Below are 510,464 nucleotides of genomic sequence, written 5' to 3'. Positions count from 1 at the left end.
GAATATTTTCAGCCCCTCTATTGAGACCTACTGCTCAGAAAAAGAAAATTCCTTTCAAAGTATTACTGCTCATTGACAATGCACCTGGTCACCCAAGAGCTCTGATGGAGATGTACAATGAAATGAATGTTGTTTTCATGTCTACTAACACAACATCCATTCTTCAGCCCGTGGATCAAGGAGACATTTCAATTTCAAGTCTTAGTGTTTAAGAAATACATTTCGTAAGGTGATAGCTGCCATAAATAAGGATTCCTATGATGGATCTGAGCAAAGTCAATTGAAAACCTTCTGGTAAGGATTCACCATTCTAGGTGCCGTTAAGAAAATTCATGATTCATGGGAAAAGGTCAAAATATGAACATGAACAGTAGTTTGGAAGAAGTTGATTCCAATCCTCATGGATGACTTTGAGGGCTTCACAACTCCCGTGGAGGAAGTACCTGAAGATGTGGTGGAAACAGTAAAAGAAATGGAGCTCGAAGCTGTAACTGAATTGTTGTAATCTCATGAAAAAACTTTAACAGATGAGGAATTGCATCAGTTGAGCAGAGAAGGTGGTTTCTTGAGATGGAAGCTACTCTGGTGAAGATGCTGTGAAGACTACTGAAATGACAACAGGATTTAGAATATTACATAAACAGTTGACAAAGAAGCAGTAGGTCTTAAGAGTAGTGACTCCAATTTTGAAAGAAGTTCTATTGTGGTTAAAATGCTATCAAATAGCATTGATGCTACAGAGAAATCATTTGTGAAAAGAAGAGTCAATTGATGCAGCAAACATCATTGTGTTATTTTAAGAAATCACCACACCCACCCCAGCCTTCAGCAACCACCACCCTGATCACTCAGCAGCCATCAATATTGAGGCATGACCCTCCACCCACAAACGACTATGACTCACTGAAGGCTCAGATGATGGCTGTCATTTTTTAGCAATAAATTATTTTTAATTAGGCATGTACATTGATTTTTTTAGACATAATTCTATTGCACTCTGAATAGATTTCAGTATGGTGTAAACATAACCTCTATATGCACTGGGAAACCAAAAAATTTATGTGACTTGCTTTATTGCCATATTCCCTTTATTGGGGTTGTCTGGAACCAAACCCATAATATCTGAGGTATGCCTGTGATTGGAAAATTGATAGGACTCACTGAGTAATTGCAGGGAATAAATATATTAAAAGCAAAGTAGCCATTAATATCCTTCGTTGTCTGCAAGGAGCCATAATATGCCCTCCTATTTAGCTATCATCACTATAGGAATAAATCCCTTTCCTTTTCAGAATAAGGACACCTATTTCCAGAGCAGAAGCAGGGCCACCCAGCTACAGCAATAATCTATATATACCATGTGTCAGGAAATCTCATTGGGACCCATTTTTTTCCCCAGGTACACTATATCAGCATGTAAACATCACCTCAATTAAACCAACTTTTTGGGAAAAATGGCTTCCCCTGTGCTAACAAATTAAAATAATCACCTGTCTACTCAAGAGAGTCAATATTGACCACTACAGAGAAATCACTATAACCAAATGAGGTTTTTCTAAAAATAAAAATGAAGTGCTATTTAGGATACCACACATAAACCAAATTTTCCTTTGAAGGGAAAAATCCAATAAAATCTTTCTCCTTTTGACGTCACTGGGCCTTCCAGATGGTTCTGGGAGCCTAAAAGCATCTCTGCTGACTGTAAAGGAAAACCTCAACAAATGGGACTGGTCAGTCATATCCTTCAAATGCGTTTGCTTACTGAATGTCCACGCCAGCCTTTCCAAGCAGAACTGAATTTGTGATTTATTCCCCACGCTGATCTCCCATCAAGAAAGGGCAGGCAATCCCCTATGGGCCCAAAACAGCCATTTGACTCACATTCTGGACTTCATAACAAGAGCATTTGGATGGGTAAGGCCTCCGAGGACAAAGAAAACAAAAATAGAAAGCAAAAAGAGCTGGTTTGGAAAGAAATGAGATCACCAAACAACTACAGGCCGACTCTTGTCCCTGCACTTTCTTGCTGAAGCACACAAATTGAAGTTTCTCTCTTCCATGAACCCTCCCCCTTCCCATGGGGATCAGACAGCCGAGGGAAGCCCTCACCAGGACAGTATCTCTATGGAGATGGAGAAGGTTCTGGGAACTATGAAAGCCCGAGAGGGATTTCTACCACTTGTGAAGGCCATTCAGCTGAGAATAGGGAAAGGTGGCATCCACTGAGTTAACACTGAGCACGAACCATTTGTCAGACGGGTTGACAGGCACCTGTGGTGAGAAGTCCACACCTGGCTCTGCCTTCAAGAAAGCCAGTCAGTGTGGGAGCTTGAAGCACATTTGGTTACTAGGGGCGTGGAACATTGTGTGTGTCTTTTTAGGAGAAGGTACAGAGAAACGTGAGAGGAGGCCTGCAGGGCTCTCCCACTGATTCCCACACAATAGGAGTGAAAACAGAAGGAACAAGCACCCCAGTTCCTCCCTCAGAACCTTGGAGAACAGCAACTACCTGGAACATCCCCTTCAGGTAGTACCTGTGGGGGAGCAAACCCAGCCCCAAACATCTAGGGAGCCAGTCGCCTGAGAAACAGCATGAAAGAGATAAGCAAATCTGGGTTTTTTATAACCTGTGGGTATTTCCATTTCCCAAAGTGGAGCTCAAAAGTCATGGCAGCAGGAGAATATAGTATCCCACATTTGTTTAGCACTGAGGACTTTACCAAAAACCTCCATGTCCAACTGAAGAAATGTTTATGACACACCTAACAGAAGTCAAGCAGTGTACTAGGCACTTTCAGAGCTATCGCTTTGTTATAATTTTGATATCCACCCTGTTAGCTAGTTGTTATTGTCAGGAAGTGAATCGGAGAAATCATGGGTTTGGTTCAAATTCAAACGTCTGAAGAGTATCAGTGGAATTACATTTTCTGTTAAAACTATTAAATCTCCTATATTCAGTATAGTGCCTCTAAGCCATTTGCCCATGGGCAACCTCAGAGGGGAACATCTCTTTAGAGCAGATGTCATTAATAGTCTGAGTCTCATACTGCAACCTGAAGAGACAGTGAGAGGAATTCACATTAATTAATCTTGGGCATGCTGAGCCCTTTCATACACTACTGGTAGAGCATACACTACCTGTATGGCCAAAGGCTGAATTGTGTCCCCACTAAATTCACATGTTAATGGCCTAACTTCAAGTATAACACAGAATGTGACTGTATTTGGAGATAGGGCCTTTACAGAAGTAATCAAGGTAAAATGAGGTCATATGGGTGTCCTCATAAGAAGAGGTTAGGTTTTTTGCCTCCTTAGGTAAGTTTATTCCTAGGTATTCTTTATTTTTTTAACATCTTTATTGGAGTATAATTGCTTTACAATGGTGTGTTAGTTTCTGCTTTATAACAGAATGAATCAGCTATACATATACATATATCCCCATATCTCCCCTCTCTTGCATCTCCCTCCCACCCTCCCTATCCCACCCCTCTAGGTGGTCACAAAGCACCGAGCTGATCTCCCTGTGCTATGCAGCTGCTTCCCACTAGCTATCTATTTTAAAAGGGCCTTACTTCTTTTTTTTAATTAAAATTTTTTTATTATTGAAGTATAGTTGATGTACAATATTATATGTTACAAGTGTATAATATAGTGTTTCACAATTTTTAAAGGTTATGCTCCAGTTATAGTTATTATAAAATATTGGCTATGTTCCCCAGTTTGTACAATATATCCTTGTAACTATTTTTGAATTTTATTTATTTTTTTATACAGCAGATTCTTATTAGTCATCCATTTTATACACATCAGTGTATACATGTCAATCCCAATCTCCCAATTCATCACACACACCCCCCAGTGGCTTTCCCCCTTTGGTGTCCATACGTTTGTTCTCTACATCTGTGTCTCAGTTTCTGCCCTGCAAACCGGGTCATCTGTAGCATTTTTCTAGGTTCCACATATACGTGTTAATATACGATATTTGTTTTTCTCTTTCTGACTTGCTTCGCTCTGTATGACAGTCTCTAGATCCAACCACATCTCTACAAATGACCCAGTTTCATTCCTTTTGATGGCTGAGTAATATTCCATTGCATATATGTACCACATCTTTATCCCTTTGTCTGTCGATGGGCATTTACGTTGCTTCCATGACCTGGCTATTGTAAATAGTACTGCAATGAACATTGGGGTGCATGTGTCTTTTTGAATTATGGTTTTCTCTGGGTATATGCCCAGTAGTGGGATTGCTGGGTCATATGGTAATTCTATTTTTAGATTTTTAAGGAATCTCCATACTGTTCTCCATAGTGGCTGTATCAATTTACATTCCCACCAACAGTGCAAGAGGGCTCCTTTTTCTCCACACCCTCTCCAGCATTTGTTGTTTGTAGATTTTTTGATGATGCCCATTCTAACTGGTGTGAGGTGATACCTCATTGTAGTTTTGATTTGCATTTCTCTAATAATTAGTGATGTTGAGCAGCTTTTCATGTGCTTCTTGGCCATCTGTATGTCTTCTTTGGAGAGAGTTCTATTTAGGTCTTCTGCCCATTTTTGGATTGGGTTGTTTGTTTTTTTAATATTGAGCTGCATGAGCTGTTTATATATTTTGGAGATTAATCCTTTGTCCATTGATTCGTTTGCAAATATTTTCTCCCATTCTGAGGGTTGTCTTTTCGTCTTGTTTATGGTTTCCTTTGCTGTGCAAAAGCTTTTACGTTTCATTAGGTCCCATTTGTTTATTTTTGTTTTTATTTCCATTACTCTAGGAGGTGGATCAAAAAAGATCTTGTTGTGATTTATGTCAAAGAGTGTTCTTCCTATGTTTTCCTCTAAGAGTTTGATAGTGTCTCGTCTTACATTTAGGTCTCGAATCCATTTTGAGTGTATTTTTGTGTATGGTGTTAGGGAGTGTTCTAATTTCATTCTTTTACATGTAGCTGTCCAGTTTTCCCAGCACCTAGGTATTTTATTCTTTTTAATGTGGTGGTAATAATGTCATTTGCAGCAATATGGATGGACCTAGAGATAATTATACTAAGTGAAGTAAGCCAGACAGAGAAAGACAAATATCATATGGTATCACTTATATGTGAAATCTAAAACAAAAACAAACAACAACAACCAAAAAAAACCCCACAATACAAATGAACTTATATACAAAACAGAAATAAACCCACAGACAAAGAAAACAAACTTATGGGTACCAAAGGGGAAGGGGCGGGGAGGGATAAATTCAGAGTTTGGGATTAACATATACACACTACTATATGTAAATAGATAACTGGGCTTCCCTGGTGGCGCAGTGGTTGAGAGTCTGCCTGCCGGTGCAGGGGACACGGGTTCGAGCCCTGGTCCCGGAAGATCCCACATGCCGTGGAGCAACTGGGCCCGTGAGCCACAACTACTGAGCCTGCGCGTCTGGAGCTTGTGCTCCACAACAAGAAAGGTCACGACAGTGAGAGGCCCGCGCACCACGACGAAGAGTGGCCCCAGCTCACCACAACTAGAGAAAGCCCTCGCACAGAAACGAAGACCCTACACAGCCAATCCATCAGTCAATAAATCAATGGAAATGCTGTAGAATTATTTAAAAAAAATAGATAACCAACAAGGGCCTACTGTATAGCACAGGGAACTGTACTCAATATTTTGTAATAACCTATAAGAGAAAAAAATCTGAAAAAAAATAGATATATATGTATGTATAACTGAATCACTTTGCTATACACCTGAAACACAGCATCGTAAATCAACTATACTTCAATTTAAAAAAAATTAATTAAAAAAAATTAATGTTAGGACACAGACTGATGGGTAACCATCTGCAATCCAAGGAGAGAGGCCTTAAGAAACCAACCCTGCTGCCAACTTGATCTCAGATTTCTGGCCTCAGGAACTGTGAGGAAAATAAGTGACCTCTGTTTAAGCCTCCCAGTCTGTGGTATTTTGTCATGGCAGCCCTGGCAAACTAATACACTACCTCATTTTTTTTTTTATAATATTTATGTAAAAGTGGGTATAAATGTCCATTCTCAAGGTGATGAATCAGAGGCTTAGAAAGGTAAAGTAACTTTCCAGAGGTCACACAGCCAGCAAGTGGCAAAGCCAAAATCTATCTGATTCTAACTTCTCTTTTTTTCTTCCTACCTGGCCCCTGAGGCCACACTCGATTCTAACCCTGAAACTTCCTTTGTGCTGTTCCAAAACACCAGGCTTGGAGATTCCCATGAAAATGAAAATATTAACAGGGAGCATCCCATAAAGACCTGTGCCTGGGATTTCAAAGGCACAAGACTGAGCAGGGCTGCTGAAGTCAGATGAGGTATAAATAACATCACAGTATTTGTAGAAAAGCAAGAAGGAGACCGACTTCCCTCTCTGAACCACAAGGCTTTTAAGCCTGAGGAAACTCTCACAGTTTTTTCAGCAGAGGAGAATTGATCACATTTTCTGGGTTCAGAGGACACAAAGACTGATAATGGATTTTCTGCTGGAAAATCTCCTAGAGAACTCTGCATATCTGTCTGCTACCTTGTCAACATTAGTGGAGTGGGTAAAAATGCTTAGTTTGCAAACTACAGGATTCAAATGTGCCCCTAAAAAGCAACAACAAAAAAAGCTCTGTTTACTCTTCTATGACTCAACTTCTGTTTCATGCACTGATTCTGGCCATTGGCAGAAATCTCGATCCAGTCCCTTGAGGGAAAAATGGTATTCACTTCAAGTTTAAACAGAGTCATTTCCACATCCCCCTCCTCCATCTTCCTCATGCCTAAGTGGCAGCTGTTTATGCTACCATCATTCCATTATGGGCACCTGTTCTCACAGGCGCTTGCTGGAAAGTCTCAGACTCCATCTGGTTTCCAGTCCTTGGTCCACAAGGAGTCTTTCTGTTTTCCCTCATCCAGGTTTCAAGGTACACAGGCCATCACTCAGCACATTTGAGCCCCTCCTCGCTGCCCCAAAGGATATCAGAGCCCTTCCTCCTGATGGACCTTCCAGGCAGGAGACTGAAATGCAGCATCAGACCCATCCGTTGTGATGCTATGCAAACCCTCTCTCTCCCTCTACTCCCCTTGCAGAGGCTTGGTGGCCGCCTCCTACAGCAGAAGGTGGCCTTGACTCTCAGACTTCCAGCCACTGGCTCCATCTCAGCCCAGAGAGGGAAGGCCAACACGGAGCCCTTTTCCAGGGACGCTGACCTTGCCTCTCAGGTCTCCTGCTTCCCATCTCACTCCCCTCTCAACTAGTCTCCAGGCCAGGGCCAGGACCCCTCGTGGCTCAGTGCTTCCCTTAACAATCTGTTGTTTTTGAGCGGATTATTTAGTGATTCGACTCTTGCAAGTCAAAACCGTGGCCTTTCAGACCACTGTTTCTGCTTTAAGTTTTAAGAATTCCTAAGCCTCTGATTTCTTGCCTCAAAAATATGGACATAATTATACTTACTTTTACAGGGAAATTATTATAAGAATGAAGTCAGCCCATTTTGGAACACAAAAGCCAAGAATTTGATTCTCTGCTGTCTGTATTTTGGGAAATCCCTGCCCAATATAATCACACTACTGAATGAAGAGAGGGTAAATCCAGGAATTGCAAAGGGAGAAAAATGCTCAAGTATTTTATTCTAAATCTTACCACTACCACTCAGGGGGGGAAGGGGAGGGTGGGATGAAGTGAGAGAGTAGCACTGACGTATATACTCTAGCATGTGTAAAATAGATAGCTAGTGGGAAGCTGCAGGATAGCACAGGGAGCTCAATGCGGTGCTCTGTGATGACCTAGAAGGGTGGGATTGGGGGCAGGGGAGGGAGGCTCAGGAGGGAGGGGATATGGGGATATATGTATGCATATAGCTGATGCACTTTGTTCTACAGCAGAAACTAACACAACACTGTAAGGCAGTTATACTCCAATAAAAAAATAAATCTTAGCACTACCATGTTATATAATAATATATCATCATAACATATGATAATGTATTATATCACATAATTAATATAATTATTTATTATAATACTATAACAGCACATGTATTATATATATATATCATGTATTATATTTCTCTGTCATTCATGAATGGGGGAGTATTTCCAGCCCTGTTCACCCTGCTAGACCAGACCACCTCCACAGAGAACAAGACCCTCATTTAACAGAGTTACACACTTTAGCCAGAAACACACACAGCTCTCTCCCTCACTTCATTCAGGTTTCTGTCCAAATGTCACCTCTCCAGTGAGGTCATCCCTGGCCCCGTCTCTCAAACAGCACACACTCATCCTCATCACCCTTTTTCTCTCATCCTCCTTTATTTTTCTTCATCACTCGTATCACCTGACATGCATTACACATGTGGTTTTTTTCTTATATGTGTCTACCACACACACCTAGAATGTAAGCTCTGTGAGAGCATGGACGTTGACTGCTTGGCTCGATGTCCTACTTCCAATGACTAGAACATTCCCTGCAAATAATAGACACCCGTTATTAGTGGAAAGGAAGAAAGGAGGGCAGTAAACAGGCCAGCTGTCACCCTCCCTCTCTTGCATCTCAAACGGCGCCCCCGAAGGTTCTAGCTCAAGAGTATCCACAGAAGACTTTTTCCCCCTACTTTCTTATTTATTTTTTTCTTTCCATCTTTTTTTAAAAAAAATCAAAGTATCGTTGATTTACAATGTTGTGTTAGTTTCAGGTGTACAACAAAGTCATTCAGTTATACATACATTATTTTTTTCAGATTCTTTTCCCTTATAGGTTGTTACTAAATATTGAATAGACTTCCCTGTGCTATACAGTAGGCTCTTGTTGGTTACCTATTTTATATATAGTAGTGTGTATATCCCACAGAGTCTTGAAAAGAAGCTTCCTGGAGTTTGTCCTCTGCCTTCTTTCAGGAACCAGAGCCCTGGTTCTTCCTCTGCGTTTCTCTTACTCCTGCTGACTCAGCACCGTTTGCCAAACACTGCCCTCCCTGGACCGGCTTCCTCAGAGCCGTGTGCCCTTCAGGGAGGGCCCTGTGCAAAGCCTGCCGCTAGGCAGGGTCGCCCTAGAACTGCCTTTCTCTCCTCTGCCTCCTGGGATCCCACGGAGAGAAAAGCCTGAGTGGGGAAGGACTGGGGTTATCCGGGCATGCAGCACTTCACTTTCTTCAGGCCTTGATGTCTGCGTGTTGGCCCAGAGCTGAAGGAAGTAGAGTCCCGCCCACCCAGAACAGCCAGCCACCCTGCAAGAGGCCCGTCCCTCTGTGGCCTACTACTGCACTTCTTCCATCTCCCATTCTCTCCCACTGGGCTTTTTGCACGTGTGCCTCACCTCCCTAGAATGGCCTTCCCAACACCCCTTGGCCTGGCCAACTTTTATTTATTTATTTATTTTTTGCGGTACGCAGGCCTCTCACTACCGTGGCCTCTCCCGTTGCGGAGCACAGGCTCCGGACGCGCAGGCTCAGCGGCCATGGCTCATGGGCCCCGCCGCTCCGCGGCATGTGGGATCCTCCCGGACGGGGGCACGAACCCGTGTCCCCTGCGCCACCAGGGAAGCCCGGCCTGGCCAACTTTTGCTCGTGTTCAGGAACCCACACAAATGTGGCACTTCCCAGCCACACCCACCTCCTCCGCAGTCTGGGTTAGTCCTCCGCCTTCCCATGAGCTCCTGTGTTCTGCTCTGTCAGCTTTTATCATTCTGCCTTGTGGTATAATCAGCTTCCCCATTTGTGAGCAAGCCTACTGAAAACAAAAGTTCTGGCTCACTTCTTTTGTACCTCCTGTCCTTTACCCAGAACCAGTGGAATGTACGTTTGCTCACTCATTGGTTCATTCCCTAAATACTGGAGCAGGCCCAGTACTTGGTGCTGAAGACACTAGAGCAAAGACAGATGAGATCTCTGTCCTCAAGGAACCTGTATCCTAATGAGGGAGATAGACAAATAATTGTAGATCAGTAGTAAGGTCAAGAAGAAAATAAACAAGGTACTTTGATCAGCATCAGCAGGGGCTTCCTGCTTTAGGAAGAGTGATCAGGGCGGGCACAGGAGAAGGAATGAATGAAAGAATGAATGGGTCAGCTAAAGGGGGCTAAGGCCAGCCCCGAATGTGTAGGGCTCACCCTGTGATTCTAGAAGGCAGCTCGCAAAGGATGGAGAAACTCACATTCAAATTCAGATACAGCCTCTAGAAGAAATGCCCGATAAGATCCCCTGCCCTGGAAGACGAGAACAGAATGGCAGGGCAGCCCCTATCACCAAGGGTGTTCTAGCCTTAAGGAATACAACCCTCTGAGGGGAGATACCTGGGAGTCCAAAGAAAGGAAGTAAGGAAATGAGGCTGCTTTCTGGCTGATCCAGACCAACAAGAGAGGCTCCCTGAGTTCCTGCCTCAGATGCTGCTGACCTACCCAGACAGCATTGTTGGGGGAGCTCCATCCTGGAGAGGAGGGCTCCTGGGTGAGGACCCTTCTGCTCCCGAGGCACCGTCCTGCCCCATGGGGTTTATGGAACATGCCACACCTACACGCAACAGGTGCAGGTCTCTTTTGTCAGCGGTGGTACTTCCTGGGCCTCTGAAGAACCCAGCCCACACCCAACGGGGATGGCATCTTGTCTCTCCAGTAGAAGGAGAAATGGCCTCCAGTTGTCCTTCCAGGTGTTCTGGACTCCCTCGTGAGAGCTTTCAAAATGCTAGGCCTACCGCCACCCTGAGTGGGAAGTGAATGCTGACGTATGGCAGATATAAGACTATTTGCAAATAATAAATAATAGCCAACATGCAGTGAGTGCTTACTTACTCCGTGCCAGAGTATAAGTAATATTTATTCACATACACATAACTGTAAGTGCTTCTATACCGGCTTGTTAGATTATACTGAACAAACAAGACCAACTTCGTTTCTCAATCTCACCCAAGGCAGAGTGCATCGGACACTCAGGTAGCATCCTGCCTTCCGGGCCTCTGTGCGTGAGGGATGCGTGGAGCAAGCCTCCAGTTGCCATATGCTTAAGGTCCCACATCTTTAAAGTGTGTTCACGGCTTTTCTTAAAAATCTTGGGACTTCCCTGGTGGCACAGTGGCAAGAATTCACCTGCCAATGCAGGGGACACGGATTCGATCCCTGGTCCAGGAAGATCCCACATGCTACGGAGCAACTAAGCCTGTGTGCCACAACTACTGAGCCTGCACTCTAGAGCCCAAGAGCCACAACTACTGAGCCCATGTGCCACAACTACTGAAGCCCCTGTGCCTAGAGTCCGTGCACTGCAACAAAGAGTAGCCCCCGTTCGCCGCAACTAGAGAAAGCCTGAGCGCAGCAACGAAGACCCAATGCAGCCAAAAGTAAATTAATTAATTAATTTTAAAAAAATCTATTTAAAAAAATACGACACAAATCAACATATCTACAAAAAAAAAAATCTTGAATCTGAAAAATGAGAACACAAACCCCTTCTGGCAGGTAGAGTGAGCACTTGGGAACATGTCTGGTGAAGGGGCTATGCGGTAGTGCACACCTGATTCTCAGTTGCTCATCAGGTCACCCACACACAGGTCACTAGGAAGAGAGTGAGCAGGTGTGCACAAGTTCTCTCTGCCCAGCCCCGCCCGGCACTTTGGGATCCTTGATCTACTTCCTCCTGGCATTTCCTGTGCCGTAAATCTGCACCCTCCCTCCCTTCTTCCCTCCCACACCCCCTGTAGCTATACAGAGTCTGTCTCTGGCCTCCCCAGGTGCTTCCTGAGCTGTCATCTCTGATCAGAACTCTGCTCTCTGTGACCTGGAGCTTCCTTGCCTCTAGATCCTGTCAGTGCTCCTGCACCACTTTGGAAGGGGCTGGGTGGGGCAGGGAGTAGGGTGGGTAGAAGCCAGGGAGAGAGGAAATAAAATACAGGAAGAAGAAAGGGAGACAACAAGAAGAGCAAAGAAGAGCAACGAAAAGAAGGAAAGAGAAAAGGAACAGGAAAATGCCTGGGCAGTGGAAAGATGAAAAGGAGCATGGGGGAAGCAAGAACGCTGCAGGGGGCGTGTGGTCTGGGGAGGCCCAGCAAAGCACTGAGCCAGAGACGTCGGGGCTGGCGACCAAAAGGAAAAGATGATCACCAGGGACGATCTCAGACTTCTGTACTTGTCCTGGGCTAGTGGGTCTCAAATTTTAATGTAAATAAAAATCACTTGGGATGCTTGTTAAAACACAGATTCCTATACCAGAGTTCTGAGTCTTTACATCTGGGCGGTGTCCTGGAAATCCGTTTTGTTGGTGTTCTTTTTTAACAAACGGCCCAAGAGCTTCTGATGAAGATGTTGGGAAATGCTGTCCCTTGTTGTTAGGGGGGCACCTTGTGGCACAGAAGACTCCGAGGCAGTTACCCTCAGAATTTGACATTTTAAATATTCAGCTTTGGAACTGAACTGCCTTGGACCATGTCTGCAAAAGCTGGGCTCCAGAGATGGGCCGATTCTGCAGGAATCCGGGAGGCTGGCAGAGGCTCCCTGAATGACAGGATTCTCATCTGTGGTGTGGAAGGTTAAGTCAGACAATCTTCAAGGATCCTTTCACCTGGAAGAATCCTTCTATTCTCCTGAAATGTGATGCCCATCCTGGTCCCGCTGATAGATTCTGTTTTCAGAGACCAAAAACCTTGCCCCCAGTTCCTTCCTCCTCTATCGATACATGTTAGACTGTAGAAGTGTTTTGCCTGTTTAAAGGCACATTTTAAGAACGAACTTTGTGCTTTACGACCTACTTTGAAGTTGATGTCAATATGTTAAGTTATATGTGTAATATTTCACACCTCTCTATTGGAGTATCTCTAATTCCTTACAAAGAAGATGATGTATGTTTTAAAGTATAGAAGCAAGATCAGGATGTCAGCAGGTTTGGTTTCTTCTAAAGCCTCTTTCCTTGGCTTGCAGATGGCCACCTTCTCACTGTGTCCTCACATGGCCTTTCCTCTTTGCTGCATGCCTGGTGCCCTTCTGTGTGTCCAAATCTCCTCCTCTTATAAGAACACCAGTCAGGTTGGATTAAGGCCCACCCTAAAGGCCTCATGTTTATTTAATTGCTGCTTTAAAGGCCCTGTCTCCAAATAGAGTCACATTCCAAATATCTCCAAATAAAGGGCTTCAATGTATGAATTTTGAGGGGATACAATTCAGCCCCAAACAGTTCCAATCACCTCAATCACAAAAGCTTAAAGTGGGCAGATGGCTGACCCAAAGGCAGACAGTCCATAGGTTAGTCAGCAGGCCATCAAGTGGCTTGATATGAAAACTCTGTCCAGTGAAGAATAATGGTAATTACGTAGAAAAATCATATTCCTTCTTGAGAACTTGGAGTGGAAAATATAAAAAGAAGCAGGCAGTTGGACATAGGAAGAAGTGCTGAACTGTTGATGGTATATGTCCCCAGGCTCATCCTTTCCATTTGTTCCATGCCCTGGTCCTCAGCAGAATGTTTGAGATAAACTCCTTGAGTCCAGCGTTGAAATAAGATTGCTCCTCCCCACAACTTTTTTTTCTTCAGGCAATCTCTGGCATCCTGCCTCATCTCCGGAATGCCTCGTTCCTTGCTTCTAGTTTACTAAAAATTAAAGAGCTCCCCCAGCTACCTTCTGTTTGGAGGCACTGAGGAGAACAAGAGTAACTGCAGAGACAATGCGGAATAGTCCCCAGTGAGATGCAAGCTCTATTCAATGTTCCAGTTACTCTCGCTGTGATGCATATGACCCTGAACTTATGGCAAAAACAAAACAAAACAAAAACATTTGATTATGCCCACATGTTCTGTGGGTCAGGAATTCAGAGAGGGAGAGCTTATCACTGTACAACAATGTCTGGATTCAGCTGGGAAGACTTGAACAATCAGAACCATCTGAAGGCTCACTGCTCACATGTCTTGTAGTCAATAGTAGCTGTTGGCTGGGACACCTATACGTGTCCTGTCCACGTGGCTGCTTGGACTTCAGTGCAAAGTGCCTGGGTTTTAAGAATGCGATCCCAAGGGAACCAGGCAGGACACTATATCACCATGTATGATCTAGTCTCACTTCCACTGTGGTCATAAATCTGCCCAAATTCAAGAAAAGGGAACGTAGACCCTGCCCCTCCCCAGCAAGAGAAATGGCAAGATCATGTTGTAGGAAGACAGGAAATACTGTTGTGGTCATCTTTGGAAAATACAGTCACGACAGCACATCCTCAGACCACAATACTTCATTCACATCCTCCCACCTGCAAACTATACTGATCCCCTCCCCCAAGACCACCAAGTCCCAGCTCATCATGACACCAGCTCAAGTCATTTCATTCAGGTCCATGTGTGCGTGAATTCCCCAGATGCAGCAATTTAGGCTCCACTTCTCCAATCTAAATACCAGAGAATTAGCTTTGGCCCCGACACAGCCAATATACAATGAGGGGAATCTAACCAATGTGGACACTATTGTGCAAAAGGGGGGAAAACAAGAGGCACACAGCAATCACAGGTCTGTAAGCAATCCTGAAAGCCAGCTGGGCACATGGGGCCAGTTTTTGTTGTGGGTTCAGCTCTGCTGCTTTTTCTGTGGCTCTTAGCTCTTCCCTTGGGGCTCCTGGTTCTGCCCTTTGAGTCATCATTCCGTTGCAATAAGACTGGCCTGAGTTAGCAGCTGAGTAGTTTTCTCAACCAGCTCCTTGTCTATAGTGATTGAGGGGTCCAAAGTTCTTTCATTTCACGCTGTTTGTCACTTTCAATCTAAGCCAATACAATTCTTTTTAAAACTCTGTGAACTTTTAGGTATCGATTTATAATTTACTCCACTAGGCAAAAAGCCACAGCCACAAATGCTTGGAGATAGGTCTTTCTTGACCTTCAGCTCCCTGTGAGGCTGCTGTGGGGCAACACCCTTAAGACTCTTTTAAGCCATATTATTAAACAGAGAAAGAGGCAAGGTTCTAAGAACTTCTCTGCAGTGAGGGTCGTGAATCTTGGAAGAGGAGTGAGGTCGGGAAGCTGAGCCCACCTTTCCATTCAAAGTCAAAAGCCACAAGGAGGGCTGGAAGTGATGCTTCCAATGGGCAGAAGTCAAAGTCAAACCCTCTTTGGAGCGAAGTTTCACCAAGTTAGACTATAGGACTTTCTTATTAAGCTCAAGTAGAGGACTAATGAAGATGACCAAGCACGCTAGAAGCCGTGCCACTAGTGAGGATAGATAAAGAATTGCAGTTGGAGTTGTAGATGAAGAAAACAGTATTGTTATGAATACAATAATTAATGAAATATTGGTTCCAATAACAAAGATGAACATACGAGAATCCACCAACAGTGAACAATTTTAAAATACCACTCCACAAGTTGCTTATTTATTAAAAACAGAAAAAAAATACCTCTAAATGGAGAAATGTGGTGGATACCAACTTAACTAAGTGATAAAAGTTTACAGCATCGATAATGGGACTGTCTGCCATCTTACACCTCCTGATATGATGTACTGAAAAGGATACAATATTACATATGCAGTACTCCTGCCCCACCCCCCAAATTTAATCTGAATCTAAGCGTGAGGAAACAATCAGGTAAATCCAAATTGAGGGACATTTTACAAAACAACTGGCTTGAACTCTTCAGAATTATCAAGGTGATAAGATAATTTTTTTAAAGGTTCAAAAACTGATCTAGATTTTAAAAAAAAAACTGGACAACTAATGGAATGAATGATCTTAATTCTATCCTGGATTGAAAAACAAATTTTTTTTCTTCCAGTTTTATTAAGGTATAATTGACATACAGCACTGTAAAAGTTTAAGGTGTACAGCATAATGATTTGACTTACATATATCATGAAACAATTATCACAATAAGCATGGTGGTCATCCATCATCTCATGTAGATACAGAATTAAAGAAATAAAAATTGCTTGTGTTGTGAACTCAGGATTTACACTCTTAACAACTTTCATATATAACTTACAGCAGTGTTAATTATGTTTATCATGTTGTACATTACATCCTGAGTACTTATTTATCTTGTAACTGGACGTTTGTACCTTTTGACTGCCTTCATCCAATTTCCCCTCACTCCACACCTCACCTCTGGTAACCGTAAATATAATCTCTTTTGCTATGAGTTTGTTTGTCTGTTTGTTGTTCGTTTTTGAAGTATAACTCACCTACAACACTATTAGTTCCTGTTACACAACATGGTGATCTGGTATTTCTGTACATTTCAAAATGATCACCACAGTAAGTCCAGCTATGCTATGTCATCATACAAAGATAACATAGTTATTAACTATATTCCCCACACTGTATATTTCATACCCATGACTCATTTATTTTGCATCTGGAAGTTTGTACTTCTTAATCTCCCTCACCTTTTTCTTCCCTCCGCCCCACACCCTCCCCTCTGGCAACCACCTGTTTGTTCTCTGTATCTAGAACTCTGTTTCTGTTTTGTTTCGTTTGTTCATTTGTTTTTTAGATTCCACATATAAGTGAAATCATACAATATCTGTCTTTCTCTGTCTGACATTTCATTTAGCATAATACCCCCTAGGTCCATCCATGTTGTTGCAAATGGCAAGATTTAATTCTTTTTTTATGGCTGAGTAATATTCCATTGTGTGTGTGTGTGTGTGTGTGTGTGTGTGTGTGTGTGTGTGTGTTTATCTCATCTGTTGATGGGTGCTTGGGTTGCTTCTATATCTTGGGTATTGTAAATAATGGTACAATGAACATAGGGGTGGATGTATCTTTTCTAAATATTGAGACAATTGAGGATGTTTGAATTTGGTCTGTATAGTAGATAATATGTTTTCAATTGTGAGATTTCCTGAATGTGATACTTTTATGGTTGTCATGTAGGAGGATGTCCTTTTTTTAGAAAACGTGTTAAGATATTTAGAATAATAGTAACTGAATTCTCTGTGAAAAGAACTCTCAAATGGCTTACCAAAAATATACTTGTGTGAATGTGCATACGTGTGGAAAGAAAGAGATAAAGCAAATGTGGCAAAATGTTAATTGGTAAATCTAGATAAAGGGTAAATGGGCATTCATTGTACTATTCTTGCAAATTTTCTGTAGGTTTGAATTTTTTTAGAAAGGGTTACAGAAAATATTCGCAACTATAAAGAATGAGTAGTATGTACCATGTTAATTATTCATATCAACACTCCCCCAGATATGTTGGGTCATCCTTTCTGCAGGCTGAAGCAAAGCTTTTTACTACCCATTTTTGGCAAGGCTCAGCAAGATGAGGTAACTTTCCCAAGGTCACAAAGAAAAATGTTAAATAAGGTACCAACTAAGCAGAAGCCAGAAAGCCAAAGATTCAGACACCCCCAAATTTCCAAAATTTTCCTACCCACGTGAAAATATCTTCTTCATCCTTGACTAAATAGGAAAATTCAAATAAGGGATTCTGCTTCTTTTTACATCATTAACTAGTGTGTTCAGTAGATTAAAAGATGAGTTCCGGAAGAGAATATATTGATATAAAAATAAATTAATTAAATGAAATTAGGGGTGCTAAGATAATGGAATTCAAGTTGACATTCTCTGGCATTTCTCTTCATTCTTTTGATGTTTGGCCAAGGGAAATGCAAGACAAGGGGTTAGCGCTGCTAGGAATAACTGCCATCAACCACCAAATTAGGGAGTCACTAGAGCAGAACGATTCTCAGATTTCAGTGTCCCTCAGGACACATTTTCCTTTCCTTCGTTTATCACCTGCATGCATCATCTGGTGCAAATCCCAGCAATCCCGCACCTGTGGGTCACTGCTCAGCTCAGGTTCTGTGGACCTGATCTCATGCCTGTGGCAAATCTCACTGTGACTTAAAAGCCTGGGGAGAGTAGCCTAGAGAGGTGGCCTCAGTCAGGACACTGTGGAGCCGAAAGAGCGTTGCGTAGTTCTGTTGAATTAAAAAAAAAAAAAAATTGTCTGTATGTGCATGACCTTGAGGAACAGGACTGTTAGAGACAGATAAGATTATTGTACTCCTCCCTCTCTCTCTCTCAAGTGAACCAAATATTACAATCCCCATTTTGTCTTCCCAGACTCAGGGATCAGGTTTGCGTTTTTTCCTTCTTGCTTCTTTTAGTCAGAGGCGATTACCTTCAAGTTTGCTTTAACAACTCATGGCGTATGTGTGATTTTATGTGTGATACATTAAACAGTAGTTTTAGAAAATCTGTTTTCCAGTTAGCCTAACTAAAATAGCTTGTCGTGGAAGAGATACCAACTGTCCTAGGAAACAGAGGCTGGTATATGCTGAGATTCTTTCACTCCAAGGTCTTGACAACAGTTTACCGTCATCAGAATAAAGATACCAATAGACTCCAGAGCTACCCATATCAGAAACATTCCCTCCTCACAGCTCAAGCTGCAGGGGAAAAGCGAAGAACCTGGAGCTGGAAAGGCAGCACCTGCCCTTGATTATCTCACCAATGAGAAAGAGATTACTCATGGTAACTCAGTTTACATTTTATTTCTCACTCCTTTGACTTCTTGGTCAGTCCTAGACTGCCTGGCTTGCCTGGTATATTCACAGGATTCCTCGCCAAGGAAAACTACGTTGCAGGGAGCACAGTGGTACAGTAAGCACTCAGTAGAGGACCTGAAAAGGTGAATTGACAGAGAAATCTGACTGGTAAGAGAGCATGGGACTTGTGTGGCCAACATATGGATGGACAATGCAGAGATGGTAGTTCTCTTTCTGCTTCTGCCTCAGGGAAAAATTTAGGCACAAGATTGACAGAAAGGAATGATCTGGTTGGTCTACTCGTCCCTCCTGATGTCCACACCAACACAGTCAATCCTGTGGTAGCAAAGGAGCTAAAACTAAGTCATAGCTATCCTCATGAAGGGACTTGAACACTCAGTGAACCGTGGAGCCAAGCTCTGCTTAAGGTTCGTTGTTGTTTCTTCATCAACTCAGAATAAGAGGAAAAATAGAGAAAAGGTTATTGTCTTTATCATTACATCTTAATGTTAAAAATAATTTTATTTTGATCTCCTACAGTGTGCTAGATAGGCTGGGAGATACAGAAATAAGTGATCCACGTCCCTTCTCCCAAGTTGCTCAGAGTAGAGTAGAGACGCCTGCGTGAAACCAGGGCAATAAATCAATAAAAAAGGAGAGACGGACAATCCAGAAAAGATAGTAGGCATGAGGCAGCATCCCAGCAAGTATGGGAAGAAAGAGGGTCCATACCCAGGAACTAGAGAAGAAACATCTCTTCCACAGTGACAGGAGGAAAAGAGCAGAGGGTGAATAATTATGCAGTGCGGTATACAGCAAGGTCACCAATGCTTGTAATGGAACTGCTTTGAGCCATGATGGATTTGACACTATCATAGTCTCAGAAGTTTCCAAAATGGATGGCTTACATTAAGAATGAAAGAAAGAAAGGAAGGAAGGAAGGAAGGAAGGAAGGAAGAAAAAGAAAGAAAGAGAAATAATTTAGAATCATTAGATTAAGGATTTGGGGGGAAAGTACTTAATTATAGTTAAGAGTTGTTTCTTTAAGTAAGTCATGCTCTCTAGGTATATTCGTCTTAAGCTTGGTGATTATTACCTCTGAAGTCAAAACTTTTAATAAAAATTCCACTGTTTTTTAAAATACAACTCAATGTTTATATAAAGGATAAGGCAACGAGTTTTTTGTTTGTTTGTTTTAAAAAGTAAACTTTTTATTTTATGATAACTTGTAATTTACAGAAAATTTGGAAAGATAATGCAGAGCCCCCCAGATAGCCTATACTGTTTCCTGTAATGCTAATATCTTACATTAGTGTGGTACATTTGTTACAACTTATTAACCAATATTGATACATTATTATTAACTAAAGTCTGTGCTTTATTCAGATTTCCTCTATTTTTACCTAAGGCAATGAGCTATTTAACTTATTCCCAAAATATAAACACAGAGATCAAACCTGGAGAATGAACTAAAGAAATACAAACATCAAGGTCAAATGCTTTCTGTCACTAGATTTACTAATTTAACCACAATTCAGTAAGTCTTCTAAGCCTGAGTTGTGCATTGAGCCTAAACCCAGTTCTGCAGAAGTCTTGCAAATCTGATGGGACATCAAAACTAGAGTTGGTTTTGCTTGAGAGTCACAAGACTTTGACCAGCTGGTCACAATTATGTTAGCTCTTTAGCTGTTTACTAGCATCAGAATTAAGGCACCAATAGACTCAGTATTGAAAAAACTATCAGTATTAGAAAAATTCCCTCCTCATGGTTCAAGTCATGGAAGAAAAGCAAAGAACCTGGAGTCAGATAGGCAGAACCTGCCCTTGATTATCTCACCAGTGAGAAAGGGACTACTCATGGTAACTCAGTTTATGTTTTATTTCTCACTCCTTTGACTTCTTTCTCAGTCCCAGACTACCAGTGAGTTCAGTAACTACCAGTCCCTTCTAGGCATCCTAAAGGGTCTTTGCTCTTTTTAGTTTAACATTTCAGTTCAATTTAAACATCAGCCAGTGTTTGATAAAAAATTTTTAAATGGAGGTATGAAATAGATTCCCCACTGAAAGCGAATTCTTCTCTTTTCTTCCTCAGATTTTCCAAGTATTGGGAGATCTTTAAAAAATAGAATATTGGGTTTCCCATGAATGATTCTGACCCAACAATTCCATCTCTGGCATCCCCACAACCGCAGTTAGTAGTTAAGTGTCTAGTCAGGAATTTCTCTACCGCTGAGCAGATTAGATTTCAAAGAATTGTTAATAAGTCCATTTGTACATAAGTCTACAGTGAAGCTACATGGTAACCAATGTGCATATATCAGTACAATAGAGCCCACCTACCTGGGTTCAAATCCCAACTCTGCCGTTTATTACCTGCAACCTGGCTACATAAACTCTCTGTGCCTCAGTTTTCTCATCTTTAAGATGTGGGGTGGGGGGGGAATGATAATAATAGCTCTTTGATGTGAGAATTAAATTCATTCCTACACTTAGAACAGTACCTGACACATTAAAAAGTGTTCAATAATTGTCAACACTGTTAGCTATACAAGCTTAAATTTCTTCAGAGAACTGTAGATATTGATGGCTTCAGTTCCAACTCTTCTTCATTTCAGATCTCTTAAAAAGATGCTCTTATTTTATCTTTATTTTCACTGCATATAAAATTTATAAGAGACTAGGTCTTCAACAACTGTGGACATTTACATAAATCTCTCAACAACTATGGACATTTTCATAAAGTTAGGATTCTGATATCTGAACAGTGAAACTATCTTTTTCATAAAACTTAATGGCTATAATATCAAAGTGGTATTAGATACTACAGTTTTTTAGCCCACTCTTTGTGTTTTGCTTTGCCTTTCAGAAAAAGCAAAACCCAGCAAACGCACCTTAAGCCATGACTGATGGCAAAACTATAATGGCCACAGGGGACTGCTGATAACATCTGTTGGTGGGGGCAGAGTTTATATGCATAGCTCTGTATCTATAAAATTAGTAAGTTGAAAGGTCATAGAGGATGTTCTATACTAAAATTAAGAGATGAAAAATACATATTCATCTAAAAAAATATGTAGATTCTGTGTATCACCAGTGTCCAGAGGAGTGCCTGGCATAAATAGGTACACAATAAATAGCTGTTGTTGAATGAGGGAGTGACAGGTACTTTGGTGAACACTATTTTTATATCATCTCTAGTACTTAAAGCAAACGAAAAGAGGGTAGGATTATTATCTGTACTCTACAGATAAGGAAACTGAAACTCAGGCTGGTTAGATAACCTGAATGCCCAGCTATCCAATTCTGAAAGCTTCCTTCTCCACAATTCCACGCAGCAGGGTGAAAAGTTATTCATCTGAGATATTGTGTGGAGTACTGGAGAGAGAGACTAAGGTCAGATAGCAGAGGACAACTGACTAGAACTTCATTTGAATGATAACTCCAAGACCCCCCTCAGTTCACAGAATGAAACAGAAAAACAAGACACCACATCTGAGCCAGAGTGAGAGGAAGAGCCCAAGTATGCCCACTAATCTGGATGAGATCTGGAAGGACGGACAGGAGAGTAGGGAGCCCAGCCTAGATTCCCAAGTTTCAGAGGAACCAGGAAAGGCAGAGCTTTCTTTGCTTTCCGTCAGATTTGTTTCTTTATTAATTAATGGCTTCTTCATTTTCCTGATTATAAAAGAATAGATTTTCATTTTTAAAAATTTCAGGCTATTTAGAAAGATACTTTTAAAATGTAAAAATATTCTCTGATCCCACCACATGGAGTTAACATTGTGCTGTATAACCTTCCAGATTTTTTTCTCTATGTGATTGTTACACACTTTTTTAATGCACAAAGCAGGACCCCTTTTGAAAGCCCAAGGCTGCACCCCACAGACCCACCCCTGTTTGTCCTAATAGCACAGCAAAAGTTCAAGTTTCTGACACTCCTGGCCTCAATGTTCATTTGTAAAATGAGAAGATCACTATTGTCTATCAGCCTACCTTTATGTAAAACAAAATTACCTATATCCGTTGGGCTGTAGGGGATGTTTTCTCTTTCAAAATTAAGGTGCCCAGTTCTTATTACAATCCTTCACTGATGATATCAACACAGAAATTATAAAAAGTGGGCTTCCCTGGTGGCGCAGTGGTTGGGAGTCCGCCTGCCGATGCAGGGGACACAGGTTCGTGCCCTGGTCCGGGAGGATCCCACATGCCGCGGAGCGGCTGGCCCGTGAGCCATGGCCGCTGAGCAAAGAAATTATAAAAAGCGAAGCAAACAATGAATACTTACACTTATTTCAAAATGCCATTTTAAATACTCACCTGAAAACACACAACCCATGACTTATTAAACGCACACTGATAAAGTCCTAGTGTAACATTTTAGCTGTTGGAGATCCACCTGGGCTTATCTTTAGATGTAGGGCTTTATATAGTATTCAATAGAAATCAAACCAGTCTTTGGATAAATAAATTGTGATTTTTTTTTTTTTTTTTACTTTGTTGAAATAAACATGCTTATTGTTTTCTCTGTCTGTCCTCTTTAACTACAGTGTTTTTGTTGAACCACAACAGGTGACCCTTATAAACGTGCTATCACGTCCAGGCAGGAATGGTAAAGCCAGCCGAGGAAGCCGACTGGCTTTAGCAAGATGGCAGCTCCAGGGACAGCACATCGGCCTAAGAGAAACAAGAGGTGAGCAACCTGTTGCATACAGCATCTGATTTCCAAAAGGTGGAACACTTTCTACATTCAGACTGGGTAGGTTTAGATCTCTGATCCACACCTAATTAACTTGTACCTTTAAGTTGGTGTAAAATAGGATAAAAATTTAAGTAAAGAAGTACAGTGGTAGCACGTGTGGTCAGTATTTAGCAGATGTTGGGTATGATGATGATGAAGGAATTTTCCTCCCCTTGTTTTCACTGAGTGTCATATGTACCCAGTACAGAAAACACAAAGAGAAAGTTCCTGCCATGTAGTGAGCATTGTCAAATATTGGGTCAAGTACTTTATTTGCTTTGTATGATTTCATCCTGACAACAACTTTATATGTATTCTTAAGGTTTTGTTAACCCCATTTCTCAGATAAGAAAACTGAGACTTAGATGAAATTTGTTCAAAGCCACAACACCTAAAAAACTCTTTCTCTAGAGAAGAAAGAGAAGGGTGCACATATATTTGTTAAGTGCCTCACTAGCTCTGTATGTACCTAACCTAACATAGGTAAACCAAATTATTCTATCTAAATTTTTATGACACCAAGTGATGGTGAGGGTGTGCACAGTCATTCTCATACAATTGCTAATAACTATCAAAAACATATGTTGTCTATACCTTTTAACCCAACCGCTTTGATAGTAAGAATTTATTTTACATATCTATTGGAACAAATATGCCAAGATGAAAGTACCATGAAATCATTACAAAATGGTTTGTAATACCAAAATGTGATAACAAAATAAAAGTCTTTCAGTATGGAACTAAACAAAGTATACTATACAAATAATAAGGTACCATATAGCCTTTAAAGGAATGGGGTAGATAGATAGAAAAGGTATCCAAGATATATATTTTGAGTGGAATTGTAATCCTATATCAGCTCTAAGTTCAAAGGACAGAAAAATCTTTATGAACAGAGACAACCAAGGGTTGCTTCTGAAGGAAAATGAGACTTGATTTTTGTTTCAAATAAAAAATGGAATTATTTTGGCCAGGCTGGGAAAAAGAGGGAGGACCAGGGAAGGCTGTTGTACAGTGGAAAGACCCCTGGTTTTAGAGTTCAAACCTCCAACCTGAGGCAGGCCCTCCTAGACCTTTTACATGGAAGTACCCAGATTGGCAGAGAAAAAAATGCATTCCTGGAGAAAATACAAAGTGGCTACTGGGAAGAGAGATTTCTTTTGAAGTCTCACATTCCCTTCCTTTGATTTTGGCTGATGGACACTATGTTGTTTCATTGAAACTGACAAATTAAGAATGTTGGACTGAATTGAAGAGAGCTGGTACAGCATATCAGGTTCAATGTACAAACAATTTCATTTTTCTTAGAGACGTGGTTTTTCAAGAGCACAGTCTCCCATAATTATATGGACAAAAATAATGGAAACTGAAAACTAAGAATCAAGAGCTGTATTCACAGATAGTTGAATTTATTTGTCATAGCTGATGATTTTTATTTGTTTGTACTTGTTTATACATGTTTTTTTACAAGGTGACTAATTTTTCAAGAAGTGAACTGTGATGGCAGGTCTTTATGTACTCCTCAGGAAGGGCCACTAATTCTCTGATTTGTATTAGGATTCTGTGTAAAACATCATTTGAAAAATAAATTCATGGCTCAAAAAGAAAAGGATTAAAAACCACAGCTTGAGGTACCAGCTAGTAACCTTTAGACGAGATATCTACACCGTGAGAAGGTCACAACAATAAATGGTAGTATCTGGGTTCATTTGAGTCATTTAAGACTCCAAAAGAGCTTATCTCCAAGATGTAACTGAGATTGAAAAGGTACATAGTGCACACTTGCAACAAACCAATGAACCATTGTTACTACTAAACACATTTATTAGTAAAGAACTTGCTAAGTAAATATTCTCACTAAAATGCATAAATGCCCTCATTAAGCCCACATCTAGGAGAGCAGCCTGGGGAAATGGAATAAACAGAGACAGCACTAGAAAGAGAACAGGCTCTGGAATCAGGCAGGCCTGAGTATGATGAGCTATGGGACCTTAGTCCAGTTGCATACACATTTGACACTTAGCTTTCTCAACCACAGAAAACGATAACCACTTCATGGGTCTGCTGTAAGCATTTTCCATAATATATTTATAGTGCCTGACACAGAGTAGATGTCAAAAAAATGATAGTTATTATTAGACAACTCACTTAACTCTGAGCCCAGTTTTCATATTTAGAAAAAGAAAGCAATGATTCGTATGGGAGAATAAGTATGAAAAGGATTTGAGCTTTAAAATTATCTAAAGAGGGGCTTCCCTGGTGGCGCAGTGGTTGAGAGTCCGCCTGCCGATGCAGGGGACACGGGTTCGTGCCCCGGTCCGGGAAGAACCCACATGCCGCAGAGCGGCTGAGCCCGTGAGCCATGGCTGCTGAGCCTGTGCGTCCGGAGCCTGTGCTCTGCAACGGGAGAGGCCACAACAGTGAGAGGCCCGTGTACCGCAAAAAAAAAAAAAAAAAAAAAATTATCTAAAGAGATAAGATTATTATCAATAATTGGTAGACAGTATATAAAGACATGAAGAATTAACTAATACATGGGTTACAGAAAATGTATGACTTCTATCTCTGAAAATATGGTAGGCTATATACTATACAAATCTTCCCAACAAAAAGCACTTAAAATTGCTGGATCACATATGGCAAGGCTCTGAGATGTATAGCTGACCTTCCATGGAAAGAAGGGAACTCCCCAGAGAGTACTGAAGGAAAGAGTATCCTGAGGATAACTTTCATTCTCTTTACCCATGGAAAAACATGAGAACAGGAGACAATTCCTTGAAACGCACAAGGTGGAGGGCTGAATCCAAGACCCCTGCATAAAGCCAAGAACATTGAAATATCCTCAATGAAGGGGAACAAGAAAAATATCTGCCCACCGACAAAGGGGGCATAAAACAATACTTGACATATTGTCCGGGACTCTTTGGAAAAAAGTCTCCTCTGAGAGTTCATAACCCCAACCTGCCCTCATGTGAATTAGGGGTTCATGTTTACACTATCTGTATAGTCTCAGAAACCCAAGATAAGAAAGGAATATAAAATGATCCTAGGTTATTAACAAAATCAAACTTTTAGCAAATGCCAAAATAAATCATACCTGGAGGGATAGATACTCAACACAGCTTCCACAGAATCCCACAGATAAAGCCAAGTTGAACATGAGCTCAAAAGTGAACACATAAAGAGCATGAGTGACTAAGCCACCATGAGTCAGAGTCAGCAAAAACAAAAGAGCTCAATCTGATTCCGAAGAATTGAGATAATGCAATTATTGGTTAAATTATAAAAATGTTTGTAAATTATTAATAAATTAATGATAACATTTAAAGCGTGAAAAAGTAACTATCAAGAAACAAGCAATTTCAGAAAAATTTAACTCCTAGAAGGGAAAAATGGTATGATTAAATTTAAAGCTAAAATAAAGAGCAGATTAAACACACCCGCAGAAAGAATTAGTCAACCAAGATAGAGCTGAAGACAAAATCCAGAATTCAGCACAGAGAAAGAGCTTAAAAATATGAAAGAGAGGGCTTCCCTGGTGGTGCAGTGGTTGAGAACCTGCCTGCCAATACAGGAGACACGGGTTCGAGCCCTAGTCTGGGAAGATCCCACATGCCGCGGAGCAACTAGGCCCGTGAGCCACAACTACTGCGCCTGCGCGTCTGGAGCCTGTGCTCCGCAACAAGAGAGGCCGCGATAGTGAGAGGCCCGCACACCGCGATGAAGAGTGGCCCCTGCTTGCCGCAACTAGAGAAAGCCCTCACAGAGAAATGAAGACCCAACACAGCCAAAAATAAAAAAAAATGAAAGAGAAGGAAAACAACGTAATACTAGGATATGAAGTTTCGACATGTGTCCGACAAGATAGAGGACAGAGAGAATGGGGAAGACAGTATCTAATGGATAACGACCAAGGATTTTCCTAGAATTGGTGAAAAGCATGAATCCTCAGCTTCTGGATACACAAAGAATACCAAAGAGGAGAGAGAAAAATTGCTTTATAAATTTTACTCAGGTTTTATGTATGTTTTCGGCATGAGAGTCCTGTATAGCTAAGTCATAACCAGAAATAAAAGTCAGTTGTTATTCTTTAAAAATGGAACTTCAGGTATTAGCAGGAGGCAAGATGGAAAGATTTGTGGGGAAAGAAAGGTCTTTTCACCATCCTTCAAAGCAGCTATGAATTTTTCACCATCCGTATAAGCAGCTATGTATTCTTCTATCTCTGTTTTCATTCATTCATTCATTCAACACATAAACCACTGAGACTCTAATAAGTGCCAAGCACTGTTTTAGGAACTGAGAACATAGCAGTGACCAATGCAGACAAAATCCCTGCTTTCACAAAACTTCTATTCTACTCTTTGAAAGAAACAGTAAATAAATAAACACAGAAGACAAATTCAGAAAGCAATAAGTGCTATAAAGAAAATAAAACAGGATAAAAAACAGAGTTCCAGGGGTTGGGGATCTGTTGTTGTGCTACTTTGGTTACAGTGTTGGGGGAAATTTCCCCAAAGGAGATAAAGACAGGCTGAAGTCTGAACTCTGAAAAGGATTCGGCAATTTCAGGAAGAGGGAACAGCGAACTCAAAGGCCTTAAGGCTGGAATAAACCTGTTCCTGTTTAAGGAAAAGAAAGAAGGCCAGATTACTGGAGCACAGAGTTCAGGGGCATGTGAGTGACGTGAGCTCAGGGAGAGGCAGGGACAGTTCATGTGGCTTTGTAGGCCGTGCCAATGGGTCTATATTTTATTCATAGCACTATTGGAAGCCATTCATGTATTTTTAAGCAGTGAGTGGTGGGATCTGATTTAAATTTGTAGATGATACTTTAGCAGCTTAGTAGAGACTAGATTCCTGATGGGGCAAAAGAGAAAGTAGAGATCAACCCTTATTGGAGTTTCAACCTTTATTGGAGTGATCTAGCAGAGATGGTGAAAGTTGGGTCAGGCTGGCAGCAGTGAAGATGGAGAGAAGCAGACAGATTCAGGTTACATCTTGGAGGTAGAATCAACTCAACTTGCTGATGGATTGACTATAGGGAGAGAGGAAATGAGATGAATCAAAAATATGCCTTGATTCTCAAGGTTTGGGGCTTAGTCATCCTGGGGGTGGTAGAGTCCATTCGCTGATATGGAGGAAAAATGGCGGGAAAAAGAGTTTAAGTGGAAAAGTTAAGGTGCCTAAGAAAAGTTTGGAATGCTTATTAAACAACCTGGTAGATAGGTCAGAAAGGCAGCTGTGGATAAACTGCTCTGGAGATCAATGGCATGGTCAGGCAGTTAATGGCACATAGATGGTATCTGAAGACCCAAATTAGATAAGATTACTAAGGAGAAGGTGTTGATAAGAGAAGAGGTGGGGAGGGTGGAAAGAGGGGAACCAAAGGGTAAAGGTGAGAGAGCAGAGGGGAAAGAGGGGAGGGGAGGTTAATATTTAGAGGTCTGATGGAAGGAGCGGGGAGTGGATCCCAAAAATGCAATGAAAAAGAATGGCCAGTGTTTAAGGAGAAAACTCAGTCAATAAATTTACAGAAAGCAAAGGAAGAAAGCTTATCAAGAAAGAGGGACAAATGTGTAGGAAGCTGCCAAAAGGTAAAATAGAATAAGGATAGAATAGTGATCATTGCATTTGGCTAGATGCAGGGTACTGGTGACTTTGACAAGGGCAGTTCCAGTGCAGTGGGGAGGACAAAGCTTTATTGGAGTTGGCTAAGGAGACACGAGGTGAGGAAATGGACACATGAATTAAAGTCAGTTTTTTTTTTTTTTTTTTCTGGTGTCTTACCCAAAAGTATATGGGTAATATATGGTAGTTCTATTTGTAGTTTTTTAAGGAACCTCCATACTCTTCTCCATAGTGGCTGAACCAATTCACATTCCCACCAACAGTGTAGGAAGGTTCTCTTTTCTCCACACCCTCTCCAGCATTTGTTGTTTGTAGATTTTTTTGATGATGGCCATTCTGACCAGTGTGAGGTGGTATCTCACTGTAGTTTTGATTGTATTTCTCTAATAATTAATGATGTTGAGCATCTTTTCATGTGCCTCTTGGCCATCTGTATGTCTTCTTTGGAGGAAAGTCTATTTAGGCCTTCTGCCCATTATGACCCAGCAATCCCACTCTTGGGCATATACCCAGAGAAAACCATAATTCCAAAAGATACATGTACCCCAATGTTCATTGTAGCATTATTTACAATAGCCAGGACATGTAAGCAACGTAAATGTCCATCAGCAGAGGAATGGAAAAGAAGATGTGGTACACATCTGCAATGGAATATTACTCAGCCATAAAAAGGAATGACGTTGTGCCATTTGCAGAGACATGGATGGACCTAGAGATTGTCATACAGAGTGAAGTAAGTCAGAAAGAGAAAAACAAATATCGTATGTTAACACATATATGTGGAATTTAGAAAAATGGTACAGATGAACCTATTTGCAAAGCAGAAATAGAGACACAGACATAGAGAACAAATGTATGTACACTAAGGGCGGCGGGGGGGGGGAGTGGTGGGATGGACTGGGAGATTGGGACTGATGTATGTACACTATTATGTATGAAGTAGAAGGCTGCTGAGGGCCTACTGTATAACACGGTGGGGGGGGGAAAGAAGGTACAATCTGCTTGCAGGACATGTTAACCTTAAAAATGCATTCCAATATACATTTGGTGCAGACAAATACTGTTTGATTCCACTTTTATGAGGTACCTGGAATAGTCAAATTCATAGAGTCAGAAAGTACATTGGTAGATGCCAGGGGCCAGGGGTTGGGAGGGGGAATGGGGAGTTAGTGCTTAATGGAGACAGAGTTTCTGTTTAGGAAGGTGAAAAATTCGGAAGATGGACGATGGTGAGAGTTGCACAACAATGTGAAGGTACTTAATGCCACTGAACTGTACAGTTAACTATGGTTAAAATAGTATGTTTTATATTCTGTGACTTTTACCACAATAAAAAAAACATTTAGAAAAAGTATATGGGTAGTATACGAGATATGCATTTAAGATGGAAAATAGAGTTTGCATTCTGATGGCCGCAACCTTGTGAGAGGGAGACACTCCACACAGAAGACGGAAAAAGAGTGTTTATAGGGGTCATTGCCTGAGGACCCAGAGCAGCAAGGAGGGGTTGGCCCTTGATAAGAATGAGGATGATGCATACACTGTGGGAAGGAAAGGCGGAGGATGGGTGGAGACGACGGTGGGAAGAAGGGAGCTCCTGTTGAACTGCTATTGTATGATCGTGAACTCCTGTGCCTCTCAGGCCAGGGTTGAGAGCTGAACCCCACTGGAGCAGTTTCTCCTTTTCATTTAACCACTGGCCCCAAGGGCAGCTATCTGCTTCATAATTGGGTACCATTTTGTGATTGAGTCAGATAAAAATTGCTAACAAAACTGTAAGCAAGATGGTCAAAAAGCAGGCACTGTTCCAGGCTCTTGAGAACAAAATCCATAGATATGCTGATGGATTGGATAGAGGGAGAAAGAAAATGGGAAAAATCAAGGATAATGCCTGCATCAGTGTACAGACATAACAAATAGATCCATGTTCTCATGAGCTTACATTCTAGTGAGAGGAGAGATGGAAAATGAATAGAAACATAATAACCAGCAAATTATATTGCAAGTCAGAGGTGATAGATGCAATGGAGAAAAAAGCAGAGTTGGGCAAAGAGGTCCAGGACTGCAGGGGAAAGGAAAGGAAAGGGAGGGCTGTAGTATTAAACATGGTGTTGAGGATGGGCCCCATTGACAAGGGAAGACTTGAGCAAAGACTTGCAAGAGGTGAGCACTGTGAGAGGGGCACTGCAGACAGAGGGGAAGGCTAGGGCACAGCCCCTGTGATGGGAGATGGGAGTGCGCCTGCAGTGGTGAAGGACAGCATGGAGCCCAGTGCTGTTGGAGCAGTGTGAGCAAACGGAAGAGTGATGGGCAAAACCTCAGAGCGTGAATGGGTCAGTTTCCGTGTGGCCCTGCTGGATTGGCCATCCTAAGGATTTTGGGTTTTGCTCTCAGTGAAAACTGTGGCAAGGTTCTTTTTCTCTTTTAATTGAAATATAGTTGATTTACAGTGTTGTGTTAGTTTCAGGTGTACAGCATATATATATATATATATATATATAATTTTCTAGATTCTTTTCCATTATGTTGTTATAAAATATTATATTTTTATAAAATATTATTTAAAAATATTTTAATAAAATATATTATAATATTATAATAAAATATTATAAAATATTGAGTATAGTTCCCTGCACTGATCCTTGTTGGTTACCTCTTTTATATATAGTAGTGTGTATATGTTAATCCCAAACTCCTAATTTATCCGCCCACCCCTCCTTTCCCCTTTTGTGGGTCTATTTCTGTTTTGTATATAAGTTCATTTGTATCTTTTTATTTTAGATTGTACATATAAGTGATATCATATGGTATGTGTCTTTGTCTGGCTTACTTCACTTAGTATGATAATTTCTAGGTCCATCCATGTGCTGCAAATGGCATTATTTCATTCTTTTTTATGGCTGAGTAATAGTCCATTGTATAAATATACCACTTCTTCTTTATCCAATCGTGGACATTTAGGTTGCTTCCATGTCTTGGCTATTGTAAATAGTGCTGCCACGAACATTCCGGTGCATGTATCTTTTCGAATTGTAGTTTTCTCCAGATATATGCTCAGGAGTGGAATTGCTGGATCATATGGTAATTCTATTTGTAGTTTTTTAAAGAACCTCCATACTGTTCTCCATAGTGACTTGTACCAATTTACATTCCCACCAACAGTGTAGGAGGGTTCCTTTTTCTCCACACCTTCTCCAGTATTTACTGTTTACAGACTTTTGATGATGGCTAAGGCAGGGTTTTGAGCAGAGGAATGATATGATCTGTTCACTAAGTTGGGGCCCCAGGAGGAGGTGAGGGTTTGCAAGCAAGAGAAAGAGAACCGTGCACTTCATTGTGAGAATTTTGAAGTTCAGGGATCAGTGCAATACCCAAGTAAAAATTCAGAGGCACTCTGTGTTCCTAACAGTATTCTACAGGCTATGGGACTGACCTTTCTAGAAGGCAGATCTGATCAAGGAACTTTTCTGCTTCAAAACCTCCGTGCTTCCCATTGCCTGCAGACTAAGTCCATATTCCTTTAACAAGAAACAGAGTCCCTCACAACCTGGCCCCGGCTGGTCTTTGCAGGTCTGTCTCCCTCCATTCCCTCCCTGGCACACTGTTCCCTCTGCCTACAATGCCCTTCTCTAAATACTTAACTCCTCCTCATGCTTCACAGCCCAGATCTAATAACTTCTGTGAAACCCCTGCACCGCTTCCCTGGGTCTCTTCTGAGGCAGAACTAACCTATTCCTCCTCTGCCGTCTGAAAGTTCCTATTACACAGAATGGTAATATGAACCCACAGGTCTGAGATGCAGGCAGTGTCTATAGTACAGTAACCATGGGCTTTAGAATTCAACTAACCTGGATTAAAATACCAAGCACTTGCTTGTTGTATGTAACTTTAAGCATGTTATTTAATTTTTCTACACTCATTTTCTTGTAAGGGTAATATGCCTATTTTTATAGGATTGGTGTCAAGATTATATGAGAGAACAAGAAAGTCATCCAGTATAGGGACGGGCACACAACAGGTCTCAAAAAAGTAGTATTCCCCTCCAGACCTCAAGCTCCACCAGGGCAGAAAACATGTTTTTATTTATATTATATACGTTCCATTGTCAAAGGGTCCCTGATGGGCAAAAGGTGCTTTATAGACATTCAAACCTGAATGAATAGACCCTGTCTTCTCAGAAACATTTGTTTCTTAGAGATGCAGCATCTTAGAGGTGCAAGGGTCAGGGTGGTGATTCTAAAGCAGTCTGTGGCATGTACATCCTCGTGGGGCTCATATCAAGCCAATCACGTCCCTTCGGCAGCTGCAGGAGCCCTTGTTGTTTGTCTCTAGGGAACACTCATCAGTTCTGTCCGTGAACATTTTTCTCTTTTCTCTTTGGAATTTCTGTCACAGTGTATCACTTCTCATTTCCTTCTCAGCTGTTCTCCCACTCCTCGCCTTGTTTGTACTGTCTTCCTCCACCACACACCATCTGGCTTTTCCTTGCCTGCCCTGAACTCAGGCTTTCTAACTGTCCACAAGCCTCCCCGGGGCACCCTGGGCCCTCTGGGTCAGCAGACTACTGCTAGCAACCCTGCTCTGAAGCTTACCTGAGATCAATGCCTGACAATGAGAGAGTTTACTTCTGGGAAACTCACTTTGCCAGTTACTTTCGATGAGCCAAGAGAGTGTGGAGCAGGTGGTGATCTTCCAAACACAATATGATCATGTGTTTCATCCTGGAATATTGAGAAGCTTGTAGGGCAGATAAGGAAAAGGCATTTTTGCCCGTTATTTTCAACCTCCTCCAGGATCAGTCAAATGAAGCAGTCCCGGTGCAGTGGATCAAGCATGGACTCTAGACTCACGTGGACATACGTTTGTGTCCCTGCTCTGCATGTTCCAAGTGGTGTCTTTACATGTGTTTCTTAAGTTCTCTAAACCTTAGTTTCCTTGTTTGTAAAACTGAGATTCCAGTACCTATCACCCAGTGTTATTAGTTGATACCATGTTTATCATGTATCGATGCATGACAAATCAGCTCGAAATTTACTGGCTCAAAACAGCAATATCTGTTTATTAGCTCTAGTGCTTTTTGCAGGTCAGGAATTTGAAAGCGACTAAGCTGGGCTATTCTCACTGGGGGTCTCCCTCAAGGTTGCAGTCAGTCGGTGGCTAGAGCTGGGATCATTTTGAAGACTTCCTCATTCACGTCTGGTGCCGGGGCTGGGAAGACAAACGGCAGGGGCTGGAGCAGCTGGGGTTCCCCCGGGATATCCCCCTACCCGCCCAGGGGACCTACCCACCTGGCCTTCCTGCACAGCCCCTGCAGGGTCACTAGATTTCTTACAGGGCAGAACAGGGCTCTAAAGGCATATGTCCTGAGAGAGAAACAGGTGCAACTGTATCACCTTTACTAGTCTGGCCTCGAAAGTCATACAACATCACTTCCACTAGAAGTGAGTAACAACTGCCAACCCAAATCAACGAACGGGAGAGGGATTAGACCCCTCCTCCTTTAGAAGGAGTGTCAAAATTTTCTGGATGTGCTTCTAAAGCACTGCAGCATATGAAATGCCTGGTCTTCAATAAGTGACGACAATTATTATTATTTTGTTTTTATTGAAGTGTAGTTGATTTACAATATTTCGTTAGTTTCAGGTGTACAGCATAGTGATTCAGGTTATTTTTTTTTGTAGATTATATTCCATTACAGATTATTACAAGCTATTGCATATATTTCCCTATGCTATACAGTAAATCCTTGTTCCTTATCTATTTTATGTGTAGCAGTTTGTATTTGTTAGTCCCATATTCCTAATTTGTTGCTCCCACTTTTGGCAATCATAAATTTGCTTTCTATGTCTGTGAGTCTGTTTCCGTTTTGCGTATACATTCATTTGTATTTTTTAGATTCCTCCTATAAGTGATCTCATACAGTATCTGCCTTCTCTGACTTATTTCACAAAGTATAATAATCTCTAGGTCCATCCATGTTGTTGCAAATGGCAATATTTTATTCTTTCTTATGGCTGAATAATATTCCATTGCGCATATATATATATATGTATATATAAACCTCATCTTAAGCCATCTTAATCGACTGTTGATGGCCACTTGGGTTGTTTCTTGGCTATTGTAAATAGTGCTGCTATGACTCTTGGGGTGCATGTGTCTTTTCAAATTAGAGTTTTCATTTTTTCCGGATACGTACCTAGCAGTGGGATTGCTGGATCATATGGTATCTCCATTTTTGGTTTTTTAAGGGAACTCCATATTATTTTCTATAGTGGCTGCACCAATTTACATTCCCACCAACAGTGCAGGAAGTTTCTGTTTTCTCCACACCCACTCCAGCATTTATTGTGTACAGACTTTTTCATGATGGCCATTCTGACCGGTGTGGGGGGATACCTCATTGTAGTTTTGAGTTGCATTTCTCTAATACTTAGCGATGTTGAGCATCTTTTCACGTGTCTGTTGGCCATCTGTATGTCTTCTTTGGAAAAATGTCTATTTAGGTCTTCTCCCCAGTTTTTGATTGGGTTGTTTGTTTTTTCGATATTGAGGTGCATAAGCTGTTTGTATATTTTGGATATTAGCCCTTTATTTGTCACATCGTTTGCAAATATTTACTCCCATTCCATAGGTTGCCTTTTTGTTTTACTGATGGTTTCCTTTGCCTTTTCATTTTACTTAACTTTGTCTGTATAATTTAGGAGAAACAGTTACCCCACTGTGGTCTTCAAGGGGTGTTTTTATGTGGCAGTGTCCCTGTGTAGACTGTTTGTGTCCAATATCTCTGGTGCAAGGGCTGGTTTCAGAATGGCTGCAACCCCCTCTTTCTTCAGGGTGTGCTGGCTGTTGCGCCCTTGATAGTGGGTATGGTTGGTGTTGGGGGGATCTAAAGCCTGTGCAGGGTGTGAGGTGGGACTTCCTCTCTGCTCTGTAGCTTCGCTGTCCTGTCAGGGGTAGGCCTGCTCTCCAGTTGTTGATGTAGAAGCCCTAAGGGTCAGCCTGAATCAGGCTCTGTTGCCCTTGAGTGTGTGCCCTGCCCCAAAGGAGGTAATTGCTGAAGGAAGTGAGGCCCGTGCACTCACAGAGGACGTGTATGCCACCTGTACAGGTGTCCATGATTATGCTCAGAGGCAGCCCAAGGTTGTGTCCCTCCCCCTGTTGTGTTAGTCCCAGATCCAGTGCAAGACTGTGGTGTAGAGTAGCCAAGGTGCTGTGGCTTCAGGAATTGGGGTGGGGCGCTGCCAGCGCAAGGCTCTCTCCATCCTGATTGTCGGCAAACCAGCCCACGTGCACTCCTCGTGAGTAGAGTCTAAGTTCTTCAGCCCTTCTGTCTGTCCGAGTGGTTCACCATTTTTTGTGTTTTTGTTTTTTCATTTGTTTGTTTGTTTGGCCATACCACACGGCTTGTGGGGTCTTAGTTCCCCGACCAGGGATCGAACGCAGCCCCTTGGCAGTGAAAGCGTGCAGTCCTAACCACTGGACTGCTGGGGAGTTCCCCCAGTGGTTCTCCTAGAAGCCAAGGTGGCTTGTCTCCTCCACGCAGGACTCCAGGACTGGGATGCCCAGATTGTGGCTCAACCTGCTTGCTCCCCAGGGTGAGGGTCCACCCATGCGGACCTTCTCTTCCTTTCAGACCTCTCCCAAGGGCGCAGGTCCCAACCCAATGCCCTCTTTCCATCCTACCCAGTTACATAGAGATCTTTCTTGCGGCTTTGGTTGTATAGGAATTCTTCTGCCAGTTCCCAGTTAGTTTTCCATGAGAATGGTTCCATATGTAGATGTATTGTGCTGGCCAAAAAGTTTGTTTGGGTTTTTCTGTGACATCTTAGGAAAAACCCAGACAAACATTTTGGCCAACCCAATATTTTTGATGTGTTTGCTGGGGGAGGTGAGTTCCACATCCTCCTACTCTGCCATCTTCATCTTCCTCCCTATTATTATTATTTTTTTAGTGTATCTGATGACTTAAAAAATAAGACAGGGACTTCCCTGGCAGTCCAGTCTTTAAGACTTTGCCTTCCAATGTGAGGTATACGGGTTCGATCCCTGATCAGGGAGCTAAGATCCCACATGCCTCAGGGCCAAAAAGCCAAAACATAGAACAGAAGCAATATTGTAACGAATTCAATAGAGACTTCAAAAAATGGTCTACATCAAAAAAAGAAACTTAAAAAATTAAACAGAATAATGTCTCTGCCCCCCTACCATTCTTATCTTCACTCCTCACAAACACACTCATCCCATGAGGAGATGAAATTATTTATCAATTTAGGCAAGAGATAAGGAAGAATGAAAAGGAGAAGCAAAAATAAAAATAGTTGACATTTATTGATCACTTGCTACATGCCAAGCCTGTTGTTAAATGCCTTACATACATCATCTCTTTTAAACCTTGGAACAGCCCCGTAAGATTCTATCTCTTTTATGGAGAAGAATTCTAAAATCTACAAATGTTAAGTGAATTGCCCAGGGTTTGATAGCTAGAAAGCCACGGGAGGAGTGGAAGCCAGTTGGGCTGACCCCACGGGCTGCATGTCCAACCACTGTGCCCAACCGCCTAGGTAATCTTAGCTGGGATAATCAGCTGAGAACCTTTGACCAAATTTTTCCCTCCTTTGGTTTATATAATTTGAGAAGTAAGGTACCTGAGGGAGCAGATGGAACAGAACCAAAGAATTCAAGAGGTTCTTGAACCCGGGAGGAGAAAGGCCAGTTTGTTGCTGATAGAGAGCCGAGGAAGTCAAGGCCACACAGACAGCTAGGCAGCAGGTGGCTGGCACAGAGGGCCTGCAAACGATCTCTAACAATAATTCCCCAAACCTTTCCGCCAGGGTGTGGAAACCACCCACTTTGAGTTGACTGGTGTTCTGGGAATTTGTTGGGTAATTGAAGAGGAAGAGATAATTAATTGCACAGAGACCAAGGAAATCTTGTCATCAGATTCAGTCTTCCTCGCCGGGCCATGGGTGGGGTGCTAAGGGGATGGATCACAGCTCTGTCCTAGGCCACAAAAGCATTGCCTGGCTTAGACCCTCCATGCAGGCCCACAGCGGTTCTCACACAAGTAAAGATGAACCGTGTTCTCCCGCTTGGCTCATGAGAACTTGCGCAGCACCTCTTCCACGGGGCACCCTTAGATTCACACCCTCACCTCCTCCAGCAGCTCCTTCCCTGGATGCCTTCTGAGGTCTGCTCCTGGGTTTCCAGGGTCCCATCTTTGGTTGTCCCTCTCCATTCCTAGCACCTCAACTCTCAAAGCACTTTCCTCTCTCCTACTATAGAATGGCCTTCCAAGTATTCCTAATTCGACTTCTTCAAAGTCAGTCATTCAAAAAATATTTATGAAGCATATACGATGTGCCAGACACAGTAAGAGGCACTGAGGATCCATCAGGGAACAAGAGAAGCAAAGTCCCTGGCTTCCCTGAGCTGATACTCTAGGGGGCTTTCACAAAAGGAGAGTTTAGACCTGGGCAGAAGGGAAACAGGAACAACTTACCCAAACTGATTCAGTGATTTGCCCTTTCACATCTGATTGAAATGACAGCCTGTCAGGATGGGTGAAGCACAGTGGACTGAGACACTGTCCCTGAAATCGAGCAGCAGCCTGGGGCAAGTCACTTGGGTTCTTGGGCTTAATGACTCAAGCCTCAGGAGTCACCTGCGCAGCCCAGGAATTCACCTACACAAACCTTATCTGAGGCAGGAATGTGGTCCGTGTGTGGCTTGTGTCACCATCGCCTGCCTAGAGTTTCTAGGCTGAGGATTCAGAGGAAGGGAAAGTTGCTACACTTCCCCATGTACTTCCTCTTGCTTTGACCTCTTCCACGTTTGCAACAATAATCCCATGGGCCTTTGCAGGTTCTGTCCACCTACACCTTCTGGAAGCAGATGCTCTGCCTGTTGGCATCATGTGAGACACATTGCCAGGGGTCAGTCCAGCATTAATTTACATTGAAAATTGGCAGGGTAGGAGAAGTTAAATAATTTAACTGGTAAGTGGGTAAAATATTAATTTTACATGGAAATAAAGGTATTAGGAAACAGAATGAAAATTTCACGTGAATTTCAAAGTTAAAGACATAAGAGGTCAAATAAATTTCAGCTTTTTGGTTGCAGGTTTAGGCTTTACTTCCCATAAGGGATTTAGACTCCCTCCCCTTCGTCCTATGTTGTGGACTGGTTTGAAAAGCTCTGGTGTGAGGCTGCCCACTGAGGTACCTCTGCCTTTGGGATACTTTCTCCAAACCCTGTCCAAGCAGAAAGGGAAATGTGACCACCGAGGAGGCACCTTCGTTCAGCTGTTAGCAGGCTTTTGTAACAGCAAACCCAACCAGACGTGGTCCTGAGCGACAGGACAAATGATTCTCTCTCACCATAAGAGCTTCCAAAGCAGAGAAGTCCCAAGGTTACATAAATGAGTGGTTCAAAGATATTACCAAGGACCCAGGTTCTTTCCATTTTCTCTCTACCGTCCTCAGCTTGTAGGTATTTGTGCTCATGGTATCCAGATAACTGGTACAGTCCCAAGCCCTGTAGACTCACACAGTGACATGGGAAGGCAGGAAAATCAAGAGCATCGTACCTTGCATCCCTTTTAAAAAAACAAGAGAAACTTACCCTGTAGGTTTCCCCCACCCTAGCAGATTTCCCTTCACATTGCACTGGATGGAATTAAAGCACAAAATTACAGACAAAAGAAATGGAATTACTATGATTGAATTATCTAATCCATATTCTCCCACCTCCCAGGGCTAGGTAGGGACCTGTCTTCCCCCTGAAGAGTGTGGACACCAATACCTAAACCAAATCAGGGGTCTGTCAGCAAGGCAGAGTGCAGCTAGCTAGCAGGTATCAGCAGGGAGGCCGCCAATGGTGTGGCTAACTCAGAACTCCCATCTTCCCTCATCTCCCATCACAGATAGCCCTGCAGGAAAAGCGGGTGATTGATTAACTCGGGAAAAACAAACGTCAAGTGGCTTTCGGTTCCTGAGATGAAAGAGTTTCATTACATTTGGAGTTTAATCATACAACTTAAGCAACACTTCCAAACTTGAAAGTGCTTTCCAAACTTGAAAAGTTTTGTCAACTTGGAAGAAAGAAACAAGCCGAGGTCAGCTGAAGCCTGACCTGTTCCATGGAGCAGGTTATGGAAGTGTCTACCTACTTAGGGTCTGTGACACACGCTTGGATGACAGAGTCATTCGGAACTGCAATCAGAATCACAGTACGTGAAAGCTGGATTTGTTGGTCATCCACTCTCTTAGATGTTACACATCTCATTACACAGATAAGCCAATGGAAGAGCAGACGGGGAAAGGCCTTGCCCAAGGTCAGACAGTGAAGTGTCAGAGGTAAGAAGGGAGCCTGGTATGTTGTCCACCTGTTCTCTCAAAGCTTTTTAGCTCCCACTCAGGCCCACCTAACCAATGAGCCTTCTCACAATTCAATAAATACCTGCAAATAACCAGAGCCCCATGGGTACCACACACCGTAAGAATAGGAGGACAAGAGGGGGTGATGGGGAGAAGGAAATTGGAGGTGACCTTCCTGAAGCATAAACCTTCCTGAAAACATACAGAAAGTGGGCGTGCCTAATCTTGGATTGAATAAAACTGGAGTCGGTTCATCTTCTGTAGCTTCTATGGATAAGTTGCAGGGCACTAGAGGAAGAAAAGAAATGAAAAGAGCATTTATGATGCAGTTAAAAATAGATGTGATGCCAGCTTTTAACAGATGAATGTGGGTTTTAGCTAGAGAAAGAAAAAAAGGCCTTTGTTCCTGCTTCACATTCTCCAGTGACATAGACAGGGCTGCCTGGATATCACACAGGCTCTAAGAACTTCCTTTTAGAGAGCCTACCTTACATGATATTAAGCATACTAAGATGTACCCTTATCACATGTTAAACAATTGATATACAGCTCTGTTTGAAGTAGGTTGTGTTGCAGTTGACTAATTGAAAGAATCATTTCTGTGGACATTTACTGAAACATTCACTTCCTTTTTTCCATATTGCCCTTCTCATGTCTCGAAGGTATATTTTTTCCATGTCTTGTCTCAAATATTTTAATAGACCTGTGAAAAATTCGAAGCACTAGGCCCTATGCCTACAGCATCAGTTGGGTAAGATGAGGAACTGTGTATCTTTAGACCCTGGACCCCCACATAGAGAGCTGGTGGTAGTTGATTTGGGGAAGGTAGCTGTTACAGTGGTCACCTACCTTAGCACTAGGTGTGATAGGACTACTTCACATCTGTGTAGTACTCTGTGCCTTACTCAGATCTTTCATGTATTTTATTTCATTTTCCTGTCTTTAATAGCCTAGTAGATAGACAATGAATTAATTCTATTGATCAGGAAACTTTGGGTTAACTTGTTCAGCATCACACAACTAGTACGTGAAGGAACCGAGATTCCAAGAGCGGTCTTAACACTCAACTGTGTGCTTTGGGTCACAGCTTCAACTCTTTGTTAATAGCCATCTCCTGAGTTTTCTACTTCATGACCAGGAGAGGGGAAAAGCAGTTGACCCCACTTCTCCTGGAATCTGGAACTAGTTGGAGTGAGACATCATTGGCCTGAGTTTATCGGGTGCAAATGGTTCATTTGAATAAGAATGAGATCAAATGTCTTTCTTGAGATGACAGGCCCAGACTCTGACTTCTACCATGCCAGCCTACGACCTCTGTGGCATTTAAGGCCTGAGCACCCAAGTTTCTCTACACAAGCTCTGTGCAACCCTCTTCTTCCTAATCCTGAGTTGGTATCAGAAACGGGCAGTATGACACTGGAAACACGTCCCCATCCCTATGAGAAATCTAAAGTGATTGTTCCCTCTGGCCTTTCGGAGTTTGGGAAGTAACCATGACAGCCAGGATTCCCCATGTTTGCACAAGTTTACCACTAATGATAAAAGCATAGGGTGGGCAAGGAAAGGACACCCCAGTTAGCTGCTCTCTTCCAGATGTCTGGAATAATCCCGTGGGAAAGAATGACAGCCTGTGAGGAGAACCTTAGCATCCTTGCTTACCTGTTTGCATGGCTAAGCCTCCCTAATGGTTTGCAAACTACTCCTCCAGAGATCCTTATCCCTTGACCACTTTGAATTCTGTATTGTGAGATGTCAAATAGAAACCCAAGGTGGAGGTTACACACATTTTGGCTGATTGTTCACGGGACTGTTCTGATGGACTCTTTCGACCATCCTTCCTATAATATCTTTTAAAGTCCTTGAGGACGGGGACCATTTTTTGGAGTCACCACTGCATCTACCACAGTGCTAAGCATGGAGTAATTGCTCAATACATATGTATTTATTTTGACCCTGTCTCACCCTGGCTGTCCGGTGGAGGAAGCGCCGTGGGAAATGAGTCCTACCTGAAGATGTCACAATGACTCCACTCAGAACTTCCTTTTAAAACATCCGTTCTTCAAGTTCTTCTTTGAAGGCCGTCTCGTTACGTTAATAGTGCTAACACTGGAACTGTAAACCCCACATGTGACAACATCATTTATAGCCAGAGTTCTTCCAAAATCCCAGAGTTTTCAGAGGAAACCAGATATTCCTCCATCATCACTCTCCCCTCAAGCATTCTCCCCTTCGCTCTGGAAGTGATGTCACGTAGTTTCTGAGGAGGGAGTGTCGTTACACATTGCCTTCCTGGGACTGCTCGCTGCACTTGGAATAAAATGCAAAATCCTTCCCGTGGCTCCTGCCCGCTTCTTCAGTCTCACTTCCTCATTCTCTCCTTCCCCTCAACCCATCTTAGTTAATTTCTTGAACACTCAAGTTTCTCTTTGCCACAGTGTCTCAAAGGAAAGTGTTTCCCCTGCCTGGAAAGATTCTCCAAAACGGATTAGTCAAGGCTCAGGTCTTGCTTTAAATGTAACCTTCTTCCTTGACCACAAAAGTATAGTTGGTTTGCTCCCCATTCGTTGTCTCTGTCATATTATCTATATTTTATCCTTTGCAGCACTTATTTTAATTTATAATTGAACGTTTTGTTGCCTTCAGTGGACTGAAAACCCCTGAGAGCACAGACCATGTTAATCTTATTCCTCTCTGTGTCTCTATTGCCTGGCCCAGAGCTTCACACCAAGTAGGGCCTCACTAAACAGAAAGAGAGAGAGAGAGAGAGAGAGAGAAGAAGGGAGGGAGGGAAGAATAGATGCTTCAAGAGAAATTTATCACTTGCTTTCTGAATCTCCTTCCTATTTGTCCATCTCAGGTCCTTCCAAGAGGCTGAGGAGCATATTCTTCTAATCAGAAGACTCTAGAAACATAGGGATATAGATAAGTTACTTTTGGGGGGTGTGTGATGAGGTAGGGGTTTGGTTTCTTCCAGCAGAATGAGGTATGAAATAGATCAGGAATGAAGAGAAATGTACAGCATGCAGGTTGGGCATCATGTTGAATTCAAGAGTCCAGTTCCTAGGGCAGAAATACATCCTTACAGCCTAAAGAAACTACTCATTTTAGAGCTGTCCGTGGTTGAGTACGGGTGACAGATTGTAATCTCTAGCAAATGTAGGTCATATGCTGCTGTTTCCTCCTCTACTCACAGAGGACTTCTGTGCTCCAAATATATAGGGGTTCTTCCCCACACTAAGTGGTTCTCCAACACTACTAGCTGGGTGTCCTACAATTTTTTTTTTTTTTTTTTTTGCGGTACGCGGGCCTCTCACTGTTGGGGCCTCTCCCGTTGCAGAGCACAGGCTCCGGATGCACAGGCTCCGGATGCACAGGTTCCGGATGCGCAGGCTCAGCGGCCATGGCTCACGGGCCCAGCCGCTCCGCGGCATGTGGGATCTTCCCGGACCGGGGCACAAACCCGTGTCCCCTGCATCGGCAGGCAGACTCTCAACCACTGCGCCACCAGGGGAGCCCTACAATTTAACTCAATTCTGAGACTATCAACCTAGAGACAGCATCACATCTCAGATTAAGGGCTCAGTCGCACAGGACTGCCCCCACTTCAGATGCCAGCCACAAGCCCAGGTTTTCACCTGGGCTCTGACTGACCTACCCACCCCCCAGCCCTGGGTTTGATAATTTACTAGACTAGCTGACAGAATTCAGGGAGACACTTTATTATTACTGACTTATTTAGATATGAAGAGAGATATAGGGTGAGGTCCAGAAAAATTCCTGGCACAGGAGCTTCTGTCCTCTGGGAGTCTGGGCTATGCCACTCTCCCTGCATGTGGTTGCATTCTTGTTCACCAAGCTCTCTGAATCTCATGCTTAGGGATTTTTATGGACGCTTCATTACACAGATATAATTGATTAAATTATTGGCCACTGGTGATCGATCCAAAGTCCAGACCCTCCCCTCTACAGAGGTGGAGAAGGGGCTAAAAGTTCCAAACTTCTAATCGTGGTGAGTTCTCCTGACAACCAGCACCTGTTGAGTGGTTCTCTAGGGGCTTTCCCCAAACCCATCTCATTAACAAATTCAGGTGTGGTCGAAAGAACCTCCTTGTGAATAACAAAACACTTTCTTTTCATCTTTATGACTCTTATCACTTGGGGGAATTCCAAGAGTTTTAGGAACTCTGCCAGGAAAGGGGAGGAAGGCTGAATATATATTTATTATTATAAATCACAATATCACAGCCACCTCAAGGTAAGACTGCTAATGGGTCCTATCATTTTTAAAAGATGACCTAGGATCAGGAGGGATGTATTCAGTCCCTCAAGAGGAGAAGATAATGTAGATGAGAAACTGCCTTCTCCGCACTTCTCAATTTACCTACAGGTCCATGGGAGGCAGAGCCTGATGTAGAATGCCAAGCAACCCTCCTGTCTTTCATTGGCTGGTGTTGATGGCTTTAATTAGATTACATATTTAGGGAGATTTACACCCTGGTTCAATTGTAATTTTCCATGGGATTCTAACTCCAGGTGTCCCACAATGTCCCAGATGTCCTCAATAAACCTCAGTTCAGCTCAGCACATGTGGATGGAAGAAAGCTGGTGCTCTGCTAGTTTTCTTTCCCGACTTCTCTGTTTTCCATAGCAGCAGGCACAACTGTGGGCCAGTGACGTCACTGGGGCTCTGTGGTTCCAGCAGTGCTGGGGGAATGTGTAGGCAATTTAACCTACTTGTCCCATAGTGGGCTAGCTGTCCATTTATTACCACGTCTCCTTTGCCTAAAGAACCTAGTTTTCCCATATCTAGATCTATTACAGGTAAAATTGATAAACTGTTAGAGTCTTCATTAATCTCTTATCTACCGTACTAACTCTGTGATCTTGGGAAAGTTACTTTGCCTGCCTCAGTCTCCTCATCTCTAAAATGGGGATAATATTAATACCTACTCATAGAGTTAACCAATAAATGAGCTATTATATGGAAAGCACATAGAAATGTATAATAATAGGGCTTCCATGGTGGCGCAGTGGTTGAGAGTCCGCCTGCCGATGCAGGGGACACGGGTTCGTGCCCCGGTCCGGGAGGCTCCCACGTGCCGCGGAGCGGCTGGACCTGTGAGCCATGGCCGCTGAGCCTGCGCGTCCGGAGCCTGTGCTCAGCAATGGGAGAGGCCGCAACCGCAAAAAAAAAAAAAAAAAAAAAAGAAATGTATAATAATAATTAGGGCTTCATAAATGTTATTTGATATGACTAATATTACTGTATCATCACTACTGCAGAGTTAGCTCCAATAAGAGAAAGAATTGAACTTATTCATTCCTGTGTCCCAGGGGCCTGACTCAGTACTTGACACACTGAAGGGCTCGACAAATATGTGTGGAATTGAATTCAACTTCCCTAGCACTAATTATCTGCACCATTCAAATGCTTGCTTTTCACCTAGTTGCTTGCTCTGACTTTTAGTATGCAAATTATATACTCCCACCTGAGCTGTGGTTTCCTGGAAGTACAGGATTTCTTAGTTACCTTTGTATTTCCCACACCATTTGGCTCATCGTAGTGGTGCTTGATGACTCTTTTAAAAATTATTTTTATTGAAGTATAGTTGATTTACAATGTTTCGGATGTACAGCAAAGTGATTCAGTTATATATAGTTTTTCAGATTCTTTTTCTCTTTTTATAAATTTATTTTATTTTATTTATTTATTTTGGCTGCATTGGGTCTTCGTTGCTAAACACGGGCTTTCTCTACTTGAGCGAGCCGGGGCTACTCTTTATTGCGGTGCATGAGCTTCTTACTGCGGTGGCTTCTCTTGTTGCAGAGCACAGGCTCTAGGCACGCAGGCTTCAGTAGTTGTGGCATGCGGGCTTCAGTAGTTGTGGCATGCAGGCTTCAGTAGTTGTGGCTTGTGGGCTCTAGAGCTCAGGCTCAGTAGTTGTGGTGCACGGGCTTAGTTGCTTCGCGGCGTGTGGGGTCTTCCTGGACCAGGACTCGAACCCGTGTCCCCTGCATTGGCAGGCGGATTCTTAACCACTGCGCCACCCGGGAAGTCCCTAGATTCTTTTTCATTATAGGTTATTACAAGATTTTGAATGTAGTTCCCTGTGCTATACAGTAGGTCCTTGTTGGTTATCTATTTTATATGTTGTGTGTATATTTTAATCCTACACTCCCAATTTATCCTTCTCCCCCTCCTTCCACTTTGGTAACCATAAGTTTGTTTTCTACAACTGTGACTCTATTTCTGTTTTGTAAATAAGTTCATGTGTACCCTATTTTTTAGATTCCACATATAAGCAAATTTATATGATATTTGTCTTTCTCTCTCTGGCTTACTTCACTTAGTATGATAATCTCTAGGTCCACCCATGTTGCTGCAAATGGAATTATTTCATTCTTTTTATTGCTAAGTAATATTCCATTGTATATATGTACCACATCTTCTCTATCCATTCATCTGGCAATGGACATTTAGGTTGCTTCCATGTCCTGGCTAGCATAAATAGAGCTGCAATGAACATTGGGGTGCATGTATCTTTTTGAATTATGCTTTTCTCCAGATATATGCCCAGGAGTGGGATTGCAGGATCATATAGTAGCTCTAGTTTTAGCTTTTAAGGACCTTCCATACCATTCTCCATAGTGACTGTACCAATTTACATTCCCACCAACAGTGTAGGAGGGTTCCCTTTTCTCCACACCCTCTCCAGCATTTGTTATTTGTAGACTTTTTGATGATGGCCATTCTGACCAGTGTGGTCAAACTCATTGTAGTTTTGATTTGCATTTCTCTAATAATTAGCGATGTTGGGCACCTTTTCATGTGCCATCTGTATTTCTTCTTTGGAGAACTGGTAACTCTTCACAGACTTAAAATGTTACATTTCTTAATCCTGATAACAAGGAAATCATGTGGAATATTTGTAAGAGCGGCTGGTATGCATGCATTTACAATCCAACGTTGCCATAATTTATGAATGGGAGGAGATGTTCACACCGCCAGAGTGCTAAGACAAGAAGGGGCTGGGAGTGGTTACCTAAAGGCTGGACTGCATATTAGGCTGTATGTTCTCTGTGGTCAAAGAACATTTTTTTCTTCTTTCTCAGGTACCTCACACAGTGCCTGACATGTACCATGTACTCAGTGAATGTCAGTTAAATTGATAAATGTATTCATGCTGGAAACTCCAACATAGGAAGCTCTTATTGCTCCCTGGCATCCGATACATGCTTATCAGCCTGGCCCTGCCCCAAGCTAGAGAGGTCCTGCCCCACTCCACCCCGACTACCACATACTCTCTATCCCTCACTAGATCCTCACCTGTGTCTCAACTTGGCAAGAGGAGATTCATTTTGAAATCATGTTTGTGCAAAGTTAGCCACAAACAGTTATGAACCCTTCTTGCTGTGCAGAAAGGTGTCGACAATGAGTTCTGCCTCCTGTCACATGGGAGAAAACCTTTCTTTGCTACTTCTTGAATGTATTCTATTTCTGAACCAGCTCAACCTTAGGAACTAGTCTTCCCACCAGTATCAGGTCTTTGAAGAGTATTAGCAGAGAAGCGGCCTTAGGAGATAGACCGGCCAGAACTGCCAGGCAAACATGGCTCCCTCCTCAAACATGAGTGAGGAAGGAGCTTTTTGCCTTGATTCCCCAACCAACATCAACTTCCCCTTTTTAAACAAAGGCTGTGTTTGGTAGCGCAGTGGTTAAGAATCCGCCTGCCAATACAGGGGACACGGGTTCAATCCCTGGTCCGGGCAGATCCCACATGCCACGGAGCAACTAAGCCCGTGTGCCACAACTACTGAGCCTGTGCTTTAGAGTCCGTGAGCCACAACTACTGAAGCCCGTGTGCCTAGAGCCCGTGCTGGGCCACAAGGGAAGCCACTGCAATGAGAAGCCCGTGCATCACGACGAAGAATAAACCCTACTCACCACGACTAGAGAAAGGCTGTGCACAGCAACAAAGACCAAATTCCACCAAAATAATTAATTAATTAATTTTTTTAAAAAGGCAGTGTAAGATGTTTTGGATAGCAAAGGACAGATCTAACTATGAGCCGCTGAAAACAATAAGGATGTTGATATTTTGCATCACGTGAAGTCTGGAGGTAGGACAGTTTCAGAGTGGGTCAATTCATTGACACACAAACATCACAGATCTCACTTACCTTTTCTGCAGCTTCCCCCCCACAGTTCTAAGATCTGCTGTAGGTCAGGCCTCATATGCTGTCAAAAAGCTTTAGACACCGAAAGAAGAGGGAATGTCCCCATCCTGGTCCCTCCATCAGACATTCCCCATGTCTCCCTGGCCAGAATTAGCCCACTCTGCCCATGCTTAATCACTATGCAAGGTGAGGCCACCACAATTGGCCTAGACCAATGAAGTCTCACCCTATGTGATTAGAGTCTAAGTTCCTCAAAAGGACGGAACCCTTTAAAGGAAGGCAACCAAAGTCGAAACGGCTCCCTGGCAGGCAACCGACAGTGTCTGCAACAGAGAGGTTTGGTCCCTTGGCCTCTCTAGGAAGGAAATGAGTAAAAGTATCTTAATTTTAAGTGTGGGAAAATCAAACTATTGTAAGACAAGGATTCTGCTTACTCAGAGCCCAATCTGGTTGAAGAGATAAAGACTTCTGAAAGTGTTAACTCAGAATGGCTCTACCGTTATTATCTGTGTGGGATGAAACAGTAACAAGGCCCCACTGAAATCTTCTACTATGCAAAATACTAAAGTAGGCTCACCAGTGCAAAGAAAACAAAATCTTCTTGTAGTACCTGCTGAGTCACATGGTTTAATGGTACGCACATCCCAGTTCCAGATAAATGTCAACGCTGGAACGGTGCTATTTGACTTTAGTTTCAGTCTCTGTTACAGAATTGACCAATGCCTCCCTCTGAAGAATACAATGCTTTTTTTCATGATCAAAAAAATACAATTCACGACTTGCCCGGAGACTCTTCTGGGGGTTCTATAAAGGTTCTTTTGGAAAAACTTGAAATCTTCTAGTCCTCCTCAAGATGTGACTGCAAGTTTTCCTCTCAAAGATGTATATTAAGCATTAAATTGGATGATCAAGTTGCTGTTCTACTGATCACTCATTATTCATTCACTTGATTTAAGGTTGGCCGGTCTCTCTCCTAGTCATACTCTCTGAAACCTGGCAGGACCACAGGTGCTGAAAGCTCAAGCCGCAATTTTGATATCAGAAGGGCCAAAGGAGAACAAAGGGCACAGCCTCTGGGAGCCTCCGCTGACTCTTCTACCCCCTTCCTCTCCGGAAGTGCTGCCCGCTGAGTCCTTCCTCCCCCTACAGCAGGCCTTCCCCAGCTGCTGGGCCTTCCACCCAGGATAAACGCAAGGCAGATCCTTCCACCCAGGATAAACGCAAGGCAACTCTCAGATTCCTCAGCAGTGAACAACCAGCGCTACCCCAGTTATGAAATCTCTTCCTTCTCCGACCCTGCTTCTCTCCAGAGAAGGCTGGAGTGTGTTCTGGGCTCGGACCACAGAAGTAAATTTCCTCTGAAGCAACCTCGAAAAGAAGAAAGGAGTCATGAAGCTGCAGAGTGAAGTTATACAGAAAACTCCCCTGAAGAAACAGCCAGGAGTTTTCAGAGGGTGGGCCAGTTAGCTAAAGTGTGGTCATCTCTGTTGTGCCTTGTCTAAGAGGATGACGTTCCTACCTGTCAGAAAGAGTTGGCTAGAATCAGAGGGATGAGCTAAGTAAACTTTCAGGAGGATTGAGTTTCAAGTGTTCCTGCCAGACAGGATTATATGTCCTCAAGCAGGTGTCTTTCTCCTGTGGCCCATGGTATCAGCTGTGTGTGCTCTTTTTCAGGGAGAAGTGGGAACACCGATCCACAGTTAGGAACTGGGGATTAAGATGAAAGAAGAGGGGAAGTATCGCACAGTGTTTAAAAATTAAGCAAACTACCAAGATTAAAATTCCTGCTCCGGGACTTACTAACTACACTGGGTGAGTGCATTCCTATCTCTAGGCAAACATTCACTTATCTCTAAAACGGGAATAATAGTATCAATAGCTACACCACCAAAGTGTTAGGGGGAATTAAATAAGGTAGTAAAGCTAACAGAATATCGGCTGTGTAAGGGATGTGCGTAGCATAGCAACTGCAGCAATAGCGTGGGAGGTTATTAATAAATGGATAACCAAGCAGCAGAATACAGCACTGTGAAACCTATGACGCAGGGCTTGGCTCTGCGTTTCTGTGTGGTAGAAGGAAGTAGAGATGTCAGTGAGGAAACTGGAGGCCAGATCAGAGGTCCCTCTGGGGTGGAGGAATGTAGGGTGGAGCCAGCATGAGATAAGAACTGGCGAGAGAGGGGGAGGTTGTGGAAAAACCACCTCACGGTACTGTAGTTTCCTTCCTTGTTTAGCGGAGCTAAGTACCTTAGTAAAGGTGAGCGAATGCATCTCCCATTAGAAGCAGTCAAGTTACTTCATCTCAGAAGCAATCTTCCCCGGGAATTATTGCACTTGGAATCACAACAACAAGAGTACCTCAGACACACCCAGGGCAGCAGCCCAAGGCACACAGCTCTGCTGCAGTGGAAGAACCTGCTATTGTAAAAAGTAGATTGAAAAGTAGGAGCCCCTCTGAGTTAGGTCAACAGCCAGGCGCAGAGTCACAGAGCCCTTCTAGCCGAGAGTGACCTTCTGGAAAAATGCTTGCTGGCCAACCTGGCATCGGTGGTGTGGTTCGTTGCCCCTCAGACTGACAGCTACACTTAACCAGGAGGTTCCACTTTTTTTTTTTTTTTGCGGTACGCAGGCCTCTCACTGTTGCGGCCTCTCCCATTGCGGAGCACAGGCTCCGGACGCGCAGGCTCAGCGGCCATGGCTCACGGGCCCAGCCGCTCCGCGGCATGTGGGATCCTCCCGGACCGGGGTACGAACCCGCGTCCCCTGCATCGGCAGGCGGCCTCTCAACCACTGCACCACCAGGGAAGCCCAGGAGGTTCCAGTTTTATCTTGAGGAGGAGAGTGCCAGAAAAGTCAAGAGAAAGGTGAAGGGTGTTTTTTATCCATTAACAAAATACTCACACAGGCCCTAGTGTCTCTAATAGTTAGCCATCAGCAAAAAGATGGTTATTCAAGAAAAGATTATAGTGAAATCATTTATTAGGTGGAAATATTCAAATTCAAACCTCATTATAAGCCTATATAAAAATATTTTCTCGATGGATTGAGGATTTATATTTATAAAAAGAAAGAAAAAGAAGCAGCAGCTGCAGTGGCAAAAGCAGCATAAACAAGATAGAAGAAAATGTGAGGGTGAATTTAACTTATCATGGGAGTGGCAATATGAAAATACAACCACAGACTCTATGATACATCTCCCATGAAGGCCACCTGCATCTGGGCAGGCTTGAGACTGCTTTGACTGATAGACTAGTTGACAAAGTCCAGAGCTATGTCATGAAAGACCTTACAGTTGTTAGCTTGAATGTCCCTTTTTGGAGTCCTGAGCTGCCATGGTAAGAATTCTAACTACTCCAATGCCACCATGTCAGACAGTCCACATGGAAGCACTCAGGGGACAGTCCCTGCTAAACCCAGCCTTTCGGCCATCCCCACAAGGCTCCAGACATGTGGGTGACACCATCTTAGATCCTCTTAATCAGCCAGCTGAGGTCCACTGAATGACTTCTGTCAACACCAGATGGAGCAAAAAATCACCAGCTGAGCCTATCCAAATCCCTGATCTACAAAAACGATAACATATAATGAAATGGTTATGTTTTAAGTCATTAAGTTTTGGTGCCATGAGTTATGCAGCAGTAGATAAATGGAATGTGTGGAGAAGGACCTTCTAAGCACAAATCTTGGTAGGAATCGAAAAAAAAAAAAGAAAAAAAGAACAGATTTGAAATTGTAAACTGTTCTATGTCAATTACCATCGTATGCAAAATTAAAAGGCAATGACAAACTGGAAAAATAATCTTGTAACACCTCTAACAAACCATTAAGAAGAAAATTACAATAGAAAAAAATGTGCAAATAACAAAAGCAGTTCTCAAGAGAAAGAAAAAAGGCAAAAAAGAGAAGAGGTGTTTAACACTATTAGTAATAAAATAAATGCAAATTAAATGACAGTAAGACATTTTTTTGCCTTCAAATTCACAAAGATTTTGTAAAATGATAACAGTCAATGCCTGCAATACTAGAGTGAAGCAAGACTTTTCCAGTACTGGTGGTGGGAATGTAAATTGGTAGTGTTTCTGGAGAACAAGTTGATGATAGGAATCAAAAGTCTCAAATGTCCTTCGCTCAAGTATTTCCGCTTCTAGGATTAAAAAGACATGTGGTCAAGCATTCTCATCACAGCACTATTTATAAGAGTGAGAAATAATAAACACTAAAACATTCAACAGTAAGAGAATTATTGCTAAATTTCAAATAACTGAATACAATTGAGTTGTCAAAAAGCATACTTTCCCAAATATTCAGTGACAGGGGAATACATTTATAATTAAATTAAAATGAAGAGGAAAAGGTGATTAAAGGCATACAGAAAAGAATAGCTGCAATTTTATTCACATAGATGGATGAATAGACAGATAAAAAGACTGAATGGAAACACACAAAAATATTAACAGCGGTCTGTGGATAAAGGGCCTAGGGAAGTATTATTCCCACTTTCTCTTTGTCTGAATTTTTCTAATTTTCCCACACAAAACTGCATTAATTTTACAATCAGAAAAACTTTCTTCTATTAAGTAGGTAATTAAAGAAAAAAATTCCAAAGCAGTTACCTCTAGCAAACTCGATCACAGGAACTTTCAAGTACGAAGAGCCTTCTCAGAAGCCAGAGTGTCTCCCTCCAGAGACCTGTTGTGGTCTGTGTTTTGGAGGTGCCTGATTCTAGGCCATGCCCCATGGATTCCCAAACTCCAACAGTATCTCTCTATCATCCCTCCCTCTTTTCCACCACCACTTCCTACCACAGGCGCCCGCGCGCACGCGCACACACGTAAACACTTCCATTCCTTCAGTTCTCTTCTGTTAACACAGAAATCATAAACTGACAGCCCTAGGCCAAGTAAGATCTATGGATTTCTTTTCTTTGACATTCCTTCCCAAAATGTGTGAATTTTACTTTTAACTAGTTACCAGCATTAAAGGATAAGGAGAGATTTTCACTTCCAGGAAGATGGAATAGACATATGTTTCCCTATTCCTCCCACTAAGTACAACCAAAAACCCTGGACACTATATACAAAATAAACACTACTAAAAAGTGAAGAGAAGAGCCAGATTAGATAGGGATCTTGGGACCTGAGGAACAGCACAGCAGAGATATTCCTCGACTTAAGAAGAGGTTACATCCTGGATTCTCCCAGTGGACCCAATATAATCAATATAATATAAAAAAGACCCAGAGGTTAAACCTGTCATAAATTGAAAGTATTGTTAGTCAAAAATGTATTCAATACACCTAACCCACCAAACATCAGAGCTGAGCCTAGCCTACCTTAAATGTGCTCAGAACACTTAGCCTACAATTGGGCAAAATCGTCTAACACAAAGCCTATTTTATAATAAAGTGTTGAGTAGCTCATGTAATTTCTTGAATACTGGGCTGAAAGTGCAAAACAGAATGGCTGTATGCGTACAGAATGGTTGTAAGTGTATCTGTTGTTTACCCTCAGGAGCACGTGGCTGCCACTGCCCAGATTTGCAAGACAGCATCGTACCACATATCACTAGCCCAGGAAAGCTCAAAATTCAAACTTCAACGTATGGTTTCTACCGAAATGCGTATCACTTTCACACCATAATGAAGTCGAAAAATTCTAAGCTGAACCGTCATGAGTTGGGGACTGTCTGTAGTGAGTCCCATGGGTTTTCTTTTTGACTCATACATCCTAGATTTGGAGCAAGCCTGTGATCCAGAAATGCCAGCAGGTATAAACAAAAACAAGCCCCAAGAAAAGTCTGCTGTCTATAGCCAAAGGACAGAAAAAGGGCAGCCAACAAGACAGAAAACATTTAGACAGTAACTGTTCTGCCCCAGCCAAATATCACTGGGAAAAACTATGGCCCCACCCCTGCCCAAAGCAACAAAGCTGAGTGGGGAACCTCGACTTCCACCATTGTGAGGTTGTAATGAGGTGCCCCAAGCACGCCACCAGGGTGGTGTCAGAGGTGGCCAAGTAGAAAGCCAGGACTTTCATCCACTACCACTGGTAGGCAGCCCTAACCTCCCCCCCTCTTGGGGAACCTCTCCAGTAGTAATGAGGCATACCTCCCACTCCCCAGAGGGGAGGTATCAGAGGAGACCTAGTGGAGAATGGGAACTTTCACACCCACCCAGTGCTAATGAGGACACTCCCATCACTGGAACTCTGATTCCCAACAGCAATAACAAGGAGCTTCCCTAACCCCCACCACTTTAGTGTTAATGGAGACCAAGTGGTGAACCTGGCTTTCTAACCTGCCTGGATCTAACAAAGTGGCAACCCCACTTCCCCTCCCAGAATGGTGTCAGCGAAGGCCAGCTAAAAGAGTAGGTTTAAAAAAGACCCAGGACCTCAGAACACAATACAGCAAGTCCAGGTTCCAATCAAAAATCATTCATCACCCCCAAAACTATGAGGATCTTAAACTGAAGGAAAAAAAAATACTCAACAGATGCCAACACAAGATGACAGAGATGTTAGATTTATCTGACAAAGATTTTAAAGCAACCAATGATAAAAATGCTTCAATGAGCAATTATGAATATAGTTGAAACAAATTTTTTTAAAAATAGGAAGCCTCAGCAAAGAAGTAGAACATATATAAAAGAACCAAATGGAAATTTTAGAATGGAAAATACAGTAATCAAAATCTCAGTGTATGGACTTGTATTAGTTCCCTCTTGCTGCTGTGATAAATTATGACAAACTTAGTAGCTTAAAACAATACAAACCTATTACCTTACAGCTCTGGAGGTCAGAATTCCAAAGTGGGTCTCACTGGGCTAAAACCAAGGTGTGTGAAACCTGTGTTACTTTATGGAGCCTCCAGTGGGGAATCTGTTTCCTTGCCTTTTCCAGCTTCTCAAGGCTGCCCTTATTCCTTGATTTGTGGATCCTTTCTGTCTTCAAAGCCAGCAATGTCCAGTCAAGTCTCTCTCATATCACATTACTCTGACACTGAGTATCCTGCCTTTCTCCTTCACTGACAAAGACCCTTGTGGTTATATTGGGTACACTGGGAGAATCCAGGATAATCTCCCCATCACAAGATCTTTAATCACATCTGTAAAGGCCTTTTTGCCAACTAAGGTAATATAGTCACACGTTCTGGGGATTAGGATGTGGAAATTTTTGAGGGGGCAATTGTTCTGCCTACCACAATCTGCTCCCAAAGATTCAGGCCTGTCCCACATACGAAATTCATTCTCCACATCCTAAAGCTGTCGAAAGTTTCAATAGATTACTGCATCAACTCAAAATCCAAATTCTCATCAGCTTACAAGTCCCAAATATCATCATCTAAGTCATTTAAATAGGTATGAGGAAGACCCTGGTTATGATCCAGCCTGGGGCAAAATTCCTCTCCATCTGTGAACCTGTAAAACTAGAAAACAAGACATCAGCTCCTAAAATACAGTGATGGGACAGGCATAGAATAGCAGCTAAAGACATTGCCATTCAAAAGGGAGAATGGAAGGAGAAAATAAGTCATCAGTCCCAAGCAATTCTGAAATCCAGCTGGGCAAATTTCATTAGGTTTCAAGGCTTCTGTGGCTCAAGGCTCCATTTTCTAAGCTCAGAGCTTCAGTCTTGGTGTTAACTTTTCTTTCTCCTGGAAGGTAGTACTTGTTGGCAGCTGAATAGTTTTATCAGCCTGTTTCATATCTGTAGAATTTGGGGGGTCCAACAGCTCTATAACTGTTAAAGAAATTGAATTAGTACATAATAAAAAAAATTGCTCAAGCCCAAATGGTATCACTGGAGAATTGTAGCAAACATTTAAAGAGGAATTAACATCTATTCTACACAATCTCTTCCTGAAAATAGAGGAGAAGGGAATATTTCCCAATTCATTTTCTGAAGCTGGTGTTACCCTGACACAAAAACCACAGATAGTACAAAAAAAGAAAACTAGAGACAAATATCAAATATGCCTCATAAATGTAAAATTCTTAACAAAATATTAGCAAATAGAATTCAGCAATACAAAAAAAATCTACAAACAACAAATGCTGGAGAGGGTGTGGAGAAAAGTGAACCCTCTTGCTCTGTTGGTGGGAATGTATATTGATACAGCCACTATGGAGAACAGTATGTAGGTTCCTTAAAAAACTAAAAATAGAATTACCATACGACCCAGCAATCCCACTACTGGGAATATACCCTGAGAAAACCATAATTCAAAAAACACATGCTTAGCCACAGCAATCAGAGAAGAAAAGGAAATAAAAGGAGTCCAAATCAGAAAAGAAGAAGTAAAGCTGTCACTGTTTGCAGATGACATGATACTATACATAGAGTATCCTAAAGATGCTACCAGAAAACTACTAGAGCTAATCAATGAATTTGGTAAAGTAGCAGGATACAAAATTAATGCACAGAAATCTCTGGCATTCCTATACACTAATGATGAAAAATCTGAAAGCGAAATCAAGAAAACACTCCCATTTACCATTGCAACAAAAAGAATAAAATATCTAGGAATAAACCTACCTAAGGAGACAAAAGACCTGTATGCAGAAAATTATAAGACACTGATGAAAGAAATTAAAGATGATACAAATAGATGGAGAGATATACCATGTTCTTGGATTGGAAGAATCAACATTGTGAAAATGACTCTACTACCCAAAGCAATCTATAGATTCAATGCAATCCCTATCAAACTACCACTGGCATTTTTCACAGAACTAGAAAAAAAATTTCACAATTTGTATGGAAACACAAAAGACCCCGAATAGCCAAAGCAATCTTGAGAACGAAAAACGGAGCTGGAGGAATCAGGCTCCCTGACTTCAGACTATACTACAAAGCTACAGTAATCAAGACAATATGGTGCTGGCACAAAAACAGAAATATAGATCAATGGAACAGGATAGAAGGCCCAGAGATAAACCCACGCACATATGGTCACCTTATCTTTGATAAAGGAGGCAGGAATGTACAGTGGAGAAAGGACAGCCTCTTCAATAAGTGGTACTGGGAAAACTGGACAGGTACATGTAAAAGTATGAGATTAGATCACTCCCTAACACCATACACAAAAATAAGCTCAAAATGGATTTAAGACCTAAATGTAAGACCAGACACTATCAAACTCTTAGAGGAAAACATAGGAAGAACACTCTATGATATAAATCACAGCAAGATCCTTTTTGACCCACCTCCTAGAGTAATGGAAATAAAAACAAAAATAAACAAATGGGACCTAATGAAACTTCAAAGCTTTTGCACAGCAAAGGAAACCATAAACAAGACCAAAAGACAACCCTCAGAATGGGAGAAAATATTTGCAAATGAAGCAACTGACAAAGGATTAATCTCCAAAATTTACAAGCAGCTCATGCAGCTCAATAACAAAAAAACAAACAACCCAATCCAAAAATGGGCAGAAGACCTAAATACACATTTCTCCAAAGAAGATATACAGACTGCCAACAAACACATGAAAGAATGCTCAACATCATTAATCATTAGAGAAATGTAAATCAAAACTACAATGAGATATCATCTCACACCAGTCAGAATGGCCATCATCAAAAAATCTAGAAACAATAAATGGTGGCGAGGGTGTGGAGAAAAGGGAACACTCTTGCACTGCTGGTGGGAATGTGAATTGGTTCAGCCACTATGGAGAACAGTATGGAGGTTCCTTAAAAAACTACAAATAGAACTACCATATGACCCAGCAATCCCACTACTGGGCATATACCCTGAGAAAACCAAAATTCAAAAAGAGTCATGTACCAAAATGTTCATTGCAGCTCTATTTACAATAGCCCGGAGATGGAAACAACCTAAGTGCCCATCATCGGATGAATGGATAAAGAAGATGTGGCACATATATACAATGGAATATTACTCAGCCATAAAAGGAAATGAAATTGAGCTATTTGTAATGAGGTGGATAGACCTAGAGTCTGTCATACAGAGTGAAGTAAGTCAGAAAGAAAAAGACAAATACTGTATGCTAACACATATATATGGAATTTAAGAAAAAAAATGTCATGAAGAACCTAGGGGTAAGAGGAATAAAGATGCAGACCTACTGGAGAATGGACTTGAGGATATGGGGAGGGGGAAGGGTGAGCTGTGACAGGGCGAGAGAGAGTCATGGACATATACACACTAACAAACGTAAGGTAGATAGCTAGTGGGAAGCAACTGCATGGCACAGGGATATTGGCTCGGTGCTTTGTGACCGCCTGGAGGGGTGGGATAGGGAGGGTGGGAGGGAGGGAGACGCAAGAGGGAAGACATATGGGAACATATGTATATATATATAACCGATTCACTTTGTTGTAAAGCAGAGACTAACACACCATTGTAAAGCAATTATACCCAATAAAGATGTTAAAAAAAGAAATAAATAATTAATTTACTTTGCTATAGACCCTGTTAAGAGGATGAAAAGACAAGCTATAAAGTGGGAGAAAATATCTGCAAATCACACATCTGACTAAGAACTAGTATTTAGAATAAAATAAAAGAACTCTCAATACTGTTTAAAAATTCCAGTTAGAAAATGGGCAAAAAACATGAGCAGATGTTTTTTTTTTACTATTTAATACAATCTATTTATTTTCAAACATGATTTTTCTTAACATCTTACTAGAATAGTCTTATATACATCAGTGTTCAGTCCCATTTTCTTTTTTTTCTTTATTGACGTGTAGCTGATTTACAATGTTGTGTTAATTTCAGGTGTATAGAAAAGTGATTCATATATATATACTCTTTTTCAGATTCTTTTCCCTTATAGGTTATTACAAAATATTGAGTATAGTTCCCTGTGCCATACAGTAGGTCCTTGTTATCAATTTTATGTATAGTAGTGTGTATGTGTTAATCCCAAACTCCTAATTTATCCCTCTCCCCCCTTTGGTAACCATAAGTTTGTTTTCTATGTCTGTGAGTCTATTTCTGTTTTGTAAATAAGTTCATTTGTATAATTTTTTTAGATTCCACATATAAGTGACATCATATGATATTTTCCTTTCTCTGACTTACTTCTTAGTATGATGATCTCTAGGTCCCTCCATATTGCTGCAAATGGCATTATTTCATCCTTTTTCGTGGCTGAGTAATATTCCACTGTATATATATACCACATCTTCTGTATCTATTCATCTGTCAGTGGACATTTAGGTTGCTTCCATGTCTTGGCTATTGTAAATAGTGCTGCTATGAACATTGGGGTGCATGTATCTTTTTGAATTACAATATTCATCTTTCCCAGATCTACATCCAGGAGTGGGATTGCTAGATCATACGGTAACTCTATTTTTAGTTTTTTAAGGAACCTCCATACTGTTCTCCATAGTGGCTGCACCAATTTACATTCCCATCAACAGTGTAGGAGCATACCCTTCTCTCCACACCGTCTCCCACATTTATTATTTGTAGACTTTTTGTGGATGGCCATTCTGCCCGGTGTGAGGTGATACCTCATTGTACTTTTGATTTGCATTTCTCTAATAATTAGCGATGTTGAGCATCTTTTCATGTGCCCATTGGCCATCTGTATGTCATGAACAGATTTCTCTCCAAAGAGGATATACAGATGATAAATAAGAGCATGGAAAGATGTTCAACATCATTAGCCATTAGGGAAATGCAATTTAAAACCACAAGGAGATATCACTACAAACCTATCCGTATGACTAAAGTAAAAGATAGTGACAACACCATACGCTGGTAAGGATGTGGAGAAACTGGGTCACTCGTGCAATGCTGATGGGGATGTAATGTGCTAAACGCACTCTGGAAAGCAGTTCGGCAGTTCCTTAAAAAGCTAAACATGGAACTACCATACAGCCCAGTTGGATTCTTGGGCATTTGTCACAAAGAAATGAAGACTTATGCTCACACAAAAAGCTGTACAAAAGTGTTTAAAGTAGTTTTATTCACAAAGGCACCAAACTGGGAATAACCCAAATGTCCTTCAATGGATGAATTGTTAAACAATGCTACACTGAATACTAAGCAATAAAAAGGAAGAAACTATTCATAGATGAAACAATCTCGATAAATCTCCAGGTAATCATGCTGAATGAAAAAGGCCAATCCCCAAATACTGTATGATTTGATTTATATAGCATTCTAGAAAGTCAGAATTAGAGAAATGGAGAACAGATTCATGGTTGCCAATGGTTAAGCAGGTGGTGGGGTGGGAAGGAAGTGTCTGTGGCTATAAAAGAGCAATAGGAGGGATCCTTGTGGTGATGGAGGTGTCCTGCATCTTGACTCTGTCAGTATCAATCCGGGTTGTAATATTGCAAGATGTTAACCGTTGGGGGAAAGAAAATGGGTAAAAGGGTACTAGGGATCTCTCTGTATTATTTCTTAAAACTGCACGTGAATCTATAATTATTTCAAAATAAAAAGTTTAATTTTTTTTAAAAAAGGGTTTCATGTAACTTCACATAAAAATCGAAATCGAAATCTCTGGAAAAATCACAAGATCTGAGGCACTTCCACATGCGGGTAAAATGGGCTGGTGTGGAGCGGCAGCTGCAGTTCAAGTTTGGGCATGCCTTTGTCAGTTCATCGCAGTCCTCACTACTCCCTATCGTCTCCCTATCAACTAGGCTCAGGTTTCTCTGCTATTCATTATCCAGCTTGCCCTGCTCATTTTCTTACATCCAGTAAGAGTTCCCTGCCTGGCCCCTGTAGGCATTTGAATTTTCCACTTTTGTTAACTCAGGTTCCTGACATCAGCAAAGCAGAGTAGAAGCAGAGCTACTCATGCTTATGGAAAGCATGTTAGCTCGTGGAAACACCTTCACTCTTTATATCTCACGTCTGAAAACTGTATGCCTGAGACATGATACCATGGAGTGGAAACCCTTGAAAGTCAGACAGACCTGAGTTAAAAATCAGGGCTTTCCCAGCTGACCTTGAGCAAATTACTTAAATTTTCAGATTTTCCCTTGCAAACTGGGAACAATAAGACATAACTCAATCTAAAACACCTGCTACCACAGCAAGGGGCGCATTAATATATTTTCCCCACAACAACAGGACGCCTCTCTTTTTCGTATGGCTTTGTGATCCCTCCTAGTAACCAACAGCTTCTAATAAAAGAGGAGCGTTACACATATATTTCCCACTAACTGGGAACTTCTGTGCCACTTTGCTCAGCATCTTTCTAGCACTAGCTCACCATCCTCACCGTAATCCTGCAAGACAGGCACTCACCTGTATTAAGCTCAACTTGCAAATGAGGAATTTGAGGCATAGAATTATTTGGTTATTTAAGCTTTAGCCAATAAATCTGACTCTAGAATCTGTGCTTCAGCTAGCTTTTCCACCGCCTCTCTCTGTTTCAGGTTTGGCGGAGTTCAGCAGAGCTTTTCTTTCCAGGCTCTCCCCAGGGACTAGCCTATGCCTTTTGCTTGATCTTGCACATTATAAAGGTAAGGCTGACAATGATATATTCCTGGTCAGCCTCGGTTTACAGCCTTGGAAAGACTTTGAGAACCCCATCTCTGTTTCACCCTCCTCCCCTGACACATGAAATCTTTTGGGGTGAGCATGTGACTCAGGTACCTGTAGGCTGCGCTGTGTTGGGAGATTTTCAGATACCACTGGCCAAGCACAGGGTGTTATTATCAAGGACGTTTTCCTACAGCAGCTTTACTGGCATCTCTTTCACAATCCGATGATCTTTTATTGGCACTAACTTATATTGGCAAAAAGAAGGGGACAAAAAACACACAAAACAGGCTGAGTGAAATATCACCTCTCCCCTGAGGATCGGTGGCTGGCTGAGCCGCTCAAAGCTTGTCACTCACCGGAGATGAAGAGACTCAGGAAAAACAAGCACTCCCTGGCTCTTGACAGAGTGTCCAGGAGCTTCCCAGGATATGAAACCAGAGAAATGCCTTCAGCTAATTTCTCAATGGTTAAGACTCTCCAATAAGACAAAGCTGGATTTGATCCCTGGCTTTCCACTTCTTAGCTGTGTCAACTTGGCCATGGTTCTTAACCTCTCTTGCTAAACCTCAGTTTTCCCATTTCTGTAAAATGGACATAATAATCATAATAATGCCTTCCCTACAGGGTCTTCAAAGGAAAGATATGAGGTGATCCAAGAAATGTGCTTATACACAGTCAGCACTCAATAAATGTTAGTATTATATTAGTGGTGAAATTTGTGATAAGCCAGGAAAAAATAATAGCCGTTAGTATTGTTAAAAGTGATAGGATTTGAATTATGCCATGGAAAAAGTGGTGGTAGTAATGGTGGTGGTATTTTAGCCGTTATCAGCAAAAGAAAACAGGGAAAAAATGACAAAACCTCAGAGTGTCCCAGGGGAAGCTTTCTTCCCACAGAAGTTGTATTTGTCAGAAATTCTCTGCATTTGAATATTTTAAAATTAAAACATGTTTTCCTATTAGATTATTATTCCAGAACTGTTTTCTCTTCAATTTTGATAAATTCAATCTTTTCTTTAAATAATGGTCAGGCTTCATCTCTTTCTATCTTTGTGACCTTGGGCAACATTGTTTACCTCTTTCAATATCAGTTTTCTTATCTAAAAAATTAAGTTCCAGAATCACCTGAGATAATGGACATGAAAGTACTTTGTAAAAGTATAAACCTCCCCCTTCCCCATAGAAATGCCGAGTTATAACGGCTCCAGTTCTACTCTCAGTTGTGTTCCTTACTTAAGACATCTGTGAAGTATACTTTCAATTAGAAAATAACAACCATTTAATTTCTTCTATAAGATGGAATTTTGTGTAGCGTATTATCTTAAAAGAAGACAAAACTTTGGCGAAAACTGTGCTAATGAGGTACAAGCATTTAGTGTGAAGAATATTTGAAACACTTGATTAATACCTTAGGAAGGTGATAAAATTCTCCCCATTTACAGGAAGGCAGACCAATAGTTGAAGAACAGAAGGATTTCTGAGAGGTTATCACAGAATCAGTCTCTTTGACTTCAGTCTCTCCTATTTCCAAGACAGCCTGGAAAATATGACCAAATTAATCCTACTAATATATTGGTTTTCATCGTATTGCTCCCTTGCTCAAGAATTCCCAGGAGTCTTTATCTACATGAAAAGCTCCAGCTCCTTAGCCTGATATTTCACTATCTTACTTTATAATATGGCCCTACCTCCCTTCTATGGCTCGGTCCCTGCCTTTCTCCATAATTTGCATATTCTACTCCATCCCTGCTTCATTGTCTCCTGGACAGTGCACGCTTATCTCCTACTCCAAAATTTGTTCATGTTATACCCTTACCAGTTTGCTTCTCCTTTACTCATTCATCTACTTGAATTCTATCTTCCCCTATTTATTTTCTTTTTTTTACCCATCTATATTTTCTTAGTTTCCTGCAATATTTGTTATTTAAATCCTAGGTGTTCCTAGGGCCTAGCTTCCATACTTCCTTCCCCCAAAGTCCTGGCTGGCTTTGATAACTGCTTCTGTGATTACTATCTGGACCACCTGCCAGAGCTCTTAGTTTTCCTGTGGGTGGATCTTTCTCCCCAAAGAGACTGTTTTGCTGTAGGGCCCAGGCCAGTCCTTTTCTTTCCCATGCATTGTGTTTTGTTTGTTCCATGACTCTTTCCAGAAAGGTTTTAGGACAACTTACAAGAACACACACACACACACACACACACACACACACACACACGATTACAAAATACAAATAGTACGAGGAAGAAGAGGGGGCCAATGAAGATAAATAGGCAGTGTAGACTTTGACTTCCTCCAAGGTCTCTCAACCCCAGGTACTATGTTCTAATACCTCATTAATACCTTTTAATGAAAATCTAGCAAGGAAAAAGATGGAAGAAACCAAATACAAGTAAAAAGAAGAGAAGATGTAAATAAAGAATCCAAGATCTTTAATCCTCCATTCATTGATTTATTCCATCATTCTGTAAAAAATTTTAAGTACTTTTACGTACCATGTACTGGTTACATAACTAGTCCCATAACTTAAGTGACCCTCTTCATCTATTTAGCCTTATTTGTTAGATAATACAAATTTTTGTTGTTGTTGTTGTTGTTTTTTTGTTTTTTTCGGTACGCGGGCCTCTCACTGTTGTGGCCTCTCCCGTTGCGGAGCACAGGCTCCAGACGCGCAGGCTCAGCCACCATGGCTCACGGGCCCAGCCGCTCCGCGGCATGTGGGATCTTCCCGGACCGGGGCACAAACCCGCGTCCCCTGCATCGGCAGGCGGACTCTCAACCACTGCGCCACCAGGGAAGCCCCAAATTTTTTTTTAATAAAAAGGAAGGTTAAACTTGTGTCCCTTCCCTATTGAATATAAAATAAATTTGAAAGATAACATTTTTACATAGATAATTCAACATTGAATGCCAGGACTGGCCCATATATTTGAAATCTAAAGCTAATTTGCAAGTTAAACATTGATCCTAAAAGAGGCAAAGTGTTTTCTGAATTTTCTTTATGTTTCATGAGTGCTAAGTTTTCAGGGAAATTTGCATTTATTAAGAGAATTGGGTAAATCTAATGACCAATGAATATATAAAAATTAGTCAACCTGACTGGTATCAAATTATTGGTAGTGATACAATTTTTAAAGATAATGTGAAACCACAATGAAATCCCACTACATACCCACAAGAACATCTGAAATTTAAAAGATTTTAAACACAAAATATTGAAAAGAATAGAATAAGCAGTACTCTGATAGGTGTATGAATTGGTACAACCATTTTGAAAAACAGTTTAGCAGTTTCATAAGAAGTTAAAATGAACATCTACCCTATGATCTAGGAATTCCACTCCTAGCTATTTGTCTGAGAAAAATTAAAAGAATTGTCTACAAAAGAATGTTCATAGCAGCTTTATCCATAGTAGCCAAAGTTGGAAACACTCCAGATGTTTGTCAACAGAAGAATGAATAAACAAGCTTTGATATAGTCATACAATGGCAAAACACTTACCAGTAAAAAAGTAACAAACTACTGATATGTGAAACAGCATGGATAAGTTTCAAAAATATTATACTGAATGAAAGTGTATAGTGTATGATTCCACTTATATGAAACTCTAGAACCTACAGTGATGGAAATCAGATCAATATTTGCTTCTTAGGACATAAAGGGAGTTGACTGGGAAGAAGCACAAGGAAATGCTCTGGTCGGACTAAAATATCCTGTGTCTTGATATACGTTCATGAAAATTGATTGACAGTAGTTCCACTTAAAATCTGACCACTTCACTGTATTCAATTATAACTCAATAAATCAATCAAGTTTTAAAAAATAATGCTGAGGGAAATTTTGGGATTTTGGTGGTGGTTGAAACTATATGCATTTATTAAAAATCATTGAACTGTTCATTTACAATGAGTAAATTTTATAATATGTCAGTTATACCTCAATAAACTGTTGAGTAAAAAGATAATACATTCAGTATTGTACTGGAAGTATAGCTGATACAATAAAACAAGAAAAGGAAATAATAGGTATGTAGATGGGGGAAGAAGAAATAAAACAGTCTTTGTTTTCAGATGACATGGTCATCCATGTTGAGAATCCAAAACAATTAAAAAAAAACCAAAACCCTCCTGGAACTAATAAGTGATTATAGCAAGATGACAGGATACAATGTTAATATACAAAAGTCAATCACTTTCCTATATACCAGCAATGAAAAAGTGGAATTTGAAATTAAAAACACAATACAATTTATAGTCACATCCCCAAAAATAAAATACTGAGGTATAAATTTTAAAAAATATGTACAAGATCTATATGAGGAAAACTACAAAGCTCTGATGAAAGAAATCGAAGAAGAACATAATAATTAGATATTCCATGTTCATGGATAGGAAGACTGAATATTGTCAACATGTCAGTTCCTCCTAAATTCATCTGTAGGTTCAATGTAATACTAATCAAAATTGCAGCAAGTTATTTTGTGTATATCTGTAAAATAAGTCTAAAGTGTATATGAAGGGACAAGACACCCAGAATAGCCAACACAATACTGAAGAAGAACAAAGTTCAAGGACTGAAGCTACCTGACTTTAAGACCTACAATAAAGCTACAATAATCAAGACAGTGTGTTATTGATGAAAAAATAGATCAGTTGAACAAAATAGAGAGCCCAGAAATAGGCCCACATAAATACAGTCAACTTTTCTTTCACAAAGGAACAAAGGCAGTACAATGGAGCAAAGATATTCTTTTCAACAAATGGTGCTAGAACAACTGGACATCCACATGCAAAAAAAATGAATCTAGACATAGACATTACACCCTTCACAAAAATTAACTCAGAATGATCATAGATCTAAATATAAAACTCTTAGAAAATAGCATAGAAGAAGACCTAGATGATCTTGGTTGTGATAACTTTTTAGATACTACACCAAAGGCACAATCCATGGAAGAAATAATTGATAACTGGACTTCATTAAAATAAAAAAAACTTCTGCTCTGCAAAAGACAGCATTAAGAAAATGAGATGACAAGCCACATACTGGGAGAAAATATTTGCAAGAGACACATCTGACAAAGGATTGTTATCCAGAATATATAAAGAACTCTTAAAATTCAACAATAAGAAAACAACCTAATCAAAAAATGGCCAAAGAACTGAGCAGACAGTTAGTAGACCTTAGCAGACACTTTGACAGTTTCTTACAAATCTACACATACTCTTACCATATGATCTAGCAGTTGAGCTCCTCGGTATTTACCAAAAGAAATTAAAAACCTATGTCTACACAAAGACATGCACACATATTTTACAGCAGCTTTATTCATAACTGCCAAAACTTGGAAGCAACCAAGATGCCCTTCAGTAGGTGAGTGGATAAATAAACTATGGTATAACTAGACAACGGACTATTATTCAGCGCTAAAAAGAAATGAGCTATTAATCCATGAAAAGACATGAGGAAACTTAAATGCATATTATTACGTGAAAGAAGCCAATCTGAAAAGGCTAATACTGTGTGCTTCCAATTATATGATATTCTAGAAAAGGTAAAACTGTGGAGACAATAGAAAGATCAGTGGTTGCCAGGATTTTTGTTGAGGGACGGGGGGAGTGGCAGAGGAGAGATGAATAGGCATAGCACAGAGGATTTTTAGGGCAGTCAAAATACTCTGTACAATACTGTAATGCTAGATGCATGTCATTATATATTTGTCCCAACCTACAGAATGTGAAAAACCACCTGTGAACCCTAATGTAAACTATGGACCTTAGATGATTATGATGTGTCAATGTAAGTTCATCAATTGTAACAAAACATGTCACTCTGGTGGGGGACATTGATAATGGTGGCTAAAATGTGGGGGGGCAGGGATGTATATCTGTACCTTCCTCTTCATTTTGCTGTGAACCTAAAATGCTCTAAAAAAATAATGGCTTTCGGGCTTCCCTGGTGGCGCAGTGGTTGAGAATCTGCCTGCTAATGCAGGGGACATGGGTTCGAGCCCTGGTCTGGGAGGATCCCACATGCTGCGGAGCAACTAGGCCCGTGAGCCACAACTACTGAGCCTGCGTGTCTGGAGCCTGTGCTCCACAACAAGAGAGGCCGCAATAGTGAGAGGCCCGCGCACCACAATGAAGCCCCCGCTTGCCACAACTAGAGAAAGCCCTCGCACAGAAACGAAAACCCAACACAGCAAAAATAAATAAATTAATTAATGTCAAAAAAATAAAATAAAATAGTGGCTTTCAAAAAGATCATGCACATGGCTATTGAGGTACAGAGAAAAATAATCACAGACTTCTGGGTACAGTTTTTCTTCAGAGCAATTTAATGATATATATCAAGAGCCTTAAAGTAAGGATGCTCTCTGACCAAGAAATTCCATTTTAGTAAAATTTACCTTGAGAAAATAATGGACGGAATGCACAAAGATTGAAAGATATGTATTGAACTGAATGGTCATTTGTCATAGTTAAAAGTTGGAAGCAGCTTAATGTCAACCATAGCATATGACTGAAGTAAATGTGTATGAATGTGTGTACAAACAGTAGCTATTATAATAAAGTTGTAAATTAATATTTATCAACATGGAAAGTGGTTCACAATATATTAATAGAAGAAGCAGGTTGGAGAGAATATGCAGAAAAGAGAATAATTAGTATTATTGTATAGTACTTTTAGTAGTATATAGTAGTAGTACTATATAGAGATTTCCGTAAGGATCTATAACAAGGTGATAAGGATAGGTATCTCTGGGTGGTAGGATTATGGGGGTAACTTTCTACTCTTTCACAAAAATTACATGTGCCTTTTACAAAAGATATATGTGTATATATATATATATTTCAAAATCTTTAAAATGAGTTAATAGGAAAAGACAGATCTGTGGTACATATGTGGTACATATATGGTACATGTGATAAATATGGGGTTCTTATGAGTTCTGAAAATTTGGTCCATGCTACTTTATGCAGTAGATGTGTATAAACTAGGTTGCACTTTGCATTGTGCTAATGGAAGAAAAATCTGCAAGAAAGGTAAAGAATCATTTGATCGTGTGAGTAGCTATCACCTCATGTTTCTGTCTTACAAGGTTCACATCAGTTTAACTTTTAGTATTGCTTAAAACAGAAAATACCCAAATCATTATTCTTTTGTAATGTCCTGGTCAAGTTATTTATCGCAATCCTTTTAAGAAAGCCCTAGGTCAGTGTTATGTTTTGCTTACCCGATTTACAGGGTACCATCACCTTCTCAACCATTCTGGGAACAGCCCCAAAGGGAAGAATTCACGTGCTTAGCTGGAGTCACTGAAACTCCTCTACATAAGCAGGCAGATTTCATCTGCCTCTAACAGACCCTGGTCAGGAAACAAAGCAATCTCCCTGTCCGAGAGGAAAACAAAGAAAGCAGGCACATCTGGGTAAAATCTAACACTCAGAACGTTCCTTCATGGAGACAAGAAATAAAAGCATCTAGAGTGCACTGTTCTCCAGAGAACCTGAGCTCTAAACGTGGGTCAGCTCGGCCTGGCACTGTCCCCATCTCAAGAGAGAATGAAGCTGGAGCTCAGAAAGGGCGACTTGCCCAGTTATGCCAAAACTCAGTGGTGAGGCTATGATTAGAATCCTTTGTCTCCCAAAGTGCTGGAGGCTCTCATAGGCAAAGCACACAGTGTGGTGTGATGAAAAGACTACCTGACAAGTCAGGAAGCCTGAGTTTCAGAGTTGGCTTTGTCACTACCTACCCTTTCAGGGACCGTTACTCTTCGTGCACAACATGAGGAGGTCCTACTAGAAAATGTACAAGGGCTTCTGCAGATCAAACATCCTCGAGTTTCTAATTAGCTCACACCCTCCCCTTCCCTGTCTCTTCAGGTTTAATCCTTTGGGGCATGCTTGCCCCTCTATCCTCCCTCAGTCCATGGTTCTCTTGGGCACACCTGTCCTGTGATCTCCAAGCCATACGAGGTCAGAAGGATGTTCCCTGGGCTGCCCGAGCAGGTGCTGAAACATTTCCCCTGTTGCTGCTACCATTTAGCTAGAGTCATGTTAATTTTTTTTTTTTTTCCTAACTGGATTAACAAGGCACACATATGTCTATAGACAAAACCCCATTGAATACATTTTCAGAGTAAATAAAAGTTTAATTTTCTTTAAACAGACATCAAGTGCTTGAGGATGTGTGAAGCCTGGAAGAGTGATTTCCTCAGGCAGCCTGCCTCTCCCAGGGGACGGGGCTGCCCAAGTCTTGACCCAAAGAGGGAGAAAAGTATGGGTGCGGGGGGAGAGGGTTCTGCCACATTCAGCTAAACCAGATCACAACCCAAGTGAAAAGAGAGACAGAACTAGGTTGTGTTATCAATCAGTTTTCAACTTCAGTTAACTTTATTGGCTTGACAAGGTAGACACATTGCCAAAGTCAATACAGTAGGTCTGTGTGCATAAGGCGGGCTTTGGTGCTAATCGAGGTTTTAATGCCAGACATCCTGACCTGTGAATGTTTCTTAATGTCCTTCTTGGTCCCCAGCTGCCCCATGTTGTGGTTATAATCTTGTTATGGAAGGTCATAGGATTTAAGTTTAGGGTCCTCAAACCAAACTTATGGTAAGGGTCTTCTCTCCTGAAACCCTTTTATACTATTGAAAAACCCTGTAAACTTATATTTTTATTTTGTATAATATATAGTACCCAACAAGAAAAATAGACAAGTAGTTTCAGGTAAGATATTGTTAAAATAATTCACTTCCTAGGCAGGTTTTTAAAGTAAAATTTATCACTAAGGAAACTATCTAAAATTTCCTTATCAAAAAATCTTGCTGTAGTGTTTACCTTTCTAGTAAACACCTAATTAAGCTGTTAATATCTAGGATCATCCTGCAAAGCACCTCCATTCTTAGGAGAAATGAGGATATGACTGTTTTCTGGTTGGACAAAGTTTTATTTCATGATTTTGGCAGCACAGATATGCACTATGTTCTCATCACCAAGAGCCCAGCCCAAGCTGCCAGGCTGAGAAGCAGGGCAACACATAAAATATAAATTATAGACAATAGATGATATCAGATCATGAGCAGATCGTGAGTCTGGACAGCAAGTATGTGATAATGGCTAAGCTTAATGTTTAAACAAATAGTTGTTTTTTTGTTTTTTGGGTTTTTTTTTGCGGTACGCGGGCCTCTCACTGTTGTGGCCTCTCCCGTTGCGGAGCAACAGGCTCTGGACGCGCAGGCTCAGCGGCCATAGCTCACGGGCCTAGCCGCTCCTCGGCATGTGGGATCTTCCCGGACCGGGGCACGACCCCGTGTCCCCTGCTTCGGCAGGCGGACTCTCAACCACTGCGCCACCAGGGAAGCCCCAAATAGTTGTTTTAAAGGAGGTGAAAGGTGGGAATGTAACATATGTTTCAGATACAACACATTTTATGGCACAAGCTACCATTTGGGGTACATGACCTATGGTACCTCACCTTCACCCCACGGCAGCATGCACTAATTATATTATGGGCCTATTATTTTTTGTGAGCCGCCTGTATTAAATGACTGAATGCATTCATACCTTCAAAAGCTAGAATACTTCAGCTGCAAGGAACCTCCTAAATCAGCTAGTACAATTCGTCTCATTTTACAAAAACTGAGATCTAGATACTTTTGTTTGCATGTTTTGTTTAAGGTCAACATTTAAGTACTAAGGTGATACTAGAATTCTAAGGTCTCTTGACTCTTAGAACAGTTAATGTTCCATTATACCAAAATCCTACTGCACACTTGACTTCTGTACTTTGCCCTCGACATATTCACATAAAAGTTAAAACAAGCGTAGAAAGAGGCCAATGTCCACCAACAATAAATCAACCAATTGGTAGATTTTTCCACTTCTCCTAGCAATTTACATGTTCATTTCAGTAGTCTTTACAGGGAAAGGAGTTTACTTATTGGTTGGTTAATTTAACTGGTTAAAGACACCCTGCAATTTAATGTAAAGACCAAGACATAACCAAAGTCTTCTCTATTCTGTAGGTTTAATAAGCATTCCCAAAGGAAGGTCATTGCTGTTATTATTACTAACATAATCACAACATCAGTTATATTAGAAAAAAGATATATATATGTGTGTGTATATATATATATGTACACACACACACACACGCACATATATATATATATATACCTTCTTGCCTTCTAAATATTTGACTAGTTCTTCAAAACGTATATTTTTCAAAGCGACTCAGAATGACTGGTGAGAGTGGAACAGGGGAACAGATTTGTCCGAGTGTAAATGACAAACAGTCCAGCTGTGAACTTTTTTCCCCCTAGTCAAAGGCCTTGGGGAATTAACAAGTTCCTTGAGTCAGTATCTTAAATATTTATGTACACTCCAAGTGTTCTTATGTTTGAGATCGTTACTAATTTTAAAGATGTCCAAATTAAGGGACTGGGATAAAATCAAGGACTAAGATGAACCAGTGAAGATCTCCATTTCCAAAGCCTTGAGAGCTATTATCCAGAAGAAAAGCGCATCATACTTTGATCAGGGAAATTAAAATGTTCTCCCAAGCTATTCTATTTGTAAAACCTTTTCCAAATTGAATTCCAGTTGCAGAAATATCTTTGGCAGGTCAACAGCAGGGGCTGAGAGCCTGGTCTGTGCCAGCTCTGCTGACTGCAGCGACCAGGGGTGGAAAATCTGGGCTGAAGGAGGAGAAGCAAGAGCTGGTTAGACAGATCCCACACGAGGAAGGACAGATGGTGGCTAGGCAGCTTGTTTTAGCCACGGGTCTCCCCCATCTGCTCCCTTGACTCTAAGATATAGAGAGTTGCTACACTGAAAAATGCATGTTAAAGACAGCGGTGGCTGGGAGAGAGGGAGAATGATGTATCGGGTCCTAAGGCTTTGTGTAAGCCACTCCCTGAGGTCCAGAGAATCTGAAGGAGGTGTCATGGGAGCAGGACCCTGGACCAACTAGAGGTGTCCTAAAGTCCACACTGGAGCCAGGCTGGTACTCCTAAACCTTGGCTTTGCTAAACCTTGGCTTTGCTACAAGCTGGCCCAGAGCTCATGGCCAGGTCTTGGTGTCCTCCTGTGGAACAGAATCAATTTCACACATGAGCAGAGAGGCTGCTCTGTGACTATGATGCAGTAAAAGCAGGATAAGAATACTCTGTGATCATGTCTGAACAGACAGAAACGTGAACATTGCCAAAACCTTCAGAATGACTCAGTATCCCCTATCCTGACTGATATGCATGACTGCTATTTCTTTACCAATTACCTCTTTAACATTACTCTAGTCAGCCTCTTCAATCAAAGAATTACCTCTGCTTCCTGGCAGCATTCAATTCAGAGCAAAGCCCTGCCTCTATAAACCCTACCCCAAATCATCTAACACAAGCAAGCCCAAGTCCTTTCCTTGGTCCTTTCTTTTTTTGGGTAGTTATATCAAAATTTGATTTTTTTAATTGAAGTATAGTTGTTTTACAATGTTGTGTTAGTTTCAGGTGTACAGCAAAGTGATTCAGATATATATATATATGAATATATTTTTAATATACAAAAAATTTTCAGATTCTTTTCCATTATAGGTTATTACAAGACATCGAATATAGTTCCCTGTGCTATACAGTAGGTCCTTGTTGTTTATCCATTTTATATATAGTAGTGTGTATCTGCTAATCCCAAATTCCTAATTTATCCTTCCCCTTTGGTAGCCATAAGTTTTTTTTTTATGTCTGTGAGTCTGTTTCTGTTTTGTAAATCAGTTCATTTGTGTCATTTTTTTAGATTCCACATATAAGTGGCATCATATGATATTTGTCTTTCTCCGTCTAGCTCATTTCACTTAGTATGATGATCTCTAGGTCCGTCCATGTTGCTGCATCCTAAGTCCTTTCTAACACCTTCTTTCTGACACACCCTCTGGTTGCCCATGGTGGGGAGCTCCATCTGCGCAAAAGGAGCAATAAACCCAACTTGTTCAACCACAGATGGGTCCTGCTGGTCTTCACCTGAAAGGCGAAGTGACAATAGTGTCTGTTCTGTGCCAAGCTGTGTGCTGAATTCTGGGCCTACAGCTCCAAACAAAGCACCTTGTCCTGTCCTCAGGCAGCTCACAATCGGACGGAGGAGACAAGGGTGCAGCAGGCAGAGACTCTAACCTCCAGCGTCATTAGGAGTCAAACAAAATTCAACAGAATATCAAATTAAATAGCCCTAAGGGTGGTATGATACTGAGAATATGCAAGAATAGAAAACTCCCTCAAAGCCAAATTTATTTATTATTAGCAAGAAGATAATGGTTGCAGATCTTCTAATTCCATCAAGTTCAAGTTAGAGTTACTATACTTATAAATGTATTTATAAATCTTAAGGTACCAAAGATGTCCAAAATCCAGTCAAGTGGGCAGCAAGAATGAGAGCTTCAGACTTCTTGAGTAAACAGAGAATTAGATGAAGTGGCCAGGAGCCTAGACGACCAACCTCTCTAGTGTGAAAACCTACAAGTTTATAACCATTAAATAAAGCCCATCATGGTCATGCACAAGCCCATGTCCTGGCCAAAACCCTGCTCCTAAGTAACTGAGATGGCAACTGTGTTCCTTGAGGGAGGGTGTGTGTTTCTTAACACCAGGAAAAGTGAGAAGTGAGTAAGTAGGTAATTCTCTAGTATCTAGTAAGATACTAGAGAACCAAACCATAGTATTGATAATTTTGTATTAAGAAAGAAATTGTGTATATTTGCTCTTTGTGTATTGGTAATTCTTAAGAGAATTGGGCCTATTTGAGGCATAGCCTTGAAATGTCAATTTAAAATACTTGATGAGTAATTGATGTGGAGTAGTTGATGTGGAGTTTTATGTTTTAAATTGAAAGTTGAATTAAGTTTACTGAAACATGTAAGAGAAGTTTAGGACCCTATATTTATAAATTTAAGAGGTTAAATGTATATAAATATTTTTTAACATCTTTATTGGGGTATAATTGCTTTACAATGGTATGTTGATTTCTGCTTTATAACAAAGTGAATCAGCTATACATATACATATATCCCCATATCTCCTCCCTCTTGCGTCTTATACTGAAGTACTCCAGAAAGTTTTGTTAATTGAAATATGTGTGTGTGCATATATATAATATATATATTTATTTATTTCATATATATATACATATATATATAAATATAAATATATATATATATATTTTTTTTTGCAGTACGCGGGCCTCTCACTGTTGTGGCCTCTCCCGCTGCATCAGCAGGTGGACTCTCAACCACTGTGCCACCAGGGAAACCCTATATACATATATTTCAGAAGGTCTATGAGGATAAGAAATTGGGACCAGGGTTGGCAAACTCTGAATATGTGTGTGTGTGTGTGTGTGTGCGTGTATATATATATATATATATATATATATATACATACATATATATTTATATATACACATATATATATATTTATATATGAAGTGGTTACTAAACTCAGCTAGACCAAAAAATAAAATAGTTACACATGTAAGCTGAGCCAAAAAAGCTATGTTTTTCAAATTTTAACTTTAATAAGTGGAATATTAATATTTAATCCAAAAAGTAAACCTTTGTGGTGTTTTGGTTTATTTTTTTAATTTATTTTTTTATTGAAGTATAGTTTATTTACAATGTTGTGTTAATTTCTGCTATACAGCAAACTGACTCAGTTATAAACATATATATATTCTTTTTTATATTCTTTTCCATTATGGTTTATCCCAGGGTATTAAATATAGTTCCCTGTGCTATACAGTAGGACCTTGTTGTTTATCCATTCTATATGTAATAGTTTGCATCTGCTAACCCGAAACTCCCACTCCATCCCTCCCCATCCCCCTCTCCTCCTTGGCAACCGTAATTCTGTTTTCTGTGTCCATGAGTCTGTTTCTGTTTCATAGATTGGTTCATTTGTGCTATATTTTAGATTCCACATATAAGTGAAATCATATGGTATTTTTCTCTTTCTGACTTACTTCACTTAGTATGATAATCTCTAGTTGCATCCATGTTGCTGCAAATGGCATTATTTTGTTCTTTTTTTATGGCTGAGTGGTATTCCATTGCATATATGTACCACATCTTCTTTATCCATTCATCTGTCACAAAAAGTAAACCTTTGAATAATGTTTTCTACTCAAAAGTCCCTTTCAATGGCATCTAGAAACTCATATGAACATAAGCAAATGTCATGGTGAATGAAAAGTGCTGTGAATGGGGAAGGATAACATATGCTATAAGAACAAGGAGAGGGACCATATTTGACAGTTTGGAAGAGGTCTATTATAGGAGGAACAGGTAAACCAAAAAAAATGTGAGGATGGAAGAGAGGAGGGCCGAGCCACAGGAAGTTTATTCACTTACAAATACTGAGTTTGTAACAGGCACCAAACTAGGGCCTGGGGAGACAGTAGCAAAGGAAACAGGATTCCTTCCTCATGGAGCCCAAGGCCAGGAGGAAAGAGGGAGCTCGGTGTCCTGGGGGGAACATAAAGAAATTCAGCGTGAGGAAGCCCATCCTGGGGGTGTAGAAGAGGATCCCACACAGTCTCCTGGACAATCAACCTCAGGGCACTAATGGATACACCGTCAGGACGTCAAGTACCTAATATGGTGCTATGAACTGGAAGGCCCAGCAAACCATTCCTTCTTCTTCAGCTGTCCCTTATTTAAGTTCTTTTTGCTTTGGGGGTCAGAGCCTATTTGTAAGTCAAACATTTAAATTTCCCTGGGGCTCACCCCCTGAACTTCCAAACTACCAACCCCTGAATCCAAGGCTCCCTGCAGCCTAAACAGACTGAGGGCAAGTAAGAAGGTCACCTTTTGCTTAAGCCTGAGGTCCCGGGCTACAGGAACTGGCATGATTTGTTCATAAAGACCCCTGACGACCCGGAGGAGGATGACCCTTGTCTCTCAGGGGTGCCATGGGGACTGCTGGCTGGGTCAGTGGATACTCTGCATATAATGGCTCATTTAAAAAAGAAAATAGATCCTATTTTCCAAAGGCCAAATAGGTAATGAGGTAACAGGAAGAAGTGGGGAAACAGAAGGTCTATAAGGGTAAGAAATGCGGACCAGGGTTGGCAACTTCTGACTAAAGAAGGATGGGGACAGAAATGACTCCAGGATGAGGGAGTTTGAGAGCCATTCCGACCCACCCCAGAGTTGAAGCCTCCCCCAGAGGATGTCGACTTCACTCATACAAAGTATTTTATACAAAGAGTGGGATTCACAAGATTCATTTTCAATTTTATAGGCTACTGCTTTCAAATAACTCTAAGCTACATCACACATCTAATGGAGTGGATGTGTGTCTCGGGGGAATGATCGAGAAGCATTCCCTCCAAAGGTCCTGGGGACACTGAAATGGGCTCCACTGAAAGAATCATTTCCGTCAGCGTGTGCAGACCTTCTGTGTGTGTGTAATGCTTTTCATCTGAGGTTATCAGGACATGAAAGCCTCTCGCTCCTGGGCATGCCATCTGGGATTGTCTGGTGGCTCTCTGGCTGTTAAGGACTCTGGACATGATCCCCAATTCTCCATGGAAAAATTGTCCTGTGTGTCATCTCAACAATAGTTGAACCAAACTGCCTTTGACATCCTGGAGTTATCTGCTCACCCAGGTGACACTGAGCAGAGCTAGATGACTGGGAGATGGCAACTCAGCCCTGACATCTGCCCAGTACCAGCAGCAAGGGTTCCAGGAGTTATATGAGACACTAGGGCCATCCAATATGCCAACTGCCACTGACTTACCATGCCACCTTGGGTCACTGACTTCCGCACTCTGTGCCACCTGTGAAATGTGCATAAATAGCACATCATGTCCTTCTGTCCCTCCTCCTTCCTCTCCTGCTCACGTTCACCCTCCCTCTCTCCCACCCTTTCTCCCTCCTCCTCCCTCCCCCTCCCCTTCTCTCTCTCTCCCCCTCCCCCTGCCCCATAGATGAAGATAATGTGTCTATAAAGCGCTTTGAGCTCCTTGGAAATAGAGGGTCTATAAATATAAGCTGTTATCTCTGTTACCATGGAAACCTTCACAGAGAACCATACTCCATTCCTGCATTTGCTGAGCATAATTCTGGCCTTCTCGCCCTGCTGGCTTCTTGAGGCTATTAAACAACCCATGGTTTCACAAAGCACAGCAGCCAGGTAGAGGGTGGGGACCCAGGGCAGAGCTTGTTTGCTATTCAACTCTTCTTCATGTCAATTTTCAGAACTTGTGTTTCTGTTTCCTAACGTAGAGGAAGGTACAAGATTGGCCAGAGTCAGCTATTAATCGAAGGATGCAAATTATGGCAGGTATAGGTATGCCACCCAATCAAAGACCCTCATCTATAGCAAGGCTCAGGCAAGGGAGAATTCCAGTGAGCTTCAGAAATAATATCACCCGTTTCCTAAATTTTCTCTGACTCTTGACTCCTCAACTTCAGAACCATGGCTGGCAAAATGTTGGCGTAAAGAGAGTTAAGAGTCTGCACCTTTCTGCCAGCCTGTGACCTTCTGGAAAGCAGGGGCTGTGTCTTTTTCCTTATAGTTTCTGCAGGGCCTAGTACAGTGCCTGGCACATAGCAAATGCTGGACAGAGGTTTGTAAAAGAAATGAATAAGTGCCATTTGCTATGACACAGCTGAAATTGTTGCTGAGTAAGGCCTATGCCTTTTGGCTTGGACTCAAGATCCCAGAGCACATCAGTTCTTGAAGCTGCTTGTCTGCTTTCTCTACTCCCCACTCCCATCAGTGAGAGCAATGTTGCCACTTTAATTCTAGTTCCATAGGTGGTCCTGGGAATGTTGATGTATAACTGAAAGCCTGATATGGGCGAGTCTAGAATAACATATCCTAGTTGTTAACCAAACAACTGTTAAGTCTTGTGCAAAATGTAAGGGTGTAAAAACGATGGAAAAAGTCATTGGTCCTTTCAGGCAGTGCTGTGATCTCAAGGGGAAGTTTGCCAGGCCTCAGATGAGCAAAGGTAGAGAAATGGGATGGGCTTTGGAGTCAGACAAATCAGAATTCACTGTGTGAGCCCTGCCACTTACCAACTTCCCTGAGCCTCAATATTTCCATCTGTAAAATCCAAATAGCTCTTATCTCACAGGTTTGAGGTGACGGTGAAATGAAATAAATGAATGATTAACACATATTCATTCCATGCCATTAATTTGTCAAAATGCAGGAAGAACACAATTAGGTTTTTTTTTCAGTCATTTAATTTTTTAATTGAAGTATAGTTGATTTACAATGTTGTGCTAGTTTCAAGTGTACAGCACAGTGATTCAGTTATACATATACATATATATACATATGAATATTCTTTTTCAGATTCTTTTCCATTATAGGTTATTACAAGATATTGAGTAGTGTTCTCTGTGCTATACAGTAGGTCGTTGGCTTGCCTATTTTATATATAGTAGTGTGTATATGTTAGTCCCAAACTGCTAATTTGTCTCTCCTCCCACCCCCCAGTATCCCCTTTGGTAACCATAAGTCTGTTTTCTATGTCTATGAGTCTATTTTTGTTTTGTAAATAAGTTCATTTGTAACATTTTTTTAGATTCCACATAAGTGATATCATATGATATTTTCCTTTCTTTGACTTACTTCACTTACTATGATGATCTCTAGGTCCATCCATATTGCTGCAAATGGCATTGTTTCATCCTTTTTCGTGGCTGAGTAGTATTCCACTGTGTGTGTGTATGTATATATATATATATATATATATATATATATATATATATATATATATACCACATCTGTATCCATTCATCTGTCGATGGATATTTAGGTTGCTTCCGTGTCTTGGCTATTGTAAATAGTGCTGCAATGAACATTGGGGTGCATGTATCTTTTCTTTTTAAATTTATTTATTTATTTATTTTTGGCTGCACTGGGTCTTTGTTGCTGTGCACAGACTTTCTCCAGTTCTGGCGAGCAGGGGCTACTCTTCCTTGCAGCACACGGGCTTCTCATTGCAGTGGCTTCTCTTTGTTGCCGAGCACAGGCTCTAGGCATGCAAGCTTCTTTTTGAATTAGAGTTTTCATCTTTTCTGCATCTATGTCCAGGAGTGGGATTGCTGGGTCGTATGGTAGTTCTATTGTTAGTTTTTAAGGAACCTCCATACTGTTCTCCATAGTGGCTGCACCAATTTACACTCCCATCAACGGTGTAGGAGGGTTCCCTTTTCTCCACACCCTCTTCAGCATTTATTATTTGTGGACTTTTTGCTGATGGCCATTCTGAGGTGATAACTGCTTGTAGTTTTGATTTGCATTTCTCTAATAATGAGCAATATTGAGCATCTTTTCATGTGCCTCCTGGCCATCTAACACAGTTTGTTTTGAATAATGTACTTACTAGTTTATTTTAAAGGTCTGGCTGATGTTTCAGATCCCAGCAAGGTGGGAGTAAGTGATAGCTCTGCCTTTGGGAAAGGGGGTGGGAAACTTACAGGAAGAGCACACACAGCTCAAGCATGCACAGGGAGCCAGGTAGCACTGGCTACATAATTTGCAGTGTTCAGTGCAAAATGAAAATGCAGGGCTGGGCTTCCCTGGTGGTGCAGTGGTTAAGAATCTGCCTGCCAATGCAGAGGACACGGGTTCAATCCCTGGTCTGGGAAGATCCCACATGCCGCAGAGCAACTAAGCCTGTGTGCCACAACTACTGAGCCTGTGCTCTAGAGCCCGTGAGCCACAACTACTGAGCCCACGTACCACAACTACTGAAGCCCGCGTGCCTAGAGCCTCTGTTCCACAACAAGAGAAACCACTGCAATGTGAAGCCCACGCACCACAATGAAGAGTAGCCCCTGCTCGACACAACTAGATTGAGCCCACGCACAGCAACGAAGACCCAATGCAGCCAAAAATAAATAAATAAAATAAATTTATTTTAAAAAATATCTAGAAAATGCAGGGCCACTTGTTAAAAATTATTAAGAATTTCAAGAGGTTCACGGCAGAGCACTAAACCTTGTTCAACTGCATGGGTTGTACACACCTGCATGGGTAATACACACACCTGCATGGGTTACACATACCTGCATGTGTTACAAAGCCACAAAGCCAGCCATAGAGCCACAGGTGCAGGGGAACTTGCCATTAAAGTTCCCAGGCTTGCTAGAGATCATCATACTGATGAAATAAGTGGAGCAACAGTGTCACAGTGTTACGCAAATGCAGATTTTGTCATCACTGTAGGTCTAATACAATCAGAGAGGCCACTGGAATGTTTGCTACGAAACACTTGAATACACTGAATTCATATTGTAAACTAAACTTATGCTGTAGTAAAGGTCATTTCAGGAGGGAAAACTCATAAAAACAACTATACTCTTAAAGGGGTGATTAATGATTGTATAAAATATGTGCCAAGGTTCAGATTGCTCCTGTATCCTTGTTCACAGAGGTGCAGGGGTGAGGTCAAACAACAAAGCATATACAAGACATCCACTATTTATTCAATTGCTATTTAATAAGCCCTTACTGTATCAAGTCAAGGCACTAGGCCATGTAAGGGAAACAGAAAAAGAGATTCTCTTCAGCCAAAAAAAAATGAGAATGTTAGCCTTGCTGATGTCCGAAGTCGCTTTCAGTTCTAACATTTTAGGATTCCTTGATGAAGATATGGGGCCTACCTTTAAGAAACAAGCCTGGTGCAATAGCAAAACTAAATAGAGGTTGCTCTGTATAGAATGCTTTTAAATGGAGTTTTAAAAATCTATCATTTATACTCATACATATGGACCTCCTACCTGCTAGGATTTTTTTTTTTTTTTTTTGCGGTATGTGGGCCTCTCACTGTTGTGGCCTCTCCCGTTGCGGAGCACAGGCTCCAGACGTGCAGGCTTAACGGCCATGGCTCATGGGCCCAGCCATTCCGCGGCATGTGGGATCTTCCCGGACCGGGGCACGAACCCGTGTCCCCTGCATCGGCAGGCGGACTGTCAACCACTGCGCCACCAGGGAAGCCCTAGGATTTTTATATGGTCTTTCACCTCAATTTTTACTGATCCCTTCAAACACTGGGAGCATTATCTTTTTATTTTTTTATTTTCAAAAAATCTGGTTGTAAAACTAAGTCACAGGGAAGAAAATGGATTTTCCTGGAGTCAAATAATAAGATTATGGCAGGGCTTCCCTGGTGGCGCAGTGGTTGAGAGTCCGCCTGCCGATGCACGGGACACGGGTTCGTGCCCCGGTCCGGGAAGATCCCACATGCCGCGGAGCGGCTGGGCCCGTGAGCCATGGCCGCTGAGCCTGCGCGTCCGGAACCTGTGCTCCGCAACAGGAGAGGCCACAACAGTGAGAGGCCCACGTACCGCAAAAAAAATATAATACTAAAAATAATAATAATAATAAGATTGTGGCAGAACCTAGAACCCCTTGATAAATTATGAATTAATTTTCAGTGGTCCCCATTCCCCCTGCACCTTCCGTCCACTAATAAAGAATGCAATTAAAGTGGGCCATCCTCCTTTCCTTGCTGCCAAGGTATAACTATTCATGGAAGACTCTTTGCGTAAAGCTGGTCAAGGCAATTTTGAGTGCAGGCTTTAAAAACCAGACAGACCTTGTTCAGATTCTGGTTTCACCACTTATCAGTTATTAGGGACCTGGGTGAATTACTTAAACTTTTCAAGCCTCCATTTTTTCATAAGTTGAAATATTAATTCCTCTTCAGTTTATTTGATAATTAAAAGCAACCATCAGTGCCTGGAACATAATGGCTGTCCATCCCATGTTGAGCCCATTCCCTACCCCTCCATCTTCCATTCCTCCTGTAAAGCCTTCCATGAACAGAATGTCATGGGACTGTAACTGTCCCATTATTTCCCTGAGACACATGGCCCATGGAAGAACAAACTACCCAGAGAAGAAGCCAAGAAGCCTGGGATAGATGAGGCCAAAGACAGGTGTTGAGTTGATTAAGTCTTAACTTGGACTTCATTTTCAACCTTGAATGTGCAAAATCCCATTGAATGTTTCTTCTCCTTTTCCTCAGTTTACTATAACCCCTCACGAGACACACAACTGTGAAATCCTGGCACTTTATTTGGTCCAGGCATTTGTACATCAGAGTTAAACAGTCAACTTTAAAAGCAGGAAAAGGAAACAAGGTTGCGAGAGAAGAGACCCAAGAATTCTACCTATTTCTTCCAGGAAATGGAAGCCCTGAATGGATTCAAGTGTTGCTGAGGTGTTAGTCAGTGGACTCATTAGATGTTTATATAATAAATTGAAACTAAAGGAAGAAAAAAGATGCTATTTCTCTCACCAGACTATTATCCTGAAGTGAGGACAGGCAGATGTTGCCACACATGCCAGAAGGACGGGGCTTGCGTGTTATTCGCAGGGCAACAGGAACCCCTAATATACCAAAACTAATACCCCCAATGGGCCTGAAATGTCCCCACTACTAGAGAGTCACATTTAACGATAAGACACTGAGCCCCAAGGAGTCCCTAGTGCATATGCACACAGAAGAACACAGAAATTTAAGGGAATAGACACGGGATGTAGGAGTTCCGATGGCAGAGATCCCACTGGCAAAAAATGAAGAAAGAGAATGAAATCTGCCGAAGACAAGTTAATGAGGTTTTGCCTGGGCTCAGAGTTCTCAGTGGAGAGAGTGCTCAGGACAGCTCGCAACTGTGGCATGGGGGATGTTCTCATCCCATCTCACCTTACGGCCTCCCTGGTAGCCAGACCTGCCCAACCCTTTCACTTGGTGTTTGTGCTTTGCTCTGAGCCCATCCCTTGTTGTCACATTATGTTTAATTTAACCTTCACTAAGATCTGAGGGATTTAAGGTACACTGTTCTAATCTGGAGCATTTGGTAACAAAGAATAATCTCAAGCTAACTCAGGAAAAGGGGAGCGTTAATCAAAAGATACAGAAATCTCATAGGAATCCAAGGAGAGTCTACACGAAACACGTGGGCCCCATGAGAAGAGAAACTGAGAAGCTGTTCAGAGCTCTGGCAGAGGTTGCTAACCATCTCCCAGGGTTCACGTCCCTCTTCTTCTTCTTAATACAGAGCCCTCTGTGCTTTATCTGGGTGCGTGGCTGCCAGTCTGGCACTACAGTTCCCAGCCTGCCTTGCAGCGGGGTGCCGTATTATAAGTAAGGGGGTATAAATGGAAGTGAGATGTATAAATTTGGCATCATCTTCTTAAAGCCAAAGACATTGTCTAAGATTTTCTCCTTGCAGTAAGATGGAATGCAGATTTGGTATTGACTCAGCCTTAGCCATGCAAAGAAGGACAACACCGTTGAGGACGCCAGAGTAACAAGATGGAAAAACAAGGGTCCCTTGATAACTTCGTGTAACAGAACCGCCTTGCCAGCCTGGACCATTCACCTCCAGGCTGTTAGGGAAGAAAGAAATAACTGTTCTTTTCTTTGAGCCACTCTCTTTTTGGGTCTCTGTTACAGTGGCTTGGCTCACATCTTAACTAATATAAGAATCGAGAGCTAGCCCATAGATGGAGCTTCCTTTGAGTCACAGCCACCCTTGTTTACTCTTCCATAATTGGATGGAAGGGGCACCGTCTTAATCAGCTCAGGCTGCTGTAACAAAATACAGATATTTATTTTCTCACAGTTCTAGAAGCTGGAGGTCTAAGATCAGGGTGCCAGCATGGTTGGGTAATTGGTGAGGGCCCTCTTCCTGGCTGGCAAACCATCTTATTGTATCTTTGCTTGGCTGAGAGAGAGTTCTGGTGTCTCCTTCTAATAAGGGCTCTAATTCCATCTTGGAGCTCCACTCTCATGACCTCATCTAAACCTAATTACCTCCCAAAGGATCCATCTCTTAATACCATCATACTGGGGTTAGGGCTCCAACATAGAAATTTGGAGGGAGACCTAAACATTCAGTCTATAATAGGCACCACAGTAAAAACAGAGCAGTTTCGGAAGCCCTTATAGCACACGTCCACAGATCATGTAGTGAGGAGAGTCAGCTGAATAAGCATTTGAACTCATGATCTGTCACTCAGTTGAGGTTCCTGAAAGTTCAATACCTGGGAGATATTAATTCTGTGAGCATCATATTCTAAAATCTCCAATGGATTATATTTTCTAGGTGCAAGTCATCTATTCTCATATCATTTCTAATCACAGCACAGGAGAATTTTACACACGCCAGTCGTTCTGGTTCTCAAACTTTAGCATGCAGCACAATCAACTGAGGACTTGTTCACACAGATTTACTGGCCCCCTACTGATACACTAGGTCTGGAGTGAGGCCTGAGAATTTACGTTTCTAGCAAGTTCCCAGGTGATGCGGACGCTACTAGGCTGGACATCACACTTTGAGATCCACTGATATACATCATCCACCACTGTCCTACATGTTGTATAGAAAACACACATTAAAAAAAAGCAAAAACAAGAACAAAATTTAAAAAACAACACACAGCTATTGCTGGCATACTCCACAGAGTCTTAAAGCCAGATGCTAATAGAAACACTAAACACCATGATATTTTAGCTTATTCAAAATGCAAGGATGCATTTCTGTTCTGTGACTTGGTAAGTTGTAAACAAATACATCATTTGTTTAACAAATATTAACAAGTGATTTTATTCTCGACCAGGCACTAGGAGCTAGCAGTGACAAAGCAGACAAAAATGTCAGTCCCTATAGAGCTTAAATTTGAACAGGAAGAGCTGTCATTTGTTGAGCTTCTGTTATGTCCTAAGCCCTTTTCATTAATTATCTCTAACTCCCACAAAGACAATAAAATATAAGTGTCGTTATTCCCATTTTCAAGATGAGAAAGTTGACCCTCATATCGTTAAGTAACTCACAAAATCAAATGGCTCTGTCTCCAAAACCCATGTACTTTCCATGACACCACAATGAAATATAGTTGGCTAACACTACTACACAGGGATTTTTAGCTGAAATACCCTATATTTTGCCAGCAAAGGATTTCTTTTTCACTGCTATGGCCTGGAAAGATCTTTGAAGCATTGGGGACCTTCAAGTGTAAGATCTCAAGGGCTGGATGAGAATATTATAGACTGCAAGGAAGGGATGGATTTCCTAACTCTTGACTACAACACACTGGATCATCCGGCCAGGTAAGTTAACGGCAGGGCCACAATAAAGTTTTTGTGGGTTCAGAAGTTTACCTTGAACAGCAACTGTACATAAAAACTAGCAGGTGCCTAGTTAAAATTGGAGATCTTTTCTTCCTTCAATCATTTATTCAGTAAATGTTTCTTGAAACTTCTGTGAGTCAGGCACTATGCTAGGAAGTGTGGAGAATTCGAGGTAAGACTTTGTTTCTGTTCTCAAGCAGGTTACAATGTAAGTATAGTAAGTCCCCTACATGCGAACAAGTTCTGTTCTGAGAGCAGGTTCGTAAGTCCAATTTGTTCATAAGTCCAGCAAAGTTAGCCTAGGTACAGTTGGCTATACAGTACTGTACTGTAATAGGTTTATAATGCTTTTCACACAAATAATACATCACAAACAAACAAACACAAAAAATGAAACATTTTTAATCTTACAGTACAGTACCTTGAAAAGTATGGTAGTACAGTACAACAGCTGGCATACAGGGGCTGGCATCGAGAGAACAGGCAAGAAGAGTTACTGATTGGAGGTGGGAGAGGAGGTAGGAGATGGTAGAGCTGAAGGATCGTCAGCAACAGGACACAGAGGGCAAGCTGCACGTGACAATGTACGTCAGACACGTGAACTAACTTACGTGATGGGAAAGTTTGCAGCCTGAAGGTTCGTACGTAGGGGACTTACTGTATAGTGACTTCTTCCTGGACCTCCTCCAGCTACTGCATTTGGGGTTCTCTTTGGGACAGTAACTTTTGTCTTATGTTTTATACTTTGAACTTTTAATCTTTATTCATAATCCCAATTCATACATCAGTTTGTGCTGTTTGGTTTTGTTTGTTTGTTTTAGTGGAGCTATTTATATAGAGGAGTTGGGTATTTGGTGAGACAATATAGTGAATTATTTTTTTAAAGAGAAATGACAGTGATTATCCAAGATCTTGGGGAAATATTAAAAAGAGGAGGTGGGTCCTGAAGCGATGGGAGAAAAGAAAAATTCTTGGAAGTTAAAGAATCTGTGATCCTTAAAAAAAGATAGGAACTTACCCTCAAGTAGAGAGAGAGGAGAAGAGAGTCTTAAAAGAGGAAAAAGATGGGCTTCCCTGGTGACGCAGTGGTTGAGAGTCTGTCTGCCAATGCAGAGAACACGGGTTCGTGCCCCAGTCTGGGAAGATCCCACATGCAGTGGAGTGGCTGGGCCCCGTGCTCCGCAACGGGAGAGGCCACAACAGTGAGAGGCCCGGGTACCGCAAAAAAAAAAAAAAAGAGGAAAAAGAAATCTTTGTAGTGAAGTAAAAAGTGCAACTAGGTGGGCAAAAGAAAGACAAGAACACTCAGTAGAACTCTTCCTTTAAAGGGTTATCCCACCCTTTGTCGAAGTGCATACTTGGACTTCATTGAGTGTGGCTGCCCATGTGCGTTGTCAACTTCAGGGTATGGTATACCTCAGTTTTTTCAAAGAAAACAAGGATTAAAGTTTGTCAGCTCACAGGTTTGGATGTCTTTAATAGGTGAATACAGTGTATGTCTTCTTAAGTTCAGAGGCTTGAAATCAGACCGAGGGTTCCACAGAGGACTCAGTTCTTCATTCAAAAGGCCCAGCTAGAGCTCTGAGTCACCACTTCACCTGGGGATGGGGGCTTGGGGGTGTGGGGGGAGAAGACAGCAAGTGACTGGTAACAATCGGGTCTTTCTTTTTACTCCTTAAGAATCCCTCAGCAAAGGTGCTACAGTGAGCACACATTGTTTTATTTCCACATACGCTTGATCTAAGCACAGTGAGCAGCTCTGAATTTTCTAGTGTGTTTTCAAATCTCAGAGGTCTAAGCTGTCTTATGTGTTTCTTCATCCAGTTTAAGCATATTAAGATAGTTCCTGAATACAACAGTCTCATCCTAGGACACATTCCAGTGCCTAGCGTGGGGGTCTTAATTATAACCAGCTGTGCTATCTTCCCAAACTTCTACACACCCTAAGGTAGGGCTTCTCAATCATCTTGGTGCTTAGTTACCAGGGAAGCTTGTTCACATGCAGATTCCTGGGCCCTATCCAGGTAGTGATTCAGGAGGACGTCGGGGATAAGCCCAGGAATGTGCCCTTTAAAGGAGTCAGCCAGGTAAATCTGATGCAGAGAATTCATGGTCACCATATTGAGAATATCTGTGCAGTTGTCTTAGGGTTTGAGACAAATGTGCAGGGGGACCTCTTTACTCAGCTAAATTTATAGAGCATATACTACGTGTCCATCTGTGATAGGTAGAGGGGATACCATGGTGGACCAAGGCTGTTCTTATGACACTTAGGTAAGCAAATAATCACACAAATGAACGTAGAACGGCTTCAGCGACCAACAGCACAAAGAAGAGTTACACGGTGCCATGAAAACTCGTGGCTAAGATGTTTTCCCTAGTTTCAGACATCTGAGAAGTCTTCCCCTGAAAGCTCAGTAGGTGTTACCTAGCCAAAAGGGGAGAGATAAACCCTCCAGACACAGAGGGGACTAGCGTGTGTAAAAGCCTTGAGGCCAGAGGAAGCTTGGAAGGTGTGAGGAGCTGCCAGAAGTTACCCTGGGGACTCAATAACGTGTAGTCCCATGTTGGCCAACCCGAATCAAGACTTCAAAACTAACATGCCATCCTTTCAGAAGGCTGATGAAACTGAAGAATTATTGATTTGCTGGAAGTGGCTCTTAATTTGCAACCAGATGTGACCTGCTCTAAGACCCATTGTCAGTTAACGGGCTAAAACTGGCAGGGCGGCTGGCATGCTGGGTCTGGATCAATCACACACCCTGTGCCACCACAACTCATACTAAGATGAGGCAACAGCTATCTAAATCCCACAGCCCCCAGAGAGGCTGGAGGAGATTGAATCCACTGTTGCCATAGGAAGTAGAGAAAGGAGATGGGGGCAGAATATCAACAGATCCAGCCTTTGCCAATACGGCAGAGTCACAGATCACGCCCATAGCACAATCTATATGCAGCTGTTTTCTGCACACTCTTTTTGAGATCTTTTCCAGCCGTGCTCCCCTGCTTTTTCCAGAGCCGCTTCCTCTGATCCCGGTGACCTGGACTTTTCTAATGGTTTGCTCTTACAATGGCTCGCCTTTCTTACCACAGAAGAAAGAGATTTGATATTCTCATTGGACAACATAGATAATGGCAGCCATCCCAGGATTTGTATTTTGAAAAAGGTCTGGAAAATACTAACTCAAAAGAACAAATCAATATGTGTCAAATTCCTCTGTGTCATTGTGGTGGAGACAGGGATAGACCCTATAATTTTTAGCTGGGCCCATGGTACCCAAAATAAAGACTATATTTCTCATCTTTCCTTATAGCCAAGCGTTGCCCTGAGGCCAAATTCTGACCAGTGAGATGGGAGCAGGCACGCCGTGTTACCGCTGCTGGATGGATGTTTCCATAAAGGGAAATTGGCACTTACATCTTTCCTTTTCTTCTTTGTCCTCTCTTCTAGCCTGGCTGGGAAGACTGCCGTCCTAGGCACCATTTTGGCCCATGAGAGCACGGGCCACATAGGAGGGATAGTAAAAAGGGAAGCTGGAAGAGGCCCAAATCCCTAAGGATGTAACAGAATACAGCCATGTCCCCATTCCTGGACTGCTTTCCTCTGGACTTGTAAGTGAGAGGAAAATAAATCCTATGTTATTGAGGCCATGGTTATTTTGGGCTTCCGTTACTCACAGCCAAACCTAACTCCAACTGGTAAAACCATCATGGAAGATTTTTCTTTCTTTTCTTTTTTTCTTTTTTAATGGAGGATCACAGTGAAGTTGCTTCTTGGGGTCCCTCAAATGTAGGCAACGATATTCTCCATCTTCACGTGTGGCTGCTTCTTCAGGCCAACCCAAGCTGAATTATAAGATGGAAAATGAACATGGACTAGGGGCACGAGGCCTTGGTCTGAAGCCCGTCCAGCCACAAGCTCTCCGGCTATTTTCTCTCACTGGGCTTCTGCTTCCTCATCTGAAAAATAACCTCTAAGTTCCCTTACACATCGTAGAGTTTCTAAGACCAGACATGCTAGGCCTCCCCCAAGCCTTGTGCCCACTCTGCCTGTCAAGGGAAATTGTTATCAGGATGAAGGGTTTTCATCTAACCAACAACAGGTTGTGTTTTTAAAGTCTATCATTACTTGTTTAGAACTTGCAACACAGTTTTCCACAGGTCTATAATGTACATGAAGTTTAGGGTCTCGAGCAAACTCCAGAAAGAGGTTTAATCAACTTTCCGTTCAGCTGTAGTGCGGGGAGAGTCAGGGAACCAAAACAATATGTAAAAGATTGGTGTGGGGGGAAAAGTGCTCAGTTTCAAATTGGAGGAGGGACAGAAATGTCTTTTCCTTCACCCTTGGCAGAGAAGAGGACACACACCCTCCCTCAGCCCCGTGTTCTGCTGGAGAGAATAATCACCTCAGAGTAACAGCGCTTCCCTTTCACATCCAGATTCCTATGAAATGAGAAAATGGGAGTCTCAACAAACGTAAGAACACCAAGCGGGGAAAGTGGCAGGAGGCGGTGGCGGTGGTGGTGGTGGGATGAATTGGGCGATTGGGATTGACATGTATACACTGATGTGTATAAAATGGATGACTAATAAGAACCTGTTGTATAAAATAATAGATAAAATTTAAATGATAAAAAAAAAATTAAAAAAAAAGAAAATGGGAGTCTCAGTAGGTGTCAAATATGACACCTATGAGACTGCTGCCTGGTTTTCTTCAGTCTAATTCTGATTTCATTTGAAAACTTTGTCCTGCAGAGAAAAGAAAGGCCATTTTCTGGGAATGTCCAGATTCCCTGAAGTAGATATTATGCATAAGCCCTGGGAGAGGTAAAGGGAGGAAGGGTGCTCTCTTTTAAGGAAAGGGAGGAAGGGTGCTCTCTTTTAAGGAAATTATGCCTTATGGTAAAGTCTGACTTTTCCTGTTGGTCGCAGTGGCGACAGAGCCTAGGCATCACCCAGTTCAACCAAGGGAGTTCAGCAATGAAGACGCAATGAGGACAGACCTGATTTCATATGCTGGAGGAACGGAAGCAGTATCTTTTTCTTCCTACCCTGATGAACGTCAGAGTGTTGGGAATGAAGTCACACTTCTCTGATGGACTCTGATCTGCTCCGCTCTTTTTCTTCCTGTAGAAAGGGCAGTCCAGACCCTTTACCTCTAAGTCTCATCTTTTCTCTATTAAAAAAAATCTTTGTCCCAGGCATTCCTTCCATCTACCCCTCCTAAACATAGCCCACATTTCCATGTCTTTGCACAAGCTTCCCCCCCGCCCGCCATGTCCTTCCCCTCACTTCCCCTCACAGGCTAACTCTTCCTTGCACAGATGCCACCATCTGCAGGAAGCCTTCCCAGCTCTCAGGAGGTCCCTCTCTTGTGTTCTCTCCTAGCACCCTTGGCAAGTATCAGGCTGTCCCCACATGAGAGAATAAGCTGCTTGACCATCTCGACTCTCTGGTGACCAGCAAAGTGACCCAGCACACGGTAAGGTTACCGATATTCAATGAATGAGTGTTCCTTCTTTTCTGCTTCTTCTCACAGGGTTGTTGGAATCCTGTTCAGGGCCCACCTCTTCCCAAAGGGGTATCTCTCATCTCTAAATTCCTATTGTTCCTCTTGCTTGTGGTATCCATTGTGGGACATGATCATTTACTACCCTGCATTGTTGTCTGCTCATTCCCGTGTATCTGGCCTCACTGACTCGATTGTCTGCTGCTAAAAGGTCCAGACATCTTCTCTGTCTTTTGTGACTCCCTCGGTTTCTAAGGCTATGCTATATACACAGTAGGCAATCGATGAATGGTTGATGAATAAGTACATGAATCCAAGACAGGCTTCTTTAAATTGTGACCCAACGAGACTTACATTATCTCGGAGAGCTTTTGACATGTACAAAAAATAAGAAGAAGCTTTACATGATTCCACCCATTTGGTGCCATGAGGTGTGCTTGCACTTTCTGTATGTACACATCTTCCTTCTGAAGAGGCAGTTAGTCCTAGTGGTTCAGAGCACAGGCTCTGGAAACAGGCTGCCTGGCTCTGAATGTGGGCTTCCCTCTTGCTAGCCTTAGGGATCTAATCTACATGAGAGACTTAGTTGCTTTGTTTGTAAAATGAAGATATAACAATAATAGGAGTGTATTAGTCAGGGCTCTTCAGAGAAGCAGAACCAATAGGATATATATAGATATATCTATAAGAGGAGGTTTATTATAGGAAGCGTCTCACTCTGTTTTGGAGGCTGAAAAGTCCCATGATTTGCCATCTGCAAGCGGAGAACCAGGAAAGCCAGCGGTAAGTCAGTCTGAACTCAAAGGTTTAAGTCCCAGTCTGAGTCTGAAAAACCCTAGAACCTAGAGCACCAGTGTCTGAGGGCCGGAAAAGATAAATGTCCCATTCAAGCAAAGAGAAGGAGTTTGCCCTTCCTCTGCCTTTTTGTTCTACTCAGGCCCTCAACGTGCTGGACAATGCCCACCTGCTTTGGTGTGGGTGACCCTCTTTACACAATCTACTGATTCCAATGCTAATCCCTTCCAGAGATACCCTCACAGACACATCCAGGATAATATTTTACCAGCCATCTGTGCATCCATTAGTCCAGTCAAGTTGACATGTAAAATTAACCATCATAGGACTTACCTCATGAAGTTGTTAAACAGGTAATATAGAGTAGAAAAGGTAATCCACATTGAATACTTGGCATAGTGTCTGACTTATCATGTTTGATAAACACAGTTATTATTAGCCAGTGTAGCTTCTCATATGATGACAGAAGCTTTAAAGGGAACAAGAGCTCTTGGGAAAGCCCGGGCTCAGTGATCCTGGTCATCATTCCACTCATTTATGTGTTACTGTGAGGAAAGACACAGCAATAACTTTTGGAACCAGGAAGTCAAGCACCTTGGCAGGTAGTGTCATGTCATGTGACTGGACAGAAGGCCATCTGGTACTCAGGATGCATTTCTAAAACTCCAGCAAAGGGGGCCTACCCTCAGTGATCGGTGGGTGCAATGCCATGTGGATGGTAGGTAGGAAAGACTGAATGTTGTCATTCATTAAGGCAAAAATCAAGCTGTTAGCTCGCTATGATACAGATGCTGCAAACAGCCCATCTGCCTAAAGGATCTGCTTCTTGAGAGTATAAAATCCTTCTCACTACTCGGTGTAGAAATTAGTATAAATTAAATTGTAATCTAGTTTATACAATTTTTTTGCATTTTTTGCATCTGTCTCCCAGCTCCTTCTCAAAGTAAAATAAATGCAAAACAGTCTTTTTTCACTTCTCCCCTTTGGTTTGATTCCTACAAAGTAGCCACATTAAAATGCAATCTTTCTAGAATGGTGTGGAAAGTTACAGTACCTCAAAAAGAAAAAAGATCTGGCAAATTTTATAGGGTGTATAAGGTCCTTTGTTCTACGCGTTTGTTTGCCTACCTGTCTGCCTGCCTATCTGGGCGTGTGCGTCTGTCTCATGCCAGCCAACAGCTATGCAGCCCTTTCAACCAGCAGGAGCCACAAGGGGGGCGGGGCGCGGGGAGGAACTGAGGCCAAGATGGTCAATGCTGAGGTTTCCCAACAACCTCTGACCTGTGAAAACGGGATCTGTGCCAACCTGACTCCCCCACCTGGATTAAGACTGAGAGCAAAGAAAGCTGTTGCCAGTTAGCAATGGGAACTGCAGCTTCAAGACCATGAGAAACGTAGGGCCATAAAAGCCTTAGCCAGCTGACCTGCCTGTGGGCCAAAACTGGGCACTGGGGGCTGCTGAGGAAGTCAGGTGGTGGTGAGAGAGCCTGCAGAATGTCGCTGAGTCACTTCGATGGGGACGCTAGAATAAAGACCTCCAGACTCCGGCCCAGCACCTGCCCAGAACAGTCCCTTCAAGGTCAGCCTTTGCAGCATTTTTCCCTGGAGCCCAGGGACAGGTGTCCCCCTGCGCTGACTGCTCCATGTGTAGCCATTTTCCTTGAGCTAGACTTCAAGGGGAGGGAGTGTCTCTGTTTTTTTTGCAAGAGCTTTTTCTAAAACATTTATCTGACTTCAGTGTTAAAAAGGCCTAGCTCATACGGGCTTCCCTGGTGGCGCAGTGTTTGAGAGTCTGCCTGCCGATGCAGGGGACACGGGTTCGTGCCCCGGTCCGGGAAGATCCCACGTGCTGAGGAGCAGCTGGGCCCATGAGCCATGGCCGCTGAGCCTGTGCGTCCAGAGCCTGTGCTCTGCAACGGGAGAAGCCACTGAGAGGCCCGCGTACCGCAAAAAAAAAAAAAAAAAAAAAAAAAAAAAAAGGCCTAGCTCAATAAAACCATGAAGGCATAGTGTTGGGAGGATAGTAATTGATTAAAAAAATGATAGTGTCCTGATCACAATCCAAAATGATCTCCACTGGACTCTGCGCTCCTTGGAACCAGGGTACTTGCTTTAAAAAAGGACGCCAACAAATGGGAAATTGCGCAGGGGAAAGGAGATAGTATGATGAGGAGGTCAGAAACCAGCTCCTACATGAACTGAAGAAACTGGGGGCTTTTTACTGTGAAAGGTATCAATATACGTAGAGCGGACACATTGAAGATGCACCCGACTTGCATCCTGTCCCTTGAAGGAGAGAACCAGAATTGGGCAGGAGTTACAAGGAGCTAGGTTTTAGTTCAGAGTTTCCCAACAGTGGAACGTTCCACTGCAGGGGAGGGAGGACGCAGCCCCTGGAGCTGTTCAACTAGAGGCTAGTTGACCTTATCTCCAGGAGAAGGGATTCTGGACTCAAGGACTTCTGACATTACTTTCAGAAGCACTATACACAGTGAATTCATCCATGATGCCTCTCCAATTGAGGACCTGCCTGCCAGGTCCTCAGTTCAGGAGCAGAAAGAAGTTGAAAATTAAGCAGACCGTAAAATAGACATTCCCTCTCATCCCTGGAAGACTTCAAGTAAGTGGTCCAGTAAAAAAAAGGATCATAACATGCCCCAGATTCTCATCCCATCTATACATGTCCGCAAGGCCAATTAGACCATGCCTCTCTGACAGTAAAATGCTGCAATGGGACTGCCCCTCACTGAGCTTAGGCTCTCAGAGGGGTGTCCACTTGTCACCTTTTAAGTAGATGGAAAATACAGGAAAGGAATTTTATTTTCTAAAGCCTAGGATGCGCTGGCTGGCACCAGACATTTTTCCAAGATAAAAGAAAATTCAACCTCTTGCCCCACACTGGGGAAGTACAAAGGAACAAGTAAACTCTGAAAGCTCTAAGGATAGTTTAGCAGTACATCTCCCAGACCTTCATTCCTTACTGCCCACCACATCAGGAATATTTGTAGAGACCGTGAACCTCTGTGGTCCTGCCAGAACAAACAAACAAAAACTCATGTTCTCTGTGTCCTCTTCTCTCTACTGTGGTCACCTCCACCATCTACACACCTAATAGCAACTTGACAAAGGACAGGGGTGGTGGAGAGAAAACAGGCAAGTCTCATTACACCATGCACGCTTTCTGGATTTAAGTTTCCTGACTTACCAGTTAGGAAACAGTGTAACAGAAAGCAACTTTTGGAAGTCTGCCTGCTAGGGCCTGGTGACCAAGGTGACACAGGTAACTTGCCACTTCTTCCACTGATGTCAGGGACAGACCCAAATGGGTCTTGCTTAAAAAAAAAAAAAAAAAAAGAAAAGAATCCTTTTTCATTATTTTCTTACTATGTTCTCAACCAGGACAAGAATTCAATTCCAGACCCATTGAAACAGCAAAGTGCCCGAATGACCTTAAATGAAAGTAATGGAGGGATATTTCTATATGTCCGCATTCAGGGTCTCAGAACCATTCCAGAGAATGTTTTCCTATTAAATACACAGAGTCCATGGTGAGGCACAGAAGGATGTCTTGTGGAACGCTCAGGTTGCTATGATGGATGGTCAAGGTGCTCAGCCTGGGGCTGGGTGGGCTGTGTGGGGTGTTAGGCAAGCATCCACCCATGTCCCCGCCACTGTGAGCCGTCCGGGGCCATTGCTCAGTGCTTCTCTCTCCCAGACCTTGGCCTTCATTGCAGAGCTGTGCATTCTTGCCGCTTTCCATTGCGAACAGAGGCTGCCGTTCAGCCATTTTCCTCAACGCTGCATACAGTTTCTGCTGCCAGGATGAGTCACCCTGCAACACATACCCTCACCCCCTCCACTCTGGATTTCAAATACTCTAGGCCTGGCCGAACAGAACCCTGCTGTCCGTGAGCATGTGCATGAACTTGGGATGGGCAGGCTCAGCCCTCCTGAGGCCTCTGCAGAGCAGACTGTGTTATGTTTGCCCAAGGGGTTCAGAGAGCCAATAGCCTGGGGGCGGTTCTAGTTTTCAGGTCTGGATCTCCCTCACGCAGCCTGCCAAGCTGCAGCCTCTCTTTTACAGGCAGGTGAACCTCCATGTTAGCCTCCGTGATCTTGAGCAGAAGTAGCTGACAGCCTGGGGTTGATTGGTTCTGCCTCTTCTCCCAGCCCGGCTTCCGACTGGGTCATGTTGCTACAAACTAGACCGCCCTTTCCTGCTTTTATCTCTGGACCCCTATCTCTGCACCCTGGGTAGATTCTGCTTCAATGTGCATCTGGTTGTTTCCCCCGCTTGGACAGAGGTCCCTAACCTTCCTCCACTCCTCGCTGCTGCCATCCCTGCTCTCGGCTTCCCCTCTCTCCACACCCCCTCCCCCCAGCAGCGGTCTCAGGCAGAACAAGCCACAGTACTCCAGAACTATTCCACTTCCCTAGCCTGCACAGAAAAAGAGATTGAAAAATTGTTCTTTTCACCCTGACCGTTGAAACTGGGCTGAAGAATTCCTTCTTCCTTCTTTCTGCAGAGAAACACCAGACCTCCATAGGCACAGACTGAACGGCTTTCTGAGTTCCTTGTGGTCCACCCCTCCCCCCCGTCACACCCCAGCCACACGCTCCACCTGCCAGAAGCACCCCTCCCTCTGGAGACCCACACGTTCTCCGCTTTCAACCTGCTGCTACAGCACCCTGCGCTGAAGGGGCCTCAGAACACAAGCCCAGCCCAGCAAAGCCCAAAGGGACATGGTGTGCTCAAGTTATTCATTACTCAAGTTAGAGGAGGTCACAGAGCAGGAAGCACATTGGAAAGCAAGGTGAAAGGTGGCATGGAGGGTGGGGGATTAGTCAGGGTGACCTTCTAAGGGAATTCAGAGCCTGGCAGGAGGGCGTATCAGAGTGGGAAGGTCCTAGCAACAGCCCCAAGGTTAGACAAGGTCAAATGGAAACTGCTAATTATAATTAAGCTACCTACTTTATAGCTCTTGTTATGCACCAGGCACTGTGCTTAGTGCTTCCCACAACTACCATTTAATCCTTGCAACAGTGTATCACTCCGATTTTACAACTGAGAGAACGGTCCTGCAGAGAACAAGTGACTTGCTCAAGGTCACACAGCTAGTGAGTACTGAAGCTGGGAGACCGAGTGCAGGTCTGTCTTGCCCTTCATCAGGTTGCTCTTTTTGGTGACACGGTTAGATGAGTGAAACAATTCTAGATGGTCTACAGTGGAAGGTGGAGTTTGAATCTGGTTCCCATAGAGATCATGCTCTCCAGGGGCAATACCAGGTTTGGGTGGAAACATGGAGGTTCTTTTAAGCCAAGGGGAGGTTGGTTTAGAATGAGATGCTACTGTGAAGGCATGACCCTCGAAGCTTGTCAGAACCCAGCAAGAGTTTACATGCAGGGGAGGGAGAATGAGCAAAGCTGGGGAGGTAAAATTTGAGGGGGGGGTGTGTATCCCCCAGAGGAAGATAGCAGGTCAAGGACAACAGGAAAAGGTCATCCTTGCCAGACACAGGATCAGACCAATTGGCATTTGCCATAGCTCTAGAGAGCTAGGGTAGGACACTGCTTTTTTAAGAAAAAAAGATTTTTTTTAAAAAAACCTGGCAATGCGAGCCTTTCTCTGCATACTTCCTTGTACTACCTACTTCTACTGGAAAAGAGAGAAGGGGAGGGGAGAGAAAGAGGGGGAGAGAGAGAGGGAGGGGAATATAGGTGTGGGCATGTGAAGGGTGGGAAAGGGGAGTATGCACAAAGACGGGCTCCACACCCTTCCTCAAACCCCTCACCCCTTCCCATCCCACCTTTCCCTCCACTCATCCTTTTTTGCTGATTCCGCTCACAAGTTTTCCTCTGTCTTACACATAGGGGGCACTCACTATGACACATGCCCTTCCCAGTGACCTGTCCTGCTGGAAACTCCTCCATAAGGTAGCTTCTGTTGGGAGGGGACTAGGGGCATCGTATCTGCAGGTGCACCTCTTCCTGCAGTTCTACCACCAACTTGGGGCTTTTCCAACATAAACACTGCAGGGGCAAAGCAGGGGGTGGCTTCCTTTCTCAACACTGCAGTTCTCAAGGTTGCCCTTGACCCAGCCCTACATGAAGCAGCCCCTTGGGGGCTGGGTGGATGGGTGGCTGCTTCTGCATTTCAGGAATTTTCAGGTTTGCCCAGGTCTGGTAGGTGGGCCTTGAGAAGGATTAGTGGGAAAGAGCTCATACTACATCAGTTCAAGGTTGTCCTTAGACCTGCCAGGTTCACCTTGGTGACAGAAAGGTGACCCCCGACAAGCATCCCCTGTATTGGCTTTCTGGATATGGGGAGGGGAAATCTCCTTTTCCAGGATGGGCTATGTTGCTCCCTGGGGATGAGACCTCTCTGCAGTGACTGAAGAGGCGCCCCTGCTGATTTCTGCTGTGTCACTCCCTTGAGAGGGACGTGTGAAGCTGTTCAGGTGTTTAGCGGAGGGAGATGAAACCAAGGAGTTTGGGTTTTCAGGCACAGGGGATAAAGGAGGGGAAGGGATAAAGGGTACCAAGGACTGCCCTGCACCTTCTCGCCATCTGAGCTGGGTTTCCCCGTATCCTGTTTGGCCCCAGGCATTTTATAGAAGAACAAAGTGGTCGGTACTCCCGAAGGGGCATAAAACCACGTCCGTGATAATACCAGCCACCGATTCGGCGCCAAGGGGAGTCCTCGGTGGCTGGGTCACGTGCAGACATTGTCGCCCGGGTCTAGACTGGTGTGAGCCGCCAGGCAGTGCGACTGGTTTCCGAAGGAAAGACTCACTGGGGGCTGGCGGCTCGGCCTCCTACACCTCCCACCCCTTCCGAACGCCGGATCCGGGCTGCCGCCCTGGGTGGGTTTGGCAATCGTCCTGCTTGAGGTGGTTCAGGCCGCCCACAGGGAGCACAGCCCGGCAGTCACGAGCCGGGGCTGCCGGCTGGGCTGGCCTAGGAGAGGGACGGGCCGGAACTGCAACCGCAGGGGCTGGGAGCGCGGAGGGGGCGGCAGGTGCAGGAGCGGAGAGGCGGGGCGGAGCTGGGCAGAGTCGCCGACTCTCAGGCGTCCCGGAGTGACCTTCCCCCACCCGGCCAGGGCCTAGAAGGGGTGGACCTGCGGCGGAAGGAGGCCGGGAGCGCACGAGAGGGACCGGATCAGGACAGCCGGGCCGAGGTCCCCGAGCGTCTGCCGGGCGCCGGGCGACGCAGGTGCTGGGCACCTCACTAAAGAAAGAGCAAGTATGCGCCCAGCCCGGAGCGAGGGAGGGGGGCTGCGTGTTGCTGCCGGGGGGCCGCTCGCCGTTCCCCTGGTCCCTCTCCGCGCCCCCGCTCTCCAGCCCGCCCCTCACGCCGCCGCTCCGGCTCCTTTGTGCCGGCCCCGCGCCCGCCCCTTCGAGCCCTAGGCCCCTCCCCTTCCGCGCCGGCGATTGGCCCGCCGGGCCGCTAGTGGGCGGGGCGCCCGGCCGCCTAGGCGCGGTATATAGTAAAGGTAGGGCATGCGCCCTTAGCCAATTTCTCGGCTCGTGGCTGGCCCGAGTCCTAGGCCCGCAGCCCGTTGGTCCGTCCTCTTGCCTCTGACTTTCTCCTGTCCCCTGCCTGTCTCTGCAGAGGTCACAGGAGGTGGGGGCCGAGCACGCGTCCCCGGCGGCAGCGGGAGCGGCAGCTGCGGGTTCGTGTAGCCCCCGAACCCCCCACGGGCAAGAGGAGCGCGTGGCGGACCAAAGAGCGCCCGCGAGCGGCCGTGAACCCACCAATAGGTGCGGGGCTCGGAGCCGCCCAGCGTGCGCGGTCCCTCCCTCCTCTCTCCGCCCCCGCCCCCGCCGCCGCCTCCCCCTCCTGCCTCTGCTCCTCCACCGCGCGTCTGGCACTTTGAGAGCCGCAGCGGCAGCGGCGGTTGCAGCCTGCGGAGAGCCAGGCCGGGAACGCCGACCGGCAGCCGGGGAGGACGCGAGGGCGCACGCCGCAGTCTCCCACCCTTAGTCCCCGCGGCAGCTGCTGACCCGCCACCATGGCCCGCGGAAAAGCCAAGGAGGAGGGCAGCTGGAAGAAATTCATCTGGAACTCGGAGAAGAAGGAGTTTTTGGGCAGAACCGGTGGCAGCTGGTGTAAGTACGGGGTCCGCAGCTCTGCTCCTAGCGCCTTGTCTTTCCTTGTAGGCGCATCCCCTGCGCAGGCTCTGCGGACCGCTCCGCACGCTGCGCGCTGGAGAGGACGGAGGGGGTCGGGTGCTGAGCGCTGCTCAGATTGCGCCGGCCTGGGCTTGTCATCCTGTGCGGAATGCGGAGTCCCCGGGCTAGACGCGGGGTGGGGATAGGAGCGCGCCAGGTAGAGGGTTATGTATATTTTAGCGGTCTTGGTAATTTGCAGTCTATCGGAGCGTCGCTTGAGCTCTTCCGTCCTGGGAATGGTCAGGCTGTGGGAGACTAGATATGCCTCTCTCTATAGACATGTTTCAAGTCCTTAAAAATGAGATCTGAGGCTCTGAGAGAACCGCATGAGGGTAATCGGATCGAATGCAGGCGAGGTTGTGTATTATAGCAGCTTTCTTCTAGTCTAAATATGTACCTCAAAAGGCGGGTGTGGGAGGGCGGCGGTGATGGTGGCAGAATCCATACACTGCAGTATTTCGTAGCGGTGCCCAGAGTTTCCCCCGATGACCTACCCTGGAGTCATCACAGCCCAGAAATGGCCCAGGAAGCTCCATGTCAGGACTTCGTTTCTGAGCCTTGGCCCCAAAACATGGCAAAGCCTGGTTGTTTTCAGTGTCTACAGAGAGATGCAGAATCAGTAGCTTGGGTTGATTACGGTGAAGGGTTACTGTAAGAAATAAATAGCACAAAGGCAGTAGCAGGTTATCTTATAAGATTTTGGGCAGCCTGTTGCTTGGCTGGATAGACTTTTTTTTCCCCCCATTGAAAATTAAATACCTTACTTGTCTTCCACCTCTCTACACGAGAAGGGTGACATTTTTTTTAAGGTCATTTTGAAGGGCAGAGTTGTAGGCAAATCTGTAACAGTCGTGACTGCTGGGGAGAGAGAGAGAGAGGGAGGGAACCCCCCTCCTGCATCACTGCCCCCTCCTTCTCTAATATCATCATCACCATCATCATCATCATAGACACCACTAGCACCACCACTGCAGCCACTAAGGGAGCCCTGGGTAGGTGCTGATGTGGTGCTCCTGATTGGAAGGATCTGTGAGCATCGGCAGGAGAATGAGTCAGGGAAATAATGCTTGGCTGACATTTTGAAACGGAAGAAGCTGGAATATACGATTTTTGTAGAGGAAAAAAAAAATGCAGCCTGTAGTGGGTCTCTTTGATTGAAAAGTAAAGGGTTAATAATGCATCACATTTCAAGGTTAGTCAAGGTGAAACCTCATCCCATACCTGTGCTGAGAAGCATAGATATCCCTGAGCCATGTTAAATGTAGGTCTTTAAAGGGATGGCTTTTAGCTTGTATTCTATATTTTGTTTTGGGAAGACTCTGTTCTTCAGTGGGATTACTGCCATAGTTTCTCACGCAGAAAGATAGCTCTCTGTGTTTTCTTAACGTGGAAGGAAAAGCCTGAAGAACTCTGGGTGTTTTGTAGGGTGAACAGCTCCTGGCCTGGGCCGTCTCCCAGCAACTCCTGGTAACTCGAGTGAGGCCTGAGGGGTGCACTGCAGAATGGGCCCTCTTCTCCCAGATTCACTGGAGGTTCCTACCACGATGATCTGACCCCAGCCTTGTCATGGGCCAGGGGCTGCATTGACCCCAGCCATATTGTAAAATTTGCCCTCTAGTGTTTTTCCCTCTCATAAAATGTCTTTCGTTCCTCATTCCATTTCCAGAATGATATTTGTTTTAGAGGGTAAGGCAGTATGAAACGACTTGTTTTGTAAGCTGACATTTTATAAGGCAGCACCTCCGTATGAGAGAGACTGTGTTGATATTTGTGTCTTGATACCACATACAGCAAAGTGTTAAATACACTGATTAATGAATGCAGATATCAGGACTGGTGCTCTTGTCTCATCTTTCCTTCCATTTTCCAAGATGCTGGGTTAAAAAATCTGGTTTTTATTTTGCACTAATACGTTTACTCCTTTCTGGCAATGTAAGAAATGACAGAGCCCCTCACAGGCAGAGAGGGTGGCAGCAGCTGTGTCTCCTATGGAGAAAATGCCACCTTTCTAGTACTGGGCCCAACGTGGATGCCCTTGGGACCAGGGCAGGTTGCCCTTGGTTCAGTTCGCTTGTAGGTAGATTTTCACCAAGATGGACGCAGGAGCCTCGCCTGTCACCTGCTGGAGAAAGCGCAGCACACAAATCACCTGGTGCTTTCTACCTTTTTATTAAGTTAATACAGGCGTTGGTAGATTTTTATGTCTACTGCTGGGCCCAGATGCCATTTTCCCTTCTGTCTGTGACCTTTTGAAGGGTACTCGTTCTTTGTTTGTTTGTTTCCTAACTGGAAAACCTCTATATTACTTGTATTTTTTAAAAGGAAGAAACATTGCTTCAAAGGAAAAAACCGTCTCTAAAGTTTACTCTCTGTGCCACCCTGGCTGGTTGGTACAGTATGCCCAGCTTTTCTTTCTGAGCCTGTGTGTCGGTGAGCCCCCACTGCATAGGCCCTGCCACACCTGCGTCATCCACTCTAACCAAGTGACCTCACAGCACCAACGGGGGAAACTGTGCCAAGTAACGTCTCCGAGCAAAAGAGAAGAATCCCCCACTGCCCTTAGCATATAGTGTCGGGCAGATAGGAAAGGCTGTATCTCCTTCAATTTAATCAGCGTGCTTGCAGAATGGGTTGTTTTTCCGTAATCATATTTGTATTTTAAATCGTAGCCTCAATTATGTATCTGCTCATGTTGTTAGAATTAGGTATCTGGAGTCCAAGGAATCAGTATAAAAATGCTTCCGTGGTTAGGCAGAGAGTGCCAAGATGAGGTGAGGGCAGCAAAAAAGAGGATACAACAGTTCTCTTTCTGACCGTGTTATACCAACTCTTGTACCTCTTAGGAGCATTCACTGGAAAATTTTTCCAGATCTCTTGACGTCACAGCCTTGCCATTTGCCTACTGCTGCCTGGATACAGAATGCAGCACTTAACCCTTGTCCTGCAGGGAAGCACTGATTGAGTTGGGGAGCTATAGTTCTGCATTGTACAGTCTTTTCATTTTTCCTTATCTTTGCTTGTGTCTTTGCCCTTTTCCTTCTTTTCTTTTTTAATAGGGGAGAAAAAGGATTAAGCATTTTGGTGTGGTTTTATGTGTGTTTGGCTTGTTTTAACAGCTCTAGAGTATGATTTTCCCCTGAACTATTTATTTGCTGATAGAAAAGTTGAGCTTTTAAATATACGGAGAAGGCGAACCTGGCTGATTACAGCCACAGTGAACCCACTCCCTCCTGACACCACACACACACACACACACACACACACACACACACACACACACACACACACACACACACACACACACACACACACACACACACACACACACACACACACACACACACACACACGCTTACACTTCTTTTCAATGATGCTTTTGTTCTGTTGCTTTCTCCCAAGGACCCCAGCATGTAATGCAGGAGATCTGAACGTTTTGAGAAGTAAGCTAAAGCTTCCTTGTGCAGTCATGTTTCAGATTTGATAACCCTACGGCTCACTGTTCCCACTGCTGCCTTCACATTGAGTGGCTGGCACAGGGCTGCCCGGTGGTGCCTAGTACAGCCTGTTACTATGCGGCTAATTGGGGAGATAATCCCTGTAAACCAGTAACTGATAGCCTCATTCCAGTCCATGGGCTTCTCGGTTTGTTATTTATTTTTTTTGGCTTTTGCAGCTCTTTCAGCTTCCATGTTGTCCTGTGAACTAGGGGGAGAGGAAAATGCAGCTTATCAAGTCAGTCCTTAGTCTGAGTCTAGTCAGAAGATGAAATAAAAATGTGCTTGCCATTTTTACTATAGCAGTTCCTTCCTTCCTTCCTTTTTTTTTTTTTTTCTTGTCTGGTGCCCCTGAAAGGAAAGACAATGTACTTGGTCGGGAGAGCTTCACTGGGTCTCTCAGCGTTCATTGCTCTTTCTCAGCATAAAAACTCACAGGTGTTTGAATGTTTGGAGAAGCAGCAGAGCCTGGATTGTAGTATTGAAACGTCAAAGGATAAGCAAGCAAAGAAAACATCAGTCTCTAAGGAAGTGTGTTGTCATATTTGAAATGCACTGCATAAGCACACAAACACAGCCCTAGGTTTTATTGATGATCTTCAGGACATTTTTTTTTTTTTAAAGGAACATTTATTTATTTATTTATTTATTGTCTGTGTTGGGTTCTCGCTGCTGCACGGGCTTTCTCTAGTTGCAGCGAGCGGGGGCTACTATTTGTTGCGGTGCTCAGGCTTCTCATTGTGGTGGCTTCTCGTTGCAGAGCACGGGCTCTAGGCACGTGGGTTTCAGTAGTTGTGGCATGCGGGCTCAGTAGTTGTGGCTCACGGGCTTAGTTGCTCCGCGGCATGCGGGATCTTCCCAGACCAGGGATCGAACCCGTGTCCCCTGCGTTGGCAGGCGGATTCTTAACCACTTAGCCACCAGGGAAGTCCTGTGACATTTTGTTTTTAATTTAGGGAATAAAATTATTTCCTATAAAGAACCTTACTTCTAATTGAATATTCATCCTACCCGGAACACACATGCACTATAATGGAGGGCTGCCCATCCCCCTGTTTTTACCCTACAGTCTGGGAACGAGATGCACTCTCTTGATCAATGTTGGAAAAGGAAGCTCTGAAGACACAGCTTGGAGGGGAAGCCGGGAAGGAAATGCATTCGTCTCTGGGAAGGTTTGCCTTGCATTCTGAGCATGTGACTGCATCACAGCCTTTTTGTTTCTGTCTGTTCCCCTTGCAGTTAAGATCCTTCTGTTCTACGTAATATTTTATGGCTGCCTGGCTGGCATCTTCATCGGAACCATCCAAGTGATGCTGCTCACCATCAGTGAATTTAAGCCCACGTATCAGGACCGAGTGGCTCCACCAGGTAAAACGAACGTGAATAAGTTCAGTTTTTCTGGAGGTGAAAGGAGCGTGACTTTTTCAATTGCGAAAACATTCTTCTGAAAATTGTCTATCATGTGGTCTTAAATCCAGCCTAGGAAGGAAAAATCGGGGCTTCTGTCTGTTGCAGCCAGCTCTCCTACCTGCGCTGCAGGCAAAGCTCCTAGGGTTGCAGGCATCTTATTTTCCCAGCTCTGCTGGGAGCGAGGAGAGCCCTGGTCCTCTACCCAGCCTGCCACTCACCGCCTCTGTGACTCCCAACCACAGCCTTGCTCTCCTCGTCCCTCCCACCCAAGGCCTTGGTTAGTGGGATCATTACAGGGCCTTTCCAGCTCTCACGCACATTTTTCACTTGCTTCAGGGGCCTATGACTCAGATAAATCCTATAAAAAACCAATCTGGCTCCCTTTTTTTTTTTTTTTTTTTTTGTGGTACGCGGGACTCTCACTGCTGTGGCCTCTCCTGTTGTGGAGCACAGACTCCGGACGCGCAGGCTCAGCGGCCATGGCTCACGGGCCCAGCCGCTCCGCGGCATGTGGGATCTTCCTGGACCAGGGCACGAACGCGTGTCCCCTGCATCGGCAGGCGGACTCCCCACCACTGCGCCACCAGGGAAGTCCTGGCTCCCATTTTTAAAGGTTAATTTATTTTTAGGGATGATGAGAAGCTCTGAAATGGCCACCCGCTCCCAGGGAGACGAGCCCTGACTTCAGGGGTCCATTCTTCCACCTGCTATTCACAGGCAACTTGACCTTGAACAAAGGCAGTCTCTCTTTTCACTTCTCAATATATATGCCTGTTTGTTTAATAGGAGTCTTATTTATTGGCTTTCTGGGCCCCCTTTGCAGGTTAACTGTCTCCTTTAGCTCTGTAAACTTGGGGCAACTAAGAGGTTATCATAGAGGAATGCAAACTGCCGCATGAGTGCCCTGCGGTGATGTGGGTGCTGTCACTGTTGAGTGACCTGCCCTGTACGCGTGCATGTCCACGCTGGTCACTAAACCCTGGGGAGACCCACTGCCCTCATGCCTGACGCTGACAGAAGGACAAGACAGCAGCCACAACCAATTGTTCTGTTTGTGATTGTACTGTCTGGCTCATCTAAAAGTCTTTGTCGGGACCTGGAGAGAGGAAATGTTGCATAACTTCCGGGTTCTCACATTGTCAGTGACCTTGAGGCTGCCTGCCGCTGGGGGTGGCAATGACGTGTCCCCTCTACACTTTCCCTGGGCAACGGTTTAGTAACAGCTGTACTGAGGTGACAATCTTGAGGCTATCTTCATGGGACTGAGCAGCCTTGATCAGGTGCGGCCGCCAGTCACAGCCTTGTCGTGTCCACCTCCTCCTTGGGCATGAGAAAGTCCCTCGGAAGAAAATCTTCAGAATATGGAGATGGAAAACACTGGTTTTTAGCCCCAAGTCAAGTAGTCCTCTACTGTAAGAGAACCCCTAAATATTTCCAGATAAATTTAGATCTAGGGGATTTTGGAAGTGAAAAAAAGAGAACATGTAAGTATATAAAATGACTGCTTAATAATATTCCAGTTTCCAGCAACTGTTTCCTAAAAGAGGTGGGTCTGTGGAAAGGTTGAAGCAAGAATTCTGGGTGGTACAGTGAAACGTAGGATCTTAAGTAAACATGTTGGACTCTGGCTTTTGTGATAGTAAAGCATGGTGTGTCTTTTCATGTTCACTTTTTTTTAAAATTAATTAATTAATTTTTTGGCTGCATTGGGTCTTCGTTGCGGTGCGCAGGCTTCTCATTGCAGTGGTTTCTCTTTTTTAAAATATATTTTTAAATTAATTAATTTATTTATTTTTATTTATGGCGGTGTTGGGTCTTTGTTGTTGCACGTGGACTTTCTCTAATTGCGTTGAGCGGGGGCTACTCTTCGCTGCAGTGCATGGACTTCTTATTGCAGTGGCTTCTCTTGTTGCAGAGCACAGGCTCTAGGCGCGCGGGCTTCAGTAGTTGTGGCACACGGGCTCGGTAGTTGAGGCTTGCGGGCTGTAGAGCGCAGGCTCAGTAGTGGTGGCGCACGGGCTTAGTTGCTCCGCGGCATGTGGGATCTTCCTGTACCGGGGCTCGAACCTGTGTCCCCTGTGTTGGCAGGCGGATTCTTAACCACTACGCCACCAGGGATGTCCCTCACGTTCACTTCTGCTAGAGTTTTTATGATAGCATTAGTCATAATTTAAATTTGTGTAGACCTTTTATTTTTTTCTCTTTTTTTGCCATTTAAAAGCTAATTTTCAATCATGATGCCATTTTCTAATAATTCTTATACTTGAAGTCAAAGGCGACCCCAAAGTCAAGCATTTTCTTTAATTTCCTAGATTTAAAAACTAGTCCTTGACTAGTTTGACTTTGGGGTATCAGTCTTTTTTAATAAAATTAAAAATATTCTTCATGTTCTCTGCAGAAAGGGAAGTTTCACTTTCAAAAAGAAAGAGCCAAAGAGCTGGACCTTTTAAGTAAGGGCTTGTAAATGACCTTGCCTGGAAAATCTACTGGCCGAGGTGCCTTCTCTCCGTTTCCCTCCCTCCCCTTCCTTCCAGCCCCTTCCTAAAAGACACATTCTGAGTACCTATATTTAGTGTCCTCACAGCAGTTGGACTGACCTGACAAACCGTCACTTCTCCAAAGGAATGCTGGTGGCTCATCTTGGAAATATGCACTCCTGTCCTTTGGTCTGAGTCACAGGAAAAGTGCTTCCTCAGCTCTCCATCCTCCCTGCCCTGTCCCTCGGGTTCTTTGTCACTTCTCTGTCTCTCCTTTTCATCATCCCCTCACCCATCACCTTGCCAGGAGAGTCTAGGTCAAGCCCCCTTTTACCCTCGCCATGGCATTAATTTGAAAATGATAGAGGCCTTTGAACCGGGAGGCCAGGTCGGCAGAGCACTTGCTGCGAACAAGGGCAGCCCGTGGACTCTCCCCGAGTGCTCTGAGGGACCCTCCTGAGCCCTCCTCCTGGCATCTTTCAGAACAGATCTTAAGAATTTGTATTTTTGGTAGGCAGTAAGAACTGAAGGAATATATGGAAGGATACCCTGGCAATTTTTTGACTTCAACTTAATATCTCTAGGCCTGTATTTTCATGACGGTTAAAGGGAGAAAAGTGTATATTTAAGTCAAGTGGACCTAGTGAGAGTGAAAGAGCTGGTCCATCATTTAAAGATATAAAGACTTATTAATGCTATTATTAACTAAACTTGAGTCGTGAATACAAACCTGGCCAGACTGGGTTTTGACTGCCCTTTTCACACTGGAATACCTAGTAATCAGATCTCTTCTAAATAACATGTGTGAACGTGGTCAAATTAAGCAGTGGCAATTGTGCGGTGCATTTGGGTCGGTACGTCTGTAGCAATGGACAAGATGCTGGGCTAAACCCAGGAGTCTCAGAGTAAGGACCAAATCATCAAACGGAAGAAAAATGTAAGAAAAAAATGGATGACATGTACGGTTTCTTGCCCTGAGCAGTGGTGGCCATCACTGCTTATAATGTCTTATAGAGTTGTGTTGCTATGAGATATTGGAACAGATCTGCCTGCTCAACCTGGAAGGCAAGGGCTACTGGGATTTTATGTCGAAACATATTAATTTGCTATTTTTGTGGGTCAGAAATGGTTACGTGTTGGCAATTTCACATTGCCTAAGCTAAATATGAAAGCAGCCCCTGAGGTCCTAAGCCACGACACGGAGGTTCCCAGTAAAATTGACCTGAGAATGACAAGCAGGGGCTGTGGCGCTGGACACAATCCCACCATTCTACACAGTACTTAACTTCACTGAGCCTCAATTTTCTGATCTATAAAATGGGAATAATACCTGTAAGGGTTAAAAGAGATGATACATATCTGTAAGGTGAATAGTACTTTATAGTTGCAACCCTAGTGGCATTAGGTGGCAATATTAACAGCCACCTCTATGTTTATAGCCCTATCATTTCACTGGAAGCAGCAGTTTCTTCTTTTTGGATATTGAATTCAGTATTTCCAGGCTTTGGATGATATAACAGAGATGCTTTGACACTTAGATGGTATGACACTTAGATTTTCATGAAGGTAATGGAATCTTAGCTGTCCATGAAAAGAGTTCGGGAGAAGTTGGGTTAGGAGACACGTTGAAGAAAAATGTTCAGGTGACATTGTGTTGCTTCTGTAATCTCTCCCTCTAAAATACCCACATTTGTTGGATTAGCCCCTACCAAGCTTCCTCCCTGAGGGACCCTCTTAGGAAAGTCCTCAGCGGTTGGTCAGTGGCATCTCTCCTCACCATGTTAACGGTGCTGGATCTGGAGAGAGACATGGGTGTCAGCATGCTAGAGAGGGCAGGAGGCACGCGAGCGTGCCCGCTCCCCCTCCCCGCCCACGGTCACGCTCACGAGGCCCCGTCCCTGGTTTGACCGTGCACTTTTCGCTTCCTGGCCAGTGGTGTAATGGAAGAGTCTCCTCTTCCATCCCTGCTGCTCACAGAGCCACAGTGGGATGAACCAAAGTGTGTGTGTCAGTCAGGGGGTCCAGAGAGATTCCCAGCTGCCTTACTTCCTGGTAAGCAGGTATGAATATGTGGACTCTTCTCTTCCTGTTAAGTTGTGGACAGGTTTTTTGTTTTGCTTTGAAGTAAAGATGGCTCAGTGCCGGAAGAATTCTTTTTTTTTTTTTTTTTTTTGCTGTACGCGGGCCTCTCACTGCTGTGGCCTCTCCCGTTGCGGAGCACAGCCTCCGGACGCGCAGGCTCAGCTGCCATGGCTCACGGTCCCAGCTGCTCCGCGGCATGTGGGATCCTCCCAGACCGGGGCACGAACCCGCGTCCCCTGCATCGGCAGGCGGACTCCCAACCACTGCGCCACCAGGGAAGCCCAATAATTCATTTTTAAAGGGTCATATTTACCGTGAGATGGTAACCAGCATCAAGGCAGAAGAATAAACAGGGTGGGAAGACCGGCAGCCCACACTGCCACCACCAGCAGACTCCATTTCATCTTGATTGGCAGAGGGAAACATCTTGTCTTCAAATCTATTAAGATAGAAGGCACCTGTAATTCCAATCTCATTGTATTGGGTTGGCCAAAAAAGTTCATTTGGGTTTTTCCGTAACATCTTTGAGAAGTCATCATATCGAGCTCAGAATTGCTTAATTTTTTTTTTTTCAAGCTACATTACACCCATGTTACTCTCTTTCACTTAAATTTCAGAGGGGCAATTGGCTTCCTTATGCTTCAGAGGAATTGTTCCTTCAAAGTGCCAACAAGGTGTTTTTCAGCTATTTCGTTAGATTCCATTGATCCGTGAGCTGACACGATAAATATGTGATGCCCTCCAGGCCCACCTGGCGCTCTGTTCCCTCTCCTCTCCTCCCTCCCTCAGATGGGTCCTGCCAACCTACTCCCAGAGTTTAAGGCTGTGGATGAGCTGGCATTGGTGACGCTAGGATTTCTGGAAGCTGCTGCCCAGAGTTGTAGTTTGGGTAAAGGGTTGAGAGCAGCAAACTCCAGGTTCCCTTCCTCGGTGAGCCTCGCTGTTTGCCCTCCACAACTCACCCACTTCTTCATGTCTAAAGACGAGGGTACAACTAATAAGTCAGCTCGGGTACACGGGAAGTCTACTAATTAACTTAAAACTGTTCTTGGAGACACACAAAAAATGTGTCTGCATTCATATGCTCATTTTAGATGAGTGAGCAGAGCAGAGCCCTGTGATGAATAGGACCAGGTAATAAATTTCATGCAGAGATGGGGGTGGGTGTAGGGGGAGATGGATCTGTGGAGCTTCCGCTGCGCTCACTTGGGGGAAGGGCTCGGGGAGGACGGCAGTGGAAAGAGCACCGGCCTCACGGCCTCCACGTCTATCTCCATGTCTGTGGTACAATACCTTGGGTTGCAATTGGTGTCTGTGCTTGTTCAGCGCTCTCATTCTAGTGATCTCAGGACTCCAGAGCCTATCTGACACAGACAAGACGAGAGGGAAGTTGGGGAGATGAAGGGGAGCGGGGAGGTGTCCCCTAGGGGCTTCCAACCAGAAAAGTATCTTTCCCCACATACACACGTGAATAGACGTCATCAAATATCCTGGATAACGTGGTGTCTTGTTTGGGGATAGTATTGGTCACTTAGCAAATTTTATATCTCAAGTCAAAATACTATGTGTGCTTGTTCTTCAGTTTGGCCTTGGATAAAAAAGCATAATTAACGTAAAATAGTAGGATTTGACTATGTATATTTTCCCATTATCAAAGGGGTTGTCATTTATCTTGGGAACAAGCACAATAACGAGCTATACAAAATATCAAAGATATGTCCCTGTGAAATTCTGTGCACATCTAAGATGGAGCCCTTGAACTAAATAATTCTCTCTCTGCTCGCCTGAAGATGATCATACAACTACAGGAAAAAACTCTGATGATAAAGGGTAATTCCATAAACAGAGAAGGGCCTTCAACCAGTGTGCATGGCATTCAGCTTAGGAGAAAAGATTTCCATACACTAAGGGTTGTTGAACATCCAAATAGGCTGTGGCGAAAGTCCAGCAACCCATCTTTCTAAGACTTTTCTTCAAAAAGAGCAGCTTCTTGAGGGTTTGGGAGGGTAGGTGTGACCCTGCCTGGAGGTAGGGGGGTTGACGTCAGCTGATCCCAGGCCACAGTCAAAAGCTGAACCTGAGGCAGAAGGTGAGGCTTAGGCTACCGGTTTCCAGAGGGCACAGTGGCGCCTTTTTTCCTGTGCTCTCCCTGTATTTTATTAGGTAAACTGATATTAATCATGCAGGGGTAAAATAAAAATTAAAAACAGCAGTCAAAACCCATAAATATCTTAGTGGCACTTGAAGGGGTAAAATGTGTGTGTGTGTGTGTGTGTGTGTGTATATGTGTGCCTAGAAATGTATGACTGTGTGTATAAAATCACACACCCCCAGCTTTTTTTTCTTTAATTGAAAATTACTTTTCCGCTTGGAATGTACAGGAGACACATGATATATATGTGTTGTGTGCATGGCTACCTTTATAAGCATTTCTTTGCCTCCTGGAGGTTTCTGTGGAGAATGATACCTGTTTAGAGGATTTGGCCTAGTGATTTATTGGATGTAGTAAATGACAGGTACAAGCAGCTGTGCTTTGGGATTCCCCCTTTGAGTAACTGCTAGAAGGTTAAAATGAATGCATTCTAGTTTCAGTACTTCAGACTCACAAGTAGATGGAGAAATTATAAGCCTGCTAACATTATAAACCTAATTGGAAGCAAAATACTTCTTTCTTAATGAAAAGCCTTTCTTTTCTCTTTCCTTTCCCTCCCTCTTTTACTTGCCCTGACCCCTCCTGCTATGAACACCTACTAAAGCCGAAGATTGAGTGTTTTCCTTATTTGTTTCTCAGGAGATGGGGAACCAAGGAGAGGCCAGTGTAACTCAAAAACAAATGCAGGGGCTTCCCTGGTGGCACAGTGGTTGAGAGTCCACCTGCCGACGCAGGGGACACGGGTTCGTGCCCCGGTCCGGGAAGATCCCACATGCCGCAGAGCGGCTGGGCCCGTGAGCCATGGCCGCTGAGCCTGCGCATCCGGAGCCTGTGCTCCACAGCGGGAGAGGCCACAACAGTGAGAGGCCCGCCTACAGCAAAAAAAAAAAAAGCAAATGCAGAGCCAAAGGGTTTTTGTTTGTTTGTTTAATTATTATTTTAACTTCAAATCTTATGTTAAGCTGACATACTCATTAAAAACCAAATATTAAAATTTCACATATCCAGATTCTCATTTCAGTCTTTCAGGTGGCTTTATTTGATAATAATCAATCTGTAATTTAAGGCAAATGGTCAGATCAGGGCAAAGCTGTACAGAGCTCAGCGTGGTTAATGTCGGTTCAAGTTCAGAAGACTGGAGAAGCAAAAGGTTAGATCTGTTTCCTGGAATATAATTTGAAACTACAAGCTAGTGATTGGGTGTTCTGCTATCTTTGGCCTCTGGGAGTTACCACTGCAAACAAAGCTCGGCCTTATCCAGAGCTATAACTAAGGACTGTTAAGGAGTGAGCAGTGTGGAGAGGGACAGCTGAAAGTATCTGACCTAGTGTGAAAACAACTAATGAGAAGGCCAGTCAGCAAGATGGGATTTGTGTGTCCTTGGAGAGGGTCAGGCTTGAGGAATTTGCCTGTGGACTCAAGATAATAAAGAAGTTGCCAAATCCAATCCTAATTCTTTCTATCCCTTTTTTCCATTAGTCTGATAATGTAAAGTAAATGGTTTAAAGGATTTAGATATCAGGTCGAGGGTCCTTCATCTGCCTCTTGTAAGTATCTAATTGCTATCTAATTAGGGAAATGACTAGGAGTTTTCCTAATGTTTTAGAGAAAGTCTCATCAGAGATTTTAAAGATTATCCAGAACAGAACCGTCCCGGGTGGCGGGGGGGGGGGGGGATTGATCTCTGATAGCTTCCAGGAAGAGGAATTCTCAGGTCAGCAGGTTCTGGACAAAGAAAAGAGAGGAGGCAGAGACGGTGGGTGAAAGAGTGAGGGACCTTCAGAAATGTGAGGAGGGGCTGAAGAGCAACAGCCACCCTGGACTGTGGGGCGGCCTTCTGGATATTTTTGTATTATTTATGTACGTGCTCCGTAGGTGAGGGTTGAGCGACAGAAGCTGATTGCATGACCTCAACCCAAATGGTTCATGTTTTTCTGGATAAGCAACATTTAGATCAGAAGTTAGGTATCTTAAAAGGATAGTCACTAAGGCTTATATTAGTTCAGAGATCCCTCAGAGATTCCAGAGGGAAACTTTACAGAAGAGAGCGAGACGCGGCTGAGCTCCCTGAGTTGACCCATCATTCCTGGGCTCCCGTGGCCAAGGTTGTCATGTCACTGAAAATGCAAAGGATGGGGCAGAGACTTTGGCCCAAGGTCTAATCCAGCTGGGCGAGTCACAGGATTGTAAGACCCAATGCTTAACTGTCCATTTCACCTCTTGCCTTCTCAGTTTCACCAGTTTCTGATGCTTCTCTGTACAGAACACAGTAGAGATTCTTCAAGTGTGCTGATCTGCTTTTCTCTCATGCGGTAACATAGAGGCTTGACAGGGCTTAGATCATAAGCCAAACTCTCTGAAGGATTTGGGCTCTTGGAAACTGGTAGACACAAGACCAACTGTGTGTAACATTTTTCTGGGCCAGTGGGTACCACTGTGCATGTAATAATAATATCTATATTTCCGTTAGTCTGCTGAAGAATTCACTCACTAGCAGTACCCTTTTGGTAGTAAAGGGCCCACAGCACTGAGTGAAAGGAGCTAATGCCTGGGGTCTCCCACGTGTCACGTGGTCTCTTTAATAGTGGAGACCCTGCACTTGGCATTGGGAAGGGATGAAAAGCACGCCGCAGAATCCCAGCTCCTCTTGTTGCTTTCCTTTTCTCTCTGGGAGAATCTGAGAAGTACATCCCTCATCCTCATACACACATCCGGGAGATAGAACAGCCGCTGGAAGAGGGATGCAGAAGCGGCCAGAAAGTGAGAGGCGGACTGCTGGGGAGGAGAGCTGAAGCCAGGCCAGAGGGAACACTGACCTGTGTGACCCTCACCTTGCCATTTAGGTCCTACCGTGTTTACTCTCAGTGTGACCTTCTAGGGTCACTTTCCTCTTTTTAACCTGTTGGGTGAGATACTCCAAATCTCACACCAGGCTCACTGACGTTTTGTTAGCATTTTCTTTTTTGCTGCGTCACTTGCTCTGCAGATGGACCATGGCTGGCATGACTGTAACTCATCACACTGATGTCCCTGCCATCAGCCAGACGGTCGTTCCCCACCTTCTTCCTACCTGAAGATTAGGCGAGACTGCTCTTTGGCTTCTGACAGTTGCTCTCATGTTCTTCACCCTTCATCTGTCTACCGCTCTCCCGCCTTCTCCTTCCCAAGCCTGAAAACACTGTTTAACCCTTGGCCCATAGATCTTCTCTTAGTCCATTTCTGCCCACCACCTTCGCCACCAGGGTCGAGGCAAACTTCCTGCCTGACAAATTCAAAGGCATTTGCCTCCGAGTTCTCTGGCTGCCCTGTGCACTGCCTTTCTCTGTGGCCCCTCGCATGTGAATGCCCCTCAAAGCTCTGTTCTCTCCTGACTCCAGGGTTACTCTGGGAGAACATACCATCCCCCTGAGTTCTGTTAACCTCTGGCTCTGGGACTGTCTCTGCACTTCCCCAGGTCCAAGCAAGTCACCTTGACTTAAATGTCTTGTTTACAACCCAAACCAGCGATGACCCTCCTTCCCAGACGTTGAGCATTTCAGCATTTCAGCCGGGGATCCCTATTTACCCTACTAGCTCAGGCAGGAAATCCCAGTGAAAGCTTCTCCTGACCTCTGTTTGTTTTACTTTATGTTTGCACGTATCTATCACCTTTATCATGTGGCCTCTTTGTACCATAAATAATCACAATGCCAGTTTTCTAACTAAATAATGTAGAAAAACATTTTTAGGGTATATTTAAATTGCTTAAGTCATACAGTTTTCTACGGTTTGTGAGCATCATAAAAAAAATGTTTTAATTGTAGTAACCTTTATTTTTAACTGAAGATTTTCTGCTACTTCCTCTCTGACTCATTTCCATCACTGTTGACAGCTTTTTTCCCCCTGAAATTCTTCAGGTTCTCCATCACCCTTTCCGAGATGATTCTTTTTTTTTTTTTTCTGGTACGCGGGCCTCTCACTGCTGTGGCCTCTCCCATTGCTCCGGACGTGCAGGCTCAGCGGCCATGGCTCACGGGCCCAGCCGCTCCGCGGCATGTGGGATCTTCCCGGACTGGGGCACGAACCCGTGTCCCCTGCCTCGGCAGGCGGACTCTCAACCACTGCACCACCAGGAAAGCCCCCGAGATGATTCTTAACGTCACTGGTAGTTTGTCTCGGGCACCCTGTCTGCCTGGCTCCAGACCCTCACGTTCCTTGTCTTCATCTCCCATCGTCTCCATTCCTCTAGGGAACTACAAGCACAGAAGAACTTGCCCATTCAGCCCCCTGAGCTGGCCCCCCCTCCCCTCATTATTTAACTGATTTTGAAGCTCAAAGCCATCCTTAATGACGAGAAAAAATAACGGCCATTTAGCCCAGGCCCTACTGAAGTCTGGTCTCACTCTGGTCATCACTTCCACTTTGATTAGGTCATTATCTTCATACCCACCTCACGACTGCCACCCTCAGGTTCTAATTCTCTAAAGCAGTGGTTCTCAAACCAAGGGTGCTTAAGGATCTCTTTAAGCTTGTTAAGCAGAGATTCCAAGTCCCACCCTTAGAGATGGGGATCTGGCAGGTCCGGAGTGGAGTCTGCCAGGCTTCGTGTTTAACAGGCCCCTAGGTGAGTGATGGAGGTACCCTGAAGGGCTGTGATGATGAGGCACCTTTCATGCCCAACACAAAGAGGGCTGGTCTGGGAGTGGGGATTCAAATAGGGTTGCCAGATGAGCAAATAAAAATACAGGAGGCCCAATTAAATTTGAACTTCAGATAAACCATGAATAATTTATGTAAGTATGTCCTGAATTTTACACGAGAGATACTTATATAAAAATTTTTTCATGGTTTATCTGAAATTCAAATTTCACCATGCATTTTATATTTTATCTGGCTGTCCTGGAATAGAATGCCGTTGTGATTGGCTCTCCACCCACTGTCTTGCGTAGTGCTGTGTAGTGTTGTTCAAATATCTATTTGGGAAGTCTTGTGAATGACAGAGGCTTTTAGAAGTTAAAGAATCTAAAAGTCCACTGAAGAGTGGAAATCCAAGGTGCACATGCCCTGGCTGGCACTTGACTTTCTCAGGATAACCACTTATGTTTGGAATGGAAAGCAGGAGTAGTAACTGCACATAAATTGCATATTCCTCCAGTTTAGGTGAAAAGATCCAAAGAAATGTCTCTACTGAGTAGTCTTGAGTCTGTAGCATTTTCAGCGGTCATAAGTTAATTGATTAAAAGGAGTATGGAAGACGATGTCTGTGCTCAGTCATACGTACAGTTAGAAAAGGAAAAGCCACCTGCATGAGATGCTTGCTAGCAGTGCGCAAGGGAGGACTGGAAAGATGACAGGCTTTAGAGTACCACGTGCTTGGGTTAGAATTCCGGTTCCACCACTTCCTCTGTGACCTTGGGTCAGGTACTTAACCTTTCTGTGCAAGAAGTGTTTTCATTCATAAAAAACAGATATGCTTATCATGAAACATTGCTGGGGAACTTAAATGACATCTGATATCAAGACATAGTCATTGGTACTTACGTATTTAACCTAAATGCCAGAGAAAGGATTTCACAGGAGAGAGATTTTTTTATTATTTTTATTTATTTTTATTTTTTTGCGGTACGTGGGCCTCTCCCTGTTGTGGCCTCTCCCGTTGCGGAGCACAGGCTCCGGACGTGCTGGGCCCAGCCGCTCCGCGGCATGTGGGATCCTCCCGGACCGGGGCACGAACCCGTGTCCCCTGCATCGGCAGGTGGACTCTCAACCACTGCGCCACCAGGGAAGGCCGGGAGAGAGAATTTAAACCATTCTTTTTAGTCAGATGGGATTAGCAAAGTATGTTTTATACGTGGAGAGTCAGCTTTTGAAGTATCTTGGTTGACTACCTTCCCACTCATGACTTTGCTCTGTGTTTTTCTAACTTTCTTCCTGCTCTAGGATTAACACAGATTCCTCAGATCCAAAAGACTGAAATTGCCTTTCGTCCTAACGATCCCAAGAGCTATGAGGCATACGTGCTGAACATAGTTAGGTTCCTGGAGAAGTACAAAGATTCGGCCCAGAAGGATGATATGATTTTTGAAGATTGTGGCAGTAAGTAGACATATTTTGGATGTTTGTGGTTGGTTAATTCTGATTTCCTGTTTCTATTTGTTACTTAATGATTGAAAGATACTCCTGAAATAATTAAAAGATTGAACTCTGGCCATACTGAGAGGATAGTTTTTTTGTTTTGTTTTGTTTTTAAAGCAGGAACACTTTATGGGTTAGGCTTGGATACAATGAAATAAACAGTATAGCCTCAAGTATTACTTTTACCTGTATTTGAAAGGTGTCTTACTTTTGAACACTCCCAAATATCTCTGTTTTTACTACTCAGACTCAAAGACCACAGTTACAGATTTGATTCTCTCACATCCATTGATTTTGAGAAATACAATTGCTTATATTTCCAGATTTCTGTCCCCCTCCCTCCCCATCCAACCCCTGGCCCCTACAGAAGAATTCACAGGACCTTCTGTCACCAAAATGAACCTTTGGTGTGATTAGCTATAACCACACTGATACCGATGGAGGAGGGTTTATGGTCAGGGTATATCTTAGAGACCCTGGCCGGGATGGATAATGAAGTATGTCTTATCCTATGTCCATCATATGGATAAGGGAATGACTGATGAATGTAAACAATGGCTCTTAGTTTCATTAAGCCATTGACAGAATGCACATCTTCCTCCTTGCTACCTGGAGTGTGAATTTCCCAGCCTTGTTGTCACGCCTACCAAAACAAGACGCCACTCTGAGTTACCAGGTGATACCAGTTTTTCTGATTCAGTTCAAGCATTTATCACCTCCAGTTCTTTAAATGGCAGACCGTTGTGTAATATGGGGTGAATTGCCATTTTAAGTCATTTTAAAAAGATTTAGTAATTTAAAAGAAACTCTTTCACTAAATTTTTCTCATTAGAATTTAAATGAGGTTTTCATCTTACTTTGTAGTAATTAAAAGGCCCGTATGATAGATACTTAGAGTGAATCACTTCTCAGGAGATGGACTGAATTGAGGCACTTTATTTGAAGGGAAAATAGTTAGTTTGTGGACTTAAAAATATGTATATAATTTATGGTATTTGCATCCATTTCCTGCAGGATGCTTTAATCTTGAATTCTGTTCTCATTTATTCTTTCTCTGGCTTTGAAATAAAAAATGCAACAATACAATTTCTCACTTGAACAAATGCTTATAAGAACTCAGTGCTGAAAGACAAAAACTCAAAAAGAAATTTTTTTTAAACCTTGAATGGTGGTTGAAAAGGAAAAACAATTCTTTCCTACTCCCTTTTTACTGTTTAACATGTTAATTAGAGGCATAGCTCCGAGAAATCCCGACCATGAAACTTCCAGTTCTGAAAATTATTGGCAGTCCTTTTGTGCTCTAATTATAAACGTCCCTGTTATTGAGCTGAGCTGATGTCGACCTGTGCAAATGATGCTACTCCTGAAGAGAGATCCAGTTTCCTTTCAGTTTTCTAATTAGTGGGGTCATCCATTATTTAAAGAAAGAAAAATCGGCAGAGACCCAACATCATGTGCTGCTCATCGAGCACTGTGAAGCTTTGGTACTGGCTGTTGCTTTTGGTAAAATACCTTTTTAAGGTCAGTGGAGAGAGGAGAGATGGCTTGCTGGAAATCCTTTCTTAACTCAGGTGATATAATACATTAAGTGCAGGATAGCCCTGTCTTCGAATAAGTCATTGTGACAAGGAAGAGAGCCCTGTCCTTTCTCAGTGGTGCTCAGGGAATTGTTGGTACAATGTGAAAATGGCGTTTGCATTTTCAGATGTGCCCAGTGAACTCAAAGAGCGAGGAGAATTTAACAACGAAAGAGGAGAGCGAAAAGTCTGCAGGTTCAAGCTTGAATGGTTGGGAAATTGCTCTGGAATAAATGATGAAACTTACGGCTACAAAGAGGGCAAACCATGTGTCATTATAAAGCTCAACCGAGTTTTGGGCTTCAAACCTAAGGCAAGTAATATTTTAAATCATAGAATTTAGATGAGCCATTCACAACTCGATGTAGTCCTTAATTGGTATGAAAAGAGACCCTAACAGACGTTTAAAGGATACTCAGTGACAGTTTTGAAGCTGATCAGTAGAGTAACACTGAAAAACCTCTGTGGCCACCTTGGAATTCTTAGGGTTAGGTCATTAATCTCATTTCCTAAAGTTAGAGAAATTCTGTGTGGCAAAGCCAAATTCTGAAGTAAGTCCTGTGGCCCTGTTCTGGATTTCTATTATGTAATTCTATAACGTAAACTCTTTAAAAGTAAAAAAGAGAAAAAGATGTCTTTAAATTTAAAACCTACCTGAACTGTAGGAGCCACAGTATTTAAAACAAACAAAAAAAAATCTCGTAATCTGAAATAATTATCTGGTCATCAGAAAAAATGTTTTTTTTGTTTTTTTTCTGAATGAAGTTTCCGTTAGAACTTCTAATTCAAAATTAGAAGTTGAATACTGTCTAGGTTGAACTTTTATAACCATGCCATTGGCTTTTGCCATTATTGCAACTTATAATGGGTAAATACTACTAGACATCATTGAACAATTGCAAATTGCCTTCGCTCACCATTTGGTGGGATGGTAGCAATTCTTTAAAATTAGAAGAAAAAATCGTATGGGTGTTCTCTCTGTTTTTATAAGACTGCTTATTTCATTCTCTCCCCCAGCTCATGAAGTAAAAAATGCTGTCCTTTTCTCTTAAGCGTGGATTCTTACAGAAGATTTCTCCCATTTGCTCATGAGAGCATTGCCATTAAGAGGGTAGTTTTTGGTTCTGATAGGAATTGACTGCAGTATACAGAGTTATATGAACAAACTTACCTCATTTCTGGAATCTGGCTCTTTTGTTCATTAACTTTCTATTATATGCTCTTTATTTCTGCAATGCTTATTACCCATGAATAATATTTTCAAAAGAAAGTCAATGTAGAGATGAAAAGTTTTATTAACATAACTGAAGGATACATCAAAACTCCTTTACTGCCACCAGAGGCAAAAATGGATGAGTGGGTGCATGGATGTTTGCCTGGCTGGCTTGTTGGATCTCCTACAGAAATTAATGTACCTCTCAACAGAATTTTAATCTTCGTTCCACGTAGACTAGGAGGTAATCGAAGAAGAATGGTGAAAGCCATTATGTCACACTTAGAGTTGATATTCATATTGCTAGGAAATTCTTCACCAAGATAAACAAGCTATTTGGCAATGAAAGGAATTGGTGCAGTGTATCCAAAGGACTAATCGTGATCTTTGCTCTCCGAATCCCTCACTTTTGATAATTCCTTTTCCTAGACATTGAATGATATTTGTCCCCCACAGAGTGTTGTGATTCACATCTCTTCCCATATTTATAAAGATATTCTGTTAAAGTGATGAATTCAGCTACTCTTTCTTTTCAGTCTTTGTTTTTTTTTTTCCTTTGGATTCCCCTTGGTTATCCATTGCCACTTTCTGATTCAGCCCCGCATCCCAAATCCCCAACTCTTTCGTTGTTGGAATTACAGAGGTTGCAGTACTCCACATCTCACTTGATGTGCCCGTTCCCTCACTCCCCGAGGATAGATTCTGGTAACTTCTTTATCAATGTGTATTTTCTCTTCATATTTTTAAAGATAAATCTATTGCTGGCAGAAAGTTCCAAGAAGCAAATCTAGATGATCATTTTCTTATATTCCAAAAGAAAGAGCAGTACCAAAAATAGTCCTTTACTGATATAGAGAATTGTGCATTTTATCTGACTTTGATTAGGCTATGTATGTGTTACATCTCATGTCAGGATTCACATACTCTGCTGATGTGAGTAAGCAAGTGACTGTCTGTCTTCCGGGGGTAGATGTCCATCACACTTCTCCTGAGATGGATTTGAGCCAGGGATCTAGGAAGGCAGGCCCTGGATATTTCACTACAGCAGTAATTTTCAACGTGTACTATGGGTCCCTTCGATGGCGTTACCCCTTCACAAGACCCCTTCATTGAGGGCAATGCCACTTTAATCTATTTTACATGCTGGACTTGCCTAACAAAACTGGGACTTAAATGACAGGGCCTCCACTGGAGATTTAAAAAAACAAGAAAAAAGGGGGGGGGAAAAAAAAAAAGGAAAGCTTACTTGAAGAAGGCATGCTTGAGGGAGAAGGATGGCATTATTTATTCACGGCTCGGGAGGAAAGCCCAAGTTTTATAAAAACAGAAATGTCAACCAACCTTTCCATCTAATTATAATCTTAGCAAATGAGAAGAGAGCATTATTTCTGAGTTGGCTCTTATTTTTCAGTGTCCTTGAATAAAGCTTCTAATGGGTTGCCATTAGAAGTTCCATTTAGTACTGGGCTACACATCACAGCTTAATTGTAGTGGTCACAAAACTTGGGCATTTATTTTCAAGAACATCACAGCATGACCTTTCCTAGACTGGTTAGGAGAGTCATTCATTCTGCTGTCCTCAGGCGTTTGGTTATTATTTCAATTGACCAAAGTGTACTTGTTTGGGCTACAAGCTCGTTTTAATTTTCAGAAGTTAAAGGAATTATTTACAAACTTATTGACCAACATGGATTTTATTTTTAGCCTCCCAAGAATGAGTCCTTGGATACTTACCCAGTGATGAAGTATAATCCATATGTCCTGCCTGTTCAGTGCACTGGCAAGGTAAGGAGACCTTTAGAGTTACTGAGGGTGGGGCAGGAGAGAGGGGAGAATGAATGAGATTGTTTTAAATTAGAGGTAAAACTTTAACATGGGAAATAAGAAGCACTGCTTCCAGGAATCAGTCTCAGCTGATGGAATTGTAGCTACACTGGGTAAAACTTCTTAAAAGAACAGAAAGATGTAACAAGAATAAAAACATCTGTCAGTTTCTCCAACTGGAACAAGAAACCGAAATATCTGAATTTAATCAGTTGGAATATTGGGTTACAGAACTGAGGTGAACTAGCCCACGTGAGTGCTTCTCTGGCTCACATGGTGTGTGAAAAACTTGAGGCCAACGTTTTTGTTTTTTTTTTTTAATAATTTTACATTGAAAAATTGCTTCTGGCTTTTCTTTAAAAACAATATTGAAATATTAAGGTAACCATCAATGTGTATTCCCTTTAAATCTGAAGACAGGTACCTGATGGATTGTTTAGAGAGAGAAGCAGAATAAAGAAAGGGAAATCTCCAAACAGTTCAAATTTATGTTGGCACCAAGAAAGGAAATGGACACAAGAAAATGAAAGGCAAATAGTTAAACTTTTGGAGGTAATGTCATTGAAAATATCCACTGGGCCAACACTGAAGAGTTTCTTTCAGTGCTGGCCCTACTTCTAGGAGGTTGTGTTGGCTTGAAGGAAGGCCTTAGTTGGCTTTTGCTGCAGTTTCCCATTTGTACAGTGAGGAAAGCCTCCTTTTAGTGACCGTTTCTCAAGGCTACTAAGGATTAGGCTGAGTGTGTCTCTTCCTCTCGCGGGAGATGCGGTTCCCGTATCCTCCAGTGGTTAGTGCTCACCTCCTCCCGCGAGGGGTTTGAGCTGGCATGTCCGCGGATGACCCACTTCCTCCAGCAGTAGCTCGCAGACTGCTTTGTGGGACTGAGAGTCTCATTTGTATGTGAGTACAAATCGTCATCCAGGATGTGAGCCCTGAAAAAATCTCATTTCCTCTCTGGTTTCCAGCGAGACGAAGATAAGGAGAAAATTGGAACCGTGGAGTATTTTGGACTGGGCAGCTACCCTGGTTTCCCGCTGCAGTATTATCCCTACTACGGCAAGCTCCTGCAGCCCAAGTACCTGCAGCCCCTGCTGGCTGTACAGTTCACCAACCTCACCATGGACACGGAAATCCGCATAGAGTGTAAGGCGTATGGTGAGAACATTGGGTACAGTGAGAAAGACCGTTTTCAGGGACGCTTTGACGTAAAAATTGAAGTTAAGAGCTGATCACAAGCACAGATCTTTCCCACTAGCCATTTAAAAAAGTTAAAAAAGATACAAAAACCTACTAGTCTTGAACAAACCGTAATACGTATGGGACCTACACTTAATCTATATGCTTTACACTAGCTTTCTGCATTTAATAGGTTAGAATGTAAATTTAAAGTGTAGCAATAGCAACAAAATATTTATTCTACTGTAAATGACAAAAGAAAAATAAAAATTGAGCCTTGGGACGTGCCCATTTTTACTGTAAATTATGATTCCATAACTGACTTATAGTAAGCAGTGTGTTTCTGGCCCCTAAGTATTGCTGCCTTGTGTATTTTATTTAGTGTACAGTACTCTCGGTGCACACACTCTGGTCATTTTTCAAGCCATGTTTTATCGTATCTGTTTTCTACTTAACGTGAGCAAAGTTTGCTGTCCAAGGTGTAAATATTCAATGGGAATAAAACTGGCATGGTACTTTATTTTTCCTTTTTGGGTTTGGCTCTTTCAAAGATGATAATGGCCCATCGATGAGCATTTTTAACACACTCCATAGTCTTTCCCTGTGGTGTTTGTTAGGTCTTTATTATTATTATTATTATTTTTCCTGGGTCTGGGTTGCGGGGGTGGGGTGGGCTGTTATGGGGGAACTGCCCTTTAAATTTTAAGTGACACTACAGAAACACACACAAAGGTGATGGGTTGTGTTGTGCTTTGTACTGAATGCTGTCCTGACTCCTCTTCCCCTGTCCTCCAGTCTGTTCTGAAGCCGTGTATGAGATCTGGAGCGCCCGTCACTTTGGCTAGTGACGGGGCTGATTAATTTGCTTTGTACATTTTCTTTCACTTTCCTTTTTTCCTTTCTCTGGAGGCATCACCTGCTGGTGCTGTGTCTTTATGAATGTTTTAACCATTTTCATGGTGGAAGAATTTTATATTTATGCAGTTGTACAATTTTATTTTTTTCTGCGAGAAAAAGTGTAATGTATGAAATAAACCAAAGTCACTTGTTTGAAAATAAATCTTTATTTTGGACTTTATAAAAAGCAATGCAGTACCCCATAGACTGGTGTTAAATGTTGTCTGCAGTGCAAAATCCATGTTCTAACATATGTCATAATTGCCAGGAGTACAGTGCTCTTGTTGATCTTGTATTCAGTCAGGTTAAAACAATGGACAATAAAAGAATGAACACATTCCTCATGTGTGATTCACTCTTGTCTAAACACCACAACCTGTGACTTCTTTACTTTCTAAGCTGCTAGTTATCCAAGATCTTGAAGAAATACTGAACCTGAAAGACAAACACGTGATTTCATCAGTTCACATGGAAGTTCAGGCTTTTCTACCCGACAGAGGCCATAGAGCTGGGTCAGGACTCTGAACACCAAGGTGCACACCCCTTCCCAGTGAGACAGCCAGGTTAGTTGGAGGCAGAGGCTCAATCAGCGAAGTTTTAAAGTTCAAGTTTAGAAATATTTTGCAGTGATACTCAGTTTAGAAAACATGAAATTTTGGTTCCTGCTAGCGCTTCACGAGATATGGTTGTTAGTAGTTCAGTTAAAAAAAAAAAAATGAGGTTAGCAATCAAAAAATGGACAGAAGAACTAAACAGACATTTCTCCAAAGAAGACATATAGACGGCCAAGAGGCACATGAAAAGCTGCTCAACATCACTAATTATTAGAGAAATGGAAATCAAAACTACAATGAGGAATCACCTCACACTGGTTAGAATGGGAATCATCAGAAAATCTACTAACAACAAGTGCTGGAGAGGGTGTGGAGAAAAGGGAACCCTCTTGCACTGTTGGTGGAAATGTAAATTGATACAGCCACTATGGAGAACAGTATGGAGGTTCCTTAAAAAACTAAAAATAGAGTTGCCATATGATCTAGCAGTCCCACAGCTGGGCATATATCCTGACAAAACTGTAATTTGAAAATACACATGCCCCCATATGTTCACAGCAGCACTATTCACAATAGCCAAGACATGGAAACAACCTAAATGTCCATCGAGGATGAATGAATAAAGAAAATGTAGTATATATACAAACGGAATATTACTCAGCCATAAAAAAGAACATAATAATGCCATTTGCGGCGACATGAATGGACCTAGAGATGATCATACTAAGTGAAGTTAAGTCAAAGACAAATATCATATCACATATGTAGAATCTAAAATAGGACATAAATGAGCTTACCTACAAAACAAACAGACTCACAGACATAGAGAATAGACTTGTGGTTGCCAAGGGGTGGCAGGGTGGGGGAGGGATGGATTGGGAGTTTAGGATTAACGGATGCAAACTATTACATACAGAATAACACTGTATAGCAGAGGGAACTATATTCAATATCCTGTGATAAACCATAATGGCAAAGAATATGAAAAATAATGTGTATATATATGTGTGTAACTGAAAAAATTAGCATGTGCCAAAAAAAAAGGTAGGGTTTGAGGTTCAGTAAATTAAGAAGGTTTATACCTTGCTTTTTGGTTCATGGTTTGGCCTAAGTCCATATTTAGCCATATATTTCAAAATTAGCCTTAGAGTGAAAGGAGATGAAAATGAGCTTTCTGAAAAACATTCTCCAGGTATAACGGAGCTGAAGATTTAGTATCCCTTAACCCACGTGGGAAGTACCCAAACTAAAATCTTGGCATCATCATATTTCAGAAAATGGAAACCTTTCACAAAGCCTGTGCAGCCAAAGCTTACATCAATCCTTCCTGCCTTCAGGCTGGTCCCGAGAAATCCTTTGGGACCTGAAATGCTGAAATGCCTCCTCAGTTGGGCTCTCCTCTTACAGAAACAGACCCAGAGGCCCATGGCCATTTCTGTGACAGCACAACTTGTTCAGAAATAGTAACAGCTTAAATTCCCACCTTATTGCCCCACATTTATTACCCTGCCAATCTGCTTCTCTTGTTTATTCTTTAAAAATACTACCTGAGACTTTGCTATCTCTAGAGCAGCAAATCGTGTGATGGTAAATTAATACCAGAGAAACAATGACTCCATTTAACAAAAAACAGCAAAGGGAACTGTGAGAAATGGCACGACTGCTTAGCTGCAAAGATTTTAGGAGCCCTCCTTAACAACTGAGGAAATACGGCAAAAATCCGTAAACGGACAACATATCTACCTAAAGCTGGGTTTCTCAAAAAGCAACCTCCATGTACATTGAAATGGAAGGTATCGTTCCTTTAACAGAAGATGGTTTGTTTTGCTGAAACATCGACACTTTTTGCAGTGTACATGAGTCTTAAACGTGTGATGTTTATGAACAAGAAGTGGGGAATGGCTTTACGTCTGAGGAAAGGGGAGTATTTATTCAAATTGGAAGGTCGTTTGTATTTTTGAGACTGTTCTCAGGTCACAACCTCGGTCAGACACACTTAACCCCCTGCTTTCACATGAACCTTGTACCTTCTGTTCTAAGACACTGTGTGTATGTGCATATATGTGTGTGCACGTGCACCTGTGTATGTATGTGTGTGCTCTCTGCCTATTCCTTCCTTCAAGATTCTGTCCAAATCTTGCTTCCCTGTAGCCTTTCCAGATGGTGCCAACCTATTCCCTGCCCGTGCGAGTGCTTATACCTCCACTAGGAGACTGGGGAATTGGTTAGTGTTTTTTGACTCCGTACGTATTTGTTGGCTGCCTAGTCTGCTAAGTACTCTTCAACTGCCCCGGAAAGACCCTCGAGTGACCCTCTGCCACTCACATTCTAGTATGAAGTACCTGCATATTTCTGAAACTCTTGCTGCTACACGTTTATCATGATTTGCTCTCCTCGTATTATTAGATGACACGTTTCTTGGGTGTAGGAACAGTGCCATCTACTTTTGGGGTGTCCTTACATCCTGAAAAGGGGTTTTCATACAAGTCCAGTCAATCAAATATTGAATTCCTCACACAGAATATAAAAGGAATGAGTTTTTCAAAGGCAGGGTTTCTCACACGTTCGCTAAGTACCACTTGGAATCAAAAGCATTGGAATAATTACTAAATAGAGGAAAAAGGATTCTTTCTTTCTTTCTTTTTTTTTTTTTTCCAATCCATCACATTCCCTGAAGGAGAGCTTCAATGTGGTGCTAGTATGGCTTCAACCCAGGTTACTACCCTTTCAAATAAAGGGAGATAGGCCTGGGGCTCAGAACCTTTTGCAAGCAATAGTATCTAGCTAGAATTCAATAACTTTTCTTTTCATTGTATTTATTACCTTCAATTAAGGACAAGTAATACTAGTTTCCCACTTAGGCTAAATAAATACTTCCATGATGGAAAATAAACTTATTCAAGTATCACAGCGAATGAATTTAAAGAAAAATAGTAAATACAATTTCAGGTGGTACTCAGATATGGTAAAACTCATGAAGGTAATAAAGGCCAACTAGACTTTAGGAACCTTTGCCCCAAAATACAGCATTAACGGAAGCCAAGGTTTTCGGTTCTGTACCTGTTTGGGCAAAATCTAATCCGAGCTCTGTTTTAGAACAATAGCATGCCCTGTCTGCCCAAGCTGCATTTATTACCAGAGGGAACTGCTCCAACTCCAAATTAAAAACATTATCAGTGATCAGAGACGAAAATCTAGTTATTAAAATCTTTCAAAGTCCAATGAAAGCTCAAACTCCTGGCATTTTAAAGGATTAGTAACACTTCAATATCAGTATATATTTGGCCCATGGAGGAGAACTAAGTGAGGTTACTTCGAAAATCCATGACTAAGGACAGAGGGAAACATAATACAGAGGGAAACTATCCAAGGAGCATTTAAGAACAGCTGTAATCAAGTGAATAAAGTGATCTTGGTTTCAAATTCAGAGAAAATGTGACTCTGTCTTTTCTTCTTCAAGAGGAAACTAGCATTAGCCAGACATGTTATCCGCCATTTCTAGGCTCTGCACTGGAAAAGATGAACAGGAAAGAGAGAGATAAACCTGTTATTCTCCCAACTGACGCCTGCAATCACCAGCATCTATAGCCTACCCAATGTGAAACAGAGAGATTGGACCAAGGCAGATATCTTGGTTCATATTTTAATTCTCTATTTTTCTCCCAGAGACTGTCAGCATTGGTCTGTTCTGAGAGGTTAAGTACCTCATGAAGGTACTGATTTTTATTGACTACAGAACCCAGCTATTTTATTTAGCCACAAATGAATCCCACACCCTAAGAAAAGGCCCACATTGTAATAAAACTCTGACTTACTATCTCCAGCTGGCTTTACCACAAAACCTTTAAAAAACTGGGATTTCATAAAATCAGCACCCTTACAAGCAGTCTGTAAAGCACTACCTTTTCCAAGGAAATGCTCACCTTCTTCCTCTAGTGCTTGTCCCATACAGGCCAGGTAGGAGGAGACACTGAGTGATTTGAAACCCACCTATTCAGTTATCCACATTGTCTGATATACTCAGTATTCATTCCTCTGTAAGGTGGCCCTTTAGTGCCCATAACTTGTTACAGGGATTTATGGTCACTAAATTAGCAAGTACTGGAGGAGCATGGAACAGTCCTATAGCAATGGGATATAGGGTCTATTCCTTTACATAGGAACAGGGGTTCTAAAATGACTAGTGGGTGAGGATCAGGTATTGGGGAGGTGCGGATAATTCAGCACTGGAACCTCTGGGGGGCAAGGGAATAGAATAAGGTTAACAGACACTTTGGGATTGTACTACCAAAAGTGAAACATGGCACGAGAAGTCCATGCTGACGGAAACCTGTGCCTAGAGCTGGCCTTTCTCCTTTTCTTTGACTTGCAAATGTCTTCCAAGCTACCTACTATGTGCCCAGCACCGACTGTAAGTGGGGGAGGGAAGGGTTCAGGCATACAAGATCCCTGTTCTTATGAAAATTTTGCCTTCACGCTTCTAAATGTCTTAAATGCCCTAAACTACTCTCACCTATACTTAATTCATTCTTTCCCTCCTCTGTCAATCATTCATTCAACATTGAGCACATCCCATTCATGATAATTCAGTGATGGGTGAGACCTGGTCCTCAGAAAGCTTATAGACTGAAAAGAGGAAAACCCGTGTAATCAAATAAAATCACTATCGTGTGCTAAGGTATGAGTGGGAATCATTAACTGCTAGTGGGAACACAAAATGTTTCATAAAGTGGTTAACATTTGAGTCCTCAGGATGAGTTGGAAGTGACACAGAGGAAGGAGCAGCGAATTTTAGCTGAATATACAATTGCTATGCCAATGGGCAATGATACTTTAATAATCAGATTAACTTGAGGATTTGTTCTGTCTTTATCACTGTTAAATAAGAACAACAGCTTACATTTATGAACTACTTCACAGTGTACGGCCTAATTTCATATATAAACCATCTCCTTCACACCAGCTCTGTGAAGCTGGTCCCCTTATCCCCATACAGAGCAGGATCCCGAGACTCAGAGGTCCATGACTTCCCTATATAGTAAGCTGAGGAACTTGCTCAGTTGGCAAGGCTGGAACTTGAATCTGTGTCTTCCAACTCTAAGCCACAGTGGCACTGTGACCTTCCATGGAGTAGCCCCTGCCTTTGCTGATGACCGTATATAAATTATTGCCAATTCTGTAAGAACGTAATTCAAATAAATGTACATTTTCTGTAATTGCTTCAAGTGTAGACTCAAGGAAAGCTTCCAGAGAATGTCTCGTCTTTGCCCTGAGTACGGTGCATAACAAAAACGGGTCTCAAGGCTAGTGATTCCCTGTCCACCACTCCCCCAGAGGAACTTCTAGTATACGCAGCAAGCGTGAAATCTCCTTGCATGTTTTATTAACTCTGGCTTTGTATCAGCGTCTCTAGTGTAGCTTACTGCTCCTGATGCCTGGGCTCTGCCACAGATAGCTGAATCAGACACTTTGGAGGTAGAGTGCAGGTGTCTGTTTTCCAGTGGTTCTTAACGTGAGCTGAGCAACAAAAATGCCTGTGGAGCTTTCTTTTTTCTTTTTTTTCTCCTTTGAAATCAGAGTATAGATGTGCTCGAACATTTACAGAATTTATCCATCTTACTGTCGTGGAGTTCAGCACCAAACTAAAATATATGTACCTGTGCCATTATACTAGATAGATTTTCAGTACAGTTTTGTTAGTGTTCCAATAATATACTGATTTTTAAATACATCAGCCTATTCAGAAAGGAAACAACTTTCTACTCACTTGGGGCCCTTATAGCCAAGGCTGGCTTCATGGATGTGTAACCTGTGCTGACACACAGGGCCACATGCTTAGAAGGGCCTATGCCTGGTTTAGTGTTCCACTGTCTCTCTCTTGAAATTCTTAATAATTCTTGAACCAGGGGCCCTACATTTCCATTCTGTAACAGTTCTGCTTACAGCCATGGGCCTCTGTGCTAGGGCTACTTTGGCCTGGTTTTCCTATCGGGTGAGTGGAAAATGTGGTTGAAAAGGCTGCTTGTAAAATAAGCAATGAACAGATCCATGGTGAGAGGTGGCGGGTTGGGGAAGGTGCAAGGTGAAGCTGGCTATGGAAGATGGGAGCCGCCAGACTTGCTAGGAGAGAAACAGAGGCCCAGGAGGGCAGGCCAAAGCCTTGGGGCAGGGGTGAGGGGGAGAGGGCCTCTGCTGTGGGGATGGTTGGAGGAGGCTACCAGCAGGCCTTTCACATGTGAGCCTGAATCCTTTCTGAACTCTTCCCACGCTCCCTCTCTCCCTCTTTGTCTTCTCCCTACAAGTCACCACTTGTTTTCAGCTCTCCAGATAATGGAGTTCAGAAGTAAACAGTTGTGAGGAAAAAGGTGGTGGGTAAAGGACCTCTGTTCTCCAGACAGAAGGTCTCAGAGGAAACATCCTCGCCTTGATATAAAGAAAAAAAAAAAAAAGAGATGAAAAATCTGTTCCTGCTTACTGTCTCAGCTACAGAGCCCAGAAAGTCCTTGGGCTGCAGAGGTACCCCCTCAAATCTATTTATAGGCTACAAAATATTAATAATAAAGTTGAACCTACTGTAGTTATCTCCTTCATATATGTTTATCTTCTCCATGGGTTCGGAGGCCATATTTGAAGTCTTTTTTGTTTTTTTAAATTGGAGTATAGTTGATTTACAATGTTGTGTTAGTTTCAGGTGTATATAAAAGAGATAACTAGGGCTTCCCTGGTGGCGCAGTGGTTGAGAGTCCGCCTGCCGATGCAGGGGACATGGGTTCGTGCCACGGTCTGGGAAGATCCCACATGCCGCGGAGCGGCTGGGCCCGTGAGTCATGGCCGCTGAGCCTGCGCGTCCGGAGCCTGTGCTCCGCAACGGGAGAGGCCACAACAGTGACAGGCCCGTGTACTGCAAAAAAAAAAAAAAAAAAAAAAAAAAAAAAGAAGATAACTAATAAGGACCTACTGTATAGCACAGGGAACTCTATTCAATACCCTGTAATTACCCATATGGGAAAATAGTCTTAAAAATGAGTGGATATATGTATATGTATAATTGATTCACTTTGCTGTACACCTGAAACTAACATTATAAATCAACTATACTGCAATAAAAATTAACTTAACAAATTAAAAAAATAAAAACAAAACTAATAAGGACCTCCTATATAGCACAGGGAACTCTACTCAATATTCTGTAATAACCTATAAGGGAAAAGAAACTAAAAAAGAATGGATATAAGTATAACTGATTCACTTTGCTATACACCAGAAGTCTTTTAAGACAAAATGAAAATTTCACATTGAAATGACTAGACATTTCAGTAATTCTGTAAACCCAATATTCTCAGTTTTCTTATAAAGATCTGATTCTTCTGCTGCCACCCACTAATGAGAGCAACTGTCTTTTTAAAGCTAGAAGGAAAATACACCTCAGCCCAGAATAGAGTGGTGCTGACCTTTCTCTCTATAGGAAATATATACCATTTTTTCTAATATATCTAACAGGAGTCCTTTCTAGAAATTCATTCTAAAATTGTGTTTTGTGACTCATTCTTATCTGGCCTCTTCTGCCCTGAAGGTGGTTCTGGTTGCAGCTAGTCCCTCCCCAGGCCCTCAAAAAACCTAAAAGTATGAATAGGGAACTTCTGTTCCCTTCTCCCTACCCTCAATGATTAAAAAAGTATTCTCTGAGGGTCACCATATGAGAGCCACGGATAATTTTTCAATGTTTACATTTAAAATTTTACTTACTCTTAAAAAGTGGAGTCCTTGTTATATATCAAATGCTTTCATAAATTATCTTGTGTAATCCTTAGAACTGAAACAGATGTATTAGTCCCATTTTTCAGTTGATGAGACTGACTTTAGAGCTAGCAGCTTGCCTGAGGACGCGTGATTCAGTTTAGTGCCTCAGGCTTTGCTCACGCTGGTTAAGAGATCAAGGTAAAGGTGGAGCCTGGCTGCGGTGGGGATGGGTTTGACTCCTGGCCTTGCCATTTCCTGGCTGGCTGACCTTGAGGAAGTCATAACTTCTTGGTTTCTCATATTGCACATCTCTAATATAATAATACTGATTACATAAGGTTGTTGTAAAGATTAAATGAGTTAATATACGGAAAGCATTTAACACAGTGCCCAGCATATAGTAAATATTACAAAATAATTATCATTATCAGTTCTCCCATATCCTCACAATGCTGTGGTCTGTCCTGCTGTATGTCAGTGAAGCCATGGGTTTCTGAGCAATTCCATCCGGCTCTGAGAGCCAAAACTGCCAGGGCAATTCCAGCTTATTAGGGGACAGCCTACATAATTAACCAGGCCATGAATGACAAAGGCAGACTGAGGACCTTTGCAAACAAAGACAGTAAAGAGACTCAGAACCAAACACAACATGTAATCCCTGAATGGATCCTAGAGCAGAAACATTTTTTTTTTCTTGTGCTACAAGACATTTGTGAGTGAAACTGGTAAGATTTGAATGTCTGTACATAGTATAGTGCTGTATTAATTTCCTGATTTCTAATCATTATTCTGTGGGGAAGGAAGAGAATATCTGTGTTTTAGGAAATATACACTGAAGTATTGAGAGATAAAAGGGAATCATAACTGTAATTTACTGTCAAATATATACACATACATGTAATAAATAATGCACACATACACAAGGAGAGAAAAGAGAATGATTAACGTGGTAAAACGTTAACATCTGGGGAATGTGGGTAAATGGTTTAGAGAAGTTCCTTGAATTGTTATTTTTTTGCAATTTTTAAAAATAAGTCTAAAATTATTTCAAAATAAAATGATAATATTAATCGGTAGAAAAAACAGCCTAGTATAGTGAAAGAGTACTGAATTTGGACTTGGAAGAACTTTGTTTGATTCTAGTCACTATTTCCTCGTGCTGTTAGGCAAGTCATGTAAACTCTCTCAGGCTGTTCCTGAAACCGTGGGCCTCAGATTGGGACTTGAATCCACAGTCTTTTAACTGAGATAACACACCTGGTCTCAGGACTTAATGAAGCTCAGGTTCTTGACGTCTTGTCACAGAAATAATTCAGTGAGAGATAAAGTGATAGGTAAAGAAGTGGATTTATTTAGAGAGAAACACACTCCACAGACAGAGTGTGGGTCATGTCAGAAGGTGAGAAGGCACCAGGGTACGGGGTTGTCAGTTTTTATAGGGCTGGGTAATTTCATAGGCTAATGAGTGGGAGAAGTATTCCAGCTATTTTAGGAGGGGGCGGGGATTTCCAGGAATTGGGCCACCACCCACTTTTCGACCTTAAAGGTCAGCCTTGGATCTGCTGATGTGTTACAATGAGAGTATACTGAGGGTCAAGGTCTAGTGGAAGTCATTGACTCATCTGCCATCTTGGACCTATTTGGTTCTAATCAGTTTGTCGTGTCCTTGGGCTATGTCATTTTTCTAAAGGTTGTGCCCTGCCCCCTTCCCTCCTGTTTCATTCCTAAATCTAAAAATTGAGAACAATAAGATCTACCTCATTGGGATGAATGTGTATATACGGTGATGAGTGGATTTATAAATTCGCAGCTCAGGATGGGCTTTGCTGCAAGTCAGTTTACGGTGAAGCTAAGAGGCTCACCTGGGAATATCAGTCAAGAAGGGGAGAAAACTCAGGTGAACTTGTCATTTCATGTTCGAAATTCACTTTTGCTGACCCCCCTACAGAAAAAAAGGTTTTGATAGGGAACATATTCTGTCCTTAAAACTTAAAAAATGTCTTCAAGTAAGAAAAGGAAATGTAAACATGATGATCAATTGGAGAAGGAGTGATTCTCCATCTGGCTGTAGATCAGAGTCACCCTTTAGATCTCTAAAAAACAACAAACGGATGCTTGGACCCCATTCCCAGAGAGTATGATTCATTAGGTCTTGGGAAGGGCCAGGATATATGCACTTCAAATAGCTCCACAGATACTTCTGATGTTCATGGGGGTTGCAAACCACTGCCCTAGACAGTTAGTAAAAGTAGGCGCCCTAGAAATCAGGGCTGGAACCAAGCCCATCTGATACTGCCACAAGTGATCTGAAGGAAAGAATGAAATCTCCCAGTTAACTTGGCTTTTCCTAGTACACTGGAGGCTCTCAACATGAATAATGTGCCCAAGAGATGGGTAAGGCCTCACACGATGAAATGGGGAATATGGGCAAAAAAAAGGAGACTGAACTTCAACAGGCTCATCTTGGGTATTCATGAGAAAGAAATGAAAGTAGCCTCACAGAGTGAGTTCTATAACAATAAACGGCGACTTGGGAAAGGGATCTTGGAGTGTGTCCTGTTGGTCCCCTAAAGACTTGGGCCCAAGGGGCAAATGCTGTCTGGGAGGCCATCTTTGCAGACTGACCTCATAAAGGATACTGGAAGTTAAAACCCAAGGAAGTACAGTACCTTTAAAAAAACAAAAAACAAAAAACCCACAGGTATTCGTTTCTTGGGAAGTTCTTGTTGCTATACTTCACACACATTTCACTTTGAAAAGCTCCAAGAGGAAAATGATTAAATTAGAAAATAGCAACTCAAGTTATTTAGAAGATATGGCATCACTTTTATAAAGACATGTTAGAAAAGTTTAAAAAGCTCTTAAATTAGATCAAAGCAGATAGAAGATATAATCAGAATATACAATTAGCTAATGAGGGGAATAGTTGGGATGGACTTTTCCACTAAATCCAGAAAGAACTGGAGAGGGCAAATGTTGAGATAATTTAAGATTAAAGAAAAAAAGACCTCCTTACATCCAAAGATTTAAAGGGTCAAAATGGCTAGAATCATATGTTAATAATATCTTTTGAAGGGCAAATTGGAGATGTGGAAGGAATATTTTTAATCTTTGATAACAATGTTATAAAAGGCAATTGTCATATTTTTCTATAAAACTTTCCTCACTGTTACTAACAAAAAAGTTATTCTGGGCTAAATATATTCCAGTGAAATTTCAACCTTCTTATTATGTATTTAAAGAGCTTGTTGCACAGTTCCTGGGAAAGATGAATTGAGACAATGGCCCTGAGCCGAGATGGCCAGTGCTCCTGGTAGGGAGATAACAGCCTGGAAGACAACTGCATGCGAAGAAAGAGATGAGTTGCCAGCTAATTCTAAGACAGGGAGGCTCCCATCTCCACCTGTGCTCCAGCCACCACCACTGTCATTGCCCAAAGCAACCTCTGAATCTCACACACCTTCCCCAGCTCAAAACCTCCACTGGCTCCCTGTTTCCCACTGTATTATGTCAAACCTTCCTGGCTTGGCTTTCATAAAGCCCAACATTACAGCCCCCTAAAACCAGCATGCTTTTGGCTCCAGTCATTCTTCCTTTTCTGATGCCCAGGGACAAAGAAAGGACTTTACCACTTCAAATGTCCTTTCTTTTATTCTTTCAGCGCAAGGGATTTTATGCTCCTTTTACTTCTTTTGTATATGTCAGAATTCTTCATATACAGTAGTCCATAAAGTCTTGATAATTAAATATCTGTATCGTGTTCTCTATTTCTCTTCTTTATCACACCCTCATCACCCACTCTTTCTCAAAGTCGGCTATAGATAAAAAAGAAACTTCTTACCTAAATGGACATTTCCCCAAAGAAGACATACAGATGGCCAACAGGCATATGAAAAGATGTTCAACATCACTAATTACTAGAGAAATGCAAATCAAAACTACAGTGAGGTACCACCTCACACTGGTCAGAATGGCCATCGTTAAAAAGTCTACAAATAACAAATGCTGGAGAGGGTGTGGAGAAAAGGGAACCTTCCTACACTGTTGGTGGGAATGTAAATTGGTGCAGCCACTATGGAGAACAGTATGGAAGTTCCTCAAAAAACTAAAAACAGAATTGCCATATGATCCAGCAATCCTACTCCTGGGCATATATCTGGACAAGACTATAATTCAAAAAGATACATGGGGACTTCCCTGGTGGCACAGTGGTTAAGAATCTGCCTGCCAATGCAGGAGACACAGGTTCGATCCCTGGCCCAGGAAGATCCCACATGCCACGGAGCAACTAAGCTCGTGCGCCACAGCTACTGAGGCTGTGCTCTAGAGCCTGCAAGCCACAACTACTGAGCCTGCATGCCACAACTACTGAAGCCCGCGCACCTAGAGCCCGTGCTCCACAACAAGAGAAGCTACTGCAATGAGAAGCAAGCACACAGCAATGAAGACCCAGTGCAGCCAAAAATAAATAAATAAATTTTTTAAAGAAGTCCCCTTGTAAAAAAAAAAAAAGATACATGCACCCCTATGTTCACAGCAGCACTATTCACAATAGTGAATAAGATGTGGAAACAACCTAAATATCCATCATCAGATGAATGGATAAAGAAGATGTGGGACATATATATAATGGAATACTACTCAACCATAAAAAAGAACGAAATAATGCCATTTGCGGCAACATGAATGGACCTAGAGATTATCATACTAAGTGAAATAAATCAGAATGAGAAAGACAGATACCATATGATATCACTGATACGTGGAATCTAAAATACGACACAAATGAACTTATCTATGAAACAGACACAGACTCACAGACATAGAGAACAGACTTGTGGTTGCCAAGGAGGGAGTGAGGGTATAGGAGTTTGGGATGAGCAGATGCAAACTATTACATATAGAATAGATAAACAAGGTCCTACTGTATAGCACAGGGACCTAAATTCAGTATGCTGTGATAAACCATAATGGAAAAGAATATGAAAAAGAATGTATATATGACTGAATCACTTTGCTGTACAGCAGAAATTGACACATTATAAATCAACTATACTTCAATAAAATACATTGAAAAAGAAAAAGAAGCTTCTTGCACAATCTCCATCACTGGCTTCTGCCAATCACGCTGCTATAACAACAAACACTGACATTCATGAACAGAATGGAAAGAACTCTGTCCCTAGGCCAGCAAAGACCATGGTTGGTTTGCAATGAACAATTTAGGGCAGTAGAGAACTGAAGAGGATTTCAGGAGGGTAAGAAATGAGTGACTATATTGCTATCAAAGAAGAGTAAATAGGCTTCTAGAAAGAGGCAATTATGACAGAGACATGCTTCAGGCAAAATATCATGAATTAATTTATTTTCAAACAAGAATATCAGTGGCCCGTAAATACTCCAAAAGTTCTTTAAGTTTCTAGAATAGTATAAAACAATGAATTATTTAAAGCCTTATCAGTTTAAAGATTTCATTTAGAGTAGCTTGGATCTTAGTTTCTAAGCCTTATTTTGAATGGTATAACCCTGTCTTGGTCCTATCAAAAATCTAGATAATTTATTTTATTTAATGTTTCATATTCTCTCAAACTACTTAGAACAGAACAGTGATGTCAAAGACTGAAACAGAACCCAATCAATTAAAATATAGGTGACTTACTATTGGCATATTCCTCTGGTGCTATTTTCAAGAATAATATTGACAGGCTGAAGAAGTGTTTTAAAACAAAGAGAGAGATTTTCCATGGATCCTGTCACTGGGAAATTTACAGCAGAGAAAGATGACAGTGTTTCAAGATATAGCAGGGATGGCAGCAATAACAACAACATTGAAAATAATGCGGTAGAGACTGCCAGTGCCCACCCAATACACATTCTCCCTTTCTCCTTTATAAGAGGATTTTGATTTTGTTGGCGCCTAACAAAGTGCATAGCCTCTGTTACAGGTGAGGGGCGGGGAGGGGAGGATGGTGATTCATTTCTCACTAATGTCACATATGCAGAAGTTGTTGGGTAGGGCTTATAGGAAAGCTCCTTAAAAGCAGGCACTCTGCTGGTAGTATCCTGTTGCCCTCTGCCCTTCAGTTCTTTCTGCCTGGAATGAGCACATGATGTTAGAGACAGAGTAGCCACCTTGGAACTAAGGGGCAGTCACAAGGGAAAGGCCAAGATTACTGCAGAGATCTTGGGCCTGGATTGTTGAGCGGCTAAACCAAAGCCTATCATGGCCTGCCTCCTCACTTCTTGTTTCACAGTAAGAAAACCTTTAATTTGTTCTCTTTTTGGCACTTCTGTTCCTAGCAGCCAAATTCTTAACGGATATAAATAACAGTAATAACTACAATAATAATGGTGATAACAATAGCACTGTTCTAAATGCTTTGCATTATCTCATTTAATACTTACTGATCTATGACTGTTATCTCTGTATGACAGTTCAGGAAACTGAGATTTAGGCCCCATAGCTAGCTAAGAAGCAGAGTTAGGATTTGAGCCCTGGCAATCTAATTTTTTTAAAATTAATTAATTAATTAATTAATGTTTGGCTGCATTGGGTCTTTGTTGCCGCACGCAGGCTTTTCTCTAGTTGCAGCGAGCAGGAGCTACTCTTCATTGCGGTGCGCGGGCTTCTCATTGCGGAGGCTTCTCTTGTTGTGGAGCCTGGGTTCTAGGCGCACAGGCTTCAGTAGTTGTGGCACGCGGGCTCAGTAGTTGTGGCGCACGGGCTTAGTTGCTCCATGGCATGTGGGATCTTCCCGGACCAGGGCTCGAACCCATGTCTCCTGCATTGGCAGGTGGATTCTTAACCACTGCAGCACCAGGGAAGCCCTGGCAATCTAATTTTAACTGTTTGTATTGTGATTTCTATTACCCTACTAAGTGAAGGAAAACATCAAGTAGCTCAATTGAGATTCTGGGGTCATGGATGCTGTTCTCCGTTGCTATTCTCCTTTATGCCAAATACACACATCTCTAATCTAGGCATTTCCAATAAAGATTCCTGAAACATTCAGAATTCATGCTTAAAAAGAGTAAAGTCAGATCAAATAGATTTTCCAGAAGAAAATCTCCCCTATGTGAGGATTTAGAACTACCTGCCCTGTGTCTGTCAACTCCCTTTCACTTCCTCATTCATCAGCCTGAACATTTTAGCCAGACATCATCCTCACCTTGTAAGAGTCTGGGATGAGATCTTCATTGATTTACTAAATCCCTACCCTTTCAGATGAAATCATACCAAAGGAGCAATTTAGTGCCAACTTCAGTGGTTGTTTTCTTTAGTGCAGGCACCATGCCTACTCCCTGGGACCTATAACTCCCCTAACCCAAGTGGAAATGATCTATCTTCAGCGGGATACACTTGGGTTGATTTAGGAAAAAACAAAACCAAACCAAAAGCAAACCACTCCAAAACTGCTTATGATATTTCCTGAGAAGATTTTTCGGAGGTCCTTTCCAAGCAGTTTCTGATCACCACTGCTCTTTGACTCAGTCATAACAGCAGTAAATTTGAGGGAACTTTTGCAATACTAGTTATTATGGTTAGGCCAACTAAAAATTAATTGAATTGGTTGGAAAATCAGAATCACAAAAGTTAAGCACTGAGTACCAAAAGAATTTTGTACAATCTTCTCAATTATATTGCTTTCTCTTTCTTGTGCACTTTCCATCTCCTAAAGATGAATAATAGCAGAAAATGCTGATGTTTAACATTTCTAGCTAGAATACATTTTGAACACGTAAAACTAGAGATGCTTATGACAAAATTCATTTAGAGGTAGGAGGTCCCAGTTTCCTAGCTATTCTACTTTTGATCTTCCTCCAACCCATTCTCTCTACTGCCACTAGAGTTTTCTTCCATTGCTCCTTATTTAAAAAACAAAACACAACCCATCACAACCTGGACCTAGTCTACTATTCCAAATGCTACCATAACCACTTTTCCCTTCATATTTTAAACTCTAGCCACAATCATTTCAAATAATTACCTGGATACTCCATCTTCTGGCATATATCTGGGACTCTAGGCATGCAATTTCCTCTGCCCAAATGCTCTTCCTGTACCCTCTTCCCCCCATCCCACTTTTCACTTTGTAACCTTAGAATCTCTACTTTAAGCCATCAACCAATCAACCAACAGAAAACAAGGAAAAACCCTTGTGGAACTTAAAAAGAAACTGATAAAGGCCAAACTAATCATCTAAATCAGGGGTCACCAAACTTTTTCTGTTAAGGGACAGAGTAGTAAATATTTTAGGCATTGTGGGCCATACAATCTCTGTCGCAACTACTCAATTTTGCTGATGTAGCTGCAGAGCAGTCATAGACATTATGTAAATAAAGTGTGGCTGTGTTCTAATAAAACTTTATTTAAAAAAACAGGCAGAGGGCCAGATTTGACTGGTGGGCCATAGTTTGCTGACCCTCATCTAAAGCATGCTATGTCTAAATAGCACACATATCTCTAGCTGGCAAAATACATCATTTTCCATGAGTATACTCATAAATAGCAAAATCATACTGATCATACACAAGAGAATATATTTTGTTACAAATTGTATCTGCCATGTGGGATGCACTCATATTTCTTACCAAAAAATCTAGTTATAAATAATTTTAAAACCCATGAAAGCTAATTTTTGAGGGTAGGGATTATTGATTATACTTGAGTAAATGATATAATGTACATGATATCATTTAACACTTCTTGGTACTTAACAAATGCTTAATTGAACCAAAACAGAATACAAATTCACCTTGTTACTGGAGAATTGTGCAAGGTTTTTGTGTTGTTTTTTCATGTGGCTTCCTCCCTCCCTCTTTTCCTTCCTTCCTTTCTTCAAGAAAAATTTCTGACTCAGAGAAGGAGCCAAAAACCCACTCCAACTTTGGTCACTGCAAAGCCATAACAACTGTAGCTTAGAGAGAGCAAGGACTGAGAATTTGGTACTAGTGAAACTGATGTTATATTTCTTAATTGATACTCAAGGTTTTGTAGGTTCTCATCACAGCAGTGATCTAAGGAAGTGGTCTTATTTGTTTTCTACAGAGATTAAATATGCTGCCTTTGTATAAGTTCTTTTCACTGATATACTATAATCCAAAAAACACTCCTTGCTTTTGGAAAAAAGGGCTTAAGTGTTTCAAAACTATTTCCCCATTTAGTTCAGTATTGCTAAATCACTCAATATTAAATATGCAGTTAGCGCCTTCTTTCCCCCATTTCTCTTCTTTAGCACACTTTGGGTGGCAGCTAGTCTCTAAGGATGATCTTTATGAGTCACATTGTCCAGTGTTTGTGGCCTTGGGTTTCCCCCCTTACACTGAATATGGGCCTGAGATTCACTTTAACTAAGAGAATGTGATGGAAGGGATGTTATGCCAGTTCTTGACCTAAGATTTAAGAAGGCCTAGCAGCTTCTGCTTTTGGCAGTCCTACGCTGCCATGTAAGGAGTCTCTGCTGGAGAGATGACCATGTGAAGAGGCAGTTCTGAGCTGACATGGAGAGAAAGGGACACTCAGCTGTCTGAGCTAAGCTCTCTTGTGGTTCTCCTCCAAAATGTCAGAGATTTGAAGGAGCTATCTTGAACATTCTAGCCCCTTTGAACCGCTAGGTGACTGCAGCTCCAGCCAGCATCACAGAGAACAAATAAACCACCCAACAGAACCCAGTAAACCACAGAAGTGTGAGAGAGAAAATGATTACTTTTTCAAGCCATTAAGTTTTGGGGTAGTTTATAACACAGCAATATAGATAATCAAAATACTTTGAAATGATTAAAAAGAATATATTAATAGTGTTTCTTTTCTGGCAATCATTGCAGTGAATATTCTAACCATACAGAGTTCCACCTGGAGTTAGTAAAAAAAGAAAAAAAAATTTTTTTTCCTGAAGAAAGTTTACTGACCTGGTCTTGACTTGGCCAAGAGGAACACGAAGTGAAAAACTAGATCTTCAGAATAGGGTAATTTGGGGATTACCTATAACAAGTGATCAATCAACACATTTGTTTTCTACAGAGAGAAGCAAACAGGTGCTATGGAAAAATCATCACTGTTGGAGTCAGATGTAGATCTGGATTTGAATCCCAGCATTTTTGTTTACTTGCTGTGGGATCTTGAGCAAATCATTCAGTATTGCCAAACCTTGGTTTCCTCAGCTCCCAAATGAGAATACTGGCAGCTCCCACCTTTTAGGACTATTTTAAGGATTCAGTTAGACAAATGTATGTAAAATGCCTAGCACAGTGCTGGTACATAACTGTACCAGCAAATCTTATTTTGTTGCCCTTATAGAGGCGTCATGACAAGAACCTGGCTGAATGGAAGGCCTAAGTCTTGGGGCGTGCCTCTGATGCTGGATCACCTTCCTCCCACCCTACTTCCTCTGATCACCCAAGGAGGTCAACAGGATGTGAAGAATTGAATCCTGCCTCTAACTGACAAGTATTACGATATCCATCTTGGGCTACTGTTACGGGAGGGACTGTGTTCCCGCCACATTCATGTGTGCCCCAATTATCTCAGAATGTGACTGTATTTGGAGAAGGATCTTTAAACTGGTGATTAAATTAAGCTGGGTTTGTTAGGGTGGATCCTAATCCAATATGACTGGTATTCTTGTAAGAAGAGGAGATTGGGACACAAAAACACACAGAAGAAAGACTATGTGAAAACAGGGAGAAGACAGCCATCTACCAACCACGAAACGAAGGCCTCAGAGGAAACCAAGACTGCCGACACCTTCATCTTAGACTTCTAGCCTCCAGAAATGTGAGGAAATAAAGTTATGTTGTCTAAGCCACCCAGTCTGTGGCACTTTGTTATGGCAGACACAGTAAACTAATCTAGCTACTCTGAAAATGATTAAGGTACATGAGGCAAGCGAATACATCACAGGTTACAAAGAGTGGAAGGGAACATAGCAGAAGGAGAGAGGCGGGAAACAAAGATAGGATGGAGACAGGACTTGCCACTTTGGGAGCTCAGGTTGTGATGGTCATTTGGGATCTGCCTAAGTCCATGCCTGAGCCTGGTAGGTAAAAGGTTCACCTAAAGACACTGAACATCAGAAAGAAAATAACACTTCTACACCAAATGCAGAAAGAGATAAAAGTCTGTCACTCGGGACCCTCTTTCTTATGAAAAGTTTTAAAACATCTTAGAGTACAAGTGAAAATGGAAAATGCTTTGCTATTTTGAGACTTGTTCACTCTTGTAAATGACATCTGTGATGTCAACATTCAATGAGAGCTATTCAGAATCTGGCACTTTTAATTCATGTGAGAATGCCAATTCCACCGAGTAAAGAGGATATTAGGGTTACATTTAACACAGAGTGCAAATATTGCATTGGAGTAGGTTAGGGATAAAAATGTCAATTATATGTAAAATTAAATACCACCTTTTTGAATCATTTGCCTTGGCATCGTGGAAAATTTTCTAGCCTTCTCCAAGAGTGTGACATTTGGTAACAGTAATTCATAAATGGCCTGATTCCCCAGTGAGTCACAGTGACTAAAATACTTTGAATAAATGTTTCACTTATTTATATTGTTGGGTCAAAACCACAATTTGCTGAATTATCTGTGTTGGTAACATTTTTTAAAGAGTTACAATTACCACTTGCAACCTCTCAGTGCTCCATATGTTGTTGACACATACAAGAAAGTGAGTAGATAGGATTAATGGATAATGATTGTGTACCCCCATGTCTTAAAACTCAACAAAAAATAGATGAATTAAATAGGCAGCCACAGTGATTATATTTAAAAATAGAGCTTATTCCCATGAACAAATGATACGGAGCACCAAAGCAGGGCGTTACTAAATCTTTGAGCCTGGAAATTGTAAAATAACTTCTTTTTTTGTTTCTTTTTAAATAAGTGCTCACTTATTTTTCAGCTGGTAATATGTACATGTGAAATTTTACTTTCTTTCTTTTTCTTTTAACAGATCTTTATTGGAGTATAATTGCTTCACAATACTGTGCTAGTTTCTGTTGCACAACAAAGCGAATCAGCCATATGCATACACATGTCCCCATATCCCCTCCCTCTTGAGCCTCCCTCCCACCCTCCCTATCCCACTCCTCTAGGTCATCACAAAGCACTGAGCCGATTTCCCTGTGCTATGCTGCTGCTTCCCACCAGCCAACTGTTTTACATTTGGTAGTGTATATATGTCGATGCTACTCTCACTTTGCCCCAGCTTCGCCCTCCCACCCCATGTCCTCAAGTCCATTTTCTATGCCTATCTCTTTATTCCTGCCCTGTAACTAGGTTTATCAGTACCATTCTACTGTTTTTTAGATTCCATATATATGTGTTAGCATACGGTATTTATTTTTCCCTTTCTGACTTACTTCACTCTGTATGACAGACTATCCACCTCACTACAAATAACTCAATTTCATTTATTTGAATGGCTGAGTAATATTCCATTGTGTATATGTGCCGCACCTTCTTTATCCATTCATCTATCGATGGACACTTAGGTTGTTTCCATGTCCTGGTTATTGTAAATAGTGCTGCAATGAACACTGTGGTACATGTCTCTCTTTGGATTATGGGTTTCACAGGGTATATGCCCAGTACTGGCATTGCTGGGTCATACGGTAGTTCTATTTTTAGATTTTAAGGAAACGCCACACTGTTTTCCATAGTGGTTGTATCAATTTACATTCCCACCAACAGTGCAAGAGGGTTCCCTTTTCACCACACCCTTTCCAGCATTTATTGTTTCTAGATTTTTGATAATGGCCACTCTGACTGGTGTGAGGTGATATCTCATTGCAGTTTTGATTTGCACTTCTCTAATAATTAGTGATGTTGAGCATCTTTTCATGTGCTTCTTGGCCATCTGTATGTCTTCCTTGGTGAAATGTCTATTTAGGTCTTCTGCCCATTTTTTAACTGTATGGTTTGTTTTTTTGATATTGAGCTCCATGAGCTGTTTGTATATTTTGGAGATTAATGCTTTGTCTGTTGTTTCATTTGCAAATATTTTCTCCCATTCTAAGGGTTGTCTTTTTGTCTTGTTTATGGTTTCCTTTGCTGTGCAAAAGCTTTTAAGTTTAATGAAGTCCCATTTGTTTATTTTTATTTGTTACTCTAGGAGGTGGGTCAAAAAAGATCTTGCTGTAATTTATATCAAAGAGTGTTCTTCCTATGTTTTCCTCTAAGAGTTTCATAGCGTCTGGTCTTACATTTAAGTCTTTAATCCATTTGTGGTTTATTTTTCTGTATGGTGTTAGGCATTGTTCTAATTTCATTCTTTTACATGTAGCTGTACAGTTTTCCCAGCACCACTTATTGAAGAGGCTGTCTTTTCTCCATTGTATGTTCTTGCCTCCTTTGTCGTAAATTAAGTGCCCATATGTGCGTGGGTTTATCTCTGGGCATTCTATCCTGTACCATTGATCTATATTTCTGTTTTTGTGCCAGTAACATACTGTCTTGATTACTGTACCTTCGTGCTATAGTTTGAGGTTGGGGAACCTGATTCCTCCAACTCCATTTTTCTTTCTCAAGATTGCTTTGGCTATTTGGGGACTTTTGTGTTTCCATATGAATCGTAATTTTTTTTTTCCAATTCTAATTTTAATTCTGTAAAGAATGCCATTGGTAGTTTGAAAGGGATTGTATTGAATCTGTAGATTGCTTTGGGTAGTATAGTCATTTTCACAATATTGATTCTTCCAATTGAAGAACATGGTATATCTCTCCATCTGTTTGTGTCATCTTTGATTTCTTTCATCAGTGTCTTATAGTTTTCTGAGTACAAGTCTTTTACCTCCTTAGGTAGATTTATTCCTAGGTATTTTATTATTTTTGTTGCATTGGTAAATGGGAGTGTTTCCTTAATTTCTCTTTCAGATTTTTCATCATTTGTGTATAGGAATGCAAGAGATTTCTGTGCATTAATTTTGTATCCTGCAACTTTACCAAATTCATTGATTAGCTCTAGTAGTTTTCTGGTGGCATCTTTAGGATTCTCTGTGTATAGTATCATGTCATCTGCAAACAGTGGCAGTTTTACTTCTTTTCCAATCTGTATTCCTTTTATTTCTTTTTCTTCTCTGATTGCCATGGCTAGGACTTCCCAAACTATGTTCAATAATAGTGGTAAGAGTGGACATCCTTGTCTTGTTCCTGAGCTTAGAGAAATGCTTTCAGTTTTTCACCATTGAGAATGATGTTTGCTGTGGGTCTGTCGTATATGGCCTATATTATGTTGAGGTAGGTTCCCTCTATGCCCACTTTCTGGAGAGTTTTTATCATAAATGGGTTTTGAATTTTGTCAAAAGCTTTTTCTGCATCTATTGAGATGATCATGTGGTTTTTATTCTTCAATTTGTTAATATGGTATATCACATTGATTGATTTGTGTATATTGAAGAATTCTTGCATCACTGGGATAAATCCCACTTGATCAAGGTTTATGATCCTTTTAAACCTTGTGTTGTTGGATTCTGTTTGCTAGCATTTTGTTCAGGATTTCTGCATCTATATTCATCAGTGATATTGTTCTGTAATTTTCTTTTTTTTTGTAGTATCTTTGTCTGGTTTTGGTATGAGGGTGATGGTGGCCTCATAGAATGAGTTTGGGAGTGTTCCTTCTTCTGCAATTTTTTGGAAGAGTTTGAGAAGGATGGGTGTTACCTCTTCTCTAAATGTTTCATAGAATTCTCCTGTGAAGCCATCTGGTCCTGGACTTCTGTTTGAGGGAAGATTTTTAATTACAGTTTCAATTTCATTACTTGTGATAGGTCTGTTTATATTTTCTAATTCTTCCTGGTTCAGTCTTGGAAAATTGTACCTTTCCAAGAATTTGTCCATTTCTTCGTGGTTGTCCATTTCATTGGCATATAGCTGTTTATATAGAAGTCTCTTATAATTCTTTGTATTTCTACACTGTGAGTTGTGATTTCTCCTTTTTCATTTCTGATTTTATTGATTTGCATCCTCTCCCTTTTTTTCTTGATGAGTCTGGCTAAGGGTTTATCAATTTTGTTTAACTTGTCAAAGAACCAGCTTTTCGTTTTATTGAACTTTGTTGTTTTCTTCGTTTCTATTTCATTTATTTCTGCTCTGATCTTTAAGATTTCTTTCCTTCTACTGACTTTGGGCTTTCTTTGTTCTTCTTTCTCTAGTTGTTTTAAGTGTAGGGTTAGATTGTTTGGGATTTTTGTTGTTTCCTGAGGTGAGATTGTATTGCTATAAACTTCCCTCTTAGAACTGCTTTTGATGCATCCCATAGGTTTTGGGTCATTATGTTTTTTTTTTTTTCTCTTTAAATTTATTCATTTATTTTATTTATTTATTTTTGGCTGCATTGGGTCTTCGTTGCTGCATGTGGGCTTTCTGTAGTTGAAGCGAGCGGGGGCTACTCTTTGTTGCAGTCCACGGGCTCCTCTTTGTGGTGGCTTTTCTTGTGGCAGAGCATGGGCTCTAGGCACGTGGGCTTCCGTAGTTGTGGCTCACGGGCTCTAGAGCGCAGGCTCAGTAGTTGTGGCACACAGGCTTCGTTGCTCTGCAGCATGTGGGAACTTCCCGGACCAGGGCTTGAACCTGTGTCCCCTGCATTGGCAGGCAGATTCTTAACCACTGAGCCACCAGGGAAGCCCTGGGTCATTGTGTTTTTATTGTCATTTGTTTCTATGTATTTTTAAAATTTCTTCTTTGATTTCTTCAGTGATGTCTTGGTTATTTAGTAGTACACTGGTTAGCCTCCATGAATTTGTGTTTTTTACAGTTTTTTCCCTGTAACTGATTTCCAGTCTCATAGCACTGTGGTCAGAAAAGATGCTTGATACGATTTCAATTTTCTTAAATTTTCAGAGGCTTGATTTGTGACCCAAGATGTGATCTCTCCTGGAGAATGTTCCATGTGCACTTGAGAAGAAAGTGTATTCTGCCACTTTTGGGTGGAACGTTCTATAAATATCAATTAGATCTATCTAGTCTATTGTGTCATTTAAAGCTTGTGTTTCCTCATTTATTTCCAGTTTGGATGATCTGTCCATTGGTGTAAGTGGGGTGTTAAAGTCCCCTACTCTTATTGTGTTACTGTCAATTTCTCCTTTCATGGTTGTCAGCATTTGCCTTATGTATTGAGGTGCTCCTATGTTGGGTTCATAAACATTTATAATTGTTATATCTTCTTCTCGGATTGATCCTTTGATCATTATATAGTGTCCCTCCTTATCTCTTGTAACTATCTTTATTTTAAAATCTATTTTATATAATTATTGCTACTCCAGCTTTAACTTCCATTTGGATGGAATATCTTTTTCTATCCTTTCACTTTCAGTCTATATGTGTCTCTAGGTCTGAAGTGGGTCTCTTGTAGACAGCATATATATGGGTCTTGTTTTTATATCCATTCAGCCAGTCTCTATCTTTTGGTTGGGGCATTTAATCCATTTACATTCAAGGTTATTATTGATATGTATGTTCCTACTGTCATTTTCTTAATTGTTTTGGGTTTGTTTTTGTGGCTCATTTTCTTCTCGTGTTTCCCGCTTAGAGAAGTTTCTTTAGCATTTATTGTAAAGCTGGTTTGGTGGTGTTGCATTCACTTAGCTTTTGCTTGTCTGAAAGGTCTTTGACTTCTCCATCGAATCTGAATGAGATCCTTGCTGGGTACAGTAATCTTGGTTGTAGGTTTTTCTCTTTCATCACTTCATGTATATCCTGCCACTCCCTTCTGGCCTGCAGTGTTTCCACTGAAAAATCAGCTGATAACCTTATGGGGATTCCTTTGAATGTTATTTTTTGTTTTTCCCTTGCTGCTTTTAATATTTTTTCTTTGAATTAATTTTTGTTAGTTTGATTAATATGTGTCTTGGTTTATTTTTCCTAGGGTTTATTCTGTATGGGAGTCTCTGTGCTTCCTGGACTTGGGTGACTATTTCCTTTCCCATGTTAGGGAAGTTTTCAACTATAATAGATAAATCAACAACCGGAAGGTATATTAGTACCACAATAGTAAAAACGAGGAGGATGGAAAAGAAAAATGGGGGGAGGGGGGGAAGGCCTTGGCTGTGGAGGGCGGAGCCTAAGCAAGGGCAAGGTTTGGGTAGTGGGCGGGGCCAATGCTCAGGACCCACAGGGCTGGAAAAGGCCCTGGGGGCTGTGGCTTAGACTCAAGGAAGAGAAGGAGTCCAGGCGTGCCCCCCACCCCTGGTCTTAGAGGGCAGGGGATCTCACCTGGGAGCCCAGCAGGCTTCCTGGGCTCGAGTGGGTGGGTCAAAGGTCCTCCTCTCCTCTACTGCTCCTCCAGTCTGGGAGGGCCCCTCCCTCCTGCCTCACCTGTTCTCCCCTTGGCCTCCTTCCTATGTCCCCAAGGACCCTTGTGACATAGAGGGGACTCTGGAGAGCAGGGGATTGGCCTGGGAGCTTAGCAGGCTCTCCGAGCCCGAGTGGGCGGGGCAATCGCCCTCTGCTCCTCTTCTCCTCTTCCAGAGGGCCCCTCCCGCCTGCCTCTCCTGATCTCCCCAGACTCCCTTCTATGCCTCCAGGACCCACGCAGCCTGGATGGGGCTTTGAAGGAGAGACACCAGCTTTGGAGCTCAGCAGGCTCCCTGGCCCAAGTGGGACAGGTGATCACCCTCCAGTCCTCTCCTGCTCTTCCTGGAGAGTCCCCGCCAACCCCGCCTGCCTCTCCTGATCTCCCTGGCCTCAGGGGTGCCAATCCTGTCTGGTCTCCACTTCTCCATCCCCCTCAGTCCCCCTACGTCCTACCGGTTCACTTTGGGGTTGCTTCCGTCTCTTTGGGCATCAGAGTCCCTGACCAGCGGCCAGCAGGTACCCTAGTTGTGGGGAGATGCTAACTCCGTGTCTTTCCACACCACCATCTTGACTCCGCCTCCTAAAATAACTTCTTTTAGTGAACAAGGGGCATTATATTGAAACTTGAAATTACGGGAGATTATGAGAATAGAGCTTTTAATTAACAAAACCAAGCCACAAAAATCTAAGATTTTACTGTAAGTTCTTTTACTTCCTTTTAAAACTGACGTTCTTCAGATCATATAGAAACTTAATTTCCAGTTTAAAATTTAGTGCTAATTGTGAACTAAAGGTTTAAGGACAATGAAGCTGACATTAAACATATACTCTTTCAAATTAGTCCTGATGGCTGTTAGAGTCATAAAATATTCATAAAAGTTACTAATTCATAAAAGTTACTAATCCATGCGGTTTTGTAATTTTATGATTAACTAATTTAATGATTCTCTTATTTGTCAGCTTAATTAGTAGTGGAGGGAACTTTCTGAGTCCTTCAGTGACACTGTGGAACTCTGCCTTGCTTCTAATTTGGAAACTAATATACAAAATAATAAATCAAAATTATTGCTCTTTACTTGCCTAGGTTATTATTCCCTTTTGTTTTTGCCTATATTTATTAATTTAAATGTAAAACAACATTTTTAAGTTGGGGAAATCTGAATCTAACCTCTGAATATGTTAGGAAAAAAATGCCCCACAGGCCAGTGTGACAGTTACTGAATGACTAAAATATCGTATACTTGAATGAGAAAAACTAATATGTATTCACCTCAGTGGAATGAAATTAGTCATAAAATCTCTAGTTGTAAAATGCTTATCACTTGATTTTCTATCATTTCCAAAGGACGAGTGAAAATCCCTGTTTATACTACTATGAATAGAAAATAAATTCTTTGCTTCATTTCCTTTAGCTTATAAATTATTTATATCTTTCTTTTAAAAATTGTATCCTTGGGACTTCCCTGGTTGGTGCAGTGGTTAAGAACCCACCTACCGGTGTGGGGGACACGGGTTTGATCCCTGGTCTGGGAAGATCCCACATGGTGCGGAGCAACTAAGCCCATGCGCCACAACTACTGAAACCCGTATGCCCTAGAGCCAGTGCACCACAACTACTGAAGCCCAGGCACTCTAGGGCCTGCATGCTGCAACTACTGAGCCTGAGTGCTGCAATTACCGAAGCCTGCATGCCTAGAGCCCGGGGTTCCCCCACAAGAGAAGCCACCACAATGAGAAGCACATGCATCACAATGAAGAGTAGCCCCCACTCACCACAAACTAGAGAAAGCCCACGCACAGCAACAAAAACCCAATGCAGCCAATAGATAAACAAACAAACAAACAAACTGTATCCTCATTTGGATGGCACTGGGAAGGTGTAGACTACAAATAAAAATTTCTTAAGTAGGTTTCATTTAAAATATTGTTGACCTGAAATTATAATGCTGTTATCAATGCTCAGTGGTATTTTGTGGTACAGCCCTTAAGTAATGAAGCTAACTTCTATTGGGTTGGCTAAAAGCTTCGCTTGTTTTTTTCCATAAGATGGCTCTAGTAGCACTTAGTTGTCTTTAACTTCATTTGAAACAATTTTGTTAGACTGTATGTGACAGCTGTCACATCAGCGTGCACTTAAAAAAAGACTTACCAAAATTGGTGAATTTTTGTGTAGCCATTTTAATATTGAAGATGGAAGGAAAAAGCAACATTTTCAGCATATTATGCTTTGTTATTTCAAGAAAGGTGAGAACGTAACCAAAATGCAAAAAAAGGTTTGTGCAGTTTATGGAGAAGGTGCTGTGACTGATCTAACACGTCAAAAGTGGTATGAGAAGTTTCGTGCTGGAGATTTCTCGCTGGACAATGCTCCACAGTTGGGTAGACCAGCTGAACTTGATAACGATCAAATCGAGACACTAATTGAGAACAATCAACGTTATACCACGAGGGAGATAGCCAACATACTCAAAATATACAAATCAAGCACTGAAAATCCTTTGCACCAGGTTGGTTTGTTAATCACTTTGATGTTTGGGTTCCACATAAGTTAAACGGTGATTCTCTACTGAAAAGTAATGAAAATGTTACCTTTTTAAAACAAATTTTGATGGGCAATGAAAAGTGGATACTGTACAGTAATGTGGAATGGAAGAGATCATGGGGCAAGTGAAATGAACCACCACCAACCACACCAAAGGCTGGTCTTCATCCAAAGAAGGTGATGTTGTATATATGGTGGGATTGGAAGGGAGTCGTCTATTATGAGCTCCTTCCAGAAAACCAAACGATTAATTCCAACAAGTAATGCTCCCAGATAGACCAACTGAAAGCAGCACTTGGAGAAAAGTGTCCAGAATTAGTCAACAGAAAATGCATAATCTTCCATCAGGATAACACAAGACCGCATGTTTCTTTGATGACCAGGCAAAAACTGTTACAGCTTAGCTGGGAAGTTCTGATTCACCTGCCGTATTCCCCAGACATTGCACCTTCAGATTTCCATTTATTTTGGTCTTTACAAAACTCTCTTAATGGAAAAAATTTCAATTCCCTGGAAGACTGTAAACGGCACCTGGAACAGTTCTTCACTCAAAAAGATAAAAAGTTTTGGGAAGATGAAATTATGAAGTTGTCTGAAAAATGGTAGAGGTAGTGGAACAAAAGGGTGAATATGTTGTTTAATAAAGTTCTTGGTGAAAATGAAAAATGTGTCTTTTATTTTTACTTAAATACCAAAGCATTTAAAAAAATTTTTTTTTACATTTTTGTTGAAGTATAATTGCTTTACATTGTTGTTAGTTTCTGCTGTATAACAAAGTGAATCAGCTATATACATATACCTATATTCTCATATCCCCTCGCTCTTGCCTCTCCCTCCCACCCTCCCTACCCCACCCTTCTAGGTGGTCACAAAGCACCAAGCTTTGATCTCCCTGTGCTATGTGGCTGCTTCCCACTAGCTAGCTATTTTACATTTGGTAGTGTATATATGTCAATGCCTCTCTCTCACTTCTTCTCAGCTTACCCTTCCCCCTCCCCATGTCCTCAAGTCCATTTTCTATGTCTGCGTCTTTATTCCTGTCCTGTACCTAGGTTCTTCAGAACCATTTTTCTTTTTTTTTTTTTAGATTCCATATACATGTGTTAGCATACGGTATTTGTTATTCTCCTTCTGACTTACTTCACTCTGGACGACAGACTCTAGGTCCATCCACCTCACTACAAATAACTCAATTTCGTTTCTTTTTATGGCTGAGTAATATTCCATTGTATATATGTGCCACATCTTCTTTATCCATTCATCTGTCGATGGACACTTGGATTGCTTCTATGTCCTGGCTATTGTAAACAGTGTGGCAATGAACATTGTGGTACATGTCTCCTTTTGAATTACGGTTTTCTCAGGGTATATGCCCAGTAGTGGGATTGCTGGGTCATATGGTAGTTCTATTTTTTTTTTTTTGGCGGTACGCGGGCCTCTCACTGTTGTGGCCTCTCCCGTTGGCTCCGGACGCGCAGGCCCAGCGGCCATGACTCACGGGCCCAGCCGCTCCGCGGCACGTGGGATCTTCCCGGACCGGGGCACGAACCCGTGTCCCCTGCATTGGCAGGCGGACTCTCAACCACTGCACCACCAGGGGAGCCCCGGTAGTTCTATTTTTAGTTTTTTAAGGAACCTCCATACTGTTCTCCATAGTGGCTGTATCAATTTACATTTCCACCAACAGTGCAGGAGGGTTCCCTTTTCTCCACACCCTCTCCAGCATTTATTGTTTGTAGCTTTTTCATGATGGCCATTCTGACCAGTGTGAAGTGATAGAGATACCTCATTGTGGTTTTGATTTGCATTTCTCTAATGATTAGTGATGTTGAGCATCCTTTCATGTGTTTGTTGGCAGTCTGTATATCTTCTTTGGAGAAATGTCTGTTTAGGTCTTCTGCCCATTTTTGGATTGGGTTGCTTGTTTTTTTTTGATATTGAGCTGCATGAGCTGCTTGTATATATTGGAGATTAATCCTTTGTCAGTTGCTTCGTTTGCAAATATTTTCTCCCATTCTGAGGGCTGTCTTTTCATCTTGTTTATGGTTTCCCTTGCTGTGCAAAAGCTTTTAAGTTTCATTAGGTCCCATTTGTTTATTTTTGTTTTTATTTCCATTTCTCTAGGAGGTGGGTCAGGAAGGATCTTGCTGTGATTTATATCACAGAGTGTTCTGCCTATGTTTTCCTCTAAGAGTTTTATAGTGCCTGGCCTTACATTTAGGTCTTTAATCCAATTTGGAGTTTATTTTTGTGTATGGTGTTAGGGCATGTTCTAATTTCATTCTTTTACATGCAGCTAGCAGGTTCTTATTAGTTATCCATTTTATACATATTAGTATATACATGTCAATCCCAATCTCCCAATTCATCCCATCACCACCACCACCCCCACCCCCGCTTTCCCCCCTTGGTGTCCATGATACACCCACTTTAGAAGAGAGTTTGATAAAGCATACTCTTACCAAATGATCCAGCAATCGCACTCTTTGGTATTTACCCAAAGAAGTTGAAAACTTATATCCACACGAAAGCCTGCACACAGATGTCTGTAGCGTTTTATTCATAAATGCCAAAACTTGGAAGAAACCAAGATGTTCTTCACTAGGTGAATGGATGTATCAACTATGGTACATCCAGAAAATGGAATACTACTTAGTACTAAAAGGAAATGATCTATCAAGCCATGAAAAGATACGGAGGAACCTTAAATGCTTATTACTAAGTAAAAGAAGCCAATCTGAAAAGGCTATACGGTATGCTTACAAATATATGACATTCTGGAAAAGATAAAACTATGGAGACAGTAAAAAGACCAATGATTGCCAGGGGGGCTGGGGAGAAGGAGAGATGAATACAAATAGCACAGAGGATTTTTAAGGCAGTGAAACTACTCTGTATGATACCATAATGGTGGCTATGTGCCATTATACATTTGTCCGAACCCACAGAATGTACAGCACCAAAGGTGTAAACTTTGGTGAACTCTAATGTAAACTACAGACTTTGGGTGATAATAATGTGTCAGTGTGAGTTCATCAGTTGTAATAAATGTACCACTCTGGGTCAAGGCTATTGACAATGGGGAGGCAATGCACGTGTCAGGGGAGCTGGTATTTCAGAATTCCCTGTACCTTCCCCTTCATTGTGCTGTGATCCTAAAGCTGCTCTGAAAAATAGAGTTTATTAAACAAGAAAACAAAAACAAAAAGCATAATGTTCACAATGCTGATCATTAACTCATTATTTAGCAGCACTTAATCTATTAAGTTATATACAATACTGTTTTGCCAATTGTCATGTATGTATAATTGTTTCATCTTCTTAGAATGTTAGCTCCATGAGGTAATGGACTATAGCTTATATAGTCATTCCCTAGTGATATGTCTAAAGGTAAATATATATATACTTTAGCGAAGGAATTACATTTAAAGTCCTTAACGTATGATGCAAAGAAATAATGCAATGTAGAAAGTTTTTTGGATTTTAAGTGTAGTTAAGCAGGTATCCAAGAAATATTTCTTAAATAAATAAATGAAGGAATAAAAGGTGTTTTCAATTTTACTGACTCTAAACATTTAAATTTCAATTTCTTATACTGATTCTGAAGATAAGCATCCTTCTTTCTAAATGTCATTGGTTGGAAAACATAAAATAGAGAATGAAATAAAAATAGTTTAAGAAAAATTTATGCCACAAACTAAATGTAGGAGGAAAGGCATGTTACATTACCCTTTGCTTGACTTTCAAAAGACAGGTCAGATGCCTAAACTACTCTTCCAGGTATGTTCAGTTAGTTGCAAAAGTGCTGTAAGTGCTATTCCTGTAAGTCACTTCTGATTAAATCTTCCCTTCCTTAAGCAAAAACAGAGTACAAGCTAAGCATATCTAGGTGAAAAGGCGCATTTGGAAAACAGGTGTCCTTGCGTCAGAAAAACCAGGCAAGTCTGTAACTGTCCTACCATTCTGTGGGTTTGTTCTCATCCTAAAATGACGATGGAAAGAGCGACACAGACGTTTTGTTATTAGGGTTTCTGGGTGCCAAAGGCTTATCAGAATAGAAGGAAATGAGTAGGGAAAATAAATAAATAACAGGGGAATAATGAAAATAATGGTGGCGAAAGCATGGCACTACTGATACAATTATATCTTTTCATTAGTATTAGAAAATAATAATTTCAAAATGATTGTACCATTGACAGTTTATTATAGGAAAGAAGATTGAGTTTGTGTCTAGGCACCCAATAAGATCAATCAGCTGTTTACACCTGAATGCAGCAAGGCATATCCTGTCACAAAACAGTTAACTGAATTGAGTCCTATTGTTTTAATTCAGTGATTACGTTAACTGAATCAGACAATACACAGAAATTTGCTTTATTAGGTCCTGCCATCTTGACCGGGAGAAAAAGGGATCTTATAAATAATGGGCTGACAACATAGATGAAGATTTATATTGAATCGCATCCTTGGTGCATCCCCTAAGGATAGAAGCAAATCAACATCTTAAGGTTAATAAAAGTTTACAAGTAAACTATGTATTGAGATTTAGTGATACCTGTACTCCTGCTACTAATATACCAACAGCAACAAAACCAACAGTAACTATCATTTATTGGGCATCTGCTGTATGCCACACCCTGGGCTCTACCGTTGTGGCAGATACTTAGATTGGGTCTCTCAATTTCTATTTCATCCTCCTTCTGTTTGGTAGCGAGAAAGCTACAAACTACATTTCCCAAACTCCTCTGCAGCTAAAGCTCTTATTACAAATCAGGCTCCACGAATCAGATGCATCCATGGGAAATTTGCAAGAGAGAGGCAAGACAAAGGCCATCTTCTTACTGCTCTGAATACTGGCAAGCAAGTCAGAAAGATAAGTGTTTGTAGTGGCTGGACTCAGCCTTCCAGTGTCTTGTCATCAGGTTCACGGCTGTGAGACTGCAGTTATGTCAGCAGTTGTGGCCGAGGTGGCGTCAAGAGCAGCTGCCTGACCTCTGCACAGTAGTGTGGTGTGAAATCAGTGGCCCTGTGGCATCCCCTTCCTTCCATTGATTTCCCCTGTATTAAACCCCTTTCTTATTGAAACACGTAGTTTCTGTTTTCTATACTGAACTCTGATGAAACAGTCCTTTTTATATATTGTCTCATTCAATGCTTACTGTGAAATGTCATTATTTCCATTCTGCAAATGGGGAAAATGAGTCTGAGAAAGGTAATTTTTCCTAAGTCCCAAAGTTGGTAGGTGGAGAAGTTAGAGGTTTGAACTCAGGTTACTCGACTCCAGAGCCTGTGCTCAGAAGCACTATACTCCTCAGCCTGCCTCATACTTTAGATTCAAATTCAACTTTAAACTTTTGATTCACCTTTGAACGCAAGTTCAAATCAAGTAAAAAGCTATTGAAAGCTATTGAAATGCTAATTCTTGTGTGACATACTGAAGCCACAGCAGGAAGCAGTTCAGGATTGAAGAAACTGCTCTTAGGCCTCCAAAGATCAATTTCTCAGCTCACTTGTGGAGAAGTCTGAGCTTAGAGAACCACCCGTTCAGCCTCATCAGTTTCCATGTGGAGAAACTAAAGTGACTTTACAACAACCTGTAAGTTAAAGTATATGGTATCGATGTATATTATCAGCTGTTACACTCATATATTATTTAATAATTTTTCCCCAACTTGTCCCCACTTCAGTTCATTTTCTACACAGCAACCAGGGAGCTCTCTTAAAAAATACAGATCTGATCACGTCAGTCCCCACTTTCCCTCTCATTGTTCTTAGGATAAAGACCCATGTTCTTTATCATAATAAAATAGCCCACTAGGCCCTGCATGTCCCAACCTCTATTTCTCCAGGGTCATCTCACACTATTCTCCCCACTGCACTTTATATCCCTTTTTTCCTTTCCTAAAACGGCCCAAGCACTTTCCTGCATCAGAGCTTTAGACTCTGGGGTCCCTTTTACTTTCTTCCCTAGCTGACACTTAACTCATTTCGATAGATCTCAGTTCAAGTGTTATTTCCTCAAGAAAACCTTCCCTAATCTCCCTTCTATATCAGGTTCCCCTACTACATCTCATCCTTTCTTTTACTACACAGCACTGATGACGTTTTGAACTCGCTCATTTCCTTTTGCGATTATCTGATTAACGTCTGCTTTCCTCATTAGACTCTAAGCTCTGAAAAGGGCCAGCAACTCTTTTGCTTTTACTGTCTCCTCAGTGCCTACTGCTGTGTCATAGGTCATTTATGAATAATTGTTACCAAGATCTGACACTCTCACTGGAGAAGGCTGGAAAATTTTCCATGATGCCAGGACAAATGACTTAAGAGTATGTTTCAATTAAATATTTGTTTAATGGATAAATTTATGGTTTTGTTTGGGCTATATGTAGGAGTCTTCCTGGCAACTCTAATCTTTGAACTGACATAGTTCTGTACATCAAATTTCTTATGATGTGAAATATGGATATGGTGATGCTTTATTCTAATTAATGAACAGTATGGTCATTCACTTAAAAGCTTTCAGTGCAAATATTCTTAATTTTTGGATCGTGGAATACTTAAAAGCTTTGGACACTTTTTTCAAGAAAATGGATACATTCACAACATTTTGCGAACAATCTCAGGCAGTTAGTCCATGGACTAACCCTATGAATAAATTTCAAGTGCCTAAATATGGCATAAAATTACTTTTTCTTGATCCTTTTGACTTGATTTGACTTGATCCTTTGATACCTTTCCAAGTTCGCCTGCCACTCTCTAATATTATTTTAAACTCTAATATATCACAGTCCGTGTGGTTTCCCAGAATATATACCATTTCCCTTCCTGGAATTCCATTCTCACTTTTTCTTTTTAACATATCCTCCAATACTTGGAACGAAGCTTGTATCTTCCAGGAGCCTCACCTGACTCCCATGCTGGGAAATGGGTACCTCTTTACCATGACACCTGGTAGAGATCAGCCTCCTACCATTTACTTCCTAATGTCAAAATTATAGTATTTCCTGGAGAATTAAATTCTTTGAGTGTAGGGACCACGTCTTAAACCCCCCAACTCCCCACACCCCAGTGTTTGGAACAGTGAATGAAACAAACAGATCTTCAATAAATGTATGTTAATCTGAACTGCTGAAGAACAATAGTAGAAGAGCTAAGAGAACCCATAGATAATATCCCTCAATTGAGAGGACAAACTGTAATACTAATAAATAAATTGAACATCTACAATGTATAATCATCGTCAAAGGCTATTAACACAAAAGACGCATAACAAAGTTATTTTACTGTTAAAAAAATATCTAGTCTAAGATATCAGTGTCTGTATGGGTGTCCATTACAGAAAATCATCATACAACTAATAGAACAATGGATTCTTTATTAAAATAGTTTGAAGGTAATACTCAGAAAATGTATCATTACGACGCCCTCATGGAAGGGTTCGGTACCATGCTACGTGCTACTGCTGTACAATGTTTTACAATTCTCATTGCCCCATGAATAGTAAGCTGCAGATTTCAGCTCTCAGATGGTGACTGTACGGTAACAAAAAGTTAATGTATAACAAGCAAAAAGGAGAACTTTGCACAGAAAGTTATGTACACTGATATTCCAAGCAAAGAAATTAGTTTTGCTGTTTTAAACCTACAGTTGTTATTCATTTACCCAACAGATAAGGTATCTGTAATTCTACAGCTGATACCAAAGGGGACCAGTAGTTATCACTGGAAGGATGACCATTCATGACACAATAGACTAGGAGCATAATGCAGAATGTGATTGGGAAGGGTCCAATGAGATGGCCAATTCACACATTTCTGTTTCACTGGCTCTAGAACTCCTCTCTTATGCCAGATTCACAGGCTGTCATAAGTCAGATATTGCAGCATGGGGTTGGGGGGTGGAGGCAAGGGATGGAAGCATTATCAGAGGATTCAGAGAATAACGATCTTTTAACACCCCCTCATCCCTGCTTAGAGGTGATATGCTGATCTCCTCTCTCAGCCTCATTCCAGCCCCCACCCCACTCAAACTGCTGGGAGAATGAGAGATATCACTGATGGAGCAGACTATTTTTTTCTTTTTTTTTTACATCTTTATTGGAGTATAATTGCTTTACAATGGTGTGTTAGTTTCTGCTTTATAACAAAGTGAATCAGTTATACATATACATATGTTCCCTTATCTCTTCCCTCTTGCGTCTCCCTCCCTCCCACCCTCCCTATCCCACCCCTCTAGGTGGTCACAAAGCACTGAGCTGATCTCCCTGTGTTATGCGGCTGCTTCCCACTAGCTATCTGTTTTACATTTGGTAGTGTATATATGTCCATGCCACTCTCTCACTTTGTCACAGCTTACCCTCCCCCACCCATATCCTCAAGTCCATTCTCTAGTAGGTCTGTGTCTTTATTTCCGTCTTACCCCTAGGTTCTTCATGACTCTTCTTTTTTTCCCTTAGACTCCATATATATGTGTTAGCATACGGTATTTGTTTTTCTCTTTCTGACTTACTTCACTCTGTATGACAGACTCTAGGTCCATCCACCTCACTACAAGTAACTCAATTTTGTTTCTTTTTATGGCTGAGTAATATTCCATTGTATATATGTGCCACATCTTCTTTATCCATTCATCTGTTGATGGACAAAATGGGCAGAAGACCTAAATAGACATTTCTCCAAAGAAGATATACAGATTGCCAACAAACACATGAAAGGACGCTCAACATCAGACTATGTTTTGTATACAAAATGCCAGGAGCAGTAACAAAGATAGAAAAACACCAAACAAGAGTGGGCTTACAACAAAGATGGGAGCTGTCATTTATGCTGAATTTAAAAACAACAGCAACAACAGCAAATTGAATTATGTAGGAAGAAAGAACATTTTAAAACCCTTAGAAACAAAAATGGTGTCCAGCACAATTGTGGGTACACAGCGCAAAACGTAAGTGATACGAACTAAAATGTGGTGAATTATGAGAGTATGGTCGAGACAGGGAGAAAAGGGAGGAAGGAAGCAGAGAGAGACAGTATTTGATATTATTGGGAGAAAAATCACCCAGTGCTGCACATTTGTCTCAAATAATAAACAAATCTGTGGTTTTTTCAAAGAATCAGCCATATTTTCTAAGGCAGACTTCCTAGCCTATTCCTACATTATGAGATAGAAATTTGGATGCTGCAACGATTTGGGGGCACCTACATAGGCATTCTGTATAAATTAAGCAAAAATGAATGTGCTTATCAATAATCACATATGAATTCACCAAGAGTTCTGCCAAAGCCCTGGTGACAATGTAAGCAGCCTGCTGGTTGTGCGTTTTTTGAGGAATAAGTAATTTTAATTTTTCATCTAAAACTTAGGGGGGACAAGTTCATGAACAAAAATATAAGTTAATGAAGATAAAACATAAGTAAATATCCAATTATCCTAATTATTGATGGAGGCCAAATATTCTTCCCCCAAGCTTAATTTTCTGCTCTCACCCATCATTTATTTCATCGCGAACTCCATAGAAGTAATACTCATTACATTTAAGTTTGTAATATAAAGGTGGTGAAGTTAGAAAGTGGAAATTCTGGACCCAGACTGCCTGGATTCAATCTCAATTCTGCTATGTTCTAGCTGTATGACTTTGGGAAAGTTGCTTAACCCTTCTGTGCTTCAGTTACTCATCTGCAAATGAGGTAGTAACATTTACGTCATTGAGAGATACACAAGTTAATGCACGTAACACACTTAGAACAATGCTTGGCACATAGTAAGTACCCCCTGAAGCTAGTTAATACTGACACCACATAAATACATAAAAATACAAAATTAATAAGCAAATGACACAAAGGAGTTAATACAAATAAATTTTATAACATAGGTATCTTTTAAAATTAGCTACAAACATGATTGTACTGAGTTCTTAACTCATTATGACATAAAGATTTGTCCAATATAAGATTTTTTTAAAAAGTAACTATAGTAGTTTGGATTTCATCTGTACATGCAGCAAGAAAAGAATGTGCGACTTTGCTGTGAACAAGATACTTTCAAGATGTTGTCTAGTTGCTACCTTTGTCGGTAAAGGAATGTTCAGGTTAAAGGAGAACAGGAAATAGCTACCATTGTCATTCTTTCACAGAAAGTTACAGAATTATCACAGGAAATTGCTTACACAACATTAGTATTTATGTGATAGTGGAGGTATTTGACCTTTGAAGATTAAAGCCCTTTCAGGTTTCTTTAGAAGCTTTCTATAATCTTTAGAATCTCAATACATTTGTTCTTGAAAACATTAGGAGGAATCTTTTCCTTCTGTTCGATTATTCCATAGTTTTCTCTCTTGTTAAAACAGAAATGCCCATAACTGTCTAATGGGCAAAGAACAGTAGTGGGTTTAGCAACTTTTCCTCTGACACCAAAGTGGGAGTAGTAGTAATATTTTATGAATGAAAAAGAGGATTAATTTGATTAGGTCAACAATGCTTTAGGCTCCTTTCTAGGCCCTCTCTAAGGACCTTCAATTAGTCACCTGAGAGTTACTCATTAACTCAGATCATGCTTAGTCACTGGCAAAAAAAATGAAGGATCATGCAGACCGAAGACAAGAGTTCAGGGTCAAACTGCAGAGAGCAAAGGACAATGAGTGGATGGTGATACCTTCCTCCTCATTCTTTCAGAGTCAGGGAAATGAGGCGACCAGGCAGCCTTTGGAGGTACTAATGTGAATGCGATATCAGGTGTGCTAGTGAAGACACAAATACCTCCAGTTAAAAAGGGCACTTTGCTTCCCTTACTTGAGATCAGGATCAGAGCCATGAAACCCTTATGAGTGCTGGGTTTGGTACCTTTTTTCTTTTACAGGATGCCTGTACACAAAGCAGACACCATGCCAATGCTATTCTGGAAGTTCTTTTGACTCTAGGATTACTGGAAATAAGAGTAGCAGAGAGCATATTTATTAGTTTTAAATAATATTTAATTCAGAGAGGTTACTATTTTAGGTACACATGTCTATCACTAGAGGATTATACTTGATGATAATGTAACCTTATCAAATCTAGATTATATAATTCTGGGATGAGTCAGTCTTTTAACTTCTAGTTTGTGACTTATTTGGGTCCCTTCATAATTCTTAATCACGTTCATTTGATCGTAAAATATTTATTTTAAGCCCACAACAAGTATATTTGTGCTCTATAAGAAGATGGCTAAAAATAACAAATTTAAGAGCAAAAGAGCAAATATTCCACTTGGATATTTATTACCAAAAAAGTGAAATGTCACATGGTGAACAGGTTGCACTTAATAGACAAATGGTTGCTGATCTCTCTCTGGATTTCAAGTGCGCTCGCTAACCTCTTCATTTCTCCATTCTGGTAAATGACCAAGAATTGACCATAGTCATTCAAATTCATATGTCAACATAACTGAAGATCATCACGGTGAAGGGCTACAAACTAGAGACAAGCACCACTCAGTGGGAATGGAAGGACATTTTAATTTTTTAAAATTTTTATTGGAGTATAGCTGATTTACAATGTTGCGCTTTTAACAGAGTCGGCAAAGGGAAGTTTTGCTTGTCTAGATAAAGTGTGTATTCTCACTCCATCGCTATTGGCTTATCTAGCTTTGGCCTCTCAAACCTCAGCTAAAAAAGGAATCATCCATGAGTTTCATTTTACTGCCAGGTGGTAGACGACAGAGTCGTCTACAATGAGACAAGAGGTTGGAAAACAAAAAAACAAGAGGACCAAGTTTAGCTGCTATGGCACTGAGGCTAGCTAGCACCTGGGTACTGACCTTTGGATTGCTTGCAAAGGAATACAATCTGATACTCAGTCATAAAGAGCTACACTAAAAATGAAAGACTTCTTTTATTTATACTTAAAAATGTATTATTTGAAACCAGATCTGTGTGTGCTTTGTATTTGGTAAAAATGGAATTAAGTGGTTTCTGACAGTGAAATTATACCTAGAGGTTTAGTTTTTTTTTTTTCGGCTGCGACGCCACAGGGTTTGCAGGAGCTTGGTTCCCAGACTAGGGATCGAACCGGGCTCTGGCAGTGAAAGCGCCAAGTCCTAACCACTGGGACTGCCAGGGAATTCCCTCTTATAGTTTTAATTTAACTGGGATATTGTTTGTGAAAGAGCCTAACAGTACTTACACTTAATGGGCACAACATAACAAAACTTATAGTCTTCCTGTTGACTCTGATATATTTATTTTCCAATAGCCAAATGTAATGATAAAGATTATGATAATGATAAATATAATATTAACTAATAATATTTATTGAATACTTCCTATTCTTATTGATTTACATATATCAACTAATTTATGTTTTGTAACTACCCTTGGAGATAAGTATTACTATGTTCATCTTAAAGGTGAGGGAATTGAGCCACAAGATTTTAAGCAACTTCCTTAAACAGCTAGTAAGTGGCAGAGCTGAATTTAAACCCAGGTAGTCTGGCGCCAGATGTACTCACTGTACTGAGAACACTTAGCATGGTACCTGGCAGGAAGTGAATGCTTAATAATATTATCATTACTTTCAACATTACTAGATTTAAGAAAAATGCATTGAGTGCCTAAGCACTGGGAAAGTAAGCAATGACAAAAAAAAAATGCAAGGCCACTGTTCTCATTAAGCATAGCATTTAGTGGAGGAGACAGATATTATTCAAAGAATTGTACCCTGTAAAGCAGAAATGATTACTTGAAGTAGAAGAATATTTCTAAATATTTTAGACCACTAACTGACAAGGGATTAATTTCCAAATTACACAAAAAGCTCATACCGATCAATATCAAAAAAAACCAGGGCTTCCCTGGTGGCGCAGTGGTTGAGAGTCCGCCTGCCGATGCAGGGGACACAGGTTCGTGCCCCGGTCCGGGAAGATCCCACATGCCGCAGAGCGGCTGGGCTCGTGGGCCATGGCCACTGAGCCTGCGTGTCCGGAGCCTGTGCTCCGCAACGGGAGAGGCCACAACAAAGAGAGGCCCGCATACTGCAAAAAACAAAACAAAACAAAACAAAAAAAGAACTAAACAACCTAATCAAAAAATGGGCAGAAGATCTAAACAGACATTTCTCCAAAAAGACACACACAGATAGCCAACAGGCACATGAAAAAATGCTCAACATCGCTAATTATTACAGAAATGCAAAGCAAAACTAGAGTAAGGTATCACCTCACTCCAGTCAGAATGGCCACATGAAAAAGTCTACAAATAATAAATGTTGAAGAGGGTGCAGGAAAAAAGGAACCCTCTTACACTATTGGTGGGAATGTAAATTGGTGCAGCCACTATGGAGAACAGTACGGAGGTTCCTTAAAAAACTAAAAATAGAGCTACCATAGAGCTGCAATCCCACCCCTGGGCATATATCTGGAGAAGACTCTAATTTGAAAAGATACATGCATCTCAATGTTCACTGCAGCACTATTTACAATAGCCAAGACATGGAAGCAACCTAAATGTCCATCAACAGATGAATAAAGAAGATGCGGTATATATACACAATGTAATATTACTCAGCCATAAAAAAGAATGAAATAATGCCATTTGCAGCAACATGGATGGACCCAGAGATTATCATACTAAGTGAAGCCAGTCAGAGAAAGACAAATATCATATGATATCACTTATACGTGGAATCTAAAAAAAAAAAAAAAAAGAATTTATTTACAAAACAGATATAGACCCACAGACATAGAAAACAAACTTATGGTTACCAAAGGGGAAAGAGTAGGGAAAGGATAAATAGGAATTTGGGATTAACATATACACACTACTATGTACAAAATAAACAACAAGGACTTACTGTATAGCACAGGGAACTATACTCAATATTTTGTAATAACTTATAAGGAAAAATAATCTGAAAAAGAACATATATATGTATATGTGTGTGTGTACTGTACACCTGAAACTAACAACACTGTAAATCAACTATACTTCAATTAAAAAAAATAATAATAAATAAATATTTTAGACTGCTATACTGGATGATTAAAGCATATGCTTCTATTACTCCTATTATCTATTCACTTAAACTCTGCTGCCTGGTTAAAGTTTTGGAAACTCCACTTTGTCAGGTCATTGCCCTATTCAGAAACCTTTGATTGCTTCCAGTTTTGTAGAGCCTAAGTAGCCACTGTGTGTCATACATACCAACAAACTCCCATCCTCCATTTATGGCAGATGTTAGTATTCCATGATGGCATATCTTTTTCTCTTTAGTTGTGGTCTTGCAATCTTATAATAAATCAAGGGTTGGTACCTGAATTTAAACCTTTTTGCCATTGCTGACCCAGTTTTCTGGACAGAGTATTGGTTCTGGACTCAGACAAACAGGTTTAAATTTCAGCTCTCGGCCACTTATTTGTGGTGTGATGCTGGGCCAAGTCATTTCACCTATGGGAGCATCACTCTCCTTACATGTAAAGAGGGGATAATAAAAACTACCCAATAAGGTTTTTAGGTAATGCAGTTAAGACATTTAGCATAGTGCCTGGTATATATTGCTCAGTAAACTGCAGTTACTATTTTTATCACCATAATCCTAATGTTCATTATTGCCATCAGAAAAAAAAGCCTTCAGAAACCTCCATAATCTAGCCCTAATTTACATTTCCAGATTTATCTCCCGTAATCTACTAAAGGAGTCCTCCACTTTAACTAGATTTGGGTAACTCATTGTTCTCCCAAAACTAGCCTGCCGTTCCCTCTTCCTCTCTGCATATAAAAATCTGCCTTATTCAAGACCCTTCTCAAGTGCAATTTCATTAATGAAATTCCCCTGATCCCTTCAGCCACAGTCACACTGCTCTCCATTATACTCTCACCATACTTACTGTCTGTTCCTGACATTTCATCATACCCTCACTGCCTGACCACATTCTCTTATGCTGATGTTTAATTTTATATTACAATTTAACTGTATATGTGTATTTATCTTGTTTTCCTAGCTAAATTTTCAATTCCTTGGAAGGCAGCTATGCTAACCACGATATCACCAACGCTTCAACTCCTTAAAGGCTGGGACTATATAATACTTGTGTCCTCAAAATAATACCTAATCAAATGATTGTACATTATCATCAGTGAATGAACGAACTAAAACGTACGCACATGTGTTTCAGTTAACTTAAAAATGAGTCATGGATTAAGAAGAGAAATTTATTTTTTAATTCTTCATATGATGTTTAAGGACTCAATGTTATAAGAAAAATCTCTGGCTTTCTACTTTGAATTAGATTATTCTCCCTTTGGTAGTCATACTTAAAGATTTTTTTTTTATATTCACACCAATATCATCATATTTGAGCCTACGTAGTATAAGTGTTAGAAGAAGACTCTACCTCTCCAAACAAATTAGAAAGGCTTTTTGTTTTTATATGTGTTTTTAAAATTTGTAGTTTTCTTTAATATGCATAGAATCATCACTCAGTACTAAAGAAATCTCAAATAATTATATTCCTCTTTGACCTAAGAAACATGATACATGTTTTTCATATCGGGTTTGAGTAAAATAAGGAATCCAAAGGCTCCATAATCACATGTAACTTAGCCCAGTGGCTCCTGTCACCACTCTGCAGGTGCTATGGGATGGGGCCGGGATGACATTTCACTGCTCTCTAGCAAAATGGGAGAAATCAGGGCACTAAAGCAGTGATGAACCAAGGGCTGGCAGGAGTAGTCCACTCTGAGGAGGGGACAGTATTTTCTTACTGACATTGGAACTGCCTGTACAGGGTAGATAAAAAGCAGACAAACTTTTAGTGGATTCTGCTATTGTTTTAAAAGTACCTACAGAAAATGCAACCACATTTTGTCTGTACCTGTAGCAGACTGCTTCTACTATCGTGCCCTTGGTGTGTCATAGCAATAAAGTGAGCTTTGAGTAAAGCTAAATTTATCCAGTTGAAGAGACAGGCCATTATTGTGCAATTAAATGATGTTGGCAATTAAATGTCCTTTCAAAACAAAATGGTAGTGATGATGGGAAACAATTTTTTTTTTTTTGGCCACGCCACACAGCTTATGGGATCTTAGTTCCCTGGCCAGGGATGGAACCTGTGCCCCCTGCAATGGAAGTGTGCAGTCCCAACCACTGGACCACCAGGGAATTCCCAGAAACAATTATTTTAAATATCCTCATTTGGTCAATTTTTTTAAAGTTGATTGTTATGCCTATCCCCAATGTGGGCATTGTTACTGTTGCTCATTGCTTGGTTTAGTTTTGGAAATGTCCCTAGTCTTTGAAATTCCATGTCTGAGAACAATTAACCAAGACAACAACTTGACCTAACAGAGTATGCGTGTGCAGTGACTTTTGGCCCAAGGCAATGGTTCTCAAAGTGTGGGGCTCTGGACCCATGGCATCAGTGTTAACTGGAAATTCTTTAGAAATGCAATTTAGATCTACTGAATCAGAAACTTTGGAGTGCAGACCAGCAATCTGTGTGTTTAAAAAGCCCTCTACTGGATTCTGCTGCTGCTAAAGTTTGAGAACCACTCAACCTTCCAACTAGGTAGGGAAGATGAAAAAGTGCTGAGACAAAATACCTGGAGATTTTTAAATGCCCCTGTAATGTCCAGTGATTCTTCATCTAATTTATTTTGTATGGATTTTCCATAGTTATTAATTAATCAATATTTCCAAAGGAATTAATCTAGATTTATTTCCTAGAGTCTACAGTGAATGACTTCATAAGTGCCTATTCAAAGTGGGAAAAATAATGCTAAATATAGACCTTAAGTGATTAGGCTAATTATTCTTCAGAATGAGAAGTCAGTCAATCTAAAGAAAGTTGGAGCTGAGGCTGTATTTGAGGAACTGAAAGACCTGTGGACCTGTGAACTCCCTTTGTGCAATGTCATTTCAGTCATTATAACGATTGCATGGTTATTATAGTATTAATGTCTATAGAAATTTCCATGAAGTAAACAGGTATTATGACTGTTTAGGATAAATTATTCCAGCACTTTATTAATAGAGATCTGCTGTCTTGAATAAAAAATTAAACTCCTACCTATGCTAAATGAGGGAAATATTGGAGATCCATTTATTACTGAGATAGTGTGAGGACTGTCTGGGGTGAAAGTAACTGAAGTAATCTAGCAAGGAACATGAGCTCCACATATGGCAGAATACAGGAGGGAACGTGAAATTGTGCCTTACAGATGCTTTTATCCAAGAAAACAACCAATTCTGATGAAATACTAACTGGACTGTAAAGAATTATAATTTGATAGCCTAATGCTTCTTATATTTTCAGGATGTTTTTACAGTTAATGTAGAGACTTTGAAATATTATGTTTGAGAAGGAAGAAAATTCTATGCAAACCATCAGCTTTCCACATGCACATGTATCAGGTTTGACCTGCATACACAGTCAGCAATAAAAGATGCTGGCAGCAGTAGACTTTTCTGACAACTGGTAAGTGGAGGGAATAGTGGGTGTGGCCCTTGAAAGTAGGGCTCACCCTCATCAGGCTGTGACTTTTTAGCCATATGAAGAGAGAAAGGGGGATGAAGATGCACTGACCCCATTCATGATACCTTCTCCCAGTTCCCCCCTGCACTGACTCAACAGACATTGACTAAAAGCCTGCAATATGGAAGGAAGGCGCTAGAGAGACAAAAATCTATGAGAGGTCCAGGCCCTCAAGGCACTTACACAACCAGCAGGGTGGAAAGACGTGACTTAGTTCCTGGCACAGCTGTGAACCACATGCCCAAGCTAATTTGCGGGTGCAGATGTGAAGGATCTGAGAACTGTTTTCAGCTGTGAGAGACCCAGGGCCTCTGTCCTTGTTAGCCTTAGCATGAATCAACACTCACATGTACCCCAGGCCTCTAGTTACTCCTGGAGGGGCATTTTGGCAGCCGCAACATTGAGCCTTTCCCCAAGAAACCCAGGTCCTCAACCAAGTCATGGCTGCCTTCTTCCTGGGAAGCCAGAGATGTCCCCAGTCAGAGACTGGGACTCCCTGGGGAGTGTAATAACCTTGGCTGCAGCTGAACCCATTGACAGAGGCTACAGATCCCCTCAAATTTCAGAGGTTGTTCCTATTTCCAATTCTCACTGAATCTTCCAAGCAAAATAATCCCTTTGCTGGCTTGCCCACAGGGTCTAGGTTTCCCTCAAAAGCAGAATCATGACCAACTTTTTCCAAAAAGTCTGAAGGGCAGTGGTTTCCAAATGGTAGTTTAATTGTTAGCTATATCAAAATCACCTGCAACATTAAAAAATACAGATACAGGAAGCTCATCCAAGACCTACTTAACCCAGAACTTTCTGTGATGGAGCTCCAGGCTCATGTAGTTTAAAAAATTCCACAGGTGATACTGATGCATGCCACCAGCTGGGAACCCCCGCACTAGGGCAGTGGTTCTCAAACATTAGGGGCATCAGAATCAAAATACAGATTCCTGGGCTCGATCCCCAGAATTTCTGAGTCCATAGCTCTGTGGTGGGGCCAGAGAATTTCATTCCCACCAAGTTCCCAGGTGATGCAGATGCTGCTGATCAGGGGAGGAGCTTGAGAACGACCATACTAGGGAAGGGCAGGGGCCAACTCTACCAGAAAGCCGGGCCCTGGCTGAATACCCGTTACCCTGTTGACCTCCTATGGCAGATACTGCTCGTCACCTCTCCAGTGCTCGTCCTGCCTTTCTGCGTTCTAGCAGAAACTTGATTTCGCTGGAGGTACTAATGATTCTCAACTAACAGAACTCCATTTACCAGCTTCCCTTGAAGGCGGGGGTGCTTGTAGAACAAAATTCCAGCAAATAAATCATAAGCAGAAGTTGTTGGCTGGGGCTTTTGGAAAAGCTTTTTAAAGTGGGTGGGGAGGAGGGTGCTGGCTGAGCTGGCATTTTCCACCTTTTGTCCCCTGCTCTTCCCCCTTTTTCAAGCCTGGAACACAGAGGTGATAACTGTAGTTCTCACAACCATCCTGGGATATATTATACAAAGAATCTGGGACGTTCCCCCACTATTTAATACATTAATATTTCTTCAGCAGTGTGAACAGTCACATTAAATGAGTTACATAAAAATTATATATGTGGGTTCTGCATTCACGGGTACAAAGGGGGGATTATACTATGCCATTTGACATAAGGGACTTGAGCATCCACAGATTTTGGTATCCTGGAAACAATCCCCTGTGGATACCGAGGGAGGATCAGGTTAGGCTTTGCCCTCAAGCTTATGAAAACACGTTGGTTTCCAGAAATTTTAGCATCACAAGGATGGTAGTCTCTGTACCACCATCTTCACTTGGAGATAGGAGTTAATCTAGTCTCCTTCTCCTTGGATGTGTTAATCCTTCACATCCAGTCAGTCTCTGGGGCTGTCACGTCTACCCCCCTAAAAGTCTTTTGACACTTCCTGCTTCTGGCTATCCAAACTGTCATAGCCGTTCAGACTACCAGAATCTTTCCCTGAATTATCTTAATAGCCTTCTCCCTGGTCTGTCTCCCTCCCAACCCCGCTTTGATTTGCTCTCCACACTGCAGCCAGAGTGACGCCTATAACATAGGGATGATTGTGCTAATCCCCTGTGTAAAACGTTTCTATTGCCCTCTGGATAAAGTTCAGACGTCTTAATATGACTTTACAGGGCCCTTGCTGGTTTTTCAACCCTTATCTCTTGTCATTTTCCATGTCAAGTTCAAAGCCCCTGCCTTACTAAACTATTTTTAGATCTCTAAGAGAAAGCTATTTGCTCTTGTCCTTGTACAAGTTGTTCCCTCTTGGACAATGTACTAGTAAAAATCATAACTCTTCATTCAACACAGAAACTAAACCTAAAGATAAATTATGAGTATTAGTGTTCAGAGGCCTACACTAACCACAGCCAAGAAATCCAGGCCTGTCCAATCATCTTATAAACTATACATCTATGTTTATTTCTGGTAAATGCTTGATTCTTTTTTTTCTAGAGTGTACCAGAACAAGAATCAATGCAGAAATAATTACATATCCAAATTCAAACTTGTTTTGATTGACTAGTCATACATACAATTAAATATTTTATATATTTCTTAAATTTTTATTTTACAACCACAGAAGTGATATAACCAAGTTATAGAATATTTGGAAAAGAAAAACAGAGGAAAGACCCATATTTTCATCATTCTAGAAAACAATTACTATGATTATTATCTCCTAGAAGGTGAGCTCCGTAAAGCCAAGAGCTACGCATACCCTGTTTATTGCTATGTCCCCAGTGCTGTTTTTAGTTTTAAAAAAATGTAAATATCTGGATGAATGACTGATGAATCTGGATGAATGACCAATGTATCATTTTGGTGTACAGAATTCAAAATTCAAACACACTTGAATTTTCTACCATATACCTATTAGGCAACTTTGAGAATTTCAATTACAGTACATGTAAAGTGTCGAAGATAATCAGAGAAAGACAGTCCTGGGAACAGACTACAGAAGTAAAAACGAAAGGCAGAGGAATATATATATTTTTTCAATAAAGCTTTGGGAGAGATAAAGAAAGCAAGAAGAAAGTAAAACGGACCCTCAGAAGTATCATCAGTGACATGGGTGAGAGGAGGGCTAATGCTGAAGGGGATAGAGGGGAGGAAGACACAATGCGGAGTCACAACATCAAAAAGGCATCACACATTTTCATGGACAACGGAAAGCCAACAAATGACTTTGCATAAAGAGTATATGCCATACAATAAAAGAAATATGTCAGTATCTTGTTTGAACTGTAGGTGCAAGACATCTAGAAAAGTTTCTGATGAGCAAAGGAATGAATGACTCAATTGAATTAGAATCTCTACTTATTATCTTCAAAGGTGTCAGGGTCACAAAAGTCAAGGAAAATCTGAGGAACTGCTCTAGATTGTAAGAAAGTAAGGGCAAAACTAAACGCAATGCATGATTCTGACCTGAACCCTTTTGCTACTGAAGATCCATTGGTTATTGACTGGCAAAACTTGAATGGAGTTTGAAGATTCGATAGTGGTAATGTATCAACATTAATTTCCTAATTTAGATGCTTGTGATGTGGTTAGGTTGGAAAATGTCCCTGTATGTTAAAAATACACACTAAAGTACTCAGAAAAATGGGACATTATGTTGGCAACTTAATCCCAGACATTTATTTTTAAAAAGTTTTGTATACTAAGCTTGAAATTACTTTTTTAAAAAAATTAGGATCTTTAAAGGTGGGTCTGGACATCAGTATTTTAAAAACTGTTCAGGTGATTCTAACATGCAACGAAGGCTAGAAACCACTGCTACAGAGTCTTCATTTATCAACCTTAAAGAAAAAAGGTTACATACTTTGGTACTGAGTACATGAACTACAATTTATTTAACCAAACTCTTCTGTCTTTTCCTTCAAAAATGACTTATTGAAGTTTTTATAGGCCAGGCAAGACAGAATCTCTTCCCTATGAGCACTAAGTCTCACGGGGAAATATCTACAAGCCAACAAAATGTGCTGTAATAATAATAATAATAATATAATTGTTATCATTTGTTCAGCAATTACTGTGTGCTAGACACTATGCCACCTGAAAGGTCAGGCACCGCTATCATCTTCCTTTTACAGAATGAGGAATCCTAGGCACAATGAAATAAGTCACCCTGGAGTACAGATCTATGTTGACTCTTGACTACACTACTGTATTAGAGGAAAGCAAAGCGCTATGAAAACACACAGATGAGCCTCCGATGCAGACTACAGGTGTCATGGAAGCCTAATCAGAGGAAAGAACATCAGATATATCTTTAGACATGCACCCTATCTCCAATTTTAATTACCACAAATATTTCTTAAGTGAACATCTGTGCAGAAAACTTTCCATTTAGTAGTCCTGCTTCTACTCCTACTCCTTTGGTGAGATTCTAAGAAGTAGAATTCTGGGACAACGTGTATGGAAAAACCCCATGGCTTTCAATACCTGCTGCCACATAGCTGTCACCAGCAATACGAGGGTATCTATTTTACGGTAACCTTACCAGAAGTGGGCACTGATACTTTAAAAATTCTTTTCCATTAGTGGAAAACGAGTATTTCTTTATTACAAGTTAAGCTAAACATTTTTTCCACTAATGCTTTCTCTAAAGCACAAATTTAAATTACTACCAATAGAGTCTCAGTGCATGTTACCAGCAAAATAACATCTTAGAATGTCTCATACTATACAGATGCTGTCATTTTTCCCTATAACCACAAAAGTGGCTGTGTCACAACAGCAGCATGTAATGAAATCAGATTTCAATATTCATGCTAAGATCCCTGACCTCTAAAACTTTGTGAGCTCATTGAGGACAGAGGAAATATCTTGCTTGATCTTGAAATCCTATCACAGTGTTAGCAAGTAAAACACACTCTGTAACTGTTTGCTGTTAAGAGTAAGTAAATAAAATCATGGATGGTGACAAAATATAAATGGAAACCATACTTTCTGAGCTCTACACATATGACACAAAAAACCTAGGTCAGTAAACATCACATGAGAAAAAGGAGAAGTAGGTTGCTCCCTTTTTTCCCTTCTTGCCATATAATTAGGGAACCCATGACACCAGTGTGCTGATGACAGTTCTTGTTTATACCTTTTGGCCTAACATCCTGGCTGATTAATTCTAGATTGGGCGATACATTTCATGGTCACTCTACATCTAAAGGATGTTCCTTTAATGAATAGTAGATCTAAGTACAAAGTGCTTCCCTGATCAGAGAGCTTGTCTTTGTGTCACTTTAAATTTCACTTTAAAAACCTATGAGCAGATAACTCTTTGGGCCTCATAGTGTTTTGTTTTGTTTTAATAAAATTTTACCATTTAAAGCTAAGTGATAATCTGCAAATAGTTAATCCCTAACTAACAGAACATCCCTTGATAGTATCAGCACTCTTAATTCCATTTTATTGATAAGAGAAGGGAGGCATGGAAAGTGACTTATTCCAGGGCACAAGTATGAATCATCAGCAAGGTGAAAGGAGGCTGTTGGAGCTCTAACTTCCATTTTTGATTAATGCTCTGAACCACACAGGCATTAATTTGCAATTAAATCTCCTGTGTAGTTTGTTTAGAAAGATTTTAATCATTTAGAAAATGGCTCTGTAAACTGCAGGCAGTAATATCTATTTCAAATTGTATGAGCAAAATCACAAGCATACCTTCAGTAACATTTTTTAATGGGCATAAAATTCACGGTTAATAATTTTTCAATTTCCCTGAACAACAGTCTGAATTCAAGCCTCACCTATAGGTCCTAAGTTATCAGAAGGTAAAGGGAATATTTATAAAATAAATTAAAGTATAAAGTAAATATTTAATCCTTTGTGTAATAAAAATAAAATTTGTTACAGTTTTATGTTTCAGAAGTATGCATGTCTACATTTCATACTATGGTGCAGTTTGGATAAGATTTTAGCAGATTAACATCTTGGATTATGACAGAAAATCTTAATGGAGGTAGCAGTCACTCTTTATAGCAACTAAAACAAAAACTCATAGAAATAAATTTAATAGGCTATATGTCTAAGACCCATATAAAAAAAGAGGCATAAAAGAAGAGGCAATACCACATACACAGCTGGAGAACTATTATTATACTTATGTCACACTCACATTAATTTATAAACATACTGTAATGTCAGTCAAGGTTCCATTGGCATCTTGTGGGGGTGGGTTAAAGCAGGGGTCCCCAACCCCTGGCCCACGGACCGGTACCTGTCCGAGGCCTGTTAGGAACCGGACCGCACAGCAGGAGGTGAGCAGCGGTCAAGCCTGCAAAGCTTCATCTGCCACTCCCCATCACTACTCATAGCTCTCATTACCACATGAACCATTGCCCCCCATCACTCGGCCTACAGCCTGAATCATCCTCCCCCTCCCCCCACAGTCCATTGGAAAATTGTCTTCCACTAAACTGGTCCCTGGTGCCAAAAAGGCTGGGGACCGCTACGTTAAAGAACTTGGTAAACTCATGTAAAGTTCATTTGGAGGAATAAATTTAAGAGAATAACCAAGAAAACTTTTTAAAAGTATAAAGTGCAATAATAAAAATAGTATTTTGCTGGCACAGACCAATAGAATAAAACTGAAAGTTCGAAACAGGCACAGGTGTATATAAGTATTCAATAAATGAGAAATAACAATGAAAGAATAAAAGGATTTAATAAGCAATGTTGTGACAGCTGACTAGACCCATACCTCACACCATTCAGCAAATTAATTCCAGGCTTTCCAGGCTAGTTATGAATATTTCAGTGCAAGATAATGAAACGAAATATTGGGAAAGGCTTTAAAGATACACACACACACAAAAAAACGACTGATAGATTTGATATAAAACATATTACTCACTAAAATAAGTATGTATTAAGGATATCAATCATTTTTGTCATTCATGCTTTAATCACTTAAATTTATCAGTTGTCTTTTAATTTCATTTAGCTCCTCCTGACACAAAACTATAAGAAGTTAAACTATAAGAAGTTAAAAATACTAATCTTTTCTTTAAGGCCTCCTTCCCTTGGCTGTGAAGTGACTTTCTTAATCCCAAACCACACTAATTTTTCACTTATATCTTCTTATAATTCTTTTCATTGTTTCTTATGTCATGTTGATTACACAGACGAGAAATCAAAATATGGCCTCGTCCTTTATTAACTGTTTGATTTGAGGATGTTACGTAACCTCTCTGAGTCTCAATTTCATTTTTCTGATAAAACAGACATGATAATGCCAACCTATCAGAGTTGCTGTGGAGATTAAAAACATAATTTATACAAAGCATTTATCATAATTATTATAGAACCTGGTATATAAAAAGTCAAAACAGTCTTTGTTTTTCTAAGTTAAAACGGTAGCTATTACTTTTAATGCTATCACATTGCACAATTTCATTGACAAATCATGACTAGAAACCTAAGGTAATGGTGTTTTTACCTGATTTTTAAATAAATTTCACATTATTTAATCAATGCTATAGCTTTTTACTTTTTAAACCATACTATATGCCAATCAGAAAAATACCTTAGTTCTTTGAAGACTACCCCATTACTACAGCATCCTACAATTTGGTCTTTTAAAGTTGCAGTCTGAAGTTATCCAATGGCCAAAGAACATTGTAATCCAAGAGTATTAAAAGGTTCCTTACACACTAGACCTGCTGAGATTATTTATGAGTTTGAAATATAAATAGGATGCTTACCCTTCTTCATCTTACCTCTAATAGGCCATCCTCTGGTAGATCAGTGCAGTGGACAGCATTCTGGATCTTAGATTTACCAAAGATTGCTCGGAGGGTTCCAGGGCGTAAATGCCGGGCAATTTCCTATTAAATAAATACACATTCACATATAGATTAAAGTCAGCCATGTAGTGTCAATTTAAAAAAAAAACACCAGCTGTACGAAATACGTTCATTAATTATTCATTACATGTACATGTATACATTGTTGGTAATGATTTTTCCTGGAAACAGGATGAATGCATGAAAACTGAGCAATGAAAATTCTCAGTTCACTCATACAGCTTTTTCTCTGGCCCAATGTAAAGTCCACTGTAATCTATGTCGAGGGCAATAATAATTATATCTCATTTTATCGACAGATTATGGGACTCACATAAATATGAACCCAGCTCATTATTGTGAAAGACTTGTATTTTATAAAGACAACAGAGATCCTAACAATTTAATTTAAAATGAACTAGTTTGATGGCACTGATTGCAAAAGACTTTAAAATGTTACAGTTGTATCAGTTTAGTGCTATCTTACATTTAAGGGAAAAAAATGGTTACAAATAACTCATAAAATTTTGGGTAAAAGAAACAAGAGGTTAAAAAAAATTGAAGATGTGGGCTTCCCTGGTGGCACAGTGGTTGAGAGTCCGCCTGCCGATGCAGGGGACATGGGTTCGTGCCCCGGTCTGGGAAGATCCCACATGCCGCGGAGCGGCTGGGCCCGTGAGCCATGGCCGCTGAGCCTGTGCGTCTGGAGTCTGTGCTCCGCAACGGGTGAGGCCACAACAGTGAGAGGCCCGCGTACAGAAAAAAAAAAAAAAATTGAAGATGTGGGAGTATCAATGACCTACTTAATAGTCTGTTTTTCTAAGTTAAAAATTTTCTAAAATCCTATTTTGATTTTGAAATATACATACAAAAAAGGCATTTACTACACATATTTAAAAATAATAATGAAACAAATACCTGTGTGCCCACTATTAAGCTGAATTAAAATAATATTACAATAACTTTCAAGGTCCCGGTGTGCTCCATCTTCATTCCATCTCATCCCTATCTCCACTCAGAGGTTACCTTTAATATCAATTTTACTTAAATATTCCCTTGTTTTACTTAGTTTTCAAGGCAGTTTTTCATATTTGTCCATGTAAATATGTGTAACTGTAATTCATTTGTTTTTATTACCATATATATTCCAATGTATGACAGAGCATACTTTATCCATTTTCCTGATGATTGACATTCAATTAATTTCTTCTCTCTCTCTCCCCACCTCTCTGTCCTCCCACCTCTCTCTCCTCACGCTCACGCTCACGCTCACGCACACGCACACGATCACAAACAATTCTGCTACAAGCATTCTTGTACATGGTGCACATGTGCAAGAGTTTTTCTGTAATCTTGGGGGCACATACATATTCAGTTTTGCTAAGTACTGTCAGACTATTTTCTTAAATGGCTGTAACAATTTGCCCTCAACCATCAATGCACAAGAATTCCCACTATCCATACCAAAGCCAGCATTTGATAGTGGCTGACTTTTTACTTTTGCCATTAGGCAAGTGTGAAATGGTATCTCATTGTGTTAGTACGAATTTCCTTGATAACTAAAGAAATTGAGTGTCTTTTCATATATATCCTTTTCTGTAAAATGCCTATTCTTGACTTTTTCCATTTTTCTATTGGGTTATTCTTTTTCCTTTTGTTATTCTTAATACCTTCTGAATTCTAATTTTTTGTCAGTTATATATGATGCAAATATCTTTTCCCAATATGTAGCTTGTCTTTGAGTTTTCTTTATGTTTTCTGATGACCAGAAATACTAAAATTTAATGAAATTAAATTTATCAATTTACGATGTGTGCTTTTTGTTTCTTAAGGAATTATTCCCTACTCCAAGTGCATAATGATACTCATCTCTATTGTCTTCTAAAATCTTCAAAGTTTTGCCTTCCGCACTAAGTTCTTGATCCATCTAGAACTGACTTTGGCTATCATGTGAGGAAGATGTCCATCTTCATTTTTCCCATATGGATATTTAATTGCCCTAGCACCATTTTTTGAGTTATTTCTCTCTTTCCCCCGCAATCTCCAATGAGATTGATAGCTCTGTTATATGAAAGGTTTCCCTGGATGTATGGGTCTGTTTCTTGCTTTACTATTTGATTCCATTGGACTTTTTGTCTATTTTTATCTATGCTGTCTTAATTATTATAACTTTATAATAAGTCTTCACCTGGTAACGCAAGTCCCCCAGATTTTAGTTTTGAATGCATTAAGTTTGGGTTCCATTAGACATCCAAGTGAAGGTGTCAAATACATGATTGGCTGAGTCTAGAGTTCAGAGGAGTGTTCCACACTGCAAATAACAATTTGGGGGTCAATAGCATATATATGGTATGTAAAGTTACAGGTTAGATGAGATCATGAAGGCAGTGAGTATAAACAAAGGAGAGGAAGCACAGGGACACCATGTCATTAAAAAGTCAAGGAGATGAGGAGAGATGAACAAAGAAGACTGAGAAGGAACGGCCAGCTTGGTAAGAAGAAATGCAGCAGCATCCTTTCCTAGAAGACAGTGAAGAAAACTGTCAAGGACAGAGAGTTATCAACAGTGTCAAATGTTAAGTCATATAGGGTTAGGACTTCCCTGGTGGCACAGTGGTTAGGAATCCGCCTTCCAATGCAGGGGACACAGGTTCAATCCCTGGTATGGGAAGATCCCTCATACCACAGAGCACCTAAGCCCGTGTGCTACAACTACTGAGCCTTGCACTCTAGAGCCTGTGAACCACAACTACTGAGCCTGCGTGCCTAGAGCTCGTGCTCCACAACAAGAGAAGCCACAGCAATGAGAAGCCCACACACCTCAACGAAGAAGAACAGCCCCCACTCGCCGCAACTAGAGAGCCTGCACGCAGCAAGACCCAATGTAGCCAAAAAGAAAAAAAAAAAAAGTCACAGGGTTAAAGACGGAGAACTGGCCACTAGACCACGTGGAGTCACTGCTATCCTTGACGAGAGCAGTTTCTGAGGAGTGGAGAAAAGCTAAAGGCTTATTATTGTGGTTTCAAGAGAGAATGAGAGAGGAAGAACGGGCACAAGTGAATACAGGCAACTACGTTGAGGAATTTTACTGCAAAGGGGAGGAGAAAAATGGAGCAGTAACTGGAGAGGGAAGTAGAATCAAGAGAGGGTTTTTCATTAAATGTTGGAGAGGGTGTGGAGAAAGGGAACCCTCCTGCACTGTTGGTGGGAATGTAAATTGATACGGCCACTATGGAGAACAGTATGGAAGTTCCTTAAAAAACTAAAAATAGAACTACCATATGACCCAGGAATTCCACTACCGGGCATATACCCTGAGAAAACCATAATTCAAAAAGAGTCACGTACCACAATGTTCACTACAGCTCTATTTACAATAGCCAGGACATGGAAGCAACCTAAGTGTCCATCGACAGATGAATGGATAAAGAAGATGTGGCACATATATACAATGGAATATTACTCGGCCATAAAATGGAACGAAACTGAGTTATTTGTAGTGAGGTGGATGGACCTAGAGTCTGTCATACAGAGTGAAGTCAGAAAGAGAAAAACAAATACCGTATGCTAATGCACATATATGGAATATAAAAAAATGATACTGATGAACCTAGTGGCAGGGCAGGAAGAAAGACGCAGATGTAGAGCATGGACTTGAGGACACAGGGGAGGACAGGGAAGCTGGGACAAAGTGAGACAGTAGCATGGACATATATACACTACCAAATGTAAAACAGATAGCTAGTGGGAAGCAGCCACATAGCACAGGGAGATCAGCTCGGTGCTTTGTGACCGCCTGCAGGGGTGGGATAGGGAGGGTGGGAGGGAGGCTCAAGAGGGAGGAGATATGGGGACATATGTATACATATAGCTGATTCACTTTGTTGTACAACAGAAACTAACAACATTGTAAAGCAATTATATTCCAATAAAGATATTTAAAAAAAAGAGAGGGTTTTCTTTTTTTGAGGGGGAGGGGATGCTGTTTTAAAGTGGGAGAAATAATAATACCTTTCCAGGCTGATAGGAATCATCGAACAAAGGGAAAAACTGATGAAACAGAAAGGAGAAGAGAGAATTGCTGGAGTGATGGAAGCAAGTGACAAAGTAGAGGAGTTGGCCTTATATCTAAGAGTGTGGAACATTCACCCTGAGCATCAAGACAGTACATGGGCCCAGTTATAGCTATGTGGGTTTATGCAGTGGCTGGAACTTATGGAAGTTCTTTCTCTATTTTTCGTTTTTACTGAGATGTGACTTACATACGATAGTATGCATAGGTTTTAACTGCACTGCCCCATGAATTCAGTCAAATGTATATACTCAGCAACCACCATCTTCAACAAGATATAGAACGTCTCTAAAGTTCCCTCTAGACTTTATTTTTTTGACTCATTCTATTTTCCAGTGAAAAAGTCAGCAAGATTGTCACCAGCTGAGAGGAAGGATGGGGAAGAGGTTTTGGGGATGTGAGGACAGAAAAGGAGGTACAAGACATTTTAAGAGAGGAGAAGAGTGAATGGACTAGAAAAATGAATGTGACTGCTCGGCAGCACTGAGGGCCCTCTTGAGGTTAATGATCATGAAGGTTAAGGGAGATCGTTCAGGACGCCTGAGTGTTCTCCAGTCATGGGTGCAGGCAAAGGTTAGGTAGAAGGCTGAATTTAATGAAGGTTGGGGTTCTTTTTTTTTTTTTTTGCGGTACTCGGGTCTCTCACTGCTGTGGCCTCTCCTGTTGCGGAGCACAGGCTCGGGGCATGAACCCGTGTCCCCTGCATCGGCAGGCGGACTCTCAACCACTGCGCCACCAGGGAAGCCCTGAGGGTTGGGGTTTTACCAAGAGAAAACAACAAAGTAAGAGAGGGGTAAGGGGGCTGAAACTGTATGTAAGGAAACAGTGATAATGATAGACAAAAGAAATTTTAATTGAGGATGAAAGTAAGTGAGGCCCTGGGGGGTGGAGGGGGGGTTAGAGACAATGAAAAGGTAGGTCAATGGATTAGAGCTCCTAGTGGGATGGGACGATTATGGAAATCGGTGTGTTATAAGAAGTGAGCTGGAAAGTCAAGAGATAGGATACCTGAAATTGGAATTACTGGAGGTGCACAGAGAGGGGGTTATAGATATTTACAATGACCAGTTTTAAGATATAACCATGGCTGAGGTCAGGTGGAGGGCAAGAAGGTTACAAGAAAGGAGGACAACAGATGGAAAGGTAACGTATGGAATGGATTACCCGTATGAATATGGAAATCACCAAAAATTATGACAGGTGTAGCGTATGGTGCAAGGATGCTGAGCAGCGTTCACACCCGTGATTCTGTCACTTAAGCAATTTTAAAGGCATGGGTTTATTTATTAAGTCTTACTTCCAAGGTTTCTATCAAATGTCAGTTATAAGTGTATCAAGTTTAAGAAAAACATTTTGATAAACAAAGAAATAAGGATGACCTTATATTTTATTTCATATTCATTACTTTCATTCTGTTCTCCATAATTTTCCTGGGAATGAAGTACCCAATATTAAAAACACCTACTCTACTTACGTGGTGGTAAGCTGCCATTCTGTGAAAAAAGATGTACTTTGTAAAATTATTAAAGGTGAATGAAAGGTGAGTACTTATTTTCCTTTCCTTATTGTTTCAGATTAGGGGGAAAACTTTAAAGTGACTCACTTTGATTAAACTGCTTCATAAGAACTTATTCTCTATCCACTTTTATTTGGAAATCACCATGTTCATTAAAATATTTTCTTGTAGGTGTCTGCTACACGCACAGCACTTGAACTCAAAAGATGTTCATGTGTGTGTGTAGGCGGTGGGTGGGTGTTGTACTGTGGTCAGAGAAGGCAGTCTCTTTGTTCTTCTTTTGAAGGAATTTGTTGAGATTTTCTTTGCATCCTAATACATAGTCAATTATAGTGAATGTCTCATGGGTAGTGGAAAAGAATATTGTCACAGGTTGCATTTCTCCGGGAAACCAACTCTGAGGTGGAGATTTGCATGCAGGAAGTTCGTTGGGGAGTGGCTTCAGGGAAGTTTATTGTGGGGAAGTGAGGAAAACAGGATTAGGCAGAGAGAGAAGTTGAAGTTCAATGCAGTTACAACAGTTGCCCCAGATCATCCTACAAGAAGCTCTGGAACTCCAGAGTTGTCCTCAGTTGAAGCAAAGGGGTCAGACCTTTCTCTCTCTAAATTGACAAGTCACTGGACATATGCCATTCCAGGGAAGGGGGCATGTCCTTGGGCAGATGACTTTCTTTGGCAGAGAGAAATGTCTGGAGAGGGACTTATTGTATTACAGTCAGCAGCCAACACTTCCAGAGCTGGGAAATGGGCACTGCAGTCGTGAAGGGCAGAGGGGAGTCTGAGTGGCCCTCCACAGCATCTACTAATTACATACATACAAACATACACACACAGACATGCACACATGCACATGCATATGTGATACATTCAGTATATATAGCATATATGACAAATATGGCATTGCAGACTATTGCAATCTGATTACCATTCTTTTTAGGTAACTAATTTTTTCTGCAAGGTTTTGTATTATCTCTCTATCTAGGCATTGGTCATTTACTGGTCATTCCTCTCTGTACTCAACAGTCCAATCCTATTTGAAGATACACACCTTCAGTCTGTTATTTCTTTTATTGTTTTCTCTCCTCCATTTTATTTCTTCTTTCCTTTCGCTGTTTCTATGTAATAGATATTGAAACTTCTGGTTCTTTATTCCCTCTCTCTTTTCTTTTATACTTTCCATCTAATTGTCTTTTTGTGTTATATTCTGGGAGAATTCCTCCATTTGATCTGTCACCTCACTAATTTGTTTTTAAACTTTTGTTTTTAGGTCCACTGCACAATTCTACTCATTTACTGAATATTTTTAATATTTCAAAAATTATATTTTAAGTTTTTCATATCTATAATTATTTTTATGGATCCAGTATTCTCTTTCTGGGGCTACTGACTGTATTATTTTAAAGACTTTTGTTAGCTCTATCAACTTGCTTTCCTTAGGTACTGATTCCCTTTGTTGTGTTTGGTGTCTTCTTTATGGTATGGGTTACCTTCAAATGGTTGGTAATTCCTGGCTCTTTATCTTTGTTTGGAATTTTCTGTTTACCTGTCATAGAGGTCAGGGACATACTGACAGGCAGGGTATGCTGGTTGTTTTTCTTAAGGAAGTGGGCGTCCCATTTTTTCCTGGGTGTCACTAGCTACCTACCCACCACATTGCCTCTAGCTAAAGCCCCACGTTCACGGCCTTGGGCTGTAGTTAACAGCATCAGCTGTCCTCTACTCAGCATAAGCAAGCAAAGGGGAAAGGGCTGATTTATTCTGCTGCTCTTTATGCAGTCTCCTCACTCATCACCCTGCTGACGGCTCCAGGTCCCTCCTTAGCATTGCATCCACTGTGGCTGATGTGCGGCCAGACCCCCTGCCCCTTCTGAGCAATCCTCTCCTGCATGGTTTAGAATATGCTTCTCTTTAACAGTCCAATCCTACCTGCTTTTTGCCTTTCAAAGTTAATGTTCTGCTAATGGTAGGCACTCTTTCTTGTTTTCCAGAGTGGCTGGAGATTTACTCTTTAAAATAAAACAAGATAAAATAAAATATATCTCCCATAATTTCTAAGGATTGGAAAGGCAGGGAATGATGGGCACACACGGTTATCTGCCACACTGATGAAAACTCATCTTACTGACATTTCCATTTCCCCAAACTCAGTAAGTTACCTTCAATTCATATTAGCTGCTATCATTTTGTGTCTAAAAATTGAATTCCTTCCAGAGTAATCCTTCATTTCCCACTGCTCCTATAGGAATTTATGCTCCTATTGTAACCCCTGACTTGCAATTCATATAGTTTTTCTGTGTGCCTATTTCAGTAAGTTTCCATTAGACTCTCAACCCTTTAACACAATACAAAAATTCCTTAATATTCTATGCCTTACTATGAGCACACAATAAATGTTTGCTAAATATTTTTTGACTGACATAAAATGGCAAACTTCTATTTAAGGAGCCAGGATGGAGCAGAATGAAGAATAAGGGCTGTGAAGGAAGGCAATGTGGATTTGAATTTGGCCTCTGTCACTTACTAGTTGTGTGGTCATGCCACGTTGCTTAACCTTTCTGCCTGTTGTAAGGTTTTCATTTGCAAAACAGGGATAAAAATAGGACTTAGCTAGACTTAACTATGATGTTTTTGTGAGAATTATAGTAAGTAAAAGTATTTAGAGAAGTGTCTGTCATATGGTAAACAATCAATAGATAATGGCTATGAGTTTTATTAATGTAGCCTTAGAATTAAAAGGAAACTAAGATGAGAGTTCTTAAAGAGATAAAGAACGGTATATTTTGATATAGTCAAAGATGATCCAACCAAATAGTCATGTATCTTTTAATAAATATACAACATTTTTCAAGAATATTAATGATAGTTTTAGAATAAAGGTAAAAGTTTAAATAATCAAGTAATAAGACATTTAGATTTGATAATACTAATCTATAAACAAACCTCAGAAAATACGAAGTAGTTTTACGTGTATAATGTATTTTGTTTAGGTAAATGATAATGATAAAGAATAGAACAACAAGTATTTTCTTACATCTGTTGTTAAAATTTAGGCTTTCATTTTGGATCATCTTCTTTAAAAAGGTAATACATTTATTTTGGTTTTGACAATTGTAAAATATCAAATATGTCTATATAAGTAAAAAATACTGAAATGTTTAAAGCCTGGAAAAATCCTCCATGGATCATCTCCCCCCTTCCTTTCCTGGCAGATTTTCCCTAATTATTCCCAATAGGTCCATGCTGCTCTGGCTCCTTGCATTGTACGGTGAAAGTCATCCTACTATGCACAGTCCCACTCCCATAATGAAGCAGAGAGGAGTACCGGGTAAATAAAAGCGACAAAAGTACCAAAAATGCAATTTAAATTTAATATGATACTTTTTAAGTTACCACAATATTAATAAGTGAGGGGTTATGCTGAGAAAATAAGACTCTTTAAAGAGAAATATTTATTTGTACTTAAAAGGTCAGAAGACTTTCAAACTCTACCGAATTCCTGGCATACCCATCCCCCACTACCACCTTGCCTTCTCAGTTCCGTCAAGTCAAATGCTTGGTTATTGAACAGCTCATTTTAAGTACTAAAAATTCCGCTCGGGTAATCCTGTAGGGGGAGGAAGAAATCTGGCTTAGAGAATGACCTCTAAATCTAAGACACGGAGGAAAAAAATGCACTAAGTAGAATGGTAATTAGCAGGATACTGAAAACGAAGAAGAGAAAGTTTATATAGCTATTCTATTACCATGTGCATTATAAAGAATATTGTTGTTTACTGAATAATAGGTCTATCAGACCGATAAAATATGACTGGACAAAGAAAACAAACTGCTTCCCTGGAAAGCTATTCTGTTTCAGTTCTCCATGATACAGGAGAGATATGCAAGAATGAAAATGACCTTCCATTTAAGAAATGAATTAAATTTGGAAGAGATTTGTAAAATTTACTGATTATGGAAATTTGAAGAAAGACAACTTTGTGATCAACCTTAGAATATATTTATATAATGAGTGACACATGGTACAGAATCACACCTGGTCATTAGCCTAATTCTGGGAAAATTCTAAGTAAAAGGAAAAGAAGTCTTGCCTAATCTATAGGATAACCATGTTAGCAGTGATATAGATAAGTGGATAAATCTTAACAGAGGAAGTAGCATGGCTCCAGTCTTAGCAATCCTAAAGGAGCTGTGAAACAAAACAAAAAATCATGTTACAATCATTGCCTTCATTTTATAGGCAACAAGGGTAACAGAATTTAATATCAAAGGCCAATGAAGCAACCACTATAATTAAAACAGTGAACATCCATGTTTCTAGCCGTTACTGGTACCCCTTGGCAGAGTCCTATAATATTAAAAAATACATGCTTAGTCCTCTTCTTGACTCCTCTGGTACTCCAAAAATATTTTACCAAAGCTTATCCTCCAACCATTTTTCCCAGTTACATGCAACTTTGTATTAACTAATGCAGTTACAGTTTTATATTCCTGGGAGAAGAGCAATATCAAGCTAATTCACAACTAAAAGAAGATAATGAAACACTGGAAGGAATTGCAAGTAGGAAAGGAAACGAGAGAAGAGATCCAACGTCTACTTTCTGTAAGTCTAAGGATCCTTCTAGGACCTACGCATAGGATTCAGAAAGAGGAACTACAAAATTGAACTCAACTACTTCTGTGTTAGTCTCATTGAATGAGCTACTGAAGAATTCACAGTAAATACTCTTATCTTGTTAGCTCTGGAGACCACATGAATTATTCATATGAGGAATCATTAAAACCTGGCTTGTGAACTCTGACAAGCTTCACATCTCACCTTTAATTAAGTAGGAATTAGCTGTAATGTAAATGTATAGAACCTGAAGAGGGTCATGATCAAATGTAATTTCAGGTGAAACATTTAGACAATTCAATCCTATCTTTTCCACTAGGTTTCAGCAGACCGCATGCCATAGTAATCACTGCCTCTTAACGAGCTGTTTGCTCCTGCAGTCAATAATAGGCTCTGGCTGAAATAAACTCTCATTTGACAGAGGTATTATTTTTAAATGTAAAATGATGATCCCCTGGTTCTACTCTTCAAATTGTTGGGCAAATCTTTTTGCTTGCTCTTCATGTGAATTACTTCGTATTTTGGTAAAAACCACAAGGACTTGCTTATGTAAGTAAAGTCTGAGAACATAAACATTAGTATAGAGGAAAATGAAATTCCTTTTTGGTAAACATTTTCCTAGTGCTTTTCTGTTTTTCCCAAACACTGCATCATAGGAGATTTTTAACCTTTGAAGTACAGGCATTACCGGGAGATATTGTGGGTTTGATTCAAGACCACCACAATAGAATGAGTATCACAATAAAGCGAGTCACATGAATTTTTTGATTTCCCAGTGGATATAAAAGTTATGTTTGCAATATACTGTAGTCTAGTAAGTGTGCAATAGCATTATGTCTAAAACAATGAACATACCTTAATTAAAAAATAATCTATTGCCAAAAATGCTAGCCACCATCTGAGCCTTCAGCAAGCTGTAATAGTAACATCAAAGATCACTGGTTACAGATCACTGTAACAAATGTAACAGTAATGAAACACATGAAATATTGAGAGAATTGCCAAAATGTAACAGAGAGACAAGAAGTGAGCAAATGCTATTGGAAAAATGGTGCTGTTAGACTTGCCTGTGGCAGAGTTGCCACAAACCTTCGGTTCGTTAAAACAAACAAACAAAAAAAACCCCCCACAATGTTAGTGAAGCGCAATAAAGTGAAGCACGATAAAACAAGGTATGCCTGTATAGACACATAACTACTGAGAAACTTGAGAGGCGTTCAGTCTCCCCCTACAAAAACAGTGTCCTGCACAGTCTACCACACCCTGATAAAATAACTGCCGCTCAATCTTTCTCTACTCTCCTAAAGAAATGTATAGCTCAATACTCAGAAACCCCTCTAAAGGAACAAAATAATGAAATAGCTGGGACCCATTCCTGGCATCTCTAACACCCAATTCCTTGCCATATCCTGTCATTACAAATGGTGACGTATGGCCCATATCAGTCTACTTTACTTTTTTTTATTATTATTATTTTTTATTTTATTTTATTTTTGCGGTACGCAGGCCTCTCACTATTGTGGCCTCTCCCATTGTGGAGCACAGGCTCCAGACGTGCAGGCTCAGCAGCCATGGCTCACGGGCCCAGCCGCTCCGCGGCATGTGGGATCTTCCCAGACCGGGGTACGAACCTGTGTCCCCTGCATCGGCAGGCGGACTCTCAACCACTGCGCCACCAGGGAAGCCCTATCAGTCTACTTTCTATCTTCACTCTGCCACCATATTCTCGTACATAGACTATTGGTTCCTTCCTGGTTTATCTAGTCTCCTAGATTCCACTGCTTTTGATAAATACATTCTCCACAAAATAGTCAGGGTAGCCTTTATAAAACATAAGTTGAGTTATACCATTTTCCTACCTTACACCCTCTGATGCTTTCCTTCTTAAGAGAAAATCCAAAAATTTTAACCTAAGCTATACAATCTTGCATGATCTCATCTCTGCTTACCTCTCCACCCTCACCTGAAATGGTCTAGTCACAACAACCTCTTCCAATTTTTCAAAGCCACCAAGCTCTTCCCTACTTCAAGCATGAAAACACATATTATTCCCTTTCAATATTCTGGCTCAGAAATTCTTCTCCCTCTTCTCAAGAAGTTTATGTTCTTTACAAATGGTTCAGAGTAAGCAACGTAAATCAGCTGTGGTAGATTCTGCAGAGTGGCTCTCTCAACCCTTCATTCGTCTGCCTTCTAGTTGGAAAAACTACATTCTCCAGACACCCTTTTGCCTAGTGTTCTTGATGCAAATTATGTTCCACCAGTGAGGTCTGGAGGGCAGAACTGAGCAGAGGCCATCTTTCTGCTGATGGTGCCACAGTCAGACAAGGTAGAAGATGAGTGTTTGGAGGCAGCTGTGGTAGCCAAACTCAGTGCCTGAGTCACCAGATTCTTGGGAATGAGAGTCAGTGATGGTGGCAGCAGTGGAGGCGGTAGCAGCAGCAACTTCTGGCTTCTAGAGGCAGAAATGCCCTTAAAATCAATAACTCCAACAGCAGCTCCTGACTCAGGCCTTGCAGCCCTCCTAATGAGTTTGTAAACTTCTTCCCTTTATTAAATCCCTTTTTAAAAAATCCCTAGGCTGGTTTGTTTCCTGCTCTGAACTTTCAGTGATACTTTGAGGTTCCATCTCTCTTCCTCATCTCTACACAAAAGGACAATCCCTGCTGCTACTTAGTAAGTACCTTCTTGCCATCTGGCTTTCACCACCACTCTCTTGAAACTGCTCTCTCAAAAGTCACCTATAATAATCTGTCTTCTTGCTGAAATCTCTTATATAGCAGCAAAGTTATAAAAGTACCATCAGAAGTAGCATCTGAGTATGGGTATACTTCAATTTATAAAATAGGACAGAGAGTTTATAAAATTTAAGATTATTGATCCCAGAAGCAACATAAATCTCAACAGTTAGTGGAAATATCTTGGTGTCTTAAAGGCTTAGGTTCAGCCTACTAGACTGAGTTAAGCGAGGTAATGCCCATAAAATGTCTAGTGCTGTCTGGCCAACTTGGAGGCACACAGCAGTAGATAAACTCATCTTCATATTGTTAAAAAATAAACTTAAAACTATAGCTAACCATGAGGCACTCACATAATCTTTTCATTTTAAAAAGCAGGTAGTATTTCCTATGAATCTCACAACTCCCTATTGGGCTGACAATGCAGATGGTTTTCACCTTTTGTAGATATGGATAACCGGGTTCTATGGACAGTCTTAGATCTCCTATCCAGCACTAAAGAAAGGGTGTAGTCAAAGATCCAACCACTTTGGGCAAACTCCTTTCAAAAGGCTAATTTCCTAAACTGCCCCAGGTGTGCTATAATCCCCTTTAGAGTCGCTATGAGCAGCTAAGATTCCAGACTGAGGTTAGTAGCACTTCCAAAACCATCTAACTGCCTCCTGTAATTACCAAGAGCAGCTCAGTCCAACAGAAATATAACAGGAGCCACATTAAAAAGCAAAAACAAACAAGTGAAATTAATTTTAATAATATAATTTATTTAACCCTATATATCCAAAATATTATCATTCCAATGAGTAATTAATATAAAAATTATTAATGAGCTGTTTTATATTATTTCATACTACATCTTCAAAGTCCTGGGTGTATATCACCTGTAAAACACATCTCAATTTGAACCAGTCATGTTTCAAGTGCTTGAGAGCAGTAAGTGCCTAGTGGCCATCATGTTGGATAATGGAGACCTAGAGACCGGTAGCTCTCTTTTTTGACCCAGGGTAACTTCTAAGCAACATTCTACTTAAAAGCTGAGCCAAGACTGCTAATATCTATAGTATTAACCTTTCTGACCTAAAGGAGACCTTAGTCTACACAGGACCATAACCTTTAGGGCAATCTAGCCATGCTACTCACACTGCCATCCTAGGCTATAATCTAATCTATCTATCTACCTATCAATTAATCATGTCTGTTGCCCACTTTTCCTCCACAGCTAACATTACAAATGTACACCATTATCCTCAAGCCTGTATCCTTAGCTACATCTTTTCACTCAGCAGACAACTTTGTTTCCTGCTTCACAGAGAAAATTGAGATTATCAAGAATCATCTCCTTAAAATTCCTATACCCACAGTTTTATATATATATATATACAAACACACACATATATATGTATATATTTTATCCTCTCCTCTCCTATTCAGTGTCAAAAGAAGAAGTATTTCTTTTCCTTTTAATAATTAACCCTTCTTGGCCACTCTTAAGTCAGGAAATTTGCTCCATTACAATTTCAACATTTCTCTTTCCGATAGCTTCTTTCCTGCCTCCTATATAAATGCTCAAGTCTCTCCCATCTCACACACACACACACACACACACACACACACACACACACACACAGCTTTAATTACTCCCCCATCTCTGCCCTTCCCTTTTTAGAAGTCTTAATAATCTCTATCCCATTTACTCTTTAAACTTGTGCCCCACAACTCTACCTAAAATGCTTTGGCAAAGGACACCAATAATCTAATTGGTCATAGAATCTCTGCATTCGCCACTTCTCTCCAGCTTTTAGCACTGTGGACCATTCCCTTATTCCTGAATCTCTCCCTTTACTCAGCCCACATGACACCACAGCCCAGGTTCTCCTCCTGACTGTTCCTCCTCAGCCTCCTTTATTTACACATTCCTCCTGCCAAGAGTTCTCTCTTCGCTCTCTTCTTAACTTTTGGCTCTCCCTGGGCAATCTGTTCACTACTAATCATGTCTTTTCAGAGGACTCTTTAATCCCTAAGTTCAGCCCAGTCCTCTTTTCTAAATTCCAAACTGGAATATACAACTGTCTAACCAACATCACCTGGTTATCCCACAGGACTCTTATACTCAATTTGTCCAAAACTAATCTCATTATCTCCCTCCCCCCCACAAATCCTCCTCCTCCTAAATTCCTTCTCTTCGTGAGTAGCACCACCACTCAACCAAGTTATCTAGGCCAAAAGTGTGGGAGTCATCCTAAGACCCCTGTTTCTCTCCCCCTTGGGCCCCATAGCCAATCCATGTCAATCACATGGATTTATTTCTTTAACAAAGCATCCTTTTCTTAACTTTCCTAGTCTACCCCAACTGCCACAGTTCACCCTCTCATCTTGTGAGGAGAACACCACAGTGGTCTCCTAACAAGCCAGCTTGCCTCTACCGCCAAAAATGCCACTTATTTGTTCACATATCTGTTTTACTATTGTAATCTGTAAACTCCTTAAGGACAAGGACTATGACCTTTTCATATCCAACACACAGAGACTGCTCATAAAGGAATCACTGAGTAGGGACCTCCCTGGTGGTCCAGTGGTTAAGACTCCACACTCCCAACGCAGTGGGCCCGTGTTCAAGCCCTGGTCAGGGAACTAGATCCCACGTGCCGCAACTAAGACCCCACATGCCTCAACTAAAAGATCCTGCATGCCGCAACTAAGACCCAGCGCAGCCAAATAAATAAGTAAATATTAAAAAAAAAAAAGAATCACTGAGTAATAGTAGTAATGATTTAGTGCAAGAGAGAATAAATGAATGAAATCACTAACTTGCCCAAATTTATACACTTCATTAACCTGGTTAATGATAGGCAGTGAAATTAGGCCTCTTGGTTACCAATAGTCCAGCTCCCTTTGGCTAAATTACACTCTTCAGAAGTGCCTATTTTAAGGAACCCTGAAGCAGATCCTTTTGAAATGCAAGTAATCACCCTTAATTTATCTATTTTGTGAACTGATAGTTTTGTATATCAGATTTTTTCCAACGAGGGCACACCTGAGAATGGAATCAAAAACCATAAGCACTGATCCCAAAGCTCTGATAGTGACTTGGTCTGTGACCTTGATTGAGGATAATATTACTATTTTATCACAGATACGAAACACCATGTGGTGAATATAAAATGAGGTGGGAGCAATCCACCAGCGTGGCATTAGATTTATAAGTGCAAGCTTGTAAGTGACTTTTCCAGTGGGGATATAAAGACATGCCTAATTCCCTGAAGAACTATTGAATCTTATGGTGAATATACATAGCGTAGAAAAGACCAACTCACTGTAAATATTAGAGTTCACATTATAGTAAATGATCTTTCATTTTATGTTTAACTTCTCCATTACTTATTTTTAAGATATGTACTCCTCCATTGCTCTATAATGCAATAACTCACATTCTTAAGTATGATCTTGAGGCAAGATCCTCATTTAAAAATGAAACAATAAACTCTGTTTACCATAGTTGCAATATCAACATTTACTTGGTTATATATTTTAAAACCACTCATTTGTGTACAGAATATACTGAATTATTCTATTAATGAGAATATTTCAAAATCAGACTATCCCTTTATCTAGATAATTCAGACTCAAGTTGTTGCCCTCAGAAGTATCTTGTTTTCCTTCCCCAAGTCTTTATTGTACAAAGACGTTTCTTTCTCATCTTTAGTCTTTAACTATAATAGCTTTTTTAGAAAGAAAATTTTTTCTTCAGGAGTTATATTCTAAAAGATAACTTCATCCTCCCCCCAAATTCATTTTCTCTTCCCAGGATTACTGTAAACTATCATCTTGAAATACAAAATTTACATTGTTAAAAAGAAAAAAAAATTCCTCATTCTCTTTTCTCTGCCAAAGCAATATTAAGAATGCATTACAGAAATTTTATTTTGTCTTATACTCTGGAATGAAGCAATCTTTTTTTTAAACAAATAAATTTGAACTTTAGTCTGTAGAGGTGAGTATTTTAGAAAACACCATAAAAATAATTTCAAAACTGTCATTGGATAGTAATTGGAATAAATGCTGGTCATCTGCAACCTTGGTCTTCTGCTAGCACTCAAACCCATGTCCCAAAACAATTATCTTTCACTAATTCCCCAACCCCCCATCCCAGACAACGCTAATGCCATTTCACTTCTTTCGTTCCTAGTGGCATCACTATCTTTCCAAATGTTCAGGTTAGATAATTTAGAGCTATTTCTAACAATTTCATCATTACCCACAACCAATTGGTCACTACCTAATTTGCTAATCTCATTTGTTAATCTGCCCCTCCATTTATTCAACGATTATTTATTTATACCTATAATATGTGAAGTACTGGTGCTAAAGTAAGGAAATAAAGATTAATAAGACATTTTTACTCTAAGAGATCACAGCCTTAAAGGAAGTCAGACAGGTAAATAAACAACTAGTGATGTGTCAAGAATTGTTTAACCACCAGCTATCAAAAAACAAACTGATTTGTATTATTTGCCCATTTCCATGGTGTAAATATGCCCACTGGGATGGAACATGAAGTTGGGAAGTGATGCTAAAACTGTATCTTTGCAAGTTCGTGCAAATGACTCCAACATACCACTATAAAACCCCTCATAGCGTGACAGATTCTTCCCTGGCTCAAACACCTTTGATAGCTCCCCACTCCATACAAAATAAGTTCAAAGTTATAAGGCGTGGTAATTCAAGGTGCTTCAACTTTGCCCTGAGGTCCTCTTTTAGTCTCATCACTTCATGCATATCTGTATAATGTATGCTTTAGAAAATATTTAGAAATGAAAAAGGCTAATGAAAGAGAAGCAAATATTTGTGCATGGACCCAGGATATAAAAGAGGACATACATATTTGCCATAATAGTAAAGAGTTGGTTTGAATCTTCTCTACGAATTTCATTTTTTTAAGTAATCAAAAACTATATTCCATGAATTATGAAATAAAAGTATTTCTAAAAATATGCAAAAAATACACCAACAAACTGAATTTCTAAAGGTGTGAAGATGAAGCCTGGGCAATATAGATAGGAGACCAACCAGAATTTACACTGGAGAATCTCAATAAAATTAGAATATTTCTATTGCACGAGGGAAGAGCTGTGACCATGTCTCCAGCTATTGCTTTTAGAAGACACTTTACCGGGTTCTAAGTGAAACCTGGGACTTGTACAAATAACAAAATGTCACCACAAACAGGACCCCAGGCTCTAGACATCATTTTGCAGCTCTTTTTGGAGGAGCTTCATGAGAACCCACAGAACGGGGATCTGAATACTTTATTGCTCTGTGGGTTTGGATATGTGCAATATATTTCTTACTTATTTCAGAGGTTTTATTGATTCCACACCCTATGTGGTGAGTGAATTCATTCAAAGACCTAAAGGTACATTTTGTAACAAGTTCATCTTGAAGAGTACACTGGAATAAAACAAGATTCAAGGACAAATGTTCTATGGGTACTTAGAGGTTTTGTTCTGTTTTGTTTGAATGTGTGTGTTCTCTCTCAGGCAAGGATAAGTATTTGATCACACGTGTTTTTTAAAAAAACATTTCAGACTAAAACTATACAGTCATGCTTCATGCTACACAGCTTTGGTGACTGGATTCTTCCAATAGTTTCTATGCAACAAATGACGGGAAATAAATCCAGGCCCTGCCTGTGGGTACTTCCTGGGCCTGTCTCATTATGCGCTTACCTCCATTCAAGTGAATGTCCAGGTTATTCTCCTTAAACTCCAAAAGAAGTGCACCTGGCTTGGCTAAGAGGTGAAGCACACCCGTCTGTACTTGCCCGAGGACAGAGAATAACCACATTCCAGTTATTTTCCAGGGAGTTTAACCTTGAACTTGGTGCCACTCAGTATTACCAAAATACTTAAAGAAGAAAATGTATAGAGATCACTTCAAGAAAATACAAACAACATATCCTTCCTTTTAGAACTCTGTCCCTATACTGCACCACATCCTACAGTATAGGAATAGAAATCACGCTGATTTCTCATACAGTTGTTGCCCACTGGGTGATACCGTCAGCTTCTTATAAGGAACAGACTAGGAAACTTGCTGCCATGGAAGACAGTGAGTGCTAGATCACATAGTGCCTTCTTCTGGGATCCATGAAGGAACCTCCTCCTAGGTATCAGGAAAAGTTAGGATTTTTTTTTTTTAAGAAACTAGTTTATCTCATGGACACGGCCAGTCATATATAATTTGATTGCCTGGACGTCTAAAAACTAAGAGCCACATTGTGGCGCCCTGTAACAAAAGGACAGGATTTCGTGGCATGCATTTTATCATGTGTAGTCTCATTTCCTCACTTATTTTAATTTACCTTATCATCTTGCATAAATGCTCCTAAACTACCTTAAATCATAACTGGAAAAAAGGAAATTTAAAATAAATAAATAAATAAATGTATTAATGCCAATGTTGTATGCTTTTTAAAAGATAGTGTTAACTTATAATAAAATATCTGTTTATATATAATTGCAACTAATTATATTGATATGTAACTGCAGGCATTCTTGTTGCAGGCACCCAAACAATGAATGTTTAAAAATCACAAAACTTCCATTCATGCGCTAATTAAATATCTCACTTTTTGAAAGATTTATTTACTTTTATAAAACTAAACTCATAAAATACTTGTTTGACCATTTGCTTTATTTATTCAACAAGCTGTATCAAAAGGAGTCCTAGGGCTTCCCTGGTGGCGCAGTGGTTGAGCGTCTGCCTGCCAATGCAGGGGACACGGGTTCGTGCCCCAGTCCGGGAAGATCCCACGTGCCGTGGAGTGGCTGGGCCCGTGAGCCATGGCCGCTGAGCCTGTGCGTCCGGAGCCTGTGCTCCGCAACGGGAGAGGCCACAGCAGTGAGAGACCAGCATACCGCAAAAAAAAAAAAAAAAAAAAAAGGAGTCCTATATTTAAATCAATTCTGTGGTACATCAGCTCATGTAACTCAGCCATTTTCAAAATATAATCATTTATAAATTTGATTCTGCTTTTAAAACATGATAAAAAGCTGGTTTTGAAAGGCAACAAATAGTATATACAGTGTGTTTATCAAATAGAATTCTCTGCATAAGGGGGAAAAAACTTCAAAGACAAATTATTGCTTTGGCACACAGCCATTCATTCTTAGTTAAAATTCATGTTTAAGTTGTTTTGCGTATTGTTTGTACAACCCAAAGACTCAAATGTGACAAGACCATAACAGAACTAGGCACTGTTTGCTGGTTAGTCAAATAGATGAATGCTGCTCACTGTAATGCCTACTGTTTACTATCTCCTCAGGTTAATTAGTGTTCTAAATATTACATAACTCTCGTGTATATTGACGCACTTCAGGAACCAACATAAGCCCTGCTATTCAAAGAAAATACTCTACAAAGGAAACCATGTAATCATTTAAGTCAAAGTCTATTAAGCTACTACTGTGGTTTTAGAAAGGACAAAAGTTGTAAATGAATAAATACCTTTTATCTTCTGACCTAGTAATTTCACCTGTAGGAATTTATTCTAAGGTAATAATAAAAACCTGTGCAAACATTCATTTATAAATCTGATCTCTGCAATGCCCTTGACATAATAAATCAACAGTAGGGGAATGGTTAACTAATCCATATGCTGGAATATTATGGAAGTCTTAATAACCAGGTTATGGAAGTATATTTAACGACATTAGAAAAGATCACAACTTATATTTTAATTAAATAAGGAAGCTACATAATTGTAAATATTGTATGATTGTAATTTTTTATAATATGCATAAAAATGGTTTGAGGCCAAAATGTGTTTATTTCTGGAAAGTAGAGAAACAACAGTAGTTTTTAAATTTTTTTATAGTTGGCTCTTGGTTCTTTTACATAATTGTCCTTATTTTTGTGTGTTTTTTTTGGGGTGGGGGTAATAAACATGAACTACTTCAGTAATTCAGAAAAAAATGATAAAAATTCCATTAAAAATGATTCATTTCACTAGTTGCAGAACAGAGGTGTCTTCAGTTTTAGTGTGCTGATTTCACTTGTGAGGAATTACACTGAAGTAGATTTGGGGCCTGGGGAGAGAGGCAATATAAAAAAGTATAGGCCAGGAAGACTCACACCAAATAACATCTGGCACTTACATTTCACAGGAAGGAAGCAAGTGACTATTTCTACCAAAATAACCAGAAAAATGAGTCCTATCTGGATACTTTAATATTGGCAATCAAAGTTTGAAGTGCACATAATCTCCTAGATTAGTGTGTTCTCTATTTGGGGAAACAAGGGAAATCAACAATGGACTCTGTGGTAATGAACATGAGTTTCTTGGTTGCCATTATAACCTGGGGACTCAGTCATTGCTTGTTGATAATTCTTTTTTTTTTTTTTTTTTTTTTTGCGGTACGCAGGCCTCTCACTGTTGTGGCCTCTCCCGTTGCGGAGCACAGGCTCCGGACGTGCAGGCTCAGTGGTCATGGCGCACGGGCCCAGCCGCTTCGCGGCATGTGGGATCTTCCCAGACCGGGGCACAAACACGCGTTCCCCGCATTGGCAGGCGGACTCTCAACCACTGCGCCACCAGGGAAGCCCTTGTTGATAATTCTTAATGGTCCCCTTTTGAATTCCATCAAAAATAGGAAGGAAAAATTTTATAAAGTTTAGAGTAAGTTTATGCATAATTCTTGCCCCTGAAATGTGATACCCATAGGATTTGAGTCTACCAGGAAAACTGCATCTGCTCCTCAAAGCTAGATATCTCAAGTAAGAGCAAAAGTTAGAAAAAGACTGGATAACTCAGATGACTGAAAATGTGTTATAAAGGCCTTTGCTTTTAAGCCTAAATTAAGTGAAGCCAGAAGTAGAAGGTATTCACATACAATCTCAACCAGTCTGCTATCTGTTAAAATAAGTAAGCTAAACTCCATTCCCATTGATCAGGTAGAGAAATCAGAAAAAAAGAAAAAAAAAAAGACATCTCACACCTTCAATTATTCACAGAAATTGACTTAAATCTATGTTTACATCTTAGTGCTGTTTTAATATTGCAGGCAAATGAAGCATTTAACAAAATTTATATCTTTTGTCCTTTCATGAAACAAATAACATCATTGACAGACATTTGTTGAAAGTCTGTTAAAGACTTGGCACTTGAAGTGTCCTCTGTAGACCAACTGTACCACATCACTTGAGAATGTCATAAATAGAGAATTTCAGGCCCCACCCTACACTGACTGAATCACAACCTACAGTTCAACAAGATCCCAAGGGGTTTCCTATGTTCATGAAAGTTGGAGAAATACTGTGTTAGAGTATTTTGGGGGGTACTGGAGATGACAAAAAGGTGTATCACAGGTCCTCTAATTAGTATCTAGACCAGGAGGTGAGGAACATTAATAAAAGAAAATTATACAAGGAGCATATGCCAACTGCCAGATAACAAGTGTAGACAATGAGTGATATAGGAGTTCAAAGGAAGGCAAAAGTCACTCAAGGTTGGGGCAGTTTGTGGTGTCTTAAAGGAAAAAGAATACTTGGAAAAGAAGGAAAAAGTGAATATGGTATACACAACCCAACTTTGGGTAAATCTACTCTCTAGAAGTTTTGTAACTATGACATAACTAGAGCTCTGAGGATTGAGTAGGGTCAGGAGAGAAACAGTTAGCAGGCACTTGGTCTTGTACAAAATATCGGTAAGACATTTACTTCATAAGACATTTGGTCCACATCAAAAAGGTCCTTGAAATTTGGTTCTATCCAGAATGTCCATGAGCATATCTGGTTCATGCCAAATGGTTCTGGACAGGACCTTTTGGCATGGATCAAATTCCTTATGGACATTTTAGACAGGACCATATGGTTCTACAAATATCAGGGACCTTTTTGTGTGGACAAAATGTCTAATGGATGTTTTAGAGAGGACAAAGTGTCCCGCAAAGAGAGAAACTATTAAGTCTGAGTAACTTACAGCAAAATATGCTTGAAAATAGCATACCAATCAGGTAGCAAAGCTTCAGAAGATAAAGGAGTGAGGAATCTTGAGAGATCACATTGGTTTATTCTGAAATGTACAACCTTCTATGAGTGAGAACGAGTTTTTTAAATCCATATATATTTTACTTTTTACATTAAATGTCTTAAAAAAATTTGAGTTTTACTTAAAATGTAGGGAAACCTCTTTTTGAAGCACTACTGAAAGGGTTCTACTGCAAAGTACAGAATCCTTTTATGATATACGTAGTCAATTCCTAAATTATATGTACTTTGAGTTAATATTTTCATTTATTTTAATTTCTTTCAAAAAGATCATACTTGTACTTACTACAGAGGAGCAATGATTACTGTTTTGCTATCTAGTGTCACCAATCAAAAATCAATATACAAAGGAGAAAGGGTGGCACTTACTTGCATGGGTTTTTCAAGGGCCCCTAAAATCCCTCTTTTTGGCCTTGCAAGTGGTAGGACTGTCTCACTGAGATATAAATAAAATGCTTTACTAACAACATCCTGAGAACACCATGGCTCAGTACTATTCATGCCAACTGTAACTGATCCTGGGCTCAAACTTGGCGCTAGTGTCAGTGGCTTTTACCTATTGAGAAACTGGTAAGGTGGCAGGCTCTTACGTGTCCAAAAATGGTAATTCCCCAGAGACTCAAGAAGGTTTAAAAATATCTTCCTTCCATCTCAACACAAAGACTACTGTCTTTAAGTTGTACCACTAGCGCTGACATTTGAAACTGACAAGCAGCACATGTGCATTAGGGAGATAAGGCCTGGCACATGTTGCTGTAGCCTCCTGGGATTTTAGAATGCTAGCAGCTCCAGCTGGTGGCTGTGCCCCATTCCCCAGTGTGCACTGCTGCTTTGGGGAAACTAGCCCCTCCTTCTAACTGTGATGGGGATGTGTCTGATTGTAATACGGCTATTTTTGAAGGCCTTCAAAACAAGCGATCTCCTCTATGAATAAGAAAACGGAAAGAAAAAAAGAGGTAAAATGTTAAGCTAAGAGATCTTAATGGAAAAAATATTGCCTGGTAGAAAACAGTTAAAGCAGCCAAAGGGAGATAAAAGAATCCCTAGGGAGGAATATTTTTTGAAATAAAAAGGAAAATAAATGAGAGGAAAACGAGACTAAAAGGGAAAATTCCTTGTGAGAATCATTCAGAAAAACGTACTGGAAAAAAGTGCTGATATGTGAAGAGGGAAATGAAAACAAGTCAAATGCCAAAATTACAGGAAGGAAAGAAAGAAAGAAAGGATAAAGGCCCATTATGGAAGAAAAAAGAGTTACCAAAATTTTCCAATCCCTGTGGGGACCAAGGTGGCGATTATGGAATAAAAGACAAGAAGCTGGGGTGGGGGGGAAGTAGAGAAGAGGACACAGTACTTCTCCATGATAGAAGATGCTAGGGCCAGAGGAGCAAGCAAAGCCAAAAACCTTGCAGGGAAATCAAAATTCAAAATACTAGGAGAGTCAGAAAAAGTGCCAAACCCAAAAGGATACATAGGCAAGGGTCTTCAAAAAAGTTAAAATTTTATGGGTGACAGTTTCATGATGTGTTATCGAAATGAACTGGAATGTCATAAAGCTAATGTCATATAGCAATGACTGGATATAGCAGCCACAATAAATAGTACATAAAGTACGTATTTAAGCAATAGAAAATGGAAATGTAATTAATATTCATCTTTCGAAAGAAAAAGTACAATGAGTACCTACTATATGCCAGATACTCTTCCTGATATATTGGTGAGAAAATAAAAAATCCCTTCCTTCCTGGAGTTTATATGCTAGTGGGAGAAAACAAAAAATACATGTGTTCAATAGGTAAATGATAACGTATGTTTAGAAGCTAACACTTGTTACAGAAAAAAGTAAAACAAAATAGGGCAAGATAAGCAATTGAGAATGTCAGGGTGTTGCAACTGTAAAGGGCAGGGGGGTTGGGGCAGGTTACACCTCTTTTACGTACAAGTACAAGTGCTACTAAGCACAAATAACTGATGTAACAAAGAACCAATTTGGATTTCTGTAAGCAAATTGTGTTTGATACATGGATGGCATTTTGGTATTGTTGTTATCCAAAGGCTTAAATAAGCTATATTTGCTGTAAGAATTTTACCTTGAAATATTCTAACAAATATATTCCACTTTTCATGTTATTCTTAACTTCTCTTTTGTCAATCTGAAGAAAATGAAAACACTAATTAAAAATATATATGGGGCTTCCCTGGTGGCGCAGTGGTTAAGAGTCTGCCTGCTGACACAGGGGACACGGGTTCGTGCCCCAGTCCGGGAAGATCCCACATGCCGCGGAGCGGCTGGGCCCGTGAGCCATGGCCGCTGAGCCTGCGCATCTGGAGCCTGTGCTCTGCAACGGGGGAGGCCACAACAGTGAGAGGCCCGCATACCGCAAAAAAAAAAAAATAATAATAAAATAAATAAATAAGCTACAAAGATATATTGTACAGCACATGGAATATAGCCAGTATTTTATAATAACTTTAAATGGAGTACAACTATAAAAATATTGAATCACTGTGTTGTATAGCTGAAACTAATATTGTAAATCAACTATACTTCAGTTAAAATAATTAATTAAAAATAAGTAAAGCAGAACCATTTATTTTGACCTTGTAGCAACAGTACTCATTAAGGCCATGTTCACTGTCAGTCTTCAGAAGCTGTCCTTAAAGTGCTCCCCATCTTCCTGTTGTCTTATTTTACTTATCTTTTGTTGTCTGTCTTCCCATTAGAACAAAAACTCTGTGAAGGCAGGGATTTTTTTTTTTTAAGTGCAGTATCCCCTGGCCTAATATTGCCTGACATATAAAAAGTACTTGGTAAATGGCTGAATGAATGAAAGCAGGTAATTAAGAATTGTTTTTAGAAAGAAACAGCCATTTGGTAAATTATTAGGATACTTCCATAATTAACAAAAGGCTTGGAATTCAGAGATTAAACATTTGTGGTTTCAAGTACTTAAAATATTGAAGGTGTGTGACAGGCAATAAAACATTGCAGAGGCTTGTGAATGGGAGCAAATCACTTACCAAGGGAGCTGCTCAGCCTCTGACATGAAAGGTGGCTTTGTCATTTTCTACTAGTGACTGAGCACATCCGTATGGAGCAAGTTATTTGCTAAAGTGGTGCAAGAACTGGAGAGTCAAGATCTCAGGATGTAGCCCTCTTACTTTACAAAGAGCTTTTAATATAATAAAATTCCAGTCCCTAATCTAACCGTATGGAAGCAGCCTGGTAAAGTGGTCAGAGTACAGAAATGGCTTGAACTTAGTGAGTGACCCTGGACAGGTCACTGCATATTTCAATGCAGTTTCCTCACAGGTAAAAAGGAAAAGACAGTAATATCAGTAAATAACAGTACTTATATCTCACCATTTTTAGGACCAAGTGAAGTAATGTGTATTTAATTGCTTTAAAAATTGAAAAAGAACTTTGGAAAAATATATTACTTCTCAAAATAAAAACTATGATTAATACTCAGAAAAACTCCAGGTTTATGCAATACCTGGAATTTGTATTCTTATTTATATTTAACTATACAATTTTGAATGAGTCATTACTTCTCAGGTCTGGTTAACTCCATCATCATGACTATAAAATTGTACATTATTCAAAAACTGTAAAAAACAGACAAACAAACAAATCTTATATATCTTCTTGGATGTCAACATTCTTTAAAAGAAAGACAAGACAAAAAAATAAAACAATAAAATGTCTTAAAATCAAATCAAATGTATGTCTGGAACAAGGACAGACATATAAATCAATGAGAGAGCACAGACATAAACCGATACATCTACTGTCAACTGATTTCCAACAAGGGTGCCAAAACCATCCAATGGGGAAACAACAGTCTTTTCAACAAATGATTCTACAACAACGGAATAACCACATGCAAAAGAATGAAGCTTAATCCTTATCTCACACCAAGTACAAATATTAACTAAAAATAGATTAAGACCTAAAAGTAAAAACTAAAACTATAAAACTTTTAGAAGACAACATAGGGGTAAAACCTTCATGACCTTGGTTGTGGAAAATGATTTTTAAATACAACACAAAAAGCACAAGCATCAAAAGAAAAAAATATATAAATTAGACTTTGTTAAAATTGAAAACCTGTTTTTAAGCTTCAAAGGACACCATCAAGAAAGTTAAAGGACAACCCAGAGAATGGGAAAAACAATATCAATATTTGCAAATTGCATACCAGATAAGAGACTCGTATCAAGAATATACAAAGAGCTCTTACAGCTCAGTAATAAAAAGACAGATGCACCAGTTAAAAAATAGGCAAAAGAACTAAATAGATAATTCCTCCAAGGAAGATACACAAATGGACAGTAGTACAAGAAAAGATGCTTGACATCATTACTCAACAGGGAAATGCAAATCAAAACCACTGGGATGGTTAACATCAAAAAGTCAGGTAACAGGGGTTTCCCTGGTGGCGCAGTGGTTGAGAGTCCGCCTGCTAATGCAGGCAGAGGACATGGGTTCGTGCCCCGGTCCAGGAGGATCCCACATGCCGCGAAGCGGCTGAGCCCATGAGCCATGGCTGCTGGGCCTGTGCGTCTGGAGTCTGTGCTCCGCAACAGGAGAGGCCACAACAGTGAGAGGCCCGTGTACAGCAAAAAAAAAAAAAAAAAAAAAAAAAAAAGCCAGGTAACAGGCCAGATGGCAGACAGCAGAAGCAAGAAGAACTACAATCCTGCAGCCTGTGGAACAAAAACCACATTCACAGAAAGACAGACAAGATGAAAAGGCAGAGGGCTATATACCATATGAAGGAACAAGATAAAAAACCCAGAAAAACAACCAAATGAAGTGGAGACAGGCAACCTTCCAGAAAAAGAATTCAGAGTAATAATAGTGAAGATGATCCAGGACCTTGGAAAAAGAATGCAGGCAAAGATCGAGAAGATGCAAGAAATGTTTAACAAACACCTACAGGAATTAAAGAACAAACAAACAGAGATGAACAATACAATAACTAAAATGAAAAATACACTAGAAGGAATTAACAGCAGAATAACTGAGGCAGAAAAACAGAAAAGTGACCTGGAAGACAGAATGGTGGAATTCACTGCTGCGGAACAGAATAAAGAAAAAAGAAAGAAAAGAAATGACGACAGCCTAAGAGACCTCTGGGACAACATTAAAAGCAACAACATTCGCATTATAGGGGTCTCAGAAGGAGAAGAGAGAGAGAAAGGACCCGAGAAAATATTTGAAGGAATTACAGTCAAAAACTTCCCTAACCTGGGAAAGGAAATAGCCACCCAAGTCCAGGAAGCGTAGAGAGTCCCATAAAGGATAAACCTAAGGAGAAACACATCAAGACACATAGTAATCAAACTGGCAAAAATTAAAGACAAAGAAAAATTATTGAAAGCAGCAAGGGAAAAATGACAAATAACATACAAGGGAACTCCCATAAGGTTAACAGCTGATTTCTCAGCAGAAACTCTACAAGCCAGAAGGGAGTGGCATGATACACTTAAAGTGATGAAAGGGAAGAACCTACAACCAAGATTACTCTACCTGGCAAGAATCTCATTCAGATTCGATGGAGAAATCAAAAGCTTTACAGACAAGCAAAAGCTAACAAAATTCAGCACCACCAAACCAGCTCTACAACAAATGCTAAAGGAACTTCTCTAAGTGGGAAACACAAGAGAAGAAAAAGACCTACAAAAACAAACACTAAACAATTAAGAAAATGGTCACAGGAACATAATTATAGATAATATAATATAATATATATAATTACTGTAAATGTGAATGGATTAAATGCTCCAATCAAAAGACAAAGGCTTGCTAAATGGATACAAAAACAAGACCCATATATATGCTGTCTACAAGAGACCCACTTCAGACCTAAGGACACATACAAACTGAAAGTGAGGGGATGGAAAAATATATTCAATTCAAATGGAAATTAAAAGAAAGCTGGAGTAGCAATACTCATATCAGATAAAATAGACTTTAAAGACTGTTACAAGAGACAAGGAAGGACACTACAAAGTGATCAAGGGATCAATCCAAGAAGAAGATATAACATTTATAAATATATATGCACCCAACATAGGAACACCTCAATACATAAGGCAAGTGATAGCAGCTATAAAAGAGGAAACCGAGAGTAACATAATAATAGTGGGGGACTTTTAACACCTCACTTACACCCATGGACAGATCATCCAAAACGAAAATAAATAAGGAAAGAGAAGCTGAAAATGACACAAGAAACCAGAAAGATTTAATTGATATTTATAGGACATTCCATCCAAAAACAGAAGATTACACTTTCTTCTCAAGTGCGCACAGAACATTCTCCAGGATACATCACATCTTGGGTCACAAATCAAGCCTCAGTAAATTTAAGAAAACTGAAATCATATCAAGCATCTTTTCTGACCACAATGCTATGAGATTAGAAATCAATTACAGGGAAAAAAACGTAAAAAACACAAACACATGGAGGCTAAACAATACGTTACTAAATAACCAAGAGATCACTGAAGAAATCAAAGAGGAAATCAAAACACCTAGAGACAAAGGACAATGAAAACACTACAATCCAAAACCTATGGGATGCAGCAAAAGCAGTTCTAAGAGGGAAGTTTATAGCTATACAAGCCTACCTCAAGAAACAAGAAAAATCTCAAATAAACAATCTTACCTTACACCTAAAGGAACTAGAGAAAGAAGAACAAACAAAACCCAAGTTAGCAGAAGGAAAGAAATCATAAAGATCAGAGCAGAAATAAATGAAATAGAAACGAAGAAAACAATAGCAAAGATAAATACAACTAAAAGCTGGTTCTTTGAGAAGATAAACAAAATTGATAAACCATTAGCCAGACTCATCAAGAAAAAGAGGGAGAGGACTCAAATCAAAAAATTAGAAATGAAAAAGGAGAAGTTAACAACAGACACTGCAGAAATACAAAGCATCCTAAGAGACAAGCATCTCTATGCCAATAAAATGGACAACCTGGAAGAAATGGACAAATTCTTAGAAAGGTATAACCTTCCAAGACTGAACCAGGAAGAAATGGAAAATATGAACAGACAAATCACAAGTAATGAAATTGAAACTGTGATTAAAAATCTTCCAACAAACAAAAGTCCAGGACCAGATGGCTTCACAGGTGAATTCTATCAAACATTTAGAGGAGAGCTAACACCCATCCTTCTCAAACTCTTCCAAAAAATTTCAGATGAAGGAACACTCCCAAACTCATTCTATGAGGCCACCATCACCCTCATACCAAAACCAGACAAAGATACTACAAAAATGAAAATTACAGAACAATATCACTGATGAATATAGATACAGAAATCCTGAACAAAATACTAGCAAACAGAATTCAGCAACACATTAAAGGGATCATACACCATGATCAAGTGGAATTTATCCCAGGGATGCAAGGGTTCTTCAATATATGCAAATCAATCAATGTGATATACCATATTAACAAATTGAAGAAGAGAAACCATATGATCATCTCAATAGACGCAAAAAAAGCTTTTGACAAAATTCAACACCCATTTATGATAAAAACTCTCCAGATAGTGGGCATAGAGGGAAGCTACCTCAACATAATAAAGGCCATATATGACAAACCCACAGCCAACATCATTCTCAATGGTGAAAAACTGAAAGCATTTCCTCTAAGATCAGGAAGAAGACAAGGATGTCCACGCTCGCCACTATTATTCAACACAGTTTTGGAAGTCCTAACCACAGCAATCAGAAAAGAAAAAGAAATAAAAGGAATTCAAATTGGAAAAGAAGTAAAACTGTCACTGTTTGCAGATGACAGGATACTATACATAGAGAATCCTAAAGATGTCACCAGAAAACTACTAGAGCTAATCAATAAATTTGGTAATGTTGCAGGATACAAAATTAATGCACAGAAATCTCTTGCATTCCTATATGCTAACGATGAAAAATCTGAAAGAGAAATTAAGGAAACACTCCCATTTACCACTGCAACAAAAAGAATAAAATACCTTGGAATAAACCTACCTAGGGAGACAAAAGACCTGTATGCAGAAACCTATAAGACACTGATGAAAGAAATTAAAGATGATACAAACAGATGGAGAAATATAAGATGTTCTTGAATGGGAAGAGTCAATATTATGAAAATGTCTATACTACCCAAAGCAATCTACAGATTCAATGCAATCCCTATCAAATTACCGATGGCATTTTTTACAGAACTAAAACAAAAAATCTTAAAATTTGTATGGAGACAGAAAAGATCCTGTATAGCCAAAGCAGTCTTGAGGGAAAAAAACCGAGCTGGAGGAGTCAGACTCCTTCAGACTATACTACAAATCTACAGTATTCAAGACAGTATGGTACTGGCACAAAAACAGAAACAGATCAATGGAAGAAGATAGATAGCCCAGAGAGAAACCCATGCACCTAAGGTCAAGTAATCTATGACAAAGTAGGGAAGGATACACAATGGAGAAAAGACAGTCTCTTCAATAAGTGCTGCTGGGAAAACTGGACAGCTACATGTAAAAGAATGAAATTAGAACACTCTCTAACACCATACACAAAAATACACTCAAAATGGATTAGAGACCTAAATGTAAGACCAGACACTATAAAACTCTTAGAGGAAAACATAGGACGAACACTCTATGACATAAATCACAGCAAGGTCCTTTTTGACCCACCTCCTAAAGAAATGGAAATAAAAACAAAAATAAACAAATGGGACCTAATGAAACTTAAAAGCTTTTGCACAGCAAAGGAAACTAAAAACAAGACAAAAAGACAACCCTCAGAATGGGAGAAAATATTTGCAAATGACTCAATGGACAAAGGATTAATCTCCAAAATATATAAAGAGTTCATGCAGCTCCATATTAAATAAACAAACAACCCAATCCAAAAATGGGTGGAAGTCCTAAATAGACATTTCTCCAAAGAAGACATACAGATGGCCAAGAAGTACATGAAGAGCGGCTCAACATCACTAATTATTAGAGAAATGCGAATCAAACCTACAATGAGGTATCACCTCACACCAGTTAGAATGGGCATCATCAGAAAATCTACAAACAACAAATCCTGGAGAGGGTGTGGAGAAAAGGGAACCCTCTTGCACTGTTGGTGGGAATATAAATTGATACAGCCACTATGGCGAACAGTATGGAGTTTCCTTAAAAAACTAAAAATAGAATTACCATATGATCCAGCAATCCCACTACTGGGCATGTACTCAGAGAAAACCATAATTCAATAAGACACATGCACCCCAATGTTCACTGCAGCACTATTTACAATAGCCAGGTCATGGAAGCAACCTAAATGCCCATTGACGGACGAATGGATAAAGAAGTTCTGGTACATATATACAATGGAATATTACTCAGCCATAAAAAGGAACGAAACTGGGTCATTTGTTGAGACGTGGATGGATCTAGAGACTGTCATACAGAGTGAAGTAAGTCAGAAAGAGAAAAACAAATATCGTATATTAACGGATATATGTGGAACCTATAGAAATGGTACAGATGAACCGGTTTTCAGGACAGAAGTTTAGATACAGATGTAGAGAATAAACATATGGTCAGTAAGCAGCGAAAGCCATGGGGGGGTGGTGGTGGTGGTGGGATGAATTGGGCGATTGGTATTGACATGTATACACTGTTGTGTATAAAATTGATGACTAATAAGAAAAAAAAAAGAAAGAAAAGCTGAGATGAAATGAGACCTGACTATTGGAAGGAAAGGGGAGTGAAGGGAGAAAAAAAGATGGAGAAGGAAAACTTATAAAATAAACATGAAAATTTTATTTGGAAACAATGAAAGTTTGTGGTAAATAAAGGTTTTTATTTTAGAAACACACACACACACACACACACCAATAGCTTCTAAAAAAATCAGTAATATTCTAGATTGAAACTTTGTATATAGAAATTTTACATTTCCTCAAAATGTTTACCTGGTAATATTTTTGGATCTTGGAACTACTTAACCAGTGAGACCTTTCTGTATGAACAGCTAATCATAAGAATGGGGTATGTAATGGTAGAAGTCTGTACTCCCCTATAGATTTTCAACACTCTCTCCTCAACAACCAATTCTGTATAATAATTCGGCTTTAAATTTGCTTCTGTTGAAATGAAAATAAAAGCAAATAGGTTTGGGGAAAAACAAAAAAGTCAGGTAACAAGTATCAGTGCGGATGTGGAGAAACCAAGACTTTCATATACTGCTAGTGGTAATGTCAAATGGTGCAGTAGCTTTGGAAAACTTGTCTGGCCGATCTTCAATTAAACATAGGGTTACTATATGATCCAGCAATACTCATCTCAGGCATACACCCAAGAGAACTGAAAACATACATCCCCACAAACCTGTACACAGCGTTTACAGTAGCATTATTCATAATGACCAAGGAAAGGAAACAACACAAATGTCCATCAACTGACAAAACAGATAAACAAAATGTGGTATATCTATAAAATGAATGCTATTCGGCCATAAAAAGAAAGTACTGAATACATGGTACAACATGGATGAACCTTGAAAACGTTATGCTATGAGAAAGAAGCCAGTCACAATAGATCACGTATTAAATGATTCCATTCATATGAAATGTCCAGAGCAGGGAAATCTACAGAGGTGGGGAGCAGATCAGTGGCTGCACAGGGCTGTGGGGTAGGAAGGAAATAGCATAAGGTATGGGGTTTTTTTTGAGGTGATATTCTAAATGTTCTAAAACAGACTGTGATAATGGTTGCACATATGTGTAAATATACTAAAAACTATTGGACCGTACATTTTAAAACAGGTAAATTGTATTGGTATGTGATTTATATCTCTATAGTGCTATTTAAAAAGCAAATGTATATAACTTACTCAGTTTTTTACAAACTTCATAAGATTTTCTTTCTCTTCCCCTCACCCCCTTTTTTCAACCTCTCTGAAAGAATTAATTTACCAGACAGCCTATCAAGATAATTATTTCTTTAAAAAGATGTTCTTGGGCTTCCCTGGTGGCGCAGTGGTTGGGAGTCCGCCTGCCAATGCAGGGGACACGGGTTCGTGCCCCGGTCCGGGAGGATCCCACATGCCGCGGAGCGGCTGGGCCCGTGAGCCATGGCCGCTGAGGCTGCGCGTCCGGAGCCTGTGCTCCGCAACGGGAGAGGCCACAACAGTGAGAGGCCCGCGTAAAAAAAGAAAGATATTCTTTCATTGTCTTTGTTTTGATTATGCAAAATGTGACAGATAATACTACTTAAAAATGGTTAAAGCTAAATACTTAAAGCTAAATGTATATTTTTTTCTTCCACATTTCTCAAAAATAATGCCACTGCACCCTTTAGACCTTGGCCAGTATCATACTGTAAGGGTGCAGTATATGATTGAGTAGTGATTATCATAATAATCTCCATTACACCAATGACAGTAATAATGCTAGCTAATATCAATTACACGTTCACTATGCTAGGGAGTTTACATGAATAATCTCATTTATTCTTTACAATAATAATCCCAAGCAGTAGATATCATTATTATCCCAATCTCACAGATGAAGAAATTAAAATTTTGAGAGGTTTCCTACTTGGACCAAGAGCAATTGGTGTAGGTGGGATGTGAACTCAGATAACAGAACCCAAGTTCTTAACCACCTTGATATACTTCTTGTATATTATACATACAAATAAAAATCATGTACCACATTTTCTAGAGTTTCAACTTTTAAAACTGTAAATTATACTTCTAAGCCATGTAAAGGGAAAGGGAAAGGTATAATTCACCAAAAGTTCAGCAAAAAAAATCAAAATTTTACAGTTGGAAGGAATAGCATAAATCATTTGGTTTGATGACAATTTCATGGACGTAATAAAACCTAAGGATTTGGGGACTTTTGCCTAACTCTTACAAAATAAAGAAATCTCATTAATGATGCCTTTCTACAGTTAAGACTGATTTAGAACTCATTCATTCATTCACTTATTCATTTAGTCATTTTTCATTTCAGTCAACAAATATATATTAAATGTCAACTATGTGCTAGGTTACACACTCCAGAAAGTCAAAGAGGAATACAACAGTTCTAGCTCTCAAGGGGCTCACAGTCTGACTGGGAGGGGAGGTGGTCTTAAGCAACACATGTAAACTAATAATTACAATATAATGTGATAAGCAACACTGAATAAACATGGCAGGGCCTTATGAGTCTGTTGGAAAGGTCAGGGAAGCCTTCACCAAGAAAATCATTAAGAGATAAATTTTCTTTCCCAGGAAGACGGTACGGAACTTTAGCATGGAATGGTCAGAAATTGCAAGTCATTTAGGATTAACTGGAGCACAGCCAGTGAGAGTGGGAGACTGTATTAAGCATGTCTCTTTATTGTGATGTTCTGACATCTGGGGCTTTACTGACCCTGGAAAGAACAACCAATCCAGAGCCCCACACACAACCTCACCTCCTCTATCACATTTATACCCCAGGCCAGTTTTCCTCTGTCCTTATCACCCCAGGGCCAGGTACCAGACAACTCAGAACAGCCGCCTACATCCTAGGTCCCACTAAAATTATTAAAACCAGTCAATACAAAGCCTGCTTACCCTGTCCTGCCTATCCTTCCACAGAAGCCACAATAAAGGCTCTTGCCCACGTACCCCACTGCCACCCCACTCCTTCTGCTTCCTGACTAACCCCAGTGCTTTTCCCTGTGGCTCTGTGTGGGACAGCACACCCCTTCCACTTGAGAACTGTAAATACCTTTCAACAGCAATCGTCTCCTGATCTGCGGACTTCACCACGTCTGAATAATAATAAAACCTACATTTTAAAACAGAGACACAGTAAGTGCAACTACATAGCTAGAAAAGGGGAAAGATAGTGTATGGCCTTGTCTGTCTTGCTGAGGAGTTTTTACGCAGTAAACACTGGAAGCAAAAGAATGGTTTTAAGAAGGGGAATGACGTGATGAGATTTACATTTAAAAAAATTACTCAGGTAGCTGTGTGGTTACTGAATTGGAGGGAGGTAATTCTGAAAGCAAGGAGACTAGGTAGAAGGTTATTGTCTAAAATAATCAGGAAGTGGAGAAAATCTCAAGATTTTTCTATTTTTTTTCTGTTCTTGTACTGTTTCATCTATTCTCCACGTAGAAACTAGAGATAGTGCTAAAACACGTCAGATCGTGTTGGTCCTTTGCTCAAACTCGTCAACGGCCTCTCTTTCACTCAGAGTAAAAGCCAAAGTCCTTTCAGTGGTATGCAATGCTCCAACCTGGGTATTTCTTCCCATCCCTTACCAACTTGACCTCACCTCCTGCTGTTCTCCCCGTGGTCACTCTGTTCCAGCCACACTGGGCTCCTGGCTTTTTCCAACATACCAGGCACTCTGCAACTTTGGGACTTGATGTTCCCTTGACCTAGACTGCTAAATGACTCTTACCCTTACCTCCTTCAAGTCTGTATCCAATGTTACAGCCTTCCTTGTCCACTCCCTTTAAAAGCTGCAAATTCCTCCCCTTCCGGGAGAACCCTATTTCCTTCCCTGATTGAGTCCCCCCTACAGCAGTTACCATCATTGGCCATACTAAACATTTTACTTATTTATTCTGTTCGTGGTATATCTCCCTCCATTGGAACGTAATGTCTGTGAGGACAAGGTTCATTGCTTGTTTTGTTTATTGCTATATCTCCATAGTCTACTCAGTACATAATAGGTACCCCCCAAATATTTGTTGAATGAATGAGTGAATCATCCAAATATCTGTATAGAAGTTGGAGCAGGTGTTAAGAGAATGAACAATAAGTATGGGATACAAGTCTTGTAAGTTCTCAGAAGCTTAGAGTGGCAAGGATGGGGAGGATTCATGCTGGAAAAAGGAATAAAATAGAAGAAGCTGCCTTGGGTACTACTCTGTCTTCTAACTCCAGGGCTCCTTGTTTATCTTTATTTGACCCTGTATATCTTCCTCTGGCCTTCATTTTGTCTTATGCTTGGGTCCTCTTTTGGCAGCCTGATGAAGTCTAAAAACCTTTCTCAGAGCAATGCTTTTAAATGCATAAAACACACAGGATTACAAAGGAAACATTATTTTGAAATATAATTATCAAAATAGTTTTTAAGTGGTAATATAAAAACATAATGTGCATCTTTATTAAGATCTAGCAGCTCTTCTAATAGCTCCTATACTTTTAAAGTAGCAATGGTTGTAAATGATATTCTCTCTACAATGATCTCTACAATTGTAACGATCTCTTGTAACAATTGTAATGATCTCTACAATTGTAACGTGATACAAAAATGTTTGTAATTTCTAATGATTGCAAAGTCAAGGTATAGCCATTACAGTGGTTTATTGCTTGTATTCACAGGAATTCTAACTTTCATTCAGAGATCGGTGAAAATAAGTACATGATTTTTTTTTCACATCCAAGGTCACAGACTCCTGAATTCTATTCCCCAAAACTTTAGGGGTCTGTAGACAACAGGATAAGAATCCCTGCTCTAGGTTCAGTCTCAGGCTACATTCAAAGGGGAAGGAGAGGATCAAAACTAAGTACCCCTCCATACACACAATGCAATACTACTCAGCTATAAAAAAGAATAAAACAATGCCATTTGCAGCAACATGGATGGACCCAAAGATTATCATACTAAGTGAAGTAAGTCAGAAAGAAATACAAATACCATATGATATCACTTACATGTGGAATCTAAAATATGACACCAATGAACTTATCTACAAAACAGAACCAGACTCACAGACATAGAGAACAGACTTGTGGTTGCCAAGGGGGTGGGGGAGTAGGGGAAGAATGGATTGGCAGTTTGGGGTTAGCAGATGAAAACTATTATATACAGAATGGATAAACAACAAGGTCCTACTGTGTAGCACAAAGAACTATATTCAATATCCTGTGATAAACCATAATGGAAAAGAATGTGAAAAAGAATGTATATACATATATAACTGAATCACTCTGCTGTACAGCAGAAATTAACATAACATTGTAAATCAACTATACTTCAATAAAATAAATTTAAAAATAATAAAATAAAATAAAAGCTAAGTACCCTTCTGTCCTCTCAGCACCTGAAACTTGGGGGAGGGGGGAGGAGAAAACAAAAGCAAAACAAAACTATTTTTCCAAATTCCTTTAACTGTAGATAATCCTTTTCATTCAATACTTAGAGAATAGACCTAAAAATGCAAGAATTTGTGAATGTTAGAATATCAGGATGAATGAGTTTCAACAACAGTACAAATGGTTACTTTTTAACACTCTTGAGAAATTCAAAAGCACAGAAGCATGGGAGACTCAAAATCAATGTAAAAATCCATAGCACGGGGAAGGGAGTGTGCTGGGATGAGTAAGCAGGAAAGAAAGAAGAGAAATTTTGAAATTTAGATTTATGTAGCCCTGTTTACCTTTCTCTCTTCCCTAAAAAGGAAAAGCTATGTTTCAAAATTCTTTATGTTCTCTTCATGGTCCCTGCAGGCAGCTTAGCAAGAATTATATGGTCTGCAATTTCTTCTTATCCTGATTGTCATCTCTTACTTTTGGCAACAAAGTTGGAATATACTTCATGCCAGATGCCCTTTTTGGAGATTCACAATTTATGTTAGCATTCAAAATGTTCTAGAGTCCTGTACTAGACAAATTTGCTTAACGTCATTTAACCCAGTATTTCCTAATCTTTTTGCTTGTCTTTTCAGTTGTTGGAAATTTATCAATTTTTTCTTCCAGTTTTATTGGGATATAACTAACAGATAGCACTGTACAAGTTTAAGGTGTACAGTGTAATGATTTGCCTTACATATATCTGGAAATGATAACCACAATAAGTTTAGTGAATATCCGTCATCTCATAAATACAAAATTTTAAAAACACAAAAATTTTTTTTTTCCTTGTGAGGAGAGCTCTTAGGATTCACACTCTTAACTTTGATATAGAACTTACATCAGTGTTAGTTATGTTTATCATGTTGTACATTAACATTCCTAGTACTTATTTATCTTATAACTGTACCTTTTGACTACCTTCATCCTACTATCCTTCATCCCCTACCTGCTGCCTCTCATAATCACAAATCTTATCTCTTTCTATGAGTTTTTAAAAAAATAAATTTATTTATTTAATTATTTTTGGCTGTATTGGGTCTTCACTGCTTTGCGTGGGCTTTCTCTAGTTGCGGCGAGCGGAGGCTCTTACTCTTTGTTGCAGCGTGCGGCATCTCATTGCGGTGGCTTCTCTTGTTGCAGAGCACGGGCTTCAGAAGTTGTAGCACGTGGGCTCAGTAGTTGTGGCTTGCGGCCTCTAGAGCTCAGGCTCAGTAGTTGTGGCACACGGCTTAGTTGCTCTGCGGCATGTGGGATCTTCCCGGACCAGAGCTTGAACCCGTGTCCCCTGCACTGGCAGGCGGATTCTTAACCACTGCACCACCAGGAAGGCCTATGAGTTTGTTTTTGAAATATAATTGACCTACAATACTATATTAGTTGTTGGTATACAACATAGAGATTCAATACTTCTATACATTTCAAAATGATCACTGTAATAAGTCTAGTTACCATCTGTCACCATACAAAAATATTACATAATTATTGACTTTATTCCCCACACTGCACATTTCATACCCATGACTCATTTATTTTGTAACTAGAAGTCTGTACCTCTTAATCTCTCTCACCTATTTCTGTCCTCCCCCAACCCTGCTCTCCCCTTTGGCAACCACCTGTTGTTCTCTGTATCTATGACTGTTTCTGTTTTGTTGTATGTGTTCATTTGTTTTGTTTTTTAGATTCCACATATGAGTGAAATCATACAGTATTTGTCTTTCTCTGTCTGACTTCACTTAGCATAAGACCCTCAAGGTCCATCATGTTGTCGCAAATGACAATATTTCATTCTTTTTTACGGCTAATATTCGATTGTATATATAGCCCACATCCATTCATTCACTGATGGGCACTTAAGGTTGCTTCCATATCTTGCCAATTGTAAATAATGCTGCTATGAAAATGGGGTGCATATATCTTTTCAAATTAGTGTTTCAGTATTTCTCAATCTTATTTGATCACAAACTTTTTTCCATTTGATACATATGTCTATCATGGCAATTATAAGACTTTATTGCAATTATTGGTTGTGCAGAGACTTCCTTCCACTAGGACATAAGTTCCTTTGGCTCAGGGAAAATGTGTTTTCATCTTCTCATTGTCAATGCCTAAGAATTCTAGACACCTAGATGGTTTGTAAATGTTGTTTGGTGGTTGGTGGGTGGGTTGATTGAATTAATAAATCAGAGAGATAAAAAGAAATGCTTTGAGCCAAATTCTTGTAAGGAACCTTCAGAAGCCTGACAAAGTAAGGTTAACAGTAGGAGAGGATAACAAAGATCAGTGGCTATTATCAGTAAAAGTCAACATGCACAGTTATATTTAATCTAAAATAATAGTGAAATCTCAGTTAAGAAAAGGAAGGCACATTTCTATTCTAATCATTTCCACAGCTTTGAAATTAGAAAGACTACGTCATTAATGATTTAATCAGCATCTCATTTGCATGCCATGCAAGATTAATTGTGACATCTCAGTAAGTGTCACATTTACTAGCAATAAATTATGGTAATTAATAGGAAGGCTTAAAGGCCAAAACTAGGACCAATCTCAAATAGTTTATAAATGTAATCTTTAATGGCTTGGATCACATTTATAGGAGATAATAAATTAGTAAATAGACATCCACAGAGTTACAGGTTTAGGAAAAAAAATATTATTAGTATTTGGCTTTCAACTCCACAAGGTTTTAAAGAATGTTTTTTCATAGTCTATCTGTTTTTGGATCCTAATCAACTAATTCCACCTACTTCTGATTCCCCAAAGCAGAACTAACAAGCAAGCAACATCTGCTGGTTACAGCAGGATGATGTGTAGCATTTTTCTTTTTACCAAACCCGAGTTCCAAAAAAAATCTTCAAAATTAGAATTAACATTGAAGGAGCTGAATAAGGGCCCATTACTGCCAGACTACTTTCTTTAAGAACAAAACAGGGGCTTCCCTGGTGGCACAGTGGTTAAGAATCCACCTGCCAATGCAGTTCGAGCCCTGGTCCAGGAAAGATCCCACATGCCGTGGAGCAACTGAGCACGTGCACCACAACTACTGAGCCTGCACTCTAGAGCCCATGCTCCGCAACGAGAAGACACTGCAATGAGATGCCTGTGCACTGCAACGATTGTAGCCCTGCTCACAGCAACTAGAGAGAGCCTGCATGCAGCAACAAAGACCCAATACAGCCAAAAACTAAATAAATAAAATAAATAAATTTATTTAAAAAAAACAAAAACAAAAAAACGGACATACTCAAGAACTTTACCAAGGGATTCCAAATTTACTAAAAGCTGATAGATGTCTAAGAAACATAGTTTAAACTCAAGATTGAATGCTTTTTCTCTATTCCTATCTCCTACTTTTGAGAGTAGAAGCTATTTATGTGTACCTAAAATTTAAACTGATAGCTCAGGAAGAGTATTTAAACAATGAATAGTTAAATAGGCTTTGGTGTTTTAATCACTGTTTTTGTATCTCTTCTAAAATACATATGTATAACTGAATCTTTGAATTTTGTATCTCTTCTAAAATATATATTTATAACTGAATCTTTGTACTTTGCTGTACACCTGAAACTAACACAACATTGTTAAGCAACTATACTCCAATATAAAATAAAAATTAAAAAATAAATAAAATATGAGTCCCTTCTATCACCAATTTGTTTATCTATAGTAGGTAAACTACCTAACTCTTCATACCCAAGTTCTGCAAGCTCTCCTTTCCAATAGTATATTTCAAAACCTCCCACTGTCACCATCCAATGATGGTTATAAGCCCAGGGTCTCATAATTTCTAGTCAGAATTATTTTACCCTGCTCCAACCAATTTTCAACATGGTAGAGTGATATTTTAAAATACAAATTTAATCATATTGACCCCTTGTTGAAACTTTTCCATAGAACTTCCCACTGTACTTGAATGAACACAAACTAGTTAATGTGGCCTTCATAACCTGCCTAAACTATCTCTTCAGTCACACCGTAGGCTACCCTCCTCTTTGTACTGTAAGTAGAGCCAAACTGGACTTCTCTGAATTCCTAGAATATGCTAGGTTCTCCCCAGATTTAGGGTCTCCACACATGGCTGTTCTCTATCCTTCAAATTTGGAATAAATGAGAATGTTTCAGGAATCTCTCCACTTCAACTAAGCTACAGCCTTCTGTTATAAGTTCTTGCACAATGATGACACTCTGTTATAGCACTTAATGTAGTTCTAATACATACATATTCATATAATCATTTGTTTAACAGCCATATTCCTCATTAGACTATCAATTCCACATTGACAGAGCTAACATCTATCATCCTACTGCTGAATACCACCCCCACACACAATGTACTCAATAATTTTAGTTGAATGAAACAAAGTAAATCCCAATCTACCAAAAATGTAAGTAAAAGGTAAAAATCTCTTAAAGGGAGATTTATTTCTAGTATACCCTAAGTCTACACCATAGTCAATCTCTAGAAGTTTTATTCACAAAGGATACTTTCCTATATTCTCCATGCCACTAGAAGATAGATAGACAGAGAGATAGAGACGTATATCTGTAAAACACTATTCTTTGTATGATTTTTTTTTAGATTCCACATATAAATGAGATTATATGGTATATGTCTTTTTCTGTGTGACTCATTTCATTTAGCATAATGCCCTCAAGATTGATCCATTTTGTCACAAATGGCAGGATTTCCTTCCTTTTATTTTTTCTTTGCCTGAATAATAATATTCCACTGTGTCTACATACCACATTTTCATTATCTATTAATCCATCAAAGGACACTTAGGTTGTTTCCACGTCTTGGCCATTGATTCTGCATAAATATGGGGATGCAAATATGTTTTCAAGTTAGTGTCATTTCCTTTGGATATATACCTAGAAGTGGAATTCCTGGATCATATGGAGGACCACCCATACTGTTTTTCATAGTGGCTACACCAATTTACATTCCCAGCAAAGTGCACAAGGGTTCCCTTTGCTCCACATCCTTGTCAACACTTGTTATTTCTTGTCTTTTTGATAGTAGCCATTCTGACAGGTGTGAGGTGATATCTCATTACGGTTTTAATTTGCATTTCTCTGATAATTAGTGATAATTAGTGATGCAGAGTACCTTTTCACATACCTGCTGGCCATCTGCATGTCTCCTCTGGAAAAATGTCTTCAGATCCTCTGCCCATTTTTTTAATCAGATTTTTTTTTGCTATTGAATTGTATGAGTTCTTTATATATTTTAGATATTAACTCTTCTAAAAATATCATTCTCGGGCTTCCCTGGTGGCACAGTGGTTGAGAGTCTGCCTGCTGATGCAGGGGACACGGGTTCGTGCCCCAGTCTGGGAGGATCCCACATTCCACGGAGTGGCTGGGCTGCTGAGCCATGGCCGCTGAGCCTGCGCGTCCGGAGCCTGTACTCCGCAATGGGAGAGGCCATAACAGTGAGAGGCCCGCGTACCGCAAAAATAAATAAATAAATAAAAATATCATTCTCAATATCACTATATTTTTTTTCTGTCAGAATAAAAGAGTGTACTCTAAATGTAATGTGCCAAAACAAGAATTGTAATGTTATTATAGAATAACAGACTTTCCCAGTTATAATCACAAATAAAATGGGGGGGAAAAAAGGGGAGTGGGGGGAAGAGGTTTCATGATCAAAGGACAGTGTGATACCCCTAGAGAATCAGACAATGAACAGTTCTCACCAGCTAAGCTAGCCCAATCATGTTTGGTGGACTTACAATGCAGATGCTAGAGAAACACTTGGATATATTAAAAAGAAACTTTTGGAAAAGAATTAACCATAAACACTATTCATCATAAAAGTATAAAAATGGTGTTTAAATGGTTTTACAGGGGAAAACATTATTTTATTTCTGAATATACAATATGTAATAGCTAGGAGTTAAAGTGAGATAGTATAAAGTTCCTTTTGTCTTTAATCTAACTTTTTACTGTTTTCTTGGGTTTTGGGCATCTATTCGTAATATAAGTAACTATGATATATGTGAAATAAGGCAAACACTGTCATTTATTTTGTGGCTTTTGGGTCAGCTTACAGCTAAATCACTCAGAAAAAGGATTACACAATCTCTCGTTTTAAAACTTTATAGAGAAGAAAGTACTTCTGTATCTAATTTTCAAAAGTCATTTGATTTGTACATGTTTAATGCCTTGGTAATGTGACAGGGTCTCGCAGACAAGTAATAAGACTTGTATAATATTGATAAAATGGTTAAAAGCATGAACTCTGAATCCCAGTTCAAACGTTTGGATCCCAGTTCTGATACTTAATGGCGGGAACAAAAACAAAAAAAAAAGAGGAGAAAATATTTCATGTTAACTTAGTTGAAAAATCTACACATTACCAGAAGAAGATATGTAATAATTTTAAACATCTTCCTTGTAAATTTGAATTACATCTCCTGCCTTTTCAGGAAAATACTGCTTGAACCAGTAATACTAATATATTTGAATAAAGCTTTATTTTGTCATTGAAAAGTATTATAAAATATTGTTTTATTTCAGTAGTTTAATGTCAACTGCTTTTCTATTACTCTCTTATTAGATCACATTGTTTCATCTTTTTTAAAAAATAAATCTATTTATTTAATTAACTTATTTTTGGCTGCATTGGGTCTTCGTTGCTGCACGTGGGCTTTCTCTGGTTGCGGTGAGTGGGGCCTACTCTTGGTTGTGGTGCGCGGGCTTCTCATTGCGGTGGCTTCTCTTGTTGCGGAGCACGGGCTGTAGGTGCACACGCTTCAGTAGTTGTGGTGTGTGGGCTTCAGTAGTTGTGGCCCGTGGGCTCTAGTGTGCAGGCTCAGTAGTTGTGGTGCACAGGCTTAGTTGCTCCACGGCATGTGGGATCTTCCCAGACCAGAGATCGAGCCCGCGTCCCCTGCACTGGCAGGCGGATCCTTAACTACTGCGCCACTAGGCAAGTCCTCATATTTTTATAATCAGAAAGAGAGTTACGATCTTTGCCAAGTTTTTGAGCTGAGTGTTATTTGACACCAAAACAAAAGAAATCCAAAACAATAGTTATTCTGAAATGTAAGAATTTTCTACTATGTATTTTGTACTTTGAGCTAATTATATTAAACACTATCTATACTCTTCATGAAAAATTATTTTCTTTAGCCAGGATATTTTATTAATCAGGCATTGCTAATTATATTCTCTACTTTTATGAAAGTCATTCGAGCTTACTATTTTAAAAATGTAAAAAATACAGTCAATCCTTATTATTCATGGATTCCATATTTGCAAATTCACTTACTCACTAAAATATGTAACTCCAAATTAATACTTGGAGCACTTTCATTGTCATTCACGGACATGCAGAGAGTGGCAAAAATTTGAATCACCTGCCATGAAAGTTCCCAGCTAAGGCTGAACAAAGCAACAGTATGCCTTCTTGTTTTAGCTCTCATACTATAAGCAAGTATCCTTTCTGCAGGCTATTTAGTGCCACACTGTTTGCATTTTTGTACTTTTTGCTGATTTCACTATTTACAATGGCCCCTAAGCATAGGACTTAAGTGCTGTCTAGTGCTCCTAAGTGCAAGAAGACTGTGATGTGCCTTACAGAGAAAACACATGTGCATTACAAGCATCATTTGAGAATGAGTTACGGTGCTGTTGGCTGTGAGTTCAATGTTACTGAATCAACAATACATGTTAAATAAGGTGTCAGTAAACAGAAAAACACAAAAAACAAGGTTATGTGTTGACTGCTTGACAAAAATGCATCTAGAAGCTCATGGAAACCTAACCCTGTACTTTTCCACTAGGCAATATTTCAGTATTCACTAATTCAGTGTTCATAATGACTTTACAGACCATAACTATTGTGAATAATAAGAATCAACTGTAGAAAAATGAAAGAACATCTCAATCATAGTACTACAACCTAGATTGCCTTTTCTACCACATGGTTGCCAATGCTGGATCTTATGTAGCATTTTATATTTTGTCAAACTCACCAGTTTAAGAAAATTTTATTATTCTGTTTTAATATGCATTTCCCTGATTAATAAGACTAAGCGTATGTTATATGAAATAGGCATCTCTTCTGTGAATTGTTCCCCATTGTTTTGTCTCCCTCAAGTATGGAATTATAACCAACGAATCTTTAAATATATCTAACAGAGAATGAGTACCGAAGAAATTTCCCTGGTTGATTGTCCAAAGTGATTTAGATGACTGCTTAGACCTAGCCAAGAGAGACCCATCCTGGTCAGACAGAGGTCCGAGTTTAAATGATTTCAGTTGTTTGCCAATAGAATCATCTCATAAAAATGGTAAAGTCTCCTTGAAAGAAAATATATGTACACACACAGTGGAAACTCTGTTAACTAATCTCCAGTTAAAAGACTGTCCAAATTTCCCAATGCTATACACTCATTCCCTTTGTGATACACATTGACTGGTGGTGCGAGCACACAGACATCCATAGCAGTAAGCTACTTCCTGGTAGTGTATCGCTCGAAGATCTGTATAAGCAGTCCTACTTATCATCTGAGAATTTCAAAAGTGAATTATGAGATAAGAGAACTTTAGTCCTCATTAGGTTTTGATAGCTGTGAGACACACCAAGCATAGAGGATTTGGGTGAAAAAGGGCTCTCTGAGATGAAACTTAGGAAATATGCTAGAAGCAAGTGGTTTGAAGAAGAGCTTATATGTGAGATTAGAATTAAATTGGGCAGAAGCCCTAGAAAAAAAGCCTCAATATTGTTCTCCATCATTATGCCTTTTAAAAAGATTGGCAGATCCTTTTCCAAGGTGTTCTCTGAGCCTGAGCCTGGTGAAGAAGGGGATAACCTGGTTTGAAAACATGACTATGGAACTGCAGTGGCTCCTCCAACTCCCTTGGCTCCTCTATTCATTTGGAAAAACACAAAGCTTTTATGAGATTTTTCTACCATTTCAAAGAATGAAAAGAGGTCCAAGTTAAATTATCTTAAGAACATCAAAGAGTCTTTTGACTAGGAAAGAAGACCCCTGGGCATTAGGTAAGGCTTTCTTCTTAGGATTATTTTATTTGCACAGAAAGAAGTCTTCCTAACTTTCTCCAGGTCCATGTTAACATACAGAGGTATAAAGAAGTGATAGGATTAATGTCAAACTGGAACAAAGAAAGAGATGACTCATTTTTTTCAAATTTGAGGAATACTAGCTTAGCACCATATTTTGAGCTTTAGAAAGTAGGAACACAACTGGGAAGCAAAGAGGAAGTTAGTTCTAAAGGTAGGCTAAGGCCTTAGCCCAAAAAGATGATAATATTGACCAGAGCCCTAGGAAAGCTACATAAAGAACCTTAGAGCTTATTACCCATAAGAATAATAATCACATGCTAATCAATTACTGGAAGTAGAATGGGGAATGAAGAATTTATGTGGGAGAGGCATATTACAGTTAAATAGAATGGTCCTGGTAAGTTTGATTGAGAAGGTTACATGTGAGTGGAGACTTGAAGAAGGTGAGGCAGTTTGACATGTGGCTCACTGTGGGAACAGCATTATAGGCAGAAAGGACAACCAGGATAAAGGCCTGAGCATATGAGCAACACGATCCAGATGTCATATGCTTGGCCTAGAGACTTCTCTCATATCATGTTGATATCACAGGAGGAACACCCAGCCATTTGCCACAGATATTTTGCTTGTTTAAACACCAGTATAAAATAACTAAAAACAACAAAGACTCAAAATTCAGTGTGATTTGATACTGATCAGGATTATCAGCAGATGGCAGGACAACTTGATTTATTAAAACTTCAGAAACCTGGCCATGGATGTTCTAAGGCAACTATATTCATAAAAACATATGAGAAGATTCAATACCATAAAGTTTCTTGCCATGACTGAACCAGAGATATTACGTCTGTGGGTCCTTCCCTAAGAGGAACCTCCTACTTAATACATAGGCTTTGGAATTAAAGTTCAAATCTGTGAGTTCAAGTCTGTCACTTAACTGCATGACATTAGGTCACACATTCACATTCTCTCAGGACCTGAGTTTTCTCATCTGTGCATTGGAATAAATCATAATGATCTCATAGGATTGCTGAGAGAATTAAATGATTAAATGGTTTTTAGCACAGGGATAGGCAAATACAAATGCTTAGTAAACAATGGATAGTTATCTACCATACCTTTCCCCTTTAGAAAGTCACAACTGTTTAAATGGCTTGCTCACTTAAAGATTTTAAATATAACAAAACTCATAATTTCAGATCCTCTAACAAAGGAACTAGACTGATGTATGATACAAAGAAAAAATATTTCTAGTAACTGAGGGAACCTATTAGTACATGTAATATTCCTGATCCCAAGAAGGAATTTTATTCTGTGAGTCTTTACATTTACTTAGGTGAATCAGCAAAGAAAGAAATGGAGGATCAATGAAAGTAATTTCTAAGAGAAGCAAGAAGAACTACAATTCTTTAGCCTGTGGAACAAAAACCACATTCACAGAAAAACAGACAAAATGAAAAGGGAGAGGACTATGTACCAGGTGGAGGAACAAGATAAAACACCAGGAAAAAAAACTAAATTAAGTGGAGGTAGGCAACCTTCCAGAAAAAGAATTCAGAATAATGAGAGTGAAAATGATCCAGGACCTCGGAAAAAGGAGGGAGACAAAGATCGAGAAGATGCAAGAAATGTTTAGCAAAGACCTAGGAGAATTAAAGAACAAACACTTAGAAGAATTAAAGAACAAACAAAAAGAGACGAACAATCCAATAACTGAAATGAAAAATATACTAGAAGGAATCAATAGTAGAATAACTAAGGCAGAAGAACAGATAAGTGACCTGGAAGACAGAATGGTGGAATTCACTGCTGCGGAACAGAATAAAGAAAAAAGAATGAAAAGAAATGAAGACAGCCTAAGAGACCTCTGGGACAACATTAAGTACATCAACATTCACATTATAGAAGTCCCAGAAGGAGAAGAGAGAGAGAAAAGACCAGAGAAAATATTTGAAGAGATTATAGTCAAAAACTTCCCTAACATGGGAAAGGAAATAGACACTCAAGTCCAGGAAGTACAGAGCATTCCAGGCAGGATAAATCCAAGGAGTAACATGCCAAGACACATAGTAATAAAACTGACAAAAATTAAAGATAAAGAAAAATTATTAAAAGCAACAAGGGCAAAACAACAAATAACATACAAAGAACTCCCGTAAGTTTAACAGCTGATCTTTCAGCAGAAACTCTGCAAGCCAGAATGGAGTGGCAGGACATATTTAAAGTGATGAAAGGGAAAAACCTACAATCAAGATTACTCTGCCCAGCAAGGACCTTATTCAGATTGGACAGAGAAATCAAAAGCTTTACAGGGACTTCCCTGCTGGCAGAGTGGTTAAGAATCCGCCTGCCAATGCAGGGGACACGGGTTTGAGGCGGGGTCCAGGAAGATCCCACATGCCACAGAGCAACTAAGCCTGGGCTTGACAGCTACTGAGCCTGCGCTGTAGAGCCCGCAAGCCACAACTAGTGAGCCCGCATGCCTAGAGCCTGTGCTCTGCAACAAGAGAAGCCACCGCAATGAGAGGCCCGTGCACCACAGTGAAGAGTAGCCCCTGCTCCCCGCAAACAGAGAAAGCCCATGCACAGCAATGAAGACCCAAGGCAGCAAAAATAAATTTAAAAAAATTTTTTAATTAAAAAAAAAAAGCTTTACAGACAAGCAAAAGCTAAGAGAATTCAGCACCACCAAACTAGCTCTACAACAAATGCTAAAGGACCTTCTCTAAGTGGGAAAAACAAGAGAAGAAAAAGACCTACAAAAACACCCCAAAACAATTAAGAAAATGGTCAAAGGAACATACATATCGATAACTACCTTAAATGTGAATGGATTAAATGCTCCAACCAAAAGACACAGGCTTGCTGAATGGATACAAAAACAAGACCCATATATACACTGTCGACAAGAGACCCACTTCAGACCTAGGGACACATACAGACTGAAAGGGAGGGGATGGAAAAAGATATTCCATGCAAACGGAAATCAAAAGAAAGCTACAGTAGCAGTACTCATGTCAGATGAAATAGACTTTAAAATAAAGAATGTTACAAGAGACAAGGAAGGACACTACATAATGATCAAGGGATCAATCCAAGAAGAAGATACAACAATTATAAATATATATGTACCCAACATAGGAGCACCTCAATACATAAGGCAAATGCTAACAGCTATAACAGAGGAAATTGACAGTAACACAATAATAGTGTGGACTTTAACACCTCAATTACACCAATGGACAGATCAGACAGAAAATTAATAAGGAAACACACTTTAAATGACACAATAGACCACATAGATTTAACTGATATTTATAGGACATTCCATCAGAAAACAGCAGATTACACTTTCTTCCCAAGTGCACAAGGAACATTCTCCAGGATAGATCACAGCTTGGGGCACAAATCAACCCTCGGTAAATTTAAGAAACTGAAATCATATCAAGCATCTTTTCCTACCACAATGCTGTGAGATTAGAAATAAATTACAAGGCAAAAATGTAAAAAACACAAACACATGGAGGCTAAACGATACGTTACTAAATAACCAAGAGATCAATGAAGAAATAAAAGAGGAAATCAAAAAAATACCTAGAAACAAACAACAATGAAAACACGACTACCCAAAACCTATGGGATGCCTCAAAAGCAGTTCTAAGAGGGAAGTTTATAGCACTACAATCCTACCTCAAAAAACAAGAAAAATCTCAAATAAATAATCTAACCTTACACCTAAAGGAACTAGAGAAAGAAGAACAAACAAAGCCCAAAGTTAATAGAAGGAAAGAAGTCATAAAAATCAGAGCAGAAATAAATGAAACAGAAACAAAGAAAACAATAGCAAAGATAAATAAAACTAAAAGCTGGTCATTTGAGAAGATAAACAAAATTGATAAACCTTTAGCCAGACAGATCAAGAAAAAGAGGGAGAGGACTCAAATCAATAAAAGTAGAAATGAAGGAAGAGAAGTTACAACGGACACCACAGAAATACAAAGCATCATAAGAGACTACTACAAGCAACTCTATGACAATAAAATGAACAACCTGGAAGAAATGGACAAACTCGTAGAAAGGTATAACCTTCCAAGACTGAACCAGGAAGAAAGAGAAAATATGAACAGACCAATCACAAGTAATGAAATTGAAACTGTGATTAAAAGTCTTCCAACAAACAAAAGGCCAGGACCAGATGGTTTCACAGGTGAATTCTATCAAACATTTAGAGAAGAACTAACACCCATGCTTCTCAAACTCTTCCAAAACTGTAGAGGAAGGAACCCCCAAACTCATTCTATGAGGTCACCAGCACCCTGACACCAAAACCAGACAGAGGTACAACAAAAAAAGGAAATTACAGACCAACATCACTGATGAAAATAGATGCAGAAATCCTGAACAAATTACTAGCAAACAGAATCCAACAACACATTAAAAGGATCATACACCATGATCAAGTGGAATTTATCCCAGGGATGCATAATTCCTCAGTATATGCAAATCAATCAATGTGATATACCATATTAACAAATTGAAGAATAAAAACCATACGATCATCTCAATAGATGCAGAAAAAGGTTTTGACAAAATTCAACACCAATTTATGATAAAGACTCTCCAGAAAGTGGGCATAAAGGGAACCTACCTCAACATAATAAAGGCCATATACAACAAACCCACAGCAAACATCGTTCTCAATGGTGAAAAACTGAAAGCATTTCCTCTAATATCAGGAACAAGACAAGGATGTCCACTCTCACCACTATTAGTCAACATAGTTTTGGAAGTCCTAGCCAGGGCAATCAGAGAAGAAAAAGAAATAAGGAATACAAACTGAAAAAGAAGAAGTAAAACTGTTACTGTTTGCAGATGACATGAAACTATACACAGAGAATCCTAAAGATGTCACCAGAAAACTACTAGAGCTAATCAATGAATTTGGTAAAGTTGCAGGATACAAAATTAATGCACAGAAATCTCTTGCATTCCTATACACTAATGATGAAAAACCTGAAAGAGAAATTAAGGAAACACTCCCATTTACCAAGGCAACAAGAAGAATACAATACCTAGGAATAAACCTACCTAGGGAGACAAAAGACCTGTATGCAGAAACCTATAAGACAATGATGAAAGAAATCAAAGATGATACAAACAGATGGAGAGATATACCATGTTCCTGGATTGGAAGAATCAATATTGTGAAAATGACTACTACCCAAAGCAATCTACAGAATCAATGCCATCCCTATCAAATTACCAATGGCATTTTTTACAGAACTAGAACAAAAAATCTTAAAAGTTGTATAGAGACACAAAAGACCCTGAATAGCCAAAGCAATCTTGAGGGAAAAAAAACAGAGCTGGAGGAGTCAGACTTCCTGACTTCAGGCTATACTACAAAGCTACATTAATCAAGACAATATGGTACTAGAATGAAAGCAGAAATATAGATCAATGGAACAGGACAGAATGCCCAGAGATAAACCCATGCACCTAAGGTTAACTAATCTATGACAAAGGAGGCAAGGATATACAATGGAGAAAAGACAGTCTCTCCAATAACTGGTGCTGGGAAAACTGGACAGCTACATGTAAAAGAATGAAATTAGAACACTCTCTAACACCATACACAAAAATAAACTCAACATGCATTAGAGACCTAAATATAAGACCAGAGAGTATAAAATTCTTCGAAGAAAACATAGGAGGAACACTCTTTGACATAAATCACAGCAAGATCTTTTTTGACCCACCTCCTAGAGTAATGGAAATAAAAACTAAAATAAACAAATGGGACCTAATGAAACTTAAAACCTTTTGCACAGCAAAGGAAACTATAAACAAGACGAAAATACAACCCTGAGAATGGGAGAAAATATTTGCAAATGAATCAACGGACAAATGATTAATCTCCAAAATATATAAATAGCTCATGTAGCTCAATATTAAAAAAACAACCCAATTCAAAAATGGGTAAAAGACCTAAATAGACATTTCACCAAGGAAGACATACAGTTGGCCAAGAGGCACATGAAAAGCTGCTCAACATCACTAATTATTAGAGAAATGCAAATCAAAACTACCACGAGTTATCACCTCACACCGGTTAGAATGGGAATCATCAGAAAATCTACAAACAACAAATGCTGGAGAAGGTATGGGGAAAAGGGAACCCTCTTGCACTGTTGGTGGGAATGTAAATTGATACAGCCACTATGGAAAACAGTGTGGAAGTTCCTTGAAAACCTAAAAATAGAACTACCACACGACCCAGCAATCCTACTACTGGGCATATACCCTGAGTAACCATATTTCAAAAACAGTCATGTACCACAATGTTCACTGCAGCTCTATGTACAATAGCCAGGACATGGAAGCAACCTAAGTGTCCATCGACAGATGAATGGATATAGAAGATGTGGCACATATATACAATGGAATATTACAGCCATAAAAAGAAATGAAATTGAGTTATTTGTAGTGAGGTGGAAGGACCTAGAGTCTGTTATACAGAGTGAAGTAAGTAAGAAAAGAAAAACAAATACAGTATGCTAACACATATACATGGAATCTGAAAAAAAAAAAGGTTCTGAAGAACTTAGGTGCAGGACAGGAATAAAGACACAGGCATAGAGAATGGACTTGAGGACACTGGGAGTGGGAAGGGTAAGCTGGGACAAAGTGAGAGAGTGACATAGACATATATACACTACCAAATGTAAAATAGCTAGTGGGAAGCAGCCACATAGCACAGGGAGATCAGCTCGGTGCTTTGTTACCACCTAGAGGGGTGGGATAGCGAGGGTGGGAGGGAGACGCAAGAGGGAGGAGATATGGGGATATATGTATATGTATAGCTGATTCACTTTGTTATAAAGCAGAAACTAACACACCATTGTAAAGCAATTATACTCCAATAAAGATGTTTAAAAAAAAACACACTGTTTGGGGAGGGAAGGAGATGCACACGACTCTACAGGGTTAGAAAAATAAAAATAAAAAAATAAAAATAGAATAACCATATGACCCAACAACCCACTACTGGGCATATACCCAGAGAAAACCATAATTCAAAAAGACACACCCATCCCAATGTTTATTGCAGCACTATTTACAACAGCCAGGTCATGTAAACAACCTAAATCTGCCCATTGACAGATGAATGGATAAAGAAGATGTGGTACATATACACAATGGAATATTACTCAGCCATAAAAAGGAATGAAATTGGTTTATCTGTAGAGATGTGGATGGACCTCTTAGAGCCTGTCATACAGAGTGAAGTGAGTCAGAAAGTGAAAAACAAATATCGTTTATTAATGCATATATGTGGAATGGAGAAAAATGGTACTGATGAACCAGTTTGCAAGGCAGAAATAGAAACACAGATGTAGAGATCAAATGTATGGACACCAAGGGGGGAAACTGGGGTGGGTGATGGTGGTGGTGGTGGGATGAACTGGGAGATTGGGATTGACATATATATACTAATATGTATAAAATACGTAAGTAATAAGAACCTGCTGTATAGAAAATACATAAATAGAATTCAAAAAAAAAGTAACTTATAAGACTGTCAGGCTGCTAAAGGGTCAACAACAGGAGGTGAAAATGATACAAAAGACATGAAAAGGGGTTAAAAGCTATAAATATAGAAATTATGAAACCATAAAAATAGCAGGCTAAAGTAAGCTGAAAAGAATATACAAACAATATACAGCTAAAAATAATTGTATAATTTATAAAACCATAGGATGTAGTGTAAAACCCTAGAGGGATAAAAAGGTCAAGTAGGTAACAGCATATAATCCTTGGATTTTAAAAATTCCTTAGACTTACAGAAATAAAACAAGTTCTCTACACCAGTGCAGTCTAATAGAACTTTCTGTAACAACAGATATGTTGTATAGTCTACGCTATCCAATATGGTGGCCCTTAACCACATATGGTTATTAAGCACTTGAAATGTGGTGGTGTGACTGAGGAGTTAAATTTTAAATTTTATTTAATTGTAATTAAATGTAAATAGATACAAGTGGCTAGTTGGTGGCTACTGTACTGGACAATGTATCTGTAGACAGAAGTAGCTCCCACAGCCTGTGTTCAGGGCTCAGAGGAGGCACCTTCCTCTACTGCAGCCCTTTATTAACTGTGGCCCCTTGGCAGCCTTCACAAATCTCTAACTTGTGAAAAAACCTGATAGCACCACAAACACAGGGTTGAAATGATTTTCCTTCTTCAGTCTTTGACTCGGCTAGAAGAGGGAAAAGTTTTCCACATGTGCTCTACAGGATGCAACATGGACCCTAAATAACCTTTTAACAGAAAAAAAACATGTTAAGATAACTCATTCTTATGTCTAGCACTCCGGTCACTCTCCCTGCCCCTTTACCACAAGTTCACTGAAAGACTGGTTCTAACCCCTTAGAGGTCAGTGACCTTTCTGTATGCTCTCACAGAGCCATGTGGTGACTATCTTAACCATTCATGTCTTTTAAATGTTGGTTTATTTGTGGCTTCTCCCACCCCCACAGAAAACTGCTTGAGTTCAGATACTATATTATTCATGAGTGTATTCCCAATATACATTCCAATGCATCTTAAATAATAATTAATATTTGTTATAAGAATAAATTGAATATACTATGCTTTCTCAAAATCTTTCATTCATTCCTCAACACATTTATAGCCTGGCTTTTGTCCTCACTATTCCACTGTAATTACTTTTACCACTTTCATCAGGTTTCCCGATATGCTAAGTTAGATACTTTTCAAACTCTACTCTCTACACTCCAAAGCCAGTATGCACCAAAATGAAATTCAACATTTCATCTCAAACTGGCTTCCCTTTCTATATTTTCTAGTTTAATTAATGGTACTACTTATAATCCAAGTTGCTTAAGATAAAATTTTTTTTAAAGCTAGGAGTCATCCTTGATAGTTTTTCTTATACCACACGTAATTGATACCAAGCACTGTGGATTCTATAGCCTTCCTTAATATCTCTTAACCTGCCCTCTCTTCTCTGTCTGCACTGCTACTACCTTAGTTTATCCCTTCATCACTTCTTATCCACATTTTTATAGGATGTAAAAAAATAAAAACAAATGGAAACCTCAAATAAAGTTGGGAGACCAGAAGGGGGAGCTCTCACTCCCTGTGAAGATAGCAGAGCCCAAAAGGCAGAAAGACTCTTCCTCTTTCCTGGCAAGGATTCAGTTAATGAAAAGCCACGGACTCTTTACTATACCCCTCCCACTTTCCTTTTCCTCTCTATAAAAGTGTTCTCTTTCCCTTGCCGTTTGCATATTTGCACATGGCTCACCAAGGTTGCAGACTCCAAATTGCAATTCTCTGCTGATCCTGAATAAACCCATCCTTGCTACAGAAATATCTGGCAGTCTATTTGTTTCAGGTCAGTAAGGACCTTCTCTTTGCTTCTAATCAAGCTGCCCTATTATGGGTCCTCCACACTACCATAATATTAACTTCCCTAAAATGCAAAAATGATCACATAATGGCCCTGCTGAAAACTCACTAACTCCTCCCTCTTTCCCACCCTTCAGCCTCTGGAATTAAATCCCAACCCTTTAGCATAATTTATAAAGCCTTTTCTAATCTGGCCTTTGCCTACCCCCAACTGCATGGTCCAGTGAAACACGCAGTGAGAACTCAGGGTAAGATAGATTAATGATATTCTGGCCAAGAGATCTGACTCCTACCTAAGACTTTGGCTAATTCTCTCTAAAGTACCTGAGAGAAATATGCACAAAGGAATTAAAACTATTCACTATAACACTTTATTGTTTGTATTGTTTACCCAGTGTAGCACTCCAATAATCTCAGCTACACTATGGGAGAAGGTTCTTTATTCATAAATAAGGTCTACTGGAATGGCCCAGATTTGCACTGTCCAATATGGTAGCCACTAGCCACATGTGACTATTAAGTACTTGATATGTGGCTAGTTTAAATTGAGATGTGCTCTAAGTGTAAAATAAATGCAAGATTTCAAAGACAGTAAAAAAGAACAGGTGTAGTATCTTGCACAAGATCCAGACTTTTCTGAGGGAAATAATAGTGAAGGCAGGTGGTAGGAGCTTTGATCTCCCATTACAAGCCAGCTCAAACCATGCTCTCTCACCCTACTGTGATAAACAGGATTCATTCTTTACCTAGGCAAATTTTACTGTCTAAATTATACCTCCAGGGACTTCCCTGGTGGTCCAGTGGTAAAGAATCCACCTTCCAATGCAGGGGACGCGGGTTCGATCCCTGGTCGGGGAACTAAGATCCCATATGCTGTGGGGCAACAAAGCCCACACACCTCAACTAGAGGGCATGTGTCCCACAAACTACAGAACCAACACGCTCTGAAGCCCGTGTGCCACAGCTAGAGAGAGAAAACCTGCATGTCACGACTTGAGAGAAGCTCACGTGCTACAACAAAGAGCCCACGTGCCGCAACAACAAAAAAAACTCTCATGCCACAATGAAGATCCTGCACACCACAATGAAGACCCGATGTAGCCAAAAATATAAATAAATAAATAAATTATACCTCCTGGCATCATTTCCTCTGGGAAGTCTCTCCTGAATAGTCTCTTCCCTGGGCCCCCATCCCACCTCCTCTCTACCCAACACTGGCTGAGTTGTGTGTTCTTTCTATGTATTTCCTTAGCATCCTGTACTTTCCTCTAAGATAGGTTTCATCATGTCTGACTGAAATTTGTCTGATTCTCCTATTAGACTGTGAACTCCTGAGGGTCCCAACTGTGCAGAACCCATCTTTGAATCCCCAAGAGATAAGCATGATGCTAGGTTCATAACAATTCTTCAGTAAATGCTTGAATTTATGAATAAACAATGACAGGTGAAATGAACAAGATAATATTTACTCTATTTCTCCCATTCTGAAACATGTTCCAATATCCACTTTCAATGATAAAGAAGCTACAGAAACTTGATGTAAGGAAGGTCAGGAAGATCTTCTGAGACAGTTTTTCCTTATTTTCCTTTCATTTTGGTTCTCATCCTTCATGAAAGATTTTCATAAGTCATAACTTTAAGTACTTACTTACATTTCAGTTCCAAAGTCTACGCTTTCAATCCCATTTGTTTTAGGAAATGGGCCTCTACTTAATATCCCTACACGTAAACAAATTCTAGTAAAAGGGTAACTTGTAAAGTAAATACAGCTGAGTTCAACACTTCACCAATTTTCACCTTTAAAACTGAAACTAACTGACCATCTCTCTAGGTGAGTGGAAGCATTTTAACTGTATTTCTGTATTTCTTCTGACCTTTTATAACTTAATACAACATCCATTTAAAAATTCTTTTAAAATGAATACGAATAGTTAAACCTTAGTTACAGTTTGTTTTTAAGAGATATCGTGCAATAATGTGGTAAATTTTTTCAAGTGATCTACCATCTATCTCAGTTTTCCTGGGATTCAGAGATTTCTCAGGACTCTGCTCTTTTGGTGCTAAACCTGGGAGAGTCCTGGGCAAACTAAGACAGTGTTTGTCACTCTAGCTGGTATACAACACTGAGATAAGTGGTTTCTGTTTTGTTTTCTTTTTCTGTTAGAGAAATAATTCTTCATTAAAAACATGATAATTCACAATAGGATTATTTTTAAATACTGAATCACTTAATAGGTATTGTAAATTACTGCACACAATTACTTCAAATTAAGTAAATTACTTTCACGTAGTATTTTTGCATACTACTCTACGTTCTTACTGTACTTGGAATACTTTCAATGTTCTTTATTCCTTTAAATGCATTTAAGTCACTTAATACTTTTCTGAAAATGTATTTTTAAATCATTTTTATACTTTCTAAAATCAGTAAAATGCTTATAAAATAATTAAGTTGATTAACCTTTTAAAAAAAAAAGTATTGCTTATATTTTTACCAAAAACTAGCAACAGAAATTCTTGGCCTGTTTTAATCTGCGAATAGGTCTTCTATCCCTGGTCAGGCATAAATGTCTTCTCTAATTGTTGTTATGCACTAAACTGACAGAGGAGAAATATGGATTCACCTTCCACTTGTCTCGTCAATAGACTGAGATGAAACCAGAAAAGAATGAAGAGAATTCTGTTCCGTTCTAGTCCCATCACTTAGATCTAAGGATTCCTCCATATCCCTTCTCTAGGTTTTCATCAATTTTAACCTTCATCCATTCATCCACTAGAGATAAAGAGAAGCAAAAGGTAAGAAACAATGGTAAACAACACCTGGCTGCCTCTCAGCACATCCACTGCTACCATCCTGGGCATAGTCAACATCATCTTGGTCCTGGATTGCAACTTCTACCCTTTAGACTATTCTCAACACAATTGTCAGAATGATCTTTTTTTTAATTATTATTTTTTGCAGTACGCGGGCTTCTCACTGCTGTGGCCTCTCCCATCGCGGAGCACAGGCTCCGGACGCGCAGGCTCAGCGGCCATGGCTCACGGGCCCAGCCGCTCCACGGCATGTAGGATCCTCCCGGACCGGGGCACGAACCCGTGTCCCCTGCATCGGCAGGTGGACTCTCAACCACTGCGCCACCAGGGAAGCCCCAGAATGATCCTTTTAAAAGTCAAATCATGTCACTACTCTGCTCAAACCCTTTGAAAACGTATGGTCTCATATAGAGTAAAAGCTAAAGTCATTACAAGGGTCTACAAGATCTTCCCAGTCTTTATCTATCTCAGTGACTTTATCTCCCACCTTGCTTATTCCCCCAAGTTCTGGGATTACCTCAAGCAAGCTCCTCTCCCAGAGCCTTCACAATGCCTGTTCCCTCTGCCTATGATGCTCTTCATCCAGAAATGGGTATGGCTGGCTCTTTTCTCTTCCTTCTTTCATCCTTCTCTTATGACTCCAATTTAAAGCAGAATCCTATCTATACGTCCTTAACTCTAGTCCCCTTTCCTTGTTTCATTTTTATCCATAATAAATGCTATGCATTCTATTTTTTATTTATTTATTATCTGTCTTCAACTAGAATGTAAGCTCACTGCTCTGTGAGGAGACCGTGTGCTGTTTCACACACACATACCAACACATACACACACACACACACACACACACACACTTGTTTTGTTCACTGGTGTATCCCCAGTACCTAGAATATTGCCTGCACACAGTAGGCATTCAATTATTCATGGATGAATGAATGATTGAAAAGTAAGAAGTCCCTTCAGTCAGTTTCTCTTTCCTCAGTCACCTTCCTGGGGCCTACAACTCCAAAGTTAGAACTGTTTTTCTTTTAAGACAAAAATAATGCACTCTGTTTAAAAAGGAAAAACCCTAGGAAGTGATAATATATTCATTCTGAGTAGTAATTTGCATCTCAGTGTGACTGAATTTGCCAGATCTGATTAGAGACGTCGTTGTGTTAAGAAAATGGGGAAGCCTAAGCCCAAGATCCTGGGACTGTGGAGAACGAAGGAAGGAGACAAGGAATCTAAGGAGGCAAAGAATATAATCTGCTTCCTTCACACTTTTCAGGGTGCAAATGTGGAGGACAGAGGAGAGGAAAAATTGCAGCAAGAAATGAGGCTGGAAGTAGTAAGGACTATATCATGGAGGACTCTGTAACCTCCTAGGAAAAGTGAACTTTAACTGTAAGCCATAAGGAGCCACTGGCAGGGTTTTAAACTGAGAAGTGTTACTTATTTATATTTTAGAAAGAGTGTTGCATCAGGAATGTCGAAGAGTATATGAAGGATAAGACACTGCAAAATGGAGAAAACTTAAGATATAATAGAAATAGTGAGTATAAGCAATAAAAAAGTAGCACTGAGGATGGAGACAAGGAGACAGATACTTAGTTATGAAATGGTATCGGCTACCGGATTGGGACACAAACAAATATGTTGGGATAAAGGAGAAAAGACAGTTTCAGCTGATTCTTCAGTTTCCAGGTAGGAAGGTATTACTGGCATTCGTAAGGACAGGAGAATGTGCGAGAGGAGGGAGAAATGTGTAGGAGGCACAGAGTTTTAGAAGCACATGAAACAGGAGAAAGGTCTGGGCTGCAGTTATGGATTTAGAGTCATCAGCATAGTAACTCATAGAAAATGTACTGTTATATATAAATATTAATGCTATCACCCGAGAGCTTACGGACTTTGAACAGATGAAAGGATGAGGTCCTTTAGAACAGGGGTCCCCAACCCCTGGGCCACAGAGCAGCACTTGTCCATGGCCTGTTAGGAACTGGGCCGCACAGCAGGAGGTGAGCGGCGAGCAAGCAAGCAAAGCTTCATCTGTATTTACAGCCACTCCCCATTGCTCACATTACCGCCCAAGCTCCGCTTCCTGCCAGATCAGCCGATGGCATTAGATTCTCATAGGAGCGCAAACCCTACTGTGAACTGCGCCTGCGAGGGATCTAGGTTGCGCGCTGCTTATGAGAATCTAATGCCTGATGATCTGAGGTGGAGCTGGGGTGGTGATGCTAGTGCTGGGGAGCGGCTGCAAATACAGATTATCATTAGCAGAGAGGTTTGACTGCACAGAGACCATCATAAATCAATTGCTTGCAGAGTCATATCAAAACCCTATCAGTGAGTGGCAAGTGACAATTAAGCTGCATCTGGTGGCAGGCTATATAGTGGCAAGTGAGTTGATGTACTTCAGTTGTACAGCTGCATCTGGTGGCAGGCTTTAAGTCAGAATCCTACACTTATTTTAGTCTGCGTGTGGACCACCCATTATTTTATTTATCACTTCTGTCTGTGTCTCTTTCCTGTACTGCGCACTTGTCACAGTTTTGGTAAGCCCACAAGCTAACCCTAGCCAAAATGAGTAAAAAACAAACATCACTGGAGAGCTTCTTTGAAAGGGGGAAAGACCCAATGATGAGACAGCAGAAGACTCTAAGACTGTCAACAAAAAGAAAGCTGCATTTAAAAGAGAATACCAAGAGTCCTACTTAAATTAGGGGTTCACTGCAACAGGTGATTCACATTCTCCAAGCCCACTTTGTATAATATGTGGCAACTGGCTATCCAACGAAGCCATGAAACCTTCAAATCTGCTTTGCCAAATAGAGACCAAGCACCCTGCATTAAAAGACAAGCCTTTGTGGTTTTTCAAAACAAAAATAGGTGAACAGGAAGAAAAGAAGCAATTATTGAAGGCTACCACTTCATCAAACGTGTCTGCACTGAGAGCATCATTCTTAGTGGCTAACTGCATTGCTAAAGCTAAGAAGCCCTTTACTACTGGTGAAGAGTTGATCCTGCCTGCCGCTAAGGACATTTGTCATGAACTTTTAGAAGGCTGCAGTTCTAAAGGTGGCACATGTTCCTCTTTCAGCTAGCACCATAACTAGATGAACTGATGAAATAGCAGAGGGTACTGAGGCACAATTGTTAGAGAGGATTAATGAGCTGCCGTGGTATGCAATCCAGGTTGACGAATCTACTGATGTTCACAATAAGGCAACAATGCTTCTTTTTGTGCGATATATATTTCAGGAGGATGTGCATGAGGATATGTTATATACACTTTTGTTTCCAACCAACACCACAGCTGCAGAACTATTCAAGTCTTTGAATGATTATATATGAGGAAAACTGAATTGGTCATTTTGTGCCGGTATATGCATGGGCGGAGCAGCTGCCGTGACTGGACGGCTTTCTGGTTTCACTACTCGGATCACAGAGGTGGCTTCTGAATGTGAATCTATGCACTGTGTCATCCATAGAGAAATGCTGGTTAACTGAAAATGTCACCTGAACTTAACAACGTTTTGCAGGGTGTGATTAAAATTATCAATCACATTAAAGTACATGTCCTTAACTTACGTCTGTTCGTGCAGCTCTGTGAGGAGATGGACATAGGGCACACACGTCTTCTCTTATACACAGAAGTGAGATGGCTTCTAAAGGTAGATCACTGGCCAGAGTTTTTGAGTTACAAGAGCCACTCCAGAGATTTCTTTTAGAAAAACAGTCACCACTGGCAGCACATTTCAGTGACATAGAATGGGTCGCAAAACTTGCTTACTTGTGTGACACATTCAACCTGCTCAACAAACTCAATCTGTCACTTCAGGGGAGAATGACAACTGTGTTCAAGTCGGCAGATAAGGTGGCTGCATTCAAAGCCAAACTGGAATTATGGGAGTGACTAGTGAACACTGGGATTTTTGACACGTTTCAAACATTAGCAGAGATTTTGAAAGAGACTGAACCAGGGCCTTCTTTCTCCCACCTGATGCATGATCACCTATCTCAGCTTTCAGAAGAGTCTGAGCATTACTTCCCAACCACAAAAGACCCCCGAACTGGGAAGGAATGGATCTGCGACCCATTTGTGAATAAGCCAGGTGAATCGACTTTGTACATGCTGGAAGAGGATCAACTGCTTAAGATGGCAAATGATGGTGGCCTTAAAAGTATGTTTGAGACAACTTCAAATCTCCACACGTTCTGGATTAAAGTCGAGGCAGAATATCCTGAGACTGCACAAAAGCACTGAAAAGACTGCTTCCATTTCCAACACCCTATCTTTGTGAGGCAGGGTTTTCTGCTGTGACAGGCACCAAAACGAGATTACAGAGTAGACTGGACATAAACAACACACTTCAGGTGTCACTGCCTCCCATCACTCCCAGATGGGACCATCTAGTTGCAGGAAAACAAGCTCAGGGCTCCCACTGATTCTGCATTATGGTGAGTTGTATAATTATTTCATTATATATTACAACGTAATAATAATAGAAATAAAGTGCACAATAAACGTAATGCGCTTGAATCATCCCTAAACCACGCCCCCCCACCCCAGTCCCTGGAAAAACTGTCTTCCACACAACTGGTCCCTGGTGCCAAAAAAGTTGGGGACCGCTGCTTTAGAACACCCTCACTTAAAAAATAGATAGTTTAAGAGTCTAGCTAAGGGGACCAAGTCTCAGCCTGTGATTTCTCCCAAGTGAAGAAAGTGAAAGTCTGTGAGTGAGCACCTGGTTTCCGCAGCACTGCAGGATGATGCCAAAGAAGCCCATTTCTCTCTCACTACATTCAAAGTACTGAATTGTGAGCTGCATGACTAGAGAGTGGGAACAGCTGGGAAAGCAGCAGATAAGTGCACTAGAAGGACACGGATCCTAAAAACTCTGTCACAGACTCCATCAAAAAGCCTGTCCATGAGCTGCTGGGGATGCCTCACCAGAGGATCACCTCAACTAGCCCAGGGGCACCACCAGTACTCACATATGCCTCACCCACCATGTGAGGTGCTCACCCCGTGTGCTCCCTGTGTGCATTCCCAATGGCAGCAGTGAGAGAAAGTTTTGGCAAATGGCTAGTGAGCCTGTGCAGAAAGCCAACAAGAATTTGTGAGCCAGGGAGAGACCACAAACTTGAGCTTTAGTGTCATCTTTGAAAAAGCAAAAGGCAAGCTGTCAGCATCCAGCCTGGTGCATTTCAGGATCAAGAGAAGGCATACAAATTTAAGAATTCTGCCAGAAGAGGGAGCAAGAAGTGTGAAGCTGGTATAGCCATACAAGTTCTAAGAAACCCCGGAATCCCTAGCAGGGCTGATGGAAGATATTTCTCTCCAAAAGGTAGTTAATAAAGAAGAAAAGAGGTGAGTTCTACTTCAAATGTGAAGACAGCAACACAAAACTGCAAGATATATGAAAAAAAATCAATGAAACATGACACAACCAAAGGATCACAATAATCTTCTAGTAACTGATCCCAAGACATGAAGATCTGTTACTTACCTGATAAAATCTTCAGAATACCTGTTTTAAGGAAGCTCAATGAGCTACAATAAAGCACAGAAAGGTGGGACTTCCCTGGTGGCACAGTGGTTAAGAATTTGCCTGCCAGTGCAGGGGACACGGGTTTGACCCCTGGTCTGGGAAGATCCCACAAGCTGTGGAGCAACTAAGCCCGTGCACCACAACTACTGAGCCTGCACTCTAGAGCCTGTGAGCCACAACTACTGAGGCTGCGTGTCACAGCTACTGAAGCCTGCATGCCTAGAGCCCGTGCTCCGCAACAAGAGAAGCCACTGCAATGAGGAGCCCATGCACCACAATGCAGAACAGCCCCTGCTTGCCACAACTAGAGAAAGCCCATGCGCAGTAACGAAAACCCAACACAGCCTAAAATAAATAAATAAATTTAAAATATGTACAGCTTTAAAAAAAAAACACAGAAAGGCAATTCAAAAAAATCAGGAAAACAATACACACACAAAATGAGAAGTTTAACAAAGAGACAGAAATTAAAAAAAAAAGAACCAAACAAATTCTGAAGCTGAAGAATACAATGAATGAAAAGAAAAATGAGCTAGAGAGCATCACTCTCAGAATGAATCAAGCAGAAGAAAGAATCTTTGAGTTAGAAGAGAGAAACCAGGAAATCATCCAGTCAGAGGAGGACAAAAAAGAATGAAAAGAGTGAAGAAAGTCTACATGATCTATATTATCAAAAGCAATAACTTGCAAATTATTGGAATCTCAGAAAAAGAGAGGAACATGATGATAGAAAGCTTAAGTAAAGAACGGATGGCTGGGAATTTCCCAAATCTAGAGAGGCTTGGATATCCAAGTTCATGAAGCTCATAGATCACCGAACAAACAAAACCTAAACAGATCCTGTTCAAGACATATTATAATAAAACTCAAAAATCAAAGACAAAGAGAGAAACTTAAGAGCAGCAAGAGTAAAAAAAAGGTTGTAACTTACAAGGGGACCCCCATAAAGCTATTAATGAATTTCTCAGCAGAAAACTTATAGGCCAGGAGAGAGTGAGGTGATTCAAAGTGCTGAAAGAAAGAAAACAAAAAACAAAAAAACACCTGCCAATCATAAATACAATATCTGGCAAAGTTGTCCTTCAGAAATAAAGGAGAGCTAAAAACTTTTCCAGACAAACAAAAGCTGAGGGAGTTCATCACCCCTAGACCTGCCTTACAATGCTGAAAGGAGTTCTTCAGGCTGAAATGAAAGAATGCTAAGTAGTAATATGAAAATATACAACACATGGGGTAAAGGTAAGTATGTAGTCAGATTCTAAATGCTCTAAAATTGTAACATGGTGGTGTATTAACCAGTTAACTGTAGTAGAAAGGTTAATAAACAAGAATATTAAAAATAACTAACCTAAGACATCAAAAACAAAAAAGGGGAGAGTCAAAGGGTAGAGTTTTTGTATGCAATCAAAGTTAAGTTGTTACTAGTGTAAAACAGACTGTCATATATTTAAATGTTTATGTAATACTCATGGTAACCAAAAAGCAAAAGCCTACAGTCCACTCACAAAAAACAAAGAGAAGGGAATCAAAGCACACCACTATGGAAAAATCATCAACACACACATAAAGACAGCAAAAGAGGGAGAAAGGAACACAGGAACTACAAAACAGTCAGAAAACAATAAGATGCCAGTGGCAAATCCTTATCTATTAATAATTACTCTATACGTAAATGAATTGAATACTCAAAACAAAAGGCATAGAGAGGCTGGATGGATTAAAAAAAAAGATCGAACTATATTCTGGCTACCAGAGACTCACTTTAACTTTAAGGACATACATAGGCTCAGAGTAAAGGGACGGAAAATAATATTTCATGCAATTAGAAGTGAAAGAGAGAAGAGCTAGCAATATTTATTCAGGAAAAAAAAGATTTTACACCAAAAACTGTAACAAAAAACACAGATCATTATATAATGATAAAGGGGTTAATTTATCAAGGGGATATAATAATCACAAATATATATACACCTAACATCAAAACACCTAAATATATTAAGCACATACCAACAGATCTGAAGGGAGAAACAGACAACAATATAATAATAGTAGGGGATATCAATCCTCCACTTTCAACAATGGACAGATCATTCAGAGAGTAAGTCAATAATAAAACATTGGAGTTGAACTATACTTTAGACCAAATGAACCTAAGAGACATATACAGAACATTCCCTCCAACAGAAGCAGAATACACATTCTTTTCAACACACAGGGGAACTTCTCCAGGATAGATAATATAATAGGTAACAAAATAGGCCTTAGAAAATTTAAGAAAGTTGAAATACCAAATATCTTTTCTGACCACAATGGTATGAAACTAGAAATCAGTAACAGGAGGAAAACTGGAAAATCCATAAATACTTAGAAATTAAACACTCCTGAACAACCAATGGGTCAAAGAAGAAATCAAAAGGAAAATCAAAAGATATCTTGAAACAAATGAATATGGAAACACATATATTAAAATTTATGGGGGAAGTCTGGAAAGTGTTTGGGACTTGCCTTAGGTGATATCTATTTCCCTGACCCACTCCCTTCACCTCCAGTCATGGGTAGGTTCATGTCTTTTATGGTTCTTTATTATCCTCTACCCTCTAGTGTCTACACTCAGCACTTTGCATCCTACTCGTGTAAGTGACTCTCTCTCCCTTTAGACACCAGGCAAAATTTTCTTGTACTGGCTCTCCAGCTCAGGGTCTGGTATAACTTCTAAGTTCAATAAATGTTTGCTGAATAACTGCAAAAAAAAAAAAAAAAAAAAAAAAAAGCTTATGGAATGCAGCAAAAATAGATCTAAGAGGGAAACTCATAGTGATAAGTGCCTACATTAAGAGACAAGAAATACCTCAAAATGAACAACCTAACTTCTCATCTCAAGGAACTCAAGGAACTAGAAATTAACTAAATCCAAAGTCAGCAGAAGCAAGAAAATAACAAAGGTCAGAGCAGAAATAAATAAAATAGAGACCACAAAAACAATAAAAAGATAAATGAAACCAAAAGCAGCTGGTTTTTTGAAATGATAAACAGAATTGACAAACCTTTAGCTAGACTACTTAAAAAAAAAAAGTGAGAAGACTCAAAATCAGAACTGAAAGAGGAGATATTATAACTAATACCAAAGAAACAAAGGATCATAAGAGACTACTGTAAAATCATACACAACAAACTGGACAACCTAGAAGTACTGGATAAATTCCTAGAAATATGAAAGCTATGAAGAATGAATTATGAAGAAATAGAAAATCTGAATAGACCAATAATGAGGAGGTTGAATCAGCAACCAAAATTCTCCCAATGAAGAAAATCCTAGGACCAGATGGTTTCCCTGGTGAAATCTACCAAATATTTAAAGAAGCATTAACATCAATCCTTCTCAAATTCTTCCAAAAAATTGAAGAGGAATAGGAATGAATGCTTCCAAACTCATTCTATGAGGCCAGCATCACCCTGGTAACAAAAACCAGGAGACACGATGATTAAAAAAAAATTACAGGCCAATATCACTGATTAACATAGATGCAAAAATAGTCAACAAAATATTAGCAAACCAAATTTAACAATATATTAAAAAGGATCATACACCATGATGAAGCGAGATTTATCCCAAGGATGCAGTATGGTTCAATATCTGCAAATCAATGTGATACAACACATAAACTAAAGAATAAAAATCATATAAACATCTCAATAGATGCAGAAAAAGTTTCTGACAAAATTCAACATCTATTTATCATAAAAACTCTCAACAAAGTGGGTGTAGAGAATACATACCTCAACATAATAAATGTCATAGATGACGAACCTACAACCAATATCATACTCAATGGTGAAAATCTGAAAGCATTTCCTCTATGATTGGGAACAAGATATGATGCCTACTCTCACCATTTTTACTCAACAGAGTACTGGAAATCCTAGCCACAGCAAAGGCAAGAAAAAGAAATAAAAGGAATCCAAATTAGAAAGGAAGAATTAAAACTGTCACTATCTGCAGATGACATGATACTATACATAGAAAATCCTGAACACCACTGAAAAACTAGTAAAATGAATTTAGTAAAGTTGCAGGATAAAAAAAAATCAATATATAGAAATCTGTTGCATTTTTATACACCAATAGTGAACTATCAGAAAGAGAAAATAAGAAAATAATCCCATTTACAATCACGTTAAAAGTAATACAATACCTAGGAATAAACCTAACCAAGGAGGTAAAAGATTCATACTCAAAAAACTGTAAGACATTGATTTAAAAAAACCTGAAAATGACAAAAAAAAAGGAAAGATATAACATGCTCATGGATTGAAGAGTATTGTTTAAATGTCCATACTACCCAAAGCAATCTACAGATTCAATGTAATCCCTATCAAAATTTCGATAGCACTTTTCCCAGAAATAGAACAAACAATCTTAAAATTTTAGGGAACCACAGAAGACCCCGGGTAGTCAAAGTAACCTTAAGAACAACAAAGCTGGTGGCATCACATGTCCTGATTTCAAACTACAGTACAAAACTATAGTAATCAAAATAGTATGGTATTGGCATAAAAACAGACATACAGATCAATGGAACAGAATAGAAAACACAGAAATAAACCCATGCATATACGGTCAGTTAATTTACAACAAAGGAGCCAAGAATACACAACAGGAAGAAGATAGTATTTCTGCAATAAATAATATTGGGAAAACTGGACAGCCACATGCAAAAGAATGAAACTGGACACTATCCTATACCATACACAAAAATTAATGCAACATGAATTAAAGACTTAATCCATAAAACTCCTAGAAGAAGACACAGGCAGTAAGCTCCTTGCTATCGATCTTGGCAATGATTTTTTGGATCTGACAGCTAAAGCAAAGGCAACAAAAGATAAACTAGTGCGACTACATTAAACTAAAAAGCTTTTGCACAGCAGGACTTCCCTGGCATCCAATGGTTAAGACTCTGTGCTTCCACTGCAGGGTTCAATTCCTGGTTGGGGAACTAAGATCGTGCATGCCATGTGGCCAAAAAAAAAAAAAAAAAAAAAAAAATCCTTTGCACAGCAAACAAAGCCGTTAACAAAATGAAAAGGCAGCCTACTGAGCAGGCGATGTTTGCAAATGATACATCCAATAAGGGGGTAATATCCAAAATATATAAAGAACTCACACAACTCAACACCCAAAAAACAACTGAAATAAAACAAACTGAAATAAAATACAAAATAAAATGCAAAATTAATACACAGAAATCTGCATTCCTATACACTAACAATGAAAGATCAGAAAGAGAGATTAAGGAAACAATCCCATTTACCACTGCATCAAAAAGAATAAAATATCCAGGAATAAATCTACCGAAGGAGGCAAAACACCTGTACCCAGAAAACTATAAGATACTGATGAAAGAAACAAAAGATGACACAAACAGAGGGAGAGATATACCATGTTCTTGAACTGGAAGAATTAATATTGAGAAAATGACTATGCTACCCAAAGCAATCTACAAATTAAATGCAATCCCTATCAAATTACCAATGGCATTTTTCACGGAATTAGAACAAAAAACTGTACAATTTGTATGGAAACACAAAAGACCACAAATAGCCAAAGCAATCTTGAGAAAGAAAAATGGAGCTGGCGGGGAACTCCCAGAAATACAGATTGATGGAACAGGATAGAAAGCCCAGAGATAAACCCACGCATATATGGACACCTAATTTACAACAAAGGAGGCAAGAACATACAATGGAGAAAAGACAGCCTCTTCAACAGTGGTGCTGGGAAAACTAGACAGCTACATGTAAAAGAATGATATTAGAACACATCCTAACACCATACACAAAAATTAATTCAAAATGGATTAAAGACCTAAATGTAAGGCTGGATACTACAAAACTTTTAGAGGAAAACATACGGAAAATACTCTTTGACATAAATCACAGCAAGATCTTTTTCAATCCACCTCCTAGAGTATGAAAATAAAAACAAAAATAAACAAATGGGACCTAATGAAACGTAAAAGCTTTTGCATAGCAAAGGAAACCATAAACAGAATGAAAAGACAACCCTCAGAATGGGAGAAAATATTTGAAAACAAAGCAACCAACAAGGGATTAATCTCCAAAATACACAAGCAGCTCATGCAGCTCAATATCAAAAAAACCCAGCAACCCAATCAAAAAATGGGAAGATAGGGCTTCCCTGGTGGCGCAGTGGTTGAGAGTCCGCCTGCCGATGCAGGGGACACGGGTTCATGCCCCGGTCTGGGAAGATCCCACATGCCACGGAGCAGCTGGGCCCGTAAGCCATGGCCGCTGAGCCTGCGCGTCTGGAGCCTGTGCTCCACAATGGGAGAGGCCACAGCAGTGAGAGGCCGCGTACCGCAAAAAAAAAAAAAAAAAAAGGGAAGATATAAACAGACATTTCTCTAAAGAAGACATACAGATGGTTAAAAAGCACTTGAAAAGATGCTCAACATCACTAATTATTAGAGAAATGCAAATCAAAACTCCAGTGAGGTATCACCTCACACCAGTCAGAATGGCCATCATCAAAAAATCTAGAAACAATAAATGCTAGAGAGGGTGTGGAGAAAAGGGAACCCTCCTACACTGTTGGGTGGGAATGCAAACTGGTACAGCCGCTATGGAGAACAGTATGGAGGTTCCTTAGAAAACTGAAAATAGATCTACCATATGACCCAGCAATCTCACTCCTGGGCATATATCCAGAGAAAACCATATTCGAAAAGATACATGCACCCCAATGTTCACTGCAGCACTATTCACAATAGCCAGGACATGGAAGCAACCTAAATGTTCATCAACAGAGGAATGGATAAAGAAGATGTGGTACATATATACAACGGAATATTACTCAGCCATAAAAAAAGAACAAAATAATGCCATTTGCAGCAACATGGATGGACACTCATACGGAGAGAGATTCTCATAGTGAAGTAAGTCAGAAAGAGAAAGACAAATACCATATGATATCTCTTTTATGTGGAATCTAAAAAAAGGCTACAAATGAACTTATCTACAAAATCAAAACAGAGTTACAGATGTAGAAAATAAACTTATCGTTACCAGGGGGTAGTGGGGGGAGGGATAAATTGGAAGATCAGGATTGACAGATACACACTACTATATATAAAATAGATAACTACAGTAAGTCCCCTACATACAAACGAGTTCAGTTCCAAGAGTGCATTCGTAAGTCCAATTTGTTCGTGAGTCCAACAAAGTTAGCCTAGGTACCCAACTAACACAATTGGCTGTACAGTACCGTACTGTAATAGGTTTATAATACTTTTCACACAATAATACAACAAACACACACACAAAATAAACAAAACATGTTTAATCTTACAGTACAGTACCTTGCAAAGCACAGTAGTACAGTACAACAGCTGGCATACAGGGGCTGGCATTACTGACTGGAGGAGGGAGAGGAGGTGGGAGATGGTAGAGCTGAAGGATTGTCAGCAATAAGAGATGGCGGGCAAGCTGCAATTTCACTCATGCCTGACGTTGATGGCTCAGGTTCTGGTTCCTTGCTGGATTCAATTCTATCTACCCTCTTGAAAAAAAAAAATCCAGTTTTTTTCATGCCTGGGTAGTAGCTAATTTTTTCTCATCATAGATGACATGGCAGCACTGGACTGCATTCTGAATGGCTGCTGTAACCTTTGTGTACCATTCTACATTCGGGTCCTGTGCCTCCTCAAATAAAGAAAATCCCCTTGCCATGTCCTGCACCGTGAATCTCTTCAGTTCTTCAGTTACTTCTTACTTCTATCTCTCTTCGTCCTTTCTCTGGGCCTCTAATTCCATCACTATCGCTTGGCACTTCTTAGCAGTACCAGCTACATCACCGCTGCTTTTACACTTGCTTCCGGACATCCTGGGCTTGAAATAAAGATACTGTACTACTGTACTCTGTACAGTATTGTACAGTAAAGTACGCAAAAGCACAACCACTTGTAGAGGATGCAGGCGTGTGACAACGTACGCCAGATACGCGAACTAACTTACATGATTGGACATGCGAACGCAGTTCTAATCTCTGAAAGTTTGCAACTTGAAGGTTTGTATGTAGGGGACTTGCTATAATAAGGACCTACTGTATAGTACAGGGAACTCTAATTCAGTACTTTGTAATGGGCTATATGGGAAAAGAATCTAAAAAAAGAGTGGATATAGGTATTTGTATAATAGATTCACTTTGCTGTACAACTAAAACTAACACATTGTAAATCAATTATACTCCAATAAAAAGTAAAAAAAAAAAATGGCAGAGAATCTGAATACATGCTTTTCTGTAGAAGACATACAGATGGACAACAGATACATGAAAAGATGCTCAACAACTGCATAATGGAATATTACTCAATCATAAAAAGAAGAAATCTTGCCATTTCTAACAACATGGATAAATCTAGTGTGTACTACACTAGTGAAATAAGTCAGAAAGAGAAATACCACATGATCTCACTCATATGTGGAGTCTTAACAAACAAATGGAACAAACAAAACAAAACAGAAACAGATTAATAGATACACAGAGCAAACTGGTGGTTGCCAGAAAGGGTGGGTATTGGGTGAAATAGGTGAAGAGGATTAAGAGGTACAAACCTCCATTTATATAATAAATAAATCATGATGAGTATAAGGAATATATATATAAGCATAAGGAATATGGTCAAAAATATAATTATTTTGCATGGGGACAGATGGTTACTAGATTTAGCATGGTGATAATTTCACAATGTATGTAAATGTCAAATCACTACGTAGTACTCTGAAACTAACATAATGGGTAAGCCAACTATATTTCAATATTTTAAAAAAGCATTGAATATGGCTGTGGAAGAAAACTGACAAGATAATTGACGGGAGCTGAGCTCTGAGGCCAGGTGTTGGGTGAATCTTCCACATGGATGTTATGGTAAGAAATGGGATGAAGAGAAGGACTATGATCATGGTTTCCAAGTCTTCAGTGAATAAAGGAATGTGACCAGAAAGTCAATAGAAGACAGAAGCAACAACTTCCAAGCATTTCTCTTCCAAGTTTCAACAACTTTCTGCACATTCATGAAGAAAGAACGGCCCTTCAAAATATCATACTTCTACTTTGATCCTGAAATCAGTGAAGGCCACTAGACAGCAGGTAAAGTATCCCTCTAGAAAATCAAATGAATGAAAAACTTCATTAAATTTGAAGAGCCACTTTTACTTTTTGTGTATGAAAATGACTCAATTCAATCTGGCAATGGGGTAAAGGTTTCAAAGTACGAAAGCAGATGAGGGTAGATATTCACTTGACAAAATAATTCAGATTCCCTTAAATAAGATCCTTCGCGTAAAATATTTTACGAACACATTTTTCATAAAATACGGCATACCTATGTTAGGTTATTTTGGCTTGTCATACTCACCAGTCCAAGAACAAATATATTCTGCATGATTTTTCCAAACAATTTACCACTTCTTTGGTGACTCTTTCAGGTTCCTAATGGCTCAGCAGGAAAACTGCCAAGCTACTCAACAGTGAAATTCTTCAGCAGGTGCAATTAAAATCTCTTCCAGAGGCAAATCTGGAACTGATTTTCTGCCTAAGTGAATGTATTTTCTGCAGGTGATTGTGTGGTGAGTGAATACTTCTGTAATTATAAAGGAATCTGTTGTGACAATTTTACCATTCTATATAGTAGCGTCCAACATTTTTCAAGCACCCTTATGAGTAGAATACGTACATACATCAAAATATGTATCTATTTTAATAGATTATTTACATGTACTCTTATTAGTCCACACATTAACTATATCAAACTTTAGTTTTTCTTATTTTTCATATGGTAAATAAATATAAATGGAAAGTCTAATAATCCCCCCCCACCCCCCCCCACACACAATGTATTGTATTGTGCACCTCCCCCTCTTTGGAGACCACTTCTGGACAGACTGGAAGAAATTCCATTCATACATATGACTGTTTCCTTCCAGCTATGAGACCACAGAGAGGCAGAATCTCTGCCAATAGCAGATATCAATGATGAAAGTGATGTCAATATACAACATATACAGTTGACCCTTGGACAACAAGGGTTTGAACTGCTCAGGTCCACTAATATGCAGATTTTTTTCAACAGTAAATACTACACTACTACACAACTTGCGGTTGGTTGAATCTGTGGATTCAGAACATGGATATGGAGGAACCACAGATATGGGAGGATGACTATAAGTTACACATGGATTTCTGACTGCTCAGAGGCTTGGTGCCCCTCCACTCATTGTTCAAGGGTCAACTGTATGGTTACAAAGTGATCTAATGATCACTGTTAGGCCGAATCTTCTTTTGAATCAACTTAAAAAGTAGTTCTACATCTTAGAAAAGTATAAAGAAAAAAGGGACCCACTTTGTAGATTAAATACATTCAAACAATAAATTAGTACCAGTTGTTAAGTAGGTGTAAAAATACAGCCAGTGTATTCATTAATTCATCAAATATTAATTGTATGGCCATTATGTACCTGGCTTTCTTCCAAGTGCTAATTATATTGACGTGTATTGTAACCAAGGCTCTCACTTTATACGTGGGAATTACTAAGCAGTGAAGAAATAAATTTCTAAATTATTTTTATATAACACATGAACAGATTGGCACACCTGGCAGTTAAAAGTGAGATTTCTGTTTAATTATCAATTCTGCCTCCTAGAGCTAAACCATTAAGTTCCTCAAAGATAAGGACTGTATTTGTTTATTAATATAAACCTGGTAGCACCTAGCATAGTGGCTGGCATGTAGTAAACATTCAATATCTATTTACTGGAAAGGTGGGAGAAAAGGGAGAAAGAGAGAGGAAGAAGGACAAAATGAACTAAAGTCTGAGACCAAACTGTAAGAGCCATTTTATTGTCCCTAAAGCTTGACTGTAACTACTAATGGTGTTTCTTCTGACTTGAAAATACCCATCAATACCCATCAAAAGCATATCGTTGTGCACAGGGAACTAAACTCAATATTTTGTAATAACCTATAAGGGAAAAGAATCTGAAAAAGAAAAGATATTTATATATGTGTATAACTGAATCACTCTGCTGCACACCTAAAACTAAGACAACATTGTAAATCAACTATACTTCAATAAAATTAAGAAAAAAATAAAAACACCCCCAAATTAAACTAAATTTTAAAAAAGCATATGGTCCCCCTTGAAATCCTGTACCTATACTTAGGAACAGTACATAATTCAGGACCCTGAGACTAAAGAGGAGAAATCAGTCCTGAATCAGCCCCAACTGCTCATTTAGAAGTTCATTTACTTTCAGGTTTTATGATAAAATAAAATGTATTTTTCTAATTATAAACGTAATATAAATACTTTGAAGAAAATTTGTAAAATACAGGAAAGTAGAATTGAACATTATTATAATCCTACCACCCAGACAGCCACTGTTAACATTTTATATGTTAAACTAGTACCAAATTTTAAAATCCCTGTGATACAACTTTGTAGTGATATAATGCAATAAGGGGCTCATAAATAACTAAAATGAAAAAAATATAGTGGAGTAATTCCAACTATGCTTAATGACGCAAGACTTAGGACGCTGAAAGAGATTATGAGTTCCTTAAGGGAAGATACCTTGTTCTAGTCATCTTTGTTATAGCCCAGCCATGGGACCAAGCATATTATACATATTATACATATTGTACATATTATACTATTCATTCCATAAATGTTCAATGAATAAATATCTAGAAAGAAAGGGAATCAGCAAATTTTTTTATTGTCAGGACTCTTCCTTCTATGATTACTCACCTGCTCACTTTCCAACTCTTCCCCCAATGACCTTATTTCTATCATTCATTGCCCTGTACTTTAGCTACAGTAATAACAGTTTGCTGCAGCCCAAAAGTGATGCTGTTTTATGCATTCATAACTTTACTCCTATCATTCCCCACCTTCTTCACTTAGCTAACATCTACTCATTCCTCATAATTTAGCTCAGATGTCATGTTCTTCAAGAAGACTCCCCTGACCTCATCATCCATCCCCAGACTAAGCTAAATGCTATGATTCTGGGCTCCCATAGTACCCAATACAAACATCCAACAATGCAGTTGCCACCATGGAAACTAACCACTTATGTATTTGTGCCCACTCATAGAATGTAAGCTGTTTAAAGCTTCTTTCTTTATAGTCACAAATACCAGCACAGGTTCAATGAATATTTATTGAATGAATGAAAGAATGAACAAACTCATCTCATTCTTTTTTTTTTGTCTTAGTTTCTCTCTAATTTACCTCTGGTCAGCTGGTCACCCATAATTTTAATTATCTTAAAAAACAAATGAACAAAACCCCCTCTTGGTCATAAAACACAAATCAAAAATTAAAAACGGCAAACACTGAGTTCTGCTTATTCATCTAGCCAAAAAGTATTCCTTCTTAATATCTTACAATTAATATTTAATAAATAATTAATATCACCACCACTTTCTCCTAATGTCCTCTAAAGCAGAATCACATTTTAATAATCACTCTTTCACAATCACACATATTACTTACTTCTATTCTTCTTTCTCCCTGAAAAGATATAAAGTAGGTCCTGCCAACTCTTTCTCTAGTAATGTCATCAGGTCTGCTCCTCTCCTTTTCTATAGCCCCTGCCTTTAATCTCTTCCAATTTAGTTTGCTCTAGTTTCATCAAAGGAATAATTTAGTATATCCAAAATTAAACTACATACAAGGAATTCCTATTTTCTACTATACAGTATTCTAATTATACAGAATCCATAATTTTTAGCCTGGCTTTTAAAGCTATGCATCCCATACTCATCTCTACCAGTATTCCCTACCTTGTTTCCTCTCAGAAAACATATTTCCTTGTGTTTCTAGGTATGCATTTCCCATTGAAGCCAAGCAAATATTCCTGCTGTATACCACAGTAAATCTTCAAATTCTTTCATTGTTATCTTTGTACATAGAGTTTTACAGCTTTCCCTATTCTCTTCATGCCTTGATTCATCTTTAAAATCCCTGTTTACATCTCTCTTCCTCTTACAAAGATTCTTTAATTACCTTCAGGTCATACTAATTGCTCCCTTAATAAACAACCCTTCACCATTTGTATTTTACCTGAACTAACAATATTTTAGACCTTACTAGTATGTTGCTCTGTAAGTGTTTGGAAAGATCTTTATGTGTGTGCTTTTTTTTTTGTAAATTTATTTACTTTTGGCTGCACTGGGTCTTCGTTGCTGTGCGCAGCCTTTCTCTAGTGGCGAGCAGGGGCTACTCTTCGTTGTGGTGTGTGGACTTCTCATTGTGGTGGCTTCTCTTGTTGCAGAGCACAGGCTGTAGGCACGCAGGCTTCAGTAGTTTCGGCACATGGGCTCTAGAGCGCAGGCTCAGTAGTTGGTGCACACGGGCTTAGCTGCTTCACGGCATGTGGGATCTTCCTGGGCCAGGGCTCAAACCCGTGTCCCCTGCATTGGCAGGCAGATTCTTAAACACTGCACCACCAGGGAAGTCCTGTATGCGCTTTTTGATTGTTGAGAACAGGTGTATTGTTTTTTCCTACAGGGCTTAATCTAGCAGCACTCTCATACAAGCTGGCTTCTTAATAGGTGCTGCTAATTTTTTATCTTACATTTAAGGGAACTCAATAAATTGTCTGAATTAAATTAAATTGAACTGGCTGTTCTTCATCAATAAACTTTACAAGTGATAGTGAAATAAAGGGTACATTTAAATTATAGTTAGTGTTTAAAATTGGTAATACTTCCTATAATCCTACCCAGCTTATAACATTTGCATGGAGCTTTTGCATATGTATTCAAATGTTACTTCTGCTTTTCAGTCCCATCCCCGTCTCCATTCCCCTTACCACCAAATGTCCATGTGAAGAAAACCTGAAGCAAACTGAAAGGCATACTAGAGAATATCACTTTTCACGTAAGTCCCACTGCTCATATTTATTTACATATCTCGTATGAAGCCACCATATCAATATTCTTCACATTGAGAGCTTTATTATGGCCTCCCTATGTCAAAGGATAATTAATACTTTAGACAATTTCTATCACAGAGCTTAACAAATTTACTTACCTACACAATTTAGCAACAAGAAACAATAAAAGAAAATGCCACAGTGTTTCTGCCCATTCTATATTGTCACGAGGCTAATAAAAATTCACTTTTGTGGCAATACTGTATAAGAAATAAAGGACGTAAAATGCGATTTTGAATAAAAATTTGTATCTATTACATTCATTTTGTATTATTTCTTTTAAAGAACTAAAACCATCAAAAACCTGTTAAGATATTTAGTTAATGGATAAAACAAACTTTATGTTTTAAACAATAACTTACAGGATCAGCAGGTCCACAGAATTCTCGAAATGTCACGGTAGGATTAGTCTGTTGAATCTCCATTGCTACACAAGGGCCAGAATACATTTCTGTCACCATTTCCTATAATATGTAATATAAAATAATATTAACAAACAAGTAGAATTTAATAATCTTTTACTCCTCCTCCTTTAATCGTACCACTATTCTACTGAACTCAAAATGTTAGAGTTATGTTTGACATCTTCTCTACCTGTACCCTCTATGACAAGCAGTTCCCACATTTTGTCCATTTTTCCTGCAAAAATGTATTTTAGATATGTCCCCTTTTCTCCATTCCTACCACTACCACTTTTAGTTTAATGCTTTACCACTTGACATGTTCACTATTTGAAATTAGCTTCTAGTACATCTTCCTTTTAAAAGGCTCTCTCCCCTTGAACACAGTACTGTCAAATGAACACTTCTAAAAATATAAATTCCAAAGTGTTTACCACAAAGAAACTTATAAAAATCATAATGAGTTCCAGCAATAAGGAAAAACAGGCACCAGATTTATTCTCTCACATTAAACATGTAGAAACTAAAAATATATATATATAAAACAACAGTTTTCAGACACTGGATGACAAACAGCACAGTACTATGATCCCCTAGAGGAGGAAAACAAAAGCTATATCACAGCCCCATCTTACTGCCTGAAGGCTTCCAGACAGTGGGATAGGTAGAGCAAACAGAAAAGGGCCCAACATTCTCACTGAGTAGAAGAGACAAAGACTGGAGTTTAGGGAGACCAATGAGGCTAGAATTTGCAGGACAGAATACTACAGGAGGTGGGAGAGCTACAGGAGAGTAAGCTACAGGGATTTGCAGAGAAGTTCACTTGAGTCTTTGACTAAGAGTCTGTGTATGTATAAAGCATACTACCCAAGGCTGAAAAAAGAACTACCAGAAAGCAGAAAATGAAACAATTCACAAAGATAGCACAAGGCTGAGAAGAGTTTGTGCTTCTAACAGCCAGAGTGGAAAGCCCTCATATGATACACAGGGCATCAGGCAGAGTCCTCAGAATGGTACTGCATCATAGTAATTGGCCTAAACTTGCTTTAGATATGGAATGCTCTACACCTATCCTATAAAAGCTTAAAAGCAAGTCTCAGAAGGGTCCAATTGATCCCAAGTAACTTGACTGAGTGCCAGAACAAAGTCAAACATTCTTCAAAGGAATACAAAAATACCATGTAACACTGTAAGTTTCACAACATCAGCATATAGTAAAAACTACCAAGCATGCAAAGAAGTAAGAAAATATGAACCATCACCAGAAGGAAATAAATAGACCCAGCAATGACAGAAATGATGGATGTAATTACAGAAGAATTTTAAAACAGTCACTATAAATAGGTTCTATATGCTCAAAATATAGAAGGAAACATGGACATAATGCACAGAAAACAGAAGATATTAAAAAGATCCCAATAGAACTTCTAGAGATGAAAATTACATCTGAACTTAAAAATACACTTTATGGGATAAACAGGATAAGATTTTGTGGAAGATCAATGAATTTGAAGGCATGCAATAGAAACTATTAAAAAGCAAGCATGGAGAGAAAGAGAAATAAAGAAAAATTTAAAAACTAAAAAAAAAGACTTGTGGGACAATGACAAGCTGTGTAATTGGAGCCCCAAAAGAAGAAAGGGTGATGAACAGAAATATATTTCAAGAATTAATTGCTAAAAAGAGTTCAAATTTGATGAAACCGACAAACTCACATATCCAACAAAATCAAAGGAGAATAAATGGAAAGAAAAATAAAGTAGGGCACATCATAATCAAATTGGCTATAAAACAACAACAACAAATAAAACAACCCAGTGATAAACAGTAAAAACAAAAACCTTAGAAACATCCGAAAAAAGAAACATAACAGTAGAACAAAGATAAGGATAAAAACAAAAACAACAACCTATCTAGAATTCTATACCCGGTTGAGAAAACATTTGGAAAATATTTTCCAAAATGAATGAAAAATAAAGACTTTTTCAGAGTATAGGTCTTTAACCTCCTTGGTTAAGTTTATTCCTAGGTATTTTATTCTTTTTGATGCAACTTTATTTTTTTATTATTTTTTTTTATGTTGGGGGTAGGAGTTTATTAATTAATTAATTAATTTTTGCTGTGTTGGGTCTTGTTTCTGTGCGAGGGCTTTCTCTAGTTGTGGCAAGTGGGGGCCACTCATCATTGTGGTGCGCGGGCCTCTCACTATCGCGGCCTCTCTTTTTGCGGAGCACAGGCTCCAGACGCGCAGGCTCAGTAGTTGTGGCTCACGGGCCTAGTTGCCCCGCAGCATGTGGTCCCTCCAGACCAGGGCTCGAACCCGTGTCCCCTGCATTAGCAGGCAGATTCTCAACCACTGCACCACCAGGGAAGCCAATTTGATGCAACTTTAAATGGTGATTGTTTTCTTGCTTTCTCTTTCTGATAGTTCATTATTAGTGTATAGAAAAGCAACACATTTCTATATATTAACCTTATATCCTGCAACTTTACTGAATTCACTTATTAATTCTAATAGTTTTTTTTCACGGAGACTTTAGAATTTTCTCTATATAGTACCATATCATCTGCAAATCATGACAGTTTTATTTCTTCCCTTCCAATCTGGATGCCTTGTATTTCCTTTTCTTGTCTGATTACTGTGACTAGGACTTCTAATACTATGTTAAATAAAAGTTGGGAGAGTGGGCATCCTTGTCTTGGAAGTGAAAGACCTATACTATGAAAACCATAAAACACTGATGAAGGAAATTAAAGACAATACAAAGAAATGGAAAGACTGCAGAAATTAATATTATTAAAATGGCTATATTACCCAAAGCAATCTATAGATTTAATGCAATCCCTTTTCAAAATAGCCATAAAATTTTGCACAGAATTCAAACAAATAATCCTAAAATTTATATGGAACCACAAAGGACCCTGAATTGCCAAAGCAATCTTCAGGAAACAAAGAACAAAGCTGGAGGTATCATGCTCCCTAACTTCAGACTATACAACAAAGCTATGGTAGTCAAAATAACATGGTACTGACACAAAAACAGACACATAGATCAAGGGAACAGAATAGAGAGCCCAGAATAAACCCACACACTTATGGTCACTCTACAACAAAGGAGGCAAGAATATACAATGGAGAAAAGACAGTCCCTTTAACAAGTGGTGCTGGGAAAACTGTACAGCCACATGTAAAAGAGTGAAATGAGAACATTTCCTCATACCATATACAAAAATATACTCAAAATGGATTAAAGGCCTAAGTGTAAGACCTGAAACCAAAAATTTCTAGAAGAAAACATAGGCAGAACACTTTAACATAAATCGTAGCAATATTTTTTTTGGATCTGTCTCCTATGGCGAAAGAAATAAAAGCAAAAATAAATATATTGGACCTATTAAACTTAAAAGTTTTTATACAGCAAAGGAAACCATTGACAAAATGAAAAGACAACCTACTAAATGGGAGAAAATATTTGCAAATGCTATGACTGATAAGGGGTTAATATCAAAACATAAATGAAAAGCGCATACAATTCAATATCAAAAAAACAAACAACTCGATTAAAGAACTGAATAGATATTTTTCCAAAGAAGACCTACAGATGGCCAACAGGCACATGAAAAGATACTCAACACTGTTAATCATCAGAGAAATGCAAATCAAAACCACAATGAGATATCACCTCACATCTGCTAAAATAGCTATTATCAAAAAGTCTACAAACAACAAACACTGGTGAGGATTTGGAGAAAAGGGAACCCAAGTACACTCTCAGTGGGAATGTAAATTAGTGCAGCCACTATGGAAAACAGTACGGAAGCCCCTCAAAAAACTAAGAATAGAACTACCATATGATCCAGCAATTCCACTGCTGGGTATATATCTGAAGAAAATGGAAACACTAATTCAAAACCATACATGCATTCCAATAGCAGCATTATTTACAAGAGCAAAGATATGGAAGCAATCTAAGTATCCAACAACAGATGAATGGATAAGATGTGGTATATATACATACAATGGAATACTACCCAGTCATAAAAAAGAATGAAATTCTGCCATTGGCAACAATGTGCATGGACCTAGAGGCTTAGTAAAGTAAGTCACAGAAAGACAAATACTCTATATGTTATCATTCATATGCAGAATCCTAAAAATAAAACAAACACATGTATATAACAAAAGAGAAACAGACTCACAGATGTAGAGAACAAACTAATGGTTACCAGTATGGAGAGGGAAAGGAGTAGGGGCAAGTCAGGGGTATGGGATTAAGACATACAAACTGGCATACATAAAATAAGCAACAAGGATATACTGTCAGGGAAATATAGCCATTATTTTTAATAACTTTAAATGGAATATAATCTATAAAAATATTGAATCACTGTGTTGTACACCTGAAACTAATATAATATTGTAAATCACTGATCTTTCAATTAAAAAAAGACTTTTTCAGACAAACAAAATCTGAGAGAATTCACCACCACCAGCCACATACCACAGAAAATGTTAAAGGAAGTACTTCAGACAGAAGAAAAATAATGCCAGACAAAAATATGGATCTATACAAAACAATGGTAAACATGTGGGTAAATATAAAACATATTTCACAGCAACTAAAAAAGAAAAAATGTAATTGATTATTTAAAGCAAAAATATTAAAAATGTATTGCAGAATTTATAACATATATAGATGTAAAATGTATGACAACAGCATGTAGAATAGGAGAGAAGAAATGGAAGTATACTCTTTTAGGGTTCTTAACTCTATATGTGAAGTGGTTTAATGAAAACCATGGTCAAAGAAAAGTGCCTCTCACAGTGTCTGAAACGTTCAATGAACGGAACACTTCAGGCAGAAGTGAAAATACATATAAAGCCTGGAGGAAAAAGTACAGTTGGGGTATATGAAGATCAGTAAAGGAGCCATGGTATCAGGATCTGAGTGAGACCAGAGGAAAGCAGTTAAGAGATGAGGCCAGATCATGGAGGGCCATGTAAACCATTTTAATGACTTTTGAAGGTTTATGATACATAATGCCAAAGTAAAATAAAGGCAATTTATTACAGAATATTTAAATATTAATCCAAACTCAGTCATCATGCCTACTAGAAATGCCAGAAGTTAAAGGAGGGAGAGAACTTCATAATTAATATGGTACACAGAACCCTACTCATTAGAATCCCTAGATGTATGCCCCTGAAGTCACTTTACTATTTCACAAAGGTCATATGAAATTGATTTTTATGGATAGTTATGTTGAGTAGGATTTTCTGTCTAATGAAATTGAAGTACTGCCTACACATAAATGTCAAGAGCCAAGTTGTCAGTAGGGGTAGAAGAAGGCATGAGCATGTTATCCAAAAACAGAAGTGTAAATTTTGTCCACCTTTCTTTCACCTGTCTCTCTTTCAGTATTAATAACAAATACCAGTAAAACGATAAACATAGAGGGCTGCACAAAATGCAAAGAAAAGGACTCCATCAATAGCAAAAAGTGTTCCTTAAAAAATGGACTTGAGAATTCTGTTAACAGATTAAGAGAATTAATTAATTAAAAGAATTAACAGAATTCTCAAGTCACCTAGGTCTTTACTTAAGCAAAACACTGCCAAACAAAAAAGCACTTGTTTCCTTCCTTAATAGCCCTTTGACTACCATCCTTAAGCAGTTGCAGTGGGATGTCTGATTTAATATCTCTCCTCACCAGGACATAAGCTCCATGAATGCAGGTAGTGTGCTTTTTTTGTTCATTTCTGTCTCCCTGGTAGCCAACACATTGTACGGCCCACAGGAGATACTCAATACATGTATGGTAAATAATTGGATCATGATAACTCTATAAGATAGGAATTATTACCTTTTAATGACTGCAAATGCTGAAACAGCAAATTTAACTGTAAATGATCAACACAGAATCTACTATAAAGATTCTCAGCTACAGTAATAACAATAATAGTAGTAATAATAAAAATAGCTAATATTTACTAAAGCAATAGTCTCAGTATGTGAGACTGCTTTACATGGTTTATTTCATTTAATCACAATAACTTCATAAAGTAATAGTGTTGTTTCTATTTTATATATGGGTAAACTAAGGCTTAAAGAAGGTAAATAACTTCCATGGTCACACAGCTGGTGGGTGTGTTTGGGATTTGAACTTTGCATCTGACTCCATAGCCAAAAAAAAAAAACAACAACAAAGGAAACTGAGGTCAGGAAGCTGTAAGCTGTTGCAATGAATTTTGGGAAACAGGAAAATTTTACAGTTTCAAGCAAGTAACATGGGAAAACCTAGAACTAGAGTAGAATTATTAAAAAATATCTGGTACAACAGTGTCAGTGATGCTGTACTATTTCACACTACATATTCTACATTTCACACCCTTACATCTTTAAGTTCAAAACAATAAAATGGATGAAACCACTAATATGACCTTATATATCTTATTTCTTTTATAAGTAAGAATCTGAAGACAAAGAGGGTAAAGTGCTGTACTAAAAGTCAGAGTAAGAATCAGATCACCTGTTTTTGTTTCTTTAGACTATGTTGCCTCTTAAGATTATTTTTACATGGCCTACTTTATAGAATTAAATAAATCTCATAAAATTAAGAGACATCCAGTACCAGCATTTAAAAACTTACCTCTTCCTTGAACTTAAAACTTGAGTCCTAAATATTAACTGTCATGAAAAATAAGAGACCCAAGAGGAAATACAACAATCACAATAGCAAATGAGACCCAGGATTTGCTATCTGATTTTTGCTATCCCAAACTACCCAATGTAAGATATCCCAATCATATGCATTTCTAGTATATGAATACAGACCATCATACAACTTCCTTTGAATGAAATAGTCAGAATCATGAAATGGGAAAAGAACTTTAAAAGAATCAGAGGCTATATACCATTCATAAGAATACATTTACTTCAATAAAATATTACTGGGATAAAAACACTCTTTCCCCTTTGGGGAAAATGTTCAAGGAAACATTTCTTAGCATAAATAAAATTTTATATCATATAAATGCAGTAACATCTCAAAGATACCTGGATATTGATATATTCTGGTTCATATATATAGTGCATTCTCCCATTAAGATACTGCTACAAACCAATAATCTGAAATACTTGTTTTCAGCGGAATAAGCCATTTAAGCTGAATAAAAATCATAACCATTACTAAAAATTACTCACAAGACTAATAATTACTCTGAAATAAGGTAGTTTTTCCCCTTCCAAACAGTCCCTCTGTTCCTTCTCCTAAGTAGGTTCTTTTATTAATATTACAAGATTTAAATAGTAATTACAGACAATATCTTACTGAGAAGATTAAACCGAAGAAAGTACATCAATATCAATCATTCTGGGCTGTCCTGACATTAAAGTATAATATTGCTATTGCCATTCAAATTCCTGATTTCTCAGGGGAAATGACAAATACACTCAGTGATGTTTTTATCTTTATCTCCAGAATCCCAAGATCAAAAAATTCTAAAAGTAAATGTATAGTATATAAAAAAATTGCATGTATGGTATTTTCAAAGCACAGTATAGCACAGAAATATAATGTTGTACACATGAAACATATAATGTTATAAACCAATGTTACCTCAATAAAAAATAAAAGAAAAAGATGAGGCTTTTTTTTTAAAAAAAAGTTTTTTACCAAAGGGAAATATGGCCTACCTCAGATATGTACATAAAACATTAATGTCCTCAACTGCTACTTGCTACCAAATTCAATACTACCTGATGTTGTATGAGAATGTAACTCAGGATCAAGGCTACTGTAAGATATGCCTCCACGAGTCTGTTCATCTTATGTACAATAAAACTATAATATAATGTGCATTAATAAAGGTAGTTGCTTCTAACCATATTTTTTAAAAAGCCAATCAAACACACAAAAGAAGGAAAATGTAAAAAGGGAAGATTTAAGAAATGGAAAACATGTGTCACTGGTTGAATAAATGATGTTAAGATAAGAACGGTGGAGGGGACCTTCAAGATGGCGGAAGAGTAAGACGTGGAGATCACCATCCTCCCTGCAAAATACTTCAAAAAAAAAATCTCCACGTGGAACAACTCCTACAGAGCAAATACTGAATGCTGGCAGAAGACCTCAGATTTCCCAAAAGGCAAGAAACTTGTACCTGGGTAGGGCAAAAGAAAAAGCAGAGACAAAAGAATAGGGACAGGACCTGCACCGCTGGGAGGGAGCTGTGAAGGAGGAAAAGTTTCCACACACTAGGAAGCCCCTTCACTGGTGGAGATAGGGGGTGAGTTGGGGAGAAGCTTCGGAGCCACAAAGGACGGCGCAGCAACAGGGGTGCAGAGGGTGAAGCAGAGAGATTCCCACACAGAGGATCGGTGCCGACCAGCATTCAACAGCCTGAGAGGCTTGTCTGCTCACCTGCTGGGGGGGCTGGAGGCTGGGAGATGAGGCTCCAGCTTCAGAGGTCAGATCCCAGGGAGAGGACTGGGGTTGGCTGCGTGAACACAGCCTGAAGGGGGCTAGTGCGCCACAGCTAGCTGGGAGGGAGTCCAGAAAAAGTCTGGAACTGCTTAAGAGGCAAGAGACAAATGTTTCGGGGTGCACGAGGAGAGGGGATTCAGATCACTGCCTAAATGAGCTCCAGAGAAGGGTGCGAACCACAGCTATCAGCACAGACAGCAGAGGTGGGCATGAAATGCTAAGGCTGCTGCTGCAGCCACCAAGAAGCCTGTGTGCAAGCACAAGTCACTATCCACACCTCCCCTCCCGGGAGCCTGTGCAACCCACCACTGCCAGGGTCCCGTGATCCAGGGACAACTTTCCCGGGAAAACACATGGTGCACCTCAGGCTGGTGAAACGTCACGCCAGCCTCCTCCGTTGCAGGTTCGCCCTGCATTCTGTACCCGTCCCTGCCCCTGGCCTGAGTGAGCCAGAACCCCCTAATCAGCCACTCCTTTAACCCCATCCTGTCTGGGCGAAGAACAGATGCCAGAGGGCGACCTACACGCAGAGGCGGGGCCAAATCCAAAGCTGAACCCCAGGAGCTGTGCAAACAAAGAAGAGAAAGGGAAATCTCTCCCAGCAGCCTCAAGAGCAACAGATTAAATCTCCGCAATCAACTTGATGTACCTGCACCTCTGGAATACCTGAATAGGCAATGGATCATCCCAAAACTGAGGCAGTAGACTTTGGGAATAACTGTAGACTTGGGGGTTGCTTTCTGCATCAATTTGTTTCTGGTTTTATGTTTATCTTAGTTTAGTAGTTAGAGCTTATTATCACTGGTAGATTTGTTTATTGATTTGGTTGCTCTCTTCCTATTATATATATATTTTTTCTTTTTTTCCCTCCCTTCTTCTCTTTTTGGGAGTGTGTGTGTGTATGCTTCTTGTGTGATTTTGTCCGTATAGGTTTGCTTTTACCATTTGTCCTAGGATTCTATCCGTTTTTTTCTTGTTCTTTCTTGTTTTAGTATAGTTTTTAGTGCTTGTTATCATTGGTGGATTAGTTTATTGGTTTGGTTGCTCTCTTCTTTCTTTTGGATTTTTATAACATTTTAATATTTGTATTTTAATAATATATTTTAATTATTTTATTTTATTTAGTTTTTCTTTCTTTCTTTTTTCCTCCCTTTTCTTCTGAGACATCTGGTTGACAGGGTCTTGGTGCTCTGGTCGGGTGTCAGGCCTGAGCCTCTGAGGTGGGAGGCTGACTTCAGGACACTGGTCCCCCAAGGACCTCCCAGCCCCACATAATATCAATCGGCGAGAGCTCTCCCAGAGATCTCTGTTTCAACACTAAGACCCAGCTCCACTCAATTACCAGCTCCACTCTACAACCAGGATGCCCATGCCAAACAACTAGCAAGACAGGAACACAACCCCACACATTAGCAGATAGGCTGCCTAAAATCATAATAAGCTCACAGACACCCCAAACCACACCACCAGATGTGGTCCCTCCCATCAGAAAGGCAAGATCCAGCCTCATCCACCAGAACACAGGCAGCAGTCCCCTGCACGAGTAAGCCTACACAACCCACTGAACAAACCTTAGCCACTGGGGGCAGACACCAAAAACAACGGGAACTACAAACCTGCAGCCTGTGAAAAGGAGACCCCAAACAAGGTAAGTTAATCAAAATGAGAAGATAGAGAAACACATAGCAGATGAAGGAGTAAGGTAAAAACCCACCAGACCAAACAAATGAAGATGAAATAGGCAGTCTACCAGAAAAAGAATTCAGAGTAATTATAGTTAAGATGATAAAAATCATGGAAATAGAATGGAGAAAATACAAGAAACGTTAAACAAGGACCTAGAAGAACTAAACAGCAAACAATGATGAACAACGAAATAAATGAAATTAAAAATTCTCTACAAGGAATCAAAAGCAGAATAACTGAGGCAGAAAATGGATAAGTGACCTGGAAGATAAAATAGTGGAAATAACTACCACAGAGCAGAATAAAGAAAAAAGAATGAAAAGAATTGAGGACATTCTCAGAGACCTCTGGGACAACATTAAATGCCCCAAAATTCAAATTATAGGGGTCCCAGAAGAAGAAGAGAAAAAGGACTGAGAAAATATTTGAATAGATTATAGTTGAAAAATTCCCTAATATGGGAAAGGAAGTAGTCAATCAAGTCCAGGAAGCACAGAGAGTCCCATACAAGAAAAATCCAAGGAGAAACACAACAAGACACATATTTATAAAGCTATCAAAAATTAGATACAAAGGAAAAATATTAAAAGCAGCAAGAGAAAAGCAACAAATAACATACAAGGAAATCCTCATAAGGTTAACAGCTAATCTTTCAGCAGAAACTCTGGAAGCCAGATGGGTGTGGCAGGACATATTTAAAGTGATGACAGGGACAAACCTACAACCAAGATAACTCTACCCAGGAGGGAGGGAGATGCAACAGTGAGGAGATATGGGGATACATGTATATGTATGGCTGATTCACTTGGTTATAAAGCAGAAACTAACACACCATTGTAAAGCAATTATACTCCAAAAAAGATGTTAAAAAAAAAAAAGATTACTCTACCCAGCAAGGACCACATTCAGATTCAATGGGGAAATTAAAACCTTTACAGACAAGCAAAAGTTAAGAGAATTCAGCACCACCAAACCAGCTTTGCAACCAATGCTAAAGGAACTTCTATAGGCAGGAAACACAAGAGAAGGAAAAGACCTACAATAACAAACCCAAAACAATTAAGAAAACGGTAATAGGAACATACATATCAATAATTACCTTAAATGTAAACGGATTAAATACTCCAACCAAAAGACACAGAAAGCTGAAAGCATACAAAAACAAAACCTGTATCTAGGCTGTCTACAAGAGACCCACTTCAGACCTAGGGACACATACAGACTGAAAGTGAGGGGATGGAAAAAGATATTCCATTCAAACGCTAATCAAAAGAAAGCTGGAGTAGCAATTCTCATATCAGACAAAATACACTTTAAAATAAAGAATATTACAAGAGACAAAGAAGGACACTAAATAATGATCAAGGTATCAATCTAAGAAGAAGATATAAAAATTGTAACTATTTATACACCCAACATAGGAGCACCTCAATATATAGGGCAAATGCTAACAGCCATAAAAGGGGAAATCAACAATAACAAAATAATAGTAGAGGACTTTAACACCCCACTTTCACCATGGACAGATCATCCAAGATGAAAATAAATAAGGAAACACAAGCTTCAAAAGACACATTAAACAAGATGGACTTAATTGATATTTATAGAACATTCCATCCAAAAACAACAGAATACACTTTCTTCTCAAGTGCTCATGGAATGTTCTCTAGGATAGATCATATCTTGGGTCACACATCAAGACTTGGTAAATTTAAGAAAATTGAAATCGTATCAAGTATCTTTTCTAACCACAACACTATGAAAGTAGATATCAATTACAGGAAAAAATATGTAAAGAATACAAACAGATGGAGGCTAAACAATACGCTATTAAATAACCAAGAGATCACTGAAGAAATCAAAGAGGAAATCAAAAAACACCTAGAAAAATATGACAATGAAAACATGATGACCCAAAACCTATGTGAAGCAGCAAAAGCAGTTCTAAGAGGGAAGTTTACAGCAACACAATCCTACCTCGAGGAAAAAGAAAAACCTCAAATAAACAACCTAACTTTACACCTTAAGCAATTAGAGAAAGAAGAACAAAAAAAACCCAAAGCTAGCAGAAGGAAAGAACTGATAAAGATCAGACCAGAAATAAATGAAAAAGAAATGAAGGAAACAATAGCAAGGATCAATAAAACGTAAAACTGGTTCTTAGAGAAGATAAACAAAATAGATAAACCATTAGCAAGACTCATCAAGAAAAAAGGGAGAAGACTCAAATCAACAGAATTAGAAATGAAAAAAGAGAACTAACAACTGACACTGCAGAAATACAAAGGATCATGAGAGATTACTAAAAACAACTATATACCAATAAAATGGAAAACCTGGAAGAAATGGACAAATTCTTAGAAAAGTACAACCTTCCAAGACTGAACCAAGAAGAAACAGAAAATATAAACAGACCAATCTCAAGCACTGAAATTGAAATTAAAAATCTTCCAACAAACAAAAGCCCAGGACCAGATGGCTTCACAGGCGAATTCTAACATTTACACAAGAGCTAACATTTATCCTTCTCAAACTCTTCCAAAATATAACAGAGGGAGGAACACCCCCAAACTCATTCTATAAGGCCACCATCACCCTGATACGAAAATCAGACAAAGATGTCACAAACAAAAAAACTACAGGCCAATATCACTAATGAACACACATGCAAAAATCCTCAACAAAATACTAGCAAACAGAAACCAACAGCATATTGAAAGGATCATACACCATGATCAAGTGGGGTTTATCCCAGGAAAGCAAGGATTCTTCAATATATGCAAATCAATCAATGTGATAAACTGTATTAACAAATTGAAGGAGAAAAACCATATGATCATCTCAATAGATGCAGGGAAAGCTTTTGACAAAATTCAACACCCATTTATGATAAAAACCCTCCAGAAAGTAGGCATAGAGGGAACCTACCTCAACATACTAAAGGCCATATATGACAAACCCACAGCCAACATCATTCTCAATGGTGAAAAACTGAAACCATTTCCACTAAGATCAGGAACAACAAGGTTGCCCACGCTCACCACTATTATTCTACATAGTTTTGGGAGTTTTAGCCACAGCAATCAGAGAAGAAAAATAAGTAAAAGGAATCCAAATCAGAAAAGAAGAAGTAAAACTGTTACTGTTTGCAGATGACATGATACTATACATAGAGAATCCTAAAGATGCTACCAGAAAACTACTAGAGCTAATCAATGAATCTGGTAAAGTAGCAGGATACAAAATTAATGCACAGAAATCTCTGGCATTCCTATACAATAAAGATGAAAAATCTGAAAGAGGAATAAGGAAACATTCCCATTTACCACTACAACAAAAAGAATAAAATATCTAGGAATAAACCTACCTAAGAAGACAGAAGATCTGTATGCAGAAAACTATAAGACACTGATGAAAGAAATTAAAGATGATACAAACAGATGCAAAGATATACCATGTTCTTGGATTGGAAGAATCAACATTGTGAAAATGACTATACTACCCAAAGCAATCTACAGATTCAAATGCAATTCCTATCAAACTACCAATGGCATCTTTCACAGAACTATAACAAAAAATTTCACAATTTGTATGGAAACACAAAAGACCCTGAATAGACAAAGCAATTTTGAGAAAGAAAAGCAGAGCTGGAGGAATCAGGCTCCCTGACTTCAGACTATACTACAAAGCTACACTAATCAAGAAAGTATGGTACTGGCACAAAGACAGAAATATATATCAATGGAACAGGATAGAAAGCCCAGAGATAAACCCACACACATATGGTCACTTATTTTTGATAAAGGAGGCAAGAATATACAATGGAGAAAAGACAGCCTCTCCAATAATTGGTGCTGGGAAAACTGGACAGCTACATGTAAAAGAATGAAATTAGAACACTCTCTAACACCATACACAAAAATAAACTCAAAATGGCTTAAAGCCCTAAATGTAAGGCCAGATACTGTAAAACTCTTAGAGGAAAACATAGGCAGAACACTCTTTGACATAAATCACAGCAAGATTCTTTTTGACCTACCCCCTAGAGAAATGGAAATAAAAACAAAACTAAAAACGGGACCTAATGAACCCTAAAAGCTTTTGCACAGCAAAGGACATCATAAACAAGACAAAAAGACAACCCTCAGAATGGGAGAAAATATTTGCAAATGAAGCAACGACAAAGGATTAATCTCCAAAATTTACAAGCAGCTCATGCAGCTCAACATCAAAAAAACAAACAACCCAATCCAAAAATGGGCAGAAGATATACAGACTGCCAACAAACACATGAAAGGATGCTCAACATCACTAATCATTAGAGAAATGCAAATCAAAACTACAGTGAGCTATTACCTCACACCAGTCAGAATGGCCATCATCAAAAAATTTACAAACAATAAATGCTGGAGAGGATGTGGAGAAAAGTGAACTCTCTTGCACTGTTGGTGGGAATGTAAATTGATACAGCCACTATGGAGAACAGTATAGTTCTTAAAAACCTAAAAATAGAACTACCATATGACCCAGCAATCCCACTACTGGGCATATACCCTGAGAAAACCATAATTTAAAAAGAGTCATGTACCACAGTGTTCCCTGCAGCTCTATTTACAATAGCCAGGACATGGAAGCAACTTAAGTGTCCATCGACAGATGAATGGATAAAGGAGATGTGGCACATATATGCAATGGAGTATTACTCAGCCATAAAAAGAAACGAAATTGAGTTATTTGTAGTGAGGTGGATGGACCTAGAGACTGTCATATAGAGTGAAGTCAGTCAGAAAGAGAAAAACAAATACCATATGATAACACATATATATGCAATCTAAAAAAAAAAAAAAGGTTCTGAAGAACGTAGGGGCAGGACAGGAATAAAGACACAGATGTAGAGAATGGACTTGAAGACACAGGGAGGGGGAAGTGTAAGCTGGGACGAAGTTAGAAAGTGGCATGGACATAGATACACTACCAAATGTAAAATAGACAGCTAGTGGGAAGCAGCCGCATAGCACAGGGAGATCAGCTTGGGCTTTGTGTCCTCCTAGAGTCGTTGGCTAGGGAGGGTGGGAGGGAGACTCAAGAGGGAGGGGATATGGGGATATATGTATATGTATAGCTGATTCACTTTGTTATACAGCAGAAACTAACACACCATTGTAAAGCAATTATACTCCAATATAGATGTTTAAAAAAATAAAAATAATAGGTAATAGCTAAATTCATAAGCCCTAAGAATTTGAGATGAGGTAATAAATTTAATTGAAAGCATACAAATTGTCATCAAAAATTGTAGCATAGTCAGACAGAAAAAGACAAACATCGTATGATATCACTTATATGTGGAATCTAAAAAAATGATACAAATGAACTTCCTTACAAAACAGAAACAGACTCACAGATTTAGAAAATACAGTTACTGTTACCGAAAGGGAAACGGCGGGGGGCGGGGGAGAGATAAATTAGGAATTTGGGATTAACATATACACACACTACAATATATAAAATAGATAACCAACAAGGACTTATTTTATAGCTCAGGGAACTCTACTCAATATTCTGTAATAACCTGAATGGGAAAAGAATCTGGACAAGAATAGATATATGTATATGTATAACTGAATCACTTTGCTGTATACCTGAAACTGACACCACATTGTAAATCAACTATATTCCAATATAAAATGAAAATTTTAAAAATTTTAAAATAAATTAATAAAAAATAAGAACACATTTTAAAATTTCTTCCATTTAAGAAAAGAAAGAGCATAACTCTAAAATCAGGAAGCTAACAAGATTAAAGTTCGATAACCTACAGCAAAAGAACACTGGTTCCTCTAAAGAAGGGTGGATCACTACCAGTATGCCGAATGCAAAATATAATATCTCATTATTGGTCTTTACTATGTAGGGCTAAATAAGACAAAGGCTCAGGTCATTTCTTAAAGTAGGTTGAAAGGAAAGGGCATAGAGAAGTGAGGAGAAGGGAATCTAGTTTCATTGTCAGGAATAGTGAACTTTATGCAAAAAAAAAGCCAAAATTCTCTATAAAATAATGTGGGGGATGAGGCAGGCCACCAGCACAAACGTATCTAATTTGATAAAAGGCGAAAGAAACTAACTTTGATTAAATATCTATCATGTATTATTTTAAGAAACAACATTCAGTTTATCTGAATATAGTCTTGTTTTCAAGAATGAATTTCACTGCCCTCTAAACAACTCCCTTTAAGTCTAACCATTTCTTCAGTCTCTATCACATTGTCAGATGATTCTATCTGCATTTGTAGCATTAAGTAGACACTAACTACCGCTATGAAGTTACATTAAGAACTATTTGCTCTCAACTTTTTAAAGCATTTTGGACAGTCTTCCACCTTGAGAATTTTATAATGTTCATAGATAATATCAAAATGTGTCAATATCTCAGCAAAGTGTTTTTTTGATTCCTGTATATTTTTGTTTCATAAATGAAATAGGATCATATTTTTAAAACTGACCCAGTGGCTCTGAGGGATAAAAAATGCCTCAGTCACTGGTATGATCAGTTGGCAATTGGCAGAATCATGAATACTTCAAGCAATACTTTCATGATTATAAATTATACTGAGATCTACAAGATTTAAGATACACAAGTTGTTTTCAGTACCAATGCTTTACATGTATTTTGATACTTACGTTATACTCAGACACGACTCCTTTATAAATTTCATAAAACTCTTCAACATTAACTCGATCCATGTTGAACTATATTTAAAAAAAAACAAAACATAAGCCAACCAACACAATAGAATGAGCCACACTTAGCACTCAACATTTATGATCTCTTGGATATATTTCCTTTAAAATGTAAACCTTGAACAAATTAAACAGTCTTTGAAGAAAAAGTGTTGAAGTGTTAAAGTTCAGATCATCAATAACAAATTATTTATTAAAAATAAAAAATTATTTATAACATTTGAGTACTTAAATATATCAAGCATTGTTCTAGGTCCTGTAGGTACATCATCTCAGTTAATCGTAAAAATCACCCTACAAGGTAAGTAATGTTAATAGCCCCCATTTACAGATGAGGTGAAGACTCAGAGGGGTTATGTAGCCTTCAGTACTTGGCATTCCATCTTAAGCAGTCTGATCTCACTGACCATACTCTCAACCACTACACTCTACCTCGCTGAATAAAACCTCATTCCTGGTACAGAAACGACTTATGTATCTATACAATGTAATGTTGTTTATCGATAGATTAGTGGCACAAATAAGAAGCACAGGGAGATCAGCTCGATGCTTTGTGACGACCTAGAGGGGTGGGATAGGGAGGGTGGGAGGGAGGGGATATGGGGATATATTTATACATATAGCTGATTTGCTTTGTTGTACAGCAGAAACTAACACAACATTGTAAAGCAATTATACTCCAATAAAGGTGTAAAAATAAATGAATAAATAAAAATAAATTAAAAAAAATTTTTTTAAAGAAATATTACTAAAGAAAAGTTCTTCAAATTTTGTAGAGGGGGCTGGAAATAATACCCTTTTCCTCCCAAGCATTCAGAAAAATACCTAGTCTGGCTCATAATAAAGCACTGACACCATTCATCTGGAAATCCCACTCCTCTTCAAAAAGAATTGTCAGAATATGCTAATAAGGTAAACCTACATGAGTCATTCTTATCCAGGCTGGATTCAAACTTAGAAATAAAATTTCATTAAGTTCTACCATCTCAAGAACCAGAACCTTAAATTTTTAAAAAATAGCCTCAGATTTCCCAATTTTGTTTTCCTCCCTACTTTGCTTTATTGTTGCCAGGATTGAAGATCACTAAGAAGTTTCTGTCTACCAAGACAACAGTTCAAACTAGGAAGATTTATTTTCATAGGCAACATAACTATTACAGGGAGGGAATTTTGTTTGATTTCAGTATATTATTTGATATTCATACAAATTCTTATATTACTAATACCATAAAATAATAACAGAAAATATAATTTATTAAATACTTAGTAACTTGTACTGGAAATTCTACAAAGTATTGTGTAGGGTTATTTCATTTATTCCATGAAATAATCCATTGAGGCAAATAATATTCTCATTGCCTAGCTGAGAAAACTGAAGATAAGAATGCTTAAAATCTGGCCAAGTTCACATACCTAGAAAGCAGAAGACACATGATTCAGAAATAGAGCTTTCTGATTCCAAAAATCACAACACGATTGCCACTAAACTACCATGCCTCCCCCGTAAGTTCAATTGATTCTTTTTTTTTAATTATTTTTTTTCACTGAGCACCTACTATGGACAATCACTATTCTAGGTTGTAGGCCTAGAGTTAGATCAATGATTAATTCTAAAATTTCCACAAGGATTACTACTTAAGGAGGCTTAGGTCCTATAACCCTGCGACTACATCATCAAGCTAATACTTTGAGAACGTTTTGGCTAACAATTTCATTATAGTCCTGGCTAAGATTCTTCAATTATTAACTTCCTCATCAGTCTCCAAGTTGTGCCTGATAACTCTGTAAACTAGATGATATTTCTGATCTTTTCTCAGCTTATTAACGTTCCCACCAATCTGGGATACAAAATAGGCAGAACCTCAGTTAGTGTCCTGACCTCTGATTTTGGGTGATCCTAAGACTTCATAGAAATCAAAAGCAGTTCCTTTTCAGAAAAAGAGCAAATAAATTATATTGGTAAGAAAATTCTTTCCAAAACTGGCATTTCACTGTCATAATAATGCAAACTTTCTGCCCTTCAAAAATTGTAAAATGTAAAGACAGACTAATTAAAGATGATTTTAAACCCTAAAACAACACTAAAAAAATTTTTAGAGGTATAAGTAATAAATCGATAGTGGAAATAAAATGGAATCATTAAAAAAATCCCCATTAATGCAAAAAAAAGAGGAAAAATGAAACAAAAACAAAAAACAATTGTAAAATGTAAATTATTTGATTCCTATAGTAATTTGTGCCCAATTTATCATCAAATGCACTGATAAGTATAGCACAAAGATATAGAAGGACTCTATAGAAATTAATATTGTTTCTTCAGTGAAGGGTTTCCTAGAAATGTGCCAGCAGGGCAATTTTGAATGATTGTGGGCTCCGGAGATCCAGTGGTATGACTGCCAAGAGAGGGGCTGAAATGTGCTAACTCCAAAGAAGATCCTGAGGGAAACTCCAGAAACCAGCAAAGGTCCTGGGAAAAATCTGAATTGACTCTCTTCTTAGTCACAAATCCAGACAACAGAAAATTCATTATAACTACTTAGCTTAATTCTATATTTTGTTTGGAGGAACTAAATGTATTGTTTCAGTCTGCATTTATTTTGCAACTGAAGTTCCAGGAATTACATAAACCTGCTTTATAAGCTTAAATTAGATGTACCATTAGAATATTAGTTCTCTTAGTGAGAGATTATATAGGTAAAGTCAGTTCAAAAATATTTTTTACTGTAAGGTTATCAAGTTCAACAAATATATCTTTTTATTTTTAATGCATTGAGTTCACAAGTACACAGAGAAAATTCAGTGTAAAAAATTTTCAAGCATACTTCAAAAAAAAACACAGTTCCTCAGTAAGTTATGACCCATTGCAAACTACCTACCATCTGCATAGCTGAAATTTCAAAACCTGCATCTCGGATAGCCATCAGAATCTTTCCCAGCAGTCCTGAAAATACAGAACAAATGAGTGCAAAAAATATAAAATTTCTAAGGCATTTAGTTTTAGAGAAATGCAAATTTTCTATATCAAATTGCTTTGCTTACATTCTATAGGAAGGAATCACATATTTCTGAGGGAAACTAATAAACCCCTAATACTGTAATCCCATTTGATTCACTTAGTAAAGTGCTTCAGGAATACCAACAATGATCTTGAAGATTATGCAAAAAACTTTTAAGTTACTATTGCCTGTAAGGACCCTGAGGGCTAGTGATGTAAAGAATATGAAAATCAAACAATTAAAGTAATATTACCAAAAAAAATGAAATGTTCAAGTACCAGATACAGAAGGAGTTCACAGGAGCAGTTCAAAGAAGGAGAAATATCAAATTATAACTGAAGAGGGGAACAGAAGCTTCAAGGGGATATGAGAGCATGAACTGGCCCTTAAAGGCTATAGGTAGATGGCATTATATAGGGACAGAGGTATAAAAAGAGACAAGGCATAATTCTGGGAAAAATGTGAATATGTGTACAGAATAGTAAGAAGTCAAAAAAGAAAAAGATAAAAAAGGAAAAGAGATTTAATCCAAATTGATAAAGGCCTTAGATAGCAACATGAGGAATTTGGTCTTTATCCCACGAATAGCAACATTTATAATGGTGTTTGTAGACTCTGGAGGTCTAGAACTGATTTTTTAGATTCCATTAGTCTTCTATAAAAATCTCCTAAGTTTCTTTTTTTCAAGTGAACTAAAATTCTCTCTCTCTCTCTCTCTCTCTCATACACACACACACACACACACACACACACACACTCCATATTCTGGATCATCTTGATGTTCACCTAATAACCCCCAAAAAACAAGTAGTATCAGTGCCCGAATGTGCATTTTTATTTACTATCTTACTGCTGCCAAACAGGCTATTTTAATTGTAGCTGGCTGATGAAAAAAAGAAAAAAAAGACAAGGACAGATCTATTTCTTAAATGATGTTTGTACCAAGTGAAGGCCAAATGATACCATAATATGCTGTAGAAACAAAGGTTTCTCAGAAGTTTCAAGAGTAGAATAGGCCCAGTGGTGCAGTGGTTAAGACTTCAAGCTCCCAATGCAGGGGGCCCGGGTTCGATCCCTGGTCAGGGAACCAGATCCCACACGCATGCTGCAACTAAGAGTTTGCATGCCGCAACTAAGGAGCCCACCTGCTGCAACTAAGACCCAGTGCAACCTAACTAATTAATTAATTAATTAAAAAAATAAAAGAGTAGAATAGGCCTGTGCCAAACTCAGAGCACTTAGTACCATATTCATGTTGAGCTTACTGATTACATTTCAGCAAACATCTTTTGTCACATTAATGTTAACTTAAATTTTATCCATTTTATAGTTTTGTTTGTAATGAATTTGTAAACTGTTTTAGTTATACAATTTTATGTGCAAGCATTTATATTTAGTTGTATATTTAAGTTACATTATAATTAAGATATTTTAATGTCAACACTGGGAATCCATGAGAAAATTTTTCCTTCAAAAGAAACACTGCCAAAAAAAAGAAACACTGCCAAAAGAAATGGATCACTGAAAATGTTGAACAGGAGAATACAGGATAAATACAGTATTTTAGGAAGAATACTAATGTAATAATAATGGGCAAGCTGGTCTGAAGAAAAGAATAAAGGATAGAAAGAATAGCAAACGCCGTTGAAGTCATCTACTGTGCTGACTAGACTTGGATGGCAGTAGTAGAGAAATAAAGAAGTAATGAATATAAGATATTTCCAAACAAAAAGTAACAAGACTAAAGTAACAAGACTCAAGTGAACATAGAGTGTGAACATGAAGGAATAAAGGTTTTGAGTCTAAGTAACTAGAAGAATGATAGCACTTTTAAGAAGAAAACAAGCTAAGAAACCAAATTAAGAAAAAAGTGAATGATTCTGGACATAGAAACAGAATTTTAGAGCAGAACGCTAATCAGCATTTGAGAAGACAGTATATCCAACGGCAATAAAAATCATCAAGGAATGAATGAATAAACTCCCTATACTACATTGGTAATATGGGGTTGTATTCCAATAGACAGACAGATATAATGAGGCTACAGAAGGTTAGAGCTGAAGTGATGAGAATAGATGACTACTTGTTTGACAAAAAGAAGGGCAAAAGCAAAAAAAGAGTTGGGAGGAATGAGTTTTGAGAAAATATCTAAAGTTGGGGACATGTAAAAGGATACTTGCAAAAGAATAAAGAAGGAAAATATTACACTAGTATCAAAAGAAGGAGGAAATTCTTAGAGTACAGGGATAGTTAAGAATTAAAGGAGATTAAGCACCTTGGAACTAAGATAAATCCTTTGGCTTAAGCAAGATGGTATGATGATATTAAAGAAAGTCATATCAACAGAGTGTTAGGAAAGAGAAGTTAGATAACCTATTAGTAATCTGTACCAAACACTCAGATGGCATAGGACACAGGAATGTTAACCAAAATTCCAGGTCTTTTATCAATAGGAAAAGTATAGACAAAAGTTAGGAAAGAAGAAAGTAAATTAATTATTGGGGGCTGAGCCCTTTCATATGAAGTTATTCCACTTAATCCTTAAAGCAATACACTAAAACAGGGGCTACCATCCCACCATAAGGTGAGAATATATGAAGATTTGGAGAAGACAAATAACATGCTCAACGTTACAAAATTAGTGGGTCTCCAAATCTCACTGTCTTTCTGCAAGTTTCAATAGAAAAACAGGAACGTGTATATGAAAGCCTGATATGTAAAACTCACTAGACAATATAACCCCCTGAGGCAAGGGCCGTGCTTATTTTAGGACTCATTTTATCTCCAGTGACACTAGCAAAGTGTCTAGCATGTAGTAGGTAGTTAACAAATACTGTTCACTGAATTACAAAGTTAATAAAAGAAATAACCAAAGGAAAAAACAGTCACAGCTCTCTGACTGATCCAAGTCTGAGAAACTCTAAAGCTCTTCAGAGCACAATTAGAAAATACCAGAAAATTGTAAAGGAGTAATTAAAATTAGAGAAGGGAAAAAAATTTTAATTTTTTGGTTTAACAGTTTGAGAGAAAAAGTTCATACTGGCCTCATGCCACATACAAACATTAATCCTAATGAATTCAAGGTAAATGTAAAAGAAATAAAGGCAATTGATTAGAAAAACATATAGGTGATTATACTCATGATATAGGTAGCCTTTTAAAAAGGAAAGAAAAAGGTTGGTTCCTTGATGTAAGCTTCAATTCCAGCTCTGGATAGAGTCACCCTCCTCCAATATGCAATCTTTTTTCATATCTTTTCCCATATATTTATTCCTTTCTACTTGGTCCATTTTTCCTCTCACCCTCACCATCAGTCCACCTTCTAAGTCTTTCCTCAGTGTCTTCTGAAGCCCTGAAGTATTTTGAACAGTTACCTTTATGCCCTCAGTCTCAGTTACCCCACCACAATCTCTCTTACTTAGAATTTAATCTTCATTTACCCGCAATCGTAGCAGGTTAAAGGCTTGCCTCCTTTTTCCCCTTGCTATGATTTAAATTTTTGTGTGCCAACCAACTTCATATGTAGCCCAATATGATGGTATTAGGAGGTGGGGCCTTTGGAAGGTGCTCAAGTCATGAGGCTGGAGCCCTCATAAATGAGATCAGTAAAGGCCAAGATTTTAGACGGATTAATAAAACAAGATCCAATTATATGATATCTATAAGAAAGCAAGTTTAAATATGAAGACACAGGTAGGCTGAAAGTAAATGGATGGAAAAATATATACCATGCAAACAATAAGTATGAGAAAGTTGTAATGATTATATTAATTTCAAATAAAGTAGAATTTATGGCAAACAGTATTACACAGATAAATGTCCCAAGAGGCATTGGGAGACAGTACTTTAGACAGAGAGCTAAAAGAAAACGGATATTCATGGCAAAAAGAGCACTGAGCAAAGGTACAGAGAGGTAAAACAACATGGTTCTTTTGATGAGGGGAAATGAGACAGAAGAGATCATAGGAGAGGTGGTAGAAGCCACTGATAGAAGGACTTTTGGACCACAGACGGAGGTTTGAATTTTACCCTATAGGCCAGAAGTTCCCAAAACATTTTGGTCTCATGGACCCCTTAGCTCTTAGAAATTATTAAAGACTCTAAAATACTTTTATGTAAATAGGTTATATTGATAAATATTTGTTGTATTACACAGCAATTTTTAAAATATTAACTTAAATATAACAAAAAATATTTACATTTTAACATAAATACAATTTTTATGAGAAAAATGACTATTTTCCAAAACAATAAAAAAATCAGAGAAGAGAGATATTGTTTTACATTTTTAAAAATCTCTAATGTCTAATTTAATGAAAAGCAGCTGCATTCAACTTTCAACCTGCTGTTATGTGTTGTTTGCTTAAAGTATATTTAGTTGGAAAATGGTGTAGTATTTTAATAGCCTTTAATATAATTGTATATATTCTTCTTCACTTGACAAGTGGTAGTTTCTTAAAAGCTCACTGCAACATATAATTTCAAACTTCTACCAACGACCTTTTTTTTAACCCTGTTGCATTAAAATCCACTGCTCAATCTTGTACTTTGTATAAACCTTTTTTTTTTTTTTTTTTTTTTTTGCGGTACGCAGGCCTCTCACTGTTGTGACCTCTCCCGTTGCGGAGCACAGGCTCTGGACGCGCAGGCCCAGCAGCCATGGCTCACGGGCCCAGCTGCTCCACGGCACGTGGGATCCTCCCGGACCGGGGCACGAACCCGTGTCTCCTGCATCGGCAGGTGGACTCTCAACCACTGCACCACCAAGGAAGCCCTTGTATAAATCTTTTATCCATGCATGATTTTATAATATCATACACATTGATCATTTGGAAAATATTAGTTCACTGAGTTATGCAGATCTTCCAAATGCTGACTCTCTATTATACCACATCAAAAGAAAAAAAAAATCCCATTTGTTAAATACCACCAACTTCATCAGAATAATCTAAGTATTGGAAAGCTGTTGAGTTCAAGGTGGTGCATACAGTTTTCCAAGTTCCTAACTCTAATTTTTATTTGTAACTTTATCTTCTTTTGGATTTTTTTCTTGGGCAACAACTACTGTCAGTTGTCCTTTCTTTTAAACGATAGGCTTATTTTAAAGAAAATGCCAGCCAAATATCCATATCTGAATGACCATAGTTTGTGAGTCATTCTTTCAAGTAAAAATGGTATTCTATGAAAAAGACATTTCGTTCAGCTCACAACTCAAACAACTGTACATGTGCTTTTCCTAAAGATAGCATTATATTTCAGTATGTATCAAAAGTGCTTCATGTATACTTCCCACTTCTTCACACAGAATATTAAAAATATTTTGACTTGAGGGTAAAAAATTAATAAAATTAATAATTGTTATTGTTTCATCAAGGACACTCTTAAGTGAAAGTGGCTTTTTTTCTGCAAATGCAAGATGGTTAAAAACATCTGCTGGTTGAAAACAGTCTGCTGCCACTATCCTGCTTTGTTCTAAGACACCAGCAGTTTTACCCACCGTTGCTTCTGCACCATCAGTCCAAATGTCAACATATTTTAAAAGGCAAATAAATTCTTAGTACTTATGAGATTTGATCTCAAGGATGCCTAAAAGAGGTCTTATTTATTATAATAAAGAAAATATTTTACACGATTACATAAGAATCCTGATCTAAAAAAAAAAAAAGAATCCTGATCTAAATATGAAAGTAGTATCTAGCTCTATGCATTAACTAACACAAAGAGAAATGTACAATCTATATCTATTCTAAATCTATAATCATATTAAACTATGACTTGTGGGATGTAACATTTGAACAGAATAATTCTATTCACAAATAAACCAATAAAAGTTATAGTCCAAGCAGCACTGACATTGTGCCAAGAACGGTCAGACCTGAGTCAAGGATACTGCTTTTTTTATATTCAGTTGGTTATGTGCAGAGGCAGGACAGAGAGGCATTTAAGAAACCTGTTCTGTGTTTAACAGCTTGAAATGACAAAGTGTCAATAACCATAATCCTTTACTTTGTTCTAGACAGAAAATGTTCAGCTGACTGAACAAATGACAATAACTATGTAAATGAAGTAGCAAAAGAAAAAGTAAAATTGCATGCCCCACAGCAAACATGTTCAAAAGGGTCAAACAAAGCAGATGGCTTATTTTATTTGGCTGGTGTTTGCATAGTTAATTTGTTTTTTAATAGTTTGCTTAGAACTCCATGAATGCTACCTAAATGTTTCGAGTGTCAAATCACCTCTCCATCTCTACTCTTTCACATACTCAGTTCATATCCTGATACCTTTTACCTGAATTGTTCTAAAGCCTTTTTAATAAGTGGCCACCCTGTATCCAATCATCAATATCAGACATCTATTACTTTGTCTTTCTAAAACCTCTTGCTTCTCCTGGAATTAGGAGCCCTCATTCTCTTTTAGGAAAACTAAACCATTTGACTGGAAAGGGAGTTGCCATCTTCTTACGTGACCCTATAACCATGGGCCTCAGCCAATGGTCAAAAGGTGGACACCAGACCTAAACAAGGTCAATCATAGCACTCTGCTCCCTGGGCAAAATAATTCACCCAGGAATTGGCCTAGAATTGGCACAAGCCAATCAGAGTCCTTCCCTGGAATTTTTTTTAGCTAGAACAGGGGGGAAAAAAAAGTTCTTTCCAGTGTGTTTCTAAGTATATGAGTCTTGCATTGCTGGAAACCCAATCTCTCTCTCAAGGTGCTGTTAAAAGCTAATCTGCAAGCATGAAATTGATAGTCAAGAGAAGCACATATGAAAGCCATAGAGAACAAGGATGTTGAACAAGTCTCCCTAAGCCTAGCTCGACCCCTATTCTTCTTCCAGCCCTAAAATGAGACAAACAGGGAATTCAAGTTGGGTTTCAACCAGTTGTACCAACAGTGTCCTCATTAAGCCCCCATTTTTATGTAGGATTTTTTATATAGGAGGTGACACACTGTACCCCGAGAAAGAAAGGTTGTAGGAGAAAGGGTGGAGAAAGAAGAAACAGTACATTTTGAAAGCTGTGGTATTCTTATGGGTGTTGATTCTGACAAAAGAATTACAATCAGCAAATATCCCAGAAAAAAATCCTATGAATAGCCAAATGATCAAAAACTGGGATTAGAAGATCCCTCTTTCTGTCTATAAAGTTCATAAAGTGATCATGGTTGGAGAGTGGAAGAAAAGTAACTGACAATAAAATATTCAGGTACATTGAAGTTCAAACAGTATTTTTAGAAATAGCAGACTTAACAGTTTAAATAAAAATAGACTTGCACCAAATAATGGAAACAAAATTGCAAGGCAATCGAATGAAACAGGCACTTTAACACTCACTGGTATCAATAAGATAAAAAGGACAGTAAAGGTTTTCATAATATAACATGGCTTGCACCACTTGGAAGAAAACAAATGGGCACCAGGCTTATATGCTCCAGGATGGATGCACAGGTACCACATAAGGTACCCTGGGTCACCCAAGCAGGTATAATGAGGTGCTAATATAATGTCTAAGGCTTTTTTAGGTATGAATGCAGCCACATTATTAGAGTCTTGAGGATTGGGAAAAGCTTCTCCCAAGAGTTACTGTGAAAATCTGGCTTGAATTTAAAATGGAAATAAAAATGGATTTTTTTCCAGTTTTAAATAAATACATAAATTGAAGTACAGTATATATTTTTGAGAATCCATTTTTTTCTCCCTCTGACCTGTATCTGGTCAGGGTAAATGAATCAATGTTAACAGATCTGCCTTGATTTGGCTCTGTTACCTATCGTCATCCCTGCAAAGAAGGCCACTTAGACTGAAAGGCAGCCCTTATGAGTTGAAATAGGATTATATTGCTCATAATAACCTTGAGTTGAAAACGAGTTGTTCTCTCTTTCTTTGCAGCTGCCAAAGAGGAGTAAAACCTCCCACAGTGTGGCACAGAGAGGAAGACCATCAACAATGACTACATATGAGATATTTGGCCAGGGACCAAGTGTGTCAATTTACTCTCCAGGCCACAGATGTAAGGGCTGGTAAATAATCCAGTCTGAAGAGACTTCTCCTTTGCCTATCTCAGCCTAACCTCTCTATGGTCTCAGTTTCTTTCCTTGTCTATAAAAGATGGTAATGCCTACCTCATAGAGGTTTTATGAGGATGTAATGTGTCTGTATATGTAAAATTCTTAGAACAGCCAGGGGCATACAACAGCACTATTAGCTAATGACAGCAGCAGTAGAGTAGTACTAGGGCCAAGAATAGCCTGAGTTAGGATGCATAGCTTTGCTTATAGAATGAGCACGAATTTAATTTTTAGCCGTACTGTTAAAATGCAAGCATTTTATATGTCTCGTTTCAAAGAGAATATTGTGTAACCGGTACACCGCAAGGAGGCTAATGCTAGTGCCCAGGTCACACCAAATGAGATAGCCTCAATGACTGATGAGAAGCAGATAACAGGGTCAGGGCAATACCCAGCTACAGGCACAACAGGGCCTGGCAAACCCACCGGTTCTCAGGAGAAGGAAAGCCACTGTTGTCTAAGCCAGCAGTGCCTGGCAAACATTGCGATACAAGTTAGGGGAAGCAGAGCAAGAAAAGAAGGAAGAAGGGGATCCTTACACAGCACTTGACAAAACAAGGCCTCTCTCTCCCACTACGAACCCCTAGAAATATTTGAGGTGCACTTTGTAGAGCGCTCGAGCCCTATCTTAGATGAGCGTGTGCATCAGTGAAACAATTTCTGTAGATTCATAAGGAATATGTAAAACTTTAAGCAGAATTTGAAACAGAAAGTTTGCCTGTAAAAACCCCTCCCAGGGGAAAAATGACAAGATAACACTTTATATTATGTATTACATCAGATTTTTGAAATAGGGACTTGGTCCAGTGGTTGAGAATCTGCCTGCCAATGCAGGGGACATGGGTTCAAGCCCTGGTCCGGGAAGATCCCACATGCCGCGGAGCAACTAAGCCCATGTACCACAACTACTGAGCCTGCGCTCTGGAGCCCACAAGCCACAACTACTGAGACTGCGTGCCACAACTACTGAAGCCTGGGCACCTAGAGCCCCTGCTCCACAACAAGAGAAGCCACCACAATGAGACGCCGTGCACTGCAACAAAGAGTAGCCCCCGCTCGCTGCAACTAGAGAAAGCCCATGCACAGCAATGAAGACCCAATGCAGCCAAAAATAAATAAATAAATAAATTTATTTTTCAAAAAAATATAATGTAGCAGGTATTCTCATAGACATGCAGCTGTGGAAATATTTAATTGTTATCCTCTTTCTGGAGGATAAATTGGGATTTACTAAAAACTTTAAAATGTTTTTATTTGATGTAAGAATTTCTTGAAATTATTCTAAGGATAACTTAGGTGTTCACAAGGATTTATACAGGAAAATGTTAACTGCAGAATTATTAATAATAAAAATTTTAATTATAAATAATAAAACAAGAAAAAGATAAAGAAAAGTATATTCCTATAACTGACTATTATTCAGACTTTAAAATTATGTTTTCATAGATTATCTAATTGTGCAGAAAAAATTCAAAATACAATGTTAGGTTTAAAAAGTGCAATATAAATTTATATAAATTGGATAATTCCAATTCATTTTATAAAACTAGTATTACCTTAATATCAAAATCAGAGTACAAAAATAAAACACACATCGATAACCCTCATGAATACAGATGCAAAGTCCTTAACAAAATATTAGCAAATAGAACCCAGCAATATATAAAAAGAACTATAGTTCTTTTGGACAACAAGTGTTGTTAAAAATATATATATACCAATGTTATCTGCTATATTAAAAGGCTAAGGAAGAAAAATCACATAATCATATCAATTGATGCATAAAAAACATTCAAAAAAATTCAACACCCATTCATGATCAAAACTCTTAGAAGAAAACTAGAATAGATGGGTACTTCCTGAACTTCATAAAGAGCATCTACAAAAACAAAAACAAAACAACAATAAAACCACTACAGCTAACATTATGCCTAACAATGAAAGACAAGAATGTCCATTCTCATTGCTCTTATTTAATACAGTGCTGGAAGTTCAAGCTCCTGCAATAAGGCAAGAAGAAGAGAAGGTGAGAGGAAGGGAAGGGAGGAAAGGGGAGGAGGTGGGAGGGGAGAGGGGAAGGAAAGGGAAAGGAAAATGGGAAGGGAAGGGGCAAGCAGATCAGAATGGAAGAAATATAAATCTCTTCATTTGCATATGACATAATTATCTAAAAAAAGAAAATAAACTACAAAAAATATTCTAGAACTAATGACAGATTTCAGCAAGGTTGCAGGACGTAAGATAAACATACAACAATCAATTAATTATCTCTATATTAGAAATAAATAAGTGGACACTGAAATTAAAAGTATAATACCATTTATAAATAGCTCAAAAAGAAAAAAATTACTAGGTGTTAATCTGACAGAACTTGCACAGGACTTGTATATGAAAACTACAAAATGCTGGATGGAAGACCTTAATAAATGGAGAGTCATATAGTGTCTATCATTTGGAAATTAACATAGTACAGATGTCAGTTGTCCTCAAATTGATAAATGGGTTTGGCACAATTCCTATCAAAATCCCAGCAAGATATTTTGTAAATACAGACAAGATTTTCTTTTTTCTTTTTTTTTGGCCGTGCTGCATGGCTTGTGGGATCTCAGTTCCCCGACCCTGAACTGAACCCAGGCCCCTGCAGTGAAAGCCCAGAATCCTAACCACCAGGTCACCAGGGAACTCCCTAGACAAGATTATTTTAATATTACAAGGAAAAATAAAGGAACTAGAATAACAAACAATTTCCAAAAAAAGGTAGGAAAAGTCAATCTACCCAATTTCCTGACATATTAGGTAGCTATAGTAATCAAGACTGTGTAGTACTGGCAGAGTGGCACACACATAGATCAATGGAGCAGAAGAGAAAACCAAAAATGAATATGCCCTGCTGATTTTTGATAAAGGTACAAGAGCAATTCAGTGAAAGAGAGATAGCCTTTCCAATAAACCCACTGACATGGCCGTACAAGGAAAGTTAGGAAATACAGTCTCTGACAGGACAGTCACTTATCAGAAACAAGCCTACACTGTAGAAGAACAAATTTAGGAAAAACAGCTAGTCTTCTCTCTCGTGTGTATTGTACATGCTAGTCATATTATTCCTGCAATCCTCAGAACAGCCCTATGAAGAAAGTACTATTATAATGTTCATTTTATAGATGTTTATTTTCTCTACTAAAAGGTTAAAACAACATGCCCAAATAGCTAGTAAGTAACAGAACTGAATTTTAAACACAGTTGTGCTTGCCCCCGATGATCTGAGATTGTTAGATTACAATAAAATAGGCAAAATATTTAATTGGTTTGTATAGATCATTCAATTAAATAAGTCATGTATATTAAAGAGTTCAGAACATACCACCCCAAAATATGTTGCTCTGGTATACTATTTTGACTTAAGGCAGCGTATACAAGAAAAACACTGACCTTCCTTCCTTTTCTTAAAAGTGAGATAAAATTCCCATAAGAAAGTTGTCCTCCCTATGCCAGAAGGAAAGCAACATTCTCATCACTAAGGATAAGAAGTTGCAATCAAGAGAATTCTATACAAACAGACCTTGTTAAAATAATTCTTATCTTCCTCTAACCTCCCCACATAGTTTAGTCACTTCTCCACAATAGGCACTATTGTCTCTCTTTTTTTTCAACCTAATATAAAAGCAAGTAGGTTTTCTCTATTCCTTTGGGTCTTCATTTCCTTATGAAGGAAAACTTGTATTAAAAACTTGTATTACATAAATTTGTATGCTTTTCTCCTGTTGATCTATCTGTCTCATGTCAATTTAATTTTCATGCCCAGACAAAAAAACTAAGAGGGTAAGAGTTTGCCTCTCCTACAATATACAAAAAAAAAACATTTATTTATGTGTGCTACTTATATTTTTTGATCTTCTGAATATATAATGTAAAACCAGTAACAGAAGAATATAGAATTTTTATCTAGTAAATTTTGGATTGTTCAGAAGATCATCACCCAACTTACTGATTTTTCAATTTAAGGTTTCCTTCCTTCTTACCATTTTGAAGCTTAACAAATTTGAAGGAAAAAAGACAGGAAACAATTGATCATTTTACTATTTGTTTGTAGTTCTAGAAAACTGTTTTATAGAGAGAAAATAGTTAAGAGCAAAGTTAAGTTGTTAACAAGGTAAATGGACAATATTCTTCAAAATTATGACAAAATTGGTTTTCACATTTAATAATCTAGTAGTTTCAATTTTGCCACCAAAAAATATTTTCTGTAGAAATAACTTATTCTGATGTTAAGGTCTTTCCTGGAGTTGTGATATCTTCCCTTGGTATTATAATCTCTATACTCTACAGTAAACTGTACACTTGAAAGCAACCTTGCAGCCAATGAACCCACCCTTATACTGTGGAAAAGCCTGAAAAACACCTTTACTATGAATGTTAAACTTACTCCTTGCAATAATAAGGTATAAACATCCAAAAACAAGACCTTATTCAAAGAAATGAGTGCCCATGAAAAGGACATTTTGGTGAGCAAAACAACTTACAAAACTCAACATTAAAGAAGCAGCCAGTGTAGGAGTGTTCCCTTTTCTCCACACCCTCTCCAGCATTTAATGTTTGTAGATTTTTTGATGATGGCGTTCTGACTGGTGAGAGGTGATATTGATGGGAATGTAAATTGGTACAGCCACTATGGAGAACAGTATGGAGCTTCCTTAAAAAACTAAAAATAGAGCTACCATATGATCCAGCAATCCCACTCCTGGGCATATACCTGGAGAAAACCATAATTCAAAAAGATACACGCACCCCAATGTTCATTGCAGCACTATTTACAATAGCCAAGACATGGACTATGTCCATCAACAGAGGAATGGATAAAGAAGATGTGGTACATATATAATAAAATAATGCCATTTGCAGCAACATGGATGGACCTAGAGATTGTCAGAGAAGTCAGAGAAAGACAAATATCATATGATATCACTTATATGTGGAATCTTAAAAAATGGTACAAATGAACTTATGTACAAAACAGAAATTGAGTCACAGATGTAGAAAACAAACTAATGGTTATCAAGGGGGAAAGAGGGGAGACATAAATTGGGAGACTGGGATTGACATATACACACCACTATATATAAAAGATAACTAATGAGAACCTACTGTATAACACAGGGAACTTTATTTGGCTCTCTGTAGTGACCTATATGGGAATGGAGTCTAGAAGAAAGTGGATATATGTATATGTATGGCTGATTCACTTTGCTGTACACCTGAAACTAACACAACATTGTAAATCAACTGTACTCCAATTAAAAAAGAAAAAGCAGCCAGTCTGTTGTACAAGACAACTCATCACAACCTGGATGATACGCTCCACAATACTGATACTAAATAGGGGTGGGTGAGATATAAAAATGGCGGATTAAGAAGTGTCAAAAAGAAATCTTGCGTTTTACTTCGGTAGGATCTGTGAAAGAAAAGTTTTAATCTTGATACAGCCAAGAATGCATGAACTATACATAAACAGATGTTGTGTTTAATATTAATAACCAATTTAAATCAAATTGGAGAAATCTGATTTCTTTTAAAATTTAAATCTAATGAAATAAAAGACATTTTAACTAAAAAATAGGGCTGGTGTGTCATTAAAATGTAATTAGTGTAAAGCCAAGTTAAAGCTAGAGATTATAAGAGTTTAAGAGTTTAATGTTCAATGCCAAAATACAAAAGAAATCACAAGCATTACTGAATTCAACAGAAGGAATTTAGTACTAATCCTAGCAAACATGCATAACAAATCAATTTAGGCATAAAAGCCAGGTGGAAAAGCTTTCTGTTTCCTAGACAGCAATATGTTACTAGGCAATACCACTTCACTGACAATCTTCCAGTAATTTTTAATCCGATGAAAAGATAAACCCACAGATCAGTTTGGCTTCAAATGTCTGTTACGATTTTTTGCTGGCTAGTAAGCAAAAATATTGTAGAATCACATTAAATCAATTGCAGATGAGAGTCTGGATTCAGCAGAATTGTTAAGCTGAGAGCTAGTAAGGCACTTAAGTCTTAAAGGATCTCAAATTAATTCATTAGCTGATCATAATTTATTCCAGTAGCAAGTAGGCTTATAAAATATAGACCTAATTCATCTAATAGCCTTTCTGATTCTGCACTTGCACCACACACCCAGATCTAAAATGCACATTTTCCTTACCAATGTCCTAACAACCACAATCTGTAATTCCTTACAAAGCAATAAAAAGAGTAACCAATATAGCTTTACAGATGTACCCACAATATGGTAACTTGGTATATTAAAATTCATCATAATGTAATTAAGTGAGTAGAAAATAGTAAAGGCAGGCTCCACACCAATGCAGGAGCAACAGAGAAGACCCACAGGATCTAAAATCTCCAGGAAAAGGCCATCAATAACCCCTCCTTACTGGGAAGACAAGGATGGGCTCAGCATAGCAAAGGAAGCCAAGAACAGCTAGCATGGCTGAAATAAGAGCACAATTTTAAAACAAGCACAGTCCAGGAAAAACATAATAGGGTACCAGGATGACAAGGGAGAAAGTGAAAATTTAGTATTAGGCAAATAGGTCATCAGAAGCCCAAAGTTAATGCCAGGTTACCACGGAAAACAAGTTAATCACACAATCACAAAGCAATGTTACGTTTTTACAGCACAGGATACTGCCAACTTCTAGGTAGGGGGAGATCCTTCCTAATTTTAAAATAGGCCAGCCCCTCTTCTGGAGGGTGGAGTAAGCACAAGTCCCACTGGAAGTTGACTTCATGTTTGCAGGAGATTTTCATGAATTATACAAGTGCTATACATGTTATAACTCATCAATGGAAATCTGTTAGTTTTATAGGAAAGCACAGTGAAAAAGACTGAAAAAGTAAATCAAAACCATGGATCCATAAACTCTAACATGAACAAAACAAAGCAAATCTTTTCCCTTTCTTAAAATTAGTTCTGTTGTTTTGTATCTTTTTTTTAAAGACATATAAAGAAAAAGATTCTCAAAGCTTGTCTTTTGCACAATTTTCAAAATTACGAACATTTATTTTCTTTATTCCAGTTATCCAAAGTCACAGTTAAGGAGATCACAAATTTAGACATCTTACTACAAGAACATGGCTTCTTCTGTTGATTTTAAATGGCTCTGATTTCCTCAGCTGGCAAGACCTACATTGTCGCTCACAGGCTTAAAAACAGACGCAATGCCACAACATGGGCCACAAATTTTATATAACTCTTACTCCTCGTCTGCTGGAAGCACATACTGTATGCACTGGGTATGGGCCTCCATTTTTGTTCTATTTTCCAGCACGTCCTTATGTAGGGGGCAGTTTGCCATCTAGTGGTTCTCAAAATGTGATCCCTGCATAAGCAGCATTGTCCTGACCTGGGAACTTATTAGAAATGCAGACGTACCGAGTCAGACACTCTGAAGGTATAGCCCAGGAATGTGTATTTTAACAATCCAGATCCAGTGACATGGATGCTCACTAAAGTTCGAGAACCATGACTGGGAGCAAGATCTCTGAGGACAAGAGAACATCACAATAACCATTCTCCTGGCCATGAACAAGGGGAATGTTATCTGAAAAGCTTATGATTTTAATTTTCAGTCCAATTCTTCCTTAATCCCTCTACTCCAAACCTGCATCATCTTAAAAAGGAAGTCATAAAGGTATTAAATTCTCAAGTTTTGACTTTTTGGTCTTAATTTCCCCTACCCTCTCTCACACAATTTTTAAGAGCATTCCTCATTGGAAAACATGCAAAATGGAAGTAAAAGGGTATATGGTGAAAGTAAATCTCCCTCCCATCCCAGAATCTCAGTCTTTCTTCTTAGGGGAAATCACTGTCAGTAATTTCTTATATATTCTTCTAGAAATATTCAACATATGTACAAATATATGGATATGGCCTTTTTGTTTTTAAGGAAATAAGAACATACTATACCATCTATTCTATGCCTTGCCCAATTTCTAAATATTTACTGTAAAATATAAAATGTATATGTTTTATGGTAAAATATATAACAGATATGCTCAGTTTTATAATATTAAAGTGAACATATATGGTAACCTCCACTCAGGTCAAAAAAAAAAAAAAATCAGAACATTGCCAGGACCCTAGAAGCCCTCTGGGTGTGCCTCTCCAATCATCACCCTCTCTCTTCTCAGAGACTACCTGACTTTGGAATAACCTTTTCCATGTATTTCTTTTTTCTTTACTACCTACATATGCATTCTTGAAAAACATAGTTGACTTTTGCCTATATTTAAACTTATGAATAGCATCATATGGCTTCTAATTTTCTATGTCTTATTTTGTTCAACTTCAAGATTGTGAAATTCATCCATATTGTTGTGTTCAGCTGTTTGACAGAGAAGGAAGAACATGCCACATTGTAAACAGAATCTCTGAATGGTAGAAGTGATTTTTAAAACAAACATTTTTCTGTATTCCTATATTTTATGTAATGCATATTACTTCTGTTAATACAAGAGAAATTCCAATAAACATTACTAAGACAAATTCCAGGCTAAAACTCAGCATGACCCACCTCTGTATCTCTTTGATGTCTATTCCTTAAAAGGAGCATTCTGGTATTTTCAATGCCTAAAGAACACAGTTCCTAAAGAAAACATTCAACTTTAATTATGTATCAATGTAAGATCTTAGAGTGATGACTTTTCCTAAAGATCTCAAATTGGTTTTATATATATTACCCAATTTATCCTCACGCTATAGTTGTTAAGAATTTAAGGCATGTGTTTTGAATCACATTAACTAATAGCAGTCAGGTTAAATGAAAACTGTCATCATACAAAGCCAAACACCATAAAACTCATACTGGAAATTTCATCTTCTTTTTTTTGCTGTATGCGGGCCTCTCACTGTTGTGGCCTCTCCCGTTGCGGAGCACAGGCTCCAAACGCGCAGGCCCAGTGGCCATGGCTCACGGGCCCAGCCACTCTGCAGCATGCGGGATCTTCCCAGACCGGGGCACGAACCCGTGTCCCCCGCATCGGCAGGCAGACTCTCAACCACTGTGCCACCAGGGAAGCCCCTGGAAATTTCATCTTCTGACTCAGCCTAATGTGTAAGTAAGATTTGGCTTAAAGTTTGCCTGCCCTCAAATCCAGGATACTCTAAAGAATAAAAATAAAGAGTAGAGAATCTGGGCATAAATCAATACCAAAAATCTCAAGATACACTTCAAGCACATCTGAGCTCTCTCCAATCTGTTTAAACTAAAATCCTTAATTTTATATATATATATATAAAACTGAACCACTTTGCTGTACACCAGAAACTAACACAACACTGTAAGTCAACTATACTTCAATAATGAAAAAACATCCTTAAGATTATCCTGAAGAGACATTGCAAACCAGTCCTTTGATAACTAAGCTATTCCATGATGACCACCATGAAAATGGCGGTGGAGAAATAACTTCCCACTTGGCACACACAAGCCACCGTACACAGAGGTATAGTCGATGTAAGGTGGTAATAGGTTACAAATGAACTAACCACCAAAACAAGCAAGACCTTTGAACCACAGACTTTCTAGAGTAGGAAAGATGTGCAAATATGTAGAAAAGCAGGGTACCACTTATTAAACAACTCAAAAAGTAATCACAGCGATCATGTGCCTTCAGCATTTTTTCATAAGTATCTACTGCTCCCGTCTTTTAACATGTCATTTGCAAACCCAAGCTTTCCACCTTTGTAAGGTACCATCTTTTCATTAGATATGTGCCTTTTTTCTTCCTCATGAGAATCAACTGTAATCATATTGTCAGAATTTCAGCATTTATAATCCGTCATGTAACATGAATCATCTTTCAAAGTCTTACCACACGAGATCATGTGGCTTTTCATTTTTAAAATATTTCCTGATGAAGTAACACGATGTGGCCTGAATCCCTGGACCCCAGCTCCACAGAGATGGGTCCAGCTCCTGGGCTGGAGGAAGGAATCAGCTGGAAGAGCAGAACCACAGCCTAGTAGAAGCAAGCCCTGTCTTCCTTCTGTCATTGTGCAATTACATGGGCATCTTTGCAGAGGAGGAGTTAGGAGGAGATACCAGTATCAGAGATTCCTCAAAGGCAGAAGAATGGGAACACACTGTCTTTGCAAACTCTTTGAGACAGGTTTTCCTCAAGTCTAGACCATTTCTAGTTATGCTCAGCATTAGTTATGACATCTACAATGACATGGCCCTCTAACAGTCATATATGTGAAAAATAAGCAAGGGGAGTGGTATTTTGTCATCCCAGTTCTGCATTTAACCTTGAATTGATCCTGTTCCTCCCCAAAGACTCTGTGCATATCTAGAATCTAACAGGTCAACAGATCAATATCTCAAAGGCAAATGTGTCAAGTTGCTTCAATAACATCATTCCCTGAAAGGTGACTCCTGAATCCTAATATACAAAAAAGTTGGAAAAAAGGAATGGGAAAATGAAGTTTCCAACTTATTTTCAAATAAAATAATCCTCCTGCCAATAAACATCATCCCTCAAGTAATATACATACAGGATGTCCCACAAGTCTTAGTGCAGTAACTTAGAAGTATAAATGCTCCAAATGTATAATAAAATATGATTTGAAAGTTAATTATATAAATTTCTTTTTAAAATACTTAGCAAAACATAAACTTTATGATTCAAAATACAAAAAATGGAATAACTATAAAAGAAATTTAAATTAATTTTGTAAATGATATTTATTAAGTTTGTTGCATTTATAGTCCTAAAGTTTACAACTACACTAAGACTTCTGAGAGATCTTAGAAGTCACCTTCCTTAAAGTTACACTTCTTCTAGCGCTCTTTCAATGAAAATGGGTTTCATTCTAATCTCACTAGAGAGAAATGTCAATCTAAGGACTGCCTAGCCACAGATAAACTTTTCTGTTATTTTTGTTAAACAACTGCTAAATAGAAATAAACAAGTATTTGAGATGCTACTTTGGTAAAGCAGAGTGCCCTGGATACCCAAATTTTCCATCACTCCAAGAAATTCTCACCAACCTGAAATCTAGCACAGGGAACTACCCCTGTAGAGTCATACGAATAATTGAAAACCAAAAGGTGACTCTTCCTTAACCTTCCCCATGGTTGCTATTAACGTGCCACAGAGAACAAGCTAGGAATAAGCTTGGTATAAAATTTCCTAAGGCCAGCCTCTGATAAAGGCAGATCACCAGAGGAAATGCAGAGTGTTCCCTGTCCGCAAAATTTCTAATAAATGGTTCTCAAACTGGACATTAGGTGTTCATCAGGACAACCTGGGGAGACTATTTAAATGCTTATTTCTGGGCTCTAGTCCAGACTTACTAAACTAAGTTCTGAAGTTAGGGCCCAGACATATGCATTTTAAAAGTCCCCCAAGTGGTTCTGGTGCACACTAAAGTTTGAGAAGCACTGTCTAGCATACAATTACACACCACCACTGATTTGGGTTCGAGTACCACATTCCTACCGTGTTAAGGTCTTAGGATGCTTTATACCACTTGAGGGAAACTGCTACATTGGCGGTCCCCAGTGAATCATGATCCCTGGTATTCATGCCTTTGTGTAATTCCTCTCATAATGATTTGGCCACATGACTAGACTTAGCCATTGGGACATTAAGGCATGATGCAAGCAGAGGCTTGATTAGCACTTGCACAATGAAGATTGTCTTGGAATGCTCCTTTTGGAAGCCAGCAACCATGCCATAAAGAAGCTTAGGATAGACTACTGAATGGTGAGATGCCATGTGGAAAAAGTCTCTGAAGGATGAGAAACTATCTTGTACATTTCAGTTCCAGCACAGCTCCCAGCTGAATGAAGCCACCCAAGTGACCCCAGGTATACCACAGGAGAATTCCCAACTGAGCCCAGGTAATACACAGAATTGTGAGAAACCATTTTTAAGGAACTAAGTTTGGTGATGGTTGTTATAAAGCAATAGATAACTAAAACACAACTACTTCAGGTTTTTAAAAAATGTGTCATGTGATATAATCTCTAAAACTGCTACTGTTAATAGCTAACACTTTATTGTATACTTAGTATGCAAATTATTCCAAGTGCATCACATGTATTTACTTATTTATGACGTAGGTTCTATCACCTCCATTTTGCAGATCAAAAAAATGAAGCTTTAGGAGGTCAAGAAATGTCTTCAAGGCCACATAATTAGTGTCAAGCCATAGAATTATAACAGTCATTCCAAACATTATATCCTATGATCATCCTTGCCAGGTACTGTAGGATTTTCACTGAACTCTCTGCCATTCTTTTATCTATATTCTTGTTTCTTCTAATTCAGACATTTGAGTATAGATAGATCTTTTGCTTGTACTACACTTCACTAGGCTCTGAAGAGAGCCTACGATTCCTGATGCACACATCACAGTTGCTAGGTGCTAGTGCTTTGGCTGCCTAGCAACAGATGTTTCTTTATTCCAGTCAGGTGTGAAGAGCAAGCCCTGTCTTCCAACAATAAAAGACACAGTGATTTCTCATTGCTTTGTCATTGATTAAAAAAAAAAAAACAACTATAATCATAAAGGTACACAATTAAGCCTGGAATAAATCTATTCAATCCTCCTGCTTTCACACAGTAACATTCAAACAATCAAAACTACTCATCGTCTAAATGTCTGCAAGGAGACATCAACCAGGACCAAGTTTATCCATTAAGAAAGACTTCTTAACTCTAAGAGTTTTAGACACTGTATTACAGTGCTAGAAATGTACAATTAAAATATGTACATTTTATGTTACATAAATTATACATCAATAAAGTTATTTAAAGTTAAAAAAGAAGGACATTCTCATACCAATAACTTGGAAGATGGGAAAAGAACATTTCAGTGGCTGCTTAAAGCATTCTAAAGTCTTCGCCTTTGGAAAAATTTGGACAGAGTGAACAAGTTTAAATTTTATTAATAAAATTTAGAGTTAAGTACATATGCTAAAATTTAGCAGAACCAATTTAAAAATATACACTCTATAACAGAGGTCAGGAAACTTTTTCTGTAAAGGGTCAGACTTTAGGTTTTACTCTTTTGAAGTTTTACTGTATCTGTCACAACTACTCAACCCTACTCCTGTAGCAATAAAAGCAGCCATAGATAATACATAAATGAGTATGGCTGTGTTCCAGTAAAACTTTATTTATGAAACCAGGCAGATGACCCGACTTAGCCCAATGGCTATAGTCTGCTGATCCCCTGATCTAGGACTTTCAAACTAGCAGATAAACAAAAGAGAAAGAGGGCAATAAAGAAAAATTTGTCCATCCAACAGAAGGTGGAAAGGGGTGGGGGTTTAAGAGCAGGGGAAAATAATGAAAAAAAAACTTTAAGAAAGATAAAGAAATCCAAATCAGTTATCACAATAAATGGCAATGGGTTAAATTCAACTATTCTAAGACTACTAGATTGGATTGAAAAAGCAAAAATTCCTTAAATAGGAATGAAACAAAATTCAGTCATAGTGATTATAAGATATATATTATAAGCAAAAGGCTTAAAAAAATTGGGAAAAGACATGCCTCCCTTTAAGGTAAACAACAAAAAACAATTACTGGAACTAAAGTAAGACTAATGTAATGAGCAAAAAGATAATCACACACAACAAACCCTCAGGACATACAAAGCAAAAGCAGTCCAAATTAAAGGGAGAAATGACAAATTCATAATAATAGATAATTTTAATGTGGAAGAATTTAACAAAGTTTTTTTCAGAAACTGATTATCCAAACAGACAAAAAAAAAAAAAATTCAGTTTGGACAACAGGTTTGAATCAATAGCTATTTACATGTAAAGGGAGAACGATGCAACAATATCCTTCCTTTCAAACACACACTGGAATTTTTTTTTAATGAGCCATGAGTTAAGTCACAAAGGACATCAACAAATTTCAAAGAAATATCCATCATAGAGACCATATTCTCTGACAATGTTCAGACACTAAAGACTCCTAAATAACACATGGGCTAAAAGAAAAATTATGAGGAGTACAAAATATTTTTTAAAGTATGACAATGAAACAAATACTGTTCCTGTAATCAGTTTGTAATCTAGTAGAGGAAAAAGACAATGATCACTCAAAAATTAATACATATTATGCATTGTAGCTATAAATATATATGTACATATATATATATACGCACATACATACTAATTATACAATATATAATAGCAAAGCGTACTAAGAGCTATAAAAGAAAAGCACAGCATGCCAAGAGAACATGTCACTTGGGGTTTCTCTGAGAAAAATTACATTTTGGGGGCTGGGGGAAGGAGGAGGGGATGCACATCCCAGGCAAAGGGAAGAGCATGTAAAAAGGCCCTCAGGAGAGAAGGAACAAGGGGTATTAGAGAACTGAAAGGCAGGCAGCAGTGCTGGAGTGCAGGAGCAAGGGACAGAGTAACCTGAAACAAATGGAAATAAATTACACCTAGGAAAAGGAGATTCTTGAAATATAAAAATAGGATAAAAGAAACAAGAACTGTTTTAGTCAAATTAAACATCTTTAAAAATATAAAAAGCATTATTCCCATTTAACTGGAAAAGTTCTAAGGAAGTATTCTAAATTTACAATTCTCAATTATTTGTTATTCATCTCTTAACTGCCATTACCTTATCCAGAACAGCAGTCATTTCTCCAGGTCCCATCTTAAACCATAAGTATGTTAAGATTTTTTAAAGTATTAAAATCACCCTTCATACTTATCAAGAACATCTTTCCACAATCAATTGACCTCAATATTCATGGAATGGCACAAATAATTCCAGCTGTAGAATCAAACAGCCCTGGATTTCAAGATGTTACCTATCCCTTCTAATTCTTAGATTCCACATCTGTAAAATGGGGTTAATAATCAAATTTGATGATGGGGATTTATAGGGTCTAAGTGATAATGTATGAATGAAGAATGGTATAAACGAAGACAAACTTGGTGCAAATCTCAACCGCACCACTTAAGAGCTGTGTGACTTTGAGCAAGTTACTTAACATCTCACTGCCTAGGTTTCCTCCTCTGTGGCATATGTTTCAAACAGTACCTACCTTTACAGTTTTAAGAATTAAATAATTCATGTAAAGTACTTATCACTCCATAAATAAGAACTGCAATTAGTAATAAAATTTTTTATTGTTGTTCTATACTTAAGAAAAGTACTTTCTAACAGTCTCATTAACAAGATTTGAGACCTTCTTCCACTCTGCCCTCAGTCAAGTCATTAAAACTGACAATCCCAGGGACTCTCATTTTCCTCTAAGGGTTATTGGACATTGGAACATATTAACAGGTAAACTTTCATTATTTCTAAAAAATTTTTTCAGTAGCGTAATGCGCAACTACTTCGTTAGGACCATTAAATGTAATCCTTCCTGAAGATTGGGATTCTTTTGTAGAACTAACAGAACTCTTGAGATTCCTTTCAAGTCAATAAATTAATGATTTCATTTAAAGTTCCCACAACTTGCAAATTCATTAGATATTTTTACTGCCTATAATTCTGCATTTCAAAATGCATGCTAAGTTCCATAAAAAATCAGGGTCTTATATGTAGTTCAATGTACTTGGTGCATCTGTTATAAATTAGCTTCAACTCCTTCAGATAGAATAAAACAATCACAAAACTCCAAAACTGTGACATTCTAAGCAAAACTGGGCCACTCCAAGAATTTTTACTGAAATTGAGTTAGATTAACAATGTTAAATCCAATCTCTTTATTTATAATTAACATACAATCTATATTAGTTTCAGGTGTACAGCAATTCGACCTTATGAAATAATCACCACAATAAAACCAGTTATCATCCGACACCATACAAAGCTGTTACAGTATTACTAGCTATATTCCCTACATGTACATTACAACCTCCTGACTTATTTATTTTATAGCTATAAATTTGTACCTTTTAATCCCCTTCACCTATTTTGCCCATACCCCTATGCCCCTCCCCTCTGGCAACCACCAGTTTGTTCTCTGAATCTATGAGTCTGTTTCTCTTTTGTTTGTTTACTTGTTTTTTAGATTCTACATGTAAGTCAAATCATATGTAAATCCAATCTCTCTACACCAAAAAATGTCACGGCTCTTCCATAGTATCCCAGAAGCTGAATTACTTGAAGGAAATCCAATACAAAAAAGCTGGGAACTTAACCAATTCAATCCGCCCAAATTCAGGGGGGTTCCACAGGGTGGACTGTCTCTTCTAGGGCTCTTGGCCTACCTAGCATCAAAACTACCATTCAGGGTGGAAATTAACACTCTGAAAGAGGTTCTGAGTAAGAATAGCTCAATTTTTAAAAGTGAGGAACTTGATAAATATGATCTTGCTGAAGATCTAGTCCTGTTTCAGTTAGTGTATCAGAGACCATTCTGGCATTAAATTTATAAACTGGCTAACATTCTAATAAGTAATTTGCTTCCTATTTAGTTAAATGTAAACAGACAACCTCCAAACTGTCTCTATATATCTTTTAAACATCTAAAATTGCTTTGAAATAGCCTCCATGAAAATAGAAATGTTACAGCCAAAACACAACATTGAGATACAGAATATAACTTTCTTTTATAAGAATTTTCAATACAGTTCCACAGAATAATAGAATATCTGGGTTTAAAGGCTGAGAGGAAACTTTTTAAACCATCGTGACTCATTGTACTGAGGAGGAAACTAAAATCATACAATGCAGTAAAATCGTTTAATGCAGAAACCTGTTATAAGAAAGGAAAATTTCCAACAAAACTTCAGGGTTCTAATACTTCAAAAGGCTAATTTTTTTGGCCATTACAAGTGCAAAAGCAGCTCTCCCAGATTTGGCTACCACCTCCTGCCCAGTGCCAACCGTAATGGATGATCAGAGTATGTAATTGCTGATCGCTGCTGAATCGACTAGATGGAAGCAATGATCCCACTTCATGGGCTTAAGTTAGACCCAGACTTTCAGAAAAATAAAATATTTTGTTCCTTACACACTAATAGGGATTTTCTTTCTCTCTGTGGATGATGGATTTTGTTAGTATTTTAAACTATTGCTTTGTTTCTAAGGAGTCATTCACCTTTAGTTAAAAATTAAAAGATAATGATATTGGTAGTAGTAGTAGTAATAGAGCAGTAATCATAATAGTAATAATGTCTAACACTTATGTAGCACTTAAGTAAGTGCTGGGCACTGCTTAGGACATTAATCTCTACATTTAATCATTTAGTTATCTAACCATTACATTAAGTGCATTTAAACCTTACAGTTACCTTGTGAAGAAGGTATACTATTATTCTCATCTTATAGATGAGGAAACATGGTACAAAGAGGTTAAGTAATTTATCCAATATCCTCATGGCTAGTAAGTAGCGGAGCCAGAATACAAACCTACACAGCCTGATTTCAGAGGGAAAATAATTCATTTCATCAATGGAATTAAACTAACTACATATAAATAATACTAAGGACATCAAAAACAAACACATTGCATAATTTTTAAGTTCGAAAAAAAACAGAAAAATTCACCTTGTTTTTCTTCCCTTTTAAAACCTGAGTCCCCAAATGACAAAATATATTTCAATCTACATATGTAAAAAGACTGCAAATATCCTAGGATATCCTGTTATTTTCTTCCACCATCTATTCCACAAACTAAGCTCTTTTTTTCTAGCTCTCTTAGAAGTCAGAAGTGAATCACCGCATCCATGTAAATTAACTAAAAGACTAAGAATTAAGGCCGCCTACATCCACATGACATTATCATTTGTGTCAAGAAATTATTACCCACAAAGATAAAGCTGTAAATCATTAAATAACTTCATTGTTCACTTCAGGAACCTCCCAAAAGTCCATTTATCTCAACAATAGTCTATTCAAACAGTTCACAATATTCCCTCAACTGGGCAAATAACTCACTCATCAAACAAAATACTTTTAAGACTTGGTTAAAATCCTTGCCTCACTGTTTCTACTAATTCTAAACTATTATATCATAAATGTTGCCCCATTTCAATCATATCACCGCATTGACAGACCCACCTTACATATCTCAAGGTCACACCTGAAATTCTACAATATCTGCCCGTGACCTCTCCATTGTGAAGTCCACTAAGACTCCATCCAGGTGTGATCTCCTTACTGCAGTAGGCAGTAAACTCAGTCTTGCTTAATCAACAAGCCATTCAGGTCTTCTTTGGGGGAGTGGACAATCAACAGAAGGTAACACTCCCTGTTCCATTTCAGCTGCTCTCTTCATAACTCCTTTTTAAAAAATCTCTTCTTCTAGACCACAGGTGAAATTAAATATACCAGGAAATCAGATCATTATAGAAAAAGAAACATAAACCAGAAATTGAAAGGGGGCCAAGTAAAGCTAATAATAAATTCAACATGAAACTTCAAACTATATTTAATTGTAACCACAGTTTAAGCTGAATTGGGTTAACTACACATTTCAGAATGGTTTTAAAGCATCCCTAAAATTGAGGTTTAAAAAGCAACAAGGAAAAAATGCCCTGAAATGTCAAAGTTTAAATAAAGTATTCTGCCATCTGATTAGATTTAACAAAAATTTCTTATACTTTAACTCATATGCCTCTACTGTTACATATCAAATATGGGTATATGAAATATAGTTTTAATCTTTAAAGACTAAAAATTACTTAAACCCATATAATATTTAGAAAATGAAATTTTTAAAAATCCATTCATTCATCTATTATTTAGTGTATTCTAGTTTTTTAAGGATGATCTTTTAAATTATACCCCATCTCATTTCCAAAAGGATTTGGGATGGCTGACAAAAATACATTGAGCAGACTAAAACAAACAGATGAAGGAAAATGAAGAAAAAATGTACAAACTCTCTCTCTCTCTCGCTCTCTCTCTCTCTCTCTCTCACACACACACACACACACACACACACACACACACACACACACACACACACACACCAGTCAAAGAACTTTGTTTCAGATACAGAGAACCAAAAGAAGTTTCTATAGCTTTCTCAGAAAGGGCATACTGCAGATATGGTAGATATTGTTCTCGATTAGGAGTGCTGTTTAAGTGAATTAAGTGAATCACAGTCATGTGGTTGGGAGGAGAGGAGGCAGAGTAAGTCAAGGAATCAAGACCAGTAACAGAACGAGCATGACCATAATCAGCAACCCAAGGAACACCTTTTAGAAATGCTCAGATACAAAGAGAAAGATACAGATTCAGATAGATTTTGCCCTCATATTATGTCACCTTTATTCATGTGCCTTCAAAAAACATGAATGAAAATATTAAAATTATACTTTAATTTCTATATATAAAATATATCAAGAAAAAACAAACATTAACAAAATAAGCTCCTATTAGCAAAATGTATTGGCTATATTGTATTCAACACAGCACTTACCTTCGCTGATGGCATGGGGCTTAACAATGCAACAAGTAGTACAGCTGGTAAATTTAGCAGTGTTTGCTGGCCCACAGACTCCACTCGAAGGAAAAAATAACTCCATTTCCTAAAGACAGAAAGAAATGACTTTGGCACATGTAATCTTGTTACAAATCTGTAAAACAACTCAGAAAATGTGCACAGAATACTATTATCCAGGTACTTCAGAGAGGAGCTAAAGCAGAGGATATGGGGGAAGTGTCTGCCTCAGGAAGGCCCCAGAGGGTCCTGCTCCATTACAATCTCTTCTCAAACTCCTAGAATGTTCACGTGAGAGGAGAACTATGCAATTACTTTTAAAGTTTCACAACATAAATTCTTTTCTTCAAATTTTCTAAAAATGCTTTTTACAAAGACTAACTGAACCTTGTTTTAAGTCTTAAAAGAACATATAAAGAAGTATTAAAGCAATGACAATATGTATCATTCTGTCTCAGTATTAAAGCTGAGAATGTCTTAACATATTTTGAATATTGGAAGTAATCAATACAAAGTTCTTATTTTACCCAAAGCATCAGTTTATGAGACACAGGTCCAATTTTAAACTTTTCATTAAAATATGTAAAATTCAATTAAAAATTAGGAAATCTTTATAGAAACAGATTAGTATTCAAGAATCAGAGCTACAGTTAAAACTAATTAACTACATATAGTGCTAAAGTCAAATCACATGAACCTTATTTTATAACCAGATTCAGGCTGTGCTATTTGCTTTGCACATAGTTCATTAAAATAACCACCCAGCAATTTGAACTAGCCACAAAGATGGCCACACTAATCAGTAAACTATTTAGACATATGCTTTCCTGCTTCTAAGCTTTTACTAGTATTATTTCTATTCCCTACAAAGCCCTCTGTTCCAAAGAACCATACCAACGTGTAAAGGGTCACTTTAAATATTATCTCCCCCAGGAGCCCCTTTTGATGCACCCCTATCAGTACACTGTACTCCTCCAAAGTTGTGGTTATTTTGGTAATTGCCCCCCATGAATTATAAATTTGAAGAAAAGAACTAACTTGCATAGCCGTGTAGGTCCTTTAGCATCTAAAACAAATAGCTCAAAGTAAATACTCACTTTTCACTGAATTTAAAAATTGAAAGATAGTAGGATGTGTTAGTGTACCACACTGGTGTTCATTAAAAAAAAAAAAAAACTATCTCGGGAAGATGAGGCAAGGTTCAAATAGTAGCGTATATACTTGAGTGATTCTGGGGTTAATGACACTTTAGAATTAAAATGTTCCATTCCTTAGACAAGTATCTTTCTATCGTATTGCTGCCTTTGCTTATTACTCTTCTTGATCAGTAACAGCAACTACCGCTTGTAGTCCTGTACCAGATGGTTTGATTACATGTTCTCAGAGAACGTGTAAGGTACAGGTGAAAACTCAGATACCTACAGGGTCCTAGTAGGTAATCAATGAGTGAATGAAGTAAACCTGGTGTGACAAGAAGGCAGGGTAGAGGGTTGCAAACTGGAAAGGGCGTGTCCCGTCTACAGTTCCCCTTTCTCTGCTTCCTTTGCAACAAAACTCCTCAAAGAGATGTCTTTCTTCTGTCTTTACTTCTTCTCTTCCATTTCCTCTTAAACTTACAACTAATTAGGCTTTCATTCCACAAAGGCTATTCGTGAAAATCCCTAATCACCTCTACGTTGCCAAGTACCCTGGATAATTCTCAGACCTCACCTTACCTGACCCAACAGCATTTGACACAATTGATCCCTACGTCCTGGAATGCTTTCATCACCTGGTTTTCTTCCCACTGCTCCTTTTCAGTCTCCTTTGATGACTTTCTCCCCTTTGGCAGACCCCTAAGTACTAGAGAGGGGTCTAGTACTATCTATTGTCACTATTCTACCTATTGTCACTCTCTTGTTGAGGCCCTCAAGTCCCATGGCTTTAAATGCTACCTGTATCCTGATGTCTCCTACATTTTAACCTCCAGCCCAACCTCCTCCCTAAACTCCACATCCATATCTACTACTTACAGACATTTCATATTTAAAACATCCAAAACAGACTTCGAATTTCCACTGTCCCCCATAAACCTGTTCAGTCCCACCCTTTTCCTTACCCTTCAATTGCACAAGCCAAAAATAAATAACAAAAACAAAGAACACAGTGGTTCCTGATTCCTCTCTACCTGTCCAATCTATCAGGAAATTCTTTAAAATATAACCAGAATCCAACCACCTACCTCCACATCTGTCACCTTGGTCCATGTGACATGCCACCACCATCTCTCCCTTTAATACCTGCACTAACCTCCTAACTGATCTCCCAGTCCAACTTTTCCCACAAGTACCCCTACCCTGCCTGGTCTATTATTAACACAGCAGTCAGAATGAAACTAATAAAAACAGATCATGTCACTCCTCTGCACAGAACCCTCCACGACCTCCTATCTCATTCAGAATGAATTTCAAAGTCCTAGATATCCTAAAAGGCCTTATGTGACCTGGGCCCTGGCTATATCTGACCTAATCTCCAGCTATTTCCATGAAACACATCTCTGCCCCAGCATCACTGGCCTCACCTCCTCACTGTTCCTTGAACATAGCAAATATGCTCTCACCTCAGAGTTTTTGCATGTATTGTTCCCTTACTTGCTGGAACACTCTTTCCCCTAGACATTTGCTTGGATTTCTCCCTCACTTCCTTCTGATCGCTCCTCAAACCAGATATTATAAGGACTTTCTATATGCTATATTTAATAACATTCAACACCTCTACTCCACACACAATCCTGGTCTTTTTCTATATCCTTCCCCTGCTGTATTTTCTTCAGAGCAATTACTAATAGACATCAGAGTTATAGGTCTATTTATTTACTATCTGACATGCCCCCCATCAGAAAAGCTATAAGCTCCATGAGTCAGGACTTTGTGTTTTTCACAGTAGCTTCTCAATAAATAGTTTGGAATGACTGAAATTCAGACACATTTTATTTAACATATGTAGAATTTATATGGACACAGACACTCCGAAAGATTAAGAAACAAGCCCTTGCAAGTTAGCAAGTGGCAAAGTGATGATTCAAATCCAGGTCATACTGACTCCAAAGTCCTGAACTTTTTCTATCACCTTTCTTTCAGACGTAAAAAGCTATGCTAGAGGGGAGACCTTCAAGATGGCGGAGGAGTAAGACGTGGAGATCACCGTCCTACCCACAAATACATTAGAAATACATCTACATGTGGAACATGGGGTTTGCTTTCTGCATCTAATTTGTTTCTGATTTTCTGCTTATCTTAGTTTAGTATTTACAGTTTATTACCATTGGTAGATTTGTTTATTGATTTGGTTGCTCTCTTCCTGTGTTTTTTTTTTTAATATATAGATATATATACATTTTTCCTTTTTCTCTTTTTGTGAGTGTACATGTATATGCTTCTTTGTGTGATTATGTCTGTATAGTTTTGCATTTACCATTTGTCCTAGGGTTCTGTCTGTCCTATTTTTTTGGTATAGTTTTTAGTGCTTGTTATCATTGGTGGATCTCTTTTTTGCTTTGGGTGCTCTGCTCTTTCTTTTTTTTTTTTTGCTTTCTTTTTTTTTTTTTTCTTTGCAGTACGCAGGCCTCTCACTGCTGTGGCCTCTCCCATTGCGGAGCACAGGTCCTGGACGCGCAGGCTCAGCAGCCATGGTTCACAGGCCCAGGCGCCCCGCGGCAAGTGGGATCTTCCCGGCTCGGGGCACGAACCCATGTCCCCTGCATCGGCAGACGGACTCTCAACCACTGCGCCACCAGGGAAGCCCTTTTTGCTGTCTTTTTAAATTACTTAATTTTTTAAATTCTTACTAATTATTTTTATTTTTCATAATTATTTCTTATTTTAATAACTTTTATTTTATTATTATTTTTCTTTCTTTCTTTCTGTTTTTCTCCCTTTTCTTCTGAGCCATGTGGCTGACAGAGTCTTAATGCTCCAGCCAGGTGTCAGGCCTGTGCCTCTGAGGTGGGAAAGCCGAGTTCAGGACATTGATCCACCAGAGACCTGCCGGCTCCACATAATATCAAATGGCAAAAGCTCTCCCAGAGACCTCCATCTCAATGCTAAGACCCAGCACCACGCAACGACCAGCAAGCTACAGGGCTGGATACCCTATGCCAAACAACTAGCAAGACAGGAACACAACAGAGAACACAACCCATTATCAGAGAGGCTGGCTAAAATCATAATAAGGTCACAGACACCTGAAAACACACCACCGGATGTGGTCCTGCCTACTAGAGAGACAAAATCCAGCCTCATACACCGGAACACAGGCACTAGTCCCCTCCACCAGGAAACCTACACAACCCACTAAACTAACCCTAGCCAATGGGGAAAGACACCAAAAACAACAAGAACTACAAACCTGCAGCCTGAGAAAAGGAGACCCCCAAACACAGTAAGATAAGCAAAATGAGAAGACACAGAAACACACAGCAGATGAAGGAGCAAAGTAAAAACCCAGCAGACCAAACAAATAGGAAATAGGCAGTCTACCAGAAAAAGAATTCAGACTAATGATAAAAAAAGATGATCCAAAACTTGGAAATAGAATGGGGAAAATACAATAAACGTTTAACAAGGACCTAGAAGAACTAAAGAACAAACAAACAATGATGAACAACACAATATATGAAATTAAAAATTCTGTAGAAGGAAGCAATAGCAGAATAACTGAGGCAGAAGCATGGATAAGTGACCTAGAAGATAAAATACGGGAAATAACTACCACAGAGAAGAATAAAGAAAAAAGAATGAAAAGAATTGAGCACAGTCTTAGAGACCTCTGGGACAACATTAAACATACCAACACTCGAATTATAGGAGGCCCAGAAGAAGAAGAGAAAAAGAAAGGGACTGGGAAAATATTTGAAGAGTCACAGTTGAAAACTTCCTTAATACGGGAAAGGAAATGGTTAATCAAGTTCAGGAAGCTCAGAGAGTCCCAACAGGATTAATTCAAGGATAAACACGCCAAGACACATATTAATCAAACTATCAAAAATTAAGTACAAAGAAAAAATATTAACAGCAGCAAGGGAAAAACAACAAATAACATACAAGGGAATCCCCATAAGGTTAACAGCTGATCTTTCAGCAGAAACTCTGCAAGCCAGAAGGGACTGGCAGGACATATTTAAAGTGATGAAATGGAAAAACCTACAACCAAGACTGCTCTACCCAGCAAGGATCTCATCCAGATTTGAAGGCGAAATAAAAACCTTTAGAGACAAGCAAAAGCTAAGAGAATTCAGCACCACCAAACCAGCTTTACAACAAATGCTAAAGGAACTTCCCTAGGCAGGAAACACAAGAGAAGGAAAAGACCTACAATAACAAACCCAAAACAATTAAGAAAATGGTAATAGGAATATACATATCAATAACTACCTTAAATGTAAATGGACTAAATGCTCCCAAAAGACAAAGACTGGCTGAATGGGTACAAAAACAAGACCCATATATATGTTGTCTACAAGAGACCCACTTCAGACCTAGGGACACATACAGACTGAAAGGGAGGGGATGGAAAAAGGTATTCCATGGAAATGGAAATCAAAAGAAAGCTGGAGTAGCAATTCTCATATCAGACAAAATACACTTTAAAATGAAGACTAAGACTATTACAAGAGAAAAAGAAGCAAACTACATAATGATCAAGGGATCAATCCAAGAAGAAGATATAACAATTGTAAATATTTATGCGCCCAACAGAGGAGCACCTCAATACGTAAGGCAAATGCTAACAGCCATAAAAGGGGAAATCGACAGTAACACAATCATACTAGGGGACTTTAACACCCCACTTTCACCAATGGACAGATCATCCAAAATGAAAATAAATATGGAAACACAAGCATTAAATGACACATTAAACAAGATGGACTTAATTGATACTGATAGGACATTCCATCCAAAAACAACAGAATACACTTTCTTCTCGAGTGCTCACGGAACATTATCCAGGATAGATCACATCTTGGGTCACAAATCAAGCCTTGGTAAATTTAAGAAAATTGAAATTGTATCAAGTATCTTTTCTGATCACAATGCTATGAGACTAGATATCAATTACAGGAAAACATCTGTAAAAAATACAAACACATGGAAGTTAAACAACACACTACTTAATAACCAAGAGATCACTGAAGAAATCAAAGAGGAAATCAAAAAATACCTAGAGGGCTTCCCTGGTGGTGCAGTGGTTGAGAGTCCACCTGCCGACGCAGGGGACACGGGTTCGTGCCCCGGTCCAGGAAGATCCCACATGCCTCAGAGTGGCTAGGCCTGTGAGCCATGGCTGCTGAGCCTGCGCTCCGCAACGGGAGAGGCCACAAAGGTGAGAGGCTCATGTACCACAAAAAAAAAAAAACAAAAAAAAAAACCTAGAAACAAATGACAATGAAAACACAATGACCCAAAACCTATGGGATGCAGCAAAAGCAGTTCTAAGACGGAAGTTTATAACAATATAATCCTACCTCAAGAAACAAGAAACATCTCAAATAAACAACCTCACTTTACACCTAAAGCAATTAGAGAAAGAACAAGAAAAACCCAAAGACAACAGAAGGAAAGAAATCATAAAGGTCACATCAGAAATAAATGAAAAAGAAATGAAGGAAACAATAGCAAAGATCAATAAAACTAAAAGCTTGTTCTTTGAGAAGATAAACAGAATTGATAAACCATTAGCCAGACTCATCAAGAAAAAAGGGAGAAGAAACAAATCAATAGAATTAGAAATGAAAAAGGAGAAGTAACAACTGACACTGCAGAAATACAAAGGATCATGAGAGATTACTACAAGCAATTCTATGCCAATAAAATGGAAAACCTGGAAGAAACAGAATTCTTAGAAAAGCACAACCTTCTGAGACTGACCCAGAAAGAAATAGAAAATATAAACAAAACAATCACAAGCACTGAAATTGAGACTGTGATTAAAAATCTTCCAACAAACTAAAGCCCAGGACCAGATGGCTTCACAGGCGAATTCTATCAAACATTTAGAGAAGAACTAAAACCTATCCTTCTCAAACTCTTGCAAAATATAGCACAGGGAGGAACACTCCCAAACTCATTCTACGAGGCCACCATCTCCCTGATACCAAAACCAGACAAAATGTCTCAAACAAAGAAAACTACAGGCCAATATCACTGATGAACATAGATGCAAAAATCCTCCCTAAAATACTAGCAAACAGAATCCAACAGCACATTAAAAGGATCATACACCATGATCAATTGGGGTTTATCCCAGGATGCAAGGGTTCTTCAGTATATGCAAATCAATCGATGTGATAAATCATACTAACAAATTGAAGGAGAAAAAAATATGATCATCTCAAGAGATGCAGATAAAGCTTCCAACAAAATTCAACACCCATTTATGATAAAAGCCCTCCAGAAAGGAGGCATAGAGGGAACCTACCTCAACATAATAAAGGCCATAGATAACAAACACACAGCCAACATTGTTCTCAATTGTGAAAAACTGAAAGCATTTCCACTAAGATCAGGAACAAGACAAGATTGCCCACTCTCACCACTATTATTCCACATAGTTTTGGAAGTTTTAGCCACAGCAATCAGAGAAGAAAAATAAGTAAAAGTAATCTAAATTGGAAAAGAAGAAGTAAAGCTGTCACTGTTTGCAAATGACATGATACTATACACAGAGAATCCTAAAGATGCCACCAGAAAACTGCTAGAGCTAATCAATGAATTTGGTAAAGTAGCAGGATACAAAATTAATGCACAGAAATGTCTTGAATTCCTATACACTAATGATGAAAAATCTAAAAATCTAGAAGAAAAATTAAGGAAACACTCCCATTTACCATTGCAACAAAAAGAATAAAATACCTAGGAATAAACCTACCTAAGGAGACAAAAGACCTTTATGCAGAAAACTATAAGACACTCATGAAAGAAATCAAAGATGATATCAACAGATGGAGAGATATACCAGGCTTGTGCAAGTTTCCTGATGGGAGGGACTGGTGGTGGGTAAAGCTGACTGTTTCTCTGGTGGGCAGAGCTCAGTAAAACTTTAAACCGCTTAACTGCTGATGGGTGGGGCTGGGTTCCCTCCCTGTTGGTTGTTCGGCCTGAGGCAACCCAACACTGGAGCCTACCTGGGCTCTTCGGTGGGGGTAATGGCAGACTCTGGGAGGACTCATGCCAAGGAGTACTTCTCAGAACTTCTGCTGCCAGTGTCCTTGTCCCCATGGTGAGCCACAGCACCCCCCCCCCGCCTCTGCAGGAGACCCTCCAACACTAGCAGGTAGGTCTGGTTCAGTCTCCCCTGGGGTCACTGCTCCTTCCCCTGGGTCCCGACGTGCTCACTACTCTGTGTGTGCCCTCCAAGAGTGGAGTCTCTGTTTCCCGCAGTCCTGTCAAAGTCCTGCCATCAAATCCCACTAACCTTCAAAGTCTGATTCTCTAGGAATTCCTCCTCCCATTGCCAGAGCCCCAGGTTGGGAAGCCTGACATGGGGCTCAGAATCTTCACTCCAGTGGGTGGACTTCTGTGGTATAAGTGTTCTCTAGTCTGTGAGTCACCCACGCAGCAGTTATTGGATTTGATTTTACTGTGATGGTGCCTCTCCTACTGTCTCACTGTGGCTTCTCCTTTGTCTTTGGATGTAGGGTATCTTTTTTGGTGAGTTCCAGTTCTCAATGATTGTCCAGCAGCCAGTTGTGATTCTGGTGTTCTCACAAGATGGAGTGAGAGCACGTCCTACTCCACCATCTTGGTTCAGGACCTGTTTTGGTTCTTTCACTTGAGTTTATTTTTTTAAGTTTCAATGAAAAACTTTGCTAGGATTTTGACTGGAATTGCACTGAACTTATAGATCAACTTGGAAAGAATTGACATCTTTATGATACTGAATCTTCCCATACATGAACATGTATATATGTTCATTTATTTCTTTTCTTACTGCCTAAAATAAAATTTATAGTTTTCTTGAAAAAGATCTCCCACATCTTTTGTTAGGTTCATCTTAGGTGTCATATAGTTTTTCACCATTAAATGGAAATCTTTTAACTCTGTATAAAATAGATAACTAATGAGAACCTAGTATAGCACAGGGAACTCTACTCAATGCTCTGTGGTGACCTAAGTGGGAAGGAAATCCAAAACATAGGGGATACATGTATACATATAGCTGATTCACTTTGCTTTACAGTAGAAACGAACACAACATTTTACAGCAACTATACTCCAATAAAAAGTAGAAAAAAAATGGGAATCTTTTAAAATTATATTTTCTAATTGGTTATTTCACATATATCAAGAATACTAATGATTTTTATATACTGATATATGCAGTATAACATATAGATTTGGGAAGCACCGTGAAAATGAAACAATAATATCAATATATAACATCTATTAAATACCATATTCCAGGCACTATGCCAAGCACTTAAATAATTTCACTTAATCCTTAGAAGAACACTATGATGTACTTACAACTATTACCTTATATTACAGACCAGGAGACTGAGAGCAATAATAGTAGTAGACAAGGGAACAAAGCCTGTACAACACCAACACTACCAAAGGATAGGTGAAGGGAAAAAATGCCAGTTAATAAGACATAGGGGCCGGAGGGGGAAGATGGCAGACGAGTAAGACGCGGAGATCCCCTTCCTCCCCACAGATACATCAGAAATACATCTACACGTGGAACAACTCCTACAACACACCTACTGAACGCTGGCAGAAGACCTCAGACCTCCCAAAAGACAAGAAACTCCCCATGTACCTGGGAAAGGCAAAAGAAAAAAGAATAAACAGAGACAAAAGAATAGGGATGGGACCTGCACCAGTGGGAGGGAGCCGAGAAGGAGGAAATGTGTCCACACACTAGAAGCCCCTTCCCGGGCGGAGACTGCGGGTGGCAGAGGGGGGGAGCTTCAGAGCCGCGGAGGAGAGCTCAGCAACAGGGGTGCAGAGGACAAAGCGGAGAGATTTCCGCACAAAGGATCAGTGCCGACCAGCACTCACCAGCCCGAGAGGCTTGTCTGCTCACCCGCCGGGGTGGGCGGGGCTGGGAGCTGAGGCTTGGCTTCCGTTGGAGCGCAGGAAGAGGACTGGTGGCGTGAACACAGCCTGAAGGGGTTACTGCACCACGGCTAGCCGGGAGGGAGTCCGGGAAAAAGTCTGCACCTGCGGAAGAGGCAAGAGACTTTTTCTTCCCTCTTTGTTTCCTGGTGCAGGAGGAGAGGGGATTAAAGGCGTTGCTTAAAGAAGCTCCAGAGACAGACGCGAGCCGTGGCTAACAGCACAGAACCCAGAGACGGGCATGAGACGCTAAGGCTGCTGCTGCCGCCACCAAGAAGCCTGTGTGCGAGCACAGGTCACTATCCACAACCCCCTTCCGGGGAGCCTGTACAGCCAGCCACTGCCAGGGTCCCGGGATCCAGGGACAACTTCCCCGGGAGAACGCACGTGGGGCCTCAGGCTGGTGCAACGTCATGCTGGCCTCTGCCACCGCAGGCTCGCCCCGCACTCCATACCCCTCCCTCCCCCGGGCCTGAGTGAATCAGAGCCCCCGAATCAGCGGCTCCTTTAACCCCGTCCTAAGCAGACGCCCTCCGGCGACCTACACGCAGAGGCAGGTCCAAATCCAAAGCTGAACCCGGGAGCTGTGCGAACAAAGAAGAGAAAAGGAAATCTCTCCCAGCAGCCTCAGAAGCAGCGGATTAAAGCTCCACAATCAACTTGATGTACCCTGCATCTGTGGAATACATGAATAGACAACGAATCATCCCAAATTGAGGAGGTGGACTTTGAGAGCAAGATTTATGATTTTTTCCCCTTTTCCTCTTTTTGTGAGGGTGTATGTGTATGCTTCTGTGTGAGATTTTGTCTGTATAGCTTTGCTTCCACCATTTGTCCTAGGGTTCAATCCGTGCGTATTTTTTTTTCTTACTTTTTAAAAAATTTTTTTTCTTAATAATTATTGTTTTATTTTAATAACTTTATTTTATTTTACCTTACGTTATTTTATTTTCCTTTATCCTCTTTCTTTCTTTCTTTCTTTCTACTTTTTCTCCCTTTTATTCTGAGCCGTGTGGATGACAGGCTCTTGGTGCTGCAGCCAGGAGTCAGTGCTGTGCCTCTGAGGTGGGAGAGCCAACTTCAGGACACTGGTCCACAAGAGACCTCCCAGCTCCATGTAATATCAAATGGTGAAAATGTCGCAGAGACCTCCATCTCAACACCAAAACCCAGCTTCACTCAACGACCAGCAAACTACAGGGCTGGACACCCTATGCCAAACAACTAGCAAGACAGGAACACAACCCCACCCATTAGCAGAGAGGCTGCCTAAAATCACAGTAAGCCCACAGACACCCCATAACACACCACCAGACGTGGACCTGCCCAGCAGAAAGACAAGATCCAGCCTCATCCACCAGAACACAGGCACTAGTCCCCTCCACCAGGAAGTCTACACAACCCACTGAACCAACCTTGGCCACTGGGGACAGACACCAAAAAAAACAGGAACTACGAACATGCAGCCTGCAAACAGGAGACCCCAAACACAGTAAGATAAGCAAAATGAGAAGACAGAAAAACACACAGCAGATGAAGGAGCAAGATAAAAACCAACCAGACCTAACAAATGAAGAGTAAATAGGCAGTCTACCTGAAAAAGAATTCAGAATAATGATAGTGAAGATGATCCAAAATCTTGGAAATAGAATAGACAAAATGCAAGAAACATTTAACAAGGAACTGAAACAACTGAAGATGAAACAAGCAACGATGAAGAAAACAATAAATGAAATTAAAAATACTCTAGAAGGGATCAATAGCAGAATAACTGAGGCAGAAGAACGCATAAGTAACCTGGAAGATAAAGTAGTGGAAATAACTACTGCAGAGCAGAATAAAGAAAAAAGAATGAAATGAATTGAGGACAGTCTCAGAGACCTCTGGGACAACATTAAATGCACCAACATTCGAATTATAGGGGTTCCAGAAGAAGAGAAAAAGAAAGGGACTGAGAAAATATTTGAAGAGATTATAGTTGAAAACTTCCCTAATATGGGAAAGGAAATAGTTAATCAAGTCCAGGAAGCACAGAGAGTCCCATACAGGATAACTCCAAGGAGAAACATGCCAGTACACATATTAATCAAACTATCAAAAATTAAATACAAAGAAAACATATTAAAAGCAGCAAGGGAAAAACAACAAATAACACACAAGGGAATTCCCATAAGGTTAACAGCTGATCTTTCAGCAGAAACTCTGCAAGCCAGAAGGGACTGGCAGGACATATTTAAAGTGATGAAGGAGAAAAACCTACAATCAAGATTACTCTACCCAGCAAGGATCTCATTCAGATTTGATGGAGAAATTAAAACCTTTAGAGACAAGCAAAAGCTGAGAGAGTTCAGCACCACCAAACCAGCTTTACAACAAATGCTAAAGAATCTTCTCTAGGCAAGAAACACAAGAGAAGGAAAAGATCTATAATAACAAACCCAAAACAATTAAAATGGGAATAGGAACATACATATCGATAATTACCTTAAATGTAAATGGATTAAATGTTCCCACCAAAAGACACAGACTGGCTGAATGGATACAAAAACAAGACCCATATATATGCTGTCTACATGAGACCCACTTCAGACCTAGAGACACATACAGACTGAAAGTGAGGGGATGGAAAAAGATATTCCATGCGAATGAAAACCAAAAGAAAGCTGGAGTAGCAATTCTCATATCAGACAAAATAGACTTTAAAACACAGACTATTAGAAGAGACAAAGAAGGACACTACATAATGATCAAGGGATCGATCCAAGAAGAAGATATAACAATTATAAATATTTATGCACCCAACATAGAAGCACCTCAATACATAAGGCAAATACTAACAGCCATAAAAGGGGAAATCAACAATAACACATTCATAGTAGGGGACTTTAACACCCCACTTTCGCCAATGGAAAGATCATCCAAAATGAAAATAAATAAGGAAACACAAGCTTTAAAAGATACATTAAACAAGATGGACTTAATTGATATTTATAGGACATTCCATCCAAAAACAACAGAATACACATTTTTCTCTAGTGCTCATGGAAAATTCTCCAGGATAGATCATATCTTGGGTCACAAATCAAGCCTAGGTAAATTTAATAAAATTGAAATTGTATCAAGTACCTTTTCCGACCAAAATGCTATGAGACTAGATATCAATTACAGGAAAACACCTGCAAAAAATACAAACACATGGAGGCTGAACAATACACTACTTAATAACTAAGTGATCACTGAAGAAATCAAAGAGGAAATCAAAAAATACCTAGAAACAAATGACAATGGAGACACGACAACCTAAAACCTATGGGATGCAGCAAAAGCAGTTCTAAGAGGGAAGTTTATAGCAATACAATCCTACCTTAAGAAACATTAAACATCTCAAATATATAACCTAACCTTGCACCTAAAGCAATTAGAGAAACAAGAACAAAAAAACCCCAAAGTCAGAAGAAGGAAAGAAATCACAAAGATCAGATCAGAAATAAATGAAAAAGAAATGAAGGAAATGATAGCAAAGATCAATAAAACTAAAAGCTGGTTCGTTGAGAAGATAAACAAAATTGATAAACCATTAGCCAGACCCATCAAGAAAAAAAGGGAGAAGACTCAAATCAATAGAATTAGAAATGAAAAAGGAGAAGTAACAACTGACACTGCAGAAATACAAAAGATCATGAGCGATTACTACAAGCAAATCTATGCCAATAAACTGGACAACCTGGAAGAAATGGACAACTTCTTAGAAATGCACAACGTGCCAAGACTGAATCAGGAAGGAACAGAAAATATGAACAGACCAATCACAAGCACTGAAATTGAAACTGTGATTAAAAATCTTCCAACAAACAAAAGCCCAGGACCAGATGGCTTCACAGGCGAACTCTTTCAAACATTTAGAGAAGAGCTAACACCTAACCTTCTCAAACTCTTCCAAAATATAGCAGAGGGAGGAACACTCCAAAACTCATTCTACGAGGCCACCATCACCCTGATACAAAAACAGACAAGGATGTCACAAAGAAAGAAAACTACAGGCCAGTATCACTGATGAACATAGATGCAAAAATCCTCAACAAAATACTAGCAAAAATAATCCAATAGCACATTAAAAGGATCATACACCATGATCAATTGGGGTTTATTCCAGGAATGCAAGGATTCTTCAATATACACAAATCAATCAATGTGATACACCATATTAACAAATTGAAGGGGAAAAACCATATGGTCATCTCAGTAGATGCAGAGAAAGCTTTTGACAAAATTCAACACCCATTTATGATAAAAACCCTCCAGAAAGTAGGCATAGAGGGAACTTTCCTCAACATAATAAAGGCCATATATGACAAGCCCACAGCCAACATCGTTCTCAATGGTGAAAAACTGAAAGCATTTTCACTAAGATCAGGAACAAGACAAGGTTTCCCACTCTCACCACTCTTATTCAACATAGTTTTGGAAGTTTTAGCCACAGCAATCAGAGGAGAAAAGGAAATAAAAGGAATCCAAATCGGAAAAGAAGAAGTAAAGCTGTCACTGTTTGCAGATGACATGATACTATACATAGAGAATCCTAAAGATGCTACCAGAAAACTACTAGAGCTAATCAATGAATTTGGTAAAGTAGCAGGATACAAAATTAATGCACAGAAATCTCTGGCATTCCTATACACCAATGATGAAAAATCTGAAAGTGAAATCAAGAAAACACTCCCATTTACCATTGCAACAAAAAGAATAAAATATCTAGGAATAAACCTACATAAGGAGACAAAAGACCTGTATGCAGAAAATTATAAGACACTGATGAAAGAAATTAAAGATGATACAAATAGATGGAGAGATATACCATGTTTTTGCATTGGAAGAATCAACATTGTGAAAATGACTATACTACCCAAAGCAATCTACAGATTCAATGCAATCCCTATCAGACTACCACTGGCATTTTTCACAGATCTAGAACAAAGAATTTCACAATTTGTATGGAAACACAAAAGACCCCGGATAGCCAAAGCAATCTTGAGAACGAAAAACGGAGCTGGAGGAATCAGGCTCCCTGACTTCAGACTATACTACAAAGCTACAGTAATCAAGACAGTATGGTACTGGCATAAAAACAGAAAGATAGATCAATGGAACAGGATAGAAAGCCCAGAGATAAACCCACGCACATATGGTCACCTTATCTTTGATAAAGGAGGCAGGAATGTACAGTGGAGAAAGGACAGCCTCTTCAATAAGTGGTGCTGGGAAAACAGGACAGGTACATGTAAAAGTATGAGATTAGATCACTCCCTAACACCATACACAAAAATAAGCTCAAAATGGATTAAAGTTCTAAATGTAAGGCCAGAAACTATCAAACTCTTAGAGGAAAACATAGGCAGAACACTCTATGACATAAATCACAGCAAGATCCTTTTTGACCCACCTCCTAGAGAAATGGAAATAAAAACAAAAATAAACAAATGGGACCTAATGAAACTTCAAAGCTTTTGCACAGCAAAGGAAACCATAAACAAGACCAAAAGACAACCCTCAGAATGGGAGAAAATATTTGCAAATGAAGCAACTGACAAAGGATTAATCTCCAAAATTTACAAGCACCTCATGCAGCTCAATATCAAAAAAACAAACAACCCAATCCAAAAATGGGCAGAAGACCTAAATAGACATTTCTCCAAAGAAGATATACAGACTGCCAACAAACACATGAAAGAATGTTCAACATCATTAATCATTAGAGAAATGCAGATCAAAACTACAATGAGATATCAACTCACACCAGTCAGAATAGCCATCGTCAAAAAATCTAGAAACAATAAATGCTGGAGAGGTTGTGGAGAAAAGGGAACACTCTTGCACGGCTGGTGGGAATGTGCATTGGTACAGCCACTATGGAGAACGGTATGGAGGTTCCTTAAAAAACTGCAAATAGAACTACCATATGACCCAGCAATCCCCCTACTGGGCATATACCCTGAGAAAACCAAAATTCAAAAAGAGTCATGTACCAAAATGTTCATTGCAGCTCTATTTACAATAGCCCGGAGATGGAAACAACCTAAGTGCCCATCATCGGATGAATGGATAAAGAAGATGTGGCACATATATACAATGGAATATTACTCAGCCATAAAAAGAAACGAAATTGAGCTATTTGTAATGAGGTGGATGGACCTAGAGTCTGTCATACAGAGTGAAGTAAGTCAGAAAGCGAAAGACAAATACCATATGCTAACACATATATATGGAATTTAAGAAAAAAAAATGTCATGAAGAACCTAGGGGTAAGACAGCAATAAAGACACAGAACTACTAGAGAATGGACTTGAGGATATGGGGAGGGGGAAGGCTAAGTTGTGACAAAGTGAGAGAGTGGCATGGACCTATATACACTACCAAACGTAAAATAGATAGCTAGTGGGAAGCAGCAGCATAGCACAGGCAGATCAGCTCAGTGCTTTGTGACCACCTGGGGGGGGGATAGGGAGGGTGGGAGGGAGGGAGATGCAAGAGGGAAGAGATATGGGAATATATGTATATGTATAACTGATTCACTTTGTTATAAAGCAGAAACTAATACACCATTGTAAAGCAATTATATTCCAATAAAGATGTAAAATAAAAATAATAAAAATTAAAAAATAAAAAAATAAGACATAGGTTGTGATCTGCTAAATATAAAACAAAAAAGGATAGTGAGATATCACAGAATTAAAATATTGTGGAATATTTCAAAAAGGAGAAAGTGTGCTAACCTGTTAAATGTTGCAGTAAAGCACAGTAGATACAGGAAAATAAGAAATGATAATTTTTTCTTGGATTTTTTAATTAAGAGGACATAGGTTATCTTAGCCAAAATGATTTCAGCGGAATGAAAGGATGAAGCCAAATTGTAATGACTGCTCTCAATGTAGTCAAAGGCAACTGCAAACAGTGAGTATAGTCTAGGCTTTGGTGAAATCTGGGAAAGAAGGAAAAAAAGATCACACAGTAACTAATAGGAATTCAAGGTCAAAAAGAGGTGATTTGGGACTGCTTGTATAGTGTTTTTCAATCTTTTGTCAATATCTATGGTCCTTGCTTCCTCATGTATGCTACATGTTCCAGCTGCAGTATTTCTCCTTGATAGCTGGTCAGCTAACATAACGTCCACAATACTCACTCTTCCCAAGACAAACATCAAGAATATGTATAACCTAACGGGTTCATACAAATAATGGGGTATTTCTGAGATGAACGTCAGAAATAGCTGAGAAAATTTAAGTGCACAAAATAGAAACAAATATGCTTAAGACACTTCTTTGAAGGAAGGATTATGGTAGCTAAAGTTGTAGAAGGTTCTCCACTACAAAAAAAACGGAGGGAAAGGTCATTCTGCAAACTGTATCTGCAGGTAGGAATTTTTCTACCAAGCTTAGCACATGCATTACGTATGTGCATGCATCAAAACACACAAATATATATACTTAAGATGAGTCTAGCTTTACCATGTTAATGTATAAAACTTCCCTTGCATTTCTAAACCCACTTATTTTCAGCATCAACGTATTATTGAAATAAATGTACAACCTATATCACTATCCGATAAAGATACGGTATAGCTGGACTTAGAGTCAAGGTTCATGTTATGGTAAAAGGCAAAGAACATCTGTAAGGTAAAGCATCTCAAGAAAAATACCAAAGTGATATGCTGACACTTTTCCCATTTTATTTATATTATATCAAAAGTTTTTCTTAAAAAAAAAAGACTTTGAAAAAATATTTTTTACTAACAGGAAGTAGCTAGGGAGCTTAATGACCAATTTATTGGATGAATGAATTCTCCTGATAAGTATTTACTGAGCATTTATTATGTAGCAGGCAGATTCTAATAATCAAAACAAAACAGAAAAAAAAACCCTGCCCTCATGGAACTCCTTGGTGGAATCGTCTAATGTATAAATACATACAGAGCCTAAGTTATCTAAAATCTGACGGGTACATTTGTGCTCAAATTTATTAAGTGAACTGGTGAAAATCAAGAACAGAGAAAGGGATGGGGTGAGATGCTCATGGGGGAAATAGGAGGAACGTATCAATGACTTTTCAGTTCAGCCCCCAATAATTTCCTTCATTAATTATTTATGTCATCATTTTTATAATATCTTACAATATCTGATTGGCATTTAACAATTGAAAATAATACTACATTTATAGTAAATGTCTACAAATAAGATCAAAGGTCAGGGACTATAATCACTCTTGCATATACCTTTGACAACCACAACCCTCCTATCATACTTGCTTCACAAAACCACAGCCATGGCTAAAGCAACCCTTCACCTACTCTGCACCTACACTCATGCAACTGAACATGGCTGGAGAACATCCACACTCATAGTTCATGACCATTACAGTTCATGAACTGTAATTCTCATCTTAAAAAAAAATTTGACCCTGCTTTTCCTCATAGCTACCACCTCATTTCTCTGCTCACCTCTGCAGCAAAAACTGCCCCAAAAGAGTTGTCTAGATTCACTGTCTAGAATTCCTGTCCTCCAATTTTCTTTTAAATCCACTCCAAGCAGGGCTTTGCCTCCAACTCTGCATCAACATTGATCTTACCAAGTTTACCAATGACCTCTGCATTGCAAAATCTAATTTTCAATTCCCAGTCCCCTTCTTACTTGATACATCTGCTTAATTTGACACTACTGATCATTCTCTCCTCATAGAATATTTTCTTCACTTGGCTCCAGGACACAACTATCTCTGAATTTTTTCCTTCTACCTCACTAAAGGCTCCTCCTTGACCTCCTTTGCTTCTTTCTCCTCTTTAACCCTTTACCAGGGCATAAAGGTTCCAACTCTGTTCTCTTTCCTTCTCTAGCTACACTCTCCTTGGTAATCTCAACCAGTTTCACGCAGTTTCCAGACTTCTCCCCCAAACTCACATATTCAGTTTTTTCTTCAATCTCTCTACTTGGATAACTAACATACATGTTAAGTTTGCAGTGTCCAAAGTGTAACCTCTTATTTTCCATCCATACTGACTCTAGCCATAGCCTTCCTTATTTCAGTTTATTTCAATAAACCAAAGTTTATTTCAATGTTATCCTTTCAGTTGGTCAGTCCAAGAACTTTGGAGTAATCCTAGACATCTCTCTTTTTCTCATACTCTACATTCAATCTGGAAGGAAATTTTGATCATTTGACCTTCAACCACTAAACTATATTTTTAAATACATCTAAGCACTGCACTCATTGCTACTACCCTGGTCCAAGCCATCACCTCTCTGAATTATTTGCAACACCCTCTTAACTGGGCTCCTGTTGCTACTCTTGCCCTCTACAGTCTATTCTCAATGCAGCACCCAGAGCAATCTTTTTTAAATGGCAAGTCAAGCTTGTCAGTCCTCTGTTCAAATCCCTGCAACAGCTCTCCACTTTCCTCAGAGAAGACGACAAAAGTCTTGTGCTATCGTGGTCTTCAAACCATGTGATATCTCCCTGATTACTTGTGACCTCATCAGCTCATTCTTTGCTGTTAACTAAATAAGCCAGGCAGCAATATGCTATTCTAAAATTAGCAAGACGGTCAGAATACCTGAGACAGAGTGACTAAGGGAGAGACTGGTTGTAGATGATGTTATAGAAGTTGATAGGGACCAGATCAGGTAGAGCTTTGCATGCTATGATACTTAGATTTTATAAGAGACAAAAGTTCACTAGAGTTTAATAGCTGAATTGTTAATCTGATTTATTTTTAAAAGATCACTTGGACATAGTTAATTTTACTTGGGAAAGGTAAATTTTTCATAAATTGAGTGTAAGAGAAGAAGGTAAAGAAGAATTAGGAAGCTTTTTGCAATAGTCGATAAAATATAACAGTGATTTAGACCACAGTGATCAAACTCAAGGTCTAATTTGAAAGAAAGACCAAAAGGATTTATTGACAGAGTTGAAAGGAGAAGAAAATATATATATCAACTAGCAGTTGACCCTTGAACAACACAAGTTTGAACAGTTCACTGGTCCACTTATATGCAGATTTTTTTCAACAGTAAATACTACAGTACTACATGATCTGTGATTGGATGCCAAGGAAACTTGGATAGGGAGGAAATGTGGCTGCGGAGGGAGTACTATAAATTACAGGCAGATTTTCGACTGCACAGTGGTTTGGAATCCCTAACCCCCACGTTGTTCAAGGGTCAACTGTATCATAAAACTCTAATATTATTCCATTAAAAATATGACCAGACTAAAAACCATCTTAAATTAGCTAAGAAACTTCTCGCAATGCTAAGAATTAACTTGCACTTCATTAATTCAACATCAGTATAAACCCAGTGTAATAATACCTTATTTATATGGATTTAAAATAAGGAGTAGGAAAACTTTTTCATAAACACTAGCTATATATAGGAAAAGAAAAGGATGTTAAGCTTGAATATATGGTGTCAAGTCTGAGTCAAAGAAAGAATGTATGAAATGATGCCTTCTTTTTGAATATTCACTTTCCATAAACTAGTATTCTTAGATGAATAAGTCATACACTGATAAGCCTCAGTAATTTAAGTCTTTGGAACAAAATGGGACAATAAGTATTTCAATTGGAGAAAACTTATCCTGACCATGACCAGGTTACCAGTTCTCAAAGGAGATGTATCACTGAAACACTGTTAATCCTAGGCAAAAGGTCAAAGGTTTTCTCTACTGCTACACCACTGTATAAATCCACCCTAAGTCAGCAGTGACAAAATGCTTTACTCTGACATCAAACATTTAACAAAACCAAAACAGAATTGAAGTAGTTTAAAAACACCTTACTCTGGCAGCACAAGCAAAAGAATCAGGGCCATGAGCTGCATTTCTTATGCCATCTGTTCCAAAGAGGGCTCTAATGCTTCCAGGAGCATCTGTACGTGCCAGTCCAGAGTTGGCAGGTCCAAGAAGTCTTTTCCATTCACATATAGCATCATCTCTTAAAATCTCCATGGCAATTATAGGACCACTGGTGATAAACTGGATCAACTCACTGTGAAACAGGTGAAAGATTGATTTGCTTCATTTTTCTATCAACCTAGGTACCTCTCTTAACAACAAGGATATATGACAATTTGAGTATTTCAACACATACTCATGATCATGATCTCAGAACTACTGGACATAGTGAATTTTACATGGGCAAGACAAAATTTTCATAAATTGAGTGCCTTACAGTGGCCCGAGTGTCTACAAATCACTAGTGTTGTCAATTACTATTAGCAGAAAAATCAATCTTTCATTGAACTAAGACTACTTCATTGACTTAAAATGCATATTTTTGATCTATGCTTTCTACATTGCTCTGAAAGGTACAGAAGAATCTTTTTATTTTCACGTGGTTTACCATTGCAGTCAAATGAAATCGCAGTAGAGAAAGTGATGAGTGATGTATTGTAATATATTTGCAGTAAGAATTAATTGTTTTTGTGTAGATCTATTAGAATTCAAAGAATGACAACGAATTTTCAGTCAATAAACATTGAGTTGGTCTAGTGACATATAAGACATTACACTAGAAGCTGTAATACTATAAACACATACAAAGACTATAACAAAGAATAATTTCCAAGACGATTGTAGATGCCTATTCTACACAAGGTTTGAGAACATTTTTATAATGCTTGGTTTAAAATAATCTATACCATAATGATTTTCTTATGTAAAAATTTTCTTTAATAAGGCACTATTCTGTACAGGACACCAAATAGCATTTCTATTGCAGCAGCTTGGCTAATCCTTCTTTATTAGAAAAATAAGTATTCCTCCTTTGTCAATAGCAATATGAGGTGCACAATATTCACTTAACTTTAAATACAACCCAAATATTTAGAACATAGCTTGTTTCTAACATATTTGTTGCTATATTTCAAAGAACAAAACGTATATCAAACAACTTAGTTAACATACAAAGGTTCTTTGAACAATGTTTTATATACATTGAGAGTGCTAAAATAAGAGTTTAAAACACAACAAATAGATATTCAACATAAAATGTAATTATCTCTCTATTTTTAATCTACTGAAATCTAAAAAGAATGCTATGCTCCTTAAAACATTTTATTTGCTTCTGATTAAAGTTTAATATGTTTATTTAATGATAAGAGAATTTTCAACTAATAAAAGGAGAGAAAAAAACAATTCTTAGAAAAAATGCTCTCTGCAGTTGCAAGATGTTGCTAAGGACTTTTTGACAAATTATTCTCATGTAACAAATTTTTGAATTGTAAAATTATAACTCTTTCATTTTCCACGATATCCTCCATTATATCCCACGACCCCCAATTTCAGTACCTACTTTAAAAAGGGCTTTGACTGATGATCTATATGAAAATCTGTTGCTTCTTTCCTATAATCAAAATGACAATAGTTAAGAATTATGTAAGGAAATTATTTTAACTTACATTAATAAAATAATGAAATTCTCTATGTGATCCGTATGTGAATTAAGGACTTTTCACCAAATATTCTGCTCAAATCTCCCGTTTTCAAATTTTTGCTAGTATGGATATCTATGCTAAGATGTAAAATTAAAATGAACAAAAGAGGCAATATTTACTTTATTACTCATGTTCAAATCTACAATCTTCCTTTTCACTAGCATCTTTAACATTCTAAAGCCAAAGTTTAACATATGACCAATAAAAATTATTTGTTCTTTAAAGTTCAAATAAGTTACATCAAAAAATGCAAAGCCATCTTCAAATTCAAAATTTGTTACCTCCTTCTACAGGCTTTAAATCTGAGAGGTTAGGCTAGAATTTTACTTTAATAGTTATAGTTTTCTTCCTTAGATCGCCCTAAAAGAAAGACTATATACTTGTGTTTTTAAAAACTGCTTGACAAATTATGCATATCAATGTATTCTTATTGGTTTTTAATGTATTAAAAACGAATCCTTGAACTTACATTCCCCCCCAAAAATGGATAATATGGAGATATTCAGAAATCTGAATTTATTAAGGGCAATCGGGATTTACTTTTAAATTTACAGTCCCACAACTATAGAGACAATGAAAGGATAACAGACTTTTACACTGATTTTAAAAGTTATTTAGACTTTTCAGTTAATCAAACCAAGTGTCTCAAACTTGTACAGTTTTCTCAAAGGCTTTAAACTTAATTCATAGTATATGACAAATATATGTCAACATCAACTTTTTAAAATAGCAAATTAAAGTATCCCCTAACAAAAGATTAACCTTTCAGGCTTGGTAATTTAGTATGCAATGCTTTAAGATCTTATAGGCCCATTACAAAATGAATTTACTTAATAAGCTATATCGGGATATACTTTTATTCAAACCAAGTGTACTAAAATATTCTCTTTGGCCGTGAAAAGATTATGAAAGTATACTATGCAAGTATAGAAAATGAAATTCATCCCAAGAAATGGAAGGGGAAGAAAACTCATTTTTCTAGAGGGTATATATGCCCAACATTAAATGTTATTATTCCTCATAACAATATATTGAAATAGGTATGTTCATTTTACATTTGAAAATAATGAAGTTCAGCATGATTACATAACTTGTCCGGGTCAAAGTGCTGGTAAGGGAAGAAGGACAGGGAGATTTGAACCCAAATCTCTGATTGCTTATGACCTTACTATTACCAACTTCAGAAAAAAAAAAAAATGTAGAGGGTAAGGAAAAGAATTCATAAAAATGATACGGATATTCTGTATTGCAGCCTAAAATGAGGTAAAACTGAGCGTCTAAAAAACCTCAAGTGGGGAGTATTTTAGAAGAGTGAGCAGCAAGACTACTAATATGACCAATTCTAAACTTTAACACAACTGAACTAAGAAAAATCATCATGTTTAATATCAGTGAAAAGAAAAATATTAATTACTGAAAGTATCTTATTGCTTTCTTCTAATATGTCACCGACCCCATAGTTATTTCCACTGAAAATCTATAACTGAAACCAAGATGAGAGTTTATGAGTTTTTTTCTCATCATTCTTATTTAATTCCTCCCTTAAAAAGTTTAGATGGAGAGAAGGATTAACAAGTGCATCACCACCTAGAGAAGTCTTTTTGCTGTTATTCTGTTATGTTTTGTTTTGTTGTGTTTTTATAAAGAAACTCACCATTGTCACAAAGATCTATTAATTCTTTTACGAAATACTTACCTAGTGCCTACTTTGAATCAGGCACTGATCCAAGAACTAGAAGTACAAAGTTAGATGGAACTCAGCTTCTGCCTTTCAGATACTGTCATGAGGGAGGAACTGACATTTGAGCAAATAAGTTTAGAAAAGACTTAAGCATTGGGAGATACTCCTCCATGGGTCTCTGACACTCCTAACGTGTCTTATTGGGTAGGCCAAGAATGCAAGGCCCCAGCTACTGTTTATCCTAGCCATTTCTTGGAGTTATGTTTATAATGAGCAACTTTGAGGGGTGAGGTCATGCCTCTTCAGTACAAACAGAAGGCTTGTTTACTGCTCGTTAATGAAACAGTGGGTAACCTAAGTTCAATGCTCCTCAGAGGTGATGCAATCAACTGTGTGTACCACATCCACCCGGGCCCATATCATATTATTCCCACAGGACATGAAAGCAAAGGGAACCAACAGAAACATGATGTTCATGCTGCTTACTGACCATACTCAAGCCCTCTGTCTCTGACTCAGAAGTTTCAAGTCTTCTGCTAGCATCCCGGAGAGAGTAACAGACTAACTTATTAGATTTTAAGTTGGGTAAAATCCAAGACTTGACAGTAATATTAATAGAGATGTATAAGGTGCTATAAACAATTTAAAAAGCTGTTAAGTTTTCTTGGGCAACTTTATTGTGGAAAGTTTGACACCAAATTATCAAACACTGGAAGTACAGAGACATAAAAAAGTTTTAATCTCACTGAAACTATTCAAAGTCATCTCTCCAGAATTCAGTCCCATAGCCTGCTGTGAGGGCAAGCATTCTCAATACAGAAGAAATACAAGACAGAAATGGGACAAATGTCTCAATACAAGACAGAAATGGGACAAATATAACTATGCTCATAAAGGATCATGACCTCAGCTTCTACTAAATAATAGTGATATCACTAGTACCACACCACTACCATAATAGCTAACACCTATATACACCTACTATGTGCCACGGTTTTTCAAAGCACTTTACTTTTATTAAACTCACATAACCCTCATAACAACTTTATGATACAGATGATGTTATAACCTCCATTTTGCAGATGAAGAAACTGAAGCACAGAGGTAAGCTGTTCAGAGTCACAACCTACTAAGCGGTGCAGTTACAAGCAATCTGGCTCTAGACTCTGTGCTCTGAAATAGAAGACGCCTGCCTTTCTAGAATATATGTAAACTGGGAGATCTTACATAGGGGAAAAATTCAAATTGTCATTACTGGGGTAAAAATGAGGATGTTTTGTTAAGGTTTCTAGGGATCAGACTTCTCAAAGCTACACTATCTACTGCTCTCCATTGTCCCTGTTCTCACAGAGACAAAAAAGCAACCGTCCCATGGGATAAAGAGCCAGGAACATCAGTGAGAAGACACCTAAGCAAACAAACACACACAAATCAGTGAAGTAACCTAAGAAAACTGCTGGGTCAAGCCCTGCCTAACAGCTACATGAATGTCTCTACCTAACACTAAGTCTTTTTTTTTTTTTTTTTTTTTTTTGCAGCACGCGGGCCTCTCACTGTTGTGGCCTCTCCCGTTGCAGAGCACAGGCTCCAGACGCGCAGACTCAGCAGCCATGGCTCACAGGCCCAGCCGCTCCATGGCATGTGGGATCTTCCTGGACGGGGTCACGAACCCGTGTCCCCTGCATTGCCAGGCGGACTCTCAACCACTGCACCACCAGGGAAGCCCGCAACACTAAGTCTTACTTTCATTAAATAACTTAGAAAATATCTGGTCAGATAGAATGGCTTGCTTTTCAGAGCAGTAAATAGGTATATCTGCCAATTATATATATTGGAAGGAAATAAAGCATTTCCAAACACATGACTTTTGAAAATCTCAACAGTAACATTCCCTTGTCAAATAGAAATAATCTAATATTCATTTCTTCTATAATTTCTATACAATGTGTTACATTGTATAAAAGAAGAGATTACAACTATGAAACACTGGTGTTATAAAAGCAGATGGGGTTATGAAAGACAATGAAGAGTTCATGTCTAATAAATAGTTAATAGTATAACCTGACAACTCCTATTTGCTTAGAGTTCAATCATCCTTTATGCATCTGATTACCTGTTGTCTTCCATTTCCTACTATACTATTCTTTGTCATTCTGTGGAAGTTTTTAAACAAAGACATGAAAGATAGATGATTTTTTTTGAAAAAAGGAACCAGACATTACATAACTGAAAATGCTCAAAAAATTTACCTTGAAAGTGTCATCATTTTGAGTTTGGTTAGAGTAAATCCAGCTTTGCTTATTATTTCAATTATTTCTCCTGCTTTTGATACTGCATCTGGTTTAATCAGGGCTAATGTTCTATAAAGAAATAAAGAATAAATTTAAAGATAAAAATAGTTTGGCAGTTTTTACTTATAATTCCCAAGCAGTGGTAATTTCCTTAAAAATCCTAGATCAAACATCAAAGTGAATTATAAATACAAGTGTATTAATGGCCTCATAAAAACTTATACAATGGAAGTTTACTATTTTTTCACAAGGAAATAAAAATTAGGTACCCAATCTAGAAAAATAATAAAAGTTTAGAGGGAAAAAAAGTTAAGACTCATTTTAAATATGTCCACGTTATAAAACACAGGTGTTTAAGATTTCTATTTCTTAGCATATGCTTTAGAAAAGACAACAATTCTCTAAAGAGTTGCATTAAACATATCAGCTTGACTTTTGGTCTCTTAGACTTTAACATGTGTATGCCATGCACTCAGTTCAGCACTGATTTGGAAATAATATAAATTCTTCTATTAACACTTTATTCATAGCATGAATGATATAAAAAGAACTGAATATCTTCTTACCTGAAGATGTATATGGCTAGCGAACACCCTGCTAACTTTTAAAATCACACTTTCCTCTTAGAGGATACATCAGAGCTACGCGTTCTCCCCTCTGAAGCCGCAGAATTAATGGATTTTTAGAGATGGAGATCACCTGAATTTCCTCATTTTACTAACAAGGAAACAAGGCCCAGAGAGGTAACTCTCCAAAGATCACACAGCTGGTCTGTGGCATCCTCAGGATGGAACACCCAGCTCACACGACTCTTGGGTCTGTGCTCCTTCCACACCACACCACAAATAATGTTGCTATTAATATTAGCAAAAGGGAACATAATCACAAATCCTCAAGACTAACACTTGCAAACGCAAGGTAAAATCAGATTAGTTGGAGTAATTCAGTTTATCTGGCACACAAAATAAGATAAAAAATTGCTGTTGGGCTTCCCTGGTGGCACAGTGGTTGAGAGTCCACCTGCCGATGCAGGGGACACGGGTTCGTGCCCCAGTCCGGGAAGATCCCCCATGCCGCGGAGCGGCTGGTCCCATGAGCCATGGCCGCTGAGCCTGTGTGTCCGGAGCCTGTGCTCCACAACGGGAAAGGCCGCAACAGTGAGAGGCCCGCGTACCGCAAAAAAAAAAAAAAAAAAAATTGCTGTCACTTTCCCTTTATTTTCAATTGTTCTGACACTTTGGCATTAACTCAAGGAATCCATAAAAGGAGACTGGTAGGCTTTTTCAAAGTAGACTTTTTTCACCAATGAGACAAACTTAGCTAAGGATATAATGATACAAATATCCTTACTTACAACTGGATATAACTTATGGCTGGCTTTTAAAACTTTTAAATAACAAAAGTTGTTCATTTTAGTCTGATAGGGCTTGTAATAAACGGACTTTTTATTTTGAAGCAAGTGAGTCACTTCTAGCATTTTATATGGCTTCAAAGATACAGTTAAAACTCATCATTTTTTTAGCTCACATTGTTTAAAATATTATAAAGCCAAACTAACCCATGATTGTTTATGCTAAACTCTGGAAACATCTTCAAGAACCAAAGCTCTTAAAGAAAATATAAAACACATCGGCAGTGAACAAGAAGCAATATAAAAAAAATGCAGTTTCATTTTCTCTTTAAGTGCCTACAGGAGACAGAGCATTGATTACTGTGATTAATTACTCTAAGCAAGTTCCTCTGTCATGTCTTCACTGCTTAATTGTTCAGTAGATAATAGTTAAAATGCATTTTGGAGGGAAAATAAGATCGGCTTTAGGAATCAGATGTATTATTTAAAAGTGAAGATAGCACACAAAGAAAGTAAAGGGCCACAAAAATATATTAATAGTGCCGCTGTTATTTGCTGCTGCATAACAAACCACCCCAAAATGTAGTGGCTTAAAACTACAAACAACTTCTCAAGATCATATAGGTTGGCTGGGGAGTGGTTTCACCTGGGATGGGTCATACTGCTGCATTTGGCTAGTGGGTCGGTTGAGACAGCCAGGCTTCTCTTTCCTTGAGGCCTCAAGAGCTGGAACAGGCAGGGAGATGGAGTCTCCCCTAAAGCCTCCACGAAGAAATGTAGCCTTCCCTACCAACACCTTGATCTTAACCTGACGAAATCTGTGTTGGACTTCTGATATATAATAAATTTGTACTGTTTAAGCAGCTGACTGTGGTAATTTGTTATGTCTTCAATGAAAGACTACAGAGAAAAAAAACTCTGGAGAGGAAAAACACCCCAACAAAAGAATGGAAAGAAGAAAAAATTAGAAAAGCAGGAAAGCAGTAAAATAGTCGAAATATGTAGAAAAATACTAATACAACATATGTAAATGTACATGTACTAGTCTCACCAGTGAAAATCTAGAGGTTTTCAGACTGATTTTTTTTTTTTTTTTTTTGCCGTACGCGAGCCTCTCACTGTTGCGGCCTCTCCCATCGCGGAGCACAGGCTCCGGACGCGCAGGCTCAGCGGCCATGGCTCACGGGCCCAGCCGCTCCGCGGCATGTGGGATCTTCCCGGACCGGGGCACGAACCCGTGTCCCCTGCAATGGCAGGCGGCCTCTCAACCACTGCACCACCAGGGAAGCCCCAGACTGATTTTCTTTTTTTTAAAGAACTGCATGCTGTTTACAAGAGATATATCTACAATATAACTTTAACAAGGCTGAAAGTAAAGCAATGACAAAAAGATATCAACCAAAAATACATTATCAATCAAATCCATTCTTGAGAAAGATGGCTAAGGCCACCCATTCCTTGGCTGTGGTCTCCTTCCACCTTCAAATCTAGCAATGGAGACTGGGTGCTTCTCACACTGGCATCTCTCTGGTTCTCTGCAGCCAGAAAGGTTCTCTGGTTTTATGGACTCCTGTGATTAGGTCGCACCCACAGGAATGATGCAGAATAATTTCCCCATCTCAAGGCCTGTAATCTTAAATCTGCAAAGTCTCTTTGCCATGTAAGGTAACTGTTGGGCTGCACCCGCAGGCCTGTAAGCCTTGTAGATGCCCAGCCTCCAGACAGAAGAAAGAGCCCAGAGAGCAGCAAAAGAGACCTCAATGGTTTAATTGATGGAGGAACTTACATGTCTGAAGCAAGGTCCTGGAGCAACACCCTAAGGTGTGCAGCAGACTGCAGGCAGGCGGTAGCAGCAGTCTTGGCTACCCAGGACAGAGGGAGGCTACCACTTACTCAGGGGGGAATTGATTTCAGGTGGGCTCATCAGTTAACAAGGGCTAATTAACAACCCTTACAATTAAGAGAATTGGATAGTCATGTGAGGGAAGCAGGGCCTAGTCAATCAGGAGATCTACAGAGAGCAAGAGAACAGCCGTCTTGAACGGCCTGACCATACAGTAACACATTCATAGGTTCCAGAGATTTGAACATGGACATCTTTGAGCAGCCATGATTCTGCCTACTGTACTCTCTATTGTTTTGGAGTTTATATACTATTTTTCTAGTGGTTAGCTGTGAAACTTTTTCATACTTATTTAACTTAAAATTCTTAAAATTGTATAATGTCTTGACCCTTTAGAAAGACTTTAGAACACTTTAGCTCCAATGTTCTCTCTTCCAACTTATATAGTTTCATTGTTGTTTTGGACATTCAGTTTTTTGCCTGCATGAGTAAGCCATCTTGGACGATGAGACCACAGGTAAGTAAAGATGAGATAAAGATTGGCTGGGGAGGGGGGAGGGGGTGTGTGAATTTTTAGCAAGGCCTTGGTAATTGAACTAAAGTCTTACTTGAATGCATTTCAGTGCCTTTTTGCAGCCAAAACTCAACTGCTCACCACCACCTAGGAGGATATGTAAAGTAACAGTAATTGGTATTGAGGGAGTAGTTTCCCAAAGGTGAGAACAGAACTGAACTAATACCAGTAATTGTCTGGTCTCCTCCCCTGAGAAGTAGCCTTGGTCTACCTAAAATTGTTAGGCCGACTGGCTTAAAGAAATAAAACTCCAGGAACAATGAGAACATGTGTACCTTTGCTCCTCGTGGGTAAAGTGACTTCTACTCCATTCCCAGGAGAGCGCTTCCTCTCTCCACCCCCTTCATTTGCTCCTCCACATATGGCCACATTTAAGGGTTTCTGGTTGTATGCGGCCCTGCCTCTTCTCTCTCAGACCTGCAAGCCCTCATGCAGGACACAGTCTTCTCCTGCTTCCATCTGGTTAGCACAGCAGAGGCAGAGGCCGGCACCTGCATGGAAACCTACCTCTCTCTGGTGCTCTGTCTCCCATGCTGGATGGGCAAGTGTGCTCTCAGGGTTTGCTCTAAAGGTATCTCTCTCCCTCAGACGGGCCCCAAGGTCCAGACTGGGAAGGAGGGCAGGGCTGGGGTGGAGAAGTAGGAATAAAGCTCAACCGTTCTCAGAGCTGGCTTACACTAGGCAGCCTAAACCAGCACTTTACTTTGATTTGCCTCTGGTGCCTACGTTAGTGCTCCATCAGTTAATATTCAGAAGGGAGAATGGAGACTAACTGAACCCAAGAGATGACAAAAAGCCTGTATGATGTCTTTACATCTGAACAGCAAAACCATAAAGCATCAATTTATTACCTTCTAAAATTAAAATTGAATACGCTAAAAAAAAAAGAAAAAAAATTAAAAATGTTTTTAAGTCAAATACTATGACTCATAGACAACTGATAACATTTATCCATTTGATTTGAGGAGCTTTATAAGGAGAATAGATTAAAATTAGCTAAGAGAGTAGATCTTTCATTAAGTTCCCTTACCACAAAAGAAAACTCAATATAAAAAATAATAAGGGGGTGGGAGGAAAATTTTGGAGGTAATAGATAAATTTATACCCTTGATTGTGGTAATGGTTTCATGGGTATACACTTAGCTCCAAACTCACCAAGTTGTAATGTATTAAATATTTATAGCTTTTTGTTTGTCTATTATACCTCAATACAGAGATTTTTGAAAAAGAGAATAAAAATGTAAATCGAATGTCAGATTTCTACAGTTAATGGGAATTAGGAAGCTGAGGCTAGTTTGTTAGCTAAATTGAATTATATAGAATTATCTTGATAAGTGCCTCAAAATTAGCAGACGGGCACCATGAAGATCAGCTTTACTCCTCCCTCTCAGTACAGGCTTTACTCCAGAAAGAAAATGGTTGAGTATGATAAATATAATAGGGATGTAATTAGTTCATAAATTATCCTTGACACTATATAAAACTGAGAACTAGGCTAAGTTATAATTATTACATAGAAGCTATTTCCATGGGACCATGATAGACATGCACGTATTTCTTTCTCCATTTGCCTACTTCTTTGGTCATTTAAATGAAACAATATATTTTTAAAACTCTTGAATTCTGAAGAATTTTCTTTAAATCACCCAAATGGTTGTTGGATTTAACCCACTTGCAGTTAGGAGAGAATCAGAAGAGAAAATGGTGAAACAATTGAAGTCAGTAAAAATACAATATTGCACATATTTTAATTAATTATATTTATAAAGCCCAAATATTTAAAATCTGTCTTCACATTCTTCTGTTCCTCCTATTTTTAAATCAGTTCATTCAATAGTATTTACCAATATATTAATTAGAGGTTTTAATAAAAAGAGAATGAGTTTTAAAGTCAAACACAACAAGATTTACTTGTTTCCCTTTACTTTGTAGTTGTGTGACTATGGCTGTGCTCTGTAAAATGGAATCAACAACATTCACTGTAGACAAATCAATTAATATATATATATATAAATTATAATTGTTACAGCTATTATTATTTTATTTTGATTGGGTCATACTATTAACCCTGTCTCCCTAATTCACTTATTTTTGCTAGTTTAAATGAAAACTTCAAGTAGTCTTGAACTGAGATGCCTACCACAGTGGTTGGCATATAGCATGTGCTCAAAAATTAAGCTATAAATATTTATTACTTGTAAATAAAGGAACTGTGCTTGGTGTTTCCTTAATCCCATAGACTTTTATCAGTAGATCTCATAACAAAGAGATTCCTATTTGTCTAACATTCTTTTTTTTTTTTTTCCTAGTTCAGAGTTGTCCTGGGAATCTTTGGTTTTCCTTTTTTATGAGTCATTCACCACCTCACTGATCCATCACCACCTGTGTACTAATACCACACTGAGCATCAAAGAACCTCCAGAATTATAAAGGGCTTGTAAAGAAGTCACAGAAAGAATATTACTATGGGGGGACTCAGGTATTAGGTAGATAACCAGCTATTATTTGGGTGGCAAACCTCAAAATATAGTTTGACAGATGTTTTTTCCTATAGAATTAAAGAGTTTGGGGAGCTTTTTATACATATAGCCTTAACTTCCACCAGTGATCCCTATTTTTCATTACTGCAACAATCACTCCACAAATCCAAAGAATCCCCCAAGTCAGCACAATATAATATAAGCCACAGAAACCAGAGCCAAGAAAGATGACCAAAGAATTAACATTCCATTTCAAATATAGCTCGTGCTAGACTCAGAAAGCTGCAAACTCATAAACGTAGAGGTTGAAAATTACAATGTCATTTTCGTATTATGTTTTCTGGCTAGCCTAATTTTCAGCTACAACTGCAACTTGTTCTGTCTCTCCTCTAAATCAAAACTGAGGGAAAGTCAGAATGACAAATGTAGCTGTGACAAACAATGAAGAGAGAAGACCAGAGAGACACACAGAAGGCACCGTACTGCAGCTTCTCCGCTTCACAGGAAGAGCCACGTGCAATGGGACGGAGGGAAGAAGGCAGGGAGGCAGCCAGCGGGGAGCTCTGCCTCCAAACACAACGACTATTTTCACCAACATAAGCTCATTCATTCAACAAAGTTATGTGGGGCATCCCCTGTGAATAATGCACTGCTTGAGGCATCACCACCATGGCCTTTAGAGATGCAGTTGTGATCCCAAGACAGATTAAGTTTCTTTGTATCACAATGTTTTTGTATATTTTTTTCTTTTCAAAATACTCATATATCCTGTCTTCAACTGATCAGTCAATATTTATCAGATATCTATTACGTCTGTGAATAAAACTCAAAAATAGACAATATATATTCCAAACAATCTAGACAAAAACACCTTTGTCAACTAGATCAAAGGTCGTCATTTGAAAACAGGGAGGAAATGAAGAAAAGGAAAGAGTAGATAATAAATTTTAAATTGTTATTCAACGATTCATTCATCTAACACAGACAAGGTGCTTGTAATGTATGAGGAGATGTGCCACAGGAGACATAAAAATGAACTGAGACAGAAAGAAGACAATCATTTCGCAGGTCCTATCCATTCTCCTGTGATTAAATCCTCCTATTCTTGATTCAGACAGACGCTGGGCTTTAATCCTGCCTCTACTCTGTGACCTTCAGCAAGTTACCTAACATCACTAAGCCTCAACTTCTCCATCTGCAGAATGGAGCTAATAATAATATTATTAGCTTGTGTATTAGGTTGTTGTAGGGCTTAAATAAATGATGCATACAAATCATTTTAACACAATACCGTTTATAAAAATAGCTAACAGATATTAATGCCTATCATTACTACTCTTACCGTACTTCGGTTAATCACTTTCCTTCCCTCCTCTTCATACCTATTGCTACCATCCTAATCAGTCTATTTTACTACTTAAATTAAAAAAAATGTTTAACCACCAAGCCAGTCATGAAGAACAATGAGCTCTGCCTAGTGTATAACATTCTGTTGTATTTTTACTCATACTCATTCCTCTGACCAGCATTCCTCTGAGTTGATCCAACTGGGTAAAAATTCAGTCCATCTCTCATGATCCTGTCAAATACCTTCACAAAGCCTTCCCTACTCTTCTACAAGAAATAGCTTTATTCCTGTTTCACCTTTGATTCATTTTGTTGTGAAGCTGAAACTAACATACCATTGTAAAGCAATTATACTCCAATAAAGATGTTAAAAAAATAAAAATAAAAATAAAAAAAAAAAAAGAAATAGCTTTACTTTCCTGAGTTTCCTTTGAGCTTCTGGCAATCACTACTTCCCCCCCATAAACCATCTTTATGCTGTACACTAAGATTTACATTTTCAGTTCCCAGTTAGAAGAATGATGAGGGTGTATAAAAGGTTTGCATTTTTTCCTCTGGAAAATAATCATTGCCTAAGACTATGAGCATCACTTTGTTCCCTGAGTGAAGAGCAAATCACAGAATCTGCTCCACAAAATTCTAAAAATGTCATAATACTGAATTGGATCACTGAAAAATATCTATACTGTAAAAACAAAAGATAGAAACAAGAAGTTTGAATTTGGTATCAAGACATACATAATGTTCTAAGAATTTTAAAAAGATTATATACTTGCTTTCTTACTTTTCTTTCCTACTGCCCAGTTGCCGAGCTGTATATTGATCCCCATAGTCAAGTAGCACCAGTTGTCGAGAAAAGACATTCACTTTGTTGCCTATAAATAAATCTTCCAAGTGAAGGTCTTCATATTTGGTCCGCTTTAAAAAGGTGCGATGATTCTTTACATCATGCTGGAATCAAAAACAATACAATAAAACAAATAATTATCAGTAGGTAATGTTAACCTTATTATAAAACTAGAAATAGTTATTAATTTTGCTCTATTAAACATAAGTTACATTCTGTTTCATTTTTGCTATAAGTACAAATCCTAATTTCTTTCATAACTTATGTATTTCCTAGTCTACTCTAGTAATAACATAAAAATTACAAATTTTATACTTTAAAAAACCCTGGATAGAAAGATTTGTTTATTTCCAAATCACTGCAGCAAATTAGTGCCTATGAAATCCCAGAAAAATTCCAAATTTCTGCTTTCTTGCCAACACAAAATCCCAATACCAAATAGGTCCACCTGCAAAAGGAGTCCTCAACAAAGGGACACAAAGAAACAAGCACGACTCTTTTAACTCAGTCTTCTTCAATTTGACTTTTTGTAGCGATAACAGCATTCAACAATGGTGACATATTTATGAGCATGATAATCTTTATCTATAGCCACTTATTGACTATCACTTAATCCAAAGCATAAATAATCCCACTTCAGTTTTCTAACCAAAAAAATAATTTCTATTAAAAGTAAAGACACAAGGTATCTTCTTGTATTGGAACTATAATACCAAAATGTTTAAAATTCCCAAAATGAAAAAAATGTATTTTTAAAAGCAACTATAAAAAAGGCAATCCTCTTCCTCTCTGGATCCCACCTTCACTCCGTTTGCCAACTTTAAAGTAAAAAAAGGCTCATTTACCATTTCAACAGATCCATCCCCTGGGTAAAATAAAAGCTCATAACGTCGAAATAGTGAAGCATTTGGATCATACCACTCTGCAATGAAAACGAATCTTTCACTATGATTCTGTAAAGAAGGATAGAAGAATTTTAACACTAACATATAAAATATAAGCACTCTTGTAAAAATCATACAAATTGAAAGAAAGAATTACCAAATATTTGCAATGAAGAAATTTATTATTACTTATTGTATTGAATAATTCTGCTTTTCAACAGTATGCCAGTTATCAACATACCCTCATACATATTTCCTTCTAATTTCTTATTAAACACCCTTAGATATCTCAAAGATGACTTATGAACTGCTTAATACTTCACAGCCATCCAATCATCCTGGATAAATTGATATTTTTTTTAGAACATGAGCTCCTGATCTGACTACTGTGATAATTCAGTCCTTCTGAAAGCAAGTTTACATATAAGCAGATAATCAATAAACTAGTATGAGAAAAAAAAGAAAAGAAAATTAGTATGAGAAAAAAATTCTGAGTGGCTAGTTCTCAATTACATTTAGAACATAACTGTTCTAAATTTAAGACTCCAGCAGTATTAGAATATTGTTGTCATTCAAATTATAGTAAGCATCTTTACTCTCCTTAGTAATTTCACATGATAGTATTTTTTTATAGAAACAGTGAGAGAATGTGTTAGTCTAGGTCCCCGGAGAAGCAGACACGATGCCAAGACAGGATTAAACATGTAAAAATTCTATTCTGTAAGAGAAATTCTGTACAGGAAATTCCTACAAGAGAAAATAGGGAGGGATCCAGGGAAGGCTGACAGACCACAATACAAATCTGACACTGAGTGAAGGAGAGAGTGAAGGAAGACTGGATGGAATCCTTCTGGACTGCTCTACAGACTAAGGAAGGTTCAGCAAGACCACTACTACCAAATGTAAAATAGCTAGCTAGTAGGAAGCAGCCACAAGGCACAGGGAGATCAGCTTGGTGCTTTGTGACCACCTACAGGGGTGGGATAGGGAGGGTGGGAGGGAGGGAGACGCAAGAGGGAGGAGATATGGGGATATATGTATATGTATAGCTGATTCACTTTGTTATAAAGCAGAAACTAACACACCATTGTAAAGCAATTACACTCTAATAAAGATGTTAAAAAAAAAAAAAAAAAAGACCACTGGGCGGTGCGCAAGCCAGTTAGCCCTCAGAGAGTTCTCTGACTTCCAGGGACAGGCCTGCTTTAGTATCCCTGCTCCTCTCAGTCACGGGCTGGGAGCAGCCCTTAGGAAGCATGTCCTAAGCACAAAAGCAGCAGTAGATTCCAGAGCACAGGAGCTGAGGCCCTTTGATCACTTCAGCTCCCTCTAGTTGAAGATCTGTGAGGTGCATACAATGAAAACGTTAAGTCAAAGAATGGCCCTCTTTCCTTGACTATTAGGCAGGATTTCCCATCATATGTTATTAATATCTTAGCCCCCAAAGGTCCTTCATCATAATAAGCAAATGAGGACATAAAGAAGAAAGGAATCTAAGGGTTTTGTAGCTAATTCTGGATTTAGCATCTGATTCTCTGGTTATAGTATATAGACGGGTTCCTTTTATGTTAATAATTCACTTATAAATTCTTATAGTACTATGTCTAGTTATATTTATGATTGTACTCATAAGCTATAATTGAGATAGCTTTTAAGACACTATTTTATTTTTCCCACAATCATCCAAAAGACACATTTAAATGTTTATTAGTCAAGAGAAAACAAAGGTAAGAGATATAGTATAACAAGACTTTCTTCATTATTTTTCATATTGATCCCTATAAACACAGCTTTTTTAATTTTTTAATATAGATTTTTAAAATTTAGGTTTCACTGTGCATTCTAGTATTATACTCTCCTTTTAATATAAAATTTAAATATTAGTGGTTTATTAAAATTTTTACTATCTATATTAAAATATTCATTCACTCAAAAACATCATTGAAATATTGCCTTCACTAAAATAAAATTATGAAATGGAAGAAATGATGAGACATCTAACTGAAGGTAAAAGGGCAAAGAAAGTGATGCAAATGAAAAACCAATGAAACTTGGCACTTCCATTTATCCAGGCAGCCTTAACCACAAAAGCTGCCAATCACACTCTTTAACTCTGAGGCAGGTAGTAGAATTTTTCATGATTCATCATCCAGAAAACTGTTTTAATACAAAGAAAACAAACTGAGGAAGTACTGTTTCTGGCTGACAACGTAGCTTAGAGCAAATCAATGCTACTTTCCAAGAACAACTAGGAAAGTGTGATGTTAAAAAAATATACCTGTTTGATGACGTTGGAGAGCATCTAAGGCAGCCAGATTTGATGATCTAAGATTCAGAAAGACAGGACGTTCACTGAGGTGAGCACAGCATTCTTTATACTGCTTTTACCTGAGGACCTGTGCTGAGACTTAAGTCAAGCTGGACAAGAGACTGAGAATCCCAAGAAGCTGGCAGGGGAAGGCTGCTAAGAGGCAGAGAAGCTAGCAGAGCTTTTGACAGTGTCATGGAGATAAGTAGACAAACACTGGAATTTGGGCCTACCAATGCAGACAAGACTTGAGGGGCAAAGATCCGGAAGAAAAGGAAACCACAGAGAAGTGAGCTCAAAGCTGTGTTTGTTCAGTGGAGCTTTCAGTAGCATCACAGTGCTGGAGGGAGGAAAATGAGAGTTCAAACCCACCAAAAAGGAGACCACTGATAAACTATCTAGCCTTTCTGTTGTGACTCCTGGAGCATTACACTCCAGGAGCATAGGCAAACTAAAGGTAAACAGATCCTTACAAAATTTGAAACAAGTTTTGTGTTCACTCAATGTTCAATTATGATAAGTGATGTTTCCTCCATTCCAGCCCCCTGCATCTCCAGAAATGGAAATATGGCTTTTCATACACAATGTCAAGCTTTCAAAGACAAACTACCAGATATACCAAAAAAAGAAGACCAAGAGAAAAAAAACAGACAATAGAAAGAAATCCATGAATACCCTAGTTATTATCTGAAAAGGCTTCAAAATAACAATGATAGGTATGAAAAATATATGTCAAGATTAATAATTTCACCAGAGAGCCAGAATCTATTTTTTAATCAATCAGAAATTCAAGAATGAAAAGTAATTGCCAACACAGCATTCTATAACTAGCAAAATTACCCTTCAAGAGGTGAAGGTGAAATAAAGATATTTTTAGACAAGCAAAAACAGAAAATTTATTGCCAATGCACCTGCATTAAAAGAAATTCTAAAGGAAGTTCTGAAGGAAAAAAGAAAATGATTCAAGATGATTCAAGGAACAGAAGGACTGAAAAACAATGGAAATGGAAATATGTGGGTAAATCTAAATAAATAATGCATATACAAAATAACAATAATGTCTTGTGGGATATAAAATAAGTAGAATTTGAATTCAGATCAACAAGAATATAAAGGGTGTGAGGGGAAGACAATATTCTTCAAATTATGTGAAGCAAAAATGTATCTCCTACATCAGTTGCTGGACCTTTTCTCAAATTCCAATGAACATCAGTGAGGAGAATGTCTCTTAAGCTAATAGGCACACAAACTGGAGACATCTTGTTCAATTTTTCACCCTCTGTTCTGTTAGAATAACCTTTCTTCATCTCCTAGTGCTCAGACAACAGGAAAACAATTATCAAAATGTTTAATAAATTAGTGCCATTCAAACTTTAAGAAATTAATGATAACCATTAAGCATGACAATAATAATTTTTAGAGTAGCTACTAAGTAGCAGGTTCTTTACATACATTATCTCATTTCATTCTCACAACAGACAATGTAGGTTGACAGAAATAGGGATACTATTTCATGGACAAGGATAGTAAAGCTCAGAAAATTTGAACACTGGTCCAAGGTTACAAAGCAAAGAAATGAGTAAGTCAGCCCTCAAACTTTGGTTCTTCAGACTTTGCAAAGCACATGTTTTGTCCCACTAAACAGCACTACTTACATAAAATGATGCAAAAGTCAGTGTTAAAGAAAGAATTCAGTGGGCCTAAACTAATGATGAACTGATTTATTTAACTACTCCTCTATGTAAAGTTAAATAATTCTAGACAGGGTCAATTTTGTAACCTTTAACAAACATGTAGGAGAAAGGGTATGGATTATTACAAAATAGGATAAGGAAATCAGGTTACTCCCTGTGACATCAAACATACTTAACAAAATATCTCTTTTCAATTATATTCCAATTTCAGAATCTTAAGAAATCAAGAGTCAGTGAGGTTTGTCCTCATAAAATACCAAAAAAACCTTCCATATAAAACTATATTTTAAAACCTATATAACACCCATATGGAAACCCAAGAGACGCAGAAGAGCTAAAGCAGTCTTGAAAAAGAAGAACAAAGTTGGAGACCTCACATTTTCTATTTTCAAAACACTGCAAAGCTACTGTAATCAAGACAGTGTAATACTGGCATAGAATAGATATAGATTAATCTAATAGAAGGGAGTCCAGAAATAAGCTCATACGTATATGATCAACTGATTTTCATCAAGGGCAGCAAGACCATTCAATGGGGAAAGAACAGTCTTTCCATAAACAGTACTGGGACCACCGGATATCCATAGGCAAAAAAATACATGAAACTGTATCCCTACCTCACACTTTATACAAAAATTAACTCAAATGAATCATAGACCTAAACACCAAGAGCTAAGCTAGAAAAACTGCTAGAAGAAAACATTTGTGACTTTGGGTTAGTAAATGATTTCTTAGACAAGACACCAAAAGCACAAGTGACCAAAAAGTGAAACAAAACAACAACAGCAAAAACATAGATAATTTGGACTCCAAATGATACTATCAAGGGAGCAAAGTGACAACCCACAGAACTGGAGAAAATATTTACAAATCATATATCTGATAAGGGAGGGTCTAGTATCCAGAATGTATTAAGAACTCTAACAACTCAATAATAAAAGACAACCCAGTTACAAAATGGGCAAAGGATCTGAGTAGACATTTTTCCAAAGAAGATATAAGAAGACATACAAATAGCCATTAAACCTATGAAAAGATGCTCAATACCAGTAGCTCGTAGGGAAATGGAAATTAAAACCACAATGAGAGAATACTTCACACACACTAGAATGGCTATAATAAAAAAGACAGGCAATAATAAATGTTGGTGAGGATGCAGAGAAAATGGAACTCTCATATGTTGCTGGTAGAAATGTAAAATGATGCAGCTACTTTGGAAAACAGTTTGACAGTTCCTCAAAATGTTAAACATAGAGTACATATGACCCAGCAATTCCACTCCTAGATATATACCCAAGAGAAGTGAAAATATAGTATATACCCATATAAAAACTTGTACATGAATTTTCATAACAGCTTTATTCATTGAAAATATACTATACACCCATACAAAAACTTGTACATGAATGTTCATAGCAGCACTATTTATTATAGTCAAAAAAGTGGAAGTGACCCAAATGTCCATCAATTGATGAATGGATAAATTGTGGTATGTCCATAAAATGGAATATTATTTGGCAATAAAAAGGAATGGAGTATTGACTCATGCTACAATATGGATGAATCTTGAAAACATTATGCTAAATAAATGAAACCAGTTACAAAAGATCACATATTCCATTTATATGATTTCACTTATATGAAATGTTCAGAACAGACAAATCTAGAGACAAAAAGTAGGTTAGTGGTTGCCAGGGTTTTCAGGGAGGGAGAGATGAGAATGACTACTAATGAGTATGGTATTACTCTTTTGCGGTAATGAAAATGTTCTAAAATTGTCTGTAATGATAAATATGCTAAAAACCACTGAATTGTACACTTTAATTGGTGAATATTATGGCACATGAGTTATATTTCAATAAAGCTGTTTCAAAGTAAAGTAAAATAAAATACCATCAGTTTATGATACCAAACAAAATTTTACAAAGCAGATGTTATTTAGGAAATTACAGAAAGTATATACACACACACACACACATATATATATATATATATAGTGTTGCCAATAACTTGCTGCTTTGAAACCATTTTCACTGTGAGTACTATATTCTAACGTAGTCATGACCTCTAAGAAAAAACAATAAAAACAATTACTTTTTTATTGTAAAAAAAGAAAAAAAGTAAATAGATACCAGAGGTCACACTTTTGAGGGGAAAGAATAGAGTTGTGTTAACTTTTAAAATTCCATCAGAAACCAAACAACCTAATGCGATGTTGAAAGGAGAGTCTGCAACACTACAGATCAGTTCAATAAATCTGATAAATAATTGTCACACAGAAAAAGATACAATAACTATGTCCACAAGATTTCAAAAATGCTTAAGCTCTTGGGTCTGACCTCTTGAAGTTTTGGCATAGAGTTTCACAACAGCACTTACACACAAAGAAAAAATATTTCATAACCTCTCAAACAATTAGCCCATTCCTTCATCTATAACTGTGATTTACCTCAATGAGATTGTTAAAAAACTATATATGAATAATAACAGAATTTCTATTTAATAGAAAAAAGTAACTCTCAAGCAAGTATTGTTTCCTCTATGAAAAAAGGTTTATCATGCCAAGTAAAAATTGTATTCAAACTTGATTTAACCTTAACCTTTGCAGTAGAAACTTTAGTTATTTCCTAGAGTCAGAAGATGTCTAGAGATATAACAGTGGTACATCTGAACTTGGCAGAAAACAATGGTACATCTGAACATCTCATTCAGGCTGGCCTTTCAACGAGTTGCCTCACTACACATACACACACACACACACACACACACACACACACGAGCACATATTCACATCCACACACCTAACCCAAAGTTACCTGTGAAATTTTAAGAATTTTATTTTCAGCTAAGTTGAGGCAAATCTAGCAAAGAACTCCATTCCTTTTTTTTTTCAGTGATCTCAAAGCTGAATATCATCGTGTTCAAACCCTTCATTTTATGGATAAAGAAACTGAGGCAAGCAAATATAAATAACTCGCATAAAGTCACAGAGCTAGTTAACGACTGAGTTAAAACTTGAAACTCCACTTGCTATGACTCAGATCTTTCCATAATACTGGGCTTCCAGGGCCAACTCAAGAGGGAGAAACTAACGCTTTAGTCACACATAGGGACACCTCCAGTTTTCTGCCAGATCTTCGGATGAGAATGTCACTGCCTGGATGATCACCGGGACAACAGAGATTTCCATTTCTGTCAGAAATACCATTATGCAGAACATTTAAAGATTATGCTCTAGCAAAATGAGACTTTTTCTTAAAGAAGCTAAATCATTTTCCTTCTTCTGAACATTTCAAATATAATTTATACATAATAAAACATTCAAGCACACTTTGTTCCAATTTTGTAAATAACCACCAATGTGCCATCTCATTTTTTTAATATTATAAGCAGATAGCCACACAATAAGGTTCGAAACACACTACTCCCAACATATGAAACCTTGGCATATTGAATATTTTAAGCCGAAGGAGTTTGAGAGAACAACAGAAGCAGGAAGGTCACTCTGACCTTTACCCAACCCTTCTTCCCTGAAATAGGTCATAAAACCCTCATGTGAGAGCTACCCTGCCTATACCCTTTGAAAGCAAAGGGACACCGAGGAAACTCCCAACAAACAGCCCTCTCTGAGTTTCCCCTAGTTTACCACCCTTCCCTCCTACTCCTTAACTTACCATATTCCTCCAAGACCGTCCAGTCTTCATCAAACCCAGCATAAAAATACTCAGGTCTGTTTCCTCAGGTCCTCATTTCCTTATGAAGGCTCCCATGTCACAAAAAACTTACATTAAATAAACATGTATGCTTTTCTCCTGTTAATCTTTGTCAGTTTAAATTTCAGACCCGGGGACCCTAAGAGGATTGAGGAATACTTTTTCCTCCCCTAATCACACTATAGTCAAAAAGCTAAGAAGAGAGCCAAAAAAATGGAAGAGAAGCTTTCATGAGCCGCAGCAAGGGGAGAGAGACGTTAAGCAGCAAAAAGCACAGTGGTTCTGCAAGATAGCAAAGAGTAAGAAACAACATGCCAGTGGTTATGTAAACAATAACCAAACCCGAGGCAGAGTGGGGAAACTGTAATCAGAGTATTATTAATCCTAAACAAAAGTGGTTCCATTCCTTTTGCTAATCAGCACAGAGAAACCTAATGAGCATTCATTTTCATGGCCCCAGAACTTGAGGGATGATGACCCAAATTCTTATTATTCAACATAATACCGTAGTATCGGTAGGGAACAGTGTTCTGGAAGGACACTCAGGAATGTGACAAGCCAGTGATGATGACTTTAGGGGTTCACTGCACACACTCAACTCTCTCACAGTGCATGAGGGGGTCGGGGGACTGGAGAGGGTCCTTTTCAATTTACACCTTTCTGCCCTGGTTGACCCTGTTTGGTGCTTGTGTTACTTTTATTATTTGACGTCAAGAGGGGTTAAATTGTTTGCTAATTTATAGTTTTCTTTAGAGTTTAATTTCAAATTATATTGAAGACCTGAAGCCAGTTTTTTTTTTTCTCTTTAATTAGGTAAGGACTAATTAAACACCCAGCAAAGATACTACTTGTCAGTAGATCCTCCCTCATATCATATATCATCTAGAACTCTTGGAGTTCTCTTCTACCAACTACACTATAAAATCAGAATGTAAATACAAAAATCAAACAAAACAAACAAATAATCAAAGAGTATAACATGAATGTTAAGGAAATACACTAAGATATAAACAGTTAAATTTGGGTGGCAGCATTCTGTAGTTTTTTTCCCACCTTTATATTGTTAATGTCTGTGTTCTCCCAATGTAAATTTGTTTATAAAATCATAAAAATCATAAAAACAGCCCTTTAAAACTCAGTGTAAACAATTACATATCAGATATATGATACAAAAAGAATGGGAAAATTAACATTAAAAGCTAAAATTTATTTTTCTCCTACTTCTTTGTATTTTCTAAACTTTATATAGTCAGTACAAAAAATAAATTTCCCTATAAAAAAATCTTCATTTTAAAGTGTTTTACATGGTAGAACTTTTGGTAAGCAATTAGATATATCGTGTTTTTTAATTTTATATGAAACTTACTCTTCCCCTCCCCTTATAAAACAGATAGTTAGAAAGATAGATTGGAGCTGGGGGAGAGATGCTTTGAAGCAAAATGCATTCTCAAGTAGAGGTGGAATGCAGAGAAAGTAACAGAGAGCAAATCCCCAACACAAAAGCAGAGAGGAGAATATCCTTTTGCATTATACAGAAAGAGGTAAATCCACTGAGAACAAATCTGAAACCATGGTTTCAGAATGAAGAAAAAGGAAAGTCATTCAGATTTTTAAAAGAAAATGTTATTAGTTTTATACAGGCCTCTTAATACAAAGCACAGTCGTATGTGGGAGTTTCTATATATTCTACAAAAATTTGGGTTTGACTTTCAGTTAATGTAAGCATTAGACAAAATAAGAACAGGTGGTGTGTCTGAAGCACGGTCCTGGAGTTCTGTATGCTCAGTCTCCTCATTTGGAGAATGAGAAAAATCACACCGATTACAAACAGTTGTAAAAATTAATGTGAGCACATTTGTAAAAGGGTCTGATACACAGCGTAGAAAACTGAAAAGGTCTCCTGTTAGAACCAAAAGGCACTGGCTAATGTTCAACAGTAAACAAAACAATGAATTTTTAACATTGTCAATAAATCAGAATGATTAATGATCAGAAGCAAATCAGCAAAATTAAAGATCAGAATTTCAGGGTGAAATGATGACTTTCTAATCTCAGAGCATCTCCAACATCTCCAGCTCTTACAGGATTTAAAATTAGAGCTTAGATTTTAGAGCATTCACTTGAAGGGCTGTATGATAGTGTGTTCAATCTCATGTCTACAGTTCAAACCGTGTATTTCAGTATTCTCTGAGTTAATAAAATGCTTACAACTGTCAAAGTGACTTGCTTCAACCTATTTATATCTCTACATACAATCTTACCATTATTTAAGTATAGGCCTCACTACTTACATGATGAAAAGGATAAGGCAAAGCTATCACACCTTTATACATCATCTGACTTCCATCCACCAATTCGGGTATTCAACAGATTGACCACTTACCATGTTCTAGGTACTACGTTAGGTACTAGGATACATCAAGACATGACAATGATGATTAGAAACAAACATCGCCCTTGCCTTCATAGACCTTATAATCTAGCACGGAGAATAGCCAGTCAAACAATCACACAAATTCTTTTTTTTGACCAGAAAAATAAAAAATAGAAAAATAAAAAACTATTGTGTTGCATTACTCTTATTTATTTCTAAAAACTTAGAACTCCTGGCTCTGAATTCACTGTTCTACTATATCACAACTGACTCAGTTAAGTAGGTCATTTAATTTTTCTCTCATCTTACTCAAAACCCATTTTACACTGGTTATATAACTAGTCATCAGAATGTGCTGTAAAGCACTTTACAACCTTTATTTTTAATTTCCCTTTGATGGTATGCATTTTTAAATGTCGAAAAACCTTAGATTGTTTTTCCAAATTTAGTTTGTAATGCCTTCTAAAAAAGAAAAATGTCATTTTAAAATGTAGCATATGAAAATTGCTGTCCATTCAAATGACATTCTGGTATGAATCATCTCTCAGTTCAGTCTTTTTTTTTTTTTAAATAGTAGGCTTATACCACGTACAGGCTGATTACTTAGGTAAGTTTCTTCCATTCATTTTGAAAACATTTTTCCTTCTTTCAATTCCTTTTTGAAAAATAGGTGATAACCGATAGAAATAATAATGTTCGTTAGTAAAACAGGTAAATTTAAAACCATATGTACGTTGATTAAAGCATGATAATGAATGAACTTGCAGATAATGCTAGAAGAAAGGACGGGATTAATACAGATGAGGTAGCCACACCCCGACCCTTGCTAACCTGAAGGTGTTCCACCACCAAATTCAGGGATTCAAGCATTCTCTTCACTGCCCATATCCTCCTGTTCTTACAGTTAGTTTGTTCAACTTCTCCCTCTTTTATATCATCAGGTTTTCCAGCGCAGCAGCCCTTTCACACATCCCCAACCCACCAGCCTCTTTCCTTCACTTTCTTCCCTATCCATTGCAGATTCCTTGACTTGTCAATCATGCTCTTAACAATTCTTTTCATTGCATCATTTGGCCAGGACCCAACACTAGATGAAGTTAACCACTGTGCTTTCTCTGTGCTTGCAGTGGAGTTTATAGCTTTGCATTTTACATTTAGGTCTGTAATCCATTTTGAGTTAACTTTTGTGAAGAGTATAAGTTCTATGTCTAGTCATTCATTTTGGGTAATATATATGTAAAAAGGAAAGCCCAGCCCTACATGGATCACGTGAAACTAACAATCTTTCACATGCGCGTATGCTTTTAAAAATATCCCTTAGTTCAAGAGTAAGTTTATTAAGCTTGTGCCACCAAGTATAATTGTACCTTGGCCTCATACACTTCAATATTACTGGTCAGAAAGAGCCATTCCAGAAATTTCGCCATTTGCAGCAACATGGATGGACCTAGAGATTATCATACTAAGTGAAGTCAGACAAACAAAGACAAATACTATATGATATCACTTATCTGTGGAATCTAAAAAATAATGAAAATGAACCTATTTGCAAAATAGACTCACAGATAAAGAAAACAAACTTATGGTTACCAAACGAGAAAGGGTTGGGGGAGGGATAAATTAGGAGTAGGAGATTAACAGATACTACTACATATAAAATAGATAAGCAACAAGGATTTACTGTGTAACACAGGGAACAATACTCAATATCTTGTAATAACCTATAATGAAAAATAATTTGAAAAAAATATATGTATATATTCTTTGCTGTACACCTGAAACTAACACAGTATTGTTATTGTGAATTAACTATACTTCAATTAAAAAAAAAAGAACCATTCCATTTCTGATCACTCTATAGTAATCAATCAACAAATACTGATTGGACCTGGCATTATCAGTATTTGGCAATGCATGTGCCAAATTGAGCCTGCTGCCGCTACTCTTGCTTCTCTCATTTGCTGGTAGCCTATAGCAAAAGACATGGCTCTGAGCTGTGCTGCTTGAAAAGAAAATCCAGGAAACTACAGGGAATTTTCTTTTGGGGTCAGATGGGGAATACTTCAGGATAGCTAAGAACACGGGCTATAGAGTCAGACAGACCTGGGGTGGGTGACATGGACAAGATAGGAGAGAGCCTCTCTGAGCCTCAGTTTCCCCACCTATAAAATGGGAATAGTAATAGTACTTTCCTCCTAGGGTAGTTGTGGGGATTAGATGACTTAGTGTATATAAAGCACTAGGATTTCTGTTGCCTAAGTCTTATAGCAGTGATGGTGGCTTGTAGGGCCACATGTGACTTTCGAGCTGCACTGCACACATTCATCTCCCTTACTGGCCTTTTTCTGATATACAAGAAGGGCCTCTTTTGATTCGTGATGCTGCAGCCTGCACTGCAGCAAATCCTAGTAAGTAGTTCTTTAAAGGTCTTTGCAGAAAAAATCAGTAGGAAGGAAAAAAGAATTTGTGGCAAACAGAAAACCACAAATGTGACTAAAATTGTATTTATTATGAAAAGTATAGCTACTGAACATATATAGTTATTTCTGTAAGTAATATTTTATAAAGGACATGTAGTAAGCCAGAGTCAGTACAAATTTTTGCCCTTTAGGGAGCTCAAAGTTATGGGTCTGTTTTTACCAGTATAAAATTGAGCAACAATTTTCTTTCTAAATTTTATGACATCATCTATTACACATTAATGATTAGTATTATAATTCAAACTTCTCAAAGGAAAAGCATCACTGGAAAAAAATCACAGATTACATTAATCAACACGAAATTACTGCTGCAAATTGTAGATGTGAAAACTTAAACCATGTGCTTTGGCTCGGCATGGAAACACAGAAATGTTATGGAAAATAATAACAAAGCACTTACATTCTATAGCTAATATAATATTTAAAGTCATATTGGACATTATACTTATAAACAACTTATATGTTCAAAAGAGCAGGTATCATATCTTACCATTTAACTACTCTAAGATGCAAAATTAATTATGTGACTAGTTTCCAGGACCAAGAAGAAATCTGAGAAGCTATGTGAATGTTTATGAAATAGGAGTAAAATCTGAAGAATCTGCCTCCAGTTCTACAAAGCAAAGCAGAAATGTTCTATATTTTATTTGAAAGAGAGAAATATGTACTTATAAGAAAGCATGTCAGTCCAAGGCTTCTCTGGTATCTAAAATAAAACACAGGAAATAATTTTCAAATAAATTATCTAAATCTTCATTTAATGGCTCAACAGTGAAATAAAATGTCTACTTAAGGTAACTTTTCAAGTAAATTTTTATTCCTGATAGCAATAAGCCTGGGAGAAAGGCAGGAAAAATTGAAAATCATACTCATTATCTAATCCCACATCAATTATAAATGCAGAAGAAACAAAATAAAATATTAATATGGCTAGAAATGTACCCCCATACATAAGTACTTGGGGTAAAGGATGAGTTCATGGGTGTATATGCGTTTGTGTACATGTTAAGTGAAGACAAATTATTTCTGAATAATACATGATAATAGCAAAAAATTATCTTTATTTCTTTTTACAAATAAACTACAAGGTTTCTGAAGAGGAGTTTTGATTATAAATTGCTCCATTGTAATAGACCCCCTTAACAAGTCCTTTATTCTTCCAGGGACCTTTCATTCTGATAAGGCCTCTAGAAGATATTGGAAAGATAAGGTATCAGCCCAATACATACTGACACAAATGTTACCACCTTTAAAGACTGAACACTTAAAAATGCTTAAAAAGAAAGAAAGAAGAAAAGGAAGGAAGGAAGGCAGAGCCATTATTGTTTTGTTTTTTTACGGTACCAGCTATCATAATCTTGCATAAATCAATGGGATACACTGTTTACATCTGATTGCTGGTACTTGTGACTCTTTCACTGTTCTCTAAACTGCTACTATTTTAATCAATGTTTACAAATCTTATTTATCTCTCACAACTGTTAGAATCAAATACTGACTCAAGCAGATAGGGAGGGAAAAGGGAGATAAACTAACAGTACATTAGGGGTAGGTAATACACTGTCTAGGTTAATCCTCACCAGAAACTTATCATGGAGGTACTCCCCCAATTTTCACCCATGAGAAAGAGATTCAGAGACATTAAGGTTAATTGTCCAGAGGTTACACAGATCAAACTGCTGGTCAGGGCCAGTGCTGGAATTCAAAGAAAGGTTTGTCTGATGCCAAAAATCAATGCTCATTTCCAGATACCGAAAGAACTGAATCAGGAAAAATATCAAAATGAAGAGTTCTGGGTCAGCCAAAAGAGCAGCAGAGATGAGAGACAGTGAGAAAGGTAGCCTATCTACAAGGTACATTTGAGCACAAAAGCCGGCTGCAATAATAAATCAGAGGAGATCACTAACAATGAAAACTGTTTGGCCTCAATCCAAGAAACAACAGGAAACATTCTACAGTTATAGAAGGACTCTGTCAAGGTTACTGAGGCCCTTCTTACATGTTTCTGGAAACTGCATTTAAGATGTGTTGTAAGAGATTAAGGAAAACGAGTTACTCAAGGTCAATACAAGACTCCTAGGGAATGAAAATCAGTTCATGGAAGAGAAAAAAATAGAAGAGAAAAAACTGCAGTGGCAACAGTAGTATGATGTGGTAGTGTGGATTCAGAAACATAGCAGATGTTTGCCTGGAAATGTCTTATTTCACCTCCATTATTTTGAAGGGTATCTTTGCTAGTTATGCAATTCTATGTGGTAGAACTAACAGTTATTCAGGAATGCATCTTGAAGAACAATACTTTGGATTCTTCTGCCCCAAAACAGTAACTGAGGAGAAGACTATCCCAAGTAACTTCAGTTATTCAAAGAAATGCATCTTTTAAAACTTAATGACAGGGGCTTCCCTGGTGGCGCAGTGGTTGAGAGTCCGCCTGCCAATGCAGGGGACACGGGTTCGAGCCCTGGTCCGGGAAGATCCCACATGCCGCAGAGCAACTAATCCCGTGCGCCACAACTACTGAGCCTGCGCTCTACAGCCCGCAAGCCACAACTACTGAGGCTGCAGGCCACAACTACTGAAGCCCGTGCACCTAGAGCCCGTGCTCTGCAACAAGAGAAGCCACCACAATGAGAAGCCCGCACACCACAACAAAGAGTAGCCCCCGCTCACTGCAACTAGAGAAAGCCCGCATGCAGCAACGAAGACCCAACGCAGCCAAAAAAAAACACGTAATGACATTATGTACCAATCATCTATTATACGTCTGAAACCAGTACTGTACATCTAGTTTCTGAAATTGTCAAAGGTGAAATTTTTTAATGGCTGCTGCTTGCATATCTTACAACTATACAATGCAAAGCATCATTGTTAAGAGAGAAATACTAATTGAGAGTCATCAAAGTACAAAGTAGTATATTGGGCACAGAGGATAGGAGTGGAAAACATTTACAAAGTTGAATGAGTAAGACTGATGAAGGAGCTTAGAATCTAAATGAGAAAAGATGCATAGTTATTAGTTATTTTTTAAAATCACAGAAAGTATATGCAATTTAGGAACAATTATCATATTTTTTCCATATATTTAAAAACCCATTATAATAGTAGCTTTCAAACTTTTAACTATTACAGTAATAACTTCACATTATGACCCAATATACACATACATGTAAATATGTTACTGATAAATTTCACGCAATATTTATCCTTACTATGCACTATGTACTAAGATATTTTTTCTTTTCTTCTTTTATTTTTTTAATTTATTTTAATTTTTATTTTATATTGGAGAATGGTTGATTAACAACGTTGTGTCAGTTTCAGGTATACAGTAAAGTGATTCAGTTATACATATATATCCATTCTTTTTCAGATTACTAAGATATTTTTTATTCCAGTCTTTTTTTCAAACATCGATAGAGACCCACTAAACTGATTTTATGAGCTATAAGTAAAGCCAAAAACCTTTGAAAAACATTGTATTACCACCCACTGCTCCCTTCACATCCTCTTTTTTGCTTTCAGGCTCACCACCCTCAAAAAGGAGAAAAAAAAAAAGGATTTTCCCTACCGGAACCAAGCAATATATCAGTCACTAAAATAAATGTGCCTGAATTGCCTGAATTGAAAACAGTACAGAGAGAAACAATTGTATATTCAGAAAGATGGAAGAAATCATTTCTGAGGGGTATTTTAATTCACATTGGCTATTGACCCATCCGTGCGTGAGTGTAGTAGCTCAAAAGGAAGAGGAAATTACAACTCTGTAGTTCAATGAGGTTGTAAGGAAACAGCCTGTCATGCTATTGGGTGAGGACTGAGTGGCATAGTCAAACTGCTTAAAATCCTCATAGAAAGATGAAGCAAAGAAAGAAGCAGTGTTTCTGAAATCAAGTATCTAAAACAGAGTCCAGTGAAACAGCCAATACAACCCTTCACTGGGATTAAGCAATTATATCCTAGCCAGCAAGAACAATCACTTCTACAGAACTAGTTTAATAGCTAAACACCAAGTTAAAAATGTGTACTATTTAAATATTTATTTGTATAAGTTATTTGAACCTATGAGATCATAACTCAATGCCACTTATAAGTTTTTTCTCTTCCAGCAAGCAATGAAGTACTTGGCAAACTTTAAAAACTATATCAAATTTGCTGCAAGCTTTGTTAGCGTATTTCTCATCACATTTTCCCACTTGCCCAAGAATTGAGACTGAACTTTTGCAGCTTCCCTCATTTCCTATGGGATCTCACAATTTAGCTGTCTTCTATAAATCAATATAAGTGTAACGAAATATTCTCATTACTATTTTTAAAAATACTTTAGCCAACTGTAAGGAACTAGGAAATTTTGGCTGAAGTTTTAAAATACTAGTTCTCCTCGTGATTGGACAGCAGTAAGCACCCTCTGTTGCATTTTGTTTTATTACTTAATACAAGGAAATTTTTAATATCTAAGCAATGTAAAACTGTTTATACCTTTCATCTTACTCTAGTCCTTCTACCTTCATCCTCTTTTCTACTCTTCCAAATTTCAAGGTATTTAATTTTGACACAAACTAAACTGTCTTTTATTGAATCCTCTGTTTATTGAGTGAAAGCTATAAAAAAAAAAAGAGAAGAAAATCTGTCTCACACAGATTTGCCAAAATAAAAGCCCACCCACTCAGGAAAATGGTGAGCCTTCTAACTAGCTACACTTCTTACCACTGAACTACAGAGTTGTAATTTCCTCTTCCTTTCAAGGAACCACCTATGCAAGGATGGGTCAACAGCCAAGCAAAAACTGTTATTTGAGGAGGGGAAAATCAGAGAACTAGTTCTTACCCATCATCACATCCTAGGAAGAACTGGCTGGCTCTTCCTGGAGGATGAATAAAGATAAGTACAGGTAGACTCTAAAATGGTAAGTAAATAACTGGCCTATTTAGTTTTTCCGGGACCAAACCAAAAAAGTATCACACTTCAGTTCTGAATGCTGCTGAAATATACCCTTAAATACTCTGCAGACCTCGATCAATGAGATGTACCATATATCTCCTTATTTATGGTACTTCTAAACTTTTGAAACAGTCTCTCTCAGTTCCTTCAAAATCTTCACATATCTTCTTGTCAAGACACAATGCAAATTCCACCTGCTCGACAAAAATCTCCATGAGCCTCCCAAATGAAAGACATTTTTCAGTACTCTGAAATCCCCTTGCATTTTAGCTGAGCCTTTGGAAGCATATTTATAGTTGTTTATATACTCACCTTATGTTTCTACTATAACGTAAGTTCCTGAGGATAAAATGAGGGTATCATTCATTTTTATATCCCCAAAGTGCACATCCCAGGGCCTTCTACAAGTCGGTATTCAGTCAATAACTGGTCAATACTTCAATCTTAGGCTCACATAAGGACCAGTTCCCAGGACTTCCCTGGTGGTCCAGTGGTTAAGACTCTGCCCTTCCAATGCAGGGGGTGTGCGTTCGATCCCTGGTCGGGGAACTAAGATCCCACATGCCCCACAGTGTGGCCAAAAAAAAAAAAAAAAAAGAACCAGTTCCTACTGAAAACTGTTTACACAACACCTAATTCAACATATCTGAGCAGGTTTTTTACATGACCATTTTATCTGTTGCTGTAAGATTACAAAAAATTAATTGTTTACATATTCCTATATCTTACTACTTTACTTCTACTTCTTATAAAACATTACCTTGCATATCTAGTAATTTAGGTTATTACTCATTGCTTGTCACTGATATATTTACAAGTTTTTAAATGTACATCAGTCAAATCATATACATATATTTTTGCACTCAAACAAGCATGAGTTTCATTAATCACTGTACAAACAAAATAGTACTTTCTCAACACCTATGAGGCCCATTCCCTTTCAGTGGCCACTGAGGTATCCACACTTAACCCCTACAAACACGAGTGATGGGGGAGGGGAAGAAGAGATATACCACCAGACACTGTACTTTGCTCCTCCTGTCTGAGGACTACTAAAAAGTTCAACATCAGTTTTTCTGTTTTTAATAATATAAGAAAAGGCCTATAAAATATGTTGACAGTGTAGGTTCCTCTCACATAGAATGATCTCCAGCACACTCTGTACAGACTGAATTGATAGGGGGATAGAATAAGCACCCTTCTAGACTCGGCCCTAGGTCCCGGGTGGGAGAAAGGGGGATATACAGAGGTCAAAATAACAATCCTCATCATCAGGTGCTTTGCAATCATTCTAAATTGCCAATAAAAACCAGTACACATGAAAAAACAGCAAGAAGGACTTCCCTGGAGGTCCAGTAGTTAAGACTTTGCCTTCTAATGCAGAGGGTGTGGGTTCAATCCCAGGTCGGGGAGCTAAGATCCCACATGCCTCACGGCCAAAAAAACCAAAACATAAAACAGAAACAATATTGTAACGAATTCAATAAAGACTTTAAAAATGGTCCACATCAAAAACAACTTAAAAAAGAAAAGAAAAAAGACCAGCAAGAAAACAATACAAAAATAATTCAGAGATAGGTTGTGTGACACAAAACTACAGGCGTTTGAAGCAGAGCAGTCTGTCTATATGATCACCATGACAAAAGCCACAAGGGCACAAAGCTGGGAATAAGCATGAGTATTATTGGCAACCTGGGAGGATGCAGCTGTACAAGGACATAAAAGTTCAACAAGTGATATGTTTATATTTTAAAAACAAAATGAAAATAGTGAATCATTGAGCTAGTGAACAGTCTGAGTAGAGAAATACAATCATGAGGTTAATGTTTCAATTCATCTTAGTAGGGATATGCGCCCTTGAGGGAGGAAGCTTATTGCCAGTATCTAGAAAAGTATCTAGCAAAAGTAGGTGCTCAATAAATGTTTTCCAATATAATGGCTGGATGTATGGATGGACAGATGAGAACATAAAGATTCTAAATCAGGGAGACCAATTAGGAGACAAATCAGATGTCTTAATTCGGGACTAAAAGTGGTTACAGGAAGAATGAAGAGAAGTGATGGATACAAGAGACAGATTTAAGTAAGTAGTAATAAGTCAGTGACAGAAAGGGAAGAGATATGGGAATAAGAAATAGAGATTGAGCAAAGATTTTTCAAAGTTTCAAGCCAAAGTGAATGGGAGAATGCAGGAATCTTTTCAAGGTAAAAATAAGATTACATTTAGGCCAATAGATTTTTGAAGTGAAGGCAGAGCTTCTAATTATTACAGTAATCACTTGGAGTTATGAGACCAGAATTTGAGCAAGAGAAAAGAACTAATGACTTAAGAGTCCCCCCAAAAATGTATTAGAATAGATAAAATCTAGCACCTTCATGAAAAATTCCCAGAGGAAAAATATCTTCCAAAACACATCATCATCGTCATCAACATAACAATAACTCTAATTTATTATCAGTATTATTATTAGAGCTGCTAACATTTACTGAGCCCTTACTATGTAGCATGCACCATAGTTATTTGCCTATATTATTGCACTTAGTCCTTACAACAACCCTAGGAGGTTGTTATGATTGCACCCATTTTCCAGAATAGGAACCTGGGGCACAGAGTGGTTAAGTAACCACATTTATTAAGTGCCAGAACCAGGACATAAATCGAAGTCTGATAAAAATACCTTTTTCTATACCAAGAGTGTCTAAGTTTCTACACCAGATATTCTCTAAGATCCTACTGGGGGAAAAATAACTCAACATTTCTATTTTTTTTAACTCTTAACCTATTAAGGTTTCTATTATTGTGAATTATTCACAATGTATGTAATGTATTAATACAGTACTGTATAAATTATAACTGAGCACTCATTTATGAGGGAGGAAGAGATGTTCTATTTCTTTTTCTAGTAAGAATGTGAGATCAAAACAGCCTAGAGATGTATATATATTTATATATATATATATATATTCTCTTTCCTGTCTACCTTTGTTTCCTACAAGAATTCAATGTCCACAGTTTTATCTTTTTTCTTTAAAAACAGACCATTTATATACCCAAAAGAAGGGTATCGGGCTTCCCTGGTGGCGCAGTGGTTGAGAGTCCGCCTGCCAATACAGGGGACACAGGTTTGTGCACCAGTCCGGGAAGATCCCACATGCCGCAGAGCGGCTGGGCCCGTGAGCCATGGCCGCTGAGCCTGCGCGTCCGGAGCCTGTGCTCCGCAACGGGAGAGACCACAACAGTGAGAGGCCCGCGTACCGCAAAAAAAAAAAAAAAAAATTAAAAGCAGGTCTCAAAGAGATATTTATATACCCATGCTCATAGCAGCATTATTCACAATAGCTAAAATGTGGAAGCAATCCAGTGTCCATTAATGGATGAATGGATAAACAAAATGTGGTATACACTTACAATGGAATATTATTCGGCTTTAAAAAGGAAGGAAATTCTGACATATGCCACAACATGGATGAAAGTTGAAGACATTATACTGAGTAAAATAAGCCAATCACAAAAAAGATAAATACTGCCTGATTCCATTTACACAAGGTACTCAGAGTAATCAAAACAACAGAGACAGAAAGCAGGATGGTGGTTGCCAGGGCTGGGGGAGAGGAAAATTGGGAGTCATAGTTTATTGGTTATAGAGTTTCAGTGTTACAAGATGACAAGAATTATGGAGATGGCTGGTGGTGATGGCTGTACAACATTATGAATGTATTTAATACCACTGAATTGTACACCTAAAATTGGTTACAATGGTAAATTTTATGTTATGTGTATTTATCACAATTAAAAAAATTGAGGGAAAAAAAACAGACCACATATGATCAGATGAGAGCTCACTTATTCATTCCAAAAATATTTATTAACTGCCTCTCTTGTGCCGAGCTCTGATGGTACATTCAATGATTTCTAAGAAATAATCCCTGGTTTTAAGGAGGTCTTTAAGGAAGTCAGTAATGTAAAAGCCAAACATATAAACAAATCATTATAAGTTAATACTCTAAGAACAATAATAGTGATAGTCAAGAGCTAGCACTTTCTATTAGGGACCTGCTATGTGTTAAGCACCTAGTTCTAAACACTTAGGTATTTTATCTGAATAACAGTATGAGAGAGACAGATTATTACCTGTACTTTACAGATAGTAAAACTGACTCAGGTAGGTTTAAAAACACACTCAAGACTACCCAGCTTAGAAGCAAGTGAACCCAGGCAGTTTGATTCCAGATCCCATGTGCCTAACCACTCTCCTCAGAGTGGTGGAAAGGGGATCTAAGGGAAATAGGACCACGCAGCCTACATACACTGCTCTGTTTGCTACATCTCCAGAACCCAAAACTAAACTCTCATTTTAACTGCTTATTGAAACAAATCACATCTTAAAAAGCAACACAACAACAATGGCCTAAAAATCAGGCCATACTTGTCAGACTTGTAATTCTAACAATGCACTGAAAAATGTATGTTGCACTCTGCAATACTAGAGTTCAGAAAAAACTACGTCACAATAGGCAACGAAACACTTTTGTTTAAACTGCTCCCTTGCTTAAATCACACTGAAATGGAGTTATAGAATACAATATGGAGAACAGTCTTAAACAAACCAGAAATCTGATTTTCAGAAGTTGCATATTTAAGAGTCAGTCACCATCTATTTTAAGCCAAATACCTGCTTCTGTGTGACTTCAAGGGCATTCTGGAGTAAACTATACAGATGGTAAAGTTTACCATTCAACAGTCTTCTAAAGTTTAATCTAAGTCTCTATGTACCTCCATCCACCCTGAATGACATTATAATAGAAATCAACAGTATATGAGAACCTGCTACGTCAAGCCAGCTGCTTCCAGTAAGGGTTTGTGAAAAGCGGCTCCAAAGAACAAACTTCACTGTCTCAAACATTCTGAGAACACAGTTGATCATTAAATATTTATTACCTGACTAGTAGGCAAATAAACATAGCAATTCCTATGGCTTTACTTAGATGCCACAGTGAGAAGTACAACAGAAACAAAAAAGACTACAACCAAAAGGTTTGTATTTTCCCATTACCACAGACTAGACTTTAGGCAATAACTTGTTTTGTACTAAATCTTTACCAGTCTTCCTCCAGGGCTTCCTTCAAGGATCAAGTATTCTCTTACACTGAATTGTGTCAAACATTAACCTTAACTTTAGTGTGGCCAAAACCATTTTCAAACCTGTCCAGATTGTTCTCAGAAGGCTATTGCTTCCTCATAAATTCACCTCGAAAGGCAAACAGAAGGTGAGCTCAAGTGAAAAGGGTCTCATGTAGAGACTCTGATTTGCTAACTCTAGCTTAGCATTTCTCATTAATAAAGTCAGACAAGCAAATAACATTAGGAGGAAAAGTTAGGCGAATTATTAAATTTAGTTAATTTTCCTTTTCCATGTAAATTCTTTAAGAATTAAGTTAAAATGTTGTAATCCTTTTTATCTTTAAAAAAAAGTCAGTTTAAGGCCAAATATCTTCTCCCCTTGTGAAAAATACAATGTTCAATGTGAGGATTCTACATATTTCCAAGGTTTTCTTTTTAAAAAGTCATTTGAGATAATATCTCAGAAGTAGAATGCATTATTGTTTGTCTTTAACAGAAAAAAAAAGTCAATGCTGCAGTAAACAGAACACAAACTCATGTGTTTCCCCAACTATGATGCTTAGGAATGCACCTTCCATTTAATGCCTGCTTAATTTTATTACAGAGTAAAAAATGCCAGAAAAGAACCATTTCCATAGTATAAGTGTACATCAGGAAACTGATCAAATAAGAATCATTTTAAAAGGCATATATCCAGTTTCAGAGAAGAAAGGACTTTTTGAAACTTTTTCAGCTTGGGCCCTATAGATCCTTGAAAATTCTTCCTCTCAGACTTCTGCAGATCACTACCGTAAAAATTTACAATAACGCCACGTTAAATACCACGTAAAAAAACAATGCCACATACTGCCTACTAGGGGAAATCTTCTCTCTGAAAAGAAAGGCTGAAAGAAAACACAATTATTGTTAAAAGTCTTTCCAGACCAACCCTAGCCAACTGATATTTCTGTATACTTGGAATCTAATTTTCACCGAATTTCAGAGATCAAAGGAACATTAATGATAAGGAAACAGAAGTTCAAATAAATTAAGTAACTTCACAAGAGTTTTGTGACTTGCTAAGTAACAGAGTTTAACAAAGACCCTTGTTTCCTGATGGGCAGACTGATGTTTCCGTAGTAGAATGCTGGGTCGTCATCTGGCAGGTTTGTGCAACATAAATTCTCTCTATAACCAAATTCTGAGCTTCTGGAGGATAGTGACTACATCATTTATTTCTTTTGAAGCTCCAAAGTGATTTTCCTGGTTCTGGGACCCCTAATAAAAAAGTCAACTATATACTACCAAAATAAAGATCGAAAGGAGTAAATAAATGTGTTTAGCACAAGATTTTAATAAAATGGCAAAATCCACTCCTCAAGATAAAAAACAAAACCCTACACCCATTTGTTTGTCTATTTCTATTTCCAGAAAAATTCAGAAGGAAGACATTTTTTCTTACTTTTTTGAATAAGTATGGCTTCTCTGACTAGCACTTTAAAAAATACACTTGATGAGGCTTCCCTGGTGGCACAGTGGTTGAGAGTCCGCCTGCTGATGCAGGGGACACAGGTTCGTGCCCCGGTCCGGGAAGATCCCACATGCCACGGAGCGCCTGGGCCCGTGAGTCATGGCCGCTGAGCCTGCGCGTCTGTAGCCTGTGCTCCGGCAACGGGAGAGGCCACAACAGTGAGAAGCCCGCGTACCGCAAAAAAAAAATACACTTGATGAAAGAGTAAGTGACTCCAGGAGAAGAGTTATCCATCAGGGACCACTTGTCAACAATTATCTGAACCACAATATTCGAAAAGAGAAATGGATCTGAACCAAAAAAGAAATAGTGGGTCTAACTATAATGGCAAGAGACTATTAAAGCAATTACACACTATTCACCTAATATTCAATTAGAAAACTGACTTCATTATTGGGCTAGAAGTCATCTGATAACACAGAAGATTAGAATAGAAGTGGTATCTATAAATTTCTTGATCCAAAGGGCTGTTGCTAAGGTCACGAGTATACGAAGCCTAATTTTGTTATGCCTTTATCCCATAGCCACTATGCCACTGGGCCTGGAAGTGAACGTGCTAGCCATTTACGATGTGTCCCTCTAGACCTTCACTATGCTCTTCTTTAACCTGCTCTGAGTTTGGCCAGCCAACCAGTATGAGCTTCATCAAAAGATTCCCTTGTCCTTGGACTTTCACATGGGTCCAGCCAGTAGGAAGCAGTGGCTAAAGATCAAAGGAAGAAAAGTGAAGTCAAGATATTTATTCTCCTTTCTCCCTGCCAGATCACATTGGTCAGTTGCTCCTCTCTACAAAAGGCCACAGCTCCTGTCAATCTATCTGCCCATTACAGCTACTCTGCTAGCTCTCTCCTTCTGCCCTGGGAACAGGTCTATAGGTAGTATTGGCTCCCTGCTGTTGCTAGTCCCTCCCCTCATACTGAACCATCCCTTGTTAACTTCTCTTACTTCTCCCCACACCTCTATAATTAGTCTCTTTACTAAACTTTTCAATTATCCCAATTGAGTATACTATATCTATATCCTGCTAGGACCCAGAATGATACTTTGGAATACAGGTACTTCCTGCCTCACACTGCCAGTCCCAAATCATTTTCATGGGGGCAGTGGGGGGAGGGGGTCACCTTCAGTTACTTGTGCTTATGTTGTCATATCCAAAAGGGCTTTGCCTAACCCAAGGTCACATATATTTATTCCTATATTTTCTTCTAAGAGCTTTATAGTTTTAGCTTGTACATTTTGGTCTATAATCCACTTTGAATTACATTTCAGAGTCTTATCTTTTTGCATATGGATATCCAATTGTCCCAGCACCATTTGTGGAAAAGACTACTGTTTCTTCATTGAATTGCACTGGCATTTTTGTTGAAAATCAACTTACCATAAAAGGTTCATTTCTGGACTTTCAATCCTGTTCCACTGATCTCCATGTCTAGCCTTACACCAGTACCACACTCTCTTGATTACTGTATCTTTTTTTTTTTTTTGCGGTACGCGGGTCTCTCACTGTTGTGGCCTCTCCCGTTGCAGAGCACAGGCTCCAGACGCGCAGGCTCAGCGGCCATAGCTCACGGGCCTAGCCGCTCTGTGGCATGTGGGATCTTCCCAGACCGGGGCACGAACCCGTGTCCCCTGCATCGGCAGGCGGACTCTCAACCACTGCGCCACCAGGGAAGCCCTGATTACTGTATCTTTATTGTTAGGTTTGAAACCAGGAAGTCTAAGTCCTCCAATTTTGGTCTTTTTATTCAAAATTTTGTTGACTATTCTGAGTCCTTCACATTTCCATATCAATTTTAGGATCAGCTTGTCAATTTCTGCAAAAAATATCTGTTGGGATTTTGATAGGGATTGCACCAAATCCATTTATCTGTTTATAGAGAAATGCCACCATAATATATTGATTCTTCCAATCCATGAAAATGGAATGTCTCCATATATCTTACAATTTTACTCAGCAATGTTTTGTAGTTTTCAGTGTATATCTTGCACTTCTGCTAAAAAATATTCTAAGTATTTATTCTTTTGATGCTATTGTAAATGGAATTTATTTCTTAATTTCCTTTTCAGACTGTACATTGTAGTACATAGAAATACAACTGATTTTTGAATACTGATTTTGTATATTGATCTTATATTCTGCAACCTTACTGAGCACATTAGTTATAAAAGTTTTTTGGTTTGGGGGCAGGGGGTGGTAGATTCCATAGGGTTTTCTACATATACAGTTATACCATCTGTGAATAAAGACAGTTTTACTTCTTCCTATCCAATCTGCATGCCTCTTATCTCTTTTTTTCTTGCCTGACTGCAATGGCTAAAACTTCTATTACAACATTGTATAAAACTGGTGAAAGCAGACATCATTGCCCCTTATTCCTGATCTTAGGAAGAAAGCATTAACATTTTCACCAGTAAGTATGTTGTTAGTTATAGGTTTTCTGTGAATCTCCTTAGTCAGGTTGAAGGACTTTCCTTCTATTCCTTATTTGTTGAGAATTTTTATTATGAATGGTATTGGATTTTGTAAAAATGTTTTTGTATGTTTGCTGATCATGTGGGTTTTGTCCTTTATTAATAAGGTGAATTATATTAATTAATGATTTTCAGATATTAAATCAACTTTGAATTCTTGGTATAAATCCCACTAGGTCATGTGGTATAATCCATTCCATATGTTGCAGGATTCAGTTTACTAAAATTTTGTTGAGGATTGGTAAATCTATATTCAAATAAGGAGTATCAATAGTTTTCTTTTCTTGTAATGTCTTCCTCTGGCTTCAGTATAAGGGTAATACTGGCTTCACAGGATGAGTTGCGAAGTACTCCTCTTCCTCTATTTTCCTGAAAGGTTGGTATTGTTTATTCTTTAAATGTTTGATATAGTTCACCAGAGAGATCATTTGGGCCTGAGCTTATCCTTGCAGAAAGATTTTTTATAACTCATTCAAGTGCTTTGCCTGATATAGATCTATTCAGATTTTCTCCATCTTCTTGAGTCTGTTTTCGTAATTATATCTTTCAAGGACTTCACCCATTTCATCCAAGTTGTCTAATTTGATGGCATAAAGTTGTCCATAGTATTTCATTATAATTCCTTTAATTTATGTAGGGTCAGTAGAGATGGCTCCTCTTTCATTCCTAATTTTGGTAATTTATATCTTTGGTCTTCTTTTATTAGCCAGTCTAACTAAAGTTTTATCTATGCTAATCATTTCAAAGAAAGAATTTCTGGTTTCACTGATTTTCTCTATTGTTTCTTAGTTTCCTATTTTATTGGTTTCCACTCTAATCTTCATTTCCATCCCTCTTCTTGTTTTATGTTTAATTTGTTCTTATTTTTCCCTCTATCTAGTCTCTTAAGGTAGAAGCTGAACTTACTGATTTGTAATCTCTTTTCCAGTTTACGCATTTCTCGTTGATTTCTTAATGTTAAGGTACTCTAGGTCTTGGTCTTTGGACCTCTTGTTTCTATCTACACTCACTCTCTTAATGATTGTCTGGTCCATGGCTTTAAATGAATTCCGTATACTGACAGCTCTCAGACTAGACCTCTTCCAAATTTCAGGGTCATATGTCCACCTGCCTCTTACCTTAGATATTAAATAAACATCTCTAATTTAACAGGCTCCAAACTGAACTCCTACTCCAGCCCCTTACCAAACTTGCTCCTCGTCAGTCTTCCACATCTCTGTTAATGGCAACTCCACCCTTACCATTGCTTAGGCCATACTCCAGGGTCATCTTTTTTTTTTTTTTTTTTTTTTTGCGGTACGCGGGCCTCTCACTGTTGTGGCCTCTCCCGTTGCGGAGCACAGGCTCCGGACGCGCAGGCTCAGCGGCCATGGCTCACGGGCCCAGCCGCTCCGCGGCATGTGGGATCCTCCCGGACCAGGGCACGAACCCGTGTCCTGTGCATCGGCAGGCGGACTCTCAACCACTGCACCACCAGGGAAGCCCCAAGGGTCATCTTTTAACTCTATCCCTGACTCACTGTTTCTCTTAGACCTCAGACCCAAGCCATCAGGAAATCCTGTTAGCTCTACCTACAAAGAATATCCACCAAATCACTCCACTACCTCCACTGCAATTACACTACTCCACGCCACCATACTCTCGCCTAGATTATACCTTATGACTTGTCTCTCTACTTCCACTCTTGACCACTGCCCCCTGCCACATCTATTCTCAAAAAAGCAGCCAAAGAGACGCTGTAAAAATGTAAGTTGAACCACCTCACCCCTCCTCCTAAAATCTGCAGACTCAAACTTCCTCTCTCTATCAGAATGAAGTCAACACACTTTCAACGGCCTGCAAGATCTGGCCTCCCAGTACCTGCCTGATCTCATCTCCCACAACTGTCACTCTTGCTTACTGTGCCACAGCCACACTGCTACTTGAACACAGGGCATTCTCCACCTAAGAGCCTCTCCATTGGCTACCCTACTTCCTGGAATACTTTTTCTCCAACAACTGCATGGCTCATCCTTTCTCACTCTCAAGTCTTTGCTCAACTATCATCTTCTCTATTAGACTGACTCTGGCCATGTCCCTTTAAATGACACTTACCACCATTACTAGCATTCCCAATGTTCATCACCCTGACCACTTTTTCCCTATAGCATTTAACACCTTCAAATATTATGTATATTATTCTTAATATGTTGATTATTTATTATATATCTCCTTCAATAGAATGTAAGACCTCTTAGGGCAGGAATAATTGTCTGTTTTATTCATGGTTGTATCCCAAGGGACTAGGTATACGTATGGCATATAATAGGTGTTATTAAATATTTGTTGAATGAATAAATAAATTTAAAAAGCAGAACTTATCCACTGGCCATTATCAAATTAAACGTTATTCATGCCTGAAAAGCTGAATTTATTTACTCCTCCATTCATTCAACAAATATTGAGCTCCTTCTCTTTGCCAGGCACGGCGGCAGACAATAGGGATATTCAAAACAGACATGTCCTGTTGACATGGAGCTTGTTTACCAACCTTCTGTTTCTCTTCATAGCATGTTAAAAAAATGGTATAATTCCTGTAATAATAAGTGTTATAAAGACAATACAATGCATAAGTAAATGTGTTAATGATTAGGAACAGAGAGCCAGGAGTCTTCCTTCAACTAGAATAGACAGTAAAGCCCACTATGAGGAGATATCATTCGAAGTAAAACCAGGATAAGGAAAAGCCATTCATCCAGAATTCTGTGGGGAGAAATATTCCAGAGAGACAAAAAGCATAAAGCTTCAAAGAGGAGATGGAAGGGCTTCCCTGGTGGCGCAGTGGTTGAGAGTCTGTCTGCCGAGGCAGGGGACACGGGTTCATGCCCCGGTCCGGGAAGATCCCACGTGCCGCGGAGCAGCTGGGCCCGTGAGCCACGGCCGCTGAGCCTGCGCGTCCGGAGCCTGTGCTCCGCAACGGGATAGGCCACAACACTGAGAGGGCCGCGTACCGCAAAAAAAAAAAAAAAAAAGAGGAGATGGAGTTTGGTGAATTCAAGAAAAAAAAAAGCCAATATGACCTGAAGGTGGTAGAAGAGGGATAGATAAGGTGGGAGGGCATCCTGCCTCCACTGCGGAGGCCCTAAACCCACCCTAACATTTTTAGCAATTTAGACGCATCCTAGAATGTTATTTTTATATCACCTTCTCTCTCCTGTGCTCCCTCTCCTACTTTTTTCCCTCTAGGGAAAATGCCAATGGCACTGAGTGCGAGTGTCACTGAGTCGAAATTTGAGAAGCTTATTCCTTAGCAGACTTGGTAGTTCTGTGCAAATCAGAAAAAGTTGTGCTTTCCTCACAACACTTTCTGTCATCTATTAGAAAAATATGTAATAAATAAGCGTATCTGCAATTCACTCATAGTTGTGCATGTGCAGTGCAACATGCACAGCAGCATGTAGGGCCCTGGTTGCAGAGACAGAGGAGGGTAGCTCTTTGCAAATCCAACTGGTTCCATTTTTCCTCTAATTCAAATACTGAGTGCTGTGGATGTTAAATATACATGTAGCTTTTCATACACTGCAATTATTACTATTCGGCATTAACTACAGTTGGCTACAGATTCTGTTAGCTTTATCCTCATGCGAAAAGGAATGAGTCTGAGTATTTCTGAGATGCAGATTCAAGGTGCTGTAAGCATGAACGTACTTCTGTAAAAATGGCAAAAGCCTTGACTATATCAGCAAGTGTCAGAAGTACTGATCATCAGACAGTCTAACAGAAGAGCTACATATTAGGGTAATCTTCCCTATCTTTAGGAAAAGTTTTTGCCTACATTATTTCATGTGACTCCTGGGTTATTTTAATTTAGTAGTTTACTGTTTTGTTTTGTTTTTTAATAAGATAAAGGATATTTTGATGGAGTAACAGATTCTTAAAAACGATTTTCAAGTTTAATCCCAAAGGAGGCCATTCTTTTCATCACCTAGGCTTCCGGTTCCTAATTTATGAAAAGGAAAAGTGTGTGTCTTCATGAAAAATAATCTGTGATACTGTGTTCTTTCTAGATGAATGGTATGCGTATGTCACATTGATGTAATTAAAATTAATGAGCAACTAATAATATCCATAAAGGATATCGCTCCCGAGAGAATGCGTCCAGTGATAAAGGAGTGCCACCTAATGTTCAGTGTGGACTTCAACATATCCAGGCCACACAGCCATGTGACAAACACCACCCCTCAGTTGGAGCCCTGAAATTATATATTAAATCATGGTAATTTTGCAGAGGCCCCAATTGAGTATCAAAATAAGAATTATGACTTCTTGAAGAAAATTTGTATCACTCATATGCTCTAGAAATTGATTTTTCAAAAGGAAGTAAACAGTCTTTACTTTTCTCTATAGCTACAAAAAAAAAAAAAAGAACAAGCAGAAATTTACTCCTAAAATATTTTTTAAAATTTAAACACCTTGGTCTCAACTGCAGTAGACTAGAAAGAGCCCAGACTTCCAGGTTCAAATCAGGGCCCTCCCACTCAACAGCAGTATAACCTTGGGTCTTTCAAACCTGAGACTGTTTCCTTACATGAAAAGAACTTAATTTACAGTAGGCATAAAATAAATGATAGATATTAGTTATTAAAAAAGTAGGTCTCCCATTATGATTTATAAGCTAATAAGTTAACTTAGTTTTTAATAGATCCCCTTCCAGTCATCAGGGCTTTAAGAAATGTTTTATTGAAAAGACAACACATGCCAGGTCAACAATTTCATCCCTCTCTAATCCCTTGCATAAAAAAAGGACCTAATCTCAGTTCTTTTCTGATCTTTCCCCCAACCAGTCCCAAGTAAGTTTAAAGCATTTTTTTTAGCCACTGAAGAAATTATCAGGTTCAAACAGCAACTCTGATGAAAGAAGAATAACATGCACTGAATTCTCTTCACTTGCTTTCTAACATCTAACACATTACATAGCAGGGTTTTAAACAATTTAAAACAATAATTTTTAAAATCCAGTTAAACTATTTCAAGAATATCTTCCCCATGACATTTAAAAAAAAGGAAGGGAGTAATCTGATGTATGTGTGTGTATGTGTATGTGTGTATATGTGTGTGTGTGTGTGTGTGTGTAAAAGAATCTTTTATTTTTAACCCTTGGATTAATATCATCAAATTTTATTAATTTAACTTTGCAATTCTCAAAAATTAAGTCTCTTTTGAGCCTAATCTTCCCTTTAATATTACAGATTTATTGTTTGTATAAGTGACAATTTAGCTGTAACAGATAAGAACAGTTTCATGACAGCTCAGTGTATTAATTAGGAAGGTCTTTTAAGCACACAGTTACTGAGGGCCTCCATGGGCCAGGCCTGGGAATGCAAAGGAGCATAATATTGGGTTGGCCAAAAAGTTTGTCCAGGTTTTTCCGTAACATCTTACAAAAATCCCGAATGAACTTTTTGGCCAACCCAACAAATAAATCCTGCTCTCCAGGAGCTCACTCTCCTCGGCACATTACGCAGTCCTCACTCTGAGAGCCAGAAGGCAGATTACAGAGATAAATTCTCAATGCATGTCTTTGAAAGCAGATGGAGCCCCTTCTCCACCAGCACTGCATTCCCAGGAGACTAAGCCTTCGGGAAGGGGCAGAGGGGATCGTGGAGACCGTAGGAAGAATAGGCAGGGCCAGAGACGTCGCTACTTCCTTCTCTCTCCTGGCCTTGGAGGTTTCTCTCTTTTCTCTCCTGGATTTTAGATGTCTGTCCCTCTCCCTCTCTCTTGGTCCTGGATTTCTTTCTCTCCCTCTCTACCTCTAAACTTTGGACAGCTTTCTTTCCTAGGGAGATAAAAGGATATTTAAGAAAATAGAGAATGCAAAGGAAAATAAGACAAACAGTGTAAAAGAGGATCATAAAACAGAACTGAAGTTGGTTCTTACTGATATGGTATTGACTAAATAAAGTTTTTAATTCCTTCCCTTATTTAAGAAATTAGTACTACAGCAGTATGGAGTCAGTCACATCTACATACAGCGATGCACACCGCATCTAGACATGAGCACAGTGTGGCAGCAAGAACATCTCACTGAGGGAGAAGACATGTGGGCCTCTGAGTACTTCCCAACCTAGCTTCCTCATCTATAAAATTTGGGGATAAGACTAGATTGGTGGCTCACAAACATTTTCTTTTTTTTTTTTTTTTTTTTTTGCGGTACACGGGCCTCTCACTGTTGTGGCCTCTCCCGTTGCAGAGCACAGGCTCCGGACGACGCGCAGGCTCGGCGTCCATAGCTCACGGGCCCAGCGGCATGTGGGATCTTCCCGGACAGGGGCACGAACCCGTGTCCCCTGCATCGGCAGGCGGACCCTCAACCACTGCGCCACCAGGGAAGCCCCACATTTTCCTTTTTTTTTTTCACCAGAACCTACAATAAGAACTACAATTTCCACTAGAACCAATACACACACATACACCCTCCACAATGGAAAAAAAAGTTCCATGAAACAATTCTTATCCTAGAATGTGCAATGTACTAATATTTTACACTGTTTTTAAAAGCTAGTTGCTATTCACAATTTAGAGTTCATAATCCACCAATGGGTCCCAACATCAGTTTCAGAAACACTGGTCTTACAAAAATCCAAAGTCTCCTTCAGCTCGAAGAGCTTATGATTTCATACCACATAGGGCTGATATGATCTGGCCTCAGGCTACCTCTCAAGCACATTTCTGCCACTCTCTCCCTCACTCTTCTCTGCTCCAACCTTACTGGCCTTCTTGCTGGTCCCTGGACAGAGCAAGCAGGCTCCCACCTCAGAATCTTTGCCCTTGCTATTCCCTCTGCCTGGACTACTCCACTGCTAGGGTTGTTAAGGCTCTCTACAGTATCACTTCATTCAGCTTTCTGCTCATATGTCAGCAATCTAGAGAGGTTTCCCTGACCATCCAATAAATACCACCTCCTTCTACTTTCTTCAATCTCTTCTCCCATAATCTAACTTTTCCATAGCACTTATCAATAATTAACACTATATTACATGTTTGTTTATTGTGTGACTTCCCACCCCCAGAAATTTTAGCTCCATAAGGGTAGGACTTTGTCAGTCATTGCTGTATATCCTGGATGCCTAGAACAGTGCCTGGTATATAATAGGAACTTAAAAATAATTGTTGAATGAATGAATGAATCTAGAGTTCCCTCTCAGAATACAACAGCCTACTGTTTGAGACTTAGAATTTTAGATTTTCTCTGGTGGTAAACAGCCCTTGATCAAAAACAGTTCTCCACTCCTGGTCTTTACCAAAGGGACTAGCAGGGAAATTCAGTGGAAAGTTAACTTCCCTTCTTTTCAACTACCTTTTCAGAGCATGATTATTCTTCTTTGAATGTCCGTGCTTCTCTGCTCTCTACTGATTTTGATATTCCTCCTCACATGCAATTCCTATCTCTAAAGGACATTATGAATTAGTTCAGAATCTTAAATGCCTTAAAAAATGGAAAATATTATGTAAATATCAGGCACTATCATTATTAAACCTGCAGCTGTGCAATGCTTCTGTCAGGTGCTAAAATGAAAAAAGAAAGTGAAGAAGGGGAGGCGAACCAGAGTAACTGGAGGTGCTACTTTAGGTTGAGTGGGCTAGGAAGGCCTCTCCCACGAGGTGTCATGTAAGCATCGGAAAAAGTGAAGAAGCATTTCAGGCAAATGGAATAGTAACTGTGGCTGAAGTCCATGTAATTCTGGGGGAAAAAAAGATGTAAACTTTTAAAGATGTATATCTCGAAAGGTTAAACCAAAAAGAATCTGCTTTAAAATCATATTAATATGCACACCTCAAGTACTTCCCAATAGTCACCAGATGTGTGTGTCTTGTGCCCACCTACAACTCACCCAAAGGGACATCTGGGTCAATAGGCAAAAATGTTCAAAAGAAAGAGAAAAAACAAAACAAAACATTTGTTAAGTAGGCTGAAGCTTGAACAATGAACCACAGTGACACTTTCCTACTGTTTCCAAATGCCTTCTAGTAAATTTAAGGAATCGATGTTGACATTAGCATGCTAAGTTTAATTTGGGATTTATATATATTCAAAGTTGAAGAAAATGTGAAACTCAGTGAGTGAAAAATAACACAGAAAAAGGTGTAAAGTTAACTAATCTTGTTTTTAATTAACACTCCTACATAGTGATTAGTCTCTCCTCTCTGTTCCTACATTCAGCAGGTCTCTATCTTAACACCTGTCAATAACAACAGTAGTAGCAACAGCTAACATTTATTGGATGCTTACAATGTATAAAGCATTAAGCTAAGCACTTTATCTCTTTTAATCATAACAATATTCCTATGAGGGAGTTAGTATTATTATCATGTTCATTTTACAAATGAGGAAATTGAATTTCTCTAAGTTAGTAGTACAATGTTACAATATATCATGTTTATCTCTTCCCTGCCTTCCCTCTTCCCCCAAGATTGTGAGCTCCTTAAAAGAAAGATCTAGTCTTATTCATCTTTGTATCTCAGATTTATGGCATGTAGCAGGAACCCAACAGTAGGGCAGAAGGATGAGTACAAGAGGCTCTGCCCCACTTCTTAGTATTTCAATTTTGCTTCTAAAAATGTTCTAGTGATGCATGCCTCGACCTATGTGTGTACTGAGAGTCAAGATAAATTCTCAAGGCCATTACTAGATTTTAAATGGAAATTCTGGGGGAAAGTGAGCATATTATTATAGGATTCATTCTCCCTTTGGAGATAAAATTTTTAATTATTTAATTATGAAAAATACTCAAATACCTAAGATATACAAATATTCGCCTTTCAGAGATTTGGGCAGATATAGTAAAATTCAAAAAACTACTTAAAAGAGCAAGATGGTTTAACATAAATGATAGACCTGTACCTGCCACTAGATGGAGGGATTTTCCATTTTTCCAAAGCCCTATTTCTGAGCCTCTGTAGCAAGAAACAGATTAGGCCTAAAAAGGGCTCCTTTATATTTTCACAATCAAATTATTGAATAATAAAATTTCAAGACTACCAGTAATAAAAGCAAATAAAACTTAGCTCCCAGCTAATCCACTTAAGCTTGGCAGAAATTCATGGATCTCAAGATCTAATACTTACTAAACACATATCAGACATGCTTAGCTGTCTCCTCCCAAAAGGACATGAGAGTTATTGAAACTGGTCGCAAGAACTATTCCTGCCATCTCCCATCCCCTCCCTTTTCCCTGACCTTTTACTGCTTCCTTAGGAAAATGAATCTCTAATAGAAATTGAGGAAGATGGTATTTAATATACTGATATAAAAGTAAATTTTTAAATATCCACAAAATTGGACAGTAACACCACTAACCTCAAATATTTACTTCTGAAACTTGTTTTAGATTTTTTTTTTTTTTTTTTTTTTTTTTTTTTTTTGCGGTATGCAGGCCTCTCACTGCTGTGGCCTCTCCCGTTGCGGAGCACAGGCTCCGGACTCGCAGGCTCAGCAGCCATGGCTCACGAGCCCAGCCGCTCCGCGGCATGTGGGATCTTCCCGGACCGGGGCACGAACCCGTGTCCCCTGCATCGGCAGGCAGACTCTCAACCACTGCGCCACGAGGGAAGCCCTTGTTTTAGATTTTAATCACCTTCCATTCTCTCCAACCATCTTCTCATTAGATAGTAGTTTGGTTAATATGAAAATAATAAATTTCATATGTATAGTACATTACAGTTTATAAATTATTTTCACATACATTACCTCATTTGATCGTCACAAAATATGAACAGAAATTATCATTCTGATTTTATGGATGAGAAAACAAGCCCAGAAAGATTACATGTCACACAGTAAATAAGTGCTGAAACCAATACTACAATAAGGATTGAAAATTTTCGATTTCTAGCTCTAGACCAGTTCCTTTGTACTACAATCAGCTGCTGCTTCAAAACAGACAAGAGAGGACTGGATAATCTGTCTTTGAATAATAGTTTAGAAAAGGTTACTCCTATCTTCATCAGTATATACAGTCAATAAATTTTGAATTGTAACAGTTTATGAAAGATGTGAAATAATTAGAGAAATATTTTACATAAGTATTAACAGCATTTTTCATCTATAGAAAATTAGTGATTTATAATCTTTCTCTCTCAATATACTGGGTAAAGAAAGTGAAAGAGTTCGAATCCATTGTTACATGTATGTATTAAATGTATAGAAATATCAGGTTAGAGATTAGGAGACACAGGCACCATGGCACACTGCTAGTAGTGTACAAACGGGTAAAACTTTCTGGAGGTAATTTGGCAGTGCATATCAAAAAGATTTAAAAATGCACATGGCCTCTCACCCAGTTATTCTATTTCTAATTTATTCTAAGAAAATAATTATGATGTGAGTAAAAATGTGTCTGCAAAAAATACGTTTATTATGGTGTTAAAAGACCAAATTAATAAATAGATTGGTTAAACCAGATTAAATGAAGGAATATACGTAGTTCTTAAAACTGATCTGGAAAAATGTATAAGACATATTAAGTGAAAAAAAATTTGTAAACAATGTATGCAATAGGATCACATTTTAAAAGAGATATATACATCTGTGTGTGTGTATATATATATATATATATACACACACACACGTGTGTGTGTGACTGAGATAATATTCTAAAATATTAATACTGATTGTATATAGTGAGTGATATTACAGATGCATTCAATTATATTTTTGCACTTAGCTATTTTCAAATCTCTAAAAATGACTACATCTCTACAACAGAGTAAGTTAAATATTATATATATAAATGAAGTATATATTTTATATGTTTTGATACATTATGTATTACCTGTATTTTATATATTACATAAATATATAAAATGCATATAGCATATATATGTTTAACTTGTACCAGAACTATGGAAAACAAAGAATGAAATTCAAATTTACATATGTCAGAAAACCCTGGAGCCATTATGCATATCTACAGAAATACATTTTAAAGAATAAAGCAACATGAAGAATGAATAGCACATAGGATGAGTCAGGAGAGATAACAATAACAACTTAATTAGACAAAGTGCCTGGCATCAGAAAATAAACTTGAATTGGGCAGTACATTTTAATAGCAACAATTTCTCACATCTACTTAATAGAAAGTCTTAAAATACCAACTTTTGGAAGTGAAGTAGCTTAGACAGTTTTTGCAGGAAAATGAATATAAGGTTCATAGGAAATGTTGGAGATACTTCTGGAGAACAAGGGACTTCAATCTTATGCTATAGACCTATTAAGAAAGGTATCAGGTGAAATCACAGCAGAACACATAATATCCCTAATAACCATGTAGAAACTATGATGCATACCCACCTGGAACGGGGGGCTCTGCCTGACGCATCTTACAGAAGATATTATGGAAACAAAAGGTCCAGTAAAGGGCAATTAAATTATGAAAAGGCAATTATAAGGGGAGAAATTAGTCTCTGATCTTCAAATATAAGAGCAGGACAAAAAAAACCTTTCTTTCCAAAGTTTACAAGATCATAAATGTTACAGATGAAAATAGGCACTGAACAACCAAACTAATATGGCTAACATTTAAATAAGTCCAGATCCAAGGAAAATAAAATATTTTGATGGAATAGGAAAAATGTATGAGATACATTATCCTATTGCATTTAGAATGAAACCCCAAATCCTTCCCTTCCTGCCTTTTGTGACAACATGGATGCAACTTGAGGGCATTATACTAAGTGAAATAAATCAGACAGAGAAAGACAAATACTGTATGATATCACTAATATGTGGAATCTAAAAAGCCAGACTTATAGAAACAGAGAGTAGAATGGTGAGTACCAGGAGCTGGGGGAAGGGGGAAATGGGGAGGTATTGGTCAAAGGATACAAACATCCAGTTAGAAGATGAATAAGTTCTGGGGATCTAATGTATATAGCACGGTCATTATAGTTAACAATGCTGTATTACATACTTGAAGTTGCTAAAAGAATATTTTTTTTTCTTCCAAAAGGATATTAGCATGTTTAATAGCATTCTCTTATTACATTTCATTATTCATGGCCAGTCCTTGAATCAGGGGCTGGTCAATGTACAATGTAAACAGAAGGATACAATAGTGGCAACATTTTTTAATTCAATTTTTTGTTCTACAGGTAATACTGGAATTCACTTCACTTGATAAAAAAATAAAACCACTGCAGTTCAGACTCAAATTCCCTTTGATCAGCTCCCCAAATCCAAAACTCTCCCCTAAACACAGAGGTGACCACTGTTACCAGCTTGTCTATATATTTGCCTAATATTTCCATAGAGAATACATAGTACTATCACGTGGGTTTGTATTTTGCTGGGTTTTTTTTTTTTTTACATACATTGGAAACTACAAATATTCTGCAACCAATTCTGCAACTAAATTCACTAAAAAAATTCTTATCTAAGTTGGTACATATAGATCTATAACAATCTCCTTAAATGCTACATAATATTCCCAGCATGGACACACCATGGTTTACTTAGCCATCTCCCTATTGATAGACATTTAGGTAGTCTCCCATTACAAACAGCCCCTGTCAAAGGCTGGAGACTTCAATCTGGTCCGCCTGGTCCTATGTCCCTACCCCTTGCAAACAAGATTTATCATTCACACTGTGTTAAGTACACAAAATAGCAAAAGTGTCCTTAGGAACATTTTATAACAAATTTATAGTAAATTTTTTTGTCAAAATCCTAGTTCCCACTAAAATGATTTCTTTTTTTTTCTGTTTGTTTTTGGCTTTTTTAAAATATACAATTGACAAATATAACATTGTATTACTTTCAGGTGCACAACGTAATGATTTAGTATTAGTATATATTGCAAAATGATCACCACAATAAGTCTAAATAACACCCATCACCATACATGGTTACAAAATTTCTTCTTATGAGAACTGTTAAGGTCTACTCACATAGTGACTTTCAAATATGCAATAGAGCATTATTAACTATTGTCACCATGCTGTCCATTATATTCCCATGACATTTATTTTATAACCAGAAGTTTATACCTTTTGACCACCTTCATCCCTTTCACTGACCCCTCCACCACTCTGCCTCTGGCAACCACCAATCTGTTCGAAGAGAGTAGATCTTAAATGTTCGCATCACAAAAAAGAAACGGTGGGCTTCCTTGGTGGCACAGTGGTTGAGAGTCCGCCTGCTGATGCAGGGGATACAGGTTCGTGCCCTGGTCCGGGAAGATCCCACATGCCGCGGAGCGGCTGGGCCCGTGAGCCATGGCTGCTGAGCCTGCGCGTCCGGAGCCTGTGCTCCGCAACGGGAGAAGCCACAACAGTGAGAGGCCCGCGTATCCCCCCCACAAAAAAAAGAAGAAACGGTAATTATCTAAGAGATGGAGGCAATCATTTTGTAATAGATAAGTGCATCAAATTAACACATTGTACATCTTAAACTTACACAGTGTTATGTCAATTATACCTCAATAAATCTAGGGGAAAAAAAGAAAAGATGGGGGACAAAAAGGCAGAAAAAAGACAGGAAATAAGATAAAGAGCTACAAAAGACAGGAAAAAAGATAAAGAGGAAAATTAAGCATTATATTAACCAGTTGCTATGGAGTTTTGCAAATACAACTGCTAAAGAAGAATATAACAAGCTCTAGACTGCATTCGTAATAAAATATATAGGGGAAAATGTTTTAAGTTTCAGGTTTTTATTTTAGGCTCTATACTTTCTGATTCAGTTGTAGTAAATAAAATCCTGCCTAGCTTTCAAACTTTAGTTCCTCCAAGTTAGCAGTTCAAGTAACATAAGGAATTCTGGATGGCAAAGAAGCACGTGGCAAGACAGTTAGCCTATTTAGAAAAAACTTTATAAAGTTGAAAACTGAAAAACAATTCATGGAATGAAATCCTGTTCTTTATTCAGCAATCATGAAACTCTCTTTGAAGGCTGTTTTAAAACACCAACTTTGAGACATTTATTTAGTCTAATTCTTGTGGAACACAGTTGATCATCTTTAAAGACCTTATACTAGCAGTTCATATTGGGTAACAGTATTCAAATCAATGCTCTATTTTAGAAGATATATAACATTCATATCTCTTTATTAATCAGAAGAGTCTTGGAATTATCTCTATTCTCTGTACGCACAAAAGTAAATAAATTGATGACTCTATTATATTCTTTATCTTAAACAGCATGCATGTGAGACATCCTTAACTACGGTTGCCTATCTCTGCTTCACAAGATACAGGTGATGCTGGAATTTGAAGCCAGAACCCAATTCTGTTGCTAGAAGCTAGAGCTGTAACAAACCAGATGCAGATAATTTAATTGCAATGACCAGCAGAGCAAACAAACTCCATCCTCAGCTGCTTATGGAGACCATCAGCTTTGATAGAGTACAGATGCCCATGGCCAGACTGAACACGGAGAAAGGACATCCATTTCTCTCTTTTTCTAAAGGCCTACTCTTTCTCATAAAGGACCGACAGCAACTAACATAAGAGAAAGATTTGGATGCAGAAAGAAATTTGAAAATTCAACTCTAGTCGATTGTAGGCTTTCATTAAATTCAGAGTTTATCCTGACACACAATAAGATTGTCACTAGGTCAAAGGAGGAAGAAGAAATCTGCATGCCTTGAGATCTCAACTATTTTGCCATTTAAAGTGTGTCTTGTTCAAAGTACATTTTACCTTGAACTTTGTGGATCACGAGTCACAGTAAGAAATATATTCTGCGTCATAACCCAGTACACATAACATACATACAATTTAAAACAAAAGTTTCATGAAAGCGACCCTTACTATAGGCAATATGGTAATGTCTATTTCATGTGTCTTCTTTTTTAATGCTGGCTACATACCACAAACTAATTTCATGACCGAATAATGGGTCACAACTATAGTTTCAAAAACACTGCTGTAGTATATACACGTGGTGTGCCCTTTACCTACCTCTCTACTGGAATCTCACACTCCGCCATACTCCCCCCACTGCTGTCGCCCACACACCACCTCATAACCTATCAATAATAGCAATTTTTTTTTTCACATTAAACCATAAGATCAGTGCCTGCAATACTCAAAGCTCTTTTGATCTTTTTGCTAGTGCTGCCTAGAACCCTTCCCTCAGATCATCGCACTTTATCACTCAGACTTCAAGACAAAAGTCTCTTCCTCAGAAGAGCCTTCATTGACCACGCAATTTCTCAAAGAGCCACCACACACAACTCGAGCCAGGACAGAGGGTGCGAGGAGGAGTTCACTGCTCTTAGGGTTGTTGGGGGGTCTGAATGACAGGCACCAAAAAACAGTATTTCACAAATATCTGAGTGCCTAACATGATATAAGCAACAGCAGTGAACAAAAGAAAGACCCATTCCTCTAACAGTTCACAGTTTAGCAAGTGTGACAAATCTATGAGCAAATAATTTCGACTGAATATGGTAAGTACAAGTTTGAGGGGCCTCTGCGGTAACCAGGTAGAGATGTCCAGGAAGCAACTAGGCCTTAACAGGTCTGAGATGAAACTGAAATTTAAGAATGAATGCTTAGGCATTAGTAGAACTCGTGTGTGTGGATGAAATCAACCAAGGAAAACGTAGAGACTGAGAAGTGAAATTATTAAAGAGTGAGTCCCAGAAAATGACATTTTAAAAACAGGCAAAGCCAGTGGAAAAAAAGAGGGAATGAATAACCATGAGCTTCAGCTGTAAGAGAGGCTAAATAAAATAAATTTTGAGAAGAAATTACTGGATTTGGCACTTAAAAGGCCGTTGGAAATTTAAGCAAGAACAACTTCATGAAGCCATTAGAGAGGAATTCAGACAACAGACTGTTGAGGACGTAAGTGACCGAGCAGAATTTGATACAAATGGAAGCACTATGCTTTCCAGAAGTTTACTGATAGATTGATGGGAGGACTGGATAAACACAGGAAGGGGAAGGGCTTTTGTTTTATTTCATTTTCTTAAGATGTATGACTTGAACACTGAGAAGGAAATGGAGAGGAAGAGGCTGAAAGCACAGGAAAGAAGAACTATAACCTGAAGCAAAAGTCTTGTAAGGAATGGAAGGGAATAAGATTTAGGGCAAAGATGGAAGCATTATCCTTCAACACCTGTTTCTATCAACTAGAAACACAAGACCGAATGATGGGTAAAAAATATAGATCAATATATAGGTTGGGGCATGAGGTTAAAGAAAGTGACTGTTAGACTCTGTCATCTGCTTAGAATGGAGGGGAAGGGACAGGGTTTGTAAAGTGAAGGTGTGGAAAGGGCTCGGAAGGAAAAGGGCAGCAGAAGATTGGAGTAATAAAATGGATTGCTGAGTAGTACTGGAGAAGGGGTGGTGGGTGGGTCTCTGTTAAGTTCATAGCTATACTCATCTGACAATAGTCATCTCTCTATCTTCCAGTTCTTTACCTGTAAGTGTTTAAAATATTTGGTAATTAAGTGAATTAACTAGAACCCTGGTGTTTTCAAACACGTGACTGAATTATCTACAGGCTTTTTCAAAATGCAAATACGGAGCCCCATTCCTATTTATTCAGAATTTCTGGGGGTGAGGCTCTAGCAAGTGAATTTTCCAGAAGTGATCTTGAGGGGCATTCCTGTTAAAAAGCACAGACCTAGAAGGTAATCAACTGGCTAGAAGAGAGCTAATGCAAAATACAGCTATTACTATATGGCCCTTAGACAGGGTGTGGGACAGTACTCGGCCACTCAAGAAAGCAAAGATTTCAGGAACTAGGGAGGTTCGGATCAGTAATGAGAACGTTATACACACACCACAACATACTATTAAATGAAGGGCGTTAAGGTGAAGCTGGGAGCTTGAAAAACAAAAATGCAATGATGAAAAATGAAAACATTTTAAATGTTCGAAATAATCTCTCACCTCAGACTAATAGACTCAGTGTCTTACCCCTAAACTTCCTGTCACATTACTCTCGAGGCTTAGCAGTACCAAAGTGGAATTCAGAGTGCTACAAGAAATAGGGCAAGAGGAAATTGCAGGGACTGCTCCTGGAAAGGGAGAAAGAGATAACGGCGTGAAGGCAGATGGGACGCGGACGCCTCTCAGTGCCCAGACAACCAAGGACCTGGGACGCGGAGTAAAGAAGACCCCGGAGCCGTTCTGGCCTCGCCTGGCACTCACCATCACCTCAGGATCTCAGCACAAGGAAACAGGTATGGTTGCGACAGGAAGTATACAACACCAACACCAACGCCGGGTTACTCTGGCAACGGAGCTCCACCTACTGCCGTACTTTGCCTGGGCCGCCCTGCCCGCCCCTTCGTCCCTATTGGCTAAAAGTAAACTCAGCTCCGCCCACCCAACCGACAGGCCCGCCCTTTCACTCCGTCGCCTGGGGCGACGGAACACCGCCTACCTCGTGCCAGCATCATCATTTCCGTTTGGCCGACAGATAACTCGGAAGTTCAAACTAATACGCGGCTAGGGTCCAAATAGTCTACATTTTATTTTTTGATAAGGGTTCATCCAGTTTTCACTTACTGAAGTCTTACAGAAGATGTTCTGTGTTACTTGAGTTTAAACGCACCACAGAGTGTGTTTACCTTTTTCTTTTGGAAAAGTATTCCGGAAACGAAACCCTGAGTAATCGGAAGTGATTATTTGTGAACCAGAAGCTTGATGTCACCAAGGCCTGGGCGGATTGGCTTCCGAGTGCAAGAGTTGTGTGTGGAGAAGTTAGCCCAGTGAGATCTAGACGAAGAACCTGTAAAGTGAGGCCCCCTGCAATAGGAAGAGTAAGAGTCTGAGAGGTAAGTCCAAAAACGGACTTGTGTAACTAAGAGGGCGTTTTGGAACGGGATGGCGGTCTGAGTTGAAGTTTGGTGTTCAATCGCTTTGTAAGGAAAGGTTGCCTGTTGTTCCAGGAAGGCTTGTTCAGACAGGCACGGAACTTGGGATTCGACTTCTGGGGACCGCAGAGGTTGACAGGCTTGTCGCTTCCATCCTGCCGCCTTCATACCTGTTACCCACTCCAGACCCATCCTTCACCCCCTTCCCTTGGTGTTTGCCGGCCGACATTGGCTGTGCTCGTACATTTCGCTGCGCTCGTACATTTCGCTGCGCATCTTCCGAGGGCTCACTGCTCTTTCGAAGGGTCTTTGGAGACCTGTTTTCAGAACAATAGGAGGAGGGTTTGTGACGTTTGAGGAAGGTAGTCGTGGGAGACACTATGCCAAGTTATATCGAGTACCCGAGTGATCATTTTTGTGGTGAAACCAGTTGTCATCCAGTGTCCAGTTCATTATACTCATAATCACTGCATTAGTATCACCTTCCTTCTCACGTTCTCCACTGAATCTTAGTCTATACTGTAAGGCCATGCATACACTTCTGAAAGCATATGCTATGCCATTTTAATTTTATTACCAAGAAGTGCAAATTATCATGAATTTTTTGTCGCTTGTTAAACATCTGAACAGAAGCTCCTCTCTGATATATATAGTGAACAAAATAGCGTCAATAATGTCTACTGAGAACATAACTACTTTAATTACTTTTAAATTCCTGGCGTCATATCAGTGATACAAAAGCCCCTACAGTAATTATAGTACTCTTTCTGAGCTAAATTTAAGGACACACATCTGATAATTTAGAATATACTGGTGGTAATTTAGAGTATACACTGAAACAGAAATTTGAAAATAAACCACCCCTAATTTTTTTGAGACATTTGGGAACCATAACAATATCACCTTCTGAAAAAGGGCTATAAGGGGCACCTCCTAAATGCAGCCTTATTAAATGCAGAAGGAGAATATCACGGTATATAAATTACGAGGACTTAGTGAATGTGTTTATATGGTATTGTTTTAATTCTTTCATTTTATACATTTTTAGGTTTTTTAGTAGAAGTCTTGGGGTACATTTTTATTGGTGAAAAAAATGACTACTCTTGAAAGTTTAGAAACCAAAGGTAAGTGTTCTTCTTTTGCTGATAATTGTTTTTAAAACATGAAATTTATGGTGATAGGACGAAGGACTGTTTGAGCCAGGTAACCAAACCCCATAGAGCCCTTGGGAATCATTTGTATTTCATATCTCTTCATGTTTGTTTTTTAATGCAGTGTTTACATTTCAGTACTACAGATATACAGGTGAATAGTAACATTATTTGGTTGTATTTATTAGATGACTGCTACTGTTAAACAGTAGTGTAAACGCAAATTTTTATAGCTGTGTTCTCTGTCCACTAGAAGATTAAGATTTAAATAGTAAGAATGTACAGTTTTAAAGATTTGGGTAGATGGACAAACAACTATTAGGTATAAAAGACCTTTTTCTTATTGCATTGGTTTGTTAGGGCTGCTGTAACAAAGTATCATAAACTGGTGGCTTAAACAACAGAAATTTATTGTCTCATGGTTTTAGAGTCTAGTAGTCCAAGATCAAGGTGTTGGCAGAGCCATGCTCCCTCTGCAGGCACTAGGGAAGGATCTGTTCAAGGCCTCTCGCCTAGTTTCTGGTGGTTTGCTGGCAATTTTTAGTATTCCTTGGCTTGTAGACACATCACAGCGATCTCTGCCTTTTTGTTCACATGGCATTCTCCCTGTGCATGTATGTCTGTGTGTCCAAATTTCTCCTTTTTATAAGGACATTAATCATATCGGATTAGGGTGCACACTACTCCAGTATGATCTCATCTTAACTAATTACATCTGCAATGACTTTATTTCCAAATGAGGTCACATTCTGAGGTATGGGTGGGACACAGTTCAACTCAGAACATTTGCTAACTACAGTAGTTACTTTTAGTCCTGCCTTGCTTGTCCTTTGTATAACATTTCATACTATTGATCATGCCCACTTTTTGAACTACTTTCTTTCCTTGATTTCCATGACTTTACTCTTATTTTCCATCTACTCTATGGCCCTTCACTGTCCAATGCAGTAGCCACATGTGGCTATTTGAGCTTAAATTAGTATTTTTAAAAATTAAAAATCCAGGGCTTCCCTGGTGGCGCAGTGGTTGAGAGTCTGCCTGCCGACGCAGGGGACACGGGTTCGTGCCCTGGTCTGGGAGGATCCCACATGCGGCGGAGCGGCTGGGCCCGTGAACCATGGCTGCTGAGCCTGCGCAGACTGCGCGTCCGGAGCCTGTGCTCCGCGACGGGAGAGGCCACAACAGTGAGAGGCCCACGTACCGAAAAAAAAAAATTAAAAATCCAGTTTCTCAGTCACATTAGCCACATTGAAGTGCTCAATAGCCAATGTGGCTGGTGGGTATTGCATTAGAAAGTGCAGATATAGAACATTTCTATAATTGTAGAAAGTTCTGTTGGACACCACTGCTCCAGTTATAGTTTCTTTTTAATTCTCCTCTTCTTCTGGTTTATCTTTTAAATATTAATGTTTTTCAGCCCTCCTTCTCTTCTACTCTCACAGCTTTAGTAATTATAAGGATGGCTTCCAAATCTATCTATAGCTCAGATCTCTTGCCTTGTGATTCAGACCCTTGTAGCTTACTGTCTACTGATTATCTTCACTTAGACATAGATAACAGTCTTAGCATGTCCCAAAGTGAGCTCCTCTTGATTCAGGTTATTCTTGGGTAGAGTGAGTTGTGGAGGTTGGAGCTGTCAGTGAGAGATGGGAAACTATTTTCTAGAAGCCAGTTTTGCAGCAAGCAGATCTCCAAAAGCAAACTCTTTAAAGGGGGTTTAAATGTGTTTAGACAGCGAAGATCATGCCAATAAATATTTAATTGAATTTAATTCAGCTGAGTGCAAGAGCATTTCAGGTCACCAGAGGCTTTTTATATTATTAGAATAAGCAAACCAGAAACTGAAATGAAAGTAATAAGCTGGGGATTAATGGGAAATAAGAGCAATTAAATCATAACTACTATGAAAGCAGTTAGCATGGTACCTGGCAAAAAGCGAAAAACTAAATACGACATTATCATTAGTAATTAGAAGTTAGTTATTGCAAGGCCTCTGTGAAATTATTTATTTGTTGTTACTTGTTTGTACTGAGGATTAGAGTTATAAAGCACTTTCACATACATTACTTCATTTGATCTTAATTTTACAGTGAGGTAGGTAGTTCAGCTGTTAGTCTTAATCCTTCGTTTAATATCATTTTAGCTGTTAGTGAAGAACAGTTACTTGTATCACATGGCCTGAGAAAAGGTGCACATTTGTCAGTTGCCTGCATTTCCTGTAACTGCCTCAGAAAAGAAGCAAGATTGGCTTATAGGGACAGAACAACTTCTCAGCAGACATTTGAGCAATGCTGTCATCATGAGAGGGATGTGTCCTTGCTGCTAAGGTTTTTTGAAAGGGAAACATGCAATAAATAGGAACAATTAGAAAATTAGAATTTGAATCCAAAACCTTTTGGGGAAGCAAGGTTGAAATTAAAAGTAAAGGGATTAAAGTCAGACAGTTTAGTGAAAATAGACCAAATAGGAAGGTCTGAGATGTTCAAATATTTATAATTCCATAAAATAGTCTAACTTTTAACTCTAAGTCTGTGGAACAATAGTTATTAGGTGAAAAAGGATTCCATGGACAGATAAATTAGAGAAATGCTGGATTAAGGGAGAGATTATACTACAGGACCCTTCAGAGCCTTTAATATACTAATGTACACTGTGCAGCTCCAAAGAGATATATGTGGTATGCAGCACTGCCCACACTTATTTGACCTGGAAGCTCTTCTATTTGCGGGGCCTGTGACAAAAGGAACGTTTGGATTCCACGTCAGTAAACGTGGGCCTGCCTTAAGTCCACTGCCTAAAGCATATTTTTCTAATTTAGTGGTAAGTAAACTTCATTGGGTGATACTGGTGACATATAAAAGAATATTAATTTAAAATTACCAAGTGATGATCCCTAATTTTACTGTTTTATAACTGAATCTGCATACGATCTGAAAAGTTTGTCAGATTATGAGTTAGTAATTAATGATTTCGTGTAGAGGAAAAAATTGAGTAGTTTTTAAATGAGTTAGTTATTGGATGTTAAAAGGAAATGTTCTAGGTGGTGTGTTAATGTTAACATTGATGAACTTCCATAAGCACTTACTCACCTTTCTGCACCAAGCACCATTTCATTAAGCTGATGATACCAAGATTAGGAGGCAGTCCCCGCCCTGAGGAGATCTCAACAGTTTAGGAAGGAAACAAATTTTGAAACACTCTTCTATTTGCATTATTCTGAAAGCAATGTAGGATGGGGGGGGGAGGTAAGGTTACGTGGTTTGCCCAAGGTCACACAATGTGTGGCAGTGGAGACTGAAGTTTTTGACTCAGAGTCTAGTCTAGTTTTATTATACCATCCTGCTGACTCTGAGTATCTGTCTCCATAGATTTACAGTTTTATCAAAAAAGGAGAAATGTTTGTTTCATTACAGACTATAAAATAATGTTCTTTTTGCCTCAGTATTCTAGAGCAAGGGTTGGCAAATTATGGCTCTTGGGCCTGCTGAGAATATTTGCAGGCAGTCTGATAATAGGGAACACGAGCTTTGAATCCCACTTAAGCCAGGTGTTATCCCAAGTAAAAAATAACTCTATTCTTTTCATTATTAAACCTATATTACCCAAAAAAACTTCCCTCAATAATTATAATTTGAATTTCATCTTTAAAATTTTGTTTTTTTTCTTCATATATAAATGCCTATATATCAGTAGTATCCTTAATTTTGCCTTATGGTCCACAGAGCCTAAAATGTTATCTGACCCTTTATGGGAAAAGTTTGCCAACCCCTACTGAACAGTATTATTTGTTCTCTTGCTACATTTCACCAATTTGGGGGAAAGGCAGTGAGAATGAGCCATAAACCTTAGATATGTTTTAATTCTTTGATAAGTGATCACAGGTGGAAGTTAATGTTGATGAGTAATTGAAGAATTGTTTTGTTGTTTCCCTTCAAAGAATGGGAAGGGATTGATGTTTTGCTTTACTTAAACATTACTCATAATTACAGAGCTGGTACCATAGATCACTGTCATCCCACTTGACTGAAGGTAATTGCTCATGAATGTGCCCTGGATTGGGCCTAGTGCATATGTAATAAAGGTTTCTCTGTGGGTCACAGAAAAAATAGAATTATGAAAGTAAGTTACTGGGCAAGAAAATGTAAAGCCCTGACTCCCCCTTGCCTCCTTGCCCGTGCACAGTAGCTAGAAGCACACTTGTTACAAAGAGGGAGCTGCCCTGTGAGATATGGTACAGCTTTGGGACTCACAAGTGCTTGAGTAAGTAGAACAGTTTAAATAAAGGAAGTGTAAATTGAGTTTGAACCAAATTGATTGAATTTCTTGATTGGAATTTTATGACAATTTTGTTTGAAAAGAGATTTCTGTTCAATACCCATTGTTTCTTTGCCTTTTAAATTTAGCATTAACCATTTTGTGATTTGCTCTTGAATCTCCATTACCTAAAATTCCAACTCAAAAATGTTACGACTTGCCTAGAAATCGTATTTAATCTTAACAGATGTCACACCTGCTTCTTATTTCTTCAGCTTCAGTGGGCCTGAATGGCATAGCTCTAGTGTGTCTTTTTGTTGTGTTTTTTTAATTGTGAATCTGTAGTTAATTCATGACTCTACGTTACTTCTTAAATGCCAGGATGTCTTAGTGACAAAATTAAATTTGTACAAGATAGAGTTAGACAAACTTGAAACCATATTTTAAAAGCATGGGAATAGGCCTTTATTTTTAAAACAGTTCAGTGGGAATTCTCCTTCTCCATGCTGATGTGCTACAGCATGAACTAAGTACCAAACCCTTTATTTCACTTTCGGAAGTATTCCTTTGTTCATCTTTTTGAAAGTAGAGTCATTCCTAAAGCTCAGGGTATGTCTTAGTTAACATTTAATATAGAAATGACAAAATATTTTATTTTAATATAAAACGCTTTGTTAAATAGAACACCTTAATTATACCTCAGATGTCTTTCTACCTCCTGTGTAACATAACTCAGGATTCCCAGTACATTACTACATACTTAGGAAAAAGTCCCCAAAAATCTGATAAATGAAAAAATAGTCCTAAAGTCTGACGATTGCATTAGCTCATGGATATGGAGCATGCAAAAAATAAAACTAAATAAAGACATAAGTAATAGATCTACTGATACGTCAGTAGAGTTATTTTGTGAGGCAGTTTGACAATGCAGATCTTCACCTGGCACATTAATTCTATTCTTGGGAGTTTATTCAAAAGAAATAATTCAGAATTTGAAAAAAAAACCTGTAGGCATAAAAATATTCACTAAAGCATTTTTATAATAAATAATTGGAGTCTAAACATCCAGCAATAAAATAGTAATTAATTAAATAGTGCTATATTAACTTGAAGGAATAATGTAGTCATAAAATGAAAATGTGAAGACTAGCAAAACAGAAAAATATATTAAGCTTATAAAGTTAATTATGAGTATAAGTATATAAAAATATTGAAGAAATTTGAAGTAATGAAAAGTTATTTTAGAATGATTAGAATATACGTAATTTTTTCTTCTTAATATCTTTTAATAATGTAATGTTTTAAAAAATAGTAATAGAAACCAGAAGATATGTGACTGTGTATGATGATAATCTGTTCTACTCTGTAGTTTCTGTATCTATATAACTAAGTTTGGAAGAAGAAGAAAAATAAGCTTATTAAAAAGTAGAAACCTGGGAGGGATGGATTGCGAGTTTGGGATTAGCAGATGCAGACTATTATATATCAAATGGATAAACAACAAGGACCTACTGTATAGCACAGGGAACTATATTCAATATCCTGTAATAAACCATAATGGAAAAATATATGAAAAAGAATGTATACATACATATAACTGAATCACTTTGCTGTAAGCAAGAAATTAACACAACATTGTAAATGTATATTCAAATCATATGAATATATGATTTGGCTAGATAGTAATGAATTCACCAAAGACTGATCAATAGTCCATGATTGTTCAATTAACATTTTTGTAGAAATCAAATTTCTGTAGAAATATGTTTCTACCACTTATTGCACACTTATTATATATTACCCAGTAACACATGTTATCTTTTTACATGTATGTCCTGTCTTCTCACGTTTAGATAGTAAGTTTCTTAAGCATAGAGGTCCCCACTACCTCATACAATGTCTGGCCAATATTAGGCACCAAGCAGCATGTTTGTTGCCTGTAAAACTCAAAAGTTTATCATCACCATTGTTATATGTGCTTATCCTTTTCCCCTCCTCTTGCTTCCATTTATTTATTGTTTATCAGATAGAGAGTTCTGGGTACAAGGCACTTTACTAAGAATATAGTGGTAAATGAGTGACACATAGTCCCTACCCTCATGGAACTTATATCCTAGTGGAAGGCACAAATAGTATAAACTAATTACACTGAAAAAAATGTTTACCATTTTGATAAATGGTAAACAGAGAAAGGCAGGGTCTTTGCTCTAGGGGCGTGTAAACAAAGAACCTAGCCTAATCATGGAAGATTAGAGAAAGGCTTCCCTTTGGAAAGGTTGAACTGAGATTTGAAGGATGAGTAGGGGAGAAGAAGTTAGGAAGAAGATTCCAAGAAGAAATGTCTGCAGAGGAAGAGGAAGGCATTTGCTCCTATTGAGACACTAAAAGAAAGCAAGTAACACTGGAACTTAGGATCTGAGGGAGTGAATGGCATAAATTGAGACCCAGGAGATAGGCAGGGGGCCAGATCACCAAGGGCCGTATAGGCCATGGTAAGGATCTTGGTCTTTATTCTGAGAGTGACAGGAAGCCATTCAAGGGTTTGATGCAGATCAGATCTGCATTTTTTTAAGTTCACTATAACTGTTATATAAATTCTGTGGGCTTTTGCAACCTGACAGATAGGGCTATTAGCAGAGGCAGTAAGTTCAAGGTTGATGAGGCAATAGTTTTGTTTGTGGAAGGCCTCCCAGACCAATTAACAGCTTAGCTCTGGAGTCATATTCGGACTCAAATCCCAGTTTGACACTGATGATTTGGACAAACTATTTAACCTTTCACAGCCTCTGTTTCTGTCTACAAAATGGGTACTATTGTGCTTACCCCATGAAACTTGTAAAAATTAAATGATATTGATGCATCTGAAGGACTTAGAACTATGTCCTTGGCACATAGTAAATTGAATAAAAGCTAATTATTACCATTCCTAGGTTTTGGCCTCCATTTTCTCAGATGTATGCCGGACTTGTAAAATGGCAAGGAATCTAACTTGTAGCTCATAGGGATGTTACTGAATATACTAATTCAAGAACTCCATGCAGGTTAGGTATCATCTCAGCCATTTCCTCAAGGTTGCAACATTTCCCATTCTAGCAGATCCTCCATTCTTTCTAAGCTCTAAACCACTTATTTTCTTGAATCAATTAGTGAAATTAGCCCTTTCTTGGAGAAAGATGACTCAGTGAAACTTCTTACACTGCTTAATTTGAGTTAAGGTAAAATAGGAGAAAAGAAACAAAATTTTTGTTATTTGACTGGAGCAATGGTAGTATAGTGGTGAGCATAGCTGCCTTCCAAAGGTTATCTAAACTAAGGACGGCTAGCCAGGTTTGGCTTATATGCGGGGAGATTTTTTTTTTTTTTTTTTTTGGCTGCATTGGGTCTTCATTGCTGCACACGGGCTTACTCTAGTTGTGGTGAGCAGACTTCTCATTGCGGTGGCTTCTCGTTGCGGAGCACGGGCTCTAGGCATGTGGACTTCAGTAGTTGTGGCATGTGGGCTCAGTAGTTGTGGCTCACGGGCTTAGTTGCTCCGCAGCATGTGGGATCTTCCCGGACCTGGGATCAAACCCATATCCCCTGCATTGGCAGGCAGATTCTTAACCACTGCGCCACCAGGGAAGTCCCAGACGGGAGATTATTTTAATTGAGCAAATTAGTAAATGTGTGCAGCAATGTATTAAGTTACAGAGGAAAGGAATGGGAGCTACCATTTACTGAATGTCTGCAATTCTGTGCAAGACACTTCTGACACTTAAAGGGGCAGTGTGTGCAGTGGTTAAGGCCTCAGTCTTTGGGACCAGGCTGCCCAGAATTGCATTCTGCATCTTCTACTTACTGTGTGGTATGACTTTGGGCAAGTTCTTGAACCTCTTTGTGCCTTACTTTCTTCATCTATAAAATAGAGCTAATTATATTTACCTCAAAGGGTTACTGTAAGGATAAATGAGTTATGTGTAAAGTATTTAGAGTAGTGTTTGGCACATGGTAAATCTTTTATAAATGTTTATTTGTTACTTAACCATTTTCTCATTTAAGACATAAGGTAACCCTAGATGTATTGTTAAATTCTTTTCATGGAGGCTGAAACTGAAGCTCAGATAATTGCAGGATTTTGTCCAGGATTGTACAGGTAGCAGTGGTGGAAATGGGACTCAAAACCAGATCTGGCTGATCCCAGAGTTCATGTCATTTCTATAATACCATGCTCCTTCCACTTGTTTAGGGCATGATGCCTGGCCGTAGTGTGCTTATCAGACTTATTGGGAAAGTGAGATTTAGCATATAACAAAACCCATAAATGATAATTATGGTTCATGATTAAGATTCAAACTGAATGTTTGAGATGGTAAGTAGCATAGGCATTCAGAGAGTAGACTAGAACAGTTGGGAAAATTTAACGCAGAGTAGAGTTTAAGCTGACTTCTTAAAGGGATAAGTGAGAATCACAGTAAGTGTCGAAAGAAGCCATTTAAGAGAATAAGAAATAGCAGAAACAAAGGTCTAGGAGAGAGAGTATTAAGGAATCTGGTTGGATAACTTGTGAAGCATTCTTTGCTAAGAGTTCACAAAAACAGGTCAATCTATTTTGAGGTAGACACTTTCAAATACGTATATACATAGCTTATTTTATTTTTATATTTAATATTATTGAGTGTCTACAACGTGCCAGGCATTTGATCTTATTACATTGTTTCGTACCACAACCCTGTAGCATAGTTGTTACTATCTCCATTTTGCAGATTAGGAAATAGAGATTCATGGAGGGTTACATTATTTACTTAGGATTATACTAGGAAGTAGAAGTTGAAGCCAAATACCTTGATTCCAAATCTCTTGCAGTTTCTACCAAGAGAGAAACCATTTACTTAAGGAAAGTTTGAACCTGTAAGACTTTGTTCATCTTTTGTTGACACATGATTGTTTTGAAAATTTTTACTCTAAATGTTTTCCCTTTTTTTCAGTACCAGGAATTCTGAATGTAGGGTAAAGCATGTCTTAGCATTTTCCTGGCATTTCTTTTCAGTAAGTAGTTTATGTTTCGTTTTCCCTTCTATAGTCATCCTTACTTCATCCCCAATTCGAGGAGCGGGAGATGGAATGGAAACTGAGGAACCACCTAAATCTATTGAAGTTACTCCTGGAATCCAACCTATAAAGCATCACGTCCTTCCAAGTCCACGAAAGAAAGCAGTTCCGTCAGAGAGCCCAGGCGTTCTTCAGCTAGGGAAGATTCTCGCTGAAAAAGCAGTGGAAGTCGAAGCTGTAAGAATATTAGTTCCCAAAGCCGCTATAACCCATGATATCCCCAACAAAAATGCAAAGGTTAAGTCTCTGGGACATCACAAAGGAGAATTCCTTGGCCAGCCAGAGGGAGTTGAAGAACCCAGAAAGGAACTATCCGAGGTAAAGAATATATTGGAAAAGCTCAAGAACTCTGAAAGGAGGTTACTACAGGATAAAGAAGGTCTTTCAAACCAGCTCAGAGTACAGTCCGAGGTAAGAACAGCCTTAATAGGTTTAATGAGTACCTCTCTTTATACCTGGGTCTTCTGAGCCTGCATGTTAGAAAACAATACTTCCTCTTGCAATGTCATTATAACTTGTCATTTATCTAAAAAACTTCCTCTTAAATTTCTCATTCTCTTTAGTGCCTCTAATAGAAGTAGTTTATGTTGGGAACTTATCCTCTAAACATGGTTGAAGTATGAGGTACTTTGGACAATGTGAGGTACTTTGGACAGGACCACCTACAAGTTGTAAAGGAGGTTACAGTTATGAACTTGCAAACCAGAGATTGACTAAGTAAGACTAGCTAATAATCCTTGCTTTAAGAATCCATAAATTCCAAGTATTTTTTTCTATGTATAGATAATACTTAGAATAAAGAGAATGGTGGTATAAGTATCAGTGTCTTCATTGTAAATGGAAAATTATCTATAGTGCTTGATTCACTTTCTTTAATCTTTACATCTTAGTAATGGCCTTACCAGCCCCAGTTTGCCTCTCTGTTAGATTATACATCTTTTTGCTAGATGTTAGTCTTTGTGGCACCATGGTTAGTGGTTGTCATTCAAATATGTTTCTAATATATTTAATAATATATTTTTAAATAACTGATTTCAAATTACAAAACTAGTACATATTTATTTGTAAACATTTTAGAAAATACAGAAAAAATAATGAAAATAGTGCTACCTATATTATACCATCTGGCTATAAATGCATAATTATACATACTGAGTATATTTTTGCCTTGTAACTCACTTTTTTTAGTTGTCTTTTAGTTGTTAATACAGGATATTCTATTAAAATATCATTATTAATAGCAACAGTGTTCTTCAATGACTGCACCATATACCAATACCTTTTATTGGACATTTATGTTTTAATTTTTTGCATTTTTGATAACAATGTGAAGAACATGCTTATAGACATGTGAATTGCTTTTTTGCTTAAATTCTTAAAAATAAAAATCCTAAGGCACAAAGAAATCAATTTTTAAATGTTGGAAAAGATTTATAAAACACTCGGTCATATCTTTTAGCAAAATTTATTGGTTCACTTTTCTAATTTTTTGCCTTTAAGTGTTGACTGGAGGCAGTTTGTAATTTTTATGATAATGATTTGTACTCTTATAATAAGAGGCTCAGATTATAACCACATGGACTATAGATTAATAGAGATATAGACATGGTTATATACATTATGAAACTTAAATATTTAATATCACTTTTTGATACACACTTTTAGTAATGGAGGTCCAAACTACATGAAACAGTTTCTCTTTTGTTCATTTTGCTACATTAAAGTCACTGGCATCACTTTGAGCTTGTTGTATTGGTCATGATTTCCTCCAGGTCAATCGTGAGTTAAAAAAGCTGCTGGTGGCTTCTGTTGGGGATGATCTTCAATATCACTTTGAACGTCTAGCCCGTGAGAAAAATCAGCTTATTTTAGAAAACGAAGCCCTAGGTCGAAACACAGCTCAGCTTTCCGAACAGTTAGAACGGATGTCCATACAGTGTGATGTGTGGCGAAGTAAATTCCTTGCAAGCAGGTATTTTCTATTTTAAAGAGTATTTCATTTCCTAGCTTTTGCTCTATCGGACTTTTGACCCCTAATGCAAGAAAATAGATTGTAGTGTGAAAATTTCTGATTCAAATTGTCAGAGTACCTCGTGTATTATTTAAGATGTGGACTCTTCCTCCTCTGGATGGTCATACAGTCTCCGTAAATGGAAAAGTGGTATCAAAAGGCACCTCCCTCATTCCAGAATTCTGAGTTACTCTTCTATAGTAGAAATCACTCCTACTACAATGTTTAAGATCAAAACAAAACTGTAAACTCAGTCAATTAATAAATATGTAAATTTTTTAAAAGACTATTTTTCCCCACCTTCTATCTGGAGAACTCAAATATCATTGCCACTCCGTACATCATATTTTGTCTCTCGTGCTCTGTTCTTATAGCTCATTTTACTACATAATAGAGCTTCCCAACCTTTTTCTCACCATGCACAAACAGAAAATGATAACATCTGTATGACATACTGTATAGCCTACTGGATGAGGCTACTCTCCAGTAGAGGTGAGAACCCCAGGCCCCTAGAACCACCAGGCCCATGGTAGTTGGGAAGCTCTCTTATATATTATGATTGTCTATTTATCCCCTCCTTCCAACTTTGAGTTACTGGAGAAAGGATCTGGGTGTTATCCATCTAACACACATCTATTTCTAATTGTACTATTATAGGATCTATTTGGAGAAATGAATTTACTGTTTATTGACTATTTACTGTTTATTGACTTAGAATGAATATTAATTAATTCTCATTGAACAGCTTAAGAAGCAAATCATGCATATATTTTACAGATTACTGTAATAACTTTTTTTTAACATTCTGATCGATGCTGATAGTAACACGTTAAGGGCAATAATAATTAAACCAAACTTTATTGATATTTTAGTTGATTTAATCTTTTAATGTCAGAATTGTTTTCATTTTAAGGAATTCAGTGGTTACTATGGTCTGAGACTTTAGTTTTAAGATTTTCAGCTGAATAAAAATACTTTAAAATTTTGCTTCATTTCCATCAATAGAGAATTGGTTAAATACATTTTGGTACATCCAATCAGAAGAAAACATTAAGCTGTTTTTTTTTAAAAAAGGGAATGAGTTAGCTCTATGTGTGCTAATATGAAAAAAAATCACCAAGATAAATTATTAGGTGAAAAAAAGCAAACTATAGAAAAGTTTGTATTAAATAATCCCTTTTTTGTAAATAATATGAATATAGTTATTTTTACACATAATTTTTTGTTGATATACACATAAATTATTTTTTTCTAGAAAAATATGTTGGTTACTTTATTGATCACTGACTATAAAAGAAGGATGGGGATGCTGGTCTGGAAGAAGGACTTAGTTTTGCTTTTTTATAAATCTTTCTATATTTAATATTTTTCTAAGGACAAAGAAGTAATTGATGGCAGAAAAATAACTCATTTTTTTCTCTTAAATTTTCCATATTTAAAAAACATTTAAATAATGTTATTTTTTTCCAAAACTTGATTAATCTAGAATAAGACTAAAGTACAAGTTCCAAAGTCACTATATAGGAAAGTTAAAAAACTGTTTCCTTTGTCATTTTGTAAACAGATATTTTAATTGAGTCCCTTTAATAAGTTCTAAGCTCATAAAGATTTTAAATGTTTTTTAGTGAAGATTTAAAAACTGAGAAGTAATTTGACAATATTAAATCTTTTTTGTAAGTTTTTAAAAATGACAGTCACAAAGGTAGTATATTAACTTCTTAACACTGTCAGAGAATTTATATGTAAGACTTTAATCTTTTCCAGGGTTATGGCAGATGAGTTAACCAACTCCAGAGCGGTTTTACAGCGTCAAAACCGTGATGCACAGAGTGCTATACAAGATCTCCTGAGTGAACGGGAACAGTTTCGTCAGGAAATGATAACTACACAGAAGTATGGCACTTGTTTACATTCTGAACTCTTCTCCTTTCTCCTGCAATTTTTGTTATTGAGATAGTTCTTTAGTATTTCTACATTTAATAACTTATTGAGCATATATGTTTTAAAACAGATGCCCAGGGGAGGGAGAAAGACTGAAAAAACAGAAGACATGCTTCTTTTATTCTTAATTGGGGAGAGAATTAGTTATATCTATAATAGAAGAAATCTCTGGATTTAAAAGTAATTTTTGGTTATAGTTATAGCAGTTTTGTATGGTTTTTGGTAGAAGCCAAAAAGCATACCAGTCTTTCCTTTGGAAGGAGATCTTTTTTTTTTTTTTTTTTTTGCGGTACGCGGGCCTGTCACTGTTGTGGCCCCTCCCGTTGCGGAGCACAGGCTCTGGATGCGCAGGCTCAGCGGCCATGGCTCACAGGCCTAGCCACTCCGTGGCATGTGGGATCCTCCCGGACCAGGGCACGAACCCGTGTCCCCTGCATCGGCAGGCAGACTCTCAACCACTGCGCCACCAGGGAAGCCCGGAAGGAGATCTTTTTGAGGATTGTTCTACAGTATTAGAGCTTACTTTCATGTCTATATGCACCAGAACTGTCAAAATTGATAGTCGTCCTTAAATGTACTTTATACTTTTATGTAGTTGATTTCTTACAAATCAAATAAGTAAAGGTCAAGAGAAAATCATAGGGGAAATTAGAATGAAAACACAATATATCAAAATATCAGATTTTGTGGGAGGCAACTAAAGCAGTGTTTAGAGGGAAATTTATAATTTTAAATGCTTATTGTAGAAACGAAAAAAGGTCTCGTCAATAATCTAAGCTTCCTTCTTAAGAAACACAAAGAGCAAATTAAGCAGAAGGAAGAAAAGGATGAGAGCAGAAATAAATGAAATAGAAAGCCAAACACTGGTTCTTTGAAAAGATAAGTTTACAAAACCTCTAGGCAGTATAATCAGGAAAAAAATAGATACAAGTGACTAGTATCAGGGATGAGGAGAGGGGTACACTACAGATTCTGTAGACATAGGAAAGATAATAAGGGGATGTTATGAACAACACTATGCTAATCAATTCAACAACTTAAATGGACGATCTCTTTAAAAGACCCAAACCACCAGAGTACCCAAGAACAGATAACCTGAATAGCCCTAACCTATTAAAGCAATTTACTTTGTAGTCAAAAACTTTCTAGTAAAGGAAACCCCAGGCCTATATGGATCCATTGGTGAATACTAACAAATATCTAAGGAGGAAATAGAACCAAATTTACACAAACTTTTCTAGAAAATAGAGAAGGGAACAATTTCCAACTCATTTTATGAGGGCAGCATCATCTTGACACCAAAACCAGACAGAGGCACTACAAGAAAACTACAGGCCAATATCTCTAATGAATACAGATGCAAAAATCCTTAACAGAATTTTAGTGATTCAAATCCAACAGTATATAAAAATGTTTATAGACTGTGGCCAAGTAGGTTTTATCCCAAGCATTATAAGTTAGTTTATCATTTAGAAATCAACCAATGTAGCTCACACAAAAAATTATCATATACATATACCATATGAATATCTCAATAAATGCACAAATCTGTAGTTGTATAATACTGTATGAGTATACTATTATTACCTGTACTAAAATATGAGAACTAAAAAACGTACTGTTTGTTGAATGATTTCCAGATAACCATAAAATCAATAAGTGCTTTCTGTAATCTGACTTATTTTACCAGACTTCCTGATTTATTGAACTCTGAGAGAAAGATAGAGGAGAAAGATACTATATGATTTCAGAAATATGTTTCTCATTTATTCATCATTCTTGATTTTTAGATTTTATCCTCTTATTAATATTGAGTGCTCATGTGTGTTCTTTGCAGGTTGTTGGAGGAGCTCTTGGTCTCCTTGCAGTGGGGAAGAGAGCAAACTTACTACCCTAACGCACAACCTCACAGCACAGCAGAACTAGCGTTAACAAATCACAAGTTGGCAAAAGCAGTAAATTCTCATCTTCTGGGAAATGTTGGCACTAATGGTCAAAAAAAGTTTCCATCAACAGTTGAATTCTGCAGCACCCCAGCAGAAAAAATGGCTGAAACGGTAAAATACTTCTCTTTCATGATCTGTGGAACCTTTAAGACTGTCCTCTTATTGAAAGGTGACATGTTGTAATGGAAAATGCTTGGCATTGGGAGTTAGGAAATATGGGATCAAAATTTGATTGTCATACTAATGAGCTAGGGATCTTGTAGAAAATTATTTCCTCCTCTGAGCTTTAATTTTCTCAAACACTTGAGAAAAAAATGTAGTTGTTTTTAAAGATGACCTATATTTTAGCTACTGAATCATTGATAATCCTTTTCTTGAGCTCATTTTGATATGAAAACCACTGTGTAGAACTTTTAATTTAGTAATCAAGAGTAGATAATTGATTACTTCTGGTCTAAGATGTTATTTGTTTTTTCCCCATATAGATGGGAATGTGCCAGACTCCATAGAAGCAATTAGTGTAGACCTGGTACCTTCAGTCCTGTGTGAATTGAGGGCTCATGCAGGTGACCTGTCAAATACTGTGGTCTCACAGTTCTACAACCATCCAGGTTCACCCTCATCCCAGTCATAGGCCTTGTCATTACCAGAACTTTTCCACTTTTAAAATCTTCAACATCTCTCCATGAACTGTGATCTCAACAGTTTTGGGGATTCCATAAAATAATACATATAAAGCCTGTAGCAGTTTCCAGTATAGGTACAGTAATTTCTCAATAATAGTAGCTATCATTTTTATTATTATACCCTTCATCCCTCTAATCCTGTTGCCTTTACAAGTCCTATCAGTTCCTTCTAATTTATCCCCTCTCCCAAGTTCAAACACCTGATCTCCAGGCTAAACTTTAGTAATAGCCTCCTCACCAATATCCCCACCTTGCTTTTTACCTGCCTCCATGCCATCCTCTACTGTCAGTGAGTTATTTCAAAAATGCCAATCCCATCATTCTTGGTACTGCTGTTCAGAGGGCTCCCAGTCTCCCTCATCACTGAATCTGAATTATTTCATACTGTAGAGAAGGCCTTTCATTAATCATTATTCCAGTTCCCCTTCGCTAGTATCATTTTCCAGGTGTGTCCACCCTCTGCACTTCACATCCCAGCAGTGTTAACCACTTGCATTCCACAGATAGGCCACTGTATCTCATGCCTCTGTACATACTTTCCCTCTGCCTAGACTGCCCTCCCAACATCTCTCTTCTTGCCCAACCACTATATTGCCTTTAAGAATCAGCCTTCCCTGAATCCCACAGGCAAACCTAGATGTTCCTTCCTCCAGGCTTCCATTTTGTACATATATATATATATCTATATCTATATGTGTATATATATACATATCTAGTATAGCTCTTTATCATGTTAAATTGCAATTGTTTGATTCTCCATCTCTCTCCCAAACTGTGAGTTCCTTAAGGAGCTTATGTCTTGCATTTCCTCAAGGTCTGGCATAATCCTTTGTACAACAGTAGGTGTTCAGCTATTTACTGAATCAGTCCCTGAAACTAAACTCATCAGCTTTATCCAAAATCGTTTCTCTTTTTCTATTCTTTTGTTGGGAAATGGTGTTGCTGCCTACCTGGTTGCTGCCAGTAGCATTTGGTATAATTAACTACTCCTGATATCTTGAAACACTCTCTTCCCTTGGCTTACGTAACCCTACACCCTCCTACTTCACTATACAATGGTGGGTAGCCTCAAGGCTTGGTTTACATCCCCTTCTCCCAATCCTTTATCCACCTTATCGTCTCATTGAACAAAACTGACAGTCCTACTTCCTTAGTGTCTCTTGGACCTTTTAGCCACATTGCTTCAAGGTCAGCATTTCTTAGCTAGATTATTGCTGTAAACTCCCTTTCTCTGTTCTTCCCATGTCTGCTTTAGTGCCCACTCCTTCCCTCATCCACCCGCTGTGTATAGAGTGATCTCTCTGAAAGGCACCCTGCTTAAAATCCTTCCCTATCACTTTCAGGCTAAAATCTAGAAACCTTGTATCTATACTGGTATCTTGGTCTCCTTTAATTGTATTCCTTTGGCATTTTGTTCCTCCCTCTAAAGGCACATAATGTAATAACATATATAGAGAGTTGGGGTACTGTTACAATTTTCCCTTCTAAATTTATAAGCAGCTTTAAGATAAGCCCTTTATCTCTGTTTGTCCAGTAGCATCTAACCAAGTTCCGTAAAAAATAGAAGGATATCAAAAACTAAATTGAAAAAGCAGTAATCCAGTAGAAAAACAGAGGTACTGAAATAGAATGGTAGCTGTTAAATGATGCCAGGACATTTTTAAATTAGCTATAGCTCTTTGGGTACATTGGTAACTTAGAAGGAAAAAAACCTGCTGGATAATATGAGAGCTAGGGAAACAGACATCTCAAGCCATTTCTGAAAGCTGTTTTGAATAAGCCTTACATAGAAGGAGAGAAAGCTCTTTCCGCTACTGCTTTTCCCAATTTCTTTCCAATTCCAGTACCTGCCTCCTTTGCCCAATAACCCATGTTCATCATATGATGATGGTTGGAAGAATATGAAAATGAGAAACAGGAGCTATGAGTCAGCAATGTTATCCTTGCCCTTAATTGGAGAATTTTTTTCAACCCAAGAGTTCCTCCTGTTGTGGGTCTCAGTAAAGGAAACAGAATAGGAAAAATCAGAGCAGAAGAAGAATTAAGAGAGTATGGTGTCCATGAATCCAAGAAACAAAAGCATGATCGTTAGCATCAAATATTGCATATAAATTAGAAAAAGAGAAATGAAAACCATTGATTTTACAAGTAAATGATCAAAAACTTTGAAATAACATTTCAGTAGAAGAATGAAGGCAGAATCCCAGTTCCAGGCAGTTCAGTGAAGGACTGAGGGAGAAAGGTAGTGCATACTTTTTGGTTAAAGATAAAAATCAACATCACTTATAGTAAAATTGATATAACCTAATTTTCTTTTATGTTTTCATATATTTTCATCAATATGCATAAGAGTAATTTCATTATTTTTTAAAATAGGTAACCTAGGTAATATAATAACTTGACATCATTGTCAAATTTAGAGCTTTTTGAGAAAAGGCATAAGTTCTCTAATCAAATGCATCATTCAGATGTTATTTTTTACGGCAGTTTCATACTAATGAAATAGCACTTTTATATATTAATAAAACCAAGGGCTTTTACAGTCCTTCCTGCATACATCTGACGTCACCTCTTATTTTCCTTAGGTTCTACGCATTTTGGATCCAGTAACCTGTACAGAGAGCTCAGCTGATAATCCGTTTTCTGAGTCTTCACCAACCACCTTACTTGCTACAAAGAAAAATATTGGACGATTTCATCCCTATACAAGATATGAAAATATAACTTTCAATTGCTGCAGTAACTGCCAGGGAGAACTTACTGCCCTTTAACAGTCAGTATGTTGGAGGCACACTACAGAGTCATTATAATTTGGCGGCTGGGGTTCTTTTAATGCTAGAAGTATTATCACTTTCTATTTAAATAATATATATCCCCAAAGATGTTTCATGTACTGGACTCTGGATTACCCTTTCTTAATAAATATCTCAGGGTAAGAAAAAAGTGAAACTGTGTAGCTATATTTGAAATAGACAATACAGGCATTACAGGATGGTTTTCCTAAAGGACTAAAAGAACGATTCTGTACCTTCTTTTAGGCTCTAATTTATTAATCTTGCTATATATTTTACATAAGCAAATTAATTTCTGTACTCTAAAGCAAGGATTGGCAGACTACAGCCTTGGGTCATATGCAGCCATACCCATTCATTTACTGTTGTCTGTAGTTGGTTTCATGTGCTACAACAGCAGAATTGAGTAGCTACAACAGGGTTTGTATGACTAGCAAAGCCTAAAATATTTACCATCTGGTCCTTTACAGAAAAAGTTTTCTGACCTCCACTCTAAAGTAAAAGTAGCTGGCAGGGGTCGGGGAGGGAGTGGGGTAGGAGTCCTTTCCCTTTTTGGTGATTTTTAGGGGCTACAAAAGAGTCTTATGGAAACACTGTGGGTGAAGGGACTACTTTAAAAATAAATGCTATATGTTAGGAAACTTTTAAATATTTTACAGCCACATTAACAAATGCTTGAGCAAAACATGTTCTCATTTTGCTTTTGTGCAGGGGATTCCATATTTTGAATGGATGCAATTTGATATACAGAAGAAACATTCTAACTATTGAGCTCATTTTGGCAATTGCAGCACAACAGGAGTATCCAATTTGATACTTATGAAATATGGCAGAGAAAGTAGGATCTTTGGGCTTCCCTGGTGGTGCAGTGGTTGAGAGTCCGCCTGCTGATGCAGGGGACGCGGGTTTGTACCCCGGGCCAGGAGGATCCCACATGCCACGGAGCGGCTGGGCCTGTGAGCCATGGCCGCTGAGCCTGCACGTCCGGAGCCTGTGCTCTGCAATGGGAGAGGCCGCAGCAGTGAGAGGCCCGTGTACCGCAAAAAAAAAAAACAAAAAAAACGGATCTTTCTAGAACATTGTTCAAACTCAAAAATGCAATTCATCAATTTTTATGTCATATATATTATTATTTACTTATGACCGGCTATCATCAAACATCCTTTTATATACCTTTAAAAATGTCCACAAAATGTTTACACCAAATTACCCTAACTGGTTGCAGAAGTGCCTATCAGTAAAGAAATCCTCAAAAGACAAATATGATCAAATAACAACATGTTTTAATGTCAACTTAATGGTTTTGTTTTGTTTTGGTCTGATTCATCTGAGTTATAGTTTCAAGTGGCAATAAATTTCTCTGCCTTCTTTAGTGTGAATATTTATTTATCTTTCCCCCAGAATGATGTGCTTCAATTCAAGTCTTCATCTAGCTTATACTATTTACAACTGATTCTTCAGCCTTTCCTTTAGGTTTACTTAGTATAAAACATAGGATAGGGAGGGTGGGAGGGAGGGAGACACAAGAGGGAAGAGATATGGGAACATATGTATATGTATAACTGATTCACTTTGTTATAAAGCAGAAACTAACACACCATTGTAAAGCAATTATACTCTAATAAAGATTTTTTAAAAAAAAAAACATAGAGGAAAAGCTCCATGACAGTGGATTTGGCAATGATTTCTTGACTATGACACCAGAAGCACAGGCAACAAAAGAAAAAAATAGATAAACCTCATCAAAATTAAAACCGTCTGCACAGCAAAAGAAATAATGAACAGAATGAGAAGGCATCCTACAAAATGGAGAAAAATATTTGCAATCATGTATCTTTTAAGGGTCTAATGTCCAGAATAAATAAAGGGCTACGACTCAACAACCAAAAAACAATCCAGTTAAAAAATGGGCAAAGGAATAGACATTTCTCCACAAAAAGATATACAAATGGCCAATAAGTACATCCAAAGATGCTCAACATCACTAATCATTAGGGAAATGCAAACTGATATCACTTCATATCCATTAGGGTGGCTATTACCAGTAAAGCAAAATAACAAGCGTTGGCAAAGATGTGGAGAAACTGGAACCCTTGTGCATTGCTGGTGGGAATGTAAAGTGGTGCAGCCATTATTGAGGACAGTATGGAAGTTCCTCAAACAATTACACACACAATTGCCACATGATCCAACAATTACACCTCTAGGTAGATACCCAAAAGAATTAAAAGCAGGGACTCAAAAGGATATTTGTATACCAATGTTCATAGCAGCAGCATTCTTCACAATAGCCAAACAGTAGCAATTCACATGTCCTTTGATGGATGAGTAGATAAAATGCGGTATATACATGCAGTGGAATATTATTCAGCCTTAAGAAGGAGTAAATTCTGATATGCTACAGCACAGATGAATCTTTAAGACACTAGATGATTCCACTTATTTGACATACCTGAAATAATCAAATTCATAGAGACAAAGTGGAATAGCGGTTACCCAGGGTTAAGGGAAAGCAGAATGGAGAGTTGTGTTTATTAGGTACAGAGTTTCAGTTTGGGCTGTTGAAAATTTATGAAGATGGATAGTGGTGATGGTTGCACAACATATGAATGTACTTAATGACACAGAATTTTACATTTTAAAAAATGGTCAAAGTCATAAATTAGGTAATATATATTTTACCACAATAAAAAAACTTTAAAAAATTATATACATACACTCATAACCACAAACTAGTGGCACACCTCTGCAACTGTTGCTTTAAGAGTGTCAATAATAAAGATAACAGTTAACTGAGCTAAACAACAAAAAAAAAAGTTCATATATCAACAACCTAACATTACACCTTAAGGAACTAGAAAAAGAAGAGCAAACAACCCAAAACTAGCGGAAGGAAAACAATTGAAGTTAGGGTGGAGATAAAATGGAAAAACAGAGAATCAAGGAAATCAAAAGCTGGTTCTTTGAAAAGATCCGCAAAATTGACAAACCTGTAGCCAGACTGACTATGAAAAACTGAAGATGCAAATACCTAAACTCAGAAATGAGAGTAGGACATTATTACCAACCTCATTTAAATAAAGGAACAATTATACACCAACAAATTAAATAATCTGAATGAAATGGAAAAGTTCCTAGAAACACAATTTACCAAAACTGACTCGAGAAATAGGAAATATGAACAAGCCTGTAACAAGAGGTTAAATCAGTAATCAAAAACCTCTCAACACCAAGAGTGGATCCTAACGTGAGCTACGGATGTTGGGTGATGATGTGTCAATGTGGGTTCATTGATTGCAACAAATGTACCACTTTGGTGAGGGATGTTGATACTGGGGAAGGTTTTAGGGATGGAGGGAGCAGGGGATATATGGGAACTCTCTGTACTTTCTGCTCAACTTTGCTGTGAACCTAAAACTGCTCTAAAAAATAAAGTATATTAAAAAACAAAAAACATCCCAACAAAGAAAAGTCCAGGACCAGATAGTTTCACTAGTGAATTCTACCAACTATTTAAAGAATTTATACCAATCCACCTCAGTCCCTTCCTAGAAAATAAAAGCAGAGGGAACAGGGAACACTTCCTAATTCATCCTGAGGCCAGCATTACCCTGATACCAAAGCCAGACAAAGACACAAGAAAAAAATACTACAGAAAAATCTCTCTTACAAATACAGATGAAAAAAATCCTCACAAAATACTAGCAAACCAGATACAATATCATAGTAAAGGGATTATATACCACCAAGTGGTATTTGTCTCAGGAATGCAAGGGTGGTTCAATATAAGACTATCAACCAACGTAATATATCACATTACTAGAACAAAGAAGAAAAACCACATCATTTCACTTGACGCAGAGAGCATTTGATACAACCCAACACACTTTCATGATAAAAGCACTCAGAAAAATGGGAATAGAAGGAGTAAATAGAGGGAGGAATAAGAATAGAACTTCCTCAACTTCATAAAGGGCATTTATGGAAAACCCACAGCTAACATCATACTTAATGCTAAAAGACTAAAAGCTTTCCTCCTAAGATCAAGAACAAAATAAGGATGCCCAGGCAGAATGGAACGGCCACTGGAGACATTGTGTTCTGAGGAGCGGCCAGTGGCACGATGGAGCAGGGCCAGGGACCGCTTACACTTGAGATGGACCATGGAACAGCACATCCCAGAGGTGGAAGTCCAAGTCAAACGTAGAAGGACAGCCTCGCTACGCAACCAGGCGTGTCGCCTGTACCCGAGGTGGTCTCAGCAGCAGCAGCAAGTACCCGCGGTGGAATTCCATGTGGAACTGAGGCAGGCATTCTTAGCTGAGACGCCAAGAGGTGGTTAAAGCAGTATTGGAACACCTGGGTAGCTGATTCCAAGAGAAAAAAAACCAGCCTTCCCTTAGGTCTTAAGGATCCCAAAACTTTCCTGTAGGTATTGGACTTGGTGGAACAGCAATCATGACTGTGGGGAAGAGCAGCAAGATGCTGCAGCACATTGACTATAGGATGAGATGTGTCCTGCAAGATGGCTAGATCTTCACTGGCACCTTCAAGGCTTTTGACAAGCATATGAACTTGATCCTCTGTGATTGTGATGAGTTCAGGAAGATCAAGCCAAAGAATGCGAAGCAGGCAGAGCGTGAAGAAAAATGGGTTTTGGGTCAGGTGTTGCTGTGTGGGGAGAACTTGGTTTCCATGACTGTGGAGCGACCACCCCCCAAAGGTACTGGCATTGCTCGGGTACCACTTGCTGGAGCTACAGGAGGCCCTGGAGTTGGCAGGGCAGCTGGCAGAGATGGTCCAGCTGGTGTTCAAATTCCCCAGGCTCCTGCTGGGTTAGCAGACCCTGTCCGAGGGTTTGGGGGCCATCCCAACAGGTAATGATCCCACAGGGAAGAGGCACTGTAGCAGCTGCTGCAGTTGCTGCTACTGCCAGCATTGCTGGAGCCTCAACTCAATATCCACCAGGATGGGGGACTGCCCCCACACCTGTTGGTCGAGCAACCCCACCTCTAGGAATTATGGCTCTTCCACCTGGTATACGATCACCCATGCGCCCACCAATTGGGCTCCCCCCTACTTGAGGGATGCCAATAGGCATGCCCCCTCCAGGAATGAGACCCCCCTCCAACAGAAATAAGAGGTCCACCTCCCCCAGAAATGCGTCCAGCAAGACCCTAGGATACTATTGATCCTTCTTAGTCACTTTGTTTCCTGCAATGCGTCTTGTGAAATATGTGGAGTGTTCGTGAGCTTTTGTCCCCTCTGCTGCATTAATATTAGCTAATAAATGCATAAAGCAATTAAACTGTGGGGAAAAAAAAGACAAGGGTGCCCACTTTAACTACTACTACTCTACATTATACTAGACATGTTAGCCAGAGTAATCAGTCAACAAAAATAAATAAATAAAAGGCATCCCGTTGGATAGGAAGAAGTAAAACTACCCCTATTTGAAAATGATATTATCCTATATAGAGAAAATGCAAAAAAAAAAAAATCACTGAAAAAGTTTAGCACTAATAAACAAATTCAACAAAGTTGCAGGGTATAATATCAATGCACAAAAATCATCTATGTTTGTGTTTTGAGTATACAACCCATAAAGAAAGTTAAGAAAACAATTCCATTTGCAATAGAATCCAAAAGAATAAATATCTATGAATAAATTTAACCAAGTAGGTGAAAGATTTGTACACTGAAAACTATAAAACATTGCTGCACTAAATGAAAAGACATTTATGGATTAGAAGACAATATCATTAAGATGGCAATAGTACCTAAAGCCATCTACAGATTCACTGCAATCCTTATGAAAATTCCAACAGCTTTTTTTGTAAAAGAAAAATATTGTGGAATATTTAAATGCCAAATTGGTTTTTATCATTAAGGATAAACTTTAAACAACACAAGACTAGTTATAATGAAATGCTAAATTGCCTGGTGTATGCTCAAAGTGCTATAGGAAGTTGAGACAGGATTGAATAGCTCTCTGTGTTTTCTAATTTAGGGTCAAGTGATTAAGGTACAAATACCCAGTTGATAAGAACCTTGTCTTTTGAAGCTTTAACAGAACTCCTACAGCAACTCTCCACTCCCCATCACACTTGTATGTTTGCCTTTGTCCTCCAGTCCTTCAGTGCTCTTACACATATCAAGGATACTGTTCTCCCACACGCTGGATTCCTGTATAGTCCTATATACCCACAAATGTCTACCAAGGTATGTAAGCTTTACAATATAACTAACAGAAAGGATTTTGCAATCATTCAGATCTCAGAATCTGTGAGCAAACTGCTCACCTCTGTACTTTGGTTTCCTCATCTGCAAAACAAGACTAATAGGGTTGTTATAAGGATTAGGTCAAATTATTTGTGCAAAGCATTTACAACAGGCACATTATATAAACTCTCAATAAGAGCTGGATAATTTTGTATAACATACCCAAAATAGTATACATAATTGTTACTATCTTTTTTTTTTTTTAAAGAACACGTGGAAGTAGGCCTAACCTACTGTTTAGCTTGCCATAGGTATTCAAATTCAAATCTGACATAATTAGGACTTTGTATCAGGCCTTGAACCAGGCTTGTTTAAGAGGTCACTCCTCCTGCCTTATGATATGTTCTATTGCATTTTTTTTAAAATGATAACAGAAACTAATAATAGATATCTGTCCCTTTTTTGTGTCCGTTCCAGCTAGACATGTTAAAATAATTTAGAAGTAAAGGAATGTACAGTTTATTTGTTGCTCAATTTTTTGCATGGACTAAGAGGTGGTATAACACATTACAATGCTATGAGAGAAGAAATTTATTTTGCTCTAGTGTTAAAAGAAATAAGATAAATTCACTATCAACATTACCAAAAGATAAATAGCATTTCCATAATTTAGAGTATGACCAAAGCACACAGGCCATAAGAAATGATATCGAAAATTTTGAGGACAGCAGCTTCCAAATGAAGTATTTAATAGATACCTTCAGCTGTAATGATCAGTAAAACGAAAAGATTTGGCTTCTGACATATTATATAGGTGGTACTGTAACTGTTTAGAATGCTTTGCTTCCAGTCGGAGCTGTCTAGTTCTTTCTTTGACAGCTTGCTGCTCTGCTAGTTTTTCTATCCGTTTCCTTCTTAGCCATCTGTAGAAAAAGACATGAACAGACCTGTTGAGTACCAACCTGAATATACTCTTCATGCTATAAAGTTATTACTACAGACAAAGGAAATTCGATTTCTTTAGATTAAAAAGCTCTGTTCATAACACAAATTAGTATGAACTGAAAAATTTCAGGCTTATACCAAAGGCTCATACAAGGAAGCATAGTCACATTTAGAATCAAATGTTTGAAATTAAGTTTGTCTAATAAGGAAACTGCCAACTAAAAAAACTTTTTTAAGTAATAAACACACTATTTTACGTGACATAGGTCCTACCTTTTAAAATATGATTTTCTAAGCAAATAAGTATTTGATAGATACCAAATAACTTATTTTTTGCAACTAACTGTATTCTACAACATTACTTAAGCAGCATGCAGAATACCAGCATGCAGAAATGTCTCCTTGCTCTTCTTGGTGGAGAAATTATAGAGCTCTTGCTTTTCAGTGCATAAAATAGTTCTCCCTTAAAATGGAAAAATAAGCCTAAGCATAAGAAACATCAAAAAGGGTGAAGGAAGCGTCCACATTCTAACAAATTTGTCTATAAAACTTGCTTAGGTAAAATAACATTAAAAATAACTGTAGGGCTTCCCTGGTGGCGCAGTGGTTGAGAGTCCGCCTGCCGATGCAGGGGACACGGGTTCGTGCCCCAGTCCGGGAAGATCCCACATGCCGCGGAGCGGCTGGGCCCGTGAGCCATGGCCGCTGAGCCTGCGCGTCCGGAGCCTGTGCTCCGCACGGGAGAGGCCACAACAATGAGAGGCCCTCGTACCGCAAAAAAAACAAAAACAAAAAACAAAAAAAAAACTAACTGTATACTCACATCTCTGGTATGAAAGTGTGTACGTGGTGTGTGTGTATATATATAATTTTTTCAGAAATAAATCCAGACAAATAAATAACTGCATTAGTATAAAAGAGACTTAAGAAACCTCATAATCTAATGTTGTGTGGTTTTGAAATTGGATATCAGTTTGAGCAAATTAACTGTAGTCATTTAGGGGTCGATTGGGAAAAAAATGGTTATAGGTTGGATATTAGATGAGCTCATTAACAAAAATAAGCAGATTGCAGAACAGTATATACAGTATGATCTCAATTTATATTTTAAAACTGTAAATATATGTACAGAGAAATATCTAGAAGTTATGAGGTACAGTGCTAACAATAGTGATTCCTGGGTGATGAAAATGTGAGTTTATTCCCCTCCATTTCCACAATGCACATTCACTGCATCTATTATAATAAAAGGATATGTATATTTTTTAAAGAAGGAAAGGAAAGAAAGAGGCAAAGAAACTAAAAAAGAGAAAGATAGCAAAAAAGATAGAAAAGAAAGAAAGAAGTGAGCTTCAAACAACTGGACACAATATTCACTCCCTCTCCCAAGGTATGCTGGCAAAATTTTGAAGCCAGGTCTGTTTCCTCAGAATAAACCGGGTAATACAGACTCTTACCCAGGCAACTGAAGGGAGACCAGGTTTGCCTTAAGTTACCAAAATATGTGTCCAAATCTCCTTTTCATTTGGTCTGTACAGATCTTCCTCCTCAGCCTGACTGCTTTTCTTTACAGAAAAATATTTATTGGTAAATGCAACTCTTTATTAAGTTTTCCTGAGGACTGTGTAGGAGAAGCTGTAACCAATCTCTGGCCTATTTCTCTAAGAAATGAACAAATCAATCAACCAATCAATGGTAAGCTATCAAAGGTTATCACACTGGTGCCATAAGAAACAATTTTAGTATTGAAAACTACCTTGAAAAAATGGTATAGGTATTACGCAAAGTATGGAGTTAAAGAATTTTCTCACATATTGTTAAAACTGTGGCTTTAAAATTGAATAGGTATGTAATGAGATCAATTTTTTTAAGTTTTATTGACTATATAACTTTCTAAAATGACCATGAGGAAGGGGGAAAAATGCCCTGCCTTTGACTTACTGTTTAAAGGCCCTTTCACGGCCTTCTGTTCCTTTAAAGAAGAATAAGCATTCCTCTTGCTTTCGCAGTTCTTCTATCTTTCTTTCTTTCAACTGTTCTTCGTGCTTTTTTTTAAGCCATAATCGAAAAGCTTGCTGTGGATCTCTGTTTTCCTGCTACTTACAAAAACAAGCTTTGCTTAATTTAAAGAAACCAAAACTACTTTTTGAGCCCCTGCCTATAAGACCCTATAGGAACACATGTCCTACTCACCAATTTTTCATAATAATACCAATCTCATTACCTGTGCTCCTTGCATCCAAACCAAATACATGACCTTTGAACCAGCAACATTGATTACCCTTTTGTCAGAAAATTCAACATTGAACTCACTGCCCTCTGGCTTCTTTCAAAAGTCTTACTGAGGTAATCAATAAATGAAGGGCTAGATGCAGTGATTTGCAAACTTTTCAAAGTTGAGCCCTTTGACAAATAAAATAATTTTGCACAATGGCACATACACATAAAACATGGCTGAAGAAATGTTGGGGATAGGCAGTATGAGTGAGTTGAGGTCTTGGTATCAATTCCTGAAGGAAGCTCCATGGAAGCTCCACTGGAATTGAAAACCAATGACCCAACATTTGTGTTATTCAAACTTTCTTTTAAATTCTACTTTCGTTTTTAAGTTTTAAGAGCATCTAACTGCCAAGCCCATCTCCAAAACTGTAATTATTATTATGAAGTGTGGCAATGAGGATTTTCAACTATAAGAACTTTTTCATAAGGATAACAGCCATGAGGATTTTGTCATAAGAATGGGCTAGTGGGAGCAGCTTATTGTATGGTTCTTCAAACTTCATGATGGATACTATATTCAGGGATAGCTGAAAGAGCTCTTATTTGGGAGAATAAAGAGAGCAAAGGGAAAGATTTGGGGCTCTTTAGTCTTGGGAAAAGCATGACTCACACGGATGCCTGGCTAGAACACAAAAGGAAAAGATTCATTCAATTAATACTTTCACCAAATATGAACTCTGTGATAGAGAAGACCACCTCCTACACCTTGCATTTTCCTTTATCTGTAACCCATATAGCCCAGTATGCTTCAGTCTAATTTATATAATTTATACAATTTAGGATCTTTGATGTATAATGCAGAACTTTGTGAGGAGGTCCCATGGACCTACAGGACCATTGCTGAACACCTAAAGTTTGGGAATGTCTGGAGATGACTAAAAAGCATTCAGTCCGCAATTATAGATTAAAAGAGTTAAGAATTCAGAGATAAACAGGATTGATGGGTATCACTGTTCATCTATTTATTCAACAGCTATTTACAGAATATCTACTACACAGAGTATCTACATGCACATAGCTACCGGGATGCATCAAAGAAAAAAAAAAAAAGGCCACAGCAGTGAGAGGCCCGCGTACCGCAAAAAAAAAAAAAGAAAAAAAAAAAACAAGCCTCCCTTTCTCATACATTCCATACCTGCACTATACAATAAAGAGTCACTAGTCACATGTAGCTACTTAAATTAAATAAAATTAGACAGTCACATTCAAATACTTAATAGTCACATTATGGCTAGTGGCTACTTTATTGGACGCTGCAGATATAGAATATTACCATCATCACAGAAAATTGTATAGGGCAGTGTTGTTCAAGATAAGGAGATGAAAATATATGATTGATTGACTGATTGATATGTCAGAGAGAGTAATAATGGGAGAGGTGAGGAGAAAGGATGGTATTTATCAATAGACAGAAAGTGAGGGAACCATTTATGGGATATCTGGAAAAAGAGTATTTCAAGCAATGGTAACAGGGCAAAGGTTCTGAGAAGGGATTATACTTGGCATGTCCAGTAAATAGAAAAAATCCACCGCAAGAAGAAAACTGGAAAATTCACAAATATGTGGAGATTAACAGGCTCCTGAGCAACCAATGGGTCAAAGGAAAAAAACAGATGGGAAGTCAAAAAATAGCCTGACACAAATGAAAAGGGAAGTACAACATACCAACACGTATGGGATGCAACAAAGACAGTTCTAAGAAGGTGAGATCAAAAAGCCAACCTAACTTTACACCTGAGGTGTAATTAGAAAAAGAGATATAAACGAAGCCAAAAGTTAGTAGAAGGAAGAAAATAACAAAGATCAGAGTGTAAATAAATACAACAGAAACTAAAAAGACAATAGAAAAGATCAAAGAAACTAAAAGCTGATTTCTTAAAAAGATAACTAGACAAACATTTACCTAGACTTACCAAAAGAGAGAGGACTCAAATTAATAAAATTATAAATGAAAAAGGAGACATTACAACTAATAGTACAGAAATACAAAGGATCATAAAAGACGATTATGAACAACTATAAACCAACAAACTGTAAAACCCAGAAGAAATGAATAAATTCCTAGAAACATACAACCTACCGAGACTGAATCAGGAAGAAAGAGAAAATGTGAATAGACTGATTACTAGTAATGAAATTGAATCAGTAATCAAAAATCTCCCAAAAACAAAAGCCAAGACCAGAGGGCTTCTAGAAAATCAACAGAAAAATTAATACCAATCCTTCTCAAACTCTTCCAATAAACAGAAGAGGAGAAAACACTTCCAACCCATTTTATGAGGCCAGCATAATGTGATACCAAAGCCAGACAAGGACACTACATGAAAACAAAATTAGAGGCCAATATGAACAGCGATGTAAGAATACTCAGTGTAATATTAGAAAAGCTAATTCAGCAGTATATTAGAAAGGATCATACACCATGATCAGGTGGGATTTTCCAGAGATGTAAGGATGGTTCAAATCTACAAATCAGTCAGTGCTATACACATTAACAAAACGAAAGATAAAAATCATATGATTATCTGGATAGATGCAAAAAAGCATTTGACAAAATATCTTTTCATGATAAAATCTCTCAAGAAATTGGGTATAAAGAGAATATACCTCAACATAATAAAGGCTATATATCACAAGTCCACAGCTAACATCAAACACAATAGTGAAAAGCTGAAAGCTTTTCCTCTAATATCAGGAGCAAGACAAGGATGCCCATTCTCACCGCTTTTATTTAACACAGTATTGGAAGTCCTATCTGGAGCAATCAGACAAGAAAAAGAAATAAAAGCCATTCAAATTAGAAAGGAAGAAGTAAAACTGCTCTATTTGCAGATTACATGATATTATTATATTATTCTATATGATATAGAAACCCTAAAGACTTCACCACCCTAAAAATGTTAGAACTAATAAACCAATTCAGTAAAGTTGCAGGATATAAAATCAATATTAAAAAATCAGTTGTGTTTCTATACAGTAACAACAATCTATCTGAAAGAAAATTAATTAAATAAGCCCTTTTAAAATAGCATCACAGGGCTTCCCTGGTGGCACAGTGGTTGAGAGTCCGCCTGCCGATGCAGGGGACACGGGTTCGTGCTGCAGTCCGGGAAGATCCCACATACCGCAGAGCGGCTGAGCCCGTGAGCCATGGCCGCTGAGCCTGCACGTCCAGAGCCTGTGCTCCTCAACAGGAGACGCCACAAGAGTGAGAGGCCCGCGTACCGCAAAATAAATAAATAAATAAATAAATAAAATAGCATCACAAAGAATGAAATGTGTACTTAGAAATAAATTTAACTAAGGAGGTGAAAGATCTATATGCTGAAAACAAAAAGACATTGATGAAAGAAATTGAAGAAGACACAAATGAATGGAAAGATATTCCATGCTCACGGACTCGAAAAACTAATACTGTTAAAATGTCCATACTATTTAAAAATTGGCCATATAATCTAAAAATTCATTATAATCCCCATAAAAAATCCAGTGGAATTTTTCACAAAAATAGAAAAAAGTCCTAAAATTTGTACAAGATCCAAATATCCAATGTAATCTTGAGAAAGAAGAACAAAGCTGGAAGCATCACACTTCCTGAATTTAAACTATATTATAAAGCTAAAGTAATCAAACACTATAGTACTGGCAGAATAGATACATAGATCAATGAAGCAGAACAGAGAGCCCGAAATCAACACGTGCATATATGGTAATTAATTTTCAACAAAGCAACCAAAAATAACAATGAGGAAAGGACAGTCTTTTCAACAGATGAAATTGGTAAAACTGAATTGCTACATACAAAAAACTGAAACTGAACACCTATCTTACACCATACACAAAAATCAACTCAATATGGATTAAAGACTGTGTGTAAGACCTGAAACAGTACAACTCCTAAAAAGAAATATCAAGGATAAGCTCCTTAGCATTGTTTTTAGAAATGACTTTTTGGATTTGATAGCAAAACAAAGACAGCATAAGCAATAATTTTTAAATGGGACTACATCAAACTAAAAAGCTTGTGATCAGCAAAGGGAACTTTCAACAAAATGAAGAGGCAACCTATTGACTGAGATAAAATATTTTCAAACTATATGTCCAATAAGGGGTTATATCCAAAATATACAAGAAATTCATATAATTCAATAGAAAAAAAGAAAAAAGCCCAATTATAAAATAGGCAAAGGACTTAAATGGACATTTTTCCAAATAAGATATATAAATGGCCAACATGTACATGAAAACATGCTCCACATCACTCATCATCAGGAAAATGCAAACAAAAACCACCATGAGATATCATCTCATACATGTTCGGATGGCTATTATCAAAAAAGACAAGAGAAAACAAATGCTGGCAAGGATGTGGAGAAAAGGGAACCTTTGTGCATGGTTGGTGGGGATGTAATCTGGTATAGCCATTATGGTAAACGGTGTGGAGGTTCCTCAATAAATTAAAAATAGAATCATTATATGATCCAGCAAACACACTTGTGGGTATATATCCAAAGGAAAAAAAAATTATCTAGAAGAGATATCGGCACTCCCATATTCGTTGCATCATTATTCACGATAGACAAAGTATGAAAACAACCTAAGTGTCTGTAGATGAATGAATGGAGCAAGAAATGTCACACACACACATGCACGCACACACATGAATATTATTCAGCCTTAAAAAAGAAGGAAATTCTATAACTTGCAATAACATGGATGAACCTGAACCTGGAGGGCATTATTATAAGTGAAATATGCCAGACAGAAACAAATACTGCATAGAACCATTTACATGTGGAAACTTAAAAAAAAGTCTAGTTCATAGACAAATGGAGAGTGGTGGTTATGAGGAACTGGGGGGTTGGGAGAAATAGGGAGAAGTTGGTAAAAGGGTACAAACTTTCAGTTATAAGGTGAAAAAAGTCTGAGGATCTAATGTATAATATGGTGAGTATAGTTCATAACATTGTATTATATAAGTGAAATTTGCCAAGAGAGTAGAACTTAAATCTTTTCTCCAAAAAGGGGGGAGGTGATGTATATGTTAATCAACTTAATGGGGGGAATCCTTTAATAATGTATATGTGTATCAAATCATGTTGTACATTTTATCTTACAATTTTATTTATTAATTATATTTCAATATAACTAAAAAAAAAAAAGATCACACACACACACACACAAAGAAATAGAAACTTAAAAGACAAAAAACAACCTAAATTCCCTGAATGAGCTTAACAGTAGATTGGACATTGCCTAAGTGATGTCAAAGCCAGAAGATAGATCAATAGAAATTATGCAAGCTGAAAAAAGAAAAAATGTTTTAACAAACATGACCTTAGTAACATCTGAGATAACAGCAAGTATTCTATCATATGTAAAACTGGATTTCCAGAATAATAAGAGAAAGATAATAGGGCAGAAGAAAATATTTGTAAAAATAGTGGCCAAAAATTTCCCAAATTTGGTATAAAACATCAACCTACAGATACAAGAAGCTCAGCAAAGCCCAAGTTAGTCAAATTCAAAGAGAGTCACACATCTACTCAACTGCTGAAATTCACATCAGAAAAGGTTTAAAGTAGCCACAGAAAAAACATTTCATACAAAGGGACAGTGATAAGAATTACAACTGACTTCTAATTAGAAACAATGGATGCAAGAAAACCACTGAACACCATCTGTAAAGTGCTGAAAGGAAAAATAAAAAAAACTGTCAACCCCAAATTCCATATCAAATTTAAAAAAAACTTCAAAAACAATCTATTTCTGATAAAGATTTAGGGTATACATATCATAATCCCTAAAGCAATGATTTCAAAAATAATTCAGAGGTATAACTAAAAGCCAATAAGAAAATAAAATGTAATTTTTTTTAAATACTTGATTAATCTCTGTAAGAAGGCAGAAAAAAGATGAATAATGGAGTTAAAAACAAATGGAACAAATAGAAAACAAATATCAAGATGGTAAACTTAAAACCTACCCTTACCAATAATTATAATTAAATATAAATGAACTCCTGTTAAAAGTAACAAATTTCTGGATTAAAAGATCCAAATATATGCTGTTTGTACAAGTAACTCTTCAAATATAAAGACAGATAAATTGAAATTAAAATATGAAATAAGCTATAACATATGCAAATGTTAAAGAAGGTTACTGTGACTTCATTAACATCAGGCAAAGTAGATTTCAAGATAAGAGGGACTCATAATGTGAAAATGTCATTCAATCAGGAAGACATAAATTTGTAAATGCATACACATGAAACTTTTAAAAATATGAAGCAAAACCCAATGGAACTAGAAGGGAAACAGACAGGTACACAATGATAGTTTAACATAACTTTCTCAGTGCTTCATAGAACAAAGAGGGGGAAAACAGTAAGGATATAGAAGATTTAAACAACATTATCGACCAACTTCAGCCCATTGACATTAATACAACACAACATCCAAATGTAGAATACAAAATGTATGCAAGTGTCCACGGAGAGTTCACCTAGATAGAGTGATGACATGCATACATATGCTTGCATATGTCTGTATATACATACAGTGCACACGTATCATTTATATATAACACTGACCAAGAGAAGCAAAGCTCATTACAAAGATGGAAAGACATTTTTAGCTATTTTTCCTTAAATGGCAATAAAAATTCCATCACCTAAAAGCATTTTTAATTCAATGTAAAATAGGTCATTCTACAATCTATATATTGTAAAGATATTTTCTGGAAACTATGACTCACATTATACAAAATATCCCACAGAAGTGACCAGCAAAATACACTTATTATCACAATGCATTAATAAGCCAAATTAATCAACTGCCAAAGTATACTATAGCTCGGCTTCAGCAGAGACAAAGTTCACAGAAGTTCTTCAGAATATTATTTGTTTATGATATAATTTCTAGCTAAAGTTAATTTTTGAGACAGACTTAAAATATAGCAAAAAATTAAAATTCCAAAGGGAAATATATAACCATGATATCTTCTAACCAAAAAATTTAAATTATGTTCAATGTGGCTCAAGTTTTTAGCGAATACAATTCAAAGTTTTATTATCTCTAAATAGAACACAATAGAAAATTAAGGTATACATTTATTTTTACAAATGCCCAATAAAAATATAACATTAGGCTGAATGCCATGAGGCCTGAAGGTCCGTCATCCCCTGGGAAATTATCAGCAGAGCTGTCACAGGGGTTTTTCTTGGTCAGTGATTGAAACGTAAGCTCCTCTCAATTTCTTTACTCTTAAATACTACAGTAATGTGCTATCCTTCTAACCTACCCAATCTCGAATTCCTTTACTCCATCCAAAATCTTTTTAGTTTCTTCTCTATAATTCCCATTCAATAATATAAAGACTTCCAAACAACCCTCATTCTCCCAAACCATTGCTAGGACCCTGGCCTTAAACCTCCTTTCTTACCCAAATCCTGATTCTCCCGTAAGACACAGCTTTTCTCTCTCAAATGGAAGCTGCATTTTTTTGCCATACTTCAAGTACTTCCGAGGTCTGGTGAAGAAGTTAATATACTCTTTATTCCTTCACACTTCTTCAGAACTCCTGAAGAGTAGAGAACTTCTTCTTCTCTACTCTTAAGTAAAGCCATGCTCCTTTGATATTTATATTATCTGACTATATTACTCTAACAATCTCTGGTCACAACCGGCTCAATGTACCTCTCCATCCTAATCCCAAGTTAACACTTATAACCAAATGAATGAGCCATTCGACATCCAGCCTCACAGATTTTTCATTTTTTCATTTTCTACGCCTTTCTTCACTGCACTTGCCACCCACTCCAATAGCCACATCCACATCCACATCTTTGAAATCACTAATCTTCTCATTCATATTTCCAGTCCCAACCTCTGTCCTGAATACTACACACGTTTCTTCAGTCAGTCTTCAACATCTTTACCTGAAAGTTTTGTAGGTACTTCAAACCCAACAATTGAAATGATAATTTCCCCCAATCAGTATCTTTTCTACTGCTCCAGTGAGTGGCACCATCATCCACCAAGTTGCTCAGAAGAGAAACCTGGTGTATTCTCTTCACACCTCATTCTTCCTCACTCACATATCTAGTTAATTATGAAGTTCCTTCAATTAATACTCTAAAACAAATATCACATTTCACATCTCTTTCTTTCTCTCTCTGCTGTTATAATTCTATCCCAAGTCACCATCATTTCTCACCTAGACAACTATATATGCTTTCTAACTGCTCTCCGCATATCTGTTCTTGCCCCCTCCAATCCATTCACAGCATGGCAGTCAGAGTGATCTTGTGGAACTGCAAATCTAATATATCACTCCTCTGTTTAAATAATCTCAATGGCTTCCCATAACAGGATTAAATACAAATTTATAGACCCCAACATGCCACATGATCTGATTCCTGCTCACTCTCTGGATCCTCTCAAACTCACCAAGTTAGTTCCTGTCTCAGGCATTCTCACATGTTCTCCTGGCTTAAAACAAATTCCTCTAATCCTTGGCCTAATTTCTACTCCTACTTTACTCATCAGAAAAATCTTTCCTGATACACTTATTGCCCTCATTATGATCTCGCATAGCTCCTTTTTTTCATAGCATTCATCACTATTTATAATTATAAATTTATTTTACATTGAGACTTAAAAATTTTTTTTCAATCCCTACTAGATGAGTGTTATAAAACATAGACTAAACCTATTTTTCTGGGACTTCCCTGGTGGTGCAGTGGTTAAGACTCCATGCTCCCAATTCAGGGGGCTTGGGTTCAACCCCTGGTCAGGGAACTAGATCCCACAGGCATGCCGCAACTAAGAGTTCGCCTGCCACAACTAATGAGCCCGTGTGCCTCAACTAAGGAGCTGGCAAGCCACAACTAAGGAGCCCACATGCCACAACTAAGGAGCCGGCAAGCTGTAACTATGGATCCCTCGAGCTGCAACTAAGGAGCCCACCTGGCGCAAATAAGACCCAGCTCAAACAAATTAATTAATTAATTAATTAAAAATAAACCCATTTTTTCCATGCTGTGCCTAGAATAGCACCTGTCATATAGTAAGCAGTTAAAAAAAAATCTATCGAATACATGAAAAAATTTAAATTGGCATTTCTTTGACTCTACCAAATTTGTATCTTGCTCTCATATATTATGGACAACTATATTTATCCATATTATTTGAACTTATTATACATATCCTTTGCCCATTTTTTATTGGAAAATTCAAAAGTTTTGCTTTAATAATATAAATATTAATAGTAACACTAACAATTATGACAATTTAAAAGTCCTAATCAGCTTTTAATGGATATTACATTAAATACAAAGATAAATTTGGAGGAACCCAAATCTTTGTAATATTTAGTTCATTCATCCAGGAATATTATAGGAATATCATATTTGTTTTCATTTAGCAAATAACTCATATATTTATAATATTTTCCCCCCATCTAGGAATATTATATTTATTTTCATTTACCAAATTCACCTTTTTGGTCCCCTGCTCCATAGAGGTCTTACACATTCCTGTTCAGCTCAAAGTTTTTTATATATGCCTATATTCCTTCCCCTTTTATATTTTTCTATGAGGTTTTTGCTGGAATACAGAAAGACTATAAATTTTTGTATATTTATAATATAAAAGACCACTTTGCTAATACTTATACCTCATTTCCCTTTCTCTTAATAAATTGGATAGAACTCCCAGAATAAAATTATTATTATAGAGGGGAGCCTTACCTATCTCTGACTTTAATGGGTATGCCTATAGTATTTCCTAAGATGGTATTTATATTGTAACCCACATTTTATTAGAAATACTTAAAAATAAATTATAATAAATACTAGTAAATACCCTTTCTATATCTTTCAAGATAACCATAAATTCTCCTTTATCTACCTATTATGTACTGAATATATTAATAGATTTGTTATTATTGGTCCATAATTTCCTTCCTAAAATAAATCCTACTTGGTTATAGCATAGTATTATTTTACTATACAGTTGCAGTCAAATTTCTCAATATTTTCTCTTTTAGTTTGTGGTTTCAGGTCTACTACCTTAAAAGGTACCGTCCATCCCAAGATTTTAAAAGCTAAAAATTTCTACAAATGGCATAATAAATGTAAATAAATGTAAAAATATATCATTTTTTCAGCCTAGGAAAACATATTTACAGACATAATAGACAAAGGATTAAAATCTCTAATATACAATGCAATAAGAAAAATAAAACAAAAAAGGACTATAAATAGGAAATTCACAGAATACACACATGCTCGTATACAATAATAATGTATATTATTAATTCGAAGAAAAATTAAGAAAATAAACTATGTACAGTGTTAGACAGGATGTGTTAAACATTCACTCTTCCATACTGCTGGAGGGACTATAAACTGATACGACCTTTTAGGAGGTTAATTTTGCATGTTTAACCACAGCTTTCATTCTGGACATCCAGTAGGTCATAAATTTCCAAGAAACTCTCCTACAGAATGCTGATGTTCTCCTACAGAATGCACATGTTCACAACAGCACTGTTAATTAATACAGCAGTATTAGAACCAATCTAAATATGTACAAATGAGGAATGGTTTAATAAATTAAGTTACCTCTGAAGAGTAGAATATCATACACCTATTTGAAAAGAGAGATCTAAATGTAATGATCTAGAAATATTTCCTTGATGAATGAGTGAAACAAAACCAAACCATATAATAAATTTTTAGCAGATAAACATGTAAATATAAATAAGACCTGGAAGGATTTGCGGCACACTGTTAAAAGTGGTTACCACTAGGGGATGAGCCTAGAAGGGCTTAGAATTGAATTTTCAAATTTTACTTTACATACATTTTTTAAATAGTATGGATATAGATGATTTTTTTACTTTCTCTTGGGTTTTTTGTATATTTTGAACTTTAAAAAATTAAATAATTTGGTGTCTTTGTTAGTTTTCACATAAGATTTCTATACATCTACTCTTAAGTGAGACCAGTCTATAGGGTTTTTGTGTGCATTGTCCTCCTATTTAAATATCAAAGTTATACTATCTTAAAAAAATGAATTGGTAGCTTTCCTTTTTCTCTGCTATAAATGTTTGAATAAAATAGGAATCATTTGATTTTTACAAGCCTTCTTAGAATTTAATTATAAGTCATCTGCATGTGGCATCTTTAGCAAGGGTAGTTCTTGGACCACTTTTTCTACTTCTTCCATAGGTTTTTAGTCTGATAGCCTCCCTTCTATAAATAAATTCAGCTTTCATAGCTGTATGAACTTGTTTTTCACAGAGTTTTACTTACTCTACTGTTCATGTCTTCAATTTGCTTTGCTCGCTGAATTCTCCTCATTTCTAGGACCTGCTCTCTCTTCTTTTGCAACCATGCTTTAAACACCATGTCATTCTCTTTTTTCTTTTCTTTCTCTTCTTCTATTTTCCTTTGTTCCTCCTGGTGGAAGGAATATCCAAACACATTAATGAAAAATTAATAAAATTATATATGTGTTATCAAAGTAGAGAGATACATTTTGAGGTCTGAAATTAGGATTCCCTGCCCCTAAAAATTTCCATCTGTAAATTGGGCCTCCCTAAAAAACAGGACCTCTAATTTGCTTAGGGAAAAAAAATGAAGACTTTTCAGATAAATTACATTGTCAAGATAAAGTCTACAATTACATAGATCTACATTATACAACATGCTGTTCAAGAATTCCTTGGATCTCTCCTTCACTTCCTAGTTTACTCTTGGTATTTAACTCCCCAAATTGCAGCTGTGCAAAAGAGAAAAAAAACACCATACTCTAGAAGCACTACATGGGGTCTCTAGAAGCACTATAAATGTCTTAAAATTTTTTACATTTTTGTTAAATTTGATAATTGTGATACATGGCATTGTGGTTACAAAACAAAATGCTATAATCATTTTCTTTCTCACATGTACAATCACTTCTGAAGTGCACAAGTAGCAATGATGGGCTGTCTAGGACTTGCTTTAAAAATACCTCAGCCAGGGACTTCCCTGGTGGCACAGTGCTTAAGAACCCGCCTGCCAATGCAGGGGACGTGGGTTCAATCCCTGGCCGGGAAGATCCCACATGCCTTGGAGCAACTAAGCCCGTGCGCCACAACTACTGAGCCTGCACTCTTGAGCCCGCGAGCCACAACTACTGAGCCCACGCGCTGCAACTACTGAAGCCTGTGCGCCTAGAGCCCATGCTCCACAACAAGAGAAGCCTCCGCAATGAGAAGCCCACACACCGCAACGAAGAGTAGCCCCGGCTTGCCGCAACTAGAGAAAGCCCGTGCACAGCAACGAAGACCCAACACAGCCAAAAATAAATAAATAATTAATTTTTAAAAAATACCTCAGCCAAAAAAGGAAGAGATGAAACAAATATGCCAAAGTCTCAATGACTTTTGAATCTGGGTAAGGGAGACACAGGGGTTAATTGTACCTTTGTATATGTTTGAGATTTTTTTTATATAATGTTTAAAAATATTTTCAACTACTGTATAATCATAAAGTAACATTTCTGCTATCAGAAAAATAAGTAATTAGTTAACTATGAGAACAAAATGCACTTTATAACTGCATTATTCAATTAATGTTATAAAAGAGAGTTACTTAAACTAGAAGTGAGAGTACCTCACTGGTTTAAGTATAAACCAATTATGAAGAGTTATAAAATAGTTACTGGGAACAAAGCAGCATGTCACAGTGGAAAGAGCACCAAGCTAGAAGTTAGGAGGTCTGATTAACAATCATACTGCCATCATAATATGTCAATTTGGGCAAACCACTTAACTCAGTATTCCCATCTATAAGATGAAGTTGTATTAACAAGCTCTTAAGTCTCTTCCAATACTAAAATTTTAGCATGGAAATAAACTGAATTATAGAATACATGTTTAAACTGTTTTTAAACAATGGAATTCAGAGTTCTTTCCTTACATTTTGACAATATAGCAAGCCCTTCTAATTCTTTTTGATTAAACAACATACAGGAAGGAAAGGAAAAGTTCTATCCGATTAACAGTATAAAATGTCTTTTAAAATACCAGTATACTATTTTCTAAGCCCTAAAGGAGCTTACATTATATAATATGTGAACTTATTAAATATTAAATTTTATATTTAAGTTCATTTTTACCAAAAGGATTTTGGATGCCTTGCATGAATATAGACAGTATTGTAAGACAATTATTTTTCCAGATGGAACATCTGGATTATACAGAAGATATCAGCCAAAGCACAGATACTACAGTTGCCAAAGAGAACAGTGAAATGATGCACTTAATGTAGAGAAATGGAGTATAGCTGCCCAACCCAGCAAATATTTTGCTGGGCATAAAAAAGGAAAGCCTTCCCCTGAAACCAACTAAAAATATTTTAAAGTCTTAGCACTTAAAGACAATGCCTTCAGCAAGTACATAAGCAAAGGGAAATTTAGTTATGAGGATCCTGACATGAGAAAAGTATATCCCAAAACAGAGTGTTTGACACCTAAAAAAGAGGATCAAAAGAAAAACAGAACTATCCATCAGTCATACCAGTTAAAGATTACCGTTAATTCATTAGTGAAAAGACACTGAAATTATATAAAAACTCCTACATAACTTTTACAGAAGTATATACACAAATACACATATAGATGCATGTGTGTGTACAGCAAACATATAGTTCAGTTATTCTCAACAAATTCTTTTGTGTTATCATGAAGTTCTGAGTTAACGATCCTTTTAAGTACCTATTATATACCTGAACCAAGTAAGCTGAGTCTGACTGTTAGAGTTCAGTACCCAAGTAAGCAAAATTTTATTAAGTATTCACCCTTTCAGATTCCTACCTGAGTGTGCTATAGGTTACACGTTCTTACTAACTTCATTTTTTTTATCTTTTTCTGCTAATGTGAGTTTGATTTAAATGCCAGAAATTTCCATGGTAATTTCCTACATAAGTAGAAAATATACCGTTTCTCAACAAATGACAAGAAAACTGGGATTTTGACTTTGCTACAGACAAGTTGAGGGACTTCAATAAAGTTATTTAAACTATCTCGACTATAGTTTTCTCATCTGTAAAATAATCTTTAAGGTTCCTTCTAATTGTAAGGTTCTATTAACTGTGATTCTGTTGCAGTTTGGTATTTACAGTTAGACATTTTATATGGTTCAGCTTCATGCTATCAGGTAACCAGTAAAACAGAGAACCAGGGCGCTGATTTAGGTAATTTAGAGAAAATCCCCCAGTTTTAATACCTAGAATTTTCAATTATACTTTCATTTAAGAGCAAGGAAAAAAATCCCAAAATAATAATTTTGGATTCTGTATGGCATTTCGGAGACATTTCATTTAGGTTATGAGGTTCTATTCTTAATCTAAAACTAAAACCCCTGAAATCAAGGAACTGTAGTGTTGACGAAAATAATCTGTAATAGGAATAGAAAAGAGTTTTATTCCAGCCAAACTAAGGACTATAGCCCAGGAGACATAAATTCAAGAAGCACTTGAATTGTGTTCCACTGGACTACAAAATGGGGGAGGCATATATATTAGCAAAAACTGCAAAGTTACATAAGTTGTTTGTCAAGAACCAGGATTGAAGCTGGCAAGAAATAAGGGCGCTTGTTAAGCAAGGATTGGTTGGTATCTGAAATGGTGTCTCAAGGGGAGACCTTGAGAGCATAAGGTTGCAGCTGGCAGATATTATTTTGGAAAGTCTGCTGATATACTTGAGTTTGATACAGTTCAGAAAACTCAAGTTCTCGGCGATACAGGAACACATCTGAAACCACATCCACAACGGCCACCCAGTGCCATTTTGGATGCTTGGACCATAGTTTTATATCTTGTCAGAACAAAGAACAAACATCAAGCGTGAGAGGGGTACATCCCTTCAAGGTTTCAAAAGAGACAGATTAACATGTACACAGTAAGTCAGTATGACCTTGGTGTCTGGGTAGGGAACCTCATCTTCAAAGGAGTATTAGCATTGGTGTCATGGGAAGTGGGGGAGCATTTATCCTATCTTCAAAGTGGACATTCTAAGAAATCTGGTAAATACATTCTTTGTTTTCTTTAATGGCGAAAGGAGATGTACAATGTATGCTTTACAGGCCATAAGACAGGCTGTTCTAGTTAGCATAAAGTTCAAGACAAATCATGTATAAGCCAGAATGACTTCCCCATACCTCAATATGTGAAAATTTCTTCCATCAGTAGGCCTGGAAGATATATGAAATACACACACACACACACACACACACACTCCAGAGAACATAATCCAGTCCCACCTGTTGCCTCCTAAACCCCAACAAATTTGTGCCTTCATTTTTTCATCTGACATCTGATTTTCACCTACCTCATAACAAGATTACTTTCAGCAGTCACTTAACTTCTCTGAGCCTCACCTTTAAAATGAAAGGATCAGATGAGGTCATCACTGAGGTCTCCTCTAGCTCTAACACAGGTCATTCATTACTATGCTTTTGTGATGCTTACCAGAAAGGACCAAGGTAATCATGGTGCTTGTTCCATAAATACAAATGCTTAATACTTAACCACTTAATCCAACAAAAGAAAAACAAAATAAGCAAGTAGATATATCAAATAATTTGAAGAACCATTTCAATTCCTACAGCATTTATGAAACATAAAAACATATTCTACTTTCAATATAATGCCCACTTGTACTCTCACCTCTCTCTTTAGCTTTTCTCTCTTTTGTTCTAGTCGTTTTTGCAGTTCTTTCTGTTGAGGAGAGAGACAGTATGTTGAGGTCACTGGAGATACATCTGCAGACCGTGTCCTATGACTAGATTTTCCATTCCCCTTACTTCGATCTGAGTTGGCAGCAGAACCTGGATGAGTCTTGGGGTTGGGTGGTGGCTGAGAGATATAAGCCAGTTGCTCTTCTGTTGATGAGTGAGCCAGAGCATGAATTTTTGCTATTGGCTCTTCTTTCTTGACTCCACTGACAGATAAATTGGGAGATCTGGGTGACAACTGCTGAGGCTCATTTTCTGTATAATTAGCATTATTAATGGGGGGCAAAAACCCCTGACTCTCAATGTCTTGTAAATTCAGAAGTTCAAACTTTCCATCTCTCTCTACTAGTATTTTCCTATCCTTGTTTTCTTCAGAATTTCCATCAGTAGGCGACAGGAGCACATTTTCTTGTGCAAATTCATTGGAAATACATAACTGAGACAGTTTTCCAGACACATCACTTTCATTTTCAAGATAATTTTTGTAAGTATCAGTGTCTTCCAGAGGAGGAACTTCCAAATCAACTAATTTGTCTTTGAATTTAAGTTTTCTTTCCCTTTTATCATTCACAGGTTCTTGATTTTGTAGAAGCTTGTTGGCTTGTATAATTTTCTCCATAATATATCTCCTTAGTTCCTCATCCTCTTCCTCCTCCAGGTCTTGCTGGCTTTCTAGTTTGGATTCCTGTAAAGAGTTTTCACTGTCTGAATCTGATATGGGATCCAAAGGTTGAATACTCGGTACAGAAATGAAGTCATTTCTTATTGATGAAACCTCATCCTTGAAAGATCTGTCAGAATCAGAAAGCTGCTTGGAATGTTCTATTTCTGTTTCATTCTCTTTTAAGCCTTGGTTAATATTCTCTTCATTCCCACAAACCTTCTAGAAAAACAGAGATGAGATTCATTTTCAGTAAAAATTGAGACTCTTTTGTCCATTTATATGTAGACAATCCAAAATGGATTTTCATGCTCATGTAATTTATTTTATAAGTGGGAAAATTTACATGCTTCCTGATCATACTTCACTCATAATTTTCTAATTCATATTTATGAGCACCCCAAGGGAAAAGCACATCAGGAAAAATTTAACTCTAAATTTGAATTTGATGTTGCTAAGTACTAGACTGGTTATTTTTTTTTAATTTTATGCCAATGTATAAAAATGTACCTACAAATAGTACAATATTATTTTAATATTCCTCCCTCTATAAAATTTTCCTCCCTTTACAGTTTCAGAAGAATATATTTTAAAATGTTTTCTCCTGTAATATTTGTATTTTTCAAAAAGATATCTTTCTCCCCAGGACCATTACAAGGTCAGTGCCTTTGGTCAAGTCCTAGTAATTTTGAGGTTCCTATAATCTTTTCAGATTAGTGTTGCTGCTATTTTCTGCAGGACCTATACCCAAATATCAGGTCAAGTTTTAGCTCTGGATCAGATTCTCTTTCCTCAGCTATCTTCAGAGGCTCCAATAATCTATGTTAAACACCATTATATAACTTGGCCTTACTTTTTTAAAAAATGTAATTCCACATGAACCGTAAACCAGCATTATCACATCACAAAACCCTGCTCCACATCTGTTTCTAACTAATGGTTTCTTACCTAGCATCTCTCCTCCAAACATGTATCCTCACCTACCAAACACTTTGCCCCTAAAATATATAATTTTTTCTCTTTCTCAGACAATTCTCTCCTCCTGAAAGAGTTCCATGGGAGCTACTCTTTTCTGCTCTCTTCAACCCCTTAAAATTCCCTTCCTCTTTTACTAGCTCAGACACCATTTCTAACAGCCTTCTCTTCCTAACCTGCACAACACTGCTGGATGTCCAATAAGTAAATAAACCTGGCCCCCTAAAATGACTACCAAACAACTAAGACCAACTAAGACCTCTGCCTTGTAATTTTTCTTTTTAGCTGTATTTGATTCTCTGGCTCATTTCTATAGTATCTGTTTCCAAATTCTCCTTTAGCTTTCACTTCTTTGTAAAACCCACTACAGTAAAATCTTCCCCCGACCCTCACCCCTGTTTCAAGCTCTGTCATCCATCTTTCCTACCAGCCTCAAAGGAAAAAGTGATTGTAGTAATCCACCAGAATGAGCAAGACTCATCACAGCACTGTTTTGACCACTGCTGTATCCTCAGCACTGTTTTGACCACTGCTGTATCCTCAGCACTTAGAACAGCCTCTGACACATGGCAGGTGATCATTACTTTTTGTTGAATGAATGAATAAAGAAGTAAAACAATGAATTATCATTATCACTTCTCTAATTCTGTTACCCTGTGCTGTGGCTCTCACACTCTTCTAGTCATGAGACCTTGGTTCAGCATTATTGCTCTGGGTATCTCTACCTCTACTCATTCTGATTATTTTTTTGTTAAAGATGCATAAAACTGCCATGTAAAAGTCATCTTGGAAAAGTCTTCACTTTTGACTCTGTTGCCATTTCCAAATATCATCTATCCCATCTGTCTTCTCCATTGCATAAGAAAGCAAAACGGAACTAAGAGACAGTTGTGATGTAAAACCTGCTGCCTTCATTTCCTCATATTCTTTTCCTTAACTCTCTGAAATCTGGCTTCTGTTGTAACTACTCTGATCAACGTCCCTCTAAAGTCACCTTTTCTTATCCCCATCTTGGTCCTTTTCTTTATTACTTCCCTATTTATTGACAATAATTATATTATACATAATAATTATGTATTATCTATTGTAATACACATATATAATTAGTGTCAATACATATGCATATATATATATATATACACACATATATATTATATATGGATACACATACACACTGTATATATGTAAAGAGAGAAAGAAGGAACCTTCTGTGAACCAGGAACTGGTTCATTTTCCTGGACTTCCCTTCTACATGTCTGATATGGAATCATGTTTAATGGATCCACTTTTTCCTACAAATATTCCTATGGCTCAGTCTTTGACCTTTTACTTTTTTCCATATATTCATTCCCCTAAAATTCACTCTTAAGGTTTCCAATATTAGCTGAAGACCATGTTTTTGAGGATTTGCTTTATTTTTCATGTATATTAAAAGAATAAACCCATGATTTTACCCAGGTTCATATAAAGTAGAAATTAAATGTATTTTACTTTTGATGCAATAAATTATTTACATTATGTAAATTATAATTTTAATTTTTTAATTATAATTTTGGCTTTATTAAGTGCTAACTTAATCGCTGTTCTCTCACTAATTAGCCCTATGCCTTAGGACGTTTAAACTCTCCACGCCTCAATTTTCTCATCTCTAAGATGGGGATAATTACACTTGCTCTATGTATATCAAAGGAATTTTGTGAGGTTCAGATGAGATAATATATGTGAAACGCCTCAAGAACTACAAAACGCTTTGTTAATATAATTACTATGAACTCTGTTGGCAATTTATATATACCTCTATTACGCTGGCACCATTTTCTTCTTTTTCATTAATCAACCATTCCAGGTCCTTTTCAAAGTCATCTTCATATTCTTCACTACCTTTTGAATCAGTTTCTTGATTTTCATCCATTTTCTGTTTGTTAAAGAATAATGTTATAAGATTAAAAGAGATAAGGTGTATGTCATGTCCACTTTAGGGGTAGTATGGAGTATGCTTAATTAGCTTACCTTTAATGTTAAAGGTAAGCTAATTAAACACAGAAACACAAATTATGGAATGTTCAGAATAAACATATCAGCATACCCTAAAAGAGAGACTTAAAAAGGCCAGACATTTTCTAGGTGTACCACTCCTAACAACCATTCCACCTCCCCGCAATTCCTGACACCCTATTTACGAGGAGACTAAAAAAGGTGGATAAGAAAAGTATCTGAGGCTTAGAGAAGGATTTTCCACATCCCTACCAATCATTAAAACTCCTTGTCCAGGTACAAGCTGATGAATCAGCTTTTTAGTCTCACTCGTTCACATTTTCTCATATTCAAATAAAAACAATTATATTAACCCTCATCCTCAGTTTCTCAGTCCTTCTGGTAATTTATATAGCATAATTATAATTTGTGATCTGAGAGTTTTTTTTAACTATGTAACAACTGACTCTCAGTTATAGTAAATACTAATTTCCAGAGAAGTCAAACTGTTGTCAATTCAAAATAACATATATCTTTTTCATAAAAAACAAACTGTGATGCCTAGTACTATCTGGAAGGCAGTGACAAGAAACAAGAATGTCAGATGACAGTTAATAAATGTTTGTGAAAATGGTATAAAACTTTTTATGAAAATACCATTCAGCCATTTTTATGAAAAAACTAAAGTTATCTGCAAATTGAGGTCAGTTCCAAGTCCTAATTTTTTGGTCCATAACTTTTCAAATGATGGAAGCATTTTAATCTTTACCTATAACGTGCCTTTATGTGTGTGAGCATACTATATACATGTGTGAATATGCACTGCAATTTTGACAAATATTTGTTGAACACCTACGATATTCCTATAAAAATTATAAAATATGCTCTTGAGCCCTGATACAGAAGACAAACATAAACAAAATACATACATTTAAAATGTAGATAAAAAACATAAATTGAAAATGTAGATAAGTGGGGAAAAGGTATATTATAAAGGACTGTGGAAAGAAGAATAAAAAAGCAACTAACTCCGTTTAAAATTGGAAATATCAAGGAAAGATGAGATGGGTTTTGAATAATGAGTACGAGAGTTCATCATTATCCCAGACAAGAGAACAGCATGAGGAAGAAGCAACACAGAAGTGCATGGAATTTTCCAGTGTGGCCTGAACATAAATGTGCTCCTGGAGAAGGGTCTAGAAGAAGTGAGAAGGCATCAGTTTGATGTCATATTTTCTTTTCAAAAAGAAAATGGTTGAGGGAAAATTGTTTATGTGGATCTAATTGTCATGAAATAGCCAAAGGTAGAAATATACAGCAATAATCTGCATACGTTCCACTATTGACTTAAACAAAAAGAGCAATGCTCTATAAATATACCTAGAATTTTAGGTCCAGTTTCAAAATAACTGTAGAACTATGATCTTCAGGGCCCCAAACACCTGGGACCTTGTTTCTATACCTGCCTTCTCTTGCTCCTACACCAAGAATAGGTTGCCTAAAACCTTTTCTGGAAGTAGAAAGTACAGAAGTCAAGCACACATTAAATCTAGGTACATTGTTTTTGTTTTGTTTTGTTTTTTTGCGGTACGCGGGCCTCTCACTGTTGTGGCCTCTCCCGCTGCGGAGCACAGGCTACGGACGCGCAGGCCCAGCAGCCATGGCTCACGGGCCCAGCCGCTCCGCGGCATGTGGGATCTTCCCAGACTGGGGCACGAACCCATGTCCCCTGCATCGGCAGGCAGACTCTCAACCACTGCGCCACCAGGGAAGCCCTAGGTACATTTTTTAAGATACAAAATGAGAGAAATTATGTTTGATTTGATAAACATAAAACATCAAACTCTGTTGTGGCCGTTAGCTTCACTTTATTCTCCCCAAATGTTTGACCAGACTACCTAACCTGGTGCCAGTTTTACTAAAGCAAGATTTACATTTTTTTCCTTCTACTGTTCACCACCAAATGATAATGAAAGCATGTGGGAGACCATCTTTCCACTAGCTGTACAAGCACTAGCTAAGAGAATAGATAATGCTATGTGTGAAAAAGTTTTGATAGGTTTTAGTGCACAGTATGTTCAAAATGAGTTAAAAGGATGAGATAATTCAAATAGATACATGCACCCCAATGTTCACAGCAGCACTATTTACAATAACCAAAACATGGAAGCAACCTAAATGTCTATCAACAGATGAATGGATAAAGAAGATGTGGTGTGTATATATACACAATGGAATATTATTACTCAGCCATACAAAAGAATGAAATAATGCCATTTGCAGCAACATGGATGGACCTAGAGATTATCATACTAAGTGAAGTAAGTCAGAAGGAGGAAGACAAGTACCATATGAGATCACTTGTACGTGGAACCTAAAATATGACACAAATGAACTTATTTATGAAACAGAAACAAACTCACAGACATACAAAACAAACTTTTGGTTACCAAAGGGGAAAGGGCGTAGGGGAGGGATAAATTAGGAGTTTGGGATTAGCAGATACAAACTACTATATATAAAACAGATAAACAACAAGGTCTTACTGTTAAGCAACAAGGTCCTACTGTATAGCACAGGGAACTATATTCAATATCCTGTGATAAACCATAATGGAAAAGAATATGAAAAAGAATATATGAATCACTTTGCTGTACACCAGAAACTAACACAACATTGTAAATCAAGTATACATCAATTAGAAAAAAAATGATGAGGACGAAAACATAAATGGGTTCCAAGGCTGAGACCTGGCTGAGGTACAGATAACATACAAAGCTCTGTATGCAGTTTGTTACAGTTTAGAGAACAAAAGACAAGCTGGAACACATTCAGAGGTTGGTAAACCAGGAGACGGAAATAAAAGACAAGGAGAAGGGAAGAAGACAGGTTATGAGAATAAAATGCCTTAAAGCCAGTATTCTGAGGAATACTTGAAAACCCTCAGAATGTTAGCCCACAGAAGAGAATCTCCTAAAGGAGAGTCATGACAACTGCTTTACAATATTTAAATGGTAACCATGTAAAGGAGGGTTGGACTTGCATTATTTCAAACAGTAAGACTAGTACCAAGGACTAGAAACTCAGGGGCAAATTTTTCCACAATGTAAGACAGAATTTACATTTTCAAACTTGCCCTGAAGTGAGCTGCGTTCCCTGTTGATCAAATGTTTATACATAGCTCAGAAGATAATCACAGCAAGACTGTTTCAAAGGAGACTGAAACTTTAGACAAATGATTGAGCTAGATGACCCTTAAGGTTTATTTTAACTTTTACTACAAGAAGCAAATTAGCAAATAACTGCCGACTTATTAAATGCAAGAGAATGTAAAAACAAATGCACAGTACCATGATAATGCTTACTCTAAAATAAATTATCAGTGTCTGAATAACTGAGTTCAAGACTTAAATTCTAAAGTCTATCTCATTTAAATGTCACCACCTTTCCTCTGCAGAGTTCTTAATATTACTTCCCCTTCCCTCTCAAGACAAAATTAGTTTTAGGCACACTGAGTGTTAATTATTCAACTCAATTATTCAACTGGATAATTATGACTATTTCTAATGTATTAGTTGGACTGTATCCTTCTAGATACTTATTTCTTTTAAGCTAAAAACAGGAAATGGACTTTCTTAAAGGACTCAAAGTAATGTCTCAATAATTTGGAAATCAGAGGTTGAGAGGAATATTTTGAAGTGACCTGAAGAAAACAAATCAATGTTTCAGAGTGAGTTTATTTATCACTGCCTAAGCTGCAAAACTGGCTAAATCATGTAAACTGTTTTGTCTACTTACCTACCAGTTAAAAGTAAGGGTGCCGGGGCTTCCCTGGTGGTGTAGTGGTTAAGAATCCGCCTGCCAATGCAGGGGACACGGGTTCAAGCCCTGGTCCGGGAAGATCCTACACGCCACGGAGCAGCTAAGCCCGAGCACCACAACTACTGAGCCTGTGCTCTAGAGCCCGTGAGCCACAACTACTGAGCCCATGTGCCACAACTACCGAAGCCTGCGTGCACAGAGCCCGTGCTCCGCAACAAGAGAAGCCATGACAATGAGAAGCCCACGCACCACAAGGAAGAGTAGCCCTCGCTCGCTGCAACTAGAGAAAGCCCACACGCAGCAATGAAGACCCAACGCAGCCAAAAATAAATAAATAAAATAAATAAATTTTAAAAAATTGTTTTAAAAAGTAAGGGTGCCAAGAATGATGTAGAATAGACTAAAACTCACTGTGATCCAAAACACTTATATAAATAACACTATTTTTCACAGTCACATATGCCTTAGGATAATCAGCTTTATTTTCAGATCAGGAATCTTGAAATTTATTATTTTAAGATGTTTAAGTTACATAACTAATTGTTAGAGTAAGACTTCTATGGAATTCATCACTGCTTTCCCTTAATTTCATAAAAACATGGTTCTGACCTGTAAATAAATGGTTGCCTGAAGACTCCAGTAGATACGCTTTTCTATTCACAAAGTATCTCACCCATGTGAAAACTCAAATTTAAAACTAAAACACAGAATCAGCAAAATAAGATAATTACAAACTAAACATATTAGGTATTCTTAAATCAAACTATCATGCTGTAATTAAAAAGAAAAAAAGCCATAGTTGAAGTGACTCAGGGAAGTAAATGAAGTTCATCAAATAACAAGTGCCATTCTTCTCCTGTAACTTCAAAAAATTCATGGATCGTTCCCAAGTAAACAAAGAACAGAAATCATAAGCTCTTGTAACGAAGTCCCTTAAGCCTTTTTCAAATGCGTCACAGGATATTCAATCCCCTTCAGTTTTTTTAATCTTCATCCCCAGGGTACTGGCCATATGGCACACAGTCTACATTCTGGAAAAGAAATACATCTTACACAAACTGAATCACCTAACACGTATTCCTTGTGAGTTTCACACATTCACTGTGTATCATCAGTAAAAACCTATGTAGGTGGCTTAGGCCAGAACCACCCTCTTAATAAGGAACTGTAGCAAGAGACAGAAATTAATTCCTTCCTCTTATGTGTCTGCTAAATCCCTCGTGGTTATGACTGTAGATTTTTTAGTTAAGTCCATATATACACACAATTTTGATAAGTTTCTTTCAGGATTCAAAACACTCAAAAATAGTTTTATCTAAATCATTGACTCCAGTCATACTAGTTTAAGGTTGTTTAAAATCTAAGAAAACGGGAAGAACGTCAAACCAAACGCCTTTTAATATAAAATAAGTACTTAAGCAAAAGCTAACCAATAATCACATCATGAAACCATCTGGCCCATTCTTACTGCGGCATCCTACCCAGACTGTGATCCCATCAGTAAAAATTTTTTTAAGTCATAATCTGTCACACAGTATGACGATAAACAATATTTTACAAACATCAGTGGTAATTTTAATTTCTATCCAGGGTCCCAAGGTACCACCGACTAACTGAATCCCTTAGCCTCTTCATGGAAGCTAACATTTCAGGAGTGACTTTTTTCTCCCAGGGATGAGAACTTTCAGAGGCGAAAGAATATGACAAAAATTAGAAAGGAAGCTACCCTCTGAGGGGTTTCCCTCATACAGAGCGAAGTAAGGCGGAATTGCCAGGCTTCCCCGCCAGCGCCAAGCTCCGTGGACCCCGGACTCAGAAGGATGAGGCGCCAACACGAAGTCTCCTCACTCGCTTCTCTACCCACCTTTCCTCCCAGCTGTCCCAGACGTTTACCCCTTTACCCTCTCTCCCACCGTAAATATCTCCGCATCACCCTTCCCTTCGCTCCCTCTATATCCCCTCCTGCCTGTGTAAGACGCAGCGGCTGAGGTCACAAAGTCGGCCAGGGGAGTTCTCCTTTCCTCCTCTTTCTAAGCTCTGACAGCAAAGCGAGCGAGACCCCAGCACCTGCGCCGCAGCAGCCAGGACCCGGCTGCCATGGCAACGACGCGTCTCCGCGTCTTCCATCCGGGCCTCTTTCACTACAAGGGCGCGGGAGACCAGCGCAGACGCAGACGATAGCTTAAGAACACCTACCTCTCCGGGCGCTCCTCCTGGTGCGGGCAAACGACCTCTCTGGCTGCGGTTTCTGAGGAAACGACCAAGAAATCCAAGCATCACCCATAAGTTTCGCGAGGGTTAGTACGAATTGGGGAAAGTTTACTGTCTGGGTTGAGTTTTCCAACGTGTGTCTCTTGCCGGATACGGACTTTATTAGAATGAATTCTAGAGGTATATTGCTGTTAAGTTGTTTTCTTCACCATTAACTTCCAAAAGTAGTTTCAGCTTTCATTAGTAGATAAGCATATTGCTAATTAGTGACCGGAAGATTCCCCATCCCACCCCCATCCTCCCTAATCAAAACCAAACCTTTGCAGCTAGAGGTTATCATACTAAGTGAAGTTAAGTCAGAAAGAGAAAGACAAATACTATCTTATATCACTTGCATGTGGAATCTGAAATATGGCACAAATGAACCTGCTATGAAACAGAAACAGACTCACAGACGTGGAGAACAGACTTGTGGTTGCCAAGGGGGAGGGGGTGGGGGAGGAAAGGACTGGGAGTTTGGGATTAGCAGATGTAACCTATTATATATAGGATGGATAAACAGCAAGGTCCTACTGTATAGCACAGGGAACTGTATTCAATATGCTGTAATAAAACATAATGGAAAAAAATATGAAAAAGCATGTGTATAACTGAGTCACGTTGCTGTACAGCAGAGATTGGCACAGCATTGTATATCAACTATATTTCAATTAAAAAAAATAGAGTAAAATAAAAACTTTTATTGCCCAAGAGAATGGTCAAAGGAAATAGGTTGTTTGCTCCAACTTTCAAGCATGTCAAAATGGTCATCTAGAATTTTCTCAAATCCTCCTTAAAGGTCATCTTTATGTATGAAGGGGGAGCAAGATGATTTTTGGGCTGTGGTGACAAATGACAAGATTTTAGGAACTGTCCATTCCCTACCAGAAATAAAACAGGGAGAAATGAAAATATTTCCTCAGCACATTCCATTCAGATTATTTTTGTTTATCATTAGGATTTCTATCATTTGGTAAAATGGAGAGCACCTTTTCTCCAAAGAGGAGCAATATAAAACTGAATTTTTAAGTATTCTCCAAACTGTACAGTAGACTAAGTTAAAAAACATAGAAAAGATTTAAGGTTAAGATTAATTACAATATTGAGTGCACTTCCTAGCTACAGTGTAGAATGTATAGTTGTAATGACCTAATGTTTCTTCTGCTGCAGGACTTTGGTCTTAGGCCAAACATTTGAAAAAGACAAAAAATATAAAATTATCAAGTATTGAAGGTCAAAGGAATTTTAGTCAAATCTCCTTTAATGAACATGGAATTACTACAAAGCTAAAGTTGACCTTATGTTTCTGAACTCCTAGTTGAATATTTTTTCCACTGACCCTCCTAAATATTTTGAGTATTTTTGCAAATATTAATGGAATATAGCACCATTGTTCATAATATCCAAAAAGCAGAAACAACCCAAATGGCCAAAAAATAATGAATGGATACATAAAATGTAGTATATCCATTCAATGGAATATTTCAGCTGTAAAAAGGAATGAAGTACTGATAAATATTCAATACTACAACATGAATGAACCTTGAAAATGTTACTGAATTGGTCAACCGGACCCATGCTTAGAGAATAGATCTTAAGTGTTATCACCAAAAAAAGAAAAGTAACTATGGGAGGTAATGCATGTGTTAATTAACTTGATTGTTGTAATTATTTATACTTATAAATATTATATAGTATAATATTATATAATATTTACATATAAAATATTTTATATATAAAGTCATCATATTGTACACCTTAAAAATCATGTCATATAACCTAACTATATACAATTTTTATTTGTCAATTATACCTCAGTGAAGTTGGAAAAATAAAGTCCTCTTTCCTCTTCTCTCTGGTGTGAGCCCTTTGGACTACCAATGACTGCACAAGGAAGGAGAATTAAGGAAATATAGGAACAGGATGATTTAGGTAAATGCAGGTACAAAAAGAAAAGAAGTTTTCTGCTATACAGGCCTTTCACCTAGATGGACTTTAATGCTCTTCAAAGTCAGAAAATGTTAAGCATCAATAAATGACTATGTTTTAGTAATAGGCAGCAGAAATGTGTTTCTAATTTATGACTCATCAAAGACTGGGATTTTTTTTTTAATTGGGGTATAGTTGTTTTACAGTGTTGTGTTAGTTTCTACTGTACAGCAAAGTGGAGTTCCCAGTGGTATACAGCAATTCTCATTAGCTATCTATTTTATATGTATTAGTGTATATGTGTCAATCCCAATCACCCAATTCATCCCACCCACCCTTTCCCCACTTGGTGTCCATATGTTTGTTCTCTACATCTGTGTCCTATTTCTGCCTTGCAAACTGGTCCATCTGTACCATTTTTCTAGATTCCACATATATGTGTTAATATATGATATTTGTTTTTCTCTTTCTGACTTATTTCACTCTGTATGACAGTCTCTAGGTCCGTCCACGTCTCTACAAATGACCCAATTTCGTTCCTTTTTATGGCTGAGGAATATTCCATTGTATATATATACCACATCTTCTCTTTTTTATTCATTTATTTATTTATTTATATTTGGCTGCGATGGGTCTTCATTGCTGCACGCAGGCTTTCTCTAGTTGTGGCGAGCGGGGACTACTCTTCGTTGTGGTGCGTGGGCTTCTCATTGCGGTGGCTTCTTTTGTTGCAGAGCATAGGCTCTATGCACGCAGGCTTCAGTAGTTGTGGCTCATGTGCTCTAGAGTGCAGGCTCAATAGTTTTGGCACACAGGCTTAGCTGCTCCGCTGCATGTGGGATATTCCCGGACCACGGATAGAACCCATGTCCCCTGCATTGGCAGGCAGTGGATTCTTAACCACTGTGCCATGAGGGGAGTCCCTGTCTTCTTTTTTTTAATTAATTTTTTTAAAATTTGGGTATAGTTTTTTTACAATGTTGTGTTAGTTTTTACTGTACAGTGAAGTGGAGTTCCCTGTGCTATACAGCAGGTTCTCATTAGTTATCTATTTTATACATAGTAGTGTATATATGTCAATCCCAATCTCCCAATTCATCCCACCCCCCCTCTCCCTCTTGGTGTCCATAAGTTTGTTCTCTACATCTGCATCTCTATTTCTGACTTGCAAACCAGTTCATCTGTACCATTTTTCTAGATTCCACATATATGCGTTAATATACAATATTTGTTTTTCTCCTTCTGACTTACTTCATGCTGTATGATAGTCTCTAGGTCCATCCACATCTCTACAAATGACCCAAATTCATTCATTTTTATGGCTAAGTAATATTCCATTGTATATATGTACCACATCTTCTTTATCCATTCGTCTGTCAGTGGACACTTCCATGACCTGGCTATTGTAAATAGTGCTGCAGTGAACACTGGAGGTGCATGTGTCTTTTTGAATTATGGTTTTATCTGGGTACATGTGCAGTAGTGGGACTGCTGGATTATATGGTAATTCTACTTTTAGTTTTTTAAGGAACCTCCATACTGTTCTCCATAGTGGCTGTACCAATTTGCATTCCCAGCAACAGTGCAAGAGGGTTCCCTTTTCTCCACACCCTCTCCAGCATTTGTTGTTTGTAGATTTTCTGATGATGCCCATTATAACTGGTGTGAGGTGATACCTCATTGTAGTTTTGATTTGCATTTCTCTAATGATTAGTGATGTTGAGCATCTTTTCATGTGCCTCTTGGCCATCTGTATGTCTTCATTAGAGAAATGAAAGACTATGGGATTTTACAAATAGCGATCACTGTGTATATGAATAGTGCCATGTGTTTTCCCTCTCCACTGGTTAATTTAATACTAGTTATAACTATAAATTTCAAATGTCCATTCTGAAAAAAAGATCCAAGAAAGAGATAAAACTCCCCCAGTTTTCTGTCATTGTTCATTATACATGGTATAGAAATAAGTACACAAAATGAGGAAGAGAGCAGCATAAGGTTGAGCAACTCTCTTTCAATTAAAAAAAAGCACTTTGAAGGCTTTGATTTAGAAAAACCAATATTTATTTACATACCCAGAAGAGATTAAATAAATGCCAAGAATTAAGAAGACATGACTGTACATGTCTTCTATAAAACTGTTCAAAGTAATACACTTTACAGACAATATTCAGATTCTGTATAGAGTCACGATATTCTAAATCATTCAACAAATATTACTCAGCACTTAAATGGCAGACACTGTTCTAGATACTTGGAATATATCAATGAACTATCATCTTCCCTGGAAGTCAGAGTTCCAACTATCTCAAACACCTAGAACCCAATTGCCAAAAAAAAAAAAGGTGCAAAAGTCTCAGAGTCCTTTGCCTTACTTTATTCTAATAAGTTCAGATCTCTGAGTTCCCAGCCCAGAAATTAGAATGTTATCATTTGAAAGGAAGGGAAAAAGAAGAGGTGAAATTTTAAGCATGTATTCTTCTGAATTTATACCTATACATTCCACCTTTAAGGCTCATTTATTTACAGAGCACAAGGGCTTTATAATGTTTACATACATGTATTTGAAATCGATACATTAACATCTGGATCTTTTGTAAATTAAAAAAGCTATTTTATAATGTAGGGAATATTTTCTTTAGGAAGTGAAAAATTCACCGCCTTTATGGAGCTCACCTTCTAGTAGGGAGAAAAGACAATAAATAATAAACATACTAAATAAGTAAATCATATTGTGTGTCAGAAGGTGAGAAATGATATATAAAACATAAAGCCAAGAAGAGAGGATCAGAAGTGTGGGGCTAGGTTGTAGTAATGGGGCTGCTATTTCAAATAACTTAGTCAAGTTAAGCCTTATTGAGGTGACATTTGATACTTTTAATAGTAGTTATACACAGATTTGATGTATAATAATATTTATCGATTACATATATATTACATATCAGATATATCTTATATCTGGATATAGTTATAATAAAAATATAGCAACTGCTGAGAAAATCAAGACATTCTTTCTGTAGTGCACTATTATTATGAGTGTGTCACAGTAAAGGCTGGAGAGCTTGAGTTTGCATATGACCCTTAGCAGCAGGACAATCCCTTTTTCAGCTTGTATGCCAGCCATAAGTACATCCCTTTAACACAAAAAAATTATTCAGCACTTGTTTCATGTGTTCAGCACTTTTGAGTGTATGCCCAGCCCCCATAAGGCAGAAGTTTCAAGGGATCTCCTGCTATGAGGCTCTAGCTTACTCAGTATGTGATTAGAAATTCTGAAATCTGGGAGAAGGATTTTATAGAAATAAATTATAAAGGGAAAGAAGCAAAATGAATCAGAGGTTAGCCTTTGAGGAAAAACAACAAACATAATTTACCTTTTAAATTATTGACAGGAAAACCCTGTGTTTATAAGTAGTGTTTTATTGCCTGATTGAATAATTACTCTTTGAAACTACCCATATGGTTAAACATTAAGTGCCGTTTGCTAACCTGTCCTATAGGTCTAGCTCTTTGCAGTTTTATAGCAGAAGTTGCACTTTCTTGACTTCTAGACATACATATTTAATGTGAAAAGCAAAAAATAATTAAATATGGAAACTAAACTACAAAGGCTCTATTTAAGGTATACAAATAGTATTGATGACTAGTGATAAGAATGACCCTGCTTATCGTCTGCTCGAGGTCAAATAATTGACTCATCAACATGAAGAAATGCACTTCAGGTCACTCTGTTGTCATAAAAATACTTTTAAATTAATAATCTCTATAGTCCTTCATGTTCCACTTATATTCTTTACTATTAACATCACCCCATAGAAAGGCAAAGTACATTTTGGTTTATTGAAGGTAATATACAATTAGGCATAAAATTTTCCTGTGATTAAGTTTATACTCAACATGTTCCCAAAGGCATTTGAAGCTGCTTGCATTACCATCCTGGATACAATGAATGGTAGATATAGATGAAGCCAATGCCAGTATGCTAACACTAAGAGTCAGTTCAGTTTCTGTAACTGAGTTTTCAAATTTTAAGCAGCTAATGTAAAAATGGAAATAAAGTACACTTTCTATTTCTTAAAAGAAATCACATGTGTTCCTCAAGAAAAACCTGTTGTCCTGGCATTTATTTTTAAAATAATTGCTTTGGTGGGGTTTTTAGTAGGAGTAGTCAGTGATGAAAGGGCCAAGGCCTTCAGTAGCATTTTTATAGCAAAGGTATAGACAAGTTCCCTAAGGCTGTTCCAATTTTCTTGAGAATAATAATTTTTTAAAGCTATACTTCAAAACCATAAACTTAAAAATATTGACTTTGAATTCTTCCAACTTTTTCTCTTCACCTATGCCTGGTGAATGTCTTCTGCCTTAAAGTGACAATCCAATAGCAATGATGGCTGTCTCTCTTCGCTGGTGATGGCAATATCATTAAAGCTCATTACAAAACTTGGATATGCAAGAGTACCTATGCATTAACTGAAAATGGACTCATCTTGTCTTCTGAATCTGCGTGCAAAGAATGAATGCCTCCCAAGTACGTATATGGCCACAACCAAGAGGTTCATGTCAGCAAGCCACACTCTTCTAAAAATGTAAATCATACCCCTCTCTGACTTTCCAATGCTATTAGAATAAAATTCAAATTCCTTACCTTACTTCCAAGATTCTGCATAATTGGGCCCCATCTTACTCCTGTAATCTCACCTGCTACCACTTTGCTGCCTATTCATGATACACCAAGCACCCTGACCTCTCTGTTCCTCAAGAATGTCGAGCTCTTTTCCATCTTTGCTATTTCCTCTGCCGGGAATGCTCTTCCCCAGATATTTGCACTGCTAACTGCTTCTCATCCTTTAGGTAAGAGTGGACATTCTTGTCTTGTTTTTGATTGTAGGGAGAAAATGCCCAATTTCTCACCATTAAGTATGATGTTAGGTGTAGGTTTTTTGTAAATGTTCTTTATCAAGTTGAGGAAGTTCCTCTCTATCCTTAGTTTACTGAAAGTTTTTTTTTTTTATCGTGAATGGCTTTTGGATTTTGTCAAATGCTTTTTCTACATTAATTGATATGATCACATTATTTTTCTCTTTAGCCTGTCGATATGGTGGACTACATTAATCGATTTTTTAATGTTGAGCCACCTTGCACACCTAGAATAAATCCCACTTGTTTGTGGTGTATACTTCTTTTCACTGCTGGATTCAATTTGCTAATATTTTGTTGAGGATTTTTGCTCCTATGTTCATGAGAGATTTTAGTCTGTAGTTTTTCTTTGTTGTAAAGTCTATTTGTTTTTGGTGTTAGGGTAATGCTGGCCTCATAGAATGAGTTAGGAAGTGTTCCCTCGGCTTCTGTTTTCTGGAAGAGATTGTGGAGAATCGGCATTATTTCTTCCTTAAATATGTGGTAGAATTCACCAGTGAAACCATCCAGGCCCAGTGCTTTCTATTTTGGAAGGATATTAGTGATACAATTTCTTTAATAGTTATAGACCTATTCAGATTGTGTTTTTCAAGGAGTTCATTCATTTCATCTAAGTTATCAAATTTATGGGCCTAGAGCTATTTATGTTATTTCTTTATTATTCTTAAGTGTCCATGTAATAATCCCTGTTTCATTTCTGACATTGGTGATTAGTGTCTTCTCAGCCTGGCAAGAGGTTTATTGATTTTATTGATATCTTAACAACTGTGTTTCATTAATTTTCTCTGTTGATTTCTTGTTTTCAATTTCATTTTTTTCTGCCTTTTAAAGATTATTTATTTTCTTTGGCTTGCCTTAGGTTTAAATTGCCCTTTTTTCTTTAGTTTCTTAAAGTGGACGTTTATATTACTGATTTTGGATCTTTCTTCTTTTCTAATATATGTCTTTAATGTTATAAACGTCTCGCTAAACATTGCTTTTGCTGCCTCCCACAACTTTTGATGAATAGTATTTTCTTTTAGTTCAAAACATTTCTAGATTTCTCTCGAGACTTCTTTTTGACACAGGTGTTATTTAGACATGTGTCTTTTAACTCCAAATATTTGGAGGTTTTACAGTTATCTTTCTGTTATTTATTTCCAGTTTAATTTCATTGTGGTGTGAGAATATAATTTATATGATTTCTATACTTTCAAATTTGTAAACGTATGTTTTACAACTAAGAATGTGGCCCATTTTGGAAGTTGTTTATTCAGGTGTGGAAAAAATATGCATTCTGCTGTTGGTTGATGGAATATTCTATAAATGTCAATTAGATCAGGTTGATAGTGCTTTTCAGGCCAACCATATCCTTACTGATTTTCTGCCTGTTTGATCTATCAATTACTAAAAGAGCGTGTTGAATAATTTAACTATAATAGTGTATTTTTCTATTTCTCCTTTTAGTTGTCAGATTTTGATTCATATATTTCAGGGTTCTGTTGTTAAGTACATTCACACTGAGAATTGCTATGTCTTCTTGGAAAATTGGCCTCTTTATCATTATGTAATGACCCTCTTTATATCTGCTAATTGTCCTTGTTCTGAATTCAGTTTTGTCTGAAATCAATATAGCTACTTCAGCTTCCTTTTAATGATTGTTAGCATGGTATATCTTTCCCCAGCCCATTGCTTCTAATCTATTCATACATGTGTCTTTAATGTGGGTTTCTTATAAATAAGTTAGGTCTTATTTTTTATCCACTCTGACAGTTTCTTTCCTTTAATTGTTGTATTTACACCATTTACATTTAAAGCAATTATTGATATGCTTGGATGAATATCCTCCATGTTTATAATTGATTTCTATTTATTGCATTTATTCTTTGATATGTTTCCCCCCTTTTTTCTGCCTTCTCTGGTTTTAGTTGAGCATTTTATAAAATCTATGTTATCTCTTCTCTTAGGATAGCAATTATACTTCCTCAAAAAAATTTTGGGGGGCGCAGTGGTTTAGAGTCCACCTGCCGACGCAGGGGACATGGGTTCGTGCCCTGGTCCAGGAAGATCCCACATGCCGCAGAGCGGCTGGGCCCATGAGCCATGGCCTCTGAGCCTGCGCGTCTGGAGCCTGTGCTCTGCAACGGGAGAGGCCGCAACAGTGAGAGGCCCGCATACCGCAAAAAAAAAAAAAAAAAAAAAAAATTTTGGTGGCTGCCCTAGAGTTTACAGTACATTTTTAACTAATCTAAAATTAATTTCAAATAACACTACTGCTTCATATGTAGTGCAGGTACCTTATAAAAGTATTCCCAGTTCCTTCCTCTGAACCTTGTGACATCGCTGTCATTCATTTTACTTATCCATATTCTATAATCACTCAATACATTGCTTCTATTATTACTTTAAACATTTTAAGGTTTAGTTTTTAATAACTTAAGATTAAATAAAAATTTATTTTACCTTTATTTATTCCTTTTCTAACATTCTTTCTTTCTTTATATAGATTCAAGTTTCTGACCTATATATCATTTTCCTTCTCCCTGAAGAACTTCTAATATTTCTTGCAGGACAGAACATTTTAATACTTCTTGCTTGCACTGAATTCTCTCAGTTTTTAATTTTCTGAGAAAGTCTTTATCCTGAACAAAAGGATAATTTTGTTGAATATAGAATTCCAGGTTGATGATTTTTTTCCTTCAATATTTTAAATATTTCACTCAACTTTCTTTGTGCTTCTATGGTTTCTGACAAGAATCTGCTATAATTCTGTAGGTAAGATTTTCCTGCCTCTGGCTTTTTCAGGGTTGTTAACTTTGTCTTTGGTTTTCTACAATTTGAATATGACATACCTTAATGTAGTTTTTTCTTTCTTCGTGTTTTGTTTTGTTTTGTTTTGTTTTGTTTTTTATCCTGCTTGGTATTCTCTGAGCTTTCTGGATATGTGGTTTGCTGTCTTTCATTAATTTTGGAAGGTTATTCGGCTATTATTACTTTGCATATTTCTTCTGCTCTATTTGTTCCTTCTCCTTCTGGTATTCCAATTACATGTATGGTACATCTTCTATAATTGTCCCACAGTTCTTAGGCATTCTATTCTTTTTTAAATTCTTTTTCCTCTTTGCCTTAAATTTTGGGACGTTTCCATTGACCAGTCTTCAAGTTCACTGGTTCTTCTGCTGTGTCAAGAGTAGTGATGAATGCCTTTTATAGAGTCATCAGTTCTGTTACAGTGCTTTTGGTTTATAGCATTTCCTTTTGATTCTTTCTTAGAGTTTCCATATCTCTGCTTATATTACCCATCTGTTCATGCATGTTTTCTTACACTTTCCATTAGAGCCCTTAACATAATGACCATAGTTAAATTCCCAATCTGATAACTCTGATATCTCTGTCAAGCTGGGCCTGGTCCTGTTGCTTTCTTTGTCTTTTCAGACTGTGTTTTTTCTTGCATTTTAGCATGACTTGTAAATTTTTTTGTTGAAAGCTGGACATGGTATATCAGATAATAGGGACTGAAGCAGATAGGCCTTTAGTGTGAGATTTTATGTTAATATGGTTAGAAGTTGGGCTGTGTTTAATGTTTTCCATAGCTGCATGTGCCAGAGGGTTCAAATTTCTCTAGTGTCCTTCTTTTTCTCTCTCTAGTTTTGGGGCTTCCATAAGAACTCCTCCTCAGAGAGCTTGCATCTCCTTCAGCTGTAATTCACTGTTATTCTACTAGAGCCCTATTGGTATGGTGGTAAAGTATGGAAGAAGAGAATCATTCTATAATCTTATGATTAAATCTCACTCTTTCAGTGGGCCTTGGTCCCTGGGCTGTGACCTTCACAAGTGTTTGTTAGCTTCCCCCTCTATCTATTTAGGTGAGACAGAAAGGCTAGAGGGAACTGGAGTTGAAGAAATGCCCTTCCCTCACATAAGAAAAGGCTCTGGGAAAGTCTTTTTCCCTGGAGATTAGGCCTTTGTTATGAAGAATGTCTAGGCTTAGATATTCACGATGGTTACTTTCTGCCTCTAGCTACAGAACTTTTTCATCTTCCCCAAATGAAAATTTGTACCTGTTAAACATTAACTCCCCATTTTTCCTTCTCCCCAACCCCTGGCAACCACCATTCTACTTTCTGACACTATGTAGCCTTTTGCATCTGGCCTCTATCACTAACATAAAGTTTTTAAAGTTCATCTGTTGTGTAGTATGCATAGTATTTTGTTCCTTTTTAACACAAGATAGTATTCATTGTGTGGCTATACCATCTTTTGTTTATCCACTCCCTGGGTGATGAACATTTGGGTTGTTTCTGCTTATAATGACTATTATAATGTTGCTTTAAAAATGTGTGTAGAAGTCTTTGTGTGGGCCTTTTTCATTTCTCTTGGTTAGATTTCTATGAGTGGAATTATTGGGCTGTGTGTAATTTTTAAGAAACTACCAATCTGTTTTCAAAAGTGGTTGTGCTGATACATTTCCACCAGTAATGTATGAGAATTCCAGTTTCTCTATATCCTTACCAACACTTGGTATTTTCTGCTTTTTAAATTATACCTTCCTAGAGGGTGTGTAATGGCATCTCATTTTGAAACTGCACAACTCAGATGGGATTCGAACCCAGCCAAAACTCAGACTGGTTCTTGAACCCACAGGCTTAGACTTTTACTCAGCCAAAACTCAGACTGGGCCTTGAACCCATGGGCTGAGACTCAAACCCACTGTCTTTTTTTTTTTTTTACGGTACGCGGACCTCTCACTGCTGTGGCCTCTCCCGTTGCGGAGCACAGGCTCCGGATGCGCAGGCTCAGCAGCCATGTCTCGCGGGCCTAACCACTCCGCAGCATGTGGAATCTTCCTGGATTGGGGCATGAACCTGTGGGACTCGAAGGACATTGTTCCAGCTAATTAAGAACTCTCCAGACAATAGGGGCTTCTTAGACAATGGGTGAATTTCCAGGATGTCCGGCCCCCTTCCGAGAAGGAGGGAGATAAACAAAATGTAAAAAAGGTATCTGTCAAAGACCAATCAGGAAGCTGGGGACAAGTTCCCTCTCTGGTCCGAGCCTAAGCCGGGACCAATCAGCAGGAAAACACAACCAAGTCTATAATTTACATACGGGGAAGTGGGAACCTATAAAACTGACATATTCGCGCCCAAAAGGGGTTCCTTCTTCGACCTCCTGCGTGAGGACCAAGGAACCCCGGTGCACCGGCCTTCAATAAACCTCTTGCGTTTTGCATCGGCTTCCGACTCTTGTTTCCTGGGCGAGTCGAAACTCCTAGGAGACCGCGAAGGTCTAACAAACCCGTGTCCCCTGCATCGGCAGGCGGACTCTCAACCACTGCGCCACCAGGGAAGCCCAAACCCACTGTCTTTTAATTGAAATTGCACACCTGGTCTCAGGACTTAATGAAGCTCAGGTTCTTTATGTCTCAGCACAGAAGGAATTCAGCGAGAGGCAAAGTGGTAGGTAAGAAGTAGATTTATTGCGAGAGATACACATCCCATAGACAGAATGCAGTCTGTCTCAAAAGGCTTGAGAGTGGCCCAAAATACGGTGTGGTTAGTTTGTATGGGCTGGGTAATTCCATAGGCTAACCAGTGGGAGGATTATTCCAACTATTTTGGAGAAGGGGTGGGGATTTTGAGGATTTGGGCTACCACTCACTTTTTGGCCTTTTATGGTCAGCCTCACACCTGGTCATAGCTCAGTAGCATGCTAATATATTACAATGAGCATATATTGAAGCTAAAGCTCTACTGGAAGTCAAATCTTCTGTCATCTTGGACCTAGTTGGTTCTAACCAGTTTATGTTGTATCCACAATGGCTATGTCATTTTTTTAAAATGCTCCCTTCCTTCCTGTTTCAATTTGGTATTAATTTTCATTTCCTTAATGCTACTAATTTGAAGTACTTTTCATATACTTGTTAGCCATTAGTGTGTCTTCTTTGGTGATATGTCTATTCAAGTCTTTTGTCCCTTTTTAAACTGGGTTATTTGTTTTAGGATTGAGTTGTAAGGATTCTTTATATATTCTGGGTACAAGTCCTTTATCAGATATTTGATTTATAAATATTTTTCCCCAGTCTGTGGCTTATCTCATCTTGCTTTTGGTTTTAGGTTTTCCTTTGTTTTTCTTCATTAATCCACCCACCAGCTCAATCTTCAGATGATTCATAAATCAGCATTACCTCTGATCCAATGGGGAATTTTTCAAGGGAGAATTGAACTCCAGAAACTACTACCTCTGGAGCCAATCTCAGCTGAGTTATAGCCCTTCTTACAGCACAGTGGCACCCATCACAACTTGAGGCAGTGTTCTTTTCTAAATTGTTGATATTTGTACATAGCAGACAATTTAGCAGAGTATGAAATCAAACCATCAGTGGTGGATTGGCATATATTAAGAGCTGCACTAGTATATATTCTATCCCTCCCTGAGAGTAGCTCACAGATTTATCAGTAATAAAGCCAGAATTTTCTTCAGTCACTGGCTTTGAGTGCACAAGATCTAAAGCATATTTCCCAAAGATATTTCTTCCATGAATTCATATCATCTTTAGCAAAAGATATGAACCTTAGAAAAACTTTAAAATCTCCACTTTAATCAATCAATTCAATGAACATTTGTAGGGTGTTGTGCTAGGTACTAAGAGACAAACAATGAACAAAACAAGTTTCTCCCCTCAAAGAGCTTAAAGTGGATATATATACATACAAATAACTGTAATACATAGCTGTATGTATATGTGGTAGCATAGAAATATTGGAGAAGGCTGCCTATAAAAAGTGGCATTTGAGCTAATCTTCACAAATGAATTGGATATCAAAGTCAGAAATCGGGATGAGGGCATCCCAGACACAGGGACTAATATGTGCAAAAGCATAGAATCTGAGGCTCCTGAGTAATGTCAACAACAGCAAGTATTCTGGAATAGTGTAGGATGCCGCTGTGAAACAAAGCTGGAAAATCAGGTAGGGAAAGGCTGTGAAGAGTCTTAAATTCAATCCATTAGAGGTTTATTGACCACCTACTGTTCCCAACATTGCTAGGTAATCTGAGGGAATGGTTCACAAATTTTTGTGTTTGTATTATCCCACAGTTACTATTCTATCAAAAACCATATCTTCCTCTCAATTGTAATCAAATTCTAATTTTTATGAAGACATTAATGAATTCACAGGTACTATATTTGTCATTTATAATTAGTTTAAAAGGCATTAATGTGCAACGTAGTGTACCTGATAGTAAATTTGTAACTGGGTATTTTTGAAAAATTAGTCTTAAAAATTATAAGGAAAATTTTAATATTTTATGATAATTTCCCAGATTGTCTATAAAGAAGGCCCACTTTTTTAGACATTGATAAAGTCTTCTCTTCACATATTTTGCTAAAGAACACTTCAGACATGTTACTATGAGACTGCTTTTAACAAAATCTATTGGATGTGTATCAACTAGTTACATACTATATTCATGGTTTTTTGTGAATCATTAGCTTTGTTTAAAAAGATGGCTTTTGTATAAGTACATTTCTGTTTTTGTGGGGGGAAAAAGGTGACTTTAAAACTGCCCCAGACAGAAAAAAAATGGCTTGTTAGGAATATGTTTTGTGTTAGTGTGAGTTACTGTTACTGTATTTGTTTATTGTAAAGGTAGTTGGTTAATATTCAGTGTACTTTACAATAAAGAGTAATAAAAATTTCTAAGTCCTGAAATTCAAGAACATCTCAATGTTGATGAAAAATTAATCAATAGATCAAGAAACAAATGGATAAACACCAAGGTTCTACTGTATAGCACAGGGAACTATATTCAGTATCTTGTAATAAACCATAATGGAAAAGAATATGAAAAAGAATCTATATTCATATGTATAACTGAATCACTTTGCTATACAGCAGAAACTAACACAATGTTGTAAATTAACTATATTTCAATAAAATAAATTTAAAAAATAAAACAAAGCAAAAAGAAAAAAAAGGAAAGAAATGGAAAATTTTGAGCCAAATTTGATGATTATAGCCCAGGAACAGCATCTCATAAAGCTCTGAGAGGACTTCCCTGGTGGCACAGTGGTTAAGAATCCATCTGCCATTGCAGGGGACGCGGGTTCGAGCCCTGGTCCAGGAAGATCCCACATGCCGCGGAGCAGCTAAGCCCGTGAGCCACCACTACTGAGCCTGCGCTCTAGAGCCTGGGAGCCACAATTACTGAGCCCACGTGCCACAACTACTGAAGCCCACATGCCTAGAGCCCATTCTCTGCAACAAGAGAAGCAACCACAATGAGAAGCCCACGCACCTCAAAGAAGAGTAGCCCCCACTTGCCACAACTAGAGGAAGCCCGCATGCAGCAATGAAGACCCACACAGCCAAAAATAAAAAAAAACAAATTTATAAAACCACAACAACAAAAATCTATTAAAAAAAAAAAGAAAAAGAAAACTCCGAGAACTGTTCTGCCCGTTAGAAATCAAGGCACAGTTATATAAGTTTGTTGCTACAGAGGGCTACACATTAAATAATGTATTATTGACAGTTTACACAATCTAGATCTAAGCATCATCGTGGCCCCTTACAAGATCAAGAAAGAATGTTATCTTTTAAGGAGTTGACTTGTTGATGCTAGGAGAATGTTGCTCTTTATGGTTGAGCAAGTATTTCTACCCATGGGGGAGGTTTGGTTGATGCCTAATGCAGATACACAATGCATAGTAGAGGGGGAGAGAGGAGGCCAAAGGGCAGAAAAAAAGTATCTACTTGAGATGTTAAAAAGCAACTAATTTTCAAATAACCAATCTCTAATTCCATTACTCCTGGGTTCAAACATAAGCAGTTGTTGTTTTCTATATACCTGTTCCATAACCAGATTCAAGAATACTGACAATTACCTCGTGTGACAAAAAGTTTAATTTTAAGAGTAGAAATTAATATAAATTTTGCTGTTATAATAATTGTAAAGCACAAAGATAAATAAAATACAGTAGCATTATTAATAAACGAGATTGATAAGAGGTGGCATAGAAGTAGAAATCCTATAGGCTGAGTGCTTGAAATTCGTAACTACTCTTATGCCAATCTTTATTTGGCCTAATGTGGCAGTGGACTGAATTAATTTTGATGAGCAGAGCGGAAGGTGTTTTGATGGTTGCCACTCTCCTTTTTTTCTTCTCTTCCTTTTAAGGGAGCAAGAAAAATGTAGAGCAAAACAAATCATTTCTGTCCCAGGCTCTAGCCCATTCACTGATTCTAGACTAACCAACTCTCAGGTAACAAGTATAAATGAATGACTTCACAAAGAATTACATAATACCTGAGTTGATGCAATAAGAGAAAGACGGTATGAAAAGATGGGGAGAAATATTGTCAATAGGATTTGCTATCCATAGCCTGAGGGGAGAGTGAGAGAAAAATAGGAGTCACGAATGACTTAATGCTTTTGTTTAGCTTGTGCAAATGAAAGAATGAAATGGCACTTTACTGAGATCTAGGACAAGCAGGGTACAAATCAAGAGTTTGTTTCTCCAGTTTTGTTGTGATTAGTTAGGCAATCAAGTAGAGATGGAACTGAGCAGTTGGATATAGAGCCTGGAATTCAGAGAATAGGAAAGGGATATACATGACACACAGGGAGGGGATGTAGATGAGGAGGGAAACAAAAGTTCAGAGAAGTAAGCCTGAGAGTGTTCCAACATCTATCTAGCTGTCAGGAAGAAGAGGAAGAGCCAGTAAACAAGACCCTGGTGCAACCAGTGAGTTACAGAGAATCAAGAGAGAGTTGTGTTCCAGAAGCCAAGGGAAGGTCTTGTTTAAAGAAGGGATGTTCACTGTTTCAAATGCTGCTGACAGGCCAAATACAATGAGGACTGGGAACCACAGTTTTGACAATAGTTGTGTTTTTTTTGTATTTTTTTTCTGTGACCTTGGGCAAGTTAGTAGTGCACTTATGCTCTGGACCCTGTTTTAAAATGGGGATGGACATCTATTAAGGCTGTTGGGAGGAATGACTAATACATGATTGGGGTATAATAGAGGCGGGGCAGGTGTGGGGTTGTTAGCAGTGACTGGTAGCAGTCCCGCTCAGCCATTGGTCGGCCATTGGTCACAGTGGGCCCCTCCCGGAAGCAGACCACCGTTGGTGAGCAGCCATTAGGGAGCAACCCTTAGAAGGCTACCGTTAGCAGTCCCAGTCAGCCATTGGTTGGCATCGCAGTGGGCCCCTTCCACTGCCCTTCCTCTGTATAAAGGAGCCCGAATTGGGACTGAGGGAAGATTTTGTTGGGGTGGACTCTAGTCTGCCATCTTCTTGATCTGCTAGCTTTCTGATTAAAGTCATTATTCCTTGCCGCAACAGTTCGTCTCCCGGTTTATTGGCCTGTCGGTCGTGCAGCGAGCAGAGTGAGCTCAGTAACAGTTTTAGAGGAATGATGGGATCCTGAACAAAACAGAAGAGAGTAAGCAGAGACAGCAGCATTGCCAGTTCACTTCAAGGAGTATTGCTATAAAGGGAAGAGAAGAAAAGGGACAGGAGCTAGAAGGACATAGAAGTTCAAGCAGAGGAGGATTTATCATGAAGCTAATAAAGCTTACATTTCAGGGCTTCTCATCTGCACCGGCTTCTTCTATGGCCCTAGGAAGGGCCCTAACAATGTGTTTCTGTGAAAATATGTTTTTGTAAAATTTCCCAAGATAAAATATTTTAATGACAATGAACCAGTGTCTCCTTCCATTCTAACTTCCCTCCATCAAGTGTTCTCTACTTTTGGCTGGCTGCAGACACTGCTGGTATTTGAGTAAAGGAGAGTTAAGTTAGGAATACAGGTAATTTGGGTTCATGTTTTGTTTTAACTCTGAACAACAAAAGTGTTTTCAAGTATAACAAAAACAATGATTGCATTGAATTGAGAATTACATTTCTTCTTCTCTACCACTTAAATCCTGAAGAACTTGAGTGAGAAAAAATAAAACTACCTATCCAACCCTAATGTACTGTGAAAATAGAAGTACCAAGAATTGCAGATTTCTGGTCACAAAGTTATAAACCAATGCAGTTATTCTGGGCTCTAGATGCGTTAATTTTCATTTTTTGAAGAAATCTGTAATCATGTGAAGCAAAATAAATTTGAGAAAGAATGTAAGGATTTAAAACAAGAAACGCTGTGAGATAATAATGAGACAGGCTGGGACCTGGAACCTGAGACCCTTTCCTCCGTCCTTGCACCTGGACAAATGTCTCCTTGAGCAACAGAATACAAAGAAACTATAAAGGACTAAAGATATCCACACACATGCACAGTCGGGACAGTTATGAACAATAGGATACAAAAGGCCAAAACCCAGCTGCTACTTCTGAGGTGCCAGGAGCAAAAGCAGGGTACTGCCGTGATCCCGGCACACAGCACCACCAGGAGGGTGGTCAGACCACCTAAGCCACGCCTCGGGCCCCACCCACAGATCAACCTCTACCCTCACCCCATTTAAGGAACCAGCTTACCCCGCGTCAGGGATTGAGCAAGTGAACCTGTTGCTTGTTTTCACTCCCTCGTGCTGCAGCAGTAGTCCTTATAAAGTCTTGCGTGAATTCCTTGTCTGGTCTCGTATCAATTTCTAGTGATTAAAGAGTCCAAGAAACTAGGTCAGTAACAGTAAGGAAGGTGACTCAGCAAAGTATGCATCCTTTTACAGTAAATGCCTACTCGGAGAACCAAACCTCTTCGTTAAATACAGTAAAATAGAAAAGAAGAAACTATCAAGAAGTTACATTTCCATTAGAATTTTTAAGACTTTCTTAAAATAACTAGACAGCCACAATTTCGTTAATGTTCATTTGAACCACTCAGTGGCAAACCAGTATCTCTGTAAAATATAGTATTGTGTGGACACTACCATTTGACTACCACTTTGTTGCAGGAAAATGGGGGGCTCAAGAAGATGGTCATGTCCCAGGTTTCAGGCGAGTGAGTCCATGGGGCAGGCCACCAAGTGAGGGTCCTTGGCCTCCTTTAGGAAAGAATCCAAGAGCAAGCCACGGTAAAGTGAAAGCAAATTTAGAGACATACACATTCCACAGGCAGAATGCAGTCGTCTCAGAAGTCGAGAGCAGCCCTGGGCTGAGGGTGTGGTTAGTTTTATGGGCTGAGTAATTCCATACACGAATGAGTAGGAGGAATATTCTAACTATTTTGAAGAAGGGGCAGGGATTTCCAGGACTTGGGCCGCCACCCACTTTTTGGCCTTTCATGGTCTGCCTCAGAACTGTCTTGGTGCCTGTGGGTGTGTTATTTAGCATGCTAATGTATTACAGTGAGCTTCAAGGTCTACTAGAATTTGAATCTTCCACCATCTTGGGCCTAATTGGTTCTAACTAGTTTATATAGTATCCTCAACAGCTGTGTCATTCTTTTAAAGGTTGTGCCCTGCCCCCTTTCCTCCTGTCTCAACTTGATGCACATTAAGTAGTAATAAGTGTGAAACTTTATTTCCAGAAATATTGAAATAAATTTTCCTAAACTGCTGGATTTGTATACAACACTTTCCTAGTGTAATATACAAATACATGGTCGCTCAGCCTCTCCTAGAACATGAGGGACACAGAACAGCCACTTTCACAGGGGGCCCATATTTTTGTTGCTTACTTACTCTGCTTCACATTATAGCAAGGAGCTCCAAGACTACAAACATGGAGCAGAGTCTGTAACCTTAGAGAGGTTGCTCCCAATCTCACTCTCCTTTTCGTTGTTACTCTTCTCCCTCCTTTCCTCCCAGTTCTAATCTTTTGTTTTGTACAGGCATTTGCAGGGCCGGGGTGGGGGGGGGGGGGCGGGGAGTGAATACTAACATAAATATTTAAAAGAGCATAAAGTGAATGTCCCTTCCTACAGGTGGGCATCTTCGAGGAAATGCATTCCTGAAATCTTGATCACTACAATAGGAGCAAGAGAATAAGACATCTGCATAGCTAGGTGAATTAATTTTGAAATTACCTTCACCTTGCAGTGGTGGGCTTCTTAAAGTGCACCAGACTCCTCCATCTGTATGACACATGTGGGTTCTCGATAACCTTACTCAAGTTGTTGCTTTTGGCGCCTCTTCCTTCCTTAGGACCCAATAGATGCATTCTTGAAACTGTTGCAAACCCACAGCTGACGTTTTCCATTTTAAGAATGTCTTTTCATTGTTTTCACTACAAAACAGCCTTTTTTTTTTTTTGCGATAGTCAGACAAAAGCATAACTTCTTTTAGATGTATTTTTTCACTTCATAATGTTTTTCATCAGGAAAAAAAATGAAATCTATATTTCAATACTATCGGAGTCCAAACTAGACAACCAGGAGGTATGGATATTTTGTCTCCTTACTCTACAGGATGAAAATACCCTCACTCATTTGCCCACTATGACTGTAGGTAATTCCACACAAAATTATTTGCCAACTCTAAAAAAAAATTACAAAGAGATAAGATATTTTCATATTTTTGTATTTGTTCAGATACTTTGCAGAATTGCTGCATTAATTGTGGTTTATATTTGGGGGTTAACCAGACATTAGAGAAATTAAAAGCTTACAATAAAAGAAGGCAACTATTAGATTTCTCCTACTCAGGAGAAAATGTTTCCTTCAGGGTCTCAACTATAATTGATTTGAATTCTGGCAAGTGATGCAGAAGGATGATAGAAATACTGATCAAAATTCACAGGAAGTTGGCAATGATTCTCTCTCTGAAAAAATATTATATTTGATACACACGAAAGGCTATATATACAATATGTATGTATATTACAGTGTAATAAAAGTCACTTACCAAAATAAGAACATTACAAATATTCATGATCTACCTACACCATCTCCCTATCTTACCAAAAAAGGTAACCACTATCACAAATTTTTAGTGCTTTGTTATGTTCTTTTAAAAAAATTAGTTTACCACTTATGTATGTTGTTCTTAACCAAAACATTGTTTCATTTACTTGCTTTTGAGCTTCATTTTTTAAATGGTATAATGCAGCATGGACATGCCAGCTATTTGGTTTTTTTCTCACTGAACAGTATAATTATTTTCTAAAATTTATAAATGTTTTTTTTTTATTTTTATTTTTTTATTTTTGCGGTACGCGGGCTTCTCACTGTTGTGGCCTCTCCCGTTGCGGACCACAGGCTCCGGACGCGCAGGCTCAGCGGCCATGGCTCACGGGCCCAGCCGCTCCGCGGCATGTGGGATCTTCCCGGACCGGGGCACGAACCCGTGTCCCCTGAATCGGCAGGCGGACTCTCACCCACTGGCCACCAGGGAAGCCCCGAAATTTATAAATGTTTCGCACATTATTATGTTTGTATTTTTGCCACTGTATAGCATTGCATTAGTACAATATATCAGAAGTTTTCTATTCGTTCTCCTGTTAATGGCATTTGGGTTATTTCATGTTTTTCTTTTTATGTTTTGTGTTTAAATTGTCATTTAACAATTTAATAATTCTTCATTTTTCTTTCATAGTTGTGATTTTATTCAATCATGTTCAGATATTATGAATAATCTGTAAACAAATCTTTAAATTTAAGTACCAAAAATCTAAAAAGTCATGTAGGCCAAGATTAGGGAGCAGTTTTCTTTAGAAGCAATTCTCTCTCTCCCTCACTATATCTATGAAATGGCTTGGAGACAGACATTAAATAGTTTGAAATATTTCAGGCATATTAAATGAATAACTGTGACTCCAAATTGCCTTTTAGTTATACTTCAAGGTATAGGATGTGAAAACTGCCCTCCTTATCAAGACAGTCAAAACCTCTCAAATAAATATCCCCACATGTTTTGGTTGTACAAAAAAAAAAGAATAGACAGCATGTGAATTTTTCTTTTAAAAAAAGTATGTACATGCACACACAATTGGATGTGGTGGTATTCATTCCTTCCAAACATGTGATTTTAGAGCTATTTTTTAAAAACTTGCATTTACAAAGTAGGTGATAAAAATATTTTTCTGGATTGTAAAAAGGACACAGAAACCACCAAGACTTGGTAAATGATATTAATCAGACTGACGTCTCTCTCTCCTGCTAACTCTCCTCATTTCTACTTTCTTCAACGTCTGCAGGTTATTTGTCTTTAGTTTCCTGGATAGACATTTCAGCCTGTTTCCCTTTTGCTCTCTTTTTTCATTTGTAATTTTTTGGCAGATGATTTATTCTTTCTCACTGCCCTTTTGAGTTTGGTTTCAATGTCTGCAAGAATTAGTTTAGCTGAAAATCTTGCCAGTCTCCTCTAGAGCTCTTCTTTTACTGTCCCTTCAGCTAAATTGATCTTCACCTTGAGCTACTTTGGCAGTGGTTTGTGGTGGGGAGGGGAGGTGTCTGGGTGCCTATGGCCACAGCACTGTGGGAAACTTTACAAAGCCAGCTTGCATGGTTTTTGCTGCTAAAATCATTCCTGTTTTGTTTGCTTTTACTTTATTTTATTTTATTCTCTCAACTGTTTAGTAACATACACTCTAATTTTATTCTTTGCTATTCTTTAAACCTTACTGTGATACCTAATTTAACACAATCTCATCTAATCTGTATCTTAATATTTCTCATGAATAACATAAGGAATTTAGAATACTTCATTTCTAAATATCTCTCATAAGAGCTGTCAGCTGTGTTCTTTTATAGATGATATGTCTTTTCTCTCTGGCTGCTTTTACAATCTTCTCTTTTTCCTAAGTTAACTGCAATTTTACTACTATGTGTCTGCAAAATTCTCAGTCATATTGTAGCATATTGCCTCACCTCCATTCTATCTGCTCATTCTTTCTGAGGCTGTGATGTAAGATCTTCTCATTTCCCCCAACATATCTTAACTTCTTTTTACATCTTTAAAGGGCTGTCTCTTTACTACATACTAGATAATTTTTTAAGTTTTATTTTCCACTTCACTAATTCCCTCTTCAGCTGTGTTTAATATGCTATTTAACCTAGTTATTGAGTTTTTAAAGTGTTTTTAGTGTGAAATTTACTGAACATACAGAAAAGAACATAAAACATAAATGAAACATAAATGAAATATAATGAAATATAATGAACATAAAACATAAATGAAATATAAGGAAAAATTATATTGCAAGCACACATGTATCATCTTCCAAGCCAAGAAATATAATGAAATATAATGAACATAAAACATAAATGAAATATAATGAAAAATTATATTGCAAGCACACATGTATCATCTTCCAAGCCAAGAAATGGCTGTGTGCCCCTTAATCATACCTCTTTGCATTCCTCAGCAGTAAATACTTGCTAGACTTTTGTAGCAATCATTTCTTTGTTTTATACTTTTTTAAATCACTTTATGTATATAGATTTAATCAGTATAGTTTGCTTTTGAAAACTGGAATTGTATTGCTATATTCTTTTGTGTCTTACTTCTTTTGCTCAAAATTATGTTTATAAAATTCATAGAGGACTTCCCTGGCGGTCCAGTGCTTAATACTCCACGCTTCCCATGCAAGGGGCGTGGGTTTGATCCCTGCTCAAGGAACTAAGAGCCAACATGCCACGTTGTGTGGCTATAAATAAATATTCATTGAAATTATTTCTTGTAGCTCTGTTTTATTCATTTTCATTCCTGTGTAGTCACATTTCTATAGGAATGGAATTGCTGGGTCATAGAGGATGCAAAATCTTTGATTTTAAAGGGCCATGCCAGAATGCTATTCAAAGGGGTTGTACCAACTTACGTTGCACCAGCAATTTATGAGACATTATCCATTGAATTTTTTTTATAAATTTATTTTATTTATTTATTTTTGGCTGCATTGGGTCTTTGTTGATGCACATGGGCTTTCTCTAGTTGTGGCAAGTGGGGGCTACTCTTCGTTGCAGTGCGCGGGCTTCTCATTGCAGTGACTTCTCTTGTTGCGGAGCACAGGCTCTAGGTGCACGGGCTTCAGTAGTTGTGGCATGCAGGCTCAGTAGTTGTTGCACACGGGCTTAGTTGCTCCGTGGCATGTGGGATCTTCCTGGACCAGGGCTCGAACCTGTGTCGCCTGCATTGGCAGGCAGATTCTTAACCACTGGGCCACCAGGGGAGCCCTATCCATTGAATTTTAATTTCAGCATTTCTATTTTTAATTTCTAAAATATATCTTTAGGTTCTTTTTGAAGTCACTCTTTTCATTTTTGTTAGTCTCTTATTACTTGTTCAATTTTGTGATTTCATCTTTTATATTTAAAATTTTATAGATATTCATTTTATACTCTGTATATGATCATTCCAAAACCTAAATCATTAGGACTCTTATCTGTTGTTTTTTCTGCCAACTCTTATTTGTGGTTGCTTATGTCTCTGGTGATTTTTAAAATAATGTATTTAATTTTTAATAACTTAATTTCTAAAATAAATATTTTATATATTTATTTGATCTGAGCATGATCTGCAACTAAGTGTCTTATTAACTACTTATGCTCTATTGTGGTTTCCTGGGGGGTGTGAGAGGATAAAAATCATGCATATGGGATTAGAGTTGACAGATATTAAGAGTAACCATTATTCCTAAAGCTTTTTTACATTTCCCAAATTTCCTACCATAAATACATAATACATAATACTCTTAAAACTGGGAAATAATGTTAAAATAACCATGGAACCAGAATACTTGCCAACCACAAATAAACTCAGCTAGTAAAATTTTATCATACATTATGAGGTAGGATTTTAGGTCACTTCTTAGGAGGCTATTTATTGAAGATTAAGGTATCTTCTCTGTGACTTTCTATTCCATAACTCTGTCAGTGCAGGGGCTTAAAAGGGAATGCTATTCTCTAGAGATTATTTTTAAATATTGTTTTTAAAATTCTAATATCAGCCAGGGATTTCTACCCATTTGGGACCACATTAGCTCCCACCTAGATCCCTGACTTAATGCTGGAGTCCTTTCTACTAGACATAGCAGGTCTTTTTTTATTAAAATGGATATGGAGGAATGGCTTTGAGTAAGTATGAAATGGTTTATACCTAAGGAAAGGAGACCAAAATGCAAAGAAAAAGTCAGGGTAGGGAGGAGAGAATCAAAAAACTATAATTGTTCATGGGATTTAATTATAAGAGTTGGAGATAAAAACAGATCTTTAAGCCAACTTGGATACTCTCTCACTACGGATACATTCTCTGGCCTACTGCCTCTTAATCAGTCAAACACAAGACACAGGCAGGAATTTCTAGATACCCTTTTCTGTCCAAGTGTTCAATCTTTAAGTACTGATCTGGAGTTCAAGGTCGACTTCTGGCAACACTCCCAGAATATGGCAGGTGGGTCCTCCAGGATTTTTGGCATCCTGCAAAGAACGATGGTCAGCTCTTGCAGTTTGAAAAATTAGAAAGAAGGGGTGGTGGCTTCCCAGCTTGGCTGGGAAGTTCTGATTCATCCACCGTATTCACTAGACATTGCATCTTTGGATTTCCATTTATTTCAGTCTTCACAAAATTCTCTTAATGGAAATTTCCATTCCCTGTTAGACTGTAAAAGGTACCTGGAACAGTTCTTTGCTCAAAAAAAGTTTTGGGAAGATGAAAGTATGAAGTTGCCTGAAAAATGGCAGAAGGTAGTGGAACAAAAGGGTGAATATGATGTTCAATAAAGTTCTTGGTGAAAATGTCTTTTATTTTTACTTAAAAACCAAAGGCACTTTTTGGCCAACCCAATAAATGGTGAGGGGGAAGGGAACTGATTTCTCAGTCCCTTATTGTGTCTGATGTGATAGGTGCTTTCACATGTGTTCTTTCATTTCTTCACACAATCTTGTGAGGTAAGTATCATCCCCACTTGCCAATGAGGAAACTGAAGCTCAAGAGTGACCTCCCTAATGTATCAGAGCTTTGAGTGGCAAACCCAGTATTTTAAACTCTCTTCTACCAGCATTACTTAATGAAAAAAGTAGAGAAATTAGTCCTACTACAAGATGCTTTTTCCAGAATCAATGGAGATGATGTTCACAAATACCTTTTCCAAACTAAAACATGTTAAACAAGTAAGGTACTAAGTATGAGGATGCCATAATAAGTAAAACAAATAGATATCCAGTTTCTATCATTTGAGCATAATGCCTTGAATAAAGCATCCAGTGGACTAGGGATCATTGATAGGCATTTAAATCTTAATGTTTTACGTTGATGTACCTTTTTCAAAATAGTGAGCATTTAGCTGTTGTATTGGCAGGTGGCTATGTTGAGTCCATATCATTTGTATAATTCAATATTCATAGCGCACAAACACATCACAGGGTGTGTTTTGTAACAAAAGACAAAAATAAGGCATGGTCCCTGCTTACAGCAGGCTTACAGTCTGAAAGGCCTTAAGATACAGGGGATATAACTATAGGGAGAGAAAACTTTATCTTTAAAAAACGTTTTTGCATGAAAAATTTCCAAGTCTTTGGTGATAATCAATGAAATGCCTTAATGAAGCAGGTTTTGGAATGGGAATTAAAGAGAAGGTACCCATTTGATACTGTGAGAGAAGATTGATTTGGTTTCTAGGGTATAATGAACAAGTGATTCTCAACTAATGGCAAGAAGATGCTTCCCTGGGTATCAGAATATTTGGGGTTGGAACAAAAAGGCTATGATTTTTCAAAACAAGATGGTACCTTATGCCTTTGATTCAATTTCATTTCGTTTACTTTAAAAATCCAGTTAACACTGAAGGGAATGTAGGTCTTTTGGTTTCTAAATGGGAGAATGCTTTAAAAAAGTAAGAGGTACCAAGATGAAGACCAAGAAAAATAAACAGTACAATGTGGTGTTAGAAGAAAATTGGAAAAACAGAAATGAAAGGGAAGAGTCAAAAGTAAAGATCACAAAGCAATGGAAGAATTAACAGGATGACTCTGGGTTAGTTAGTAAAGTCAGGTGAGGGGAAGGCTTACTCTGAAATTTGTCCTAGTCGAAACAACTAAAAGATTTAAAGAAGTAATCCAAAGCTCCTAATACAGCAAAAGATAAATTAAAAACAATTCTGATTAAAAAGGAAAAATATACTATAAAATATTTATTTAATAAATAAGTTTATAATCTATACAGAATTGAATAAAAAGTACAACAAATTATTTTCACTTCTTTACAAAACTGCATACAGTACAACTTGCAAATTGGGTTCAGCATTCTACAAATAGGGCCACACACCAAGATGTAAACTTATTATTGTCTTAAATAAGTAAAGGCCCTAACTGTGTACCACAAACTTTGAATTAAATTCCAGGGAAATACTGCTTTAGTATTGATTGTACCACAGTCTATTTTATTTAAAAAATTAAATAAAATTCCTCAAATACCACTTTTCTACTTGTTTCTGAGTAAACAATTCCCTATGTAGCAAAATAAAACACAACAAAGACAAAATATAAAATTAGAGGCTGCTATTTACAATATCACTTCCTCTTCCCTTACTTAGCTAGTGTTCTTTTCCTTTCCCTTATTCAGAAAGGAAGGTGAGTGGAAACTGACTTATTCTTATCATTCATTTGCTTCTAGAATTCCTGCTTACGTAAATGAATATGTCAGTTTTGGAATCCTGACACTATTATTCAGTGTTTACCTATGTCGTTCTAAAAAAGTTAACCTAGTTTTGTTTTTTTTTGTTTTTTTTTTTAAGATTAGGCAACAAAATTGGCTTCAAGATAGTTACGTCTCAGGCTAGCAGCCACTTGGTAGACTAACTTCCCAATTAAATGTGCACAGAATAACATTTTTTTCAAGTAACCTGGAAATGGAATCAATAGCAATTCTTATTTTAAGCAGATATTCAAGATGATCCACCTTTAGAAACAAAGGCAGATTTAATGTACAAAATACAGGAACTAAGTCTATCCTAGTTCCTGTCCCACCAAAATAATTAATAAGAGTCTCAGTTTGAGAAAAAGACCTTGGAATGATCCAACTCTTAATGACATCTTTATCTTGAATAAGAAGGATAAATAATATAAAAGCTATAAATGGAGATGAAGTTATTTTTAAAAAGACTTTTCCATTTTATTTTGGAGATAAAAGTGCAAATACAAAATGGGTTAGTTGTATCTTTAGCCCATTTAGTAACTTTTCATCATAGAATTAATAGTCCTTCACACTGAAGAATAAAAGACAAGCAAACCTGCCTTAAGTTTTCTGATTAGGTCACTTAGATTTTTAGCAGGCCTCAAAACTTGCCTTACTATTTAACTAAATTAGCTTCTCTAGGAAGCATATGAATAATGTAAAAATGAAAAATCCACACAAATACATAATTGTCAAGATGGGAATTGAGAATATTTACACAATGAATTTTTTAAAATAAATTATTAACGACACATATTCCTTATAAAACACCAAACCAGAGCACATATTGTCAGTGATAGGAACAACTTTCATCTGCAGAAACACAAATGCACATGAATAACACAGAAATAAGAATTAAGTTGAACAGAGGCAGGTGCTATTAGAACATATTTCTGTTCTGACCTGTAACACCTGTGGCCCCTGTGAAGCCCTGGTCCCACCAGGCCAAGCATCTGGCTAATCTGATACAGAAGTACTTGACCTATGAAACACCAGACTCACTTGCTAGCAAGTATACACCACCATGTGCTGCTTGATTGCTCTTGATTACTTGGTTTTCAAAAGCAAGCTCACTTTCAAATCAGAAAAAAGTCATCCTTATATTGGCTCTCGTAAATAATCCATGAAGTACACTTCACTTCTGAACAGTATTCTATTACTCTAGGAGGACAAGGTATAGTCAACTGGCTGCTTTGAAGCCATGAAATGCACACTCATAAATATGTGTCTACACTTTAAAAAATTAAATACATCCAGGCACAGCTGCTGTGCAGAGTTCTTGTGATAAGAAGCTCATTAGCAGTGTGTTATGAAGTGGTCACTTGAGAACTTGATTCTGGATCTTGGGGCTTTCTGTATTTCTTCAAAATATTGACTGCACCATTAGTCAGGAAAACCACAGCAATGAGTGCAAAATAACCAGCGTAGATGAAGAACTAAAGAGGGGGAAAGAATAATTTATAGAATTATCAATTAGAAGGTAAGCTCTTTTATTACATATATGTGAACAGACTCCATAATTAAAGGTATATTCAGTTTCTCTATAACACTTCAAAAAACATTGTGTGCTTAAACAATGTGCCAGGCACTGAGGATACAAAGAGGCAGCACAGCATGGTGATACTGAAGGCTGATTCTTGGGTGCAAATCCCGACTTCCCCCTTACTAGCTGTATGACCTGGATTGAGAGACTCAGTCTCTGAGCCTCAACTTCATTTGCAAAACATTTTGTAATTCATAATATTTCCTAATTGCAGGGTTGTTGGGAAAGGATGAGATTATGTATGCAAATGTTTATTAGCACAATGCTAATGCTGTTAATACTATCGTTTTTATTTTTGTTGCTGTTATAATTGAATCTTGCTGTTATAATTGAATCAAGCTGATATGATTAACAGGCCAAATTCTGAATATCAAGACCTCTACTCTTGCCCAGAAGAGGGCAGTAGAAGGTCAACTATCAATATATTCCATTATAAGATTACTTTTTATAAGAATCTTCTCTAAGCCAATTTTTTTTTAAATTTTATTTATTTTTTGACTGTGTTGGATCTTCGTTGCTGCATGCAGGCTTTCTCTAATTGCGGCAAGTGGGGGCTACTTTTCATTGCGGTGTGCGGGCTTCTCATTGCGGTGGCTTCTTTTGTTGTGGAGCACGGGCTCTAGGCACATGGGCTTCAGTAGATGTGGCACGCGGGCTCAGTAGTTGTAGCTCACGGGCTCTAGGGCACAGGCTCAGTATTTGTGGCGCATGGGCTTAGCTGCTCTGCGGCATGTGGGATCTTCCTGGACCAGGAATTGAATCCGTGTCCCGTGCATTGGCAGGCGGATTCTTAACTACTGAGACACCAGGGAAGTCCCTCCGAGCCAATATTTTAATGTAACTATGTTGTTTATCAACATCATCATCATTTTTGTTCTTAAAATAACTTACTAACTACTGATAAGCTAACACTCTGAGCCAGGTCCTTTAAAATTCTGTTTCATTTTCCTATAGGAAACTCGTTAATTAATCATGGCAGTTACAAGTTTCAGCACAGCCCACAAAATTCTATTATTCCATACGTTTAAACCTACCACTTCTATAGCAAGATGACAAGCACCTAGTTACTCTTCTACCCTCCACCCCAGATGAAAGTACCTAGCCCTTGAGAGGTCTTCTCAAGGTTTTTATTGCAGGTAGTAACTGGGAAACACTTAAGTAATTCTTACTTAAAAGAAAGTAATAAGTTCCCATTCCTCTGCTCTGTCCACCCCCTCCCCCATCCTTTTGTGAGGCAGCATGATGCAGTGGGAGATGCCTAAGCTTTGGAGTCAGATGCTGGTTTGAATCCTGGTTCTGCCATACTATTATTGACTGTGACCTTAAACAACACAACATCTCTCAGACTCATTTTCTTGATGTCTAATCCTGATAACAACACTGCACAATTCTATATAAAGTACCCGGCACATAGAAAGCACTCAATGCACATTACCTATTTCTCTTTTAGACCTCCTCAGTAAAAACAAAGTTACTTACTGCTAACATGTTAGGTCTTTGTATTCTAAGAAAACTAATATGTAAGGAAGGAATAATGGAGATGGAATCATTTGGGCTGAGATGAGGTACGGTAGGCACTTTTTTATTCAATTGCCCATTTTGCTGAAGTACAGAACAAGCCCTACCTACAACTCACAATCAAGAAGGCATATACAACTATACAATTCCTGAGTGAATAAAATTATTCACACTGTCTCTGTTTGTGCAGGTGTTTTCTCAATAGGTCATATGTTAAGAATCATAATGCTATTCAGCAACAGGAAGCCATTACCTTGGTATTTGGGTGAGGGGTGTTTTAAATAAAGAAGCAGGAGACTTAGAGAGCTTTGAGGTGAAGCATGGCATCTCAAACATGAGATGTAGTATTCCAGGCACAGAATTTAAAATGGAGGGAAATAATGGATGAGGAAGCAGAAGGGCTTGGCCTGGAAGGAACCAATATTACCTCTCAGCTCCACCAGGCTGGTTAATTACACACAGAAATGTTCTAGGGCCTCATCAAAAAGATGATATTGTTTGAATTTGTTTCCATGAAGCATGCTCCACTTCTGTTACCCTGATCAACTCATAACATCTTCAGTACCGAAACAGAGATCTTACCTGAGGGGTAATTTCCAAGCCAAGGCCACTGGCATCTACCACAATTAGAGTAAGCAGAGTCTGCAGTGCCAGAGCGATGAAGGTATTTACACCAAACACTAGGGCATAGCGCTCCACGCTGAGGTTTGCAGCAATCTGAAAACTTAAAAAATAAATAAAAAGAATGCATAGACAAGAATTACTTCCAGGATAGTGTGAAGAGTAGCCCGTACTTTCTACTGTCAATTCCCTTCCCAACCAAGTGAAGAATATTTTGTTGCTAAATGATGTAAACCCCATGCAAACATCTGAAAACAGCAGGAACATTTAAACAAGGAAATAAAGAACCTTGCCTAAATGCTTCCTCAGGAGAAAAACTGGCAATACACATATAATGCTTCCTCCCATTTGCCTCTTTTAACCAGAAAATTTAATTTGTAAAGAAACCAAAAAGCTAATCCTGTCAGCTCTTCCTAATGGTTCTTTGAATCAAAATACATACGTTGCTATAGTGATGAGTAACATGTAGATGATTCTGAAGACAACGTAGGATGCGTAGCACACCCAAATGTTACCCACGGTGTCCATGATGTACACTGCAGCAGCAATCAGGAGAGAAAACAGAGACAATGTCAATTCTCCCCAAGTGGACCAGGATAATTTTATGTAACCAACTGCAAACACAGCAACAGCACCTACAAAACAAAAAGAGAAAATTTGTCATTTTGCTACACAAATACTATTTCAATAAATTAAAAATTCATCTTAGATTATTACATTTTAAGATCTTTTAACTTTTAAACAGGGTAGCTTAAGATTATGGAGGGCCTTGAAAGACAGGCAGAGAATTTTGGACTTGATGGAATAAATAGTATGGAGCCATGGAGAGATGATGAGAGACTGAACTAGGGCAGCTGGTAATGAGAAGGAAAAGGAGGATACAGAGCCAGGGATGCTGCTAAGGAAAAACTACTGAGGCGGACACAGAGGCGAGAATCAAAAAGAACCACTGCTTGTAGCTTGGCAACACGGCAGGATGGCTCATCTCTCTTCCCAACTGAGGGGCAGTTTATTATGTGGTAAAATGATGATGATTATGATAACGAAAGCTAAAATGTATGGAGTGCTTTCTAAGTGCCAGTCACAGTTTTAAGTGTTTACAGAAATCATATAAAGTTTTCCAAAACCTTCTGAGGTGGGTCGACAAATTAGAAAGGGACAACAGAATAAAATGGCCAAAGACACAGGCTCTGAGTTCAAACCGCGACTTTACCACTTACCATCTATATCATCTTGGCCAAGTGATTAACCTATCTGTCCACAGCTTCCTTAACTGTAAGCTGGGGATAATAATTACACCTATCTTAGGAATTCTGTGAGGACTGAGTGAACATACATAAAGTCTTTAGAGCAGCGCTTGGCACATATAAACAATATATTTGCTACTGCTGTTATAAAGTATTGTATAGGTTACTCCAAGTTTTTCAACAAGTGGCAGAAGAACCCAGTAAATCAGAGATAATGGAAACCTAGATAAGAAGACAATTTAGAGGACTATTATATTAGGTTTCCCAAAGGTTAAAAGAATTTAAGTTTGTTAGTCATAGCCCTCCACCTCATGTGCAATTCTAAATTGTCCTCCTAAATTATAAAATCAGAGCTCAAAATAAGTAATCCATTCTCTGGGGTTACTTCAAACTTGGGAGGGGAGAGAAAATCTGATTATGGTTGACTTCACTACCAGAGGAATCTCCCCCTCCCAAGCTGCCCTACCACCCTGCACTGCTTACCCAGTAAGGTTGAAACGGCCTCCACGCCACCGTTATAGATGGCAGCATGACGAGAAGGCATCACCTGCTCCCACAGGCCCTGTGCATAGTTCACGACTTGAAAATAGCCGCAGGTGGAGAGGGCCCACCACACGGACCAGCAGAGCAGAGGGCGAGAAGAGTAGCACACCAGGAAATCATTCCACAGGACCTTCAGCACAAGGAGACGGTCTGGCTTGGATTCCTACACAGAAAAAGGGAAGAAGCCAACTGTACAGAAAGCAATTGTATAGACTCAATTTTCTATTCAACAGACTTTTTTCTTGTTCCTTGTGAAAACCAATTGCTTATTTCATATACGTGTGTGTGTGTGTGTATGTATAAACTTCTTAGCAATTACATTTATCCCCCTGGGGAAAAAAACACATTCTTATATAATTTTTGCTTTGAATGCTCTATAAACATTAGTACATCCAGCAAATGATATACTGTTTACAAAATGAAGGTAGAAAGATGGTCAGAAATCGCGTACTTTAGCCAAAGGGAGATGACATTCCATATCTCCCCATACAGTGGCAAGCAACATTAAGAATAAGCAATAATTTGGGCTTCCCTGGTGGCGCAGTGGTTAAGAATCCACGTGCCAATGCAGGGGACACGGGTTCAAGCCCTGTTCCGGGAAGATCCCACATGCTGCAGAGCAACTAAGCCTGTGCGCCACAACTACTGAGCCTGCACTCTACAGCCCGTGAGCCACAACTAGTGAAGCCCACGCGCCTAGAGCCCGTGCTCCGCAAGAAGAGAAGCCACCGCAATGAGAAGCCCGCGCACCGCAACGCAGTGTAGCTCCCGCTCACCGCAACTAGAGAAAGCCCACAAGCCCAACGCAACCAAAAAAAAAAAGCGCAATAATTAGCAACCCTAGTAAATCACTGTTCAGGTAGAATCCATGAATGAGAACCTATCAGATTCACTGAAAGATAATAGTTAAGACAGAAATCTTAGAAAGAAATAAATCAAAATATTAGCAGCAGTTCTCTCTGGCTGATGGGGTAATCAGTGATTTTAATTTTCTTCCTTACACTTTTTCTGTTACCCAGTATTTATGGGAAATATTACTATTACAATGAAGTAATAAAGCTACTATGCATGTAACTGAGTGAATCAAAACATTACTGTGTACCATCATCCCTGGACTACGCCAAGAAGTCAATATGAGATTCCAGACATCCTGTGAAATAGCTATCAAAGGTTGCCATAATTCCGGAGCCTCGCTCAGAACATAGGAACTTTTACTTTTGCAACTAACATGGGAAGGCAAAATGAGAGAATCCAAAGGGACCAAGAGGAAGCTAACTGTGAATTAGCATATAAGAGCCAGGATGTGTGACAGGAGCCATGTTACACATTATTAACACCAATGGCAGCAGCATGATTCAACCCGCTTGCTGGCTGGAACCCATATCTTGCACATGAGAACCTACAGATGTAAAATGACTACTCCCACCTGCTGTCAGCCCTTTCTCCTTTATTTTTAAAAACTGAGGTATAATTGACCTTTAACTTTATACTAGTTTTAGGTATATAACAATGATTTTATATTTGTATACAATGTGAAATGATCACCACAATAAGCCTAGTCAATATCTGTCACCATACAGTTATAATTTTTTTTCCTGTGATGAGAAGTTTTAAGATCTACTCTCCTAGCAACTTTCAAATATGCAATATGGTATTACTAATTATAGTCACCATGCTGTACATTACATCCCCAAGACTTATTTACAACTGGGAGTTTTACCTTTTGACTCCCCTTTACCCATTTTGCTACCCCCTACCCCCTTCCTCTGGCAACTACCAGTCTGTTCTCTGTATCTATGAGCTTGGGGTTTTTGTTTTGTTTTGTTTTTAGTTTCCACATATAAATGAGATCATGCAATATTTGTCTTTCTCTGTCTGACTTACTTCACTTAGTATAATGCCCTCTAAGTCCATCCACATTGTTGCAAATGGCAAGACTTCATTCGCTTTTTAATGGGTGAATAAATAGTGTTTCAGTGTGTATATAAATTTGTCCGTATACCACATTTTCTTTATTCATTCATCCACTGATGGACCCTTAGGTTGTTTCCATATCTTGGCTATTGTAAATAATGCTGCAGTGAATTGGTGGGTGCCTGTATCTTTTTGAGTTAGTGTTTCCATTTTCTTTGGATATATACCTAGAAGTAGAATCCTTGAATCATGTGGTAGTCTGATTTTTTTTAATTTATTTATTTAATTTATTTAGTTTTGGCTGCGTCGGGTCTTCGTTGCTGCATGAGGGCTTTCCCTAGTTGCGGTGAGTGGAGATTACTCTTCGTTGTGGTGCACAGGCTTCTCATTGTGGTGGCTTCTCTTGTTGCAGAGCATGGGCTCTAGGTGCACAGGCTTCATTAGTTGTGGCGTGTGGGCTCAGCAGTTGTGGCGCATGGGCTTAGTTGCTCCGTGGCATGAGGGATCTTCCTGGACCAGGGATCAAACCCATGTTCCCTGTACTGGCAGACCGATTCTTAACCACTGCGCCACCAGGGAAGTCCCTGATTTTTAATTTTTGAGGAACCTCCACACCGTTTTCCAGTGACTGCAACAATTTACATTCCCACCAATAGTGCACGAGGGTTCACTTTTCTCCACATCCTCACCAACACTTATTTCTTATCTTTTTGATAAGTCATTCTAACAGGTGTGAGGTGATATCTCATTCTGGTTTTGAGTTGCATTCCCCTGATGATTAGTGACATGGAGCATCTTTACATGTACCTGTTGGCCATCTGAGTGTCTTCTTGGGAAAAATGTCTATTCAGATCTTCTGCTCATTTTTAAATTGGATTCTTTTTTTGCTATTGAGTTGTATGAGTTCATTTTATAATTTGGATATTAACCCCTTATCAGACATATGATTTGCAGATATTTTCTCCCATTCAGTAGGTTGCCTTTTCATTTTGTTGATGCTTTTCTTTGTTGTATAGAAGCTTTTTAGTTTGACGTTGTCCCACTTATTTTTGCTCTTGGTGTCAAATTAAAAAACACATTGCCAAGACAGATGTCAAGGAGCTTACCACGTATGTCTTCTTCTAAGGCGTTTTATGATTTCAGGTCTTACATTCAAGTCTTTAATCCATTTTACGTTAATTTCTGTGCAGCCCCTTCTTTAAATAGAACCTTTTAATAGGTATAGTTAGGTGTTTATAATACCAAGTTAAATGCTACTCTTTTCTTAGCTCAGTTATATGCAGAGGGAGATGTGTCTATTATCAAGCCAATAGCTAGGATGGAAACTTGAGAATAAGTTTGCTTCTTTTATTGTGCTGTTGAAGGACACAATCCTAATTCTTGCTATAAACAATGAACATTTTTTTCATGACGAAAGGAAGACTATCATTATTTTCTCAGATATTGATATTTCATTACCCAAAACATAGTACAAACATATACAATGAGCCTTAACCAATGGGGACAAATATAGTACATCTGGTTTCAAGGAAAAGGAACCAAAATATGTATCATGGAAGAACTGGTGTTTGAGACAGGCTTTGGGAGATAGATAAGATTAGAATAGAGAAACAATTAAGAACAACATTCAAAGCAAAGGAAACAAGAACAAAATCCCAGAAGAAGGCGCTTTCAAGGTGTACTTAAGAATCGGCAATGATAAAGTTCTCTTCCACCATAAAAGGCTTCTGGGACACTCTGTCCTGCCCTGGCCTGCTGTGCACTTATCTTGTTCCAAGAATACTCATTCTTGCCTTTGCCTGGTATCTCGTAGAGCCCTAGTTCATAAGCCCTAGTTCAGGGGCACTGGAAACCTTTTAAGAGTTGGCACAGAGACCTGCCTTTGGCTACTCTTTTTCAGGGGAGATAACACCTATCTGAGCTTCAAGGACATTAAGCTGCCAAAGGTAGGGGGCACAGCCATATACGGCTACACACTCTCTCCCTCCATCCCAACTCAGACATATCCATTGGCAGGGGCCCAACTGGAGATATCCAGAGGGAAAGGCTGTGACCACAAATGAAAAAAAAATGGGGAGGGTCAAAAGACAGACTTTGTCCTTCACACAAGTCTTTCTGATCCTGACTTTTAGTGCTCAGGGCCAGCCTGGTGAGAAAGACAGAATACTGCCCAACACAAACCTCCCCCCAGTCACTTTCACCATTATGGTTTCAATTCTTTGGGTTCTGAAGGCTATTCTGACATGAAAAGAAAGAAAGATCAGTCTTGAATTAACACTGAGTAAAAAACCATAAAGTTATAAACCTACATGTAGGTTATAATTTCATTTACTATAAAATCTGTACAAACAGTGATATTTAGAAAGGGCACTAAAATATTAACAGTGGTAATCTTTGCACCCAGCAGTTCAGATTATTTTTATGTAGTTTTCTGTATTGTTTACTTAAAAAATTAAGTATGAATCTTTTAAATAAAATCAGTAGAGCTCCAGTTCCCTCACCTGTAAAATGGAGACAGTGATACCTATATCATAGAGTTTTAATGATAGTAGTTTTAATAAGAATGAGATAATGAATATAAGATTTTTGGCACAGTGTCTGGTACCCAGGTCAAAATAAATGGGAGCTGAGATGATGAATCAGCAGCGTACTTGTCTACACTCAGATGAGAAAAATTTCTGAATCTTAGGCTTTTTACAGTAAAATGGAAATTAATGCTTACTTCAACAGGTTATTGCAAGAACTAGATAAGCATTATTCAGTATGTAGCAAGTGCTCAATAAATGTTGGTTTTCCTTATATTCTATTTACCATGACTCATTAACATAATCAACAAATAGGTCCTGAGTGCTGTTATTCAACTTTGGACTTCCAGGCCCCATCTGCCTGTTAGCATTCACTTCTTAGAGTTTCAACTGCATGCTGTTTGTCCTCTACCTTGCTCCATGCGGCTCTCAAGCCCTCGTAATATGACCACATTTCTCGTGCCACATGTAAAAATTCTAACATTTTGCAGATACTGAATTAAAAATCTATTGTTTACATTGACTCCACCATTTTTATTTTCCTGGTGTGTTCATTAGAAAATTCAAAATTACATATGTGCCTGGCATTATGTATTTTTTGGTGAGCAGTGATCCAGAGGATGGAAATGTATGCCTCCTTCGACTCCTTAAACTTAACCCCACTCTGGGGCAATGTCCCAGTCAGGCAGAAACTGCAGGTGGAGCTGGAGACCTTGAAGAGTTTGGCTATACTTCCAGCTCAGCCCAAAGCCCAAGGATGATTCTGGACTTTCATTCTGACTCGTGCATTTCAGATCTTTCTGGGTTTGGACCTGGTATATATGTCCCTCCCAGCCCGCCCTGCCTGCCCCTTCAGTTGTCATCCCAGCAGGATCTCGGTGGCTTGGGCACTTCTGGGTTTTTTGGGGGTTTTTTTTTGGCACTTCTGTTCTTAGCGGCTCTCTCCTCCAATGTTACCAGGTGGGAGGGCAGGCGGACGCACAGGCGCTGATGCCAAATCTGCCACCTCGGGCGGCGGCTGCTGAGCCAGGTACCCTGCTCTCCAGCTTTCCCGCTCTGGTGGCCGGGGACCCAACCTGTACAGTTAGAGCCGGCCGGAGGAGAAGGGGCAGCTGCCCTGCCAAGAAGCTCATCACCCTCAAGGCAAACACCTCCAACCCTCAGACCCCCGGGAGATTCAGAAGCGCTAGACGGTCCAGGGGCGCGCATCCTCACCTGCGCGCCCCAGGGCCTGACGTGTACTCTGCGCATGCGCCACCCCTCCCTAAACTTTTGCGCCCTGCGAACACACGCCCATTGTTCGCTCACAGGTTGCAGAGTATAAAAAGGCAACAGGCCAAAGAGAGCGCACTCCGCTTTTGGCCGAGTTGACAGCTCGGCCAAAGGAGAGTGCTCGGAGCCCAGCTCTCTATCCAAGGACCGACCTCACCCAAGTTCTCTAGGGGCAGTTACTTAGGTAGGCCCTGCCCCTCACCCCCGCCCCGGGCACTGGGGGACCAGCACCTGCCAGGAGGGTTCGGCTGCCCCCAGCCCGCTCCCCGCGCCCACCGACTTCCCGTGGCCGGCCCGGGTCACCCAGCTGTCTATGGCCAGCTATCCACTCGCAGGCCAGCCCACAAGTGTCCAGTGACTCTGCATCTGCGCTTTGCCACAGAGTCTCTGAGACCCCATTCTACCATCCCGCAGATCCTGCGCTCCTTTCTGGGGGTCCTTATCTCCATCTGCAGTCGAGGCCATCGGAAGAAGGCGGTGATGGGTGCTCGCACCTCCACGACATCCCGCAGCTCAGTGTCCGCAGTGGACACAGTCACTGTCAGTGTGGCGCGGGGGCAGCCAGTGCTGCCCACGACACCCAGCTGTGTCCCGAACTACAGCACAGATAAGACGGTGTTGAGGGCCCTGGGAGAGAGCGGGCAAGGGATGGCCAAGCAGGAGGAAGTCCCCACAGTCACAGGGAGGAACGAAGACCAGAGAAGCGGCCCCGATGACACCGGGGGCGCACGATCTGCATTTAGGCCCCTGGGGGGCTCCTTCTTCGTGCCCAGGCCTGGACCTCTGCAGAGAGACCTCCACGCCAAGAGGGCAGAAGACAGATCCAACAGGAAACTGCAGACCTCTTGTATGAGCTCCTGCCCCCAAAGAAACGCCATCACGAGCTCATATAGCTCCACCCGAGGTTTCCTGCCAGTGAAGAGAAGGAGGGGTCCCGCCATACCGCAAGGGCTGCCCCAGAAGTCTGCAAAGAAAGGGAGCAAGGAGGGCCCTCCGTCGCCCTCTGCAGCTCCAGTGGTTTCCCAGAGGAAAAGCCAGCCTGACAAAGATGCAGAGGCAACAAGAGGGCAGAAACGGCCCTGGAGGAACGGCTCCCTCACACCTGACGGTCCCAGGCCCCGAAAACGCAGGATTCCTCTGCTGCTGCACAGGCGAGGGGAGCCTCTGAGGCTGCCCCCAGCCCCTAAGCTGGGTTTCCGGGTCACCAACGAAGACCTAGACTCGGAGAAGGAAGCAGCGTTCCGGCGCATCAACAGTGCGCTGCGGGGTGAGACCTAGGCCATCGGAGGCCTGGGCGCCGTGCAGCCTTCCTGTCCCTTCCTGCTGCCTGCCGCAGGGGCTGCTTCTCCGCAGAAAATGTTTCATAGTTATTTCTATTTTAATATGATCACGGTACATTAAAATATATTAGTGCTTGCCTGTGAATACTAAGGTCGCTTGACTTGTAATTTTCTATATTGTTCTATATTTTTGTGACTAAAGGCATTACATGGGGGAATTAAAAGAATATCTTGAAGCGATTTTGGCTTTTGATCTGCCACTAATTCCTATTTAACCTTAATTCAGGGGTCGGATTCTTTGACCCAAGGAAACAGAATAGTATAAAAAGAAAGAATGTGAGTGTCAGAGGGTGGCAGTGATTAAGTATAGCAAGAGACGCCTTTGCAAAAGTTACTGTTGGTCCCAGAAGACTCTCACTTAGCTGTGTGACCCTGGGCAAGTCACTTCACCTAAATATCTGAATTATAGGGCTGTGCTGATGATTTAAAAGTGACTGGGCACGGTGGACGCTCATAAATCCTGGGTTCTCAATAAAGCCACTGCCCTGCTCCTTGGTCCTTTGGAATTACTATATTAGTAAAATTTATACTTGACAGTAATTTTAGCTTAAAGTTTATTTTGTCTATTTCATCTCAGCCTTTTGGCTAAGATCAAGTGTAGTATCTGTTCTTGTCACTTTAAATAGCAAGAGAAAAGAAAGAAAAATAACGGGCATGCCCCCACACTCTTCAGACAATAGGAGCCTCTTAACCTGTTCCTTTGTCCAGAGACACAGGCCATTTCTCAGTGAAGGCCTCTGCCATCACTGAGGTTGCAGGGGAGATGTGGTAACTGGGGAGAAAAAGACCAATGGGGATGACCCCCTCACTCCTCAACATGCAAGCCCCCCACTTTCTCACTTGTCTAGCTAGAAATAAAAGGTTGATCCCATGGTTTTAACTTTCAGCTGCTGCTGGACTTTGCATGCCTTGCGTAAGCTGGGAGACAGAGGCAGGAAAAAACCCACCATAATCACCCTGTTAAGGCCATGAAATTAACTGCCCTGCCCTTATGAAATTAACACTGGAGTAAGAGAGACAGATGATAAACACACACATAAAAGAGAGCTTATAGTAGGAATAATACTATAAAGAAAGTAAAAAGGGTAATGGGCTAGCAAGTGACTTTGGAATGGAGTAATGATTGCTAAGAGTGTTAAATGGCTTTCTGAAAAGCTGATGTCCGAGCTGTGACCTGAGTGACATAAAGGAACCAGCCATGAAGATCAGAATGAAGGGCAGTCCTGACTGACACAAATCTCCTGATTTGAAGTTCTGAGGTGGGAACAAGCTTGATGTGTTTCAGCCCAATTGAGAGATAAGGTCAGAGAGGTTGGCAAGCAGCCAAATTGTATGGCGTTTTGTAGGCCATGATCAGAATTTTGCATTTTGTTCTATATACAATAGGAAAATGTAGGGGGAGGGGATAACTAGGGTTTAATGCCTAGACTATGAAGATTTAAGTCAAGGGCTGATGATTTCAATTAAATTACTTCTGTGTATCCCTACATATGTGAGGGACTGGAGAGGAAAGGAGAAGTTGTTCATGGTATGCCTGGGAAACAGAAGAAAAAAGAGAGTACCTTCACATCAGTCAGCTCACAAAACTCAGGATTCTAGAGTCAAGTAAAGCTTAGTGATCATCTGATTTAACACTCTACATTTAGGGGTAGCCTAACTCAGTTAAAGAAAAAGAATTTGTGGGACTTCCCTGGTGGTCCAGCAGTTAAGACTCCGCACTTCCACTGCAGCGGGCACAGGTTCCATCCCTGGTCGGGGGAACTAAGATACCGCATGCCACGTGGTGTGACCAAAAAGTAAAAAAAAAAAAAAGAAAAGAAAAAGAGAAAAAAAAAGAAAAAGAACTTGTGATGGAATTAGTACCAGACTCTCATAACTCTTCATAAGGCCCAGAATACCTTCAACAAATTCAAAGGGAAGATGAGAAATTATTTACAGCCTCACAAATAAAGATCTACAGTGAAGGTACAAAGCTGTTCTTGATTATTCATATCTAATGATAAAGATAATAATAGAAATTACCGTGTATTGATTACCTACTTATGTATACTAATTTGAAAGCTCTACATGGCTTTATTTAATACTTGAAATAGCCCTATGAGGTAGGTATATGAATGAGGGAACTAAAAGTCACAAAGAATTAAGAAACTGGCCCAAGGTCACCCTGCTGGTAAGTACTAGTACTGGGGACTGCCTCCCTTCTTCAAAATCCGCTATACTCTGCTTCTATAAATGATATTGAGTACAAGATAAAAACAGTTATTTTGCTGCTGTCTGTGTTTTATGGAACTCACACACACACACACACACACACACACACACACAAAGAATGCTTCCTAATAGTAAAAGGTGTCAGTCTACAAATAAAAGTATAGTTTTATTAACAGATATTTATTAAGCATTAATCTCATGTCAAGCCCTGTGCTAAAGAGTTGGTTTAATTTACATCATTTCTAATGGATAAGCTACTTAAAAAAAATCATGTCCAACTATATGCCAAGCACAAAATGAGTCCAGTTGCCTGTTTGGGAAAGAAAATCACTGGCTTTGGCAGCTCCTCCTCCTGCAATGTCAGCACCCTCTGCCCCAAAGCAGTAGGACTCATTCTGAAAATCAACTTACAAATACTCTAAGATAACTTGTGGACTGGGCTATCACTTTGACTTCTACCTCATTTTCCCTCTTTTTAAGTCAAGATAAAACCACCCACTGACCTAGAACTCTTCTTTACTGTAATTACCACGATTATCATTTATGGTTCATTGATGGGCTTTGTCAACTTAAGATGGCACTGTGATCTCCAATATCCACATTCTAATTTTCCTTCAAGCTCGTCAAAGAAAAGCAAGCAGTATTTTAGGGCTGTACAGCTGCCAAGCAGCACTGCTTGCCTGTCCTGGTGTCGGTAGCTGAGCCAAGGAGACCATGAAACTGACTTGAATCCTAATTTTACCTCACCATGGCCAACATGATGGTTCTGACCATGTTGTTATCCCACCGAAAGACTTCACGGAGCAAGGTACAGATTGAAGTGGATTTCATATCTGCTCTAAAATTATGTCTAGGAGTACATGTGTGTAATTTTGCACGACTCACTAGTGTTGGATCTGAATCCTTATCTCTAAAATGAAAGGGTGATGTGACCTAAAGTCCCTTTAACATGCTCTGATTGTTATATGATTTGTGGTTAGAATCACTTCTAACTCTAAAAGTTTATAATTCTTCACCATATCAAGTACTGACATTTTGCATATCTATAAATAACAAATATCAAGGTGGTCTAGGACAGAGTTTTTTAAATTTTAGATTTCACCTCATTAGTTGGTAATAAAATGAGTTTAGTGGGCAGTGATCACATTATAAAAAAGTAAACGAAATGTGTCAGAATAAACCATTGTGTTGTAAAACTTTTGTTTCATGGATGACTTTGAGGGGTTCAAGACTTCAGTGGAGAAAATAACTGTAGATGTGGTGGAAATAGCAAAAAAACTAGAATTAGAAGTGAAACCTGAAGTTGTGACTGAACTGCTGCAATTTTATGATAAAACTTGAATGGATAAGCAGCTGCTTCCAATGGATGAACAAAGAAAGTGGTTTCTTGAGATGGAATCTACTCCTGGTAAAGATGCTGTGAAGACTGTTGAAAGGACAACCAAGAATTTAGCGCATTACATAAACTTAGCTCATAAAGCAGGGTTTAAGAGGACTGACTCCAATTTTCAAAGAAATTCTACTATGGGTAAAATGCTATCAAACAGCATTGATGCTGCAGAGAAATCATTCCTGAAGGAAGAGTCAATCAATGCGGCAAACTTCACTGCTGTCTTATTTTAAGACATTGCCACAGCACCCCAACCTTCAGCAACCACCACCCTGATCAGTCAGCAGCCAACAAGATCGTGGCAAGACCCTCCACCAGCAAAAAGATTACGACTCGCTGAAGGCCCAGATGACGGTTGGCATTTTTTGGCAATTATGTATTTTTAAATTTAGGTATGTATATTATTTTATACATAATGCTATTGCACACATAATAGACTACAGTATAGTACCAACATAAATTTTATATGCACTGTGAAACAAAAAAAACTGTGTGACTTGCTTTATTATAATATTTGCTTTACCTCAGCGGTCTGGAACTAAACCCACAATATCCTTGAGGTATGCCTGTATCACACATAGCTGTCAGCACAGATGAGGAAGATAACTTCCTATCCTTACATACTGTGGACTTCAATTCAGAAACTGGAAGTAGATATTCATCATTTATTGGAATCATTTCACCTATTCATTTAGAAAATTTTTTCTAGAGCTTCCTTTACATACCAAGTTCTGAGGATAGAAAGATGAAGAAGAGACAGACATTGCTGTGGCTTCTAAGACATCTCCAACATGAGCAGTATAATGTTGTGCCAGCAACTCAATAACAAAAAAAACAAACAACCCAATCCAAAAATGGGCAGAAGACCTAAATAGACATTTCTCCAAAGAAGATATACAGACTGCCAACAAACACATGAAAGAATGCTCAACATCATTAATCATTAGAGAAATGCAAATCAAAACTACAATGAGATATCATCTCACACCAGTCAGAATGGCCATCATCAAAAAATCTAGAAACAATAAATGCTGGAAAGAGTGTGAAGAAAAGGGAACACTCTTGCACTGCTGGTGGGAATGTAAATTGGTACAGCCACTATGGAGAACAGTATGGAGGTTCCTTAAAAAACTAAAAATAGAACTACCATATGACCCAGCAATCCCACTGCTGGGCATATACCCAGGAAAACCATAATGCAAAAAGAGTCATGTACCAAAATGTTCATTGCAGCTCTATTTACAATAGCCAGGAGATGGAAACAACCTAAGTGTCCATCATCAGAGGAATGGATAAAGAAGATGTGGCACATATATACAATGGAATATTACTCAGCCATAAAAAGAAATGAAATTGAGCTATTTGTAATGAGGCGGATAGACCCAGAGTCTGTCATACAGAGTGAAGTAAGTCAGATAGAGAAAGACACATATATATGGAATTTAAGAAAAAAAAAATGTCATGAAGAACCTAGGGGTAAGACGGGAATAAAGACACAGACCTACTAGAGAATGGACTTGAGGATATGGGGAGGGGGAAGGGTAAGCTGTGACAAAGTGAGAGAGTGGCATGGACATATATACACTACCAAACGTAAAATAGATAGCTAGTGGGAAGCAGCCGCATAGCACAGGGAGATCAGCTCGGTGCTTTGTGACCACCTAGAGGGGCGGGATAGGGAGGGTGGGAGGGAGGGAGACGCAAGAGGGAAGAGATATGGGAACATATGTATAACTGATTCACTTTGTTATAAAGCAGAAACTAACACACCATTGTAAAGCAATTATACTCCAATAAAGATGTAAAAAAAAAAAATCTAAAATAAAATTTAAGTAAAAAAAAAAAATAATAATAATGTTGTGCCAGTCCCGGAGGTCATTTACTCCAGAGGAAAATACATTTGTCATCCCTAATATAAATCAACGTTATATTGAATGAATGAATTAATGAACCAATGAAGCAACTCAAGATAAAACCAGAATCCAAATGAATTGAGGGACTTTCCTGTCTGCTTTTCACCATTGGTCTAGCCCCAGAGTAGCAACCACCAGGCATTTAAGGCCGTGCTTACCTGTCCCTCCATGGGAGGCTCCTCTGTATTTAGAGGGATTTTTGATTCAACGTCTTCCCACTGCGGAAGGTGGTTAGAAGCTGAGGTATCAGTAGCAATGCCACCATTGTGTACCTTGACGCCATTTGCTCCTTGGCAGGAGGGAGGAACGTGGTGAAAGAAAAGACTCTTCTGTGGCATAGGGAGAAACCAGGCTACAGCGAAAGCCACAGAAACACAGGTAAGAGAGATGACATTCAGGCTGAATAGGGACCAGCCTGCCACTGAGACGAGGATCTGCCCTAGGACAGAGCCCACTGTGAAGCCCACCAAGGTGGCACTTCGACAGTAACTCGTGACTTTCTGGTACATGCTCAGGTCTACCACACTGTAGATGTAGGAGTAATAGGCAATTTCAGTGGCTGTGGCGATGCCATAGAAGAATTCCAAGAACTGAATGGCCAGCAGTCCCTGGGCATAGAGCAGCATGAACCATGTAACAATAAGGCTGAGTCCCTGCAGCAGAACAACAGGTTTATAACGGAGGAAGTCTGTGGCAAGGAACACAGGAAACAACAGCACCAGGTAAGAGTAAGTCCATACTGGATATATTTCATTGAAGACCTGGTAGAAAAAAGATAAAATCCCGTTAGTGATCTCAAAGGACCGGGAACATTCGTAACAATTTATTCTTATGAAACAATCTACCAGTACCTCAAAGATCTCATTTTTATCAACCAAAGAAATCTTGACAACAATTCTGATAATTGTTTGGAATATACTTCTCCGTTTCCACCCCATCGTCTTTTTCCTAATAAAATCTTCCCTATTCATCAAAGCCTAGTTCAAGGCCTTCCTCATCCTGGAAGACTTTGCTGCAGCTGATAGTGTTTGTATCCCACCACCCAAAAAGCTCTCCTGATACTGCTTTGTATGTGTCAGTCTCCTCAGTTACCTCATGGCACTGCTTCTTAACCATGGCTACACATCTCCCAAGGAGCTTTCAAAAATGTGGATGCCTTGCCGCAGGCATTTTTTAGAAACCTCCCAGGAGATTTTATTATGAGCCAGAGTTTAGAACCATTGCTTTATAGGTTCTTTCAGGGTGGACTTGACTTTCATTTGCACAACCTAACAGCTCGCACACTGTTTGGAAGATACTTGGCTCAATAAATGCTTTGGAAACAAATAAATGTTTTGGAATCATTGTCAGTTCTTACTTCTAGCCACAGAACAGGGAGCCATGATCCTACTGTTTGATTAGGTTTCTCTGATTTTAAGTTTCATTTCTTTGGGGTAACATGAATAGATAAAGAAGGTAAATCTGTCCTACAGTCTTAACAGAGTAACTATCTGTGGATGGTAGCATTATAAGCAACTCTGTTGTCCTTCTTTTTGTATGTCTATACTATGAAAAAAAATGGAAGGTTTTTTTTTCATTAATTTTTCATTGGAAGATAGTAGAAATAATATTTAAACCACAAAGACCCCAGCTGGAATTTCTGTTCCATCATTTGCCGTATGATTTTAAGCAAGTTTTTTTTTCAGTTCCTTTTAGCCTTAATCTCCATTATCAGTAAAAGAGAAGTAAAACCTATGCCACAGGGTGGTTTCTTGCAAGGACTAAATGAGAGAGTACATGTAAATCACTTACTCTTTTTTCATACGTTTAAAGACTTAAGGACTGAAGCTGAAACACAGACCACTTGGGACAATACAAATTAACTGAACTGTCGTCCCCATTCTTCGAATAACAATCATTGTAGGAGACTTTTCCCTCTTTTTACACCTACCCCATAGCCTAGTAAGTTCCTGGGGCTTTAAGCGAGTCAGTTTTATAAGTGATCATTTCAAAGTTTGGATCAGTGGCCTCAGTTTTTAAGTGCGTTCTGAAAGGTAGTCTTACTAACAGTCTAAATACTTTGTGATGGAGCAATCTAATCCTTGGGTTTGACTTACTTTTTAACTCTCATGTATACCTCAGTTCACCCAACTAATTGTTTTAAGGTTTTAGAGGAACAATAAAGTAAAAATTTTATTTTTAGTAAATTATTATAAAATAATTGCCAATGCAGAGAACAACTATAAAAGGAAAACATAATCTGAAATACATTCCAGACTTGATTTTTGACTGGCTGAATATCAAAAGTGATTTGTCTAATAGCCTCGCCTTCATGAATTCCGGTCTAATTTGTGTTTGCAAATCATCTAGCAACCTCCATTTACCAGGAAACTTTCTTGTGCCTGAATGTGTGCGTGAAAGAATAATCGAGAACTGTAGAAATGATTCTTATTCACAAGTGTGTAAGTTTTATCAAATGAGGAACAAAGTGCACTCGGCTGACTTAACACAGGGTCAGAGGCTTCTCAGTAGAAAACCAAAGGGTATAAGGGCAACCTTGAGATGAAAGCCGTGAGGAGTGAAGGCTTCCCTACAGACTTCACAGGTGTGCTCCATTAGCAACTTCCCACTCCTTTTTTGCCTATAGTTTTATTCATTCTCCTACAGTTTTCTTAAGTGTGAAACTGCCTCCTCTGTTTGAGTCTGCATATTTCTTCACCTTCACATTTTCCCCAACATAATACTACAAAGCTATTAGCCACCACACTTCCCCTTTAAAAATACCTTCCTTCCATACCCAGTCTTCTTTGTTCTCCACCACACCGCTTGGGACTTTCACTGATTCTTCACTCCAGTAATACTGTCTGCACTTAGACATGTTATATACCCTTCAATACTAGTTGTCCCCAAACGATTAACTGTGAAGTTTTCGTTATATAAACCTCATCCTTTCAATTATCAATTTAAACTGTTTATGCTTATGAGTCTAATTCCACTCCTAATACAAAAACCACAGTTTACGTAATGAAGATAAGGAAAAGCAATGCCAAGTAGAAACTAAAATAAAGGCAAGCAGGGGAAAAAGACCAGATATGTTCTCTTTAACTTATTCTCAATGAGAAACCTGAATTTACTCCTAGGAGAGACATCAACCCAAGAGGACCGTCCCTCCCACAGCATTATCAGCATTATAATAGTACATCTCTACTGACACCACACGCTATGCTAATCACCTCACCTATATGACCTCATTTAATCCAAACAACGCTAAGCGGTAGATGCTTTTATCATCTCTATCTTACAACCAAGGAAACTAGGCCTTATGTGAATTGCCCGAAGTTATCCCAGCTAGTCACCGGCAGAGGGAGTATCTGCACCTAGATATTCTGAATCCACCACCCTAAAATGCCCCATTTCTTCAATCAGAAAACTATTGTTGATCATCTACTATGTTCCAGGCTTACTTCTAATGCCATAAAGTAGCTTTTTCAACCTGCGTAGGGGTGCTTTTATGGGGCTTTCATGAAGAGAGAAGACCAGACAATATGCAGAGCTTAGCCACTGTGTCTCCAAAAGTCTCCATAAGACCCCTTCTCTCTCAATGCCTCCAAGGAGAAGCTGTCACACCAGGAAATGCTTCTTTGATGGATACTCTGAATCCTGAAGCGAAACTTCCTACATGCAAAAATGTACAGGTTACAGACTCTTACTGGCCACACCTGGACGATACCTTCTTATCTCAGGTAAAAATCTGCCGTGTGAGCTAAGGGAACTGATTTTATTCTAAGGTGCCTTTCACAGTTCTTTGGATCAGAGCTTGTTTGTGCTTTCTTCTGAGACAGAGTCAAGGGAAAACAGCTGTTCAGTTTTAAGCTCTAATTCAGATTTACACTTTATTTTAGAATCACATTTCAATTAGACAACTAGTTAGTAAGCACTTATTTGCACAACACTGTTTTCAAACTGTATGGAGATTACGAAAACAAAAAAAGAATAAAATGAAGCCTCAGTTCTCCAGGAGTTCTGAACCTAGTGAAGAGCACATACACGTAAATTATTGACAAGGGAGTTAGGAAATATGGGGGGTTGCTCCTTTGAGATGGACCTTGAAGGATGAGAAAGTTAGATCCACTGGATTTATAACTATAAGATTAACGTGGATGGAGCTTGGGCATGTAGAAGGCAAGGGGAAGAAGGATGTAGTGGGAGATAAGGGTGTTAAGGAGATAAGAGCCAAATTCTGTAAGGCTCTCAATATTAGGCAGAATAGTTTTAAATTTAATGTCTTAAAAGTATCAAAGAAAGGTAGTGAATGTCAAATCCCATGCTGGAAAAGATGAAAGGATAAAAAATTTTTGGTGATAAAGAGCTCTATTTTATTAAAAGTTTGGCTTTCAACTACTGAAAGACAAATTTTAACCTGTTTAAAATTTATAAAGTGATACAGGTTAATGGTTTTCCTGAAATCTAAGAAAAAAAAATCCTTTGAGTGGAAAGAGGAAATTCTGACCTTCTTTTCCTCCTTTTGTCTTTGGCCTCGGTTAACAACAGCTCTATCTAAGATGACTGCTCTTGGACCTTCTAAAGTCTCCTGAGGGAAATACAAAATTCAACACAAATAGACTGACCATGATTTGGCATTTGCTTTGCCTAAAAATCATGTAATATTAAATAAATAAATAACTGTACCTTGGTGAAAACAAGCAGTCAGAAAGGAGAACAAGTTGTCCTATTTATTTCAGTTACTAGAGATTTTTAAAAACCTAGGGTTCCAGAGAGGGTGGACAGAGCCATACTGTGCACGACCATCAGAATCGGCCATGATTCTGAGGTCCTCAGACACAAACGACATCCCTTTCCAGACTTCTGGATTTTTCTTCAAACCCTGCCCTCTTCCTCATCTAATTTGCAGTAACAGAAGTGTGCTATGTTTTTGTTACACATTCAGCAAATGTTTCCTAGGCCTGGCCCCTCTGCTTTATTGCTATACGCCTCGAACATATTTCACTCACCTAGGCAGCTTTCTGATAAGACAGGACACATGATGGCACATCACACAGCAATTCTGCCCAGGGCACTTGTACAAAACAGTTCGGCTTTCAAATATCAACAATGGGAGCATGTTTCTCTCCCCGTGTGCTTCTCTTTCAGGCAAGGTGCACAAACTGTGCAGATCACGTGGCAGTTCACATGAAATTTTAATTGTTAGCAGCTCACAGACAGTATCATTTCTGCTTCAGTGGCTACAATTCAGATTTGGTGTTTGCTGTGGGTCTCCAGAATCATTCTCTCTTGTATTTACTGAAGTAATTGTCTTCTTGGAGAATCATTCTGTTCACAAGAGTTGGCCCTTTCCCCTTTATTATTGTTTTTAACCAATACTATAATTCAAATAGGTAATGAGTAACTCTTACAGTTCCTTGTGGAGTGGTCCATAAGACTGAGAAGTAGATCTGAAGTTGGGTAAAAGTGCCACTTGCTAGGGGTGAGATAATGTGGGAAATCCTCAACCAAGAGTTCAATCCCTTCCCTGTTAAGTGCCCTTGAAAATGGAGGAGCAATGCAACAACAAACTGGATTATGAGTAATTACATCCTGCTCTGACCTGTTATGCAGGGATACTCAAAACAGGTGACTGCTAATCACAGGGTAGAGAGTAAGGTTTAAATGGGAGGAGTACTTCACAGCAGCTGGGGCAGGAAGGTAGCGTGGGAGGAGAAGTAGACATAAGAAATAAGAAACAGCTAACAACTGCCCACTCAGCTTTCACCCTTTTGTTCCAGAAAGGAATACCAGACCTCAGCTTTCTTGCTTTGTAGTGTTCAAGGAAGAGGATGCTGAATCTGCTTTACTTGGGTTTTGTGGTAGCAGCTTGAGTTTAAGTCCTTTTTCAGTTAATATAATGTCTTTCTTTTTCAAAAAACTGGTGTTGAGATTGACCATACACTTTAAAGAGTTAAACACATTTTTAAAGTACACAATGCACTCCAAGTACTTTACTTATAAATCCTCCTGGGGAAGTCAGTCAGCAAAAAGTTCTTGATCATGGACTATGTACTCTTAATTACTCTCAACGTCGCAGCAGAACAGAAAGGAGCAAAACTAACATCCGCGAAGCAACAATTCACAACGCAAGAAAAACTATAATTAAATGCCAACTATGTGATACCATCTAAATATCTGCTTTTATCCCGGGAGGTGGGGCTGGGGGAGTGTGTGGGAAGCGTATTCCTGGACACAGTCTCGCCCAACCAAAAATCAAGACAAGATGATGGGTTCTTGTTGTCTTGTACAGTCCTTATTTGAGCACTTCCATCTCTCAAGGGTAAACAAGGCAAAGTAGGGGAAGGAAGAGGGTGCAGCAGGTAGAGGGAAGATCCTTTCAGAAAGCAGGAGTTACTCAGCATCTGGTTCCTTACTTTCCGGCAGCAAATATTTATTTAAATCTTTACCATGTCCAAAGTACAACCTGCTGTTTTCTCTTTTATTCTCCAAATATTCTCCTCCCCCCCGCCCCCGTCCCCGCCCCCGCCCCCAAGCAGGAACTGCTGGATCAGTCGGAGCAGAGTGGGGCTAAGTTCCATTACAGCATCATCAGCACATCGCCTGAAGCACACGTGAACTGGGGCTCCCGAACCGCGTTTCGAGCCCTTCACCTAAGACACGGCCTATCAATCCAACGCAGGAGAGAAAAACAGCGTGAATTAAGGCAGCGCCCAGCACGGAGCCGCCTTCCAACTGAGAAAAGTCAGCAATCTCTGCTCAGAATGGCTCCCGCGTTTCGAGCGCCTTTCTCACTCCTCCTTTCCTCAGCTACAGCCCCTCCGCCCGCTCTCACCTTTTCCCGTACATCTCGGCGCCCGCGTCCCGCGCCGGCCGAGCCACCTCCCGCCCGCCCCCCGCGCCTACCTCCCTCTTCGTCAGGTTCTTGTCGGGCCCCAGCAGGTACGGGGTCAAGAAGGGCTCGGACGGCCTGAGGCTGGCGAAGAAGCCGTAGGCGCAGAGCAGCGCGGTGGGCACGAACCAGCACTCGCGCGGGACCCGAGCCGTGCGCAGGAGCATGGTGGCCGCCGCCGCCGCCCGCCGTGTCACCGGGCCAGGCACATCCATCTGGGGCGCGAAGGGCGGGGACCCGGCCCGGCCCTTTCCTTCTCCTTTTCCTCCGCGGCCAACCGGAGTGAGGTTGAATCGCTGCCCCAGCGCAGGAACCTGCAATTGCGAGTGGCGCCTCCTCCCGGCAGGGCCAAGCAGTTCTGAAACAGTCGCCTCTGATCGCAATGACTCCCAGCCCTTCCTGATTGCGGGAACCTCACGAGTCGCCACCCGCCCGCTGAGCGGCAGAAAACCGTTCACGCCCTAAGGCCCACCCTCCGCCACCACCTCCCTGCTGAGAGCCAATCACAGAGGACGCCAGGCATTGGCTTCTGTCCCATTGGTCGGTGGCTCACAAGATGCGAACTCGCGGCGGCGGCAGCGGTGGCGGCGGCACGCAAGAGCGCAGCAGACGTACGCTGGCTCGGGCGCAGAGGACTTGTAGGACTCAGGTCAGACCGTGGCTGTTCTGGCGTGCGCTGCTCAAGGGGCGAGCCTTCCGACCCCGCTGGAGGTCGACTAAGTCATCCCTCGTGCTGCAGCTCACCTGTCGGGAATGCTCCGCGTGGGCCTTATCCCCACCAAGAGAAACGCGCTGTTACACACAGTCATTTTCTGATTCTTAACCACGGTCCATTCAGATTTTCCTTCCCAAGTGGCCAGCTCCGGGCAAAGATTTAACCTTGGGACGGGGAATGCTCTACCTTTCTTCCAGCAGCTTTCAGGTTTTAAATTGTATTCATCTGCAGTAAAAAGACATTAGAAGCCCGGGATCTAAACGCTCCGAGGCGTTTACCAAGAGCTGGAGCAGGAAAAAGTGGATAAAGTGCTGTGAAAAGAATGAACGAGCTAGTTGCTTAACAGAAGGATCGTAATGGAGTCCTACTGAAAGGGTTTTAGCTTTATGTCGTTACTTTTTGTAAGCGGGATACAAAGAAAGCAAACATAACGTAACTGTAGATATAGGCTGTTTAAAACGTAAGGGGGAAATCCCGAGTCATTAAAGCAATCACGAAATATCATCGATCTCTTTATTAAAAAAACCAAAACAGAGGTCTTGGCATAGTGTTCAAGGGCAAAGCATGACAAGAATCCGCAGTGCTTTCTTTAATTTTTGTCTATAAACCTCTTTCTGCCTGACTCAGCCTGACTGTAACCCAATCCTTCCACTGCAGACCAGCTGCACCATTTAAAGCAATTTCCCCTGTGCAGTATTTGCAGACTTACAGATCCTACCAGAAGCTCACAGAAAACATTTTTGAACTCTATTTTGCTTTAATGTATGTTACGACCTATCTAGCTCAATTTTCTTCCTGGGTCAGCAAATGACACTTGTTGCAAAAAGGATACTTTTTGCAATCAGCCACACAACTCTACCAGATGGAACGACATACTAGTAAAGGGAAAGGAGATTTGTTTCTAAGACTGCACAAGTGGATGAACCAAAATATATGAGTTGATTGACAGCTGAAGAAATGCAGTTGTTGGTATTTACATCTATCAGTGGGTCTCAAAGTGAGGTCCAGGAAGCCCAAGGGAACCTTGGGATCTTTTCAGAATTCCACGTGGTCAAACTACTTTCATAATACTAATAAGACTTTATTTCCTTTTGCATTCTAGAGACTACATGATATGTGATGACATTGTCACTCTAAAGACCAAGAGAATGTATGTTTGTATATTTTTGCATTTAAAAACTTTTCAGATTTAATTTCTAATATGGCAACTATGAGTAGGTATAACCCACAAAAATAGTCTTTAGGGTCCTCAATAACAGGTGTCTTGAAGCCAAAAAAGTAAGAACTTCTACAATTATCTAGTCCTCTAAACTTCAGCCATAGTATCTACCTCTCATTATGACTACAGAGAGAACATCAGTGGTCCTCTTGGCAATTGCTTCCCTTCACATTTATTGATACATTCAGTGCTTTAGTAGAAGAGAAGGAAAGAGAAAAACAAAAGAGGCCTCAGAAAGAGAAGCCCACTTATTAAGAACAGCTTTCCATCCCTTCCCTGAGTCTTGGAGACCTAAATTGTTTTCACCTGTAAATCATTGGTTCTGAAATTTTTCCTTGGTATTAATCATTTAGGCAATGTTGGGCATTAACAAATAACAATTGTTCTTAAATTAGGTAGAAACTGTTCTATTTTTTTTCTCTAAGAGGTCATGGCAGAATTCTAAGAATGACTCCCAGTGAGCCTGCCCTTCTATAATTCCCACCCCTTCGAGTGCGGGGTGGCACCCCTGAATTTAATGAGACAATACAACTGCTTGTTACATTGTATGGCCAACGTGAGATTATCCAGGTGGGCCCATCTAATCACACTAGCCCTTTAAAAGCAGAGAATTGGCTCCTGCTGGTGGCAGAAGAGGTGGGGAGAGATATTTGAAGGAGAAAGTTAGCCATGCCGTTGCTGGAGGGAGCTGTGTGCCAAGAATGTGGGTACCCTGTGGCAGTTGAGACTGACTCTTGCCTGACAGCCAGCAAGGAACTGGGGATTTCAGTCCTTCAGTCATAAGGAACTGAATTCTGCTAAAAACCTAAACAAGCTTGGAAGTGGATTCCTCCTCAGAACCTCCAGATAAGAGCACAGCACAGCCAACACCTTAATTTCTGCCTGTCAACTTTAGAGAAACCACCCAAGCCCACCTGAACTTCTCATCTACAGAACTGTAAGCTAACTTGTAATTTTTTAAGCAGTTGCGTTTTTGGTAATTTGTTTTACAGCAATAGGAAACTAATACAGAGGTAAATAGAATATATTTTTTAAATTGAGGTAATGGTCACATAATGCGAGATTACCCATTAACCATATTTAAGCGTACAACTCCGTGGCATTAGTACATTCACAATGTTGTGCAACCGTCACCTCTATCTAGTTCTAAGATATTTCACCACCTCAAAGGAAACTTGTACCCATTAAGGGATCCCTCCCTTTTCTTCCCTCCCCCCAGCCCCTGGCAAACACTCATGTGCTTTCTGTCTCTATGGATTTACCTCTTCTGGATGTTTCCTACAAGGGGAATCATACAATATGTGAGTTTCTGTTTCTACCTCCCTTCATTTCGCATAGCATTTTCAAGGTTCACCCACATTGTAGCATGTATCAGTACTCCATTCTTTTTATAGCTGAAAAATATTCCACTTGACATAACACATTTTCTTTATCCATTCATAAGTTGATGGACATTTGGGTGTTTCCCTTTTTTGACTATGTGAATAGTGCTGCTATGAACATTTATGTGTAAGTATTTGAATGCCTGGTTTCAATTCTTTGGGGTAAATAGGAATGGAATTGCCAGATCGCCTACTAATTCTATGTTCTGCTGTTTAAGGAATGGCCAAACTGTTTTCCACAGAACGTACACCATTTAACATTCCCACCAGCAATGTATGAGGATTCCAATTACTCCACATCTTTGGCAACACTTGGTTACTTTTTTCCTTTTTTAAAATATCCATCCTAGGGATGTGAAATGGTGTCTCGAGGTTTTGATTTGCATTTCCCTAATGACTAATGATGCTGACCATCTTTTCATGTATTTGTTAGCCATTTGTATGTCGTCTTCAGAGAAATGTCAGCTCAAGTCTTTTGTCCACTTTATAATTGAATTGTTTATCTTTCTGTTGAGTTGTAAGAGTTCTTCATATATTCTGGAGAGTAGAGCTTTGTCAGGTATATGATATGCGAATCTTTTGCCCATTCTGTAAGGGTAAATAGAATATTGAGAGACGTTTTTCTCTATACACATGGTCTCCAACTTAATGGTTCGACTTAATGGTTTTTCGACTTTATGATGGCGTGAAAGCGATAAGCATTCAGTAGAAACTGTACTTGGAATTTTGAATTTTGAGGTTTTCTGGGGCTAGTGTGGTATGATTCTCTCTTGCCATGCTGGGTAGCTACTGAGGCCACAGTCCAAGTCAGCCAGGTGATCATGCGGTACCCAGACAACCATTATATTTTTCATTTTCAGTACAGCATTTAATAAATTATATGAGATAGTCAACACTTTTATTATAAAATAGGCCTTGTGTTAGATGATTTTGCCCAATTGTAAGCTACTGTAAGGTGTTCTAAACGTGTTTAAGGTTGGCTAACTAAGTTATGATGTTTGGTAGGTGTATTAAATGCATTTTCGACTGAAGATATTTTCAACTTACAATGGGTTTATTGAGACGTAGCCCCAGTGCAAGTCGAGGAAGATCTATATATGAAAGCATGAGGGAATGTGTGTTTTGCAAAAAGTAGAATTATATTATGTACCCTTTCGAATCTTGCTTTTTCTCACTCAGGAATAATCCATGCAAAACATTCCATGTAATAAGGTTAAGCTCTAATTCTTTCTAAGGTTGCATTCTGTGGGTGTGCTAAAATTTATTCAACTATTCCCTTTTATGGCCACTCTGGTTTTAGTTTTTTGGTCACTGCCAACAATCCTGAAGTTAACATCCTCGTACAATATATGTCTACGTATTGTTTTCATTTTATGGGATTTATTCCAAGGAGTGGGATAACTGAGTCAGAGTTATATATTTTTTAATAGGAATTGTTCAGTCACTTTCCATAAAAGCTATAATAACTTACAGTTTTACTAGCCACATATGAGAGTATTCTTTCTGCACTGCATACTTGCCAACAACAGGTGTAATCAGTTTAAAATTTTTGCTCGTCTGATAGGTGAAAATCAGTGGTTCTCGACCTGTAATGATTTTGCCCCAGCCCAACTCCCAGGACACTTGGCAGAGTCTGGAGAGATTTTTGATTGTCATAACTGTCAGTCATAGTTGGGGAGTAGGTGCTACTAGCTTCTAGTGGGCAGAGCCAGGGATTCTGCTAAATATCCTAAAATACTCAAGGCAGCCTCCACAACAAAGAATTATCCAGCCTAGAATGCCAATAGCGCCGAGGCTGAGAAACCCTGGTGTAAAGCGATACCTCATTTTGTCTTCAGTTTGAAAATCTTTATGGATGAATTTGAGTATCTTTCCATATGTTTGTCAGGTATTTGGATTTACTGTTCTGTAAATTACCTGTTCGTGTCCTTTGCTCATTTTTCTTTTGGTTGTTTATTCCTCTCATTAATTTATAAGAGTACTTTGTCTTATAAATGCTTTATTTATCCTCTTCATTGAAAATATTATTTTTCAAATATATTTTTTATTGACGTGACATAAAAGAAGGTCTGAACCAGTGGTCAGACATATTATGACCTTGGGTAGGAAAATAACATCATAAAAATGTCCCTTTCCCCTAAGTTAATTTATAACTTTAATGCAGTTCCAATTGGAATCCGGACAATATTCAGTTAAGAATCCAAAACCATTTTAAAGTTCAGGTAAAATGATAAATGTACAAGAAGAGCTAATAAAATTTTGCAAACAAAGACTAGTAAGGGGGTACTTGCCTAACCAGGTATCAGAACATACTTTAAAGGCTCTAGAAGCAAATCAATTTGGTAATATAATTGGAATAGAGAAATATATAAGTGAAACAGACTAGGAAATCCAGAAATAGAGCTCACTATATGTGAAAAGTTAATAATTGACAACTATTTTGTTCAATTACATGAAAAAAGGGTAAATAATTTAATAAATGTTACTGGCCAAACTGTTGATCCATATGAAGGAAATTAAATTTGAGGCAACTTTATACCATATGTAAAAATAAATTCCAGATATAGAAATGATTTAAATTTAAGTAATAATAATAATCTTCCCCCCAAATCTACGAGACTACATGTATACTCTAGGAGACAATGAAACCCTTTAACTAAGACTATAAATGCACTAATATGAAATAAAATATAAAAAATATAAAGAGAATAACAAAATGATCATACTTACTAACTTGACCTTATTGAGGAGATTTCTGGACTGAAAACAGAAACCTTTTTGTCTTAATGTTTTGTTTTTCTGGCACAGTATCTGACTAGTTGAAGGAGCTTAATGAATCTTGGTGAATGAATGGCCCATCGTTGGTTCTAATCCCTTAGTGACCCATTTCAAAAACATCAAGGACAGCTTCCAAGCAAGCAGTGATCTACAAAGCATGAGTGAGTTAAACATTTAGAATCTGTGGTGTGGTAGCCCAGGCAGGAAAGGAGCATGGATTCATACCCATGGTATGGCATATAGAACCTTAGAGCAAAAACAAGAATTAAGATCAGTTTGCCTATTGCATTACTTTCCAGGGGAAGACTCCAAGTTACAGAGAAGTTAAGAGATGTGATGGGATGAAATTGGAAACATGCCTGTTGGCCCAGTTTGAACTTTGCTCTGCAATAGAAATAATGATGTAATTCAGAAAAACATAATTATAACCATAGACTGTTAATTTTGGAAATAATATCAAAGCTGAGGCCAAGAAATGTAAATCAGTCTACCAAGATCACCAAGAGAATTAGAGGCAAAGTCAAAACAGTCTTTGGTTGTGCAGACTAACAGTCCAATATTAATCCTTCATGCCATGCAGCCTTTTAGGTTCTCTTTTATTTAATATTTCTTTACTTTTCAATATAATGTACCACAAATCAGTTCTCCTTGAAAGCATTGAAATGCCTTTCAAATGTATTTACTCCAACTTACAGTCTTAATTCATTCTTATAAGTATGATATGTACAAATAGACATTTCCTCAGTTTATAGATGGGAACACTGAGGGGCAAGGAATCTCAGTCCTTCCAAGTCACATTTATTCCCTCAACATGAGTTTATTAAGAGCCTGTTGTCCAAGCATTGTCCTTGGTGCCGTAGTAAACAATGAGAAGACAGTCTCAACCTTGAAGCGCTCATATGATGAATCAGCAGTGAATCAGTCATCCAAGTTCTGCTCTAGGCTGTGACCCTGAATTGTCCCTAAGTCGATGACCTATGTCACAAACAGAAGCATAATGTGTTGTCCTGACAATAATCATAGACTGAATGACTGTGCTGTGCTATCCAGTAAAAGGCCAGCTCAGCTCACAAGTGACTCTCCTGCCTGTATGTAGTCATCAAAACATTGCCCTACAGCTCAGCCATATCATGGAGCAGCCCATTCAAAGGCCTGCCTACTTATCAGCCTGCTCAGCCTGTGTTGGCCCGGAATTTGGTGCCCCGCTAGCAAGGCCCTTAGGGAAAGTGCTTTGGGGTTTGCCCAGTATATATGTTGTGGAAACATGCCTCCCTCCTGCCTCTGCCTGTCTTCTGCCATCCTTGACATCTAAATGGGAATGCCACCATCACTCCCTAATCTTAAAAAATTCCGTCCTGTGTGAAAAGTTAGTGTACCCTATGAGAACAAACCTATCGTTAACCATAACTCAGATATCATTAAACCACTACCTTTATCCTCTGACTTGCATTTATTTGATTGTAGTTTTCTTGCCTCTAGTCTCTTCCTAGCCCAGGCCAGTTTCCATACCACAGTCAGAATAATCTTCCTGGAATCAAATATTACCCTTGTCCTTAATTCTGATTGTTTAAGAATTTTGGGTGTTTACTCAATAAAGCCAAAACCTCTTATTTCTGACTTTTGCTAACCTCTCCAGTCTCATTCTTCACTACTGGCCTGTGCACTCCCTATGTTCACCTACAAGTGGCTCACCAATTTCTCAAGATGGTATTCAGATATCTTATCTCCTCTACTCCTACAACCCCAGTCCAAGCTATCACCATTTCTTCTCTGAGATACTACACTAGACTCCTAGCTTGTGTTTTTGACCCTAGTCTTCCCCAAGTTGTAGTCTGTTTGCACAGCAGCCAGAGTGATCTTCCTAAAACCTAGATCAAATCATGCCATTTTTCTGCTCAAACCCCTCCAGTAGCTTCCCAGTCCACTTGGAATTAAATCCTAAGTTTTTACCATGGCCTGTAAAGCCCTGCCTGATCTGCTCACTCCACCTCAGTATATCTCTGTTCTCATCTCCTATGACTCTTCACCTTCCTGCTCTGGGCCAGCCACACTGGCTTCCTCATTGTTCCTTGTAGATACCAACCACACTCCTACCTCAGAACCCTTGCACTTGCTGTTCCCTCTGCCTGGAACAGCCTCTTCCTAGATACTTGCTTGATGTCCTCTCTCACTACTTTCAGCTTACTGCCTAATTATCACCTTATCCTACTTAAAATAGCACATATCCTCATCCGGGCACCACTCTGTCCCTCTACCCTGATTTATTCATCTTAGTACTCATCCCCACTTGCAATATTATGTAATTATTTGTTTGCTTGCATATTTCCTAGAGCACTAGAATGAGTGTTCCATAAAAGAAGTGACTTTGTTTTTCTTTGCTGCTCTAGAACAGTGCCTGGCAGCAATAGGATCTCAATAAATATTTGTTGAATGAATGAATGAGTGAATGAATGAATGAATAAAATGTCAGCTTCTCTCTGCACACTTCCCTAACACCTCCAAGTTACTGGTTTTATTCTCTGTTCCATTGGAGCTCTGTATATACCTCTATTAGAGCTATCACATTTTTATTGTAATTTTTGCCTCTTGTCCCTTACAAGTCTATAAATTCCTCAGAGACAGATGTCTTACTTATCTATATATACTTCATGGCATCCAGCACTAATTCGGTGAAAACATGTGGAATGAATGAAAGTGGGAGAAGCAGAATGTTACAGCTACATTGGAGGTTCTAGGATTCAAATATATGAGCTCTTTATTAATCCCATCTTCTGGAGGCTACACTGGGACTAAGGGCAGGCATTTGTTTGAATATAGATGTCCAAGGCAAAAATGTAAAAATATCTCCTTCCAGTCTACCATTATTTCCCAAATTTCTCTTCGTAAGGACTTCTGGTCTTCGTTGGGCCTCCAATAATGTCTTGGATGGTGATTACACCTAAAGCCTTAAAAAACAAGCTAATGTGTTACAGTCCTGACATGAAGGTCATGTTACAAATACCAGTCACCTGTAGAATTTAATCAGAAAATAAAATTGGTGGTCTTAGGAACGAGACTAATCTATCACCCACCTGACTGGCATGAGTCTATGGACCTCATACACACTCTAGGGGCCAATCTAAGGATAAAACTTACTGTAGTAGAAAACAGCATTGTTTAAGGAGTTGGAAACCCTAAGTTGTAGCTCAGGTTTTTCTACAAACAAGTTCCATGATTTTGGATAAGTGGCTGCACCCTTGCACCTCTAACAGAGGGATTGGGACTAGATGAGCTCCAAAACCTTTTCTAGCTGTAAAGGTCTATTGATTGATTCAGCCAGGAGGTTGTACCCAAGTGGCTGTACTCAGTGGAATAAACTGAGTCTGGGAAAGGAATGTATTATCTCTCAACACCAGTGACTTTGCATGGGGAGGTATAACGACAGAGTCTGACACCTGGCAGAGCCTGGAAACAGGCCTTAAATCCCATTTGCACTCCCGTTCCTACATAACTGCCTTCTTCAACCTTACAGCAGCTGGGCTTCTACCAAGACGGAAGAGGTGGAGATGAGGGGAAGGGTGGGATGCCCCTCTAGCAGGGTTTAAGCAATATGTGTAGCTGAGAAGGGCTTAATCAGGAGACTGCAAACCTATCAGCATTGTGGTGGTTGTCTTAGCTCTGCTCTTGGGTTTTTCCCTGAGAATTAGAATTAATGTGGCCCAGCGCTCAGAGTGTGCCCTTTGGAAATTCCCAGGGGGTTCCAGAGATTACCAGAAGCACACTGGCAGTGGACAGTCCCTTGTGAGGCGGCAGCCCTGGAAGTCCAGTCTGTGGCTCAGCCCAAGAGCCTCCTCATGTCAGACCACACAGAATAGATTTCACCTGAGGCCAGAGCGGCCTAGCCTATTTAGCCAAGCCATGTGGTGAAATAATTTACTTTCTGATATACTTTATCTCTAAAGGAATGCATAGAACTTTTAAGAAAAATGTTATGTCCCGTTTTATAAAAACATGTAGACCCTTACGGCAGCCTCCAAAAAACAGCATTCACAATCACATGGGAATGAGCTGTAAGTTAGGAAATCCTGAATGACGTGAAATAAGGGTGTGTTGATTTCTCTCATCTAATATTCATTTGTGGCAACATAATTGCCCAAGGAATAGGTGAAATACTTTATGAGATTCTTACGGCCATAGTCAGTCCATATCTATTAAAATGTTTCTGATGTGTCATTCTCCTCTCTGCCTCTCAACAATGTATAAACACATGCAAACACACAATCACACACTTACTTTCTCTCCTCTCACTTAGTTATATAGTCTCCATGTGGTTTGGTGAGGTATTTTTAAATACTCTCCAATGGCAAATTAAGGGCTCAAAGCATTTTATGTAAAGTCTACCCAGATAGAAGTGATTAGTAGGGAAATGCTCTTCCCAACTCTTAATCTGAATACTAGTTCAGGATCTCCTGTCCAGGTTCTCATAACCCCGAACTCCCATTAAGATGTTTACCTTTTATTTCTTCCCTATTCTGTGCTTGCTTTGGCAAAACATGTATTTCCTCCCTATTCCGAGGCTGAGAGTTCTTGGCTGGAATCCTTATTAACAGAAAGGACATTTTCATTTCTTGGTAAGGTAGCCAGGCATAGGGTGCCTAGCGCTTAATATGTAATCAGTGAATTGACTGAGGACAGATTTGCTCCTGAGAGACTTCAATTTTCATTGAATGCAAGCTTTGATAGACAAAGGAGAAAGAAACATGATTAAAAGGTCATTTTCTCTGCAAAAAAAAAGGAAGAGAGAAAATGAAAAAAAGAAAGAAGAAAATAAAAACTAAAAAGCTACTAATGTTTACTGGGAGATCCTTAATAGTTCAAAGTCAGACAGAACAAAGGTCAGAGATGGAAAATAAAAGACTAGGCTAAGAATTTAAGAAATCAGCTGGAACCCTTGCACTCCAAGTATATATTCTAGGAAAAGCCTGCAATCGAATTTAACATCCCTCCACGTTCATACACATTTAGATGGTAAGAAACTGCAGAACATCATTAGAAAGGGTGTTTTTTAAAATGTGGCATTAGGTTTAAGTAGAACAGTACTTTAAAGGGGGCTAAACATAGGATGACAAGATGTGTCCTGGTAAAGCAGAGGGTAAAAATGATGATTTTGAAAGAAATTCTCTTAGTGTAAAAAAGGGAAAAATACTTACATCTTGTGAATATTGAAAAAGTAGAGTGAATAAAGTGTTAGGGAAACAGGGTTGTGTGTTGGAGAGGAGAATGGGGGAAGGTAGTTAAATATAAACCTGGGTTTATTTGCAAAGCTTTCATCTTGATAAATGGTACCTTCTTAAAGCAAATACCTCGTCCAGGGAGCTCATGACATTATTTATGTTTCAAAATCTAGGCTATAGTCCAAACGATTTCAAATTCTGGGAGAAACTGTTTGTTTAGAGTCCATTGTACTGAGTGTTAATATAACAACACACCATAAAATATTGTTAGCTCTTAAGAAGAGATCAATATGTAATTACTCAAACCAGGCCTTAATAACTGGAAATTTGTAAATAACTCTGTTAGTTCTTTAAATGATTAACAAATAGATATTTGTTTAACTGAATTGAAAGACTCCCAAACATGTTATATTCATTTTCAGGAAAGGTGATTATTAGAAATGATTAATCTGTACTAAATAGACAAATTATGTCTATACTTACATTTGAATGTTGATGAGTTTACCATAGGTATTCTTCTGTGAGCTAGATTAAGGTGTTCTACTACCAAAATAGAATGGTGGTCTAGTCCAAAATTATAGGAAAAAATTAGATTAATGGAAATAATTTTCTCAATTTACATTTTTCTCCCATTAATTTTTCTGAAATATTTGGCATCTACTATAATTTGCTTATAATAGAACTGGTGCAAGAACATAACAACTTTGCAAACAATTTAGTTCAGTGTTTAATCTTGAGGTCATTGTCATTGAATCGCTATCAAAATCATGACTTAGGAAAAAACAGTATTTATGATATAAGCTGTTGTCTGAAGAAAAACAATTTTCCTTGAGGAACTATAAAATCTACCAGACCAGGAGAGAGCAACGCAGTTGGATCACATAGTACTGGCCTCTGTAGACTTGCTTTCGCTGAAGTGTGCTTTGGTGGGAATCCTTCAGCCCCTCCTGAAGGATACACAGGAAACAACCTTATAAAATCTGCTCTTGTTAAAAACAAGAGTGCTCTGCACATTATATGGTGGCCTCTTTCATGGATCTTAGGGCGAAATTTAATTTCAGTATCAAAAAAAAGTGCTCTTTGGGCATTTTTCAGGGACACTGAATTGTACAGCTGATGAGGCTTTTCATTTTACATTGGTATTTACAAACTTCCTGGTAAACCCAAGCCCCACCCATAGCAAGGGGAAGGGCTTTATGGTATGCACTTTTATACTTCCTGTTTATGGTCCTACCTCTGTTTTTGCTTTCTCTCTTACTTCTAACATATGTTATCTAGTAGTAGTTTATGTTTTCTTTTAAGCGACCTTAAATCTTGTGGAAGAACAAGCTGAGAGATACATAAATATATTCATTCATATATACATAAAATTATGCTGTGTTTAGTCATTTGAGTTTTTTTTTTTGCTAAGAGCCTGGTGCTTTCCAATTATGTTGCCTCCTGAAGAAGTATGAGAATCTTTGATTTAGAATATTAGCTGATAGGAAGGCAGAGAAGATTCTTTATAATATCTGGAAGATATCAAACCACACTATCATCACCAGCTGATAAATTTTTAAAGACCTATTTGGTTCATTACAGAAAAGTACAGCCTTCACAATACATGCTACAATCTAGCAAACTGACTATTCTTCCTAGTTTAGCCTCCGGCACGATATATACAACTTCCTTTTTCAAGCCTTCTTCATTGGCAACCAATTCATTTTTTCTTGTAAATTTTTACTTACTTCTGTTTTAAATTATCTCAGTTTGTGGATAATTTACAGTAATTTCTGAATCCCATACTAAGCCTATGGACTCAGGATATAAACTGCTGTTAAGTAGTCTCTATCCCTGAGAAAAACATAATTAGGTCAGTTAAGTCCGCTGACTAAAGTCAACTCAAGCTGTTCAATTCTTTGTTTAACCTGGATAATTAAGGCTTGACCTCCGTGTGAGGTCAGAACTCTGGCTAGGTACAGTCGAACGAGACAAAGTCATTTTATCCGCCTGTGTCCTACTGCTTTTCCTATCTCTAGTCTATAAAACCATAAGAACTTGGAAGAATTAAGCATTCAGAATTTTCCATAAAATAACTCTCTATTAGAAAAAAAAACCCACACAATAAAAATAGTAGTATGGAACTTTCAGATATTTTTAAGTGTGTGTTAGGCCCACTGCCTTAGGGCACATGCCAATTATAGAACCAAAACCCACTGCCCCGGAACTTGCTCTTTCTTAGTCCATCCAGAGAAATAAATGGTGAAATGTTCATGGCTCTTGGGAGGATCCAAGCTATTTGGTGAATGCTTTTTCCCCGAGTTTGCCAACATGTCCTGAACTCAAAATAGAGTGGTTATTCAAAGTTATTCTAAAAAGAGACATGTAGTTTGTAATTTCTTTTAACAATCTGAAAAAATCATGGAGAACTAATTACATGTTTCCTATGACCCTTTCATAATTGTGATACACTCACAGCCCCTGTTTTCCAATTCTCAATTAGAATAATTAATAATGTTCAGGATATTATCTGTTGGTTTCCTCTTCTGAGTCATGATTCTACTGCAAGTCATGTAACTCCTTTCCATAGCAACTATAACTAGTTGGAAAAGTATGCAGTCAAATAGCAAGCAGTATGTTTGCTTGCTATCTGTTATGTCAGTGGAGGATGTACTACATAGCAAAGGTTTAATTTTATCTAAATGACTTTAAAGAGAAGAATAAAAATATGGAAATGCTTATGTCAAAATAAGAGGGGTTTTAATATTTCTACACAGCATCAGATATAACCCATGGATCATAAACATTATAATTTCCATTGTATGGAAGAGAAACCAGACTGAAAGAGAGACTGGGCATCTGATCATCTGGTTTCTGGTTTCAGCTCTGACAGAAACAAACCATAGCATCAGGCAGGTTGTTGAAACTTTGTGGCCTTATTTTATTTTATTTTTTTTGGCTGCACTGGGTCTTCATTGCTGCACGCAGGCTCTCTCTAGTTGTGGCGAGCAGGGGCTACTCTTCATTGCAGTGTGCAGGCTTCCCATTATGGTGGCTTCTCTTGTTGTGGAGCATGGGCTCTTGGGCACGCAGGCTTTAGTAGTTGTGGCGTATGGGTTCAGTAGTTGTGGTGCGTGGGTTCAGCAGTTGTGGCTCGCAGGCTCTAGAGCACAGACTCAGTAGTTGTGGTGCACGGACTTAGTTGCTCCACGGCATGTGGGATCTTCCGGGACCAAGGCTTGAACCCGTGTCTCCTGCATTGGCAGGCGGATTCTTAACCACTGCACCACCAGGGAAGTCCCTAGTTTTTTCTTACATAGAATAATGAAGCTGGACCTCATGCTCCATTCTCATCTCTTCCCCTATCACTCCTATTATATTCTTGCCCTATTATACTTTGGTAGGTTCTAGGTTGGAAGAGATCCTGCCCATTTGTTCAGTAGAGGGACCCAGGACTAGCTACGTAATTTGTGGGGCCCACTGCAAAATGAAACTGTCAGACTCCTTGTTAAAAAATTATTAAGAAATTCACTAGGGTGACCACAGAGCATTAAACTAAGCACGGGGGCCCCTCTGGGCACGGAGGCTCTTTGTAACTGAACAGATTTCACACCCTTGAGGCTGACCCTGGAGAGACCAAAGGAATTTTTCCTTCCCATGTAGACACACTCTTTTGCTCTTAACAGAATGCAAATAAGAGAAATTTTGGTGGAACAGTGGCATGAATCATTAAAGGGAAGCAATAATGGGAATACAATATTAGAAAGCCAATGTTTTAGACTGACTGAAGTGGCGAGACAGGGGGCTCCAGACTTTCCTTCCTCCCACAGATTCACTGAATATACAGCTACACATGGGTCAGTTTCCTTTGAGAGAAATCTGGAAACAAATTGAGTGACTCCTACACATTGGGTGACTGAGAAAATGCCCACATCGAAACGGGTAGGAAGGGCTGAGAATACATATTCACCATAAACCCGACCCCCAGCAGAATGCATTTCATTCAGGAGAGAACCCCAAAATTCTCAGCTTCTCCCTGTGAGTAAAGGTTTGGATCACACATCTAGTGCCCCAACTTTTACAACTGCCACCCGAGGAATGGGAATGCCCAAATCACCCAGCTGAGAGAGCCAGTGGAGTTTTGCATTCACAAGTCCCACAGGACCATAGCAAACAGAGAAGGAATGGTTAAAGGAGCGCATGAGCACTCCCTGCAGTTATACCCCAGGGCTCAGTTCAAAGGGAGCAGTCAAAAACTCCCTTCTCCCAATTTCTGCTAGAAGGGATTTGACTCCCAATTTCTGCTAGAAGGGATTTGACTGCACACTTTCCTAGCTGCTGCCTGAGGGTCTGGCTTCTAATCAGCCTGTGTCTGGATGCTGACTGGGATCCCAAGAGCCTAAAAGAGCTGGTGGGCACTTCCCCTACATTCTTCTTCTGGCTCACAGCAACAACAACAAAAACCAAGTTAACAGCTTCTCCCTTGAAATCTGTGCCCCAGCTTTTGAAACTGCCACCTAAGGAATGTGAGCTCAAATCACCTAGCTCTGATATCCAACAGAGCTTGGCAGTCAGAGTCCCACAGGACCATATTAAAATTTAAAAAGCAATTTTCGAACAGGCATGCAAGCACTTCTCAGCACAGAGAGAACAGCATTCATTTCCCGGTTTCTCCCTAGAATGGATTTCACTGTATACTTTCCCAGCTGCTATTTGAGGTTCTGGCTTCTAATCAGCCTGCGTGTGGAAGCTGACTGGGATCCTCCCAGGAGCCTGAAAGAGTTGGTGGGCATGTCCCCTCCTGTATCCCCTAGCTTGCTACAGTGGTAAACCAAGTCTCCAACTTCTCCCTGGAAGAAACATACCCACCCATGTAGCACATCAAATATCACAGCTGCCACATGAGGGACTGGCTCGCAAATCACCTAGCTCTGGGTACTGATGAGGCTCGGCATTTACGAGTCCCCCAGGACCACAGAAAACAAAGAGGCGGCTCTGTATGGGTGCACAAGTCCTACCAGAGACTGTTGCTTCTGGCTCAGCAGAGTGAGTAGGCAAAAACAAACACCCATTTCCAAGTTTCTCCCTGATAGGTCTATACTGCATATCTAATGTCCTGACTTAGCTGCTGCTCGGAAGTCAAGCTTCCAATTAGCCTTCATCAGAGAGCTGTTGGGGCAGGCAGTTAACAGTCCTCCGGGACCCTGAACGGCCGTGTGGGCATTTCCCATTGCCTTTGGGACAGTGGCAGGTCTTGGCACAACCTAACGTACTGGGAGCCACTAGAAGCAAAGAAGGTGGCTTGGGCAATCACTGAGGTTTGAGAGGCAACCAGGAGCTCAGGTGGGCTGACTGATGAGGTTCATCTCCTACACGAGGCAGTCTGTCAAGACTGGGAGAGGTGGCTGTTTTGTCTAATGCACAGAAACAGATGTAGAGAGTCAAGAAAAAGGAAGGAACAGGAAGATATATTCCAAACAGAAGAACAAGGTAAATATCCAGAAACTGACCAGATGGCTTCACAGTTGAATTCTACCCAACACATAAGGAAGAATTAATACCAATCCTTCTCAAGCTCTTCCAAAAAAATTGAAGAAGTGAGAATATTCCTAAACTTATATTACAAGGCCAACATTATACTCATACCAAAGCCAGATAAGGACACAAAAGAAGATTACAGGCCAATATCCTTGATGAACATAGATACAAAAATGCTCATCAAAATTGTAGCAAACTGAATTCAACAGTACATCAAAAGGATCATACTCTGTGATCACATGGGATTTATTCCTGGTTCGACATATTCAAATCAAAATATGTGATATACCACATTAAAAAATTAATGATAAAAATCATATCATCTCAATACATGCGGAAACAGTATTTGACAAAATTCAACATCCTTTCATGATAAAAACTCTCAAGTTGGGTATAGCTGAAATGCACCTCAGCATACTACAGAGCATATCTGAGAAGCCCACAACTAATATCATACTCAATGGTGAAAAGCTGAAAACTTTTCCTTTAAGATCAGGAATAAGAAAAGGATGCCTACGTTCACCATTTCTATTCAACATATGGAAGTTATAGCGGGAGGAATTACACAAGAAAAAAATAAAAGATATCCTAATCTGAAAGGAACATGTAAAATTGTTATTTGCAGATGATATGATCTTATATGTAGAAAATCCTAAAGGCTCAACCAAAAAACCTTTGGAATTAGTAAATGAATTCAGTAAAATTGCAGGATATGAAATCATTATACAAAAACGAGTTGCATTTCTATACACTAACAATGAACTATTGAAAAGAGAAATTAAAACAATCCCATCTATAACAGAATCAAAAAGAATAAATATTTAGGAATAAATTCTCTCAAATAAGTGAAAGATCTGTACACTGAAAAGTATACAACATTGAGAAAAGGAATCAAAGACACAATTGAATGGAAAGATGTTTTCTATCATGGATTGCAAGAATGTATAATGTTAAAATGTCCATACTATCCAAAGCAGTCTACAGATTCAATACAATCCCTCTAAAAATTTCAATGGCTTTTTTTCACAGAAATAGAAAAAGCAATCCTAAAATTTCTATGGCTCCACAAAAGACCCTGAATTGCTATAGCGATCTTAAACACAAAGAGTAAAGGTGGAGGCATCACACTTCCTGATTTCAACTATATTATA

General features: G+C 38.8%; 6 protein-coding genes and 2 pseudogenes across 15 annotated transcripts; 5 read left to right on the top strand and 3 right to left on the bottom strand.

Annotated features, from left to right (window-relative positions):
* Positions 1–99,831: 99,831 nt before the first annotated feature.
* On the top strand, positions 99,832–125,083 carry ATP1B1 (ATPase Na+/K+ transporting subunit beta 1). Its single transcript, XM_030875544.3, has 6 exons — positions 99,832–100,413; positions 105,210–105,338; positions 118,011–118,166; positions 119,911–120,095; positions 122,700–122,780; positions 123,785–125,083. The coding sequence occupies exons 1-6, from the start codon at positions 100,317–100,319 to the stop codon at positions 124,046–124,048; spliced, it is 912 nt and encodes a 303-aa protein (XP_030731404.1). The 5' UTR covers positions 99,832–100,316; the 3' UTR covers positions 124,049–125,083.
* NME7 (NME/NM23 family member 7) lies at positions 124,671–384,859 on the bottom strand. Of its 4 annotated transcripts, none has more exons than XM_070043987.1 (13): positions 384,738–384,830; positions 343,254–343,300; positions 340,937–341,044; positions 340,029–340,195; positions 331,608–331,718; positions 327,536–327,586; positions 326,023–326,230; positions 305,078–305,186; positions 277,471–277,535; positions 274,535–274,603; positions 257,642–257,743; positions 178,252–178,359; positions 124,671–125,327 (listed from the first exon to the last, which is right to left on the bottom strand). In XM_070043987.1, exons 2-13 carry the CDS (start codon positions 343,275–343,277, stop codon positions 125,295–125,297), a joined length of 1,155 nt encoding a protein of 384 aa, XP_069900088.1. In that variant the 5' UTR covers positions 343,278–343,300; positions 384,738–384,830; the 3' UTR covers positions 124,671–125,294. The 4 variants fall into 4 exon arrangements, with proteins under 4 accessions (XP_069900088.1, XP_069900089.1, XP_069900086.1 ...); XM_070043988.1 differs by lacking the exon at positions 124,671–125,327 and adding an exon at positions 125,335–128,956 and having other exon boundaries at positions 384,738–384,831; XM_070043985.1 differs by lacking the exon at positions 124,671–125,327 and adding an exon at positions 161,410–161,980 and having other exon boundaries at positions 384,738–384,832.
* Positions 384,860–385,051: 192 nt separating this feature from the next.
* On the top strand, positions 385,052–406,642 carry BLZF1 (basic leucine zipper nuclear factor 1). Of its 2 annotated transcripts, XM_060296655.2 has the most exons (8): positions 385,052–385,366; positions 386,454–386,529; positions 395,870–396,309; positions 397,671–397,870; positions 399,674–399,802; positions 401,688–401,907; positions 405,068–405,255; positions 405,986–406,642. In XM_060296655.2, the coding sequence occupies exons 2-7, from the start codon at positions 386,499–386,501 to the stop codon at positions 405,251–405,253; spliced, it is 1,206 nt and encodes a 401-aa protein (XP_060152638.1). In that variant the 5' UTR covers positions 385,052–385,366; positions 386,454–386,498; the 3' UTR covers positions 405,254–405,255; positions 405,986–406,642. The 2 variants fall into 2 exon arrangements, with proteins under 2 accessions (XP_060152638.1, XP_030731401.1); XM_030875541.3 differs by having other exon boundaries at positions 405,068–406,642.
* A 2,705-nt stretch (positions 406,643–409,347) lies between these two features.
* Positions 409,348–409,617, top strand: LOC115863073 (SNRPN upstream reading frame protein-like). Its single transcript, XM_060287982.1, has one exon. The coding sequence runs from the start codon at positions 409,348–409,350 to the stop codon at positions 409,615–409,617; it is 270 nt and encodes an 89-aa protein (XP_060143965.1).
* Positions 409,618–409,732: 115 nt separating this feature from the next.
* On the top strand, positions 409,733–410,455 carry LOC115863072 (small nuclear ribonucleoprotein-associated protein N pseudogene; annotated as a pseudogene).
* A 1,441-nt stretch (positions 410,456–411,896) lies between these two features.
* CCDC181 (coiled-coil domain containing 181) lies at positions 411,897–440,063 on the bottom strand. Of its 6 annotated transcripts, none has more exons than XM_070046377.1 (7): positions 439,906–440,063; positions 437,920–437,975; positions 433,939–434,058; positions 430,440–431,390; positions 426,042–426,188; positions 414,383–414,537; positions 411,897–412,419 (listed from the first exon to the last, which is right to left on the bottom strand). In XM_070046377.1, exons 3-7 carry the CDS (start codon positions 434,053–434,055, stop codon positions 412,257–412,259), a joined length of 1,533 nt encoding a protein of 510 aa, XP_069902478.1. In that variant the 5' UTR covers positions 434,056–434,058; positions 437,920–437,975; positions 439,906–440,063; the 3' UTR covers positions 411,897–412,256. The 6 variants fall into 6 exon arrangements, with proteins under 6 accessions (XP_069902478.1, XP_060142028.1, XP_060142054.1 ...); XM_060286059.1 differs by lacking the exon at positions 437,920–437,975 and adding an exon at positions 438,549–438,636 and having other exon boundaries at positions 411,898–412,419; XM_060286055.1 differs by having other exon boundaries at positions 411,898–412,419; positions 437,916–437,975.
* Positions 440,064–467,021: 26,958 nt separating this feature from the next.
* On the bottom strand, positions 467,022–492,917 carry SLC19A2 (solute carrier family 19 member 2). Its single transcript, XM_030875535.2, has 6 exons — positions 492,504–492,917; positions 485,774–486,376; positions 472,991–473,213; positions 471,703–471,895; positions 471,222–471,363; positions 467,022–469,014 (listed from the first exon to the last, which is right to left on the bottom strand). The coding sequence occupies exons 1-6, from the start codon at positions 492,702–492,704 to the stop codon at positions 468,886–468,888; spliced, it is 1,491 nt and encodes a 496-aa protein (XP_030731395.1). The 5' UTR covers positions 492,705–492,917; the 3' UTR covers positions 467,022–468,885.
* On the top strand, positions 480,667–480,772 carry LOC132594129 (U2 spliceosomal RNA; annotated as a pseudogene).
* Positions 492,918–510,464: the final 17,547 nt, after the last annotated feature.

This window comes from Globicephala melas, chromosome 1, assembly GCF_963455315.2.
Source record: "Globicephala melas chromosome 1, mGloMel1.2, whole genome shotgun sequence".
NCBI lineage: Eukaryota > Metazoa > Chordata > Mammalia > Artiodactyla > Delphinidae > Globicephala > Globicephala melas.
The sequence above is the reverse complement of the archived record's forward strand: the minus strand, read 5'-3'. Positions and strand labels throughout refer to the sequence as shown.

Excerpts from the sequence above, each read along its gene's own strand:
- BLZF1 (XM_060296655.2), top strand. The coding sequence starts at position 386,499 with ATGACTACTCTTGAAAGTTTAGAAACCAAAG. Across the intron at positions 397,871-399,673 it reads AGTAAATTCCTTGCAAGCAG|GGTTATGGCAGATGAGTTAA; the intron begins GTATTTTCTATT and ends AATCTTTTCCAG. Across the intron at positions 399,803-401,687 it reads GAAATGATAACTACACAGAA|GTTGTTGGAGGAGCTCTTGG; the intron begins GTATGGCACTTG and ends TGTTCTTTGCAG.
- CCDC181 (XM_060286045.1), bottom strand. The coding sequence starts at position 439,686 with ATGAGGGAAACCCCTCAGAGG. Across the intron at positions 426,189-430,439 it reads GAGAAAAGCTAAAGAGAGAG|GAGGAACAAAGGAAAATAGA; the intron begins GTGAGAGTACAA and ends TCCTTCCACCAG. Across the intron at positions 414,538-426,041 it reads TTGAAGACATGAACAGTAGA|CAGGAAAACAGAGATCCACA; the intron begins GTAAGTAAAACT and ends TTTTGTAAGTAG.
- NME7 (XM_070043985.1), bottom strand. The coding sequence starts at position 343,277 with ATGCTCTCCAACGTCATCAAACAG. Across the intron at positions 327,587-331,607 it reads AAAATGATGACACTTTCAAG|GAAAGAAGCAACAGATTTTC; the intron begins GTAAATTTTTTG and ends TTTTGATTATAG. Across the intron at positions 326,231-327,535 it reads CAGTCAAAGCCCTTTTTAAA|TGAGTTGATCCAGTTTATCA; the intron begins GTAGGTACTGAA and ends CCTGTTTCACAG.
- ATP1B1 (XM_030875544.3), top strand. The coding sequence starts at position 100,317 with ATGGCCCGCGGAAAAGCCAAGGAGGAGGGCAGCTGGAAGAAATTCATC. Across the intron at positions 105,339-118,010 it reads GGACCGAGTGGCTCCACCAG|GATTAACACAGATTCCTCAG; the intron begins GTAAAACGAACG and ends TTCCTGCTCTAG. Across the intron at positions 118,167-119,910 it reads GATTTTTGAAGATTGTGGCA|ATGTGCCCAGTGAACTCAAA; the intron begins GTAAGTAGACAT and ends TTGCATTTTCAG.
- LOC115863073 (XM_060287982.1), top strand. The coding sequence starts at position 409,348 with ATGGAACGGCCACTGGAGACATTGTGTTCTGAGGAGCGGCCAGTGGCA.
- SLC19A2 (XM_030875535.2), bottom strand. The coding sequence starts at position 492,704 with ATGGATGTGCCTGGCCCGGTGACACGGCGGGCGGCGGCGGCGGCCACC. Across the intron at positions 473,214-485,773 it reads AGCCTCCCATGGAGGGACAG|GAATCCAAGCCAGACCGTCT; the intron begins GTAAGCACGGCC and ends TTTTCTGTGTAG. Across the intron at positions 471,896-472,990 it reads GGCCGTTTCAACCTTACTGG|GTGCTGTTGCTGTGTTTGCA; the intron begins GTAAGCAGTGCA and ends TTTGTTTTGTAG.